This window comes from Diabrotica undecimpunctata, chromosome 7 (assembly GCF_040954645.1).
Source record: "Diabrotica undecimpunctata isolate CICGRU chromosome 7, icDiaUnde3, whole genome shotgun sequence".
Taxonomy (NCBI): domain Eukaryota; kingdom Metazoa; phylum Arthropoda; class Insecta; order Coleoptera; family Chrysomelidae; genus Diabrotica; species Diabrotica undecimpunctata.
Genome location: NC_092809.1, coordinates 112,561,022 through 113,050,285, shown reverse-complemented (window position 1 = coordinate 113,050,285; position 489,264 = coordinate 112,561,022). Strand labels below are relative to the sequence as shown.

General features: G+C 33.4%; 10 protein-coding genes across 19 annotated transcripts; 4 read left to right on the top strand and 6 right to left on the bottom strand.

The window, feature by feature from the left end:
• The first annotated feature begins 199,073 nt into the window (after positions 1-199,073).
• On the top strand, positions 199,074-199,911 carry LOC140446932 (nucleoside diphosphate kinase 6-like). Its single transcript, XM_072539527.1, has one exon. The coding sequence runs from the start codon at positions 199,144-199,146 to the stop codon at positions 199,672-199,674; it is 531 nt and encodes a 176-aa protein (XP_072395628.1). The 5' UTR covers positions 199,074-199,143; the 3' UTR covers positions 199,675-199,911.
• A 5,653-nt stretch (positions 199,912-205,564) lies between these two features.
• Positions 205,565-217,111, top strand: LOC140445725 (uncharacterized). The gene is made up of 2 exons (XM_072538008.1): positions 205,565-213,199; positions 213,270-217,111. Exons 1-2 carry the CDS (start codon positions 210,853-210,855, stop codon positions 213,539-213,541), a joined length of 2,619 nt encoding a protein of 872 aa, XP_072394109.1. The 5' UTR covers positions 205,565-210,852; the 3' UTR covers positions 213,542-217,111.
• Positions 217,112-217,266: 155 nt separating this feature from the next.
• REPTOR (repressed by TOR) lies at positions 217,267-290,011 on the bottom strand. 4 transcript variants are annotated; one of them, XM_072538011.1, is made up of 10 exons: positions 289,482-290,011; positions 277,988-278,402; positions 242,158-242,220; positions 242,047-242,094; positions 240,146-240,413; positions 234,246-234,466; positions 229,893-230,108; positions 222,550-222,783; positions 222,164-222,286; positions 217,267-220,803 (listed from the first exon to the last, which is right to left on the bottom strand). In XM_072538011.1, exons 2-10 carry the CDS (start codon positions 278,388-278,390, stop codon positions 220,706-220,708), a joined length of 1,674 nt encoding a protein of 557 aa, XP_072394112.1. In that variant the 5' UTR covers positions 278,391-278,402; positions 289,482-290,011; the 3' UTR covers positions 217,267-220,705. The 4 variants fall into 4 exon arrangements, with proteins under 4 accessions (XP_072394112.1, XP_072394113.1, XP_072394110.1 ...); XM_072538012.1 differs by having other exon boundaries at positions 277,997-278,402; XM_072538009.1 differs by having other exon boundaries at positions 242,047-242,220.
• A 1,905-nt stretch (positions 290,012-291,916) lies between these two features.
• Positions 291,917-292,862, top strand: LOC140446602 (KRAB-A domain-containing protein 2-like). The gene is made up of 2 exons (XM_072539173.1): positions 291,917-292,049; positions 292,501-292,862. Exons 1-2 carry the CDS (start codon positions 291,917-291,919, stop codon positions 292,860-292,862), a joined length of 495 nt encoding a protein of 164 aa, XP_072395274.1.
• A 3,412-nt stretch (positions 292,863-296,274) lies between these two features.
• Cp190 (centrosome-associated zinc finger protein CP190) lies at positions 296,275-341,483 on the top strand. 3 transcript variants are annotated; one of them, XM_072538007.1, is made up of 17 exons: positions 296,275-296,349; positions 296,576-296,877; positions 297,957-298,414; positions 299,839-299,986; positions 304,224-304,501; positions 304,563-304,896; positions 307,223-307,581; positions 310,789-311,086; positions 312,104-312,276; positions 312,694-312,827; positions 315,602-315,780; positions 315,948-316,159; positions 321,667-321,859; positions 326,567-326,758; positions 326,815-327,065; positions 327,415-327,549; positions 331,043-341,483. In XM_072538007.1, the coding sequence occupies exons 2-16, from the start codon at positions 296,598-296,600 to the stop codon at positions 327,514-327,516; spliced, it is 3,591 nt and encodes a 1,196-aa protein (XP_072394108.1). In that variant the 5' UTR covers positions 296,275-296,349; positions 296,576-296,597; the 3' UTR covers positions 327,517-327,549; positions 331,043-341,483. The 3 variants fall into 3 exon arrangements, with proteins under 3 accessions (XP_072394108.1, XP_072394105.1, XP_072394106.1); XM_072538004.1 differs by having other exon boundaries at positions 326,564-326,758; XM_072538005.1 differs by lacking the exon at positions 296,275-296,349 and adding an exon at positions 296,378-296,486 and having other exon boundaries at positions 326,564-326,758.
• A 5,650-nt stretch (positions 341,484-347,133) lies between these two features.
• Fnta (farnesyl transferase alpha) lies at positions 347,134-370,587 on the bottom strand. Its single transcript, XM_072538003.1, has 5 exons — positions 370,362-370,587; positions 370,183-370,306; positions 369,784-370,014; positions 368,779-368,979; positions 347,134-356,710 (listed from the first exon to the last, which is right to left on the bottom strand). The coding sequence occupies exons 1-5, from the start codon at positions 370,495-370,497 to the stop codon at positions 356,410-356,412; spliced, it is 993 nt and encodes a 330-aa protein (XP_072394104.1). The 5' UTR covers positions 370,498-370,587; the 3' UTR covers positions 347,134-356,409.
• A 2,202-nt stretch (positions 370,588-372,789) lies between these two features.
• On the bottom strand, positions 372,790-373,410 carry LOC140446601 (uncharacterized). Its single transcript, XM_072539172.1, has one exon. It carries the CDS (start codon positions 373,408-373,410, stop codon positions 372,790-372,792), a length of 621 nt encoding a protein of 206 aa, XP_072395273.1.
• Positions 373,411-383,757: 10,347 nt separating this feature from the next.
• LOC140446931 (uncharacterized) lies at positions 383,758-388,342 on the bottom strand. Of its 2 annotated transcripts, none has more exons than XM_072539525.1 (3): positions 387,947-388,342; positions 385,888-386,928; positions 383,758-384,065 (listed from the first exon to the last, which is right to left on the bottom strand). In XM_072539525.1, exons 1-3 carry the CDS (start codon positions 388,242-388,244, stop codon positions 383,968-383,970), a joined length of 1,437 nt encoding a protein of 478 aa, XP_072395626.1. In that variant the 5' UTR covers positions 388,245-388,342; the 3' UTR covers positions 383,758-383,967. The 2 variants fall into 2 exon arrangements, with proteins under 2 accessions (XP_072395626.1, XP_072395627.1); XM_072539526.1 differs by having other exon boundaries at positions 383,758-384,062.
• A 1,947-nt stretch (positions 388,343-390,289) lies between these two features.
• LOC140446930 (centromere protein X-like) lies at positions 390,290-391,759 on the bottom strand. Of its 2 annotated transcripts, none has more exons than XM_072539522.1 (3): positions 391,555-391,759; positions 391,305-391,503; positions 390,290-390,424 (listed from the first exon to the last, which is right to left on the bottom strand). In XM_072539522.1, the coding sequence occupies exons 1-3, from the start codon at positions 391,603-391,605 to the stop codon at positions 390,369-390,371; spliced, it is 306 nt and encodes a 101-aa protein (XP_072395623.1). In that variant the 5' UTR covers positions 391,606-391,759; the 3' UTR covers positions 390,290-390,368. The 2 variants fall into 2 exon arrangements, with proteins under 2 accessions (XP_072395623.1, XP_072395625.1); XM_072539524.1 differs by having other exon boundaries at positions 390,291-390,424; positions 391,309-391,503; positions 391,555-391,752.
• Positions 391,760-397,136: 5,377 nt separating this feature from the next.
• LOC140445721 (glutamyl aminopeptidase-like) lies at positions 397,137-477,997 on the bottom strand. Of its 3 annotated transcripts, XM_072538001.1 has the most exons (14): positions 477,981-477,997; positions 474,271-474,320; positions 473,221-473,910; positions 466,177-466,485; positions 454,491-454,662; positions 454,275-454,428; positions 438,602-438,683; positions 434,247-434,421; positions 424,987-425,173; positions 421,289-421,520; positions 406,433-406,633; positions 403,475-403,648; positions 400,546-400,612; positions 397,137-397,253 (listed from the first exon to the last, which is right to left on the bottom strand). In XM_072538001.1, exons 3-14 carry the CDS (start codon positions 473,901-473,903, stop codon positions 397,209-397,211), a joined length of 2,481 nt encoding a protein of 826 aa, XP_072394102.1. In that variant the 5' UTR covers positions 473,904-473,910; positions 474,271-474,320; positions 477,981-477,997; the 3' UTR covers positions 397,137-397,208. The 3 variants fall into 3 exon arrangements, with proteins under 3 accessions (XP_072394102.1, XP_072394103.1, XP_072394101.1); XM_072538002.1 differs by lacking the exon at positions 474,271-474,320 and having other exon boundaries at positions 477,981-477,991; XM_072538000.1 differs by lacking the exon at positions 474,271-474,320 and having other exon boundaries at positions 477,947-477,981.
• Positions 477,998-489,264: the final 11,267 nt, after the last annotated feature.

The following is a 489,264-nucleotide window of genomic DNA, read 5'->3' as shown; positions in this document are numbered from 1 at the left end:
TATCCAACTTTTTTACTGTCTTATCTTGTTGAATGAAGGAGGATGACAAGAAAAAGAAGATGACTAGACGCCACTTTAAAAACGATTTTAGCAAACACGAAATAACGGAAGACGTTACAGACGAAAAGAAGACGACTGGACAGTATAAGAAGTTACAGACGACATTTGACAGGTGGAGCCATTTTTAGTCCACGAAAAGTAGAATATTACGGGTGTCATCTTTAGTCTGCGAAAATACAGCCACTATTTTTAGTCCCTAAAAAAAGAATAATACAGTCGCCATTTTTAGTTACGTTACGCCATTTTATTACGTTGCTTCCATTTGTTCCTATTGCTGGCCTTTGTAAGTTGGTGGAGTTTTTTTTAAATATAAGTTTTTCACCTCATTTTTTGCTGTCTTTTTCATCTAGTTACTATGGTGTATGGTACTATTTGGCTAAGTTATTTGGTAACCTTTCATTTTACATTGTTTGTTAGTCAGATAATATCCCTTATATTAAAATCTCTTCAATTTTTGATATTATAAAAGTTTTCTAGGTCCTTATTTATCCTTTTCGCTCCATTCTGCATCTTATTCTAAAATGTCTTCATTTACTTGTCCATAGTTTAAGCGTATCTTGTTCTTCTTGTTTAAAATTCACGTTTATGTGTGTCGTTATTATTATCCATTCTTTTTCAAATTTGTCCAAATTCACTTTTTCAAAGTCCAAACTAATCTCACAGGTTCTGATGCCTGTTACCTTGACTCCGTTTGTCTTTTATTTTTCCCTGCAATTTATTTAGCATTAATTACTTAGGTCCTCTAATAACGTATCTAAAGTATTCTAACTTTCTTATTTTTGGGGTGCTGATTAGTTAACTGCTTGTTTTCATTCTCTGGGAAAATTCTACATACGATATTGTTATTCCATAATATTTTTACATGCAGCAGTAACACCACTTTTTAAAGGCCGCAAGCGTTTCCAGTTCAGTTTTCCTAAGTGATCCATACATGAGAGTTGAAAAAACGTAACATCTAAACATTTTTAGTGAGAGCCTCAGGTTAAAGCTGCTAAAAAGTATCCAAGCCTTCGATCTATACATGACAGTTGAAAAAACGTAACATCTGAACATTCTTACTCAAAGCCTCAGGTTAAGGCTGCAACAACAAAGAAATTGTTTGATTTTTATAAATGCTGCTCTTTCTTTTTCTGATTTTTATTGCTGTAAAAAGTCTAGCGTGTCGGTTAACCAGCTACTAAGCCACTACATCTTTTCACTCTCTATATATCTGTTCATTGCTTATGACCAGATTACCCACGGGTACAGTGGAGCAATGACAAGGCTGATCTCGTCGTACTTGAGCAACCGACGTTTCAGAGTCCGGATAGGACAAGTCTTATCCGAACTCGGAAACCCGGAGGCTGGAGTGCCACAGGGAGCGGTACTGTCACCCCTACTGTACTCAATATACACAGCAGACATACCTAGAACACCAGCTATACTACTAAGCCTCTATGCCGACGACACAGCGATTGCGGCCAAACACAGAAACATAGACATTGCGGTAAATAACCTCCAAACAGCACTAGACGACATAGAAGAATGGAGTGTAAAATGGAAAATAGCAATAAACTCCGATAAGACACAGGCTGTACTTTTCAAAAAGAGGCATCAGCAACCAGAAGAACAGGTAACTGTGTAAGATAATCCCATTGAGTGGAAAAGCGAAGCAAAATACCTCGGAGTAATTATGGATAAAGGATTAACATTCAACAAACACGTAGAAGCCACAGTACAAAAGGCAAACATGGCAAGAGCTTCTGTAAGAGGACTAACAGGGAGGAAAAGTAAACTCAGGATAAAAACAAAGATAAGACTAATAAATAGCATAATACTGCCCATACTGACATATGCATCCCTCGCCTGGGGACATGTATGCAATACATCAAAAAAGAAAATACAAGCGGCTCACAACAACAGCCTTAGAGAAGCAGTCAACGTACCAAGATACGTTGCAGAAAGATTCCTCTTCAGAGAATTGCAACAAATCAGAGTGACAGCCACGATGAAAGAAAAAGCCAGGACAAAGTTTGCAGATATAGAGAATCACCCCAATCACATACTAAGAGAGATGATGAGGTATGACGCTTTCCACAGATGGAAGCACAAAAGACCAAAACAACAAATAGTAGAATAAAATAAAAAGTACTAGAGAGAAAATAATACCAGAGAGAAAAAATAAAACACTAGAGAGAAAATAAAAAACACTAGAGAGAAAACACTTCAAAAATAACAACAACGCACACAGAAGACAGTTCGTAGCTCAAAACACCCAAAGACTATCGCAAAGCACAGAGTGGGCCCAGTTGCCTATAGACGATAAAGTCTATATTGTTATATATATATATATATATATATATATATATATATATATATATATATATATATATATATATTTTCAATGTTATAGTATGGACTTTACACTAATTCTGATTTTTTGTTTCAGGGCCACCTACAAAAAAAAATCATAAAAAACACCAAAAACCGGCTTCGGCCACCAAAAAAAATTAAAAAATACTAACAAAAACCGGCGCAAGCCACCAAAAAAATTAACAAAAACCCCAAAACCCGGGCACGTAGGGCCCAACCCCTTGAGCACCAAGTCGCCGAACTGAGCCTAGGCTCAGAGCGGAGACTTGAGGCCCAAGTAAGCAATTTTAGTTCGCGGATAAGCCACATCATGATAACAGGATCATAGCGACAATGCGCTGTCCTGAGTTTTGCAATCAGTTAGGAAACCATGTTGGGGTTCTTTTACCCAGGACCTCCACATGAAGAGCATTTGGCTGATAGTTGTGCCCCTATCGCGCATCAGAGTGCTATAGGGGGGAAAGGGATGGTCTAGAGCATTGGAGCGCGGTGGGGTGACTCCTGTATATACACGAGTTAACACACCTCGCTCCAATGAATTGTTACACCCGAACGTAATTTTCAGGGGTGAACATGTCTCATAGGCTGGGTTTAATCAAATTGCTTGCCTGCTTGCTACCAGATTACCCAGGACGTTATCTTTCTTTGTGATGATCGCTTTATATAAACTTTAAAAACAAACTATTTATCGACTAAGAATTCACTAATAAAGTAATAAGTAGACAGTTATAGTCATGCAAACAAGATATTGATAACATTTTACCAATCAAAACCAAAAAAAAATGTTTCGCTTAATACTGAAAGCATTCTGTAAAGATCAAATATGTCTTATATTTTCGTCATATTACTCCAATATTTAAAGAGATTACGGTAAAATTTTACCAAAATGATTGTAATTTGAGTAGTGAAAGAGTACGGAAATATGCAAGACATGTAGATCGTTTTAACTATTGTTTAAATAACTATTTAGACATAACTGTGCCTTCTTTTTAAATTGGCTGATAAAATATTTAAAACTAAAATTAACATTCATTTTATGACTTCTTGAGCGGTAAATGTAACTATAAAAAGTTAAACAAAATCGTAAAACATCTAATCACCAAGATTTTAGATAGCATAGGCAGTTTCTATTTACCATCTAATAACTCTCTTTTTATTTTTTATAGTAGTTGGGTATATTTGATTACAATCAATCGATCAACATAGAGAAGCCCAAAAAATCCTAAATCTAAGCTACCTACTACTCAAAAGGCTTCCGTTACAGAAGTCATTAAGTATCCCTAACAGAAAACATAAAATTCTTCTTTGGAAAAGGCAAAACGATTTATCGGCAGTGATGATGAGATAAGGCGTGAAACAGTGATTTTAACAACTTACCAGTGTCAAGGTATGGCGCCTTCCGAGGCGCTTATCGAGCATCGTAAAAAATAATTGAAATGAGAATTTTTTTCTTGGAAATCTATAACGATTTTTCAAATTTCGTTGAGCATGTAAGGTGTATGCATAACTGCGTTTTAAAGCATTCATCGGCAAATAAAACATTTTACTGTACGACAGGTACGTTTTTAGGGAATTTCTTATTCCTACAATAACATTAGAAACCCTACAGGTAATGAGCAATATGCAACTATATTATTATTATTTTGTTTTTAACTTAGTACCCAAAAAAGTTCACTGTATTCTTAATTTTTTAAGGTTATGCTTATCAAAGACTCGCCGCTTCTAAAAAAGTCTTTGTAATCAACCGTCATACATAAGCATAAGTGTATAAATCAAATGAATCGGTCATTTTAGAAACAGCATGAGCCAAAAATTATGGTTTTGAGTAAATCACAAAAAAATGTTTTAAAGCGCTGTAAGAAAAACTGCTTTAAAATTAATTGTTGAAATAATATTTCACTATCCTGTATATTATGCATTACATATTTTTTGTAAAAATTGTTTTTTCTTATGTCATATTATGGTTTTAAAAAAAGTGACTTATCTTGTTTCAGAACAAAAATAAAAAAATATATTCTTTTTCTTTGGAAATTTTATTGCCTGTCAAACAAAGTATAAGCATTAATCATTATTAATTGTATCAGTAGTAGGCCACTGCATAATCTCTTCAAAAAAAAACGGGTGTCGGTAGAAGTTATACTTCTATACACGCGTTCGTCTTTACAAATTTATATGGGAGTCAATCTGCAAATCATTACATATGTAATGCTATAGGTAAGAGAGAGCAGAAAGAAAAAAAGAATTAGGTATACAGGTATATGGTGCATCTTTTGCTGTATATAAACATTTGACCAGTAATGGGAGTATAGTAAGTAAATGAGGGATTGAATCAATATTTTAATGAAAATACATATTTTTATTTTCATATATGTATGAAAAATTTTTATACGCATACTCTGTAGTAAAATTCATTGTTAATTTTGTTATTAATATACAAATACAATACAATACACTGCCACATAATTCAATATTATAATACAATACAAATTAAAATGCAATATTCATAAGTATTTAAAAATGACAATATACATAAATGACGCATATGTTTAATTTACCATGATAACAATATTAATAAAAAAATAATAATATTAATAAATATTAAATATGTTTACAAAAGGAACATTTTTATTCTCGAGAGAGAAAGAGAGAGAAAATATATCTTCTGTCTCTCTCTTACCTATATCTTACATATGTAATTCATATGTAATTTGCCGATTCACTCAATATATACGAATACACACAAATTTCCAACGTCGAACGCGCGTATAGAAGTATAACTTCAAAAAACATTTGTGGAAGATAAAAATAAAAAACCAACAATTCGGATTGTTGTAAATTTTCATTTTATTTTAAAATTAAGCATTTTTGCGTATATTACATATATTTAATAGGACTAACGTGGGGTTTTTAAATATTTTAAAAATAAAAAAGGAAATTCATATTGGGATTCGAACTCACATGCACCAGCGTATGAACCAAACACGTAAAATATTCGCCAATTAGACATGACACAAACGTATTTCAAAATTGACAGTTCTCGGTCATACAGTGATTTATTGAGATTATTATTTTGAAATACATTAGACTAAAATAATTATGAACATTTAATAAATAATACAAAACATATCACATAAATAATAATATTAATAAATATTATATTATATATATATATATATATATATATATATGTACATATATATATATATATATATATATATATATATATATATATATATATATATATATATATATATATATATATATATGTTAATGTGATATTTAAAGTCTTGGTGCGCCAAGCAATAATTAGCTAATTAATTTTTTTGATTAATTAAAATTATTTAAATGATATGATTATTTCTCTATCACAATTTTAATTCTTTTATCTCAGGGTTAAATTCGTGCTTCAATATCTATGCTATTACATGTGAAAGGTAAGGTCCAGAGAATACCGGAATAATAAAAAACACATATGATCTAACACTATATATTGAAATAAAAATAATGAAATAATTCACACTCAAAAGTTTTCAATAAACAAATCTCATATAAGGATTCTCAAAATTTTGTTCTCCGTACGTGAACAATCAAAATTAATGGTACAAACAATATTAATTGAAATCTCAAAATCCCAAACTATTCTAACTCTCCTAATCAAAATATTTATATCCTTTCCAAATTACGTGTAAAAATTGTGTTATCAATAAAAGAAAAAAAAACTGCAGAAACAAAATATCTCTCTCTGATGATGAGTGGTCCAAATCCTTGTTCCTTGTAGACTATATTATCTCCTCTCAACCGCTCCCTATGTAATCAGCAATCGTACAACAGATTGTTGCAAGTATATCGTCCTTAATGATCTCCTTCAAAAGCACAAATCATTCAAATTATGATAGCCTTTCTCCTCTCGATAAACTGAATCTCTCGTTGGCCCGAGTGAAAAATGACTCTTGGAATATCTTCTCTTTACGATAAACTGAATCTCTCGTTGGCCTGAACAGTGACTCTTGGAATATAAGTAGGAAAATATGACTTACAATATTTTGCTGCTCCAGCTTCTGTCAGATACACTAACTCCACAAAAACTCACTAACATTCAACACTACTGCTTGCTACTTCTCAGGAACCGCCAGAGAACAATCCTTGTTCCTCTTACAGATTTGGAAAACCAACTGACTCTATCTTTTCTCTCTCCTCAATCTCGCTAAACTTTCTCCCACACACTTATCCCACCTTTTTCAATCTCCGCCAATCACAACTCGTCACAATTCCCCCATTTCTTCATTTCGATAACAAACAAATTTTTACCTATACTTATAAATTTCCTAAAACTTATTTACAAATAATATTTTTCTATAATTCTTAAAAACTAACAAAAACCACTTTCTATAATCCCTTCTATTGTCTTTAATCACTGCACTAATGTATTTTGAAAAACCCCGTTCAATTGTCTGTGGCTTTCACTTAAACTTATGCGGGTCACTCAAGTATAACAAAGAAATAAATGCAAAGCTTACACTTTGTTTAGTACAGGAAATCCAAGGATTTAATAACTTTCCTTCTCCGAAATGTTTGTTGGATATTATCCTACTTATCTGAATTATTTTAATGTTTTTGAACTTTGAAATATTTTTAAACAAACCAATATTTTTCTCGATTTTACATATCATAACAATATATATGTATATATATATATATATATATATATATATATATATATATATATATATATGTATATATATATGTATATATATATATATATATATATATGTAATATATATAATATTAAATATATATACAAAAGGAACATTTTTCGAGCGATTTCGAACCATTCTCGAGAGAGGAAGAGAGAGAAAATATATCTTATGTCTCTCTCTTACTCATTATCTTACATATGTAATGATTTCACCGATTTACTCCCGTACAAATTTCCAACGTGGAGCGCGCGTATAGAAGTATAACTTCAAAAATGATCTTTTTTCCTCTGGTATGTAGTCCACGAGCTTGCGCATATCTTAAATTTTTTTTATTAATTGGTACTTTACCATCCGGATAGGCCAGAACTGTTGGTAAAAATGGAATTCTGTCACTTGTTTTAAGTTTAAAAGTGTTAGTGATAAAACCATTAATATATTTCGATACTGTTACACTCCCTGTTTTTAAGAATAAAAAAAATGGTAGTAGTTTGAAATCTGGATATTGATTTTTTTATACTTTTTTTTTCTGTTTATTGAGTCGATAGAAAAACACGTTTTTTTGTAATGTTTTGGCCACCACTTTTAAAATTTACAAATATTCGATGTTTTCACCATTTTAACAAGTAACTTTTTGTGTCGTGTAGAACTTACTATCATTTCTGTATATTCTTTTGGATGGTGTAAACACGGTCAAAGTTTTTGTAAACACAGTCAAAAGATAGAAAAAAATGTTCCTGGAAAATCTTTAAATAAAATTTATACTTTACTGAATTATTATTATTATCAGGAAATTTGACACAAAATAGGTCATACACAGTTCGCACATTCAATTTTTTGTCTAAGTGATGCTTCTCTTTCCCTGTGTAATGTGAAATCTTAGTGGAAAATCTCACAATATGAGTCTTAAAATGTTCTAATAAATTTTCAGACTTAGCATTCCCTGAAATATTTTTTCCACGTTTATCTAGTGGTGCTTTTCCTTGTTCAAGAAGCTTAGAAATTCTTCGAATTCTTTCGTGACTCACAGTGTGAATTCCCATGAAAGCTTTTTTGCAAACAATAATTTTGCCACCCGAGCCTGTCACAAAGTAACTAATGTTATATCTTCTATTCTTTGTATTTTTATTTCGAGGTCGTCTCTTTTTTACTTCACACTTTCCCATAAGCCCTTGTAAGTATGAATCTTGTGCATTCTTGGTAAGCATGCTTCTGAATTTGGCAAGTATTTCAGTTGTTACATCTGCATTAATTTTTTCAAAGCACTTCAAGCGGCAACTAAAAAAAATATATAAGAACTTGTGACGGGTAGCTCTTTCGAGGCGACAGACTCAGTAAAACACAGGTTGAAATAAAAATAAATCTATTAATTTTAACGTATGTACAAAAATAAAAATTAAATATATTCTATATCCCCGCCTGGATCCCGCTAGAGTGAATTCCCCGGCGGATGTCTGTAAAAGAAAAATTATTATTAACAGAAAATGAAATACGCGAATTCGATCGCACGCAGACTTATACCCGCTTCCACCTCAGTCCAGCGGAAGCGCCAAACGATCTCGCAATCAAAATATTCGATTGTTTAGAAACACGTTATACTCTGAGTCAGAGTTGTCGGTAGCGTTCAATCCACTATACCCACGAGTTCTGCTTGATTAAGGACAGAGCATAATCCTCACTGCGGAAGTCTCTCTGTCCGCGTTGGCTCGCAGATTCAATGCACTACCGAGCCAGGGAGCCTAGAGCGTTAGCCACAAGACTAATTTAACTCCGCCAGCCGCTCGCTTTAAATAGCCGCTCCGGACCCCACCTCGTCGTCTTGTCGTGGAAATGGATGCGTGACTATCGACACTCCCACGGTTCGAACTGTTGAATGCTGTTACTGTAGGACGTTCAGCACATCGTTACAAACTTTACGTTTTAAAACTATCTTAACCTTAAAACTTACCGACACTCTCCTCCTGCTTTTCTTGTAGGTACAACATTACCTTTATAATTTTCATATTCTTCCCCACAAAGCCTCGATTCCTTAATAATATCTGACTTATAATTTTCTTTATTACCTCTTTTTTGACTTTTTTTTTTAAATTCAGATCATTATTCGTGCCATTTATTGAAGCCATCTTGATTATTTTGTTTATTTGGGTATTTATGTTAAGCTGTAGTTTTTTACAGCAAGTCGAGACTGCTGCTTAGCTGTCTCGATGCTTAGATATTTCTGCTTAGAATTGTTAGTTGACGTATAAAAAACGGATTTATGAAGAAATACCAATATTGCCAAAAATTGACTCATGTTTCTGAAAAGACCGATTCAAATACACTGTATTCATTAAAAATAATCCAATTTTAATATTTCATAAATACGACATATTAGAAAAATGACGAGCCAGGTCGTTTTTAAATTTGAATTTGATTTTATTTTGAATAGTAGCAACTTGATCATGTCACCATGACGTCCTAAACAATAGTTCATCAACAGTTAATCGGTCTCGATAAAAAGTTTATTAGAAATATGTGTTATTCTGGGCGTTCGCAACAAATTTTTGATGTTTATGGACTGGATCTACAGGTAAATTTAAGTTCATTATTTGAATCGATCCGACCTGCAAATCAATTACCATTATTTTTAAATTAAAAGCATGTGGTGTTCGTGTGTATCAAGGTATACCTGTGTATAGGTGTGTATAAGTAACCCTAGTTAACCCTCTAGGTTAACCCTAGACTTCAGCATGGATCAGAGGTAATGTAAGTCGACAAAATCTCACCAGCTCCGGGGGGTGATGTTAGATGCCCCCATTTTTAGTTTTTATTAATTACCGAAGTTAACGGTCTATTGCATTTACCTTTATAAATTCCATGAGGATTGTTTTTGTTACTGATGTCCTTCCAGTGTTTTTCTGTGGCCAAACAGTGTTTTTTAACAACTTTTTATTAAATTGATGATGGAATGATTCAATTTCGAAAAGATCTTCTTTAAAATAAAAGTTTTAAGCTTTTAATAAGCATTTTTTATACCTTGATACACACGAACACCACATGCTTTGTATTCAACAGGTATACTAGCCAATCCTGGATATCTCCACTTCATGGTTTTGTTCCAGTTTCACTTTTAATTTTATTTTTAAATACTCTAAGCACACCTCAACAAGCTTCTATGATCCAAATATTTCTTTCTTTCTTTCTCCCCTTCCTTATACCCTATCAGGGTGTCGGATTTGGGCTAGCTATTTTAATTTCCATTTACCCACCTCTTTCATTCTTTTCTGTTTCCTGCCATTATTTTCAATTCCTCGAGTGATTTTTGTTTAAGTTTTCCCGCCTCTACTACTTGCTGTATCCATTTTTTTCTTGGTCTGCCTCTTTTTCTTTTTCCGATGTTTTTTGCTTCATAAATTTTTCTTGTTATTATATTGGATTGCATCCTCATTAGATGCCCATACCAGTTCATTTGTATCTTTGCTATTTTGTTCATTATCGGTTCCTGGTTGGCCATTCTCCTAATAGTCTCGTTGCTTAATCTATCCCATTTTGTCTTTCCAACTATCCTTCTTAGATGTCTCATCTCCATTGCGTTTATCCTGCTCTTATGTTTTTCCAGAATTGTCCAGTTTTCACTTGCATAGAGCACAGTCGGTATCACTATTGTGTTATATATTTTTATTCTTGTTTCTCGTGCAAGTTCTCTTTTTCCCATTAATGGGGCTAACGCATAATATAACTTGTTTGATTTCTTTGCTCCATTTGTTATTTCCCAGTCTATTTTATGTCATCAGTTATTATACTTCCCAGGTATTCGTAAGTTGTTACTATTTCCAATTCTGAGTTTTTACATTTTATCTTTATTTGATTATCTTCCTTATCTCCTTTGTCGCTGATTATCATTATCTTATTTTTTTCCTCGTTTATCTCCATTTTAAATTCTTCTATTTGTTCTACCCATATATCCATTAATTTCTGCATTTCTGCATAGAATGAGGTATGGAACATTGCAAGATTCAAAAAACGAGTAAGAAGTCCTGAAGTAATTTAACCAAAGAAACAATCCAGACTTTCTAATTATAGGAAACGTCCATAAGATCCCTGTGGAGATGAATGAATATACTATATACAATTGGTCTTATGAACGTTTTATATGTATGCAAAAGAGTAACGTGACTAGTGTTTCCAAATTTACCACTTAATGCTGTTAGGAGTCTGGCTCTGTTTCTTACTCTGTTCCAATTGAGTCTCTATGAAAATTTGACACCCAAGTAGGACACTGACGGTCTGAAATCGAGTTTTTATCAGTTGAGCAGTATGTGGTTTTCCTGTTATAGCACTGGGCGAAAACATATGGGTTTTGTGAATAAAATAAGTTATGTTTTTGTTGGATTTAGAATTACTCTCCATTTGTTGCACCATTAAACTATTACGTCGAGTTGTGCTTGTACCATTCCTAATGCCAAGCATTTTCTACAGTTGGTCCTAGGTGGACCTGAGGCGAGCAAGGCTGTGTCATCAGCGTATAGCAAGATACGCTCAGATGAGTTATGTGGGAGGAATATCGCTGTTTTAGACGTTATAAAGAATTAACGCGATTATTGATTATTGAGATAAAACGAACAACCCCGAACATTAACGTCGCTCTAATATATTAAATATTAAATTCCGTTCATTGTTGCGCTTTGAGTGAAAAACAAGTGGTTATTTAACAATAAAACACTGATAACTTTGTTTTCAAACTTCCACAAAATTTAATTTAAATTCTTATCACTACAGCTGTTTCGGCTGATTGCCTTTCTCAAGTGTGCTCAGCCGAAACAGCTGTAGTGATGAGAATTTAAAATAAATTTTGTGGAAGTTTGAAAACAAAGTTTTCAGTGTTTTATTGTTACATAAAATGAATTTCCATCAAGTAACGGTCGAATCCATCAATTAAGTGGTTATTTGAGGTTATATCTTAAAAACTCTGAAAATTTGTGGTTATTGACAAGAATAGTTTTTATAATTTAGTAAATAGTTTTTATAATTTGTAAACATGAGCGGTCGAGGGCATCGTTTAGTATCTTTAGCGCTTGACTCCATAATGGAAGACAAGTAATTCGTTTACTAATATTATAGTTCTTAGGATAAAATAAGGAATTAAAAAAACATTTTCTTTATATAAGATTGATTTAGAAATTGGTTAATATATTTATTTTTTCAGATACGTCAAAAGAAATGACTTTTTGTTGAGCAACTCTGCTGATTCTATAGCAGATAAAGATTATAATCCTATTAATGATGTTAATTATGATTCAGAATATAACGTTGAATAACCAAACGTTCTCGCTGAAAATAAGCAAGTTTATAAAAGAAAGGTTTTCAGAAAATCTGTTATAAAACAAGTTGGAAAGAAACGTGTAAGGCATGTTTCCGAGTGGGTTGTAAATAAGCGAAAACGGGAGTATGCTGCAAGTAGATCCTATCTCAGTAAAAGCGGAAAAGAGATGCCGGAAGGAAAGAAAAAAGCGGCTTGTTCTTGTCATATGAAATGTTATTCCAAAATAACTTAAGAAAAGAGAGATGAGATTTTTAATTATTATTGTGATGACGAAAAAGATTATAATGTAAAAGGGCAGTTCATTTTATCCTATGTAGAAACAAAGCCTAAAGCTAGACTATACACCTAGTAATACAACTCAGCAGCATGTAATCGATTCCGTTGTATCACATATTTCCTCATTTTCTAAATATGAACGCCACTACAACCCAGAAAGGTCAAAGAAAACATATTTAGGTCCTCAATTGTTAGTGCAGCAAATGTTTATGCTCTATAAAGAGTTTTGCTTTGAACAACACGTTCCTTTAGACGATGTAGCAAAACTATGGTTGTATAGGGATATTTTTAATAAAAAATTTAATCTTACTTTTAAACCACCAGAAGTTGGCACATGTGATACATGTGATTTATTTTTAGCACAGTTAAAGACAGCAGTACACGACACTGATGGAGAACATATAAACAATGAAAGAAATTTACATCTGCAAGATGCAGAACGTAGGTACAATCTTAAATCGTCAGTCACAAATGAAACTAAAGAAAATTGCTAAGGTATTCACAGTAGATCTTCAAAAATGTTTACCTACATCGTTGTTTTTTTTTTAAGAAAGCTTTGGACTTTAAATTATACAATTTTTGATTCCTTAAATAATTCAGCCTGGTGTATGATGTGGGACGAATTAAAGGGCAAGAGAGGTGGCAATGAGTTAGCATCAGCTTTGGTTAAATGGGCAGTTCTAAACTTACTGGGATCTAATATAGAGCACATAACAGCAGCATTGTAATGGGCTTTTATTTCATTATAAATAAATATTAGGTTAAAACCATTGATCAAAAATTTCTTTTAAAGGACATAGTCACATGAAAGCTGACACCGTTCATGCACAAATAGAAAAACAGTGAAAAAAAAACCTACAATGACAATTGTAACTCGGTGGTATTGGCAGAAACTTATTCGTCACTGTTCCTTAAAATTTAAACTAATTAACTAGAATTGGCCGACTTTAAATCTTTTGATCCAATTTGATCCAAAATTATTCGTAATACAGCCGTTCCTATTGTCTAAAGTAGTTCACTTGCAGTATAGAAAAGACCAGTTAGGAATACTTTACTGCAAAACATCATTTCAAGCAACGAATTTCGATGAAGTAGATTTGAGAAGAAGCGCAAGAACCGAACTTACCTTACCGATGGATCTGGACCAAATAAATCAAAGGCTAGTGCCTATTTCAACAGCAAAATATAATGACCTCATGGATTTATTGCCTTTTGTATTATCGGAGATTCACGAATACTATCGAAGCTTACCACATGCTCTAAATCGGAACGATTATCCAGGAGATACTGATCCATAAAATTTATTTAGGCTAATACGTACTTTAAAAGTTTTTAGTTTATGTTTATTTTACTTGCTGTTTTAACTTTGCTTAATCTTAATAAATTGAAATTAGTATATCTATCTTCGTTTTACTTATTGTTAATAAGGACAGGTGATTTAAGATGAAAATATTTTCGGAAAAAAAATACAACTTAGAAGCATACTGTCCTAAGTCCTACCTGTACTATTAATTGCTTAGAAAAAACTGGTTATTTATTATTTATTTATATCTGTAATAATTCTTAATATTCGCCGAAAACCGTTAATTCGTTTTCCTGTTAAATCAATAAATTGGACTTCCGATCCAGACATGCTTCCGATATACAGATTTATTAATTCATTAAGAAGAAGAAGAATATTTTTTGAAGAATACTTTTAATATCTAAGATACCTATGTCAACTAGAGTTGTTGACGAGAGGTTACCTAACTCAGGGTGGTTATGACAAATGTAATCTGGGAATGGTTCCGAATCGGCCTTTCTCTAATCTCTTCTATAGATGAATGGTGTGATTTGTCTAGGGATCAGTAAGTCAGTTTTGGCTAAGAGTGGGAGATGATGTGATGTTATCATCAAATCTTTCCATTATATTTTCAGCATTCTGCTGTAACTTTTGGAGTTAGAAAATGGAGTAACTTTTATAGTTTCCAAGCAGGTTGAAAGTTGCATTAAATTAGTATGCTACATATCCAAAGGAGTTATCCTGATGCCAAGTTCAAAAAGTCCAAAACCTCTTATATAAATCTCGTTCAAGTGTATGCGCCACCAGGAGAAAGCAGTGGTCATGAATTAGAAAACTTTTACTCAGATATTCAAAATGTATGGGAGTTCGAACTGCTAAGATTCGTGAAAGGAAAAATGAAAATGTTGTAGGAGAGTTTGGTCTTTGGCAAAATGTCTGCCAGAACATCAATTTAAGTTATGACACAAACATGGAACGGTGAAAGAAGTAGACACACATAGACTTCGTACATATCCAGAAAAAAACTATCTAAAATCTGGACTTCGTTTCTCTTTAAGGAAAATGGACCGAATATCCTAACTAATGAGGATATCCATACGGACCCTTAATGCAATGGTTTCCCTTTGCCTTCTGTTGCCATTGAATTTGAACGCAGTTTCATCAGCCTTTAGGAAAGATTTCTTTTTTCAAGGACAAGAAGGTGCTCTTACTCGTATTGGTTTTTATTATTTTGGTAACACGATGTTTGAAAGGATTCATTGATGAAAAGTCGATAAACGACTATAAAATTTTAAAAATAAACTTCTGTTTATTTTGTTAATAAAATGCATATGAATATTTTTTTGTCCAAATATTGGCTATGAGCACGTATGTTTAGTTGTAAAGTAATTTAAAGTCACTGCCAGTCGATCAGAATTTTAGTAACGTTACAAAAAAATAATTACTAAATTTACTAAACAGTTGCCACTGGGATTAGCGAACCGAGTATAGTAAATATATCTTAGTAGTTTTAAAATTGAGCAAAGACACATTTTTAAATACCAATTTTCTAACCTTAAATGATGTCAATTGTCTTATTTTATAAAGGCCAACATTTTGGAAACTGTGCAATCGGAAATTCATCTATTCAAAGCCTATTACGAAGGAAAATGTAAAATACTAAATGAATTAATAAGAAATAATTTCATTGTATTAAAACATTTGACAAATATTATTGTTGAGTTAATGTTTTTTGTTTTATTATGAAATTCGATGAGGCCCTCGTATCTTTTAAAGAGCTGTAAAGGCGCCGGAACAAAGTCCGAAGTTAAGTGGCTATTAATTATGTTTAAAAGCCACCCTTCCCGACCCGAAGGCAGCAGCATGTAGGAGAAGAAGCAGAGAAGAAGCCAAATTATGCGGCGACACTACACAAAGGTAGATTTTGCCAGCTTGTTAACTAAATTGCTTTACTTTATTTTCAAGCTAGCTTTTGATGCTCCCACTGATAACATAAATTAATAGTAACAGAGGCATTTTAATGTTGCAAGGCAGTAGCGCAGATCAGGGAATATCCAGAGGTTCGTAAGAAGACGTTGCGCAATATACTTTAAAAAGGATGTCTGCCGTGGAAAAAACTGAATAACGTATAGCATGAGATCTCTCTTTTTAACGAGAGAATTAGACCATAGTACTCATATAATCGAGAATAAAATCATGGTATACTTTAAATGAACATGAACAAAAAAAGACATGCTTGGTAGTCTACAACCAGAGGTGGAACTTTGGACAGCATGTACAATGGAATACTCAAAAATTCGTAAAATAATAGAGAACAAAAGAGACAGAGCAACATTAGAGCAACAACGTTAAATCATTTTATAAGAACATAATGTGTGTCTATAAGTAGATATGAAAATCAGTGACTAAACAAATATAGCCAATGACAATACCACCCATGTAAAGCCTGAAAATATGATGATGGTATGAATTGAACATTGAAATCTCACTTAAGAAACTTCCAATGTCAGATAATTTTGATACAATGGTTAATAAAATCTTAAGAAATAAACCAAACAGCAAGTATCACATATCAGCAGCTTCTTCTTCTTCCTTCTTATAAGCAATTCTGCTAAGTCATTGGCAGATTAATACCTCTATTCTCTTTCTAATTATCTTTCTCTATTTTGTGTCCATTCATTTATACACTGTACGTTGCATTTTTTTCTAATATCTTCAGTTCTCTTTCGATCTCTTAGCTTATTTCCTGTAAGTTTTCCCACTACTCTTATCTCTGCCGTTCCCGGGTCTTGTTTTTGAGGAATAGGTCATTTTTGTCTTACACTGGCTTTAAAAATTCTTAATTTGTAACAAAGTATTTTTATTTCTTTGTTTCTCATTCTGTATTATCTTCCTTTGTTAACGCTTTTGATGATTTCATCCATGATCAAACTGAAGAGCATGGGGCTCAATGAGTCCTCTTGTCTAATTCCGTTACCTATTTCTATAGGTTCTGTAAGTTGTTCATCTATTCTGACTTCCATTTTGTTGTTTTGGTAGATGTTTTTGATAGTTTTTATAATATTTAGTGAAACTTCTCTATTACACAGCAGATAGATTACATCTTCGAGTCTTACTCTGTCAAACGCTTTCTTTAGGTCAATCAGACACAGAAATACTAGTCTATTATACTCTACTGATTTCTTAGTAATTTGCTTTATAAGGAATATTGCATCTGTACACGATCTTCCACTACGAAAACCCTGTTGTTCATCTGTTAAACTTATCCTCTCATTTATTAGTACTTGTAAAATTTCAGTTGTGAGTTTTAGGGTAGTATTTAATAAGTTTAATCCTCTGTAGTTTTCTGGCTATTTTTATCTCCTTTTTTGAATAGTAGAATTAGTTCGCTCGTTCTCCATTCTTCCGGTATGTTATTGTGTTTTATAATTTTATTAATTAATGTTTTTAATTGTTCTATCATTGCTGTTTTACAATATTTTTTTTTGTTTTCGTTGACATGTATTTCAGGTAACTGTTTTTCTTTTTTTTTACATTTTTCCTTCACTTCTGTACAAAACCATGGAGTTCTTCGCCTTGGGAACGATTTATTGTTATTTATATTTCTTTCACCAAGAACTTCCTTGGCGGAGGCTAAGATATTCGACTTAATTTTTACTCAGTTTTCTTCGACTCCATCACTTTCTGTGATATATGTGTTTCTGCTTTTTTCGGTTATTCTTTTTTAAAATAGGTATCTTGTGGAGTCATCCTGTGAGCTTTCGAGTTTTATCTTTGTGGTGTATTTGGTAACATCAGAGCTAATCTTGTAATAGACAATACAACGATTGAGCGTGTGTCCTGTTATAAATATCTAGGTGCTTGGATCACAGACGATACTGATCAAACAAAAGAGATTAGATGTAGAATAGAAATCGCTAGATCAGTCTTTAATAGAATGCGCAAACTCTTTTGCAATCGTGATATCAATATAAAGTTACGAATACGAATGCTGCGGTGTTATGTCTTTTCTACCCTGTTGTATGGGGTAGAGGCTTGGACACTAAAACAGTTGACCACAAAAAACATCGAAGCTTTCGAGATGTGGTGCTATAGGCGCATTCTCAGAATATCATGGATGGACCGCGTCACTAACACGCAAGTACTCCAAACTTTAGACAAAAGATGCGAAATTCTAAATGAGATAAAAACTAGAAAGATGGAATACTTGGGGCACATTGTGAGAGGTGAAAAGTACGAACTTTTAATGCAGGGCAAAATTAAGGGCAAAAGAAGTGTGGGAAGAAGAAAAATATCGTGGCTTCGTAATCTACGTGAATGGTTCGGGTGTAGTTCGATTGAACTTTTTAGGCGCGCTGCTAACAAAGTCGCAGTGGCCATGATGATTTCCAATCATCGCTAGGAGTGGCACGAGAAGGAGAAGAAGAGGTGTATTCTGGTGTTTTGTTATCACTTATATGTGTTTTCATTTGGATTTTATGCTTCCTATTTCTTCTGATGTTAGTGATCTTACATCCAAGATTTGGAAGGGGTGTAACTCTCTATTCGACAGAATATAGTTTATCATAGATCTTTGTCCTCTACTGTTTTTAAAAGTGTATTTGTATTGTTCTTGGTGAGGAAAAAATATATTATTATAAAGTATTTCGTTTATACTGCAGAGTTCTATCAGAAGGTCTCCGTTTTCATTTCTGATATTTTCATTATATCACGTGTTTATTCCTGGAACTATATAATTGCCAGCACGGACGTTAAAATTACCCATAATGATTATATATTTATCAGCAGATTATATATCAGCAACAAAAGGAATAAATGGAACCACAGAAATAAAAATACTACCTGAACAAGAGCTCAGCATATATGAGTGAAAGTGCGCAAATGATTTTTAAATTTTTAAAATTTTAAAAACATCGCTAGAATGTCATAATAGAGATGGATGACTAAAATGATCAGTATTGCTGATTACAAGAAGGCTAACATCTTCCTTTTCTTCCTTCTTTATTCTACGAAATCGCCTGCTTAATATTCATCCACCTGCATCAATATTTAGATTGCCGCTCCACCTTTTTCACCCTCGGTCTATTCTTATCCGTTCCGTCAGCGATTTATCGCAAGCGATTCTCACTGGTGGAACAAGAAATTAGGATGACAATGGCATGTAAGAAAGAAATTATTAAATATTTAATTTAATAGCTAACTTTTACTAACTTTAGCTAACTATTACTAAAATAAGGTCTGGTCAAAGCCGTTTCGAAAAGTTTTTATCTCACCTACTAAAAATCGTAGATTTCACTGTCCAATTCAATGTTGCTGCTGGACAACTGACTGGTCATCCATCCGCTAATGAATTTCGTAGTTAAGATGGTAAAATTTTTGCCATGTTTTTTCCACTCAACATGACAGCTATGATTCAACCAATGGATCAGAATGTCATCCATAATACAAATCTTCGCTATCGAGAAGCTTTACTCTAACACTCTTGCAAAGTGAAACGGATCTAGTAGCTTTGAAGAAAGTTAATCTCAAGGACGTTGTTTTCAATTTAGCAAATTTTTGATCATCTATTTTACAACGTTTGATTCAACTTTCTTGGAAAAACTTGAGCCCAGACTTAGTGTCTGTTGATGACTCTTCATCCAACATCATTGTAAGCCCCCTTGTCGCTCAGCTGGCTCAAGACAACACAACAATAATTACTGAATCTAAGGTTTGTTGCCGAGAGGGGGCATTTGGGCCTGTAGGACCCATCGCCGGCTCTGCGGACTTCTTCCTGTCCTCGGAATTAGACCGGGTGTTGACCATCTTTGCTTGTCACTGATAAAATGGTTTAATACTTCTACTGGTATAAAATAACGGTTACCGTGACAAGTATCTGTTATAGGTAACAGTTCCAAGGAGCAGTTACAAAATAACAGATCAAAAATAGAAAACAGAACAGGTAAAATAGTCTAAGTATTCCTTGACTTACGGAAGGAATAACTTAGTAAACAAGAAAAATAAAATGGTATAAAAGTACAATGCAAAGAAAATGTTTCTAAGTGTTTCTTGACTTACGGAAGAAACAACTTAGAATGAAATGTAAAATACACAAGATAAAAGAATAGAAAAGTGCAGAAATATTCCTAAGTGTTTCTTGTCTTACGGAAGAAACAACTTAGGACAGAAATACAGATAAATGAAATATGTAAATATGAAACAAGGTATGGAAATATTTCTAAGTGTTTCTTGACTTACGGAAGAAACAACTTAGAGTGAAAACAAACAAGAGAATCAAATATGGAAAAATAAGAATACAAATACTTATAAGTGTTTCTTGACTTACGGAAGAAACGACTTACAAATACGAAAAATCAAATACAGAAAAGATGTGGAAATATTGCTAAGTGTTTCTTGAGTTACGGAAGAAACAACTTAGCATAAAATAGAAAATGAAAGAGACAAATGTATTAAGTATTTTCTTAACTTAAGGAAGAAAATATCTTAGATAAAATATCGGAAATAATAATGCAACAATGATTATGAAAATATTTCTAAGTGTTCTTTTGACTTACCGGAAAAGAACGGCTTAAACGCACAATTAAAATAACAAGTCAAATATTCAGAGAAATATGTCTAAGAGTTCTTTGACTTACCGGAAATAACTACTTAGACAAAGTACAAATCAAAATATAAAATAGAAAAAGCAAGATAAATATTTCTAAGTGTTCTTAACTTACGGACGAACAACTTAGACACAAAATACAAGAAAAATAAACAATCAAAACAAATATAGATCAATATATTATTCTAACCTGAAAAGGTCTGAATATACAATAATGCTAAAATAAAATGGTATATAAAAAAATCAGAAATAAATCAATAACTTAGTAGGAACAATAATAGCACCGACTAGGTCTACAGTAGAAGAGGCAAGCTCGACTGACTGATGAGAGAAAATCTACCTGCTTTTATGTAAAACAAATTCTTTGTTTTACGTAGCGAAAGTGGAATTTCCCTGCATCGAATCAATTAGAAATTTGGATTTGGCCAACCTTGGAATTCCCAAGTATTTTGACCGATATCCAAATTCCTTGATGCCTCCGGCACGGCTGTCACGCCTCCGGAGGACAGGTTCGAGAATGGGCATAAGGTGGCTGTGACAAAGAAATTGACACCCAAGAAATGCTCACGGATGAAGAAATTGTAAGCGCCATTTAAAATGAAGAAAAGAAAGAGGAGGATGTCGATGATGAACCATCTGCTTCAAAAACTCCTGCTGCTGAATCTGTTAAAGCCCCGAATACGGCCATCAGTTGGGCAGAAGACAACCTCAACAGCACAGCCAGGAGATACTAAGACATATAAGAGACAGAGCGTTCACGTCAGATCAGCACGTCGATACTCTCGTCCAAAAAAAATTACAGTTTTTTTATTGCTCATATACCTAATAAATAAATAATATATTAAAAAACAAATCATATAAAATGAATTCTAACTACAATACAATAATTCACTCAATAATAATACACCTCTTGCACATCTTCACGTACATTTTATTTTGAAAAATTTAATTTTTTCATTTAATTTAAACACTAGCGTACCAACTATCGAGTTTTTTAAATGAAATTTTTATTTTGCGAGAAAAATATACAATATATACAATGACCGGAAGTAAAAATATGTTTATCAATAACTCAAAAACTATAAATGATAATTTCGTGAACTTACATTTTTGAACTCTACGTTGAATTCTCTATTGATTTGACTAATAAAGACTTGCTCTATCTTGACGTTTTATGCGCGTTTCGGGTCACTTCCGGTGACGGATCGCAACCGGAAGTACATATTTAGATTCGTCTCGACGAGACCTTTCGATCCATATATACATTGTGGGGTCTAAAACTTAAAGTAAATTTTAACTTCCGGTCATCTCAAAACCGGAAGTGAATTTTTGTACCAAAAGTATATCTTGACAATCTCATACGTAATACTAATAATATTTCAAAAAAATATTTTAATTATCTAATATGGTTTTTGATTAAAGTGGTGGACAAGAAAAGGGCTTAGCGTTTTAGTATATAAGATACTTTATGTTAGTGTTAAGGAGAATAGGCAGAGAGAGGGAAATGGAAAATACAATAAAAGAAAGGAAATTGCAATATCTCGGACATGTAATGAGAGGCGAAAGATACAACATCTTGAGACTCATAATTCAAGGAAAAGTAGAGGGTAGGAGAAGCGTAGGAAGAAGACGCGTTTGCTGGTTGAAGAACCTGAGAGAGTGGTTTGATTGTAGCTCAAGGTAATTGTTCAGAGCAGCTGCCTCGAAGGTCAGAATAGCCATGATGATTGCCAACCTTCGTCGCGGAGATAGCACTTAAAGAAGAAGAATACTTTATAGATATATTGTTAGTCCATATAATTATTCAATGTCTAAATTATTCAGTTGTATTATGGCCAATTCTGTTTGGAAATTTTTTAGCGCTAAGGAGAGAATAAGTACATATAATATCTAAAAACTTTTCAATACAAGCAGCGCTACCTCTCACTCTAACAAAAAAAATTCTACGTCACTGGAAGACTAAAAATGGTCATCACCATTTCTTTAAATTTAATGTCTACATTTTTGATATTCAACTATAGTGAAAATACAAAGATGGACTAATGTACAAATGTTTTGTAGATATACAATATATTTTACACTTATTTGGGAATTGGGAGAATTGGGAAAATTTTCCTAAAATTAGATAATTTCAGGCAAAATATGTAAATTTTACGGTAAAACAATTCAAAAATACATAATGCAGAATGAAAACCTAACGTAACCAATGTTTTTAGCTGTACTTCCACAATTCAGTGTATACAGTGTACTCATCAAGATCAGGTAACATGAAAGTTTCTTAATCACTCTCTTCACTTATTTTGCGTCATTTTGCGTTATGGATAAAAATGGAGTATAAATTCCAAGTATGTTTTAATGAGTATGAGCATAAAGTATAAGTTTATACTCGATTTCATATGAATAAAAATATTTTGATTTAATTAGTTTCTGCTCACAGTACATAAAAGTAGACACTCTCTATTTATTTTTGACACTTGTCAGAGCCTGTTTGATAGCGTTCGGTTTAATCTTGCGTTGCCTTTTATTTAAGGAATAAATCATCGTGTTGTTTTGTTATAATGAGTAAAAGCAGTGAAGACAAAAGGAATAAAGGTTGCGAATCCCAAATGGGATTATTTTGCATATGTTACATGATTTTCCTATACTTTTATCCAGGTCACAAACACCAGCTATCCAACTATCAAAATCAAAAGCACTTGAAGCCATGAAAAAATAATGGGAGCTTAATTTCAGTTTACAAATAATGACAAAGTCAAATCTACAAAAAAATTAACAACATGAAATCAAGACTCAAGAAAAAGACTGATATTAATAAAACTGGAAATAAGAAAATTGTTCTGAATGATTGGTAAAAGATTTTGTTGGAAATCATGGAAGGCGATACCAATCCAGTACTTACAAAGATACCTGGTAATGTAATATTTATAAAAAAAACTATCGTATGCTCATTATTCTTTCGTTACCTTTGAAATTTTGTCAGAAAAGGACAACACCAAAAAGGTATGTGTATTCTTACATTATACTAAAGTAACGTTTTGTTTATAATCAAAGAACAATTGTTTTTAAAGTAACTGGAGGTTTTTTTCTAATGAACACATGATATAAATAATTAATGATATAAATAAGGTAGCCAAACTATATTTAATCTACAAAGTTATTTAGAACCAAAAAATATATTTCTGTAAAGTCAAGGTTACTTGTTACATGTTACAATTTCATTTTAGGAGCATTGTCTGTCGGTATAGAACAAACAGACCCAAGACAAGACAATAATCATGAAACTAAAATCCGCAGCGCTTCTGTTTCTCCAACGTATTCCACAAATGATAATACGACTATTGAAGTATATCTACCTAAAACAAAGAAACCTATTAAAATTAGTCCTCTTGAAAAATACGAGACAAACGATAGCAAACGACTTTCAAATACCGAACTACAAAGACTAGTTTTGCTAAAACAACTGAGAGTTTTGGAAATGAAGGAGCAAATACTAAAGAGGGAGCTAAATCCTGATTTAAGTAAACAATCTACTTCAAATAATAATATTATTGGTGACAGTAAAAACGGAAAAACTTACGTTAATATGTAATATTTAAATATTTTTTTAACTGGTGCATAATAAAACATGTTAGTTGTAACAACGATAAAAATTATAAATGTTTTGTATTCATGCTAATTCAGATCTCCTTCGTTGCCCACTTTGTCTATTGTATCTTCATCTTCTACTGGACACGAATCCGGAATACCTTGTATTGGGGGCTCCATTGGATCGAGTTCATCATTTAAATATTTAGCTACGTTGTGTAACATAAAAGAACAAGTTTTAGAACATTGTCTATCGACACTCGAACTTTATATTGAAGCATCGGAAATCTTTGTTTTAGTTGTCTAAAACATCTTTCAATTATTACACGCTCCTTTGTAAATAATTTGTTATAAGCAAGCTCTGCAGGAGTATTTGGATTTCTAAAGGGCACCATTAACCACGGTGCTATGCCATAACTTTCATCTCCTAAAATGTTTCTTCTTCTAAACGCATTTTTAGCAATGTTACAAATTTGTGAGTTGCTCCGTATCCATGAATCATGGACAGATCCTGGCCATGATGCGTCTACGCTTGTAAACCACTCATCTGCATTGCAAGTGGCTTGAACGTTGATACTGTGTAATCCTCTGCGATTGATATATTCATCACCATGAAGAGGAGGTCTTTCTATTTTTATGTGGGTCCAATTGATCACACCCACGGCACACGGAAAAGTGTACTTTGTTTGCCATCTTTCTTTAGCTTCTATTATATCCGCCGGAGTGTGAGGAAATGTTATTCAACGTGCGCATTTTTCTGGTCAGCAACTTGCATCACAACCTTAGACACAGTAGTTTGATGAACACCAATATCTTCTCACACTCCTCTTTGAAACCTCGGATCACCTATATATCTTAAAAATATATTCATTTTATCGAAGTTACATATAGCCCCACCTCTTGTTTCTTCTGATTCTTTACTAAAAAAGTAATTTTTGAAAGCCACTTAACATTTTCTTTATTAAATCGATATAATACTTTAAAGTCACGATCACACGTACTTCTTTTTTGTTTATAATATTTTTTAATCACAAATTAAACATGAACTCAGCCATAGCTTTGCCGCGATGAAACTGAAGTCTGGTAACTAGTAGACTCGAAATTTATGGAGTAGGAGTAGATTCTCATCCTAAAGAGCATAGAGATATTTTTATTCATCATGAAAAAAAGAACATTCTCACAAAAAACTGTACATAAGAGTACCTACTCAAGCCGGGTATCTACTTCTGTTTTTTATTTATACCACGTTTAGAATTTACTACAAAATTTGGAGTATAAACTAAATTCGCATTTTTATTTATAATCCCCATTATTTACGAATATTATGTTTTGTCGCTTACCGCCTTCAATTATATCGTTGGTTATCTGTTTTGTTTTTTATGCTATACTGGCGTATTCATGACCGTACTTTAATTTCGTTCCTGTTTTTTAGTGTATATTTAAGGCAAAATTGTGCCTCCGTCTATGTCACAGACCTATAATATTACGAAGTATTGTTGTGTGTGAGATGAAGCAGTAATTTCATTAGGTCGACGGGGTTGCTTGAAAGAGAGATAAGAGCTTTGTTGCTTGCAAGAAATTGTTGTTGGGAGCTAATTTGCTTCTACTTCGGCTCCCAGTGGTTATATTATAGTGCACACATCGGCTCATAATGTTTATTGTTGAACTGACGTTATAGTTACAAATGTAGTTAAGTAATCATATTTTAATGACTAAATTGAATTGTGTAGTCATTTTCAGTTACATATTGTACACGAAGCAGATTGCTACAATGTATACATATGTATTTATTTGTATTACATGGCTTATTAAACCAAAGATATCTCTATAAACATTCCTTGTCTATTTTTGGATTTCTTCTCAATGGAGTTGGTTAGAACGATATATTACGAACCAAGAATCAAAAACTTCTATGTTATAATAAATTATAATAATGTGTGACATTGAAAATACAATCAGGTAAAACATAAGGAACTATACTGTGATATATTAGATTTAAATTATTTGTATTCCTTATGGTATTGTGCTTTCCAGCGACAATTTATTTCTAATGCCTTACTACTTATTTTATGTCGGAGAATAGTTCGCTAGTTATTTGCACTTTTGGTCTGTCAGACTCTACCCGACTATTCGAGTAACTTTTGTGAGTTCGACAAGTAAATTTATTTTCCTATTTTTTGTGAGGTATAACCTACACAGATTAAGTATTTTAATTCCTATGGTTATATATGAATATAATAATGTTCCAGCCCTTAATTTTTTCTCTTGTATTTCAGATTTCAGTGATGGATCCTTATCTGAAAGAAATTCAAAGATACAAGAGCTATTAGATAGTAATACAGGGATTCCTCAAGGTAGTGTATTAGGTCCCCTTTTATTTATTCTGTACATTAACGATACCGATATTTTTGTAATTTGTAAATTTATTAATCTTTTTGCCGATGATACTCTTATATGTTGTAGTGATGAAAATTTTAATGTAGCTATTCAAAAAATGAACAATATTTTAGATATGGTTAATAAATATTTAAAAATGAAATGAAATGAAATTTAATAAAATCATTAATTTAAATAGTAATAATGAAAAAATTGAAATTGTCACAACAGTTAAATATTTAGGATTTCAGCTTGATAATATTCTGAATTTTGAGAGTCACTTCGAGTATGTTCATAAAAAAATATCAAAAAAACTTTACTTTCTGAGTAGAATATCTCAAAATTTATCAATGGAGTCAAAAATAACAGTATATAACACAATTATTCAACCTCATTTTGACTATTGCTCATCAATCTTATATTTATTTAACCCTAACAAACTTAACATGCTACAAAAATTACAGAACCGTGGAATGAGAATAATTCTTAAAACAAATCGCCGTACCCCAATTGGGACGATGTTAAATACTCTAAATTGGTTCTCTGTTGAAAATAGACTGTTTTATTTCACCATGATTTTGGTCTTCAAAATAGTAAATGGCTTATCATTCAAAAACAAAAGTATTCATTCTTATAATACCCGAGGTTTAGATGACATATATGTACCTAGAACTATGTATAGAAGTACGATGAATTCGCTCTTTTTTAAAAGCTTCCTTAAATTTAATCAGTTACCAACATCTGAAAAAAAAATGTACTAGTCTTAATAATTTCAAAATGTTACTTAAAAAATATATCCAAAATTTATAGTGTACTTTCTTTATATTGTATGTATATTAGGTTTTTTCTATTTAAATAAAGGTCTATCTATCTATCTATCTAGCTCTATGATGAAGTAAAAGGAGAAAATATTGATTCGGAAAGCGAGCCAGAACCAGAGAGGTGTGAAGAAAGTGACCACAATACAGACACAGAAGAAGAATGGGAGGAAGAATTGGAAACAGAATTGGAGGAAGGATTGGAAGAGGAACCTGCAACTTCAAAATATTTTAAAACAAATACGGAAAACCGGCGACTCTTTTAATATGCAAAAGATGGGGTATCCTGGAGAAAACATGCCTCTTTAAAAAATTTGGACAAGAAGTTCTAATTTAATTTCATACTTACCAGGTTTAAAAGGAAATGCGTGTCAACCAGTTGATCCTTTAGAATATTGGAAATGTTTTATTGATGATAATATTCTCGAAACCATTGTACAGAACACAAACATATTTATTTTTAAACTAAGAAACAATTATGCAGATCCGAATGGAGCCAGACCTACAGATACTGTAGAAATAAAGGCATTAATTGGTCTGGCTGGAGTTTTTAAAGCAAGCCGCTAAAATTGCAAAGAATTTTGGGCTACTGATGGAACAGGCGAATAGGTGTTTCGAGCTACAATGGCTCATAGAAGATTTGTATTCTTGCGACGTTGCTTGCGTTTTGATGACTTAAATACTAGAGACGAAATAAAAACTATAGGCAAACTTGCAAAAATAGGAAACGTTTTTGACCAATTTAATCAAAAATGCAAACTTTCAATTACGTTCCTGGATCTTATTTAACATTAGACGAGATGCTTTTTGCATTCCGTGGACGTTGGGTATTCCGTATGTACATCCCGAATAAGCCAGACAAATATGGCATTAAAGTATTTTCCTTAGTGGACGCCAAATGTTTTTACACATTAAATATGGAAGTATACGTTAGAGCTCAGCTTCCAGGGCCATATCGCGTTAGTACTAAAATCACCGATTTAGTGAAAAGAATATGTGAGCCTGTGTTTGGATCGTCTAGAAATATAAGCATTGATAATTGGTTTATAAGTTACGAAATTGTAAAACGCATGCTGGAGCAGCACAAAATTACAATTGTTGGAACAATTCGAAAAAATAGAAGGAAGATTCCAAAGGAACTTCTTGATCCCAGCAGACCACAGTACTCGTCTATGTTTGCATTTTCCAAATCGATTACTTTGGTGTCGTATATCCCAAAGAAAAAAAAGTCATGACGCTGTTATCATCTTTTCACTATGATGACTCGATTGATAAAGATTCTGGAGATTACTGTAAGCCCAATATTATTACTTTTTATAACATAACAAAATCGGGCGTTGACTCATTCGATCAGAAATGTGCGGCTTATAACGTAGGCAAAAACACCCGAACTCTCACGTCATACATAAATGTAATGCAATACAATAAAAACGGCCTAATTTCGGAACGAAGATTGTTTCTGAAATCAATTGGCTTAGTCTTGACAAGAAAAAACATGATAACCAGAGCAAGAGACCCTTAGTTACAAAAGGATATCAGAAATAACGCCCAAAAATTAAGCGGAGTACATGCAAATCCAGCGCCTTCGCGTCCAAATACACGAAGTCGTTCTGCCTATTGTCCAAATCGTAAAACACGATATTTTTGTGTCTATCCTTAGAGCATGTTAAACCGATTTGCGAAGACTGCAATGAAAATTGAAATAAGGATTAGAATTTTGTTTATTAAATGTAAGGGAAGAACATTTTTGGTAACTTTTTTTGCATTTTCTTAAAGACGTTGTTAATTTTATCTATTTGGTTTAAAATAGTTAAGATGTATTAAAAATAAAATAAAAAAGATACAAATGTACATATCAAATAGTTTTATTTTAAACTTTTCTAACGTATTGCGTAAAATAAAAACTGGCCCTCACAGATTTGCATGTACCCGATTACTCAAGGGTTAAGGAAATTGGATCCTGTATTTCTCTCTTGTTTTTTACTTTAGTTTATACAATAAAATTTGTCTATTTAATATCCGGCTTTTATTTAAAGAAACAACGTCTAGAGCACATGTGTGTATTAGCAAAATAGTTCAGGTTAATACATTACATAATTGGCGACGAAGTAATGTAATTAGTCATCTCTGAGAGATTCATTTTATTTTTTGTCAAACGTATAAAAAATAGCGAAAAGAGTGTGAAAAATAGCGGAATCGGTATGTGGTTAGTTACGCGAATGCTGTTTGAGAAGATCAGACTGGTCTATTTTCAAAGTGCGGTTAGGAAACTATTTCGCAGCAAACGGTATCAAAGTAAAAGGGCGCAGTGAAGATGAGAGCTATTTTACTAAACGCTGTGGATGAGAAGCGATGAGAGCGCTGAAGGATGAGAAGTGGATAAGCATATCAGCTTATTTTCGATCTGGTAATCCCTGTCAAATCCGAAGAAAAAATGTACAATCAGCTTTTCGTCACATTGAACGGGTATTTCAAACCCCAGCAGAGTCTGCTTGCAGCGCGATTTAAATTTTACAATGCTCAGAAAGACGCGACAGAATCTGCAAGTGAGTGGACTGCACGCCTGAGACAGCAGTTTGTTGTGAGTTAGGCCGCGAGATAAAAGTATGCCTAAGAAAAAGATTTGTTTTTCGATTACGGCAAGGAACCTGTGTTGGACCGGCTTATGGAAGAAGATGTAACCGCCGATCTCAAAAAAATGGTCAGTTTAGCAGCCTTCAAGATGGCCACCAAAGAAATACACAACGTAATGGTGAAGGTAAAGACGGAACCTATTAATCACGTGAGGACGCAAAGGTACGAAAATTCGTCCACATCAAAGCAATGTTGACAAATGTTTCTTTCTCTCTCCAATGGCGCTAAATCTGACAATAAGTTGAACTTCTTGGATACGATTATCTCTCTCCAATGGCACTACAGCCCAAATCGGGTCTTAGCCTCCTCCAAACTATGCCTCCAACCTTGTCGGTCCCGCGCCGATCTTCTCCAGGTTCTCACGTCTAGCAAATTTTGCGCGTCCGCCGCCACTTCATCATCCCATCTTTTCCGTGGCCTTCCTTTTGGTCTTGCGCCCTGCATTTTACTATCTAGGGCTCTTTTCGGCTATCTTTATGTCTCCATTCTTACTACATGACCAGCCCAGCGAAGTCTCTGAAGTTTAATGAATTCTGAGATCGGTGTCCCTTTGAATAGTTGGTAGAGTTCATGGTTATACCTGGATCTCCATATTCCGTTTTCGTTAATAGGTCCAAATATCTTTCTTAAGACTTTTCTTTCGAAGACCTCCAGTTTTCTTTTTGTCTATTCTGTCATCAACCCATGTCTCGCATGCATAACATACTATTGGTCTGATAATACTTTTGTAGACCCTGATTTTCGATCTCCTGTGTGTGTTTTTGGAGCGAAACACATGATCGAGTGAAAAATAAGCTTTGCTTCCCTTTACTATTCTTCTTTGGATTTCTGGTTCTTCTGTTCCATCCGTGTTTAATGCAACTCCTAAATATGTGAAACTTTCTAATGTTTCAATATCGTCCTCTAATTTAACTGTGTGTCTGTTTCCCCTAGCTCTTGCCTGTGTTAACTTTTTTGTCTTTTGAATATTTATTTCTAGTCCGGTCTCTTTTGCTTTTGATTTTAATTGTGAATATATTTCTGCCGCCTCTTCTGTTCTGCGAGACATGATGCTGATATAACTTGCTCCTATTAATTGAGTCGTAGGCTTGTTTGAAATCTATGAATATGTTGTGGACGTCAATGTCGTATTCCCACGATTTGTTTAAAATGTGTTCCACTGTGAATAGTTGTTCAGTTGTAGATCTTCCTTGTCGGAAACCGGTTTGATATTCCCCGATATTTTCAGTTAGTTGTTGGAGTCGTTTGTTTAGTATGTAAGTAAAAATTTTGTACGCAGTGCACAAGAGGGTTATGCCGCGATAATTTTCGCATTTCAGTGTATCCCCTTTTTTATAGATTGGGCATATAATCCCGGTTTTCCAATCATTAGGGATCTTTTCATCATTCCAAATATGAACATGCATTTGTCCTACTAGGTGATCGCCACCTAATTTATATACCTAGCTCACGGGGGACGTTGTCAATACCTGGAGCCTTATTGTTCTTTTGTGCTCGTATTGCCTGTTTTACCTCTTCCATCGTTGGAGGTTCTATATTTTCGGTGTCTCCCTCATTGTGATGCATGTCCATATGCTCTTCATTTTCTTGTGTCTCTAAAAGAGTTTGGAAATAGGTTTTTCAGACTGATTTTATTTCTTTTGGATCACTGGTTATTTGCCCTTCTTGATTTCTGTATAGATTTTTTCGGGGTTTGTATCCTTCTCTTAAATTGCGTAGATATCTGTACGCCTGTCTTATATTGTTGCTTTGAAGATTTTCTTCCATTTTCTGTATATTGCAGTTTTTGTATTTTCTTTTCTCTGTTTGGCATATTTTATCGGCCCTCCGTCTTGCATCTTGGTAACTTGCCCTTCTTCCTCTGGTTCTTCTTTTCATATATTTTTGTGTTCTTTATTTCTTTTCTGTATGGCCTTATTACACTCGTCATTGAACCATTCCCTTTTTGTATTTTTCTTTTTCTTGCCTACAATTTTTCTTGCTGCGTCAATAACTTTTGTTTTGATTTCTTCCCAATGTTCTTCCGTGCCTAGACTGCCTGTGTCTGTCAGTGTTTGTGTTATTTCTCTTTCATAGTTCTGTTTGACATCTTGTTGTTTCAATTTTTGTATATCTAGCTGTTCTGTTCTTTGTTCCTGTCTTTCCCGCCTGTTTCTCTGAATTCTGCATCTGTATTTTATCTGTACTAGGAGATGGTCAGATCCGCAGCATGCTCCTCTTCGACTCTTCACATCTTGTATGCTTATTGCGGCCCGTTTGTCTATCAAGACATGATCAATTTGGTTAGCGGTTGTTCCTCCAGGCATAATCCATGTCGCTTTGTATATATCGGGGTGTGGGAAAAAGTCGAACTTATGATCATGGTTTTTCTACTGGCAAAGTTGATAAGTAATTCTCCATTTTCATTGGTATTTTGATGGAGTGAATATTTACCAATCGTTCCTAAGAAAAGTTCTTCTTTGCCTATTTGAGCATTCATATCTCCTAGTACGATCTTGATGTCGTTTCTTGGTGAGCTGTGATATGCTTCTTCTAGCAGTTCGTAGAAATATTCTTTTATTTCCATGCTATGTTCTTCTGTTGAGCAATGTATGTTAATGATTGAAAGATTAAAGAATTTTGTTTTTGTTCTTAGTTTACATATTCTCTCATTCACTGCTTTGAAATCTAATATGGCGTGTTTTATCTTATTGTCAACTATGAAAGCTACTCCGAACTCTTTCTTTCCGCTTTCTTTTCCGCTATACAGTATTGTATGCGTTTTTGTGTCTTTTATTCCGTGTCCTAGCCATTTAGTTTCTTGTATTGCCACTAGTTCTATTTTGTATTTTCTGAGCTCGTTAAGTAATGATGCTTGTACTCCTGGTTTATTCAATGTCAGGACATTCCAGGTACCGAGTGCGTAGTCAATATTTCTTTACTTAAGTCGTCGTCGATAAGACCGATCTATCCGATGGTTATTTAAAGGTTTCGTGGTGTTATACTTTTTACGGTAACGGGTTACCGGCCCATTGCCCAACCCCCAACCTGGAGGACCAGAATTTTCTGTCAGGGTTTATTCCCTTAGCCGATATGTTCCAATTTTTAGGTACCAGAAATTCGCCTTTCACCACCTCTTGTCTGCTACATAACGTACAACCACTGTACGCCATGCACCCAGTGGTTACGCGGCAAAAGCCTTCGGGGACGTGAGAGTAGGATTTGTTGGCAGAAGCTGAGTTCTATTTCTAGAACCCCCGGCTCTTTTGTCGAAAACAGTGGACATTACTCGCAGTTTTATTACAGTATGAGCATCGGCAACCCATACTGCCTCCAAGATACTTTACCAACCTTAAACCATCCGACAAATGTTTCACTTTGTTTAATATTATTCTTTGATCTTTCCTCTAAAAACAGATTCATGCAACATACTACAACTTGTGTTGAATCGCAACACCAACTTTATGCAACACAACACAACATATATAAACATTTTTTTTTTTTTTAAGGTTAAAAGATTTCCGAAGTGGAAATTGAAACGTCAATAAACGTATTTTAACCTTTAAAAAAAATATATAAACATATTCCAACAAATATAAACATTTTATATTGTAACAAGTTCTTTTTGTATTATGTTGGAAACTGTTGCTCCAGTGTGGACGCGCCTTAGGATGTGCTTAGGATATTCTATTCTCTATTTAAAATTAAAGGTTTTGGGTACTGGAAGAGAGGAGGTTAAAAAATGACAGATATTTATAATGTTAAAAGATGTCCTCTGGAATAAAAATCCACCTGTTTTAGCATTCTCACAAAATCCAAAAATGGCCAACCCTGTGTTAGCCGAGTAAAGCAATCGCATTTTTAGTTGTTCTATTTTTGTAGCGAAAGTTTTATTTAAATACCAAAGTTTGAAGAAAGTTACGAGTGGTGGGTTTTCGGCGGCACCCAATGCTTATTCTTCGATCGAAAGGATTTTTTATTGGGCTTCGGTTTCGACCCATATAAACGATATTTATGCCCAGGTATTTAAAAACTTTAGCTTCCCGTAGAGATATTGTGTCATAAATAAAGAGGAATTGCAAAATCATTATACAACCACTGGTTTCTTATTTTGGTTCTCGTGTTCTCACGCGTTTTACCACTGTCTGCACATTTGTCTTATCAATTTTTAAATTAATTTATTTTATGGTGGTTCTCGTATCTTTATTATCGTTTATAGTACAAGAAAATTGAGGTAAATAAGTGTGAGTACAAAAAAACTAGTAAACTAATTGAAGCGTTTATTTGAAAAACAACACATGTGCATTTTTTGCAAATTTGACTTTGTTCGCTTTGTTTGACATTTGATGTTGTTCGCATAGAATAGTAGTTTCTTTATCATTCTCACACATTCAGTTCTGTAAAAATCCCAGATGTCCGGAGTAAACTACCTAAAAAATTTGGATAGTTTTAGAAAACAACAGATATCCATGCGGTTTGTTGTAAAAACAACACTTGTCCCATTTTAGTCAACGGTCATCGCTAAGGGAAGAATCAGACTGCTCGACCAGACCGACCGTCCCCGATCGAGAAACAGTAGGAGTCTATGAAAATGTATGCGGAGAGTCAGACTGGTGGACCGTCCATCACTTACAACGACCGATCGCGATCGTCCAGTTTTGAAACTCGGACTTGTTGGAATTCTTGATCGTTTGGTCGATGAGTATGGAACATTTCACATGACATTGCCCATTGACATTTCAAAATTTGTAATTAACCTATAAAATTTGAGCTTGCTCATGCGATAATAATTTTGAAATTTAATAGAATCATTTAATAGAATGAGATAAAACACAAAGAATTCTCCTTGTTGGTGTCTTTACAATTTATCAGTAGAATTATCGCTGCTAATATTATCCATAATTCTATTTTCTACAAAAAGTCCGGTAAAATAATAATACAAAAATGTTGTTATGTTGCTACACTCTCCTGACGTTTTAACGGTCGGTCGATGGAACACGAACGAGTAATGTGAGTTTAAAAATAAAAATACAAAAGTTGGTTGTTCGCTGTCGGACGGTTGGTCGTGGTCGGTCGGGCAGTCTGATGCCTACCTAAGCTAAGCATGAATGATCTTGTCTATAAATTTATCAGTTGTGTGCGTTCTTTGTTAATAACAGGTGATGTTTGTTTGTTTTGTATTAAGAAAATAGTTCAGCATGGGGGAAACTGTTTAACACAATACCTTTAACAAAAAGAAAAATCAAACGATTTCTACCTAGCGAAACCGAATTCAAATTTTTACCACTGTGTTTCCTAAAACTTGCGAAACAAACAGCTGGATAAATTACTCGGCAAGAGAATCTAAAATTGCATTCCACATGCCGTTCATCCTGGTCAAAATTCGTAGTGAATTCAGTTTCTGGTACTCCAAACGAAGTAAGTAATAAAACATAATGACGGTATTAGATTTTTGTTTTGATACAGGGCAGCGACAACCGCTTATACGTATTTCGACCTCTTTAGGTCTCGTCAGAACAGTATAGCCACTGCTCTGAACCAAAACAAAAATCTCTCCCGTCCTAGACAATAGTTATCAAAATAACTATATACGGACGTAACTACGCCATCTAAAAACAAAAAGAGAAATCAAACGATTTTTACCTAGCGAAACCGAATTCAAATGTTTACCACTGTGTTTCCTAAAACTTGCGAAACAAACAGCTGGCTAAATTACTCGGCAAGGGAATCTAAAATTGCATTCCAGCTGTTTGTTTCGCAAGTTTTAGGAAACACAGTGGTAAAAATTTGAATTCGGTTTCGCTAGGTAGAAATCGTTTGATTTCTCTTTTTGTTTTTAGATGGCGTAGTTACGTCCATATATAGTTATTTTGATAACTATTGTCTAGGACGGGAGAGATTTTTGTTTTGGTTCAGAGCAGTGGCTATACCGTTCTGACGAGACCTAAAGAGGTCGAAATACGTATAAGCGGTTGTCACTGCCCTGTATCAAAACAAAAATCTAATACCGTCATTATGTTTTATTACTTACTTCATTTGGAGTACCAGAAACTGAATTCACTACGAATTTTGACCAGGATGAACGGCATGTGGAATGCAATTTTAGATTCCCTCGCCGAGTAATTTATCCAGCTGTTTGTTTCGCAAGTTTTAGGAAACACAGTGGTAAAAATTTGAAATCGGTTTTGCTAGGTAGAAATCGTTTGATTTCTCTTTTTGTTTTTAGATGGCGTAGTTACGTCCGTATATAGTTATTTTGATAACTATTGTCTAAGACGGGAGAAAAGAGAAAAGAGAAAACAATAGTAAACATCAAAGAAAATTTACAAAATATAGAGAAACTGAATAGAAATACTGATAACATAGACCAAAAATGGGAGAATATTAAACATGCCGTAATGCTGGCAGGGAGAGAAAATTTAACACCGAAAGAAAGGAAACATAAAGAATGGATGAATAAGGAAATACTACAGTTGATGTGTGAAAGAAGGGTACACAAAACAAATAATCCGATAAGATACAAAGAAACAGATAAACTGATAAAAAAGGAAATAAGAGAAGCTAGAGAAAGATGGCTAAGTGAGCAATGCCAGGAGTTGGAACAACTGGAGCGAAAATATGACTTTTTTAATGTACACAAAAAGATTAAAGAAATGACAGGAAGGAGAAGAACAACACAGACAGGACAGATCAAAGATACAGATGGTTTACTCATAACAGATTTACAACAAAAAATGAATCGATGGACAGAATACATATCACAACTTTTTGATGACAAAGATAGACAAGAAATCTCAAACGAATATACAGATGATACAGGGCCTGATATAATCAGAGAAGAAATAGATTATGCAATCAAACAAGCGAAAAGTGGTAAGCCCCCGGTCCTGATGAAATTCCCGTAGAACTGCTCAAACTTATGGATGATGAATCTATTAAAATACTCCTAGATCTATTTAACACAATATATAGAACTGGAATAATACCTAGGGAATGGCTCCGTTCGACCTTTATACTACTGCCAAAAAAGGCAAATACAAGGGAATGCAGCGAATATCGTACGATAGCTTTGATGAGTCATGTTCTAAAACTGTTCCTGAAAATAATCCATAATAGGATCTATAGGAAATTAGACGTAGACATCAGTAACACTCAGATGGGATTCAGAAAAGGGCTGGGTACAAGGGAGGCTCTGTTTGCAATGAACGTTCTCTCACAGAGATGCTTAGACATGAACCAAGAAATTTACACCTGCTTTATTGATTTCGAAAAGGCCTTTGACAAAGTACAACATGAACCACTAAGACAAATTCTAATAAAGAAAAATATAGACAGCCGAGATATTCGAATTATATGCAACATATATTGGAATCAAACAGCAAATGTGAAGGTTGAGGGTAGGCTAACAGAAGAAATTCAAATCCGTCGAGGAGTCCGGCAGGGATGCATCTTGTCGCCACTTTTATTTAATCTGTATAGTGAAGCTATTTGTGAACAAGCACTCGAGGAAGAAGATCTTGGTCTGATAATAAATGGTGAGACGATCAACAATATAAGGTATGCTGACGATACGGTTCTCCTAACGGGAACGCTAGTAGAACTACAACATCTCGTTCAAAGTCTCAATATATACTGTAACAGTTACGGCTTGAAAATTAATTTGAAAAAAACTAAATTTATGGTAATCACGAAATCAAAGAACATCAGAGCTAATCTTGTAATAGACAATACAACGATTGAGCGTGTGTCCTGTTATAAATATCTAGGTGCTTGGATCACAGACAATACTGATCAAACAAAAGAGATTAGATGTAGAATAGAAATCGCTAGATCAGTCTTTAATAGAATGCGCAAACTCTTTTGCAATCGTGATATCAATATAAAGTTACGAATACGAATGCTGCGGTGTTATGTCTTTTCTACCCTGTTGTATGGAGTAGAGGCTTGGACACTAAAACAGTTGACCACAAAAAACATCGAAGCTTTCGAGATGTGGTGCTATAGGCGCATTCTCAGAATATCATGGATGGACCGCGTCACTAACACGCAAGTACTCCAAACTTTAGACAAAAGATGCGAAATTCTAAATGAGATAAAAACTAGAAAGATGGAATACTTGGGGCACATTGTGAGAGGTGAAAAGTACGAACTTTTAAGAAATATCATGCAGGGCAAAATTAAGGGCAAGAGAAGTGTGGGAAGAAGAAAAATATCGTGGCTTCGTAATCTACGTGAATGGTTCGGGTGTAGTTCGATTGAACTTTTTAGGCGCGCTGCTAACACAGTCGCAGTGGCCATGATGATTTCCAATCTCCGCTAGGAGTGGCACGAGAAGAAGAAGAAGAAGACGGGAGAGATTTTTGTTTTAATTCAGAGCAGTGGCTATACCGTTCTGACGAGACCTAAAGAGGTCCAAATACGTATAAAAGGTTGTCGCTGCCCTGTATCAAAACAAAAATTTAATACCGTCATTATGTACAATACCTTTAATATTATAGATGATAGCATTTGTGAAATTCGAACTAAAGATCAACCACGAAAACGGAAAAGAAAAGTTTATCAAAGGGAAACTATAAACCAAACTAAAATACATGGAGTTGCTCACAAAACGCATAAAGGTGATGAGGATGTTTTATCTCAAACAACAGGAAATGACTGTAGGTAGGTTTTTCGATAATAAAAAGTTGTTTTCTCAATGCTTATGACTTTAATCTTGGTTGTACGTGTAAACGTCACCGATGCTTCTATGTAATAACACAAGAATAACGTTCTGACTTATTGAATATGTTTAAGAATATAAAGACCAAAGATGAGCATGATTCATATTTATCAAGCTTTATTACCGTTACTCCTGTCCAGAGATGTCGCAGTCGTATTCTACAAGCTGCTTTACCTAACAACTGATGTCCATATGTATACCATCACGAAGAAATGACTGAACGTGATCAGAATGAAGTAACTTCAATGATATTTTATTATCTAAAAGATCATATACTCGGTAAAATGGATGAAATATGGTTTTTCTCTGATGGTTGCCCGGGTCAGAACAAAAACTACATCTTTATCCGCTTTTCATATATCCTAGTCTAGTGCATGTACTGAAATTAGCATCAGAGATAACGCACGTATACCCAATACGAGGGCATTCATACCTACCTTGCGATAGTGACTTTAGTCTCCTTTCTCGTGCAAAAAAAGTAGTTGTTGATGTTTCAGAAGAATGGGATGATCTTATTGGGCATATAAGGTCTAAACCTTTTCCATCTAAAGTGGTTAATGCTGGGAAAGAAAGTGACTAGTTTCTTAGGGACGAAAGTTTTAAGGATTTATTTTTAGAGAATCAAAAACCGAAAATTTCAATGAAACCAGCAAGAGTGTACCGAATATCTAAGAAGTATCCTGGACAAGTTTTAATACGTCAAAGTTATTATGGCCCATGGACATTCCACACCATTATTGGAAAAAGAACACCAAAACTAATGCCAAATAAAGTAAAAAATTAGATAAGTCAACCAAAGTTTCGCGATCTAATGGAGTTAAGTTAATATCTCAAGAATCCTCTTAATAAAGAATTTTATCTTAATTTGGAACCAGAATCTGAGGAAACCATTGACCATAGTCCAGTCGTAGAATTATTTAACGATGATAATAGCAGTGGTGGCGAATAGACGTCATAGAATTTTTTGTATTTCTACGAGGATATTATATATGACCCGAATCGAACGCGGACCCGAATCCTGCGTTTAAGTTTATTATATAAGTGCTAAATGGTATTCATATCCGGACTCAATTGACGCCAGTCCATTGTTGTTATATTGGTGTTGGTCAGGTAATCTTTCGTAATCCGCGCTGTGTGGCATCGAACGTTATCATGCATTAGCATGAAGCTGTCGCTTATATAGCCGACGTAAGAAACAACATGGTCTTATGGAATATCCGTAATCTAACAATCCGCTGTCACACTCCCTCCGCGACCACCACTGGGCACAAATATTTAAGCTCTGTTTTTTCGATACTGCCGCAATGGGCAAATCATTCTCCGGGCCTCCGATAGACGCGTCGTCTTCATTGGTTAAGATCCCATTTGACGTGTTCTCGGGCAAAATAAAGTCTAGCTTGTTTCTGACGTGCGTTCAACTTGGGCCCTGTGTTAGCTCATCTGGTAGTCAAAGTGGCTGCCCTAAGTCTCCGTAAGATTCCGCAAGGTACTCAGGACAATAAATCGATCGTCACTCACTTTCATTACACGTCGCCGACCCGAAACTGGTCGCCTACTGTAGCTACCAGTCTCCTTGTATCGACGGTAAGCCCTTGAGACCACATACTGCGTCTTAAGTAGCCTTCTGACTATAGCCCTCTTACCTTACCTGAGCTACCTTCACGTAAACGTTTGCTGCATTCCCTGTGCCATACAGAAGTAGGCAAATTTTACAAAACGTTGACAATTTGCGTAAAACAACTATTTTTGGAAGCTCAATAATAAGCAATATTTTTGGCATTCGTTGTCTTAATTTAAGGTAACACAACATAAAATTACTAAGCATAAACCCAAATACAAAGGCATTCTTTATCCCTTCATCTTAAAGATCATTAGAATACAAACAGGAATATTCACACCTCCTGTACCTGTCAATATATTATGCGCATTTCGGTATTTTTAGCTCGTCAGATACAGCTTGTTGAATTTAGGCGAAATGATCAACATATCTATTCGTATATCGATAGTTAATGAAAAACGTTTCAGTCAGTCAAAGTCTAGGACACTCTGAATTGTATATTGTCCAATATACAATATATGTTATATATTGTCCAATGCCCCTCTTAAATGAGCCGCCTATGACTGCAATTAAAAAAACGTATCCACGCTAAACGATTGGGTACATTCTACTAAATAAATATACAGAATATTATTAATTAAGAAACAACCATTTGTCACAATCACTTAATATCTAGCTCCCTTAGGAAATCATTTTTCGTTAATGTGACCTACGCCAAATCGACCTAATATGAGCTCCAGGACTTATAGTTTTCTTTTCTGAAGAGCATTTGTGGACATCCTGTTTATATAAGTGATTAATTTTTTGTATTCTTAAGAATTTCTTATTTAATTATGTTTATCTTACAATTCATTTTTCCTGAGCATGGCGGACCTTGTAACCATAAAATATTTGTATAAATTTTGACTGAACTATATAAAAGAATGAAATTCATAGTTTTGATTTAAGAGTCTGACATTAATACCAAATTATATTACTAGTAAAAGCTAAAACGACATCTCAAATCACTAAATATAAAGCTTAGACGAGATATTTGAACATGTATATATCATAAAATAAATTACTAATCAGCTAATGACTTTAATAAATTAAATAAAACCGAAATAAAATCCTGAATAATATAAAGTCATAAATACAAAAACTGTCTAATTTAATAAATTAATAACACAAGAAAACTATTATCTTTATTCGGTTTATGGGAGTTGGGTGTTAAAAAGTGAGCATAATTTAGTGTTTTAAGCTTATTATATGTACCACACCAAGAGCAGAAGTTAATAAATTTGGGCTAATGTTATAGTATCACAATAATCCTTAATAAATACAACAGAAATTATTCATAAATTTGTCAGTACGTAAGATTACAAATTTTCTAATGAAGATGTATTACTGTATTATCTATCACATTTTAATGTAAATAGGAGATTTTATCATTAATGTTGGACAATAACTGTGTCACACTACTCAAATGGTATTACAAATTATATCAAATATATTTGCACTGTAATTGTTCTACTATAAATAAATGTTTTTATTGACTGTAGGGACTGAAATACAATTCTGGAATTAAAATGTGCGAACTCTATTGTTGAACGGACAAAATTTGTCTATTTAAAAGATTATTTCTCTCCTTATGGTTTAATGGAGAGAAGAAGAAAGGAAAACGAACATAGAACAACATAAAGAAGAAGAAGAATTGACCTATACAGGAGAGAAAGAGAAAATATGCAAACTTAAAAACGGGAAAATAGCGGGAGAAGACGGAATATGTGTAGAACTAATAAAACACGGTGGGGAGACACTAAACAGACAGATTTATAAACTAATACATAATATATGGAGCAAAAAAATAATGCTCGAAGAATCAAAGAAGGGAATTATAGTGACAATCCCAAAACAAGAAGACCATAGAATATGCAAAAACTATCGAGCAATTAATTTACTGAATGAAACATATAAAGTAATGACCGGTATAATTAGATACAGACTAACAATATATACAGAAGAAATCATATTGTAACAATTTTTTAATTAATATATTAAATTATTTTTAATTCCTTTTACCCATGTGGATGATACGCTGATGGTCGTGTTTACGATCAGAAATTTTTATTGGGAAACTATCTAAATATGACTGAAAAATCTACCTACGTATTTATTTAAAGAGGCCGGTTTGGCTAATCCTTAGTTAATCCTTTTCCGGGTTCTTTTTCATAAATTCGGTAATTGTCGTGGAACGCCCGTTGTAATGTTTTTCGGGAAAAACCTAATCTATTAGACTTGATATTTCGTCACGTTTGTAGGTAGAAGGATACCGTTATGTTCAATGTTAGTAAGAACTTTTTACCTTCTCAGAAATAGATACAGGCTGGCCTATCATTTTTGGGGAAGGGGGGGGGGAATACCCTCACCTTTTCTTTGATAGTTTGGTAAAATTTTAGAGGAACCAAGTTACTTACCGGTGGGCATTCGTCGAGTTAAGACGCTTAACTCACATTATCGTATCTGCTACCTTACCTTCTCTGTGCATTCCCTTTATAAGTGTGTATACACTTGTTTATTAGAGTTTTTTTTATCTTACACTATATTAGATTAAGTATAGTTGTAAAGCACCTTTAAGGGTAATTAAATTCAGTGTTTAATACCAGTATAGTATTAACTTCAGTGACTTAAAGCAGCAGTCGTCAGGAATTACCGTAAGTTACTATAATCTAAGTATCTCCTTTATCTTGGCGAGTAACATGGTATGGCATCATATCATCTTCCATTATCTGGACGTATCTAACGATCATACATGTCTTCAAATGTAGTTGAGAGTAACTACTGAATTTTGCATTAAATTTAAAGAACAGTCAGTATTTTGTTACGAATCAAATAATCGACTTAACCAAGTGCGGTTTGGTTAAATTTTTATGTTTTTACTTCAGTAACTTTTTTGTATTTTTGTAAATTTAGATTTTATTAATTTTTGTTATCTTTGGTGTTTGTTATAATTTTTTATTCAATTTTTTGCTGTAATATCTCGAGATACGCCAAAACTTTATTTGTGCATGATTGTATTATACTTATATATTTGTAAAGGTATTTTCTAATTATATTTCTGCTTATTTTTATATGTATACCTACCACCATTTCACACTTGTTTGAGTATTTTTATTACTTGTGTTGCATTCAGCAGCGTCATAATTTTGTTGTTGAATATATTGTTATTGTTTTATGTATGTATTTTATTTGTCGACTCCTAACAAAGTTCCCTGACATAACCATAACTCTGAATATTTGCTTTTTACCTTTAAATATAACTATACCTTTGACCAGTAGAAATATGACCAGGCTGATTAAGTTTCGTAGGTAAGTAAGTGTAATACCTTATATATTTATTTTTTGTTTATGTAGAGTGTTGACCAAATTTATTTAGTAATTAACTGTGATATCTTTTCTTGGGTTTGATCTCTGAACCTAAATATCTTTCCTTATCTCTTTTCTTTCCTAAGGTTGCTTAATTTTCTCCTTAAACCCCAAAAAATTAAGTGGCGCCCTGTTCCCTATCTTATCTTATCTTTGGTAATTTTACCCATCTATCTTTTTGTTTATTTCTGTATCTTTTTCTAATATCTCCTATCGTATCTTTACTTATTTCGTCCGTTGGACCCATTCTAGGTTCCAAAAGCTAGTTTCGAACCCACGAAAGCCACTCACTCTCCACCAACCATCTGGCTGCCGTCCGCAGTGTCTCCATTGGTGACCTTTCTAGCACCATCCAAAAAAGGTTTCCGAGGTTACAATATGAGATTACCAGTACGGTTTTAGAAAAGGAAGACCCATAATAAACGCTATACATACGCTAAAACAAGTGATAGGAAAATACTTTTCTTAGACTTTGATCAGGCGTTTGACAAACTAAACAGAAGAAAAATTATCCAAGACTTACAAGAGAGTAAGATACTAAATCAAATTATAAGAATGATAGAAATGGCAATGCGAGATTTCCAAGCAATAATAGACACCGGAAGAGAAAAATAATAAAAAAAAATGTAGTAAGACAAGGAGATGCGCTCTCAACGGTACTATTTATTCTTTCACTAGACAAGATAATAAAAAAGCTGTCAAACGCAGGATCTGTAAACAAGAATGCAGTACAAATAATAGGATATGTAGACGATATAACCATAGTAGCAATAGATAAAAAGGCATTAAAGAAAATCTTCCAAGAAATAGAAAACGAAGCCAAACTGAGAGGATGGGAAATTAATGAAAATAAAACAAAACAAATGAACATACGCAAGAAAAATAAGACACAAATGACAGAACTGACAATAGATGCACAACAATACCAACATAGCAATAACAGCAATAACAAACCATAGTAGCAATAGATAAAAAGGCATTAAAGAAAATCTTCCAAGAAATAGAAAACGAAGCCAAACAGAGAGGACGGGAAATAAATTAAAATAAAACAAAACACATGAATATACGCAAGAAAAAGAAGACACAAATGACAGAACTGACAATAGATGCACAGAGTTTCGTAGAGGTTGGAACATTCAAATATTTGGGAGTAATAGTCAACAGAAGAAATTAAAGTGTAGATATGAAAAGAAGACCTCAAGAGGGAGGTACAGTGTTTTATAGACATAAAAAAATATTTTGAGATAAGAAGATAAGGCACAACACAAAAATGGAAATCTACAAAGCGACCATAAGGCCAATATGCTGCAGAAACATTTACATTAACAGCAAGAGAAGAAGAGTAATTGACAGTTTTTAAGAGGAAGATTATCACAAAAATACTGGAACCAAATGAGGAAAACGAAAAGATTGCAAGACAATAGATGAATCACAAAATACAAGAATGGATGGGTCAAGAGAACATAGTTAGAGCAATAAAAACACAAAGAATTAGATGGTATGGACACATAATGAGAAGAGAGAAGAGCAATACGTTAAGAGTTATAACGGAATACATACCACCAGGTAAAAGAACCAGAGGCAGGTCTAAACTGAGATGGAGATAACAAGTGGAAGAAGACTTAAGGAGTTTAGAAATTAGAAATATAGAAAGGACAAACAAAGAGAGAGAAGAATGGAAAAAAGTAGTGTAAACAGGGAAGTCACACCAGAAACTGTAAAACCAAACCAAGAATGGGATATTCCCCCAAACAAAAAGGATCTTTAATTGAAAACAGCTTGTATATATATATATATATATATATATATATATATATATATATATATATATATATATATATATGGTATATTATATGGTTCAACCCGGGGTATACCTAGCCGCTAATTTCAGAAAAGTACATCGATCCTTTTATTGTGAATAGCTTAAACGGTATCGGAAACGATAGACGGATAAATCCAACATCATGAAGTCAGGCAGCAGCCCCCTTTTTCTTACCTCAAGTAACGTAAAAACACAACATCTAGAACACAGTCGAAAAATAATCGTCGTAGAAGATAAGTACTCTTACAGTCTTATCTCTCATAAAATACTTGAAAGACAGTCGATCATCATTACTTATTAATTGCACGTTTGAATTGTAAGTGGTTCCTCGCGAAATTAGTAGAAACTGTAAGGTTGAGTTGAAAAGTTGCGGCATATATCTAGGCAAGCGATACCCATGACCCAGCAGATACGCCGAGGTCCTATGTCCTATGAGCTTATATAATATTTTCGGTAAAGGTCTGAACATTACAGATACAATTAATTTCCGGAAATTTGCATTAGTTTTAGTATTAGTAGTATAGTAGAATAAATATGTTAATATCACTCCTCTCTTTTATATTTATTGGGTAAGATCCATTATCCGCTCGAGTAAGTGCGTCAACCAAATGTCCGAACCTGCAGTTCCTCTCGTACTGAGTAGGAACGTAGGAAGCAGGATTACTATGGCAACGACGAGTCATGAGTAGGGTAAAACTAACCTGTTTCGCGACGGTCTAAGCCCAGCTCACGTTCTATGGGTGAACTCGATATTACAAGCAATGGTTACATAAAGTGATTCGGTGATCTTACACTGGTTTCAAGAAGCAGCGGTACTTTACGTAGACAGCTAATCACCTTTTCAATTAACCAGCAACCTATAGAACTTGAGATTATTTAATAATTTTACCTACTTGGTGTTAGATTACAAATTCCCAGTAGATGGCGCAAGTAAAAGCATTTTATTCTGCGTTATTTCTGTAAAAGCGATTTAGATCTTACCCTTTCAGATCTCTACTTTGGAAATGTTATTAAAATGGCGAATGAACTGGGTATGATGAGACAAGAAGGTCACCAACCAATTTTTTTGTTAAAAGGGGTCCCCGATTTAAGAAAGTTTGGGAAACACTGGTCTATGACAAAAATGATTGTTTGTAAAAATTTCTGTAGATCCCTATTTTTTGTTTAGATACACGCAAAAAAAGAGCAAATTTATAAAAAAATGATTTATTTATAACTATTGCAAACCTTGTCATTAACATTTTGCTTAAAGTTGGGTATTGTAGTACTTAAGATGCGATAAAAATTTCAAGGCGATTCTTTGAATTGTTTAAATTGTATCCAATTTCTTTATCCCAAAAAGATGTTTTTTTGCAATAACATAAGTCAGAAAAAATCCAGTTGGAACAATTTTTCGATTACCAAATGAAAAAACTCTTCTTTAAAATCGGTAAAAAAAATTGAATAAAAAAATGTTTATTATTGACAAACAATTTTATAAAAATATGCTAATTTTTTACTTATAAATAAATAGAATAACTTTTTGTTGTTGTTTGTAAAAAATTGACTTTTACATATTCGGAATGCGTATTTTTTCACGAATACTTGAATAAAAAATTTTGAAATAGAATAATTAGGGAAAAAGTAAGTCAAACTTTTTTAAAACTTTACAGCTTATTTGTTTATATCAAATAAGTGGTGCAATTTGCTGAATATTAATTTTGAATATTCAAAATTTAAAATTTTTGTTTAATTTCAGGAGAGTCATCCGTAAAGCTTTAAAAATGAAGAATAAACGCTGACCTTTTGGAGGGGCAAATAGGGAAGTAATTGCAAAAATAATATTAAATTTTCAGTCGCTTATATCTCTGGGGCGGTTCAATGGATTTTAATGACAAGCGGCACATACCAGCAGCCTAAGCCCCCTTTCAGACGGGGATACTGTATCCGAGATACGCGTATCCGAGACGCAGATATTACATAGACTCAAATGGAGCTTTTCACACGAGACGCGCGAGAGATACAGTATGCGAGATACCGAATTCAGTATCTCGGACTTTCCTGTCGCCGACGACTGAATGCGTATCCCAGATACAGAAGAAACATTACGTTAAATGAACGCTTTCAGACACGAATACTTTTGCACCACATTCCATAGACGCGCGATTTTCTGTCGAATAATTGTGAATGAGCAACGAAAGAAAGACGGTGTTTTCTGAATATAGTTAAATAATGGAGCGTACTGTATTTGATAGTGACAAATTTATTTGTTTGGTACAATCAAATCCCTGTCTATGGGATACAGCATCGCCAGATTACTGCAATAGAAATAAAAAGCAGCAGTGCTGGGTCGAAAATTCTAAGCGACAATTTTGAGGCCATGACTGCAGTACAGCAAAATGAATATGGTAAGAAATAAACATGTTTTTATTATAAATACATAGTAGAATAGTTTAATATTTTGTTTCATACGTATAAAGTTTAGTTTTAAAAGTTTGCTAATTGGAATTTTGATTATTTAACGAATATCAAACTACATTATTGTGAAAGGAATACGGTCATTTTTTATTTAGGGCGAGGTAAACAATTTACAAATTGGAGATAAGTACACATATTTATTTTAAATTTAAGTCATAGACTTTAACTTTAAAAAGTCATAGAAAGCCGTTCTTTTGATGAAATAATTCTACGCATAGTTGTGTCTTTTTTACTCAATTGAATTTCCAAAATTTTGTGAAGTTCTTCAAACGACTTCACAGACATTCGAAAATAATTAAAAAACTTCGATGGATCTTGCAATAAATCTTGATACAGCGAACTATACGTTCCCTTGGTTTCTCTTAATTCTACAATAGGATGAACCCACAAATTACGTCGTCTTTTCAGTTTCTTTTTATTTAATATGTACCACAGCATAACACACTCTTCTACATCCATAATCCAAAAATATAACCGCACTGCACTGCTACTATTTTCATACTGACGAGCATGCCCGTGAATCCGATACAGCCGCCATCGAAAATTCTGTATCTCGCATACAGTATCTCGGATACAGTATCCTCGTCTGAAAGGGGGCTAAGAGAAGCAGTCAACGTACCGAGATACGTTGCAGAAAGATTCCTCTTCAGAGAATTACAATAAATTAAAGTGACTGATATAATGAAGGAAAAAGCAAGGCCAAAGTTTACGGAGATAGAGAACCATCCTAGTCACATATTGCGAGAGATCATAAGGTACGACGCTTTCCACAGATGGAAGAACAAGAGACCCAAACAACTAATAGTAGAATAAAACCAAACATACTAGAGAGAAAATGAGTAAATTCACCAGAGAGAAAACAAAACACCAGAGAGAAAACACTACAAAAAAACAACAAAAACAACGCACCAAGAAGATAGTTCGTAGCTCAAAAAACTTGTGGGCAATCGCAACGTACAGCGTTGACCCAGTTAATTTTAAGTAGATAATTATTATATGTACTAATATGCACTAATTCTGATTTTATGGCACCATATGGGGGAAAGGGATGATCTGGAGCATTGGAGCGCGGTGGAGTGACTCCTGTTTTAACTTAAGTTAATGCACCTCTTTCCAATGAATTGTTACACCCGAACGTAATTGTTAGGGGTGAATATGTCTCACAAGCTGGGTTTAATTAAATTGCTTGCTTGCTTGCTGGATTTTAATGTTTTTTCTTAATTATATTTACTTTACAAATATGCAATTTATTTATTACGAACTTATTTATTTAACTGTACAATTTGTTTAAAAAAGTTAAAAAAAATCGATTATTGTGTTATATTTTATCACGTTAGAATATGTTTGTATAAGTAGGTATTATACATCAAAGAACCTTTCAGTATCCTGGCTTTTTGAGTGTAACGACAAAAATCTTGGGCTATAAATTACTTGATATCTGAACCTTTTTTGATGTTGCTAAGTCTATTCAAACAAAATTTTTGTGGAATAATCCATGTGGATACCATCGCACTACGGACTTCGACAAGAATAATACTGTCATATGCTTACGTTCTTCTTCTTCTTCTTTTTTTCATGACATGACTCTGTCTATTTTTCAATGTGCCTCCAGTCAGTTATTGTTCAATCGTTTTTATAGTCTTTCTACTGATCGTCTTCCTATTGGGGAACCGTTTCTTGTCGTCTTTACCACTCTATCTGTTGTCATTCGGCTTATACGATCGTTCCATTCTACTCTTCTATTTCTTACCCAGTTCTTGATGTTCTGGACCTTGCATCTACGTCATATATCTGTATTTCTAGCTCTGTCCCATTGTCCCAAGTGTTTTCATCTTTGCTGTTTCTAACATATTTTTTGTCCTTTCTACGTCAGGTCGTGTTTCTGCCGCGTATGTCATTATTGGTCTGATGACTGTTTTGTAAATTCTGCCTTTCATTTCTTTTCCGATATTTTCATTTCTCCATATTGTTTCATTCAGGCAGTCTTCGGCACTGTTTGCTCTGTTCACTTGATCTTCCATTTCAGTTTCGATCTTTCCGTAGCTAGATAGCCTAGATATTTAAATTCCATCACTTGTTCTATTATCTGATCTTACAGCTTCAATTTACATCTTAGTAAATTTGCTATTGTAACCATGCATTTTGTATTATTTGTGGAAATTATCACGTTAAATTTTCTGGCGGTTATATTGGTGCAGCAGATGTAAATACATTGAGAAAGTAGTATTGCGTCGTCTGCATAACAGAATATTTTAAGTTGTTTTTCTCCTATTTGGTATCTTTTTTTAGTTCTTACTTTTTTTATTATTTCATCCATAATCAGGTTGAACAATAGAGGACTCAGGGAATCTCTTTGTCTTGTCCCATTGCCAGCTTCAGAAGGGTCGTTTAGTTCTTCTTCCACTTTTACTTTTATTGGGTTGTTTTGGTAGATATATTTGATCGTTATAATTATTCCTAGAGGTATCTCTCTTGCGTACAATAAGTGGATAACGTCATTTAATTTGACACTGTCAAATGCCTTCTTGAGGTTCACGAAACACAGATATGACTGTTTTTTTTGTATTTTAATGATTTCTCTTGCACTTGCCTCATGAATATAGCCTTGGTGCATGATCTTCCCGGCCTAAAACCTTGTTGTTCTTCTGCTAGTGTTATAATTTCATTCATTTTAATTGTTATCACTTTGGTTGTTAATTTTAATGTTGTGTTTAAAAAAAATTTCTCTGTAATTTTCCGGGTCCGATTTGTCTCTCTTTTTGAAAAGAGGTATAAGGATGCTTGATCTCCATTCTTGAGGAATTCTGTTTTGTTCTATTAGTTTTTGGATTAGTTTTAATAGAGGTTTGGTCAGATTTGGTCCTCCGTACTTTAGGAGTTCGTTCGGTATTCTGTCCTCTCCTGGTGATTTTCTATTTTTAAATTTCCTTAATGATTATTTTACCTCTTACTCCTTAATATTTATTTCATATGCTTACCTGAAATCGATAAATAGATTATGTGTCTGTTGATTAAACTCCCATGCTTTCTTCAAAATGTGTCGAATGGTGACTATCGTTGATCTGTTTCTTCTGAACACACGTATGTTGTGTTAAATAGCGATATTCCTCTGTAGTGGTAGCACATCAGTTTAGTTCCTTTTTGTGTATTGGAATTATGGCATACCTTCTATTTCTCCGACAATTGTTCTTCTTGCCATATCGGATCATGTTCCTCTATAATTTATCGGACTAGTTATAAAGTTGAAAAATTAAATAAAAAATTAGCAATAAAAGGTTTGTAAAATTTTATTATTTCAATAATTAAAGCTATAACTTTTTTTCAATGCAAGTCTCATATATTCAATACATCAAAACAATCACTACTAATATACCTATATATTTTTTATTAATTTTCTTTATAACTTTAAAAAAAACTCAGACATTTACATAAAACAAAATTAAAACAAAAAACCATTAAGTTAACCATGCGAATATTTAGGGGTGTTAAAATTTTATAGTCTGAACCGTTGGAATAGTCTAAGCAAAACAATAAAAATTATATAGTTTTAAATCAATAACCTGCAGTAGACGTGCTTAAAATAAACGGTTCATTGTGAGTTTTACAATGGAACATTAAACCAAATGTATTTAAAAACAGGCGAATACAGGTAATGTCGCTAGTAATAAATTATTACTCAAGTAGTTCACCAGGCTAAGAGAGCCAAACCTATAAGTGGACGTAAACAAAATTTTATTAGAGAAAATGTTTTTAAATACACCTTGTTTTTTCCTTCTAGTCGTACTGCAACCAATTCTCTTATTGTACATTGATACACATAGTTACTTAATAAACAAAAACTAGAAATAATCCAATATTTCATTAACACTAATAAATGTTTTACAATACAGAATAAATTGTGTGTAGGTGTGTGTGTGTGTGTGTGTGTGTGTGTGTGTGTGTGTGTGTGTGTGTGAGAGAGAGAGAGAGAGAGAGAGAGAGAGAGAGAGAGATGGCATTAGACAAAAAATCTTTTTGCCACAGAAAATTGTTATAAGGATGTTTAAATTTTAATTTTAGAATCGTTTATAAACTTGATTAGAATATTATATATATATAGATTTGTCAGAATAAGATAACAGATTGCTAATGTTAACTGGTAGGCTAATATTGAGATCAATTAAACCTAAATATAGGCTTCGAGTCTGTTCCCTATGATTAGGACAATCGAAAAATAAGTGGTTCAAATCTCCGACAGATATACCATCACAAGGACAGAAAGGAGTTTCATAAATTCCAATCCTATGCAGATGCTCTGGAAAGAGGCCATGGTTAAGTTTTAACCGGGTTATTAATGAAGAATGTACTTTATTATGGTTAAAATTAAAATGGGAAATATTTTTTGGTAAGCATGGATGAATAGAAAAGTAATGGTTTCTTGAAGTCTTCTGAACCTCTTTATATACTCTCCATCTTTCCCTGCCAATACTCCTGATAATAGAAAAAAGATCTTTAAAGTAGTAAAAATTTGTAATTTTGGATATCTCAGATGTATTTTTTGCCATACCATCCACTAATTCGTTTCCAATTACTCCATTGTGTCCTTTAACCCAGAGTAAAGTAACTGTTTTTTTTTGTGAATTTTAGATCCTGTAATAATTTTTTGATATCAAGTATAATGGAGTTTTGAAAACTATCCAATGGATGGCTACGAATAGCTTGTAATACTGCCTGAGAATCAGAAACATAATTGCTGTTTGAAACAAAAAAAGCGAAACCAGTACTTTCAACAGTTTTTGAACCATCTGTATAAATTATTGTTAAATCTTCCCCTAATTTGCTTAGTATGTATTTGAATATCGTATTAGTTAAAATTGGCAAGTTTGAATAAGAGGGCATTATAATGATTGGTTTGTCTATTAGAACTTCAAAGTCTTGTATGTAAAAAGGAAATTTTGGTAGCTGTAAAATATAAGATTGAAATGAATTGGTATCGATAAAAGATTCTGCAAGAGGAGGAGAATTTTTTATTCTTCAATACGAATTTGTTAAATTTTCTGTCAAAGTAAACCTATTTTGTGAACTATAGTTGTATTAAACGATCTGTATGTTATTAGACGTTTGTTGGCTAACATTTGCCTACGTATGTGTAAAGGTGGTTCCTGGGCTTCTGCTAGAACTGCTTGGTTTGGTGAAGACATCATAGTTCCTAGACAAATTTTTATTGATTTAAATTGTATTTTGTCAAGAGTTAATCGATTTGTTTTGCATGTTGAACCGTAAAGAATACAACCGTAATCCAGAATGGATCGTATGTAGGATCTATAAAACATTAGAGAGATATTTTGATCTGCACTACATCTTTTTTTAGAAACGAAACGCAGAAGGTTAATTCCCTGCTCGCACTTTTGTTTTACGTACTTTATATAGCTGGACCACCCACAAGAGTTTTTTACCTAGGATCATGCCTAGATACTTATACTCTTCTACTAAGGGGAAATTATAATCACCTATCTGGCATTTGCCTGTGACTTTTGTCTACGTCTAGTGAAACATACAATCGAAGATTTTTCTTGTGATATACCAAAACCCATTTGTTTTACCCACTTATTTATGTTACTAAAGCTAAGTTTTAGATTCAACATACAATCATCATATGATTTATGGCTGGTATATAAACATATATCGTCTGCATATTGAATTATTTTGCATTTTTCATCCATCAAACCATGCAGACCTGCAGTATAAACATTAAATAATAAAGGACTTAGAATTGAGCCTTGTGGGAGACCGTTATATAATATTCTTGGACCGTGTAATACATTTCTATGGTCCCGTAAGTATATTTTTCTATTCACATACACATTTATTATATTTACAGATAATCTTTTATCAATACCACACGCCACCATTTTTGAATATAATATATCCAAATCAACCACGTCATATGCACCCTTTAAATCTAGAAACAAACATAGCATAAATTCGTTTTTTGAGAAACAGAGTTGAATATCCGTAACTAAATGTATGAGAGCATCAATGGTACCTCGACCTCTACGAAATCCATACTGTGAGTAGGGAAAAACTGAACTACTTTCAATAAAATGTTCTAATCTAAATTTTATAAGCCTTTCAAAGGATTTTGTCATACATGATAATAAAAAAATGGGTCTATAAGATGATGGAAGTTCTGGGTTTAAGTTAAATTTGAGTAAAGGGCATATGATAATATTTTTTAAAGTATCGCAATATTCTTGTTTCAACCACCAACTATTAAAGATTTGTAAGAGAACATCTTTGGCATTTGACGGCAATTTGACCAATATCTTATAAGTAAAACCGTCTAAACCGGGGGCTGTATTTCTGCTTTTTTTTAGTGCGATATCAAGTTCTAAAGGAGTAAAAGGTTTTGACATGGAATCTATACTAGTATTAAAACAAAAAAATTCTTTAATCCTACCAACATTACCAGAGGCAGATGAAAGTGCAAGTTGGAAGAAGTTGCACAGAATAAATTATTCAAACCCGGAAGACGAATAAACTATAATTCGCTCCTATGTAATCAAAACCTAAATTTCGAAATACGCTACAGAATGGTCAAGTGTTACATATGGTCCATCTTGCTTTATGGCATGGAAACGTGGACTTTGAAAAAAACATCTATCAACAAACTTGAAGCATTTGAAATGTGGTCATTGAGAAGAATGATGCGCATACCTTGGGTGGATAGAGTTCGAAACGATGACGTCCTTAAGAGAGCCGGCGTGGAAAGAGAACTCTTTGAATTAATTAAAAAACGCAAGATTGGTTACCTTGGGCACATATTGAGAGGAGCAAAATATGAAATACCACAGTTAATCCTACAAGGGAAGATCGAAGATAGGAGAGGAGCCGGTCGCAAACAATTATCCTGGTTAAGGAATATTAAAGAATGGACAGGAATACACAATACAGGCGAGCTGTGTCACGCCGCCAAGAACAGAATTCTAGTATGGAGATAGTCGCCTACGCACTTTGGTGTATGGCATGTTAAGAAGAAGAAGCCGGAACAAATTGGAAGTATGTTGCTTAGGATAGAGATCGATGAAAGGAGTTGGGAGAGGCCTATATCCAAAAATGGATGACACAAGGCTAAAAAGAAGAAGATATTTTATATTCTTATTAGCAATATCTTTTCAAATAATTTATACATAATTGATCGCAACGATATTGGTCTGTACGAATTTACTTTATTTACTGGTTTCCCTGGTTTGGCAATCATGATTAGTTCAGATGTTTTCCACGTTTTTGGTACATATTGTAACTTGAAGACTGCATTTATAAGGTTTATGAGTTTTACGATAGCCGTACTAGGTAATTGTTGTAGTATTTTTCCTTTTAATAAGTTAAATCCCTGAGCCTTTTTGGGATTGAAATTGTTTTTTATTACTTTTGTTACTTTCAGCTGTGATTACTTTTATCCGGTTCATCTATTTATTCTGTTTGTACGTTTCCACAACGAGTAGTCAGTGGTCTGGTCATGTATCAGATCGTTTAAGTATTGGTTTATTAATTCATTTTTGATTATATCTCTTTTTCTCTCTGTTTAACTGTTGGGTGAAGTTGTTTATTACATTTTTATTTTTTGCAGTTCTGGTTTTCTGCCACGTTTTGCTGGCTTTTCTTTTTCTTTGCACAAGTTCTCGAATTTCTTTAGCATAATTTGAAGATTTGGTGGTTCTTATAATTTGTCTGCAATTGTTCCATGCTGCTTGTTGTATAGTTATCGTTAGTTTTCCTGCTGATTGATACATTTAAAGTAATTCTGTGACTTCTAAAGCTAGATCAATCCGTTCTGTTATTAATAAGGGTAGAGTTATTTTCTCTTAGTATAATATATTTAGAGATTTTTAATAGTATTAGAGAGTGATCAGCACTGCGATGTAGATTTAGTGAAGTAAGTTTCTACTTCTACTGCTTGAGCTAAATTATCTATCAATTTACTATAGTCATTCACGCCATTTATAAAAATTGGAGGGGGTTTTGAGATTGATGGATTTTTATTCGTATCATTTACGGAGTTTTCCTGTGGAAGTGGCTGAATCCTGTTTGAGAGTGTAATTGGAGCTTCTTCTTCTCTTGAATCTTGACGTTTAAGCCTTTTTCTTTTTAATCTTATTGTTTGCCATGGGTTTTTATTATTTTGAGAGTCTGCATGTTCTTCATGTGACATCGAATCATATTCTGTGTTTCTGGATTGTTTTTTTAAGTTTAAGTTAGCTTGAGAGTTTGATGTAGAATGAGAAAAGTTGGTTTGCTGGGCAACTACTGGCTGTGCCTGATATTGTTGTTGATAATTATCAAAAGGTATCATTTGGTTGATTGTTGGTTGATTTGAGCACAATGGTGGATCTTGAGTATTTATTTGACTTACTTGGTAATACGGATGTATTAGATTTGTAGGCTCGTTCTGCATTACAGTTGAAAACTTCACTGTAGGGTACTGAAAATCATTTGATCTTGGTCTGTTCCCTGTTGGAAGTATTTTCTCTTCACTTAGAGCTCACTTTTATTTCACATTGACTGGATAAATAAAAATTTATTTAAACAAAAAGAGAAATAAACGATTTCTATCTAGCGAAACCGAATTCAAATTTTTACCACTGTGTTTCCTAAAATTTGCGAAACAAACAGCTGGATAAATTATTCGGCAAGGGAATCTAAAATTGTATTCCACATGCCGTTCATCCTGGTCAAAATTCGTAGTGAATTCAGTTTCTGGTACTCCAAACGAAGTAAGTAATAAAACATAATGACGGTATTAGATTTTTGTTTTGATACAGGGCAGCGACAACCGCTTATACGTATTTCGACCTCTTTAGGGCTCGTCAGAACGGTATAGCCACTGCTCTGAACCAAAACAAAAATCTCTCCCGTCCTAGACAATAGTTATCAAAATAACTATATACGGACGTAACTACGCCATCTAAAAACAAAAAGAGAAATCAAACGATTTCTACCTAGCGAAACCGAATTCAAATTTTTTACCACTGTGTTTCCTAAAATTTGCAAAACAAACAGCTGGATAAATTACTCGGCAAGGTAGAAATCGTTTGATTTCTCTTTTTGTTTTTAGATGGCGTAGTTACGTCCGTATATAGTTATTTTGATAACTATGGTCTAGGACGGAAGAGATTTTTGTTTTGGTTCAGAGCAGTGGCTATACCGTTCTGACGAGACCTAAAGAGGTCGAAATACGTATAAGCGGTTGTCGTTGCCCTGTATCAAAACAAAAATCTAATACCGTCATTATGTAAAAATTTATTTATTTACCAATAATCAATTTAAATATACCAAATTTCAAGAAGATTAATAATGAGTTAGCACAATTATAATTATCTTCAGAAAATCGCCAAAAACTAATATTTTTCGGGAAGAATCCCAAAATTCACATTAAGTTTGACAGTTATTTTGACAATTTTTACTCGAGATATGTCTAACTGAGCCATTCTCACGTTTCTATCTAAACGATCTTTTTTATAGACTTTTTAATTTTAATTTTCAGTTTCTATAATAATATTGTTTTTTAGACAATGTGTTTTTTGCTGTTTTAACAAATTGCGACTATTACAAACAACAAGAAATAATGATTAGATATGATACGAAGAAATAAGATACCTATTCTGTTTTTATATTCCCAAGAATTTAATTTTAAGTGTATAAAGTTACAATAAAACAAAACATTGCGCATTAAAAGGTAATATAAAAATAATTCTATTATACTTGTCTTCATACTTTTATTACTCGTAACATCAATACTGCACCGTCTACCGTCTTCTTCTGCTAGTCGTTTCGAGTTGAAATCGCTTTGAAAGCATTTGCATTTTTTCTCGTTACTACATAAAATCAATTGTAGACTTAACAATGCGAATGTGTTTTTAATTTAAACGGTATTGTTCGTAGTCGTCGCTGTACGTGTCATTCGGAAAGCCACGGTGTTAACTTTCTTTGAAATCTCCGTATTGGCTCAAGATGGCTGACTTTGTTAGAAAATCGACTGAGTAATTAGGGTTTTATTTTACACCGTCCTCTTCTGTGTTTGAGTTGGAACGAAGACCAAGTATGTAAACGTTATGTAATAGCTGGGAGTTTGCTGTAGGTCAGTTAGGTTAAAGAATTTATTGGTTTTGTGTTTTGCTGTATATTTATCTTCAGTTTTATTAATCTTGGCAGTTTTAAAATATAGAAAATTAACAAATGGAGTAATAGAAGTTTGTCAAATTAGCCCAAACTGTAGACAAAAAAAAGTGCATTAATTAGTGATTTTTTTAAATAAGCACAGCGTTATGAAGGGCAAGTAACCTGGAGTAACCGCCAAGTGCGTGCAACTCCAAACTGGGGTTCTAATTTTTTACGGCACCTTTAAGGTGCAAAAAACGGTGTTTTTTATTATTTTTATTGTATTAGTCAACAATTTAGGAAAAAATAAGTACAATATTATAGGAGTACATAAAAACAGCTTTCATTTAAGCTATGCTAAGTAAAATTTGACCCAATAATTCATGCAAAATTACCGATTTAAGGTCCAAAAATGTAAATTTTTCGCCATTTTTAATTATTAAAATACCTGTTGTAAAATGCTTTTATACAAAAAGCACTATATTGTAGCTCTTTTAATTACAAATCGATTAAGACTTCGTAAGATTGTTTATAAATCTATAATATAAAAATGAATCGCAAAATGTGTTGGTAAGCGCATAACTCAACAACGCATGGAGCAATCTTAACAATTATTTTTTTAAAATGTTCCTTGAAGTCTAGGGATGGTTTTTACTGCAAGAAAAATTTGAATAATTTCCGGGAAAACCCTAAAACAGCCCTTTTCTTTTTCCCATGAAAATATTTTCTAACTAAATGTAGAGTCAATTTGAACTTTATTGCTATTCAATAAAGTTTATATTAAATTACAAGCACTCACTGTTGTCTAAACAATGTAGGTGTGTTCCTTTTAATAAATTCCAAAGGGGGTTGCAAAATAAGACGAAAAGACAACCTTTTTTTACACTCCGTATATGGGTAAAACATTGACATTTCCCAGAAAATATTAATACAGTTATTACTTAGAAATAGATCTGCAATGATCTTTTTTTTATAAATAAATAAAATCTTTTATAAATAAATAAATAAATAAAAATAAAATTTTTCCATAAATCTTTTTCCCATACAAATATTTTCTAACTAAATGTAGAGTCAATTTGAACTTTGTTGCTATTCAATAAAGTTTATATTAAATTAATAGCGGACCCGACAGACTTCGTTCTGTCAAATAGATTTGGAATGTGGCAGTTTATTTCTTTAATTCTCCTGAACAGAACCGTCACCATGATGATAGGGCGGTGTGTGAGGGACAGCTCGGGTGACCTAAGTATCTTCACTTTCACGAATTTTAGCCATCCTTTTGGACCCACCAAAAACCCCGACTAGGATGTTTGAACTAAGAGGGGAACTTAAGGTTCAAACCTGATTGAAAAAAAAAATCTAAAGGGATAGTGGTAACCCAAAGGTGACAAATATTTATAAAGTGAGTGCTTCAACGACAAAGCATAGAGATAATTAATTATTTATTATTTTTAGTATGATTAACATAGTGTTAATAACCGATGTAATAAAGAATAATGAAATAAAACGTATATAAGTATTTTCAGTAATCGCTTTATTGTAAATCAAGTGAATCATAATTATTAACAAAAATCTGTTTTATTTTTATTATAGTGCTTTATAATATACAATGTTTTTTGTTTGATTAACTGGTGAATATACAAACAAATCTGATGGTTTTCCAATACGGGAACAGGTAAGATCTACGGAGCAATCATAACCCATTTGGTGGTGCAATGATTTTATTAGCAGGAGATTATCGTCAAACATTGCCAGTGATTCCACGATCAACGCCAGCTGATGAACTCAATGCATGTTTAAAGTCCTCCAATTTGTGGAAACATGTCAAGGTATTACATTTAAGCAAGAATATGCGTGTCGAGTTGCAAAATGATCAATCTGGAGACATATTCTCTAAACAACTCATTGACATTGGTAGTGGAAAATTTCCTATAGACAACTTGACTGGTTGCATTAACTCCTTTTTTTTTCGTTAACTCAATCAAAAGATGAACTTATTCAAAAGGCGTTTTCAGATGTTGCTCAGAATTACAGAAACCATGATTGGTCGAGCGAACGGGCTATATTGTCTGCTAAAAACATAGATGTAAATGAATAAAATTTCAAAATTCAAGAACAAATTACAGGCGAATTGAAGATATATAAATCAGTTGATTCGGCTACTAACCAAGATGATGTCGTTAACTATCCGAATGAATTTTTAAACTCGCTGGATTTACCATAATTGCCACCTCACAATCTTCACTTAAAGGTTGGATTGGTAGTTTTAATGTTGAGAAATATACCAACCGCATCTTTGCAACGGCACACGATTAGCGACAAAAAATAATTGAACAACGTGATAGAAGCAACTATACTGAAAGGAAAGTATAAAGGAGAAGACGTTTTGATACCACGCATCCCAATGGTTCAGACTGATGTACCATTTGAATTTAAACGACTACAGTTTCCAGTGCGGCTTGCTTTTGTTATGACCATAAATAAGTCTCGGGCCAATCATTAGCAGTTTGTGGTGTTAATCTAGAAAACCCATGTTTCTCACATGGTCAATTGTATGTTGCCTGTTCCCGTGTTGGAAAACCATCAGATTTGTTTGTATATTCATCAGGTAATGAAACAAAAAACATTGTATATAATAAAGCACTACAATAAAAATAAAACAGATTTTTGTTAATAATTATGATTCACTTGATTTACAATAAAGCGATTACTGAAAATACTCATATACGTCTTATTTTATTATTCTTTATTACATCGGTTATTAACCCTATGTTAATAATAATAATAATAAATAATTAATTATCTGTATGTTTTGTCATTAAAGCACCCACTTTATAAATATTTGTCGCCTTTAGGTTCCCACTATCCCCTTAGATTATTTTTCAATCAGGTTTGAACCTCAAGTTCGCCTCTTAGTTTGAAGCCCTCTGGCAGATATCCCAGTCCGGGTTTTTAGTGGGTCCAAAAGGGTGGCCAAAGTTCTGGAAGCGAAGATACTTAGGTTACCCGAGCTGATCCTCACACACCTCCCTATCATCATGGTGACGGATCTGTTCAGGAGAATTAAAGAAATAAACTGCCATATTCCAAATCTATTTGACAGAACGAAGTCTGTCGGGTCCGCTAGTTGTTTACAAAAATTCTTAAATGATTATAAATTTTGCCGGGCCAGAACTTTTGTATTTTAAAAAGATCTAATTCTAAACGGATTCTCTTCTTGGTCGATTATATTTTTATGTAGGGATAAAAATATTTGCTCAAACATTTTTCAACCCCTTATTTATTTAGAAATTAATTAGGCTACAGTGCTCCCTATAGAGTACACACATGTTCACCTCATCTATTATTGTAGCTAAAGTAAAGACAAAGATTAAAAAAAAGTTTTCTACGACCAATAAAAGTGAAGTTAGCTCAATTTGTTTAAATTGTAGTAGAAGTTGAAGCGGTTGGGCTGCTCCCCTCCACTTCTACTCTGACGTCGCTCAGCTCGAGAAACGCTGGTTGGATCGTGTCGTGTGAGGGGTCGTTGAAAAGAGGATAGCTCAAGAACTAAATTATAAAGACTTGGAGTCAGAGGCTGAATTATCAAATAGGTCTTAAGCTTAAAGTGCATAAACAACGTAAAATTAGAAGATTTTTGTACTGTTATAAATTACACATAAAAATCAAATGAATTGAGCTCAAATCGAATAAATTCAAATTTAAACAGGAAGATGTATACTTAATTGGAGGATCGGAAGACGTTTAAAGGTTATATAAATTTTATATGTATACAAAAACAATAAGCAAAGAAAATAATGTAAATATTAATTTAAATTAATTATTTATAAACAACAGAGATTACTTTGCTCATTGAATCAAGAGTTATGGTTCAATAAATTTCACGAGCAATAAAGCTAATACTTATTTTTTAATGTTGCGCAAAAAAAAACAATAATATACTCGTTTTCATCGTTCTTGGCGTGTGCCTGAAATAAGCTACTACGGAATTTTTAATATTCGTCTCTCTCTGATACACAGATGCGTAATTCAATTGTGCGAGTCACGTTCGTCATGGTAAAAGGCGATGAGAAGGGAATGAAGAGACCACTCACGTCTCCCAGTATTGTAGCAATAACACCGATGCGTTTGGCCGATACGGTGTCGGTGATAAGTTCGGCCTCTTTACGAATACAGATAGCTGGCAGTGACGTTTTTTTTTAACATGTTACCCTGATCTGTGCAGGTTTGAAGTAGCTGATGTAATAGTTTTTATAAGTAAACAGTTTTTAATTAATTAATAGTTTGAGCTCTTACTGTGTGAAATTCCATTACATAAAATAATACTCTCGACATCTTAAAAATTCCAGTTTATTATAAATGAACTCTCTCTCTTCCGATAGCCATTGCAATAATGACTTGTGGCATTGTTCTTGAATGGGCTGGCTAATAGGTTTATAATTGTAGCAATTACCATTGATATTTTATGTTGTTTTAGTCGATTTTAGTCAGTCATTGTTGGAATTTGTTCCGAACAGTTTTACTTATTATTTTTTGTTGTGAATAACTAATTGTTCTATTTAATGAAAAAAATGCCGGGAAAAACGATAACAGGAGAAATGCGACAATGTGTAGTTCATTTATTGGAGTATTTTAAAAAAGAAAAAGAAAACAACGGACTTTTGCTTTCGTTATCATCGATACATGAACGAGTAGCGGACGCTTTGAAAATCAGTCTTCGCACAGTGACAAGAATAAAGAGTGAATACAAGACAGGGGCAGCTCTTACTACACCAGGAGAGTCACGTAATGTACAAAAAAAAGACTAATGATGTCAGCGATACTATAAAAAGAGAGATTAGAAATGTACTGTATGGCATGAAAGTAAAAGGAGAGCACGTTACAATTAAAGTTCTAAATACACAATTAAGAAACAAGCATCTCTATGACGGTTCTGATACAAGTGTGTGGCGTCTTATGAAAAATTGTGGGTTTTCATACAAACTAGAAAATAGTAGACGAGTGCTATGTAAGAAACCATGTATTGTCTCCAAACGACTGTATTTTTTGAGGCATTATATGAGAAATTTTCAAGTCCAAGCCCACTTCAGTTCGTTTTTTTAGATGAAACATGGATATTCCTAAAAGGGGCATATAAACGTACTTGGCAAGATGACTGTGTGAAAAGCATCAGAAAAAGACACGAAAATACAGGTAAACGCTTTGTTGTTTTACATGCCTGAAGTAGGCAAGGATTTGTTAAAGATGCTGGATTACTGTTTTCTACGAAATCGAAGAGTGCAGACTATCATGATTCTATGGATAAAGAGTCTTTTAAAAAGTGGGTCTCCGAAAAGCTGATACCAATGTTGGAGGAACCATCTCTAATCATTATGGATAATGCCTCATACCATAGCTCTTTAATAGAAAAATTACCGAATGCCAGTTGGAAAAAATCGGACTTACAAGAATGGTTACGAGCGAAAAAAATAATTTTTGACGACGATTCGGGCAAGACAGAGCTATTGAGTCTTTGTCGCCAGAATAAACCACAAAATACCAGGTACGTTATAGACGAGCTACTCCAAGAACATGGGCATCAGGTTTTGAGATTGCCTCCATATCACTGTCAATATAATCCGATTGAGTTGGTCTGCTGCATTTCTAAACAATACTATGATCGGCATATTGGAGAACATGGACGTGGAGATGAAACAGTGAAAAAAGTTTGGGGCGATGCATTAGCTGAGGCAACACCTGCAGTGTGGGCGAGTTGTGTTAACCATACTGAAAAATTAATTCAGGACGACTGGGCAAAAATGGTCACATATGATGAAAATGAAAGTACGATTATCATTGATTTGGCGGAAGATTCCAATGATGAAGACAGTTCCAGTGGAGACGCTGACTGATTAGTTAATTAATCAAGGTCAGTACGTTGTAACGGTTTAGAATTCGCTACAGTGCTTAAAACTTAAAAAATCTGTATCATTTTTTAATTAAAGTGGGTTAAATAATTAACACTTTTTTGGGTATATTTCAAAATCCTTTTAAAATGTACTTTTCGTTATATTCTGTCCTATTGTACTGCAAGCTAGAAAAATACTTCTTCGCAATTTATACGTATATTCCGTTATTAGAAATTAAATGAAAAATAATTTATAATTTTCTTATATAACTATTATTTCGTTTGACATGCTAAATTTTGCTCCGCCACTGGAGGAGGTAAACGAATCGAGCTTAGACAAGGAAAGACAGATGAAACAACTTATTGCAAGTGTTTTTACACGCACACGCCAAGAACGATGAAAACGATTATATCTAATTTTACTCTCATGATGAACGATGGATATTTTTGACTTTTAAAGAATGATTAATATATTGTTTAATTTAAACAATTAGCAATTCTGCACAATTTTATTATAACTCACAACTATTGGTAAATTAATAAGGTTTTGATTATAAAAAATAATATAAGTAGTTCTCAACTTTGAAGCTTCTTTTTTAATTTTGAACCGTTACTAATTCCTAATAGTAAAATGCTTATACACACAGAGAGCACGTTTGATATCGAATTGGGGTTATTCTCTATATTTTATCAGATCATGATCCCATTCTATGTGAATTTCCCTTTAAGAATCCACCTTATACAGCCAGATAGGATAGTATTTTCAGCAAAAGTAATTTTGACAGTTTTATCAAATTATGCAATCAGGAAGATTGGAATAATATTTTTTTCTCTCCTGATTTGCTTCATCAATTTCATCACACTCCTGAAGATTTTCGATTTAGCATTTTAAAAAAGAATTCTTAAATCGAAAAGTAAGAAAACTTGGGTTACCAAAGGAATTATAATTTCCTGCATAAACTTAAGATCGTTAAATTACATTAAAAAACATATAATATGCAATGATGAATTTTTGATATATTTCTATAAATATAGGTCCATATAATTATAGGAAGGTTACTAAATTAGCCAAATGTATATCTACTATGTATAAATATTAAAATTAAATGTATATCTTTTAAATCTAGAATGGAAAATGCCAATAATAAACAAAAAGAATCTTAGCGTATAGTTAATAATCTTAGGGCTAAAGTTCCTCAAACTGCTGATATAGTCTTAGACCCTAGTGAGCTGAATAAATATTACTGCTCGGTAGGTCCAGAACTCGCTGGAAAATATATTCTTCTTCTGATCCAATGCATTTTTTAAATTGAGTCAACATTACAAATTCCTGTTATTTTCTTTTCACTTACTGCTGAAATAAAAAATATTATACAAGGTATTAAATTCCTATGTCTGCAGGCTGGGATGATATCCCATCTAAAGTTTTATCCCTTGTTGATAATGTACTGAGAATTTTAGAGGAGGCAATTAACACATCTTTTTCAACGGATCACTTTAGCGATTGTTTTAAATGTGCTAAGGTTATTCCTCTGTATAAAGGGGGTGACCACGATTTACCTGCCAATTATCGTCCTATATTTTTGTTACCGTCGCTTTCAAAGGTTGCAGAAAAATTGGTAAATATCCGGATGATGAGTTTCTTACAAAAACACAATTTACTTTCTTAGTTCCAATTCGGTTTCCAGTCATTAAAAAGTACATATGATGCCATCTTCGAATTCATGGAAAAACTATACTTGGACTTAACTAATGATTATGTTGCTGCCGCAGTTTTCTGTGATCTATCTAAAGCCTTTGACTGTGTTAATCACAAAATACTTCTCAATAAACTGGAAAGATATGGTTTTAGAGGCACTACTCTAAAGTGGTTCAGTTCATACTTGAAAGACAGATGCCAGTCTGTATCAACCAATGAGTGCTACTCTAGTAATATCTTTATTAATTGTGGAGAACCTCAAGGCTCTGTCTTGGGTCCTATCTTTTTCTTGATATATTTTAACGACATAACTAATCTCGACATTAATGGCCGGTTTACTATATTTGCAGATGACACCACAATTTTATGGCAAAACAAGGACTTTAAGGTACTGAACAATATTATTAGTAGTGTTATGCTAAAAATCTTAGAGCGGTGCAAAGCTAATCATTTGACATTTAGTTTTTCAAAATTCAAATTAATTTCGCTTAAGAATGATCTAAACAACATTACTCTGGGCAATGACAGCATTTATTCTGACACCGTAAACAAATTTTTAGGTCTCTATATTGATAATAAATTTAAATTTGAGCAACACACTGTATGTTTAAGCAAAAAGATATCATCGGGTTGCTTTGCTGTCAAATCAGTTGCTCACCATTTAGATTTAAATTGCAAAAAGTGTTTATGTGGCCCTGATTGAATCTAATTTGGGATACGGTATTGCCTTTTGGGGTAACTGTTCTCCTCAGTAAAATCATCACTTCAGTAAAAATTTTATGCTACAAAAGAGCACTCGGATTTTTATGCAAGGTCAAGTTTGGTACATCATGCAGGTCTCTGTTCCGAAAACATAGTATCTTGACACTTCCTTGCATGTATATCCTTGAATTAGCCTGCTTAATTTTTAAAAAACATAAAGAGGATATTCAGACAGATTCCCCTTATTACACTCGTCTAAATTATGTTATTCCACTTCCAATTCCCTCTTCTACATTAATTAAAAAATCATTTATTTACACTGGTAAGTAATTGTTTAATCACCTACCATCCGATATTAGATCTTCTTCTTCTTGATGTGCCTATCCGTGACGAATGTTGCCGGTCATCATGGCAATCTTTATCTTATCTGCAGCAATGCGGAAAAACTGCACAGATGTTGTATTGAACCAGATTCTGAGTTTCTTTAACCAAAATGTTCTTCTTCTTGGACCTCGTTTTCCAAATATTTTTCCTTACAGGATGGCTTGAAGGAGAGCATATCTGGATTCATTTCGCATAATATGTCCGAAGAATTGTAACTTTCGAGATTTGATGGTGGTCAGTACCTCTCGGTTTTTATTCATTCTTCTGAGGACCTCCTCATTTGTGACTAGGTCAGTCCACGGGATCTTAAGTATTTTCCGATATAGCCACATCTTAAATGCTTCAAATTTTCTGCACATATCTTCTTTGAAGGTCCACAGTTCAACACTATAAAAAAGGATATAGAAGACGTAGCATCGCAGCATTCTTACTTTTGTATCAAGAGAGAGGTTATGACTCTTGAAGAAGGTCCCCATCCGATTAAAAGTGGATCTAGCTTTTCCTATGCGTGCTCTAATCTCCTGGTTGTTGATCAATTCTTCATTTATTATGGTGCCGAGGTAGTTGTATTGCGTCACTCTTTCTACAGGGGATTAGTTGACGTAGAGTTGACCTTCTGTTATAATTTTCTTGCTTATTATCATCAGTTTTGTCTTCTTAACGTTTATATTGAGTCCATATTATTGACTGTAATACGTGATTTTGTTCATAAGAACTTGTAGGTCTTCTAAGTTGTGCGCAAATACTATGGTGTCATCTGCATATCTGATGTTGTTTAGCCGGTAACCATTTAGTAGAATACCTTTTCCAGTTGCGTGCAAAGCTTCGATAAATATTCTTTCAGAGTACAGATTGAAGATTAGAGGAGACGAAATACAGCCTAACCTGACTCCACGCATGATTTTCACATAGTCAGTGTGTTCACCTTCAACTCTGAGATTTGCTGTCTGACTATAGTAAAGATTTCTAATTATTTTCAGATGTTGGTTGTTAATTCCTGCTTCTTTAAGTATTTGCATCATCTTGGCGTACTTCTCAAGTACGCCAAGATGATGTACTCGATCCCCAAGAAATATTTTTGTATTCCGAAGAGCAATTAAGAAGTTTTTAATATCTAAATGTTACTATAGTATAGAGGAATTTTTTGAGGACAGTTGCGCTATTTGATATTTTTTTTTAATTATGGAATTTTTATAATTAATATTTTAATTTAACTTGTGCCTTGTTTGTACTATACCATGTTGTGTTTTAAAAATGTAAATTCATTTTAAAAACAATAAATTTGTCTCGCTCGTTACATGTTATTTGGCCATGTGCTTGGATTTAGTTAACCTCTCTTGGTTGGTTTTGTATAGGATTTTCCAAGGCTTCTGCCTTGTTTTGTGGTGTGGTTGTGGGTTTCTGTTTGTTCCGTAAGTTTTGAGGAGTTAAAAGTGGTGCAACCTCTATAATTAGCTGGATGGGCACCACCACAGTGTACACATTTATTCTGTAGTTCTGTGTTCTTTATTTTGTAGCTTTTTAATAATAATTTGTTAAATGTTTTCCTATACATCTAGGTTATCTTCTACAATAATTTTGTGTATGTCCGTACTCTTGACATCGTTTGCATTGTGGAATCAATTTCGGTTTTGTGAAAGCTTCTATGGTCACTTTCATGTGTAAAATTTCGGTAATTTCATATGCTTTTTTGTATTTTCCTCTTTACTGAAAGTAAATGCAAAAAGTCGCAGTGGTGATTTGTTTATTCCTTTTAGTAATTGGGTTACGTAAGTAGTTTGCCCATGTTTCTATCTGAATGTGTTTTATTTTATGAGTTTGTTCGTCTGATCATTCTCCATCTTTTTAATTAAAAATGTCGTGTGTCATCTGTTTTGAGAAGCTCTGCCAGTGTTCCTTTTTCATTTGTCTAACTTAAGTATTCGTTTCGAAATAGGTAAAAAAGTAAATATAAGTAATAAGTAAAATTTAAGGAAATAAACACCTAGATTCTGTTTTCGAAGAAAGAAAAATTTGAAAGGCATTTAAAAAAAACTTATTTCTTTTTTCTCGGCTTATATCGTGTTAATATGGATACACCAAAACGTTAATAAACCATTCTCTAACTTGTTGATTAGCAATGATTTACGAAACGAAGGAACTGCATGTAATTATATATTTTTAAGAAGAAAAGCTTGTTGAGTGGTGTTAAATAAAATATGTCGTGTGGAACGATAACGTTACTTTAATAAATCTCATAAAATGCTAAAAGATTTAATTTATAAACATCGTGTATGCAAATTTACAGGCGTTTAGCGTATCAGATGAAGCATTTGCGTGAAAATTTATATGGTCTGAGGCGAAATGGTAATCGAACCCATTGCCTTTAAGACTTCAATACCCAGTCACACACATATCCATTTATTATACATCCAATTGAGCGTAAAAGCTTTCTGAAATTACAATAAAAAAGCAACAAATAAAATAAAAATAGAGCAATACACGACTAGAAGGTTGACACAATTGTTATAAATTATGTAGTATTTCTATATAAATTTAATCACAGAATAAACTTCGTTATTATTACCATTATAAAGGTATTTTCTGGTTTAAAAAATAATATAATCAAGTAACAGAATTACAGTAATATATACGTCATCATGCAATCTCTTCTGTCCACTGCTGGGCATAGGCCTCTCCCATTTTTCGCCACTATTCACGGTTCTGTGCTTCTTGTTGCCATTTCTTGGATATTCGTCTAATGTCGTCCATCCAGCGTGTTGGTGGTCGTTCTCTGCTGCGTTTGTCTTCTCGTGGACGCCAGTCAATTAGTTTTCTGGTCCATCTTGTGTCTTTCAGTCTCGCTATGTGACCTGCCCAATTCCATTTCAGCTTAGCTATACGTTCGACTACATCACTGATACCTGTTCTTTTCCTTAAGTCTTGATTCCTTATTTTGTCTTTTTTTGTCACGCCGAGAATATCTATTATGAAACACACATATATATCTAACATAACCAATGCAAAATTTAAAATAAACTATCTTTAAATTGAAATTCTTATGAAACTAATTAAATTATATAGACAATGTAAAATTTAAACAAACTATCTTTAAAATTGAAATAATTATGACACTAACTAAATTATATTAACAAAATTTGTACCTTTCTTTCACTGAATGCCTAAATGAAAATGTTCTCCAAAATAAAGATTTTAATCACCACTCAATGTCTTCGTTCTCAGCCTCGGTTATCCTTGTTTTTGTGAAATTACTTTTCCAATTATCAGCTTCTACCAATTTAAAATATATTTCTGCTTAACTGTATTTATATTTATTCTTCTTTTTAATACACCAATCTCCAATCACCAAATATTATATAATTTTAATTTTCAATTGATACTTTCTTCCATTATCCAATTACCATTTTTACATAACATAATTTTTAATCTTCAATAATATTATCTTTATACTGTTTATTAATCTTCATGAAACGTATTATATTGAACATCTGGACCTTCTGACTATCTTGAACTAACTGAACAATTGACTTCACTAACTAAATGTGTCTATCTTCTAACTAACTTTCTTACTAACTGACTGGCCATCTGACTGAACTGTAACTGAACTGTGAATCCAAATCACCGGGTATTTATATCTTTTTCCATGTTCCAGAATCATCTGGCAAGAAATCATGTTCGATTTGTTCTATCTCCTACATGTCTGAATTTTCTGAAACAATCCATTTCGCAAACAAGACCATCTTCGGTGATCTAGAGAATTCCTTACTTTTCTATCGAGAATATTTTATCGACATTTAGGCTTTTCAGATCAGAATATAAACTTAAATCATTAACTTAAACACTCCAATTTAATAAACTACACATTTTAAACTAACATATTATTATAACCCCACTTTATATTCCTAAATTCTTATTCAAATGTCATTTAAATGTATAGTTAGTTGTCTATGCACATGGCTCACTTAAATATATTTACAATATTATAATTATAAAAAAAATACTTTTTACACTTATTATATGCTAATTTCTTAACAATGCCCTCACATAAATAATTTTTATAAAATTCTCTAGTATATAACTTATTAAAATAACCAAATACAGTATATAACTTATAAATTAATTTTTTAAACACTATTTTTCCTCCTCCTACGTTCAATATCATTTCAATATATATATATATATATATATATATATATATATATATATATATAGACGTAATATACATGTAGACAGGAGCAAATATGGGAATAATGTTTCTAATTACATTTTACTACGTGTTGTGATTTTGGAAGGTACAAAATATATTAACCTTCTTCACAAATATCTGATTTAAATTTCTTGTAGGAGGTATTTCTTTCCTTTTCTGTACATCTGTCAAAAACTATACATTCGGCAGTCTTATATCGATCTTATCAAAAGTCTTATCTATAGTCTTATCAAAAGTCGAATAGAGAAAGCTAGAAGTGCGTTCAATCGCATATCTAGATAATTTCTTCAACCCTCTATTGCATGAATTTATTTTATTCTATTTTTTGACAAGATAAAATAAAATTACATTAAATTACTCTTAATAGATGTATGTAGAATTTACCGTTACACATTTTTTTTAATAATTGGGTTTTTGTGAAAAAAAAAATGTGTGCCCATTTGGGAACATTATGTATAAAAACTTTTATTACAACCAATTGTCATACAACTTAGATCGATGTATTGTCAGTATTAAACTATTCCAAACTATGAATCTTCTTAAAACCGTTACTACTTTTAGAATAAAAGCATAAATGCACCTTACATTTCTCGCACTGGACCCTTGGTTTTTCATACAGTTTATTATCTTACATCTTTCCCTGTTTACAGTCCAGTTTGGTCAGTGTGAAAACTGATCTGTTTGTACATATATGTTGGGACTAAGTTCAATGCATCTTCTTTTGGATGGTTGTTCGGGTGTGGAACTTCTAGCCGACCTATTTTTCTTTTGTGTATAACACCACTGTTAGTTAGTTGTTCAGCTAGAATTGTTTTAAAATTTAGCAGTGGTATAATCTCTTTAGTTTTTTCAATTTGTTTTTTGATTCGCCTGTCTAATAGCCAAGCATTGACTACTGCCACATCCAGCATATGATAGAAAATACGGTGGTACCATTTTTTGCTTTTGATTTTGATTGGATATAATTCCAATAAGGAATCTTGCAGATCCACACTGTCCATGTTCCTCTTATATTGCTGAACAATGTCTGGGAAATCAATTTCTTTAGTAGTTTTTTCGAAATAATCTTTCCACTTTGGCTGTTGGTTAAGTTCCATAATAATCTGACAGTAAAGACACAATTGTGTTGTCATACCACTGGATTGTATGTATTGCAGTATTCTCATAAGTACCAGAGTGTTCCTGGATGCTTACCCTTTGTAACTTTTTAATTTCTTTCTTTTGTACTGATTGTTGCGATAGAATGTATGCCTCGTTTTGACAAATATGACACCAGTGGCATATTTGAAAATTAATTATCGTAAAAGAGTTTGTGGTGTTTATTGGACGGTATTTCTCTGCTTAATCGAACTACAGCATTACTAGCAGATCCCGAATTTACTTCATTCGGTAATTCTGTGTAACCATCTTTTTTCAGCCAAAATTTCAAAATTATATGAAAATCCTGAGATTCCTGAGAGAACCCACATCTTCTGTCCTCATTTATGAGGCTTTTTGGGATTGTATGTCTTCATACTTGAAAGTCCTTTGAACGATATAACTTGTTAGTCACAAGATAAGTGTTCTAAAGGTATCTGCAAACACGATCTTTTTATTTGCTTAATTAGGAGCGAGATTTTATCAAGACTCCGTATATTTTCTAAATTATTACTAAAATGAAGAAACCTTTTGATTGTTTTAAAACGATTGATAGGCATTACGTCTGCAAGTTGTGAAATTCTTGTTGTCGTAGTTCAATAGCGTCTTTTATTAGGTTGTCTTATTAGAGACATCCAAAGCAATATCCCCATATAATTTTCAATTTCTACAGGACATCTGGTAATTGGCTTTTGTGGATTTGTTTGAGCGCTGTATATACAAGTTTGTCAAACTACCTTAATTATAAAATCTGGTGTCAGAAAAAAACTAAACGATTTGTAAGGTGAATTGAGCTGCAATATGTTGGTTGGAAGTAATTCACTATCTTAAAAATGCAGTTCATCTACATTTAGCACAGTTTTTGAAGGACGCCATGTCATATGACTTTTTTGATAGATTTTTAGTAGATAGATTTATTATCAGAATCTTCTTGACTGTCAATGATTACTCGAGCCTGGGTGGTTTGTGCAGCTAACGGCTCAACGTTATCTTCATCAGATAGTCCTGAATCTTCACTTTCAGAAGAGGCAACTTATAGGGCTGAATAGTTATTGCTTTATTGTTGTAAAACGATGTTGTTGGAATATTCTCAAATACAACCATTTTTTTTAAAGAAAGTTTATTTCAGGTTTATTCAAATTATTTTATTTCAACCAATAATGCATTAAAGAAGTCTACCAACTTGCAAAAAAAAAACTATAAAATATTTCCTTTTTTCAGTGTCAAAATTTACCTTTAGCGCACAATGTTCCTGTACGGGAACAGTAAGAATTTGGGTCAAATACTACCAACAACAAAGTAAATTTATTATTTCAATATATCAGTAGATCCTTACGACACTTATAAACGCATATATAATTTTTATTTCTCAAACTTACCTTATTTTTAGCTAATATTCGAAAATAAAATACACGTGCTACACTCACAACCTACTACAACCAAGGTTTTTTCAAACAAAACTACTATTCAAATAACCAATGGGTGTATCAGCAAGACACAATACACATCTACGAACGAATGTTCCCAAGAGGGAATAAGATGTGTACGCGTTTAAAATTGTCGATAGCAAATACTCATGGAAATTTTATATTTTGAGTTTCCTTTGGGTCCTTTATACAATAGAGGGTTAATATTGGACTTAATCTTGGAATCAAAGAGCGAGAATAAATTGGAAAAGAATTCACCTCAGTAAAATCTAACAAAGTAGCGTGTTTTGTACACGTGAAGCAAAATATATATATATATATATATATATATATATATATATATATATAAAGTAGTTAGGTATTATTGACTGACACGTTATGTAAAATAAAGTTTTATTTTGAGGTTGCAGTCATTAATAGGGCAGGAAAGTAAAACTCTTTGTTCTTTAATCAAGCTTTCGCAAAATTTATTTGCTTCTTCAGGATATGGTAAAATATGGTATCAGTAAATACAACGAAATTAGAACTAAATAGCATTGTATAAAACTAGTAAAGTTTTCAAATTTGCAAAACATTAAAACTTAACTTATTTTAAAAATTATACAGTTATGTAAGTACAATATTCCAATTTAATTTAATTTTGTAAAAATTCATTTTGACATAAATTTAGACATAAATCAAACAATCAATGTCAAAATGAATTTTTACAAAATTAAATTAAATTGGAATATTGTACTTACATAACTGTATAATTTTTAAAATAAGTTAAGTTTTAATGTTTTGCAAATTTGAAAATTTAATGGATTAACCTCATGTTGTAAGTTTTTTTCTTACTAGTTTTATACAATGCTATTTAGTTCTAATTTCGTTGTATTTATTGATACCATATTTTAGCATATCCTGAAGAAGCAAATAAATTTTGCGAAAGCTTGATTAAAGAACAAAGAGTTTTACTTTCCTGCCCTATTAATGACTGCAACCTCAAAATAAAACTTTATTATATATATATATATATATATATATATATATATATATATATATCGCTTTTCTACTTTTCCAGTTTTCCAGCTCCAATACAATGTATGGATGATATGAATGTAAAGAGGGTTACAATAAACTACATCAACACATCAAATGAAATAATAGGAGAATGGGAGAAATAATATTTATATTGAAGATATTCTAGAAGTTCTTTAACTAAAATTATTCCATGCAGGCACTCTAATCTTGCAGTGTAATTATCTCTAAAAAGAGGTGAGTATCTAAGTGGACTCTACAGATTAACTTTGAAGAGACAATGTCTTACAGTATCCCGATCTATATTTACTTGATGTTTCCGCTGTAAGTCGGTAACCAATTCGGATTATGTAATTGTAAATTGTTTCAAGCGGTTAACACTAAAAATCGACTTGAGCGGCAATTGTAGCAGGTTCTCATCCTGGATGTTGTTCAGCTGGACTCTCCCATCTCGAAAATGCCGCATTAATTTACTTATAACATTTTGGGAGACTCCCATATGTCAACTACGTCTTTTTCGCCATGCCAGTGTGAAGAAGGCTTACATCCACTTCTTTTAAAGATAAATGCTGTAGTTAAACATACTAATCAAGACTGTATAATAATGTGAATTAAATAAAAATTTGTATTTTCTCTCACCTGTGGAAAAATTGATAAAACTTTTGTGCTGCGTTTTTTGGTAACCTCAGCGTAAATATACAGAATAAGCGTTTTTGTACCAATAAAATATAATTTATATATCCGGCTAAATATATAATTATTAATTTTGATTTTATAAATATATATGTGTGTATCCACTTATGGTATGTAGCATGTAACACTCCTGATGAGGATTCGCACACACTTAATGTTGCATTCTGCTTAAGCGGGCAATGTAAATTAATTACCAGCAATTATAAATATCCAGTTAATTGCTATTCATACTTGTTTAACTATTAGTACAACATCTTTAAATGTTATCTCATCATTGAACAACTTTATCTTTTAAATCTTAAGTAATATCTTATTCATCAATGACATATATTACGTTAACAATAAAATTAATACTGATATGTACAATGGACATACGTATATACCATCTTTAAGGTTCTTTGATGGTATTGACTTAACCCGGCGTCACCCAGGTGAAAAATGTGTGTATATTAACCCAAGTGGGGTATTATTTACCCCATTTAAAATTGATTGGAAAAACTCAACAAACATTTCGAACACGAATTTATTATTTTTTTTTTAAATATCTTATTGGACTATCTAAGTTTTCATAAATAACAGCAGTTTCTACCACTGGATTAAATTTGACCGCGTATTAGGTAAAATTTACAAAATAATAAAATTCCTACAAACAAAAACACTAGATACATAAAAAATTCACAAACAAAAGATAATGATTCAAAATAAGAGATTTTTCAAAAAGTTTTTTCAAAAGGTTCGAATAAAAATATAAAAAAACAGGACATGTAGGTGATCTAAACAATAATAATTTTGGCAGTGATCGCACGTTTGTTTAGTTTTCCGGTCAGATTTTCTGGAACACTTTTGACACCGTCTACGTCCCGTACGTTACTTTTTCGGTGGAACTTGGTCACTTTCTCCCAAAACTTAAACTATTTTGGATCGTAAATGTTTTGTAAGTCGCGGATTACTTTTTCGTTCTTCTATAATTGGCGTAACTAATTCTAATCCCATATCTTCCAGGAATATACGACGTTTCTTTGAATAGTCACTAGTGATTGTTCTGTAAATTACCTGGCTGTTGATTCCAGCTGTGTCCATTAGTGAAAAAAATATTCTTAGTGGCCACCTTCTACAATTACGAGCTACACTGTGACTTCCTGTCATCGAGCAAAAAGACAAAAGAGGGAATGTAAAGGTAGTGGGGGCAAAAATATTGTTAGACAGGAAATGCCATCTTGAGAGGCCAAATTAAACAAGGAAAGAGAGTCTTTCCTTGTTTAAGAAATCAAATTTAGTTGGGTTATGTTATTATTTGTCCCAACTGTCACATGAAATCTTATTTATATTGAAGTTTTTTAACAATTGTTTCACATTTTAGACTGTTATCGTTAATATTTAATTAAAATTTTCTCGCCTAAGACACATTCTGAAAACTATTTTATAGCTACTGTTAATAAGTGTCGGAAAATTTAAATTTGGCGCATTCGCATTTCCGGATATCTCCGCCGTCAGAGGCCACTTTTTTGGTCGCCTTTTCATAACGATTAGATTCCCTCTTTTGTCTTTTTGCTCGATGCTTCCTGTCAACTCATCCACCGTATCATTTTCTCCTTTTTTAAGGGTATAGAAATTTATTATTTCTGGTAAAAGTTTCTCGCCGGTAGATTTATCTATTTCATCATCGTGATGATTCCACATCCGCAGAAGTAGAAATTAGGAGGGGAGTTAGACAAGGATGTGTTCTGTCGCCTCTGCTGTTTAATCTTTACTCCGAGTTTCTATTTAAAGAAGCATTGGAGGATTCCAAAGATGGAGTCAAGGTGAATGGCGTAAATATCAACAGTATCAGATACGCCGATGATACAGTGTTAATTGCGGATTCCGACGTAGGTCTACAACGACTCATCGACAAGACCAACTCGACCTGTGAGCAATTTGGTATGAAAATAAACATTAAAAAAACCAAAGTGATGTCAATCCGAAAAAACCAAAACGTACCTCAACCTTGCACAATAAATGGGCACATTTTAGAACAGGTCAATAGATTTAAGTACCTGGGATGTTGGATCGATAGCAGCCTAAATCCTGATCTAGAAATAAGATCGAAAATAGAACAGGCCAGAAAATCTTTCGAAAAAATAAAAAAACTGCTTTGTGATTCTCGAATAAAACTCGAAATTCGACTACGTTTATCAAAATGCTACGTTTGGTCGACTCTTCTATATGCAGTTGAAACGTGGACCCTAAAAACATCAACCGTAAATAAATTGGAGGCCTTTGAAATGTGGGTCTACCGGAGAATGCTCAAAATTTCATGGACATCGCATACCTCAAACGAAGAAGTGCTGCATAGAATAGGCAAGGAAAGAGAACTTTTTAACACAGTAAAAGTTAGAAAAACATCATACCTAGGCCACATACTGAGAAATAATAAGTACCAATATGCCCAACTTATAGTGAAAGGAAAAATCGAGGGAAAGAGAGGCCTAGGAAGGAAAAGACTATCGTGGCTCAGAAACATCCGGCAATGGACAGGGCTAAATTTTGAACAGCTAATAAGAACAGCTGAAGATAGAGAAGATTTTAAAATTGTAGTAGCCAACCTCCATTGAGGAGAGGGCACTTTAAGAAGAATAAGATGAAGTGATGATAATAAAATCACATTTTTCCCTTTTTTTTGGTACAAAGGATACCATAGTTACATGTTCCTAAAATCCAAATACCGAGGACTAGGAGAATCTCTCGCTTGTTTTTCCTCAGAGTTCCTACTGAAGTTAAACTTTGTCGTTCACGCAAAATTTTCACAAGTTACTTAAGAGGTATACCAATTATCGAAAGTGATATTTCGATTTTTACCAGAAATTGGTGCTATCAGTCTTTGGACAATATCAATAGATTTATTGCTTATTTGGTACGGCACAGTACCTGCATAAATTTCCATATTGAAAACATAAAAAGTACGGATGTCTACTAGGGCCTGAGTTTTTATTCCGTATTTCGCGGGCTTGTTCGGAATATATTGCCGGAATGAGCAACGCCCACGAAAAGACTCTAACTTCTCGTTAATAGTCAAGTACTGTCCTGGTGAGTAAGCTTGTTGACAATTTGCGACAAATTTTTCAAAAACTGCCCTAATAGGAGCCAACTTTGCTTTTGTTGCTTTGACTGTTGCCTTTCTTGTCGATTGTCTACATCATCGAAACGTAAGCACTGCAATAAAAATGTAAATCTATTGAGTGCCATCACTGAACGAAATATATCGATTCCTGTACCATTTGTTTGCCAAAGGTCTTTTAGATTACGATGACCATTTCTATATATACCCGCTAGGTACAGGAGACCAAATAATGCCTTTATTTCAACAATATTGATCCTGCTATAATATGCTTTGTCTTTGTAGGCTAACGCTTTTTTATCTATCAATACATCTATCGGTAAGTTGCTCTAATCTTCGATGCATATTCATCATATTTTTTAAACAATATTTGTTGTATATTGAGTTACTACATTGACTTGTTTGCATTTTCGTGAATAACTTTTTGAGGTTATGCACCGATATAAATATTTGCTTGAGCTTTGTGTGAAGAGTGTTTAAAGTTTAAAATATGAATAGAATTAAACGTATATTAGAAGTATCTAAGAAAATTAGTGAACAACCTTACCCTGGCAAGTATATATACAAAAGCAATAATATTATTACTTTGGTAACACTTCAAATTTCCTTTTTTTGTCATCATAAAAGCTATTAATACCTAGGAGGTATTGTCTATTATCTGAATTCTTATGACTATCAGAAATATCATAAAATATAGTTCAGGAGCCATATAGTGTTAATTCTTGTTTCTAATTGTTACAGAGCTGTCTTCACCAATACCCGTGAAACCAACAGGAAAGATAGAAAATGATTCTATCGTGATCACTGAGGTGTTGAATAAAATTATTAATTATGCAGAGAAGCAATGTCCTTTCAACTGTCATGATATCGAAAATTCTGACTGTTCTGATGAGGATCCACATTATGTTCCTACTGATGATAATGCTGAATCAGAAGGTGAAAAACAACATAGTAGTAATAAACCTAAACTAAAAAGAAAAATGGCAATGACAAACACGAAAGGAAGAAAGCGTGTAAGAAATCAACAGGAGTGGAAAGACAATAAGGCTAAAAAAGAAATTAATGTAGGAAATAATTGGGGACTAGCAGATTGTACCAGACAATGTGATTTCATCACAAAATGTGTTCATCAAAGAGAAAAGAAACAGGTAATAAAGAAAACTGAATCAAGGCGCAATTTTTCCCGAGAATATAATTTTCTGCTTGATAATAAAAGAATAAAAATTTGTAAAACGATGTTTTTAAACACGCTGGGTATATCGGAAACCTGGGTTACAACTGCCTTGAAAAAACTGCCCAGACAAAAATTGGAGAAGGTGGCACTTTAGAAAAGGATAAAGAATAAAATTGCAGAAGATATTAAGGAAAGTGTTAGAACTCATATTAAATTGTTTCCATTAGTTCCTTCCCATTATAATAAAAAAGTTTCAAAGAAAATGTATCTGGAATATGGTTTAAATATTAGTAAAATGTACAGAATATACAAAGAACATATTGGAACCAATTCAGTACAGATTACAAGTGAACGGTAATATCATGAAATTTTCAACTCAGAATTCAATATAGCATTCTTTAAAAAAAAGGATCAGTGTCAACTATGCACGGGTTATACAGATGCTGATAATGATCAACACTTAGCTAACAGAACGGACTTAGCTTAGTCCGAAAATTGAAAGATGTGGATAAAGAACTAGCTACTGAGGATAAAACTTTGTGTTGCGTGTTTTGACCTGCAAAAGGTATTAGTTACCCCTCAATCAGAAGTAAGTACATTTTATTACAAAAGTAAAATTGCAACCAATAATTTTACAGTCTACGACATAGGTAACAATAAAGTATTATCTTACGTTTGGTATGAAGAGCTACCGAAACGGGGACCAAATGAAATTAGTAGTTGCTTGTTAGACTTTCTGAGGACAAAAAAACTAAAGGGTTTGACTTATCTTATACTCCGACAATTGTGAAGGCAAAATAGAAACCGTTTTATTTTCTCCATGTTTGCATATGCTTCTAAAATTCTCAACATAAAGATAACACACAGGTTTTTGGAGAAGGGACATACTTAGAATGAAGGAGATAGTATGCATACTACATATATAGCTATAGTAACTGGCAACATATATAGAAAGTAACTGGCCAACCCAACACAATAAAAGAAATGTCCCAATGGACGAAACGTTTAATCCAGTTAAAATTAATAAAATGCGGAAATGGTCGTGGCTACCAGAAGAACCTAATACTTTTCAATTTAAATACGAGTTTGCAAGAACGCCAAGAATTCTATATCTAAAAAAAAGTAGGCGTAGTCAACTTCGAACTCATTCCACTGAGTTGCTGAAACTTTATACTTCTCCTCTACCTGTTGATAGTAAGAAATTGAAAGATTTATGAAAGCATTGCAGAGGTGATCCACCTTCAATACCGCGTTTGTACCATAACTTATCTTTTCTTTAAGGTCAAAGGAGGGAACACAGACGAAGAATGATATACATCAAGACTCTAAAAGTTCTAGTAGCAGCGAATCTGAAGAAGATGACTTTGAGTAAAAATAAATGTAACCTATTTTGTGAAATTTAACATAATAATATAATAATAAAGTTCGTATTAAATTGTTTCTTTCAAAATGATCGTATGTCATTTTTCCCTAAATTGTTTCGACGAAAAATGTAGTCTTCTTCTTCTTGATGTGCCTATCCGTTACGAATGTTGGCGATCATCATGGCAATCTTTATCTTATCTGCAGCAGCGCAGAAAAGCTGCACAGATGTTGTATTGAACCAGATTCTGAGGTTCTATAACCAAGATGTTCTTCTTCTTCCTGGACCTTGTTTCTAAATATTTTTCCTTGCAGGATGGCTTGAAGGAGAGCATATCTGGATTCATTTCGCATAATATGTCCGAAGAACTGCAACTTTCGAGATTTGATGGTGGTCAGTACCTCTCGGTTCTTATTCACTCTTCTGAGCACCTCCTCATTTGTAACTCGGTCAGTCCACGGGATCTTAAGAATTCTCCGGTATAGCCACATCTCAAATGCTTCCAGTTTTCTGCACATATCTTCGTTCAAGGTCCACGATTCAACACTATAAAAAAGGACAGAGAAGACGTAGCATCGTAGCGTCCTTACTTTTATATCAAGAGAGAGGTTGTGACTCTTGAAGAAGGCCCCCATCCTATTGATGGTGGATCTAGCTTTTCTGATGCTTGCTCTAATCTCCTGGTTGTTGGTATATTCTTCATTTATTATGGTGCCAAGGTAGTTGTAGTGCGTCACTCTTTCTACAGGGCTTCTCTTCTCTCGTCCATTAGTTTATGTCTTTAAGTGTTTATCCTTTACATTTTGCACTATTTCTGTAATAAGTTTGATCATTTGTTCTTTGTTCGATTCGTCTCTAATTGCAGTCACTTGCTCGTTTAACGTGGCTTGTACTCTCATCCTCGTATCAGGGTCTTTCAGCATACGTAGGTCGTATGATTGTGCTTTCCTTTTCTGCACTGTTTTAAGTTTTACTTGAAATACTCCCACCAGTGGCACGTGCTCTTTCTCTAAGTCTGCTTCAGGATAAGTCTTAACAGATGTAAAGCTGTTTCGGAGTCTTTTATTTACTAAAATGTAGTCTATTTGATTCCTAATAATTCTCCCGGGTCTATCTTGAGGGGATTTCCACGTGTACAGCTTGCGAGGTACTTGAAAAATGTAGTACTTACTTAATCAGTAGACCCATTTGTACCTTTCGGTGTTGGGCCGTTTAAAATACAATTCATTACATTACACTATTTGACAGTCTTCTGAGGTGTCCTAGCTCTTAACGAACTTTCTCCATTCCTTCCTATTGGATGCCATCTGTGTTGCTTCCTGCCAAGTCTTACCCTTACTCTGTAGTATCTGCGATATGTCACTGTTCCATTCTTTAATGGGCCTTCCTCTTCTGTTCTTCCCTATTGGTTTGGCGTCCCACACTCTTTTAACTTGTCTATTATTGTCCATCCGGGTTAGATGTCCGAACCATGCCAATTTTTTCTCTTTGATTGACTCGAGTATCGGTTTGATTTTGAGTCTTTCTCTTATTTCTTCATTTCTGATTCTATCAGTTCTTTTAACTCCTATCGTTCTTCTGAGGTATTTCATCTCTGCTGCCTGAATTCTGCTCTGATGTCTTTTGTTTAATATCCAATTTTCTGCTCCATATGTCACTGTAGGTCTATATATTGTTTTGTATATTGTCATCTTGGTCTTTGTTGATATTTCTTTGTTATTAAGGAATCCTCTATTTAGTGCTTGGAATAGTTTTCCTGTGTTTTCCATTCTGTTGTTAAGATCATCCTCGATGTCTCCTTTGTTGTTGATTACTGTTCCTAAGTATTTGTATGAATTTGTCTGTATTATTTTTTGTTGGTCTATCATTACTTCTCTTTGATCTTCCGTCCCTTGTTTCCTTGATATTTTCATTATTTGAGTCTTCTCTTTGTTTACGTTTAAGTTGTATTTGCTTGCTTCTACGTTCCATTTCTCTAAGTTGTATTTCAGTTTTTCTGCTGTTTCCGCAATTAATACTATGTCGTCTGCAAATATACACATCTCAGCATTTATCATTTGCATTCTGTTCCAACCGATGCAGTATTTCTTGAATGTTTTCTTACATTCTTTCACTATCTCATCTATTACATTTATGAATAGTACTGGGCTGAGACTTCCCCCTTGTCTAACTCCTTGGGTTGTTTCAAATGGTTCTGACTGTATATTTAACATTCTTACTGTATTTGTTGTTTTCGTGTATATACTCTTTGTTGCTTCTATCAGTTCTTCACTTACTTGTTTCTTCTTTAGGCTTTCCCATATATCTTTTCTTTTGACTGAGTCGAATGCTTTTTCCATATCTATAAAGCTCAGATGTATTTCTTTATTTTTCTTTAAGGCTTTTTCTATTACTTGTTGCATGGTGAATATATGGTCTTGTGTGTTGTGTCCTTTCCTGAATCCACTTTGTACATCCTCTAATTTATGTTCTATTTCTTTTCTAATTTTCCTTTCTATTATGGTTTCGTATACTTTTGCTGCTACACATAGTAGTGATATACCTCTATAGTTCCTACAGTCTCTTGTGTTTCCTTTCTTGTATATAGGTATAATTACTGCATTTGTCCATTCTCTGGGTATTACTTTTCTCTTCCATATTAGGTTATATATGTATAACAATTTTTCTTTTGCTTTTACTCCTATATATTTCATCATTTCTGGTGCTACTTCATCGCTTCCTGGTGCTTTTCCAATCTTTATCTTTCTTATTGCTTCTTCCAGTTCTTCTTTTTCTATAGTTTCTGTATTTTCCGTGTTTCTCATGGATACTCTCCTGTTGTGGCTTTCCTTCTCCATTGTATTCGCTTGATTTCCATTCAGTATCAGCTGAAAATGTTCCCTCCATCTTTCCATTATTGTCTTATCGTCGTTTATTATTGTTCCTTCCTTGTTCATTATTTGTTTCAGTTTCGTTTCTTTGTTGCTTCTTAGGTTTTTCAGTGTTCTGTAAAATAATTTTACGTTTTCTGTGCTGTTTTCTTCCATTTTTTCCCCGAATTTTTCCCAACTTTTCTTTTTCTCTTTCTTAACTATCTCTTTAACTTTTGTTCTTTGTCTCTTATAATTTTCATATTTTTGTTGTGTTTTGTCTTGGATGTATTCTTTCCATAATTTCTTCTTTTCTTTTATTTCTCTTTTCACTTCATCGTTCCACCAAGATGTTCGTTTTCCTCTGTTGTTATTTCTTGTGGTTCCACATATTGATTTAGCTGTTTTTATCATCGCATTTTTAAATTTTCCCCATTCTTCTTCTATTGTTTCTGTTATTTCATGTTCATTATCCATCTCTTTCTCTAGTCCTTCTGAGTATCTTATTCTCGTTGTTTCTTCCCTTAGTTTATAAATTTTTATTATTTCTTTGTGTTTTCTGTTTATGTTCTCATTTCTTTTTATTTCTTTTCTTTTGCTTTTGAATGTGGTTTCTAGTAGATAGTGGTCACTACCAATTTCATAACTTCTTTTTACCCTTACGTCTCTTATCCAGTTCTTCTCTGTTTTTTGCACTATAGTATAGTCTATATGTCTAAAAATGTAGTAACTTATATAAAAAACAGAATATATTAAGAAAAAATATAATTTTTTTGAGATAAATTTTGGGAACTGCATTTAGATAAACATACCTACAAAAGTTTTGTTTTTAACAGTTTATTTTAGAAACTGCTAACCAGTGTTTATACTTGTAAATTAATATTCTCAAAACTATCTAAAATGACTTACTACAGTCTTCGTTGCATGAGTCAATATGTTTTAAACAGTGCGTAAATAATATATCTAATAAAACCTGTATAACCCGCAGAGTTCATACTCATTTCGACCGTGGTGAAATAGTCCAGATCAATTACAGAAAATCAATTGATTCTCTGTGTGTAACTAGTTATAACGGTTAAGCTGTAATAAATGTGTTGCTTACTGACAAGTAACTTGGAACCCCGTAGTGATATCTACAATCAGGTTGAATATCAACGAGCTATCAAACGATCGATTGTCAACGAATCTTGGGAGGCCGCGACCGTGTCAACAATTGTTTGCCACCCACAAATGACTGACAGTTATAATGGACATCAAAAGTTTAATTGAAATATTATTGTTTATAGCGGAGTCGATTACGTTTATATATGAAAATATATTTGATATTTCAGTTCGAGGAATGTAACTGTCCCAAGTTTGGTATTATTTTCCTAACGGTACTTTGTTCTATCTAATTTAATTACTTACATTTTAAAAATGATTATATATTATATTTTATTAATTCGTTTGATTTCAGGATAAAAGTTATAAAAAACTAATCTTATTTTATTTATAAACTATTACATTTTTTTAGAAATTGAAGTTGCTAGAACTCGCAACAACTAATAAGCTAACAATATGGATTACTGCTTTATAAAATTTTTTTAAAATTATGTTTATTTACAATCTACATAATTACAGAGTATTAAGTAAATGTGTTACAGAGTTTGAGCGTGAAGCAGAGACATCCAATGATGTCTCACCTTCTTCTATTTTGGTTTAGTTTTGGAGTAGGTCTTGGAGCCAGGTTCTGTCTAGTCTTCTTGTAGCTGGACCATTGTTGAATAATTCCCTTACTAGCTCATGGTGAATGGTACGTTCATTTTGTGACTCCGTGGCTCGACGGATTTTTTCTCTGATGAAAGGAATCTTTAAGTCGAAGGGAAGTGTTTGATTACTTACGTACCATGGTGCAACTACTATCGATCTTAGCACTTTAGACTAGAATATTTGGATAATATTCAGCGACGTTGGCTTTGCACAGCCCCATACGTGTATTCCGTAGAACCAGATAGGTTTGAGTATAACTTTGTATAGAAGAATTTGGTTTTGGATGTTAAGTTTTGATTTACGTCCAAGAAGCCAATACAGTTGCCGGAATTTTAAGTCGAGCTGCCTTCTCTTGGTCTGGATATGTTTCTTCCAAGTGAGACGTTGGTCAAGATGGAGGCCAAGCTATCTAGCGTCTGTTACTGTTGGTATTCTTACATTTTCCATCCTTATAGGCGGGCATATGTTGTGACGGTTGGTAAATGTTATTTGAGTTGATTTTGTTTTATTTACTTTTGTTCTCCATTTCGTCCACCAATCACTGAGTATGTTCAGATGATGTTGCAGGTTTTGTGAGGCTTGTATGGGATCTTCATTTACAGCTTCGTCGTCAGCAAAGAAAGCGATTGTTGTATTATTAGTCTCTGGTATATCGGTTGTGTAAAGTGAGAAAAGCAGCGGCCCTAGAACACTACCCTGCGGGACTCCGGAGTTGATACGACAGAGGTTGGATTGTTGGTCTTTGAATTTTACAGAGAAATATCTATTTGATATGTAGGATTTAAGTAGGAGGAAATAGTTACTGGATAGTGCTATTTTTACTTTGTAAAGCAGACCTCTGTGCCAGACTTTGTCAAACGCTTGTGAGATGTCTAGAAATACAGCGTTGCAGTATTTATTTTCTTCAAGAGTTTTTGATATTTCATTTATGATTCGATGAAATTGTTGGGTAGTGGAGTGATTTTCCCGAAAACCAAACTGATGTTTTGGAAGTAATGTTGGGAATTCATGATCTGCGTATATCCTTTGTAGCAGCAATCTTTTAAAAACTTTGCTTACGGTTGTGAGTAGGCTAATGGGTCGATAAGATATTACTTCATTGGGCTCTTTTCCTGGCTTGAGGATCATAATGACTTTAGCATATTTACATATTTTTGGAAAGTATGATAAGCTTAGCATGCGGTTAAATATAACTGTTTAGCAAGGTGTTGCAGTTCTTCTAGTGTTCCAGCCAGAAGGACAGTGTCGTCAGCATATCTTATGATATTAAGTGGCTCACTATTTATTATAAGGCCCTCACTGACCTCGACAAGAGCTAATTCTGAGATGGCTTCACTGTATAAATTGAATAACAAGGGTGAACCCTTGGCGGACCTCACGGTGAATCTGGATATCCTCGGTCAGTTCATTTTTAACTTTCACTTTTGCTGTTTGGTTCCAATAGAGGTTACATATGATTCTAATGTCTCTACTTTCTATGTTTTTATTTAATAAAATTTTTTAAGCCGATTATGCTGCACTCTGTCAAATGCCTTCTCAAAATCAATGAAACAGGCATATACTTCCTGATTTATATCTAAGCATCTCTGCGAAAAAACACTTACTGTAAACAGTGCATCTCGTGTTCCCAGTCCTTTCCTAAATCCCATTTGTGTATTACTTATGCCTTCATCTAATTTCTTATGTATTCTATTGTAAATTACTTTTAAAAACAATTTCAACACATGACTCATTAAGGCTATGGTGCGATGTTCATTGCACTCCTTTGCATTGGCTTTTTTGGGTAGCAGTATGAATGTTGATTGGAGCCATTCTTTAGGTATTATACCTGTTCTATATATATATATATATATATATATATATATATATATATATATATATAGTATTGAATAGATCCAAAAGAAGATCAATAGATTCAGCATTCACAATTTTGAGTAATTCAATAGGAACTTCATCAGGCCCGGGAGATTTACCACATTTAGCTTGTTTCATTGCATATTTAAGTTCTTCTCGTATAATGTCAGGCCCAGTATCATCCTTAAATTCTTTTGGTGCTTCTGTTCATTCTACATTCTACAAACCAGTTATCCCAAATACCCAAACAAATTATGCGTCAGATATTAAAATATGACAAAATAGGAGAAGATCCAGGAAAACCTTTACCGAATTTAACTTGCGTTTAAATGCATTTAATTATTATGCACAATACACAATTTCCTAGTTTCAGTAACTACAAAATACAAATATTTATATTTTTATGAGGATTTGTAGAATATTATTTAATTTAAATGTACAAAATATTTTAATTTATTTTATTTAATTTTCAAATGATTTTTCAGAATATAGAAAATAGTTGTTTATAATACATGGAGCATTTTTTATTATATCGACATACATCGATCCAACTAAAGGTACAAACAACCTGTCCTATTTAAGCAGCCAGTACAGTGAACTTCTATAAGTGCATATGTAAACATTCGAAAAAAAGATGTTTGACTAAATAAATAGTGCACCGGGTACTTCGGTAAATACACATAAAGATCATTGAAACTTTCGTGTTTTTATCTTTTTTCTTAGGGGCAAGTGGCGTCAATAAAAAAATCTTGAAACTAATTTATCTAGGTATGTATATGATTAGGCTGGGAGATTTGACACATTTAATGAACTGAATGTAATACTAATACGAGTATCTATAATACTCATCAGGAGATATATGCTTAGAAGGACCTTACTAGGATACTAACCTTATTTTATTTATTTACAGTAACTATCGTTTTTTTACTACGCTGAGAAAAGTATTTTATTTATTTTAATTTTACAAATTATTTTGAACAAAGAGATGTTTCTAAAACCTAAAAATCACAAAAAAACATCATAAATTCTATATTTTAGAACTACACTGCTGACAACAAAGGATGTTCACCACAAAATGGACGTCGGCAGTGTTCGCAATGATGGGTTGTCATTCGACGTTTTTTAGACGGACAAAACTGACACTAGGCACGTTTTGACACAATAGGGTATATTTTCAATTCAAAATATTTTCAATAAGCAACTTTACCGACAGGTTCAATGTTGACCAATTTACACGTAGCCAAGGTTTCGTCAGTTGTTCAGACAAAATGACCATAATTTTTTTTTGGTGATGGTTTTTTTCTGCTGTCATTGTTGGTTATGATTATAAATTATCCAAGAGTATATACAAACTATATTTATCAGGCCATAGAATAGGCAAAGAGGCCATCTTCTTGTTTTTCTGGAGATGTTCATGTTTCCGCATATTTGGTCAAATGTTAAACAAAATGTACGAAATTACGTTTTGGAGTTTTAGTAGCGGTCTTTGGTTGAGAGGACCACCTGCGTCTATTTTTACCTTTTAGACTCGACGGCAACCGAGTTTTGCTCGATCTCTTTTGCTGCAATTTCTGGAGATTCTTCTTCGTTTGATGGAGTTCGCTGAGCAGGACATTTGTTTTTCTTGTCGATTTTAGAGTCATTACTTTCTTTTTTTGAAAACACTAAAGTAAACCTGTTTTTCCAACTCATTACTCTTTTTAGAACTTTTTTTTCTTTTCTTACTACTGGATGCCGTGGCTGATTTCAACTTGCGTGGAGGAGGGGCTTTGAATTGAGTAGGGGCCCTTCAGTACTTTGCGTAAGAAAGACTAGGCGGGGAAGTCCTCAACCCCGACACGGCGCGTCCCAATGGCTGATAGAGAAAATTCCTGCAGATATGCAGGACAGGTACGAATAAGGCATAGCGAAATAAGTACCTGCGGATCAGCTGAGGACATGGCATTAGGCAGCAGTAATGTCATTACTGGATTAAGGCTGTGGGAAAGTAAAAAAAAAACCTGTAGGCTTAATTTCACCGAGTGATTGCCGGTATAAGCAATCCCCCACTAACTGACCAATGGCTTCGGACGGATGAGTTAGTAAGTGGTAGGGTACTTTTTTGTCCTGGGGTTAAGAAACTGGCTCCAAAGGCGGATGAATCTATTAGTGGTCAACGACATAAGGATATAGAAGGCAACGGGAAACCACTTCATTAAAAATCGTCATAATTCCCTAGAACAATAACCATGCAAATTACGGTCAATGACATGGATCCTAGTCCGCGGCGGACCTCTAATGGTCGAGGGGTGCTAAGAATCTCCGCGAGGACGAGCCACCCGAGTGTGGCAACTAACTATATAGAGAACAAATCCTTTTTAAATTTCGACACATGGAATGTGAGGAGTTTGTTTGAACAAGGAAAGGCGCACAACACGATTCAGGAAATGAACAGACAGCACCTAGAAATATTAGGCATAAGCATCTCCAGGAGAATCCAAGCAGCCGTTGTAAATTTTGTTCCCTTTTCGGATAGAATGCTATTATTACAAATACAGGGTAAGCTAGTGAACATTAATGGTAGTACAAGTGTATGCTCCAACTGCAAATAAATCAGAAGCTGAAATAGAACATTTTTATGAACAACTCAAACAACTTCTACAATACACAAGAAAGGAAGAAATTACCATAATAATGGGTGATTTAAATGCAAAGATAGGAAAAGGCCGAGTCGACAATATAATAGGTGATTATGGTTTAGAAATAAGGAATGCTAGAGGCGACAGATTGGGTCAATTTTGTCAAGAAGAAAACCTGGCGATTATGAACACATGGTTTTGATTACCACCCCGTAGACTGTATACCTGGAGGTCACCACAGGATAATGAAGAAAATTGCATTAGAAATCAGATCGACTTTATTCTAACCAATCTAAGATTTAGAAATTCCATTGTAAGCGTTAAGACTTTTCCTGGAGCAGATGTCCCCTCAGACCATAACCTCCTTGTCTCACAAATGAAACTGAGGATAAAAAAGATAATAAAATCCAAAAGTTCTAAGGTGAATACTCAGTTACTCAAGATAAATGAAATCCGTGCTGAGGCTTCAACTCGTATCAATCAAGAAATGAAGAAATTAACATCAGAAACGAAGAACACTGAGAATGTGAACATTATGAAAGAATTATCTGGAAAATCACGACCAAATACACCTAACCGATTAATTGACAAAAACAATAAACCTATTAATAACCCAATTGAAATCGAACAAGTATGGACTAAATATATTGAAGATCTTTTCATGGCCACAAGAACGGAACCAACACAAATTGATAACGAGGAAGCTCCAATAATATTAAAATCTGAAGTCCAACATGCTATAAACAACTCAAAATCTGGCAGAGCCCCTGGGCCACATGAAGTTCATATCGAGCTGATTAAACTTATAGACGAAGACAATTTAAGTGCAATAACTATACTCTTTAACAACATATACAAATCTGGTGAGATACCTACAGAATGGCTGCTATCGGCCTTTGTTCTGCTACCAAAAACCAAGAACCCAAACACTGTAATGACTATAATCAGCTTAATGCCACACTTATTAAAAACATTTTTAAAAATTATACATGCAAGAATATTCAGAAAGTGCGAAGCGGATATGAGTAATAGACAGTTTGGCTTTCGTAACGGCTTCGGAACAGTGGTAAGCTCTGTATAGTTTCACAACTCTTGTCCAAAAATATCAAGACCAACAAAAAGATCTTTTCATTGCGTTTATAGACTATGAGAAAGCTTTCGACAAAGTTAAACATAACATTTTCATGGAATGTCTAAAGAGAAAAGGACTCGACAAAAATGAGATTAACATAGTGAGAAATCTCTATTGGAACCAACAGGCTGTGGTAACATTAGATGGAAATAGCACGGATGCGCAACAGATAAGTAGAGGAGTGAGACAGGGCTGTGTACTTTCACCATTACTATTTAATATATATTCCGAAGAGTTATTTACGCAAGCACTTGAAAACTGTACAGAAGTGATCAAGATAAATGGTGAAAATATTAATAACATCCGTTATGCTGACGATACAGTCATTATCGCTGAAAGCGAGACAGACCTGCAGACGTTACTAAACACAATTGTTGATACTGGGAAACAGTTTGGTTTAACAATTAACATAAAGAAAACAAAAACCATGGTTATCAGTAAGAGGGACAAAGTCATTACAAGGATCCAGATAAAAAATGAAGATATTGAGCAAGTGGACAAAATAAAATACTTAGGAGTCTGGATTACGGAAGATCTGAATCAGAAATCAGAAATTCGCTCAAGAATAGAGCAATTCGCTCAAGAAAGAATATATATATATATATATATATATATATATATATATATATATATATATATATATATATATATATATAGAGAGAGAGAGAGAGAGACAGAGAGAGATACTGGTGTACCCTTTCCACAATATCCTACAACAACGACATTGGCGTCGTAAAAATTACGATGGTTAGTATTCTAGAGTTAATAAAATGTTTTTTACTGATGTTTGTCTTCATGTGTTTTCTCTCTCTCTTCCAATTAATAACGTGTGTAGGTGCTTCAAATTGCTTCTTTTTTATTTATTTAGCGTATGAATTTTAACAGTGCGATAAATACACATATACAAATATTAAAATAAAATGAAACTAAATATTAATGTCTGATTTACACAGTCATTCAATTGCTTCTGGGGAACATTCCAAAAAGTCCAGGAGGTTTCCACGGTAGGCACAATTTGGGCAGTCTGAAACACAGTGGTTTATAGTCTGTTTAGATAACCGCACTATGAGCGATGAGGGTCTTCCACGCGCTACCTGGAACGAGGCAGGCAGCCTCCTTGCTGACAGTCTGTGGATGAATGAAGTTAGTGCTTCGGAAGTGATGCCGACTTTACAGCGGCCATTCCGCTTCCGGGTCGCTAGGTGACAGAGGAGGGTCTGGTTTAGCAGGTAGGCGTTCCTCGGTACTTGGTAGTAAGTACCTCGGGAACTATTGCCGGGAGTACGAAGAACGAATCCTGCACGAAGATCAGTCAGGCGTCTTCTGGACTAAGATGACTTTTGAAGATTCCAAACCCCCCTTTATACTCTATGAAGACGAAAAAAAAAGGTGATCTAGTGATTCTATTATTGGCATCCATCTTATTGACCGTTGCCAATGTATATCATAAGTATCATCAATTTTTCGGACAGTTCTGATTTTAGGATTTCTAGATCTCAGTCGCTGGTACTCTTTTGTGGTCTGAGGTATATCATGAAGGATTAATATTGCTCAAAATAGGGAACCATCTCACTGGGGTTGATGAAAAAGCTAAAGCTATCGCAGAGGTACAAAATGTATCTACTGTTTACCGGCTGCGTTTGTAAGATGACTTTTGAATGTTTAGATTAGATTAGATTAAGAAAGGTGGCCTTTCGGCCTATTCCACTACCACCTTTTCAGATCTATTGTGGTCCTCTAGTCCTAGATAACATTCTCTAGCCTGACCCTTTTTATAAAGTCTAGTAGCTTCGAGACTGTACCTTCCATGTAGCTATTTGCCAGTGGATTTTCTTCTCCTAATGCAAAGAACCGCACATTTGCCAGACTGTCACACTGGCAAAATGTGCTCTGATGTTTCTTCTTCAAGGTGACAGAATCTGCACATTCACACTGTGATGGAATTATCAGATCATCATCTGATAATTAAATCAGCTTCAAGTGCCTATTCAGCTTACAGTGCCCTGTTAGAAGACCTACTATGGCCTTGACTGTCCTGTCTTTGCTTGTTAGGTCTGCCGTAAATTTTGGGAAATGTTCTGTAATGAACTGTTTGGCCTGTCTTTGTCCTGGAGAATTGCTCCACCATTCCAGAGATTTGTGAGCTACCCACTTCCTTGTAGCCGTTCTTGTTACTGATTTTGCAACGCCGCAGAAGGGTTCCAGTCCAGTGAATGGCATTTCTAAGCCTTGTTTGGATATTTCATCTGCTTTTTCATTGCCCTTATGACTCTCGTGCCCCGGTACCCAGGCTACCGTAACCTTGCTACGGTCTCCTAGTTTATTTAGGGCACACACGCAATCCCATACTAGCTTAGAATTGACCTCTACAGAATTGAATGCCTTAAGAATGTTCTTTCCTGCCTTTATATTTCTTCCACGCAGTGATGGATTGCCGTTATTTCCGCCTGAAAAACTGTCACATCCTTAGATAGACTTACCGGCAAATGTATCCCTTGATTTGATCCTCCCACACCCTCCGATGTTTTTGAGCCATCCGTGTACCAGGTAGCAGCAGCTTGTATGGGTACACCTTTATTCCAGTCTTCCCTGCCTGGTATCTTAATTGTGAACTTATTGTTAAACAACTTAGCTGTTGTATTGATAGGTTTCCCCATGACAATATCGGATTTTAGCTCCTCGATTAGCTTTCTGTTGTCAGTACCATGCATCTGGCTTATATGTCGCTGACTATGGATTAATCTGTGCATCACTGATCTGGCTTCTCCCTGTATAAAGATATGAAGTGGTGGTAGATTCAACAGGACTTCCAAGATGCAGTAGGAGTTGTTTTTGAATTTTAGTGTTCTATTAAGTGTAACGCCTATATAATTGGGATTGTTGTTATGTTTGATAGATGTCTCATTTAGAGTTACATTGAGAGTATCTGCCGCAAGTATTAGTACGTAAGCTCTAGCTCTTAAAGTAGATACTTAGTGTAGTTAGATCTTCGTTTAGAGCTCGTTTTCCTGCTTCTTTACTTTTATCTTGGAAACCAATAGCCAGGTCGTTAGCATAAGCCAATTTTCTTGATTTTGTTTCAGGTATGTCTGCTGTGTAAAGGTTAAATGATAATGGAGCTAGCACTGAGCCTTGAGATAAGCCGGTGTTCAGTTTTCTAATGTTACTCCGTGCATCATTCATATAGACCTCAAACAGTCTGTTAGTAAATTGTTTCTTACCTGGTTTTAAGGCGGGGTATGATTTTCAAGTTATAAATAAGTGACAGACATTTTACATATGTCTATGGAATATACACGGGATATAAAATCGAAACAATGGTATGTCATATAAATTTATAATATAGGTGTATAATATAATTACAATCTCATATACAAGGTTTCCATAAACTCTCCTGATAAACGAAGACCGGAGATTCCTCAGATAATTTTAAGGCTATTTAATCTAATTCATCTAGTCCGAAAATGCTTTCTAAGAGAGCTAGAGCTCTTTTAAGACGACGACTTGTAATTAGTTTTTTTTAAACGCTTCTGTTTAGAAAAACGAAAACTGGTACGAGTATTTATTTTCCAGAGTTGAATCGACATCATCAATTGTGAAACAGTTATTTTAACGAATAACTATTTTGCATAATTTTTAAGGATTTGTGATACTAGATTATAAAATTTTTTGGTTATTCTAGTACTAAAAGGTACTCCTACTCTAAGTTGATAGGATACACCGTTTTCTATAAAAATCGATTTGAAAATTTTTTGTTTTTCCGACATGAAAGTTAAATTAACATTTTTTGCATTAGTTGGCCGTGGCCTGTCAACATAAGTATAACTTACGTTTTTCATTGTCAAATTGTGGTCAATTTGTGAAGTTTATCTTTAAGTTTTTACTTCTATGGCATTCAAATATAATAATTTCAATTCAACAAAAATGGTATTTACTAATGAGGAATACGCGAATGTGCTTCAGTTTATGGCGAAATGAGGTGTAACGCTCGAGCAGCACAACGAAATACCCTGAAAAATTTCCCAATCGTGATCCCACTTACTTAACATTGACAGCTGTTCATCAACGATTAAGAGAAATAGGTTCAATGGTCCCAAAAAATAATGAAAGAGGAGACATGATGATGTAACAGCAGCACATGAAGATATTATTTTAATGGAAATTCAGAAAAATCCAGAAATTAGCATTTACAGACTATCTGCCATGTATCCCATAATTTCGACATCTTCCGTAGGAAATATCTTACACAAGGAAAATTAACATTCTTTTCATTTTACAAAGGTACAAGCACTGCTACAAGGAGATTTTCCTGCTTGTGAAGAATTAGCTAGATAGTTACAAAATCAGAAAAATTAAAATGAAGATTTTTTCAGATACATTTTGTTTTTTGACAAAACTACATTCACAAAAAATGGAATTTTTAGTGTGCATAATGCACAATATTATTCGTATATTAGTGACAATCCCACGTTGTTCAAGAATTTAAGCATCAGCATAGGTTTAGCATAAACCTCTGGATAGGAGTAGTTAACGATTATCTACTTGGGCCTGTAGAATTACCTAGTCGTTTAACTGGTGCTGATTACTTACATTTCCTAAAAAATGTTTTACCTGATTCGTTAGATGATGTGTCTTCAAATATTCGCCAAACCTTATGGTTTTTACATGAAGGCTGTACGGCCTACTTTAACAGGAATATACGAGACTTTCTTGATAATAACTATGAAGTGTACTGGATTGGACGAGGCCGTCTAGTTTCTTGGCCAGCAAGGTCACCGGATTTGAATCCTTGCGATTATTGTGTTAGGAAATACATAAAACCATTTAATTGTTTATTCCATTTCGACACAAAATCGCGCACAACTTTAGTTAAGGATACAAGATGCTTACAACGAATTTAGAAATAATTTTAGAATTTTTGCAAGAATTCGGCGTTCTCTAAGCAAAAGGGCAAATTTATGCATAGAGACTAATGGTCATCAATATCGAGTATCTTTTATAACTACCTACTTTTGATACTTGTTTTTTTGTTAGGTTCGTTCCATCGTAATAAATAAAAATTTTATTTAAAACCCTTTAAATAAAATTTTGTTTCAATTTGATTTTTTGCTTCTTTTCTCAAACTTATTTTACGAATTGTATGCTGCATTCATTGAAACAAAAGATAATTTAAAAAATTAATTAAGGTACCTATTAATTTAACTTTCATGACGAAAAAAAGAAAATTTTTCAAATGGATTTTTCTAGAAAACCGTGTATTCTACCGACTTAAGGTACCTTTTAGTACTAAAATACCTGAAAATTTAATAATCTCTCTATGCGGTAAAATAACCGTTGACCTACCCAAAACGGATCCCTATGATTGGTACTAGAAATTTGCAATTAATGGAATCGATTCAGCTCTAGATGGTAAATCATAGTACTAATTTTCGTTTTTCTAACTCGAAGCGTTCTAGAGGTATTGAAAAAAACACTAATTACAAGGCGCCATCGTCAAAGAGCTCTAGCTCTTTTTGGAAGCATTTTGTGACTAGGTGAATAGGGTTAAATTGTCTTAAAATTATCTGAAGAATCTGTGTTTGTCAGGAGAATTTCTGGACACCCTGTATAATAATATTTATACACTAAATAAAACCAAAAAGGAGCCAATAACTTAATTTCATGTAAATTGTTTATTGCATTAGGTTGGTACTTAAATATGTACGTCCAGCCAGTAGACATATATTTTTTTATAAATGAAGGAAAAAACAAGTATCTTATCTTCTCTTTCCTTGTGTTCAATAAAAAAAGGAAAACTTGGAATCACATATATTCCATTATTGAATTTCTGTCTCTATTTACGTTTCAGCTGTTAAGAATTAATTATGGATTTTGATGTACTTGGAAGACCCCGAAGGCGCAGAGTGTATCTGATCGAGATTCAAATTGCTAGGGCAATAACTTTAATTCAAAAAGGTTGCTCAAGACGCTGTACAGCAGATAAGCTAAATTTTAGTCATGCTGCGATGAATAGAGCCTGGATCAAACATGAAATGTACGGAATTATTAGAAGACAACCTTACACGCATCGTGCAAGGAAAACTCCAGCTAGAGAGTATCTATCGACTTTTACAACTATGGTGTATCAGAGATCGTCGAAGTACTGCTCGAACGCTACAAAATGAGTTTGTAGAAGCTACGGATACAAGAATAAATACTCAAACTATACGTAATCGGCTTCACAACGATGGGTTAATGCAAAAAGGCCAGCCTAGAGTACCTCCTTTGGGCCTTGCACATCGTAGAGCCAGACGCTTGTTTGCAGCAGAACACATAACTTGGACCATGGCACAATGGAGTAACGTAATGTTTACTGACGGGTCCAGATTTCTTTTATATCATGTTGATGGATGTGTTGGAGTCTGGAGAAGACCAGGCGAATGTTTTTTGGATTCCACAATTCAAGAAACCCAGGGTTTTGGCGGTGGTTCAATTATAGTTTAGGAGGGATAACTTTAAAATTCAAAGTTTTTCTGCGATGACTACAAAGCGCTACATTAACTTACTTCTTGAACCACATGCTGAAAATATGAGTCCTGAATTTATCCTTCAGCTAGATAATACGAGACCGCACGTGGCCAGGATAGTGCAAAATTATTTGACTACAGACAATATTCAGGTTATGGAGTGGCCAGCGAGAAGTCCAGATTTAAATCCCATTGAACACATTTGGAATATACCCGAGAAGCGCTTGAAGGAACGTCAGTTACTAAGAAATCTGTAACATGTGCTTGAACTTCTCGTGGAAGAATGGGAACAACATCTAGATCAAAAAACTATTCAAAATATGATTGAAAGCATGTCTGGATATTGTGCAGAAGTTCGGCGAGTTAGAGGAGCCCATAAACGCTATTAGTTTTGTTTAAAAATAATTTTTAGCAACGCTGTTATTAAAATAATTCGAACTTGTTATATTTAACACTTTTTATTTTTGACGTGACAACGTCTTAAATTAGGTTGTGGCTCGGAGTCATTCATGAAAAAGTGTAACGCCCGCTCACGTCTGTTACAGTGAGTCACCGAACGAGATAGAGGCCCGCCGGACCGGCGAATGCCTTGCGTCTCTCTCCCACTCAAACATGATCGGTCCGCTGCGCGCAAAGCACTAGAGAATTAGGCGCGTTGAATCGGTGCGTGCGTCCGTGCATCATCGTCCTATCCTCAACAAAATCACTCAAATTAGTAATAGAAATTAGTTAAGTTTAAGTTTACATGTACAATGTTTTAGTAAACAAAATATATTTCTATAGTTAAAATTTGTGCAATTCTTATTTTCATTCAATTCCTTGTTCCTATTGTGCAATTTAATAATATTCATATCAATAAATATTCTACCGAGAAAAAGACGTTGTCACGTAAAATCTTCGCCCGTAAAACCGACTTTACAAGCAACCGAATTTTTTATTTTTCCTTTATAAATTTTTCTTATATTTAGGAAAATTTACAGTTCAGTAACAAAAACTTTGTTGTATTTGTAGGGAAAAGCTTTGAATGTAAGTGGCTTTTTGGTTTTGATCAGTGTATTATAAAGAATTTAACATAACATAACATATATATATATATATATATATATATATATATATATATATATATATATATATATATATATATATATTCAATCATCAGCACGATAGTTATCGGTTACCTAATTACCCCTAACTCCATATCACATTTTTATGATGTATGTACATTTTTTATTCAATGTACAATTTTTAAGATAATGTGGGAGTGTGAAAACGTCGAGAAACAAGTCAGGATTATCATATTTTATTACTTTATTATTCCTATTCAGAAAATATTGCTTTGTTTCCTACTCGTCACGATTAAAATAAAAAAATTAAACACTAATTGCCAGAATTATATGTTTATTCATTATAACATTATCTTAAGTTACTAGATTGTACAATATAATTTGCCATTGATTTATTACAATTTTTATTGTCAAATTTTAAACTGCAAATTTATTAAACAGAATATTTTTAAAACATAATATATTTTACTTAATAAAAAACGGATATTATTTCAATCAGGAGTCAAAATTTAACTTGATTTAGGTAATGTTCAGGTGATGAGCGTGAACCGAGCGTTCAACGCGTGCCTATTACAGTGTATATATGGCGTGTGCTCATCCAGCGAGCGTTGAACGCGCGTCGAAAGTTTTCCCAATTTGTTCGAAATCGGACGTAATTATACAACGGGTTATTAGGAATACGGTTTTTAAGGTAAACACAGCAAGTAATTATATTTAAAAACTCTTCCTAGTATGAAATATTAAAAAAAGTCTTGCGTTAAACTTTAAAAATAGAAAAATTTAAATTAAAGCAAAAAATTAAATGATGCATTGCCAACCAAAGACAAAAAACTATATAATTCAGTCGTCAGAGAGTTAACCCGTAAAAATCATACGAACAAGCTGAATTTTGTCGAGAATATTAATTTTGGGACCCCAAAAAAGTTTACCTTTTTTACTCCCGAGGGGCTTCCCCCTAAAACTTTTCAATAAAATTTTTATCAGCTCGACATCCAACATTAATGTCATACTTTGCCAACATTACCATATATTAATGGATTTTTGGAAGAAATGTCAAAAACATTTGCAAAGTATGGCATTAATGTTGGACATAAATCATGAACAACATCTGAAAAATATTTTTCAAAATTTAAACCCATTATTAATAAAGAGCATCAATCGAATGTTATTTATAAAATTAATTGTAAAGACTGTAATTCAACATATATTGGGCAAACACACCAATACCTACATAGAAGAATTGTTGCACACAAACATTCTCTAGAAAATAGCCATTCTTTTGATTTTGAAAATGTACAGATTTTGGGAAAGGAACAAAATTACAACAAAAGATGCATATTGGAGATGATTCATGTAAAAAAAGATCCAAATTCTATCAATAATTAGACTGACGTCAACGATATTTCCAATATGTATCATTATTTAGTAAATTAAGTTGTTTTCGCCAGACGCCAACATCATAAAAGAAATAAAGTCCAGAAGGCTCCAATAGGCAGGACACCTCAGAAGACATTCTGACGAACGAACAGTAAGACTGGTGTGGGAGAAAGTCCCAACTGGAAGGAGATGACGCGGACACCCTCGTCTCCGGTGCCGAGATAATATAGCAGGAGACCTAAGCACTATGGGCACCATGAGCGTGTAGAATGGATGGAGATTGTTCAAGACAAAAAACATCGGAGGCATGTTGTTGAGTCGGCTAAAACCTACGAAGGGTTGTAACGCCACGGAGTAAGGAAGTAAGTAAATTGTTTTTAAATGCATTATGGCAGATATTTAAGATACAACCCTGACCCACTCATATTTTAAGATATAGTTTATTTCACGAAAAATGGTTGAGTGCTTAATGATTGCAATAAAACCCGACCGCAAGTACCCCAGCTTAGTTAACATTAGTTGAGCAGGTAAGTATTTAGGTAAAATTGGAGCTACTGTAGAGTGTCGTTATCTTGTTTGTATAATAAATTCCTGGTAATATAAAAACGATTAAAAAATCGTATAAAATTATAAAAACGATTAGAATACATTTTATTTCATAAAGTTGTAAACATTTTAACAGTCAGTTTCACTATCAATTGTTGATCTTTTAATGACCACAATAAATTTGTTGATCGTTAAGTATTTCCTGGAATAATTATACAGGTTTCCTCTATTCTGTATAATTTGTAAAAGTATATAAAACCGATGAGAAATTTTTAAATATACATTTTGTTTCATTTAGTTGAAAGTGTTACAAGTATTACCAGTGTTATACCTATTTATACCTATAAAACAGCATTATGTGGCGTCCGTGGAAAAACATTGATGGTACTTCTTCCAGTGTTCCAGCAAAGAAAAAGCATTTATCTGCTGACGCTAGAGAAATCATAAAAACAATATATAGTTCTTTACTTACAAGAGGACTTACTGCTAATACAGCTGCCAGTGAAATATCTGATTTAACAAAAATACCTCTAACCACAGTGAAAAGAATTACATCAAATCCCATTAAGTCAAGAAGGAAGCCTAAGGATACCGGTTCTACCAAATGTATTGACGAAAGTGATAAGGACTTAATAAGACGAAAAATTTACACAATGTACGAAGAGCAACGGATACCTACATTAGATGCTTTAAAACAACGGCTTACTAATGATGATACACAAATAAACTGTAGCCGCATTACTCTTTGGAGGATTTTGTCTAAAATGGGCTTCAGATATCGTACAATTGACAAAAGGCAAGTGCTTATGGAGTCCCATCGTTTACAAAAGTGGCGTACTGAATATATAACTTCCATAAGAAAGTACCGTACAGAAGATCGACCAATAATTTATCTGGACGAGACATGGTTTGACACTCATGAAACACCATCCAAAGAATGGTCCGATTCTTCCAACAGGTGTCAAACAAAAGCTCCATCAAACAAAGGGAAAATAATAACAATGTTACATGCAGGATCAGAAAATGGTTGGGTCCCAAATGCCTTATGGCTTTCTGCAAAGAACATTAAAGACTGCTGCGTGGACTACCATAAGGATACAACGGCAGAGCTTTTTGAGCAATGGTTTAAGAATGGTCTTATACCTAACCTTCCTCAAAATAGTGTGATAGTAATGGACAATGCAAGTTCAGCAAGAGCAGCAACATCTAAGATCAGAATAGCCATGATGATTGCTAACCTCCGTCGCGGAGATGGCACGTGAAGAAGAAGAAGTTACCACAGTCGTCAATTACATAAGTCTCCAAGTGCAAAGACCACGAAAATTGAAATTCAAAACTACCTGTTAGAAAACGATATATATTTTGAAGAAAGTTATTTAAAAAATGAACTGTTAGAAGTGTTAAAATCATTTTCTATTAAAAAAGTATATGTTTGTGATGCACTGGTCGAGGACATGGGACATACAGTGTTACGGCTTCCGCCCTACTATTGTTTATTTAATCCCATAGAGCATATGTAGCACCAACTAAAGTCAAATGTTATTTCACAAAATGTTTCTCCGACTTTAAGTGGTAGGGTAGTCGAATTAATGAGGAAATGTGTTGATGATATCTCCCCAGAAAGTTGTAAAAATTCAGTACGCCATGTAATGAACGTAGAAAATTCATATGTTACTTTGAATCACATAATTAAACCAATTGTTATTAAACAGAATTAGGTATTTAGGAATTCATAAATATATTTTGGTTATTCGTTTGTATGTATATATTGTAAATAGAACTATTATTACTGTACATTTTTAACGATATCCCATTAGGAAGAGCAAAAACTTTTAAACACGCCAGTTTTTTGCTGACAGTCCTAAGCCTGTAAAAAGTGTGAAGGAAAGTACCTTTCTGAATTTAGATCCATATACTACAATTATTCACGTAGAACAAAAAAACTACTTTCTTCATGTTAAAAATTGTTCAATTATCAAGTATATTCACTTGAACAATCTGAAAATACCACATGAAATAATTTCATAAATTTTTATAAATTATATTCATAATTTCATATATTTTTATAATCGTGTATTACACAGCTACCAATGAAATATATTAAATAACAAACTTTCTGAAGTGCGACCCTGTGTACTTCGCTAGTTTATTGAGAGACTCTTGTATACACAATAGGATCAACTCAGGTAACCATTAAGCACTCAACCATTTTTCGTGAAACAAACTTTACCTGCCAGATATCATCTGTTTTAAAAAGTGTAAACATGAAATTTAGATATATAATGTAATGTTTATAAAATAAAATTAATAAAGTGCTTATTGAAAATGGCAAATTTGAAGAAACGTTTAAGCAATAATTAAATATTTTATTTACAATAGACCGACAAATAAAAAAGTTTCTATTTAAATATTCATGGTCAGGAAATAACAAACTATATATATATATATATATATATATATATATATATATATATATATATATATATATATATATATATATATGTGAGATCCATATATATATAAATATATATATATATATATATATATATATATATATATATATTACTCGTCGTCAAACGAATGTACAACTTTAAAAAATTTTAAACATACGTTACTGTAGGTCACAACATGTATCGAAACTGAAAGCCTCTTCTTCATTTTCTTCGGCGAGGCACGATTAAAAGATAAGATCAAACTTCAATATTTCATAAGATACTGACGTAATAATAAATAATCAGACGAATATGAGCTTTAAAGAATTTTAATTCGATGTCCCCAAGTTGTACGTTTAGATCAGTACGAAAGCAAAGCTTTCGTTTTTATTAAATATGATACTGTTTATTGTTATCAATTCATTAATCATCTTTGTTTTTTGCTTTATAAAAATTAAAAAGAAATTTGTAAATACAGCTTACTGTTTAAGAAAAAAAAATGTTAATTGCTTTTTTGTCTGGTTTTTATATTATCAGTCTTTATTTGACTTTTGTAAAAAGTATACAGTTTGCGTTTAATTTAAAATTCCGTATTAAATATTGAGTATGGAAGGTCGTGACAATATAAATTTAAATTTAACTAGAGATCAAGTGGTTAGAATAATTTCCCCCATTGAAGACGGAAGGAGTCAGAAATATGTGGCAAATTTAGTGGATGTAAATCAGTCGACAGTATCAAGAGTGGTAGTAAGGTACCGAGAGACTGGTCTTTATGAAAGACGAGATATAACAGGTCGGCCAAGAGCAACTACGCATATGGACAATAGATTTTTAGTCCTTCGGGCTTTGCGTCGAAGACATGTGACTGCAAGTCAACTTCAACATGACTTAAGGTCGCGGCATATTATCGTGCACGTATAGTTTCCGGCACGTAGGGTTTCCACTCCAGCAATTGGGCTGCGCGTTCACATTTTCATACATAGAACGTTTCAGTTTGGTTCGGTGAAGATATGATATCGCTTTTCTCGACAAAAATTATGTGCAATTGTTCTTCTACTTAACGATGAAGAATGAAAAACTGTGTTAAAAAGAAGGTTTGAAGTACATCCAATGCTAAGAGAAAGGAAGAAGGAATGTGAATACTGGACTTTATACAGAGAATTAATTGATGACGATGAAAAATATTATGGATATTTTAGAATGAATAGGATTAAGTTTAAATATGTTTTAAATTTTTTTGATTGGCAACACGGTAACCAAAACGTAAACAAATATTTTATTTGTCGTCTGCAATAAACTCAATTTCTAAGAGTTGTAACGGGAAATAAATTATTGAAAATATCCAGTGAACAATATAAGACATTAAGTGAAGGAGAGTGCTAAGAAAAAACTTTAAAATCGGTGAAATTACATCCGAAAACACCAAGGCCCTATAAAAAGTAAGATCGCTGTAATTGATAAGCCTAATTAACATCAAAGCATAGAAACGAAACTCTGACCTTTGAAATTGCGACGTTGCCGTTGTGAGTAGACTTTCGGGGTAGACACAGAAAAATAACAACGGTTAATAAACATAAAATAAATACGGTAAACGCTGTCTTCTCTGAACTGTTGAGGTGGAAGACAGTGTTTGGCGCCGGAAAATGGAAAAATATATGAAAAATTTAGACAGTGATGATACACTTTCAGAAGGAGGGGCAAAAAGGAAGGACAGATATAAAGACAGCGAGGAAGAAGATAACATTTTCAGAAAGAGCAAGAAGTTTTCGAGAACACCAACAAAAACTCCAGAGAAAAAAAATGAGGCAACAAAAATTGATCAATTACTAATAATGGTGAGCCACCTCACCGATGATATTAAGGAAATAAAAAGAAATCAACAAGAATGCAAGGAAACGATAGAAAAGCTCATAATGGAAAACAGAGAGCTGAGAAAAGAAAATTCAGAACTAAAACAAGAAAATATAGAGATCAAGGAGGAACTCAGAGAAATAACAAAAAACATGGAAGTTATGGAAAAACACCGACGAATAAATAACATAGTTATGTACGGCCTAAAGATAGACACATATGAGCAAGCAGGGTTAAAAGGAACAATCAATAATTTCATCAAACAACATATAGGAGTAGAGGTTCAAATAAGGAATGCTCACAAGTTAGGCGAAAAAACATGCCTAATTGAATTGGAAAACCAGGAAGAAAAAAGAAAAATAATGGAAAAAAAGCACAAGTTAAAAGAAATTAAAGAGTACAAAATATATATCAACGAAGATGCAACCACAAAAGAACGAGAAATACAGAAAACAATTAGAAACATTGCTCAAGAAGAAAGAAATAAAGGAAATGAAGTCAAGATTGGAGTAAAAAAAATATGGGTAAATAACAGCGAATGGAAGTGGAATGACAAAGAAGGCGCAATATGTAAAAAAACATCAAAAAACTAGCAACTAAATGTACTACTGGAATAAAGTTGACGAAACAAGCACAGAACAAGGTTAGCGATAATACGAAAAAAGGAAAAAAGAGGAAAAAAATGATAACGGGACCAAAACACAAGAAAACATTACGAAAAGAACACTTACTTTTGGGAACATGGAATGTAAGAGGCACATATGGAGAAGGCAAACTTAAACACTTAGCGAGAGAAATCGAAAAGTTCCATTTTGACATAGTAGCTTTACAGGAGACGAAACAACTGGGAAATGATATATTAGAAATAGAAGATACAATGTTTTTTAACAGCGGTGGAAAGAATCGAACGTTAGGCACAGGTTTTATGATAAGAAAAGAGCTAAAAGAAGCACTAGTAGAGTTTAAACCAGTATCAGACCGCATATGTAGTATCAGGTTCAAGGGAAAATACCAAAAAATCACCCTCATAAATATTCACGCGCCGTCAGAAGAAAAAGATAATGATGTCAAAGAATGTTTCTACAATGAATTAAACAGAACAATCGAAAATATACCCAGATATGATATGAAAATTATTCTAGGCGACGCAAATGCCAAAATAGGGAAGAAAGAAGTATTTAGACCGACAATAGGAAAATATAGTAAACACAATGAAACTAATGAGAACGGACAATTCCTGATAGATTTCGCAAGAGAAAAAAATATGATCATAATGAGCACATATTTCGAACGAAAAGAAATACACAAGGAAACTTGGATATCGCCAGATAGAAAGAATAAAAACCAAATAGACCACGTGCTCATCGAAAAAGAAGAACAGCAATGTATAAAGAAGATAAGAACATACAGAGGACCAGACGCCGACTCAGATCATTACATGGTGGGCATCAAAATTAAGCAACTGATACCAGAAAACAAAAACAAAATAAAAAAAAAGAAATGTATACATAACCCAATTCGATTAGCAACAAAGAAAGAGCAAGAAATATACGAGGAAACAATGGAAAGAGAACTAAAAAAGATACAAATAGAAGAGCAAACTGAGAACAAATGGGAAAACATAAAGCAAATAATGAACAAAGCAGCAAAAGAATGTAACAAACAAGAGAATAAAAAGAGGAAAGACTGGTTCGACATAGAGTGCCAAAAAGAAATAGAAATAAGAAAATCATTAAGGATTGAAATGATCACGAAAGAAACAACAGAGACAAAGAATAGATATAGGGAGCAAAGACAAAAAGTAAAGAGAGTGCTGAGAGAAAAGAAGAGAAAACACATAGAAAATAAGCTAAAAGAAATAGAAGAGAATTACAGAAATAAAAAAATAAAAAACCTATATCAAGGTGCTAGAAATGAAAAAAAAGGTTTCCAACAAAAACCCATATTCGTCAAAAACAAAGCAGGAGATAATATAAGCGGGGAAACAGAAATTGCCGAAAGATGGAAAGAGTATTTTGATGAATTACTAAATGGCAATAATAAGTCAAACCAAAGAGAATGCGTGGAAACAGAAGCAAGAACCGAACACTTAGAAGACATAGAAGATAATTCACCCAGCAAAGAACAAATCGAGGAAATCATAAAAAATCTGAAAAACAACAAATCCCCTGGAAGCGATAACATAACAGCAGAGATGATGAAATATGGTGGAAAACTGCTAAATAATTGGATATACAAGATCATAAAGGAGATATGGATAAAAGAACGAATACCCGAAGATTGGAAGGAAGCCATTATTTGCCCATTACACAAAAAAGGAGACAAAACAGAATGCAGTAATTACAGAGGAGTAGCGTTACTAAATACCGTATATAAAATCCTATCAAAATCCATAAAAGATAAGCTAGAAAAAGAAGTTGAAAATATAATAGGCGAATACCAGTGCGGATTTAGACGAGGGAGAAGCACAACGGACCAAGTATTCATAATCAGAGAATTACAAGCAGAAAGCTATGAACACAACTTACCAACGATAGCGCTATTCATCGACTTCCAGCAAGCATACGATAGAATAAAAAGGAAGGAATTAAAAGAGACCCTTGAGGAACTGGGAGTTAGCAGAAAGTTGCGTAACATGATACATCTTACTTTAGAGAATACAGAAAACAGAGTCAAAGTAAACAATCATGTATCGGACAAATTTATAGTAAACGAAGGATTAAGGCAGGGCGATCCTTTGTCATCATTACTCTTCAATTTATGCCTAGAAAAAATAATGCGAGAAGCGAAAATCAATAGAGAAGGACTCCTATATCATAAAAGACACCAAGTTTTGGCATTTGCGGATGATATAGTGTTGCTGGCAAGAGGAAAAAAAGAGCTACAGGAGATAGTACAGAGAATAGTAAAAGCAGCAAAGAAAATGGGACTTTACATAAATGAAACTAAAACAAAATGTATGCAGTGGACAGATGATCAGTTCAGGGATGGACAAAAGTTTAAAGTAGAAGTAGAAGAAAGATTATCATACGAATTCGAAATGGTAGAAAGATTTACATACCTAGGTACAATAATATCACGCAAACCTAACATTAAAGAAGAAATACAAGCTAGAATAATGGCAGGCAATAGAAGTGTACATGCTCTTAGTGGAATGTTGAAAAGCAAGTTTTTATCAAGAAAGGCAAAAATACAGTTATACAAAACAACTATACAACCAATAGTAACGTACTGCAGTGAGACATGGACAATGACAAAAAATGAACAAAATTTACTGGAGATATGGGAAAGGAAAATCCTGAGGAAGATATATGGAGGAATAATAAGGGACGGTTTAAGGATAAGAAGATCAAATGATGAGTTAAAGAAATTATATAATCAACCTAACATAATAGGAGTCATAAAGGCACAGAGACTAAGATGGCGAGGTCACCTAGAAAGGATGCCGAACACGAGGACTTCAAAAAGGGTAATGAACTACACTATAACTTTAAAAAAGAGAAAAGGAAGACCAAAAAATAGATGGAATCAGGAGGTAGAAAAAGATATGGAAGAAATTGGACTACGAGGCCAGAAAAGAAAGATGAATAACAAGAAGGAATGGAGAAAAATCACATATCGAGCCAGAGAAGATCTCAGTACATAAAGAAAAGCGAAAATGAAGAAAGAACAAACTTTTTAAGCCATGGGCCTCTAAGGCCTTTAGTGCTATTGTATATATATATGTTTTAAATTTAATTTCACCTTCAGTTAAAAAACAAAATAATACATTTAACGAAGCCATGCATATCAAACCAAAAGGTATTTTTAAAAAGAAGAGGTATCACTTCCGTACAAAAGTATTAATTGTTTAACACGTCCGTGATTAATTATCACAAAGCAATAAAAACACATGCATAAATGACAAAATAGCCTCAACGGGGCGTAACAAAGGACATCTAATTCACATTATCCTTACCAACCGGTTACGACTCGTTACATAGCCTTCAGCATCAGTAAAATATTGTTTTCAAATATACTGAACGAAAACGTTAAGTGTCTGAAACGCTATGTTCCGGACAGTGTGCGTTGTTCATATTTAAAACCATTTAAATTATATTTTTCGGAAACTAAACGCTATGTGCTGGAAACGCAACGTGAACTATTAGGCACATCTTAAGACAGTCTGGAATTAAGGCCAGAGTAGCTGCCACTGCCCTGAGACTTACAAGGGAACATCGTATAACACGTCTAACATTTGCAAGAGAGCACGTAAACTGGAATATCGACGAGTGGGGTAACATACTCTTTACGGATGAGTCAAGATTTTGTTTATACACTTCGGATCGAAGAATACCAGTTTATAGACGAGATAGCGAGCGGTATTTTCAATGCAACCTAAGACCAGCGACAAACTTTGGATTAAGATCTATTATGCTCTGGGGCGGAATATCTCTTAGGGGTCAAACCGAATTGGAAAAGCTAGATGGAGGATCCTTAACTGCTGATAGGTATATTAGAGAAATTTTGGAGATGTATGTTGTTCCTTACGCCCCATTTATTGGTAATGACTTTGTCTTATTGCATGACAATGCACGCCCACACGTCGCAAGAATCGTTACCGAGTACCTTCAAGAGGTAAATTTACAAGTTTTGAATTGGCCAGCGCACAGCCCAGACTTAAATCCAATAGAACATGTTTGGGACCATATTTACAGAAGGGTGAGATCTGGTAATGTGACGCCAGCTAATCTTCAGGACCTGCAACGGTTGTTAACCATAGAATGGGATAATATCGATCAAGATTATCTAAGAAGATTAATTGGAAGTATACCACAACGTTGTCTAGATGTTGTAAGAGCTATAGGATGCAATACGTCTTACTAAATTATCATTACTTTTGATTTTTATTTTTTTTTTATTTAATGCTGTTTGTGCGCTTACTTCTAATTTATGAAATAAATTAAATAAAGCCTTTGTTTTTCGTACATTCTGCATTTTTCTTTTAATACTTGTTACGTACTTAAAAAACAAAAAAAAACAACAGTAAAAAATCCATGTTTTAATAGTGCTAGTCAAAAGTCCGTTCACCCCCTCGTATCTTTTGAACAGTTATTGTTATAATAATGAAATTTGGAGTGTGGTAATAAACAGATTGGATATATTGGTGATATAAGTGAATGTTTGTGAGTTTTCTTGGAGTAAGTGTATCTGACGGAAGCTGATCCAGTAAAATATTGTAAGTTATATTTTTCTACTTATATTCCAAGAGTCACTGTTTAGGCCGGAACGAGAGATTCAGTTTATCGAAAGGAGAAGAGGCTAGCATCATTTGAACGATACGTGCATTTGAAGGAGATCATTAAAGACGAGAGGCTCGCAATAATTTGTTGTAAGATTGCTGATTACCTAGGGGACTGCTAATAATAAATAGTGTAGGCTACAAGGAACAAGGATTTGGACAACTCATCATCAGAGAGAGATAGTTTTACCATTCGTCAGTTTTTCTTTATTAACAACACATTTTTTAACAATTGCTTTAGAAAGGATAGGAATATTGTGATCAGGAGATTTAGAACAACAATTTGGATTTGAAAATTTAATTTATATTGTATATACCATTAATTTTTTAAGGTCATCATTATATGAGATATTGTTTATTGAAGATATTTGAGTGTGAATTTTATTTCAATATACATATAATGTTGTATCATATATTTTTTTATTATTCCGGTATTCTTTGGACCTTACCTATCATATATAAAGCATAGATATTGAAGCACGAGTATAACCCTGAGATAAGAAAATTAAATAGTGTGATAGAATCACAATTGCATCATTTAAATAAGTTTAATTAATTAATTAATTAGCTAATTAATTGCTTGGCGCACCTCAGACTTTTAATATCACATTAATATATATATATATATATATATATATATATATATATATATATATACACCATAATACAGCTGTATGCAAAACATGTTGCATACCATCAAGACAGGTTTAATATACTACTTCCATTAATAAAACATGAAGAACACCTAATTACATTTTAATCATACTATTTTTGTTTTTTCTTTCTGTTCTCTATGGATCAGTTAAAAAACACCATTAAAAGATGTCACAAACGAAGTTTTACTATCATTAACTAAATTTTAAAATGTATTTTGTTCATTATTTTATATGTTATATTTTATACGTGTGTTATTAATGTTGAGTGTCATAGCTTTATATAAATAATCTCAACGACTAGTAAGTTGCACTGACAATTTGTGATATATTATAAATATTTACACATTCTTCTAATTACAGTGTATTGAAGAAGGAATAAAACAATTCCGAAAGCTAGACCAAAAGTCAAAAGAGTATTTCTGTAACATCCCGGCCAAACTTTCTGACTGCAGCCCTAATAAACTGTGTTGTTTGTTTATATCTTCTTCTACTTCTTATTCCTACTTTATAAATAGGCAAAATGCCTGTTTTACTTCGGTTTTTAGCCTCAATTGACGTTGTCTGACCATCTTTTCCTCGGTCGTCCCAATGATCTTCTTCCATTTGGCGATTTGTTTGTTTATATCTAAAGTCAATAATATCCAGTATTTCTTATATATATATATATATATATATATATATATATATATATATATATATATATATATATATATATATATATATATATATATATATATATATTATATATATATATATATTTAAATACATAATGTGAGTGAGATTAAAATCTCACTGTAAATAAGAATATCGGCCAAGGAGAAAAAAAATTAAAAGACTATTTCAATCTTTTAATAGAAAACGTTTCATGCAGTATTTCTGCACTTCTTCAGTTCTAATGATTGTAAAGCATTATAAATATGTTAAACAATGTCAAATGCATAGGCTTAGGGGTTAGAAAATACATTTAATAACTACAATAAAATTACAGTAAAAAACAGATTCAAAGTTTTTTTAAATTTTATACAAACGCTAAGAAAGTCACAAAAATGTCATAGTATGTTAACAAGAAAACAATATAATAATATAATATAACACAATACTTCTATTATATCGCTGATGTACAATATATCGAAACATGAAGCCAGGAGAACAAGTAACTTGTTTTAATTAGAGCTTAGTAAACAATTTATAAAAAACTTTTTTATAAAAAAAGCATGGAAAATTAACTTTATTGTTGGAGACACCAAAGCAATTAAAAAAAACAACTATTTTTGACAGAAAGGGCTCAACTATTACGAAGAGAAAAACAAAATATAATGTGGCTTTCTATCTATGACTAGATAACAAAAATACTCATTTAAGCAGGACAGAATAGAAAAGTCAAATTTTTATATAACTCTGATTAAAAAGGAAGGTTGGAAATATAGGGGTATTGGAGTGACACAAATCCTCACGTCTTTCGTGAAACACATACTCAATTTCCAAAATAATAAATGTTTGGGCAGATATTTTGGGAAACCACATAGTTGGGCCTGTTTTTCTCAATACTACTTAACCGGTGAAGTGTATCTGGAGATGTTACAAAATGCAATTGAATTGTTAATACTTGAAATTCTGGAAGATAATCCAGATGAATTCGTCAACTTGGAAATAACGTTTCAACAAAATGGTGCCCCACACCATTATGGTGCAGTAAGACGTTACCTATATGAGGAATATCGTGGTAGATGGATTGGATGACGAGGTACGATAGAATTGCCAGCTCGGTCACCGGACCTCACACCATTAGATTTTTTTCTGTGGAGATACTTGAAATCTAAAGTTTATGCTATAGCACCCGACAATATTGACATTTTGAAACAATGAATTGTTGAAGAATGTAGGACAATTTCCTCCGACACATTTGAACGAGTACGGCAAGAGTTTAGAAATAGGATGCATTACTGTCACAAAGTAGATGGAGCACATTTTGAACACTTTTACACAGGTATCATTTACCATAAGGTCCTATTTAAAATGATCTGTCACAGTGGCGCTGTAATGTCATCTGTCACTATTAAGTTACCTATTATGACTAGTTGAGAAGCCTACGTCTGTTTATTACCTTCCTCCAAATGTCACTATTATAACAATAACCGTTTAAAAGATACGAGGTGAACGGACTTTTGACTATAATATAGCACTGCATATATATATATATATATATATATATATATATATATATATATATATACATATATATATATATATATATATATATATGTATATATATATACATATATATATACATATATATATATATATATATATATATATATATATATATATATATATATATATATGTATATATCGGTACTCTCAAAGGTATGAAAAGCTGTGTGACGTTATTTTTAATAATATAGAACTTTGGTATATAAAACTAACTGCTATTATTAAAATCAGCAATTTAAAAAATCAAAAGTCCAACGGCCATTCAAAATAATTTCCACTGATGACATGTGGAACAAGAAAGTGAAACGAGCGCATTGTTAAATGGATTTGATTTGCATGATATGTAATTAAGGCTAATTAATCGTGCCGAAATAATTGCAAACATACTATACGATTCAATTAATTAAAAAAAAAATCCCATTTAACCTCCCATCACACGTCCAAATGATTATAACATATTAGCAAGATTTTTTGCTGAAAGCTATTTAGGCCAGTATACTTTTTTGATCAAAATAAAGTGTTAAACGAATCCAATTTAAAAAGATTTTGATGTATTTTTGTTAGTAATATTGGTTAATAAACAAATTCTTAGAATTTATTGAATATCACCAAGTTTTTGATGTGCCTAAAATACTAAGAATAAAGTAGGAAAATTTGATAACATGTATTGAAAATCGTATTATTGGACCTTGGGCAATAAGAAGAAAACAAGAAGCAGGAAAGAATTGTAATGGAACCGGCAAGTGAAAAATGCCAAAGTGCCATTGGAAAGTAACAAAAAGATAGACATCAGCAATAATAAAAACATTTATTAGTCAAATTGAAAATTATGTACATGGAAGCGAAACCTTGCAAAAGAATTGAATATTTATCCTTGCGGTTAAATTTTGAAACAACTGCTCAAAACAGTTGACTGCACCCAATTTATTCCCTCAAATTTATTATCCAGGATGCGTCTTCTTCCTGCGATTATTGTGTCCGCTATTTTTCGCTAAATTGCATATATCTGCATATTTTTATAAAAAAAAATGTATATTGACAATATTTTTTTCTGGAAATTGTTCATGCAAATTCCCCTCCTATAAGTAGGGTAATAAAACCTCCGCTTCTTTGGATCATTTTAGGTTTACCTGCTATTGTAATCAACGGTTTTAGGTAAACTATTAAACAATTAACAACCCTAATATACAAACAAAATGAAACATACATAAACGCTTTTAGTGGGATGGGTTTTTCCGAAATCCAAAATGGGCGAAAGTGTGGGTGAAGCTTTGAGGAATAAGTTTCTGTATGTATCTCCGAAATTTACATTAGTTTCATTTATGGTTTATGTGCCAAGCAGTGCAAACATGTGTATTGAGGCAAATTTTCATTTGAATCACTTATTTGAGAAACACCATAAACTTTAAACTGTAAATACACTTTTTTGTCAAAAAAACGCCTTTAGTTAGTGCATTCGTAACCTATCTACAGCGATATGATTTGGCGATGTATTAGAGAAACACCATAAGTCCATGACTAAAGGCATTTCTCCTATACAGTGCGCATGTCGTTAGAATTTGGCACAATAATGCCAATAATATTCATTTAAGTTCAATCTTGTGTTGTGAATGCAAGTAGATAAATAAATGTGTAGTGAATACGATCCAAGGAAAAATTCAAGGACGCAGAAATCCAGGCCGTAGAAGAATGTCCTGGATGAGAAATTTAAGAGAGTGGTTTGGCTGTACCACTAACGAATTATTCAAAACAGCAGTAAATAAAATTAGAATCGCCCTAATGATATCCAATCTCCGATAGGAGAGGCACTCAAAGAAGAAGAAGAAGTGAATACGAATACAGTAGTTATAATATTGTTAATTACTTATTTGTATTATATCTTGACAAAAATATTTTAAAATGAGTGAAAGCGACAGTGGTCATAACGATATTAATTTATCTAATCAGAAAAAGAAAGGAATAAAAAAACCCTACAAATATAGAAATGAAATAAGAAAACGCGCTAGACTCAAAGGAAACGAATACATCGATTGGAAGGGGAAGAATGTTCCTGCAGTTGCTTCTTCATCCTCCAAAGATTGCAAGGAAGTTGATAATTTATTCTTTTCAAATAAAAAGTTTTCATTGAAAACAATTTTGTCGACTGATCATTCTAAATGTGTTAATATGTACTTAATTTTTTGGTGCAGGAAAGAGTGGTTTTCATTGATGAGTAGCGACGAAAAAATGCAGATTTTCAACGGTTTAGGGACCTGACTACAAAAAATGAGCAAGATTGTTACTTGCAAAGGCTAATTTCCGCAAATGAAGTTAAGCAATGACGTAGAAAAAAAGAACTTATTGTGTCTTTATAACCTAATGGAAGTAGTAGCTATGTATACTCCATATCAACCTCTAATAGAAAAATTACCGTTTGTAAATTAGCCTTCTGTTTTCTTCACGGAGTAGCAATTGACCGAGTGAAGCGGCTTGTACTTCTTTTCAGGAAATTCACCATTCGACAAACAGGTAAAAAGTACTTTTACAATTTCTGGTATTATTACTCTTATGTACAAAATTTTACAGAAAAATTTCCGGAATGTGCTACTGTTAATTATTCATACTACAGAAAAGTTTTTAAAGATGATTTTGAATTATCATTTGGAAGACCTCAGGTAGAAACATGTTGTGTGTATGAGGAGCTTGCAATGAAAATAAATAGTACGCATTTGAACGATAATGCAAAGAGAGTTGCAGGCGCAGAGAAAATGATTCATCTACGTCGAGCTAAGAAATTTTAACTCAAATGAGATTTGTTAAAGAAATGGCCGAGTCCAACGAGGAAATTGACACAAATGCACAAATTCTGCTGCAAGAGGTTTTCAATATTCGCCAGGTAATAGTAAACGTTTTTTGTATTAACAATCGTGAAACAGGAAAAGCAGCGTTTTCCTGTATAAGGTATTTTATAGAGAACATGCCGTTAGTGAAATCTTCACGTTTTCTCTGAGGGTTGTGAAGCGCAAAATAAAAAGCACACTGTGTTAACGTTTTTTTCCGCTTTGATTTCGCTCAAAAAATTTAAGATCATTGACCAATATTTTCCTATTGGGGGTCATTCTGTCCTACCGTGTGATAGAGATTTTGCGGTGATTAAAAGAAAAATTAGAAAAGTAGACCGTATATACACCATGGAAGAATATGGACAGCTGATAAAAACTTTATGTAAAAATCACCGCTTTAATGTGTAATTGGTCAATGCTGAAGACGTAATTGGTTACAAAAATTCGTGGCCTAGTACTACAAAAAAAGCATGTTACCGCGGAATCCAGTGGCAAAAACATTCCAGGGAATCAGAAAATTCAACTAAAAATAAGCCAATTCGTGCATTTTCACCACTCTTACAAGAATTCAAACTTGGTTGTAGTACACCCTTTTATTATTGGATTAGCCAATTACATCTTCAGACTTAATAATAAAAAAATACACTATTGCCTGAGGCATTGGCATAGCCCAGTGGAAAGATTCCGATTAATTATAAGAGGATTGTTGATATACAAAAACTACAAAGTTATATGTAGTATTTAGAAAATATCCAGGATTATTATAATGAATTGTTCAACTGGCCCACAAGGACCAATATACCTGAAGAAGATGAATGATTTTTTTTTGAGTTGTAACAATATTTTTTGTTCTGAATTAAATCTGAATGGAGGAATAGTATTTCTTCGAGCTTGCTCTAAAATTGTAAGTAATTATTTTCATTTTAAGATAAGTGCAAGCCATTGTTAACGCATGTTTCGGTAAAAAAAACGTGTGAATAAGCTTTGGCGTTTCAGATTTCTTCTGATAGAAAATTTTTAATCGATCAAAGATAATCACAGAGACCTTCTTTTCTTAAAAAGAACTCTTTAAGGGCTCAATTCAAAAGTACAATTCATATATTTTCTCTCAATGGTTAAAATTTCATTATTATCAATCTCTCTACTAATCCGTGTAAACTTTTTCTTTTTAATGTTAACGATATTCCATACTCATTAGTAGATTATAATATTTTGCTCATTAATCTCGACACATCTTTTAAATTGTCAGTCATTATTGGTGTATCGTCACTCCGAACTCCGTTCTACTCCGAAGTTCAAGATTAGTTAAGATTTTTGTTAAAAAGAGTGTATAACCGTCAAGTTGTTGTTGAGGTTATGTCTTCTCAAAAATCTAAAGTTGTCTTGGCCGCAGTCTCATAGGCAACTGATCTGCTTTGGCTGTAACGATGTGAGGGAGCATAAAACCAAGCATTAACCTTCCCAAATGTTTTTCGACATTCAGACATTGGATATCCATTAACAAACACTATTAAACACCATCCTTCCATTTAAATTTTAGCCTATCTCTTCATCTACTTCTCTGGGTTAATATATAAGAATTCATCTTGAAGTATATTCTTAAATCTTAAGCAACTAACCGTATTGATGCAAACTGTCATGAGACTGAATAGCTCATAAATGTAAAGTCCTGACAGGACTATGACATGGGACAGGCGGCACGAGGTCTCATGGCATAAATAGAGGTTAAGCACTTTAGATTAGGTTATGATGATACTGTATTACAAAAAGTAATAATAATAAATATGTATAACAGTCCATATTAAAGATTATTACATGGCGCAGTCAGTAGTATACATGTGTAGAGCGTATGAAATTTCAAAATTACAGTTTAAAGAAGTTCAGTCAAGTCAAACACTTAATATTAATTCTGTAAAAGGGGGAAATGGTAATCAAACAGCAAGGGGAAAAATTTCGAATAACAACTTTAATACTGGAAGAAGCAAAAGATAGGAAAAGGAGGAAAACTCAAGGAAAAATGGCCAGTGCAGAAAATGTGGTCGTACTCATGAGCTCCGAAGGTGTCCAGCATTTGGTAAAATGTGCAATAAGTGTTTGTATTACAACCATTTCGAGAAAATGTGTAACAACAGGATCGTAAAACAACTTCAGGAGATTCAAGAAGTACATATGGACAGTAAACAGGAAGAATTTATGGTAACATCAATTGGGGTAAGTGAAATAAAAGGAAATAAGGAATGGTCTGAAAGGTTAGTAATTAAGCAATATGGAATATACTTTAAAATAGATACAGGTTCACAGGTTAATATTATATTAGTCTACTTTTTGAATAAAATCAATAAAAATCATGAGATAAATCAGTGCAAAATAAGGTTAGAAGCTTATTGGAGATTTAAAATAAAACCTGTGGGTATTATTATACTAAAATTTTGATTTAAAGGGAATATATTTCAACTAGAATTTGTTATAGTTAAAGATAACCTCATGCCAATTTTAGGTTTAAAATCATGTTTAGATTTAGATTTGATACAAAGAGTAGATAACATAGATTTAAATATAACAAAAAATGACTTTATTAAACAAAATATTGCTGTATTCACTGGATTAGGTAAATGTACTCAAAAATGTTAACTAAAACTCGAAGAGAATTGTGTACCCGTGGCTAAGCCCCCATGAATGGTCCCTTTAGCCATTAAAGAGAGATTAAAAAATCAACTGTTAGATTTAGAAAAACGTGGCATTATATGGGTCCTACAGAGTGGTTGAGCAATTTGGTTATAGTTGAAAAACCTGATAAAAAATTAAGAATTTGATTGGATCCTAGAGATTTAAACCAAGCAAAAAGGAATATTGTTTAATACCTACTATTGAAGAAATATGCAGTAAGTTAAAAAACAAATGTTATTTTTCTGTTTTAGTCTTTAAAGAGGGATTCTATCAAGTTCCGCTTGATGAGAGGTCCAGTAGAGTTTGTGCATTTGGAACTCCTTTTGGAATGTGGAAATTTGATAGACTTCCATTCGGACTAAATATTGCTCCTGATTTTTTTCAAAGAATTAACTTAGAAAACATTGGTGATATTGATGGATGTCTTATGTATTTGATGATCGTTTAATATTTGCAGATGGTCTTAAAGAACATGATAGAATCCTTAATAAAGGATTAGAAAGTGCTAGAAATATTGGAGTAAAATTTAATCTTAATAACATACAGTGTAGAATGTCTGAAGTAAAATATTTGGGAAATAAATTTGATAAAGATGTTATGAGACCTGACTTGATGGTATGAGATAAAGTTAAAGCTATTATAAATTTGAAAGAATCCAATAATAAAAAAGAGTTGCAAAGAATACTGGGCATGATCAATTACCATCGCCATTTTATACCAAATTTATCGGATGTCTCAGCCCCATTAAGAGAATTGTTAAAAGAAAATACAGTTTAAATGTGGACTAGAAGTCACACGCACTCATTTAATTTAATAAAAAAGTTAATTTGCTAACTAACAGTTCTTGCAAATTTTGATGAAAATATTCCAATAATAACTCAAACAGGTTCAAGTCAAAATGGTGTTGGATGTGTATTATTACAAAATCTTAAACCTGTATCTTTTGCCTCTAGATCTTTAACCGATCGTGGAACCAAATTTAGCCAGATTGAAAAGGAACTAAATGCAATCCTCTTTTCTTGTACTAAATTTCATAATTATATTTATGGTAGAGAAGTTAAGGTTTTTACAGATCATAAGCCATTGATTTCGATAATGAAGGCATAGCAAAAGTAGATTCTCCTAGACTACAGCGTATGAAGGTGAAATTATTAAAATATGACTTAACTGTAGAATATAAGCCAGGCAAGAAAATGCTGATAGCTGATTTGTTGTCTCGAAATTTTTTGAAGGAAAAGGTAGAGGATGATACTTTTGTAACGGAAATAGTGCATACATTAAATATAACAGAAGAAAGGAGAGAGGAATTTATAGCTGAAACTAAACAGGATAAGAAACTTCAAATAATTAGAATGAAAAAGGGTGGCCGTCATGTGCATCGAAGGTACCTTACATATTAAAAAATTAATTAAACCCCCATCTAGATATAATGATTTCGAGATGTACTAGTTTTGCAATCAGTATTGTTATTAGTTTTTATTTTACAATGTTTTTATTCTTAGTTCATTGTTGTAAGTTCTATGTTTTATTAGAAGGAAAGATGTCATGAGAATGAATAGCTCATGAATGTAAAGTCCTGACAGGACTATGACATGGGACAGGCGGCACGAGGTCTCATGGCATAAATAGAGGTTAAGCACTTTAGATTAGGTTATGAATGGCCATAAAACGAAAGAAGAAGATGATACTGTATTACTGAAAGTAATAATAATAAAGATGTACAACAATCCGTATTAAACGTTATTACACAAACTATTTTTTTTCGTTCTATTGTGGAAACGTGTCATTGTAAACCAATCTACAATAAATATTTGCGTTTAAAATAATATAGCAGGAATGGAACATTGGCGCTTTTCAGAAAAATATAACTGCAGTACAAAAAAAATTATTTTGTCTTTGAGAAAATAAAATGACAGAATTCAGCCCTTTCTGTGATATTTACAACAGGTCTAAACAAAATATCCCGAATTAATACACAATATTAGCAGTCTCTTTTGACTGGGAGGCATCAGCGTGGGATGTCGAACGATCCAACATGTGCTCATCTTCGGCGCTGCACAGACTTGTCTTGCCAAATATGGCGTACTCGCTCAGCGCCAGGGATCTCCTATTGCAACAACATTAAATTATATTTATTACCTATGGGTAAAAATTCAGTGACAGATATGCAAAGTACCGCATGGACGATCGAAAAAATTCAGTAAATTGCACCGTAAATTTCTTAATGGGTTGGTGTAATAAAAAGGAGTACCGCAAGGAGGAATCTTCGAGGTTCCCTATCTTAAAATCACATTTTTAATTAGAGGAATGTAAAAAATCATTTGGTTGGTCTATTTTATAGTATTTAATATTACGGAGAAATGTTTCAGTAAATTAACTTTTTTTATTTTCATTTTCATCAGGTTGTGTTGTTTCATAACATATGCTTAGAGGAAAGTCGCCTAATATGGAGTATTTTTTTAAATACTATTAAAAAATAACGTCATTAATTTTAGGCACTATTTTTAAATTTTAAATTTTCTTGAACACTTTTTAAGCGTTTAGTCAAAAAGACACAGTTTAAAAAAAAAAATACGAAAGTAAATAGGCAGTATTTAAAAAAAGGTTTTCTACCCCATATTAGAAGCATAGGGTATCCTAATATGGTGTACCATTTACAATGTAAAATTTCAAAATAAATTTAATTATTTTCGGTTTTTTGTACATAACATAATACATCTAACAAAAAAGTATTTTTTCTTAAATAAATTAAAAATCTAGTTATTTAAAACTAACATACAATAAATCTATTTATCAGAGCAAAAGTCACAAATATACCGGTCTCTTTCACACCCAGACATTTAACGTTTCGCAAAAAATGCAAACGGCATCTTCAAAGTGTTCTACTAGGTCATCTACATCTGAATCTTGACACTCTATTTCAGGGGCTTAATCTTAAGATAAAGAATTGCTGGATCCCCTTTTACGTTTATTTCGGTTTTCTTTAGCCACTGACAATTTCTTTTTTTTTTTTTGTTGCAAGTTTAGTTTTTTTGTTTATTTGTTTTTGAATTATTTACCTTTTTTAACGCCAGAAGTTGAAGGTAATTTCACTGCTTTTTCATTAACTGTTTGTTCTTCTACTCTTGTTTCAACTGTTTCTTGCACAATCCTTGAATACGTTTCTGTTGGAGGGAAATATACCAGTTTTCTTAAGCCCATTATTTGCTTTATCCATGTTCGCTGCTTTTATATAAGCGTTTCTACAAAGTTGCCCTACTTGATAGCCTGTTACAAGTCCTGGATTAAACCTAAGCCAGCTTGTAATCTCCTGCGTGTTATAAGTTTAGAACGGTGACATAAATGCCACGTCTAATGGCTGAATTTTTTCTGTCAAATGTGGTGGGGGGCAAATAATGTGTACATATATGGTTTTCTCGCGCTACAGTTATTACTTCCAAATTTTTTGTAGTAATGACCATTAAACATTAACAAAACTGGATCATCAGCGCTAGGCTTTATATGTTAATAAAATGGCGGAACAAATCAACAAAAATTTTTTGTTACATGACACATAATTAGATCCAGGCGGAGTGCCATTCATTAGTTCCATTTTCATATTCGTCCCCAGAAAAATTAAAATGGAAGGTATAGATTGACCTGTTGCGCTAAAACACATAACTGTGATTCCGCGTTTGACTGAGGTGATTGCGTCAATTTGTTTTTTTTTTTTCTTTTTTCCCCACAATTCTCAGGTTTTCGTAGTGGAAGATCGTGTATAGATGCAATATTCGTTATAAAGCAAATTACTGAGAAATCACTAGAATATAATAGACCAGCATTTCTATGTCTGATTGACCTAAAGAAAGCGTTTGACAGAGTAAGACTCAAAGGTTTAATCCATCTTCTGTATAATAGAGAAGTTCCCCTAAATATTATAAAAAGTATCGAAAACATCTACCAAAACAACAAAATGGAAGTCAGAATAGATGGAAAACTTACAGAACCGAAAGCGTTTGACAGAGTAAGACTCAAAGATGTAGTCCATCTTCTATATAATAGAGAAGTTCTCCTAAATATTATAAACACTATCGAAAACATCTACCAAAGCAACAAAATAGAAGTCAGAATAGATGGCCAACTTACAAACCCTATAGAAATAGGTAGCGAAATAAGACAAGGGGATTCATTGAGCCCCATGCTCTTCAATTTAATCATGGATAAAACCATCAAAAGCGTTAACAAAGGAAGAGGATACAGAATGAAAAACAAAGAAATAAAAATACTTTGTTAGGCAGACAACGCAATATTGATAACTTAAGATGAAAATAGTCTGCAAAGACTGGTCCACAGATTTAATATAAGAGCAAAAGAATTTAATATGATAATCTTATCTCAGAAAACTAAAACAATAGTAGTCAGCAAAGAACCAACCAGATGTAAAATAGAAATTAATGCATTGAATAAGTAATGGAAATAAAATATCTGGGAATTACACTGTCCAGTTATGGAGACCTGGGCAAGAGATCAAGTACAAAAATCAAATGGTCTGGCAGGATGCCTTAATAACACTTTATGGCGAAACAGACACATTAACACTGAGATGAAGTCAAGAATTTATAAAGCCAGAGTAAAATTATTAATGAAATATGCCTCAAAAACTTAGGTTAGGTCTGTTGTACGCCATCAGTGTTGACGGTAAAAATTTTATTAAGTTATAACACACACACACACACACACACACACACACACACACACACACACACACACACACACACACACACACACACACACACACGCGCGCTGGCCATACGTCCTTATATTTTGTCTCTTTCTATTGGGTATTTTCTACTTCTCTTCGCCGATGAAAAATGCCACTCCACGTTCTGTGAGAACTCTACTTTAGGTTGTTTGAAGTATATTGTGGGTTCGCGCACTTTTCATGTAGTCCATTACTCCTTGCCGAACAGCTAAAATTGCGGAAATCAGTTGTTCCGTATTTCACGCTTTCCGTTTTTTAGGCATCTGAAAAAAAAAATATTTTTTTATTGCACAGAAAAATTAGACTTTCAATTAAATTAAACTTCTAGAATTTTTTTAAACCTAAACGTATGTGCTTTTATTATGATATGTACTTTTCGAGAAAACTGGAAAGACAAAAATGGCGTTGACATCTGTTAGACCATCCTCTTACTTATAAATGCAGCTAAAAAAATAATAATACTAGTGGTACCCCGCCTAATATGGGGTACCCAAAATGAGGAATTGCCAAGTACTCCATTTTACGAACACACTAGACTTTTATGATTTTATGAGGGGCGACTTTTTGCAAAAAATTAAAAAAACTAAGCAAACTATGCAAAATTTTATGTAGAATAATATTACAATACTTTAAAAACTCACCTTTAAGTCTCGTTAAACACCCAAAATGCAGCACGACCAAAAAACTTTCCTTACCAGACAAAATTCTAACCTCAAACGTCAAATAAGAGAACAAGTTAACGCAAAAAGAGAATGGCTACCTCTTGGCAAGGTGGTGGTTAGTAAACAATGCGTAAGATAGATGTCATAATCGGTACTTCCGCGAAAGCGACCTACTCCATATTAGACACTATCCACATCTTAGGCGACTTTCCTGTACCATTTTATCCATAACATAGTATATAATATAGATAAGGTTTATTCGCTCAACTCGGGCATATTTTGACAGATTCATAGCTGGAAACCTACAACACAAAAGTTTCTAGCTCACAGTATTAACAGCTTAAATAAACTTTTATTGCAGAAGGAAAGACAGTTAAGATTTGATTTCACGTATAGTGCGTCTGTATATCCGCTTATTCGTATTTCATCCTAAAAGGAACCTTCGGAGTGGCTATTTACAAACGCTCTGAACGTGAAAACAATATTATCTGTCGTAGTAGAAGCAACACTAAAATGGCTTCGATATAGACGCAATAGCGACATCTGATAATAAATCCGGAAATTTGGGTAGTATATATTTAAAAAATATATTTCAGTTGTTATAATTTAACATAACTATTTATTATATGGTGCAGATAAATAAATATTGATTGTCGGTAATTCGTAAAGTTCTATTTTATTTACTATTTAGTTTGTTTTCTATTAATATTGGCTATGAGTACGTGTGTTTGGTTGTATAGTAATTTGCAGCCACTTTTAGTCTCTCAGAAAGTAACTAACTTCGCAAAAAAATAATTACTAAATTCGCTAGACAGTTCGGACTGGGAGTAGCGAACCAACTATATTTACATGTTTCCAATAATGCTTCTGACGTTTAAATTCACTTGTTTACTGGCCCTTTTTATTTTTGTTCATTATTCATAATTTTCTTTATCAATATTGCGTATCTTATAAATTTTGTATAATACATTAAATTTAAAAAATTACACTTGTCACTTAAAATTAACACTTAAATGTTTATCGTAGTACCTAGAACCTTCTACAAAAGCTAAATATAAATGTTTGGACCCCCGCGGAGTTTAAAAGACCTAACAAATTTCGGCAGAATACCGATCGCGTTTTATCTCTCTACCGTATTGGAATGCGTGAAACACAGGTACAGTCACCTGCAAAATTGATTTCAATGTGTTTGTTTAACTTTTAATTAGAACAGACGACAAAAGGACGGATAGAATGTTACCTGGTCTGTTTGAGGAACAAATAAATATCTTTTTAATTTAGTCTGTCATATTAAGGATAGGTAGGTATAAAACAAATTATTTTACGATTTATGCCCTTTCTTAGGAAACTCATTTATTGTATTACAATTCACAACGGTGAATTATTGTATAAAATATCACTCACCAATATGGAAAACAATTATGGAAAAACATCATGTAATATAAACAACAACGATATTGAACAACATAATGAAATTTTTTCTTCTCTTCTCTTGCATAGTTTATATTAACATCAAACCGACAAACCGAGGAAATAAAAAAGCTTCTATTTTTATATATATGTTAGATCACTAATCACGGATTTAACTTTTTAAAAAAGAACTTTATTTGTTACAAATTAAATATTAAATAATAGTACAAAATTAAATTAATTTAAAATGACTACAATAACTGGACTGGTCGAAGTTGCAGCTAAGAGTGGTTTCGGCATCTGAAAATGGTAATTTATAGGTTTGGTATGAAATGCTGAATCGCTGTTCCCATGAATATTGGCCAACGGTTCGTACAAAGTTCTACTGCGTGCTCAGCGGTTTCTATGGGAATGGGATGATGAAATCTGAAGTCGGCGAACTTAAGCTAGTTCAAGGTTAATATTTTCTCATATAACAGCTCCCCTTATTAGTGAAAAGTCAATGCCATTGCTTTGACTTTTACAGAGTAATTGGTGTTTCTGCTTCGCTTTCTTATTGGACATTGGCTCTTCTTCTGAAGGAGGCTAAGCCCTGAAGTTTCTGTCTAATGGAATTTCTGCGTGGTAACGAAGTTGGAGGCTGATCCTGGGACAAGGAGATTGCAATTTTTGGGAATATTTTGGTTCGGTATTTGCAGAAAAGATATAAGATAACTAGGATAATAATCAGGGATAAGGTTGATATAGTGAATAAGGGTAGATGTTGCTAGATAGATGAATGTTGGTAGATCTTACTGAGTTTTAGAGGTTTCAATTTTGATAGGTGACTCTTTGTCTCAAAATGGTCACAGCATATGTAGGGTACGTTAACTGGGTGACTTCTGTACGTGATATTTGTATATTTTTCAATTTGGTCTCTAGCATGAATTCTGGTACTGCCGATGAATGCAATACATTCGGGAATTAATCTTAAGATTGAATTTGTTTTGATTATTTGTGTAGTGACGTCTTTTCTTGCACATTTGATTGTTATTGGTAATGGATCGGAAATGGTTAGTAACCATAAATTTCGGTCAATTTCTTGTACATTGTAACCTTGTGCCAAGAGCATGGACATCTGGCAAGTTTTTGGTAAGTTGCTGAGAGGTTTCAAAAGCTGGGCTTCACATATAGCATCTGTGTCTATGGGATACGGAAGAATGTCTGTACACATTCTTTGGTTTTGACTGATTTGTTTGCATTTTTCGGTGTCCATGGGTAAAACATATGAAATTGAATCATCATCTCGCGCTATATATTTATGAACAGTTGAAAGTAAATGATGAAAACCAGTTTGATTATCTAATATTGGTATTGAATATAATTGATACAAGGTGAATATTTCGGGATCAACTAACGGAATTTCGAGGACGAAAACAATTTTTGAATCAAGCTGATAAGCTTGCAGTTTTATTATGTCAATATACTGAGCTATATTTGACATATCAGTGGGTAGAGGCAATACGTTATTTTGTAATGACTGTGAGATTTCTTTTAATGCGTCCATTAAGTCTATGGGCGAAATAATAGAACTATGTAGAATTTGCAGGCGAGAGAATGTGATAGAATTTAGTATATCATTTAAATAATGTTCTAAAAATACGTAGCTTTCCATTAAGGACTCACATAAATCTAGTATTTGTAATTGTGCTTGGTAAAAGGAGATGTCATTATTAATGTCCAGAAGTGTAGTCTCGATAGTTTTTAAGTCTTTGTTAAAAGTTTCTTCGTCTATTTGCAATTTTTGAATTGTAGTGTTGAAAGTTCTTATAACTGAAGTGGTAACAGATATTTGATTTTTTAGGAGAGTTTCAATTTGAGTTTCATCGGAATTTATCTTATTTATACATTTATTAAAGTATTCGCCATCAGAGGCGTCTAAATTTCCAGTAATAGATTTCCAGATTGTTCCAATACCATTTACTAAACCGCGTTTTAGGCGTTTATTATAAGGTACTGTGTCAGAGGTTATTTCTTTATATTTTAAATTAACGGAGTTTGAGATTTGTTTTAGCAGACTAACATGTGTCTGTACTTCGGCTTGAAAGGCAAGTTTTCTCGGTGTATCCAGGTTAATACATTTTTCTAACAGGTTTTCCAAAATTCTGTCATTATTGGATATTGTAGTTTTGATAGGTAATAATTCTTTGTAAACAAGTAAAGTCCATTTGTCGTTCGATATTCGTATAGTTCCTTTTTCACGAAAAAATATTCCAATTGTGTTATTAATTGGAGTGAGGAGAATTTGGGATTGGACGATAGGAAGGAGTCCATAGAATCTGTAAAAAATTATTCAAAATAAGGTTTGAGTCTGTCAAAATTTACTTTAGAGGTTTGGTTAGTTTTGGGGTTAAGGATAATTGCGGAATTTGTAAAAACTTCTTGAATTTCGAAAGGCCCATTAAAAAGATTATCCGATTTTGATTTAATTTGGGATTCTTTTACGTAAACTTTGTCACCAATTTTAAAATCAGGTCTTCGTTCTGAAATATTCTCGTCAAATCTTACTTTCGCCTTTTCTTTCTGTCTTTCTGTTTTTGCTCTGGCTACTTTGTAAAAATATTCCATGCGATTATTCAGGTCTCGAATATATTTACTCATTATTGTTTTTGATTGTATAGAGTTTCTGGTGGTCGGCCTGCAGTGTGCCCAAATATAAGTTCATATGGTGTGAAACCATGGGTCTTATTATTTGTGTTGTTATAGCATATTATTGCATAAGGAAGTATAGTGAAGGGATGATCGTTTGGGTTCTCGGCTTAATTTGCTCTAATCATTTCTGAAAGTGTGGCATGAAACCTTTCTATAGATCCATTAGATTGTGGATGGTTAACGCTAGAAAATGTTAGTTTAATGTCGTATAATTCGCATAGATCTTTGATTATAGCATTCTCGAATTCTCGACCGCAGTCACAATGAATTCTTAGTGGTGTTCCATAGTGTTGAAAAAAGAGTAGGAGTGTCTTGACTACTGTTACTGCCTTTTTGTCTTCCAAAGGATAGGCTTGCGTGAATTTTGTCAATTCGTCACGAATAGTTAAAGCGTAGTTCCTAGTAGGGTATTCGAATATGTCCATATTTATTCTTTCGAATGGTGTTTTTGGAGTTTCTGTTATGACTAGTGGTCCACTTAAGTTTTTCCTGCAAATCTTAACTTTTTGGCAAATTTCACATGCTTTTACAAATTTCTCTACATCTTTTGTTAAATTCTTCCAATTGTATTTCTGCTTTATTCTTCTGACAGTTTCGTTTATTCCTCGATGTAAGTTGTTTTTACCGCAATGGTAATGATCTAAAATTTGAGGGATTTCGTCTTCGCTGGCTGTTTTAATTATATTTGGACAGATTCTTAATTTTAATTCTTTGTCAGCAAAAATATAAGAAAATATTTCTAGGATAGGTAGTTCGAGATTATTTTCGACACAATATATTTTTGTTTCATCGAATTGATCTTTATTTGCAAAAAGTACAAGAAACAAATGTGATATTACTCGTTCGGGATCAAACGGTAATGGTATAATAAAATATTTTCGATCTTTTACAGTTTTGCTGTGTACAATATTAATTCTTCGGTTGCTATATTCCATGTTTTCTTTGAATATGTCATTCATTATTTTCTCGTGGAGTTCTTCAAGTTTATTTTGCCAAAAAAATGTAACAATATTTTTGTTGGATTTGTCTAATAAGTTCGTATTCGATGTTTCAATTTTAGAATAATCGATTATTGACTTTGTTCTATACAGTTCGATAAACTTGTCAAGTTCTTCGGACATTTTTTCTATATTTTCTTCATCGTCGTCTTCATTTTCTTGAGTTTCCGTGTCATCTTCATTCGATGCATGTAATGAGATTTTTGATTGAAAGTTTGCACAATCCTTGAAATGGTTAATCTTTATCCTTGAGAGGGCATCTGCATTCCTGTTTATTTTTCCTGCGCGATGTTTTATTTTATAATTGTATTCTTCGAGTTTTAGGCGCCAACGCGCTAATCGGCTTCCGGGATCTTTTATCGAGAAAAGCCATGTAAGGGGTCGATGGTCGGTAATCAGGGTGAATTTTCGGCCAAAAAGATATGGTCTAAAATGTTTGACTGCCCATACGATAGCTAATAGTTCTCTTTCTATAGTCGAATATTTTGTTTCGGCACCGCATAATGTTCTGGAGGCATAAGCTATGGGTAAATCTTTTCCAATAGGGCCTTGCGATAGAACTGCTCCAATCGCGAATGCACTAGCGTCAGTTGTGAGTAAAAATGGTTCCTCAAAATTGGGATATATAAGTATTGGATCTGAAGTTAAAATATTTTTGAGTTCGTTAAAGGCTTCTTTGCAATCAGAATTAAAAATAAAAGGTACGTCTTTCTGAAGTAGTTTCGTAAGTGGTTTAGAAATTTTGGCAAAATTTGGAATAAATCTTCTATAGTAACCGGCTAAGCCTAAGAATGACTTTATTTCTTTGGTGTTCTTTGGTTCCGGGAAGTTTTTGATGCAAGATATTTTAGCTGGATTTGTTTTTACACCATTTTCTGTTACAAGGTGGCCCAAATATGCTACTTCTTTTCTTAAAAATTCGCACTTGTCTGGCTGTATTTTTAAATTTGCTTTTCGTAACCTTTTAAAAACTTCTGTTAGTCGTGACATGTGATCATGAATAGTGGGTGAGTAGATAATTATGTCATCCATATACACTAAGCATCTTTCGTTTTGTATTCCTAAGAGGATGTTGTCCATTACTCTTTGGAAAGTAGATGGAGCATTCATTAGTCCGAATGGCATGCGGACAAATTCGTAATGTCCAGTTTCGACGGAAAAGGCCGTTTTCTGGATGTCTTGTGGCTCGATTTCAATCTGGTGAAATCCAGACGCTAAATCTAGTGTTGTGAAGTATTGGCATCTTCCTAGTTGGTCCAATAGTTCTAATATTTGTGGTAGAGGATAACGGTCTTGTACTGTGAGTTCATTGAGTTTTCGATAATCAATAACAACTCGCCATTTTTGTTTTCCTGGTGCATCTAATTTCTTCGGTACGACCCAGACTGGACTCGACCAGGGCGAGACACTTTTCTGGATTATTCCTTCTTCTAACATTTTATTAATTTGCGTCTTTACCTCTTCCTTATGTATTTAAGGATATCTATAGGATTTAGTGAAGACAGGTTTAGCGTTGTTTGTTTCGATTTTGTGCTTGATTTCGTTTGTGAAGGTCAGTTTGTCGCCTTCGACATAAAATATATCTGTGTATTCAGTACATATATCTAGAATTAGTTCTTGTTCTTCGCAATTTAGATGATCAATTCTTAGTTGTTCTTTAATTATTCGTGTTCTATCTACTACGGGTTCTTCAAAATCATTTCCGTTGTAGGATAGGATTGTCTCCGAATTTTTGAAAGGTTCGATTGAAATGTCTGAAAATTCGATTGTCTTCAGCATAGCATTAGTATTTAGTACGGAAGTTAAGAATTCTCCATTTTCATCTACATGGACTAATGCATGAGATAATCTAACTTTTTCTATTTCTTGAGCTGATAATATGGCATTTGTATTTGATAAGTTGCATTTTAGTCTGCATATTTGTTCGGTCCGGCTGTCAATGGTAATTCTGTTTTTTCCTTTTATTCGTTTTCTCTTTGGTCTTTTAAGATTTTTGTCTTGATCTCGGTTTTTTACGATAGTATATTTTTAATATATAGGGTTTTGATATTTTAAATTTGATTCCTGTTTAGAATCTGATTTAATTTTTATTTTAGGTTCGTTTTGTCTTATTTCTGTGGGGTGTGTCGGTGTTTTGTCTTTAGGAGGTGTGTTTGTCTCGTGTCCTACTTTGTGAAGGGTGACAGTTTTAAAATTTGTATGCAACTGTCGGGATTTAAGATCTATTACGCATTCATAATGGTCTAGAAAGTCTAGGCCTAGTATGCCATCGAAATCAATGTCTAAATTGAAAATAAAGACTTAGTGAGGATTATCGGCAGTGAAGGAAATCAGGACAGATTCTGTTATTAACAATTTTTGATCGGTTATACCTTGAATAGTAACGTTTTCAGGAAATCTATTATGATAATTGCGTGGTGTGTTTTCTTTGAAAACAGTGATTCCAGCACCTGTGTCGATTAAAAGTTTAAAAGTGTTGGTAGCATCGTTAATGTAATATAAATTTTTGGAACTCATTGCATGAAATGGGGTTACATGAATGTCTGTTCGGGAAAATTGAGATCCGGATGAAAGTTGTCCAAGTTGAGTGCTTGGATTTGTTCTTGGATATTCGTTATATCCGTTGAGGGGTTCGTATGATTGGGAGGATGATTTTGATTCTGAAGTGAAAGAAAATCCTGATAGTTTTGTGTGTTATTGGTTTCGTTAATGTTATCAGTTTGTGGATTATTTTCTGTATAGTAATCTGTTTCATAGTTTTCATAATTATCGGTATTATAATAATTATCTGTATAGTATTCGTCTGTATAATAGTTAGTCGTCATTTCATCAGGGTATTCGTTTAAAACATGTGCTCTTTGGAAGTTTGGGTTTCCTTGAATAACAGATGGACGATTTTGATTTTGATTTTGAGATGAAAAGGAAGGTCTCTGTTGGTTGAAATTTGGATTGTTGGACGAATATTGATTCCTATTAGGGTTCTGATTGTTTTGATAGTTGTTAGGTCCATTATTATATTGGTTTTGGTAACCGTGTGGCCTAGAAAAAGTTTGGTTTGGCTGTACGAAACGTGAAGAGCGGCATTCACTATTTAGATGACCAATGCGGCCACAATTTGTACATTTTGTAAACTGAGATGAGGGTCTTCTCATTGATTGAGAGGGTTTAGGAATAGTTGATCTAGAATTAGATTTTTGTTCTTCAAAATATGACAATTGAAGTTCGCGTCTAATACGATTGCTTGCTTCAATGAGATCTTTTGGATTACTAGCCCTAATAATTTATCCTAGACGAGGTTCTAAACCGGTTAAAAGTGTGTTTAGGGCCATGGTATCGATTAAATCACATTGGGCAGTTTTTTGATCTGGGGATAAATTTGCTACTTGGATCGAGGCGTGCATTTTTGCATTCAGAACTTGTAAACGGTTAAAGAAAGTTAGAGGAGATTCGTTAGATAGTTGTCTTAGTCTTTGTAAGTCTTGTATTAAGGAGGTCAGGTCTCTACTGTCTCCGAAATGTAGATTTAGTAATTGTTTTATTTCTGTATAAGAAATTGGTTTTCTAGAATTAATAAGCTGTGCAGCTTTACCTTTGAGTTTATTTTTTACGTGAATCGTTAATAGAACGCGCTGATCGCCTGTGGCCATTTTAAAAGCACAGTCGCACGCATCTAAAAATGTAGAAAGAGAAATCGGATCGCCTTCAAATTCTGGGATAATAGAAAATATTTCCGAAAGCTTGTATGGTTCGATTTCTTGTTGAGTCTGGGAACGTGTCTTAGGCATTTTTCGAGATATTTTTAAACGAAAATGAAAAATAGAAGTATGGAGAAATATAAAATGTATCAGTATATAAGGAAGATAATATATAATAACGAAATAATAATAACGAAAATGAAAAATAGAAGTATGGAGAAATATAAAATGTATCAGTATATAAGGAAGAAAAAAAAATGTGGTGGTATATAAAGGGCAAAAATGTATCAATATAAAAATATCAAATAATATATCAATAAAAATGTATCAAATATACCAAATAAAAATATATCAAGAGAAAATATACCAAAAATATAGCAAGTAAAAAAATATGTCAATAAAATATCAGTATAAAATAGTATGAAAGAAATATGTCAATATCAATAATTTCAAATATTAGATAATCAACTTGTATTTTTTTATATATCTTGATTAATTGACTTGCAGTATAGTCAATTTCGTAAATTATTATAACAAATTATTAACGAGATGATTCAAAATCCACTTACATAAAGAAGAACATCGGGACGCCTTGTTCTCTCTGCTCAGCTACCAGGGGCTTCACTAGGTGTTCCTTCCGTAGATCACAGGAGTGAGGTTGTTCGGAGATGCTTTCTTCTTTACGGGTCGTCTTGTTCTCTCTGCTCGGCTATAAGGGGCTTCACTAGGTGTTCCTTCCGTAGGTCACAGGAGTGAGGACTTCCGTAGATTCTTTGTTCCGTTAAGGGATAAGAATCCGCCGCTGCCAGTGAGTATACACGTGTTCTAGCAACGTTAAACGGATCCTACTGACTTTGCGCCAATTGTTAGATCACTAATCACGGATTTAACTTTTTAAAAAAGAACTTTATTTGTTACAAATTAAATATTAAATAATAGTACAAAATTAAATTAATTTAAAATGACTACAATAACTGGACTGGTCGAAGTTGCAGCTAAGAGTGGTTTCGGCATCTGAAAATGGTAATTTATAGGTTTGGTATGAAATGCTGAATCGCTGTTCCCATGAATATTGGCCAACGGTTCGTACAAAGTTCTACTGCGTGCTCAGCGGTTTCTATGGGAATGGGATGATGAAATCTGAAGTCGGCGAACTTAAGCTAGTTCAAGGTTAATATTTTCTCATATAACATATATATATATATATATATATATATATATATATATATATATATATATATATATATATATATATATATATATATATATATATATATATATATGTATATATATATATATTTGTGTGCAAAAAAGCATTATGTTCGTTTATCAAATATGGATGAAAAAGTTAGATGTCATTAAAGGCAAGCTAGCCACTGGAGCATCAGCTCCATCTCTCAATAAACGTGGTTGACACTGTAATAGGCCAAACAATTTAAATAATCTTGTAAAACAGGAGATAATGAATTATATTTTATAATTACATGCAGAAGAATCCCATTACTCCCGTACCAGTAACCTTAACAAAAAATATCTGCCACCTAATCTTAATACGTCAATCTTGTATCCATTGTACATTGCTAAATGCAAGGAAAAACGAATACCCGAAATATATTTTATAAGAAAAACAGCATATATCAAAGTTTTTTCTACAGCATTTAATTTATTGTTTCGCCATCCAAAGAGCCATACATGCAGTATCTGTGATTCAGGGCAAGCCAGTGAAGAGCACCATGAGAATATTAAGACAGGATTCAACTTGATAAGTAATGACCGCACTAAAGCAAGAAAGGATAATAGTGTGTATTAAATTAAAATGGATTTGCAGCAAACTATGCCTTTGCCAAAAATAACAACATCCAGAGCTTTTTATTTGCGCCAAATATGATTGTATAACTTGAGTATTCATGTTGTGACAGTAAATGGACAAAGATCTATTTTTCAAGCATGGACAGTGGATGCAGAAGGTAGAGGTAGTTGTGAAATTGGAAGCTGCTTGTGATGATATTATATGTAAAAAACATTTAGTAACATGGTCGGACTCTTGCGGTGACCAAAATAAAAATTATTTGAATTAATTTGAATATTTTGTATCAGCTAATGATAGTTTGAGATTATTTTGACAAAATAGATCACAAATTTCCTAAAGTCGGCCACACGTATTTGGACTCTGAACGAGATTTTAGAAGAATTGAAAAAGTGCTTAAAAGATATGGAACTATAGTGACACCGCAACAGTACCAATTAAATCTGCTATCGGTAAGAATTGTATGGTTAATGATATGGAAACCTATTTTCGTAACCTTGATAAATTACGTACTGAGCTTGGCCAGGTTAACAGAAAAAAAATTACTTAATCAAAAGGTTCGCTGCAGAGATGGCATTAAATGGATTCGAATCGATGAATTTGGAAGCTACCTATACAAAGAGTCGTATGATGAATATACTTAATTTCAGAAGGTTTCAATATTTAGGATAAAACCAAAATCACATACGAAAAGTATCCATTTTTCTACAATTTTAGAGGAGACTGGAAATATATCAGACAAAAAATTGCTGATATTGTTACTCAGTTGCCATATATTTCAGAAGAACATCGTGGATATTACGAACGTGTCATTTGTGAAAATGAACAAAACAAAAGTGCTCCAATACTGCAAAAACGTCAATGAAAGTAGTAATATACATTCAAAACATTGTTTTTTATAATTTTGACAATAATCTCAATCTGTTACTGCTTTTGTGAATAAATAAATGATTTTTTGTAGTTAATTCTTTATTTCGGTAAATAATATATTCCTTTTGGTACTTGGTAATACTAGAAGAAGGTGTTATGTACATTATCTTAAAAAAAGAAAGCGAAACTGATAGTATTAAAGACTTAATATATTTTTATAAAATAAAAATTTATCAATTCGAATCTTTAATATTTTGTTAATAATTAGATCGAATTTCAATTCCTTAACTAACATTAAATGCCGAAAAATAAATCTTATAATTATTATTATTCTTTTTACTTCAAAATATCTCAGTTTGACATCGACCAGAAAAGCCAATTCTAAGATTTATTTATTTAAACAGGCTATATATTATGTTCTATTTACTCGACATTCATTATCTCTAAACGATATTGCAAAAAAAGCTCCGAGCGATGATTAATTTAAAATTCGCAAGAAACAATCTTAAATGGCTATAAATTAATTGGTATTTACTTAAAGCTTTACATACTGATATCGCTTAATAGCTTTTAATCAGTTTTAATCAAGTAACAAGTTATTAAATTACTATAAAATGGCAGTTGAGCTCTCGGGTATGAGATATAAAATGCTTGCCTTGGTGGGCTTCAGGAAATTTCTCACAAACTGCCGATTACCTTAGTTAAATATAGCAGTTGATATACATAATAAGACAATCTGAAATATGTTTAATTAGGCATTTTATTGAAATCAAAAGATTTTAATAAATTGTCGATGGTTGAACATTGCTTTTTGTCTTCTTCTTTTCTTCTTCACTAAAGAGATTAGGCTTTGCCTATTCCGTCTTCACAAGGTATTAGGTAAAACAATCTTTTTCGAGGTCTACCTTTATCTTTCTTGCCTTGTGGATTGTAATTGAGTATTTTTGGATAGTTTTTACTTTTTCATCCTGTGAATATATTGTCTCCATCTTTTGTAATTAAGTATTTTTTGATAGTTTTAACTTGGTAATCCCCTTGAATATGTTGTCTACATGTTTAAACGTGGACACTAAAGTAAGTCACTGAAAAGAAGATATCATCATTCTAGATTTGGAGATTAGTTATTTGGACTAACGTCGAAATCCAACAGCGCCTGAAAAAAGAAAAAGAACTACTTAATTGGTGAAACAATGTAAGCTCGAGGATAACGTCAACAACGTAAGCAAGGCAAGTTAAGCTCAGCCACGTAATACGCAACAAAGAAAGATATCAATTTCGTTAACTCGTCATGCAGAGCAAAGTATTTTATTATTATCCACACCATGGGTTCTATTTATTATGCAAATTGCTTGAAATTTATGTATTTTATTTATGTATCTTATCATATCGTAAGCAAGCAGTAATTCTGTTTTTTACACATTTTTACATGACCTTTATTACTCCACAAAAGACTCTGCTCCAAATAAGGTGAGTTGAAAATTGTCAAAACTCATATAAATTTAAAAAATATCACTTCTTAATAACCAAAAAGAAGGTACAGTTTTTTCTTCTAAATTAGCAATGTTACAAAAACTAAGAAATATAAAAAGTGGCAGGCCAAGATATGCCAAAAAAAATGAAGCTTGGGAAAGAATTTGCGGCAAAATCAATTCATGTCTTGGAGGTCGGAGAAAAAACAGAAAGCTGAAAACTGTTGTACTTGCTTTGTTAGATATATCTGATTGTGATTGGATAATATGAAAACAACATTATTGTCATTCCATTTGCAAACTACTATTTCACTTTCTCCTGCCGTACAGAAGTCAAACGAACCTCTTTCTTTTTTAGTGTGTCTAAACCCTCAATATTACAATCTTTACCTAGGCGATTTTCTCTTATTGTACCTTTTCCTTTACGTCTCATTAATGTAAGTTTTTCCAAAAGCAGCAGCGTGGTAAAATAGTTGTCAAAATATATATGATAGAGTAATTTGGAAGCTTTGTCTCTAGGGCATCAACAAATTGTAAGACAACACTAGGCCCCAATTCAAGAAGTTTATATTTATCTTGAACAGTGGTAGAAGATCCCTGATATGGATCCACATAACTCAGCCTAGTAGTCCCCATCCAAAACTTATACCCCCATCTAATACTTTTTCACGGATAAACTGCTTAGATCCATGTTTTCTATAATACGGAACCATTGACTCATCCAAGCACATTTTTTAGTGTGTCTGAACCCTCAATATTACAATCTTTACCTAGGCGATTTTCTCTTATTGTACCTGTTCCTTTACGTCTCATTAATGTAAGTTTTTCCAAAAGCAGCAGCGTGGTAAAATAGTTGTCAAAATATATATGATAGAGTAATTTGGAAGCTTTGTCTCTAGGGCATCAACAAATTGTAAGACAACACTAGGCCCCAATTCAAGAAGTTTATATTTATCTTGAACAGTGGTTGAAGATCCCTGATATGGATCCACATAACTCAGCCTAGTAGTCCCCATCCAAAACTTATACCCCCATCTAATACTTTTTCACGGATAAACTGCTTAGATCCATGTTTTCTATAATACGGAACCATTGACTCATCCAAGCTGTGATGTTCTTTTTGTGGTGCTAAATTGAGAAATTTTTGATTCATTACATCAATCAGAGGTCGAGCCTTTGAAAATTTGTCCTGTGTATCCAATTTTGTATTGTCACAGAAATGAATATTCTGTATGATAAATCTGAAACAGTTTCTAGACATTGCATTAGCTACAAGTTCGTGAGTAGAATCAGGGGATTTTTCCCAGTACATATGGAATATATCGTAAAGGAATAGTCATATATTCACTGTATAATAAAATTCCAACAAAACACTTAATTTAATTTGTTGTTATATCGCCTTCACGGTTATTGGCGTACATATTTGAAAATTCAACAAGCATCTGAATAACTGAATCATCAAAAAATAGAAAAAAGGTATCTACCGGGGAAATGATGTTTTTTGGACTTTCTATTAAACTCCAACTTGAAATCTTGCTGTGTATATCTCTCTTTGGTCCATTGATAGTTTTTACGGCGTTTGCTCTTCTGTTATTTCACATTTACTGTAGGAGCTACTTGCTTTTTAGAGTGTGGCAAAGGCATGTCGTCTTCATCTTCACTGATATCAAATTTGGTATGGGTTTTTGGATTATTTATGATTATCTCTGCCTCTACTCGTCGTTGATTTCCTGGCAAGTTACTTATTTGCACAGTCTCTTCATCACCGCTGTCCTCGACAATCTCTTTTTCATCTTTGGGTGAAAAAATAATTATGTCATCAGGAAGTTCATTATCATATCACCGTTCTTTATAAAGAACACCAAACTTTGATAACCAATATACAAAAATCTAAGACTAATTTTTTGGTTACTTTTTAGCCTTAATAGCAATACAAATAAATAAGTAAGTAAATAAGTAATATGCTTTATTGTCACTAAAAATTGTACAAATTTTATGGACAAAGCTTATAACAAGACAAGACAAGAAAGAAGAAAAAAAATCAGAATAAGAATCTTTTGTACTTTTAAATAAAAAAAAAAACAATAAAATTCTTCCAAACTTAAACATAAAAAATACTACCTACTTAAGAAACTACAAACTTCGTAAAATGTACCTAACAAAAAATAAAAATTAGGAAAGCAGATTAATGAATTAAGGGCTCAAATATTCCACCTCCTTGTGCTAGACAGTAACCAAATCTGTCATACAGATTTCTCCTCATATTTTGGAGTAGGGTTGGTGTAATGCTTGCAGAGAAATGAAGTACTTTTGCCCTTAATTCGACTATATTTATGGCCCTTTATACTGATGCCTATAAATGTTTTCTTTGAGAAAAAGAAATCGTTAGGCGCTAAGTCACAGGATCTAGCGGGCCATTTAATTGTACCACGTGTACCTATCAGTCGATCAGGAAACGTTTGATTGAGGAAGTCAATATTTGCTCTAGAGTTGTGAGCCGAACACTCATCCTGTTGGAAATAAACCTCCTGAAAATTAACGGGAACGTGTCGAACTGCCGGAATGATATCATTCTGTAAAAGTTGTAAATATTTGGACCCGTTTAGGTTTCCATCGATGAAAAATGAACCGACAATATGGTCGCCTCACATTCCAGTCCAAACATTTAACTTTTGCGGATGCTGCGTTCGCACTGCAACATTAAGGTGCTTATTTTTCCGAGAATAATACCTTGCAACGAATGGATTGTGTTTTTTATGTAATGAAAATGAAGATTCATCAGAAAATAAAATATTTTTAAAAAGTGTACATTTTCATTCTGTTTATCTAACATAAATTCACAAAATCCATCCGCCTAAAGTTATATTCCAGAAACAGGTCTTTTGAGAACTCGCTGGACAGTTCGAGCATTCTCGTTAACTTCTCTAGCAATTTGTATACCATTGCAGGGTTCACTAGCTTCCACAAAAGCACAAATATCAATATCCCTGTTTTGACGCTCCTCATCGACAGGTCTAACACGTGTAATTACTTTCATGGCACTTTTTACAACTGTTTACACATCCCGAAGTTTAAAAATGTTTAATGGTATTTTTAACTGTTGTAACACTTGGTGAGGGTGTATTTTCGAAGGCAACAATAAATAAATCAATTACTCCTCGTATCGAATGACCCTGAAAGTATCATGTTACAAGTTGCACTTTTTCTTGGACGGTATACAACGTAATGGGCATTTTATTAATTATTTGTTTATTCTTTTTACATATAATATTAAAAACATTTTAAATACATACATAAAATATCTTTGAAACTAAAGGATTTACTCACCTTTTATCGATCATATTTGGAAACTATAAACAGTCTTTCAGGTAACTTCAAAAATTCTGCCGAAAACACCAGATTTATACAACGATTGTTGTTTTTTTTTTAATAAAATGGCTTTTTGTTATACGAAACAGCACGTGCTTAAATTTTGACAATCGTTGTGAATCGAATCTTTTATTGACAGATATTTTTTTAATTTTTTAATCCTCATTTAATGTATGTATTTTGTTACTTAATTTTTATGCAGTTTTTAATTTAAACCTGCTTAGAATAAATGTATGATGCCTAGAAACGAATTGATCGAGAGGAGTGAATCGATGTGGAGAACCGATATTTTATGAATCTATCCGTGACGACGCCATCTTGTGGCGCTAGTTCCGTGACGGTCACCTGAGCATTTTACTGTAGAGAAAAAATAATACAACGCCAGTATAGAAACTTCGCTTCAAAAAGTAATAATACAAAGAAAGTAATATTACCAATATCAGAATAAAAGTGAAATAAGTACGTCAAGGAGCTGTATGTGGACTTCAAAAAGGCTTACGACAATGTTCTGCACTAAAATCTGTGGAAAACACTTAAAAAAACCAATATAAATATTGAGATAATTAAAGCAATTAAAAACCGATATCTCCATACTAAGGCTAGAATAGATTTTTATGTCAGTGTGACAGTCTGACAAATGTGCGGTTCTTTGCATTAGGAAAAGAAAATCCTTTGGCAAATAGTTACATGAAAGGTACAGTCTTGAAGCTACTAGACTTTATAAAAAGGGTCAGGCTAGAGAATGTTATCTAGGACTAGAGGACCACAATAGATCTGAACAGGTCGCAGTGGAATAGGCCGAAAGGCCACCTCTCTTAATCTAATCTAATCTAAGGCTAGAATACAAGTTAGCGATGGAATAATACAAGACTTCACAATTAGGAAAGAATTAGAGCAAGGATATTGCGTGTCCCCCACACTTTTCAAGATTACCTAGAGAGAGCCTTAAAACATGGAAGAGAAAATGCTACGGGAAAAAAATCTCCCTGGATTACATTAAACTTTACACTGTGTGTTACGCAAATGATTAGACAGTGTTGGCAAAAAAATGTAAGAATTTGGTCTATATTACACGAAAACTCAGACAAGACTATAAGAAATGGGATTTAAAAGTGAAGATGAAGAAAACTTAATAAAATTTTATTTAAAAACTTATTTATAAAAGGTATCATAATATAAAAGAACGCTTTCGGGCTACATCACAGGACGTTTTCGGAATGACTATTCCATCATAAGCGCTTTTACTAGATATACATGAGTAAAGTCATTAAATTTACCGGTAAAAACCATTTAAATGTAGTTAAATATTAATTGAAGTTACATTGTTGCTGATAACATTCTAGGATGTTTAAGTTTTAGACGGAATTTACTTAATGAAACGTAAGACTCCTAATCTGGGGTTGCTGTCCCTGAGCCGAAGTGTCTACGGGGACCTGTAGGTAGCAACAGTTGCTATTTTTATTTTTTATGATGTGGCAAATTATATACAACCCTTAATTTTCATCCTTCTATCACCAACCCCTATTTTTTAACAGCCATATTAGTAATTTATTCATTTTAACTCTGGTCAAAAACTAGCCCACTAGATAAGATATCCTCGCAAGGCGTCCGCCAGTGTCACTTCTCATCAAGTAAACAGCAGTAGGGATGAGAATAAAGTCTCCTGTCTCTCCTGTCTCTCACGCAATAATGTTTTTGTTCAAATCAGTTGACACAGCTATAAATCAGGATGACGTAATCAACTATCCTACAGAGTTTTTGAATTCACTGGAATTGCCTAGACTCCCACCACCTATACTAAAACAATTTTTAATTGAAGGTAATTACTTGGCAACATCGCACTTAACGAAGCTCTTAACGATAACTTTCCAAATAAATCATATTCCACTTATCAATTTTGCAGAGGCGTGCCAAAAAAAAATGTTAATTATTTATTTAAACTCATAAGTAATTACGTAAAAATTAAATCTAAGACCGATATAATTATTAAATTATCATGTGTCTTTTGACAGGTACCTTATAGTTGTCTAACAAATTAAATTTAAATTTTATTCTTATTAGAGAGTACCTAATACAGAACTTCAAAAAACAGAAAACTGGAAAATACTTATTTTTTCATTAGGCTAAACAATCTGAAATTTGAACATACGATCTCGTCATTACACATCATTCTCTATTTATAGAATTGCTGTGTACTGTAAACGTTATATTTGTTTTTTTTTTATTTTAACTTAATTTGAAAGTTTCCTTGTGTTTATTTGTTTATATAAATATAAAAATATATTATGAAGTTCATATAAATTAAAATGAAGTAAGCTAAACTATTATCATGTGAATGCGTGTATATAGTAGTACATTTGTTTATTTCAGTAAATTCTCGAAATATGAAATGAAGATGACACTAACTACTAAAGAGTTAATAGCTTTGTTAGAAGAAGACTCGGATTGTGAAAATACTGACTTACTTAATGTGGTTTATTTACCGCTGAGATTAGATTAGAAAGTTTCTGATGTAGAAGACATTGATGATAATATTATTTGTGAAGAATCAATAAAATCGGATATTGCAGGTACATATGAAATACAAGTGATTGGGAATTCTGACGATTCTGATTATGATATTCTTCTGAACCACAGATAAAACTTCCAAAGAAAAAACCAGGCAAAAATAGTAAATCCAAATTTATCTTAAGTTGTAACAACAGATACGCCTTCATGCTCAGTAGTAATTCAACATCAGTCTGATTGATATTTAGACAATATAAAAGCCAACCATGGAAGCAAGTCATATATTGAAGTTTTTTCACTCTTTTTTGATAAAAAAGTAATTGAAAGCATTCTATATTTTACAAATATTTATGCATCGCAGAATAACCGTCACGATTTTGAAATGAATAACATAGATTTAAAAAAATTATTAGCATATGTATATTATCTGGTTCACACTCTGCTTTAAGTTGATATGCATTGGCCAAAGGATGAGGATAAAGAAGTGCACATTATAAGTGAAAGCTTGAGCCGACATAGATTTATATTTATAATTTATAATAGTGAAGAAACCGCTACATCAGTGTCAGACTTAGTACATAGACGTCAATCTAAATTTGCTTTACCAGATGAAACCAGATTCGACAATATTGGTCACATTACAAAAAGAGACGATAGTGCAGGAATGTAGGATATGCAAAAGTAATACTATTTATTTATGTAAAAGGTGTAGAATGCATCACCCCGAATTTTTCGAAAATTTTTACCTTAAAATTTAATTTACATTTAAGATACAATTTGTTCCTTTATTAAAAATTGTACTTGAAAATGAGAAAAAAAAATCTTTTTGGTTGTAAATTAGTCTTAATTTATGTATTTTTAATCCAATCTAATAAATTATTTGTCAAATTTCTCTTTGTATATTGAGCGGCCGGTAATGGGTTAATATTATATAAAGAATAAACTTGCCTCAAATTTACTTTACTTACCTCAAAACTATTTTAAAGTTAATAATAAAGTCTATTTAATAAATATATTCCCAAGAAATAGAACACACTACGCCTATGCACATATAAAATGTGGAACGAATCAACTAAAATATCATATTTCCCTCATTCCCATTCTTTCTAAGAACGTAAATATATATAGACCAGCAAAATATTGATGTTTACCGATCTTTCAAACTATTCAATGAACTTGTCTCACTATACACTAGTGAATCGCACCAATTTATATTGTTACGGGGGCAAATTCGATGAGACTTATCTTACTTTTTCACTTATTTACATGGGCGAAGCATACACAATAAAAATGACCCCGGTAAGAATTTACCGAGTTGCCGCTACCGTTTAGTTAAATTTGTAGATTAGTCGCCTTTAATTGAAAATTGTCCGACTATAACAATTTACAATTAAAGTTAAAATTAGTTACGCTAACTAGTTATGTTAATATTAATCAATCTCTACTGTGACATGGAACGAGACTGATTGTGAAAACGCTAATGAATAATGTCATTGAGGCAACGATCATCAAGGGAAAATACAAAGGAGAGCATGTCTTGATCCCGCTTTAACCGGTGATTCTAACAAATGCGCCATTTGATTTTAAAAGTTTACAATTTCCCGCGCGTTTGGCTTTTGCAATGACAATAAACAAAACGCAAAGCCAATCACTTTAGAACCAACCGGTTTCTCGCATGGAACATTATTCACGTATAGGAAAACCGTCATCGTTGTATATTTATTAAACACAAAAAAATTAAAATAGTGTTTACAGGAAAGCATTAAATTGATTTAAATTTTTTCATACATAATGTTTTTTTAAAATAATATTCATTCCTTAAAAATCTCAAAAATATTAATGGTTGACTGCGCAAAATAGGATTATCGTCATAAATATTAATTAAATATTTTAGTTCCTTCATATTTGCCTCAATTTTAATTTAAATCCCTATGTATAAGCACATGTGACCTACTGGACCTAATTAAATCTCTAGCCACAATAAAATATATTCTGTAGCTTTTACCGTTCCGCTCCTAATATTTATAAACAGTTTTTATTACCGAAAAGATTTATATATTTTATAATGCGTAAGCTATTTTATAGCCAGATAATTAATCTTTTGGTCGCTATAAAAATAAAATATTAATACATCTATTTTTTAAGGACCTGCTGATCATTTTTGAAATACGAAACCTTTACGACAGTTACGGTATCAGAAACAGATGGTTATATTCGTAGATTAAAGCGGAAAATATGAATATGGTCTATGAGAGAAATAAATAATAATAACATTAACCGTGGGAAATAATCTCGTAGTTTTAGATAGGTAATAATAATTTTTAAATGCCCATTGTTTAAACACAATTCTTTATACGTACAGAAAGGCTAAAGAGACTTTGTATACCTGTTCAATCACAAATTAACCCCTTAATTTGTAATCTCACATTATTCTTAACTTCTTAATCTATTATAGTTTCACCGTATATAAGTGACATTGTGAAAATGATATCGAGTAATATTTTAATAATTAAAGTCCATTCACCTGTTAATGAATTGTCGAATATTCGAATTGTCGAATTTTTTCTAATTGAACTTCCTAAGTATTGCAATGATGGCCTAGATTAAATTGTAATGTAAGCTAATAGTGCAAAGTTGGTATGGTATGATAGGAAGCAGTAACCTCTGTGCTTAGGTATGAAATATTTGTGAGATTATAAATTGGGGATTTGAGCTCATGTGAGCGCAGTATACTACAGTCAATCATAAGTAGTTACCTAACGAACATCATATTGTGTAATTACCAGTAGCTGTCAATAAATCAACACTTTTACTCCACAACTTCAACCTTTTATTATACCTATCATCGTCGATCGACAAGAAGCGGACAAAGGGGCATTTACAAACCGATTCGAACCTCAAAACTACGTTCGAACCTTTCCATTGGTCCTTCGACACAACATCATCAAAAGGGCGTTAATTGGTTTGGAGCTTCAAAGGAGACGACCCTTAGCGATCTAAATAGCTGTTTCCCAGTTCCGTACAAGATCGACGATCGAATTGGAAGTGTGGAGAAAAGAAAAAAGAAATAAAAAGACCAGAAAGCACCGAAATTAGGGGTAGAAGCCTTACAAGAGCCTTTAATCACCAGAGAACCTGAATAGCAGTCCTTAAGTCTACTGTTCCAGCAGTTTGGAGATCCAGTTTCCAGCAGAAAAATCTAGTAGCATCCAGAGATCCAGCTCACCAGTTCCAGTTGCAGTTCTAAGAAGGAAGCAGGAACATACAAGTGAACGTCGGGATAAAACTGTAAGTTTTTGAATATTTTGAATATTATCTTTTAGAGCAGTGAATTTTTTTTTATAAATTAAAAAGATTATTAAAGAAACTTAAGATTCAAATTTAATAATACTTAATTGGAATATTTTTATTCTGCATACTTTTTTTACTTAAAAAAGTAATAGTTTGTCTGCAGCTAATTCAAATCTAATAGCTTAATTATTTTAATTTTAATTATACTAGATAATTTTGATTCTTACATTTAAAATTCTTAAAACATTTTATTTCCATAATATAGGGAAATATCGTGACAAATCGTTATTTTTATACACATTCAGAGTTCATTCATTCCAAATATATAGTATTCTGTAGTATTTGCATTTTTTATATAAAGAATTTTTTCTCTCTGGTTACAAGTGATAATATTACATTCTTTAATTTGTACAATAAGCCGTGTCAGCAAGGTTAGACAAGTTCATTCGTTATTGTCTAAGGTAATCTTGCTGAGACTTTAAAAGTTGAATTTAGGTCAAACTTATATACGTTTGAAATGGAACGATTATATGCATAGACAAGAAAAACTATGGCAAGAATTAATAAAGTTTTTAAATAATTTACGAAAATTAAGGAAAGGAAAAGCAATGGTGCGGTAGATGCCTACTACACAAAAGGGAAGTACCATGTTATTCCTCTTATAGATGTGCAAAATGTAGTGGACATCACCATTCATTACTACACATGTCAAAATAGACCAAATTCTAGTGGGTCAGGTCAGTATGATAACAGAAAGATTTCTGAAAACAGAAGGCCACAAAATAGAATAAATTTTAGTGGGTGCCAGTATGATAACAGAAGGATTTCTGAAAACAGAAGGCCACAAAATAGAATAAATTTTAGTGGGTGCCAGTATGATAACAGAAGGATTTCTGAAAACAGAAGGCCACAAAATAGACAAAATTCTAGTGGGTGCCAGTATGATAACAGAAGGATTTCTGAAAACAGAAGGCCACAAAATAGAATAAATTTTAGTGGGTGCCAATATGATAACAGAAGGATTTCTGAAAACAGAAGGCCACAAAATAGAATAAATTTTAGTGGGTGCCAGTATGATAACAGAAGGATTTCTGAAAACAGAAGGCCACAAAATAGACAAAATTCTAGTGGGTGCCAGTATGATAACAGAAGGATTTCTGAAAACAGAAGGCCACAAAATAGAATAAATTTTAGTGGGTGCCAGTATGATAACAGAAGGATTTCTGAAAACAGAAGGCCACAAAATAGAATAAATTTTAGTGGGTGCCAGTATGATAACAGAAGGAATTATGAAAACAGAAGGCCACAAAATAGAGTTAGAAGAAGTAGATCAAAGCAATACGCTTTCAGTAGAAGAAAAAGAGTGTGAAGGATATTATAAAAGAACTAAAAGAATAAAAATATTTTGTATGTTTTAAATATTTCTATTGGTCGTCTGTTTGTTTTTTATATAGTGGCCAATATGTTCAATCACAAATTAACCCCTTAATTTGTAATCTCACATTATTCTTAACTTCTTAATCTATTATAGTTTCACCGTGTATAAGTGACATTGTGAAAATGATATCGAGTAATATTTTAATAATTAAAGTCCATTCACATGTTCATGCATTGTCGAATAATATATTTTTTCTAATTGAACTTCCTAAGTATTGCAATGATGGCCTAGATTAAATTGTAATGTAAGCTAATAGTCCAAAGTTGGTATGGTATGATAGGAAGCAATAAACTCTGTGCTTAGTTTGTGAGATTTTAAATTAGGGATTTGAGCTCATGTGAGCGCAGTCTACTACAGTCAATCATAAGTAGTTACCTAACGAACATCATATTGTGTAACTACCAGTAGCTGTCAATAAATCAACATTTTTACTCCACAACTTCAACCTTTTATTATACCTATCATCGTCGATCGACAAGAAGCGGACAAAAGGGCATTTACAAACCGATTCGAACCTCAAATCCAAGTTCGAAACTTTCCAATACCTGAGTTTTGTTTAATGTTTGATTTCAACATAATTTTGGTCTCCAAAATAGTAAATGGCTTATCACCTAAATATTTTCAAGAATTGATTTCTTTCAACAAAAATATTCATTCTTATAATATCAGAGGATTACATGACATATATATGTTACAGTTAACGTCTGAAATCAGGTTAATCTCAATATTACCCAGTTAATATCGAGACTCACCAGTCTAGTTGGTTAATATCAGAAGATAAACGATCTTCAGCCTTCAATCGGACATTAACCGGCTAATCTCCACATTAACACAAGTGTCTTGTTAAAGTCCACATTGTTTTGATGCGTAATCAAATGGCATTCGTGCAAGAAGTATTGTTATTTGAAAGTAAAAATTTAAGTATTCAATATATCCAATGAATTTAAAGACCAATTTTGCGAGAATCTTGATAAAATTATTTCCACAAAGAGGGATGACAACAGTGCTTATTTATCTCGTGAAAAATATGATTTAATTTGTAAGCAAGTGAGAGAAGCAAAACGACAAGCTAAGAAAACAGCGTTGTCATATCGACGTTTGGCCAAATACGATGGGATGGATCTGAGAAATGATTTCAAACTTATTCTTCCTTTGCCAGAAGGTAAGGAGAAATTTTTATATTACGTAAAAAAAAGGGATTATTTGTAAGTAGGTATATTTAAAAAACTCTTAGAAGGGCTACATCAAAATAACAAACGTTTTCGGAATAATAATTCCATCATCAGGTTAAAAGCAGGTTAACATGCCTGAGCCACCAAAATATTAGGGTAAAACCCTTTACAGAAGTTAAAGTTGCCAAAAAATGTACATATTGTTGTTAAAAATGAAGGATATTTAAGATTTTATTAGATTTAACTTCAGGCAACATATAACCATGCCTCACGTGAGTACCAGCGTCCGGAGGGTAGACCTCTTCTGACAGCTGGCAACTGAAGTCCGTTTGAAGAGGTCTACACTTCGGACGCTGGTACTCACGTGAGGTATGGTTATACGTTGCCTGAAGTTAAATCTAATAAAATCTTAAACATCCTTCATTTTTAACAACAATATGTACATTTTTTGAAAATGTTAACTTCTGTAAAGGGTTTTATTCTAATATTTTGGTGGCTCAGGCATGTTAACTTGCTTTTAACCTGATGATGGAATTATTATTCCGAAAACGTTTGTTATTTTGATGTAGCCCTTCTAAGGGTTTTTTAAATATACCTACTTACAAAGAATTAAACCCCTTTTTTGTGATACATGGTATACAGCCAGCTGCAGGAATTTATTTTCCTTGTGGATTTTTTAGGAATTATTTGATATTCTGTATGAAGCACATTTAATTATTGGCCATGGAGGAAGAATAAGAATGTTAAATTTTTTAAATGATAATTACAAAAATATAACACAAGAAGTAGTAACCCTTTTTTAATTTTGCATACCCTCTCAGCAAAGAAAAGGCTTTGTTGTAAAACCTATGATATTTTCTGAAATGAATAGTCGGTGTCAAGTTGATTTGATCGACATGCAATCCGAAGCTGATGGACCATTTCGATTCATCTTCGTATATCAGGATCACCTTATAAAATTCGTACATTTAAGATCTTTAATGAAGTAGTTACACATTTGGTAGAAATTTTCTGCATTTTTGGAGCACCTTCAATACTCCAATCGGATAATGGCCGTGAGTTCGTTAACACAGTAATAAATAAACTGAAAAATATGTGGCCGGATTTAAAAATTGTTCATGGAAAGTCGCGGCATTGTCAGTTGCAAGAAAGCGTCGAAAGGTCGAAATAAAGGCCTTAAATTAATTAAATTAATGAAAAACAGGGCCTTTCATACAGGAATAAAACAGTCTCCCTACGAAGCAATGTTTTGGTCAAAAATAAAAGTTGGTCTATCGGATTCTATCTTTCCAAAGGACTGTATTAATGAAACAGATGTCCACTTCCAGACAGGAAGTTAACATGGAACTCACACTTAGATGGTAGAGCTAAAAGAGCATATATTGCCTATGAGCAATGTCGACGAACGGTCGGACATACCTGGGGCCTCACGCCCAGGGTGATCGCCTGGGTCTACACCGCTGTCATTAGGCCAATGCTAACTTACGGAGCTATTGCTTGGGTACCAAAAGTGCTACAGGCAACAGCGATTAACAAACTAAACCATATTCAGCGGATGGCTTGCATAAATATAACAGGTGCCATGAAAACAACACCAACTGCTGCAATGGAGTTGATCATTGGCATCACGCCTCTAGCTATATATGTCAAAGAGGTGGCGCTAGTAACAATGACGCGACTGCGCTCAGCTGGTGCAAACCTTGATGTAGGAATGGGACAATTGAGAACTCGTTTCTGGCGGGGAGAGCTGGATGCGTTACCACTGCTACAGGCAGGCTGCGACTCAATTGAACCAAAGTTTGTGTTTAACAAACCCTACAAAATTGAAACAAGACATTGTATGGAGACAAACGTGGCAAATGCCTATTGCATATACACCGATGGCTCCAAAATGAAAGAAGGCTCAGGATGCGGGATATACTCCAGATCACTGAACCTAAGAATAAAGTGGGGTATGGGCAAAAATGCCAGCGTAGTTCAGACAGAACTGACTGTGGTATCTCCATAGCCGCAAAAGAGATAACCCAAAAAGGTATAGCAGGGAAAACTATAATGATCTGCACAGATAGCAGACAAGCGCTACTAACCTTGAATAGACCACGTGTCTCATCAGGTTTAGTAATGGAGTGTCACGAGTCACTAACTCAAGCTTCGGACGGTAATACCATCATTCTGAGGTAGGTTAAAGGACACAATAGGAATAAAGGCAACCGCATTGCTGACCAATTATCTAGGAAGGCGGCAGGCCTAAGACTCTTAGGACCTGGTCAACTACAACAATCGCGGAAATTGTCAAATGTCACTCCCATACGCAAACCGTAAAAAGATGGGAAGAAGGGAAAGGATGTAAACTTGCCAGGGTAACACTAAGTAACCTTGAAGAGTCAACATCAAAGAAGTACTTGGGAATCACCAGGAAAAATCTACGTTTGGCAGTTGGTCATTGTCATTGTCAACTAAGCAAACACCTCCACACACTGGGGCTAGCAGACACACCTCTATGTAGGAAGTATGAACGAGAAGACGAAACTGTAGAGCATGTCCTATGTGAATGCCCAGAGTTATCGTTAATACGAGAGTACGCGTTCGGCGAGTCCTGGCCCACACCTGCCCACATAAGAGAGATGTCTCCTGGTGACTTGTCCACCTTCCTAGAAATAGCAGGATGGACAATGAGCTAAGGGTGACAGCTCCCTGGGAGGATGCACAATGGGTCAATTGTAGCCTAAGTGCTGTGACACTTAACTCGCCCTCCCTACTCTACAGATACAGATACAGACAATGAAACAGATACAGAAGAAGATCTTCAACATTTATTGAAAGAAGTAAATAGTGCAGAAGGTGGCAATAATAATAGCAAAGTTGCTGGAACAAATTCATCGGACTCTCATAACAAAGATAAGAGAAATACTATAGGTATATTGTAAAGCTATGGGTAGTAAATAATTATTGTTATTAATTATTCGTTTTTTCATTACTTACAGGTACAAATTTTATAACCAGTTCAAACATACCAAATGAAAATGACAAATTTAGCTCTTCTGTAAACATTATTTCTCCAGTTATCACAGAAGTCGCTGACAAATATGAAGTACCTAACGAAACCAACCATTCCAAAACATCTGTAAATATTATTCCCCCAGTTACGACAGAAATCGATGAAACAAACGAAGTACAAAACTAAAACAACAATTCCTGGTATTCTGTAAATCTTCTTCCTCCAGTTAACCCAGAAGGCGAAGAAATATTTGAAAATTTAAACGAATTTAACGAAAGGGTAAAAGAAAATCTTATACCAAATAACAGCCTAATTTTTTGTTCTGTTTGTGAGTTTAAATGCTCGAACGGTTGCGTATTTATCTCATGCAATATGTTGCAAAATGTCACGCAAAATGATTTAAGGTGCCTAATATGTTGCAGAGAGAAATCTATTATCGAAAATAGATTTCAAACAAAAGATGGTTTGCTTCAACAACAACAAAATGAAACTTAACTCCAATAAGTTATTACCGGCTGCAAAAATTGGTGATACTGTTAGATTACCTGTCCCCGACGTTGATAGAGGACGAGTTGATGCAAGAAGTATATTAGGCGTTGTTACGACAGTTGAAGATAACATGTATTATAAAATTAGGAAAGAAAAGGGCACATTACCACAGTTATTTACAAGAAATTAGTTCACTGTATGTTCGGCTCCCCTTATTGCTACCGAAATAGTTTCGGTTGTTGAAAAATCTCTTCGTGAGATTGCAGCGACTTCATCTCTATGTGGTCGTCAAGGATACAAAAGATGCTCGTGCAAAACCAAATGTGGTTCAAAAAAATGCTACCGTAAGGCAGCTAATATTTTATGCAACTCAAGTTTGTCATGTTTGAATAAATAGCAGGCATTTTTTATACAATTGACAACGTTGTATTATTTTCTAACACATTATTTAACATTAACCAAGGAGAGTAGTTAATCTCGACATTAACCTATTAATGTCAATATATCTGAATTTCGTACGACATTAACATTACATTTCGGGTAAAGTCAAGATTAACCGGTTAATGTCGAAGTTAACAATTTTCGAAGTTTAACCGTAACATGTGTGTGTGTGTGTGAGAGAGAGAGAGAGAGAGAGAGAGAGAGAGATGGCATTAGACAAAAAATCTTTTTGCCACACAAAATTGTTATAAGGATGTTTAAATTTTTATTTTAGAATCGTTTATATTTAAACTTGATTAGAATATTATATATAGATTTGTCAGAATAAGATAACAGATTGCTGATGTTAACTGGTAGGCTAATATTGAGATCAATTAAACCTAAATATAGGCTTCGAGTCTGTTCGCTATGATTAGGACAATCGAAAAATAAGTGGTTCAAATATCTGACAGATTTACCATCATAAGGACAGAAAGGGGTTTCATAGATTCCAATCCTATGTAGATGCTCTGGAAAGAGGCCATGGTTAAGTTTTAACCGGGTTATTAACGAAGAATGTACTTTATTTTAGTTAAAATTAAAATGGGGAATATTTTTTGGTAAGCATGGATGAATAGAAAAGTAATGGTTTCTTGAAGTCTTCTGAACCTCTTTATATTTTGACATCCATCTTTCCCTGCCAATACTCCTGATAATAGAAAAAAGATCTTTAAAGTAGTAAAAATTTGTAATTTCGGATATCTCAGATGTATTTTTTGCCATGCCGTCCACTAATTCGTTTCCAATTACTACATTATGTCCTTTAACCCAGAGTAAAGTAACTGTTTTTTTTTTGTGAATTTTAGATCCTACAATAATTTTTTGCTATCAAGTATAATGGAGTTTTGAAAACTATCCAATGGATGGCTACGAATAGCTTGTAATACTGCCTGAGAATCTGATACTATTACGATGTTCTCACAATAATTAGTGACACACCAAGTTAGTGCTTTCTGTATAGCAGCAGCCTCGGCTGTAAAAATAGAACAACATTCAGGAATTCGATATTTCTCAACATAATTGCTGTTTGAAACAAAAAAAAGCGAAACCAGTACTTTTAACAATTTTTGAACCATCTGTATAAATTATTGTTAAATCTTCCCCTAATTTGCTTTGTATGGATTTGAATATCATATTAGTTAAAATTGGCAAGTCTGAATAAGAGGGCATTATAATGGTTGGTTTGTCTATCAGAACTTCAAAGTCTTGTATGTAAAAAGGAAATTTTGGTAGCTGTAATATATAAGATTGAAATGAATTCGTATCGATAAAAGATTCTGCAAGAGGAGGAGAATTTTTTATTCTCCAATAAGAATTTGTTAAATTTTCTGTCAAAAGTAAACCTATTTTGTGAACCATAGTTGTATTAAACGATCTGTATGTTATTAGACGTTTGTTGGCTAACATTTGCCTACGTATGTGTAAAGGTGGTTCCTGGACTTCTGCTAGAACTGCTTGGTTTGGTGAAGACATCATAGCTCCTAGACAAATTTTTATTGATTTAAATTGTATTCTGTCAAGAGTTAATAGATTTGTTTTGCATGTAGAACCGTAAAGAATACAACCGTAATCCAGAATGGATCGTATGTAGGATCTATAAAACATTAAAGGGATATTTTGATCTGCACCCCATCTTTTTTTAGAAACGAAACGCAGAAGGTTAATTCCACGCTCGCACTTTTGTTTTACGTACTTTATATGGCTGGACCACAAGAGTTTTTTATCTAGGATCATGCCTAGATACTTATACTCTTCTGCTAAGGGGAAATTATAATCACCTATCTGGAATTTGCCTGTGACTTTTTGTCTACGTCTAGTGAAACATACAATCGAAGATTTTTCTTGTGATATACTAAAACCCATTTGTTTCACCCACTTATCTATGTTACTAAAGCTAAGTTTTAGATTCAACATACAATCTTCATAGGATTTATGGCTGGTATATAAACATATATCATCTGCATATTGAATTATTTTGCATTTTTCATCCATCAAACCATGCAGATCTGCAGTATAAACATTAAATAATAAAGGAAATGGAATTGAGCCTTGTGGGAGACCGTTATATAATATTCTTGGACCGTGTAATACATTTCTATGGTCCCGTAAGTATATTTTTCTATTCACATACAAATTTATTATATTTACAGATAATCTTTTATCAATACCACACCCCACCATTTTTGAATATAATATATCCAAATCAACCACGTCATATGCACCCTTTAAATCTAGAAACAAACATAGCATAAATTCGTTTTTTGAGAAACAGAGTTGAATATCCGTAACTCCGTAACTAAATGTATGAGAGCATCAATGGTACCTCGACCTCTACGAAATCCATACTGTGAGTAGGGAAAAACTGAACTACTTTCAATAAAATGTTCTAATCTTAATTTTATAAGCCTTTCAAAGGATTTTGAAATGGATTATTATCACACATGATAATAAAGAAATGGGTCTATAAGATGATGGAAGTTCTGGGTTTAAGTTAAATTTGAGTAAAGGGCATATGATAATATTTTTTAAAGTATCGCAATATTCTTGTTTCAACCACCAACTATTAAAGATTTGTAAGAGAACATCTTTGGCATTTGACGGCAATTTGTCCAATATCTTATAAGTAAAACCGTCTAAACCGGGGGAGTATTTCTGCTTTTTTTTAGTGCGAAATCAAGTTCTGAAGGAGTAAAAGGTTTTGACATGGAATCTATACTAGTATTAAAACGAAAAAATTCTTTAATCCTACCAACATTACCAGAGGCAGATGAAGGTGCAAGTTGGTCTAACATCTGTTTAATGAGATTTTCAGAAAGTTGAGGTTTTTTGTTGTACTGATAGTTATTGGAAATTGATCTGACGGTTGACCATATTTTTGAGAGAGGTGTGCTTTTGTTTAGACTATTTAAAAAATTTATCCAACTACTTTTTTCTTTGTTTTAAATAATCGTCTGGTTTGGGCTGCTATATTTTTATAGTTTATGTAATTATTATGGTTACTTTGGGTTCGATACGCTTTTAATGCTTTTGATCGTTTTTTTATTATGAATGTACATTCCTCATCCCACCAATAAGGCCTTGGAATTGAAGGAGTAAAAGGTTTTTTTATGGGCATAGATTTGGAAGCAGCTAGAGAGATAGTCTGAAAGAGTAGTGCTGTCTTCTCATCGTTAGAAAGATTATTAGATGATCAAAATGTGGATAATTGTTTTTCTAAATCTGTCTGAAATAGCTTCCAGTCAGCGCGGCAATCGTTCCATTTTGTTGATGGATTAATTAGGAATGAAGTAGGATTAATTTTAAGCTCTATTTTAATAGGAAAATGATCGGATCCCAATGTGTCGGGATATACTGACCAGTTTATACGATTTGTTAATGAGGCTGAGGTGATAGTCAAATCAACGGCAGAATGATTACCACTCGCGGCGATTCTAGTAGGTGTTCCGTCATTTAGAGAAACTAATTCGAAAAAATCCATGCTTTCGACTAATATTCTACCATTACGGTCATCCGGGATCGGACCCCACATGTAATGGTGGGCATTAAAATCACCACAAAAAACTGTTTTATTATAATCGAATTGTTCAAATAAATGTATCCAATCAGTCTTTTCTACTCTGATGTCAGATGGTTTATATATAGACACAAAAGATATATTAATTTTGTTAAGTAAGACTGCACACACTTCTATTCCGGTATTAAAATTATAGTTAATGTTATTTATTTGATAATCAATGCCCTTTAGTATGAAAATGCCTACACCGCCATAGCCACTTTCACGGCATTTTGAAACAAAAACCGTAACATATACACCTAGAACTATGTATAAAAGTACGATGAATTCGTTTTTTTTTAAAAGCTTCTCAAGTTTAATCTGTTACCTGCATCTATAAAAAATGTACTCAATTTAAAACGTTGCTCAAACAGCATATCAAAAATTTATAGTGTACTTTTATATTGTATGTAGATTAGGTTTCCTATTTAAATAGAGATCTATCTACATAATAACGTTGCAGATAAAAGCTTTCTGGGAAAAACGATTTCAATTTTGCAATAATTGTTAAGAAAAACTTCTTGAAATTTTTATAGCTGATATATGTGATAATATTGTCCCTATTATTACGCCAAATTAAAGTTTTTTGAGCATTTTTAGAAAAAATATTAATAATTTTCAAAAAATCGACTTTTAAATTTATTTTTGCAATAATTAAGCAAAATAACAAAACTAATTTTACAAGCTCTCATTTTAAAGGATCTTCTATGCATTTTTAGTCAATTTTTTTTTATTTATACAAATATACCCGCATCAACCACTAAGGGTTATTAGCGGGGGGACATACACAAACAGTAAGATACATATTGTTACATAAAAAAATATTTTTTACAATCTGGTATATAGTTTAGTCATTTTAAGATAACTTAATAAAGACTGTAAATTTGACGTTAGTATACTTTTTAAATTATCACTAAGGGCACACGCGATTTTTTCGTTCTGGTACACTGGATACTAAACAATTATATGTTTCACTGACAACTGAGTGTTGCACTTGGTACACATCGGAGCAGTCTCCTGGTTGAAGATATGCTTGTGTGTAAGGAAAGTATGTCCTATTCGCAGTCGGTTGATGATGACTTGGTCTTTTCTATTATTTGGTAAGATGAGTTTGGTTCCTACTTGACTTAGACATTCTTTGAGTTTGGTGCTTGAAATGGGTCTCTTCTAGGCATATGACTAAAGGAAGATATTCGTGTATAAGAAGCTTAATGGATTCTATATGTGTAAAATAACCGTTGGGGTTCCACTGTAATATGAATGTGCTGGAAATTAACTCTTTATGTGTTAACTATTTATTGTTGAGAACTTGATTCTTAGTCAGTTTCGTCAGTATAAGAAGGACTGTTGAGAAGCAGTTTCTTCTTCAATCTGGTGATATTGTTTTTTAAAGTTTTATTTTGCATTTGAGAATATATCAAGTTTAAAATTTCTTTTATTTCTTGGCTTTCATTTGAATAATTTTTAACAATGCGTTCAGGATGTTTGAGTGAAGGGAATTTTCCAGAAAATCACATATTTCATGAAAAGTAAGTGTAAAGGAAGGGTTTCTATTTTCAATTTTTTCTTTAATTTGATTTAGAATAATTGGAATATCTTCTTGGGTTTTAGGCTTTTTCTTAGATTTTTGAGTATCGGGAGGAGGTAGGTCTTTTTCAAAAATTTCAGGAGAGGATATTTGTCTTTTAGTTGCAGGAGTAATTTCAGTGGTTTTTCTATCGCTTTCAGTTACTAAGGAATTATCTTGGAATATTTTTGGTTGATTCAAGATTTGTAATTCATTGTTTGTTTGTGAGGAAGTGGTTTGGTCCTTTGTAGCTGATGCGTGATTTTGTATGGTATTGGGTTCTGGTTCCATTAATGTTTCGGTATCTTCTTGGTATTGGTTTCGTGGTTGATCTTGTAGCTGATTATATTTTTCATTGGTAGAGTTATGTATATTCACGTGGTGGTCAGTTTCCATTTGATTAATTGAGTTGCTTGATGATGATAAAGAAGGACAGTCAGAATAGTGATGTCCGACAATCTTGCATCTGGAGCAGTTTAAACCATTTATGGAAATGTATAGTCGATATGATGTATTGTCGAATGAGATTAGAAATGAGTCAGGAATTGATGCATTTTCTAAAGGACTTATGAACATTTGCCTCCTAAAGCTGAGTACGTGGCTGTATTCTGAGTTTTTCATGATTACTCGTAGAAACGTCATGTTGGAGGCGGATTTTATACCCATAGTTTTTAAGTGCTCTTCAATTATGCTATTAGGTATAGTAGGACATACATTAGATATGATGAGTCTCTGGGCAGGGGTTATAAGTCTTCTTACTTCAATCTGGTTACATCAATATTTATATATTTGTGGGAGCTAAGAAATTGATCAACTACATATTTAGAGGAGAGGTAGATGCAGATGCGGTTGTTTGCTATTTTGGATGCCCAAACAACATTTTTGGGCTGTACTATTGATCCAACAGCTTTTATATATTCGAAAACTTTTATTCCTTGTATGGTTGAAAGTATAATACCTTGGTCTTTTGAAGGATATTTGAAACTGTTTAATGCATTGGAGTAAGATATATGTGACGTAGTGGGTATATTTCGTGAGGTAGTAGCTGATTCCGGTTCATCCATCTTCCCGCTGAGAATTTACGTACATTGGCACAGATGATCTGAAGCCGGACCTGGCCACTTAATAAAATTGAACAGCAGCCTAGCCTAATTACTTGTTAGCAGCAAGAATCAGCAAAAAGTTGTTGTCGATAATCGATAAGTTGAATTGAAATCGATAAAATATTTTGCCTTTTAAACTTCTGATTTTAAGGTTATTAATAATGCAGTTTTGTACCCACAGAATTCTACGATTTTCAGTACACTGTCACATTTAACTTTAAGTTGCAAACAGTATAAAAATTAAATTATATTTTTAATTTTAACTACCAGTAATTAACAAATTTGTCAGCACCGATATAAAGCTGTATGTTCTGCTAGATACCGGGGCCGGACTCCTTTAGTAAAATTGTGTTACTTTTCCATACAACTTACCGGTTTTCATCTTTAGTAGGTATTTAAAATCAAATAGCGATCTTACATTGTTTATACATTTCTACGTTTTTACGTTTATACATCTCAGCATCCTTTCTAGTTCTAAAAATTAGTTCACCGTGTATACCTCTAATCTTCTATTTAATTAGTGAATATATCTAATTATACCACAATAAAACGTAATTTCCGAGAACATTTCTTAAACTGAAAAATATACACTTATCATTTCCTCTATTTTTAAAAATCTCCTTGGACAGCAGAACCTAACACAGACAACTTAAAATATAATTTTATTCCTCTTTTTAAAATAGTAAATATTTTTACAATGATTTTTCCTAAATCATATAAAGGTATTATTAGTAAATCATGCAGTGATACATGTTTTCTTCTATCTCTTGCTCCTCTAACATATCATGTTTCCACCCTTTTTGAGTAGCTGCACCCCTACAACCTAAAAACGTATTTTATGGTAAATTATGTAAATTTTGTTTTAAATATATGCATCTGATTAATAATTTACTCTTATTCGTATAGCTTATATATACATTTTGTAGGTTTATACAGGGTAAACATTCGTAATAACAAGTTTTTTAATAAAACCTCTGATATGTTGGTAAATATCATTTATTATTTACATTGAATTCATTTTTAGAATTATATATGATCGTATTCATCATCATAGATATTATCTTCATACATCTCCATCTTTTCTTAAGTACCTGAACATATTTATTTCGAAATAGTCTCTCAATTCTTCTTCTGCTCTGTAGAACAGAAGTTGGGCAACTGTGTTACCTTTTCTTGACCGTATTGATTTGATATGATTTATTTAATAATGATCCTTTGTCATTATTTGTACAGGGTTTAATGAAATAATATGCGTAGGAACAGATACATAAAAAAATTATGGAAAGAGTTTTTAAGATTCTATGCAAATAGTTTTTATCTCATCGTGATTGTTAAGTAAATATATTTATTAAAAATTCTTTAAAAACCAATTTTTGGAAAAAGATACATTTTTATCTGTTTATATTATTAATGATGGTTATTATGATGCGAGTATGAGAGATAGGAGCGTCTTATTGGCAATTAAATGCGAGTAGTATACATGATTTTCTTCTACGATCATTCACAACAACAAAAAATATATTTAAATTTACTTATTTTGTATCACAAATAAATTAAGTAGTTATATGATCAAATTAATTCTTTTGTTGATACATTTATATTTTGAATATTACAATTATTAAAATGATTTTTTTTTCTTACATGACGCATCAACCACGCGAGTTATTAGCGTATATGGATTGTGATACAGAGTTAAAACTTAACAATAGAAAATTAACCATAGCAGTATATAAATAGAAACAAACCTAAATCTAGGCAAAGTAAAATATTAGATTTTTGATAACAGCTTTCAGTCTTTGAGAAAGGCGAAAATATTTTTAGTATCACTGTCTTTTCCAAGAGCACTATTTAATGTTGATGGTATGTTATACATTTTGCGTTGCACATCGTACTTGGGGCACTGCAATAAACAATGTTTTACCGTTAAGACACTTTTACACATATCACACACAGGTTTATCAGCAAGTTTTAGTAGGTAGTCGTGTGTTAACCGAGTATGACCAATCCGGCGGCGAAAGAAGGTTACTTGTTCTCTTATATTTTTAAATTTTGGGAATTTTTGATGATTAATATCAACTTCGTACAGCTTGGTTGGGGAGTTCTTCCATGTATCATGTCATACTGAATTAATCTTTTCTTTAAAGAATGTTTTCAGGTCGGTGTGAAGAGATTTCGTATTCTCTTCTGCGTTTGGGTTAGTAGGTGCATTTTTTGCTATTTTGTCTACAACCTCGTTTCCTTCGATTCCAGTATGTGACGGTACCCATATAAAATTAACTTTAATGTTCATATTTTCTGCATGTTTTAGTTCCTTTTTAATGAGAAGGAGTAGTGGATGATTACAGTAGAGTTGGTTTAATGCTATTATTAAGCTAAGAGAATCTGTAACAATGATATTTCTTTGTTTATTTTTGTTAACTATCAGAACTAGTGCTTTTACGCTACCGTATTTGCTTAATATTTTAAGAAATTCTTGAATAATTTGACTTGCTGGCTTTTCTGATTTGTTTAGGTGCAATAAGCTGGTGTCAGTAGAGGGAAGTCGAATTGTCCAAGGAGGAGGGGTTTGAGTTAAGGAGATATTGTAAGTGTCTGGAAAATGGATACCTATTGTTAACAAGTAGGTATGTAGGCGGTAATAGAAAGGATGATCAGTTCTATTTGAAGTTTGGAAACAACTTTTAAAGCGTTCAGCGAATACGTTGTGTATAACTGGATTATCTTCATTAGACGATACTGCTGCGGCATAAGAAAGACTTATAAAATAAATAAGACTAAAATAATAAAGACTTAGATATTTCTTCTAAACGCGAGTGGAATCTCTCCAGTTTTCCAGTATAGGGTTTGTATTGGACTTGTGTGGTGTGCTCCTAAGGAAATTTGAAGACATGTATTTTGAATAACATCTATTGTTTTTAAGTGCGTTTTTTTTTTTTTGAGGAGTTGTAAACAATTGAACCGTAGTCCAGTTTGGAACGTACTAGGACCTTGTAGATATGTAGTAATGTTGAAAAGTCGGCGCCCCATATTTTGTTTGCGAGTGATCGTAACAAATTTATTCCAGGCTGACATGTCTTTTTTAAATATTCTTAATGTATCTTCCAAGTTAGTTTTTGATTTGAGCTGTCTTCCATTTAAATATAAGTTCTTCGGTTGTATTTGGTGACTTTTCGTAACTGAAACATACTGCTTTGGTTTTAAGGGTATTGAGCTGAAGACCACATGTGAATGACCATTCTTCAGTATGATTTATGGCTTTTTGGACATGGTTATGGATGATTGTTAGGTTTTTTCCTCTACAATAACTACTGATAATAGGATTCATAGCTACAAGAAACAGAGTAGTGTTAAGGTTCGAGCCCTGTGGTATACAATTTTCTTGATTTTTTGTTGAGGAATATGCGCCGTCTACTCTAACTTGAAATTGTCTATTTTTTAATAAGTTTGATATGAATTTAAGTAAATTACCTCTTATTTTCCATTCGCTGAGCGTTTTTAAAATTGAATATTTCCATACTGAATCGTAGGCTTTACTAATGTCGAAAAATATTCCAATACAGTGTTGTTTAATTGCGAAAGCCTCATGTATCTCCGATTCTACATCAATAAGGTTGTCTACAGTAGAATGACGTTTTCGGAAGCCATTTTGTTCTGGTACAATTAGTTTCTTTGATTCCAGATACTCTCTAGTATTTTGCCCATACTACAAGTAAGACATATTGGCCTATATGTTTCGGGATCTGATTTTGATTTACTTTGTTTAGGAATAGGAATTAATATTGAATTTCTCCAGGATTCTGGAAATACGTTTTTCGAGAAAATTAGGTTGTACATGCTGAGTAAGTATTCTTTAGATGGGTAGGTGAGGTTTTTTAGAAAAATAGTGGGTATTTTATCTGGCCGAGGACACGAGTTCTTACAGTTTTTCATTACCGTTTCTAATTCATTTATCGATATTGGAAAGTTTATTTCGCTGTTATTTTAATCTTCATAGTCTATGGTCTATTTTTCTTTGTTTCTTTTGTTCTTTATGAAATTTATTGAATAATTTTCATCGCTTGAGTTTTTTTCATAACCTAATGCCAGTATATCTGATATTTCCTTTTGAGATTTATATATTACAATATTTTGCTCTAACAGATTTATCGACTTGTGTGATTTTGTACCAGATATTCTTTTTACTTATTTCCATATAGTTGTTATTGGGGTAGAACTGTCAATTGTTGAAACGTATCATAACGTATGTTATCCAAGATTCGCGCTTTGCTTTTTTGATAGTAAATCTGGCTATAGCTCGTAATCGTTTGAATTTGAGTTTTGTTCATTTTTCTGTCATTTGAATTTATGAAACGCTTTTTTGGATTGTTGTATTGCTTGTTTGTATTCACGGTTTCACCAAGGAACTGGATGGAATTTACTGGCGAAGTTAATTTTTCCAATATTTTTATCTGCTGAATCTATTATCAGTTTTGTAATAAAATCTACTTCTTCATTCACATTACTGTTTTGATTTATGACATGCAAGTTATGTTGGATATGGTTTTGAAATTTCTTCCAATCCGCATTTTTTACGTTCCATTTTACTACTGGTATAGTAGATGATTATTCGTTATAAATTATAATAGGATAATGATCACTATCGTATGGCTCCAGTAATACATCCCATAAAAGCATATGCGTTATTGATGGTTCGCATATAGATAAGTCAATAGCAGAACCTTCACCCGTTCTTATGTCGAAACGGGTGTCTTGTCCATCATTAAGTAGATTTAGGTTGAATTTTTCCAGAAGGGATTCTATTTTTCTACCAAGACTTATTAATTTTTTTGAACCCCATAAAGGGTTATGTGCGTTGAAGTCTCCGACAATTAGTCGTGGAGTAGGTATTTGATCTAAGAGGTCCAATATTTCGTAATGGTCAAGTTCTTGGTTGGGGGGAATGTATATGTTGTATACGGAAAAGGTAGTTACGTCTTTGATTCTGACTGGAATTGCCTTAAGGTTTGTTTCTAATGGTATTTCTATACTATTAATGTTGTTCTTTATGTATATCGCTACTCCTCCGCTGGCTATTTTAGCATGTTGTCGATTTTTAAAAAACAATTAAAGTTTCTTAGTTTATGTACAGTGTTGCTTTTAAAATTAGTTTCTTGTAAACATAGAATCATTGGTCTGTATTTTGAGATTAGTATTTGTAAAATTTCTAAATGGGTGTAATACATTTAGATTCCATTGAATTAAACTGCTGAATGTTATTTTTATGTTAGTATGTGTCTATAGAGGTATCGCTGTCTGCCTTGATGTGGAAGTTTGGATCAATTTGTCGAAGAATTTTATTTCTTATTCGGGTGCATTTACTTTTAATTTTTCTGTCATTTATTTTAGAGTATATTTTTGTCAGTAGATATGTGACTTCAGAAATTTCATTGGTATATATTCTTGCAATACTTAGTGGGTTCGAAGATCCTGTGCAGTTTTCGAAAAAATTTATTAGTTGTTAATAGTTTATGGGATAATTGGAATTTTGGTCGCTAAATAATTCTTCTGTTGGTTTCAGCATTTCCTGTAGCGTCTTTTTTGGTTTCTTTTCTTGGTTTAATTTAGTCTTAATCTCTTTGTTTTTTGGTAATTCAAAGATGTGTTCTGATGAAGGAGTTGGGGAAGATGTAGAACGCTCAGAAACTGTGCGTTTTGTGGTACTGAATATGTTTCTACTTGATTAGTTAGGAGTTTTGTACTTGGTGTTTCATGTTGCACAGGTTGTTCGTTCAGTTGGGTTTGCTTTAGTTGGATGGCACTAGTTACTTCTTTAGTCACCTGATTGTTACTATTTTCAATAGGGTGCTCACCTGCTTCTATATTGTGAGGTGTAGAAGTTGTGTCGCCTGATACAGATACCTTTGCTGGACAGTCTTTTGCTAAGTGCTTGGTGTTTTTGTATATTTGGCAAGTCTGGTTATCTAAAGATAGTATATTCTATATGATGTCTCCTTATGACTAATAACAAAAGAATCGGGTAAGGTATGGTTGGTTAAAGGGGATATGTAGGTTTGCCGCCTGAAGCTTAATATATGCTGGAATTCAGGACTTGAAGTCCCTATCCGTAGAAACGATAGGGGTGACAAAAGTTTGACACCAAGTGCTTGCAGTTCAGATTCTAAGATTAAGTGTGGAATGGACGGACATACGTTAGAAAGTACTAGTCGTTGGCCGGGGGTGATTAGTCGACGTGCTTGTAAGAGTTGGTGATTAATGTTGATTTTTCCGTGGTTGGTAATAAAATCATCGACCAATTTTTTATTTGCCATGTAAATTCATATTCTGTTGTTGGATAGCCTTGAACAGAAAATAATATTGATTGGTCGAATTATTAGATTTAAACTGTGAAGGTAATCTTTAATTTTAGTGTTGTCTATTGCATCAAATACGATTGCTTGATTTCTTGACGGAAAATTACTAGTAGTTGGTTGTCTGGTTACGGAAGAGTAACTTTTAGGTTGTAGAGGTTGTTGGTCTGGTACAGAACTAGGTTGAGTTGACGTAGATGAGGATGCCATGATGTGGATATTAATATTTTGTATGCCAAAATATTAATTAATTGGGGCCAGAAAATACTGGCCTATTTATATAGTTGTCGATATTAGTTAAAATAAAGGTACCTTACCAATGTTTATCATTAAAATAAAACACATTCACAAAACGCGTTTTTAACCTTTAGAAAACCAGATAAACGAATAATTAGAATTTAATGTGCTTACTCGTTGGCTGTTCTGATAAGACTCTTAAATGAATTTGTGTTAAATTTTCAATATCCCTATCGTCTTCAGACATTTTCTTAACAAGATTTTATCTTGAAATTTGTCAATTTGTTTAAATATTGTGAACTGTCAAAGCGTATGGATTTGATGTGGCATTGCAGAACGTCATCCCGCGATTCTATTGGTCAATAATCTGTATGATAATGAAAATATGATATGATAATCATATTGAATCTTATATTGAATGGGCCAAGGCTCATTCAATGAAATAAAGCATTCCACAAGATAACATTGTAACCTTTTTTAACTCTATATAGTCGATCTCTAGAAAGGTTAACAAAAGTATCTAGAATCATAATTCAGAAAGAAATCAATGATTCATAAAATAATTAAATCCCTATTCCTTTCTTCTCCTTCTTTTTCTTCAGCTTTTTCCCATTATGAGTTTACCGTTTTTGTCCTCCATAGCATTCTATTCTCCCAGTCACCTTATCTAAGGTCTCTATCTATGATAGCATTTCCTATGTATATTTTCCATCTTATAGCAGGTCTTCCTCTTCGGCTTTTTTGCGGCGGGTGCCAGTATAATATTTTTTTCTGTCACCTGTGCTGTGGCATTTTTTGTACATGCACATACTAGTGAAGGGCTCTGTTTTTCAACTCTTTTGTCATTGAGCATTCTCTCTGTTCTTATTATATTCTTTTTGGTGATTTGCAGTCATCTTCCTATATATAAAGTCCATTTCAACTGCTCTTATTTTATTTCGCATTGTTGTTGTTATTGTCCATACTTTCGTTCCATATAGGGCAATGTTCAGCACTATGCTCTGAAAGATCCTTTTTTATTTTCTTTGTTTAGAGTTTTATTCCATATCACTCCATGGACTGTTTTCGTGGCTTGTTTTTTCCGTGCTATTTTCATTTCTATATCTTTCATATAATACCTATTCTAAAGACAAGTATTAAATGCTTCATCATACTCCATGCCATTCCGATATGAAGAACGACAATTTCGAATATGTTGGAAGCTATCTAGAACCTCAGCTACAGAATCGTCCATAGAGTTGGATCAGACTAGTGCTAACGGTACCAACGCAGAAAAACAGAGGACGTATAAACTAGTTTCTCCTTTAAGAAATATAAGAGAAGGACAGTCAAATTTTCATATTTTTCTTCTTCACTCCTTCTTTTGCGCGGTCGTCCGATACGTCTTCTGTCGATTGGTGACTCATCTCTTGCTATGTTGACGACACGGGTCTCCCCCATTCTGCTTATGTGGCTATTCCATTCTTTTTCTCTATTTTGTGTCCATTCATTTATACACTAACGTTACATTTTCTTCTAATGTTTTCACTTCCCTTTCGATTTTCCTGTAATTCTTCTCAGTACTCTTATCTCTGCCGTTTCCAGTAACCTTTGTATTGTGACTGTGTCGGGTCTTGTTTCTGAGGCATATGTCATTATAGGTCTCAAGCTGGCTTTATAAATTTTTGACTTCATCTCAGTGTTAATGTGTCTGTTTTGCTATATATTGTTATTAAGACATCCTGCCAGTCTATTTGTTTTTGTACTAGATCTCTCACTTCTTTGTCCAGGTCTACATAGCTGGACAGTGTAATTCCATGGTATTTTATTTCCATTATTTGTTCAATACTGATGCCATCAATTTCTATTTTACATCTGGTTTAATCTTTGCTGATTATTATTGTTTTAGTTGTCTGAGATGAGATTGTCATATTAAATTCTTTTGCTCTTGTGTTAAATCTGTGGACCAGTCTTTGCAGACTATCTTTATCTTGGGCTATTAATATTGCGTCGTCTGCATACCAGAGTATTTTTATTTAGTTGTTTCCCATTCTGTATCTTCTTCCTTTGTTAACGCTTTTGATGATTTCATCCATGATTAAATTGAAGAGCATGGGGCTCAATGATTCTTATTCCGCTGCCTATTTCTATAGGTTCTGTAAGTTATGTCTGTTAAAAAGAAGACGAACAACAAACCTTTTTTTATTTTATTTTCAAGATAAACCATTTTTCGAAAAAGGTTTTCGACATATCTTGTATGACGCTAATCAAAATTAAAATTTTTGATAATTGCAGGTTTAGTTAAGTATTTTAATTAAATGAATCCCTCAGGTTATGGAAAGTGCAATACCAGTTATTTTTATTAAGGTTATTCTAGTGTTTTGAGATCATTATGTACTTGGTACATATATTTTTTGTGGCGCTTTTTAGATCGCTTTCCTACCATGTTTTGTTGGGTTATGCTTTTTGTTGGTTCGGAGTATTTCAGATGCTAGACAGATCCCACCCATCTCAGTCTTCCAAGCTTAATTAGGTTTTACATAATCTTGGAAATTATAAATTATATCAGGATCTCGATATGCTATTTTCGTAGATGCCGCCATATATACGTCAGGGAATATTTCTTTTAAATTTTGAGCACATATGAGCACTATATTGATTAATGTCCTGTAAATTTGGAGACAAATTTAATAATTTTGGGAATTTTTGCCTATTATCAAAACTAACCTTTTGTTCCATCTTGGTGGCAGATCTTTTTATACAGGAAAATGAGTCCAGCACATGTGATTGTGTGCGACCTGTGATATTTAGATCATCTGCGTATGCCATGATTTGTACGCTATTGTTCACTATTTGGCCCTTTAGGTTTATGTTGTTATCGATGAGCAATTAAACCACCACCTAAGATTTCCAAAGATATCAGTGGTCTTTTGTTTTCGTTGAAATCCTCCTTTTATTATAACTTACAGAAGCAGGTTATTTTCTCGTAACATAGTCAAAGTTACACCTGTCAAACATACACCTGTATAGCGGAGTACCAAAGGAAGAAAGAGCTAAGAGAGGAGTATCCGTAATTATTAACAAAAAGTTTAAAAGGAAAATTACCAGCTGGACTGCAATAGATGAAAATATCCTGCAAGTAAATATGACCCTACACCATAAAAAAAACAACAATACTAGCAATCTATGCCCCCTCAGAGGGTGAGAATGCAACCACAAAAGACGAATTCTTTGCAAAATTAAACGAAGTTATTAATAGAGTTGGAAATAACCGAGAAATATTTTTATTAGGCGATTTTAATGGAAGAACAGGAAACAAGCGCCACAACAATGTAATTGGACCTTATGGAGAAGACGTCGTAAATGATAACGGAGAAAGACTTATCAATCTCTGTGAAAGTAATAGACTCAAAATAACTAACGGATATTACTGTCACAAAAACATACACAAATATACATGGTTTCAACCAACAAGGAATCTTAAGTCTATAATAGATTACGTGATAGTTAAACAAAATTCACAAATACTCATTAGAGATATTAGAGCTATGAGAGGAGCAGTATGCGGATCAGATCACCACATGGTCAGGGCAAAAATTGTTTTCCCATATAGATTAAAGGACAGTGTCTCATCAAGCCAAGACGAACAACTTTTAGAAAGAATTGATCTTCCTCAATACAATCTGTCCAGTTTAATTCATGAGAGCACCCGCACACTATATAAGACTCAAATGGACTCCAAACTTGACGAAACACTAACAAATACCAAATGCATATATGAGAACATAATATGAAGTATTCATCAAACAGCACAGGAGGTCTTAGGAATCAAACAAAATAAAATTAGTAACAAGCTTTGGTGGAAAAGATTATACCATAAGTGGTTGAATACAAAAGATGACGCAGACAAAGACCGATACAATGAAATGAAGAAGAAAACTAGAAAGATAATTATGACCTCCAAAAATGAGATATGGGATAGAAGGTGCAGAGAGATAGAATCTTATATTGGAGGACGACAATGCACTGAGGCGTGGAAGTTTATAAACTCTGTTAAGAAGCCGACTAACGAGAAAGTGATTCTAAATCCCATAAATCCCGAGGATTGGACACATTATTACAAACATCTATTAAATGAGAACAGAGACGAATTTAAAGAAGATATGAATTCATCAAGAATCGAAATTCTGGGAGAACATATTACCATAGATATCAACATAGTTCAAAAAGCTATAGCACAGCAGGGATGAAGAATGGAAAAGCAAGTGGACCAGAGGGAGTAACTACGGAATTAATAAAGAATGGCTCAGAGAAATTACACAGAATGATCACGGTGATATTTAACGAATATATTAATGGACATCCAACACCAGATGAATGGAAAACAGCATATATGACCCCAATATATAAAAAAGGTGACAGGAGAAATTGTAAAAACTATAGAGGGATATCGGTCACAAGCTCAATGAGTCGACTATACGGTCGAATACTACGGGACCTGATAGAGGAAGATTATCAATCGTCTGAAGACGAAGAACAAGGAGGATTTAGAGCAGGTCGTTCATGTACAAATAAGATCTTCTGTCTTAAACAAATTATAGAAAAGAAAATTGTGACAAATAGAGAGTTACATATTACTTTTGTAGATCTTGAGAAGGCATATGACACAGTCCCGCTAAATAAACTATGGGAAGTCCTGGGCACATCAAACATACATCAAACATTGGTTAGTGCTCTCAAAGATCTATATTATGGTTCAAACTCCCAAATGAAATTCGGAGACCTCTTAGCTGAAAAATTTGCAGTTATTAAGGGTCTCAGACAAGGATGTTGTATCTCTCCGACTCTATTTAAGATTTATATCTCTGCAGCTCTGAAACAATGGAAAAGGAAAGTCAAAGGAATGGGTATACAATTGAACGATCAGGATTACATATATACTTTACAGTTTGCAGATGATCAGGTGATAATCTCAAATGACAAAGATGACATGGAATACATGCTTAGAAAACTAATTGAAGAATACCAGAAATGGGGATTAAATATCAATTTAGAAAAGACAAAATACCTCTCAATTGGAGCATGCAACGAATATAAATACCTGGGCGTCATCTTCGACCGTAGTGGAAAAGACGAACGAGAAATAGAACATCGAATTGTACAAGCACGAAGAGCTATAGCATGTTTGAACGGAGTTCTATGGAGTAAAGAAATATCAAAGAAAAGAAAATGGAACATCTATGAGACAATGGTTAAAACTAGCCTACTTTATGGAGCTGAGACATGGAGAATAACCGAAAAATATAAGAAAAAGGTCGAAGCCACGGAAATGGATGCCATCAGAATATCGATGAGAATATCAAGAGCCGACAGAATACGAAATGAAGTGATAAAACAACAAATGGGTATAGAGGGCACTATAGTTGAGGATATTGAGAGAAAACAGCTCATATGGTATGGGCATGTGAGCCGAATGGGAGACGAAAGATTGCCTAAAAAAACGATGATGTGGCAACCCCCAGAGAAGAGGAAACGAGGAAGACCACCACAGAGCTGGAACCTGGGAGTTAGGAAAGCGATTAGCGCTCGAAATCTGGACGAAGACCTAACTCAAGACAGAATACAGTGGCGTTTGGGAGTCGGACAACGTCGTAAGACGTTATAAAAAACCGATATATATATATATATATATATATATATATATATATATATATATATATATATTCGGTATATATATATATATATATATATATATATATATATATATATATATATATATATATAGTCAAAGTAATGTAGTTTTTGTATCTTTATTTCATTGTTCATTTCTGTTTCTTTAGAAAGTTTTCGCATGGCTCCATCATTTAAAGTATATCCATGTAAGATATTACCATTCTTCGGTAAAGCCACATCTTGATAACTACTTTTTAATGATCGTTTTATTCAAAGTGTCAAGTTATATACTGTACGTATAACAAAATAGCAGATACATCATAGAACATCTTAGCATGCGCAATGTTTGGTCTGTAATTGAGATTATGTGGCAAAAGGATGGTTTTATTTACAAATATGATTTACATGCAATTTCCAGTCGTGTTCTTCGTTACGTTAGTAAGTTATTCTTCTCATTTATTAAAGACCCAATGCAGTCTTGTTTCTTTGGCAGAAAAATATTTTATAGGACATGAAGTGTAAGTCCCTCGTCTCAACACCGAAACACTATATAGATTTATTTGACTGTTATATTTATTATAACAGCATTATCATATATCAGCTTTTTTAAAAATTTCCGAGAAATAGTAAATTCATTTGGAAGCGCATTCAAATTTAAAAACCCTTTCCCTCAAATCTATGCATATGCCAATGGTCCAGAGTTTGAAAAAATAAAAAAACAAATAAGTGAATAGAGGCTCGCAAAGGTTGCGTTTTGAAGACGACCCGCGGTGCCGAAAATGTAAATCATGGGCATGGGTACCCCACGACTCGTTCGAATACCTTATGGATTTTATTATTTACCGGCGATTTTTGGCATAGCGGCGCCTTTGTGATAATGAACAACACTTATGAAAATACATTAATATTCAAGCCTCTAGAAACCATTATGGGTTTTGTCTACATTTATCATAATATGTATTTTAGAAGTTATTAATTATGGTGGGTCGGTGTGTCGACGTATTTATATTTTCATCATTTTGTGGGGATTTATGGACAATAATGATATCAAATATGATTCTGGAATTAGGTTTTATTGTCTGTTAATTGATTTCTGTTTCTTTGTTGCATTCTCCATGCTGGAGACACGGTCCACGGATCGAAAGCCCTGAATAAGTAAGTGGGTTACGAAGGGGTGCCACATTAATAAAAAAAATTGAAATCGATCCATAAAAGATTTTTTTAATGTACTTATACAGAGGATAAATATTGTTCTAATATTGTTTAATTTTTGGAATAAATAAATAAATTTTGAAAACGGCCTCCGATATAGAGAACACGATATCCTAGCTTTAACATTATACCAAGCGTAACCTTTTTTGGATGTTGCTAGAAAGGTCACCAATGGATAAACTGCGAACGGCAGCCAGATGGTTGGTGGAGAGCGAGTCGTGAGTTCAAACCTAGCTTTTGGAATCGGTAACATCGTCCAACAAGCACTCAGTAACAGCACTACAGTACAGAAGAGAAAGTAGAAATGCACACGGGAAGATTTAAGGATATACCGCAAGAAATAAAAGATTTGATAAGGGAAAAGAAGAGAGCAAAGCAGACAGCAAGAAGGACAAGGAAGCAGGCGGACAAAAATAGAGCAAATGGGTTAAACAGAGAGGTCAAAACAGCACTACAACAACACCGTAGTGAAAGCTGGGAAAACCACATAAGAGATATGGAGGAACAAGGACCAAATATGCAAAATATTTGGAGCCTTCAGAGAATACTGAGAAATGACAGAAAGTCAATCCCTCCATTACATGGAGAAAACGGAATAGTCTAAACTACAGTGGAAAAAGCAGAGGTAATGAGGAGTACTCTCACGAGAGAGTGTACATTAAATTACCACCCAGACGAGGACATCGACTTCATAGAAGAAGTCGAAAGACAAAGAGAAAGACCCGAAAATCCAAACGAAATCATCCCTCCTACATCACCGGAGGAGTTAAACGAGCTAATCAATAACAGCTTGCCAAAAAAGGCACCTGGTCTAGATCAAATAACGAACAGGGCTCTAAAATACTTACCATCGAGAGCCATAGTATATTTAACAAATATAATCGATGCGATGCTAAGATTCAAGAAATTCCTAAACAGATGGAAAGAGGCCCATGTCATAATGTTACCAAAGCCCGGAAAAAACAGCACATTCCCGCAAAACTACAAGCCAATAAGCTTGCTACCTGCAATCAGCAAAATTGTAGAGAGAGTAATACTCAGAAGACTTCAAGCTGAAAACGACAGACTATAGCAAGAGATAAGGGCTTGCGACTCGGTGATACTCCTCCATAGATCCCTACCGGAAGGGCGTGGCGCCTAAATACCGGTGTGTGTGTATATATATATATATATATATATATATATATATATATATATATATATATATATATATATGAAAATTACTTAGTTCTCGGGAAGAACCGCGTTGAGAATTTATTACTCGACGTTTCGGCACCCATTTTGGAGCCATTATCAAGAGTAATACGGTTCGGTTCGAGTTCGGGGTCTCAATCTGCCTACTCCCCTCACTCGAGACGTACCAGTATCGTCTTCTGTATTGCAAGAACTGTCTCTCGGCACTGAGGTTTCGATCTGCCTACTCCTCAGTGTCGAGTGATAACCGATCTTACCCTGTGTGGCTGCTTTTATACTCGCTGTATGCGCGGGAACGGTATGCGCTGACGTGGTCTGAACTGACGTGGCCTGAGCGTTGTGGGCGGGAGGTCGCTGAAGCAGGGGTCGCCATGTTGCCAGCAATCGTTTTGCGTCATCGCGCGTGTTCAAGCTGTTAGGCCGTTTTTCGATTTCGATAGCTTCACGAATGATTCTCGATTTTAAGAAGCGGATGGGTGCGATGGTTTTTGCTTTTTCGAAATCTATTTTGTGGCCTGTTTGAATATGATGTTGGGCTAGGGCTGAAGTAGTAACGGAATGTTTGACAGATATAGAATGTTCGTAAATACGGTTATGGATTCGTCGGTTTGTCTGTCCGATGTGTGTACGTGGGCAACTGGGACAGGGTATCTCGTAGACACCATGGTCTTCATTAGGGATTTGGTCTTTTACGGATCTGATGAGATTGGACAACTTGGAGTGAGTAGTGAAGATGGTTTTGATAGGAAAGAAGAGTTTTAGAGGAAAGAAGAGTTCTACTGATCTTGTCAGTGACACCTTTAATAAAAAGTAGAAAGATTTTGGGTTGATACGGCGGCAAGGTTTCTTTTTTGGATGGAATGGGGTTTAGATGTTTTTGAATGCTCTTATTGATTTGGGTTTTGTGGTATCCGTTTTGTAAGAGTGTTTGTCTTATTGGCAAATAAGGCAATATATATATATATATATATATATATATATATATATATATATATATATATATATATATTGAATTATAATACTTAGAAAAAGTACTCTAAAACTTTTATTAGGACCAACTCTATTGAAGATGTATGGCTTGACGAATCTTAACGGTTGATCGTGCAAAGGATTGAATTTTTCTATTCAAGCAGATAAATTTTAACTACAGTAATTTATTATGCGTTCAATAAGGAAATTCAATAGGGTACAAGACGCTATTGCCAAAACACAGATACGGCCAGTGGTGTGTCGGTTGTATGTCGAAGAAAAATACAACAACATTCATGTAACAGATTAGGTGCGGCCAATTTTTATCACAACTTTCGTTTTTTTTTTTTGTCGATATTTTCATATTGAAATTCTTACATACTAGCACACTAGATGTAGTTTGTAGTTTACTTTCAAAATTTTGGATTATCATTCATCATCTGCAAATATTATTGTTTTTAAACTAGATAGTAAAAATAAATGACAGACTTACTCACAATTTATTTATTTAGTAAGCGAGGACCAGTTTCGACCACTACAGTTTTCTGGGCATCCTCAGGTCACTCGTAAAGTACAATCTTCAGAATCCTGAAAGAATTACATTCTTTCTAACCATAATTTCTAACCGTAATTCTACCAATTTGAACAAACCTTACATCATGTATGGTACAAAAGGTGCGAACATTACTTATGTATTAGTTGAACAAAATTCCCCTCCCCACTTTTTTAACTAACAGAAGTAATATTGGCACCTTTTGTACCATACCTAATGTAAGATTTGTTCAAATTGGTAGAATCTGGTGATATACAATTAGAAAAGGAAATGGACAATGATCCGCTATTTTAAGAACCAGAATGTTCCTCAAAACACCATCAATTTTCACAGGCTGGATTTAATGATTTAAGAGAGAGCTTTTAAAATAGTTGTATCCAATTTTCTTAAGGCTGACAATTACAAAGATCTTGTAAGTGAATTACTTACTACCTACAGAGAAATAGGACGTAACATGTCCCTAAAAATTCACGTCCTGGATGTTCATCTGATTGTCTTTCCAGAAAATGTAGGTGCTTAAGTAATGAACATGGAGAACGGTTTCATCAAGACGTTGTAGACATGCAAAAGCGTTACCAAGGTAAATGAAGTCTTAATCTGTTAGCCGATTACTGCTGGACATTAATCTGTGATGCGCCAGCGAATAAGTATCGCCGTAAAACATCTGCCACAACATACTAAAATTGATATATTCCCCAACAGCGCGCAATTTTTCGAAACAAATAGAATGTGGGTGATAGAAAAAATTCAAGTTTATTTTCGGGTTTCTGATAATATTGAACATAATAAACACAATGTTCTATTCATGTCACAAAAAAAAGTTGCTTTTTGTTGGCCAATGTTATTTTTGAGGTGACTTTCTGGCGTGACATTTTTTTAAGGATGGTTTATTTAATTTGATGATATCAACTCAAACACAAGAATCTCGATCTGATAAATAATGACATGCGATTTGTTTGAATTAATATCAAACATATAAAAGCCACAGATAAACAACGTGTAAAGAAAACTTTTTATTAGTTTGTTATTGTAATTTTTAAACCTAATTTTTGTACAAATACTCTATCTATGTATATGATAAAAATAGTATCGCATAATATTTATAAAAATAATTTTGTGTGCCAACAATGTGATTTTTCAGGCGCCGGCCGGCAGACAATACAGTGTGGGTGAAAAAGACGGTAAGGAGAAATATACCGACGATGACAAGATTGAAAACGAAAATGTTGACGAGTATCAATTCTTCATCTACATAGGCGCAGTATTTGTTAACTAAATTTTAATCGAAAAGGATTTTTTGTTTGAATATTAAGATAATTCTTCTCTTTTGTTATTTTATTTAGATTTGAAAATTTTAATCATTAGCTGAACATATTTGATATAACAGACATTTACTAACATTCATTCCAGCATACATTCTTTTTCCTATGGTGCATATTGGTTACGGTTATTAGCAACCTCAATTCTTCCTTTATTTACTGCTGCATGGTCCAGTTCCATGGTTGTCTTTTTAAACTAAAATATTAGATTTTGAAGTCCGGAAATTCGTGTCAACAAGTACCGTATAAACCTAGTAAGGCAAATTAATATTAACAAAAAAAAAGAAGAATAGGAACAGACTGAGGTTTAATAAGAAAACAAATCTGATTCGTCATCAAGCAGGGAAATAGCTTTAGCCCATGCATTCAATGATTTTGTTTAAGGGTCTAGGGTTTTTTGCGTTATTAATAATAATCACACACACATAATATTGGCTAAAGAGAAAATCTAAATTAATAGTGTACAAGTCGATTATTCGCCCAATTATTACAAATGGCAATGAAGCATGGACTCTCAACCAGCGGGAAATCAATAAGCTTCTAGTATTTGGAAGAAAGGTTCTCAGAATAATATTTGGCCCTCAAAGAAATGAATTCACAGGGGATTGGAGAAGACGCCGCAATGCTGAATTGGTGACTCTGTATGGAACTGAAAACATAGTTAGACACATCAAGGCAAACCGAATAAGATGGGCAGGTCACGTGGTACGATCAGAGGATAACAGAGTGTTAAAGACAGTGTTTTTTGAAAGACCAGATGGTAGAAGATCAGTAGGCCGACCGAGAAAAAGATGGAAGGATGATGTTGAAGCCGATTTATCTAGAATTGGGGTACAACAATGGGAAATAGAAGCGCAAGATCGTAGAGGATGGAGGACGATAGTGGATGCGGCGAAGACTCATCCCGAGTTGTAAAACCAGTGACGAAGAAGATATAATATTGGCATAATTACTGTATATTCTGTACCAGACAGCACCCTAATACGGTTTATTATTTTTTCGGCATGTGTTTACCATGTACCGTTGACCTGAAGATGCATACCAAATTATAGTATGCGAAAACTTATTTCTTTTTGCCTATTTTAAATGGACTCACACAAGCAACATATTCAAGATTTGTTTCTTAAATCTTCAAGAGTAGAGATAAGGTCTTTGGTACATTTAATAGAACTAAGGAAATCGTTTGAGCAGCATATGGAATAACCGGACCAAGACCATTCTTGGGTGAGCAGCATATAGAAAACTGAGAGAAACTTTTAAAAGTGCCTGAAGGAAAAAGTATTTGGTCAATGCGTCCTCTCAGTGTTGACATACGTAGCAGAAATACTTACTTTAACAAAAGCCTCGGCTACCAAACTGAGAGTCACAAAAAGAAGAATGGAGCTATCCATGTTAGGAATAACTCTACGAGACAAAATAAAAAACGAAGAAATCAGGAGAAGAACCAAGGTGACTGAGGTCATCGAAAGGATAGCCAGACTAAAATAGAGATGGGCAGGACACATAGCCAGAATGACAGATGGACGATGGATAGAGGTTATTGAAATAGAGACCAAGGGAAGACAAGAGAAGCGTCACCGTCGGAAATATGAGGAAGAGGCCTATCTGAACTTTTGAGGCTAGATGATGATGAACTAAATCTTAAGAAACACTTTGAAAAGATATTGATAACGGAAGCGTAACATTTCCGATCTTTTTACAAACCAAGAGGGAAATTAGGAAACTGCTTTTTTCTATCGTTGAACATAACGCACTAGCTGTTTCCGAGATTTCGCGACCAGAGTTAGTTATAAGTGCTTAGTGCTCATACAAAATACAATCTGAAAATTTATCCATATACTGTCGAAAACCAGTATTTGGACACTATTTAAAAATGTTTTAGAGGCATTACTTCCTATTAAAAGCTTTTGTGAATAGATCTTCACAAAAATCATCACAAAAATCAAAATATTTATTAAATTTAAAATAAAATTGTCCAATTTAATATTTTTTACGTATTTATTGAATTTTAAAATCATAAATATTTGATAATATTTCGGGGGATGTCTGGACCCCCTGGACACGTTAAAAGTAGCGTCAGGAATTTGGAAGTAATTATTGTCATAAATTAGTTTCGTGAATCTCGCTTCTTGTTATATTCTAACCCCTTTCTTCTTTTAGATAAAAAAAAAGAATAGATAGACTAGACTAGCAAAAAACATCTAAGTGATGCGGAATTATTAAATACTGTTGATAATTTCTTATTTGAAGATGTACCGGATGATCTAAGTTTCCAAACTGATGAAGAATCTGATAATAATAATAATGAGCTGTCTTTACGATCGATATGGATACATTATGAAATTTGAAATTTACCAGGGAAAATATGGCAAAGTCGAACAAAAGTATTAAGACTTTTGACTAGGAGTTCGTGTAGTCCTATACCTTACCGAAAAAGAATGGGGAAAGCAAAGAATGATTTTCTTTAATATATATTTTACCTCCATATTCTTGTTAAAGAAAAGTTAAAAACTGAACAAACTCTAGCGTGTGGAACAATTAGACCTACATAAAAAGTTTTTTCCTAATAATTTGAGAACTGATAAATCCACGAAGCGCGGAGCTTTTAATTGTAGGATTTCGTCGATGGATATGGGAGTGTGGAAATGGAAGGACAATAAAGTTGTTTACTTTGTTAGTAGTTTTACCATGGTTTTGAGGAAAATAACTGCCCAAAAGGACTCAAAAAGATGGTTCGAAAGCCGATATTGTCGTTCCCATGATTGTAAAAGATTACAATAAACTCGTCGTTTTAGATCGTTTAGGAACAGTCTATAGACTAGACAGACGCTGTAGAAAATGGTGGCAGACTATTTTGGGGATTGATACACATATATCATTCGTTAATACTTATATAATATTCTGCGATATATGAGAGAGGCAATCTCTTTTAAATTTTCGAAGTGGAGTTGCTACTGGCCTGATAGCTCATAAACCATACTCCATCTAAACAAAGAAGGGAGAATGGTGATGTCTACCTCGAAAAATGAAGAAGAGGAACAAATTATTCAGTCCCATCCGATGCACGCTTTTCAAATAGAGGCTCCCACTGGGTAAAATATGGTGCCCAAAGAGGAAGATGTGATCACATCCTCATTCAACGTCTTTTTTTACAAATAAATCGATAAAAATCTCCATATTTTTCATTAGGTACGTAATAATTTACTACCTAGCTAAATTACTCTACACAGCCTGACGTTACTATAAAGTACCGCATCTATTTTTTGTTTTGTTTTTTTTTGAAGGTTTTGAAAAATTTAGAAAAAAATTATACTACTTTTTGAATGTACTTTTAAAGAGATTTGATAAAGAGGTAAAGAGATTGAAAATTAACCCTACTCCCCTCTTAAGAAAAAACAGAACCAAGTCAGTTTTGATAATAGTGGCAAAGAACAGAAGTAGATAAAAATTTATGTAAAATAACAGTATACTTTCTAGCATGGAGAACAAACAGGATCCCAAACACTGCTAGTGTGGTTTAATTAACTTTAATAAAAGGTTTATATTTAACTTAAGATATTTTATTATGGTCACAGTAATATGGAAATAATAGCATTTAGATATAGGGAACATAACATTAAAACATAATCAATATTTTCTTAAGGACTTCAAAAGGCAAAAAATATATAGGATGATCCATTTGAAATAAAAAAGTTCATTAGATTTCGAGAAAAACTGAAGATCTGACAACAATGTAAATATCAGCATAATATGGGCCACATCACAAGACTCTTACATACCAAAGTCTATAAAAATCGTACAAGCCATTTCCGAGATAATCGAGGCGTTCCATACTTAAATCTCACCCTGTAGATTGAGAATGAAGAGAAAAATAAAAGCATTACTTTAAAAGTATAAAAGAAAGCTTTTATTTTTGTTTTTTAAAAATATTTCCAATTTACTAGCTAATACGTTTGAACAAAATTCCAAAAGACAATACTCACCTAATATATCATCAGGCACATTAAATGGAAAGTTCTACTCAATAAAAACTGCACAAGAAATCGATCTTGTTAACACACCATTTACCTTAGAGGAACTATTGACGGCATTTGATTTGTGTAAAAACACAGCCTCTGGTCCAGATGACATTCCTGTCATATTCTTAAAGAAATTATCGACTCCTTGTATTATTATTTTATTAAAATTTTACAACGGTATTTGGAACAGTTATAATTTTCTTAAGCGGTGGTGAGAATCATATATTATACCAATTAGTTCATAACCAAACACAAAGTTTATCTAATTCATATAGGACAATATCGATGAGGTACACCACGTGCAAATTAATGGAGAAAATCGTAAATAAAAGAGTGGTCTGGTTTTTGGAAAAAATAGAATTATTTTAGCGGCACAATCAGGTTTTAGTCTCATCGTTCTACATCAGATAATTTGGTAATTTTACAGTCACATATTTTCGACTCTATGGCCTGTAAACAAGATTCATTAGCAGCCTTTTTTGATCTCGAAGGAGCCTTTGACACTGTTCAATAATCTGTATTACTCCAAAATCTTCAACAATGTGGACTTGGTGGAAACACATACTACTGTGCATAATTTTTTTAGATGATAGAACTTTAAAGTCATTTTAAACGGAAAGCTGTCATCTACTTGTATTCAACATAATGGAGTACTACAAGGTACTGTTATAAGCACAACTTTGTTTAGTTTGGCATTTAATGATGTAGGCAAAAGTATTTATCTCCCAGTTAAATACGCATTATATGCTGATGACCTTGTACTCTTTTGCAGAGGAAAGAATATCGAAACAACCAATCGACTAATGCAAACAGCCATTGATAATATAGAAAGGTGGTCGAGGCATATTGGGCTTTCCTTCTCTTCTCAAAAAACTAAAACCATGAAATTTAGCAGGAAACCGACAATAGATAATCCAACTTTGAAATACAACGGAGATGATCGATAACTAGATGTTATTGATCATCATAAAGTTTTAGGACTGACCTTCGACTCCAAACTTACTTGGAATGCGAAATTAAAGGCAACTGCTTAAAAAATATTAATACCCTAAAAAGTTTAGCACATTTCCAATGTGGAGCTGACGAAGAGGTATTACTTACAGTTTACAGATACATTATTCGCTCCAAAATAAACTATGTTTAGTTTAGTTTTGTCTATATGTCTGCCTCCAAGTCACATCTGAAAGCTCTTGACTCCGTACATAATACGGGTCTTAGGATCTGCTTAGGTGCCTTCAGATCTAGTTCAGCTCAAAGCATGTACTGTGAAGCTAACGAACCGCCACTCAGGTTAAGGAGACAACATCTTCTTTTGTCATATGCAGCTAGCTTATCAGCCAATCCACTAAATACAGTCTACCAACTACTTATTTAACCAAATACTCTCATTAATTATTTTCAGACCACTAGAACTGCCCAACCTCTCTCTTGTATACTAAATTCTCTTCTCGACGGTTTTGATCTTGCTGCAACTTCACCCTTTCATACCTCTACACATCCTCCGTGGCATAAGCAACTTTCAAATGTCAATACCTCTCTTTGCTTTTTCAATAAACATGAAACTCCTAAAGCTATACTTAAACAATCGTTCCTAGGCATACCTAATCGAAATCAGTTTTATAAAGTTCTTTATACAGATGCCTTTAAAAATGATGTAGGGGTGGGTAGTGCTGTTGTTTCCTCTTTCAACACTACAAAACTAATCAGACTTCCTGCAGTTGTTAGTGTATAGACTGGAGAACTATATGGTATCGTCGAGCCTTTCGTATGTTGGGACCAAGTATTGAAAAACATGTTCTCAGATCATTCTCTGGTAAATTTAATACATGACATCTATAATAAACTTACGGACCATGGGGCAATTGTCACTATTGTCTGGGTACCTTCACATGTATGACTTATAGGAAATGAGGCTGCAGATGTAGCCACAAAGGAAGCTTCTACTTTGGATATATCTAAATCAAATATCCAGCTACATAATCATATTTAAAAAATGTTCAACAAGCGTATATATGACAAATGGTAAGCTAATTGGAACTCCGAGTCATTTACACGATATACAACCAGTTATACCTTCCTTAGAGCTACCACCTATGCCCAGAAGACACAAGGTTGTTCTAAGAAGGTTAAGAATTGGACACACTCGGCTTACACACATGGCTTTCTCATGGCATCTACCGATCCACCTGCATGCGGCCATTGCAGCAGTCCCTTAACCGTCAAGCATTTCCATATCTTTCTACTAAAAGAAAACAACACCAGTTGGGAGATAATATACAAGAAATGTTGAATGACACTGAGAAATATGCAAGTCTGTTTAAATATTTAAGAGACATTCATGTGCTTTATAAACTCTGAATTGTAATTATGTATAACGGTTAAATTTGTAAAAAAAGAAGTATTGTGTATTATGTATTGTGTATTGTCAAATTTAACACTGTAGGTATTTGTAATACCCTTATATTGTATTACACTGTCATCATGTCAATGACCTCGTCGTGAAGACACGTTAATTCAATTAAAAAAAATATTTGTAGGTGCTTTTGGACATATTCTATAGTGATTTTAAGTCGCAACATTTTTACAGTCCAAAATTACTAGCATTTGGCTTATAGAATTTTTGAAATTTCGCAAAAAAGACATGATTACCCTCGTTCCCGGAGGCGACACTATTTTTTTCTTCAGTTTTAGGTATTAAAGGACTAAAAAATTGGTCCCAAGAGTGTGCTCTCAAATTTCAAAATCAATGTTTTTAGCATCAAAATGTTTTGTGGAATATTTTCTGTGGAATTCGACATATATTGTTTACCTACGCATTATCGAATGTTAACAATTTTAGTTTGAACAACCGTTATAAAATAACTTCATATAAACCTTTCCCATGCAAATAATTTCTCACTTAGATCAACTTTTTACGACACGACGCGACGTGTAAAACTTTTTTGTTTCAAAATTAACACCAATGACTATTAACACCATCCTTCTTCAGAAGCGTTTAGAGTTCGGTCGAAAACAATTATCGGCCCCACCGATTCCGAGAGAATATTATTATGACCCCAGGTAGGTATAACTCCGTTCTTTAATTTATTGTTTTTCATTTAATTCAAGGCCTTCTCATTTATTCAACAAATAAGAAAGTCATAAATTTCACAAAAATAAATGCTCTGCAGTCTGCATAAAAGACCTCTATTACTCTTGTTGCGCCTTTTATACAGGGCGGTTGGATTTTAGGGACGCATTCTAGAGTTGAATAGTAAATTAACTTTGATTTTTAACAACTTTGAGTATATTAAATATTATTTTCTATGGGATTAAACCATTGTCGTACATTGTACAAAATTGATTGTAATTAAAACTACATTTTATATTTGTTTTGACGTTTCGATTTCCAATCCGGAAATCGTTTTCGAAAAATTTAAATTACTAGTAGTTGTTAATGAGCTTAACCTATGTTTATTCGCTGTCTCAAGCGACCTGCTGAAAAAATGAACAACTAATAAAATAGGGATTAATGTAAAAAGTTTGAATAAATTAGAGTTTAAAATTGGTATAAATTTCATCAAATTAATAAAAAATGTATTAATAAAAAAGGTATTTGATCAGTGCGTCCTCCCAGTCTTGACGTACGGAGCAGAAACACTTACCTTAACAAAAGCAGCAGCTACCAAACTGAGAGTCACGCAGAGAAGAATGGAGCAGTCCATGTTAGGAATAACTCTGCGAGACAGAATAACCAACGAAGACATCAGGAGAAGAACCGGGGTGACTGACATCATCGAGAAGATAGCCAGACTAAAATGGAGATGGGCAGGACACATAGCCAGAATGACAGATGGGCGATGGACAAAGAGGTTATTGGAATGGAGGCCAACGGAAGACAAGAGAAGCGTCGATCGACCATCTACAAGATGGACTGACGATTTAAGAAGACTCAATAAAAACTGGATGAGAGCGGCGCAAGATAGACGGGGTTGGAAACATAAGGAAGAGGCCTATGTTCAGCAGCTGACTCTTGAGGCTGGATGATGATGATGATGATGAATAAAACATGAGCAATAAGAAGAAAGTAATAGATATTGTTCAGTGTCACAATGTTCTGCTCGATGTACGAAAGATATACATCTCCACTACTTTCCAAAGAAAGAAAGAAAGATCAAAACGAGCAAAACAAAGGCATCTATCTAGTGCAGTATCTATTTCAAAAGATGTAATGATTGACAGAGAGAGATTTAAATGCGTTCACTGGAATACCCAATCTAAATTTGCTGGAAAAAATTTGTGAAGCTGCTAGTGTTAGAAAACAAAAATTCAAAACCATTATTGCTTCAGCTAAAACACGTATTGTTCTAGGGTTTACTAAGTTTAAAACTCACCTCACTTTTCTTTGCCTTTCTGTTATATTTGGTGTCTTGGCAAACACATTATTTTCAGATAACGGTGGAAGTTCTTTTTGAAGTATTAAAACCTGCAATCCCCTGGCCAGGAAAAGAAGAGATTCAAAATAGGATACCTGTTACTTTTAAGAAATTTCCTAAAACAATAATTGTTTTGGACTGTACAGAATTACTTTTACAAAAAGGCAAGTGTCAAAAGTTATGATTGGAATAGCACCATCTGATTTAATTACATTTGTAAGTCCTGTTTATGGTGGCCGTATCTCAGACAAATTTTACTCAGTCAAGATTATTGGACAAATTGACACCAAATGAGGATGTGATAATGGTAGATAAGGGTTTTTTGATAGAAAATGAATGCATTGAAAAGAAAATCGAACTAATAAGACCGTCATTTTTGGGAAAAATAATACAATTATCAATACAAGATGCTCTTTGTACTGCTGAAATTGCTTCAGCAAGAGTAAACGTTGAAAGGAAAAGCCTAAAAATCTTTAAAATTCTTAAAGCAAGAGTTAATTTATTGCTAGTTCCTTAATGGACTCTGTTATAAATATTATTTTAGGTATTGTTAACCTTTCTGTTATAGGTACTTTTACTTGAAAAAAATATTTTAAATGTAAATATTTTTTTCAAGTAAAAGTACCTATAAATATAAGATATAAAACAATCTTTTTCTTTTTATTTAAATTAACATGTCTCAGCAACAAAGGCCATTGACACGGTTACAAAAGTAAGGATTACAGTATATTAAAATAAAATTACAATGTTAGCAAAATGTGAGTGAGATTAAAATCTCACTGTAAATGAGGATATCGGTCAAGGAGAAAAAAAAATTAAAAAACTATTTCAATCTTTTAATAGAAAACGTTTCGTGCAGTATTTCTGCACTTCTTCAGTTCTAATGATTGTGAAGTCATATAAAGATGGGAAACAATGTCAAATGCATAGGCTTAGGTGTTAGAAAATACATTTAATAACTACAATAAAATTACAGTAAAAAACACATTCAGAGTTTTTTTTAATTTTATACAAACTTTAAAAAGTCACAAAAATGTCACAGTATGTTAACAAGAAAACAATCTAATAATATAATATAATACAATACTTCTATTCTATCGCTGATGTACAATATGTCGAAACATGAAGCCAGGAGAAAAAGTAACTTGTTTTAATTAGAGCTTAGTAAACAATTTAAAAAAAAAATTATAAAAAAAGCATGGAAAGTTAACTTTATTGTTGGAGACACCAATGCAATTAAAAAAAGCAACTATTTTTGACAGAAAGGGCTCAACTATTACGAAGAGAAAAACAAAATATAATATGGTTTCTATCTATGAAAATCAGACTTTATACAAAATATCAACAAGATAACAAAAATACTCATTTAAGCAGGACAGAATAGAAAAGTCAAAAGTATATAATAATAACGGATTTATTACTGCTGTCGCCGCTTCTCCGCCCCCAATTTCCATCTTTTTCTGTCATATGCAGTTGCCTCTTCTAAGTCTCTTGCCGCCATTGCTTCATCAATATCGTTGCGCCAACTTCTGCGTGGTCGTCCTCTCTTTCTTCTTTTAGGAGGGACCCATTCCAGTACTCTTCTAGGCCATCTGTACTCTGGCATTCTTTTAACATGTCCGAACCAGATTAATTGTTTTCTTTCTGTCATCATTGATATTTCTCTCCATTTTCATTTCGTTCATATTTATTCGTTTCTAACTCTCTCCAGTTTCGATCTATTGCAGCTTCGTCTTATATAATCCATTTCTGTCGTCATAAGTTTGTTTCTATTAGCTTTGGTGACGTCCCATGCTTCCGAACCGTAAAGTGTAATACTTTGGACTATACTACCGTAAAAGTGTTTTTTGGTTTCTCGTCGAATTGTCTTTTGCCAGAGAAGAGAGTTTAAGGCACGGGTCGCTGCTCTGCTCTTGTTTATTCTTTCCCTGATTTCATCTGCGCTATTTCCCTTCTTGTTGAAAATGACCCCCAAATATTTGTAGGATTGCACGCCTTTGATTTTGTCGTCTTCCAAGACTAGGTCACATATTTCATCTGTTCCTGTTTGGATGTTTAGACCTGATGACCTCATATTCTTCTTGCAGTTTTCTTACCATATAGCTAAGATCGTAGCTGTCTTCGGCATATAACTCTGATTAAAAAGGAAGGTTGGAAATATAAGGTATTGATGACCATTGACCACGAAATTGTATTGAGGGTTCCTTTTGGAAAAGATTTTACATCGGATGCGATGTGTGAAAATTGCTGAAAAAATTTTTTTTCAACGAGAACTTCAGCAATTTTCACACATCGCATCCGATGTAAAATCTTTTCCAAAAGGAACCTCATGGTTCCCCAACACAATTTCGTGGTCAATGGTCATCAGTACCTTATATTTCCAACCTTGTGAAAATTGCTGAAAAAAATGTTTTTCAACGAGAACTTTGTGACTGTTAAATTTTGACAATCGTTGCGAATCAAATCTTTTATTGACAAATATTCTTTTCATTTTTTTACTTCTTGTTTAATGTCTTTATTTTGTTAGTAATTTTTCATGCAATTTTTAATTTTAACCTGCTTAGCTGATGACTAGAAACGAATTGATCTAGAGTAGTGAATCGATCTGAAGAAACGGTATTTTTTGACGCTCCCCGTGATGACGCCATTATGTGACGCTAGTTCTGTGACGATGTTATCTTGTTGCGCTAGTTCCGTGACGCTCGGCTTAGCATTTTACTATAGAGTAAAAAGAAATACAACGCCAGTAAAGAAGCTTTGCTTTAACACTTTGACTGCACATGGCTCTCATGTAAGCCGCATCGTTCCTTTATCAGATGCGCATGGCTCGCTCGTGAGCCATAAGCTCATTCAAAATAAACACGTTAGTATTTCAACAGCATTAGAGGTACGTGTTTATGAATATGTGAGGGTGTTGTTTAGAACATAACCTACCTAAAACTATTAGCCGTTTTAAGTTTTTCTTTTTTTTAAGTAAATATGGGTAATGATGTAGGGCCAGGCCCATCAAAACCAAAAAAACGTAAAATACCTTTAACGGAAGAACTTTTAAACGTATTGTGATGATGATAATTATTCATGTCTTGATATAAGTGGTCAGGACTGCGGTTGGGGTGAATCGAATTCGGAAGAGCATACAGATGATGAGAAATTTAATATAGGTTATTGATTTTTATGGTACTTTGTTACAAAAAAAATGTTATAGTTGCAATTGATGATATATCCAATTAAAAGTCGAAGGTTACAAATGATGGTACTGATGGTGTTTTGCAGTGGTCCGATATACCGGAGGAAATGAAAAAGTTCCAGTTGACTAAAAAAAGCAACTTCTACAAACAATTCTAGGAAAAAAGGAACCTATCGATTTTTTTAGATTTATTTTTGATGATGAACTAGTAAATTTATTTGTTGAGGAAAATGATGACTTTCTTCGCATCAGTGTTGCACACAGGAACAATAAGGTTAAATAAATTACAAAATTATTGGATAGGTCACTATCTGTTTAAATATAAAATGCTTCGCTGAGCACATGAGTCGTAACAGATTTCTATTAATCAAGAGATGTCTACATTTTACTTATAATGACCAACAAAATTCTACAGATCGTCTGATAAAAATTAAACCAATCATCAACTTTTTCACAGAAAGATGGGAGCCATTTATTATCCCGGAAAAATTTGTCTCTGGGTGAGTCAATGGTACTATGGCGTGGTCGTCTGATTTTTCGCCAGTACATCAAAAACAAACGCCATAAATACGGAATAAAGTTACACATGTTAACTGAACCAAACGGTGTAATTTTAAAAACTTTGGTGTATACTGGAGCAGCCGGCAATATGGGAGGGAAAGGTCATACAAGTAAAGTAGTTCAGTATCTATTGGAGGACTATCTAAATTCTGAACATAGTGTCTACATTGACAACTTTTATAATGCATATGAGTTAGCTCACTATTTAACTACACGAAGTACACATAGAACCGGCACCCTCAATGTCAAACGAAAAGAAAATCCTAGATGAGTAATAGCACAAAAATTAAAGAAAGGTGAAATAGTTGCGGCCTACTGTAATAACATATTTAGGAAAATGGAAAGACAAAAGGGAAGTTTTGTATATATCCAACGAATTTGGAAACATGATTGAAAATGTAGACAAAAGGCAATAAAAGAAGAGCAAACCTGCTTCTATATTTCATTACAATAAGCATATGGGAGGAGTTGACCGACAAGATCAATTGAGTTCCTACTACCCCTATGACAGAAATACGTTGAGGTGGTATAAAAAATTAGGAATATATTTCCTTCGTCTAATGCTATTAAATTCACATTTGTTATACAATAAGTATTCAGCTCATAAAATGTCACTCTATGATTTTCGATTATCGATTCTTACCTCGCTTTTACCAAATCAATAAAATAAAATTATTACAAACAAAGCACCACATATTATAACTAAAATTTCTGCAGTAAGTCATGCCGGCAAAACACAAAGAAACCGTTGTAGGCAATGTTCAAAAGATAACTTACGAAAACAAACAATATATGTATCATTGTGAAAACTGTCCGGAAAATCCTGGATTTTGTGTTGGCAAGTGCTTTACTGATTTTCATGTTTAGAGTCACGTTTTTTATTCTTTTGATATGCAATTGTTATAATTTAGTTGGTTTGACGTTATGAATTTTTAGTTTTTTGAATTATAAAAAATAGTTTTAAACTATTTTGACTGGAAAACTGTAATGTTTTTTGTGCAATATATAGATATCCTTATTTTAGTTAATTTTTATTTATTTGTTGACAAAAATAGAAACGAAATTAGTAAGACTCACATGAGCGCCAGTAAGGACATAGCAAGAAAATTTTACCAGGGTGCGCATGGCGCACATGTGAATCGCAAGTCAAACATTAGTTAACATCCTGTATATATCATTTTAAATATTAAGACTGTCCTCCTAACAACAATGTGGTTTTATTCTTTGGCCCAAATCTACGGAAGAAGATGTACGTCCGATGTGTCATTTCATCATTTTCCATGAAGTTTTAGTAAATGATGCTATGAAACCATAGAAAATGTTACAAACATTATTTTAAAGCTAAACATTCCGAGCTGTCGCTGGAAAATAAACCGCGTGCATATTTTGAGAGTAAAAAAACAACAATTAGGATTACAAACAAAAACATTTAAACAAAATTTTATTCAGAACAAGTCACTATTAAAATGCTCGTACCTAATTAGTCTTTGGATTGCTAAAACCAAAAAATCATTAAGAAAAAGAATTGCAAAATTATCAGAGAATGGGGAATACCAATTAATACTCGTACAAAAGATAAAGGAATCAACACTTTTTGGCAATACAAATCGACGAATTATGCAATATTTCTAAAACGGTCATATTAGTTTGTTAGATGTTAGATATATTGAATTTATGTTTGAAGAAATAAAAGAATTATTGAGTTTTATAGAATTGGTATCATATACAACAAGGTGAGATTTTTAAAGCACTTAATCTTTAGAATGAAAAAATTGCGTATATGTGTGTTCCGATGGAGCGGCTAGTATGGTTGGCAGACATTGTAGTGTTACTAAAAGCAAGCAGTTAATTCTGATTTATTAATTACCCACTGTATAATCCACAGACGACATTTAGCAGCGAAAAGTTTATCCACAGAAATATATAGGTTTTTAGCGAAATCTATAAAAATTATGAATTTTATCGTATATAATATCATAAGAGAAAAAATTTTGCCGGCAATATTTTCGACTGGTATGAAAGTTTGTTGCCTGGCGAATTAAATTTTGACAGTTAAATCACGAGACGTCAGTCGAGTGATTTTATCCAAATTTCATAAGCGAAAAATGCCAAAAGGCAACAAACTTGAATAAAACCAAAAGAAAATTTTGCCGGTAAATAATTTTCTCTCGAATGATATTCGACAAGACTATTTCACGAGACAATTAATGCACCATATTAACGAAACATAATCTTTATTTATTTGTTAATAATATTAAATGTACATTTATTATAAGCTATAGTAGTTTGCCCATTCTTTTCTACCAAAGCATGATTTTGTGTATTATTGACCTGTAGCATTTGGGAACTCAAACGTCCAGCTTCATTTGTTGTTCTGAGATTTTCGATCAACTTCTGGTGTTGACTGGAATCCAGCTGCACATATGGTTTTAGAGAGCATTTGAGTGACCCGTTAATTTAATTAACTCATGTTCAGGAACACCTTGCTTGAACGAGGCTGACATAGCTGAAGATCCATGAGAATGGTTTGTTATTTTATGTTTTTTTTTGTCTATTCCAATTTTTTCAACTGACATTGTTGTCCACTTAGATACGGTGTTGATTCCAAGTGGACAGTTTTCGAACCAAGATCCATCCTTCCAGTTAGGCTGAACGGTAAGAAAGAATCTGTCTGATAAAATCTTTGGTCCCCTTCTTTCCATTAATTTCAATGATAATCTAACTGGGCATAAATTTTCGTTTCATTAATTTCTTACCAGCCATTTGCTGCTTGCCAACTTTTCGAACCGCCTTGATTTGTCTTGGAAAAAATGCCGTTGTATTCAATTCGGCCCGTAAATTCTCCCATAACATCAAATTCCTTCTGGAAAAAGTGAATCTTGCAGTTTACGTCCTCATTGCCTCTACAAGCAAGTTCAAATGAGCAAAGGTGAAATAACTTTTTTTGTGCTCTATCGGGGGTTTCCTCGTCGTAGCTTTGGATGATTTTTAATAGTTTCTCAGTGGATAATGCTTTTGAACTTAGTTTTCTTTTTTCTTGAACACTTTAAAGCTGCCTCTGCTTGGTATCTCTAGTCAATCTTGCATATTTGAAAGAGATATATGTGAAAGGGTGAATTTTTATGCGGTATTTCGTAAAATATTTTTCTTCTACCATTTTTGCTGTAGTATTCCACATTGTCCCTACAGACGACTATAGTCTTCGGCATTGCATTTTTCATGTTAAAGGCAGAATCCTCGAGAATTTTTGCTAGTTCCGTTATGGTAGTACATCTTTTAAGCGTAAAATTTCTCACCAGTAGGAACTCCGAAAATTGGGTCCAAATAGAGCTTCTGGACCTCTGCGTGTTCAATAGGACATTTTACGAAACCAATTTTTTTATTTCTTTACCTAACTGGCATCCAAATCTTGATTTTTCGTCTGGATTCATTATATCTGTCCAAAATTGATTACGCCTCAATGACGTTTGTCAAACTGACAACAATAGAATTGCTAGACACCTTCGTGACGGATCTGTCATAATTTTGTCGCTGAGAAATCACCGGCAAGAAGGAGTTTTGCCAGTAGGAAACGTGGCATTCCTATGACGTTTTATCAGTTAAAAATAGTCTAGTGAAATAGTAAAAAAAAATCTAATTAAACAGTAGGTTATTCACAATATTTGTCAGGAGGTTGGTGCCAAACATGAGCAGTTTTTAGTTCTACAGAAGTTCGATGGCTCTCCAGTGGTAAGATTTCAACCAGGCTTTTTTAATTAAAGACTGAAGTAAAAATATTTTCAAGAGAAAAAAATAATCGTTTAGGTAAGCATTTGTCTGATGGAGAATGGCTTGCAAATATTTTTATACAGGGTGGTCCTTAAGTAATTATACAAAAAGAAACAGTAGATTCTACACTTTAAAATATTACGATTTAAGTCAAATTGCTTTAATAAAATGTTGATATTAAGAGAGATACAGGGTGTTAAAATGCAAATTTAAAATGTTATTTTTCGCTATAACTTTCTTGTTTGTAAACATTTATGTATAAAAATTTACAACTGGGTACTTTTAAATATGATAAATTATAATTTGATGCACACTTTGATGTAACTGATAGAGGGCGCCACATATGCCACATATGTGGTATACATTTGCACTTAACTTTTTTGCTCTTTAAGCTACCTGTATTTGGGATGAAAAATATTAAAGATACATTATTTTAACAACAAAAAGGTATACCTGTTAATAACTTCAAAACTCAGAAGTTTTCGAGATAATCGCATTTTACAAATCAGCTGCATAATTCTGATTTAAGGCAATTACTCCAAGGCAACGAAGAAAAAATAGACAAAAATATTAATACTTTTGAATTTTGGTATAAAATACCTTTATCTACAGTTAATAGTTAACGAAATATTAAATAAAATAAATATATCAGCAGCATGGTTAATAATATAATTTGACAAAATAAAAGAATAATAGGATTTTACATCAAACATTTTACGTTTTATGTTAAAGTCATAATCAAAACATTTTGTTTACAAACCAAATTAAGAAATAGTTAAACGAAATAACATAACTTTTCGTCAAAGTAAGTGTTCGATATGTCCACCATTTTCTTTAATTCATTTGTCAATATATTCCATAAAAGATCAATTACTATTTAAATGGGAATAAGCCACAATTAAAGGTTAAAATACGTTTATTGACGTTTCAATTTCCACTTCGGAAATCGTTCTCAAAATACTTAAAAAAAAAAAAGATCGTCTCATATTAAATAGCATCATTGGTTCTAAAGAAACTGCTGCAGTATTTATTTCTTCCCATAGCTGGTTACGAATTTTTATGGGATTCTTATAAACACGTTGTTTTAATGCGCCTCATATACCAAAATCAAGCGGATTAAATTCTGGGCTACGTGGTGGCTATAATGTAGAATGAATGAATATATTCTTTTGGATGCATATCCAAATCTTATGGTATATTATTGAACTACATCTTATTTGTCGCAGAGGTTAAATAATGTATTAAGCTGTGATGTATCTCGTTCATTGGTTACTTATATACACACGGAAAGACCTATCGATGACATTACTTATTTATATGATTATGTTACAGCACGAGTAACTATAATTACATCTCGAACAAATGGACTATTATGATTTACTAACGAACTAATATTATGCTGAACTAAATTGCCTAAGTGTTTACTATATTTATAACAATATCGGTTATTCGGCCAACGCTGATGATTTTGTAAAAATGCTGAGTCTTTAAGGTTAGATTTGTAGCAGATGTGTTATGAAACAAGGCACATATGTGTTATTCAATACCTGTGCTCTACTTTCTATTTGTCCTAATAAAAATGGGTAAACAATTTACATCATGAATAATAAGTATTCTTTTCGGATTTTTTATGAATTAAATAATTATATCAATATCTCACCACATTGCCAAGGAATATGACTACCACGACCAATCCAACGTTCAGAAAAGTTGTATTTAAGTATGTTCTAACTGCCTTCTCTCTAGAATGTGGTGGTGTACCATCTTACATAAACCACATATTTTGGGTTTAATAGAGAAAAATTAATACAACGCCATTATAAAAACTTCAGAAGTCCGTCTGAATACGGACACGGCACCTAAAGAAGAAGATGAAGAATCTTTTTTCCAATAAGTTATTTAGCACCCATAACAAAGCATCTGAGTTGTTTTAATAAGAATAAACTATGAATTATGCTTATCTACAGGTATTCAGTGCTTTACCGCACAAATATCAAACTAAGAATTATTATGCAGCTGACTTATAAAATGCGATTATCTCGAAACCGGTTAAATTTTCAGGTTACTAACAAGTATACTTTTTCTTTGTAAAAATAATTTATCTTTAATATTTTTTAACACAAATAGAGCTAACTTAAAAAGGAAAACAGTTAAGCGCAAATTTATGCCACACATGTGGCATATGTGGCGCCCTCTATTAGTTACATTAAAGTATGTATAAAATTATAATTTATCCTACTCAAAAGCATCCAACTGTAATTTTTTGTCTAAAAATATTTATAAACGTAAAAGTTATAGCGAAAAATAAAATTCTAAATTTCCACTTTAACGCCCTGTATCTTTCTTAATATCAACATTTTATTAAAGCAAGTTGGCTTAAATCGTAATATTTTAAAGTGCAGAATCTACGATTTCTGTTTGTACAATTACTTAATTACCACTCTGTATATCAACGATTTAAATTTGAGTGTACATAGAACTTCTATAAATGCGTTTCCTTTATTTAATAAAATAGATAGATTTAAGCAAACGATTAATTTTTGGGTGAAAGAAGTAAATAACAATAATATTGATGTATTTAATAATTATTTTGTTTTTGTATTTAAACTTATCAAAATTAAATATAATCATTGGATATCACTTACCTTCTTTAAAAAATAGTTTCGAAAATATTTCCCATCTAAAAAACCGCATATGAAAGAAATTTGTGACAGGGAATTTGAGTCCTTCCTTGAGATTAGAACCGATATTATGTTAAAAGCTAGTTTTCCAACAATGTCCATGGATCACTTTTGGTTTAAATTGAAAAATGAATATACCTATCCGAGAAAGCAATGAAAATGTTAATCCTAAAATGATTCTGATTTAATTTTTGTGTTGTATTCCTATGTCCATGAGTTTGTAATTTTTTTATAATTTTCTATAATTTTCGTTAAAGCTTTATATACTTAATGCTTGTTTAATTTCTTGTGATGTTAAATGCTCACCCGAGGTACGCAGCCGTTTGGAAATAATAAACGATTCTTTGTCAAGCCAATGAAGCCGACTTTACATAGTTAAAAGGCAATCACTTAACACACACACCGCAATATACAAAATTTAGAATAAACCAATTGGCGGAAGTACGACCAGTTTATCCAGGTATTACGTAAAAAAATCACTGGAAATTTTCCCTTTTGTGATTTTTTACTTTTTTATTTCTTCCAATGTGATGGTGGCTATTATATTTATCTCTGTTTAATCTACATCTAGTTGGGTGTCTCTACGTTGTACTTCCAATATTTTATTGTAATAGTCTTTTCGCGTTGAAAACGTATGCACTATATTGCTAATGTTACTACATTCCAAGAGATCATCTTGATTTGAAAATTCTGTTTTGGAAAAATTTTTGTTCTCGGTTGATTCTAAATTGTATTTAACCCTTTCAGTTCCACTTATATTAAAAAAAATGAACCCTCGTAGTATATTTGTCCCTCCAGAGGGACAACTTTTTCTATAATATTAATTAATGAACGGATTGTGTTTTGTGAACGCTGAAAACACATTGTACCTTGCAACCGACAACCTTTCTAAATCATTTAAAATACTGCGTACGCCTATGGGCGTGGTTCAAACGATTTCCGATTGACATAAGTCAGCCGTTTCAATTATATTTGCTGTGCTGTGAAACTTGTGCATAAATAAATACGTAAAAATCTGGTTTTTTGACAAATAACAACTGTAATACTGTCAAGTTGGTAAGTATAAGAGTTATTTTTGCTACACCTATCAACAGTTTTGCATTTAAAGATAGTGTGGTGTTTATAGAGGTGGTATTTTTGTTATGTCCCTGTGCAGGGACAAACTGACTTTATGGTTAAATAAATAATGCATCAGTGCTATTCTTTTTATGAAGTTTTTAAATCCTGTATGTAATTTTTATGATTTGGACCTTTTGACTTAGGTACTCGTTACTATACCTACTAAATTTACATTCAAGATGCAGTAGAAATAAACAAACCAAGACACGTTAAATGCTACTTGGAGCACTCCCAAATCATAATTTACAATGTATATACATTGTAAATCCCAAATCATGATTTCCAAAGTTTATACATTGTAAATTATGATTCGGGAGTGCTCCTAGTAGCATTTAATGTGTCTTGGTGTGTTTATTTCTACTGCATTTTGAATGCAAATTTAAACAGTTATGGTATCCTTTTTATTTTAGGAAATGTCGAAAAACAGAAAGCCCCTTACTGAACAGGAACTTTTGTACTATTTAGAAAATGATGACGACTCAGACATTCCGTTGTTGTCTGACGAGGAGTATGACAATGAAGAAGAAGACACAACTGTCAAAGATAACATGTTTTCAGTCCCGGTTGCAGATGATGTAGAAAATAGAGAAGTAAACAAAACGTGCTCAGAAGTACCAAATCAAAATGAAACGGAACTAGAAGAAAATGTTGATGATCTAAAACAAGAAATAGAAGACTTTCACAAAACATATGAACTCACTGAAAAATCTAAAATTAAATGGATGAATAATGTTACATATGAAACAAGACATGTTAAGTGGTATAAACCTATTCCAGACCCTGTTTATGAAATACCTCCTCCTATTGTTTTTTTCATGAGATATATTCCAGAAGAAATAATGCAGCAGATGGTGAATATGACTAATTTGTATATAACTCAAAAGAATATACCACGAATGTGTCCAACCACATTGGAAGAAATAAAAAAGTTTATTGGTGTCCATATCGCAATAGGCAATTTGCAGTTTCCGAGAGTTCGGACGTATTGGAGTCCCCTCTATGGAATTTCTCTAATAAAAGATTCCATTAGCCTACACCGGTTTTTCAAGCTGAGACAAGCATTACATTTAGTGGATATTTCTAGCCGTCCCGAAAATAACACAGATCGAATTTGGAAAGTCCGGGACCTATATGATTGTATTAGAAGAAGATGTCAGGAGCTTCCTCTAGAAACTAATCTCTGTGTTGACGAACAAAGAGTTCCATTTAAAGGCCAACTGAACATCAAACAGTACGTCAAAAATAAGCCGAAAAAGTGGGGAATTAAAATTTATGTTTTGGCAGGACAAAGTGGTATAATGTATGACTTTTTAATATATCAAGGTAGCACTACTGAAATAAAGCCGGTCTACAAACATTTTGGCTGTGCCGCTGGGGTTGTCATGCAATTAACAGAAAGAATAAGTGAAGAAAATCATGGTCTTTACTTCGACAATTATTTCGGAAATTACCATCTCTTCCAATTTTTGATATCAAAATCAATTTTTGCAGTGGGTACAATACGAGTAAACCGCTTTTTAAATCCCCAACTTCCCACTGATAAAGAATTAAAGAAAAAAGGACGTGGCTCTTCTTCTATTGCACTTAGTAAAGACGGAATTGTAATATCCAAATGGTACGATAACACATCGGTTATCACAGCGTCCAATTTCATTGGAATCGGAAAAGAGGACTATTGTACTAGATGGGACAAAAAAACAAGTAGTTACCTCCAAGTCCGAAGACCAGAAGCAATAAAAATATATAACGAAAATATGGGAGGGGTGGATAAGGTTGACTTTTTGTTGAGCATTTATAGGTCATTCGTCAGATCTAGAAAATGGACTATTAGAATGATATTTCATGCAATTGATCAGGCTTTAGTGAATTCATGGCTGGAATACAAACGTCAAGCTCTTGCTTTAGGAATCAACAAAAATAAGATAACTGATCTTCTGGCATTTCGCGAAAGTGTATCGGAGCATCTAATACTGTTTAAAAATCCTCCTAAGAGAGGAAGGCGAAGTGACACGGATTCGCCAGTTCAAGCGAAAAAAAAGTGTGAAGCAAGACCATTTGTAGAAATGAGATATGACGGCTACAATCATATGCCCAATGTAGACGAAAAAAAAAGATAATTCTAGATGCAAATTGGAGGGGTGCAAAAATAAGACTCACATATTTTGTTCCAAATGTGAAGTCCATCTGTGTCTGATGAAGGGAAGGAACTGTTTTTCAAAATTTCATTCAAAATAATGTTTGTTTTAATATTTTTATGTGAATAAATATTTCTAGCGTAAATAGAATTTTTTATTATTTTAATTCACCAAGACACAATGTCCCTTCAGAGGGACATTACAAAAAACCAATAAAAAGTGTAAAAATGGTACTTTTACGAATAACAACCTTAGAACTATGACAAATAAAGCAAGTAAAATAAATAATATAATTTTTTTCTCAAAAAATAACGGATGTATACTTCAAGGGTACTTATCATTATGTCCCTCTGGAGGGACAAATTCACTGAAAGGGTTAAGGTCATTAATAGGGCGATAACAGGATTGGATGAGATGAATATTATATACTCCTATAACATCCTATCAATGACCAGTAAACGAAATATCAAATGGCATCTCATACAAATTTAAAATATGGAAGATGACGAATAAGAGTTCTGAAGTACGTTACCAATTTTTTAAACGGGTATACTCTATAATGATTACTCTTCATTAGTTCAGTTATCATCTTTGTACATACTAACACTTGTAAAAAAATCGAGAATATGGTAGCAGTTTCAGGATGAAACGTATATCCCGATTATTATAATATACTGTAATACCATACCATATAGCTGAATCAAATTAGAACTCCAATTCTTGTCAAATCAAATTTTTTTCAAAAAATCTTCGTTAAAGTGGATAAATACGTATACGATTTTTGTGCGCGATGTTGTAACAATTGAGTTTTCCTCGATGAAATTTACCTATACAGTAGGCAACTCTTTAATCAATTACAAATTATATAGCTGGAGAACCAACATCTAATATGATATCATCGGTAATAAAAGAAGAGGTAGATAAAAATGTTGTATTCATTTGTATAGAGGTTATGTATACAAAATTTAAAAAGATAATTTCAACAAATCTATTTATTAAAATATGACTATAGCTTCTAAATTACAATTAACATTAGCCATAATTAAGCCACATATAGTAAAAAATCCTATATCATCACAAAAAATTAGAGAAATAATTATATCTAGCAATTTTAAAATTGTCAAATCCCAAAGAAAAACTATATCTTTGGAAGAAGCAAATATATTTTATGGTGAGCACAAGGAAAAATTCTTTTATAAGAGGTTAGTAACTTTTATGACTAGTGGACCTAGTGACATTATGATCCTAGCTAAAGAAAATGCAATAAAAGACTGGAGGCAACTAATGGGTCCAACGAAAGTGTTTAAAGCTCAATTTGAAGCTCCTGAAAGTATAAGAGGGCAGTTTGGTTTATCAGATACAAGAAATGCCAGCCATGGATCTGATTCTGAGGAATCTGCAAGGAGAGAAATTGGAATATTTTTTCCAAGATTTGATCTTGATAGATGGTATCAAGAAGATGAACCTCTATTTAGATCTAATAACGCTGATTTATGTTTAGAACAATTTTTACATGTGCCGGTTACACGATAGTAATTTGTATATTATGCTGTAATTAATGTTGAGTATACTGAAAATGTTAGTGTTAGAATTGTGATCTATAATACCAAAAATAGTTGCATTTAGGAAGATATTTATGTTTATATGTTGCTAGTCCTTCATTGTTTTATTTTTAGGCTAAAAACAGATGTTTTTGTTAACTTTTAAGAGCATAAACTTAATTATAAATACATTTTACAAAGTAGAACCAATGATCAGTTTTTACAGGTACATTCCTCGTTTTTCAGTTCAACTCATCTTATGAATTTATTGATAGCATGCATCAGAGTATAATATCTAAATATTTTTTCATCTCCATGGATGATTGGTTTGTCTCTCTCAATGTATTGTTTCCTTTTTATACTTTTAGATCTTTCTTATCGAGATATAGATGGGGTCATATTCTCTTTGGTTTTTAATTCTTACTATTTTTGCTGTGTAAATCACTTTGACCTTTCTGCTATTATCCACTCAACATATGTCTGTGAATAGGCTGTATTCTATACTCTTAGCCCTTAACTACAGAGATCTGCTATTTCTTACCAGCAGGCGGTCCCAAAAGGGGGATTTTGTGGTAACCCCATCACTTACAATTGATGACTGAACTGCCCGAGAGGTAATGACTCTTAGTACCTCTCGGGCAGTTTGTATAACAGTGCTAATTAAAGTGGTCGGCTTGTATTGTGAATATTTTCTTTCGTAGGGCACATCAAACATCTTAACCGTAAAATTTACTGGAGGTCTGTTTTTTAGTATTTTGTCTGTTTAAGTAAGTATTTTTAATTAGTCTTATATGGGTACTATAATATAAATACTATCGTAAAATGTGAACTGTTTATATTTTTTGTGTCTTTAGGAAAAGAGTAAAGAAATGGACTCTGGAAGCAAGTCATCCTGGACCTTCAAAGGGGGTTAAATTTGCCACTTAATTTTTTTGACAATTTTACCTCTTGCAGATTTTTTTTCAGGTATAGATTTTCGTAAATGCCATTTTATGTTTCTTTTATGATTCTATATTCGGTTTATTTGTTTAAAAAAATCTTAATTTTTGTTCATAGCATTTATGGCTGTTTGTTTCAATAGACCAAAAATTTTACCAAAATGATCGTTTAATACATTATTCTTTAAAAATCCTGTATTTTATTATTAAAATTACTCATTTTGCCAGTTCTCCCATATCTAGACTCTACAGAAAAATACATAATGCTTTTTTTTTATTAACTTTATTTGTTTTTATATTTGACTCCATTTTATAATGACCAGTAAAAAATACTGGAGCTCTGTTGTTACGTGGTAATAATGAAATGTCTGTAGTTAAGGGTTAAATACTATTTAATGCATCTCTTATTACACCATTTTTTAGTCACAACTATAAAAATATTTTTGATGTACTTTGTCTTGTGCCACACCCTCTTTGGGAAGCTTTGATGTTCACAAAAGATATATTTTTCTAAAGATGAAGTTTGCATATGCAAGTTTATTTCTAAATAAATAAGAAAATGCTTACAATTGATGTTATTGTACATTGGACAACCAGTTTCAGACTTTACAATTTCCGGCTCATCCTCAGGTATTCAATAAGGCTTACTTGTATTGATGGAAATTCAGCTTCAGCTAATATTTCAACATATTATAAAGTTGACCCAAGCTTTCCTTGTATATTATGGAAGTCCTGCGATTGTAACAGAATAGTTGTGTTATCTGCATTAATATAATGTCCTGCAAGACCAATGTTATGATGAAACATATATGTACACAACTGAAAAGACTGACTAAGAAGATTGAAGTTGAAATAAATGTACAAAATATAAGAATATGGGAAATAAAAATCAAATTAGTGTAAAGGATGATGATGAAGCAATAAAAATCTTTAGATATTTGGGAATTGAAGTAAATATAAAAGAAAAAGAAAGATCATATATATTCAAATCAATATAATGAGGGGTAACAAAACCTGTTTCTCACATATTTTATGCTAAAAAAATTGTAGACTGGAAATCAGCTGATCAATGAAAATTTGACATGGAGTTCCAGATACAACCATGAACTTTATCAACTATTTAAAGAAATAACTACCTTAGAATTTGTTAGGGCCCATAGGATTGATTCTATGGGTAGGTTATATAATGAGGATGTCAGAAAACAGATTGCCAAGATAAGCTATAGATAGTAAAATGCAGGATAGAAAATTAAAAGGGAACCCACAGAGAAAATAGGAAAATGTATTGCCAGTGGACACGCAAAATCTGATGTGCATCAGAACTTGCAAACGATACTAAGTCCTAATTAGGACTCTAGCGCACTTAAAAGTCTAAAATTTTAAAACATTCCAATGTTATTATGAATTTTTTTTATATCCTCTTCTTTCTTTCACACTTGGATTATCTAACTAATCCTTTTGACTCATGTCATCAGCTATTAAGAGTATACTTGTTCGAAAAATTGTAGAAAATGACAGTACAACAGTTAGATTTCTATTAGTAATACTACTACTGTTGTTTGCTCTACGCATCAAGACCTTGTTTTAAAATCTACACTTATTGCAAAATTTTGCTGTAGCTGCTTGGTTTTGCTAACACTTTATCACAGTCTACTATAGACAAATTCACGAGAGGATTTCATTACAGTGCTTATGAGAAGCGACGTTGCCGCTTAGGCCGCTAGGCACGTTCATAGTCTGCAGGTGTGATACAGGACCGCGTTGGCCCTCCTGTACGATAACATTAAATCATACCATCGTATTAGAAGTAAATGTAACATTATTTACAACTTCAAGATTTTGCAAATTACACAAAATTTAATAAAACTATTTTCTTTGAAATCTTTTTTACTAAATTATACAGGGTGTAACAACAGAACGGAGTCTACTAGGGAAACTGCTACAAAAAAAAATTCGTAGCTCCGTAGTGGTTACAAATTTAAATTGTTAATTTATATACCGACAGGATATATACCAACTTGGATCAATTATTACTATTAACAGTCTCAACAATTATTACAAAGAAAAGTGTGTATACACCAAAGAATTAAATTACGCTAATAAAAGAATAAAAATTTATGTAGCCTAAACGCTACCTAATGAATAAAGATAAGACTTACAATAACAGTGTCTGGTCTCTACTCCATTTCGGAAAAATCGTCCTCACTGGAACTGCCGGTGTTGGCTGTGATAATCACCGGTAGGATATCTTCTTGTAGGTTGTCAGCTATCCACATTTCTTTTTCAATTCTGATGACATGCTGTATATAATTTTGCCACTGTTCAGCAGAGACATTGGCAAACGCTTCATGGATGAGTTGTTGCACACGATCTTTTTTAAAGTCGGTGTTTCGGGCTGCAACGTAATGTTTAACTTGGCTCCAAACCATCTCTATTGGATTAAGCTCACAGTGATAGGGAGGCAATCGTAATACCTCTACGCCGTATTTCTCGACCAAAGTTTCGATGTTATACTTATATATCTGCATAACTGTTTGCTACATCCAATAGTTCTGACTTTAAATAATCTTCTTCATAAAATATATCCTCGTAACCATTCTTTAATTTGTTGTTTGTTCCAGGAGATTCTTGGGAAATTTTGTTTGCAAGAATGAAATGGAGCATTATCCATTACTACCACATTTTTTTCTCCTTTTGGGAGGTTTGCGATTAGTTTATTTTCAAACCAGTCTTCGAAAGACTCGCCGTTCATTTCGTCATGGTAGTCGCCTGATTATTTTTTTGCTAAAAATACACATTCTGAATTTGGTAGAAAATCTCTTATCAGATCCAACATGTAACAAGACAAATCTCGGACCTTTTTGTTTTGGATCATTTAGACCAGTAGTCAAGCCTTTTAAAAATGCATCATTATAAGTAATTATGGTTGAATCCATCCATACCTTATTTACTGTATGTCCGATATTTACCCAACTTTCATCCAAATAGAAAATATTGTATCCTTGATTTCGATAATTCTGTATTTTTCTAAGAAATTTATGCCTCCAATTTATTATGTCAGGACGTTCCATCATTACTGCTTTCTTTCCTCTTTTTTCATAAACAAACCCCATCTCTCGCAATAGTCGATATAGAGTACTTTTGGAAAATTTAGGCAAATGTTCGTGTAAATTAACGGCATCCAGGATAGGTTTGATTGTGAGAGGTATGTTCTTTAAGAAAAATTCCATGTGAACAAGTCTTCTCAATTGGCTCCTGATATTCTCATCGCAGGTAAACTCCCGATTGGTTTATTTCTTGGTCCGTTTACGTGGGTTTTTCAGAATTTTGGGTAAGTCTCCATTATGATCCAATCCTTCCTGACGAATTTTCCAGACTGTCCTATCGCTAACACCCAGCGCTGTACTTGTTGTAGAAACAATTTGTGTTGGAGTCAGATCGGAATTTGTTTTTGTTGTATATATCAACATATTCAAAATAATTTGTCGCGCATATAAATCTAAGATTTGTCCTTGTTTGAAACTTTTCACCTCTAAATGCTCTATGTTTTTGACACAGTACATAAAAAAAGTTAAAAAATAAATTTCACTTATTTTTTGACAAGTTAACGTACCTTCTCGAATGCATACACAAAACAGTTAAACCGTTTCTACAAACTGCAAAACTGCTATAGATATACGCACTCGTATAACAATTAGTGGATACTATTATCAGGAAAATTCTAAATGGGTATTTAATTACAATACCGAAATTTCTACACGGTTAAACCATTTCTACAAACGCCCATTAGTCAGTAAGCTATTTTACGAATTCTACGACTTTCACTTCGGAGGTATTATAATACAAAATATTAATCAATTACAAAAATTTTGTTGTTAGTAAAAAAATTCTTATAATAATTAAATTTAATCTGACTCATTCATATCGGCAAATCAGACATATTAAAAATTTTAAAGTAGAAGACATTAAAATGATATTGCCAATATTTATGAGTTGCAAGGATTTTATTGAAAGATAGTTCATTTAATTATATGAAATCAACTTTAACTTAAAAATATCAGTCACAAAAATCATAGCATGTGATTAGTGTTTTAGGTTAAATCTTATCTACTAATCGTGGCATTTTCTTTCTATTCATTTCAATTCTATTCAAAAGGTCTCCACACATCCATTTCCGTAAATATGACAACAAGAGATGTAAGAAATTTTCTATTCATCAAATACAACAGTGCTCAACAATTGATAAGGATCGAAGTAATATTTTACTCCAGAAATAGCCGAAGTTTGTAAAAATTTAATATAATTAAAGTAATATTAACACCCCGACTTTAAAACCAAGCTTTACCAGGATATTTAGAAGGGGAGACGTAGTTTAGAATTTGATAATTAATAATTGTACCAATATTTAATGTATTCCTTTATTGTGACCTACGCTGTCGAGACACGTAAAGCTAAATAAAAAAAATACCCAGACTTTATTATCAATTTTAAACGAAATAAAATAACTTTTGCCATTATGGTCATTTTTTACTAGGGTCAGCAAAAAGTTGAATATTAAAGTCGTCTATTTTCATTTATTCTATTCAAGTCATCATACTAGGGTTTCAACAAACTTTTAAAATATTTGAAATCATAATTATGATCCTTATCAATTGTTGAGCACTATATTACGAAGACGTCCGAATATTTTCTGGAACAGTCATTAGGGCAAATCAGTGAATGTTAGTGCAAAATTGCAAGTGCTCCGTGTGTAAGCGAGTGTTAAGTTCGAAGCCGGCTCTGCCACGTTGAGGCCGACGATGAACTAGCAACGCTGCAGCGTTTTCTTCCATTTGATTAACATTGTCCGTAAGAGCCAATGCTGAAATCTACTGGTGAATCCGAGTATAGGCTTGTGGAACTTGTGAATACACATTGGTCAAAATAAAACAAAAACATATCTCAGATCACTTTATTGAAATGGAAAAAATCCTGAATGAGCCTCATAAAAACAAATGAATTAAACATAACATAATATACAGTTTTTAAATTTACATATAAAAACAATTAAAGCTATCAATAAAAATATTAACCGTCAGTAAAAACGTATTTAGAAATATACATATTTATAAATTAACTCAGTAAAATATGTCGCATTTGACATCATGGACAAAACAAATCAAATACATAGTTAACAGGTTGCTTTATAGGTTAATTGTGTATACATATGTAATACATACATCGTGTTTAATTTATGAATTGTAGGTTATCATAAAATTACATTAAAGCTTAACCTAAGAAGCAGCCCTAAAGTAATTTTTTGTTTAGTTTTTATCCATGTGCAGAATAATATAAAACAACTTTTCTATTGCTAATACCAAAGGCGTTTACTAAGGCCAAATCTCCAGACAGTTAGCTGTTATAAAACGAAAATAAAATCCCATGGAGCTACTCTACCTAAAAAACATGTAATTAATGCAAAAAAACAAGGTGCGAATAATGCATGGATTCAACATAAATATGTTCATGGATATACAGGGACCTAATACATCATAAAGGCAGTAACTATTTTATAATAATTTGTCAAAATAATTCAAAATTGTAGTGCACAAACCAGAAAACATAGAAAAGGAACCGTTTATAGATCGAAATTAGATATTTCAAGTATGTCATACATAGATACAAAGCATCATGTATATTTCCCAGAAATATCGGATGAAATAAATAAATAAAGAGGGGTGTCATATGGTTGTATACCTCTACTCTTCAAGAAAAATTCAAGGAAGCCTTAATAAAAACAACCGAAGGTACTGTAGTGAATGGCATAACTGTGCACAACGTTAGATATACAGACGATACATTAGTACTTGCTAACTGCAGTGAGGACTTTCAAAATCTTATAAACAAAATAAAAGAAACCTGTAATCAGTATGGAATAAAACTCAATATTAAGAAAACTAAATATATGATAGTTGACAAACAAAATTACCTACAGGATGACGGTATTATGACTTGGAGATCAACAGAGTGGAAGTAATCGCAGTAGTATCAATTAATAGGCCAGGTAACTAACGATTCCCAATGGCACTCGTTGATACAGGTATCTAGCAACTGCTTTTGATAAATTTGGTGATAACAATATGTCATAAACAATGTAAGATCGCTGTTTGATTTTAAATACTAAAACGTAGACAAAAATATATATTATGAAAGAGCGTTGGGGGAAGTGGGAAAATATGAAAGCTATTTAACTTATGCATCCACTCTTAATAAAATTTCGATGCCGTCGATTTTCAGACTGTTTTTTTACAATTAAATCTTTATTTTTAATATAATAAATTGTTAAAGTTTTAATTTTAAAAATTAAAAAGATAAGAAAATTTCAGTATTAAAAGTATTTATTTTTTTATACATATAAAGAAAAATTTTTAACTTTGAATTAAAAATAGGTTTATTTCAACACAACGAAAAACCGCCACGTAACTTTGTATTATACTTTTTTCGTCCCAAAAAACAATGATCTACGAAACTTACTTTTCATTGATAATCTTTTAATAACAACTAAGAGCATTCCTGAATTATTTTTGAAATATTTAAACGTAACTTTTCATGAATACTCTGTGTGAAAGCTTTCACGCTGTATGGGTACTATTTAATCTTTTTTTTTTAAATAACAACTACTAGTAAAACATCATTTTCACAATGAATAAAAATGTTGGTGCAATTATTACAATATACTATTTAATTTAACTATACTTCATTGAATATAAACTGATGACATTAATTAAAATAAATTTATGACAATTACTAAAATATAATCTGATTTGAAAATGATATTCATCTTTAACATAGCTAAATTTCTGAAACAAAAATTAATCCACTCGAGTATTTTAAGATGTCAGTTAACTGTCAGTTTATTGTGCATGTCCTTAGGACTTTGGCAGATCGGCTTTGTATAAGCTCTCCGCCAATGCCTAATATACCTCTTATTTTGTCTTTTTAAACGCAGAGCTTTTGTATCAAGGCTACATTGAACCTTCTCATTGCAACTGGCTTACTATGCAGGAAATTCGCTTGTATGATTCTGATTGGAGCCATCGAGGCCTCCGATTGTTTTAAAGGATACCTTTACAAGTTTAGAATATGTCTTGAAATCAATGCTTTACACGAGATCTCGTTAATCGTCAAGACTAGGGTTTGCGCGTTCTCCCCGATCTTTAGATTTTTCAACAACCAGTCTTCTGTCTTAAGGTCTTGATTTTGCCTCTTTAGACGGGTCCTAATGGTTTCTTCATCAGCCTCTTTCTCAGGGACGCAGGTTTTCCTCTGACTTCTCTTCTTATCAACTTTAATATCATGTTGAACATCCACAGTTTTTCCCCTCTGCTCCTTTTGGTCTAAAATATTAGTTTAATATTTTTCTACAGACATCTTGTAGATTTTTATGTAAAGACTCTACGCTTTAGTTGTTTTTGTTCGAAGTATGTTTTTCAGGTTTGTGGATTCTCTTGAATTTAAGATGAGTATTCCTACGGGTTCGTTATAATCCGCCTTGATATGAGCGCCAGGATATATTTTTACCCACATTATCGAATTTATAAATCTTTTGTTGATTAAAATGTTGTTAATCTAATTTCTTACGACGCTCTCTCATACAAAAGTTCTAAAACTGTAAAATATTAAAAATTGGATAAAATTAATCCTCCTTAGGGATAATCTTTTGCTAAAATATAGAAAAACAAACTAAGAGTATCTGGAAATTCACCTTATTTTAATATATATATAACAAGAAATTATACTGAGTGTTCCTAACAAAGGCAACTCGATGATCCAGCATCTGAAATATTTATAATCTACTTGAACAATACATCATAAATATATTTGCTTACACTACGTATACATGCATATAAATATTGGTAAAAAATATTTCTCATTCGGTCTATCCAACTTTAAAAAAATATAATCTCTGCATTTCAAACAGTATATTTCAACAAGGTGAAGCAAAAACAGTCTTGAAGATATAACAAATAGGTTCAAGAAAGTAAATTTAAATTTTTGTGTAGTAAAGGAATTGAAAATTAAAAATAAAACTCTTTTCTGTCATTTCGGTCTATAAGACCGAGAACGTTCTCGATTGTAGCGCCATCTCAGTATATACGACTGTTATGTTGTAGGTTTAGAATCAAGTGGTATTCATGGCCTATACTTTCATCACTTAAGCTACAGCTAGAGGGAACAAGATATCTAGGACACAAAGGTTATTTGTATTTAACATCGACAAACGATCGGTTACTTGAGTTGGTTAGTTCAGGAAGTTGAAAAAATTACACAATAGTTATACGAAATTCATACTTCGCATCGCTTTTACTTAATATATACGAGCTACTTCCCATATCAGTTGGCCCAACGTTATATTGAAAAAAAATTAACTTTTAGATAACGAAACCAAAGTGCAGCATAAACTTTAAAAGTTTTTTAACAGAATAAGACAGAATTTTAAAAAACGCATAGAATATGTAATATTAACAAAGAAATATAAGAGTTTACCACTGAGTAACATCCTCTATATTTTTAATTACATCCAAAATTCTTCAAGGCATAGTTTTTACCAAGTTCTGACAAAATTCTAGTGTAAATGAATCCATATTTCTTGCAATTTTTCCTTCAATTCGTTGCCAACCTACTAGGATGTTTTTCAATGCTTTTTTCATTTCTCGTCACAAAGTTTCTATCGGAAACAAGTCGGGACTGTGAGAACTGTTATAACAGAACCTAACATATCAAAAATTATTTTAAATAACCTACGGTCAACAAGAAAACATTGTAATATATATATATATATATATATATATATATATATATATATATATATATATATATATATATATATATATATATCTAACAAAATGCCAAAAAGTATAAAGGATTTGTCTTTGAAAATAATTCCCAACCACCTAGTAGTCATTGAGTCTATCTAATGTTCCTCTAAATCTACGTTAATCTGTAGGTCCCGGATGTCTGTGTATCTTTCTGTGTGTAATGTTTTCGCTCCTTTCTCTACCAAGAAGCGTCTTTACAACTATTATACGAATTATCGTTCATTTTTGTTGCTTTCATCATTATAGTGCTTGATGTGTCTGGGTTTAGTGTATAGACTTTAAATTGCTGTCTCGTAAATTCTTCATTTTGTCTCAAACACATGTCTTCAAATGTTAGGCATAAAGTAACACTGATTTTTATACCATCACTAATGAGACGATTTAAATAATTAGTTTACAGAACTAATCTACTGTTCAAGTGTTTCCAATACCCAAATTCATCTTTGTCTAGTTAATATTAAATTATATTATTAAAATAACAATTATAAAGCCTGTTTCAGATTTTTTAGCAGTTCAGTTCCCATATTTTGCTACTACTACTGATCCATTAGCCGATCTCATTCACTAAGCGTATGCTAATTTTGGATTTTAAACGAATAAACTTAAAAGAGGCTACGAATCACGAAAAATACGTAATGTACTCAAACATAAAAATGTATATACGAGAATTAAGGTAAGTGACCCAAATTTAGACACTGTCCTAAATTCAGACATATTTCTGTTTATTCGGTTAAAATAAGAAATTTGGTATATCCAGATAAATATTAAGACATCTATTGGTTTAATTTAACATTGATTTTTTCATTTCAAAATTAGTTTCCTACCTTACCGACATTGTATCTGTCAATACATAAACTAAAAGTTAGACGGTTCTTGCAAATTGTGTGTTGTGTCCCTCGAGAAAGAATTTCTAATAAGGTAAGCAGATTTCAGCTATTATTATATTTACTATAAGATATTAATAGTTAAGAAAATTAGAATAAACTTTGTTGAAGTTGTATATAAGGGCGTTAAATTTTCATTTTAAGTTGGAATTCTATCAGTATAATTACAGCATCTAAAAATTTTAATGGTGTCGGAATAAGGTACAAGAAATTTCCTGTATTTCGTAAATCAGACACTGGGTGTCGGAATTGCGTACATAAGTTATAAAGTGAATATAGTTCTATTTCTTTCGTTTCTCTTATATTCACTTAAGTCTATACCACTTTAGTTAGTAGAACTATTTTTTACAGCTTGTATCCAAATTCCGACACAGGTGTCGGAGTTAGGGACTTTAAATGTCCAAATTATGTTTAATTTGTGTAAACGAATATTCTCTGTTATTTTAACATTTAGATATTATTTGTAATAGTTTTTTGCTTTATTTACAGAATGTCGACGAAAAAGAAGGCATATACCCAAGATGATGTGAGACGTGCTTTAGAGGCCATTAAAGGTGGAACACCTTGTTTAGCCGCAGCGAGGCTATATAACGTCCCGAGAACTACACTCATTGGGAAGATCCGGGGCATTTACCCAGAAGAATGTCGCAGCGGAGCACCTTCTGTACTATCCGTTCATGAAGAAAATCTATTGGTTCAATGGATAATTAATATGGGGCGAATGGGTTTTCCTGTCACCAAGGATCAATTGCTCGATAGTGTTCGCCTTCTGATAAAAAATTTAAAGCGCCCTAACAATTTTACAGACGGAAGACCAGGTCGTCACTGGTATGAATTATTTACCAAAAGGCATCCAGAAATTAGTGAACAAATAGCTCAAAACTTATGTACATCTCGAGCAGCCGTAACTGAAAACAAAATCAGAAACTGGCATAAGGAAATTGAAGAATACTTTATTTCATGTAATATTAATATAACTGATCCAAAAAGAATATACAACACGGATGAGTCTGCTTTTTTTCTCTCGCCAAAAGGTCGCAAAGTGCTTGCCAAGAAAGGAAGTAAGTCCCTGCACGATAGATCCGGTGATGACAAAGAATGCTTGACTGTTCTTGTTACGGCTAATGCTGCCGGTCAACTAGCTCCACCTATGGTAATGTACGCATATGAAAGAATACCCAAGCACATAGTATCGCAGGTGCCTAAAGGTTGGAGTATTGGTAAGTCAACCAGCGGATGGATGACTTCAGAATCTTTTTTCGAATATATAACAAACATTTTTTATCCATGGCTCTTATCTGAAAATATTCAGTTTCCAGTAATATTATACTTGGATGGACATAAGTCACACGTGACCTTACCTCTGACTGACTACTGTAGAGAAAAACAAATAATCCTGATAAGTTTGTTACCAAATTCCACACATATTCTACAACCTCTAGATGTGGGATTATTTAAATCTTTAAAAATGAAATGGAAAACTGAAGTACAAAATTTTAAAATCCAAAATAATTATAAACATTTAGGAAAAGACACCTTTGCCTCTGTCCTTCAAAATGCTTTAAGTTCAATAACAAATGTGGAAGATATTTTCAAAAAATCGTTTAAAGTATGTGGTCTTTGTCCATTTAATGCTGATAATATCGATTATCATAAACTTCTCGCTGGAGACAATGAGCTTAACACAAGTACAGCCGCACCGGATCCTGAAAGAGTGAGTCATTTGCAATATCTGGAATCGTTCATTCAGCCAGATTGTTTGACTAAATGTTACGGACTGATGGGTGCAGAGTGGACAGGTGAAATTAAAGATAAGAGTTTGTATGAAGTTTGGTACAAACTATATCAGAAATCTGGATTATCCCAAAATATTGAGAAAACCGCCAACATTATAATCGATATTCAAGAAGACCTAATTCTAGAAGATGGATGGGAAAATAAAGTGGAATTTGAAGCTGATGATACGTTACAAAGAGTTATTTTTGACATACAAGACATAGTTAAAGATACTGAAATCGAAGAAGAACTTCTTGGCCTTAGCGCATATGCTGAAAAAGAATTAACCATTATTGAAGAAATGAAAAGCATTGACAAAACAGGCACGAAAGAAATATTCGACGAAACAACAAAAACTAATGTTATAGGAAAGAAAATTAATGTATTAGAAATTAATTCATTGGCCCCAGAAAAACGAATTGATATCATTGAAAGCGAGCGAATACCAAAGGAATCAGTCAATAATAAAAATAATAGTAAAGAAATATTAGGGAACGTACAGTTGACTCCAGAAACACAAAATAATATCATTGAAGACGAGCAAGTAAAAGAGGAATCGGCCAAAGAAGAGAAAAATAATACTGAAAAAATATTAGTAACCTTACAACTGACACCAGGAAAATCAACTGTTATTGAAGAGAAGCAACTAAGAGAGGAATTAGTCAATAAAGATGAAGATATGAAGACTTGCAGAAGTAATAAACATTCTCGTGTTTTGCCAGGAGTGGTTATACCATCCCCGTTTAAAAACTCATTGTTCTGGCCTGAACCTACGAAAAAAATAACCTCAAGAAAGTGTCGAATTAAGGTTCCTTCGGTAGGCACCTCCGACGCTTGGAGACAATATTTTTTAAAAAAAGACGAAGACCAGAAAAACGCAATTAGAGAAAAAGAAGAGAGAAAGAGAAAAAGAGAAGAAAATAAAAAATTTCGCGAGGAAAATATAAAAAAACCTAGAAAAAAGATCATTAAAAATAAACAAAAAAGCACAGAAGAAGAAAAAGATGGATCAGTTAGTGACGAAGAGTCAACTAAAGATAACGATGACATTAAAAATTCAGGTAAGACACCATTTTATTTAAGTAACTAGGTTTTTTGCTTAATTTTACTCTACAATAATAATTATTTTAGATGAAGTTTTGATTGGAGAAATAAAAATAGGTGATTTTGTAATTGTCACCTATTTTGAAGAATATTATCCAGCACAAATTACAGATAAAAACAGTGAAAAGATGTTGGCTAATGCAATGGTTAAGGCTGGCGGTTGGTGGAAATGGCCAACTATAAAAGATGAAATTTGGTATGATAACCATGAAGTTGTTAAGAAGATCAAACCTCCCACAGAAATAAATAAAAGAGGATATTTTTCTATTAAAGAATTAAAAACGCATAATAATATATAATGTTATAAATAATCTGTCCTATTTTATATTAACTTTTCTTAAATTAGTGATTTTATTTATTGTCGGAAGAATGTTCCTCAAATGCCTGATTTAGGATCAGTGTCTGAATTAGGTTCACTGACATGTCTGATTTTGGAGCAAACTGCACTCTTGATGTCGGAATTAGGTGATTTTTGTATGGTTATAATAAATATAAAAATATAATTAACTTGTCGAAGTTTTATGATTAATAATTTGTCAGGTTCTCTTAGAAACAGTTATTAATTCGAGAAAATAAAAACTAATCAATGTTACTCAATAAGTATTAATTCCAATAAATAAAATGGAACGTGAAAGCCTAAACATGTCTGAATTTGGGCCACTGACCTTATGTGCTTTAGGACATTTTTGCTTCACCTGTTATTCAATAATCAACAAATTATTTGTATTATTATAAACAGAATTAAATTTTTGTCCCGATTATCCCTGACACCGAATAATTTTCTCTTAAGATAGTCAATAGTTAGGAAGGGTTTTGAATGTGTTTTAAATACACTATCATTCGTTGGTGTATTTCGCATCTTTGATTATTTATATTTTTATTAATAAAATTATTAAAGAAAAATACAATTAATGCGTTTCTCAAGCAATATTAGAGCCTGAAAAGAGGACGGATGGCTTTTTACTATTTTAATTGTTAGATAAAACTGTGGCAGAATCTTTTTGGTGGTTATGAAACGCACTTAGAATCAAAAATTAACTGCTAAAGCAAATGGGAAGGGAAAAAGGTAAGCGTGGACTCCAGTCTGATGACTCCGCTTTATCATACTGGTTGCGAGACGAGATTCAATGAAGTTGAGCGCAGTAATCTGACAGATCTGTTGCTGGCTTAAATCGAATGGCCTGCACGGTTATTAGACATAACAAATTAGTGGATTATTGCAGAATCTGTTTATTCTCTTAAAAATTGACAAAAACCTTCTTCTGGGTGTTCAAAGAATATACGTTCAGATACAAGAGATCTCATTTGATGTGAAAGATTTGGGTTCTAGGGAAAATGTAAAGTTGTCAGAGTGTATGATTCAACTTGAAGTTATCTGCAATGTTGTAGTTAATATCTTTCTCTAACGGTAGATAATGTCTGAGATCAACAATTTCGTCCCATATTAAGGCGATGTAACAGCCAACAACGCCATTGTTCGGATAGTTCTTTTATTGTATGCTATCTGTAAGTCAGTTTCATAAATCAGAGAACAGAATTGTTTGTAGTGTTATTAGTGGAGGGCGCTTTTACGTTTACTTTTTGTGAATTTTGGTTAATTTAGTTTAATTCAATTTGGTGACAAATAATAAATATGACTGACATTAGTAATAGTGAACCTTATATAAAAAAGAAACGTCACAATTTACCATGAGAAGAAAAAACTATGATCGGAAATGTTTTTGAATAACTTCGAGCCATATAACAAAATGTGAATGTAAGAGAAGTATTTTGACAAAATTTTCAGAAGCTAGTATGTACAGAGTAATTAAAACAGACGATGAAACAAACGATAATAATACTTTTGAAGGCTGAAACAAGAGGAAGGAAACAAATAAAATTGGATGATACAACCAAACAGGCCATTCGTCGTGCAGTACATGAATTTTATTTCAAAAAGGAATTACCAAAACTATAAAAAAAATGGCTTCTTCTCTTCAATCTAATGAAAAAGAAGAAACAATCATTTTATCTAAAACTAACTGAAAGTATCTGAAACAGCAGAATTTCGAAAAGATGAAAAAAATATATTATACAGATGAAACATGGTTAAATTAAGGACATACTGTGACAAAAATTTAACAGAAGCTTTCCTAGATGGTTTGTCGACAAGTTTAAAAGCGCCATCTGGAAAGGGAAAACGCCGTATTACTAGCCATATTGGTAGCGACACTGGATTTATTGAAGTAGGTTTAAATACATTTGTTTCTAAAAAGACTGGAGATTACCATGAGAAAATGAATGCAGATCATTATGAAAATAGTTTTCATATATTCTGTTAAAAATCGAGTCAGGATCTGTTATTGTTATGGATAACGCTTCATATCACTGCCGGCGTGTAGAACAGTTACCAATCACTAAATGGAGAAAAGCCGAAATTGCGGATTAGCTTACTAAAAAAATATTACATTCAATGAACCAATTTTGAAAATCGAGTTACTAAACTTAGCAATTAGGTATCATAAAGATAAATATATTAAATATGTAGTAGATGAAATAACGCGAGAACGAGACGTAATTGTAGTTCGATTGCCGCCATACCATTGTGAATTAAACCCGATAGTACTTATATGGGCTCAAATAAAAAATACAGTAGCAAAAACAATGTTACTTTTAAATTAAATGATGTAAAAAATCTGCTTAATAGTGTCGTTAGAAATGTGACCTCACAATCGTGGATAAAATATATCAAGTATGTAGTGAAATTAAAGCAGAATGTGTGAAACCTTGATAATGTCATTAAAATTACCATGGAACCAGTTGTTATGGATCTAGGCTAAGATATTACTGATACTACTAAAGGACATTATCTTATATAAGGAATACAAAAGTATTCAACACATCTACCTACTCATATATTACCCTTCCTTCGTATTACTATCGAAAGGACACCTACTAGATTTTAATTTATCAACTTTTTAGATCACAAAGTTTTTGTTTGTCGTATTTAACATTGTTAAACTTGCCAAAATTTACTTACTACATTCTTAGAATATTTCGTGCAATCATAATGTGTAATAGGTTACAAAAATATGTATGTATGTTTTATATAGAATTTGTCAGTTTTTCTAAGAAACTGTTGCCCTCAATACTTACAGTATCTTTATAGTGTTATAGGAAACATGTACGTTGAAGAACCGGTCTTTAACAATATTATGTATAAAAACCTAAACGTTTAATTAAATAGTTTATATAAATAACCTGACATTTTTAAATCAACAAAGAATCCACGAATAAAAAGCAGTCTTTGTAAAATTATTCAATTTTTATTGTCCAACAAAGGATGTATATCCATACATTGTTTTTCAAATTAGTAGGCCGTAGTCTAGAATCATTCAGTATTCATTAGAATACTGTAGACGCCACATAGGAAGATCCAACCTAGCGCATGTGGCGTGTGCCGACTGTATCCGAAGAAGTGGACAGTGGCGTGATTATGCTTTTTATATAATTAACGGCACCGAATAATTATCGCTGCGCTACTGACAGCGTCGATACATGTGTAAACAAGGCGAATCGGTACGAAAATAAGGATTTGCGCTGGATCTTCGTAACTGGCGCCTACTGCAAGACATTATCAAAGAAGACGGTAACATTGATAACGGTCGGAGTTGTCTACCCCAAACTGATCTCATAGTTTTAGGAAGATATAGTCGGTTCACTCAGTTTAGGAATACAGAAACGTATACATATAGAAAATAAATACAGAAGACTAAAATAAATTCAACTTCAAGCTACGGACAGAATAAACACAAGTCACCGCGTGATATTTGAGTCTGCACGTGACGAACACCTTCCTATTGGCCATAAATTATCGAACTATCTTAGTCATGTCTGTTGAGCTACCAGGCACGCACTTGGTTTCTCCGCTCCGTCGTCTGTCAAATGAAGAGTCACAGTAGTTATTGTGCAAAACTATTTTTTGGTTTGTTGATTTATTAATCGTTAGGTCGTGTGTTGATAGTGTAAAGCATTTTTTTAAGAACTTATTTATTGCCAATAAAAAAGTTTTCCCTACTTTAAAGTAATTTCTGTAAGTTTATTAAAGCATTATACTTTATTTTGTGGTTAATAGCGGTCGATCTTGTTAATCATTTTTATATTTAAAAAATTGGTGTACATCTGTCAAAGTTTGTCTGTTTTATATTGTATCTTTAATTTACTAGTCCGGCCCTGAACAAACGCGTGTTTTCTGCGTGCCTTTGTTTACATTGTCCGTAGTCATTGGATGGTGATGATGATGAGAACTAGTATGCAGAAGAAATATTTTAGGCAAGGTACGCTAATGTGGTGACTATTTCAGTTAAAACCATTCAGGTCTTCATCAACTTTTACTTAAAACAATATTATTTTCTTAAATTTAAAATACTTTTCCGCAATTTTATTTATATGACGTCATCGTTAAACGCTAATAGAAAATGCTGATGTATCACCTAGTATTTTTCCGACAAGGTGACATATTGATAACGTTTTGACATTTCAGTTTTAAACATTTAAATACCAAAGAAATATAACGTTTTGTTTTTTTCCAAAATCAGATTTCTCTGCTCTTTGGCTATAACATATTCTACCACAACTATACCACACCTTATTAATAGCTAATATAAACTGATTGTTGCAGAATTCTTTAATTGAAAAAAGAAGTAAAATCATGAATGGGGTCAATGGAGTATTGGCTATGAACACGTGTACTTGCTTGTATAGTATATGTACTCCCAGCCACTTAGAGTTGAAGTCAAAATGTCTCCACAGTAGTAAAATATTAATTACTACATTTACTGGACGCTTGGGATTGGAATGAGTGAACCGAGTATGGCAGAGATTCTTGAAATGTAAGTTTTGGATACAGGAATATCGAGAGAAAAGGAAGTAGGCCAAGGGAAAAATGGATAGATTAAATAAAATATATAGGAAAAGAAAAAAGAATAAAAAATTGCTGAAGTAAATGGAATTAATGATAAACGATGGAAAAACGTTTAAAGAAATTGGTAAAGAAAGGACCACCCAGCACCCCAATCTGACATCTGAAAAGAAGAATAGATTAGTCACCGATATACCATACAAACCGATATCGTAGCATTCTTTACCGCTCATAATAATTTTCTCATTTATCGCTTATAATTTTTTTAGACACTTGAGGATCATAGCGGAAGGTTCACTACTTGGATTGCATTTCCAAGAGTAATTATATTCCGTATCATCACGGGATCTTCTGACCTGGGAGCAGACCTGCAGAACGCTTCCCTTGTTGACTTAAAGCTCGCTCTTAATGCGCAGCAAGCGGGATTCAAAGTTCAGCAAAACCAAGAACTCACATAACGCTACATCCACTCAAGGACCGTGTAAACATGAATATATTGATAACGAAGAATGGATTTAAACTATCCTATTTTGGCAGTAAACGTAAGTAGGAATAAGGTGATGACAAGATACGTTTGACAGGTAACTGCAGAATAGCCTACTCCACTACCACTCATGTGCACAAGATGTTTATGCTTCCGGACTCCATCCAAAGGTTATATGTAATGAGAGCAGAGTGGTCCCACGTGACAGGACATATTATGGTCCCATCTCACTTCTAACAGTTCCCTGGCTAGTACCGATACTTACACGACGGACACAGTTCCTGTATCTACTTACACGACGTAATTGGCGTTTGTTGTATATAGCGAATGATCAAACTTAAAAATGAATTGCTTATATAAATCTTAACCTTCCCGCGAGAGCATAGAAAAGAAGAATTATTTATTTTTAGGTTATGTTACTTCTTGTCAAACCATAGACTGACCGCTGCAATCTAAACCCGTTCCCCTAGTGTGACAGAGAAAAAGATACGACCAGTCCTTGCTTCTCTTTCTAATGACCGGGGTTTATCGTCCACGTGACTTTTCCACTAGAGATTGTTTGGTAATGAGAAAGTTACGTGATTGATAAACCCCGGCCATTAGACAGAGATGCAGGTGAACAGCTTCAGATTGCAGAGCGCTTTCTAGGTGTTATATGTCTCTATATCAAACTATTTGAGGCAAATGTTGGTTAATATTCTCAAGCTTATTTTTGAATAAACTCGATACTAATCGACCGCCGCGTTGTTTTATTTACCACAAATCTAAACGATCTGTCCTGCGAATAAATCTTCACAAACATACGAAAAATGCTTTCAATCGCTTTAAAACTGCCATAAAACTCGCTTTCCATTTCAATAAAATAATATCATGATTTAAAAAAAATGTAACCGAAAACAAAATATCTCAACAATTGTGTTTGAAACAAAAATATTTCAAAAATATCGCATGTTCCTAATAAACACTTAAATAAACTATCAAATCTTACTCCATGTTGCAAATAATGAAAATATTCTTATGTTAAAAGTAAGATCGTTTACCTTCTCATAATATTAATCATGTTTATGGCACAAAACACATTTAATAAAAGAAATAACACCATGTAAGCTAATCTAAAAGTAAAATATATAATATACAAATTAATACAAAGTTCTACACAATATAAATACAGTATTCCGTATCTCCTACCAACTCCATTTCACAACATCAATGAAAAAACTATGTCGTCACAGAAGTACCAACTTGTCAAATACAGAAGTACAAATTTGTCTAAATCAATAATCAGAAAGATACGTGAATGTTCAAAATATACTATGATTAGATATTTATAATATTAAAATTATTGTTTATGTTGACTAATACAATAATTTTATCTAGTATGCATTAAAGTTAGGTGATTTTTACTTATTAGATAATAGTACGTCTGACATTAAGCTTTTTGTTTTCTATCGTGTACAAAATAACAAACTAATTAAATATTCTTTGTAAGGAGCTCTTAATAATAATATCTTAATTAAAAAACTATTCTAGCGAGTGTCTACTAATGGTATGCCTTATTAACTGCTATAAGAGCAGTAATACTTAATTATAGAGATGTCAAGAATCATTATTATGAACATTTAATAAAAAATTATCCAGTAACTTTTGATACTTCTTTTTGTTATTACCAACATTCTTTTCCAAATTAAAATGTACGTTAATCTTCTTTTCAAATCAATATTTTATCTTTAGTTTCCAACCTGCAGTCCTGACATAACCTTACTATTTCATAATTTTTAAATTTCTTTAAATCTGCTAACATTCGAAAAGTTAGGCAATGCTGGATACTTGTGAGACATAAAATTGCACTGATGGTAAATAACGTGCAATCAAATTGGTGGGAAAAATCGTTAAAATAGTTTTACGCAAAGGCAATACTGTAAGTATGGGCATGAAAAATAAACTATCAATATCACTAACATGCATTTTACAACTCTTATAATAGAAAACGTTTCCATTACATATTATACCACAAAGTAGTTACCACAGAAAATGCACAATGAGATTTGGTTAACAGGTTTTTATCTTATTTTAAGCCTATCAATCGTCTGAAACGTGAGTAGTAGTGTGTGCATTACTTTTGAATTTCTCCAAAACCTTGTTGACATAGTCCGTTGTATGACCAGCTATTTTTACCTCTGGAAATTACAAAAATGCAAAATATCAGTAAACGAGTGGCTTTTATTTTATAACATAACTGGTGATAAAAATGAGAAATATATATTTGTTTATGAAAAAAAATCAAATAAAAGCAATCACCTTGAGGCGCGGTTTTGCAACTGCTCAAAATTTAAGCAGTTGCTTAAAATTTATATATATATATATATATATATATATATATACATATATATATATATATATATATATATATATATATATACATATATATATATATATATATATATATATATATATATATATATATATATCGTTTTGTCAAAGGATTTGAAAACATCTCCAAGTATTAACAAAGTTGAATGAAGAAGGCAAAGAATATACATGGAGCGAAGAATGTCAAAAAACTTTCGAACAATTACAAATGGCTCAGTGTACCGATTTTAAGCTACCCTAGACCGGCAGGAAAATTTGTGTTAGACACCGATGTCAGCAATAGTGCAATAGGAGCAGTGCTCTCCCAAATCCAAGATGGGCATGAGAAAGTCATCGCTTACTTTAGCAAAGTCTTGTCGAAACCAGAAAGAAACTAATGCGTTACCAGGAGAGAATTAATTGCTAGGCGTAGTAAAGGCGTGCGAGCATTTCCACAAATACTTGTATGGCAGAAAGTTTCTTCTTCGTACGGATCACGCCGCTCTAAAATGGCTCCTACAATTCCGTAATCCAGAGGGCCAGATGGCAACATGGTTAGAACGATTACAAGAATATGATTGCGCGATCGAACACAGGACTGGAAGAGTTCATTTAAATGCTGATGCTCTTTCGAGACGGCCGTGCAGTGTAATCACTGTCTTAAATTAGAAGAACGAATTTGTCCTGTGAGAGTCAAAACACACCATTAAAAGATGTTACTAACAACATTTTAACTTTCCAACTAAATTTTAAAATGTATTTTGTCCATTATTTTACTTGTTATATTTTATGTATGTTTTTAATGTTGAGTGTCGTAGCTTTACACAAATAATCTCAACGACTATGTCTTGAAGAAGGAATAAAAGAATTCCGAAAGCTCGACCAAAAGTCAAAAGAGTGTTTCTATAACATCCCGGCCAAACCTACTGACTGCAGCCCTAATAAACTGTGTTGTTTGTATATATATATATATATATATATATATATATATATATATATATATATATATATATATATATATATTATATAAAGGCCATTATCTTCCTTTCCAAACGCAGATTCCACAATAAAGTTAAAAAACATTGACATAAGTCAACTAATTTTATGAACATTTAGACTACAGTAATGACATGTTTTATTTGCAAATATATTATCCCTGCCACTTTACTGCTTAAATTAAATACTTACTAGAGGAATTTCTGTACAGTCTTTCCATATTATTCGTGAACTCTTCTTGTCTTTCTGGAGTCGGTTCGGATAATTTTGCATTCAAGAGGAGTCTCGCGTGTCCAATACTGTTAAGGAGCTTTTCTACAATGATAAAACAGATATTTTAGGAAACAAACATATTGAATAGCCTTTAAATATTTATGTAGACGTCCTACGCTCTGTGATAGACGCGCGTGTATTGACTAAGGCATTATAGTGATGACTACAATCACAACAATAGCCTAATCGTTAATAGAAATTCGGCGGCGTTGTGAAAGTGAACATGCTGATGTTTGTATTTTTATATTATTATATAAGATATATGATTTTCAAAAATATTAATAACAAATTCAGACTGTACTCACTATGCTCATACTCCAAACCACTAAGCTTAATTTTGTTAGCTTCATGTTGTGCCTTCTTCTTCAGTCTGCAAGCTCTAGATGCGAGCTTATTCTTCTCCTTTCTCGACGTAGGTCGTACATTAAAAGGTAATTCGCTAACGGGGGTCATATCATTAATTATTCTGCCTAACTTGTCTAGCTCTCTGCCTATGACAAAAAGTTTTCGTGCGTTTGGCGTTAAATCATTTCCATCGCCTGAAACATATATTATCGTTATATTGATCGCATTGTTGCCAAGCATACATTGTTTACTTTTGACAGACCCGTCAAAGTCAGACTATATATTAAAGTAATAATAAAATATAAATAAATATTATTTATGGTAAATTTAATTATTATATAAACTAAACAAGATGTTTAAAAATAAAATTTGAGTATAGTTTGAAAAGAACTTATTAACAACTAACGTTAAAAAAATTATTAGAACGCCAGTATACATAGTAGTGACCTTTTCGTGTCATGGCGGATCGTCACGACACGAAATAGTTCGTGTCGTAACGGTCTGCTTTGCATTTTACTATAAAAAAAATTAATACAACGTCAGTACATAAAAGCTTCGCTTCAACAATACAGCAATTAGAACTTTTTAGTGAAAATTTACTAATATTCCTATATACACACTATTATTAGCTGTAGAATAATTAATTAATTAATTGAATTAATTTAATTATTATCTGTTTCCAGTGAATTGTCAGTAAATATGTATATATGTTTGTCAACCAAGATAAAAATGAATGAGAAAAAATATATTAACGACTAAGTGTTCAGTGAACCCTAAAATATCTCAATAGTTGTGCAAAGTAGTCTGAGAGAGTATATCTTCAAGAGGGAGTATATCTCCAGACAAGAATGTATCTAAAATCTTTAAATCTAAACCTCTTTACTAATCTAATCTTTAAAAAATGGTTTCTTTCTAAAATTGGAATCATTAACAAGCCAAAATGCATATTAATCGAATTATATATAAACAAATAATCACTACTTTGATTTTCAATGAATATATTTTAAGCGGACATAATAGTCTATGATCCCACTGCTGGATCACTACGTTCATGTTCATAGTTCATAATGTAGTTAATCAAACTGGCATTTCTACATACCTTTAAAATTAGCAGAGTATTTAATATAGCAGAGAATTTTTAATTCAATTAATTGTAATTAATTTTTGAACAAAAATTTTATTGTTCATTTATTTTTTTAAATAAAATACGCTGCTGACGTACATGTATGTTTTTTATATCAAATTATAGCTATTTTTTGTCTTAATATGATTCTATAAGGTTGTCTGAGAAAAAATGGTCGCAAATTAGGGTTGCCAACTGTTAAAAACGCGAGGTATCAAAGATAAAGTAAAATACAGCTAGCGCGCAACGCTACTGGTTTGAAGTGTCAGTTGTGAGAGTTTTTAAAGAATAATGCGTCGAATAATATGCGTCGTGAGATATATAATAATATACATTATTATCACTTGTACAGCAGCACTAAATAATGACACGCCACTAGCACCTATTTTGAACACAAGAACATACACAAGATAACCTGGAACTGTCCCGATGGAAGAACAACGAATTGATCAAATTGATCACATCTTAAAAGATTCAAGGCATGGAACAGACTTAATAAACTGCAGAAGTTATAGAGGCGTAAACATAGACTCAGATCATTGCCTAGTGATCTCAATATTGAGGGCTAGAATTTCAAACACCAGTAAAGAAAATAAAATGGATAAAAAAAAATCGAGTGTACAAAAGCTGAACGCAACAATTGCAGAACGATACTCGAAAAACATCACTAAGAGGCTAAGGAATCAAAATGTATGTGAAGAAGGCCAGACAGATATAGATCCCTACTGGACCAGAATAAAGAAAGACATTGAAGCTGCAGAGAAAGATGAAATGGGAACAGAGTTTTGTGCCTGTAGAAATCATTGGTTTGACGATGAATGCAAGAATGCAACAAAAGAAAAAAATTAAACCTACAGAAAGATGCTTACCCGACGAACTAGAGCAACTGTGGAGAATTACCAGAAGAAAAGAGGATATACAAAAGAAAAAAACGAAACCACTTAAATAAGGAACTTAAATATATAGAAAACCTTAACAGAGAGAAAGAATTCAGAGCATTCTTTAAGAAAGTTAACATCAACAGAAAATAATTCAAGGCAACCACAAAACAATACAGAAGTCAGAATGGCGACCTGTTAACAATAAGGAAAGATGTATTGAATAGATGGGTGGAATACTTTATAGTATGAGGCACTTAATATAGAGGAAGAAGAAGAAAACCTGGAAGACGGAAGAGATCAGTTGAGGGGAACAGAGTAGAGGGAAGAGGAACCACCAACAATTCTTGAAGGTAAAGATGCAGTTAAAAAATAGGCAGAAACAAATCACCCGGAATAGATAATCTCCCAGTTGAACTATATAACGAAGGTGGCCACAATACCAAAATTGTATTAGAGCAGCTTTTAAAAGAAATATGGACACAGAAATCCCTCCCCAATGATTGGAATATTGGAATATTGGAATATTTTGCACCATACACAAAAAAGGAGATATCTTTGAATGCTCTAACCACAGAGGAATTACGCTTCTAAATGCAGCGTATAAAATATTTTCCACGGTACTATGTAACCCTATGGCACCATATGCAGAACGTATACTAGGAAAATACCAGGCTGGCTTCAGAGTGGTAGGGGCCATGGGATGCGCTCTTCTTCTTCTAATCGGCGTAAAGCTGAGCGAGAAAAGAACAAATCTCAGGGGACAAGTTTTTGCACGGAGAGTCTTAGGACTTTGCACCTCCTTAAACTATCCCAAGACCGCTGGGTACCCCCAACAATGATTGGGGGTGTTTAATTAATCTTTGATTGCACCCTTCACGTGGCGGCACTGTTGAAACTAAACTCAGCGGATCTAGACTAGATAGTCAATAAACAATACCCACGCCAAGCCGTGAGACACCGTGGTGAAGGCTGTAAGGCACTGGGGCGACCGCGTCGCAAAAGGTTCCTTTGGGCAACAGGTCGCACCCCTTAGTATTTAGACCTTACCCCCGCAAGCGGGGCTCTGCGAGGGGTTGACTGTCTTTCCCTAGCTACTCGTGGGACCAATATGGAATCTAAAAAAACAGATATACTAAAAACTCAGGGCCAAAGGGATCCCGATGCCGAAGGGCCAGGGAACTCCAAAGCCAAAATCACAGTTTCTAAAGCCGAAGGGCAGGGAGCTTCTCGAGAAAATCCGAACGCCGAAAGGCTCGGAATTTCTAAAGAAATCTCCCAAGCTGATAGGCAAGGAAACAAAAAGGCTGTCAGAGTAACAGCGTTGGAAGACGTTGATCGCATAACAGACGAAGACATTAGGGCTGCAAAGCTACCTGGCGTTTCTAAAGCCAAAATCAGTAGACTGGTGAAACAAGGCCAAGATTACTTTCAAGCCAATGGGGGTTGAAATCGAGGCCAATTTCATCAAGGCGGCTGAAATGGCAAAAGAGATGCCGCCAAAGCCATTAGAGGCCATGACAAAAGTAATACAAGCCCAGAAGATCGAAGGCCCAAAAAGGCTAAGGTCAGATGAAAGCACACCACCCGAAAGCCAGCGCAAAGGGAAAAGGCCAAGAACCGAAGGTGTGACTTTCAGCGAAGCTGCCGCTTCTGTTAAGGTTGCAGTGGTACCAACAGGATTCCCGGAAGCCAAGATGGATGTAGACAAGCTTAAGGCAGTCGAAATAGCCATCTTAGGTACGTATGTCAAAATTCCGAAAGCAAGACCACAGGTTCTCTTCCTGAAGAGTACATACAGGCCTGGTTTCCTGGAATTTAACTGTGCGGATGACATAAGTGCGCGGTGGCTAAAGGAGGTGATTCCAACCCTGTGGCCTTGGGAGAGTGCATTTCTCAGGTCTGTGGAGTGGGAAGATATACCCAAGCCGCACTCATGCATTGTCTTCGTACAGAACGAACATGGGGAACGTCTCGAGTCCAAAAGGATCCTTAATAGATTAACGATAGGTAACCATGGGCTCAGGACACATCTATGGACAGTCTGAGGTAGTAAACCTTCAGACAAAGGGGTGTTATACACTTCGATGGATTCTGAATCTCGAGAAGAACTCCAGAAATTAAAAATGTCACCTTTTTTCGGAGTAGGACGGTTAACGCTCCGACCCAAAAAAGGGAAGACAAAACACACGGAATGAAAAGCAAGTAGTAACTGGTTCCAGTGAAACAGGGAAAACTTCCCTACATATGGAGGTTCGGGAAGAGGAACAACCTTCTTCGGGTGGAGCTGACACACTCATAAGGACTAATGTCCAACTGTGTGTCGGACCCACGGAAGAAGGAATGTCCACAGATCTAGAACCGGCCATCTCTTCACAATGAAGAGAGAAATAAGGCCTCTTCAGGCCAATCTTCAACATGCAAAAGCCGCATCGGCAACGCTAGTTAGAAGAGTGGAACAAGAAGGCATTGATGTGGCGATGTGGCAAAGGATGGTGCTACAACGAAAGAAGTAGGTTTCCTAAAGAAAGCTAATGCCAAATTTACGGACACCAAAGAGGAAAGTCCTAGAGAACTGATAAACACGCATTTTCTGAGCTCAACAATAGTTCTGGATGATGCAAATAGGCAAACCAACATAGACCAAAGGCTCACTAAGTCAAGGTCTACAGATTGGGAAATAGCCATAGCAATCACAAGAAAAAACAGAATAAGAAGGGCTATAAATAAGTTTCGGCCATATAAGTCTCCAGGGACAGATGGCATATATCCAATATTGCTGCATATGGGATTGGAAGTATTGATACCACACCTATGCAAGCTCCTCAAAGCCAGTTTAGTATGAAGGGTCGTATCGGAAATATGGCAAAAGGTTAAAGTCATATATTTGTCTAAGGTAGGTAAAGTATCAGACCTAACACCAAAGTCATATAGACCGACAAGCCTATCTTCTTTTCTATTAAAAACGCTGGAAAGGCTTCTTGATAGGTACACAGAGACGAAGTGCTAAAAGATAATCCTTTAAGCAATCGTCAATATGCATCACAACCTGGTAAATCTAGGGACTCTCCGTTGAATGATCTAAATAGGCTTGTCTCAAAGACAATAGAAGACAAAGAGATAGCAATGGCCGCTTTTTTAGATATAGAAGGGGCATTTAATAATGTTGGTAAAGCAACCATCAAAGCAAAGGTAGGTGGAGGCTGTTCACAAGGAGGAGTTCTGTCCTCTCTACTTTAGGCAACCTTGGTAGATGATCCCCTCAGAAATCTGTCCACAGAAGGCTTTTATTGTCTAGGATATGCTGACGATATAGCAATTCGTCAGGGGCAGGTTTGCTAAGGTGGTGTCTGAAAGAATGCAAGCAGCCCTAAATATAGTTGACGACGAGACAGCTACGAGACATAGCTTTAACAATAAGTTCACAATTAATATACCAGGCAGGGAAGACTAATAAAGGTGTACCCATACAAGCTGCTGCTACCTGTTACACGGATGGCTCAAAAACATAGGAGGGTGTGGGAGACTGCATACTAGGGACCAATCAAGGGATACATTTCCCGTTAAGTCTATCTAAGGATGCGACAGTTTTCCAGGAGGAAATAACGGCAATCCATCACTGCGTGGGAGAGATAGAAAGGCAGAAAAGAACGTTCTGTTCAGTTGCCATCTTCACATATAATCAGGCAGCGCTTAAGGCACTCAATTCTGTAGAGGTCAATTGTGAGCTAGTATGGGATTGTGTCTGTGCCCTAAATAAACTAGGAGACCGTAGCAAGGTTACGGTAGCCTGGGTACCGGGGCAAGAGGGTCATAAGGGTAATAAAAAAGCAGATGAAATGGCCAAACAAGGCTCATCAATGCCATTCATTGGACCAGAACCCTTCTGCGGCGATGCAGAGTCAGTAACAAGAACGGCTACAAGGAAGTGGGTAGCTCACAAATCTCTGTAATGGTGGAGTAATTCACCAGAACAAAGACAGGCGAAACAGTTTATTTCATAACATTCGTCAAAAACGGCAGACCTAATAAGCAAAGACAGGAAAACAGTCAAAGCCATAGTAGGTCTTCTAACAGGGCATTGTAAGCTGAATAGGCACTTGAAGCTGATAGAATTATCAGATGATGACCTGTGCAGATTCTGTCACCTCGAAGAAGAAACGGCTGAGCACACTTTATGTCAGTGTGACACTCCGGCAAATGTGCGGTTCTTTGCATTAGGAGGAGAAAATCCACCGGCAAATAGCTACATGGAAGATACAGTCTCGAAGCTATTAGTCTTTATAAAAAGGGTCAGGTTAGAGAATGTTATCTAGGACTAGAGAACCACAATAGATGTGAAAAGGCCGCAGTGGAATAGGCCAAAAGGCTACCTCTCTATATCTATCTATCTATTCCGAGTGGTAAATCGACAATTTATCAGATTGCCACCCTGAAATAAATTTTAGAAAAAACACTGGAATATAGCATTGGTACTCATCACATATTTATAGACTACAAAGCAGCCTACGACTCTGTGAATAGAAGAAAAATGTTCAAAGCAATGAAAGAGCTCGTAATACCAAATCAGTTGGTATATTTAATAAAACTAACTTTTGAAAAATTTTAATGTAGGATACAAATTCAAGGGGAACAAAGTTCCTTGATAACATCGATGAGGACATGAGAAATATGGGAATACGTGCTTGGCGGAGGAAGGCGATGGATAGGGACGACTGGAGAGAAATTCTTGAGGAGGCTAGAACCCACGAAGATTTGTAAAGCGAGAATGATGATGATGATCATAAAATAAAATCAATGTAGTTTAATATGTCCTAAATATTTCCCATGTCTATATTTAAATACTCTGTATAACACAAAACAACGTTGTATTCTTGTAACGAGGAAGTGAAGCGATTTTAAATTTAAAATAAAATACACGGTGTTTCGTTAAAAAAACCAACTTCGATAAATTACGGTGTTATGGAAGATCCTATATATTTGTAAATAATTTTAAAATGTGAATTTTATAAATAACTTTTTTTGGTATTTCCTATAATAACAGATTTATCCAAACAGATTTGAACTAATGTCCTCCACGTGAAATGCAAATTAAGCAGATTTCACAATACATTTAAGCGGTCCCGGGATTATAATCAATAATTAATATTGTTAAATTGATATAAATTATTAATAATAATTCAGGGATTGCTTGAATGCAATACAGCAAGTAATTTATTTTCGGTTATTCCTTGTATACAATGAATATAATATAAAGTCCTACATTCGTGATAGATCTAATATACATATTTAAACTACTAACCTTTTCTAGCCTTTCCGCTATGTTTGATGCCTCTTACCGAACAGTCAGGGCTAAAAACAGGATCTGTAATTTCATGTAGATGATGCGGATCCTCCATTTTGGTTTTCATTACTAATCGTTGCCCCTTGGGGCCTTTGGCTTGAACGTTGTACTGCCAGAAGAAGCGTTCCTTTCTATTCGAATGTTTGATTTGGCGATCTTCATCATCGTCAGAGTCTTAAATAATAAACAATTGGAACTATATTCTATTTGAAAAAAAATGTATATTTATATCATAATTGACATAATTATGTTTATACGCCTAGAAGCATAATTATGTTCAAAATTCATAATTAAAAATAATTTAATGTGCCAAATAAACACCAGAAACAAACATTATGAGGTAATCACACAGATTGAGTTTAAATAATTTTAATCTGATCAATTCTTTTACTCTTGTAATGCTACATCCACTGTGGACGTAGGCCACTCCTCTGCATGTAGCTGTGTTGTTTGTCATTAAGGGTCTATTTTTGAAGGGGCTCTAAAGGATATTGATGAAGGCATCTCAATAAATGGAGTCAAGCTCAATAACCTGCGGTATGCAGATGATACAATAGTGCAGGGTTTCCCAAACCTAGAATATGCTGGTATCTGATCGGCCTATGGTGGAGCAGTACGGCAAGAGATAAGGGCTTGCGGCTAGGTGATACTCCTCCATAGATCCCTACCGGAAGGGCGTGGAACGCCTAAATACCGGGTATATATATATATATATATATATATATATATATATATATATATATATATATATATATATATATATATATATATATTCCCAAACTGTGGGAAATGGGGACCGAGCACACCTCTTTAATTTATCATTAGTAGATGTGGGTCACTTGAAACCAGGGTCACTTGGCACCACTTGCGGTCGACGCGGGGGTCGTGTGACGGGCGCCGCAGGGTTGTCGGGGCGTGTGGTTGGCGCGAAACCGCAGGGTTGAGATAAGGTGTGGCGATTATTGGATAAACACATGCGTCTAATGGTAATAAAAGGGGCCGTGGTACGGCTTTAACACCAATATTAACAGTCTATTTTGTTCGTGTAGTGTGTTGAGATAAGGTGTGTGGATGGTGGAAATTAATGGATAGGCGTACCACATGTGTCTAATGGTAATAAATGGGGGTGTGGTACGGCTTTAACACCGGCCAATGTTCAATATTAACAGCTCTATTTATAGCCGCTGACTCGACGCTGACTTGACGCTGAGTCGACGCTGACATGACGCTGACTCAACTCTGACTCGACGCTGACATGCCGCTGACTCGACTCTGACTCGACGCCGAACGTGACATTTCACGTTCTGCATCGAATGTCTCGTCATTTTACGTGACATTTCACGTTCGGCGTCGACTCAGCGTCGAGTCAACGTCATATCATCGTCGAGTCAGAGTTGAGTCAGCGTCATGTCAGCGTCGACTCAGCGTCAAGTCAGCGTCGAGTCAGCGGCTATAAATAGAGCTGTTAATATTGAACATTGGCCGGTGTTAAAGCCGTACCACACCCCCATTTATTACCATTAGACACATGCGGTGCGCCTATCCATTAATTACCCCCATCCACACACCTTATCTCAACACACAACACGAACAAAATAGACTGTTAATATTGGTGTTAAAGCCGTACCACAACCCCTTTTATCACCATTAGACGCATGTGTTTATCCAATAATCGCCACACCTTATCTCAACCCTGCGGTTGCGCGCCAACCACACGCCCCGACAACCCTGCGGCGCCCGCCACACGACCCCCGCGCCGACCAAAAGTGGTGCCAAGTGACCCTGGTTTCAAGTGACCCACATCTACTATCATTACAATTCTCGTTGGCTGTCCAAAGGCAACGTACTCGCACGTGTATACGAATTAAGAAATGAATTTTACACGTATCTACATACAGAGTCACATGATGATGCACAAAACTTTATTAATTCAGAGTTTATAATAAAATTAGCATACCTCTGTAACATATTTAACAAATTAAATGATTTAAGTCTTTGCAGGGAAACAATACTCATATTCTACAATTCGCAGATAAAATTACTGAGTTTCAGAAGAAGTTGCTCTTATGGAAGAGAAAATTAGAAGATCAAGAAATTGCTGTTTCCCTGCTTTACAAGGTATTCTACAAGAAAAATCGATAGAAATCTTTGATCCCTCTTTAAAAAATATATTTACACAACACATGTTATCATTGAGCGAATACTTTGAGAAATATTTTCCCGAAGATGTGGAGCAATATGACTGGGCAGAAACCCTTTCCTGTCATCCACGCCATGGACACTTTCAACGGAGGAAGAAGAACAACTGACAGAATTGTCCTGTGATTCCAGTCTAAAGCTTCAATATGACAAGGACAAACTGTTTGAATTTTGGAGCTCACTTTATCATGAATATCATGTCATCAGCACTGCTGCATTAACGGTTTTATTGCCATTTGCGACTTTGTACTTGTGCGAATCGGGCTTTTCTGCAGTTGAAATAATTAAAAATAAGTATAGGCCAAACATAAACTTAGAAAAAGTAATGAGAGTGGCAATTTCCAAACTGGAGCACCGGTTTCATAAGCTGTGCTCAAAAAAACAAGCACATCTCTCACATTAACCAGCCAGTTACATAGATAAATATCTCTTTTCATTTTTGTGCCTATGTTTTGATTTCGTTCTTAATTTCTAATGAAAAATATAAATGTTCAAATAGTGCTTTTGTTATAACTATGACCTGTTACTAGGCTTTATTGGGGGTTGGGTTGAGGGGGCGTCGCAAAAAAATAGCAAAGTCCCAAGGGCGTCAGGGTACCAATAAGTTTGGGAAGCCCTGCAATAGTGTTTTCCAATATACAAGGGCTGCTTAATGAACAAAATAACGGTAACAAGTAGAACATATGGACTGGATATAAACACTAGCAAAACCAAGCTAATGATCATCAGCAAGGAAAACATAACTGGAGCAAATATGTATGTGAACCAAATGAGAATTGAACGTGTCTCACAGTACAACTACTTGGGAACTACAATCAATGAATCGTGGGACAATACGTAAGAGATTAAATGTCGCATCGGAAAGGCCAACAGTGCATTCTTGACTATGAGCTCTGTGTTCAAGAGCCATGACCTCACCTTAGAAACAAAAATAAGGCTCCTTAAATGTTACGTGTACTCAGTGCTTCTGTACGAAGTAGAAAGGTGGACATTAAAGACGGAAACTCTATCAAAACTTCAGGCTTTTGAGCTATGGTTATACAGAAGGGTCCTGAAGATACCATGGACAGACAAAGTTACCAATGAAGAAGTACTACGGAGGATGAACACAACCGCTGATTTGGTCAACATCGTGAAGGGTGGTAAGCTGCAGTACTTGGGACATATGATGAGAAATCAAGGCAGATATGAGCTACTCCAATGCATTGTGCAAGGTAAAATTGAAGGGAAAAGGACCCCAGGACGAAGAAAAATATCCTGGCTTGCTAACCTGAGAGCATAGTATAGAAGACCTCAACACAGCTATTCCGTATAGCAACCAACAAAGTCATCATAGCCAAAATGATCGCCAACGTTCGGAACGGACAAGAAGAAGAAGGGTCTAGTCATAATATAGCTCCGCTTTCGGTTCGTTATATATTAGTATACACATTGGTGTACTGGTATTGGTACAATATGTTCGGTTAATGATGGATTCGACCATTAATTGATGGAAGTTCATTTTATCTAACACTAAAACACGGAAAACTTTTGTTTTTAAAACTTCAACAAAATTTATTTAATTTTGTTATCACTACGAATATTTCGCCAGAGTGCCTTTTTTAAGTGATCTATTTTTGGTATGCGTTCACACTGTATAGTCTTTAAGTGAATAAGTTGAGGAGGGGAGAACTGTTTGTCTCAAGTTCGTGAAAACTCTTTTGTGTTCTGCTATACGTCTGTTAAAGGTTCTGCTAGTTTGGGCAGTCACCAAATGTAAGTTTGTACACACCACAGTGTAAGTACTTTTTATTTTAGCTCTTGTTGTTCTTAATATATTTGCTTAAGTTGTTGTTTGTTCTGAAAGCTGGTGATATTCTTTTTACCCAACAACTCCGGATTAATTTCATTTGACATAAAAAATGTTTTTCCTAGTATTCCTCCTACAGAAACTTCTACTTGTTAGAAAAAAAGATAATTTTCTAAAGCCTATGCGATTATATAGGAATCAAACTAAAGTAATTTATCTTAAGATTGCAAAATGATGTCCGATAATAGCTGTATGTCTCCGATGAAAAGTTATTTATATTTAAATATTACCCTTGTTTATTAATAAAATGTAACCTGTCTTACCATTATCAGAAGAAAAATCTTCATAATGTGCATCGCTGTCGTCGTCAGACTCTTCATCTTGGGATAAATCTGGTGGATCAGGACTTAGTAACCCTCCCGTCGATAAAGAAGAAGCAGATTCTGCTTCCACCAAGGAACTAGTTGATAACAAATGTTTACGGGGTTCTCGTCGCTGCCATATTTGTTCGAGTCCTAAATGGGTAGGTGCCGATGAAGATAATCTGCAAATGAAACGGTTGAAGATTTTTTTTAAATATCAGGATCAGGCAATGAAATATACTTTTAATAAAATGTCATAATCAGTCAATAATTGAATTTTTTGAATTGAATTGAATTATTGAGTGTTGGAAATATCAAATGGTTCGAAATTTGTGAGGGAAAATAAATAAAACTTCGAATTATTAAGTGTTGATTAATTATTATTTATTAACTGCTATTCTATAATGATAACAAAAGTTTAGAGGTACATTCATATACATACATGTATGTATTCATAATGTGAATTAATCAATCTTTCGAAAGAACTGTATTATACTGGTTTGCTTCTAAGCACATTGCTGCTGCTCAGACTGCTCAATATTTTTTTTAAGAAAAAAGTGATTGAAATGCTTTTTCATCATTTTAGTTTTGTAGACAGAAGGTTTGTAAGGTATCGAGTGAGGATCTTGCTTCCTTAACTGACACCTCTGCCAAAGGTTCTGATGTATCGTACTCATCTGTATCGTTACTTTTTTCATTCGTATCTGTCGCAGATAAAATTTCGCCATCGAACATCTTCATCCACTTGAACAAAGTCAGAAAAATTCACACTGCTGATGTCAACTAATGGTTGTATTGCTGGTTCTTCAACATCCAGAAGTATTGGAAGATTTTCCCGATCTTCTTTTTAGAAACCGGATTTTTTGAAGCAGTTGAGAATTGTTCGGGGTGTTACACCTCTCCATGCCTTGTCAATCAGTAAAATAGCTGTCAGAACCGTGATATTTGCAGTTAGCTGCTTGTCGAGAGATTCTAAAACGAGCTTAACAATTTCTTTGCGATAGAAAGTCTTAAAATTATGGATGATCCCTTGGTCCAATGGTTGCAATTTGGAAGTTGTATTTGGCGGAAAGAAGTAGAGTTCCACATTGGACAATGTAGGAGGACTGTTTTGTGGACAGTGCAATTGTCTAAAAATAGTAAAATTTTCCGCTTTTGCAGTTTCATGTCTTCATTAATTATTAAAAGCCAATTGTTAAAAAGTTCTGTCGTCATCCAAGATTTTTTGTTAGCACGATAATCCGTAGGAAACGATTTCGCACCATTGAATCATCTCGGTTTCATTGCTTTTCCTATTACTAAGGGTTTAAGTTTTTCCGATCCGTCCATATTTACTGCAAGTAAAACTATCAACCTCTCTTTACTCGTTCCCCCGTTACATTTTTCATCTTTAAATCTAAGCAAACTGCATCATCAACACTTCCACTTCTCTTTTTGAAATTTGTAAGCCATCCTACACTTTTACAGCCGCAAATTTTTTGATGCTTAGAGTAGACGCGAACTCTTTTGCTTTTTTCTTCAATATGTTTCCTCTAATAGACACTTTTTGTCCTCTACTCTGTCTTAGCAAACTGACCGGACTTTCTTCCAGACGAGGAAATTCACCTTTAGTCCGTACTCCAACAGTTTGAGCATAATTAATTTTCTCCTCTTGCTTTATTATGGTTGACAGAGTACTCAGAGGAATTTTAAATTCTTTTGCAACATCACTGTTCTTCTCACCTTCCTCTACTTTTTGGATTAACTTCTTTTCAGCAATCGTCAAACATTTATACTTTCTAAGGCTCATGTCGAACAAAATTTTAATCTATATACAAACGAAAGAGTAACAGTAACTAATAACTAAACAAACCAATTCGTGAGAACTGTGTGACAAATATGTAGTCAAATTAATCATAACAAAAACAAAGGCGCGTTGATACATACAATCTTTCGGCCTCTTTCTCTCTGCAACTTTGAATTGTCGATGAGTTCGAATTAATGCGTCGTTTTGTTATATAGCAATGATTTTTGTCGTTCGAATTGCCAAGTGCATAAAAATGTATTGATTTAGTTCGAAATATAAGGAGATTTTGTAGGGAATTCATGATAATTCTGAACTATAGAGAGGTTCGAATTATCGCAGGTTTGAATTAACGCGACTCGACTGTAATACACTCCGAACTATATCTAATAATATTTTCCGAACAGACCTAATGTGTCCAGCAAAAACATCATTCACGGATCTATAGTCCGCCTCACCTTGACTTTGCAGTATAGGCTCTATGGCCGACTTCGATGCCAAATTTTATCAGAAAACGGGTTACAGAAAATGTGCGTATTTGTAGTATAGTAAATATAGTAAATATTAAATAAATTTAATATTGAATAGGTTTATAGAATTATATTATCTACATTTTATCACTGCCAGAGGTTCGAAAACACATTATTTTCGAAAGATACTTGCAAGTGAATGAAATTAAAATAATTATGTATACACTTATATAATCTGTATAAATGTATTTAAGTACCTAAAAATTTTAAATCGTACTAAATAATTATACACGGATAATTATAATATTGTTATGTCACATAGCACAGGCCCTGATTGCGGCCCTGTACTTTGTGAAATCGAGAATTCCCTCATGGCTGACGGTAATATTTGATTATGAGCATTGGTGAATTGTTTTGTAAGCGATAAGCGATATCAATGCCAAGCAAGGTATAGTTCGAAGTTGATGTAATTTACAATTTGTCTTGAAAATAACTAAATTTAAATTACCACTTTGCTATGTCGAGTATGTACGACATAGCAAGCGCAAAAGAATATATGATTCTTCTAAAAGTGCAACATGGGGGAAAAGGGGTAGAATGTGAAAACATGGAGTTGCTTCCAGTTTACTCCACTTAGCCTCTTCTACTCAAATCCGACTCTCACCTTCACGCTGGTGCCACCTGTTAAACCGAGCAACCCAACTGGAGATCCGGTATCCAACCCGGGTGGAAAGTTGAGTCGGAAACTGACGAGAGCAGATGAACTGGTCCTCCAGGTTGGGGGTTGGGCGTAGGGTTAACACCCCGACACCGTAAAAAACAGCATGTTAAGAGAATTCAAGGTAAAGTTTCCGTACTGACAATGATTTAGGATTATTTTCGTGGAATATAAGATCTCTATACAGGCCAGGAGCCTTGCAGTCTCTCATTAACAGTGTAGAAGTATATACGAGCGATATAATTGCACTTCAGAAAATGAGATCGTTGGGAAATAAAATATTAGAAAAAAAGAATTATACAATATATTATAGCTGCCATCCAACGGAACACAAATTAGGAACGGGATTCATAGTCAATAAAAGAGTAAAGCCCCTTATAATAGTCTTCCAACCTCTCAACGAAAGATTATGCACACTAAGATTCAGAGGTAAATTCCTTAAGTATTCAATAATAAATGCCCATGCACCAACTGAAGAGAAGCCGGATGAAGAAAAAGAACAATTTTATGAACAACTGGAAAATATCATACAACATTGTCCTAGAAATGACGTAAAGGTCTTAATAGGAGATTTTAATGCAAAGATAGGTAAGGAGAGGGAATACATGCCAACCATTGGAATTCACAGTTTACATGAAGAGTCAAACAACAACGGAACTCGACTAATACACTTAGCCTCCTCAATGAACATGGTGATTGCCAGCACATTCTTTAGGCACAAAGATATACATAAGGGAACATGGAGAAGTCCAGATGGGAATACTGTAAACCAAATCGACCATGTGGTGGTTGACGCAAGACACTTCAGCGACGTGATAGACGTACGTGCAAGACGCGGGGCGAACATAGACACGCACCGTTACCTACTACAAGCTAAACTAAGAGCTAGAATCTCCAATGCAAAGAGAGAAAAAGGAGTTAAAGAGGAAAGGTTTAAAGTAGAAGCGTTGAAGAACCCTGAGATAGCTAAGAGGTTCGAGGAAAGTCTCGAAAGCAAGCTGCAAGGCTGCACGGATGTTATAATTGAAGATATTAACAACTATTGGAGGCAGTGTAGAGCCATATTGGAAGAAGTGGCAACTGAAGTTATCGGAAAGCAAAAACGTAAAAAATTAAGGTCAGACTGGTACGATGAGGAATGCGCACAAGCTACGCAAAGAAAAAATCAGGTATATAGAAGACTCCAAGGGCGAATAACAAGACGAACAGAGGAAGAGTATAGGGAAGTTCTGGAAAAAACATATTATGAGTATGGCATTGATACGCATCACCTGTTTGTTGATTTTAGATGTGCCTATGATAGTGTTAAAAGAAACGCACTGTACAAGGCCATGATAGAATTCAGCATACCAGCATACTTGGTAAAACTGGTGAAAGCGACCCTCTCAAGAGTCGAGTGTAAAGTTAGAGTGCAGAACGGAGTTTTCAGAAGGGTCCAGTCTCAGATAGGACTTAGGCAAGGAGACAGCCTATCGTGCCTTCTATTCATTATTGCACTAGAGAAAGCGATAAGAGAATCTGGAATATCAACCAGAGGAACTATTATTAATCGCAGCGTACAATTACTAGCGTACGCCGATGATATCGACATTATTGCAAGAAGAAAGGCGGACGTGGTAGAATCATTCAAGGCGCTTGAAGCAGCAACAAAAAGAATGGGACTAGAGGTTAACACTAGTAAGACGAAGTATATGAAAGTATCAAATTATATACAAGCAGCCCAAACCGAAGATCTAACGATCGGAACATATACTTTCGAAGGAGTAAGAGTTTATATACCTAGGCTCACAAATTAATCAGAATAATGCAGTAAGTGCAGAAATTAACAGACGGATATCTCTGGCAAATAGAGCCTATTATGGATTAAAAAAAATTTTAACAAGCCTAGTTACAAAAAGAACGAAACTAGTGATATACATAACTCTTATCAAGCCGTTTAAGATGCTTTGAACGTAAAATCCTCCGGCATATCTATGGAGGAGTACAGGAGGGCGGATTATGGCGTAGACGCTATAATTTCGAACTTTACCGCCTGTATGACAAATCTGATATTATAAGGTCCATCAAAATAAACCGGCTGCGGTGGTTAGGTCACATAGAGAGAATGAATGAGATGGAGACGCCAAAACATATTTATAACCAAAGAATAGATGGAGTGAGAAGGAGAGGCAGACCCAGAGTACGATTTAAGGATCAGGTGGAGGAAGATTTGAGAATGTTGGGAATACGAAACTGAAAAGCCAAGGCGAAGAATAGGAGAGAATGGAGACTTATCCTTGAGCAGGCCAAGACCCACCATGGGTTGTGGAGAAAAATGATGATGATGAAAAGTGCAAGAATTTAATTCATTAAGAAATAGAATAGAAAAGAAAAATATAATGTCAGTTAAACATAAATTGAAATTTATATTAAAAAAGAGAATAATTATACGAAAAAAGTTTATTTGATATACTGTAGTTATTATGCATATCAATCCTATAATTGCTGATTGTCTTTTTACAATGATTTTAATTTGATCTATCTAATGTTCGATTACAAATTCGTTTGGATAAAATTGGCATCGCTGTGGAAAAACTTTCATTAGAATTGCATTGCTCTATGTTCCGTGTACTGGAAAGTCAAGGTGACACTGACTATAGTCAACCTGGCAGCACTGATGTACCGATGAGCAATGGGATTTGTGAAATCTGATCAGAAATTTGATCGATATTAGGAGGAAAATTCCCTTTCTTATGTCTCTGAGACACAAGAAGGGAAGACAAAGAGCGTTAAAATGAAAATCAGTAGAGCAACTAACGATTTGACAAAAGCTAGTAAAAACCGTGGAATCAAAAGATGCATGCAACGAAGGTGGCTTTTATAATAAGAACACAAATAAAAAGAAGCTTACCTGGAACTCGGCGTCCTCGCCATTTTCATGCTCTGTCCAGGAACCATCGTGTGTCTTTCGGGAAAAGACTGGCCTAAAATAGACCTATCTGGTGAGCCATATGGATCTTTATTGACTAGGAGTTCTTGTAAAGTGCTGTGTTTTTTCGGAAAAGCTGACACATTCGATGGAGATGAGAGAGAGTGTACCAATGAGGAACTAGAACTGTTTTGGCTTTCCGGTGAAAAAGCCGAAACAGGAGTTTTGTATTTATAGTGGTCGAAGTTACCTAAAAAATATTTGAAACTTAAAAAGTTTATTACTCTTGAAAATTAATAGAAAGCTTGACGACAATGCGACTTATCACCTTAAATTCTTCAGCGGAGTAACAACGGCCCAAATTAAATTACCATCATTTGTATTATATTGTATGGTTTATAAACACTTCAATACTAGCGTAAAAAACAATTTATGGAGATGTAGATATTCTTATACCTGTTTCTTACAAACTAGATTTACATAAACATACCGCCCTTCCCTACGCTGTACATCATCATCACCCAGCCCTTTGAGTCCACTGCTGGACATAGGCCTCCCTCATTTTTGTCCATTGTGCTGTATCTTGAGCATTTTTCATCCAATTTCTTGACATTTTCTTGAGATCGTCAGTCCAACGAGTAGGGGTCTTCCTCTACTTCTTTTGTCTAACCTCGGCCTCCACTCAAGCAATCTCTTCGTACACCTCTCATCACTGATTCGGGGACATGTCCGGCACAGTTCCATTTCAGTGTGGCAATTCGGGAAAGTACATCGGTAACTCCTGTTCTTCGTCTTCTCTGAAATATTTGCAGCGTTTTAGAAGTTTTAGCTGTCAATGTCAAATTTTCGGTACCATGGGTCATCACAGGCAACACACATTGGTCAAATGTCTCACGTTTTAAAGAAATTCGCGTATATCGCTTTTAAAGATATCTTTAAGTTTTCCATAGGCTGCCCATGCAAACATTAGTGTTTGTATTTTGAGAAAGATTTCCGAAGTGGAAATTGAAACGTCAATAAACTTACTTTAACCTTTATCTGTGGCTTATTCCCATTTAAATAGTAATTATCTTACTGTTAATGTAAATGTTTCTGCAGCATATTGTACTATTGGTCTTATGGTCGTTTTGTAAATTTTCATTTTTGTGTTTCGACTTATCTTCTTATCTGTAAACATTTTATTTCTATAAAACGCTGTATTTCCGTTTGAATTCTTCTTCTTGTTCTCTGTCCGGCTCGCGGAAACAAGAATACAGCCGAGGCAAGTATCCCTGCCTGTCGTAGAAGGCGACTAATGAGAAGGAATGAAGAGGTGAAGAGGCGTTCGAGGTGTCGGGTTTGTAGAAATATACGCAGGGCATTTCGGCGTTACGGTCACCGGTCTACACTCCTAGTCCTAATCGAGCCTCTCGTGGGACCACTCTACTCTCATTCCACAGAACCAAGGTGAGGTTGAACGTGCTGCATCCCTGATACACCCTTTCCCCATTAAGGGCGTGGGGTTACGGCACGTAGCCACCTTGGGAGACTTAAGAGTGGTAGAGCTCCTCGGCGGCTACCTGTCAAGCATGCGAGGTCGAGCCTCGACCTGCGTTCATCTTTCCGCCCCGGGAGGGATAACGGAAGGGTGTGCATACCGCAACACAGATACTACGGGGAGGGTTGAGCCCCGCGATGCTTCGTGCAACGCGCCACCCTCAAATGGTGTCGGACTCTAGGGGTACATATGTCCCCAACTATCGACCTCGTCAAATCTAATTCATCAGCAATTTCACTTTTTTTTTGCCCGGGCAATATTTTTTGATTACCAATTCTCAAGTGTTTACGTTAACATTAATTTTAATTAAGCAACTGTCAATTATAAAAACACTTTTCTTACTTACCTGTCGGCACACTTGAGGGTAACTCCAGATCCCTGTGGTATAGTAGACCTTGGGGAAGGCAAGACGATAGAGGATTATTATTAAGATGGTGAGACATATTCTGAGAATTACCTTTTTCCAGAATGATATATGTATTTTCTTCGGGCAGCAGCAAATCGTCGAAATTTAGATCACCTGAAAATTGTACCTCATTATATGCATATCCTAATGTTATTAAAATTAAAACAATTACACAATTAGTTGCATTCTTAAAATTGTAAGATGATAAGTCATTATTTATTATTCATAATGGTAATTATCAAGATTGTATCAATAGTAAAATTGAAAAACTTTGTTTGTAGATTGTTTATTTAGTCTTATCAAATTGAGGTACTTATGTTCATTTAAAATTCAATGAAAATATTTTTCTCAAAAATTTAAAAAGATAACCAAAAACATGGAGTGATCATTATTTACGATACAGATATTCAAGCAAAACGATTAGTGAACGTACCAATCCATCATATGCCACATCTATAAAATGCCACATTTTTTGAGGCAAAAACAAACAAACGTAACAATAAAAGACAAGAACAGAAACGAAAACCTACGACATCTATCCAAAGTTACAGATGTGGAGAGAGAGATTGCAGATTGAAATGAAGATAGACTAACCACGTGGCAAGGATGAATGATGGAAGGTGGACATGTAAGTTAATCGAATGGAGACCAAAAACAGATACACGAAACAAAGGAAGACCATCTATATTATGGCAAGATGATCTGCAAAAGATGACGAAAAAATTAAATCAATACTGCACAAGACTGTGCAGTCCGGATACAAACAGGGAATGCCAATCTCCTGCAGTAGACTTAAAATGAGCTGATGATGAAGATAATTAAAATGCCACAAGAAAATAGGTTTAGAACAATATCAAGTGCGAATAAGATTTAACAAATAAGCATCCAAGGATCAATTGAGGGCATGGTAACGTGCAGCAGCTATGTCATTGCTGGGTCAAGATTGCAAGAAAATATAAACTATCGCACGCTTGATACAGAAAATGAAAAGCGAATATCAAATCCTATTATAATTAAACATTATTATCTTAAGAATCATCCTGGATGAAACAGCTCGTGGAAAACCTTTAATTCTTATGGGTGACTTTAATGCACGAATCCGAAATGAAATAGTTCCAGGAGTAAAACAAAGATTTAATGAAAACCATGTCAACGCAAATGGAGAACTCATGGCTAATATCTGTGCTTTCAACGAACTGAGAATCAATAATACATTTGTCGACCATAAGCTCCAGTATAAATCATTAGAAAACTCCAGGGGGCACAAATCTATGATTGATTTTATAGTCACTAATAGAAAAATCCACCCAAAGCAAATTCTAGATATCCGAACTTTAAAGTCAGCAAACGAGGAAATCACCGAGGAAAAATTCAATGTAGAATCACTGTGAAACGACTCTACAAGAGAAATGTACCAAAGGAGGCTAGCACAGAAGATTCAGCTGAAACAAATAGACAACATCGAAGATATAAACGCGAGCTGGGAGAAAATTAAAAACAACATTGAAGAAGCAGCAACAGAAACTCTAGGAAAACGCAAAGTCATACTGAACAAAAGAAACAACAATACACCATGGTTCAGAAAAGAAATAAAAGAGAAACGTTACCAAAAAATCTGCTAAAAAATTAGAAACAACGCAAAGAGCAATGGAACGAATCATGCTTGGAATATCACTAAGAGACAAGATTAGAAACACCAAGATAAGACGTAGAACGAAGATTAGGGATATTATGGAAGAAATTACAAAAATGAAATGGCGCTGGGCAGGTCACGTAGCCCGATATAATGACAACAGGTGGACACGGAGAATTCTAGAATGGAGACTAAGGACGACAACAAGAAGCATGGGAAGACCTCAAAAAAGATGGGTAGATGACATAAGAACAGTGGCAGGCAAACAGTGGATTAGATTGGCGCAAGATAGAGAAAGATGGAAGCAATTGGGAGAGACCTACATTCAGGAGTGGATGGAAAATGGTTGACAAAGAAGAAAGAGAAACGAGAGGCCTACACGAAGTACAAAACATCAAATACTCCAGAATCCCGAGACACCTATAGAAGAATACGAAATGAAACAAAACAGTTGGTAAAAAGAACAAAAAATGAACAATGGGAACAGTTTACAAAAAGGATGGAAAGCGACTTCTACGGTACACAAAAATAAATATGGATATTCATAAGAAACCAACGGAAAGATATCGCCGAATTGAAGGAATACAATAACATACCAGCAAACGAATGGGAAAGATAGCTGACGGAACTGTTTAAAGGAAAGGAAAATAATAATCAACACAATAACGTACTTGAAATAGAAATCAGTTTTCAGGAAGTAGAGATAGCCAAAAATTCACTCAAAAATAGAAAGTCACCAGGACCAGACGGAATAACCAACGAGCTTCTAAAACACGGAGGAGAAAGTATAACCCTAGAGATGACAAAACTTATACAAAAACTAATATTACACTGTAAGATACCAGACGCATGGAGAAACAGCATAATGATACCAATGTTCAAGAAAGGAAATAAAGAAGACCCCAACAATTATAGAGGTATAAATCTACTAAAACACCGCACTTAAGCTTACCACAAAAGTCCTAACCAACAAAATCAATAAACTAAAAATTTTATCAGATGAACAATAAGGATTCAGATCCGGAAGATCCTGCGTAGATGTACTAAGACAAATCACAAAAAAAGCCATTGAGTACAATAAACCAGCATATCTATGTTTTATAGACCTGACATAGACTTTCGATCGCATCCAAGTCGAAGACGTCTTACACCTACTGTATAAAAGAAACATAACAATCAATAGTATACAAACCATCGAAAATATCTAGTTTCATAATCGAATGCAGGCAAAGATAAATAGAAAACTAGCACAGTGTATACCAGTACAAAGCGGAGTCAGACAGAGTGACTCGTTAAGTCCACTTCTCTTTAATATAATAATGGACGAAATAATACAAGCAGTACGTAAAGGTCATGGTTACAGAATGGGGAACAAAGAAATCCAAATATTATGTTATGTAGACGACGCCGCATTAATCGCCGAGACAGAAGACGAGCTTCAAAAATTAACAGACATCTTCAATACAACAGCCAAGAAATACAATATAATATCAGCAGAAAAAACCAAATGTGTGACAACATCTAAATACCCACTACGATGTAAAATCGAAATTGATGGGAACATAATAAAGCAGGAAGCAAGGTTTAGATATCTGGGAATAGATATAAGTAGTTACGGAGATGTTGAAGAAGAAGTACGACAACAAAGCTTAAAAGCAAGTAAAGCGGCGGGATCTCTTAATGACACAATCTGGAAGAACGAACACCTAAGACAAGACATAAAAACAAGAATCTATAAAGCAGTAATTAGACCTATATTAACATACACGGCGGAGTGTCGGAGATACTCCGACGAATATCAGGGAAAAATCTGTTGGATAGGGAGAGAAGCGAAAACATAAGAAGAGCATGCGAATAGCACGAGATAAGTAACCAAATGGACGAAGAAGTATTGGCAGACCAAGAAAAAGATGGTGCGATAATTTAAACAATTTAGATCTTAAGAACATAGCCACTTAACATGTCAGAAGCTTATTTAACGCTGAAAAGCTCGCAAAAGACAGTCGCGAAATAAACAGAACGTTCCAGTACATATGAAAATAGACAAAATACACAAACTGGAACATGTTTATGAATATAAGTACCCAGTATGGCTGATTAATTGTCAATTTGATTCGGAAAAGGGAACCAGAATGGCCCAGTCCAGGAAAAACTTGTTAAAGCTAAAGAAAAATTACTTTTTCAATAATATTTTTAAAGATATTTCGATTATATATTATATTGTTTTTTAGTACATTTTTTTTAAGAACTTGTGTTATAAAACTGGTTAATAAACGTTCTATCTATATTCCCGTATTAGAAAAATCATGTCATGTGAGAACAGTTCAATAGAGGAATCATTAAATTTTTTTTAATACAAGTATTTAAAATAAGCACTAGGAAACTATGAAAAATTATTTTCCTGGTTACGCTACTGATTAAAAGGCGCCTCCTAGTTTAAATAAGTCCAATTACAACAATTATAGTGTAAATAATCAAATTTGCCGATCACATTTACACCAGCAAATAAACATAAATCTCTAAATCTAACACGAAGGTCAGATAATGATTTTTGGCGTGTGTATTGATTAGTTTTTTACTTTATCTTTGGATGTGTATTAAGATAAAATTTTTATAGATGTTTGTATATATTTTGCATTATAATGTTAGATCAACATTATAATGTATCGATTTATAATCGATTCGCACGAATTTCTGTTGTAAGTCGTAAACTTTTTATCCCACCGGAATAGGAAGGGTAGGTACAACAGAAGAAAAAGGCAGGCAGGCAGGCAACCATAAATGCGGCAATAAGACTTTGAAGACGGTAGAATATACTATACATAGGCGAGCAGTTTATCCTCAAAACCGAATACACAGACTATTTTTTTGCATTTCTAATGCACCAAACTTTTTTTACTCGATTCCATATATTTTTGTAAGTTCAAAATTTTTTTTTATTTTTCCAAGTGTCTAAGTTTTAAACATATATAAACATTTTTTCTCTTTAACTATTTTGCTAAAAATGCTTCCTTTTTGAGTTATTTGCAATTTTTGTTGAAAAAATGCTTTAACTAGGGATATTTGGGATTTGTTTTCCAAAAAACTACTAAATCAATTGTAATTCTACAAAAAGCTTTATAATCTTTCAACCTGATAAGAATATGTTGGCAAGGATAAATTGACCCACATATTTCGAATATGCCTTTCGAGTAGTCTACCGCTAAGTGTGTACAGGGTGTCCCAAATTGGTATGTTTTACAGGGCATACCAAAAACTAGAGGAGATAGAAAAAAGTAGTAATATCATGACTTCTTTTTTCGTTACCTAAAGTAAAGATTACCTAATCAAATCATCAATAGCTAATTGATATGACATATTATATATCTATTTACCGTAGTTAAAGCTACTCTGCAAATAAATTCTTTGTTTGACATCACGTTATAGACACTTAGAAACAAAACACTCAGTAAGACATTCTAACATTTTATTATAGGGATATTAATCCTTCACAGTTTAATTAACCGGAAATAAGATCAATTAACTTAAAAAATGGAAATAACACATCTACCAGCACCAAAAAACTACTATTATAATAAACATAAGAACAACAATAATACACAAAGGGACAACTAGAATTTATTTTACAAAAATTTAAAAATTATAATAAATATTCAAAATGCCCCCGTTTTGTGATAATAATAATTGACACCATTTTCTTACAGATCTTAATCAATTGAGTATATGCATTGGCTTTATTTTTCTAAATGCATGATGAATGCTTTGCAATTATTCTTCCTTAATATTAAAGCCAATTTTATAAATACTGTTTTTTTTAAATCACCAAATAAAAAAATTAGGAGGATTTAGTTCTGGTGAACAAGAACCATAAGTTCCAATCCACCGATTATGAATATTTTCATTTAAATAATTTCCAACGAATTCGGCATTATGTGCAGGTACCCCATCGTGTTAAAACAAAAATGTATTTCCCTCGGCCAAATATGTATTTCTCATTAAAAATGTTATTTAAATTCATTTTTAAGATACCTATATATCCGGCAGCAGTTAGTTTATCATCAAATACAAGATAAACTAATTTATTATGCTTAACAAAACACCAACGTTAAAACCGAATCTCTCTTACCTCCTGATCCTCTGAACTAAGTGAGGATTCGAGTCATTCCAATATAGTTCATTGTGTTAGTTAAATATTCCTGCACTGGATATGCGAGCTTCATCGCTAAATATTACCTTCACTATTACCTATTACCTTTTAATATAACCTACTCTACGAAATGAATATTTTTATAAGGTGTAACAATATGTAAAAAAATTTTATTTCAAAATTTTTAGTAAAAGGTATAAATAAAATACCCAAACGGGCTATATCACAAATACAGAACGTTTTCGGAATGTAAATTCCATCATCAGTGTAACCTGAAAGTAATTAACCACTTTAAAAAGAACGTAAGATTTAAAATGTTGACTAAGGTTATGCAAAATGTGGTTAATACTTACAAAGTGCACATGCTATGAGCCACTAAAATATATGAGTGAAAACCCTTTAAATGATATAAATTTACAAATATGTTACATTATATACTATTAAAAATTAAGATGTCTAAGTTACCGTTGCAATTGGTAACATGGCTTGGATGTAGAGCCATACGTTGCCATAGTCAATTTTGAAATACGTTTGTGTCATGTCTAATTGGCAAATGTTTTACGTGTTTGGTTCATACGCTGGTGTATGTGAGTTCGAATCCCAATATGAATTTACTTTTTTTATTTTTGAAATATTTAAAAACTTCACGTTCATTTTATTAAATATATGTAATATACGCAAAAATGCTAAATTTTAAAATAAAATGAAAATTTACAACATAATCCGAGTTGTTGGTTTTTGAAGTTATACTTTTATACGCGCGTTCGACTTTGGAAATTTGCACGGGAGTGAATCGGAAATTTGCACGGGAGTAACAAGCCTCGTTAGGCATGTTAAATTATAAATTAAAATAAAAACTTAAATATCTCAAGAAAATTCAAATGTGTACTTATATACACAACAAACAACAATTAAATATTGTATTTGTCAATGTCAGATAAATTGACAGTTGTATCACCAAAAAATATTTTTTTTTATTAATATTGTTATCATGGTAAATTAAACATATGCGTAAGTAAGTTATATATATTGTCATCTTTAAATACTTATGAATATTGCATTTTAATTTGTAATGTATTATTATATTGAATTATGTTGCAGTGTATTGTACTGTATTTTTATATTAATGACAAAATTAACAATGAATTTGACTGCAGAGTACGTGTAAAAAAATTTTTTAAATTCAATTCCTTTTATACATATATGAAAATAAAAATATATATTTTCATCAAAATATTGATTCAATCCTTTATTTACTTACTATACTCCTATTACAGGTCAAATGTTTATATACAGCAAACGATGTACCATATACCTGTATACCTAATTCTTTTTATCTTTCTGCTCACTCTTACCTATAGCATTACATATGTAATGATTGTGCAGATTGACTCCCATATAAATTTGTAACGACGAACGCGTGTATAGAAGTATAACTTCTACCGGCAGTCCCACTGGACTGCCACACCCATTTTTTATTATCAATAAGACTATTTTTTGGTTTTATCTTTTGAAAGATATACGCGTTTATTTTTAATTCAATCACAACAAATTGTTCACATTATTAAAAACCGATACAAATGCACCGCTTTATAAAAGTCAGTGTATTTTTATCGAGTTTATGAACTCTAAGAAAGAACCAGGCATACGTAATGAAAATAAACATCGAATTCGAATGACGGAGATGTAAATCCCATCCGTTGTTATGTGTTACGAAATGATTTTCTGTAGTGGTGTCGGAGGAGATCGGGAATTACAATTACCTCGTACGAGGCAATGTTATGCTTTTTATACGATTTTAGCGCTTTATGTAGGATGCAATATCTAATCCAAAACTTAACGTACTGTATATATTGCATTATTGAAAAAGTCGAATACATTCAAGCGCCCGTAGCGCCGCAACCGCTGTAGACGCTTAGCGGTAGACTGCTCGAAAGGCATATTCGAAATATTTGGGTCCATATTTTCAGCAAGGTAGAAACCATTAATCTTTGTCAAAATATTCTTACTTGTACTTGAAGGTTTAAAGATTATAAAGATTTTTATAGAATTGCAATTCATTTAGTAGTTTTTTAGGGAAAAAAATCCAAAAAATCACTAATTAAGACATTATTTTTCAACAAAAAAGTGTAAATAACTCCAAAAGGAAGCATTTTTCGAAAAATTACCTACAGAGAACAACTTATTTTGATGACATACCTCTACAAAATTGATTCCGAGGCGATTACGAATAAAAAAAGTTTGGTGTCGCAAAACAAATGACTCGGTTTATGCTCTGGTAAACCGCTCGCCTATTACATTGTAAGACTGGTTTTAATATAAACTAGAAATAGAACTCGGTGAACCCTTTCTAGAGCCGTGAGACCTTGTAATGGAGAGGCTTTTCATGCTCTATAATTATGTGAAGTGAGCGCCTCAAATAAGAAAATTCAAAAATACCTGCTTAAATTTAATCATAAAGAGGAGTCTGCATAGAACATTTATATACCGATTCGGTCCAACCTACAGATTCCGAGAGGTACACAATGCGACGGCCACATATACACTAGTGGCGTGGCCAAAATTCTGGAAACTTTACAAAAAGGTTTTCCATCAACACTCGTCTCATGATCGTGATTTATATAGTTTATTACATTTTTATTTTATTGCTTTTTGCTATTTCTGAATGTCAACATTAGCAATACTGTATATTGAGTCAGGGTTTTGCTAGTCAGTCAACGACCCAATTGGAGAAGAGTATAGTTTCCTGCGACTTCCAGTGTTTATTAGTGACTTCAGGTAGTTGTAAGTAAGGTGATATTGTTTAATTGTCGGAAAGGAATACATCAATGTCGATTCAACGAAAATGCCACCAAGAAACCCAAAACGTGTTGACTGGTCGCCAGAGCAATTATCCTTCTTGTATGGGCTTGTATAACCACTAAAGGGATTGGACGTTTAGCAGTAATAGAGGGCAATATTATGCAAAAAAATATCAGGAAGAGATACTGCAAGCCAAATTGCTGCCGACTATTCAAAGAGATTTGTTTGAAGGGGATGCCCAACAATGCTTCTTCCAGCAGGATAGAGCGCCTTGTCATACGGCTAAGACTTCCGTGAAATGGTTGAGAAACCATGACGTTACTATCCTGTCTTGGCCTGGAAATAGTCCCGATCTAAATCCAATAGAAAAGTTATGGTCAAGGCTGAAAGGGTTTGTATCACGCCGAAACCAAAGTAACAAGAGAGAACTGATAGAAGCCATTATTCAAAAACTGGTTTAGAGTTATTACACCAGAAGATTTGGCTCGTCTCGTGAACTCCATACCTCGCAGAATCGAGTCTGTTCTAAAAAACAAAGGTTATCCCAATTTTCTTGATAATAACCATTGTACCATTTTTTTTTAAATATATACTACTAGCTAACGGCTGTTGCTTTATTTATTTTTAAATTTTTAGAAGGTTTTTCTCTTAAAATAGATGTTAAATATTAAGTAAAAGCATAAAACGATGCAATAAAATTACAGATAAACTTATAAATAACATAAGTCTTGTGAAAAAGAGGAATGCTGATAACAAAACTAAAATTTTTGTAAAGTTTCCAGAATTTTGACCACTAGTGTAGCCCTGATCTTCTAGGAAGTAGATAAATAGTTGCGGGGACTTTAATAATGTCTGCCGCAGTAGGAAATTAACGTCAGGAACAAACAATTCCACAGCCTAGAATCACCACAGCCTACAACCCTAACCCCATGGACTACAGTTTTATATAATATACTAATATACTATATATATATATATATATATATATATATATATATATATATATACTCTCATAAAATACGAAAAATTGACATATGAGACTTTCGAATCATTTATACTAACTGGTAGATTTTGATTTTTTTATTTACGAAAAAGGTTAAATAAAAAAATTGTGTTCCCAATTTTATATTTTTTGTCCAAAAATATATTTGTAGAATAAATTGAAATTCCACAAAAGAAATATTCAGAAAATGATTATTCGTTAACTTAGAGTGAACTTGAAAAATTCGTTCATTAATTCTAGTCAAAACAAATAGAAAAGCGGTGGTAAATCATGATAAAAAGAAATTTTTTCGTTGACCTCCAGATGAACCACGAGAATTTAGCTAGATCACAACGTCGCGTAATTGATAATAGTGAATTTGATTATAGTAATTATTGAATTACACTACATTTTTGAGTGTTCATTTCTAAATTGTTATTAAATATTTTATAAAACAGTAAACATATACACAATATTATTGTCAGTGAAATGTTTCAAATTTACGCAAATGAAATCCGATGAGTGTACATATTTTTCTTATTGACTAAAAACAGTATTTGATGTATAAATAGTTGACATGATTACATAAAATTAAGCGAGCTCAAATTCTCTAATATAAATATAATATATCTAATATATATATATATATATATATATATATATATATATATTCTTCTTCTTAAAGTGCCGTGCATTTCTGCGTAGGCGTCCAGGATGGATTCCTGTCCATTGTCGAATATTGCGCAGCCATGACATTTTTTTACGTCCCAGACCTCTCCTACCCTCTATCTTCCCTTCGAGTATCAGTTGCTGAAAAGTATATCTTTCTCCTCCTAATATGTGTACCAAATATGAAGTTTTCTTACTTTTTACATAACTAAAAAGTTCCCTATCCTGTAAGCGCGCTCTTCTGAGTACTTCCTCATTTCTGACCCTGTCCATCCATGATATTCTAAGCATTCGACGCAGGCACCACATTTCAAACACTTCATGTTTGTTAATGGAACTGGCCTTTAACGTCCATGCTTCCATTCCGTACAAGAGAACAGGCCACACGTAACACCTTGCACCTAAGCATCTTGTATCGGAGGTTGAAGTCCAATTTGCGATCAATCAAAAACTTACGAAGCCTCAAAAAAGCATTTCTGGCTTGTTCAACTCTGCTCTTTATTTCATTCTCGGGGTCCCAACCCTCGTTCAGCAAACAACCCAAGGATTTAAATTGTCTGACCTGTTCGATTTCTTCTCCAGAGACATATATCTTTGCGTTGGGCTAATCATTTCTACTTATAATCATTGTTTTATATATATATATATATATATATATATATATATATATATATATATATATATATATATATATATATATAATACACTCATGGACAAAAATATCGAATATTTTGGAATTTTCAAATTTTTGTTTTTTTAAAATAAATTCTGGTCAAGCAAGTCGTTTATTGTAAAATAGAGTTTATTTTAACAATGTATAATGAACAATTTTAAGTTTTTATGCGGAAAAAATTGTGAAGAAAATAAATGTTTAATATTAGGTAAATAACGTTATTTTACTCTAAACTTACATGATAATTTAAATTGCTTAAACAACTGGTTTAAACTGAAATAAGTGTATGATCAGTAACGAATATTCCCCCCCTCTAGCTCTTATTACTGCTTGCATCTTTCTCAGCATGCTTGCAAGTAAATTTTGGACATATCTTTGGGAAATTGCATTCCATTCATCCTGTGCAGCAAGCCGAAGCTGCTCTATCGTATTTGGAACGGGATTTCTTTGTCGTATGCTGCGTTTTAGGTGATCCCACATGTGCTCTATTGGATTTAAATCCGGGCTAGACGGTGGCCAATCCAATCTTCGAATTTAGACCTCATCGAGATAATTACTCACTATGGCAGCGGCATGTGGTCGAGCATTATCGTGCATTAACGTGAATCTTTCATATCCAATGTAACCAACATATGACAAAACATGATCTTGCAGGATGTTTTAAACGTAAGAATCACCAGTCATCCGTCCAATCACTTCCACAAGTGCGGTACGTACCTCCCAACTAATACCTTCCCAAAGAATTATGCCATCAACTCCAAAACTAACGGTCTGGGCCAGACTGCAGCTGGCGAATCGTTCTCCAACTCTTCTGTAGACTTAGTTTTGACCATCTGGCTTCCATAATAGGATTCTGGTCTCATCAGTGAAAAGAACGTTTTTCCAGTTGTCGATATTCCACTAAATATGTGTTCCTGCAAATTCCAAACGACGACCTTTATGATTTTGAAGAAGACGTGGAACTTTGGCGGGGCGTCTGGGCTTTAAGTTTGCTTCATTTTATCTTCGTCTAACTGTTTGTGAACTTACATTAACTTGTCTAACATTTAATAGCACATTTCTGAGGTGCATCGATGTCAATGAACGATTTCGTGTAGAATTAAGAACCAAAAAACCGTCATCAATTGCGGTTGTGCACCTTGGGCGTCCTTGACCAGGCCTTCGTACAAAATTTCCTGTTTCGCGGTACCTTTTTCTTCTTCCTATGCCGTCCCCATTAACGGAGGTTGACGACCACATTTTTAAAAGCTTCTCTGTCTTTTGCAACGTGGAATAATTCGTCTACAGTCATGTTTGTCCAGTCTCGAATATTTCGCAGCCATGACTTCCTCTTTCTACCTATTCCCTTTTTGCCATCGACTCTACCCTGCATGATGACCTGCAGAAGACTATATTTATCATTCCTCAGTATGTGTCCAAGGTATGCAGTCTTGCGTACTTTTATTGTTCTCAACAATTTTTTGTCTCGACCCATCCTTCTCAGCACTTCCTCATTGGTGACCCTGTCAGTCCATGGGATTCTCAACATTCTCCGGTATATCCAAAGTTCAAAGGCTTCAATTTTTTTAACTATTTGCGCTTTTAGTGTCCATGTTTCTACCCCGTACAATAGTTGCGACCAGACGTAACATTCAACAAACCTCAGTCTCAGCGCAGTATTCAGATTTTTGTCACAGGTATGTGGTACCTTTTTAGAGTATTTGAAACTATAGATTCAGTTCTGCTGAGACGTTGTGCGATACCTTTTTGTACATATCCTTCCTCGTACAAAATTACAATATGTTCTACTTGGACTTCATCGCAGTGTCGAATTGGTGGGATACTTGTTTTTATTATATATGAATTATAGTATATGAATTTAAACTTAGTTAAATCAAAACAATATTTAATTAAACTTAATAAATTAAACTAAAAATAACCGAATTAGTATGATTTTTCCTTTACGTGAAGAAGGTTTTTTATGATAAAATGTACGTATGACACTAACCACTGAATAAACGTCAAAATAAACATCAAAAAATTTCAAACCAGTTGAGTACATCTGCCTACTTTATGAGTATTATCAGTAATCTAAAATTATTTTGAAATAATAGTGACTACAAAAAAAAAATTGGAAAATTCCAAAATATTCGATATTTTTGTCCATGAGTGTATATTAATTTAATTTTTTAAGAAACTTACAACTTCAAGCGGGTATACCTTTAATACAAATAAAGACAGAGTAATTTATCAAATTTTGTTTGAAAGACTACAAATTAAGCTTTAAAACGAGGCTTTATAAAGCTCATTTGCAAGCGTAGAGTTACGATCGAAAAAGCTTCGAAAAACACTTATTTTGCAACCATTTTGCACTAATTTTATAATATCTCGAGTTATAATTATTGAATTAGTTTAGTAAACGCCATTTTCTTTGTTTTTTTTTTTTTTTTCAAGGAACAAATTTTACTTTTACAACAATTAATTGTTTATAACAACTGTTTGACCAATCGGATCAAAATCCACCCTCTAAATTTGTAATCAACAGCCAAAATACATAAAAAAACTTGGGTGGACCCATCAGAATTGAAAAGGACATGGTAACCTAGCTGGCGACTAACTAAATCGACAAGAAGCAGTTTTAAACGTTTTTTTGGCATAGGCATTATTTGCCATTCAGCCAGTCACAACTTTTTTAAGTTCTTCCCAAAGGAAAGAAAAGAAAATAATTATCACAATATATTTATTATTGGTTATTTGGTTATCCATGGTACAAACATGGTTACTCGCTTCTCGTCTAGGGACCCATCAAGACATTAAATTAAAACACAAACTAGACAGGGTCACGGATAGTAGGTTTAAAACAAATGGGATAAAACAAAGGTTACTATTTTTTTGACTGAACTTACGAATTGAGGTTACTTTTCGAAATAAATTCTCTTAAGTAGTTATATACATTTTTGTTATTTAATGACAAAAGGTAACAAATGTTATAGGGTGGAAGGATTTTATGTTTGATTACATTTTTTATTAAGTCGTCAGTTTGTTGTATATATTTTGTACATTCAAAGAAAATGTGGTTTAAATCTGCTTCTTTTTGACAAACTTCGCATAAATTGGAATTTACAATTTTAAGTTTTGCCAGATGAGCCGGATAACATGCGTGTCCTGATTTCATTCTGATAATAGATGTAATGTATCTACGTGGAACAGAGTAATTTTTAAACCAAAATTCACTCGGGATTGAGGGTTGTATGAGTGCATATTGTGATTTAGAGTGTTGACTGTATTCATGATATTCTTGTTTCCACTGATTGTTTACAATATTCTTGATTGTTACAAATAAATCTGGGATGCAGAGCTTATAATCTGTTTTCGCACCAGAATCAATGGCTTTCTTAGCTAATATATCTACATACTCATTATGCTCAAGCCCTATGTGAGCTTTAATCCACAAAAATCTAACTGTTCTTTGTTCCTGATGTAATTCAAAAATAATTTTTTTGATTAGAAGTATGTAAATATTTGTGCTTTTGTTAGGAAAAGATATAGTAATATATAGTCTCAATGGCTATAAGAACCGACAAAGAATCAGATGAAATTATTGCGGAGTTGTCATTGGAATTCTTAAAATACTTTAATGCTTCATAAATTGCTATAGCTTCAGCAGTAAAAATTGAAAAATTATGATCCAGAGTAAACATGTTTTCTATACTTTTTGAAGGAATATAAAAAGCGCATCCAGTGCCAAGAGAAGACTTTGATGCGTCTGTATAAATAACTGTTGATTCTGGCCAGTTTTCTAATAAATTCCTTAAAATATTGTAGCTGATTGCAGTATTTACATGATACCTTGGTTTAATTACCGTAATAGTTTGCAAAAAAGCATAAAATTCTTCAAAGTTTGAATTATCATATTTGTATGAGTTGGTGTTATTGCAATTTGAGAGATTTCTAAAAGCGTCGCAAAGTGGAGGAGGTTTTAGATCGTTTGTAATGAGAAAGTTTAAATTCAGCGTGTTTTAGGCATATTTTAAATGCCTCATATTTGTTACCGAAACTCAAAACCGAAATTTCATATTTTTCATGTAGGTCTTGAAGATTAGGCTCTAAAAATGGAAATTCCATAGTGACCGGTCAATGGAAGCGACACATTTTATTGACGATGACAATCGTAAAAAATGGCAAAAATCGCGCAACGTTTATTTATTAACTGATTTATAGAAACTGACTTCATTTGCGGCTAAATGCAAAAATTGCATATTCTGCACTCTTTACCTTTAAAAGGCATTTTGATTTTTGTCGATAGAACACTCTGCAATTTACTAGAAGTAGGATAGGAAGATATCGAATGTTTACCGTCGAGTTTATACAGATTTTATTTAAAAAATTTATTTTGCGCGCACTTTTCGACAAAAAATTTTTTGAAATAATATTCTTATTGAAAATAAATTAAAATTGAACATAAAAATATTAGATGTTTTTTGTAATATCAGTCATAACTTAAATACGTGGTGACATAAAAACTGCCCACTAGTGTTTTTGTCATAAATAAATAGTTGTTTATAATAATTTCAAGATACTGCAACCTTAAAGTGAATAATGGTAGTACCTAATTAATTTATAATACCGAAAATTTCAAACTTTTGTCGCTGAAAATAATATCTTCTTTTTTTTTTCTTCTTCACTTTGTAAGTAAGTTTGCTTGTTCATTTGTGGATTGATAGCTATATGGAAGGTTATCACTCCATCTTTTGCGCGGTCGTTCAATACTTCTTATACCGATCTCTTACTATTTTGACAACACGAGTCTCCCCCATTCTGCTTATGTGGTTATTAAATTATTTTTTTCTGTTTACATTTTCTTCTAATGTCTTCACTCCTCTTTTGATCTCTCAGCTTATTTCCTGTAATTCTCAGTACTCTCATCTCTACAGTTTCCAGTAACCTTTGCGTTATGGCTGTGTCTGGTCTTGTTTCTGATGTACATGTCATTATTGGTCTTAAACTGGCTTTATAAATTCTTGACTTCATTTCAGTGTTAATATGTCCGTTTCGCCATATAGTGTTATTAAGGCATCCAGCCAGTCTATTTGCTTTTTGTACTTGATCTCTCACTTCTTTGTCAAGGTCTCCGTAGCTGGACAGTGTAATTTCAGGGTATTTTATTTCCATTACTTGTTCAATACTGATGTCATCGATTTCTATTTTACTGATTTTATCTGATTGGTTTTTTGCTGATTACTATTGTTTTAGTTTTCTGAGATCAGATTGGCATATTAAATTCTTTTGCTCTTATGTTAAATGTGTGGACTAGTCTTTGCAGACTATCTTCATCATACAGAAATGCTACACTATTATAATCTAGTGATTTCTCAGTAATTTGCTTTATGACGAATAACTTACTCTCTGATAATATATCAGTTCTTGTAAAATTGTAGTTGTAAGTTTTAGCGTAGTATTAACAAGTTTATACCACAGTAGTTTTCTGGCTGTTTTTTTTACTCCTTTTTTGACTAGTAGAATTATTTCGCTAGTTCTCCATTCTTCCGGTATTTTATTGTGTTTTATAATTTGATAATTAATGTTGTTAATTGTTCTGTCATTGCTGCTCCACAATGCTTCACTCTACAGCTTTTCTGTTTTTCAGCTCTTCAAGCGTTTATCGAACTTCCTGTGTATTTATATTAACTTCATTTGTGGTAATTCCTGGTGTTTCCGGTTCTAGTATCATTTGTTTTTCCTCTTAGATTAGAGCTTTTTTAGATAACTATTATATGTATCATTTTCTATGTGTTTTGGGTCTATTAGTTCCTTTCTGCCTTCTTTCTAAGTGCCCCTGTTACGTTGTACGCACAGGTCGTATCGTTCTTACGCTTTTATGTCCATATTCAATGGAAGGTAACAGTTATTAAAAGAAAGAAATGAAAATCGATTGGCTATACATTAAGGATGATCAGGAACATAGCCAGGCAGATACTTGAGTACCGACGTGACGGAAAAATCACAAGAGAATATAATACATAATAATTGGATTGATTTGAAGGGAAGTCAAACAAAGAGCGAGAAAAAGGGAAGATTGGAGTTATGGAGGAAATTTCAATGAAATAAAATGACAGAGAGAGAGTGAGAGAGAGTGAGAAAGAGACAGGAGAGAATTTAATTGAAATTTTAATCTGCGACGAAACAAATACGTTCTTTTCGACTTTATAAAAGGGGGTCTGGAATCTTCAAATGACATCCCAGTCCAGGACGCCGCCTGACTGACCTTAGTGCAGGATTCGTTCTTCTACAGTGGTACCTCGACATACGAGTGTAATTCGTTCGTATTAATTCGTAAAAACATAAGAAAAAGTGAAGTGCTTACTGAAGCGCTTAATTTTCGACAGTGGTCTTCTCTTTTTTCGTCACACTTTGCTCATTTTCATTTGCTCGTTTAAAAAGATCGTTTAAAAAAACTGTCCAAGGAGGTTTGTTTCTTCCTCCCTTTCAGAATATTGCGCAAATGTGTTGGGCAAATTTCGTTGAACAATACCGATGCACGACCAGTTGTAACTTTTTCGGGTTGATTTTTATCGACGAACTCTGCAACTTTCTCTCACATTCCCAGGATCTTCTTTATATCTCTTGTAGAGACAACGTCTTCCAATTCTGGCTCCTCTGCAAAATTAATTTTTCATTGAACCACCGTATGCTGCTGCGAATGTAGTTCGTCTAACTCCTCGGTTGTCAGCTCCTGAGACTGTTACTCGACAAGTTCGTTAACATCTCTTTCATCCACCTCCAGACCCATGGATTTTTCAAGAGAAACAATCTCATCTACCACTGACACTTTGGGTTCCAGTAATTCGCAGGCCCTTTCATCTACAACCTCAGGCCATAGCTTCTTCCATGCAGAGGTTAAGGTCCTTATTGTAACACCTAGCCGGGCCTGCTCAATAATTCTTAGGCATATTACTATGTTAAAGTGGTCCTTCCAAAAGTCTCGAAGGGTAAGGTTTGTGTTCTCCGTCACATCAAAGCAGCGCCGAAAAAGGTGCTTGGTATACAACTTCTTAAAATTAGAAATCACTTGCTGATCCATGGGTTACAAGATAGGAGTGGTGTTGGCTGGTAGGTATAGAATCCTTATAAACTTGAACTCTTGGAGTAAATCATCTTCGAGATTTGATGGGTGAGAAGGGGCATTGTCGAGGACAAAAAGGATTTGCATGGGTAGGTTGTTTTGCTGTAGATATTTTTTACAGAAGGGGCAGACACCAGGTTTATCCACTCCATAAAGAATTTCCTGGTGGCAAACGCCTTTGGATTTGCTCTCCACATAACTGGCATCTTTTTCCAGAAAATACCTGTCTCGTCACAGTTGAAGACTTGCTGGGGAATGTATCCTTTGACTTCTATCAGCTCGGAAAACGTTTTGATGTAAACCTCAGCTGCTTTCACATCCGAACGCTGCCTCGCCATGCCTGACGATGGAGTAAATGCCGGTACTTTTTCTAAAGTAGTCAAACCGACTGGCTTTAAACGAGTCTTCCGATTCATCATTTGAGAAAGTGTGTGGGATCTGCTTCAGCAAATCTTCGTAAATCGCTCGTGCCTTCTCACATATGATGCTTTGTGTTAAGGTTCCTCCTTGAAGCTGCTTCTTTGTCATCCACACCATTAGTAGTTTCTCCATCTTTTCATGGAGAGAAGTCCGGAGCTTAGAAATTATTGTAACGCCCTTAGCTGGCATTACCTCCTTCCGTTTAAGTACAGTACATATCATTAATGTGGTACGCCCGTACATCCTCGCCAAGTCAGTTACTCTTACACCTTACTCATGTTTTTCAATGATTTCACGTTTTAGTTCAATAGACATCATCTTCTTCTTCGAACCCATGGTTGTAAAAATAAATGTAATATTGTAATGTACAAAAAGCACAAAACGCGAACCCAACTTATCAACAATACTTCGAAAACGAGGGAAACAAGCAAAGCAGACAGACTAAGGTCTATAGTAAAAATTTACACATTGTAAATTACACCGACATCGAGAGTGCAATATGTTTAGTATTCTAATCCGAATTTTTATCGGATTTAACTTCCAATGACCATTTAATTTGTCGGTCCAAGTAATAGTCATGTAGAGACCCGTAAAATGATTTTTATGGCGAGGCCGTAAAGATCTATTACCAGTAAAACTACCTTTTATTTACAAAGTAAATTAGAAATAGTCAAATAAGAGGTATGAATTTGAATAAAAACCGATTCCTCATATCATGCTCTCATCTAAAAGCAAAATATCGCTCGCTCCGCGGCTCGTACAGCTTGTCAAATTTAAGGTGATACTTGACAAATTTGTCCACTTGCGTAGAAAATTAAGTGAGAACGCATTCGGAGGAAAAGAGATACATAATGCGCTCGGTCTCTTCGCCTCGTTGGTACACTCCGTACTACAAGTTTACAGAGAGTGACCTTATTTATTAATGGAACTTCTATGATATATCTATATTGTATGTTATTTTGACTTTTCAATTTTTCCTTCGGAAATTTTTCTCAAAATACAAAATATTTTGTTTTTGTTGCTTGGTAAAAAAATTCTTCTAATAATTATATTTTATTTGACTCATTAATATTGACCATTCAGTCATGTTGAAGCGGAAGTTTTTTCGAAAACTTCTATAAATGTCTCGTTCTGTAATTTTATAAGAGGAATATTGGCAGAGATGAAAGCTTTACATTTGCGTTACAGTAAACTGTATAAGAATAAAAGAACAGTAGTTCTAAATTTTAGTAAGTCATAAATATTTTAATCTGTTGTTTATTTCTTTACAATAGAATAATACCAGCCCCGTTGGGATGGCTGTCAACATCCGGTATTTAGGTACTAAACTGTATAACTTTATTAACTTAATTATTAACTAAGGAGATTTTGTAGAAATATATCGTATAAAATATATCTCAAATAGTGAGTGAGTTGCCAATATGAATAAGTCAGATAAAATAAAATTATTAGAAGAATTTTTTTACCAAGTAACAAAAACAAAATTTGTTTAATTTATTGGTATTTCGTATTTTGAGTTAACGATTTCCAAAGTGGAACTCGAAACTTCAAAATAAACTTATTTTAAACTAAAATTGTGGCTTATTCCCAATAAAAATAGTAAATTACATTATTATGCCACAAGAAAATAGCCTAAGAATAATTTTTATTTTAAATAAAAACACACACACACACACACACACACACACACACACACACACACACACACACACACACACACACACACACACACACACACACACACACACACACACACACACACAAGCGTACAACCCAGCTCCTACAGAGATATGTGTGTTAACCATTCCTTCATTTCGTCTTTTCTACACCCCATAGTGGGACATTTTTGCACTTGGACATTCTGGTATGATGCATTGTCTATAACCAATACACTACGGGCTGGTATATTAGGAATAAGTTTTTCATGAATCCATTTTTTATAATTATTATAGTTCATTTCGCTATGATAATCTCCAGACTTCGTACCAAATTTAAATGTCAAACATGCGTTTTTTATGAACCTTATTTTGCCGCCGGCGTGAACAATAATTAGCCTTTGCCCTTTGGACACTGGCTTGTGCAAACCTTCGGTGGTATTGTCTCCCCAGTATCTGTCATGGGTATGACAGGAATGAATATAAGTTTCATCCATGTAAATTATGGGCCGATTTTCTTCCCTATATTGTTTAATGTTTCTGAGAAACTTCCTCCGGGGCACCTGTGTATCGGGTTTTTCCATTAGGATTTTCCTGTTATTCTACGCTTTCTTTCATCGAAATCCAATATCTCTCATCACTTTTCTCAAAGTTTCATGCAACCCTGTATAAATATTGTCTTCATTAATTTTTTTTGTTATATGTCGCAATGTAGGAACTCGTTTTTCCGTGACATAATAATTTATTATTATACGCCGAAGTAAACCTTTGTCAAAATCGCCCAAGTTGGATTTTGGAGCAGATCTCATTCTTTTGTTGGGCATCGAAAATGATGTAGAAGCACCTTCTTCTGTATTTTTCATTTCACGAGAGATTCGTTTTATAGTGGCTATACTTACTCCCGTTGCTAAGGAAGCACGCACTTGATCTTTTTTAAAATCTTTTAACATGCGGATTTTGCATCGCTTCTCTCTGCATAAAAATAATTACATTTGCTATTACCTCCCTCGTTTGTCCAGACAAGACTGCCTTCTAATTTTGAATGAAAATTCATGTTTATAATTTAAAATACTTAACAATAATTATTTAAAAAGTCAAATCTATTGTAATACGATATTTCTTCAACACACAGTAACTTTAAACATAAGTAAAATAAAAAAAACTTTGTCGCAGACTATACAAGTACCTTGCACTTTGAAGGGCCAAGAAATAATAAGGAAAAAGTGTGTTGTGGTCGAATGCGCATCGTGGGTGGAGCCTAATTTCAAAATCGGCCAAGTATCACGTTAAATTTGACAAGCAATATCTCAAAACACTCGTATATTAGAGCGCTCGTATATCGAGGCACAGTATATTGCTTAAAAAGAATCTTTTTAAGCATTCTTTTTAAGCAGTAAGAATTCTTTTTAAGCAATATACTGTGAGGTACCAATGTACTTTAAAATGCCCTCTCGTCGTCGAGTCTACGCCGAACGCCTACCTGCTAAACCAGACTCACCTCTGTCATCCAGCGATCCGGACCGGAAGTGGAATGGCCGCTGTAAGGCCGGCCAAATATTATTTACATGTCAGATACAGGAAAGCTCTATAAACTAAGGTACTTCTGATAATCACCTTCCCCGTTAAGGAATACAGTCACTCGCACTTCTGAATTTCAAGATAATCTTCAAACCAAACTGAATATCAAGATGTTATTATTATTTTTTATCTATATGTATTATATATTTTGTCTCCAGCTGTTGTGTCAAGATATATAAGTTGTATAAATTAATTTAATTAAATAAAAAAATTTTGGACGGCAGAATCATTAAAACACAATATATTAAAATTGTAACAGCCTTTATAGGGTCCTATTAGAGAGAGTGTGTCGTACTTTATAGTGACTCGCATTGGCAACCTTTTCATCATTTAAAAATTTTAAACTTTTAAGTGTCTTAGAATCCAAATTTTGCTATTTAAAATCAGTCCTGTTGATAAAAACAAAATGCAATAGTTTTTTTTAATATTCCAAAAGTTTCGATATAATGACAAAAGTAATTTCAAAACGTAATTCAAATAAGAAAAATAAAACTTTGACTGTTATATTAAAGTTTAACAACGCCGAATATTTAATATTATTTAACGTTATTTCCACAAGTTATCAAACAATTTAGGAAAACACATAATTTTTAAATAAACACATTTTTCGTCAAAAACGATATTGATTTAAACTACATACAAGTATATTTTTTAACAGTTTAAAATTCTGAGACACGTTGTTGACCTTACAACAGGAACAATAGTTATGTGTTTGCCAAGGCTGCAAATTAGCTATTTTAAATCTGATGTTTCCCGACAAGGTTAGACCATGGCAGTAAACTTCAAAATGAGATAGTAGAATTTTGTGCGTGTAGAGAGTATAGATTTTTTCATATAACATGGAAAAAACATGTTACGAGTAAAACAAACGAGAAGTAAAGAAAAAATGCATAATAAAAGCAGTAATGGCCAAAAGTAAACTCTAAATGAAGAATTATTATGTTTAACAATAAAATGAATAAAACATTATCAACTAATAGCGAGTATTTAATATAAATAGAAGACTTTTATTTTTTAGTTTAGGTAAGTTAGTAAGTTTAGGTATCTACGATCGGTTTTACAACACAACGAGGAAATACATGGACGGATGGAATGATGTACGGCACTGAAAGTTGGAATTAAGTATAGGCGTGGCTACAGCGGGTTCCGCGGGTGCCACGGCACCCACACTATCTTTCGAGGGGTGCAAAAATTGGGATCGTTCATTGCCAAAAACAAATAATCTGTAAACATTTTGAGTAATATTAAATAAACGAGATATGTAATACGGGCTTTTACAGTTTCGCAACGATATATAAACATTTGGTATGTCCGCTAGGACATACCATAAGACAGAAAGACGACAGATGGAATATGATGATTATATACTGGACAGATGATTATATACTGGAGACCATATAGTTACAAACGAAAAAGAGGAAGGCCACAAATGCGATGGTCAGATGACTTAAAGAAACACGCAGGCCCGAAGTGGATACGAACTGCCTACAATAGAGACGTGGAAGAAGGAAGAGGAGGCCTATGTCCAAAATTGGACAGCAAGGGCTGTATAGATAGATAGATAGATATAAACATTTATATATAATATTAACAGACTTTGTGGTAGTTTTGATTCTCCCCGTATTTCAAGATTCCATGTACAAGAGTGCCGCTGTGTTAAAGGCTAATTTACAAGACGAGCCATCTGCGAAATAACACCAGACGTGTGTGTGAGATAAGGGACGAATTCCATCTACAAAGTCATAGTCGAGTTTTATCTCTGAAACCACACAGATGTGTATGTGTGTGGATTAAGTGTACCAGACACTTCGTTTCGGTCTTGTGACCAAGACAGTCGTTAAAATGCAGTTGGGGTACTTAAACTTTTTGTGGTTCCTATACGTCGGTGAAGACGTCTTTTTGGATAAAGTACAAGTATAAAGTCTTTGGGTAAAGTACAATACACTATTTATCTTGTTGCTGCATATATCAAGTACGTTTACTTGGTATATAGATTTCATATTTGTATAGAACTTTATCTGAGTTGTGCCGCGATGGCGATTAAACGATGGTAATTGAACATTTTGCATTTGTTTTGTTTTATTTACTGTATTCTATATTTGTATTTTGTTAACACCGATTATATTTCATGTGTGTTTTGTATTAATAATTGTATTAATGATTGTATGCACCTCATTATTAATTTGTTTTTTACAACGTTGACATATGTATCCGTAATTAGGTTGTTTTTTTGTAATATTATTAATTTGTCTTTTATCTTTTTATGTATAGTATGTTTGCTGCTATGGTAGGTTTGTCTTTTAGTTGTTAAATACGTCGTAGTTGTCGCTTTGTTTGATCCATTAGTGTTGTATCCCTTAAATGATTATCTTTTTGGTGTCGTTTCATATTAACTAATATTTAAGTTTGTATAAACTCTTGTTTAGTTATAATTGTATGTTTGCTTATGTATATTTATGTTTGATTTCACTTCTTTTTAAAATAGACTTTTATATAGTCCTCTGGCTTTCATTTTTTTATTTTAATCTACATACCCAATGCGGAGGGAAGAAACCAGCGAGTTCTAGATTGAACATAATATCTTCTCTTCACTTTGTGATGACCCCAATTGTTATATTGAGGTCATCGTATGTGCAGAACGCAACACGGGCTACCGTTGGTATTTTAAAATTGAAAGCGGGCATACAAAATTTTGCTTGAAGAAAATATTGAGGACCATAGATTAATTAGTTTTGATAAACGCCTAACAGTTAAAAGAGCTCTATGCATTTATCGGAGGACTTTTAATATTTTTTTTTGTTTAAGGTGAATATTATTTACTTACATTAAAAACAAACTAATCAATAGTAATTATACTATAGATAGGGTTCTATTCGTTTTTGTTTCAGCTTTTTAACACTCTCGCTGCGCATGACTCCGATCGGAGTCAAAGTGGTCCTTTGCTAGGTGCGCACGACTCCGATCGGGGACAGTAACCCCTTGATTTTTACGGTATATTTTACTTAGCACGACGCTGATGTTAGTTAATGTTTGTCAGGGTGTGAGTGAGGACTTAAAGTGTTAAAAATGTTTACCAGTTCTTTGCTGTGGTAGTTTCGTGATTCAAAATGGCGGAAAGTATGACGGGCCCTTGAAAGTGTGAAAAACAAGAAATATTCCTACCTCCAGACATAGTATTTCAAAAATTCCTATGGTTAAAAAGGGACGAACAAAGATAATGCGTTGCAAAATATACTTCGAAAACAAAATTAGAACGCAGACAACATAATCACTGCGAAAAATGTCCTGATCAACCCGGATTTTGTGTGGAAAGTTTTAAAATTGCTCATATGTGAATCGAAATCAAATTATTATGTGAATCTTTATGTATTTTATAGAATAAATAAACTAAACCGTTATATAATTATTTTTCTAGAAAAATGTTCAATTTGCCTTGTGCCGATCGGAGCCAGTCAGCGATACACTAGAAATTCTTAGCCGGGTGCACATAACTCAAAAATTTAAATCACATTTTATAAATAAATATATACTTTTAATACTATTATGTATTTTAATATCAATTACAATATTTTAGAAAAAAGTTATTTCCTGTCGCTCCTGGGTAATACCTCTCGAAAAAAGTCAGCAGCGAATGTGTTAATCGTTTCTTTTTTTTTTTTTTTTCATTAATTTTTTAATAGATTTTATTCTTTGATTACTTAAATTAACTTACTATACGGGCCATCTCAAATATTTATAATTTTAAATGTTTTTAGTGTGGATTTATTTAAGATTTAGTGTTTTATAATCAGATATCTCTATTAGATAGACATATATAAGTTAAAAAAAGGATAGGGAACATCCTTCAAACATGATAGGAAACCATAATACTGTGCCCGATGACCCTTGCTTAGAATAACTAAAAGAAAGATTAGAAAGATCTTCTATAAAAACAAACGTAACTTGTTTCAAAAATTTACTCTTCTAACAAATATATTTTGAATTTAAAAAACTATTTCAAAAAATTGTAAAATGTTTTTCATATACGAAAATATCATTGTTGGAAATTTAAAAAATATATATGGGAGGGGGGCGCGATTTTCAGCATTGGAACCCACACTAAAAGAACCTGGCTACGCCTATGGAATTAAGTAATGAAATAAAGTAACGAATTTATATTAAGGAAATGGGAATGGGAATAATAAGATAAATAACGAGAATAAAACAAAAAAGTTAATTTGTAAAATTTGAAGAAAAACTAAAAATATCTCGGAAAGTAATGAGTTTAGAGTAAAGAGTATCATAAATAATATTTTGAAAAAATAAAATATAGAGTTGTATATTTAAAAAATATGAGAAAATCATAATTTTCTTTTGTAATTCACCCTGTATACGAATATTTGTCGAAAATTACAACATATATGTAGTTTACCTTATTGTGTAAAATGAATACTTATTTACTCCCTCTTTATTTGTTTATTTCATAGCGATGTCGAAATAAAAATGGTCATAACTCGTTAAATACCCTGTATAGTACCTAGTGTCAAACCCCATATTGTAAGAACGGCGATTATGAGAGGAATTAAATATGAGAAAATACGCAGGGTTCCTCAGAAATGAAAGTCCTTGATGACAGTAGTAGTTAACGCAGATGAGACAATGTGCCTCACATTTAAAGAAGAAGAAAAATTAAAAATATTTGAAAGAAAAATCTCCAGAAGAATTATGGTCCCGATAAGAATGGAAAACAGAGAAATGAGAAGAAGAATGAACCATGAAATAGGAGACATGAGATCTATTACAATTGTATCTTTTTATTTTCTTATAGGTACTCCAGTAGTCAGAGACGAAAATGTCACTTAACTTCTAAAAATCATACGAACAACCTAAATTTTGCTGAGAATGTCAATTTTGGGATCCCAAAAAATTTGCATAAAAGTTGACCACTCCTACCCCCGGGCTTCCCCCTAAAACCACCCCTCGTAGGGGAAAAAACAGAAAAATCGATTTACCAAGAATCTGTTGCGTATAAAAAAATGTTTCAAATAAAAAATGTAATAATAAAGAAGGAAACTTTATATCTGAATCATTTCCAATAACAAAGGGACTTAAACAAGGATGTTGTCTATCTCCGACCTTATTTAAAATATATATTCAATCATCGCTAGAGCAGTGGAGGAAACAAGTATCCGGAATGGGAATAGACATAGGCGATGGTAAATGTCTAAGAACTTTATTTTTCGCAGATGATCAGGTAGTCGTAGCGAATGATGAGGAAGACATGGACTACATGTTTAGAAAACTAAAGAAAGAATATGAAAAATAGGGGCCTCAATATGAATGTGTCAAAGACAGAGTATCTTAATATAGGAGATGATGAAGAAGATCCAGAGTTAGAAATTAGAAGAAAAAGAATAGAAGTAGTAGAAATGGATTTTCTAAGGAGAGCGTGTGGTGTATCCAAAAAAGAATATATCAGGAATGAAGATATTAGAAGGACAAATACTGTATATTCCAGTGTAGACAGAATTGAAACGAGACAACTAGTGTGGTATGGTCACGTGAAGCGAATGAATGAAGATATATGGCCAAAGAAAGCTTTAAATTACATACCACAACAAAGACGAAGAAGGGGAAGGCCTTCAGTTGCCTGGGAAGAAAATGTACGGTACATAATGAGATATATAGCCATCAAAGAAGACGAATGGATGGACAGAAAACGATGGCGGTCGAAATGCGAGAAGCGGCAGAGGCTGTAGGAACCTCGCTTATACAGATTGAACGAATTTAAAACGGAACATACGAAATCAATGTATTTCGGCTCAACTCCGCTCTAGGTGGTTGGCCAACAAAAGGTTGTCAAAAAATTATATTATAAAAATCCAATACTTCAGCGGGCTGCTGGATTCTGAATTCATTCAAGAACAAGTCAAAACTCCACCCAAATAGGTTGCCTAGAATCACTGTGAAAACTAGACTACACAAGCAGTTATTATGCTGTCAAACCACTTATCGCTTCCTTATAGTCCAAGAGATAGAGCCGAAATTTTGAACTGATCAGTAATATGACATTTCTCTATTGAAATATATTCATTGTAACTGGGTTAAGACTTTGCCTTACAGGCGGACGCCCCTCGTGGTACAGGGGGTGGCTATACAGGGATGAAGTTGTAATTTTTTTCAGAAAAATTAACGATCGATAATATGGCTGAAAATTTGCCCAGAGTAAGATCTTGGTATAACCAGACGAAATCCCAAAGGGCGGACGCGAGAGTGGATACATAAGGGGTGGCGGACAGGGGTGAAATTGCAATTTTTTGGGGAAAAATTAACGATAAGTAATATGTCCGCCATTTTCATGGCTCATTATTTAGCCCCTAAAATTTCTAAATCCAAAAGGGCGGACAGCTGGGTTGGTACAGAGAGCCATAAAACGGGAGCCATAAAACGGGGTCAAATGTACCACTTGCCTGCGCATTTTAGGTCTCGGTAACAATTTTCAAACTGATTTTATTATGATATTTTTATACCGATTGATTTGAAAATTTGTATGCTCACTTCTGTTACTATTCTGAGAAGCATTAAGTAGAGTTTTCCTCAAAATTTTCCAAAAAAATTTCCGTAAATGAAAATTTTCGTAATTTTTTGAGGTAAAATCTAATTTATAGAATCCTTTCGATTTTCTGTAAGTTATACCATGATTTTTTTCCAAAAATTTTCAAACGATTTTTCCGATAAGAAAAAAAAATTAGAAAAACTTTTCTAATAAAACATTTGATAAAACTCTACGTCATCGTCTGAATCTTTTATAGAATATTTTGTAGTTTTAAAATGATATTATGATAATGTTTTTTTTTTTCAAACTATTTATTTAGATTTACTTTACAAATCACATTTTTTTCTTAAATATAAATATTTTACGAATTAATTTTTAATTGAATAAATGTTTGATATTTGATATTTTATTAAATTAAAGTAATTTTATAATGTTAACTATTAAATATTGTTGGTATAACAAATAGTAATTTTACTTATTTTTTATTACAATAAAAAGGTTTTTAAATTTATATTGCATAAATAATGGTTGTTCAGATATAAGAAAAATTTTATTTATTATTACATTAATAATCAAATACAAAATATATTATTTCTATTTATCAATAGGTAAAATTCAATTTGTAGAATTCCTTTAACATTTTACAAATAATTATTAATAAAAATCAATTTAATAGTGGAATTATCAATTTTTTAAGTTGTGAAATTTACTTTGTACTTAGATATTTTCAATATTTTTTTTAACTGTCAAATTGATTGAATTTTTTTTTTCATTAGTTAATTATAATTTTACAAATTCTGTTTGGACATTAATTTTGCATGATTATTATTTTAAAATATTAAAATAATAATGATGCGCGTTCCATTAGATCAGTAATTCTAGACGCATGCGCTAAATGTAATAAGTATCAAGATGCTTTTATCCAACTTGGTGAAACTGACTTCGATTGTAATGAAGTTTTTGAAACCTTAGAAACTTTCATATGTCACTTATATGGAACAGGACTGACGAGAACAATTCCAAAAAGAAAAGTAAACGATGTCAGATTTTCACTATTTAACCGGCAGTATAAGTTGCATGATATGAACAAGCCTTTAAAAAAAAAACTAAAAAATTTCGATGCTTCAAGCTTACCACCATGTCAAGATGAATTACACCAACATCTACTGCGAGCCCATTATATTTCAAATATTTGGACAAATGCTCATAAAAAAGTACCAACAGAATTGATTGTTGAAGAACATGGTTGGGAGTTTGAAGATGAAACATATAAATTCAAATGGTTTAGTGGACCTCAGATGCCAGAATCAATTCGAGAAGTAGTGATTGAAAATGAAGCAGATAATGAATGTGATATTATTGAAAGTGAAAGTGACGAAGATGATGAATGTGATGACATCAGTGAGAGTGAGAAAAATGACGAAATTTTTAAAGTTTTTCTAAATTTTTTTTTCTTATCGGAAAAATCGTTTGAAAATTTTTGGAAAAATTCATGGTATAACTGACAGAAAATCGAAAGGATTCTACAAATTAGATTTTACCTCAAAAAATTTCGAAAATTTTCATTTACGGAAATTTTTTTGGAAAATTTTGAGGAAAACTCTACTTGACGCTTTTCAGAATAGTAACAGAAGTGAGCATACAAATTTTCAAATCAATCGGTATAAAAATATCATAATAAAATCAGTTTGAAAATTGTTACCGAGACCTAAAATGCGCAGGCAAGTGGTACATTTGACCCCGTTTTATGGCTCTCTGTACCAACCCAGCTGTCCGCTCTTTTGGATTTAGAGTTTTTAGGGGCTAAATAATGAGCCATGAAAATGGCGGACATATTACTTATCGTTAATTTTTCCCCAAAAAATTGCAATTTCATCCCTGTCCGCCACCCCTTATGTATCCACTCTCGCGTCCGCCCTTTGGGATTTCGTCTAGTTATACCAAGATCTTACTCTGGGCAAATTTTCAGCCATATTATCGATCGTTAATTTTTCCGAAAAAATTACAACTTCATCCCTGTATAGCCACCCCCTGTACCACGAGGGGCGTCCGCCTGTAAGGCGAAGTCTTAACCCAGTTACAATGAATATATTCCAATAGAGAAATGTCATATTACTGATCAGTTCAAAATTTCGGCTCTATCTCTCCGACTATTAAGCAAGCTCCTCTTTCCTTTAAAGGAGACAGATAGTTGAACGATATTTTATACAATGTCTATCACCGGGTATGGATTTATTTTTGTCCAAGTTTTATATTGGTCCACTATTTCAAATGCAGTTCAAACAGACATATATTAAATTGTATGTTCCGTTTTAAATTCGTTCAATTTGTATATATAAAAAATGTCCTCCTCCTCCTCTATCCTTTATCCTTCGTAAGGATGTGATGACGTTATGGTATTTGACGAATGTTTGCTATCCATTCTTCTCTCTCCTGGGCGCGGTGTGCTGCCTCTCAGACAGAGAGTAACCGGTAGCGCACTTTCCTCCTTGCCATCCGTCGAATACAATGCACATGATGTGTTCGCTGTATATATTGAATAACGTGGGAGAGATAATACATCCTTGACGAACACCTGCTTTTAGTTTAAAATTATCGGAGTATATGTTGTTGACTCTTACGTTTGCTGTGTTGATGATATACAGTTGTTTCAGTAGGTATATTAGATGTTCGGGGGTACCCATTTCTCTCAGTATTCCCCACATTTTATGCCATTTTACATTATCGAACGCTTTCGAGTAGTCGACGAAGCACAAATATGTTTCTAGATTAAATTATAATAAAAAATTTAGCTGAGATAATTTTGAAAAGTATTTATTTGCACTTTTTGTGTAAATTGAACCGTTCTCTCAGAAACAACTCTTGAAGCGACCGGCGACTGTGAATGTCATACGTGCTCGAAATCAATTTTAAATAAAATTTGTATCCACTCGACGGTAAAAATTTCATATCTTTTATTCAGAGTGTCCTATCGACAAAAATCATAATGCGTTTTAAAGGTGAAGAGTACTGCTTTCATATGCAATTTTTGCATTTGAAGTCCCAAATGAAGTCAGTTATTATAGAGGTAGTAAATAAATAACCGTTGCGCATGGAGTTTCTATTGAAAAAGTTTAATCTTCAAAACCTATAGCATGAAATTTCAGTTTTGAGTTTTGGCAACAAATCTGAGGCATTTGAGATAAGCCTAAAAAGCTGAATTTAGCTTTCACAATACAAACGATCAAAAACATTTAAAACTGCTTCTTTTCGATTACACAAGTACGTTTTTTAAAATTACACAATTTCAGCTACAAATTTCACCCAATTTCGTCTTTGTGGAAGCATTTCCCGTGGCGTGCGCTCGGTTGTAATGTGAACGTTTAAATTCAGCGTTTTTTATGCAGATGTATTTCAAATGCCTCATAATTGCTCTCAAAACTCAAAATCATGTTATACGTTTTGAAAATTAGGCTCTAACAATGGAAATTTTACAGCGAACGGTTACAGGAAGTGATAAATTTTTTTGTACCCGTGAAAATCGTAAAAAATGGCAAAAATCGCGCAACGTTTATTTATTTAACAGATTTGTAGAAACTGACTTATTTGCGCCAAAATACAAAAATTGCATACGAAAACTGCACTCTTCCTATTTAAAACGCATTATTGTTTTGGTAGACAGGACGCCCTGACCTGACCCTGAGAATTTTTATAGTCGAGTTGATAAAATTTTATTTAAAATTGATTTTGTGCGCGTAACTGACATTGAAAACCGCCGGTCGCTTCAAGCGTTGTTTACGAGAGAAGGTTCATTCTACACAAGAAGTACTAATAAACATTTTTGTTCAAACTTGTCTGAGCTACATTTTTTATTTAAAACATTTTTTTCTGCGGAGTACAGATTCTTGGTAAATCGATGCCCCCCCTACGAGGCGGCGGTTTTAGGGGGAAGCCAGAGGTAGGATTGGTAAAAATTTTTTCATCTTATTTGGTGTCCCAAAATAGACATTTTCAGCAAAATTCAGCTTGTTCGTCTCGTTTTTAGAGATCAAATCTCTCACGACTGGACCAGTGGCGTAACTACAATTCAGGAAGCCTGGGCTGAAGTAACCGAAGATAGTAACCTCTCCCCAATATAAGAAAAAGCTAAAATTTACCTCTATCTAAGAACTACCTAAAGATAACATGTTTGAAATTTAAAGATAAAATATAATAAAATTTATACCTATGCTATGCTAAAAATTACTTTTAATTAAATTAATCTTTCATTATCCAAACATTAAAGCAAGGGTTAACATTGATAACACAAGATTATTTTGTTAATATTGATACTTTAATTTATTTCTGAGTTTTTACTTACAAACATTTTTTTTTATTTTTATTTCTGAAAATTGTTTGATCACGTTGTCGAAGTTGATGTTGTTTGCTACTTCACGTTAAATCGAGAGCATTGCCAAACCATTTAGCCGGTTCTGGTCCATCGTAGACCGTAAATAGCTTTTTATAAGTTTCAATTTTGAAAAACTTCTTTCATTAGAAGCAATAGAGACACATACTGTTCCAAAGACATTTGGAACAGATTTCATCAGGTCCATATCAAGAATAAAGTGTACCACCTGCATTGTAGTCCAATTTCTGGCGTCTTCATTTATTCTTGCAGCTTTATATGGTGGCTAAGTCTTGTGAGTTCGTTAACAATTTCTTGTTTATCGAATTCTGTGTCACAATTATTGAGTAAATACTCGAGCTGAACGATTTTGAATTTTTCGAATACAGTCTCCATTCGTTACATTCTAGTTTGAAGCTCTTGGTGTAGCTTATTTAAACATTCAAGCATACATATTTTAGCTTCATCTTCGAGACAGTCCGGCATCTTCGGTTGTTTCTCCAGGCATTATCTTTTTTAAACGTCTCCTACGTTTTTTTTTTCTAGGGAGAGATTTCTCCGAAGCAAACTGGAGAGATTTCGTGACCAACTCATATCGACTGTCTTCCAAAAGATTTTCAAACTTCGGAGTTTTAATACGACGTTTTTAAGGCTTAAACACTCCGTCTGTAAATACCTCTCTTGACTGTTTATTTCTTGCAAAATGTACCCTCATAAATGAAGGAATCCAAGAAATTTGAAATCACAAATAGTCGAGAGTAAAATTTCAGCAGAGCCCCGTGTTTTCCTTAATAATATTTTTCTTGGCGCCACACAATTATTCTGTAACTTGAACTAATTTATCAAAATGTTTCAAAATAGGTTTCACAGCTTCGTGATTGGCACTCCATCTAGTGTCAGATAGCTGTTTTACAGATACACCTGATATATAACTACAATTAAACTACCATTAAAATCTCCCATCTATGTGGAGAGGACGAGAAGAAATTATATACACTTTCGAAAGTTGCAAAAAAACGTTACACAGCTAGGGTCGATTGCAAATGCATGAACTCCACACAAATTAAGATAATGGTTTGCACAAGGCTTGATTTTGCTATTTTTTCCTTGGTCCTTGCTTGGTCACCCATATGGATGCCTGACATAGTGAATTTCATTATCATAGCCTTGACTCCTACACAATTGTAGATGCAAGCCATCATTTTCAAGTGGATCTATCATATCATTGCTTATTCAATATTTGAATAAGCTTTTTATGTGACTGCAACGTGTAATACACTGCTCACAATTGTTTTTTATAAAAGAAAACATAAAGTAAACGATAAAACTATTTTATGTTATGTACCAGAGTGTAGTTTTATATGTTTAAATTTTTTTTTTCGTAATTTCTTAATTTTTATGCCAATTTGCAGGCTCCACATATCAGAGGATTAGTTATTTTTTAAACTTTTTATAATAAAGTATTTCAGTAGTCAAAGAAAGATCCACCTTTAAATTTTCACCATTATTTTAATTTCAAGTTCGTCGGTTCTTCAGATTCCCAAAAAGTTGCTTAGATGATCGAATAGGCGTTTCAAAAAACCAGTAGCGCAATACAGGAACCTTTCGAGAATAATGCGGAAAGTTTATGTTCAAGGTTTTTAGTATTTTAGTACATATTTCCCTAGTTATTATAATAACAATAAAACAATATTATCAATGTTTTGGCGATTGTGATTATTTACATATTCAGTAAATTTAAATAAATAAATTATGTTCACTTGAAAAAACACAACCGTTCATACGTTAGATATACAGAAAAATGATAAAAATGCTAATTTTTTAATTAACCCATATTTTTAAATTTAGAATGTTTTTATTTAAAAAAGAGAAAAAGATTAAAAACAGTTTTAATTTGTAATTTACAAACATATCTGATGTAATAACTAACCAAGTAATGTCAGCAATAACACTCTGAAAGGAATATCAATATCCATATTTATAAAAAAATAAAATCAATATTGTGTGAGGATAAAAAGAGAAAATAATTACTGATAATGTAAAGGGGAACGTTTTTATAAAATATTTGCTTTTATTTGCTACTTATATTAGAGAGATCCAGGCATCCACGAATTTCTAAATTGTTGCTTGATTTTTATTCATTACCATACATACTATTCAATGGGTAAACGTTTACTTATCATCATTATCTTGTTTGAAACTACTTCATTAATGATTTAGCACTGATATCCCTTTCAACCACCAATTTCTGGAAGCTGTTTTCCGAATACGTTTTAGAAACAAACACAAGCCCACTCCTCGACCCTCCATGTTAACTAAGAGGGACCTATACTACATTCAACACCAACATAAGCTCGAAGTCACAGTTTCAAACACGTGATCGGTGGGTGTGTCGTGTCGTCAAAACTTGTTATTGGTTTATTAATTTCTAACCAATGGCAAAATGCGACAACACGACACACACTCCAATCACGTGTCTGAAACTCTGCCCTCGAGCTTATCTTACGATTGAACAAACTATAGTAACTTTCAAAGAGAGAATAAACCCAGTGTTAAGTGCTCCCAACGATGTTCTGAATTTCTGGAGGGACTTTAGACGAGGTTTATTACATACAGCTAATCAATGTCGTCAATCCGTAAGAAGTAGTACTCGTCAACCATGGATCGGTAAATAAACATGGGAAATTATAGAAAAAAGAAGGCAAATTAATAAATGAATGGAAAAGAAAAGTATTTTTGAAGTGTGAAAGCCATCCTCACAGCTATGGTCAAATTTATAAAGTACCACTACTAAAGAGGGATCTCATTGGTAAAAAATATATGTTTTCTTTAAAAGTTAAAAAAACTTTCTTTGTAAGAAGTTAGTAAGCGCTACCATAACGGAACGAATCGAAAAATAAAATACACGAAGAAAAATTAATAATACGGATCACGTCTGGCGGAATAGAGTTTCTAAATGTTGTATTCTGTTATGTGAGATCAGTTCTCACAGTAGATAAGTGTTCTTGATATTTTTCGTAACTCATTGTGAAGTATTGATAAAATTTGTTTCGATGATCGATTAAATCAGGAAATAAAGTAGCAAATTCAGTTTCCGTGTTTAACTTTTTACAAATTCCTTGAATTTATTTATTATTGGCTATATAGGCGTATCCAATTCCTTGGACTGCAAAAGTCTAAACCAAGAAGACGTGTTAAGACTAGTTAAGAGTAAGAAAAAGAAATATTGCTAAATTAAAGTCAAAATTAAAATATTAAGTGTTAAGTGCATTTACATAAGTTAGTCTAGTATTAAGAATAATAAATAAAAATAATTTACCATTTTTACCTAATAAGTTTTCATCATTAGCATTTAACTCAGCTAGAGTGGGTCCTTGTATCAGATCAGCTTTATCAACTTGAAAAATATCATCCTCATCCATGTGTATGAAGGCTTCAGACTTGAGCATTTCGTCACTGTTGATTAATCTGTTAAATGACCATGAACCTCCATCAAACATACTGTTAGGGGCTTGCATCTGAGCGTTTAAACCTACATCGGAGTATAATGGACTCTGCGAATTCTCAAAATCCAAGCCGAAATCTCGATAGTCCCCAGCATCTCTCCTTGAAGGGATGGGAACACTAGCTGACATGTTCATGGTCGTGTTATCATTATAGAGAGGTTCTTCTTTAATCGTAATTCCAGGATCCAAAAAGAAATCCTTGCCAAAATCACTCATTGTGGAAGAGCTCTGAAATAATTAAATATCTCTATAAAATATAAATATTTATATTGACACGTTATAATAAATATACCGGATTATAAAGTTTTTATAAGATATTTACTTCTCCTTTACTACTAAAATCTTATTTCATATCGATATATCTTTACGTAAAGAAAACTTTTTTTTACTCATTGAGAGTGTAAGAGTTACTCACGAATTATTAATTTGGACTGTTAGAGTGTTGGACTTATTCCTAAAATTAACCAACCATACTTAAAATGCCCTTTCTGTTTCATATATTATACAGTGTGACTACTATTTATAATAGGTTTGTTCCAACACGCCACTTTTGTACGGTTTTAAAACGGTCACGAAACTGTTTGTCATAGATTTTATACGCATGCTTCGACTTTGCACAGTTCGCTTACAATGCGAATAAGAAACGTGTTGGAACGGATTTTGACACTGACTTAAGGTCTGGTTATTTGTTTAAATTCTGACCATTTGTTGAATATGATTATTATGAAATTTTACATGTTTATTCGGTATGTCTGAAAATAGGTTATTATCTATTTTTTATACCCCTAAGGGGCAAGGGTGGTTCACCCCAAAGATGTTTTTATTATTTTTTAAACAATTTCTTTTATTTTTATGTTTTTATGATGTGCCATTAAAAATACATACAGCCCTTAATTTTCACCTCTCTATTACTAAACCTTTTTTAATAGCCATATTAGTGTCACAGAGTTAGTTTACTCCTCCGAAATGGTTGGACAGATTTTAATGAAATTTTACATATATATTCGGTAGGTTTTAGAATAGGTCGTAACATATTTTTCGTATCCATAAGGGGTAAGGATAGTTCACCTTAAACATTTTTTTTTTTTAATTTTTTGGGCAAATTTTTTTATGATGTGACTAGTATCACAGAGTTAGTTGTCATACTCCTCCAAAACGGCGTGACTGATTTTTATGAAATTTTCCATGTATTAGGTAGGTCTTATAATTGAATCGAATTGAATTCCAAGCGTGACGAATCATGCTTGGAATAACACTGAGAGACAAGATTAGAAACACCGAGATAAGACGTAGAACGAAGATTAGGGATATTGTGGAAGAAGTTACAAAAATGAAATGGCACTGGGCAGGTAACGTAGCCCGATATAATGACAACAGGTGGACACGGAGAATTCTAGAGTGGAGACCAAGGACGACAACAAGAAGCATGGTAAGACCTCAAAAATGATGGGTAGATGACACAAGAGCAGTGGCAGGCAAACTGTGGATTAGATTGGCGCAAGATAGAGAAAGATGGAAGCAATTGGGAGAGACCTACATTCAGGAGTGGATGGAAAATGGTTGACAAAGAGAGAGAGAGAGAGAGAGTAATTGATCGTAATATATTTTTCATTTCCCTAAGTGAGAAGGGTGGTCCGCCCCAAACATGTTTTTTTTATTTTTTGAGCAACATTTTTAATTTTTATTTTTCTATGATATGGCATTAAAAAACATACATCCCTTAACTTTCACCCTAATAGTACTAACCCCTATTTTTAATTGCCATATTAGTGTCAAAGAGTTAGTTCAGTACGTTCTTGATAAAACAAATACATATAACAATATAATTAAGTTATGCTTAAAGCCATAACATGGTTGAGCATAATGAATATATATATATTTAGGGATTCTACAGTATTCACTGCCTTCCCTCGCTCAACCGTTTCCATCTCTCTCTGTTGTTCTATTCTCCATCGTTTAGTCCTCTCTTACTCATGGCGTCGTCTACTTCGTTCCTCCAGGATTTTCGGGGTCGTTCTCTTTTCCTCCTTCCTATGGGGCTCCATTCGGTTATTCTCTTTATCCATCTGCTGTCGCTAGTTCTTCTTACATGTCCATACCACTTTAGTCTTTTTTGTTCTATATATGTTAGTATGTCTGTTTCTATTGATGTTCTTTGCTTTAATTCGTCATTACTTCTCCTATCCATTCTTGTTACTCTGCAGCATCTTCGCAGGCATTCCATCTCTGTTGCTACTATCTTACTGCTGTTTTTCTTGTTTATGATCCAATTTTCAGCCCCATATGTCATAATACTTCGCACTAATGTTTTATAAATCTGCGTTTTTGTCTTCATATTTAGGTGTCTATCCCACCATACTGAGTTAAGTTGTCGGATTGCTGTTCTTGTTTGTCCTAATCTTTGTGTAATTTCTTCCTCTGTTGTTGCCTTTTTCGTGATTATAAACCCCAGGTATTTGAATTTATCCTTTCCTTTGATTGTTACGTTGTCATCAATCTGTAGATCTTCTATGTCTTCTTCACTTGTAGATAGGTACTCTGTTTTCACGAGGTTAATATCTAGGCCAGCCTTGGTATATTCTTCTTGTAGTTTCTTCATCATGTAGCTGAGGTCGTCTTGGTCTTGTGCAATCACTACTTGATCGTCTGCAAAACTTAATGTATATAGGTATTCGTTCCGTACCGGTACTCCCATGCCTTCGCATTTTCTTTTCCATGTAGTCAAGGCTTTCTCTAAGTATATTTTGAATAGGGGTGGAGATGTGGAACAACCCTGCAGGAGCCCTTTTGTTGTGGTGAAGTCTCCTATGATTCTTGTTCCCATTTTAATGGACACTTTACACACACACACATAATGAAAAAATGAAAAAAAAAAATTCATATTTTGAAACAAATTATACGCTGTGTTAAACTCAGCAATGCTTGTAATCCTGCCTTTGTGCATTTTGCCACTGCAGGATCTTTAAATCGAAAAATGTCAAGACAAATAGGTAATTTTACCGCCGAGTTAGATAAGAATCTTAAAAATCATTTACAAAACGTCACAGTGTTCAAGAGTACTTCCAACACTATTGAAAATGATATTGCTATAAATTCAAATTCAGCCATTGCTGGTACCAAGCCCGGATGAGAAAGGACAAAAGTTAGTGGATGGGTCTTGTTAGCAGGAGCCACGAAAACTGCATAAAATTGCTTATTTTTGGCATTAAACCTGTCATTTACGTTTTGACGTGACAACGTCTTAAATTAGGTTGTGGCTCGGAGTCACTCATGGAAAAGTGTAACGCCCGCTCACGTCTGTTACGATGAGTCACCGAACGAGAGAGAGGCCCGCCGGACCGGCGAATGCCTTGCGTCTCTCTCCCACTCAAACATGATCGGTCCGCTGGTGCGATGCTATTTCTCCTATCATCGTCCTATCCTCAACAAAATCACTCAAATAGAAATTAGTTAAGTTTAAGTTTACATGTACAATGTTTTAGTAAACAAAATATACTTCTATAGTTAAAATTTGTGCAATTCTTATTTTCATTCAATTCCTTGTTCCTATTGTACAATTTAATAATATTCATATCAATAAATATTCTACCGAGAAAAAGACGTTGTCACGTAAAATCTTCGCCCGTAAAACCGACTTTACAGGCAACCGATTTTTTTAAATTTTTGCTGTTATAGCCGACATCGTCCCATTACTTGTGTCTGAGGTCGCCATACCGAGTGCCATGACGGTTATAGCCTCAACCTAATTAAAGGTGCTGAATTTTCTGTATGTGAGTTAACTCCCAGAGCACTTAAGCCACAATTAGGCAATTGTGCATTGGCTTACACCACCATTGTGCATCCTCCCAGAGAGCTGTCGTTCTTAGCTAATTGTCCACCCTGCCATTTTTAGTAAGGTGGGCAAGTCACCAAGGGACATCTTCTTTATGTGGGCAGGTGTGGTCCAGGGCTCGCCGAACGCATACTCTCGTATTAACGATAACTTTACATACGACATGCTCCACAGTTTCGTCTTCTCGTTCACACTTCCTGTATAGAGATGTGTCTACTAGTCCCTGTGTGTGGAGGTGTTTGCTTAGTTGACGATGACCAACTGTCAAGCTTAGGATTTTCCTGGCCATTCCCAAGTACTTCTTTGATGCTGACTTTTCAAGGTTCAAAGTTCAAGCTTAGTGTTACCCTGGCAAATCTACATATTTGCCCTTCTTCCCATATTTTCACGGTTTGCGTGTGGGAGTGAAATTTGACAATTTCCGAGATTTTATAGTTTACCAACTAAAAATATCCCCAGGTCCTAAGAGTCTTAGGACTGCCGCCTTCCTAGCTAATTGGTCAGCAATGCGGTTGCCTTTTTTCCTATTGTGTCCTTTAAACCACCTCATGATGATGTTATTACCAACCGAAGCTTGACTCGTGACACTCCATTACTAACCCTGATGTGACATGTGGTCTATTTAAGGTTAGTAGCGCTTGTTTGCTCTCTCTGCAGATTATTAAAGTTTTCACAGCTATACCTTTTTATGTAATCTCTTTTGCGGCTATAGAGATACCAGCCAGTTCTATCTCAACTACGCTGGCATTTTTGCACATACCTAAGTTTATTCTTAGTTTCAGTGATCTGGAGTATATTCCTCATCCTGAGCCTTCTTCCATTTTGGAGCCATTGGTATATATGCAATACTCGTTTGCCACGTTTGACTCCCTATACTGTCTTGATTCGATTTTGTAGGGTTTGTCAAAGACAAACTTTGGTTTAATTGAGTCGCAGTCTGTCCGTGATTTTTCTTTTTCTGGTGAATGGGACCATCTCTGTCAACCTCATGACGAGTGGTTTATGAAACACTCCCTCAATATCTATAAATATACCTAGGGTGGATTCTTTATTATCCAGCGATCTTTCAATTCTTCCAACTACTTGACGCAGTGCAGAATAGGTAGATCTTCCCGAATTATATGCATGCTGATTTGGGTGAAGTGGGTTATGAACCAGAACTTCGTCCCTTATGTACCTCTTTCATAGCCTTTCCATCGTTTTGATGAGAAACGATGTTAGGCTAATTGGTCAGAAAATCTTTGGTAGGGTGTAGTCCATCCTACCTGGTTTTGGTATGAAGACCACACATAACTCTCTCCATGTCATAGGAATGTATCTAAGAGCCAAGGAGGTTCTGAATATTCCCACAAGGTACGGCAGAAGGATATCCAGTCCCCACCGTAGTAGGGCTGGATATATGCCGTCAAGTCCTGGTGACTTAAAAGAGGTGAAGCATGAGATGGCCCATCTTACCTTTTCCTCACTAATCATTGTTCTGGCGAGATGCCAGTCGTTCAGTGAGGGTATTATTGTTTCTTGCCTCCAGTTTGGTGCTGTTGAGGCACCAGAAATTAGGAAGTGTGTTTTCATCAGGATCTCGGCACTTTCGCAAAGGTTGGAAGTTGTGCTACCATATTCCTTCATTAATATGCCGATATGCCGATGTGGGTACTTTAAGAGCGTTTTGTAGCCGGAAACTTGTGAGAAATCTTCGATTTCCTCACAGTAGGCTCTCCAAGCAGCTCTTTGTTTTTGTCTGCAGACTTTCTTAAACAATCTCGAGGTTTGATTGATAAGAATCCCAATCCTCTTTCAGTTTGGTACAGTTTGCTCTATTAAAAGTTGTTCCTGCTGTCTTCCTAAGGTTCCAGTTCAGTGCACCATCAAGAGTTGGTTTTGCGACTTTCCTGGAACATTCTTATCAGACAATTTTTATTCCATTCATTCACACACACATACTTGTTCCACTTCCTATGCCCTATCTGAACAGTCTGCTTAAGTCCCCGTCCTACGTCAAGGTCGTGCATCACCTATCGGGGTGCAGTATTATTCAAAATTAAGTTTATTTACGCAGAAAGAGTAAAAATATAATTGTAGTATTCTAAAAATTACAAAAACATCTAAGTTGTGTTAATTTTCGAACTTCACTTGTTTCCACTGTCTGTCAATGTCTTAAAAAATCCTTAAGCTACTAAAAGAAGTCATACTGTTTGTCTATCTCTCTCAGGTGTAACCAACACATTCTTACTGGATTGACTTGAAGTCCACTACAGCCTTTTATTTCTTCATTTATCACATTTTAATGTGATGAGTGCTTTTTAATTCAGTCTCTTCAAGCGCCAGAAGCGGCAACCTGTATCTTTTTATTATACCTATTAGAGTTTTAGTCCCCACCACCACTTTCAACCCGTTTTGTTTGGGTTTTCCGGTATACAACCTCTGCATCAATTATATTTCCTTCTACTAACTCTTCCTCTATATATCCTCGATTTCCTTACACTTTTTCATATTCATTTCATTTTGGTTTTGCTGTTTTCCAATTTATTGTTTTCCTTTGTTGTCTACAAGGTTTTTTGTTTATGATGAGTACTTGTAAGTGTCCCGTTTAATTGAAATAATCAATTGAAAAAATATAAATCAAAGAAAAACATACATTGATCAATTTATAATTAACTCAACAATAGTTTATCATTTGCAAACTTCTTCAATATTTAACTTTTATCTATTTAAAATAATGAAGCATGTCGATTTTTCCGGATTTTCACGATCTTCCATAAAGATAAGGATTGACATTTATAGTGCGCTTCACTTTGATGTTGCGATATTAGAATAGTCGGCGCGTGTAAACGAACCTCGAGATATTATTCACACAACCTCTACATGCAAAGTACCTTGACTTTACAGAGTTATTACTTTCTGCACTTTGCATGATTTGTATATTTATCAATGAAACAAAATTTAATCTTTAACCCCTTAATGCACGTTTTTTGTTATTGTTGAAAATATTATGTGTGATAATTGATATCGCAAAAGTAACTACAAAAATATTAAAAAAAAAATTGTCGCCGCCTTTTTTTGAAAAACTTACATTTTTGGCATACTTTGGCTAGATTTGGTACAAATTGTAATAATGGAAAGAAAACGAAATGATTAACTGAAACGTATTTCCAAAAATCAAGGTAATTTCTGTTTAGAGGGTGACCCTCAGGTACTTTCTAACGCAATAAATCAATTTATGGCAAATACAGCCCCAGAAGCTGCAAAGAAAATAAAGCATGTAAAAAATTTTCAAATTAATATCAAACAAAATAATTATTGCATTTTTCTAACTCCCGTTTCAGACAAAGAAATAAGCCGCATAATAAATAACTTTAAAAAATGGTTATGATGAAATATCAACCAACTTAATTAAATATGCCTCATCAGAGATTTCTCTTTCTCTTTCTTTTATAGTTAATGTTTTTTTCAGGCAACGTAAATTTCCTCAAAGTTTGGCAATTGTCAAGCCACTACATAAAAAAAGGTGATGTACTAAGATGGAAAACTGTAGACCAATAAGTTTTCTTCCATCATTTTCAAAAATATTCGAAAAAGCGATATATTCCAAACTACAAAACTTTTTACTACAAACAACTTATTTAGTTCTCTTATTACAAAAATTACATCATTATGAAATACAGGGACTGGGATTAAAATGGATAAAATCATTTCTCACAGATAGGTCACAAAAAGTATACTTGGAGAAAAAGGGATGTACTCATCCCTTTCATCCCATCAACTCAGGTTTACTCTGAACCAATCAATTTAAAATTAGGCATACCACAGGGGAGCGTTTTGGGGCCTTTTCTCTTTTTGGTCTACATAAACGACCTTCCAAATGCGATGGTTAGTAGTTCCTCAAACCTTGTAAATTTCGTTGATGACTTAAATGTGTTTTTCTGGAAAAAAAAACATTAGAAACACTTCTCACAATAGCAGAGCAAACTCTAAGCAAGGCTGAACAGTGGTTCAGTGGAAATCGGTTGTTGCTTAATACTGATAAGACAGTTTTTGTCTACTTTAGAACCAGCCAGTCAAGAGAAGAGTTCCCAGATACAATCAATTCTCTATCACAAAATATGGAACCTGCTAGATCAGTTAAATGTCTTGGTCTTCATATTGACCAGAACTTGAATTGGGGGAACAAATACAAAATACAACAAAAAAACTGAATAGAGCCTGCTGCTCATTAAGAGCTATCTAGACCAGGGGATTTTACTATTAGTATATTATGCAAGTTTTAATTCTGTTATGCGATAGGGAGTAATCTTCTGGGGTGCTGCAGTAGATAGCTCAACTGTGTTTATAGTCTAAAAAAGGCAGTCCGGGTGATCTTAGGACTAAAGGCGGGAGAATCCTGTAGAGGCTGATTCAATAATTCAATATGCTCACTTTCTTAGCTATATATTTGAATGTATTAGGTTCTTTTTTAAAAATTTTACTTTGTTGTATCACCTGCTTTTTAATCATAAATATAATACAAGAAGCATTAATTTGAAATTCCCAATTCACAGATTGTCTATAACAGAGAGAAGTCCTTTGTATGCTTGTGTTAAATTTTACAATAGTCTACCATCTGACATTCAACAGGAAACACACTCTGGAGATTTTAAAGGAAGGGTTTTTTTAACACCTAACATTGAAAAACTCGAAAATACCATCCAAATTCAAAATATCGTTTCATAAGGACTGATTCCCCTTGAGTAATAAATATATATTCGTCACATATCCAAATATTTATCTTGCCAATCAAAACAAACCTTGTTTTTTCTTTTTCTAGTTTACTGCAGATCAGATTGGAAGGAGTTCATCTCTTCACTATCTTCTGCCTGAACTTGAAAGTTGTTCTTTTTCAGTAATATTCACCATCTGACAAATTTTTATATTCACTGCCACTAAAATGCAGAATCTCAATAGTTTTGATACATACATACATACATACATACACACATACATAGTCTCATCTTCGATATGGTCTTCCTTTTTGGGGTTCTAGTACAGCTACCCAATCTGATGTTATTTTTAACTTACAAAAAAGAGCAATACAGTATCTTTTTGGCCTTAGTAGAATATTACATTGAAGAAGCTACTTCAAAAATCACAGGATTGTAACTTTTCCTTCTTTATATATTTTAAAAACTTTAGAATCTGTTTGCTTAATTTGTAAACACCTAAATGTTTTTCCAGCAAGACCTAATCATGACTACTCCACCAGAAATTCAACCTTTGATGTGTATTTACTGATCCCATCCACAGAGTTAGTAAAGAAACCTATATTATGCTCAGCAATATAATTATACAACCATATCCCTTTGAAACTCAAATCTACAACTTCTTTCCTTAAGTTCCATAAAATGACAAAAGCCTATCTATTTAAAGTGTAAGTAAGTGATTAATGTTTATAACCACAATAAATGTGATTTTTAAATTGCGAAAAACAAAAAAGTTATTCTAATTGTTTATTTCCAAAAAAAACACCCCTCTCTGATTAACCAACTTCTTAACAACAATTTTTAAATAGATTATTTAATTTGTTAAACTCACTATTAAGACACTCTTACAGGGCATAAGGAATGCAAGAATGAGAAACTCACCATAAAATACAAAGATTCAAGGATGAATTCCAGTTCATCTAGAAGTAAAAAAGCAAACATTTTTCTATGTATTTAATTTATCCGAATTGACAGTAGAAATATGGAAATAGTTTAAATTATCAGATTAATAGAATATTGAACTAATATGTCCCATCTGCAAAAAACAGCAAATTGTTTTAATGCCCCAACTACAAAGAAATCACCCTGCCAAATGGACCTTATGAAATAAACTATAAAATTTATGTTCTCTAAAGTTAGATTTTCTGTGATCTTTAATATTCACTTATGGTGGTTCCTCAGGAAAGTACATGAAAAATTCTAGGACAGAAAATAGTAATTTTTGGACTTTGGCGAATATTTATTAAAAAATAATAGCGATTGAACCATATAGGATTACATATATACCATTCGCTACTACATTACCATATTTGTTAAGTGGTCAGTATCTATAAAAACCTTTTTGATAATTATGACATTATAAGTTGCAGATAATATGTTGTTATTTTCCTAACATCTGTATGTTTTTTGTTAATTTTGGAGATGATAAATGAGAGAAGTGTCCTGTGAGAAGATCTATAATTACTCTGAATGCAGTTTTCTGAAGCTCCAATAGTAGTTTTGCATATTGAGCTGAGGATTGTATAATCTTTTTGCATGCCTTTTCTCTAGACTATTTAAACAGAAGATTGCATTAAGCTTTTTCCTATTTTCGAACACATTCTACTATGTGGCTTTTGAAATACTATATAAACACTATACTAAATAGCAATAAATTCGTAACACTTCCTCCCCTTATATCTTCTTAATTGTTCTGATTAAATTTTTTCCTTATCCAGTCGTATCCAGTAGCTGTTTAAGCTTTTTTTAATACCTACATCAAGTACAAATATGTTACAATGTATTTCAGAATGCTCTTTCTCAAATAACCATTCTACAATCATTTACTTATAGGTATATAATTTAGTTACCAGTAGTGACTAGTAAATACATGTAATTACAGCTCTTTGGTTCTTTTTCACCTATATTGATATACCTATTCTATAAATACTTACATATATTTCTGATTTACTTTTTTTAGGAATTTGTAAACAATAATTAGTCCTGCATATGTGATATTTGATACCTAATGTAGAAACAAATAAAAATATATACATTTAAGGTAAGGTTATACAATTTGTAAGTCAGATAGCCTAATGTTAGATAGAATTATTCCAATGATGTAATATACCATATATAATACATTACATCTATGAATGATCCTAATTATTAGATTCTGAATTTGAACCCCCTTTAAAAAACCCCCATATAAATTTGTTATTAAACTAATTAGACAATAAAGCAAATCTGCAAATCATTTCAGGGTCATTAGCATAAGCAGAGAAAGTATTTTTGATATTTTAGATGTATTGTTTGATAACAATACCAAAATTATTTGATATATTGTTAGATCGTATGAAAATTCCGTATATATTATGAATCATTTGTTTTATTGTTTTTAATCACAACATGAATAATTAATTTGGAGGTTACTAATAAAATAATAATATTTTTTATTAATCTGTACAACTGTACGCCACTGACAAACAACATTCCATTCAATTGGCATTTCATTGTTTGTGTATTTTGTTTACTCGCTAATATTTTTGGCGAGGTTTATAATATTGCTCAATACAATGAAATTACTAGGAAAGGAGAAGTAAACATAAATATGTAACATGTATGGTGAAAAATCAATATATCCTGCTCAATCATCTTCCATCTCTCTTTGCGGACATTTTGAGTACAGAATGTAAACAAAAACATCTCCACGCGTTGATGTGATATACAACCTTCGATTTTTGCAAATACAAAATGACTTACCTTTTTAATTTGACAATAATCTAGTTTACATAAAAATTGATTATATAAATGTTCACAACACTGGGTGTCCTACAGTTATTCAATTTTAGTCTACCATGCTGTGCTGGTTTATCATGACTTGACAATATCCAATATTTTTGTTTTTCTATTACTGTTCACTAATTAGAAATCCAGTTATTTTGATTGTTATTTTCGAATCACTTCAACTGTCTTGCCCTGACGTAACAATAAACAATATTGCAAAACGTGTTATAAAGAATCACTATATTTAGTTCACTACCACTCTTAACCATAAAAATTCTGATAATTCACAATTTCACCTCGATGCTGTGATAGTTAATTCGCGAATAATAAAAATTGTGGAGGCTCGTGGACTGACGTAGATACAACGTCAGATTATAAATGTCCTTCAATTTGCACAAACACTGGCACGTGACAATAACAACTCGTTCAGTAAGTGAGGGACAAAAGTTATTCAATCAACTTCTTAGTAGGAACTGGAAATTCTGTGGTGATGTATAATAAATGATAAACACTTGATAAAAACAGAAAAAATTTTGACCTACAATGCTGCCATCTCCTGTTTATTATTTACTTTTCATTTCAAGGTAAAATTAGTCATTGGCGTAGACATTGAGTGGAAAATTTTACAAAAACAATGTGTTTAAAACATCGAGTATGGTTTAAAAAGATTATTATAACAATTGCAGTGTTAAATCTGTTTTAAAATATTAAGTAGTATGGCATTCTATAAAGCAATAATATCGTTATCTTAATATTATTAATAATGCTTAGAAACTTAAGTTGATCATTTATAAATATATCCACAATATCTCAAGCTGCTATAAAGGGTCCCTTTATATTTCACAGTATCGAAAATTTTTAGTATGAAAATTTGTTAGAAATTAAAAACTATGTTTGACTATGCAATTACATCCTTCTAATTCAAAAATATAATTTTTTCTCAAATTACAGATACCCAACATCATTTTATTTTTTACAAATATGATAGCTCTTGGGTTCCGATAAACAATGATAAGCAGATTTTCACAAAACAAAATATATTAAAAATCTAATGAACATTGAAGAGGTAGTAACCTTTTTTCTATCGGTACCGAAGAGTTATCATATTTTTGTAATAAATAAAATTTATGAGAATTAGATTAGATAAAATTAAAATATAAAAAAAATTTTTCAATTAAAAGGATGTAATTGTATATTCAAACATAGTTTTTAATTACAAACAACTTTTTATAATAACAATTTTCGATATTGTGAAATATAAAGGTATTTACTTTACTCCTGAGCGAAATTCATATTTTTTGACATATCTCGTATAAGATTAATAAAATTTGATATCTGATGGTTGCACTTTAGATTTTAGACCATGCACAGCTTTTTATGAAGAATAACTTTTTTTTCGTAAAATTAATAATAAAAAAGTTTCCCATATGGTTCCAAGTGATTACATAGACACATTGTATATTATGTTGTACTCAATATCCGAATTTGGCCATTGACCGAAATTTATACCCATAACGCGTTGTGAATTTCGTTTATTTCTCACATCGCGTTTCGGGCATTTTTGACATGCACAGAACGCGTTGTGGATAAATTACAATGACCCACAATGCGAAACTACGAAGGCCGTCGGACACGACGAATTTTGCTTTATGGCCAATATAAATACCCACAAAGGGAAATACAGAAATCGCATATCGAATCTTACCGGTAACACGAGTTTTATTCAGTGTAGTTTCTGATAATTTCTAAGACAATGGGTGAATCAATCGAAAACCTGAAAAAGGAATTCGAGGATGGTTTGAATAAACCTTACGTGAAGTCAAGTATTAGGTCTACGCTACGTTTAGAAAGCGACTATAAAAACTATTTTATGAGGTTAAAGAAGCACAAGAATTGCGAAGATTCGGCAAAGGACTATTATCTGAAGATTATCGAAGACTTAATCGATATGAATTATTAAACATTGGAGAAAATGAACATCTGATAGTCAAAAGACACACTAACGAAGAGGAAATCAAATTTTTTGTTCATAGTGAGCAATTATTTGATATTGTCCATACTGTCATCGAATACCATAGTCTGTGGACTAGTACGCATTTCGATGCGCATCGCCCCGCCTCGAATTTTCCCATTGGCCCTTGACCTGGAAATCCCTATTTATCGCTCGAACAGCGCATATAAATATTGGCGATTTTCAGGTCAGCCAGGTCAGTCCCATACGGGCTCTCCGAGTGCTTAGTGCTCTTGGGGCGCTGCTTCCTGCTGTTCCAATTATACTCTGTGGCTGAGATATTATTCCACTACAATCTGATGTTTTATTTCGACCTATATTTTCGTCATGTAAGAAATATCTTGTCTTTTTCAAGACAAGCCATCAGAAGATAAATATTTTCTAAGTCCATAACCCGAAAATGGACTTAAGTAGAGGAGCTCTTGACTGTATCTTCGAAGCCCTCTACAGAGCACCCGGAGACAACAGAAGGTGTATAGGCCCTTGTTTGTTCCCCCGAGGTGACATAAATATAGGACATAAAAGAAAAAAAGGTAGGTACATATTTCCGTTTTTTTAACTAGGCGCAAAAAAGTCTTTAAAACATTTTTTTATTATTTATAAGAATGGAGCATGAGTTAAAGAAAAAATACGCAAATACATATAACCTGAGAAATTATAAACTTGTACCTTAGTAAATGCAAGTTGTGCCAGTTGAAGAAAAAAAAATCCAAACACAGGCTTGGTTGTCAAGCCTATAATTTCTAAATATATGAACTGTAGATTTCAGGTAACTATAAAGAGCTAATCATTTTTAGATATGAAAAAATAATATTAATCATATTCTAGGTTGACCTGATAGATATGCAAACAGAGCCCGACGGTCCATATAACTTTATTTTAAACTACCTGGATCATTTGACAACATTTTTGTTTTTGAGACCATTGAAAACCAAAACAGCACTTATATGACTGATCACTTGGTTGATATTTTTTGTATAGTAGGTGCTCCATATATCTTGCAAGGTGATAACGGCCTTGAGTTTGCCAACTCGGTTATTGTAGAACTAACTACTATGTGGCTTGGTCTGAAAAGGGCTAATCAAGACGTGCGGGATATGTTGATTATCTGGGTAAACGATAATAATAATACAAAATGGTCCGAAAGGTTGAGATTTATACAGTCCGAGAAAAACAGATCTTTTCATAGAGGAATTGGTAGTAGCCCTTATTTTGCCATGTTTGGCAGTAGACAAACAAATAGTTTAGAACATGTACGCCTTCCGAAAGATGTCCTTGATAAACTACAAAATGAAGAAGACTTGGAAAAATTAATAAATAGCATGGAAAAGAAAGCAACAGTGTAGAACCCTGCCAAGAGAATTTAGTCAATCAAGACAAATATATGAATGAATCTTTAAAAATCATGGACAATAATAACCTGATTAAAAATAATGAAGATGCACCCAATATACAAGAAGGTAAAGTTGACAGCAATTTCAATGATCAGTTAACCCAAAGAAGTAAGAGAATATTAAATGAGAGAGAAGAATCACATAAAATGATGAGAGTTTAGGTATCAAAGATGATATGTGAGTCAAATAAAAGATTTGCTCCTTAAAAAAAAGACTAATGTTTTGATTCGAGTGCCGGATGTTGATAGAGGTCGATTAACTTCAAGAAATATATTAGCCATTGTTTCTGAAATTCATAATGATGGCTTGTACAAACTCAGTACTGAGAATGGACCACTGGATAGATTATTTTTAAGAAATGAACTCCTTCAAACTGATTCGAAATTAATGTTTGAATCAAATGATATTAGTAGTAAGAAAATATCCTTGCGAACTGCAGCAAATATGTCATCCAAAGGTTCTGGTCAAGGTTTTCTCAGATGCAACTGTAAAAGATTTTTTGGCGACAATAAATGTTCCTTTAAAAAAGGAACAAACAATGAAATCAAAGTGTTATGGATCGCTGACATGCAAAAATAAGTGAAGAAATTTGGTTCTAAAAATGTTTGTGTTTAAAACTTATTTTTATCTGCATTTTTTAAATAAGATTAGAAGTTTCGTTATGTGGGTATTTGTATTTTTATTTGCATCATTTAGCATCATTTACTACTTTTATAGCCATCATTTTTACTAACGTATTTTTATTTATATTTTTTAAATAAAATTAGAAGTTTCGCTTTGTGGGTATTTTTATTGCCCATAACGCGAAAAATCGTCGTCTGTGTCCGACCGACGGTCTTCGTAGTTTCGCATTTTGGGTCTTCGCATTATATCCACAACGCGTTCTGTGCACGTCAAAAATACCCGAAACGCGATGTGAGAAATAAACGAAATTCACAACGCGTTATGGGTATAAATTTCGGTCAATGGCCGAATTCGGTTATTGAGTACAACATATACACATACATAATATATCCTAGGTATATTTTAAGATTTTAAAAGTACTATAAATTATCTAATCAAGACTTTTATCGATAATTGGAAGACTCACAAGTTAAGTACACCATTTTTCAAAGTAAAATACTTGCACGTCACGATTTATACAAAGTGACGTCACTTGTATTTAAAATTTCCAGAACGTCAACCTTAGAGTTCAAATGTTTCTAACACAGCTAATAATACGAAACCCATACGGAACTGCTCGATCTTTCATAGTCGTCAACATGATGTAATAATTAGAAAAATGTAATCATCATTATATTGAAAATATACAGAAAAAGAAACATTTGTTATTATTAATAATATAAATTTTATGAAATAACTCTTCAAGTCTAATATTGCACAAAATAATAATTGTACCGAATTTACCTGATACCGGAATACTTCAAATTTTATTGACAGTTCAGCGTGTGGCAAAAGTGTATAAAATGTTGCCGCTTTTTTAGAGTAAGAATTTTGTTTATATTTTGATTTCTTACACAATTTGGTCATAATATAATATATATTAATAAATTATATTTATAAATACATATTAAATTTAGACTAATAGCTTTAAAAACTAATTATTGTTGTGTATTGTAATTGTGCTATGTCAAAACAAATAAATAGTCTGTAGAAAGCTGATAAGCTTTCATATAAGATAGATAATTTTGAACAAGAAATACTGGCGGGACGTCTTTACTATTACAGCCCTAAAAGAGGCAAGTTTAAAATTTAGAATATATAATTTTGTACTAAAATGTTTTCTTATGTATTTTAGTGTGTTGCAGTAGTCTTAAAACTAAGTGTATTTACTGTTAATATAATAGCTTGACAAAGAGTTGACATTTTAAAAATTCCTCACTTACTAACTATTCTGATGTTTTAGCAACGCTGTGGGGTTCTGACGTCGTAAATCTTGAATGACGTGCAAGCATTTTTATGTGAAAAATGCTATATATACTTTTAATAAAGATCCGATAAAGGTATATTCCAAGAATAAACTTTTACGAATGTTCCGAGATTACTTGGTACACGAATATGCTCAGTATATTCGATCCGAGGATATTCTTTGAAGTATATGCAAAGAATAATATGTTTTTTATGGTAAAAGCTATGCGTGTGTTGCACATAGACTAAAAATTATACTTCCACGATTATTGGTAGTATATGCTTCGAACAGAGGGTTCGAAAATGATGGGTTATGTGGATTAAATGTGCGGCGTACTACATATTGGCATATCCTATGTTGTTCCAGTACCATATTCTGAGTGGAAATTGGTAATAATTCCGACCCACTTAAGTTTGTCTACAGCGGTTCTGAATAGTTATAATATTTTATCAGTCCACTGTCTCAGACAGCGTCTATATTCGTTGAAAATACTATGCCAGAATTTTACATTTCACCATGCAGATCAGTTTGTAGTCTTGATCTTCATTTTGCAAACGATTTTTTGTACGGCGTACAGATATTTGATTAATAAATTTTTCCGTTTTTTTCCACTACAAGGGGGCGTTTTAGAGGGAAGCAGGGGGTAAAAGTGGTAAACATTTTTGCATCTTGTTTGCGGTCCCAAAATTGACATTCTCAGCAAAATTCAGCTTGTTCCTATGATTTTTAGAGGTTCAATGGTATATTTTCGTGTCTGACGACCGGAGTAAACTGTCATTCATAAAATCCTCGTTGATGTCTGTATAATTTTTTTAAGTGTATTTCGAATGTTTGCTCTCCTCCAGAGTACAAAATTTGTTTATGTATGGCAATATTGGTATGTCATAAAGGATCTATGCTCTATGATTAAGATTCCCTTGGTATCTCTTGTTGCAAGGTACCTAGGTATATTGGAAAATTATTTAGCAAATAATGTATTATTTTTATTAACAATCTCAAAAATAGAGTCAATAGAAGTCAAATTATCGATTTTGATTCCTTCCTAGAAGAAAAAAAGTAACTTCATAATAAAAATATGATTATATTGTCAAAAAACAATTAAATTTTTATAAAAATAAATTAAGCGCCATCTCTGGGATCTGAACTCTACCATACATTGATTGTGCTAAAACTTAGGAGGGGTGCTTCTACATCGTCCAACTTCGGTTATCACTATGGCTGACTCGGATTTAGAAAGAATTTAATGGCCGCCGACATTGATTTTTTTACCTAATAATTCCATTTTGCAAAAAATGTTACAAAAATTGATCAGAGATAGAAAGACTGTGTGTTATTGTTACGATATCTATATATTTATAGCAAATGTCTTAAAAAAAAGTACAAACATATTAAAAATTGAATTTGGCGGGTTTTAAAGCGCCACCTGGACACGGCCATCAACAATAGTTTCTTTGGATTATCTTAACATGGAAGTTGTAATGTTTGGAAGCTTGTGATAAGATGGAGCTAATATTTTCATAATAGAAAAAGGTCAGTTATTTTGAAACCTCAAATTGTTAATAAGTTGGTTGTTTTTCAATATTTCCCTAAACAATTGTTTAACCACATAAACAGTGAACTACAATTGTTTTCATCTTGATCATCTATAGCTAGGGACGCCGCAAATCGTATGGCATTTTTAACAAGTTCACATATTTTGAATATAAAATGTTGTTATTCACATAACTTGAACCTTTACTGAATGAGATGATTTTAGGTAAAGCTGGAACTTAGTAAACATGGTTGAACAAGGAAATAAACAAGTAAGGGTGGACAATTGGGGAACTTTTTTCCTCCAGCGTCTTCAAGTGTTTTTTGCTAAAACAGATTATTGTGATTTAACCCTACAATTTGATGGCAATGTCCAATTAAAAGTACATAGACTGGTTATGAATGCTTGTACCGAATATTTTCAATACTTGGAAGAAACATGCCCTGCAACAGAGGAAAATACTATTATGATGCCATCAGGTCTTCAGTCAGATGTTATAGTTCCAATAGTTAATTTTTTATACACAGGTAAATATCTCAAAACATATGTGAGATTTGTAAATATACAGGAACATTGTATAGAATAAAAGTACTTGAATATGAAGTATCATAAATAATTGGTACAAATTAACTTAAATTCATTATTTGGCAATATGTTTTTAACACTTTTCAGGCTTTATTAGAAGAGCAATGTCTTTCGTTGTTTTATAATTATTTTTTTGTTCTCAAGAAATTTATCTTTTTACCTTACTGACGTGTTTAAAATATCATTTTTCTATTAAGATCTTTTCATGAGTTTTAGTAATTTCTGGACCTAATCTATCATTTATTATATATACAAAAAAAAATTGTTGGAGCTTATTCATTTCCATCTCTAAATTTTATCAATATATAAGGTGATATGCCCCCTTTACCTGTCTTGTAGTATATAATTGTAATTTTTATTTTTTTGATGATATATCCTAAACAGTTCATTTACCAATTGTAGGTAAATTTAACGAAATTCCTAATATTCGATAATTACACCTCAGAGATACCCAATAGGATGTTTTAGATTGTAAAATAAATAATGTCCTACTCCATATTTACTAATATTGGGAGAGACCAATTACAAATATTTTACCACTTTAAATGTGCATCACCCTGAAATTCATTTGGGCGAATGGATATCCTAATCACCTTAAACATGATTTTCCTTAGAGATCACCGGTATGTCACAAAGCTCTCACATGACAAATTGAAATGCTGCTTCTGCTATCAATTGTGATTACTCATTCGCGTTCCCAAAAAAACTGAAGTGTACCCAAGTTTCATCTATGGCAATAATACAGCTAAAGAAGACATATTTTTTAAGTTTCTTGTGCAACTCTGGTTTGAGTTCATATATTTATCCCTTGTTTTATATGACTTACTACTAGGGATATTGTTCATTTTGTTAGTCTAGTATAAATTAATGTTGGTTGAAAGAGCACATCTCCAGTACTACATCTGTATTTTGAACAACTTTAACGATGTTTTTATAATGCCTTATAATAATGAAAAGATAACATATGCCATTGGGAAACTTTTCAAAGATTAGATAATAACAAAAGAAACTCAATTTATAGGCATGCTGGAATTCCATGTATCCCTTTATGAACGACTCTTCAAGGCAGCTGAGATGATGAATATCACCATTTTAACAAAGCTTTTGGCTGCTCAAAGATCAGAAAAAGCTCTGAAGCCCAAACATGATCCTGTCCAACCAAAAAGGCAGCCTGCAGTACCACCTGTAAAACAAGAGCTTCCTAATCCTTTGCCTGGTAGGAAAGTTCCTGTATGGAAAAGAAAAACTGCACCAGCAGCAACAGCAGCTGCTGCATCTCCAATTGGTTCTTCACAGTCTACTTCGCATATGTTTGAACAGAAATGGTGCAAAGTTTCAGATACATTTGACAATACACCCAAACCTACACGATTTGAATGGCCTGAAGATGATCTTCCCCCTATAAATTTTTTGGATACTAGTTTTGAAGATATATCATACACTAGTAAACCTTTGCTTACCAAGGAGGATGAAGATAAAGTAAGTAACTAATCATTTATTTGCTATGATTGTAACTTTTGATATAAATTACCTTTGTACTCTTTTACTTTGTGTCTCGCCATATATTGCCCAGTAATTTTGTCTTCCAATAACACTACAGCTCAATTTGAGCCTTGGTCTAATGTCGTTTCTGTCTCCAATGTAAACGTCAATTTTGAAGCAATGAACAGTCCAGTTCTGAAGTCTATCTGATGTCATTTGTGCACCTTACAAATCTCTGTTTACAGGGACAAACAGTTTTTTTTACAACACACTTTAAATCATATATTATTAGAATCAAATTTAATAATTTTTTGTAAACTGCATGGACAGATTTGTGGTAGATAATAAATCACTGAGTAAAAGAATACATCTAGGTCAGGCAATATTTTATATGAAATTTTGATCATTATTGACTTACTCAAACATTTAGATCGGAAAGATCTTGTTGCTGGTTATAAGCTGGATATGATATAGCTGAATGGTTGATGACAAAAAGGGCCTGTTCTCTTCAGAATGAAATATTTAAACATTTGAACTTCCAAGAAGTAGGGATATTGATAAAAAAATTACATGATGTATGAATATTGAAATTTTGAGATACCCGGGGTATCGAAAAGTTAGTAGACAAGACAGAAATTGACAAGTAGAATTTAAGCGCCAATTATTTTGGTTTTTAGGATAAAAAAAACAATAAACAAAAATAAAGGATCGTTATATTAATATAAATTATTAAAAACGGTAAGAGGAAATAATGGATACAAAAGTATAGAAATATAAAATAAAGAAGCGGTTACATTATATAGAATGTAACACTGTTTTGTTCCTTTCTCAGGAGTATAATATGTGAATCGAGTTCTGTCCATTCACAGATGTTTTCATCCTACCGCCTTTAGGAACACTGCCTAGGGCCAAGAACCTTTGCGGATCTCCGTTTTTTATTTCCCCCAACACCTCTTTATTTGTCACGGGATAGACAAGGAGTCAAATTCAGTAAAAATGTATCTTTATCTGTAAAGCAACAACTACAATTTTGCTCAGATACTTTAGTTATCGTTTTGTCAATGCCATTATTACCTAATTATGATTAATGTGTCATACAATATGTTTTGTTGACTCACATGCAAGTTGATTTTCAACTTGCATGTGAGACTCTTTAAGTCTGACTAGGAGGAACAATGCTTATTTACTATCACAACACTTCCAAACTTTGTATTTGATACATGGAATATGTGTGGCAGTGGCAAAAAGTATAATCTGGAGGATGATTATAAACAAGTTCATGGCGATTTTACCAACAATTATATTGTCAGATCACGCATATGATCCAAATTCATCGCCTAAATTCCACTTTTTAAATACTTAAAGTCCTTTCTACATCCTTAATGTTATAAATAATTAAATAAAATAGCATACATTTGCAGATCAAACCCACCTTTGATGATCTTAGAAACAATGTTGAATTACCAAAGAAAACTTCTTTAAAAAGTACTACAAATGAAGATGTCAACTTTAAAGACATTGAGGAGTTTGCTAAGGAGCAAAAAATTAGGAGTGCCATGTTTGAAGATCGTAAGTATTTTATTATTTTTTAATTATGTAACATTTAGAGGATACAATTATGTATTTCCTATATAACGGGTTTTGTTTTGTAAATGTTTCTGAGATATGTCTATGAAAACAACTTGTTCAATATGATCCAGCAACAGTTTAATCTGTTTGTAATGTCTTTATGTTTTGTTTATTTTTTTTATCAAGATATCTCGAGAACTTAAATCGAAGTATTCCAATACTAGCTGACGAAGCGGTCGCTATTTTATTATGGTACTAGGTACTCGGTTGTCAGCTATTTTTCAAAGTGAATACCATTTGTAACGATAAACAGCTCAAGGTGGTCAAAGATAAGATCAAGTGGTTATAAGCCGATCATACGCAGGAGCATTACGAAGGTCTCGTTGCTCAGAATCGTTGCAATAAATCTTAACCCGATATTTATAATGGACTCAAAATCGTCATAAAACAATAAAATAATTTCCATAGGCAAAACTACTAAGATTGACATAGTTACCTATATAATGCAAAAAAGTTATGGTCAATGAAATAAAATTATCAAACAAATAGTAAACTTGTATTTTATATTCAATATATTTTATACTCAAAAAAATAAAAAAAAAAAGTTACACATCAATAATCTAATCAATAATTATTAAAAGAATAAATTAATTACGACTTAAAACGTTAAAATTACAGGCTAAGGAATACAATCTTTCAAATCGGAAAAAGCTTTTTGGTTCTTATATCATATTACTCATTACAAATGACACTTAATTTATCCTTCCTAATAATTGAAATAACAATGGAATTTAATCATTTATATCTTAATATTCTCAAAAAAATTCGTGACTTCCTAATAATTGAACTAACAACAGAATTTAATCATATATACTCTTAATAGTACGAGATCTCACTGCAAGATCACCACTTTCATAACGTAGTTAATCAAACTCACATTTTTACATACATTTAAAGAATGGGAGAATACATTGATAATATGTAGGTTGCCACTCAAAAAGTGGTCGCAAATAGTTTTAGTAAAATTATTGGTAATTAATTTTTGAACTAAAATTTTATTTCGTTCATTTATTTTTTAAATAAATTACGCTGCTCATGACGTATATGCATATTTTTTATATCAAATTGAAGCTAATTTTCTATTACCGTCTAACATGCTAAAAAATGGCACATATGGAGTCGTATGTTGCCATGTTCCATCTAATCCACTGGTAACTTTGACATCCTAATATATAAGACTAAATAATGTAAACTAAATTGTAACCTATAACTTTTAACGGGTTTTTGTTATTATAGTGGCTCATGTATGTATATATATATATATATATATATATATATATATATATATATATATATATATATATATATATATATTAGTGGCTCAAAACATGTACACCTAGACACTGATGATGGAACATGGTTTCCAAAAACGTTTTGTCTTCATGACATAGCCCGATTGGGTTTTTTAATTTATATACCTTTTATAAAGGATTTTAACAAATTTTTTGGATGTTGGAGACTGAAACACCAAAACATATAATGAGGCAAACACTAGTAGGGAGAAGGTCAAAGGGAAGACCCAAACTTAGATACATGGAACAAGTGGAACAAGATCTGAAAACACTTAAGATTACCAACTGGAAAAACAAAGCAAGGAACAGAACAGAATGGCGGAAAATCCTAGAACAAGCCAGGACCCAGAAAGGGTTGTCGAGCTACTGATGATGATGATTGTTCCTTGCTACTTCATTATTATTTGAGCCCACATATGTTCTATCGGGTTTTACTCACAATGGTATGGCTGCAATCGAACTACAATTATGCCTCTCTCTCGGGCTATTTCATATACTACATATTTAATATATTTATCTTTATGACACTGTGCCAAGTTTAGTAACTCGATTTTCAAAATTGGTTCATCGAATTTAATATGTTTTTTAGTAAGCCAATACGCAATCTCGGCTTTTTTCCATTTAGTGGTTGATAACTGTTTTACATGCCGGCAGTAATATGGAGCGTTATCCATAACAATAAAACAGATCCTGGTTCGATTTTTAACAGAATATCCGAAAACCATTTTTCATAATGATCTGCATCCATTTCTTCATGGTAATCTCCAGTCCTTTTAGAAACAAATGCATTTAAAACTCCTACAAAAAAATATTAAGTCGCTAACAATATGACTAATAATAAGACGTTTTCCCTTTCCAGATAAGGGCTTTTAAACCTGTTGACAAACCAGTTAGGAAAGCTTGTTGTTTGTTTTTCACATTTAAATCCTGCCAAATTTTTGTCACAGTATGTCCTTTATTTAACCATATTTCATCTGTATATGTTTTTTTTTCCATCTGTTATTAATTTGTTTGGGATACTTTCTGCGCCATAAAATAATTTCTTATTTTCTAATAGGGCTACTCTCTTCCTCTTTCTCTTTAAATACCTTTAAAGTTCATTTCACGTAGAGTACGTAACAAAACATGTCTTGATATTTTTGGAATATTTTCATTAGATTGAAAAAAGGAAGAAATTTTTTTTTATAGTTGGTAATTCCTTCTTGAAATAAAATTCATGTACTGCACGACGAATGGCCTGTTTGGTTGTATTATCCAATTTTATTTGTTTCCTTCCTCTTGTGTCAACTTTCAAAGTATTATTATCGTTTGTTTCATCGTCTGTTTCATTACTCTGTACACACTAGCTTCGGAAACTTTTGTCAAAATACTACATAATGTAACTACATCGCTTACATTCATATTTTGTTCTCTGGCTCCAAGTCCTTCAAATATATTTCCGATCATAGTTTTTTCACCGGGTGTTAAATGGTGACGTTTCTTTTTGATATACGGTTCACTATACTATCGTCAGTCATATTTATTATTTTTCACCAAATTGAATTAAACTAAATTACTCACAATTCACAAAAAGTAAACGTAAGATCTCCTTCAATAATAATAATACTACCAATAATTCTGTTCTCTTATAAACCCGACGTACAGATAATAGACAATAAAATCGCTACCCGAACAATGGCATTGTTGTCAGTTACATCGCCGTAATTTGAGACGACGTTGTTGATCGCAAACATCTTTAGAGAAATATATAAACTACAACATTGCAGATAACTTCAAGTTAAATCTATAATAGATCTCTTTTATTTCAACGCATATTCTTTGAACATCCAGAAGAAGAAGGTTTTTGTCAATGTTTAAGAGATTAAACCGATTCTTCAATAATCCTCTAATTTGTTTATTAAACAATATTTAAATTTTCTCCTTTTGTCAGAACAATATTTTTTCTATAGGCTAAACATCCAATTTTACTGACCTACAAAAAAGTCATTAAACATGAGTCACTTGCTACAATTGTGATATTTGATGTCTTTTAATAAACCTTGATGCAGTTTGTTTGTATTGGTTTTCTCTATGATGGTTTACCACAATTTGAACATAAAAAAAATAATGAAATTTTTGTAATTGAAAAAAGTCGAAAAAACAGTCAACTGTTTTTATATTACCTATTTGTTTAATATTTTGTTTTTTATAGACCAAAAGAGAAGTTTCAGTAAACAGTTACCAAACAGAGTAAATAGCTACTATTTAAATGAGAATAAGCCACAATTTTTGAGAACGATTTCCGAAGTGGAAATTGAAACGTCAATAAACGTACTTTACCTTTAATTGTGGCTTATTCCCATTTAAATACTAATTCCTTTAACATGCCACAAGAAAATAGCTTCAGAACAAGAGTAAATAGCAAAGAAAAAATCTAAAATAATAAAAAAAATTAGCACAATCCGTTCACGAGTAAATCGACTATCAAACTGAGCATAATTTTTGGTGGTGCAAAAGTTTTGCGGTTAAGTTTATTAAAGAGAGTGACTCACTCTTAAAAACGAAATCTGACACCGTGAACTGTTGGAGAAAGAAACAATTCCAGCGACGTCGTTAGTTCATTTTTTTAGGATTGAATTATTTTATTAGAAATCAATACCATCCTGATGTCACTGTGTTTATCTTTGTCATTCCGTGAATTTCTTGTTTACTCAGTTTTAAATATTATATTTACTTGGGATTAAACCACAATTGACTATTACATTCTTGTTTTGACATTTTGATTTACAAAGAGGAAATCGTTTTTAAAAAAAAATTATTAGTTAAGAAAAAATGTTAAAATGTAAATTTTTATCAATTTGACCTAATTGGTTGCCACAAAGGTTAATACCAAATTGAATTTTCAGCTGATGATATGAACAACGATAGTGGTTTGAAAAGAAAAATTGAACAGGTTTCTCCTCCAACAAAAAAGATTAAATTCAACAACAAAATATCGGTAGAAACGGCGACATCCAGCGATATAGATCATACTAAAATAGTTGCAGAGATTTTAAAAAAATATCCAGATCTGGTAAAGAAAAATAAGAACATCAAATTGAAAATCATGCCAGGAAATAAGGAAACAGGCGATAAGAAGATTGTAAATGCTGTTATAGAACCAATTAAGCAGTCTCCACCTCAGGTTAGTTCATTTTCAATTCGAAACTTCTTGGTAGTTACTTTTTATACTGTACATTTTTTAGCTTGAACAAGTAGCCAAGCCGGCTAAACCACTTCCCAGTAAACCTATAATAAAAAAGAAATCTAAAGTAATACCTGACGACGAGGATGATGGACCATGGGTATGTGTTAAATGTGTTTCTGAACACGGTGAAGTTCCAGAGTTTGTATTGTACTACCTTTATCGTAAACACATGACTGATGTACACGATGAAGTTTTCGACTCACGCTTGTGTAAATATTGTGGACGACAATGTAATAACCATACCTTGATGTTGTACCATTTGTATACGAAGCATGCTCTAAGGCCACCAGCTACATATAATTTCCCTAAATGCAATAAGTGTCCATATATAGGTAAATTTTATTATTTTCAAATAGTTTTTTTTATTATAGACAATAGCGAGTAAAAGGTATATTTATACGTGGTGATTCTTTTTTGAGTTCCAATTACACGTTTTAGAGAAACGACATAATTAATATCTGAAAATTCAGGATGAGGAGTTAACTGTTAGGTATCGAGGGTGGTGCGTCTAGCTTTTGATGACATTTTTGCATTCTTTTTTGTTCTGCGCCATTTGTGTTGCTTTTCGTTAAGATTTGCCCTTATTTTGTAATATCTCTGCAATTTCGCTGTTCCACTCTTTTATAGTTTATAGTTTTTATAGGTCTATATATCGTTTCGTATATTGTCATCTTCGTTTTTATTATTCTTAGATATGACATCTGTACGTTAACCCGCTTAAGCTCCGTAGATCTAATGCCCCTTTGACACAAAGACAAATCTTCTTTTTCTCTGTCATTGTATTCTATTATCTAAATCCTATTACAAGAGACCTCGCATATCACCATCCCATTAATAGGAGCTAAGATACATCTATGTGCTCTTTATGCTAAAAGCTATCACGACACCTCGCACGTCGCGATCGGATCGATATTAACGGGGATACACGAATACACATCCGAAAAAAGAAGAAGAACCATCCTGTGGCGTAATAGCGACTGTGACGTCATAGGTTTTGATCATTCGTCATCTGATCCAATAGATTCACAATTGCTTCTGAATAATTAAATAATGCTACAGGTAAACTATATATTCGGACTTTGGCCTTTGTTTATAAAAAAATAGGGCCGATCCTACAGTAACTCGATACATATTTTTCATTAACTATTCCAAAACTATCAGATATCTGTAATAAATTTTCCCGTGAAACAGAACATTTTCTATTTCGGGGTTAACAGTGGAGTGTATTATTATATTTCAGCCCCGAGCACTCGTCAATTTCTTAGGTGCACACAAATACCCGATCCTCCCCTAAGGTTAAAAATAATTACCCTTAGGGGAGGGTCGGGTATTTGAGCGCACCTAAGGCTTATTCAGGATATTTCAAAAACTCAACACATTTCAGTTTCCAACTTTCTGGAAGATACACTTCAAGGGTCTAGGTAGGGACCGCATTCAATGAATGGTTAAACAGTAGAATAGTGAGGGGCGAAATTTCCAATTAGTGTAACGCGTACAATTACATAAATATTAAAGGTACAAACAAATATACGGCAAAAAGGTTAAAGATATATTCAAAAAAATCTAAGCATCGCAGAAGTCACAAATATATCCTTCCGGACTATCCTCTCCTGTACACATGGCATGAGCCCATTGGCAACATATCGAACACGTGTACCATACCTCGTCTTTTTTGCTACCATCACCACATAATACACAGAAGTCATTTTCATCTGACACAAGAGCGTCCAACACATCATCATCACACAGTTCACTTTCTGAAACATCTTCGGAGCTGATGTCTTCAAAAGTCTTTCTTTTTGTACCTTTTTTAATTTCGTGGTTTTCTCTATGTTCATTTTGACGCTTGTTTAAACAAAATTTTCAATTTCCATCTTAAGTTTTGTTGTGTTATGCGTTTCTGTTAATATCTGAGATTTTTGTTTTTTTCTGGTAAGTCATTTTTGTTTGGGATAGTTTCTGAAGCGGACTTAGATTTTCCAAAATGCTGCTGCTGGATGTAATTGGAACTGAAGCATCATTATTATTTGTATTAGAGACAACTATTCTGTTGCAGAATATGAATAAGGACTGCTTGATTGAAAAATCTGTATTCCATTTCATTGACAGAATTTATGGCAGTTACAATACGTAACAGAATGCCTTTATATACTTTGCCGGCTAATTGTGCGCAATGTGCACCCTTTAAACGTCATTCCACTAGAATTCAATATAACAAAATTGGATAAAAATAAAAAAGAATCGGGCAAAACTTAATGGTAAATAAATAACGTGTATATATACTTTTTAAACTATATTTCTATCAACAAAAAATCTTACCACTTATTTTCTTAGACACACAAAAGATTAATATACCACGCGAAAACATTTAAACGATAAATGCCAACCGGTAAATTATCTCCCGACGTTCGATTGTGTGCGATAGATCTGGCAGTTGCTAATAGATCGCGCGACAATATAGTTTTTGTCATTTTATTCAATAGGAGATTAGAAGCATTGATGCGCACAATTATCCGATGCACTATTAGTCGACTCTCCCCTATTAACTTTGTGATTTAGAAATGTGTGTGAAATAATCACAGTATATGGTTTTTATTATATTTAGAAAACACCAAAAATATTCGAACTATTAATACTGTAATATTTTTTCCCTTTTAGCTATATCTGCTGGAAAATTAACTAAACATAAAGAATCGCATGGCCCCAACGAAACCCAATGTCAAGGTTGTCACTTAGCTTTTTTGAATCACCAATTTCTAACTGCTCATGTTAGAATAACGGGTCATTACGGCAAACCGGGAAGAGTTACTTTCGATTGCCACTTTTGTATGAAAAAACTTCAATCTGGCATGACCCTTCTGAGTCATATTAAAAAGTCACACGGTACCGAAGCTGTGCGTGATGGCATTGTATGTTTTGAAGATATTGATAATTTAGAAGATCTTGAAGGTGATGAAGAATCTGTAGGGTATATTTCATCCGAAGTAATAGACTCAAATGCCATACAAAAGGAGAAGGTTTGTATTTATGTTTATACTTTTATTTTCTACATACTCTACTGGTTTCTCCATAATTTACTAAATGGAGGGATTAATTCTTTTAGTACTACTTAATGTATTCGGTTTACGATGCCGTGTAACAAAATATGTCCCACGTTGGGGCCAATGTAACAAATTTTAGGAAAGTTATAAAAAGACTACAACTAGGTGATAAATAAAAATATGGCTAAATACAAGAACAAAATATCGGCCCATTTGCATGCCTGTAAAAGACAGTATAATATTGAACAAGACAACAACTTAAGAAAATAAAAATAACACACAAGATGTGAAGAATCCTTGCTGAAAATAAAGATTTGGGCGCCGGGGATGTATATAGAATAGACTTCGCTAAGTTGTGATCTATATTAAGGAGAAGAGATACTTAGTATTAATGTAAAAGAATAAAGAGGGTACTAAAATATATAATTATTATTACCTGCGGTTCAGATCCGACTCGAAGGACCATTTGTTTTTGCTTCAATAGAGTGGACTGTATGAAGCTGGTTGATTTATTGATATATAATCACAAAATTAAAGTAAACACATAAAATAAATGTTTGTTTACATTGGCAATATCGCTTCTCCTTCGTCACGTTCATTACATGTGCGCCCTCTAGGAACCTTGTGAATTCGAAGTTGCCGTACTGCCTTAATTTCTTAAGATCTTGACAACCTGTGTACCCCATTTAATAATAATATGAATAATAAAAACCCTAAATAAAACCCTATTTACAATAATAAAAATAAATGAAACTTCTTTATTTAAAAATCCCTCCACTTAAAATTGGTTGACAATTCTCGTCCAGTAGTAGTTCCGAAAACGCAACAGCTTAAAAATAACAGATGATTAAGGCAATCTTGCCATAAACAAAGATGATAAACAGAAAGTATGGGAAGAATACTTGGAGAAACTTTTCCATGGCCTTAGAACAATACAAGAACCAACCATTGAAGAAAATCCAGGTCCCAAAATCCTACCAGAAGAAATACGGCAGCCGCCAGACAGATGAAGGATGAAAAGGCACCGGAACTTGATGAAATTCCTGCAGAACTGCTGAAGCTATTATATGCAGAACAAATAAAAATAACTGAAATATTTAATGAAATATACAAGGCAGTAGAGTGGCTCAAATCGGAGTTCGTACCATTGCCCAAAAAACCCGGAGCAAAAGTTTGTGAAGACTATGGGACCATAAGTCTAATAAGCCATCTGCTGAAGCTGTTTTTAAAAGTCATTCTTAAAAGAATTTACCGGAAGTGCGAGGAACAAATTGCGCCCAATCAGTTTTTATTTGTGAACGCCGTTGGTATGAGGGAAGCTTTATTTAGCGTGCAGGTATTGTTCATACCTAACTACATGTTCATCACATATAGGAAAAGGGCCCAGGACGAAGAAGAATATCCTGAGAGATGAGAGCATGGTATACTCAACACAGCTATTCCGTATAGCAACCAACAAAGTCATCATAGCCAGAATGATCGCCAACGTTCGGAACGGACAGGCACCCTAAGAAGAAGAAGTTGTGATAAACTTAATACAAATGAAAATAGGAAAGTATCTTGAAGAAATACTCCTTAAGGTGATTTATTTATAAATCTGCAATTGAAATAGCGACGTATCTTGAGGAGGTACTCCATAGGATACTTATTCAATAATAAATAAATAAAATGTAAATTACAAAGTAAAGACAAAGACTTTAAAAGGTTTTAAAATCTTACGTGCAGTTGAAGTATATAAGCTAATGAAAAAATTGTAATAATTGAATTCTGGAAACCGATTAATGTGCACATAACCGTTTACCGTCCCGGACCAATATATCCTGTAACAATAGTACTAATGTACTAGGCTATGTCTTTCTGGAAGATTCCTGATTCCGGGGTGGAATAGTGAGAAACTCAGAACTTTTCCAATCCAATCTCCTTTATCACGGGGTGATCATGTAAGGAGACATGCTCATCTGATCTGAAGGTCGGATTGAATTCTGACGGGAGAAACCCCCAAACGAAAATTACAACCAAAAACAAAATAAAATTCATCCTCAAATTGTCATTCCAGTACCTGCGTTCGTCGGCTAAAACACAAACCTCTTATTTACTCTATTGTTCTTTTCTCACTTGAAAAAGGTTTTTATAGGGTATTAAAAAAAGGTATGGACAAAAATAGAAAGTCTTAAAAAAACTGGTAGAGGTAATGAATTTTCTAAAAAGCTTTGAGTCATATCGACGCAGAACACAAATTTACGTCTGAAATAAGTTGTACGTTCCTTTTTAAATTACCTTTCTTTTCTACTATGTCCTTTTTATTATTAAGCTGTTCTCTAATGCGAATCCTATCAAGCTTTGCCCATTTCCATTAGTTTCTTCATGCATACTGTTTGTTCCTGCAATTCATTTTACATAGGTTTTTTACAATTCCCCACAACTATCTTTGTCATGTTTTGGTATTTTACTAAACTCTTCTGCAAATAAATTGAAGAATATGGCTTTGTCCTCATCATTCTACCCTTCGGCTGGAGCATGTATATTTAGAATGCTTTTGTTTCGCTTTCTTCCTTAAAAGGCGCATTCGGTTATTTATAGGCTTAAAATTTATAAACCTCTTGAGCTGCTTTACTACTAAGAAACCGGTTCCAAATTTTCCAAATAGAAAAGGAACCGAAAGAAAACAGCTTAAATAACCGAAAAGAGTGGAAAAATCTGGAAAACAAAGTTGAACAAGGCTCGACAAATAGTGCGCGAGATCAGTCCTTGGTGTCAATTCGTTTTAAAATTGACTCCATTATAAGCTGTGAAATATACAGTGTATTCAATCATTATTATGTAAAAATCGTCGATTATGTCATCACGTCCAGGTGGATAACATTAGTATGATACATATGTCAAAATATCATAATTTATAAATAAAAATCGACCTTTTTCGGAATTTTTCTACTAAGTCACATATTCTTGAAAAAATGAATTTATTCCATAATGTTGCTCCTCACTGTATATTTTATATACAGTAAAAGCCACAAGATCAATGTAATTTGTATCTACTTTAGGGGAATTCGCGTTAGGATTAAAAACTGAATTGGGTGTTAACTTGCAATAAAGTTAAATTTGCTACTCAGTAGTAATTTTTTTACCTTGTTGGAGTGTAACGTTGTATGTCATTAGTCATTTAAAACCATTGTTTTTTTTTAGGTTAACATAATATCTAATGTAAAAGTTTCCCCCACTCATTCAATTCAAGAGAACAGGCAAGGTACACAACTAATACCGCTAGAAGCCAGTTCGGAAGCCGAAGCATTAAATAATGTGGCATCGGGCATTGCCACAAGTTTAGGTTTAGTTGACATAGTTGTTTTAGATGAAAATGAGCAATATATTTTGCAAGATGGACAGAGTGAGCAAACTGAGTTTCTTATTCCTAACTTAGCACACGAGCAGTCGTTCTCAGGACAAGTTATTACAACCCAGAATAGTTCTGTAATACAACAAGGTAAGTCTTTATGTTGATAAAAAGTAAATTCCAGCTAAGAATAATTAGTTGATTTTATATTTAAACACGGTTATAATATTTTTGAATATTGTAAGTACAATACTTTGGTATTGTTTACAATATCACCATCAAACTTTTCTTTGATTCTTTGATTATCACATACATTAAGTGATATGAGTTTTGCTAAAAATGGTTACTTCAAATTTCGTGCGCCACATGCATTCGATTTTTTTTTTGTTATGTTGGTGCATATGTTGACATCAGCCACTTTGTATTTTTAGTTTGTTTATTGATATATATATATATATATATATATATATATATATATATATATATATATATATATATATATATAATATAAGTTAGAATTTTAGGAAGTGTTTTAGCATGCTAGGCGAATGTGTACTAGAGAAAAGTGATATAACGCTAATGGCGAATCGTAGATTTCACTAATTGAGTCACTTGTTGAAGATGTTGGCTCATATAAATATTGGTTGGCTCATGCCATGATATTTTGTGGAACAAGACATGGACATTGCACCACAATAATCAGTCTTGGGGACCTGTGCGACTTTCCTGTTCCCAAAACGAACCAAAAACCGCATAAGTAGTAAAAGTCTAAGTAAATTTTTGTTGGTTCTGAGGATTTTTCACCATCTGATCTGTCATTTGACTTCTTCATACATTCTTCTAGAGTACCAGTCAGTTCATACCATAATTTTTGTTCCTCATACATTGAACATTGAATTCACATTGATCCTATGAATATAAGTTTAACCTCTGGTCATATTATGAAGAATAAACAGTATCAGTATACTTTTTGGGAAACACAATTATTTGACTTATACTGTTACTACTTATCACCTTAGATATTATATCGGGGAATTACTTTGTAGGGCAAATATATATTGGCGAAATAGTATTTTAGATGTTTTTGATATTAAACTTACTGTTGCCCAAGACAATAAAACATACAAGCTTTCTTTGTGGATGGTAATCACTACTTTAACCTTTTAGGTATGATTCAGAGCAGTACAGGACAAATCTCGTCAACCGATGAGCTGGTTATGGTGTTGGCTGACCATGATTATCCCGATGGACATGAAGGAGAAAGTTCTGAAAATTCGAATATAGTAGTCTTGTACAGTCATCCAGTAGAAGGCCAAGAAGGACAATATATTACGTCTCAGGTATGTTGCAAAGATGTATCTAATAACAAATGTATAACTATCATTAATATTATTAGAGAACAACTACAATTACTTCGTTTCCGGGATGGACCGCGTCGAATTTTGCTACGCCGAGCTTTCGACTACATTTCTGTAGTCTTCATCAGGATTTCCCTGGCCTGTTTTCTGCTTCCCCAGGTCATTTCACTATTAGGCAGTTCACTATTCACTGCACTACTGCTATTATTAGGTTAAGTTGCTACTTTTATGCTGCCGATAGTAACGTGGTATTTAGATTTGGATTGATTAGACTACGATTGATTATTAACGGCGATAAGTGGATTGTTAGATGAAACGGTTAGTGATATATGCTGCTTGAGAAGGGGTTTTCATGTTGAAAATCAGTTTGTTAATATATTTATGTTTTGTACATTGCAGGGAAATTTGATGGTGAATTCTCAAACTGGTATGTTGGAGTTAAGAAATAGTTCTATTGCTACTACGACGGCTAGTCAGATGATTGTAACCAATTCAGTGGAAACACCTATTGAATCTATCGAATTGATACAAAGGTAAATACTTTTTAATGTACACACAAAAAATATCACTGATATTCTACACTTGGTTATTTTAAATTCCTAGAGTTCTATAGGAAAGCGAGGTTGCCAAATAAAAAATATTTATAATATGTACTTATCAAAACAATAATTATGAGGCCACGTTGTTTGTGTCCGGCTCTCTGAGCATGTGATAAAGATAACTGTGGATGTTAAAAATCTATCAGAATATAGAGCTTGAAGTTAACTTCATCATCAGCGAGAAGCGCTACTACCTGACTTGACAATGGCAAGTGCAACCTTGCCGAAACGTCGTCAAAATAATGGTTTTTATCAAAAACAAAATTATTCAACGCGGAGTCAAACCCGGAAAACTACAGAAAGCATATATATATATATATATATATATATATATATATATATATATATATATATATATATATATTATGTTCCCAAAGGTTTCTGCGGTTAGTACAATTAAACCTAGGGCTAAGATTGATACTATTACAGGAATTAAACTCAAGCGTCTCCCAGATTGAACCGCGTCGGTTATCATTGCACCGAGCTTTCGACATCCTCTTCGATGTCTTCTGTTGGGCTTCCGAGGTCTCAGTCTCCCGAGCCCTCAGACACTACTACACTGATCACTAATCAATGCTTTACTGTAACGAAAATGTAATTTTCATTACAATCAACTGTGCTTTAATTCCATATATATATATATATATATATATATATATATATATATATATATATATATATATATATATATATACAATATTTTTAATCTACACATTAATATTAATGGAAATTAAAAAAATAAATATGACAAATAAATGCTAATCTTGATATTATTTATCTATGTGGATTTTAAATCATTTACATTTTGAGTAGATAATCCACATTATCAGGATATTATTCTCTTTGTTTCATTTTCAATTTTAAAAGTCAAACTAAATTTAGTGTAAATAGCGTGTGGTAAGTGTGAACTTTTTACTCTTTTCTGTTTTATTGTCTTACTTTTGATTTTCTGTGTACTTTTGTATTCATAGAGGCAATTGCGTTTTCAAATTATCCAAAAATTCAAAATCCGTCATTATTGTCTGAAAAATTTAATTGATTTAATTTCATTGGTAAAACGGACAATTTGGTCAAATAATTTTTTTTAACCTAAAAAGGGAAAATCCGCAACTATTGGCTGTATACCATAGTTTAAAAACAACTTTAATGAAGTAAACAACTTCTAAAAAAGAGAATCTCCTATTAAGTAAAGAATGTATTTACAGATCCGACATTCCACAACAAATTCCAAGTTTGATTATAATCAGTTAATCTTCAAATAATAAGCCCTATTTCATGATATTCATGATATACTCTTATCCTTTATTTTATTATATTCAAACTTATTAATTTTATATATATATATATATATATATATATATATATATATATATATATATATATTATTATTATTATTATTATTATTATTAATTCCTACACTTTATGGGTAGAAGGGAATATCCAAATCCTTTTTTAACAATTAGAACTACAGTACTAGATCTAGGCAACCTCCCTTACAAATCCCAGTTCCAACAACTTCATAACTCTTTACAGAACCTGTTCTTATAAATCTAACAAATGTAGATATCTGTATGTCTTGCTACTATTCGTAGATAAATTCAATTAATTTAAATGTCATGACGCCATCATCTCCCCACGCATGTCTATCTTAAAATTACATATCTACATCACCTATCGTCCCGTTAATACTTATAACTTTACACAAATCTTTCAAATTCACATTTAATGTAAATAAATTATCACAATATTAACTTAAATGCTATAGCAGGATAAGATGGTAAAATCTACACTCGGTTTAATTTTTATTTGGGATTGGGTACTTGAAAGTACTTAGAACCCCCTTTAGCCAAATATTTCAAAAAAATTATAGGTTATGTAGGTAATTTTTACCGAACTTCTAAATCATTACTTTTCATATGTTATTTTTCCGGTTTTTTAAATGGCAAGGTTAAATTATTCACTTTCGCTCCAGAAAATCCTGAATATTCGAAAAAACCTATTTTTTGATATTTTTTCCCATTTTTCCCCTTATTCGAGTGGTGATTATCAGAAAAATCTAACCCTGCCATTCAAAAGACTGGAAAAACACATGAAAAATACTGATTTAGAAGTTTGCCAAATAATACCTGCATAACCTAATTTTTTTTTGAAAAATTCAAATATTTTTCCTGTGTTATTATTATTATCCCTAATTATTGTTCGTTTATTTTTTTTTAATAATTCAATGTTTTTCCTGAGCTAAATTTTGATTCAAAAATCTGAAAAAAAGGAAATCCTTTTATGAAAAGTTGGACCACAAATGGGTGTTGAATTTTCGATTAATGTCTAAAAATAAACTATCAATCATGTCTTGACTACCTTATCATTTTCACAGTTAATATGACGTCCTGGCTCACCAACTCAGTTGGCTGGTAACTTTTGCTAGACCCAGATCTGTTCGACTGTTCGAGTAAGGGGTCAATCTGTTCCATTTTCTGTTAAATCGTTTTTATCGACATTATATCATTTTTCACATATTCGATTCAGTATATGTGCATTGTAATGTATGACCTATTCGAACTAGTGGACCAGTATGCCTCAAATCCGCTCAGACAGTTAAATCTCCTTTACACACAGGGGATATTTCAGTGGTGACAGTGCTAAGCCTCCCTTAGCCTCAACCCTCCTTTATTACAGCATCAGTACATTGATTTTTTTTTATTTTTAAGGGAGATTGAGAATCACGAAGGACTCAAACAGGAGCCATATTTTGAGGAAGATAGAAAACCTGAAATACACCAAGTTACTGAGACAGTAGTTACCAAGCTACAAAATATGCCTGACATTCAAGCCGAATCCGAGGAATCTCAAATAGAAGTACACCAAACGGAAGAGTCACTTAACACAAGTGAGTTATTATAGATATATTCTCTTTAAATGTTCTACTTTCAATGAAATAGGAATAGAAGAAAAGGATAGTTTTAATTGACATATTATCCCTTTGACTGTGATCGCCCTTGGCGGGAAAGATATCACATTCGTTTGGATGATTTATTAGAATTATTTTTGTTCTAGTACAACCTGAGGAACAACACGTAGAACAATCGGTTGAAGATCTTCCAAATAACCAAACAGAGGAAGTTCCAAATGATTTTCATGAAGAGAAAGACAATAGCGAAGATAACGTCGATAGTACTATGAATGTTAGAACTGAAGAACCAATGGATATTGATGATATTGAAAATAAAACTACTGAAGGAGAAGTGCAAGACGAAAGTTTTGTTCAGGTTAGTTAAGTTAATGTTTTATTTATTGAAAGTAACTTAAATTCCTTTTTGCAATTATTTATTCTGATTATATTGTTATCCGATCACTATCGCTGTGGCGTTGCCGCTAGAAAATAATAAGTTTTGACTATGTTGGTTGAAGGTAATTGAACACATAGTTGCCACATTCTACATTATGTAGTTGTATTTAATCCAGAAGGCAGCAACAGAAGCCATTGGGTACCAAATCCAGAATCAAAGAAAACTTCCATATTGGTTTGACGAAGAAATATAACAAGAAATAAAGAAGAAAAGAGACCAATATCAAAAATTCTTAAATACAAAGAATATAACGGATACAATAATCTACAAGGAGTCTCAAACTAAAGTACGAAAAATGATATGTCGGAAGAAAAATGAAGCATGGCTACAAAAGTGAAACATGATAAATTCACATCTAGGAGGTCGAAAAAGCACAGAAAGTTGGAGAGTCTTAAAATCTTCACGACAAGATAAGAAGAGAGACATAGTGTCAACAATAACAATGGATGACTAGGACCAATATTTTGAGAAACTCCTAAGGGAAGATAGACCACAATTTAAAGACAGCAACGAAACACAAAATATAAATGTTTTAACTTCGCCCATACGAATAACAACGAAATAAGTGAAAGATGTATGTAGACCTCTAAAAAATAACAAAGCACCGGGTCCAGGTAACATCCCTGCAGAGTTAATTAAACACGGTCCAACCAAACTATACACAAGTTTAGCCAAACTGTTCCAAAACTGCATTAATGGAATGACAACTCCAGAGGTGTGGAAGACATCATTCATATCCACTATACACAAAAAAGGCAGAAGGGATATATGTGACAATTACAGAGGCATTGCCGTGACAAACTCGGTCAGTAGAATATAAGGAAAAGTAATTAAAAACAGAATAGAAAGCGAATATAAAGACTTAGAGACTGAGAAACAGGCAAGATTTAGGGCAGGTAGATCTACTGTTGACCAGTTGTTTTGCATTACACAGATTATTGAAAAGAAATTAGCTGCTAATCAAGAAGTACATTTATTGTTTGTAGACCTACGAAATGCTTATGATAGCGTACCACATTATAAATTATGGGAAGCGTTAGAGAAAACAAACATAAGCATGAATTTAATAAATGCGACGAAGAAACTGTACGATAATGCTAACTCAAAGGTAAAGGTTGGAAATAATCTGTCAAGTGGATTCCAAATAAATAAAGGCCTTAAGCAGGGCTGCTGTCTCTACCCGACATTATTTAAAATTTATCTAGAACAAGCTCTAAAACTGGAAGCGCAAATGTAGAAATATGGGAATGTCGATTAACAACAATAGCATATACACTTTGTCATTTGATCAACTAGTGATAGCACAAGATTATGAAGATACTGGGGGGAGATATTATAAAAAATGGGAACTTGAAATCAATATCCAAAAAACCGAGTATATGTGTATCGACGGGAAGCAACAGGACCTCATATTGGAAGATGGAGAAGTTATCAAACATTGCAATACATATAAATATTTAGGTATGATCATCACAAAAGAAGGCAACGTAGACGACACATTTGATAAAGGAAAGATACAAGAGAAAACTTGAGGTAACGGAAATGGATTTCTGGAGACGTTCAGCTGGGAAGTCTAGACTAGAAAGAGTAACAAACAACAGAATAAGAGAAATTCTATCTATCTATCTATACAGCCCTTGCTGTCCAATTTTGGACATAGGCCTCCTCTTCCTTCTTCCACGTCTCTCTATTGTAGGCAGTTTGTATCCACTTCCAGTTTGTAGGAATTCCTCTTTTTCGTTTGTAACTATATGGTCTCCAGTGTACAATCATCTTATTCCATCTGTCGTCTTTCTGTCTTACGGTATGTCCAGCGAACTTCCACTTAAGTTTTGCTATCTGCGTTAATACATCGGTCACTTTTTTATTGCGGAACCAGTATTTCTTTTCTTGTCTGATAGCCTGATGTTCAGCATTTGCCTTTCCATGGCTCTTTGGGTCTTTGCTATTTTTTCCATGTTTTCCTTTGTACACGTCCAAGTTTGAGAACCGTAGGTAAGAACAGGAAGTATACATTGGTTGAAGACTCTTGTTTTTAAATATTGGGGGTATTTTCTATTTTTTAGTATATAGGAAACTTTTCCGAAGGATACCCAAGCCAACCGTATCCTTCTCTTTATTTCTCCGGTCTGATTTTCTTTATTTAATTTAATTAGTTGTCCCAAATATACATATTCTTTTACTTGTTCTATAGTTGTTTATGCAATTGTAATTATTAATTCTTCTGGTTGGTTGGTCATAATTTTCGTTTTATTATAATTCATTTGTAGACCTATTTTTGTTGATGCGCTATTTAATTCATCCATCATATTTTGCAATTCTTCCCTTTTATCTGTTATTAATACAATGTCGTCTGCATATCTCAAGTGATTCAAGTATTGGCCATTTTTGTTAATACTCCGTTTTTCCCATTGTAATTTCCTCATAACGTCTTCCAAAGCTTGATTGAATAGCTTGGGTGATATAGTGTACACTATATCACTATTCGGATCAAAAGTCCGAATAGCTATGATGATTGCCGACCTCCGCCGCGGAGATGGCACATGAAGAAGAAGATATCACTATAATAAGAGAAATTATGAAAGTAAAACATACAATAGTAGACGATACTGGTACCCAACAACTCAGATGGTACGGTCATGTACAGAGAATGTCTGAAGAACGTCTCCCAAAACAAGTCTTAATGTGGACCCCTCATGGTAGAAAAAAAAGGGGAAGACCCCGCCTTAGTTGGAGAGAAGGCATCAAATAGAGAAATGAAAGACAGAGACATAGAAGAAGACTTATGGATGAATCGAGAGGAGTGGCAACTGGGTATCGGAAGACGTAGGAGAACGTTTTAAACCGATCTATATATATATATATATATATATATATATATATATATATATATATATATATATATATATATATATATATAAAAGACGCCAGTGATCTGGTGTATATTCCGATACACCCATTTTGTCTAACAGTCTTTTAATATTATTACAAAAAACCATATCATTTTGCTGAGAAAAAAAAGGCAAAAGATCTTTTTCTCTATTACGGTAGTATGTAATTTTGGTATCTGGGCGAAGAAGATTCCTTTGGAAGCTTCAAATCTTTGATAAGATCACTTAGCTCTTCCTGAGTAAAGAGTTAAGTGCGTGTTGACTAATCTTCAAAATCACTGTCGTCTTCCTCAAATCTATTAGTCTGTAGTTCGTCAGATAACGTTTCGACATTATCCTCTGGTAACGTAGGTAGACAGCTAAATATTGGAATGGGTATATGTTCAAGCTGATGTGGAATTGGTCTTATTGCTGAATCCAGGTTAGGATATGTCCAAGTATGTCGATTGTTACGATTAATGCCCTTTATATTCACAAGACAGAAATAGCAATCGTCAAAATGATTTTTTGGTTCCCTCCATACCATTGGCACAACAAACTTTAAACATTTTCGTTGTCCTTTCGTCAACTGTCACAAGTTTTCCAGATAAGTTTTGCACACTACATGCGAAGCCCAGGATTTATCTTGATCTCCTAAATGAACACCAAAATAGGCTTGATATGACCTTTTATATAATCACAAACTGATTTTCTACTTTCCTTTACATTGTACTCGCCACATATGTAGCAAACAATGTCCAGGTTATTCACACAACAACGCCTGCTTGTAGAAGCCATGGTTTTCAGTTGTCAAAAACAAACTCTTGCAACGAAACTCAAGTTCAAACTAAATTTTACAATAGAACGCAGTTGACTTTATAGAAATTTATTAAGGTCGTTTCAGAGAAAATACTATTTACTTATCGGACAATAGTTAAAAAGCAATTAGCGCTAATTTTAAGTTATGGGCATTTAAAAAAAGTACACTTTAATTAGAAGTCATTAGTATGTATTTTTATTAGAATTTGTTAAGTTGGTTTATTTATAAACCAATATGCAATATGTTTATAATCATATTGCAGTTATAGTGGTGGAATATACAGAAATTAAGAATATTTAAGTATTTGAGTATGATGAGTAGGTTGTATCTCGAAAACTAGAGCTGATACAAAGAAAAGGTTTGTATTTTTGGAATCAGCACAGATAAATTAACCAAAATCAGTTGGTTTTTTTTCGGCAAGACAAAAATTTTTTTTGAACTTTGATCAAATAAAAGGCATATATCGAGCACAGTTTAATTTAATCTTGCCCAAGTACTTTCGATCCCTAGATCATCTTCAGGGGCATTTCGTCAATTGCGGCCTATCCGACAAGAACAAAATGTCATAAAAATTGTACATCACACTACACTACAAAAGGACAAACAAACACTTTAAAATTATTGAAGAAAAGCTACATTGCGTGCAGAAGCCGGAGACAGAATTCTGTCTCCGGCTTCTGCACGCAATGTAGCTTTTCTTGACAAGAACAAAATGTCATAAACATATAATTGTACATCACACTACACTACAAAAGGACAAGCAAACACTTTAAAATTATTGAAGAAAAGCTACATTGCGTGCAGAAGCCGGAGACAGAATTCTGTCTTTTCTTCAATAATTTTAAAGTGTTTGTCCTTTTGTTGTGTAGTGTGATGTACAATTATATGTTTATCACATTTTGTTCTTGTCGGATAGGCCGCAATTGACGAAATGCCCCTGAAGATGATCTAGGGATCGAAAGTACTTGGGCAAGATTAAATTAAACTGTGCTCGATATATGCCTTTTATTTGATCAAAGTTCATTTATTCGAGCATTCAACCTTATATTTAAAATTTTTTTTTGTTGGGCTGTGTATCGATTTCTTTGAATTTTGTATTTATTGTTTTGCTGACTATTTCTTTTACTTCACTACATTTCAGTTTTCTCATGTCATGTTCTTTACAGTTATTCCGCCTCTTTTCTTTAACTTGGTTCTATACACGCCCACTAAAGGATTGTGGTCAAATTGAATATCAACGCCTGGGTTGGTTCTCCGTTGTCTCTAGGTGATTTCCACATATACAGGCGTCTAGGTGGCAGTTTGTAAATTGTGTTTAGCACGATTAAGTCATGTTTAGCTGCAAAGATACTTATTGACTTAAGTGGTTGGTTCAGTAATACTGGAGGTGAACAAAGATTTGTTACAGCCCTTTTTTATGTTCCTTTGACGGAAATAACTCGAATTTCATTGTGTTTAACAGAATGAACTTCAGTTGTGGTATGTAGGATCTATTTGTAAGGAATATATTTTCCTTTTATATAAATCCTCCATATAAATTTTGGAAATATTTTTATTATATATAAAAATATATTTTGAATATATTTTCTTCTACATAAATTTTGGAAAATTATTGCAAATAAAATGAAAGTATTGTCGTGCTACAGAGTGTATAGGTAGTTACATAATAGAAACACATATGGTACTTTGATGTCGTTGTAGGCATTAATATAACCAATACGTATTTTATTTTTTAGGAACACTCTGAAGAGCCGACATCTCAGGTAAAGTCTGATATTCAACTTTCAGCCGACTACAATGCGGGACTTGAAAATCAAACAGTTGAAAATACTACAGAACTCACACTTCAAACTGAAGAAGGCATTGATATTCCGCCAGAAAAGGTTCCGCCCGAATTAGAAACTGAAATCAACAGTAGTATACAGACAGGTATAACACGACGTGTTTATTTTATAAGTAAAATATATAAAAATATTTCTTTGGAAAAGATTTGATGATTTCAAATAAGTTTTTGTCAAGAACAATTGGACCACTTATTTGAGAAACATTGTAAGTCACAAAACTAAAACTTTCGGAAAACAAAAAAAACTGTGTGAGGAAAACACGAAGATTTCTACATGTTAAAACTGACCTAATTCCATTTAGACACTGTGTCTTGACTTATTCACTCCAATATTAAAAAAAATTGAGAATAACCTCTATATAAGCTCAAACTTGATTGACTTATGGGGTTTCTCAAATAAATTGTTCAGCGTCACCTGAAACTAAACTTTATAAGGAATTAAAGTAAAAAAAAACACATACTACTGTCATTTATATTAAAAAGTACACAAAATATTACAACTCAAAAAATAAACGAAAATTGTGATCATTCATCTTCTTCAGATATATAATTGGTCGTTGTGGGCCAGTTGAACAATTCATTATAATAATCCTGAATATTTTCTACATCCGGTATATAACTTTGTAGTTTTTGTATATCAACAATCTTCTTATGATCAATCGAAATCTTTCCACTGGGAGATGCCAATGCTTCAGGCAATATTAGTGTCTTTTTTATTATTTTTGAGCCTGAAGGTGTGATTGGTTAATCCATTAATAAAAGGGAGTGCTACAACTAAGTTTGAGCTCTCGTAGGAATGGTAAACATGCATGAATTGGCTTATTTTTAGTTGAACCTTCTTAGTCATTGGAATATTTTTGCCACTGGATTCCGCGGATAACATGATTTTTTTTGTAGTACTCTGGCCACCAACGTTTGTAATCAATTAAGTCTTTAGCATTGACCACTACCACATTAAAGTGGTTATGAAGTTTTTATCAGTTGTCCATATTCTTCCATGGTGTTGTAGCGGTTATATTGCCTACCACATAGGGTATTACTTATAGGGGGTTGAAAACTGGGGACAGAAATTGCTGGGCTGGGGATAGGGTAAGCAAAACAAACCGGAACGTTTGCGAACGACTACTCTTGGTTTGATTGGGGAGCTAGGTCGTTAATAAGTGAATAAAAAAGGGAGTGGAAAGGGGTAACTACAAAGGAAGAAAATAAAAAAAGTACCTACATGGATTTCCTGGACAACACAACACAAGAAGGTTCCTAAACTATTTAAGAATATTCCTGCTGGATTGAAAGAAGAAAGGCCTTTCTTTCCTAAAAAATACATCAAAAGGGTTTGAATCTTTTTAAAAGAAATAATACTCTTTGTTTAGGGAGAAACATTACATACTTATTATTATTTCACCATAAACAGTTACAAATATATAATAGTCTCCCGTTTTATACCGCTGTCGCGGCTTTGGGAGTATAGCAGGGTAGTCTGCTATATCTAGGGCCTACGGTATACAAGGAAGGTAACATGGCCAGTGCTACGCTTCAACCGTCTATTATTACCCCTGGTTTTACCCAAGGTACTCATTTTTATTCAGGCTGAGTCGACCTGGGGCCTATAGACATTTTTAAAATGTCTAGATGTTCTTGTCGGCGGTGGGATTCGAACCCCGGACCACCGGCTTGCGAGTCAAGCATCCTACCGCTTGCGCTACGCAGGCCCTACAGTTACAAATACAAGTAATAATCTTTTTGAAAATTACACACCCGTGCACTTTATCCGTCAAAGGTTCAAATCCAACTTAAATTTGACCTTCTTTCACGCTCTGTACCGGCTTCCTCTGGCCCTCTTTAACCCCTCTACCATTACAAGGGACTAGCCAATCGGAATTCTTTTCAACGGCGCTCTTCGGGGTATTCGACCTTGATTATTGCTTGGGTTTAAAAATCGCAGAATTAAAACGTAAAATATGAATTATTTTACTACGCGGTGAAATTTCTTTCTCTTCAATGATCGAATATAAACAAAAACTCAAGGAATTTATACATAACAACCAGGGGCGTAGCAAATAAATTTTATACATTGAATATTCGATGGTTATAAGGAATTTATACATGCTGCAGTGTATATACGGTCTACTTTTTTTAATTTTTCGGCATGTTCTCTATAAAATACCTCATTACAAATGAGCAAACTTCATTCGGCTCCTTCGTACGGTTACCCTCATGATACAGGAAAAAGTTGCTTTTCCTGTTTTATTATTGTTAATACAAAAAACGTTCCTGGCGAAGATAAAAAACCTATTGCACCGAAATTTGTGGCAGTTGAAGGTTCTGCATAAAATATATAGAAATAACTAATTCAAATATATATAGATAATTCAAAATCTTTAAAAACTTTTCTGTAGTATGAATACTTAACAGTGGCATATTCCGGAATGTTTTCTGTAAACATTTTGTACATAAGAGTGATATATAGTTTCTCGTTTCGAATAATACTTTTCCTTGCTAGTATAGTGAGCTAACTTTGTGGGATATGATTTTAATATGTTCACGAATAGCATCTGTAATAATACCAGAAATTGCATTGCCTGGGGTACTTTCCCCGTTTGTCGAATGGTGATTTTCCTGCACATAGAAGAAGTACAAGCCGCCTCACTCGGCCAATTGTTACTCTGTGAAGAAAACAGAAGGCTAATTTCGAACGGTAATTTTTCTATTAGGGGTTGATATGGAGTATACATAGCTACTACTTCTATTAGGTTTTGAAGACTAACCAAGTTCTTTTCTTCTACGTCGTTGCTTAAATTCAGTTGCGGAAATTAGGCTTTATAAGTAACAATTTTGCCCATTTTTTGTAGTCAGGCCCCTAAATCGTCGGAAAATCTGCACTTTTTCATCACTACTCGTCAATGAAAAGCATTTTTTCCTGCACCTAAAAATTAAGTACATATTAACAAATTTAGATTGATCAGTTAACAAAAAATTGTTTTCTATGAAAACTTTTTATTAGAAAAGAATAAATTATCAACTTAATTTGCAATATTTGGAGGATGGAGAAGGAACTGAAGGAACATTCTTCCCCTTCCAATTGATGTATTCGTTTCCTTTGACTCTAGCTAGTTTTATTATTTCATTTCTATATTCGCAGGGTTTTTTATTCCTTTCTTTTGCCCATTAGGTAAATTAATATCGTTATAATCACTGTCGCTTTCACTCATTTTAAAATATTTTTGTTAAGATATAATACAAATAAGTTATTGACAATGTTATTACTGTCTTCGTATTCACTATACATATTTATTTATCTACGTGCATTCACAACACAAGATTGAACTTGGCTGACAATTATTGGCAGTATTGCGCCAAATTATAACGAAATGCGCGCTGCATAGGAAAAACGCCTTTAGTCATGGACATGCCGGTGTAGATAGGTTACGAATGCAATGACTCAAGGCGTTTCTTTACAAAAATGTGTATTTACAGTTTAAAAATCCATTTTAGTGAAAAAACGATTTTGGTAAAATTATGACTTACAGGGTTTCTCGAATAAGTGATTCAATTTTACTTTGGCTGTACAGATGTATTACAGGATTTGTAGTAGTGGTTTTGCTTGCGTTTTAGTTTTTATTAAAATATACGAAATTTTTAGCTAATATAAAGTATTTTGTTGAAATATAATCGGATGCATAACTATGTCTTGAAATATCTTAGATACTTGGTAATTTAGCAGTTTGTTTATATGTAGTTTGAGATGAAATTCCGGTAAAACAGTACAGGCAAGTTGTACACTTTCTGTGTGAACTCTTTAATGAAATCAATGGATTTTTATCACGGCCCTAGTGTATTTTAATTTTTAATTTTCCCATTTTTTCTTTTATGCTTTTTTAACTTATCAAGGTTATCTGTTGATATATTTAGAACTGATCTCAGCCTTTGTAGGTAATCCCAAATATTTTCATTAAGGACTGTTATATTTTTTCTGGAACAAAAGTCATGTGAAACATGAACTTAAATGTTTTTTAAATGTTCCAAATTCTCTAAACTCAAAAATTCAATGTACTATGGATAAAACCAACAGACAGATTGCATGGTTAGATATTTTAGCTGAGAGGAAATCCAACGGAAAACTTTTGGTCAGAGTATACCAAAAACTGGAATCATCACCGTAGACAAAGAACAGAATCGTGCTACTCAACGATATGAACCTGAAAATTTGGGACAAGAATTAATATGTCTAAAAAACATTGTGCTCGAAAAGCTACTGAAAAAGATCTTCTGTGACATACAGAAATGTAAAAAGTTCGATCAACTTTAATCTAAAGGATGTGGATCAAAACGCTATGAAATACGAAACGCTTCCCCAGACGTACCGAAAATTTCAATACTGATTCAGACCTACCGACAGCCCAGAGAGCTTACCAAGACTATAAATATTATACATGTTCGAGACACCTTCAGTTAGCTAAAGACAATCAAGTCTGTTAATGTATCGCTTTGATAATGCCTGCCACAGTAGCAGACTAACTTTGACAATAATACATTTGTTATTTTGTTTATGTTCCATAGCCATAATAGATAAAATAATCTTATTTTTAAAACTCGTACACTCATTAAAACTTACACTTTCTCTGCTATTGCTTTAGTAAATTTTCAAGACTCTACTTCGTACATTAAAATAGTGACATCACAAAGATCTGATTTCCGGTAAAAATAAAGCACGTTTTAATTTAATTTTAATATTTTTTTCATTGACCGATCTATCCGACAAAATGTGTATATTGATTAATACAATTAATTTTAAGAACCATTCGAATTACAATTATCACCTAAGCAAACTACAGATGAGCAGCAACCACCAGATGAAACGGAAAAAATTGATGAACCGATGGAAGTTGATGGACCTGTTAAAGAAGTTGTATGTGAGGAACCAGTGGTGGAGCAACAAGCTGAGGCTAGTATAGAAGAACCATCTCAACCTGTTGTTAATGAACCAGGTAACTATCTGCTTGAATATTTGTAAAAGTAGGTATATAAATTGTTAATATTGTAGAAAATCAAAATTCGCCAGAAGAATGCCAAGAAAAAGATCGAGAGGAATGTGAAGATCGAGAAGAATGTGAAACTGTTGAAAATTTAAACGATAAAATAATTACACCTGCTGTAGAAGAACCTGTTGACAAAGTTGTACAAAGTAAAAGTGTACCACAATTAGACAAAAGTATTTTGGATGATTGGGAAGATGACACTGATTCCCAACAGAGTGAAAAAAATGTTACTGAATCTGAATCCCAGGACTCACAGGTAAATTTTTTATAATTATTTAAAGTTATTATATTGCTTTGTAAAGTAAACATGCAAGGTAGGTGTCATACATACTCAGTCAGAGAGACGTGGGTTCTTGTAGATATCTGCTGTTTTTAACAGACAACTTTATCTTTTTAATAAGGTGGTGTGAAAATCTTCCAAAAGACACATACACAAGATCTCAAATAATCGTATAAATATACTTAACCGTAATGTAAACTGTTATTAATGTTGTCCTGGAGGTTATTGTTCTTCATCTACTCGTATATTTGGTTAGAACGTGTCGATTCTATATCTTACGTTGCATAAAAGATTAATAACTAAACAATATTAACCTTATTTATAGATGTCCAATGAGAAAGATAATCCAGCTCCTTCTGCTGTAGAAAAAGTTAACAAATTAATGGATGATTGGGACGATGATGAAGAAGAAGAGAAAAAAGAATAATGTTCAGTGAAACAGCTCGTGATACATCTAAAGGTAATGATTACGATTAATATTTGTTATATTAAGATTTGTTAGTAAAAAACATACATCAACCTGTTTAAGTATAAGCAAAAATAATATAGTTATGGTATACGCAATAGAGTATAAGAAAGGTTCTTACTTTAAATAATATGAACTATAATCATTATCTGACATTTCGTATCTAAATTTATTAACAGTAACACGTAAAATGATTCTTTTAGGGCTCTCAGCAGAAAAACATGTTGCTACCAGTTCAGCGTATTCTCTTCCATTATTATTACCTCCCATTGTTAAGTGTAATGACAAATATATGCCTCTTCTGAATGTTTGCTTTTTACACTGAGTCTAAACGTCTTATGCCAAGTATAGCCAGTAAAGAATGTGCCAGTTTCGTTACCTGCAAATATCAGTCATTTTGTCATTAGAAGATGGTTTTAAAAGTAAATGTGAATCAGCTATGTATTTCTTGAATCAAAAGCAACCAACATTCTTGAATATTATATGGTAATCCTCAAAAATGCCCAATTTTTTGTGGACTAGTCCGAAGAAGTGAAAAAACCTCAAATTTTAATGTTTTCTTTGTTGGAAACTAGTAAAAGTGCCCAAAAAATAAAAAAATACAGAAAAAATGAAAAAAAAAGTATTATTAAAAAAAATTTACATAAAAAGCAAAGTATATAATGTGTTAAAAATTGTAACTAAAACTTCACTGATTTTTACAATTAAATTATGAAAAAATACAGAATATTGCTTAAAATAATCAAGATTTTTAATATTTCAAAACAATATGGCGGACATGCGCAAGTTCAATTTTATGTACATTCGACATTGTTGCCACTTTTAACCTTTCTTCTTCTTTGGGTGCCTGTCCGTTCCGAACGTTGGCCATAATTCTGGCTATCATGACTTTGTTAGTTGCTATACGGAATAGCCGTGTTGAGGTCTTTCTATACCATGCTCTCAGTTAGCAAGCCAGGATATTCTTCTTCGTCCTGGGGCCCTTTTTCCTTAACTTTTACCTTGCAAAATGCATTGGAGTAGCTCATATCTGCCTTGATTTCTCATTATATGTCCCAAGTACTGCAGCTTACGGCCCTTCATGATGTTGACCAAATCCGCGGTTATGTTCATCCTCCGTAATACTTCTTCATTTGTGACTTTGTCCATGGTATCTTCACTATCCTTCTGTATAACGATAGCTCAAAAGCCTGAAGTTTTGATAGAGTTTCCGCCTTCAATGTCAACCTTTCTACTCCGTACAGAAGCACTGAGTACACGTAACATTTAAGGAGCCTGTTTTTTGTTTCTATGGTGAGGTCATGGTTCTTGAACACAGAGCTCATAATCAAGAATGCACTTTTTGCCTTTCCGATGCTACATTTAATCTCTTGGCTATTGTCCCACGACTCATTGCTTATAGTTCCCAAATAGTTGTACTCTGAGACACGTTCAATTCACATTTGGTTCACATACAGATTTGCTCCGGTTATGTTTTCCTTGCTAATGATTTTGCTGGTGTTTATATCCAGTCCATATTTCTACTTGTTTCTGTTATTTTGTTCATTAAGTTTTGCAGCCCTTCTATGGTATTGGAAAACACTATTGTATCATCTGCATACCGCAGGTTATTGAGATTGATTCTATTTATTCCAATATCTTTTAGAGCCTCTTCAAAAATGTGCTCCGAGTACAGATTGAATATTAGTGGTGAAATTATGCACTCCCGTCCCACTCCCCCTAAGATTTTGACCTGATCTGTATATTCTCCATCTATTGGGAGCACCGTTGAATGATTCCAATACAGGTCTCTTCCGTCAATCCCTGTCCTCTTCCGCACTTCCATAATTTGTTCATGCCTGACTCTATCGAAAGCCTTCTTGTAGTCAATCAGGCATGCAAAAACATCACAGCTGACATCTCTACATTTCTTAAACAATACCTACACGCTAAATAAAGCTTCTTTCGTACCAACGGCGTTCACAAATCTAAACTGATTGGGCACAATTTGTTGCTTGCATTTCCGGTAAATTCTTTTGTGGATGACTTTTAAAAACAGCTTCAGCAGATGGCTCATTAGGCTTATGATCCTATAGTCTTCACAAACTTTTGCTCCTGGTTTTTTGGGCAATGGTATGAACTCCGATTTGAGCCACTCTACTGGCATTTTTCCTGCCTTGTATATTTCAGTAAATAATTTCATTAATCTCTAACGAGATCTAAAAATTTAATGAAAATTACTTACCTTCATGTGTTTCATCATGTAATCCTGAAAAACTTCTCTGCAAAACCAGTACCAGTCAACCATCTCTTAGAAGAAATTCCGAACTCATATTTTATGAATTCTTGCCTGGGTGGCTTTAAATGTAATAAAGTTGCCACCAAAATAAATATTTTTCTACCGGCAGTTTACTCGCTTCCAAAAAGGTCCCTTTCTTTGTCGATAGAGTAAATCCCCATCTCTTGGGTGTATTTTTGTGTCTTGGGACAAGTTTATTACTTTTAAACTTACTTTCAGTTTTAATTCGCAACTCGTTGCCGCATCGACAATATTTTGTCTTTTATTACACCATGTTTAATCATAAATTCTTGGGCACTATCATTGATTGATTGATATCAAATTCTGTCATTGTTAGTGATGTCTTTTGCTATTGTTAATGATGTGTCCTTGACATGATGTTACTTCGTTAGTGTTAATATATTATTGATAACTGTTGCGTTCTGCACATACGATGACCTTTATATAACCTATAAAGCCATCAGAAAGGGAGGAGAATGTCTATGTACAATATAGAACTCGCTTGTTTTCTCCCTTTCGCCTTGGATATGTAATAAAAATAAATAAGCAATAAGTGTTTTCTTGGACTACCGCAACCACAAAAGTATTGATGATGTCGGAGCAGCCTCCACTCCTACTAGATGGCACGACTGCCTTGTTTGGCCGATGGTTAATTGTCTCTGTTGACTGAGCAGCCTCCAACCCTACTGGATGGAACAACTGTCTGTAACTGACTGGCGGAGCAGCTTCCACCCCTCACTAAGACACAACTATCTTATTTGGCCGATGATGGTTACTCAATGATAAACTGCGGTTAGTTCAAGAGTAATATTTCCCAATTTAACGCTACGTGTGGGCGATAATTACCAAGCGATCGGCAATTTTAACGAAACACAAGTCATTTTTTATGGCTCTTTGTTAAGATACAATGTATGAATGACAGGCCCAATTCATTGTAAAATCGTATAAAAACCGTTTATTGTTTGATAGCGTCTGTGTTTTTGTACCCGGAATCTTGGCTAAATATACGGGAAGAATCAAAACTAACAAAAAGTCTCTTAATATTTTACCAATGTTGCGAAATACCTGTTACCATTATATACAGTTGCGAAACTTCGTTCGGTATCGGTAACCAGAGCAAACTTTCTCAAAATATTCCTTATGCATCATATAAATAAAATAATTCTGATACATTTCTAATCTATTATATTTCACTCTAATTTGTTGCAGGTTCAGTAATAAACCATTTAAGTGGATTTCAGTTGATGTTGGTTCGTTAATAAGAAGGAAGAAAGCGTTTAGAAAGATGCTGTTTAATGAAGAGTAATGTTAATGAATACTCTATATTTCTATTGTGTATCTCCACCTTTATTAATTACAATGTACAATAGGCAAGAAAAATAACTGTTGACGGTAGAGACACACATTAAGAATACTGTTTTAAAATGCTTGTACATACAACTAACGACATTAAGAAAAAATCAAAAAATTATCGATATATACAAGTGAAGTGATACAGGGTTGTCCTTAAGTAATTGTACAAAAAGAAGCAGTAGATTCTACAGTTTAAAATATTACGATTTAAGCCAAATTGCTTTAAGAAAATGTTGATATTAAGAAAGATAGAGGGTGTTAAAGTGCAAATTTAAAATTTTATTTTTCGCTATAACTTTCATGTTTGTAAATATTTATGTATAAAAATTTACAACTGGGTTCTTTTAAATATGAGAAATTATAATTTGATGCACACTTTGATATAACTGATAAAGGCCGCCACATTGGCACATATGTGGTATAAATTTCCACTTAACTTTTTTGCTCTTTAAGATACCTGTATTTGGGATAAAAAATATTAAAGATACATTATTTTAACAAAAAAAAGGTAAACTTGTTAATAACCACAAAACTCAACAGTTTTCGAGATAATCACATTTTACAAATCAGCTGCATAATTCTGAATCTAAAGCAATTACTCCAGGCAACGAAGGAAAAATAGACAAAAACATTAATACTTCTGAATTTTGGTATAAAATACCTTTAACTAAAGTTAATAGTTAACGAAATATTAAATAAAATAAATATATCAACAGGATAATTAATAATAGGATTTGACAAAATAACAGAATAATAGGATTTTACATCAACCATTTTACGTTTTATAAAATTTTTTATAAAAAATCCTTTATAAAAGGTATATAATTAAAAAACCCAATCGGGTTATATTACAAAACGTTTTCGGAATCCATATTCCATCATCAGTGCACCTAAAAAGTATATAACCACTTAATTAAAAAGAACGTGAAATTTAAATTTTGACCAAGAGCCACTAAATATGTGGGTAAAAACCCGTTAAAAATTGTTTGTTTAAATTTAGTTTACATTATATGGTATTTCTCGACTCTGCTTTATGGGATAGAAGCATGGACACTTAACGCGTCGACTGCTAAAAAGTTGGAAGCATTTGAAATGTGGGTGTATAGAAGAATTCTGAAGATATCATGGACCGAGCATGTAACAAACAACGAAGTCATGAGAAGAATCAACAAAAGAATGGAAGTATTGGAAACCATCAAGACACGAAAGCTGCAATACCTGGGGCATATTATGCGTAATGAGAGATACAACCTACTTCAATTGATTATACAAGGGAAAATCCAGGGCAAAAGAAGTGTAGGAAGAAGAATCTCATGGTTGCGTAACTTGAGGGAATAGTACGGATGCACATCAATTGAACTATTCAGAGCAGCAGCATCTAAGATCAGAATAGCCATGATGATTGCCAACCTCCGTCGCGGAGATGGCACGTGAAGAAGAAGATATGGTATTAAATATTATGATGTTAAAGTTACCAGTGGATTTGGTAACATGGCGACGTATGACTCCACGTGAAGTTGCTGGTCCTGAGACAATGTGTACGAGGACTTGATGAAAGCAACTGATTGAAATGACAATCTTGACAAGTTAGGACGGAAGTCCGAACAAAGCAGTCAGTGTAACTTTATGTGTTAGTCTAATTAAGACAGAAGCCAACGCTATTTATAAATTGAAAAAGTTAAAATTAAAATAATATAACAGTAGCAACCATCAATGTTGTTGTTTAAATTGTTAATTTGTCCTGAATTTATTTTTAAGAACATGGTGAAAATTGTTTTAATAATTAATGTATGTGGTGAGAAAATTATGTGGGTATTGTTAGGCAACCAACTATATATATGTCTAAACGTGGTGTAAATTAGAGATTCTAATATAAGGCCCCTTATGTTTTTTCAACATTTGGTACCTGGAAAATGGAAACTAGACATATGTGGGAAGTTGGATTCTTGAAAATTTATTGTTGATGGGTGAAATAGGAATTAATATATTTTAAATTTGAAGGTGGTGTTGAGTGAATAAAATAAAAGCTTTTGTAATATAATATATATAATAACGGGGCTTAGAAGGCCCTGTATGTTAAAAAACAACATTTGGTACCTGGTAAATGTAAAACTGTTTAAGTTACAAGTTCATGAACATAAATAACTGATTAGGTGTTAAAGGAAGAAGTTGGTTAGTTGTTTTGTGTGTGTTGACAATTATATAAGATGAACAAAAATTGATGGTTGGGACGTGGTTTTGTAATATGATGATCATACAGTACTCAACTTATAACTTAAGAAGAAAAGGCCCTATCTGTTATAAAGCAACACTAGGTACATGAGAAATATAAAAGGATAAGTTATAAGTTCATGAGCTTAATAGACTATTGGTATATCTTGCCAAGAACTGTAAAAATGAAATGGTTGTGGGTGGCTCTGTTAAATTTAAGTAAAAAAGAGAAAATTGTGATGTTTTTAAAAATTGTGAGAAGAGGAATTTAGTGGTTCAATACATGTATACCTAGTAAGTATTAACCACATTTTGTATTAACCTTGGTCAAATTTTAAATTTCATGTTCTTTTTAAGTAAGTGGTTATATACTTTTTAGGTGCACGGATGATGGAATATGGATTCCGAAAACGTTTTGTGATATAGCCCGATTGGGTTTTTAAATTATATACCTTTTATAAAGGATTTTTAATAAAATTTTTTGTGATATATGGTATACAGCCAACTACAGTAACTTAGATTCCTTGTGGATTTTACGTTTTATGTTAAAGTTATAATCAAAACATTTTGTTTACAATGGCGAATATTTATGGAATTCTTATAGACACGTTGTTTTAATGCGCCCCATACACCAAAAAACAAGCGGATTAAATTCTGGGCTACTTGATGGCTATAATGTATAATGGATGAATATATTCTTTTGGATACATGTCCAAATCTTATGGTATATTATGTAACTACATCTTATTTGTCGCATAGGTTAAATAATGTATTAAACTGTGATGTATCTCGTTCATTGGTTACTTATATACACACGGAATAACCTATCGATGACATTACTTATTTATATGATTACGTTACAGCTTACGAGTAATTATAATTAAATCTTGAACAAATGGACTATTATGATTAACTAACGAACTAATATTATGCTGAACTAAATTGCCTGTGTGTTTACTATATTTATAACAATATCGGTTATTAGGCCAACGATGATGTTTTTGTAAAAATGCTGAGTCTTTAAGGTTAAATTTGTAGCAAAAGTATTATAAAACAAAACATATATGTGTTATTTAATTACCTGTGCTCTAGTTTCTATTTGTCCTAATAAAAATGGGTAAACAATTTATGTAATGAATAATAAGTATTCTTTTCGGGTTTTTTATGAATTAAATAATTATATCAATATCTCACCACATTGCCAAGGAATATGACTACTACGACCAATCCAACGTTCAGAAAAGTTGTATTTAAGTATGTTCTAACTGCCTTCTCTCTAAAATGTGGTGGTGTAGCATTTTGCATAAACCACATATTTTGGGTTTTCAGCATTTTACAATAGAGAAAAAGTAATACAACGCCAGTATAGAAACTTAAGGAGTGATAGAAATGTGAAATTGCAAACATGGTGACGGCCAACGTCTGAATACGGACACGCCACCTAAAGAAGAAGATATATAACGAAACATTTTGTGATGTTACATTATCATCTTTGAGTTGTTTTAATAAGAATAAGCTATGAATTATGCTTATCTATAGAGCGTTTCACGTTAAGAAAATAACATTGCGGAGATAGGGCTATGTATTTCTTATGGACGATAGAAGCGCAGCGATGCCACGATGAACACAAGCACGATTCAGGGTTTTGTAATTTGTATTTTCGTTTTCACAGACATGAATTAAATTAATGTTTTTTAACGTAATTGACCAAAAGTGCCCATTCGAAACAAGAGATGAAAAGTAGGGAAAATGATTTTAATTAAATAAATAGTATTTACAAAAGATAATTTTATTTTATCTTATTTTAATTATAGTAACGACAGTTTATTTGTTTTTCGGTAAGAATATCATATACCATGAATCATAGAAATCAGTAGAAAATATTGCTTAGTTAAATCATGCATTTTGCTGGCTATTAAAGATTTAAAAGTAAATAAACGGACCGCTTGGAATGCATATATCTAATTACTAATTGCAACTTAAAATAATACGGTGTGCGTATGTCAGCGATTTTATGTCGTTCTCTGAGACTACATAATGATAATAAGGCTTTGTGGTTCTTCAGTTGTTATTCTGACTTTACAGTTAAATATTAATTGAAAATGAAAATTCGAAAAATATATCGACAATCTAGTAAACCGCATTCCTGAGAGTTTTGGCGATACTGATCTCCATAAGCCTAATGTTATTTTCTTAACGTGGAACGCTGTATAGAGGTATTCAGTGCTTTACCGCACAAATATCAAACTAAGAATTATTATGCAACTGACTTATTAAAATGCGATTATCTCGAAAACGATTGTATTTTGTATGTATGTATTTTGAGGTTACTATCAAGTATACATTTTCTTTGTAAAAATAATGTATATTTAATATTTTTTAACACAAATAGAGCTAACTTAAAGAGCAAAAAAGTTAAGCTCAAATTTATGCCACACATGTGGCATATGTGGCGCCCTCTATCAGCTACATTAAAGTGTGCATCAAATTATAATTTCTCATATTTGAAAGTACCCAGTTGTCAATTTTTATACATAAATGTTTACAAACATAAAAGTTATAGCGAAAAATAAAATTTTAAATTTCCACTTTAACACCCTGTATCTTTCTTAATATCAACATTTTATTAAAGCAAGTTGGCTTAAATCGTAATATTTTAAAGTGCAGAATCTACGGTTTCTGTCTGTACAATTACTTAAGGACCACCCTGTATATTGCATTTTTGTTAAATTCTAATATCAAGGTTACTTTACAGTTTTATTCATATTTGAAACTGACAAAAGAAAATACTAAAACAGTCCTATTAGTCTTCTGTAACTGAGATTTTAGACTATGTTATCACGTATTAATATTTTATTTAATCCCAATTATTTCACGAGGTTCATAGCCAGTCATATTAGATAAAGTGCTCGTCGGCCAAAAATTTTATCATATTTGCTCTCTCCAAACTTTTAGTATCACTTCATTAGGCCGAGTCTGACATGGTTTCCCTCTCTCCGACTTTTTTTAGTTCTGGGACGTTTTTCCTTTCATTTAAACGATTTTACATTATCTTTAAAAACCATGACAGATACATAGTATAAATCTGAAAAGACAATCACAGAATATCTGAAATATAAGCAATATTAAAACAAACTAACAACTACTTTTACCTCATGAGATTTATCCACTATCTCTCTAAAATTTTAGAAGGGAATACAAAAAACTTGGATGTTTTTTGTTCACTGTAATGTTTACAGCTTGGAGCAAAGCACATAACCATTTTATTAATTAGATGTGTGTAATAATAAAATAACAGCCCTTATTCACCTCTTAAACTACAGTCCTTATTAGCTACAAAACGAATATCTTTAGTCTTTTTATGGGATAAAATTACTGGCACCCAAAAAAGAATAAAACATTAATTTACATATTTTTTAACTGCGTAAATAAATTCAATGATGTATTGATTAATTTTGAAATAACTCATAAAATATATTATATATCTCATAAATACCTGATAAAAACAATAACAAAATGCGTTGAAATAAAGAAAAAACAATTAAAGTGTTAAACAAAACACAACATAACCTTAAACTATGAACTTGTAAATACTTTTATATTCTTACCTCACAAATTCTCTAACAACAAATAATACCAATCGCACATAATGAATGTTCATAACAAGTCCTTATTTATTCTTTAAACGATTTAAAAAATCAGTATTTCCAACTTCTTATGGGAAAAATATACGTAAAACAGATTTGTTTGGAAAGGTTTTTAAAACCCCCACCTATTATGGCGTCAGAGCTTATGTAGTCCATTTTTAGTCATTTTTGCAAAACTTCCTGTCATAACTTTTTAACCGGAAATGATATCAAAATGGGATCTAAATATTCGAGCTCCACTTTTCAATACACGTCGATTGATGTATCACATGTACTATTTCGGTGACATTAAAACTATGATCCTGTTGCAAATCTGGAACCGAAAGTCCAAGGTCAAATGTATCACCTTTAATACGATCTCTGGGTTATATGTTCTCATTCGACACCTCATGTGTCATTCTATCTAATTTAATAACGGAGTTGTGTTAACGGACATACACATGGATAATTCAAAGTTTTCATCATTTTTTTAAATGTTGTAAAAATGGGTGAAAACAATTCTTCTGAACGCAAGGTTCCATTTGTAATGTTTTATAGAAACAACTATTCTTAGTTTAATATGTATTATTTTGTACTTCTACATGACTTCAAGCATTCTTTCATGCTCAAATGTACCTGTTCAAGTGACAAGTGACAGACGTAACCTCACAGGTGAACCAACTCATGTTAAGGTTGGTTCACACTAAGCTGTAAACCAACTGAAAACACTAACCTAAAAAAATACAATAATTAAAATATGATTAATCTCTCTATCTAGCTGGTTATATAATACAACGAGCAGAGCGGGTTTTGTTAGGCCCTGTTACTGGTATAATTGTTTTACTTTGAGTTTTATCTGATTTTTGATCACTAATAGATGTTTCTGTTTGATCGTCACATTTTGATTTAGAGGCACCAGTTTTGTACATAGGTAATAAAACCTCATTATTCAATTCGATACACAGAATTTGGATTTGGTCTCAAGAACGATGAATTAGAACCTTATCCCAATCCTCCCTCACCAAATATGATCTAGGAGTACTATGCTCTTGACTTCTTTTCCAAATAGTTTGACTTTCTCTCATGCCTTTTATTTTTTTGTTTACAACTGGAAGAAAAATGATTTGGTTTTCTGCAATTGTTACAGTGTTTGAACTATCTTTACAAACAGCTTCTGCAGGTCATTCTAGAGTTATGCTCCTGGAGGCCCTATTATATCTAATTTCATCAACTTGGCTTGGAAGGTACTCACTTTGCTATTCTGCATTGATTTTCGGTTTCTGCGGCAGTTAGGTTTGGAATTCTTTTTTGCAATGATTGGTCTCGAATCCCACTAACTAGTCTATCTCGTATTAGGGAGTTTTCAAGAGAATCAAAATTGCAATTTTGATTCAGCAATTTTACATCCTTCGTAAAGTTATCAAACATCATCATCATCATCATTGGTGCTACAGCCCTATAAAAGAGCCTCGACCTTCCCAAGTCTATTACGCCAGTCAGTTCTATCCATTGCCAACTGTTGCCAGTTTGCTGCGCCTATTTGTCTACCATCCTCATCTACACCATCCCTACATCTGAGTTTTGGTCTACCCCTACTTCTACTTCCCACAGGTTGTGACATAAGGATTCTTCTAGGAGGGTTGTTCTGCTGTGATCTTGCCAGATGTCATGCCCATCTTAGTCTTCCTATTTTTATAAAGGATACTACGTCTTTACCACCAAATATATGTTTATATCTGTGATATATCTCGTAGTTGTACCTCCTTCTCCAAACACCATTTTCACAGATGCCACCAAATATTCTTCTCAGGATCCTTCGTTCAAATATAAGCAGGAGATTTTCATCTGCCTTGGAAATGGTCCATGTCTTCGACCCATATGTCAACACTGGTTGTATAAGGGTTTTGTATATGGTTATTTTTGTTTTTTGGCTTAAGTTTCTGCTTCTCATATGTCTACTCAGTCCAAAATAGCATTTGTTTGCTAGGATTATCTTCGCTTGATTTCTTCCGTCATGACGTTCTCCTTGGTGATCAGGGAGCCTAAGTATGTGAATTTGTCCACCACTTCAAAGGTAGAATTATCAACCGTGAATTGGTGGCCGATGTTTCTGGCTCTATTATTGGGTGTTGATGCCATTATCTTAGTTTTATTTTCATTTACTTGCAGGCCCATATTTTTTGAGGCGTTTGACAAGGTGGTATACATTTATTCTAGCTTGCGTGTTGTGCGGGCAACTAGATCAACATCATCTGCATATGCCAAAATTTGGGATGATTTATTAAAAATGTTTCCTCTGCTGTCTATTTGGGCATCCCTGACCGCCTTTTCAACATGCGTTTCAAATGCCTGTGATTGTTCGCCCTGTATTTCGACTTTGCAAACAACTTTACGCATTGTAGCCTTAACCAATCTTATCAGTTTATCGAGGATGTGGAATTCATCCATGGCTTCATACAATTTATTTCTTAGGACACTATCATAGGCCACTAGCAAAGTTATCAAACTCTTTGTTTTTTTCCTGTACCCTAGTAAAGAAAAGGTACCTATCGTAAGTTTCATTTTTTAATGGTGAGCAGTATGTTTTAAACGCATTTATTACAACATTATACTGTTTCCTCTCCTCATCAATGAGCTTAAATGTTTTAAATATATCTTGGGCTTCTTCCTCTGCTAGATTTAAAAATATCGCAATCTTTCTGCTCTCTTGTTTGCTGGCCAAATCTGCTGCGTCCATCTATATATTAAATCTATCTAGAAACTTCTCCAAGTTTTGACTTGCATTTTGATCAAAACGGATCCCACTACGCGGTTTTACATTATAATCCATTGTATTTAAATACGGGTTTCAGACTCCTGACACCATGTAATGTTTTATAGAAACAACTATTCTTAGTTTCATATTTATTATTTTGGTTGCTTTGGAAAGTTGGTTCACACTAAGCCGTTTATGTTACACCATTTTCGATAGACAAATCAATGTAATTTATTTTAATTATTATTTTATTTTCGAGTTTTTCTTATAATTTTTAAGTTATTTAATTAAAAAGAATAGTATGTATCTATAAACTGTCGGTATGTCATAAAATCGACATGTTTCGGAAAAATTATAGGGAAAATGCCCCAGTACCAAAAAAAAAAGAGGGCAACAGTATTCCCCAAAAAAATATCTAATTTGAGTAAATCCCAAATTTTGGAGTGAGTATCTATCATAAACTTTTTTACCGATGGGCATTATAACTATGCAGTATAAATTTTGTTATTTTGGTATTCATACATCAATTATTGCCTGGTTTTTAATGGATTGCTAGACATTGATTTTGGTTTGTTTTCATTTCACAAAATGGTTCCGGGCGTAGGATGTGTGAGTTTGCTTCTAGCATCCCCATTTCCCTGATTCTTTTATGTAGCTCCCACATTAAAAAACTCCCAAGCTTTTTTTCTAGCTTCGACATTAAGATTACCATGTGCCCCAATGTAGCTTACCCTAATAGGTAAGATCCTTTAAAGCCGTGGGCCGTCTGAAAAATATAAAAATTTACCCTACGGATATATCTGCTCTCGCACTGATGCTTATGACGTGAATTTCGGTCTGGAAAATAGTCTAAAAATTTCTAGATAGAGTATTAAACAAATTCCCTGTAATCATTTGCCGATTGTCAATAAGAACTTTACATTCTGTACTTGCTTTTTCCGAGCTTTTCTCTTGCCGCTGCAATTTAAATCTACTCCTAAATTACTGTTCAACCATTTATGGTATTTACTACTAATTGGAGGAAAAGGACAGTTAAGATTTGATTTCACGTACAGTGCGTCTGTGCATCCGCCTTATACGTATTTTGCCCTAATAGGGTTCATCAGAGACGGATATTCACAGTCGCTCTGAACGTGAAAATAAATCTTTTCTGTCTTAGGAAGCAACTCTAACACGGCTTCGTATAGACGCAAATAGCGAAATCTGATATTAAAATCCGTAAAGTAATTTTCGAAACCAAATTCAGATTTTTGCTTTAATCTGTGCCTTCTAAGAATTGCAAGGCAAAACAGACGTTGATAAAGATGTTATTAGAGACATGGGGAAATTTCGAAAATTAGTTTACGGATTACTACTAATTGTTTTATATAAGAAAACTCCCCTTAAAGTCAGCTATAAAATATTTGCTCTTCATGCAAAACTGTACTTTTTATAAAATTTATTAACATCTTTTTTTTATACATCGGGAGGAAACACTTTATTTTTCTCTGTACACTGTTAAAGAATTTTATGTTTTAATTTATTTGAATTAATATGATAAACTTTTGTTTGTATACATGTTTTGAATTTGTACATAGATATTGCCAACCTTAAAACTTTGTACATATAAATTTACTTTAATATTAGGTACATATACTTATTAAAGGAAAAGATGCCGTTTTTGGCTTTTTTGTAGCATATTGCAAAATAAAGGTCTACGTAACTGTGTTTGTTTTTTTTTGTATTTTCAAAATTTTAGTCTCATCCCTTTCAAAGAAGGTATCCCATAATCTCAAAATCTGTATTGCTTGTCAACTGTAGGAACGACTTTCGAAATCTTGGCCGACGCAGAGAAAGAAAGTATATGGAGAAACAGAGTGGAAAAACGCAGATGCTCGACTTCTTAGTAACAGTACATTCTTTCTCAAAAATTTAATTTGTTTTAATTTATTATAACATCTCAATTCGGTATCATTAGTATGGACTCATCAGTTTAATGGGTTTATACAAAGCTAAGAAAAAATTTAGCCTGTTTTGCCATTTAAATGTAGTTTACAAATAGTATTGAGCCATTCTTCTTAAGGTGCCTTCTCCATTACTGAAGGTTGGCTATAACTACAGCAAATACATCAAATGAACTTTTCAGAGCAGCCGTCTCAAAAGTCCGAATAGCTATGATGATTGCCGACCTCCGCCGCGGAAATGGCACTTGAAGAAGAAGAAGACAGCAAATTGCTCTCTATCTTGAGCTGTTCTTAGTATCGAATGTGTGTTCATGCCTGTCCAGTCTCTTACATTCTTCAACCAGGAGCATTTTCTTATTTCTGGTCCACTTCTTCCTTCCACTTTCCCTTCCATTATAAGTCGTAGGAAGTTGTATTTTTCTCCTCTGTAAATATGTCCTAGATAACTCGTGTTTCTGTTTTTTACAATATTTAGGAGTTCTCTCTCTCAGTACCCATTCTTCTTAGCACCTCGTTGGTCACGTGCTCTGTCCAAGAGATCTTCAGCATCCTTCGAAAAACCCACATCTCGAAGGCTTCTATACGCTTCATACTTGTAAATTGAGCCATTAGCAGGAAATATTTTGATGAATTTGACATAATCCATTAATGTCTTTTTAATCCTAAGTGATACAGGAAAGTGGATTCAGAAAGTAATCTAACCAATAAATTTTGAATAAGTTTAATAAACAAAAATATGGCTACTGTTATTATGGTCGTAATAATGGATTTCAAAGCCAAAATATAAAAAAAGCATATGGAGCCAATGGAATGGACAGCAAAGAAAATACGAAAACTTAGAGAAGCAATAAGAAATAATAATTAATAAGAGTAAAATGTTTACATAGGCTCAACTCTTAAAAAATCACTATCAGACTCAGAATTATCATCAGTGAAATCACTACTACTATCTTCTTCTTTTTAGAGTGCCAGTCCGTTCCGAACGTTTTTCGATCATTCTGGCTATGATGACTTTGTTCGTTGCTATACGGAATAGCTGTGTTGAGGTCTTTCTATACCATGCTCTCAGGTTAGCAAGCCAGGATATTCTTCTTCGTCCTTCCTTCAATTTTACCTTACAAAATGCATTACAGTAGCTCATATATCTGCCTTGATTTCTCATTATATGTCCCAAGTACTGCAGCTTACGGCCCTTCACGATGTTGATCAAATCCGCGGTTGTGTTCATCCTCCATAGTACTTCTTCATTGGTGACTTTGTCTGTCCATGGTATTTTCAGGATCCTTCTGTATAACCATAGCCCAAAAGCCTGAAGTTTTGATAGAGTTTCCGCCTTCAATGTCCACGTTTCTACTCCGTACAGAAGCACCGAGTACACGTAGCATTTAAGGAGCCTTCCATTTGTGTCTAGGGTGAGGTCATGGCTCTTGAACACAGAGATCATAGTCAACAATGCACTTTTTGTCTTTCCAATGCCACATTTAATCTTTTTTGTATTGTCCCACGACTCATTGATTATTTTTTAAGTAGTTGTACTGTGAGACACGTTCAATTCTCATTTGGTTCACATACAGATTTTTGCTGGTGTTTATATCCAGTCCATATGTTCTGCTTGTTTCCGTTATTTTGTTCATTAAGTTTTGCAGCCCTTCTATGGTATTGGAAAACACTATTGTATCATCTGCATACCGCAAGTTATTGAGCTTGACTCCATTTATTGAGATGCCTTCATCAATATCTAGAGCCTCTCCAAAAATGTGCTACGAGTACATATAGAATATCACTGGTGATATTATGCACCCCTGTCTCGCTCCCCTTAAGATTTTGACCTGGTCTGTATATTCTCCATCTATTCGGAGCACACCTGATTGATTCCAATACAGGTTAGCTATTATTTTTAGGTCTCTTTCGTCCATCCCTGTCCTCTTCAGCACTTTCATCATTTGTTTATGCCTGACTCTATCGAAAGCCTTGTTGTAGTCAATCAGGCATGCAAAAACATTACAGATGACATCTCTACATTTCTGAAACAATACCTGCACGCTAAATAAAGCTTCCCTCGTACCAACGGCGTTCACAAATCCAAACTGATTGGGCTCAATTTGTTCCTCGTATTTCCGGTAAATTCTTTTGTGGATGACTTTTAAAAACAGCTTCAGCAGATGGCTCATTACTAACTTCCTGAAGATTAATTATTATTTGATGAAAAACTAAATCTAAAACGAGTTCCTTTTCCATAAAAAACTGTTCGGAACGTTTAGCGTGTTCACATTGTTTTTCCCTTCCTCATTTGAAAATGTTTAAAAAAAATCATCGCAAAACGATCCGCAGAACTAAACTTAACGAGATACCCCCACACTAATTCTACAGGATAGAGATCTGGATGATAAGGAGGCAGCCTTAACAGCGAATGAGCATTAGAGTATGTTTCAACTGTAGTGGCGGAAAATTTCTAGGAACAGTAAAGCCTCAACAAACAAAGCAGTGGCATTCCAAAAAATACTTATGATTCAAATCAAAGTGTTAAAGATAGGTACACACAATTTATTAAACTTATTATATTAAATATATTAATTATATTTTTGACAATATTGTACTACATTTTAATACATATTATTATAATATGTATATCACATACAATATTGTCTGTATCTGAAAGTATAGATACGTATTACAGATTACAGTATTAATAAATATTAATTACAAAGATTATTTTAACTTTAAAATCTTTATTATTTATATTACTACTCACTTAAACGTCACAAAGTTAAATAGAAGAATATACGAAATGATTGTAGTAAAGTAAAAAAATAATACATACATACAGGACAGTTTGGAAAACTTATATTCATATAGGTTACATAGGTACATCGTAATGTTAAATTATATTATTCACTTTCATAATCAGATGCACTGTCGTCGTCATTAGAATCATTTAAATCAATCCTTAATTCTTCAGTAATTACATCTACGCGACGTTCACTTTCCAAATACTTATCTTCAACCGTGACAACATGTTCACACACTTTCTTTCAGTTATCTACAGTTACTCCAGCAAATTCCTGTTTCACCAACACTTTTACGTCTTCTAACTTAAAATATACGTTTTGTTTTGCAACTTCATTTTTTATTTGCGCCCAAACCATTTCTATAGGGTTCAAGTCTGGATGATACAGCGGAAGTTTTAAACATGTCCACATTCTTGCAGCACTTTGTCAAATTTATATTGAATATGATCTTGTTCGTGTCGTTTGATGATTTCATACAATTGCGGTTTTAACATTGACGTTACAAATGGTAAATTTTTTTCTGCCAACCAAGATATCATATCCATTTTTTCAGAATTACTGGTGGGTGCTTTATTAATTTGTACATTATGATATGACGCATTATCAGTAACAACAACAGATCCAACAGGCAAATTGGGGATTAACTGTTCTGTCATCCATTTTTCATAATTTTCTCAATTCATATCATCATGATAATCTCCTGTCTTAAAAATCAAAAGGGCATTCTGTATGAAACCCATCTCCCCACCACCATTTACGATAACCAACCTACTTCGTTTTGAAATGTTTTTGAACAATCCTTTGCCACTGTCCTCTGTCCAGCTATCTGGCGTATTGTGTCCTACATGTACATAGGTTTCATCAACATATACAATTGACTTACCTTCGCTGCTGTAATATTTAATTTTGTCCAAATATTTAATGCGTAGAGTACGAATATCTTTCCGTTCAATTAATAAACGTCGATTATCTTTCGTTTTCTTTCACTTAAATCCCAAATATTGTACAATTCTGTAGAGAGAACTCACACTGATGCAATGATGCACGACAACGTTCAGTCTAATGAAAACGATGAATGGTATTTCTAATGAAGTGTTTGTCATACTCCCTCAAGTCTGTCACGGTTGCTTTCCTTTTAGCAAGTGTTGTAGCTGGAAATTTTAGCGTATTATTTGACTCTGCATTTGTTAACATACTCGCTTGTTGAATGATCCTTTCTACTGTACGTAAAGATACTCCAGTAGCTTTACTCACACGATGTTTAATACTGGTTAGATTATCTGCAGGAAATAGTATTTGCATAAATATATTTAAATACATTGTAAACTATTCCTTTGGATTCTGGTCAATCTGATCTGTTTACTCGTACTACCTTAACCATTTCCATTCTAGAAAATGGTTCAAATACGCCTGGTAGCACCCTTCTTGTTAAGACTCGACAACATAATGAGACTAAATTACGAACTCGTTTCAAATCCAGTGACTAGAAATTCTCGCAAATAATTATTATCAGTTCTTTGTATGTCCTTAACGAGTCGTTAAGGAGTCATTAATAATGACTTTATAATTACAGTTTTAAGGCTACTGACACTAAATTAGAAATTAACTTTTACCAAACTTTATAGAGAATCAATTATTAAAGATGGTATTATAATAAACAAAAAGTTTGGTATCTATAAAACAATCTGTGTAAAATCAAACTCCATTTATTATTTAAGTGAGTAATAATTTTGTAACTAGTGCGATTTCAAATAATTTAATATTGCAACGCCACTGCGTGGGTCTGATCATAGACATTCTATTGTTTGCGCGATTAACTATTTCGTGGAAGGGCTCGCCACTCGATTTGAAATAAGCTGTATTACCCAGTATTTTGTCAATTTCATTCACCTTAAACGTGGGTTTATGGCTTTGTACCATAATATTCTTCTGAAGCTATTGTGGCATCTTAAAGCAATTACTATTTTAATTGGGAATAAGCCACAATGTATGTTTAAACTAAGTTTCAAAGTACTAATAAATGAAATAAACTTAAATAAAAAAAATTAAAACGTCAATAAACTTATTTTAAACTTAAAGTGTGGCTTATTCCCAATTAAAATAGTAATGGCTTTGTACAATAATACTCATAAATTTTCGAAAACGGATGTATTTCTAGGCTAGTTCGTTCACCTTTTGTAAAGCAATCTGGGTTATGATTAAGTACTGTTTTTTTTGTATCTTTATCACGCATATTTTAATTTGTAAATATTAGGGATTTATATAATCTTCTGTATGTATATACAATTGGTTTATTGATTTTACCCTTTAAATAGTTTCATATAGTCCTCTTGCTTTTATTTTCTATGGTAATATACTTACCAAATACGAAAGGGAGAAAACCAGCGAGTTCTAGATTCAACACAGACATTCTCCTCACTATTTGAGGGTCTCAGTTGTTATATAGAGGTCATCGTATTTGCAGAAATCAACATCTACTGAACGAAGAGTCTAACAGTGGTATATTTATATCGACCGAATGTACATCTGGGAGCCGAAACATCAAATAAAGTATTTGTTTTACAATTCTGATTTATATCTCAAGGTTATAATTTAAAAACAAAAAAAAAATTAAAAAACATGGTTAAAACTGAAAAATTTATTTTTACATTAAGGTCTTTTAAAATTTAATTTACAATAGTGAAATTATACTATCATATTTACGTTATTGAGATTACAAAAACCATGTATATTATTCCATTCTATAATCTTTATACATACTCATACTTTCTGGCATTCTTGGGACTCAATTTTATGCGATGTAGAATTTGTTTCTAGTTCTCTTCTACCTTATTTCTTATACATTATATATATATATATATATATATATATATATATATATATATATATATATATATATATATATATATATATATATATAATCTTCCGTTTCAGACAATTCGAGTGAAATTACTCTTTTAGGCTTGTGTAATACGCAATAACGTAAATAAGAAGATACGATAATAAGCTTAATTCCATGGCTTTAATGTATTGAAGGAATAAGTAATGTAAAAAAGATATAAATGTGTTATAAGTTCAATACACTGGAATGTGCATCTGAAAATATAAAAAATGTTACAATTGTACGCTTCGAAATTCAATTATATAATACATTTCCACAGAATATCCCTTAAATTTAAATCCGTTATATATGTGTCAATGTAGAGAAATGAAAATACATCTCGAGTGAAAGTATCATTCTTTAATAGATAGCTATTCCAAAAAGAGTTAAATAATACTGTTGATTTAACATGATACCGTCTCAAATAAACCTCAAAATTAACTGCTAAAGCTGCTAAGAGTATACAATTCGAAAAACAGGAAACCAACCACCTGTTAGTGTTTTTGCATCAGAAATGGATGCTTTAGAAAAATTTTGTATTTACACTGGGGTGCAAAATTAACCGGACACTCAGATTTTTTTGTTTTTTGTTGGTGTTTAGATCAAAACTTGTTTAATTTATTTGAATTGTATTTTATGCCTTATTAGCGATAACGTTTTTTTCTTGTTTGAACTTGTTTAGATGTTTTGTGCGAACAATAAAACTTTTACACATACGTTTTGTTATTAATGTAAAATAGTGGCTTAGTATTAATTTAAGTTTATTGTGGTACTGTACCTGATTATAAGTTCGGCTGTAGGTTTTTGTATTGCCTCCTGTTTAAAACTTACATTAAAAAAATTATGACAGAAGAAGTAGCACAAGCTGTTGCTTTACAGGATGATGGGCGGAGCATTCGTTACATCGCATATGCTTTAGGAATTTCTCGAAGTACAGTGTTGGATGCAATACAAAGATTTCGGGAAACAGGACAATACACCAGGAGCCCAGGTCAAGGTAGACGAAGAACCACAGTCAAGTTGAAGATCGCTTTCTTAGGTTACAAGCGTTACACGATCGTACACAATCGGCACCAGTACTTGTTTAACGATTAAATGATGTCCACAGAAACACAGTTTTCGTTTATAGTGATAAACTATATGATATAGATATAGAGTGTCCGGTTAATTTTGCACCCCTATGTATATGGGATTAAATCACAACTGATTATAATGATAATTGCATTTCTTTTGACGTGTCGAATTTTAAATTCGGAAATCCTTTTCAAAAATATTTAGGTTAAAAAATTATTATGTTAACCTGTATATGTTTATCCCTTTCCTTCATATATATGAATATTCCTTTCATTCATATTTTCTGTCAGTGTCACATTTTTATACATGTTTATAACGGATTGATAACCCGGGCGTAATTTTTTTTATCAACCAATAATCGGAATAATTGTAACACGTGTTGTATCGCAATAGGAGTTTCAGAACGATTGATAACCTTTCTAAAATGATTTCCAGAACTCAAACGAGATCCCGATGGCCGTACGCAGTTTTGTGACACCAAACAAAATGTTTTCCTGGGAGGTGGAGTGGTAGACGAGGACCAACAGAGTAGCCCTTAAAATCTCCAGATCTTACACCTCTAGATTTTTTTCTCTGGGGTTACTTAAAATCGAAGATTTATTTAGATAAACCGCAAAATCTACAATAGTTGCAAGACCGAATTAGAGACGGCGTTATTCGTAATAATTAATTTAATATTGCAGTTCGTTTATTGTAAAATTATTCTTTGATTAATTAAAAGACCCTTTTTATTATTATTTCATTATTAAAAGACCTTTTTAAATGGGGTACTACGAGACCCATATTTATTAAAAAAAAGTACGGTAACGTCAGCTGTCAAAACTGGTGAAGTCATCATTGTCGCACATTAATAAAAAAACCGACGTTTTAAATTAAAAATCGACCTATTTCACAATTTTGACCTAAAATAAATTGTTTGCAAAATAATGAATTTGTTCCATAGTTTAGCCGCTCTCTGTATAAGTATTTATTTATTTATTCGGTAACAGAATTACTATCTGTTCTCTTTGGATCTTATGACTTTTAACAAGAGCACCGCTTGTTTAAATACATCTTATTTTGAATATGACAATTTATAACGTAGGACTAATATATAATCCTTTATTCTCACTTGCACTATGCACCTAATTTTGAAATAGCAATGTTATTCCAATAACAAATATTTTATTGATTCTAGTGTTGAGAAAATGTCACATTACATAGTTCGTCGTATGGAATGTAGAGTAATAGGGATATTCTGTATATCTAAGTACATAAACTTTCATGTAAATATTACAAGACGATCACTTTCTACTAACAGAAATAGTAAAACAGAATATAACAATAAAAAATACTTTCACTTTTCTAAACTTTTTTTACTAATCTCACCGAGGTACATCGGTGAGGCTTTAATGATTGAGTTTGGCGATTTCATTTTCGGAAGCCATTCGTATAACCTTCCGACTCAGATTTATAGCTACTGACCTATAGCTTTTTATATTAGCTAGACACTTTCACGATTCCACTCCTTATAGAACAGAAAAGACCTCGTGTCAACTGCATGTTGTGACCTTTTTTAGTAGATTTTTCCGATTTTTGATTCAAGTAAATAGATACCTAACGTGAGATACTTTAACAAAGAGTTTCTGGAGATTCAAAGACTCATCTTCCAATGCTTCACGGAAAATATGTTCAGATTATAAAGTGGATAGCATTGGCGAGCGAATACATCTATGTCGTACAGCGTTTTGACTACTTATTTAATTTCATCTGACAGTGAGCCTCAGAGTTTTATTCTTACCGTTTGACCCCAGTATAATCTTGATATTATTTGAACATCTTGACAGTCAGTGTTTAGTTCTATATTATCAATGTTTAACAACTTAGTATAGTCTATGTATAGTATACCTCATCAAACTCTACATCATGAAATTAATAAGTCTATATATTGTTTTAAATGAACGTATTTTTTATTGCTGCATTTGATTAGCATTTGATTTCATGCAGAAAAAATAGGAACAAGAAGCTGTAAATATTCCGCAAATTACAAATCATTTACATATAAATATCAAATCAATTGACTAACGGAAAATTACATCAGTACAAAAAGAATATTTATTATACGGAGATATTGTATAAATTACAAAAACTTTAAAATTTTTATTAGATAACTGTTAAAAAATTTGATTGAATCAATATAAACATAATCTATTCTTTCTACAATTTCCGTTGCATTTTATCATTGACACAACTAGTCCTCATAAAATTAACGACTTTATAATTTCACTACATTATGTAGTATTTCAAATATTAATATTGGTAAAAACACAACTCAATAATTAGTTCAGTTTCATTAAGGAGGAAAAGTGATTCTTACCACATTGCGCTTTTAAGAAAAGTAATTGCGGCATTAGAGCTCAGTAAATCCCACAATATGAGGATGATCCAAAAGCTCTACTTGAATCAAAAGGCAGAATTAAGGATTACCGACGATTTATTTACAGAACAAGAGATCCGTAAGGGCGTGAGACATGATTGCATCCCCTCCCGTCTGCTGTTTAACATTTATGTAGAAAAGATTTGTTAACTTGCACGGCAGAATGAAAAAGGTATCAAAATATGTATGCTGATGATACAGCTATCATAGTAGACAACATAGAAAAATTATAAGAGGTAGTAAATCATATTAATATAGTGGTAGGTCTCAACATTAACATCACAAAAACGAAATTAATGATATTCAGCACACAATGTCATATTTTTTTTTGTTACACTCTTTAGCAATAAAAACACAAATAATGTTCTATAAGCTAATTTGCTGGCTTCAGAGCAAAGGGCACCTACGAGTATTAGCTTGGTGAGGTCTTCTCCAGTGACAATACCACTTAAACCGTTTCTCAGGTCAGGTCATTATGTTCTATTAGAGGTTAAAGTAAGGGGTTACTGTGCGATTCCAGTCCTTCATGGTGCTTCGTGCTATATTTAGTGATCACATCCTGTATGAACGGGATTCTTAGGTCTTCATGAAGCGTTAGGTTTGACACATACCAGGATGCATCAGTTCACAGTATTTTCGATTGGCTTCTTTGAATTATGGTATTTTGACCTGCTCGCACATCCCCAGAGTTGGATTCCATACATCCAGATAGGTTTTATGATAGCTTTATAGACAAGGATTTTATTTTCTAGGGCCAGTTTCGATTTCCTACCAACTAGCCAGTTTAGATCTTTCATTCTTAGGTCAATTTGTTTCCGCTTCTAAGAATAGGTTCCTTCCAATTGAGTTTTGAGTCAAGATGTATTCCTAGGTAATTGGTGCTAGAGGATTGAAGAAGTTGGATATTGTTAAGTGAAACTGGGGGGTCTCTTCTCAAGGAAAAAGCCACTTGGACTGATTTTGATTCATTCATTTTAATTCTCCACTTGTTTCCACGTCTCATTTCATTCAAACTAATTACTATTCAACTTATTTTATTTAATTACTTCAGAACAATATCATTTCATTCAGTTGTACCTATAGTACCTATATATATTAGAAGCTATAGTTGGATTTTCGTCGACTACAAGGATGACAGTACCATCTGCAAATGTACCAGTGATGGTTTCATTATTGGGGGGTAGATCTGCTGTGTATAGCACATATAATATTGGTCCAAGAACGCTGCCCTGTGGGACACCAGATTTTATAGGAAAATTATTGGAATTTATTTCATTCACTCTTGTTCGGAATTCTCTCCCACTTGACTAACGTCTAGAAAGGCAGCTTTGCAGTACTGTTTGCTTTCCATTGCAGAATTTATGGAGTGTATTATTCTGTGAACCTGCTGTACCGTTGAGTGTTCTTTTCGAAAACCAAATTGGTGGTTGGGTATCAATTCCTCCATATTGGGGTCTGAATTAATTTTTTGTAACAATAACTTTTCAAGTTTCAAGTAAACAAGCTTTTGATAGTGTGAAAAGAGACAAAATGCTGGAAGACCTCCGAAATTTAGGTATACCAAAAAAATATGTTAGAGTAGATGGAGAACTGTCTCCCCTGTTTGACATCAACATGGGGGTGAGACGGAGACGCACTTTCAACCATGCTCTTCAACCTAGTTCTTGAAGCAGTCATCAGAAAAGCCAATGTAGCCGGGCATATAAACGCCAAAACAGTACAAATTACTGCATATGCAGACGATGTCGCCATTATTAGTAGAAGCAAGACACGAGTAATAGGAAGTGAAGAGGCGAGTATTTATTGCAAATAAATGTTACCATGGCTTAATTAGTCAACTAAGATCAGATAACGTCGCAAGAAAACCAAAATACCAAATATACAAAACCCTAATAAGACCGGTACTCACATATGGCTCAGAAACCTGGACACTCACTAAAAGAGAGGAAACGTTGTTAGCCACCTTCGAAAGAAAAATCTTGCGACACATATATAAGGGCACAAAAGAAAACGGAATATGGCGAAGAAGATACAACTCTGAACTATACAAAATATACCAGGATCCGGATATTATAACATTCGTTAAAATACGTCCGCTCCGTTGGATAGGACATATAGAAAGAATGGAAGAAGGCGAAATACCAAACAAAATATTCAAACAGATGCCAGTAGGAAAAAGAACAAGAGGAAGACCGAAGCTGAGATACTTAGAACAAATAGAAAATGATATAACAACCTTAAAAATAAAAAACTTGAGAAAAAAAGCACGAAACAGATCAGAATGGAAAAGAAACCTGGAACAGGCCAAGACCCAAAAAGGGTTGTCGAGCCAGTGATGATGATGAAGACACGACTAATGGAAACGTTCAATGAAATTGATCCTGAAGCACAAAAATTAAAATAAACGAAACAAAAACTAAGTACATGATCATCAAAAGAACACCTGAGAATGAAAATAATATAGCAATAGACAACTATACTATTGAACGTGTGGATGCCTTCACATATCTGGGCACAGAAATCAATCAGAAGAATTTCGTAAGTAACGAAATTAATGCACGTATTTCCAGTGTAAATCGTACATACTATGCTAATAAAAGATTGATGACAAAAAACCAAAATGACTATCTACAGAACTTTGATTAGACCCGTAGTGAGCTATGGTTGTGAAACCTGGGTAATGACGAAAAAAGAGGAAGCCCAGCTCAGGACATTCGAGAGAAAGATACTGAGAAAAGTATAAGGCCCGGTGCAAGAGGAAGACGGCACATGGAGAATCAGGAGAAACTACGAGGTTAATGAACTGAATGAAGGGTATGACATTGTAAAATTTGTGAAAAGTCAAAGACTGTTATGGCTGGGACATGTTCAGCGACAAGAAGACACGAAAACGACAAAGAAGATGTTACAGTGGAAGCCGGTAGGAAGGCGGAAAAAAGGAAGGCCCAGGATGAGATGATTGGATGACGTGGAAGACGACCTGAAAAACATGAATATAAGACAATTGAGGAGAAGGGTCGAAGAGAGATCTGAATGGAAGGACATAGCCAGGCAAAGACCCATCCAGGGTTGTGATGCTAGAAGAAGAACTTTTCAAGTATTTTGGATGCAATTGGTAGACTTATTGGTCTGTGATGAAATCTCATTCGGATTTTTTCCTGCTTTTGGAATTAGTATTTTATTTCAGCGGTCTTAAAGAGCTTTGGCCAATAATTTGACTGAATGGCATTGAATATGAGAGTAAACAGTATGATTCCTTTATCTGGTAGTTCCTTTTCATCTTGGGTGATATTTTGTCCAGCCCAGGAGATTTTCTAATGTTTAAATATTGAATTTCTTTTTTGGTTAAAGGTTTCATTACTGGTATGTTCGCTGGAATGTTATTTATGTCTCTTTCTAGATGTTTGGCAAATAGCATTGTTTTTCCTCATCACTTCTGGCTCACTGTAGTGTTGGTACCTGTTGGGTTCTAATTGGAGGTACCGGACTTTTATGTTTTTTTGGAGTTTTGATCGGTTTCCATATTGAGTAGTCGGGAAAATGTCATATGAAATCTCAGTTGAAAATAAATGACAAACCTATAGCCAGAGTTGAAAAATTTAAATATCTTGGACCTGCCTTAAACAGTAAGTTGGATTTCTACAAATAAGTGAAGATACGAGTAGCAATAGCTAGAAGTACTTTTATTAGATTCAGTAACTACTGCGAATCGCCGTGAAACTCATTGGCGTAACCATACAGTACATAATGTACGGTAGCGAGACCTGGTTACTTACCTCATTACCTGGCCATATACCTCAACATACTCTACGAAGAGAAGAGGCCTTGTTGTCTGTGTAAAAATGAAATACTACTTAGAAATAATAACATACAACTCCTAATCCATGATGACGTCCCCAATTTAGCAGCAATGCGACTTAAATCCAGAAAACCACCAATAGTACCGAATTAACAGCTTTGCAACTGATAAGTTAAATGTCACCAGCAGTTAGCCCACATTGTAGACTGAAACAGCTTCACACGAAGTATGTAATTTTATTAAAGCAGTCCAAAAGCCAGATGGCTTTGACCAGCCAGGAAACATATTGAAGAGTTGATAAAGGTTTACATTAGCAAGAATCATTGGATTAGTCTTAAGTTTGAACAGTGATTTCTAGTTTACTTACTATTTACTTTATAATACATATTTCTCCACAGACAGAACTAGTTTTTCTATATTTTTCATTCAAAAACCTGATGTTTTGACACCAATTTTAAACAATATCCTAAATGGTAGCTGCTATCAATGACATGCATATGCGTACTGCATAGTTTTTTTAACCAATGTTGCAAGTTTTAAAAATTATTGTTTACTTATTACAACTAAAATAACACTTTATTTGGAAGAATTTAAATAGCTGATCAATGATATGCAAGGGAAGTTCCAGTAGGAAAATTCCAAAAAATTAATATTCACGATAAATACTCGTTAACCCTTTATTGCATCATATGCTGAAAGGGATTTACCCCAAAAGAATATACTTGAAATAACTTCACATTAAAATTAAACAGATATAAGGCAAAATTTTTGGTTGTTATTTATTTATTTTACGAATTAATTCATGAAATAGAACTGGTTCTATCTGCTAGTTTATTCTGATGTGCATTTAATAGTGCTGCCAACCTACCAACTAGGCAAACTCTAGGATCAATGTATATTGCTTTAGTTGCATTGAATGTTCTCTATCACAATGACCACAAAACGCTAAAAAATGACATGTAAGAAGATAATTATTGACGCCACTAATGGTACGCGCAGGTATAGCACCACCAAGCTCAGAAGATGTATGATACAGGAGGGAAAGATCTACTTAAGTGATACCCAAGACAGTTGGCGAAATTGCAGTCATTATAGGCACATTTCAATACCTCATAGCATTTTGTCCCAACTCTTCTTCTTATTTGATAGCCAATATGCTTGTTCATTGACGAATTGGTACCTCTAAGGAAGGTTGTCATTGTATCTTTTGCGGGGTCGTCTGATACTTCTACAGATTGGTGATTTATCTCTTGCTATTTTGACCACAAGGGTCTCACACATTCTGCTTGTGTAGTTATTCCATTCTTTTTCTTTTTATTGCCAATTTGACTGTACGTTACATTTTCTTCTAATGTCTTCACTTTCCTTTCGATCTCAGCATATTTCCTGTAACTTTTCTCAGTACTCTGATCGTCCTAGCCGTTTCCAGTAACCTTTGTGTTGTGGCTGTATCAGGTCTTAGTTCTGATGCATATGTCATTATTGGTCCTACTCTCAGAGTATTTAAATTTTTTTTAAAAGAACTTATAACATGCAATAAAGGATTAATATATAATACATTTAAATAAAATAGTATAAACATCAATTTTTTGGTAAATTAATAAAATCACATTCCCATTTTCTATATAAACATATATCCTGTATATTTATATATCACAACCCCGAAATAAATATACCTCCGTTGCCAAAAACTCAATCGCCCAAACGAAAATAATAAAATTTTCAGTGCTTAATTGCTGGTAGTACCCGAAGCCTCGTCAGATTTACTAGAATTTTGAAGCGTGTCCAGCATATGTTGCCAATAGTTTGCTCTTATTTTATCATACTTGTTGATTAGGTCTTCACAAAGTTGTTTTGCTCTTTCTAACGTGTACTCGGAATCTCCAGAACCTTCAGTGATTTGTTCATAACACATGTCTACAATTATAGCTAGCAAAAAGGGTGATCTATTGCCGGATTCATATAGACTGTTACAAAATTCGGTGACTTTCTTGTTGTTGCTTAATCCAGCTTTGTCGTGAAGTAACAACCTAAAAATATATGGAAATATTAATTGTAATTATAGTTCTCAATTTATTTTTGAAGAAAATTACCAAACCAAAACATTTCCTTTAGAAGATCAATGTTGTTCTAATATTTCACGAGAAACTTTCTACTAAAAATATATTGAACAGAAAATTGATGTGTTTGTCAGTGTTGAATCACTGTTGCCAATGGAAAAACAGAAAAGGTGATACCTCAGTTTATATGTTAAATTAAAAACGGATTATAAAAATATTTTTAACACACAATAAACTGCTAAATCTAGGATATAGTTCGAGCATCATCTCTTTTACAGCTCTGATCTTATACCCAATGATTTATTTTTTTTTCTCTCCAATATTATATTATAGTCCAGTCTTCAGAGATTGGACCCCAAAAAATCATACGAACAAGCTGAACTTTGCCGAGAATATCAATTTTGGGACCCCAAAAAAGATGAAAAAAAGTTTACCACTTTAACCCGGTGGATGACGGATGAAATACTAAATTTGATGAACAAAGATGAAGAGTATATAAGGACAAAAATAAATTATTGTACCAGCAAACACAAAACGAAATACGGCGACAAATTCGAATAGCAAAAGAAAATTGGTTAAAAGAAAAATGTGATGAAATAGAAATGCTACAAAATAAACATGACAGCTTTAATTTACACAGGAAAATAAAAGAATTAACTAGAAGATCAGAATACAAACCAAATATACTAGTTGATGAAAAGGGAGACACAGTAATGGATACAGAAAACAAATTGATGGTATGGGCAAACTATATAGAACAGCTGTTTAATGACAAACGAGACAAAATAGATAACGAATATTTCGTTGAAGAGACTGGACCAGAAATAACAGAAGTGAAGTAAAACACAAAATTAAAGAAATGAAAACTGGGAAAGCAGTAGGACCAGACGAAATACCGACAGAAATATTGCAACTTATCGCCGACTGCAATATACGTATTATTTTCGAATTATTTATTAATTATAATGATACAGATGAGAAGAAATATAGTCTCACAAAACATTATACATGAAAATGACATTGAAACGGTTGAAATACCTGGGAGTAGAAATATATGCCGACAAATAAGAAGATGGAGAAATACAGAAGAGAATAACGCAGGTAAACAGAGCTTATTTTGCCCTCACCCATATATTTCGGTCTAAAAATGTCCACCGAAATACAAAGATGAGAATCTATAAAATCTTAATTCGACCAATAGCATGCTATAGCAGTGACGCATGGGTCCTGAAAGAAACATCTAAAAGCAAACTCGACACATTCGAAAGGAAAGTACTGAGGAAAATACTAGGACCTGTGAGGGAAAACGAAATCTGCAGAAGTCGATACAACAACGAGCTTTATCAACTTTATAAGGAAGCACCACTGTCAGACTTCATTAGAATACAAAGATTGCAATGGGCCACATGTGATAAGAATGGGAGAAGATAGGCTACCAAAAAGAGCACTGAATGCTAGAATGCAGGGAAAGAGACTGGTTGGATAGCCAAGAAAGCGCTGGGAAGACACAGTAAAGAGCGACGCACAAGCCCTTTTAGGAGTCCGTGTATGGACAAGATCAACCGCAGACAAGCAAGGGTAGAGGCAAAAAATAAAGGAGGCCAAGGCACAATTTGGGCTGTAGTGCCGTAGAAGAAGAATTGTCGAATTATTTAATATCAGATACAGAACAGGTATATTAGTTAAAGAATATCTTCTATCAACATTCGTGACTATACCGAAAAAGAAAAACGCCAGACAATGTTGCGATCACCGTACCATCAGTATCAGTCTAATGTGCCACATACTCAAAGTATTCCTAAAGATTATTCATCGTAGAATATATAAAGAGTTAGAACAAGACATTGGACAAACTCAGTTCGGATTTAGAAATGCTCAAGGAATCAGAGAAGTATTATATGCAGTAAATATGCTAATACAGAGATGTTTAGAAGTAAACCAGGACATCTATGCCTGCTTCCTAGATTATAACAAGGCATTCGATACAGTGAAACATAATCCGTTAATAAAACTACTGAGAACAAAACATCGACACACGGGATATAAGCATAATAAATAATCTGTATTATTAACAAGAAGCTGTCATAAGAATAAATACTTTAAAAACTAATAAAATAAAAATCAAAAAAGGTGTTAGACAGGAAATATTCAAAAAAGCATTAGAAGATGAAGTAGCAGGCATAAAAATAAATGGCCTACCCATACGTGAAATTAGATATGCTGATGATACAATACTAATAACAGAAAATATTACAAATCTACAAAGAATTTTAGATAAGGTTGTTGCAGCGAGTGAAGAATTTGGTCTGTCACTAAACATAAAGCAAACAAAATTCATGGTTATATCAAAGAAAAATATTAGATACATCAATCTACACGTAAATAATAAGACGATAGAACGAGTTCAGAATTATAACTATTTAGGGACAAACGTTAATGAAACAAACGATTATACCAAAGAAATTAGAGTTAGAATAGAAAAGGCTAGAAGTGCATTCAATAATATGAAACAAATATTATGTTGTAGAGACCTCAGCCTAAATCTTAGAAAACGAGTACTAAAGTGTTATGTATTTTCTGTTCTTTTGTATGGTGTAGAGAAATGGACTTTAAATATACAATGTCTCAATAAATTGGAAGCATATAAAATGTGAACATATCGAAGAATGCTGAGAATCTCCTGGACAGACAGAATAACCAATGAAGAAGTACTAAGAAGAATAGAGAACAGCAGGGAGATACTGGATTCCATCAAAATAAAAAAAACTACAATATCTGGGTCATATAACACGTGATGACAGATATGAATTCCTAAAACTAATAATGCAGGGAAAGATTCAAGAAAAGCACAGCTTTCCTTGAATCTTTCCCTGCACACAGAAGAAGAATGTCCTGGCTGAGAAACCTCAGAGAATGGTTTGGATGCAGTTCAACTGAACTCTTTCTGGCTGTAGTGTCAAACGTTAGAATAGCAGTGATGATTGCCAACCTTCGTCGCGGAGATGGCACGTAAGAAGACGACTTTAATCCCCAGTCTTCCCACAAAACTCCCCTCATAGGGGAGTAAAAACGAAAAAAAAAAAATTGATTTAGCAATAATCTGTACGCCTTTAAGAAAAAAATGTTTCAAATAAAATATGTAGCTAAGGTAATTTTGAACAAAAATGGCTATTAGCACTTTTTGCGTATAATGAACTGTTCGGCTTGAAGCGACCGGCGCTTTTGAATGTCAGATCCTCGTACGAAATTAATGTTATTATAATAATAAAATTAATTATAATAATAAAATGTGTATCAACTCGACGGTAAAAAATCGATATGTTTTGTTCAGAGTGTCCTATCGACAAAAATCAAAATACGTTTTAAAGGTGAAGAGTGCAGCTTTCGTATGCAATTTTTGTATTTTGCCGCAAATCAAGTCAGTTTCTATAGAGCTGTTCAATAAATAAACTTCGCGATTTTTGCCATTTTTTACGATTCTCGTGAGATCAATAAAATGTATTACTTTCGTTGACCTATCGTAACGAAATTTCCATTGTTGGAGAACAGTCTTCAAAACCTATAACTTAATTGTAGATTTCTACATGATGGCTCTGTAATATTTTCAAACTTTAACATAAATTACAGTTTTCTATCATTATATCCATAGGCTGAGTTGCCAAGTTGTGTAGACAGTAATTTTATCAAATACACTATAACTTTAGTACATTACTAGTAGACCAAGTAAGCAAAGATATCTTTAACAACATCTTTATATATAATAGTATAATATTTTACTGCTCTGCTGTGTCAATCGGAATATAATATATCAAATAAACAAAGTTAATGATAATTCATAATTTAGTGGACCTGACGTAATCATGTAGTGACGTCGATCTACGAACAAAACAATGAAATCAGGCATTGCTAAAAACATGCAGTTCTCTTCAGTGCGTTATCGTAGCGAGACAGAGACAAACTAGTTTTTGCGTTAGTGAAATAGCTTTAATATTTTACTTTTTTTTTTGTGAGCAATCGTTCACAATTCAATTAATTGATAACTTTGTATCTAAATTATTTCGTCTTAAAACATAATACCAGCAGAAGTGGTTTTAATTTATTTAAACAATAATTGTTTTTAAACAAATTGTATAAATCAATTTCATCTGCTTGAACAATTTTTTTTTCGGTTTTACGGATAATTCTGAATAAAAAAGGTTTATTGTAATTTTTCTCTAAAGTTGATCGTTTTCAACTTATAAACAATTTAAAAATTAAAAAAAAAACGAAAAATGATGATTTTTAAGGCTCAAAAACACAATTATTTTGAATTCGCCAAACCTTGTTATATCAGTTTCTGATACTTTAGTTTGGGCTTATTTGATTTTAAAACATAGTTTTTAGTTGTTTGAGGTCCTTATCACAACCTAAAAATGGATTTATACAAAACTGTTTAATAAATTAGGACCACTTTTTTTATGGGCGACCTCTTGAATATTATTCTGCTGTATTTTATGAGAGTGATTACGTATGCAAAAAATCTCGTGGGAATATTTTTCCCAAGGAATTCAAGGTTTTCGTCTCGTATAAACATATTTTGCTATATTTAAAACCAAAATCCTATTATTATTCTATCATACATTGATTTGTTATTTATTTATTTGTCCTGTAGATTTCTTCAGTTCTTAAAAGTTTTATTTATAAGCCAAACTATAATAGTGCAATGTAAATATTTTACATTTTTACACAGCAATTTTTATCGGCAGTGAAGACGGGAAGTCGTAAATTTTTATTACATCTTTCAATGTGAGATAAACTAAAAATGCGATGACTAACTGGAATGTTTATGATTAGAGAAACATAACAGGTCATGTTTATTGGAAATACTCGATATTATTAGCACGTGCAAATCCTACCCTGTCGCCTAATTTCCTATGAAATTAAAATGGTGAATGTTTTTAGGGTCCATTTATTTTTTCGGGCATGCATATTTACGAGGTTCACGAGGTTCTGAAACATTTCTACGCATTTGCAGGAATATTTATTAGAAAAATAAGGCTCCATCCACACATATCATTGAAAAATGATTCATATTATCTTAACATTCTTATCGACAAAGAAATTATGTAGATAATTACGCGGCGATATCTGTGAATATCGTATTACCATTAAATTTATACGTGTCATCATAATTATATTAAATTTTTGTTGATAGTTAAAAATTAATGATCTGGTATTATTTAATATTTTAGTGGGAATTATATTATGAAAGGTCAATCGCCAAAAAGTTTACTAAAATATGCGAACATGTCTTCCTTTTGGTCTGTTTATTACTAGTTTCAGGTTTGTTATCTTCCTAATTAGTGCGTCTTCTTCTCTTCTTTGTATGTGTCCAAACGATCTCAGTCTTTGTGGATTAATAAATTTTACTATGTCTTCGCCTTCGGTTATATTTCTATTTCTTATTTCATGCTTCATTAGTCTTCTATATTCTCCTTGTTCTGGCTTTATTGGGCTGTGTATTCTTATAATTTTTCTTTCAATAATTCTTATTTTTTCTTCATCTTTTTCGTAACACATATTACTTCCGCTCCGTATGCTATCACCGGTCTAATTGCTGTTGTATATTTTTGTCTTTCTTTTTTTTTTTTTGCTGTTTTTTTATCTTTAAGTAGTGGGTGATATTTCCAAAACACCCCGTTTTTCCCCCGCCTTGTGTGCGTGGTAGAGTCATACGTTGGATGTATGATTTGGGGTGGTTGATGCGTATTTAGTTATCACGGTTCTATTTGGTCTATTTAGTTAGTCTGTTTCCGTATTCGACCACTTTATAACGCCAAATGAGTATGTGGAAAGTGGTATTGCGTATGTGTTTATTACTTTACTACATACTTGGAATTAAGTTTGCTTTTGAGTATTATTATCCAGATTTAGCCATACAGCTCACACTCCCTCTAAGGAGAAAATTCACTCATCCCTTATACCTATGGTACTAAAACGATTGAATTCTGGTGGGACTCTTTCCGTGTTATCGAGCCCTAGATGACTTGGTATGTTAAAGTATATCCCAAAAATTTTCGTACACATCTGGACGTCGCGAGGAGTACAGCTTTCTGCTTGGCCTTATAGAGATGTACATTGACATCATGAATATTATTATTATTATCCAAATTTAGCCATACGGCTCACACTCCCTCTAAGGGAAAAATTCACTCATCCCAGATACCTACTCTTTCCATGTTATCGAGTCCTAGGTGACTCGAATTATGAACAAAATTAAAGGAAGAGCCAGAGAAATTATTTCTGTATACGGCTGTAAATACTGGCCGTCAATAAAATCAATTTTTGTCTAAAATTTGCTATAAAAATAGGCCAAATCAAATGCCTTTGCAACAGCAGCCATTCAACAATAGTCCAAGAGGGACATTTCAACCCCCTAAATTCCAACAAAATCAACAAATCACTCAATATGCACAAAATTCTACAACTAACCAACCTAATTTTCATAAACCAGATCCATCTCAATCATATAAGCCAACACCGATAAGCGTATCCACACGCCAAATCCGCAATAGACCCCAATCTCAAAGAAACATCCGCTTTCAACAAACAGCCACCCCCTGATTCACCGTAGAAGAGCTCTTTAATATCGAACAACAAGAGCAATTATGATGAAGGTATAGAGACACATACCCAGATTACTCTTACTATGAACAAAAAATCCAAAAATATGAGGACGGAGATGTAAAAGATTTTAAAAAGAAAAAGAAGAAACGTAGTAGAATTGCATTCCTATGCTAACAAAAGAGAGCTTCCTTACATTAAAATTCAAAATCCTCCTCTTAAACTTCTTATTGATACGGGAGCCACTAAATCTTTCCTTAATCCTGATATAGCCATAAATTCTACAAAAATAATATTAAATATGAACCACTTATAGTTACATCAATTTTTCAGAATCACTCAGAAGATTATTGTATAGAAATTCCAATTGTTCTCGGATTTAACAAGTATATTAACTTAAAATTTTATCTTTTCAAATTTCACAACATTTGATGGTCTTACTCTTAAAATAAGGTTAATAAAGCCCAATTTTATACAGTCCACCAAGAGCCCTAAACAATTACACAAGTCAAATTGCAAGTAAAAGAAACATCAGGTAAAATCGTCATCCCAAGACAAGAAGTCGAAGGTGCCATCCTAAGAGAAACTCTCACTGTCGCATATAATCAACTTGCCTGGACCGAGCTAGTCAATAACACGAGTATATCCAAGTAGCACTAACTGATCATATCAAAAGTCAACCAATAAATCTAAGAATGTCGATCCTCTCCTAAGTTCATCATCCAGACAGCCCATTAACATTTACTAACCAAATAAAATACCATATACAAACCAGGGATGAAGTTCCAGTTTATACCAAGTCAAATCGGTATCCACACATCCATTAGGATGCTCGATCAAGGAATCATCAGACCGAGTCAATCGCCCTCGTCATCCCCAATGTGGGTCATTCCAAAGAAACCAGATGAACCAGGAAAAATTAAATGGCGAATAGTTGTAGACTACAGGAAGGTGAACGAGAACACCATTGATGACTGATATTAATTCCAAATGTAACAGACATTCTGGACAAACTAGGACACTGCCAATACTTTTCCACCCTAGATATAGCCAGCAGATTCCATCAAATTGAAATGGAAGAAGATATCTAGAAGACTGCATTTAACGTTGAAAATGGCCACTATGAATACCTGAGAGTGCCATTCAGACTCAAAAAAGAACTGTCAACATTCCAGAGAGTAATGGAGAACATACTAAAAGGACATATATGAGAAATATGTCTAGTCTACATGGACGACATTACTGTATTTTCAACCTCTCTGCAAGACACATAGTAAGTCTTAAGAAGATTTTTGAGAAATTAAGAGAAACAAGATTTAAAATACAAGTTGACTAGTGTTGCCCAAATGCAAAAACAAGACGAGACTTAGACAGTCTTGGTCTTGCGCCAATATACCTGGTCTTGGTCTTGGTATTGCACTCCCGGTCTTGGTCTTGCAGCCTGAGTCTTGCAGTTACCCATTAGCCTATTGCTATTTATTAAACGTTACTAGGGGAGTTTGAAGCCACGATCTAAGCGATCCGTGCCTATGCTCTAACTAACCCAGCTATCTACCATGCCCCACGAAAGTCAATCAAACATGGTTAAAACACAAAAAAACAAATTAATGACATAAACTTGACTGTATTTTAAAGAACATTTTCTGTCTAGAAAGGTATTGATGGACCTCCACCATATATGAAATGGAAATCTTAAAAAAGATTGGTACGTGGCAAAAATCCACATACAGGTATCAAGGGCACATAGGTGATAAGATAACAAACTATAATCCACTTAAAGCAACATAAATGTTATTAACAATCTTAGCTCTACTTTTATATAAAAAACTAACTCGAAAAAATAAAGAATAGGTAAGAAGCAACAGAAGTTATTTTAAATTAAGGAGATATCTACTTAATAAATACATTAATTTACCAAAATAAAGTAGTAGGAACATTTTTTTAGGAACCAGAATTTTGGTTTTTCAGGAAGAAATATTTGTAATTCTTTTTTGTGAAAAGATATTAGATGCTTCCTTAAACCTGAAGTGTTTCTGTTTTTCATTTTTATTTTAACCTTTCTATGTAGGCACAATTTAAACAAAACAATTTGGGATGCATGAATTTCGAAAAACTCATCAAATTTGCTTTTAGGTCTTTTAGATTTATAATTCCAACGCTTACTACTCCGACTAAAACTATTTGAATCTTTGTCCCCCATGTCAAACTGTAAACTTTTTAAATGAAGTTTAGTGATGTCGAAAAAGTAACTACTACTATAAATGTCCCTTACTATTCAATACCCTAAGTATAAAAAAAAAATAATAACAAACCGAGAATTATATATCGTTACTTCATTATTTGTTTACACGGTAAGCGACATTCTCTGTTATTAATAAACTTTTAGTAGCGCATTCAGCAAATTTGGTTTAACCGAATGATCTCATCGCACACTCAGCAGAAACAATGTTTAGTCTTAGGCCCATAAGATTTGTTTATTTAGATTCCTCCTAACTAAATTATAATGGGAAAAAAATTGAATTATGTTACATATTTTTTGCGTCTCATAAAGTCTCTAAGCATATACCCGAACTACAATACTCGCTAAAGCGACACTCCGTCCTAACTGCAAGACGCAAGAGTCTCGCAGGCTTAGTCTTGTTCTTGCGTAAATCTTGCACGGTCAGTCTTGGTCTTGATTAAATTAGGCGGTCTTGGTCTTGCGAAAACGCAAGAACAAGACCAAGACTGCAAGACCAAGACCCATTTTGGGCAACACTAAAGTTGACAAATGTGAATTCCTTAAGAAAAACTAATACTAATACTGGAGAATTTGCCGGCGTTTGAGATGGAATTATGTGTGATTCCACGTGCTTTTAATCTTCTACTAACTTATCCCGCCGTTATTCCCTGAGGTTTTTTTTTTGAGTGGACTGTATTATCTTGATTGTCTATGTTACATAAAGAATACGAGTAACTTGCAACTAACTTTTATTTCTTTACATACTATAGGTAACAGAAGCAGGTAGGTACAAAATGTGATACTATACGTTGTTACACAAAGTTGTTAATTTCGCAATTGCAGAGACAAATTTTCTTATTAAAAGAGACAAATTTTCTTATTAAAAAACCATACTTCTTCCGCGAGAGTTTCTAACTGACAATCGTGTCAACTTGACAGTGACAGTCAAGCGAATTTTAATAATGAACAAAGGAAATATTATATTTAAAAAATTACAGGGTTGTAAACAAAATCAGTTTACAACCAAATACTAATATAAAAATTACCACTAATATGTTGTGCAAGAAATACTATTGTTTATAAATACTAAAATAATTACCTAAAAACGCCTAAATAGGTGTTTAAAAACTAAATACGTTTTTTATAGATATATTACTTGTAGATGGAATAGTACAGTATCTACTATTCTAAGTTTCAGCATGCCAGTTAAAATTCATTCAAACCGATAACATTCTTATTAAATCTTGTTGTAATCTGCTGAAGTATTGTACAAAGTAATTGATGTGGCAACCCTGTTAGTATGAGATTCATTTGAAGCGTTTCGAGGCCGAAAGTAATGCTATCTATCGATGATAAATATTACCCATGTTTCAGATGGATCCATCTCTCTATGATACAATTTGATGGCGACAGTTCAAGATAATTCTTGTTTAACGAGATTTTTCATATGTTTAGGAAAAATTATTTAATGCTTTATTGCAAATATTTTCCACTTTTACAGTTTTATATATGTCGTTATTAAAATTTGTTTCAGTTTCTTACCGGTAGCTTTATTATAAACCGGAACATATTATTTTTCCTATTGTGACAAAACTTTAAATTCAAAAATTTTCAAAAAATTCATAAGTATTTCTTAGGGTTATATCTTTACGCTGTAAGAAAATTAACAAAATTGTATGTCTGTATTGTCAAAATTTGTCAAAATACTTCTAGTTGTCACATATACTTTCTTAAATTTTTCCAAATTTTTTGAATGTGCAGTTTGTCTTTTGGGGGTGCAGATAAACCTTAAACTTTTGGCTTATATGAGGTGTTCCAGATGTTAATAGATAGAAAAATGAACAACTTTAGTACAGGGTACGTTGGAAAGCAAATTATCTTGTTTTGTAAATTATTTCAAGCTAAAAATGCTAAAAATTTATTAATAACTTTTTCCATTTATTTATTATTTCATTGAGTTCAAACATCATAAAGAAAAGAATCTTTTGTTCTAGGACTACCCATCCAGAACTTTCAAATGAAATTATTAAACTGGAATGTTAGGCCATACAACTCATCTTTGAAATGGTGTGTTATTATTAGAAATGCATCTACCTTTATTGATAACTGATTACAAATCTACACATTCCTTATTAACAGTAAAACTACTGATATACAATTTTTTAAAACTGGTGATAGATATATTAAAAGGGACTCACATGGAGTGCAGATGAAAAATTGTAACTGTTGAAGAAAATATCAAAAAGACCTTATATAAAAGATCTACATAATAAATTATTAAATGTATAGCATATATGTAGCTAAGGCTGTAGGTATTTAAGAAGAAAAAGTGCACAAAGAAGTCAGTACTACAAGTTTTGTACAAGATATGTGGCACTTTGTTTAAAGACTAATCACAATCAAAACATATAGTACTGTTTCAACAATGTTTGTGTTTATTTAAGATAAGTCCAACTTATCTTCTATGTCAATTCTCTTTAAAAAACAAGACACAAGTTTCAGCTATGTTACAAACTTTATGAGAAAAGGCTCAGTTTACAAAAAACCTTCTTTTATGAGGACAATGGACCTGGTCACACAGATATTTTCAAAATGCAAAAATTAATTTATTTAAAGTATAAATTGTTAGAGAATCCTCTCTATTTAATAGATTTAGGCTAGAATGAGATGGAAACACATTTATGGAGACATGTGCCAACCCCCCAAACTTCTAGAGAGCCCCTCGCATACTAATATGATCCAAAATCAGATCCAAAGCATGCCTCGGTTTGCTATCACTACACAGAGAGAGAATACTCACTAAAGGAACTCTTAAATTTTGTTTTGTTTTAACGAAATGCATATCAAAGTAAAATTGATCATTTTCATCTTTGGATCACATCAGATAAGAACCTACAGAACAAAACAATGCTTTTTTCTGATAAATAGCTTTGATAAATAATGTCACCTTCATTAAATATTAAAATATTTACCATATGGTGCCAAAATTTTATTAATGGTTTGCTTTTATAACAGAATTTAGCAGAGTTACTGTAGGTTTCTAAGTCAAATGATTGCAGTAGACATATTTAAATGTTGCTTTTTAAAAAGAATACTGTAAATCTCTTTTGTATCAATTATTCTGTATACTTTGTAAGATACAATAAACTTTTATGGTTACCTAATGTCCAGGATCATTTTTTTATTTATGTTAGTTACCAATATGTTTACTTACCCTCTTAAATAATTCCATGCACTTTCATTTTCAGTAACAAGTCTTATGTTCTGCAATGTGTATTCAATTTCTCTCTCAAGAACCTCTTCTGTGAATCCTGTAGTATTATTAATAACAAAATATCTTTGGTTCCAGGCAGAATTATTCCTAATATCATCATTTATTAAATCATCAACATAATTTAGTTCCCCATCAAAAAGCCTAAAATGATTTGATAGAATAAGTTAATTTAAAAAACAAGTACAGTGAATAAATTGTATTTAACAATATACAGCTATTGAAAAAAAAACATAATAAATTTACAGATAAATAGACAAGTTCTATGCAGTTTTTCAGAGATCCTGACAGGGCCACAACTTCTGTAGTTTTTAAGAGATATGGACAGAATTGGTTAAAAAACTTCAATTGAGCAGTGGTCTAAATGTATAGCTGATAATAGTCAATATCAAAGAGATTCTTCAGTATCATTTTTAACTATACACTTAATGATGCACAGTTTCATAGTTAGCTTGTTCATAAATCAACTCAATGATGACAAATTACAACGGATAGCACCTAGAGCATCACACACCTAGACAAATATCCTAACGTCCCATCTCTACCTTCGTCACAAGATTTAAACATATGTAACATTTTTGGATGGTCATATATAAAAAGTTAAATTTATTGAACATGAATTTACAATCTGGAGAACTAAGAAATCACATAACAAAATGTGTGAAGATGGCATCAACAGCAACATACTTGAAATTTTGTACAAAATTTTGTTTTTTTTTGTTGCAGCTAAAATGTAGTGTGATAATAAATTTAAAACTTGAGCTGCTTAAAACACAGCAAAAATGGTAAAAGGAAATATAAGCAGGACAAATGAGGTTTAAATTTGTTCCTTCCTGTGTAAATGTGAAAGGAAATAAAAGCTCAAAATCACAATTATTTATTTTCTTTTTGTATCTTGTAGAAATTGCAAAAATCCATTTCGTCTTACTAATAGTAGATTTAACTTACTTGAATGTCTTAATAACCCACTGCCTGTGCTGCCAAGCATGATAATTTTTAGCATCCTTAACGAGAACAGCCTCTGTAAATTGTTTTTCTTTTGCAGGATCCTGCAGCCATTCCACAAGAATTTTCCTATGGTGCCAAACTTGATAATTTTTAGATTGTCTAAAAATTACTTTTTCAATACGATCTAATTCCTCATGAAGATCTTTATTTAATCCTTTGAGAAGATCACGCCTAAAAATAATATATTTAAAAATTATTAAACAGAATCAGAGAAACTATTAAGAACAAGTACAAACGCTGAACAACACATTACTTTGACACAAAACCAAAATATATAGAATGAATATAATTGCATTACAACAAAGATGAATAAAAACATTTAATATACTCTTGTGTTACCTGTATTGCCATACAGTATAATTAGCCGGATTTAAACTTGCAGCGGTTGTAGTTAAATCAAATGCTCTCTGGGATATTTCTTTGTTTTGTACAATTGCGCGAAAATAGTCGTAACAATCCACAACTAAAAAATTGCAAAGATTAAATATTTGTTTAAAATGTTTTATAGGTTATCTCACAAGCCTCAGTATAATCAATGGCTACAACTGGTTCATGAGCATCATCTTGTTTTACAGGTGTTACATCTTTCCAATCTGGTCTATCTCTATATAAAACGTGAGTTGGTTCATTTTCATCACTGCTTAAATCACTCATTTTTAATAAAATGGTAAAATTTGACTAGAATGTATATTAACAATAACTGGCAGCAGTGTGACCATATATTTTTTAGAGAATCTACCAACAATCAGGTTGAAAATCTACTAAAAACTACCAAATGATACTACGCATGCGCCATTGCACAAAAATGGTTTATGCTTTAAATATGTGACGTGACGTGAGAACCAATAGTATCGCCTTCTATTACAAAATATGCGGTTTAAATGTTAAATTGGTATTATAAATCATAGATGTCGTGAATGTGTAGTACTTATTTTCCATTTTATTTTTTCATACTTTTTTTACTAATAAAATAGGAATGTTAATAATTTCCTTTTGGAATCTTTTTCAAAATAAAAAAGGATTCATTCTGTCCTGTACAATTGTTCATATTTTCTTTTCATTTTAAATACTTTTCATAGATTATATTTAAAAATTTTGAAAAACAAACACCTCTTATGCTTATTGCCTTCTAACGAATAATGTTTACAGTTTACTAACAAAATAATGTTTACAGTTTACTAACGAAAGAATGAAACTGTTTAGAGTGATGAGTGATTATTGGTATGGCAATCGCTGAATCGCTGTTTAAAAGTTAAAGACTTTAAATAATTAGGTGGTATTATTCCAAACATCCATAATTCAAATTTTATGGGACTTATTCATATTTACATAAAATTTTAAGAGTGGTGAATAATTTATGGTTACCAATACGTGCCGATACTATTAAAAATTCTATCAAATTTTTTCTGATAACAAATTTAAACAGTAGATTTCCGAATAGAAACAGAAGTAGACATTATAGTAAAAACTACTAGAATATACCAAAGATTTCTTCCCTACTAAAAATTGTAAATTTACTTCAAAAATCTACCAAAAAAGTAGTTTTCTACTAAATATGGTCACACTGACTGGCAGTGACACTAGTGACAGTGACATATACCAGAGAACAACCGAACACAGAGAAGCGACAGTCCTTTGAAGTTACGTGGCCAAGCCGCCAATGACAGCTAACAACCAGAAAATTAATAGTCAGTGGGCATATCACACAATATAAATTCTTAAGAGCGTAGGCGCAAAATTTCGGGCCAATGTTTTTTAAATGCATTCATTTTTTTCGAATCCTGAAAAAACTAATAAGTATTTTTGAAAAATTTAAACGCAGAATGAAAGACTACATTATTACTGAGGGCCGAAAGTCCCTGAAAACACCTATAATGTTTATTTTAATAAGTTACAGGGGTAAAAAAAAGAGAAAATTTAGTGTAATTTTTAATTTCAAATATCTCATTCAAAAAAACTTTTTGTTTATTCTAAGGGACTTTCGGCCCTCGGTAATAATGTAATCTTTCATTCTGTGTTTAAATTTTTCAAAAATATTTGTTAGTTTTCTCAGGATTCCAAAACAATGTTAAAAAGCATTGGCCCGAAATTTTGCGCCTACGCTCTTAAACGAAACAAAGACATTACTAAAATGCTCAAACTAAAAATTGTTGGAAACAAAATTAGACCGATAATTGGGAAATCTTAAAATTACAATAGAACAAGACTTCAAATTTTTTTAAAAAAGTTTATTTTTTATAGCTCGGACAGACACGTCGGCGTCGGCTTACTGTTCGAAAGTCAAACCAATACTATTGTGGGGTATTAACAAACAAATGTACTATTACAAATTAATAGTACTTAATTAACAGAACTATTCCTTCGGTAACTCTGGCGAGATATAATGGACTTTTCCTCATTGGTGCAAATAATTATTAAAATTTAAATGGTTGCAATAAACAATCAAAGACAATTTATAGGTTTAGGTAAAACTAGGTAAAAACTTACCGCTGGGTCTAATTACCAGGGTTTGCACTACAAAACAACGAACGAAATCAATTCAATATGCGTGCATGGGTTCCCGTGCCGGGTTGCGTCTTTTCTTTTCAACGACTCGTGCTCTTCTCTCTCAAAGGGACGCATTCCACGAGCCCGATGGCGGTACTTATAGGGATCGTAGGAATACAGGGAGGACAAATGTATTGATTAATTTATACAACCATATCTAAATTTAAACATTCTCCCCCCTTTAAAGGCCATAAGGTCTTTAAAAAACAAAACGAATTCCAAATACTATAATTACTTAAACAACTAAAACGATAATTAATACAAACAATTCCTATACAAATCTTACACAAATATTCAAAACTTAAACTACAAGAAAAAAATTAAAATTAAAATGGTGGTTTCGTCGCGGTTATATTGACAAAAGTCGAACAAAACAAAATCAGTAAAAAGGCTGACCAACTAATCTTCATCTATCGGCAAGGGACAGATTCGAACAAGAGGCCGTTTTAAGGTTCCGGTGATCGTACGCACGGTAGCCACTCGAGCTACACCGTCTTTACCCTCATGCAATTCAACAAGACGCGCGAGAGGCCATTTACACGGAGCCAAATTATCCTCCTTTAAAACAACTAAGGCACCGATTTTAGGTACAAAGCCAGAATCTAACCATTTGGACTTTTGTTGCAAGGTGTGCAAATATTCCTTTCGCCATCGAGCCCAAAAATCTCTATGGATGCGTTGTAACAACTGCCATCTGGACAAACGATTGAAGGATACTTCCGAAAAATCAGGCACAGACAAAGAGGTCAAGGGTTCAAGAGTCAGGAAATGTCCTGGGGTCAACGCATTGAGATCTTCAACATCGTTAGTTAATGGGGTAAGAGGGCGTGAGTTTAAGACCGATTCAATTAAAGTTAAAACGGTATAAAATTCTTCGTAGGTCAAAATTTGAGCCCCGACTATACGAACAATATGTTCCTTTACAGAACGAATTCCCCGTTCATAAATACCACCAAAATGTGGAGCAGCAGGAGGAGCAAATGAAAACTTAATATTTTCTTTATCGAGAGCGCTCTCCATGAAGCTACTAAGCTGTCGATAAGCACTATGAAAATTAGTGCCATTATCACAAAACACTTGCGATACTCGACCTCTCCGAGCGATAAAACGTTGTAAAGCGGCCAAAAAGGCTTCCGCGGTCAAATCACTAGCTAATTCAAGATGTAAAGCCTTTGTAGCACAACATACAAATAGACACAAATAGGCCTTTTGAGTTCTAACTCCCCTGTAACGAGACATGGTTATCGAAAACGGTCCACCATAATCTAACCCACAAATCGAAAAGGGTTTAATGGCACCGAGACGAAATTTAGGCAAATTACCCATAGGGGGTTGTAAGTTTTTAGGAGATTGTTTCCAACATCTAATACATTTGGACAATACCGAATTAACGGCTTGTTTAGAAGACATTATCCAAAACCTTTGACTAACCAAAAACTGAGTACTCTTAAATCCAGCATGTAAATACTTCTCATGATAATGACGAACTAGAAGAGTAGTAAGGCGAGATTTTTTTGGTAACAAAAACGGGTGTTTTGCTTCATACGATAACGAAGACTGAGATAGACGACCACCTACTCTTAAACACTGAGTACTATCATCTAAAAATACTCCCAACTTACGAAATGGTTTTGGAAAAGAATTTGATTGAAGATGTTCTTCAAAATACCTTTCTTGTGTAAATCTGACAAGAATAATCAACGAGTCTTCTAATTCTACGAAAGTCAAGGGTCCTGACCGTTTCGACCTTTTATAACGAGAGTTGTGCGCGAATCGCAACATAAAAGCCAAAATTCTTTGTATCGGCTGCATTATTTCGAGATTCGATATAATGCCAAGAATAATTTTGACTATGGGACTGGATATACGAAATGCGATTTGCGACGAAAGTTTTGAATCTCGAGTGGGAGCTTTTAATCCAGTGCAATACGATTTGAGAATCTAACCAAGCATACACATTTTGAAATATTATATGCTTCCACGACTCTAACACAAACGACATAAGTTTTACCAAATGAACAGCAGCTAACAATTCTAATCGAGGTATAGTAATCTGTTTTATAGGAGCTACTTTCGATTTGGCACACAGTAAATTAACTTGAACTAGGTTACGAGTATCAATACTACGAATATAAACGACACAAGCATATCCCTTTTCACTAGCATCGGCAAATCCATGAAGCTCTAAGATCGGACATGAGGAAATATTCAAAAAACGAGGAATTTTGAACTGTGAAATAAGAGATAGTTCGCTCTTATATTGCTCCCATACACGAATTATTTCCGAAGGAGGACGATCATCCCATTTAAGACCGGTTGCCCAAAGTTGTTGGATTAAATGTTTAATGAAAAAGGTAATAGGTGTTAAGTAACCACAAGGATCATAAATTCGAGCTAATTCGGACAAAAACGATCTTTTGGTACAAGGGACGTCTTGCAATTTGACTGAAAATTGAAAGACGTCGGACTGTGCAATCCACTTCAAACCAAGGATTTTTAATGAAGGACCATTTGCTTCTGGATCAAAATTAATGGAGTGAGGATTAATATGGGATTCAGGAAATTGCGACAACAATTTGGGTTCATTCGAACACCATTTCCGTAACTCAAAGCCTCCTAACTTTAACAAAGCGACTAATTCGTCAACTAAAGTTTGTGCTTCTTCGAGAGTCGAAGCACCAAAAACAAAATCATCAATATACGAAGCATGACGAATAAGCGAGACGGCTTTAGGAAAACGAGAGCCTTCGTCTAATGCTAATTGTTGGAGAGTTCTTAAAGCGAGATACGGCGAAGATACTATTCCAAAAGTAACAGTTAATAAACGATATTCCTGAATTTCCTCAGCGCTAGAAAATCTCCATAACACGCGTTGATAATCCGTGTGTTCAGGAGCGACTAAAATATTACGATACATCTGACGAATGTCTGCACACAGCGCAAAACGATTAAGTCTAAAATTCAACAACAGCGAGACTATGTTCTGTTGCAGCTTAGGACCGACCAGTAAATAGTCGTTCAAAGATTTACCGCGACTGGGACTTTTCTGAGACGCATTATATACAACTCGAATTTTACTTGAAACACTATCTGGTTTCACAACGCAATGATGTGGAATATAATACTTTCCCCTTTTCTTTTCGGCATTAGAGACTAACTGCATATGACCTAAATCAAGATACTCCTGCATATGAAAAGAATATTCTTTTTTCAAACTTGGTTGACGAGATAAGCGTCGTTCTAATGATAGCAATCTATTTAAAGCAATATCATAGCTATCTTGCAAACAAGGCGGCGATTCACGAAAAGGCAAAGATACAACATATTTACCCGAGACGTCCCGATTATGCGTTTCCAGATAAATGTTCTCACACAGAACGTCTTCTGGTTCTGAAACTGGCTTTTCCGGTACGTTTTCCAGTTCCCAAAATTTCGTTAACGAAGAATTTAGTGGGTCTTCAATATTTGAAAGACAAACAAGCGAAGTCGACGAAAGGTTAGGTGTGCTAGTAGGTCCTAACAAAATATAACCAAAAACGGTATTTAGGGCATCTGGTTGTCCCGCTTTACCTTCAATTTTACCTTCTAACAACACCTTCGAAAATATGCTACAACCAATTAACAAATCTATAGATTGACTACAGTTAAATTCGGGATCGGCTAACTTCAAATTTTTAATATAATTCCACGTCGATATGTCAATTTTGGTGCTCGGCAAATCCGAGCAAACCCGATCTGTAATAATAGCCTCCAAGTGAAGTACCGGTGACTCCTGATGACGAGGTTGGATAGAAAAACTTATTTGACCTTGATTCAGTTTCGTTTGCATCGAATTGAGTCCGTTAACTTCAAATGAACAAGGAGTTTTAGGCCAACCTAATCTACTGGCAGCTTTACGACTAATGAACGAACTCATTGAACCTGAATCTAGAAGACATCTCAAGGGCTGTTTACACCCCTTACTATCAATCGCGTGAACTAAAACAGTACCGAGCAAGATTTCCTTTTTTGTCTCGTTTTTCTTCCCTACAAAACTAGCAGCACAATGTGATATTTCAGGCGAATTTTGTTCGACTCCCGATGCCCCTGGATTATTAGTATTTTCTATGGACGACTGACTATTGGAACGATTTCTATCAAAGTGCAACAAACTATTATGAAGCTGACTATTACATTTACTACATTTAAAGGCCTTTGGACACGACTTGACAGAATGATTAGCCTGATTAAGACACCTAAAGCACGAGGAAGATTCTTTACAAAATTGGTATCTTTCTTTTGGAGATTTTTTCAAAAACAACGAGCAATGGTTAAGAAAATGACTTTGTTTACATAAAGCACAACATATTGACGACGAATTTGTAACAAAGGATGAACTACTATTATGCCTTGACTCATTGGAATGTTTATAATTACACTTTGGCTCTGTATAAGTTGGAGCCCTCGACGATTTCTTAGATTCACTTAAGCTACTATTCAAATTATCGTAAGCAATGTACTGAGTTTCAATAAACTCTACCAATTTTTGAAATGACGGGATTTTATTCGATTTATTCTCTAACTCAAATAACTTTACTGAATCCGCGTCCAATTTCGACAAAAGTAAATTAAACATAATAAAATCCCAATGTTCTGTCGGAAGACCTAATGTTTTCAATGCGGCTAAATTTTCTAAAAACGTATCTACTAATTTAGCCAGATTTTTCGAATTAACTACCGATATTTTCTGTACGCCCAAGATCGCATCCCAATGCGCGGTCGCACAACGACGAACATTTGTGTAGCGTTTAACAATTAGATCGTAAGCAATTTGATAATTATCGCTATTTATTGACAAATTACGAATCAAACTAAGTGGAGTCCCTTCTAAACATCCTTTCAAATACTTAAACTTTTCTACGTCTGCTAGGCCTGCGTTATTATGTACAACCGAATTATATAAGTCTAAAAACGAACTAAACTCCTTAAAATCACCCTTAAATTTAGGCAGCTCTATTTTAGGCAAGCGAATATTAGATTGTGGAACTACTACTGATCTAAACGGTTCTGGAGTTTCAAATTGTGGCTCAGATAATTCCGCACTAAATAGTTTTATTTTATAAAATTGTTCCAAAAATAATTCCCGAACATTTTCTTCAACCCTCGTATCCGCGTCTGGTACAGAAAGAATATTACTAATAATATTAGTGTGATGTTTTAAGAACTCTTCGCGAATCGAATCTAAATCCTCTAGTCTAATTTTAAATAAAGGGCGAATAGAAACGTCTGAAAGGGCCTTAAAACCTAAATCGAAAATTAACTGAATATCATTTAAAGCAGTTTTTCTTAAAAATTTGAGCTTCCTATTCTTTTCTTCAAGTTTTTCCATTTTAAATTTTTAACAAGTTCCAATAATATTACACAAACGAAAGTGTACAAAAATGTGGTCTAAAACCCCGAAATTACCGATTTGTAATTCGATACTTTATTAAAACGACGATAATTCCCTTCTAAAAGGTCCCATATGGTCGACTTTACAAAAAGGTCATAAATTATTCTCGAGCCACGACAAGAGACGCAAACTTAAGATAAGAACCCTCAAAACGATAAAAAATACGACATTCGACGAAACCAACCATTAAAATTTAAATAAAACAAAATATTTTTTCAACAAATGAGTTCAAATCCGGCTAGATAGGCCAATGTGGGGTATTAACAAACAAATGTACTATTACAAATTAATAGTACTTAATTAACAGAACTATTCCTTCGGTAACTCTGGCGAGATATAATGGACTTTTCCTCATTGGTGCAAATAATTATTAAAATTTAAATGGTTGCAATAAACAATCAAAGACAATTTATAGGTTTAGGTAAAACTAGGTAAAAACTTACCGCTGGGTCTAATTACCAGGGTTTGCACTACAAAACAACGAACGAAATCAATTCAATATGCGTGCATGGGTTCCCGTGCCGGGTTGCGTCTTTTCTTTTCAACGACTCGTGCTCTTCTCTCTCAAAGGGACGCATTCCACGAGCCCGATGGCGGTACTTATAGGGATCGTAGGAATACAGGGAGGACAAATGTATTGATTAATTTATACAACCATATCTAAATTTAAACAACTATTATGTAATAACTAATAATAATTACAAAGCAATAGTAATTACCTGTTATTATTCTTAGGAAATCTAAATAAACTTATTCCTTTTCCTGTCACAGATGAACATCCGCGAATCGCACAAATATATCCAGGCATTTTAAATATAAATTAAACTTTTAACTATAAACTTACATATTTAACTATAACTATAAACTATAACTATAACCTTTTAACTATAAATAAATTATATAAATGGTCAAATGCACTTGTTGTGTCGAGTATTTACCATAGACGCCTACGGACTATCGAAAACAACCAGAATTAAAGAATAAGCACGTGTTTTTGACAGTTACACAACCAGAATCGGGCATGCGTATACAAAAATTGTACACGCTTTTGGACCGTTGTGTCGCTTCTATGTGTTCGGTTTTTCTATGCATATACCTCAAATGAGTCAGATCCTTCATCTAATTTACTTACCGTTGCACGTCATCCGCGTCATATCCCGTGTGGTACATGATACCAACACGAAATATTTAGGCGGTAGGTGTGTTCTTTTTTAGAATCACTTTGCGAGTACACTAGCATTACAGACACTAGACATATTTTATTATATACGCGTAGAAATAATATTTAAAGATTTCTATTAATGTTAACTTAAAGAAATACACAATAATATGTTTCATTTAATTTGTGTAAATGCATTATAAAGCGTTTTTATGAAGAACATTTGTTCAGGACACACTGTAACTGTAATCGAACGAAGATGATATTTTGGCATGCATTGGTAACACTTATTTGACAGTTGCGGTGTTGATTAATGTTAATAAATAATGAAAAAAGTGTTGTTTTTGTTTAGTATTCCATTTTATATCTTTATACGACGCATACAAGCAGCTCAAATTGTTTTTAATAAGATTATTTTTTAACCCTTGTTTTGTTTCTATTTATTTACATTAAATATTAATTGGTTTGTTGTATAATCCACTTTTGCAATAATTATGAGACCTATTTGATTTAAAATGGATTCAGGATTTTGTTATACTTTGGCAACTATGTCAACTTCGATCTCTGTCAATGATTTGTATATAGTATTTTTCATATAAAAATGCGTGCACGTCATATAAGATTTACGACGTCAGAACTCCACAGCGTTGCCAAAACATCAGAATAGTAAGTTAGTGATAGTCGGACAGATTTCAATTAAAGGTGACTCATTTACAAATTTAACTGAGAGCTAACGGCAACAATTCTAAAGATCAGGAGTAAAATCTTACCGGGGTCGTTTTTATTGTGTATGCTTCGACAATGTAAATAAGTAAAATATACGAAATAATTTCATAACATTTGCCCACGTAACAATATAAATTGTGCATATCGGTTCGTTTTTCGAGCGTATAGTTGGACCAGTTCAGTTAAATATTTTAAAACATCGGTAAACTTATCAACATTTCGCTTGGCTATATATTTACGTCCTTGGAAAAAATAGTAATGAGATGACATATTTGATTCGTTTCACATTCTTATATGTCCATAGGCGTGTGTTCTGTTTCTTGTGCATGTGACTTTCTTTTATATATTTTTTAAATAGACTTTATTATTTATTAATTTTAAAATAGTTTTTGTGGTAAGTAAACAACAAATACATAGCAGAATATTATGATTGATGTTTATTCTTTTTAGAGCATTAAGATGGATGACGTAGCCGGTCCAAGCAATGTACAAAGAAAACGGAAGTTTATGTCGGTAGAAGAAAAGCAGATTGTCTGTAGAGTGTATGAAAATTTAAAAAATACACTTCATACAGTAGAAGCTGTAGCTCAGTGTTCATTTTTAACGGGAGTATCAGTGTCGACAATAGAACGCATTGTACGTGAAAAAAGGTGACTGGGATTGTGCAAGCTCCAAAAGTATATTGTCGTGTTAGAAAAAAAAAAAAAAATTAAATTGGATGAGTACCAGAAAAATTTTGTACGTTCTACTATTCATTCTTTCTTTTTTGAGAATAAAGCGCCAACACTCGAATCCATTAGGACAAAGGTAATGGAGAATGGTCTGATTCCAAAAATGGGTAAAGAGACGTTAAGGATAATAATAAAAGAAGATTTAAAATTTATATATGCCAAAAGATCCCGTAAATCTGTCTTAATAGAAAGAGAAGATATAGTCTCATGGCGACGAAGATATCTTCGCTCTATTAGAGAGGTTTGTTCTGCCCACAAAAAGATTTATTATCTGGACGAAACGTGGGGAAATGCTGGTCACACAGTATCTAAGATCTGACAAGATACTACTATAACGAGTTATCGTCAAGCATTTGTGGATGGTTTATCAACAGGGTTACGAGGACCAATGGGTAAAGGGCAACGACTGATTGTCGCCCATATAGGTAGTGAGAGTGAATTTTTAGAAGATGGTGCACTAATTTTTTTATATAAGAAAACGGGGGATTACCATGAAGACATGGACGCCCAACGTTTTGAAAAATGGTTTCAATCCCTTCTTTCACGAGTCGAGCCTAATTCGATAATAGTGATGGATAACGCTTCTTATCATAGCCGATTAGTAGAACATTTGCCAAGTATGGCCACCAGAAAAGCAAATATGCAGAGTTGGTAAGACAAAAAGGAATTCCATTTTCCGAGGACATGGTTAAGGCTGAGCTTATAAATGTAAGTAATTATACAGCATCGTGACAGATATCGTCAGCATGTTGTAGATACAATGGCTCGTACTAAAGGTATCACTATTTTGAGACTTCCCCTTACCATTGCGAGTTGAACCCGATAGAATTAATCTGGGCTCAAATAAAGGGTTACATAGCTCGTGAAAACGTGACATATAAAATTTCTGATGTCCAATCTTTCTTGGTAACGTCGTTCAGCAAACGGTAATCCACACAGAACCTCTTCGTTCCATCTTTCTTCTTAACCAGGACCACCAGAGAGACCCATGGGCTCGTAGAAGGTTCTATCACCCCGTCTTTCTTCATTTCCTGAACAATTGTTTCAGCTTCCTCTCTTTTCGCCTGTGGTAATCGTCGAGCTGTTTGACGAATTGGCTTAGCATTACCAGTATCAATTTTATGCTTTACAACGGTAGTTCTTCCCGTCTTTCCTCATTTCGGTACGAAAATATCACGATACTGCCGAAGAAATTCCCTTAAGTTCCTTTTCTCCATCTGATTTAGAGACTGTCCAGCAACTGCAACCCTTTGGTCGAATTTGTCGTTGGAATTATCAGATGTTGTCGCCTGACGGATTATGGATGTCACAGGTACACAAGTTCCTACTTTTGTCTCTTTCTTGATGGTCACTGGGTAGTCATTGACGTTGATAAGTCTCACAGGAATTTCTTTAGCCGAAGTCACCAATTCCTTTCTAATTATGATTCCACGGCCAACCTCGTCGTCATGGTTCCAAGGCTCCATCATAACAGGTGTTCCTTCCTCCACAATTCCCTGTAGCCGCGATACTATGATCGTTTCGCTTCTCGCAGGCACGACTGTATCTTCTTTAATGGCTGCTGGCACAGTGTTGTCATCATGTGGATGAAGAAATACCTCTTCGTTGCCAATTTTGATTACCTTATTCTTAAAATCCAATTGGAATCCATGCATATTCATTACGTCCATTCCTAATGTAACATCCTCTTCGATGTCAGCAACTATAACAGTATGGACGAACTTGTCTGCTCCAATTCCCAATTGTACCTGGATTTCTCCATGAATGTTGGCACTTTCACCTGTAGCGGTCCGAAGTCGCAACCTCGTTGGTAACAGTTTCTTATGGCTGTTTATAACTGTCGGGCGTATAACGGTCCTGGTCGCTCCGGTAACCACCAACAACGTATGCCTTTTACCATTTATTTCTCCATCTACATATACACTATCTTCACGACATTTTAAAGAAGCTATTAGTATGAGAGGGTCTTTGGAAAAGTTCCGGGTCGAAGCTGCCCACCTAAGGCCGACCCGTTCTAGTTTTCCTGATGGTGAGTTTCTTGATTTGCGTCGTACCTAGGGTGCTTACATGAACTTGGTACGTGTCCTATTTCGCCACAATTCCAGCATCTTATGGTCTTCGTTTTATTGTATGTCATATTCTTAATCATATTAACGAGCTGGTAACGAACGGCCAATTTTTCCATCATGTCTTCGGGAGCTGTTGGATAAGCATATCGTACTAATCTCACAATATCTGCCTCATATTCTTGAAGAGCCTCATCTTTCTTCTGTCTTCTATTTTTAAGCTGCGACTGATATACATGCTCCAAATCTTCGTAGCCATATCGCATATTTAACATCTTCTTCAGTTGTTCGAAATCATCCGTCTCCTTTACGGCTATGGTCTGAAGCACATCTAAGGCATCTCCTTGAAGAGCGATAATCAGGTTTACAGCCTTTTCTTTTTCAGACCATCCATTCGCTCTTGCAGCTGATTCGAACTGTTTCATGTAGTTGTTCAATGACGATTTTTCGTCGAAAGTTGGGACTTTCACATGAACAGAACCTCCACTTCCTTCAAATTTCGGCCGTATTTTCAACTTACATTTCGTCTCGTCTTCTTTTGTCTCTACTGTAATTGGATTGTTTCCTCTCTCTGCTGTCCCTGTTTCCTCCATCTTCCTTTCCATCTCTTTCCATATCTTTTCTTCGAAGGCCAACATATCGGTAGCAACTTGGTCTTTTAACGAAGACATTCTATCGTCGAGGGCAGACATCTCAGAAGTGACTTTAGAGGTTTCCGAAGAGATGCTAGCAGCAATTTTGCTTTCTAGAGAAGAAATCTCGTTAGAAACTTTGTCTTCTAAAGAAGCGATGTCGCCGGAGACTTTGTTTTCTAATGATGCGATGTCACCAGAAACTTTGGCCACATCAGAAGAAACGTTCGAAATATCGCCAGAAACTTTGTTCTCTAATGATGCGATGTCACCAGAAACTTTGGACACATCAGAAGAAACTTTCGAAATATCGTCAGAAACTTTGTTCTCTAATTTCGAAATCGACGAGATGACAGCATCTTCAAATATATAAGTTTCCGGGTCAAAACCCTCTTCCTCCAAAGCGTTCTTTAGTCGTTGGACTAACTCAGCCTTTTTTTTCCGGTAGAAGCTAATTCTCTATCCTCGAGGTGTCTTCTTAAATTCTTAACTGTGAGCTCATAAATCGTAGTCATTTTCACAATTTATTTTATATATTCCACTTTTCTGATACCACTGTTATATTTTTATTAATCTAATTTATTGTCTTTATTTATTATCAGAAGTTCTACATTTATAACACTTACAAGTTTAAGTCTTTATTTGTACAATATAACTAATTTATTTCAAACTAATAATTATATAATTTATTTACATTTAATACGCGCGTTACATTTTAAAAACTCGACGCGATGTTATTTTCAGACTAACTGTTCTCAACAAAATTCCCTCTTTAAATATAAAATGCCGTTAATCGAGAATTCCGGCGATTCCCTTCGAATAGGCGAGAAGGTCACTCGGACTGGTCTTTCAGCTGAGCGGCAAACTTACTAGCATTCGGTCGACGACTAGAATTCGGTTTTAGCGTAGGGGTCCCTTGGATATTGCCTACTAGAAAAATACTTATTAGAAAAACATGTTTACAGTTTTGAGTCATATTATTCGTCATTATTTATCGTAACAATATTCTTCTTATGTCCATTTTGTTTTTATAAAGATAAGTGTTTACAACTGTGAATGTTTTACTTCAAATTTTAGGTCAAAATTTAGAATTTTTATTAATTTTTTTAGAAATTTCATTTATCCATAAAAACGTCTTATCATCATAAATCGGGTGCTCTAAAACAAAAGATACGGGAAGAAAAGTGCAGCCTTTGATACACAAACTTTAGAAAATATGGGATTTGTAACTTCATCTTCTTCTTAAAATGAAGAAAAAATTGAACCTGAGCCCGATACACAAACTGAAATAAAAACACAAGATGACTTAGCGCCACTTCAAGTAAAAGGTAGAATCGTATGTAAATGTTGAATCATTTTTACCAAGAGATATAGGATCTTTACCTATCGATATAACTGACCATCAAATAAAAATATAGTTGAACAGGGACATGAAAATAATCCCAGTGTATTCTCAAAAAATGATATGTATGGAAATTATTTCCAACATATGTTTTGAGATGTAAAATAGTGTATAGTGAGTATGTAGATCGTGACTGGCTAGTATGAAGTCATAGCAAAAAATCTCTTATTTGTTTTCCATGTCGACAATCGCCCCTTCACAAAGATCTGCATTATGTGCCACTTTTGGTTGGAGAGAAAAAATTGGTTATAGAAACGAAATTTAAACCTGGCGGGAATTGTTAACAGTTTACCTTGACGTCATACTATTGAAATGACGATAACGAAAATATTAAGAAAAAAAATTGATATATTGCGCGAGTGTTATCATTATTTCCTAACGTCGTTATTGCGTTAAGAATATTTTGCACATTACCGGTGAGAGTCGCAGAAGCGAAAGATCTTTAGTTGGCTTTCTCGCATAAAAAATGCTTTGAGATCTACAATGAAGAAGAATCGGTTAACTGATCTAGCAACTTTGCGCATTGAGCATTAGTTAAATGATGCGATTTTTCGAAAATTATAGTCTTTGCCAATCATAAATCTCGAAAAGCACCTCTATTAGAGATATAGAAGAAATACAATCAAAATTTAATAAATTTTATGTTTGAAATGTTATTTATTATTGATAATTTTATTTTTTTAAAAATTAAACAAATTTTTTGTGCTCTTCACTTTTTGCCGGGGGGGCCCGCTCTTCACTTCTTACCGGGGCCTGCTCATCCCTCTCGGCGGCCATGGCTCTACCACAACTTTGTAAATAATTTACATTTCTTTCTCGAGGACACTCTTCTTATAATTTTTTTTATGACCTTTTATTATAATTCATTTCTGAGAGCCTTTCTTAGTTGGAGATGTAAAAGAGATAAAAATAACAAGATATATTGATCTTACGAAGGAAGTGGCTGCCTTACTCTGTCTTTTATGACTCATATAAGATTGCTTGTCTTTTTCGTTGGACACGTTCATATTTATAAGTCATAAAAGGTCGACTATGACTGCCACTTCCGTCGCATCACGTATTTGACACTCTTCTATGGTTTTTATTCTAAGGGTCAATTATTTGTCTAACGTTATCCATTAAAAATAGATATATAATATCTTAAGTTTATTTATTTCAATAATATCACAATTCTATTATTTTAATAACTACTGTTATCTTAAAGAACTTTTACATGACGAATATACAAATACATAAATTAATATATAGGTATATTTACATCTTACATTGCATGACTATTCATATGACGATTTAACTTTGATTGGTGCACAAATTCTTTCAAACAAATTTCACATTGTAAGAATTGCTTACCTTCGTGCTTATACTTGTGAACAAGAAGATCATATTTTTGTGTAACATACTCAAAACAGATTTTGCATTGTAGAGGATTTTGTTCCGTATGTTCAGACATATGTTTATTAAGGCTATACTTTCGTGTAAACTGTTTAAAACAAACATCACATTGGAATCGTTTTTCTCCAGTGTGTGTAAATGCGTGGTTGGTTAAGCTATCTTTTCTAGTAAATTCTTGATCACAGATATCACATTTAAAAGGTTTTTCTGCACTATGACATATTACATGACGATTTAACTTACTAATATGTTTGAATTGTTTTTTACAAACCTCACATTCAAATAAGTTTCTCTGGGTATGTTTGAGCATATGGTTAGTCAGATCACGTTTTTGTACAAACTGCTGAAAACAAATTGTACATTCATAATGTGCAATGTGTTCAGACTCGTGACGAATCAGGTTATGCTTTTGAGTAAATTGTTTAGGACACATTCCACATTTAAATCGTTTTTCTCCAGTATGCTTGATCATGTGTGTATTTAAATTATCTTTACGTGAAAACATTTGACTACAGACTGTACACTGAAAAAGCTTTTCATTCTTATGAATAAGTATATGGCGATTTAACTTTGATTTGTCTCCGTACTGTTTCATACAAATTTCACACTTATATCGTTTTTCTCCAGTATGCTTTATTAAGTGATTGTTTAAGTTATCTTTTCTTGTAAACTCCTGCATACAGATTCCACACTGAAAAGGTTTCTTCGCATTATGGCAAACTATGTGACGGTTTAATTTAGATCTATTTGCATATTCTTTCAAACAAATCTCACATCTAAGAGGTTTGCCACACAATTGTTTTTCTTTAATTTCATTTTTAACCAGCTTTTGATTTATTTTGGTTTTAATGGAGGTGGGAAGGTTATGCTTTGAAGACAAAAGAGTCTTTTGAATTTTATTTCTCCGGTTTGATATATTGTGATTTACTCTATGACAGCAATATTCATATATTGTAGAATTAAATTTACCACATATGTAGCAGTTAATAAGTTGCTTTCCTAAAAAAAGTTAGACTGTTATGCCATTAGATTTAAAAAAATAACAATTTAAATACTAAAGTAAATAACTATTGAAATGTAAAAAAATTGATATTTTGTTCATTGACAAGAGCAACAGATTTTAACATAACAATTTCAACTCAGAAACTAGAACAATAGTAATTAGTAAATATCCAAAAAAAAAGTAAACTGGAAGTTGATGGAGTTAGCATTAAAAAAGTGATGGAAATAAAGCACCTAGGGATTACACTGTTTAGCTATGGAGATGTTGAAAAAGATGATAAAAAACTGATGGAATAAGGCACCTATTTATAGGGATTACACTGTTTATCTATGGAGATGTTGAAAAAGAAGTACAAGAGCAAATAGATTAGCAGAAATATGAAATATGACAGGGAATATTTAATAGTAAAACACATGAGCAGAAATATTCAAAAATCAGATTAAATTTATGTAAAACAGATGAACAGTAGAAGTGATAATTTTGTTATAAAGCACTAGTTACTGGGAAACACTTAGTACTTATAGGTATACTGTTCCTGTAAAACTCCTAACTAGGATCTGAAAGGAAGAAGTAGTGTCAGCTGTGTGAGCAAAACCACTGTTGTGCCATACACATAAACATAAAAGTAAAATATGAAATATACCTACATGAGTCTTTCCACAGGGTATAAAAGAAAAAATTTAGAGAAAACAGATACCATATGTCATGATTATCAGATATATCATGGTTAAATTTATGAAAACATATCCTGGGGCTGATGATGGTTTAGATCATAATCCTGTACTCTCTGTTATCAAAGTCCTATGTTAAAATTTTGGATGTTCAATAAACTGACAAATAAGAACATCAGGAAAGATATAGAAAAACCAATGAAGGAATATGCTAAAATGGTTTGCTAAAAGCAAGTAAACCTAATAAAATCCCTATAAATCAGAACTTATAAAAGACAGTTTCAAAACTATAATATTACACCCATTTAATACTCTATACAATACTGGTATTATAGATAATTACCTAAAGGGTTCTTAATACTTTTTCTGATCAGGCTTTTTTCAAAGTTTCTTAAATTCTTGTATTTATATTTCCGATTTCCATTATATTGGAAAGGTTCACGTTTTGTATCTTCCATACATACTTCATGTTTTATATTATTTAGACAAAAGGGACTTACATCTTGTAAATTATCTGGCCAATCATTATATTCAGATACCTCTTGTTTAATTTCAACTTTTACGAAATCTAAAGGCTTGATTTCATTTTCCGAAATTGTTTCTTTGCAAAATGTATTGTTGGAATCTCCGTTGATCTCCATTGTTGTGATTTTTAATGTAAACAAAAATATATTAATTTACTCTGATATAAATAAATAATATAGGTTAGGTAAACAAAACTATGTATTTTACTACGCATGTTCACATCCACGGCCCTTTGGACGTTCTTTCTTCTTCTTTCCTCTGTTTTTAACTTATCATGCAGGGGCGGCTTAGGGCTTAGTAACAGTTGATCGCCTAATTCATACTTATTGAAAATTGTGCATATTTTATAATATGGAATGTTACATGGAACTACTACAATAGATAGGGATAAAAAAACGTCTGGAAAACGAGATTTTCCCACAAAATGTAGTAGTTAATACAAAAATCAAACAAAAAATAGATTCAGCACTAGGTAGGTACTTATGTATATCTGTATAGTTCTTTTATTTAATAATTTTTTGAATAATACCTAGATAGAAATATAATTATTATTTTTAATTATAACAAAAAATATCATGGAATTCCTTCGAGACACTGCCGAAACCCCCCATTCTTCTTCAGAAGCTATGTACATACAGAGTGGCCGGACGAAAACGAAATAGATGCATTATCAGGAACTATAAGATTTTTGAAAAACCAAGTGACACGTCAATTTTTGATTAACGGGGACACATTTTTCCGGTATTTTCGATCAGTTTACTTTAATACCTAAGCCAGGCAAGGAATCATCCCAACATTTTTTTAATGGTAATGGGGTTCAAATAAAATATCGTTTGAAAGCCCCTGCAATTACCTATACATTAGTCTCTAAATTCGGTTCAATATTTAATTTGATTTATTAAAAAAATACATTTGCAAATAAATATTTTTAGCTGGTTGCTTATTTCTTATTTGAACAAATAGTAAAACTGGTGACCTCCGGCGCCCATACAATGATAAATGTTTGTTCGTACGTTCTGCACACTCCGATGCAGAGTGATTCCAAGGCATTTGTTGACGTAGATGTCTTCAAAAGATACTGGTGGTGTTCTATAGATTTTGCTTTTTAGGTGTCCTCACAAAAGAATCCAGGGGAGGCAAATCTGGTAACCAAGGAGGCCATTCGATGGTTCCTCTAACTTCTTTCTTCAAAAATGTCCATCTCTTTTGCCTAACAATTCTGTATTCAAGTGGAATATTTTTATACTCCTTGGGTCAGTGTAACCTTTTTATACCAAGTTCTTGTTCAGTGGAGAAGATGTAACAATACTCTTTAGCATATTTTTCTGGCTAGGTAGCTCTTCAGTCATAATATAATCCTCAGCTATGCCCCACTCGTCTCATAAAAATTTACGAATATCCTGTGTAGATGTTTGCCTTTATACTGTATAAAAGAAAACTTATTCTACTTTCCTGTAAAACCATGATCACTATCATTATGAACTAGTTTTCTATTTTCTACAATTCTATCACTATCTCAGTGTAACTGTAATCCAATGAGACATTATCAACATTATTCTCAAAGCCTGTTTCACTAAGTATTATGATTGTTTATTTTTAATATTTTCTCCATTGTCATCTGTCAAAGAAGTAGACAACGATTTTGATTTGAATGATCTACTATCAGTTCCAATTCCATCTAATACAATCTAACCTTTAGTTGTGTTCTGTGATATAGGCAAATAATTTGGCTCACTTTCACTATTGGAATGACCTTAATAACATTTGTTTATTAATTTTTCAGGCCTTTTTGTTTCTAAAAACTTGGTAATAATAAACCATTATTTTCTTTCAAAATGCAATTCTTGTCCTCCATTTCCTTGATAAGTCTTTTTAGCAATTTGTTTTTTAACTTAGTATTTCTGTATCAGTGGTTGATTGTACTGTTTTCAGAATATCTTCTTTTTTCTTACCGAACTTTATTTAACTCTTCTCTCAAATTTCAAACCCAGCCCTTTTCGCACAGCTGGGATGAAACAGATTATAACACTATTTATATATCTCAATTTTGCAATATTTTTTTTACATTTGAAATTACTTAGTAAATTATTGTCACCATTGACTGACTTCTCCATCTTCGTAGCCAGCCACCTTAATAAATAAATAAAACAAACTATCGAATTTTTCTACCATATATTAAACAAAAACTGGAAAAATTTAAATATTACAATATATTTTATTTACACTTTTACTATGAATGTTTAAAGATCAAGAGAGCTGAAAAAAAGGTTTACACTTCTTAAGGGAAATCCAACATCTGAAAAAAGTTAATAGTGTTTATGTTAAAACTTTCTTCAAATCACGTAAAATAGTATTCAAAAATAAACTTAGATTAATAAAAACTTTATTATTAATATACCTATCAGAATGTTCGTATTTCACTTGAATATATTTAATTTGCCTCTATATTAAAATAAATCAAATATATCAAAGGCAGATTTTTATTATCTAAAACAATATAGACTCTATACAAGATAAGGTTTCAAAAACATTTTTTTGTGGCATGTAGGTACCTAATAAATAAAATCAGTAATGATTAGTAGGTATTATAAGGAATTTTACACCACAATATCAACATTGTAAAATACTGATAAAATTTGGTTTCATTATGCAAAAGTTTTAAATGCTGACATATATTCCTCTTTTTATTTATCAACAAGTACATAATGTGAATCTTATCCTGGTCTTGCCATTGCTGTTTCAGATAATATAAAATAAATAGTCCCACCAGCACAGCAGTATGGTATGGGGTGGTGGTAGTGAAGTATGAGGAGAGTATTGGTGCAAGGACATATTAAAAAGAAAGATCAATGAAGACTGGAGGAAGAAAGTTGTACATGACATGTAACCCAGCACATTTACCACAATGTTTTTTATCCATGTTATCTCCCAAAAATTTTCTTATGCATATAGAGCAGTATCTCTTTTCCTGATCTTGGGCAGATTTTCACCAACCTAGCTGTTGGATATTCTCTAAGAGTTACACCAGTTTAATTTTATAACAATTACTAATTTTTTCTGCTACTTGGCTGTGCAAGAAATGTAGTATTCAAAGAAATATTTTTTGGAAAAGAGCTTTTATAATTTGTCATGTTACATTCTTGTTACAATTTTATAATTTAAATAGATCTACTCACTTACCAACTGTGGTAAAATTGCTTCAACATGCTCCAAGGTAACCTTAGTCCTGTATTCTAATTTAGCCTGTTTAACTGCTCTTACGGTTGCTTCTATAGTTAAAACTTTCGCAATTTCCGATATTAATTCAATTGCATCATCTGTTATTTTGTTTTTCGGATTTTGAAATTTTGTTTTCAAAGCTTCCTTAATAATATCCTATGAAAATATAAATAAGTACTGTGTTAATTTCAATAATTCATAACTTACATGCCTAAATGATAGGTCTAAATCTTCTAAGGGAGAATTTTGTTCAGCCATGTATATATTCTAGAGTATTGTTCAACAACGGTTTAAGTGTTTTATTTTCTATTAAATTTTTTTAAGTGAATTATTTGAATTTGTTTTGATTTCTATGTGTCATGTATAACGATTGGTGTGAAGTTGCAACATTTCTGAAGTAGAAGAAATTTCCAACATTGCATTAAAACAGCACCGTCCGATTCTTCGGTCCGACTGAGTTTGTGTTTGTAGGTAGGTAGAAGAAGGTAGCCTGAAGAAGTCCAGGATGCCGAGAGGTCAAATAATCAAGAAGCTGGCGGTGCAAGAGCGGGACGCCGAAGAAAGAAGGCAATAATGAATGAGATACTTAATGACATGTCAAATTTTTATTAGGCAATAAACGTTTTTATTTTTATTTTTATTTTATTTATTTGTAGGTAGGTTTGTAGAACCATAGATAAAGAATATATATTATTGAAGTATATACTACTGTGTAGAAACATCTTTTGTATCGTCGGCCATTAGTGCAAAAAATGAAGACTGTTTTATTTCACTTAAAGTTTGCGTTTAGTGTACTGAACTAGTTCTAAAAACACACCCTTATTAACCTTTAACTACACGCGCTGGCGTATTTTGTACGCCAAATTTAATAATTGTACTACAAATATATTTAAAAATTTAAAGACCGACCCTGTTTATGTATCTAACCTATCACTGGAACGTGCTTTACAACTGGTTTTAGTTTCAGTAAAATCGGCGTTCTGAGAAGGTCGTAATTAGCCGTTTATTATTTGTTGTTCCCGGTGGTGTACAAAATACGCCACGCGTGCAGTAATGTAAGTATAATCGTTCAATTGTTTTTTAATAAATATGGCACAAAATTAATTTTTCTTTATAAAGAATGCTATTTCTCATGTAGATAAAAAAATTTATTAGTAATTTTATTTTTCCAGGGATCAGATTCCAGTTAGAAATCCCAATCGACTTACTGATACTGAACTCCAAGCATTTGCTGATGCATTATTTCGAGAAGAAGATGAAGAAGTAATTGGGGGAGATCCTGATACTTCGGACGAAGAAGTTATTTTTAACGAAGAACCTAGTTCTGATTCGAATGGAGAATCGAGTGAAACTTCTAGCGAAAATGAAGATGAATTAAGTTTAGAAGACTTCTATGAAGGCAAGGATGGAATAAAATGGTATAAGTCTTCTTTGAAAAGTAAGTTTAGTAAAACTAGCAAAATGAACATTGTAAAAGTACTTCCTGGATCCAAAGCGTACGCTAAAGATATTACAAATGAGGCAAGTGCTTTCACTAAACTATTTACTGATGACATTATTGAAAATATTGTTGTTTGTACCAATATGCAAATAGAAAAGATGCGTCCGAATTACAATCGCGAAAGAGACGCCAGAAATACAACCAAATCTGAAATTATGGCATTGATAGGACTTTTGTTTCTAACAGGGCTTAAAAAACAAGGTCATACACATTTTTTGGAATTGTGGACAACTGAAATTTTCAGAGCTTGCATGAGCTGCAACCGATTTTTATTTCTGTTATGTGCTCTTAGATTCGACAATAAAGAAACAAGACCTCAAAGAAAAGCTACTGACAAACTTGCCCCTGTACGATTTATGATTGACCGCTTTTCCGACAATTGTTATAATAGCTATACATTAGGTGAACATTTGACAATTGACGAAATGCTTATTCCTTTTCGAGGGAGATGCAGCTTTTTACAGTATATCCCAAATAAGCCAGCGAAATATGGGATAAAAGCGTTTGTATTGTGTGACTCACAAACATTTTATGTGAGCGGTATCGAGTTATACTGTGGGCAACAACCAGATGGGCCTTACAAAAAATCCAATAAGCCAGAGGATATTACCCAACGATTGGTTGAACAATGGAACGGAAAATACCGCAATCTAAGTTGTGATAACTGGTACACCAGTTACAGGTTAGCAACAGATCTGTTAAAAAAAAAGACTACAATAGTTGGAACATTAAAAAAAAATAAGAGAGAGATCCCAAAAAATTTTTTACCCAACAAAAGTCGAATAGAAGGTTCATCCCTTTTTGGATTTCAACAGGAAGCTACACTTGTGTCATTTGTACCCAAAAAGAACAGAGGGGTCATTTTACTTTCCACAATGCATTATGATTCTTCTATAGATCAGGTCACTAATAAGCCTAGTATTATTATGGACTATAACTCTCACAAAGGTGGCGTTGACACCGTAGATAAAATGTGCTCTACGTATTCTGTAGCAAGACGTACCCGTAGGTGGCCTTTAGTTATATTTTTTCAGATGTTGAATGTGGCAGGAATAAATAGTCAAATATTGTATAATTTTGCTCACTCCAACAGTCCAACTAAGTTAAGAAGAAATTTTTTAAAATCTTTATCGATATCATTGATGAAACCACATCTTTCAGAACGAGCTGAAATAAATACTTTGCCATCCAACATAAGGCTTTTTCTAAATACATATAAGCAGCCTCAAATCGATCAACCGAATGACGAACCACCAGCCAAAGTACGAGGAAGGTGTTTTTCTTGTGGTAGACAGAAAAACAGGACTACAACGATAACCTGCAGCATTTGTCTTAGATCAGTCTGCAAGGATCATTCTGTTGCTGTTGTCACTTGTACACAATGTCAAAATAAAGATGACAGTTTAGATAACGTGTGATAAATATTTATCATTTTGACTGTTATTTTTTATAGTAGTATTGTGTATATTTAGTTTCAAAAAATTTGTTGATAACAATTTCTTTCTATATGACTTACTCAAAATGTTTAATATTATTAATATGTTAATAAATAAAGTTTATAACAGAAAACTAATTGTATTTTTTCAAAAAAAAAAACAAAACCGCTGTTTTTAAGTGTATTCTCTAGTGGTGTATAAAGTACGCCACGCGTGTACTTATGTTATAACTTGATGCGCGAGTAGTTAAAGGTTAATCTTCAGACTCATTCGGATCACTTATATAGCATAGTACAAAACTGCATTTGCCGCACAACTTCAAAATATCGAATTTTTCGTAGGATGTAATGGTTTTTTTATACCATTTCGTTGTGCATACGAATGTTTTGGCATATGCACTACTTAAATCAGAAGCGATATTAGTTGTGTTAATAGCTGAAAGCTTATAATATTATTTATATGTTTGGCCGACTTTTCGTGTTTTTGCCTTTTCGCCCAGATGTTTCAAATCAAGTACACATTCTTTGCTGTAGTTATGTCTCCGCCAAATAACAAACAAACAACACAAAACAAGTCATTTTTTCTTCACATCCGCACAACCATAACGTCTTGTAGACACTTTAATCAACGTTCCGCATAAACTCCTTTCGCTTTTTATAAGCAGGATGCACTTGTCTTAAGTTCAACAACATGTCGATCTTGTCCGCTAAACTCAAAACTAAAGTTTAGTTTCATTAATTCACACACCCTTATTGTCATTTTTTAAGACTTCAACTTAACTTTATCATCACAAAACAATGTAGTAGGTAGGTAAGTATCTACGCGCAATATTTAGGTATCCAATTAAATGGTAAGTTTTGCCTCGGGACTGCTTTTTGAATGCCCATATCATCATCTTAGTCTTCGTGTCTCACATGCCTCCGTGTACTGCATGCCTTTATCGGGCGGTATGAAATCCCAGAATATAGTGTGGAAGCTTAAAATAAATGAAATTATTATAAAATTTAGTTCGGTTAGGTAAATATATTTTAATAAACTAAAGTTTCAAAAGGAAAGTGTGAATATGAAATACGAAATACAATTTATTGTTTGTACAATATTTTCCTAGGGAGGACGGCGCCCGGTAATCCTCTCTCCTCTCACCAATCGCCACTGAAAGCCATATACAAATAAGAGTGTTATAAGGTATTTTAAATTTTACGAAAAATTGGCCTTTTAACTGAATACTCCTTTAAATTATTTTTACACTAAAATAAAAAGTATTTTTTACAATAAACTATAAAATTTTACCAACTATTCTCTGGATTGCTTATTTTTTGTTTAAAAATATCTGTACGATAAATTATTAGTAATTTGGGATTTCCACAGTCAACTTTACAGATGTTTAAGACCAATACGAAAAGTAAGGAGAACATTTTTAATAAAGTTATTAAAAAATATATTTGAAAAACTTCTTAACAGAGACACATAATTTATGTAGAACGCAGAACTACGCTAATGTTTTAAGTACTTACTTTACTTTACTTAATCGGTAGACCCATTTGTACCTTTCGGTGTTGGGCCGTTTATAATACAATTCATTAAATTACAATATTTGACAGTCTTCTGAGGTGTCCTAGCTCTTAACGAACTTTCTCCATTCCTTCCTATTTGATGCCATCTGTGTTGCTTCCTGCCAAGTCTTACTCTTACTCTGCAGTATCTGCGAGATGTCACTGTTCCATTCTTTAATGGGTCTTCCTCTTCTGTTTTTCCCTATTGGTTTGGCGTCCCTTCTTCTTCTTCTCTCTCTCTCCACTCTTTTTACTTGTCTATTATTGTCCATCCGGGTTAGATGTCCGAACCATGCCAATTTTTTCTCCTTAATTGTGTCGAGTATCGGTTTGATTTTGAGTCTTTCTTTTATTTCTTTATTTCTGATTCTATCAGTTCTTTTTACTCCGATCGTTCTTCTGAGGTATTTGATCTCTGCTGCATGAATTCTGCTCTGATCTCTTTTGTTTAATATCCAATTTTCTGCTCTATATGTCACTGTAGGTCTATATATTGTTTTGTATATTGTCATCTTGGTTTTTGTTGATATTTCTTTGTTATTAAGGAATCCTCTATTTAGTGCTTGGAATAGTTTTCCTGTGTTTTCCATTCTGTTGTTAAGATCGTCCTCGATGTCTCCTTTGTTGTTGATTACTGTTCCTAAGTATTTGTATGAATTTGTCTGTATTATTTTTTGTTGGTCTATCATTACTTCTATTTGATCTTCCGTCCCTTGTTTCCTTGATATTTTCATTCTCTTTGTTTACGTTTAAGTTGTATTTGCTTGCTTCTAGGTTCCATTTCTCTAAGGTGTATTTCAGTTTTTCTGCAGTTTCCGCAATTAATACTATGTCGTCTGCAAATATACATATCTCAGCATTTATCATTTGCATTCTGTTCCAACCGACGCAGTATTTCTTGAATGTTTTCTTACATTCTTTTACTATCTCATCTATTACATTTATCAATAGCACTGGGCTGAGACTTCCCCCTTATCTAACTCCTTAAGTTGTTTCAAATGATTCTGACTGTATATTTAACATTCTTACTGTATTTGTTGTTTGCATGTATATACTCTTTGTTGCTTCTATCAGTTCTTCACTTACTTGTTTCTTCTTTAGGCTTTCCCATATATTTTTTCTTTTGACTGAGTCGAATGCTTTTTCCATATGTTTTAAGTAAATTGATAAAATTGAACTGTAATGATCTATAAATCTATAAACTTTGCACAACAATTATATTAAAGACCATTCAAAATAATAGAACACTCATTTTCTTCATCATTTTTATATTTTTTTAAAACAAAATTTTGTAACAAAGTGATTTCCTTTATGAAACAGAAAAAATATTGTTGCGTTAATTTTTTCCAGTGATAGATAAGGCTTCTGCTACTAATTCAACATCAAATTGTTCCATTCGCCTCCAAATTTCTGAAACTAGAAATAAATTGAATTGAGATAAAAATCAAACATACAATGAATATAGTTTGATGTTTTTCAAACGGGTCTTAAAAACCGGTAATTATTTAAAATAAATTTGTCAAATTTGAAAGCCGGTTTTTAAATAAAGAAAACCGGTTCTATTGTAACAAATTTTTTAATTAATTCTTTTAATTCAAATTATTATTTAAAAATTAATTTTTAACTGATTTGATTTGCTATTATTCATTCTGTACAACTGACAGCACACACATTTTAAAACGTTGCGTGGTAAATGGTTGTTAAGTCATGTTAAGGGCGCTTGCGCCACCTGAAAACCATAAAAAAAAAACACTAGACCTAAGCCAGACGGTTACACAAACGAACGTGTTTTGTAGTGCTTTTGTATTTGCGAGTTGGTGCACTGCGCACGTGAAAAAGATCTGCCTAACCCAGATGTTCCTAAACTTATAGGTACCTAGACAGACACTGTAGCAAGAAAAAAACTTTTATTAGGAATATATTAAAATTTAAACACTTTATTTTGAACTTTCCCTTTTAATGTAAAGAATGAAATTGTTTCACTGTTTTATCAATAATTACTTTATAGTTCAGTATTAGCTTCGATTGTTGTATGCACATATCTCGGGTCTGTCGCCTGAGCGGCCAATCAGAGCGAAGATTGTCACTCTGGCCGGCCAATAACAAACGGTTTTATTAACTACGTTGTTATTGATCTTCTGACGGAAGATCGCTGCGGAGTTGCAAACAATAAATGCATAAAAAGGCAGCGCATCTTCCGATCGGAATCAAATCGGTCTACATCTTGACCCTAGCTAGACCTTGTTGGTCGAGTGCATTTTTAAATATTTCTGCGTTTATTATTACCTGAGTGAACCATTCCTTCGAGTTCGGAAGACTTCGCTTCGAAGGCGATTCCAAAAGCTCTTTAGTGTGTGAATAAACACGAAGCCTTGTTAGCTACGATATTATTCAAACCAACAAGAGGTATAGAAACCGGTGTTGTTGACTCTTGGTCTATCTTTTGTCGAGGTAAAGAACAGAGCCTCCGGTGAGCTTCTCGCCGAGTGGAAGGTCAAATACATATAAACTCCTCGAGTAAAAGGATGGAGGCGAAAAACCTTCACTCCTCCTCCAGTGCGGCGGTCGGAACTCATCCAGAATCTTTGAATACCTCTGAGGATGGTTCGACCGTAAAGGCGCGTTTTCACGGGTCGATCTGGATTGAACGATTTAGGTCGATTATGAAATCGAAAGCAAATTGAATATGTAAACCATAAATCGACTTGGCCGTTCGGCGGAGTGAGTCGATTCGACGGAAGTAGAAAGACTGTCTACTTTTGACGGGCGATTGTCGCCGAATCGATGTCGAACGACTAGAATCGAATGTGTAAACACCTGGTCGAACGGAAACACAACGTACCGAAAGCCGAGTAAAGTACTTCTAGCGTGTATAAAGTTGTTGTTTTTAGTACAACAAGCTGTAATTTTGGGAAAAAATGACTGAAAAATGGTCAGATGTAGACATGGCAAGATTTTTGGATGCTTATCAAAACTATAATGTAGTATGGAATAAACGAACCGAGCTTTATCGCAATCTACAAGCGAGGCGAGAGGCATTGCAAGCAATTCTACAACATATGAATAAACCCAATATATTAGAACAACATACAATCGTGAACTGAGCAAAGTATTGAAATCACTAAAGAGTGGCTCTGGACCTGACGACTTATATGTACCGGTTCTAATTTGGCTTAAACATGCTGATAGTTTTCTGGGAACAGTAACGATGGCAGGCATAAAAAGCCAATTAAACATGGTAGGTAGATAATATTTTTTTTTTATTTTTAAAAACATTCATTTTGTTGTACTAGTCCTTAATAAATCATTTTCACATAGCTGTCTCCAGTGACTAGAAATCGAAGAGCTATTTGCAATTTCAGCCTTGCTGGTAATGCTTCACGCATATTTGTATCGTTTTTTTGAATTGTCTCAGCAGTTTTTTCTAAAATTTCTCTAAAATGAGCATTATCCATTCTTAGGTGATTTCTATAAGCCTCTGGATCTTCCACAACCATTTCTTGGAGCAGGATTTGTGATGCACCATGGGTATTTCATCTCACAATCCACGGTCGGGTCCACCACGTTCGTTTTTTTTTTTTCTTTGATTTAGCGATTTCTACCCAAATTGCACAACAAATTAATTGCACACCTACATTTATCATTTCACGTGACGCCATTTTGTACCACAATTAATTCAACATTCATATCCTGTCGTGTAAACCTTTTTGCTTTCAACACAGATCGAATTATGCTCGAACGATCCAAATCGTTCAACCTAGATCGACCCGTGAAAATGCGCCTTAAGACAGGTCTCATCTAAACTCGACCTGAAATTGTTTTTGTAGCTGAAGTATAAGCTGAAAAACCTGTTTCATAACGTTGTGTTCCTCTTCTTTATTTCCTCTCAGTTATTTGGGTCATTTTTTCTGGGTTTATTCTTGCTTGGACCATTTTTTCATTATTTAAGTTCACTTTCACTATTTTTTATCTATCTTCATCTTCATATATAATATCTTCGTACTGTTCTATACTACTTTTCTGATCTCTGTAATTTTTCTGATCTTGGCCTGTATTTCGCCTTTTTTTTGTTAAATATTAATTTCTCTGTTAATCTAAAAAATTTAATCACTCAAATAAGTTTAAAATTATTACATATATGGCGTAGAAAAATGAATTTAAGAAAGAGCACAGATAGAACTAGCAACTGCTTTGCTGTATTTGCAAAATCCACAAAACATTTCAAGTTCAGCTAAGAAAAGTAGTAACCTTTCTTGAGTTTTAAAAACTGAGATTAATATGTTATCGGAAAAGATATTATCTAGACTATTTCCAATTTTTTGTGTGGAAACCCATTCTGATGAAGAGCTAATCGAAGAAACTACTTATCTGATTATTGCTTTTTTAAAAGAAATCATGGAAAAATCAATTCCAAGTTTTTAAAAGACAACAAAAAATTATAATTCCAAACATACTAGAAGCCTAATTTTCATTATTTGAGGCAACGAATAAAAGAAGCAAAACTTAGATTTGTTATTTTTTGCTCAAAAAAATACAAATCTCAGTAGCGAATAATTAGTAGGTAATATTATGTCCAAAATAAGGGTAAGACTTAGCCACCGATCAGTGGATATTTTATGTTTTTTAAATTTCAAAGACATTTTAAAACTACTTAGTTGGATCTTACCAGTTCAATATTTTACTCCCCATTCTCAGATTTTATACTCACGTTAGAAAAATTTGGGTATTTAGTAAATTTGGAAGTCATAGTTTTTAGGATTTCTGCATTCGGAACACTAAAAATAATTAAAAATATAAATTACAATTTTTTAAATGTATAATTTTTGATTTGAAAGTTATATCATAAAACGAATGTCTTAATCATTATTATTTGGTTAGGCGGGATGGGGTAATGGTAAGTCACTTAAGGAAACTCCACATGGAAATTGAAATTCCTGTAGTTGGCTGTATACCACTAATAGCACTAATCATAAAAACATATATTTAAAAGATCCTTTGGAAAAGGTATATAATATATTATTATATACCTTTTATAATGGATTTTAGAAATAAAAGTTTTTTTTACTTAAGGAAACCTTATTATCTTTTTCAAGTACCGCCTTCGTTCCGAAGGTTAGCGATCATCAACACTACGCGAATTCTCGAGACTCTATAGTTATAAACATGGCTATTTGTGGCCTCAAAAAAGGTTCCAGAACAGACTTAATGAGTTAGTTACGTCAGGCATAGAAATGAGAACTATGTAGGATGTAGGATATAGCTGTTAGAAGTTTAGGCAACGAGAGGTAGAGGAAAACTAAAAAGAAGCTACTAATGCTGTTAAAACTGTCATTTTAATTAGTTGCCATCTAGAACCCATTCAGACCTGAGAGTCAGCAGCAACCCCTAACGAGACGCTTACGTTGCCATGTAGGTTATCTAAGAAATATTCAAACATCACAACATAATTTTAAATAGAATGTAAGATATATTACATTTCGTATAATCTAAAGGGTTTTTACCCACGTATTTGGTGGCTTAACACATGTGAACCGAATAAGTATTTACCCACATTGCTTTTTCAACCTTGTCAAATTTTACCTTTACGTTTGCTTTAAATTAAGTGGAAATACTTATTCCAGTAAACAAAACAGATGATGAGCTTTTTAGTTCGAAAACGTTCTGTGATGTAACCCGAAAGAGATTTTAAATGATATATACCATATATAAATATACCTTTTGCAAAGCATTTTAAATAGACTTCTTAAATTATTTTTCTAACTTTTACGCAAGGCAAATAGTTGTGATTATGTTCAACGATAACTTAAAGTATATGATGAATTGTGGTTGGATAATTGACTACATTACTGCCACTTTGCTGGATTTTGTTCTGTTGTGTTTATTTTGGGTACAGTTCATTTACAAACACCGAGTTTACACTTCGGTAAATTTTCGTGTCAATTACCAGCTCATAAGTATTATTAAGTACATTGGTCGAAATATCGACCACATACATATAAAGAGTTTTAAATAGATTCAATTTTAAACGGTTGATTTTTACCAATTGACATGAAATTGACTTTATTCGAAAGATAATCTTTTGGCATTATAATTTAAATATGATTTCTGGTATATGACCGTTATGACTGGCTCTGACGTAGTCTAAGTTGGAGGTCCAATTTTCGATCACTTTTTCCAATGTTTGTCGCCGTAGATCGGTAATAACACGGCGAATGTTGTCCTCCAAGTGCTCAATCGTTTATAGCACCTTTATATATGCCCACATACAATAGTCTAGCAGTGTTAAATCGCACGATCTTGGAGGCCAATTCACGGTCCGAAAAGTGAAACTATGCGGTTATCAAACGTTTTCTACAACAAATCAAATGTGGCGTAAGCTGTGTGACATGTTGCGACGTCTTATTGAAACGACAGCTCCTGCACATCATGGTTGTTTAATTGGGGAATGAAAAAGGCAGTAATCATGGCTCTATAGCAGTGACCATACATTGTAACGTTCTGGCTGGCATCGTTTTTAAAGAAATACTATCCAATGGTTCCATGAGACTATAAAGCACACCAAACAGTCAGTTTTTCTGGATGTAATGGTTACCCAACATCCATTTGAGGATTATTTTAACTCCAGATAGGGCAGTTTTGTTTGTTGACACCAAAAGTGAGCTTCATCGCTAAACAAAATTCGCTTATGAAAATCGGAATCAACGGCAATCTCGTTTTGGACCCAGTCACCAAATCTACGAATATACGTCTTGCTAGGTGATGATGTACCTTCAATTCTTGCATGAGCTGGAATTTGTAAGCACGCAAAGCAAGATCTTTCCTCAAAATCTTCCATAAAGTGGATGAACACGTATCCAACTGCTGTACACGATGGCAGATTGACTGATTCGCGTCTTCCTGTATTGTACGCTCTACAGCAGCACCATGTTCTTCTGTACGCACTGTACGACGTAGAGTAAAGGTGGTGCAAAAACGTTCTATGGTGAATCGAATTACTTGCTGTAATTGACTATTATGTTGATCATAAAATGGACGTAGTGTGCGATACGTATTTCGAACACAAACAAAATTTTCAAAAATAAATTTGTACAATTTGTAAGCGTTCTTTAGGCGTCTATTTATGCTGAAATACCAAACCCAACTTTACATAAATCACTTGACAGCTGTCAAAATGACCGACAGTTAAAAAAGTGTTACCAACTTACATTTGTATCCCTCTAAAAAAACACCTTCTGCAATGGGGATTCGCTATTCTGCAGGTGCCACTACAGATCTTAAACACTAATTAGCAACTCGTAGATAGATTTTTCGTACATCTACTCTGTGCAAAGGTTTATATGGAATTGATAAATATTTATTAACAATATTGGTCTAACCAAACTTTACATTGACAATGTCAAATTATATATAGGTGTACATTTCCGTAATTCTATGAGCATCTCAATTACAGTTTTCTAATGCTCTATATTAATCTCTATATAATATCGTGAATGTCTGTACTATGGGACCAACAAAAATAAGTAAAAATTTAATAATATTTAAATAATTTATAAATAATTCTAAAAATTAATAAAACTTGTCAATAAGTAATTTAAAAATAATGAACATATTTACATCAAAATTAAAATAGGAATTACCTGCTTAAGTCGTTTGAACATTGTCCACAAGTAAGGGCCATGGTAATAAACACTTGTTCATGAAGTTGGTTTGTATTTTTTAACCTGTTGTTAAGAAAATCGCAATCCCTTTGGATGTTGTCACTATTCTTTAATCCGTAACAGTAGGTGGTTTTTTGAATATTCGAATTGATGCTAAAAAACATATAGACAGTATTAGCCCAGTTATACTCTGTAATTGCCGAGGTACCCTGACAGTTGTTGATAAGATGGAGGTGGAAATTTAATAGAAATACACACACACACATACACACACACATACAGACACACACACACACACACACACACACAAACACTGCACGGATAAATTACAAAGAAAATTTCATCACAATATTTATCAACATTTACAGTTAAAGTCCACATTTTCATCCTCCACATATCGTTTTAGAGCAGTTCTCTCTAATTCCATTGAATTAGTCAAGGTGGTAGGGTAGTAGTAAGACAGAGTGACCTGCAGCATTCATAATCTGGTTTACCCCATACGTTTTATATCTAAATTTATGAATTTATATCATGCTATGAAATATTGCCTGTATCATATATTCTGAAAATGAAATGTTTCGCTTTCTTAACCAATCCTTTTTGATATCTATAGTGGCTATCTCCGATTTAGTACAAGATTTAAATTTTAAGCATACTTTTGATTATGAAACTTATTTCGCCGCCTGAGTGAACAATAATCAGCCTCTGCGCTTTGGACACTGGCTTGTGCAAACTTTCGACGGTATTGTTGTCCCAGTTTTTGACATTAGTTGAGAGGAATGGATATAAGTTTCATTCATATAATTTATGAACTGCTTTTCTCTTTTATCATCATCATCATCATCATCATCATCATCATCATCATCATCATCATCATCATCATCATCATCATCATCATCATCATCATCATCATCATCCAGCTTTTATTTATCACATCCACTCGACGACATATGCCTCCCTTAAACTACTCCATTCTTTGCGGTTATTCTTTTCTATAATGTTAAATATTCCTACGAAAATTTCTTCAAAGCACTTACATATCAGGTTTTACCAAATTGGAATATCCATTAGAATTTTCCTGTTATTCTTCGCTTTCCTGCATCGAAATCCCATGTCCCTCACCACTTTTCCCAAAGTTTAATGTGACCATGTATAAACAAACTCGTTTTTCTGTAATATGAAAATTTATTATTATGCGATGATGTAAATCTCTGTAAAAATGTCTAAGTTGCATTTTGAAGCAGATTTTATTTTTTTGTTATTAGGCGTCGACAATGATGTAAAAGCAGCTTTTTCTTTTTTCCTTTTACGAAAAATCTGTTTTATAGTACTTAAACTTACTCTGGTTCCTAAGGCAGCACGTTACTATATTTTATTAAAATACTTTAACAGGCTAATTTTGTACCTCTTCTTGTTGCATAAAAATAATTACATTTACTATTAAATCACCTATTTTTCACACTAGACTTTGTCTTCTAGCTATTTGACGAGTAGTAAGTACATCAGGTACAGAGTAGTTTACTGGATTACATCTAGGTTTCTATGAAGATCTCTGTTGTGACAGTGCCAAGGTAGATTGATGATGTTTCTTAATACTTTGTCATAAAATCATTGAATAATTTAAATGTTTCTTTTGCTACCACAGCCCCAAAGCTGTCTACCTATATGTTTCAATATCTGGTTATAGAGAAGCGGTTTGTTATACGTCGGCAACTTACGAGTGTCTTCCTAGCAGCTAGTACATTGTTTTATATTATATACTAAGCAATTCACAACTCTTTTTGATATCGTCTTTTCAAGGAAGCGTAAGATTGAATCTTCTTCTTTAGGTCTCATCTTTAAGGGACGTTAGCGATAAATTCTGCAAATTTATCTCTATTTTGGATTTTTTTTTATTAAGATCTAAAAGTTTAGTCGAAAAAGACCCTGTATATTATACAAATATGTATTATTTAAATGGATCAAAAACAGACACTTTAAACCTCTATAAAGCTTGAGGCAATGAAAACTTTTGATTAGAAGTGAAACCACTTTTACATAAGAAAAGTGTCGGAGTCCAATTTCTTTTGAAAAAGTACATCTAGTGACTGAATCTTTCTGTTCTGCGATAGTTCAGTCCTGGATTTCCTCCCCATCGTTGACATGAAAGAAATCGTGTTTTATTTTTTGTTTATTACCTCTAGCCATCTTTTATCTGCTTTTTGTTATATTTATTAGGATTTTTAAATCTTTAATTGCTTTCTAAAGTAAATAATTTACATTCAAAGTCTACTGTTGTCATCAGCTAATTCGATTAACTATGTATTCACTCATCGATTTACTTTGGATACACTGAATTTAATGTTTTATGTGGTATATTAAATTATTGAATGCTACTTTAAAATTTTTTGTCTAATTTGTTCTTATTTTCCTTCTTTCGTATTAGATCTCGACTTACTTTTAAGTCAGTACTAATGTTGCTTTCTGTTTAATCTTAGGGATGATTTTCTTACCTGCTTGTTCAATATTTTTTACAAATCGTTTCATTTCCTAAATTAATTTTTCCTCCGTTTTTACCGAATTTTCAATATCCGTTCAAGGCCAATTAGCAATGCACAGCTGCATAAAATTACAGTATTAACGCAAACTGACAAATTCTATAAAACTCTTGTAGTATGTAAAAGTACTTTAGCAGAGTATGGGGGACCTGGGCCAGACAGACCAGTGACGTTACAGGCGCCAGTGACGACAAGATGACGGCTGACAGCTGTCAACTGCCAATTATTCTTCTTTTTTTTTACTTTCACCAGTCTGAACTTGGCGCTCTTCTTCTTCTTTTTCGTCTGCCAACACGAAGATACTCGACAAAACCCGTTTCTGATGCCAGAACGAACCTTACTCATCTACTTACTTTATGAAAAAAAAAAAAAAAATAGCTACTATACTATGGAATATTACCTGATATTATTATTTCTAAATTCTTCGAACAATCTTTTACTTTCTTCAGCACATCTTTTATACCCATTGGAACAAGCAAATGTCCAAATCATAGATAGTTTCATGGATGTTACATGATCAATCTCATTCCAATTTGTACTGGGAACACGGTCAGCTAAATGTTCGACGAGTTTTAATAATTCTGTTTGATCTGGTTGCGATCTAAAAATGAATCACGTATTGGCAATATTATACGCAATGAGCTAGTTTAGAAAATTTATAAGATTCAAATAAAGTATTCATGAGGTTTAATGAGGGATTTTTGAATTTGTGAAGTCAGAGAAACACCGAATCTTAAAATGATTATTATTGATGATATAAGGATGAAAAGCTAAATTTTGTTGTTTTTTAATGTTCGTTTGTATTAATATCGTAACAGTTTTACTATCAATAGAGGTTTGAGAGAAGAAGATCCGTTGTCCTCAATAGTCTATAAACTCATGTGGATAGGATATTGGCCAGCCTTTTAGAATAAATACCCAAGTAAATGAGTATAGAATTTAATCATATTGAACATTTTTACTAACTTTTTAAAAAGAAAGAGTGACGTTAAAAAGATAACAAAGATGATGTTAAAGGTAGAAAAAGCTCAGGAAGTCTAGCCAGGTTATTAAAGTAAAAAAAATATCGAGATACCACAGTAATTCGATCGACCATTCTCGATGCAAAAACACAGCCAGAAAACTACAGAGGTATAAACTTGTTAAATACTACCCTAAAACGTATACTTTTTCCAATGTCAATTTGCCAAGCGTCGGCTTTTAAGATTCTTTGATGTCAATGCCGACCATTGGCGTGGAAATTAAGAAAAGGGATCAGTTCATCAAACGCATATTTCAAGAAAAATTATATAATTTTTATTAATTTTTACATAATTATATTCAGGAAAATTTCTCAATTTTTGGGCAGAAATTGTTTAAACAATTTTTTAAAATTCAAAATATCACCTTTTGTGCTCCAAGAAATATTTTTTAGGTTTTTGGGTGACTCTAAATAAGATCTATGTCATTTTTCTCAAAAGTTAATAGTTTTGGAGATATAGGCGATTTAAAATCCGAAAAATACGATACCTAATATGCATTTTCGAGGCTTGAAAAATATGTAAATGAGTATTTTTGAGATTCAAGAGTATCTAAACTAAAGTCTCAACATTGATTTTGGTGAGAAATCGGGGCAATATGTTCCGTAGCAGAAAAAGGTGATCTTTTGAATTTGAATTGTTTCCGGCATAAATGTCCGGCACCCTTCAACCTTCGATTTGTTTAAACGGGGCATTTTTGAATAGGACTCTTCAAAGGTCTATTTATAATGTTATAAATAGACACATATAACTATCAAATAATTAATACAACACATAATGTAATTTCAAAAATTTTTTCAACTATAACACACCTTACAGTAAATATTAATCAAATAAACAACTACTACGTCAACACCATGGAACTAATCATCTTCACAAAAGTCAATTAATAACATTCGATATTTGATAGTTCTAGTACTTAACCTTAATGACATTTACCGAACTAAACGTTGTGTCTGTTTTATTTTTAATTTGAATTGTATTTGTTTCCTATATTTTAATTTGTAATCAACATCAACTACATTCAACATTATTCCAACAAAAAAATTTTTACTTGATGGTATTAAAATAAATCGCACTGCCATTAACCTCAATTAAGTAAGTATATAAACAACAAACTATTATTAAATTATATTTTACCATGTTTTAAATAATTGTAGCTCTCATCTGATGATGCCAATGAAAATTGGCGAAATATAATGAATTGTTAAACAGAGTACACTTGGCTTTTAATCAGCTGTATACCCAATTAACCTCAACCCCTTTTATATATATATATATATATATATATATATATATATATATATATATATATATATATATATATATATATATATATATATATATATATATATATATATATATATATATATATATATATATATTTAGATAAGATTTAATTTTCTTTTTTTAAACTTTATAGATTTCTTCTTAGAGTCTAAAGTCTAGAATAAAGTTATATGTACCAAAACAACTTCTTATTTATTTAAAAGTGCATATGAAAATTGTATAATTTGTATGTTAAATTTGTATGAAAATCTGTAATTTCATGGATTTCATTATATGGATTTAAGACACTTTGGAAATAAGATCTTCAATTGTAGTCAGGATTCTAAAACGGACAGTTGGCTGTCCCGAGATGCATCAATTGTAGATTTATGATCGAGATTACAAATAATACTGAAAAACTAAAATTGCGAATTTTGTCATGAAATTTGGTATGTGCGGTTACAATAAGTGGAACAACTTTTCCAAATAAGTTTTTCCGATTTCTCTAACGCGAAGCAAAATATCGAAAATTTACCCTGTTTGTGGATTCGCAGTAAGCCGCGTTTAAAATTAAAATTTCAGATCACTATCTTAAAAAAATGTGCACTATCAACATGTATGACTGTGCAAAATTTTAAATCTGTATGTATTTTGATAGCTGATATATAGAGGTGTTTTCATCTTAAATGTGACACACTGTATAATAATGAATACTAGTGTTCAAGATGCATCGCGATAGCTGTAAAGAAATTAATTAGAAGGACTAAAAAGGATCGTCAGAGTCTTCTGAAGTCGAATCGTTCCCAGGTTGGATAACTATTGGTGCTATTGCCGGTAAAACAGGATATTCGTTTTCTATTTTTAAAACATGAGCTTCGCAATTTTTCCACACATCGCTATTAATGCCACTAATTAGGGGAAAGGCACCAAATTTGAGACACTTTTTTTGAAAAACAAATATAATACAGAATATTCAAAAGTTTTTAAAACATTTATTTCAAAAACTTAAATTTAATGTTTCTAGAACACAACAAAAAAAAATTAAGCGAATAAAACATATATTTTTGCAAAAAAAAATACATTTAATTTTTTTGCGACATTTAACATTAAAAATAAAAGGTGCCCTAATTTGGGATAGCCAGGTATCTAAACTTGAGACAGGTACCTTAATTTGAGATACTATTCAAAAAAGCCCTTTCCTTCGCAGAAAAGGCAAATAAATGTGCTGGACTTTATTTCTCCACAGTCTTCATGTGCCCACCTGCCACATTGGTAACACTTTGCCCATCGTTCGCCATATCTATCGTCGGAAAATTTGCCGGTGCAAAATAAACATTCCGCGTCGTCTTCTCCACTTTCGTTGGACGATGAATCAGCTAATGGAAAGTCTTCACTGCTATCTGAGCTTGAACTCGAAGAAACTTTCCGCTTCCTTCTTGATGTTTTGCCTTTTGATGTAGAAGGTTGACCTACGTCTTCATCTGCTCTTTCTTCTTCGGGCGTTGCTGTTTTTTTTTGATAAAACACCTTTTGTTGAAATGTTTTTTTCTGGAGCAAATACACAATCCAAGTTTAGCTGAGGTACTAGTTTTTTTCTTTTGCAAACTTTGCTCTAATTCTTCTTTGTAGGGTGTTAGAGTTATTACTGAAGCCTTTCCTGATCTGGCATGTGGTTTTTTAGTGGTATCTCTCTTATATGTAGGGAATGGACAGATGTCTTTCGGAGAAACAAGTTGTTGATGAGGTAGTGGTGGACTAGGAGTTCTATGTTCTCGCATTGGATGATTTGGTTGTTCATGGTTTGGTTCTATTATTTGTTCGTCCCTTTCGTTTTGTGTTTCTAAGTGCTCTTGAATTCCAAATTAAAGTCCCTAAAAATATGGCGACAAATAGGGACCAGTCCAGTTTTTCGGAAACCATTGCAAGATATTTCCATCGTCGCAGCTTTGTTATACGCTCTACAAAAAATACTGGCAACGGCATAAGACGACACAACACTTAACTGATTTTCTCTAAGCCAGTTTTCTATTTCTTGTGCGTAGTAAGTTTTCAACGGTGCCATGAAAGCAACATCCAACGGTTGCATTTTATGTGTAGAATGTGGTGGGAGGCAAATAATCGTCACATGATTTTGTTTGGCCAAATCTATTAGAGCAACGTTCCTCGTATGAGAATAGTGACCATCAAGGACGAGAAGAACAGGGTCTGCAGCTGAAGGTTTAGTGAATTTTATGAAGTGTTGAAGCCATCTAGTGAAAATATCAGCCTGTACCCAACCTGACACATGGCATTCTGCGACTGCTCCCGTGGGAGCTCCTAGCATCAACTCTGTTTTCATATTTTTTCTAGGGAAGATTAATAATGGTGGTACGAAAACTCCTGCAGCATTCATACATGTAATAGCAGTAATCAGCTTGCCCCTTTCTGCTGAAGTAAGGGACGAAACCTGCTTCTTCCCTTTCATGGAAATTACTTTGCTATGTTTATGTTGAACAATTGTAAGGCCCGTTTCGTCTACATTGAATATACGTTGTGCAGGGTTAGTAAGCTTAAGATATTCTGGTTCATACAGGTTAAAGAACTTGGATACATTTTCAGGAGTAAAAGATTTTACTCGAGCACATGACATTCCCTGAGGAGTACGCATTGAAAGCGTAGGATGCCTTTTCAGAAAGAGCCTCAACCATTTCTTTCCGGCTGATTTTTTGATCCGCTAAATGGATGTGGTATTGAGTTTCGTATTGCAAGTTGAAATCCCAGTCGTTTTATATCACGCGCTCTTAGCCCGAAATGACGTTGCTCCATAGTTAGGGCATACTCAACCAACTCATTTTCTAATTCCAAAGGAAGAATAGGTCGGCGGCCAATTGATATCCCGACGAGTTCTTCTGGAGTCTTGTCTGATTTTACATATCGTTCTAAGGTACCTTTTGGTACTCCAAAAACTTTTGAGGCCTTCAAATAGCCCATCTCTCTATTTCTTACTGTATTTACAGCCCGTATCATATCATTTGCGTTCCATTTTTTATTTTTTGGCGGCATCTACAAACAAAAAAACACATAAAAATAAAAATTTTACACGGGGTCCTAATTTGAGACACTCTCAAATTTGGAACCTACAGGTATCTCAAATTAGGATTTTTCCGTTAAAAATAAAACGCATTTTTGTTGGTTATGTATGCCACACAATTACCGTTTAATTTGCATAAAATGTATTAACGAATATTAAACTAACAAAAAAAAATAATTTGAGTAAATCTAATCATCTTACCTTGATGTATTGTAAGTTTTTATAAATTCCGAAAAAAATTTGTGTAATGTGTAAATCAAATTAACGTCGACAAAACAACAAAGGTCACTTCTAAGCGTCAACTAACAGCAGATCTACCACTACTGCACATAATGATCAGTTTTCAATATTTTCACTAGATGTCACCCTATCGTACACAAATATACGACGGTGTCTCAAATTAGGCGCCTGTCTCGAATTCGGTGCCTTTCCTCTACTTCTCGAATATTCTCAATGGCCACTGCGCTTAATGTTAGTGACTGATTATATGTTCGCAATCGTTTTTTTACGGTACATCAAACCATTCCAATTGGATTAAAAATGCAATAGTATGGGGGTAATCGCAAAAGAGTATGGCCGTGCCTGCTGCAAATGGTGTCAATAACGTATTCGTTTTTAAAATTCCGACTTTTGATCATTCTAATTAATTCTTTCTTTACTGGAATCTTTTTAGGAACAGTGATGTTTTTAAGTTGCATAAATTTTAAAATTTCGTCCTTTTTCGTGTTATTATTAGGTATTTTATTTAATATGCGGGAATGATACGACGCATTATCCATAACAATCACTGAATTCGGCGGAATATTGGGCAAGAGTTGTTCAACAAACCACTTTTCAAATAAATCGGCTGTCATATCTTCGTGATAATCGGCAGAAGACTTTGTTATATTTTTGGCCGACAATAGCAATGCATTAAATACAAAACCATCTTTGCTTCCGGCATGAAGAATAATAACACGTTTTCCTCGTGAACACGGTGTATTTAACGCACACTTGTTTGTGTTGTCAACCCAGCCGTACTTGACATCATGCGTATCGAACCAGGTTTCGTCTAAATAGATTATGTTTCTGTTTGAATTACGATACTTTACGATAATTTCTGTTTGATACGATCACAACTTATCAAAATCTCGCGCAGTGTTTCCAAAGATGTATAATTATATTCAGGGAAATCTCTCAATTTTTCACGAATCAGTTCTAAAGTAGGCACTCTATTTTCTTTGTAAAAATTGTAAACTGTTCGTTGAATAACGTCTTTTGCAGCAGTGTCAATCCTACCCAATTTTTTATTTGGTCGCTTTCGTTTTAAGGAATGATCTGTAACAGTGCCTAATTTAATAATTGTATATATCGTCTTATACCCGATTTTTGTTAATATATGAATTCTCGAAACAATTGCATTATCAGCCATCCCAATATTTTCTTTTTTCAAACACTCATACATATTTAAAATTATTCTTTGGGATTGTACGTGCAAATCTTTATTTTTTAATTCCGGGCTGTCATTAAAATAATTGTCATTATTTATTGATAACACAGAAGTTGATGCATCTTGATCATTCGTTTTAAACGGTCTCCAAAATGCCATTCTAGAAAAATATAATATTACTTATAATTATATCTTATACCTTATAAACCTCCGCCTGTGTTATCTGTTTGCAAAAAGGAATATTTTAGAGTGTCACATATCCAGACACACAGGTGTTAATTACGATTTATCGCTTTGCGCTGCGCTGTTGTCATAATGCATGAGTTTAAAATTACTGAATGTAACTTTAATATAACATATTAATATATCTGCAATTTTTCATGTTTCCAGGTAAGGTATAAAATCAATGAAATTTGGAAAAAAATAATACAATTCTTGTAACCGTTTTTGAGAACTTGGATTCTTAAAAGATGTCTGATTTCTTAAAAGTCGATCATTATGTCTATAAGAGTATTACCGCTAAATTCACCAACATGGCAACGTCAAGATATATCGAAGGTCCAAATTCTCTCCAGACTACAATGTTGCCGATATTCGAAAATTACTTAGAGCATAAGTAATATATAAACGTTCACGGTTGCTTTAATTCATTAGTGAAGAGTCCATGGAAATATTAGTACCTAGTTAATTAATTTATAGATATATTTTTTGGGAATATGTTCATATCATTTTTTAAGAGTGTCGTTCGTTGACTAGCAATTAAATAATAACGAATAGAGAATAGAGAATATTTTTTAAATATAACCTTAGGAATTTTAGGAAATATGTCTGACAACCTTGATTTGAAAGGCGGTCTCTTTAATACCAGAATGTGACATGTTTATGTTGGAAAATTATTAGTGGATGTACTATACAACTAAAATTTTATAAGAACTAATGAATCAGAGAATAAGTTTAGCAGATGAACCACAGGGTTTTCGTTGTAGAAGATCGTGTACACATGCAATATTCGTTATAAGGAAAATAACTGAGAAGTCACTAGAGTATAATAGACCAGCATTTCTGTGTGTAATTGATCTAAATAAAACGTTTGACACAGTAAGACAGAGTAAGTAAAGATGTAACCCATCTTCTGTATAATAGGGAAGTTCCCCTAAATATTATAAAAACTATCGAAAACATCTACCAAAACAATAAGATGGCAGTCAGAATAGATAAGGGCGGAATAAGACAAGGGGATTCATTGAGCCCCATGCTCTTCATTTTGATCAAGATGCAATCTTCAAAAGTGTTAACAAAGGAAGAGGATACAGAATGGGAAACAAAGAAATAAAAATAGAGTCTGCGTCTGTTACGCAGACGACGCAATCTTGATAGCCCAAGGTGAATATATTGTTACGATAATTATCCTGGCCTAAAATAACCGTAAATATTATGACTAATGTGTTCTGTTTTTAGATTTTACGAGAGTATTCTATTAGCCGGCAGAAATTTACCTGAATGGACCTTCCAGAAACGGTCGAGCCGATGTAAAAATACCCGTTTGCCTTACCGTTATAATTTCGCCGCTAATCGAGAAGGCTGTTCGATGATTCTAGCGTAAAGGCAATGGCATATATAAAGGACATTTTATTTGGAAGGAACAGTTAATTCTGAACCCGCGCTCGCGAATTTGTTACGTACGGATATAATATATAAATTATTGTCAGATAAGTTAATATAAATAAAGAAATAAATTAAATCCGTAAGTGTTATAAATATTGAACCTTTTAATAAATTCACAACAAATGGTGTCAGAGTGAGATCGAACATAAATTAGACTTATAATAATAATACAAGTGAATACGTAAAATAAATTGTGAAAATGGCTACGATTTATGAGCTCACAGTGACGAATTTAAGAAGACATCTCGAAGACAGAGAATTAGCTTCTACCGGAAAAAAGGCTGAGTTAGTCCAACGACTAAAGAACGCTTTGCTAGAAGAAGGACTAGATCCAGAAACTTATATATTTGAAGACAAGCATGATGCTGTCCTCTCGTCGATTTCGAAAGTTTCTTCTGATGTAGCCAAAGTTTCTGGTGATGTAGCCAAAGTTTCCGGCGACATCGCATCATTGGAGAACAAAGTATCCGGCGACATCGCTTCTTTAGAAAGCAAAGTTTCTAACGAGATTTCTTCTCTGGAAAGCAAAGTTTCTGCTAACATCTCTAAAGTCACTTCAGAGATATCTGCTCTTGACGATAGAGTGTCTTCGTTAAAAAACCAAGTTGCTGCCGATATGTTGGCCTTCGAAGAAAAGATATGGAAAGAGATGGAAAGGAAGATGGAGAAAACAGGGACAGCAGAGAGAGGTAACAATCCGATTACAGTGGAGATAAAAGAAGACGAGACGAAATTTAAGTTGGAGACACGGCCGAAATTTGAAGGAAGTGGAGGTTCTATTCATGTTAAAGTCCCAACTTTCGACGGAAAATCATCATGGAACAACTACATGAAACAGTTCGAATCAGCCGCAAGAGCAAATGGATGGTCTGAAAAAGAAAAGGCTGTAAACCTGACTATCGCCCTTCGAGGAGATGCCTTAGATGTGCTTCAGACCATAGCCGTAGAGGAGACCGATGATTTCGAACAACTGAAGAAGAGGTTAAATATGCGATATGGCCACGAACATTTGGAGCATGTATATCAGTCACAGCTTAAAAATCGTAGACAGAAGAAAGATGAGGCTCTTCAAGAATATGAGGTAGATATTGCCAGATTAGTACGATATGCTTATCCAACAGCTCCCGAAGACATGATGGAAAAATTGGCCGTTCAAACGTTTATTGATGGTCTTCGTGATCATGAAATGCAGAGAACACTGCGATTAGCTCGTCACAAGACGCTGGTTGATGTCCTATCCGCCGCCCTCGAATACGAGTCAGCTACGCAGGCCTCTGGCGGGTACAGTAAAGTTAGGACTGTAAAAGAGGAAGGAGATGAAGATAAACTTGACCAGCTCGTTAATATGATGAAAAGCATGACATACAAGAAAACGAAGACCATCAGATACTGGAATTGTGGCGAAATAGGACTCGTTCGAAGCTCCTGTAAGCACCCTAGGTACGACGCAAATCAAGAAACTCACCATCAGGAAAACTAGAACGGGTCAGCCTTAGGGGGGCAGCTTCGACCCAGAACTTTTCCAAAGACCCTCTTATACTAATAGCTTCTTTGAAATGTCGTGAAGATAGTGTATATGTAGATGGAGACATAAATGGTAAAAAGCATACGTTGTTGGTGGATACCGGAGCGACCAGAACCATTATACGCCCGACAGTTATAAACAGCCGAAAGAAACTGTTACCAACGAGGTTACGACTTCGGACCGCTACAGGCGAAAATGCCAACATTCATGGAGAAATCCAGGTACAATTGGGAATTGGGGCAGAAAAGTTTGTCCATACTGTTATAGTTGCTGACATCGAAGAGGATGTTATATTAGGAATGGACGTAATGAATATGCATGGATTCCAATTGGATTTTAAGAATAAGGTAATCAAAGTTGGCAACGAGGAGGTATTTCTCCATCCACATAATGACAACACTGTGCAAGCAGCCATTACAGAAGATACAGTCGTGCCTGCGAGAAGCGAAACGATCATAGTAGCGCGACTATAGGGAATTGTAGACGAAGGGAGACCTGTTATGATGGAGCCTTGGAACCACGACGATGAGGTTGGCCGTGGAATCATAATTGGAAAGGAATTGGTGACTTCGGCTAAAGAAATTCCTGTGAGAATTATCAATGTCAACGACTACCCAGTGACCATAAAGAAAGAGACAAAAGTAGGAACTTGTGTACCTGTGACATCCATAATTCGTCAGGCGACAACATCTGATAATTCCAACGACAAATTCGACCAAATGGTTGCAGTTGCAGGACAGTCTCTAAATCAGATGGAGAAAAGGAAATTAAGGGAATTTCTTCGGCAGTATCGTGATATTTTCGTACCGAAAGGAGGAAAGACGGGAAGAACTACCGTTGTTAAGCATAAAATTGATACTGGTAATGCTAAGCCAATTCGTCAAACAGCTCGACGATTACCACAGGCGAAGAGAGAGGAAGCTGAAACGATTGTTCAGGAACTGAAGAAAGACGGGGTGATAGAACCTTCTACGAGTCCATGGGTCTCTCCGGTGGTCCTGGTTAAGAAGAAAGACGGAACGACGAGGTTCTGTGTGGATTACCGTTTGCTGAACAACGTTACCAAGAAAGATAGTTATCCTCTGCCTCGGATCGATGACACATTGGACACATTGGCTGGAAGTAAATTGTTTTCTACTTTAGATTTGAAGTCTGGATACTGGCAGGTAGAAATGGACCCAGTCGATAAAGAAAAGACAGCCTTCACCACAGGATCTGGATTGTGGCAATTCAACGTTATGCCATTTGGACTTTGTAATGCTCCTGCGACATTTGAGAGGCTTATGGAAAATGTGTTGAGAGGGTTATCTTGGAAAACATGCCTGGTTTATTTAGATGACATAATCGTCTTGGGGGAGACATTCGAAGATCATTTGAGGAATTTAGAAAACGTTTTTAATCGACTTAAAGCTGCCCAATTGATGCTAAACCCCAAGAAGTGCCAGCTATTTCAAGGTAAAGTCAATTATCTGGGTCATATAGTCAGTAAAGAAGGAGTGGCCGTGGATAAGGGAAAAATCGATTCCATTAAGGAATGGCCAAAACCAACTGACAAACATCAAGTGAGAAGTTTTCTTGGACTATGTACTTACTACCGGAGGTTTATTAAGAAGTTTGCAGATATCGCTAAGCCATTAACGCGACTTACAGAGGAAGCAAGAGAATACCGCTGGGATATAGACTGCCAAAATGCCTTTGAAACGTTGAAAAAGCATTTAATAACAGCACCAATTTTGGGGTATCCACTGCCAGAAGGAGAGTTCATCTTAGATACGGATGCAAGTAATGTGGGAATTGGAGGAGTGCTGTCTCAGATTCAAGGAGGACAGGAACGAGTCCTCGGATATTTTAGTAAAGTTCTTTCAAAACCTGAGCGGAATTATTGCGTCACGAGAAGAGAACTTCTAGCAGTAGTTAAATCAGTAGAGCACTTCTATCAATACCTCTATGGAAGGAAGTTTTTAATCCGAACCGACCATGCCGCCCTTAAGTGGTTGATGCAGTTTAAGAATCCAGAGGGTCAGATAGCCAGGTGGATCGAACGACTCCAAGAATACGATTTTAAGATTGAGCACCGAGCCGGAGTTAGCCACAGAAATGCTGATTCTCTTTCCAGAAGGCCATGCCCCGCAGAGTGTTCCCACTGCAACAAAACGGAATCCAAGGAAGCAGCAGTGCTAAGAACGACGATTGTCAACGACGACTGGACGCCTACTTAGATAAGGGAAGAACAAGAGAGAGATCCAGTTATACAGAAAATCCGAAAATGGAAAGAGGAAAACCGTCGACCACCTTGGCAGGAAATATCAAACCTATGCTCAGTAGTTAAGACGTATTGGGCCCAGTGGGACTCATTTATCATCGAAGATGGCTTGCACAAACGAGTCCTGGAAAATGATGACGGTTCAGAGAAAAGAAGACAGTTGGTGATCCCAAAGAGCAGAATAGCCGAAGTACTTCGTCAGTTACACGACAGTCCATCGGGAGGGCATTTTGGTGTAAGGAAAACCCTTCAGCGAATTCGGGAACGGTTTTATTGGATGAACAGTTCCGACGACGTAAAAGACTGGTGTAAGAAATGTACTATTTGTGCTACGAGTAACGGGCCTCACCGGAAAAGGAGAGCTCCTATGAGACAATATAATGTTGGAAGCCCGTTTGAAAGAATAGCTTTGGACATTGCAGGGCCATTTCCAGAAAGTGAAAATGGGGGCAAGTACATGTTGGTAGTAATGGATTACTTCACTAAGTGGGTCGAGATTTATGCACTTCCAGACCAGAAGGCCGCCACCGTTGCAGATAAGTTGATCCAAGAATATATCAGCCGATTTGGAGTGCCTTTGGAGATCCATAGTGACCAAGGCAGGAACTTTGAAAGTGATCTATTCCAAGGAATATGTGATAGACTAGGCATGAAGAAAACAAGAACTACCGCGTATCATCCGCAATCGGATGGTATGGTAGAACGAATGAATAGGACAGTTGGCAAGTATTTGACAAAGATGGTGTCCGATCATCAGCGAGACTGGGACCAATACCTTCCGTTCTTCACAATGGCCTACAGATCTGCTGTTAACGAATCAACGGGCCAGACACCAGCCAGAGTCCTATTCGGACGCGAAATGCGACTACCTTGTGATCTAGAATTTGGGTGTCGACCTGGAGAAGATGTAGCAGGTGAAGATTATGTGATCGAATTACGAAGAAGAATGGACGATGTACATGAGTTGGTCCGTTCCCACCTTCAGATCGCTAGCGACCGAATGAAGAAACGGTACGATACACAAGCCGAAAAGGGTTGCTTTAAGAAGAACGACAAAGTATGGCTGTATAATCCCAAGAAGCGAAAAGGTTGTTCTCCCAAATTGCAGCAGTTTTGGGAAGGTCCATACGTCATCATGGAGAAGATCAACGATGTCATCTACCGAATAAGCAAGATTCCGAGGGGAAAGCCGATGATAGTACACCATAACCGGCTGGCGTCTTTCGAAGGTGACCACGACGTAGATGAAGAAGTGGAAGTAAACCAAGTCCAAGACGTGTCTGACCTCACGTTTGAGGAATTCATGGGTGCCTATGGAGGTACCGGTAAAGCAAGACATGGTGTTACCACTGAAGAAAAGCAAGATCTACTCGCGCTCCCCGATGACTACTCGCTGGCCCTTACCATCCCGGCCAGTATCAAAGACGCACCAGGGTTGGCATCCGTCTTTCGAAGGAAGTTTGGTCGAGTTGCAGAACTTCAATGCCAGGTGCCAGCTCCCGGTAAAACCTTGAAACTCCAAGATGCATCACGTTACCTTTTCTACCTGGTAACAAAAGACACTGCCCGTGACCAACCTACCTACCGAGATGTGTGGGAAGCCTTACTTCAATTGAGAGAGCACGTACTAGAGTCCGACGTGTAAAAGTTAGCCATGCCAAAGTTGGAGTGCCGTCAATTAGATTGGAGGGTTATCCGAAATATGGTGGAGGAGATCTTTAAAGACACCGAAGTCCAGGTGTTAGTCTGTTGCAATCCGCATAGTTACTGGTGCGGAGAGAAAACCGTCCCTTGTCATTTTTATACAACTGGAAGTTGTAAAAGAGGGTCCAGTTGCCGATACCAGCATACAGTTCCGGTTTCAGTCCCGACAAGGTTCCAGGAGGAACCATCTTTTAAGAGGGGGGCAATGTTACGATAATTATCCTGGCCTAAAATAACCGTAAATATTATGACTAATGTGTTCTGTTTTTAGATTTTACGAGAGTATTCTATTAGCCGGCAGAAATTTACCTGAATGGACCTTCCAGAAACGGTCGAGCCGATGTAAAAATACCCGTTTGCCTTACCGTTATAATTTCGCCGCTAATCGAGAAGGCTGTTCGATGATTCTAGCGTAAAGGCAATGGCATATATAAAGGACATTTTATTTGGAAGGAACAGTTAATTCTGAACCCGCGCTCGCGAATTTGTTACGTACGGATATAATATATAAATTATTGTCAGATAAGTTAATATAAATAAAGAAATAAATTAAATCCGTAAGTGTTATAAATATTGAACCTTTTAATAAATTCACAACAATATTCTGCAATATAAGTATAAAAAGCAAATAGACTGACAGGATGCCTTAATAACTCTATATGGCGAAACAGACACAATAACACTGGGATGAAGTCAAGAATTTATAAAGCCAAAGTAAGACCAATAACTACATATGCCTCAGAAACAAGACCCGACACAGCCACAAAGCAAAGGCTACTGGAAACGGCAGAGATGAGAGTACTGAGAAGAATTAGAGAAGAACAGGAAACACGAGAAGTGAAGACATTAGAAAAAATGTAACGTACAATATATAAATGAATGGACACAAAATAGAGAAAAAATAATGGAATAACCACACAAGCAGAATGGAGAAGACCCGTGTCGTCAAAATAGAAAGATGTCACCAATCGGCAGAAGAAGTATCGGAAGACTACGTAACAGATGGAGCGACAACCAAATAATATGGTTATGTACATTTATGGTCAACTTGTCATAACATTAATCGCTAAAAGATAGAGAATATGATGGCTTGACAGAGATTATGTGGTTAAAATGAAACTAATAGAATCCCAAAACTATTGATCACTACAGTATCAGGCAATAAGAGAAAGAGGAAAACTTGAAATAGATGGCTGTGGCTGGAGTCGGCAAAGGAAGACCTCTACAAGTGTAAGAGTGTAAAACGGTTGCCTGAAATAAATTATAAAATGGAATTGTTATAATTGATTTTACATTTTTTGGAATACCTTACCTGAAGTATGGCTCATTCAAAACTGTGTACCAAGGGTAAAATGAATCTTCATTATTCAAATACTTCGAAAAATTCAATGCATCCGAAGTGTCAATAAAGCCAGCTTTAGCTAAAGCAAAAGCGTCGTTTATTAATTTAGCTCTAGTAAGACTAGATATTTTTGTGTGGTCCTTTTGAAGTTGTTCTATTATTTTGTCGCGTAGAACTTTTTCGTAGTTGACTCTGTAGTAACCTAAAATATATTATTAGAAAAAATAGAGCAAAAATAGTAGCAGTAATTTCTCTCTCTCTCTCTCTCTCTATATATATATATATATATATATATGTATATATACATATATATATATATATATATATATATATATATATATATATTTTTTTTTTTTTGCTGATATATTTAGTATACTAATTTTTTGATGTTTCTTTGCAATAATAACATTTTAATGCTACAGATCTTTTAAAGGTAAGATCATTTACTTAATTGTTTTTTCATATTAGATGTATCGCTAATAACATTCTTTTAGATGAACTGATGATGCTTATTAAACAATAGGCGAAACGTCTTCAATAAATAGATAAAGTAGCACAACTCTTTTTTATTTTTATCTTGTCTTGTCTTTTTTATCTCCAAATTGACCGAAAACATCCCATTCACTTACGAGTGCACATTTTTATATATATATATATATATATATATATATATATATATATATATATATATATATATATATATATATATATATATATATATATATATATATATGAAGTAACAAGAAGTCCAGAGACCTCTCTGATAGTAAATTAGGTGAACCGCAAATTCAAAGCCTCTTACTAGAGACTTTTAACGACGCTAGAAGTATCTTTTTACTTCAACATGCATCTATGATTCACCTTTGAAAATTACTATCTTTTTCGCTCTTTACGTAGAGAAAGACGTTTAAATGAAAGTAAAAGATTGCATTTCATTTCAATCGGAACTCCACCATTGCTCTACATGTGTTTCGAGTTATTCAACTCATCATCAGGAGCACTTGTGGAAGTTCAACTGAAATGAAATGCAGTCTAGTATTTGGTTATTATAACCAAAATAACAGCCAGGTACGCTAGCAGCGACATCTATACGAAGTAACAAGAAGTCCAGAGACCTCTCTGATAGTAAATTAGGTGAACCGCAAATTCAAAGCCTCTTACTAGAGACTTTTAACGACGCTAGAAGTATCTTTTTACTTCAACATGCATCTACGATTCACCTTTGAAAATTACTATGTTTTTCGCTCTTTACGTAGAGAAAGACGTTTAAATGAAAGTAAAAGATGACGAGAATGAACTTGAACTTCCACAAGTGCTCCTGATGATGAGTTGAATAACTCGAAACACGTGTAAAGCAATGGTGGAGTTCCGATTGAAATGAAATGCAATCTTTTACTTTCATATATATATATATATATATATATATATATATATATATATATATGTATATATACATATATATATATACACATATATATATATATATATATATATATATATATATATATATATATGTATATATATATATATATATATATATATATATATATATATATATATATATATGTATATATAAGATTTAACTGTCAAATTAGCTCCAAATGATTTTTTGTATGAAGATATATCAATAACAAAGTTTTTGGCCATGTTCATAAAAGAGATTAAAAGGAGGCCAGCACAGAAAAAACAGCTAAAACAAATAGACGACATCGAAGATATAAACGCAAGCTGGGAGAAAATTAAAAACAACACTGAAGAAGTAGTAACAGAAGCTCTAGAAAAACCCAAACTCATACTGAACAAAAGAAACAAAAACAGTACATTATGGTTCAGAAAAGAAATAACAGAGAAATGTAAAAAAACGAGAGGCCTACACGACATCAAATACTCCAGAATCCCGAGACACCTATAGAAGAATATGAAATGAAACAAAGTAGTTAGTTGGTAAGAAGAACAAGAAATAAACACTGGGAACAGTTTACAAAAAGGATGGAAAGCGACTTATGCAGTACACAAAAACAAGTATGAAGATTCATAAGAAATGGCAGAATTGAAGAAATACAATAACATACCAGCAAACGAATGGGAAACATACCCGATGGAACTGTTTAAAGGAAAGGAAAAGAATAATCAACACAATAACGTACCTGAATTAAGACACGAAATAGAAATCAGTTTTCAGGAAGTAGAGATAACCATAAATTCACTCAAAAATAAAAAGTCACCAGGCCCAGACGGAATAACCAATGACTTTCTAAAACACGAAGGAGAAAGTATAACCCTAGAGATGAAAAAACTTATACAAAAACTAATATTATACTGCAAGATACCAGACTCATGGAGAAACAGCATAATGATACCAATATTCAAGAAAGGAGATAAATAAGACCCCAACAATTATAGAGGTATTAATATACTGAACACCGCACTTAAGCTTACCACAAAATTTATAACCAACAAAATCAATAAACTAACAACTTTATCAAATGAACAACAAGGATTCAGGTCCTAAAGATCCTGCGTAGACGCCGTATTTGTACTAAGACAAATTACAGAAAAGGCCATCGAGTACAATAAACCAGCATATCTATGTTTTATAGACCTGACAAAGGCTTTCGATCGCAACCAAGTCGAAGACGTCTTACAACAACTAAAAAAGGAACATACCAATCAATATTATACAAATCATCGAAAATATCTACTTTCATAATCAAATACACGCAAAGATTAGTGGAAAACTGACACAGTGTATACCAGTACAAAGCGGAGTCAGACAGGGTGACTCATTAAGCCCACTTTTCTTTAATCTAATAATGGACGAAATAATACAAGCAGTACGTAAAGGTCATGGTTACGAAATGAGGAACAAAGAAATCCAAATATTATGTTATGCAGACGACGCCCGTATTAATCACCGAGACATAAGACGAGCTCCAAAGATTAACACACATCTTTTATGATAATATCAGCAGAAAAAAACCAAATGTATGACAACAACCAAATACCCACTATGATGTAAAATCGAAATTGATGGGAAAATAATAAAGCAGGAAGCAAGGTTTAGATATCTGGGAATAGATATAACTAGTTAAGGAAATGTTGAAGAAGAAGTACGGCAACAAAGTATAAAATAAAGTAAAGCGGCGGAAACTCTTATTGACACAATCTGGAAGAAAAAACATCTAAGACAAGACATACAAACAAGAACCTATAAAGCAGCAATTAGACCTATATTAACATACACGACGGAGACAACCTGACACATCTAAAACGAGACGACTACTAGAAACAACAGAAATGAAAATATTTATCAGGGAAAAGTCTGTTACATGGGGCGAGAAGCGAAATCATAAGAAGAGCATCCAATATAGAAGACATAAATGGATGGGTGACAAAACGGAAACATGAGTGGAACGAACACATTAGTAGAATTGCAGAGGATAGGATGGTATGAATAGCACAAGATAAGTCACCAAATGATCGAAGAAGTAAATAAAAGTTAAAAGAAAAAATAGGCTTTAAAGCCTACATACAAGAAAGGGGAAGATGTTTATCAAATTAAATTAATTTTTGTTTTGAATATTAGATTAAAATTTTAATACACTGAATAATTTAGTTAGCAAGAAAAATAAGGTAAATCAATATTAATTAATTACTTAGTTACTTACCCAACGAATCTGGATTTATGATAACCAATGTATTGTCATTCATTACATTATTTATAGTGACACCTTCACTGTCAGGTGTTAACCAAATTGTATAGGTGTGTTGATCCGACTGATTAAATATAGTATAAACAACAGGGACATACCATTTAGTGTTATTATTGTCTTCTCCTTTGTACAAAAATCTTTGCTACAATAAATTAGTCGTCTTATTTTTAAATAATATATATTTATATATAGTGTATCCAACCAAGAGAGTCCACTCTGATATTTGGTAATATTCATTAGATTTGTAAAAATGCTAAGACAGCATTTTGTTAACCCTTATCTTCCAGTACCCCAAACCCTTAATTTTAAATAATGATTAGACCATAATTATGTGGCACAACATTAAGCAGGGATTCCACGGAACGTGGAGCGACGCTCTTCATCAGTTCACTTCGGCGAAAATAAATAGAAAATAGACAATAGTGAAAAGAAAAAAGAGCACGGCTGGCCCGCCACGTTACTCTGAAATTAATAAATGCTTACTTTTCGATAAATCTCTCGATCTACCCCAAAATGTGGCCTTACCACTCCGATGGAGCGCGTCCCCTTGAGTATCGAGAGTTTTGTTTAGTTTAGTTTGTTGTAGGCTACCAATGTTAAAGGTAAAAATTTTAGTTAGTTACTACAATGATAAAAAATCCAACACAACTTCGTTAGACCACTTCGCCCCAGCTGCTTAAGAAGGGTTCGATAGTAAGTACCTGCTGTGCAATGTGCATCAGCTTCCGACCTTCCTTTGAATCATGTTGATGTACCGAAGCTACTTTTCTGCAAAGATTCATCCAATTTAACTGAAACTACTTTTACATAAGAAAAGTGCCGGGTTTTTTAAGACTTAAAATTGGCAGAATGGCGACCTATTAACAACAAGGAAAGATGTATTGAATAGATGGGTGGAATACTATAACATTTTTTTTATAGTTAATATATTAAATTATTTCTAATCCCTTTACCTCCGTTGCTGATACGCCCATGGTCGTATTCGCAAATAGGTTGTTAAATTTTATTGGAAACTACCGAAATATTACGAAAGAATCTACCTACTTTTTTAAAGACGCCGGTTTGGTTAATCCTTAGTTAATATCTTTCTGGTTTCGCGTGTGTTCCTTTTGATAGATTTGTTAAATATCGTTGAAAGCACGTCTATAGCAATTTTTCTGTAAAAACCTAATTCCGAAGATTTTATTTTCGTCACGTTCCAAGTTACTAGTACCGTATTTACCTCGAACTTTCCGATAGTCGTTAGAACTTTACCTTCTTAGAAATGGATACTGTCCCATCGTTTTTGAGTGGGAGATATCCCACCTTTCTTGGGTAGTTTCGTAAATTTTTAGAGAAGGAAGGGCACTTCAAGGTGGGCGATCTTAGAGGAAAGACGCTCGTTACCTTACCGTCTCTGTGAATTTTCTTTCTAAGTGTGTATACACTTCTATATTTGAGTTCTTTTAATCTAATATCATATTAGATTAAATATTGGTATAAAGCAGCTTTTAATTTAAATAACTTCAGTGCTTGATACAAGTATAGTATATAGCTTCAGTGCAGTGTAGCAGTCGTCGAGAATTACTGTAAGTTATCATAATCATAGTATCTTCAATTATCTGAGCGAATAATATGGTATGGTTATGGTATCATATTATCTTCAATTATCTGGGCGAATCTACGTTCATCCATGTCTTCACCTGTAGTTAAGAGTAACTACTGATTTTTTTATTCAATTTAAAGAACATTCAATATTTTCTTACGAACTTTCCATCAGATACTAAGAAATTCTAACAAATAATAATTACGAACATTTAGTTCTCCGTTAATCAATAAACAACAGTGCGAACAGATAATTAACTTGGCCAGTGCGGGTTAGTTAGATTTTTATATCTGTAATCTTGTCGTATTCTTTGAATTTAACTTTGTGTTATTTGTTATTCATTTTTTTATTTACTATACCCAGTATCTCGAGATATGCCAATTAAACAGCAAAGAGAGACTTTCTTTAATCAACTTTAGTTGAATATTTTTATATAACATTAGACTCTCTTCGCTGATAATTTAATCTGTGTATGATTTCATTATATTGTATTTGTAAAGGTATTTATCAATCATAATACTGTTTATTTTTTATATGTATACCACCATTTAATAATTGATGGTGTATTTTTATTACTTGAGTGTACATTCAGCCGCCTATATCATTGTGTTGTTGAATATATTGTTTTTGGTTTATGTTTGAATTTTATTTGTCACGTCCTAAAAAGTTTCCTGATATAACAATAATTCTGAATATTTGTTTATTATATTAAATTATTATTATACCTTCGACCAGAAGAAAGATCAGGCTGATTAAGTTTCGTAGGTAAGTGGGTGGATGGAGTCCACCTAATATATTTATTATTTGTTTATATAGTGTGTTGACCAAATTTATTTAATAATTAACTGTTGGTATCTTTCCTTGGATTTGGTCTCAGAACCAAAATATTTTTCCTTATCTTTTTTCCTTTCTAAGTTTTCTTAATTTTCTCCTTAAACCCCAAAAAATTAAGTGGCGCCCTGTTCCTATCTTATCTTATCTTTGGTAATTTTACCCATCTATCTTTTTGTTTATTTCGGTATCTTTTCTAATACGTCTTATCCTGTCATATTTTTACTTATTTCGTCCGTTGGACCTATTCCCGGTTCCAAAAGCTAGTTTCGAACCCACGACTCGCTCTCCACCAACCATCTGGCTGCCGTCCGCAGTGTCTCCATTGGCGATCTTTCTAGCACCACCCAAAAACGGTTTCCGAGGTTAAAAAACTTTAACCACGAACTTAATATAGAGGAAGAAGAGGAAAACCTGGAAGATATAAGGTGAGGGGAACAGACGAGAAGGAAGAGGAAGCAACAACGATTCTTGAAGTTAAAAATGCAGTAAAAAACTAGCCAGAAACAAATCACCTGGAATACATAATCTCACAGCTGAACTATATAAATAAGGTAACCACGATACTATAATGGCATTACAGCAGCTTATAAAGTAAATATGGACACAGAAACCCCTCCCCAATGATTAGAATATTGAAATACTTTGCATCATACACAAAGAAGGAGATATCTTTAAATGCTCTATCCTCAGAGGAATTACACTTCTAAATGCAGCATATAAAATATTTTCCTCAGTACTTGTAACATAATAATTTCCTTTAAAATGCAAGTATAAAAATGTTGTAGTACACTCCTGGACTATATATAAATTTTGGTGTCTTTGTTTACATTCCAATCCCCCAAAGAAAGAATCGGGTTACGAAGTTAAAATATAATATAATACGTGTTTATTTTTACGATTTTAAAAGCTGACGTTGATTCAAGGTCATTTTTCGAGATAGTTTCTGGAAGCGGTCTAGCAACAATTTAACTTGGTTCCGTGGTGTGAACGGGTGTTAGAGGGAAAAAGTGTGGCATAGATGCCGGGTGCAATACAGATCGATGAAAGGTCGAATTTCAGGTTGAAAGGGGGAATCAAAGTGAACGGTCATCGTTATGTAGTGACTAGAAGCCGGCATAATTTGTTGAAAATAGTTTATTTTTCGAAATATCTGAGATATTTGTGTCGAATACAACAAATTTGAAAAGCAAATAAGATGGTTACAGTTTTTTAAGAAGCCGTTCCCAAGGGTGTGTTCAACGTGCCGCTAATTTCACTTCTTTGTGTTTATGTAATTATTGAGCATTATATTTCAACCTCACGTTAGTTTGTGGTCGTCATTCCAGATCATTGATGCAGTCCAGTTGACCCAGAAATTCAAAAGTCCAGTTTACAAACAAAAGTGCATTTTAGTGAAATCAGGTAACTTTTTTGTGATTAAATCTTAAATTAAAGATAGACATTTTTTTCTAATAATAATAATTGCTTTCATACAATTTAAAAATGTAATAATTAATATTGTAAATCTTAGGGTGTGGCCATTGTTGTCATTTTATTTGTTTTAGTTTTAAAATTCAATGTTGACATATGACAGCTAGTAACTAGCTTTACTATTTTTTTGACATTAGTTTGTTTTGGTTTTTTAAAGAAGGTTAACCTCTATACATAGTTTCATCCAGTGGCGGCTGGTGACTCAAAAATTTGGTAGTTCTGCAGTATTTTTTGGTTTTTTTTTTAATTCAATATCTTTTAATCGTTGTATTTTACAACGAGGCTTTTAGTTTGATATTTTACACCATATATTTATTCATTATATATCTATTAAAAAATAATAAAGAACTTACCGATTTTCTTCTTTTCAAATTGAAGATAAATCCAATTATATCAAAAATAGTAATGGTACATTATGGCACACTAGTAATTGTTTTATAGTTTATGTTTTTAGTAGAATTTTATCGATAAATACGTGAAACTAAGGAATGCAAACGAAAAAACACTACAAACAAAATCGCCACAACAATAATTGCATTATAGGGTCTTACGAAGTAACTACACACAGAGCCAAATATATTATTTTTTTTATAAATAAGCTCGATTCGTCGATTTTTTTTTAAAGCAAACTTGTCTATAACTTTTTCATTAAAGTTTGGTATTTCTTTTATAAGTGTTTTTTCTACTGACAACATGGTTAATGCTACAAGTCGGTCTTCAGTCATGGAATTTCTCAAGAATGTTTTAATCCGTTTTAAACTCGAAAAACACCTTTCAGCTTCTGCCGTACTCATGGGCACTGTAATTAGAATTTGAAGCAGTTTTACAGTTTCTTGAAAAGGTGTTGCAGTTTCGCAACGATATATAAACATTTATATAACATTAACAGACTTTGTGGTAGTTTTGATTCTCCCCGTATATCAAGATTTCGTGTACAAGGGTGCATCTGTGTTAAAAACTACATATTACGAGACGGGCCATCTGCAAAATAACACACATTTGAGATAAGAATAGGAAGAGTCGAGTTTTATCTCTCAAACCACACACATGTGTATGGGCGTTTGGGTAAAAGGTACCTAAGACACTTGACATCGGTCCTTTGACCGAGGAAGTCGGTTTATGCAGAAAAGTTGCAATATGAATTTTGTGGTTCCTGGTGTACGTCAATGAAGACGTCGTTGGTAATAGCGGTTGGTGCTATGATTTATGGGGTAAGCTACAATACACCATAATTTTGTTGCTGCATATATCAAGTACGTTTACTTGGTATATAGATGTCATATTTGCTTCGAACTTTTTATCAGTTGTGCCGCGATCACGATTGAACTTTATTGAGAACATTTCATTACCTTTATGTAGATTTGTATATTTTTCATATTGTAATAATTTCATTCTTTTGTTTTGTATGTATATCAGAGCTTTTACGTGATGAGTTTATTAATTGCATTTTAATTTTATTATTAATTTAACGTGTATTTTGTTACCGAGTATAATTTTGAATTACCAATTATATATTTGAGTTTATTGTATTAATATTTGTATTACGTTATTATATATTTCATTGAATTGTTTTGGATTGCATTTTGTGTGTCTTTATTAACAAGGCTGATTGATTTTACCACCGATTATTTATATGTATCGATGTTTTTATTTTACCAGTTCTGAGATTTTAGTCTTTTGAGTGATTGTCGCCTGTACACTTTTCTTATGTAAATTTATTCTTGGCTACAAATAAATATTCATTTTAACATATTTGTCACGTCGCAATTAATTTGTAGCTCGTTATAGTTTTATTATATTTTAACGTATGTATATTTGTCTTTGGCTTTTATTTAATTGCAAATAGAGTTTTATTCAGTCCACTGGCTTTCATTTCTTTTCTTTATTTGAATATACATACCCAATCCGAAAGGGGGAAACCAGCGAGTTCTGGATTGAACAGAATATCTTCTCTCTCTTTCTGATGGCCCAATTGTTATATTGAGGTTATCGTATGTGCAGAAGGCTCTGTTAAATTATTTTCAATTAAAAATTTTAAAAAAGGTATTGCCCCATTAATGTCTCTACAGTCTCTTCTAAAATAAATAACAGATAATTCAGTCTTCAAGCGCTCCCTATCTAAATTTGGATATGACGCGCAAGTCAGGCTTAAATTATCATCTGGGAAATTATCACAATAATTATCAAATTGCTCAGGATAAAGCAATGAAGTTGCAAGTAGGTGATTTTTAAAAGCAAATCTATCATTTGCACAATTTATGATTATATCACAAACTTCGATAGATTCTCTCCGATGACCTACTGGACTGTTACCCTTCCATAACCTTTTAGTTGGTAATGATTCAACGCATAAACTAGAACCTTGGTCAATGGTATCATATCATCTATTGAATTTCTAACTAAATTCATGTATCTTTCGAAATCTGTCACCTTTTTATTGATTTCCAAAGGATCCGTTTTAGTCTTTTGAAGGGCATTATACAAAACGTCTACGTGTGGCATTATGCGATGGAAAAATGTTAACCAAAAAACAAAATTTTGATCCACTAGTATTCTTCGAATGGAAGACGCTGAACTACAGACAGCTGCCTTATCAAACGATTCTTCTATTTCTTCCATACATTCGATAAAAGAAGATCGATGTTCAAACACAACATTAACAGTTCGAATATTGAAGTTCCAGCGAGTTGGAGCGCCATGAGGAATTTTCTTTTGGACGATTTTATCTAAAACTGCCACTCGTTGTGGCGAATTTTTAAAAAAGGTAGGGATTTCATTTAAATTTCCAAAAAAAGTCTAACTTGAGAGTTTTCGGAACAAGCCTTAGACATTATTAAATTTAATTGATGCGCGTAACAGTGTAGAAAATGAGCAAATGGATATTTTTCTTTGATTCTGGCTTGAACTCCTGCGTGCTGTCCACACATGACCGCTGCCCCATCATAACTCTGAGCAATTAGTTTATTATTTGAGTTTTCCAGGATACTATCCAAAACACTGAAAATGTTTTTGCTTAAAGTATCTGCATTTAATTTTGAAGGTACCAAATATGTCCAAAATCGTTCTACCGGTGCTCCATTTCGACAATATCTAAGTACTACAACCATTTGTGATTTTGCTGAAATGTCTGTAGTCTCGTCGGCCATGACAGCTAGATATGGAGATTCCCGAATTTCCTCCAAAATTTTATCCTGGCATAATTCCAACATGCAGGCCAAAATATCATTTTGAATTTCTTTAGAAATGCCCTTAAAAACCGTCGATTCTTCCAAGTGTTGTGCTAAAGTTTTATCCAATTCAGTAGTAAAATTTATGAGGCCGTGAAAAATTCCAGGATTGTCGGATGTTTGTGTCTCGTCGTGTCCCCGAAGCGCCAATTCGAAAACACTACAAAATTTTATGCAGTCTATAATTTTTGAGAGAACATACCTATTTTTTGTTACAGCTTCATTGAATTTTTGAATATTTATCCAGTATGCAGAATCTAACTGTTCTTTAATATTCACGGAGCCTAATAAAGCATATTCCATTTGATTGTGCAAATGATGCTTAGAAGTTTCGTGCTTTTTTATTTTATCACTTAAATGTACTAAGTCTGTTACACCAACTTGCGTCCATGACTTATCACCTCCAAAGAGTACACAAGGAAAACAGAAAAGAGCGTTTATTCTGTTGCAGCCACATATCCAACTATTTCTCGTATAAATATCGCAATTAAATTGTCGTTTGCAGGCTCAAATATTGCAGCTCAAATATTGCTTTCAGTCGTCGCCTGAAAAGTGTTGGCGAGGGGTTGAGCGGGTGTTATCGGGGATATCTTTAACAGTTCACAGCTCGGAGTAGCACCGGTCCGGTCAAATAAGTGGGACTTGCTGTCGCCATGAGATGCGACGGACGACAGATTAAAATAAAGGCGGCCATGCACGAAAACCATCTAAATGAATTTAAATTTTATAAGTAGTGATATTTTTTATTTAATTTTCAAAGTAATTTTGTTTGGATTATTTTAGTGGTTCTGCAGCTCCGCAGCACTTATATACCAACCGCCACTGGTTTCATCTAAAAAGATGTCTCACTTGTAAACAGAGTTTGTAAACGAATAGGACATATGTAAGTTTTTATTCTTTAATATTTTGATATAAATCTTTGTAACTATTATTATCGTAAGTGTTTATGTATTGTCTGATTTTATAACTGTTTGTGTTAAGACAACAATAAATGTTTAATTTATTTCCCTAAATTATTTTTGTTTACCTATTTTAGAAAAGTCTCCTAACCCCTTTTGTGTTTCTTTTTTAGTAAGGAAGAGCATTTTTCCTTCATCCAGCAAGACTAGGATCCTTCTAAGCGGCATCCTTATTTTAAATAGCTAGAGGCCTTTCTTGTTGTTTTTATTTGCCCATTTATCCAGGAGATTCATGTAAGTACCCTCTTTTTCTTTCATTTTTGTAGTTGCCCCAATCCGACCCCTTGCCATTTAACTTATCCACGGCCCCAGCTCACCAAATAAACTCTAAGTGCCGTTCGCATAAGTATAATTTATTTTGCTTGCACTATATCTAGCCCAATAGTTTCTGTCCTAATTTTCAACCCCCATAATAATACCCTATGTGGTAGGCAAAATATTTCATTACATACTATATCACCGTATGACACCATATGCACAACGGATAGTAGGAAAATACCAGCCACAACAATCTAACTATCTAGTAAGTTAAATTTATTTTCTATCTAAATAATGATTCTACCTATCTCTTCATAGAGTTTATTATAGCATAACATCTTTCTGGCTGACTTAGAATTCCCCGTATCTAAGAACTTCGACAATAACCTCCGATGCCACCGTAGATGCTTTGATGTCAAACAGCTCGGTGATAGTCATGGTATACTATTAATATAAATTTTGCAGTCAAGAAATTCGCCTTCTTCCTATTTCTCTTTTGTCATTTACCTTCCCTTAAAAAATCAATTGGAAAAAGTCGTAACTTTTTTGATTTCTCAGTATGCGTCCCAGATATTCTAACTTTTGAGTTTTGATTTTTATAAAAATTTAATATTCCTTCCCCATTTATTCATTCTCCATATTTCAAAGCCTCAAGTAGATTTATAATTATTGCCATAGTTAATGGCAACTGTGTCCGTCTTCCACATTTAATACTGACTTTAGTTATGCCATTTATGCTATTCATTAATATTTTTAAATCGTTCAGAATAAACTTATGGTATCATCTGAGTTCGTAGGGTGTTCAAAGTGAGTTTTCCGTAAAGTACAATTTGGTGTAGACACTCTTTAATAAAAATTAAATTAACTAAAAAATTATTTTACCTGCGTTAATAAAATGTTACTACCAACAACTGTTGCGTTTACAACAGGATATCCAGGTCGGTTAGTCCAGTTGTCAACAAAATCCAAAAATTTTATCTCAGGTGTTAATTGTCCATCAGCAAATTCATTGCTAAATACTGACCAAAGTATTTCAGGGGTTGACCAATTGAGAGCCCTAATAACAGTAATAATAATAAGCCCAATTAGTATAATAAAATGAAATTATCAATTAAATTTTTTTATCATTTTTGTTGTAATTTTCGCAGCACCTTAATATAGTGGACTGTATAAAATTAATAAATTTCTAAATGCCGTATTAATGCGGTGCTAAGAATGTTAACTTACTGAGTGAACAACTTTGGGATTAAAATTTTTATTAAAAAGGTCACTTCTTTGTCGGATCAGCGATCATCTGTATCGACGCAAGATATTTTTACAGAGAGTGCACAATACTAGAAGCAACGAAAACCAAGGACTGTATTAAGCAAATCTTACACTTAAGTACCAAAGATTCTTCTTGCCAATACATCACTGTCCAAACTCGGGATATCATTATCCAAAAATTACCAGAAACCAATTCTATACAAAAATTCCCTAAATCAACCAAAATTACAACTCGATGTTCTACAAAAGAAATTTTTGACCCAAAAGGAACTTATCTCATCAATCTCCTGCCAATCTGTGCAATCAAAACTACAACTCAAAGTTATATAAATTCAAGAACATCCATCCCAGGAAACCACTAATGCTTCTTAAAATTAGGACCATAGATATTCAAGAAACGAGAAATTCAACCCATTGAGGATAGATTACAAGAAAGTCACTTTTTTCCATCAATAATCACTCTAGCTACCGTAGTAGTTGCTACTGCGGTATGAAAGAATCTGACTTAAGTTTGTAACAAAAAAATTACTTAGGTACACACTACCACATAAATAATTAATATGAAGCCAATTGGTTGCAATGTGGCCTATATCAGTAATGCGAAAAAATGTGATATCTATAAAAACTTTCAGCATTTACGCCCCAATTTTTAATATTCATTTTCATCGCAGTAGTGTGTATTAGTATGTGCAAAATCAGGAGGAGGCCAATGAACCGAGGCCGGTCTAGACAACATTTAGTAATAGGGTAATCTAAAAATAGGTTGGGGGAATATATGATATTACTGTTTTAACGATTATTTTGCCTACCACATTGGGATCATTATAGGTGGCTGAAAATTTGGGACAGAAATTATTGGGGTGGAGATAGGGCAAGGAAAATAAAACAAAACTGTTGCGAACGTCTACTCAGAGGTTATTTGGAGAACTGGGTCGTGGATAAGTGAATGACAAGGGAACTGGAATGGGGTAACTATAGAAAAATTAAACAAAGGGGTACTTGCATGAGTCCCCTGGATAAACAAAACACAAAAAGGTTCTCAAGCTATTTAAAATAGGAACGTCGCTTTGAAAAATCTTCCCGCTGAAAAAAAGAAAAGAAACTTTTTTTTAAAGGAAATAAACAAAATGTTTTAGGAAAAAAATTTAATATTTATTGATGTCTCACCACAAACAGTTACAACTGTAAGTAATAACAATATAATACAAAATATCAAAAACAAACTTACTATGTTCTATCCGTTTACAAACTCTAGAAGTTGGAGATACTACAAAACTTACAATTATTAATGGGCGACAATTTGTAACGGAAAAAATTAGAAATGAAAAATAGATTTTTAAATGAAACTATGGATAGTGGTTAACCTTAAAAAAAACAAAAAAAAACTACTGACAAAAAATAAAACTAGCTGTAAGATGTCAATATTGAATTTTAAAACTGAGAACAATTAATATGACAGCTAAGCCACAACCTAACATCTACAATTTTAATTATTACAATTTCTTAAACTGTTATGAAAGCAATTAATTACTACTAGAAAATGTTTATTTTTCCTTTAAAAGTTCACCAAAAGAATTTACCTGGATTTCACTAAAATTTCTTTAAAATTTCTGGGGCTAGGAACTGGACTTCACTGGAGATTTACTGTCAAGCAAAACAATGCATCTCACACAGCAAATTAGCCTAGAATTATTTTAAACAGACAACATGAGGCTGAAAGCTGTTCACTGGGATGCAAATTTTAGACTCGGCTTCTTAAAAAAACTGGAACAGTGGTGGTTATCCTTAAAAGTTGTTGTAAACGCCGTTTTACAAATATCTCAGATGAGAGACGGCATAGAAATAAAAACAGTGATTACACTTTCAGAACTGACACATTACATTGAGTATTAATCATTTTTTTTTAACAAATTTGCCGGTTCACTCAAATTACACACACTACCGTCTGCTCTTCATGACCTCTCTTCCAAACCTCAATAACTGCACTTGCTCAACAAACTACATATTTTCCAAAACATAAGACGAAAAACGAAAAAACATGATAAATTTGACGACAAATTTGGACTAACCTAAAACCAACTGCCTTTGACAGTTGCTCCAGCGAGAGTGATGTAATAATCTTTAAAATTCATTCGCCCAACTCGGTATAAACAAAACATATACGGTTAATTTCCTATTTATTTGACACACAAAAATCCCAAAGCGGCTTCGATCAAAAGAATACTGAGGAAATACACATCTGTGATATATAAGCAAACTTTAAAATATGTTTATTATCAACTTAGCGACGCAAAAACGATTGAAATACTATTTAGGTATATACTCAAATTTGATCATTGAGTAGCTCTGGAAACCTCTGAATTAACTCCAATGCCGTAAGTTGTTGTGTTTATATTCTTTATTGGCTCTATTATTTCTAGCCCGGTTTTAATAGGATTATTTGAATCAACCCCCCCCCCCCCAACCTTAGTATTTTTAGGAAACTGGTAAAATGTCCTCTTTCAAATTTTCCAAATGGTTGTTAACTATTGGAAGTAATATCCATAGGGACGCAATGGAATTGGCACCCAAGTTTATCTGTGACTCACCATTGGTAACTTTTACAACTGACATGTGCGGTAGTTGCACATCATTAATCGATTGTTGAGGATTTGCTGCCATGAAATTGTCAATTACAGTTTTATATGGTAAAAAGCTCAGCCACTCAGTTTCACTAAATAAAACACGATCTTTTTTATTATTGCTGATGAAAACTACCGGTTCAAAATTCCATTCATGTGCTAGCCAAACAGAAACAAATTTTGAGTTCGATGGATTCAGGTAAAACCGGCGTTCACCCAAGAATACCTTTCGAAATATAGCACTCATTTTGGAATTCTGATCGATGTCTGTAAGTCTCGGCTTCTTATACACATTTTTCCTACCCCACTCCATCTACTATTACGAGACTGCTACATATTCCTCCTCATTTTCCACTAATACAATATATATCAGACCGGATACTGTTTAGACTGGTGGATGTGCCCCTCATTTACACCTAGTAATATCATACATTCCCCTACCCTATTTTTAGATTACCCTATTACTAAATGTTGTGTAGACCGGACCCGGTTCATTGGACTTCTCCTCATTTTGCACATACTAGTACACACTACTCATTCCATCCCGTATTTAATAAAATGTGTACAACAATAATATATTTTGAGTTTTTCGGCTCTTAATCTAAACTTCGACCTTAATTTTAAACTTTACAAATTTTCAAAAATGCGGAAAATTATTGACATTTGGCAATTTCGATCCTCAGCATCGATTAAACAAGAATACGGTGCCTGTTATAACATTATAAACGTCACGGGTTTGTTATTTGTCTTCTATTAATTATCTTATTCTAATTTGATTTTATTTCCTATCTACTTTTGATACTTGTTTTTTTTTTGTGTTAGTTTCGCTTAGGTACCTATTAATTTAACTTTAATGACGAAAAAACGAAACATTTTTAAATCGATTTTTCTAGAGAACAGTGTATCCTATCGACTTAGAGTAGGAGTATCTTTTAGTACTAAAATACCTGAAAATTTAATAATCTAGTATCACGAATGCTTAAAAGATAAAGACAAAAAAGTTATGCGTTAAAATAACCGTTGACCTACCTAAAACGGACGCCTATGATCGGTACTAGAAATTTGCAATTGATGAAATCGATTCAACTCTGGAGGATAAATAATCGTACCAGTTTTTGTTTTTCTAAATAGAAGCGTTCTGGAGGTATTTAACGAAAACTAATTACAAGGCGCCACCTTCAAAGAGCGCTAGCTCCCTTGTATGTATGTATATAACTAAATAAATACCAGAACACAAAGATACACAGAACCACAAAGATAAAAGTCGAAAGATTACAGGATCACTCCACATATTCCAAAAAAAAAAAAGAACGAAGCAGAAATATATTATGTATGACAGTAAGTACTTACCTTTGCACCAAATACTTCTGTAAAGCGCGTTTGAAAATTTCGGTTCCTATCGTGTTTTCGACCATTCTTATAATACAAGCGCCTACAATAAATTTAATATTATTATTGATGAAGTATGAAAAATGATTTCACGTTAATTTACTATAATTATCTATTTGCCTTATTATCTTTCGAAAAACTTTTTCCTAAAATCTATAAAGAATATCTAATTCGCAGCGCAATTTCTAACTATTTATAATGTTTCCAACGGGGAATGGACCAGGATTCGACAACTACATAGTTAGCCAACAAATGCAAAATGTAAACAGCCAGCCATTACCAATCCAGTATCCATCAAACCAAATGAATTGTTACCCACAAATGCAGATTCCAAACAACACACAGGGTCAATCACAAATCAACAATGTACAGGGTTATCCACAAATCTCAGCACAAATACCAGGTATGTACAATACGCAAATAAATCCACCAACCACCAATTCTTCGACGAATATGATATTTCCGCCCAATCAAGAACAATATATAAATCAGCAAAACGCGCCACACAATAGCAATATATATATATATATATATATATATATATATATATATATATATATATATATATATATAACAGAAATAGCCAGCAATACTACAGAATGTCATCAACAAGCGATGACGAACCAGAAAGTGCAAATGTGTCAACAAAAAACTCATGGCAAGTAGTTAAAACTACAAAACGCAGAAAAATCAGATCAAATGTAGAAACAAACAAAGAAGATGATACCATTACACTATCGAACAAAAATAATACCCTAACGGATACCCAAGAAAATGAAACCAATCAAAATGAAATAGCCCCAAAAAAACCTAAACCACCACCAATATTTGTTAACGGTGTAAGCGACTTCCCAGAAATGAGGAAAAAATTTACAGAAATAGCTGAAGCTGAACAATACGAAACCAGGACTATGACAAATAATACAGTCAAAATAATTTGTAGGGATCCAGAAATATACAGAAAATTATCAAGATATATGAGAGAGAACATTATTCATCACACATATCAACCAAAGGAAGAAAGGGCCTATAGAGTCGTAATTAAATGCCTTCACTATTTACATGCAACAGAAGATATCAAAGAAGAACTGACAAAACTGGGTCACAAGGTAAGAAACATCATTAATGCTAAACATATTATTACAAAAGAGCCGGTAAATATGTTCTTTGTTGACCTTGAACCATCAGACAATAACCAAGATATTTATAAAATTCAGAAATTACAACACTGCAATATACAAATTGAACCACCCATAAAAAACAAAAATATCATCCAATGTATGAGATGTCAATTATATGGCCATTCAAAAACATATTGCAATATACCATATGTCTGTGTGAAATGTGGAGGGCAGCACAGTACAAACAGCTGTAAAAAGAACAAGAACACACCAGCTACATGTGCTTTATGTGGAGAAGATCACCCAACTAACTATAAAGGATGCGAATATTATTGTAATTTAAATAGAAATAAAAATATAGCACAAACTACATATAATCATCACCAAAATATGTCGCAAGCACGTAACAGAAACTTTATACCCAATACAGTAAGACCAAATGTAATCTATGCTAATGCAGCGAGTAATAGACAACCTCCTGCTGCTCCTTCAGATAACCAAGATTCAAACACTATCCTTATGAAGTTTTTAGAAGAATTCAAAGCCATGTTTAATCAAATTTTGCAACAAAACAGCATGGTAATAAACATGCTAAGTAAACTCATATGCAAATAAAATTCTTTCTACGAATAGCTGAATGGAACGCCAATGGCCCGCTGAATTATAAGGACGAGGTGATAATATTTCTACAACAAAATTTTATAGATATATTATTAATAAGTGAGACACATTTTACAGACAAATCGTATTTTAAAATACATCATTATCTAACGTACCATACTAACCACCCGACAAGACTGCCCATGGAGGTACAGCAATCTTGGTCAAACAATCAATTAAACATTTCATGATGGAAAGTTATATAACAGACTGTATCCAAGCTACAGTAATTAAAGTGTGCTCATTACCTTACGAAATAACAATAGCAGCAGTATATTGCCCTCCAAAGCACAATATTGAAAAAACCGATTTCGGATCCTTCTTTAATACTCTAGGTCCAAAATTTATTGCAGCTGGTGACTTTAATAGTAAACACACTTACTGGGGATCAAGATTAATAACAACAAAGGGGAGAGAGCTCTATAGCTTAATGCAAGAAAATAAATACTCATATTTATCAACAGGAACACCAACGTACTGGCCAACGAACCCCAAAAAACCAGACCTCTTAGATTTTTGCATGATAAAAGGAATATCTAACACCTTTATGGACATAGTTCCAAGTTATGATCTATCTTCAGATCATTCACCAATCATTCAACAAACAACCTACTCCAAAACTGCATGGACCTAGAACAGATTGGAACCTTTACAGAAAAGTACTGGATGAGAACATTAAACTAAATGTAAGACTAAGAAGCCCTTCAGAAATAGAAGCAGCTACAAACACCCTTATGACATTATTGCAAAACGCTGCAAAAATAGCGACACCGAACGATGCAGATAAAAGTAAAATCGCGAATAGAATAAATATTCCACTAGAAATTAAAAGGCTCATTGCTGAAGAGAGAAAAGCAAGAGCCAAATGGCAACATAGTCGTAACCCAGTGGATAAAACGATTTACAATCGCTTAACCAAAAAATTAACAACACAACTAAAAATTGCAAGAGAAGAGTCAGTTAAAAAATATGTAACACAACTTAATAGATACGACCATTCAATATGGAAACCAATCAAATCAGCCTTAAAACCTCAAACAATATCGTCACCAATAAGAAAAACCACAGACACACAGAACCAATGGGCAAGAAGCGATAAAGAAAAATCAGAATTATTTGCTGAATATTTAGTAACAGTATTCCAACCTCACAACAATGAAGAAGATCAAGAAATTATTAATTATTTAAACTCAGAACAACAGTCAGTAAATCCAATAAAATTAATAACACCCCAGTAATGTCACCGAATAACCCATAAAATCAATTGCGCATTAGAAGAAAAGGAATATTGCCCAATGGTATCACTAGATGTACGTCAAGCTTTTAATAAGGTTTGACATAAAGGACTTCTTTACAAAATTAAACAAATATTACCACTATTCTTTCGAATACTTACATCATACTTGGAAAACCGACAGTTTAGAATAAAATTAAATGGAGAAATATCCAAAATGCATCCCATTCAGGCGGGAATTCCACAGAGCAGCGTCCTGGGACCTTTATTATATATATTATATACGTCTGATCTACCAACTTCACATAACGTAACAATTGGCACATTTTCAGATGACACAGTAGCACTTACAAGTCACAAACACATTAACATAGCGACACAACAACTCCAACACTATTTGTATGAGCTTGAAAACTGGCTAAAACAATGGAAAATAAAAATAAATGAAAACAAGTCAACCCACGTAACTTTCACTTTACGACGAGAAACACCACCACCAATATATATTAACAATGAGGAAATACCCAGAACTAAAACAACCAAATACCTAGGGCTACACCTGGACCAAACCCTGTGTTGGAAAGAACCCATCACCAAAAAAAGAAAACAAATACAACTAAGACAAAAAGAAATCAATTGGTTAATTGGAAAAAACTCCAAGCTGTCAATAAATAATAAAATTTTAATTTATAAAACAGTTATCAAACCAATATGGACATAGAGCCGTGGGGTTGTAGTAGTAAATCTAATATTGCTATTATGGAAAGATGCCAATCAAAAATCTTAAGAGCAATTATTGATGCACCCTGGTACGTAACCAACCAAAGAATCTATGAGGATCTCAATATCTCAACAGTGAAAGGAGTATACCAGCAAAAGAAATTACAATACATTCAAAAAGTGAACACACACTCCAATCCAATAATTTCCGCAATACCTCAACATCTAGTTATCAGAAGACTAAAGCGACGTTGGTCAACAGACCAGTAACATGGACCCGTGATTCTCTCACTGGAGGGGACCACGTCACGCCAGAACCAAGGGATAGGACCTAAACTCATCACATTAACTTATAGAATACATTGTTTTATTCTGATTGTTAATTTATTAGTTATAATAAAAAAAATTTCTAACTACAAAATACGCAATATTTTCAACCTAGGTCGAAAATATGTATTATAGATGGGTGACTTTTGAAGAGAAAGGTCGATTTTATACCCACAAGGAAACTTGTTTTAATTGATGGAATATGATGCCAATATACTATGTTTAAAAGTTTACTGAAACTTTTCCATGGCAATTGACTTGCCGTACGTCAAATCTATATATCCCGAAACGCAACGCTATCTAAATTTGTTTATGGATATTTTAAACTAACTTTTACAAGACAAAAGGAAAATTAAATTGTGCATTTTGAAACTACTTGACTTCATCTCATATTTTTTGTTTTATTTTACAGTCCAATTAGAAGACTTCCTCTCTGAATAAACTTTTTTGGTCAAAGTGAACAATTACTGCAGCGTTTTACGTGCAGTAGCCAGTAGTTCCTCAGGGATCAATATTAGGGCCTATTCTGCTTTTACTATACGTATCTGATTTAACGTGTGAATGACAGTCAAAATCGGTTTCATATGCCAACGATTTAAAGTTATATTACTGTCCAGATATCGTTAATACTTTTCAGGGTGACCTTAACCATCTCTTAGAATGGAGCATGAAATGGACTATTCCAATAAATACACGTAAGTGTTGTGTCGTTCAATGTGGATATAATAATCCATATAGAGTTCCTCTGAAATCGGTACAGGAAGTTAATGATCTTGATGTTACGGTCAACCAAACATTAAGTTGATCTACTAATCTACTCAAACAGCAAATATAGTTAGTAAAGCGAACTCTGCTTAATACTTTATATCAAAAGCTTTTCATAGAATGTCTCCAGACTTGTTTTTGAAACTCTACAAAAGTTATGTCAGACCTCACCTTGAATTTGCAGTGCCAGTTTGCAAAGGGACATTAATTTATTAGAAGGAGTAAAACAAAGAGTTACTAACCTACCTTTTAATTATGATTAAATTATGAAACCCAATTAAGAAAGCTCAAGCTATTCTCATTAACCCATAGACGAGAAAGTGGCGATTTATATCTACTTATAGAATTCTTAAGGCGGATTTTTGGGATACATCAAAGTTTTTTAATATCAACGAATATGCTAGATTAAGAGGTTATAACTATATATTAAAAAAGGGGTCTTTTAAAACTACTGCAAGACAACTATAACATCTACCTTGTGTCATTATAATTTTACAATTTACTATGATTGTTATAGTCCAGTCGTCAGAGAGTTCATCCCTAAAAATCATACGAACAAGCTAAATTTTGCAGAGAATATTAATTTTGGAACCCCAAAAAAAGATGCAAAAAAGTTTAACCACTTTTACCCCCGGGCTTCCCCCTTAAAAAACCCCTCGCAGGGGGGGTAAAAACATGAAAAAATTGTTTTACCAAGAATCTGTACACCGTAGAAAAAAATGTTTCAAATAAAAAATGTAGCTGAGATAATTTTAAATGGACGTAGTTATGCAGAAAGCTACCAACCCCCAAAAGTAGAGTTTTGAGTAAATCGATATTATTCGTTTTTTTAACAGTAAATTAATAGTATATATTACATCTTAATTAAAAAATTTAATTTTTTATTTTCATCTGGCAAAATATCTCATTTTTAACAAAGTGAAAGTAAAAGAAAAGTATTTTCTTCAATATTTTGAAAAATACAGCAATTTTTTTTTTGGGGGTTGGTTGCTTTATGCATTATTATGTATTATTAAGAAAAAATACAATTCGGAAGATCTATACAAAAGAAAAATCATTTATTGAAAAAAAAAATCTATTAAACATCTTCAAGTTCAAAATCAAGACTAGCTATGTTATACCCATCGATATATTCCTCAATGTTGTCATTTCCTTGTATTTTTTTGTAGAAATCTTGGCAGTCTGATGGGATAAGGTGCATCATCTCGTTCAGATTTGTAAGTTTTTTTGCAGCAATCATCTTACCATTGTGTGCTGAATAGTCAGCAAGAATGGTTCATCTTTTTTTAACATAATCGATCTTATTTTTAGCCAGTTTATTTTTTGTCCGTCGATGCTTGTTTTTCTGTTGACGATTTTTTTTTTCAATCATATTGACACTGAAAAAATCACAGTAGTTCATTTCCGTTACCACAAAAGGTTTTTTTTTCGGAATTGTTTCATTACCTTTACATATTCGGAGGGCAAATACAATCTTTGCTGGTTTTTTAATGCCGACTCAATTTGAGCAAAATCTGAGTCATTGGGTAAAAAACTGTGGCCTGAACATAAAAATTTTAAAGTAATATCAGTCAAAGTAGATGATTCATGTAAGATAGCTTTTAACATAAGAGTTAACTTAATATTCCGGTTTTGACTGCGGCATGAATCACTCCAGAGAATTAGATGTTGAACGCTCAAGAGGTAGAAACACCTACCTCTTGAGCCCCTCTTCAAGAGGTAGAAATACCTACCTCTTGAGCCCCTCTTCATGCAACGCCTTCAGCCCAAACGTAACAGAATCCCTGATCTTGCTTTCCGTTATGAATACCACAGTTGTATAGCCAGAGCTGCCTTTTATAAAATACAATGGTTGTCGGTATGCTTGGTAAAGGTAATGTTTTCTCTAAATCGAATGTAAAGCATTCGTATTTTTCATTTTCCTTAGCCAACTGAAAGTCATGTCTTCTTAAATATTGAGCATTTTCTGCGTCTTTCAGGTGATTGGTATAATTGTTTTGGAAGATTTCTTTTTTTTTCCGGGTCTATTTCATTATCAATTTGTATCTTCAACTTATCACACGTATTACAGGTATCTTTTTTGAGTGTCTTGAATTTCAAATTAAATCGTTGGTAAAATATTTTTTATAGGATGGCATGCTTACAGGTTTTTCGGTTTCTTGGCTATACAGCTCATACATTTTCTGTAATTTCATTTCCGCGGGCAAAAATTCAGCGCTTGTTTGTTCTCTACGATAGTGAGATTTATATTTTGGAATTTTCTAAATTTGTTCAATTACCTCCTGAATTTTGGCTTCTGGAAGTTTATTTTGCCCTTCTTGTTTAATACCTATTTGGTCAGTTAAAAAAATTTCACCTTTAAATTTCTTTAGGGCGGTATTAACTGTAAATGTTGTGATGTTAAACGTTTTAATATACATTTTACAGTATACCACTTTGTCTTGTATTTTATAGATCCTTGAAAATTTTCTTTTTTCTGGATTTCTACCATAAAGTCGTTTTTTCTGAAGCTGCTGTACTCCCGCTACGATAAAATTCACCTGGCAACCATATGAGCCCAATGACCAAAATCTTTCAAACTCTAACTTTAGTATCTCGACAGGTACATGTTCGGCACATTTTAAAGTGCAATTACAATCGTAATTTAAAAATTTTTTTGGTTTAATTTTTCTTACTTTATGGTTGTAATATTGTTCATTGCTATTCCTGTTCTTTTTCACTTCTGCCTGTTTTGATTGTCGAATTTCCGTTTTCTTCCTTTTTTTGGCCTTTCCTCGAAAACTTTATTTTCTAAGGTGGTTTCTGTTAAATCGCTATCAGCAACGACATGATCGTGTTATGAAAATGTTGGTTCATAATCTGAACTAGAAGAATAATCACTTAAAGCTTCGTAATTGGGGCCGCGAATAGAGTCATCATCATCCTCCGAACCACCTGGATGGTTTATTTCCAATCAACAATTTCAAATTTTTATTTACGAAGAAGGCAACCACCCCACTTGGTCGCATTATATCACGATTGATACCAGCCAAGTGGATTGGTATTTTTCTGCAAAAACCAAAATCTTACAAGGTTAAGAAAATGGGTTCGTTAATTCAATGACAGTTAATAATTTTAATTGGTAGGTTTCTGCAGTTTAAAATATTTGACATATAGATACATTTTATGTGCTTAGTACGAATTTAAGCCTACTGTGGGTTGGTAGTTTTCTGCATAACTACGTCCAAATGATAATGTTTAATAGATTTTTTGTGTAGAATAAACCGTTCTCTTAGAAACAACGTTTGAAGCGACGGTCGATTTTGCATGTCAGTTACCCGCGTGAAATCAATGTTCAGTAAAATTTGTATCGGCTGGACGGTAAAAATTCGATATCATTTGATCCAAATGTCCTATCCACAAAAATCAAGATGCATTTTAAAGGCAAAGAGTGCAGCTTTCGTATACGAAAAGTAAACTTTACTTTAAGTTTTACTTTTCCGAAAGTCAACTCAGTTTTTATATATGTGTTAAATAAATTAACGAGGTGCGATTTTCGCCATTTTTTTACGATTCTCGTGAGATCAATAAAATTAATCACTTTCATTGACCAGCTGTAGTAAACTTTTCATTTTTAGAGATCAATCTTTAAAATCCATGACATGAAATTTTAATTTTAAGTTGTGGTAACAAATATGAGGCATTTGAAATATGAATAAAAAACGTAGAATTTAATGATTTACATTACAAACGATCACACGTCACTGAAAATGCATTTAGGAAGACTGTTTTTATGGTAGATTATTGCAGTAGTTTTGTTCTTTTGAAAAACGTACTAGTGTAATTGAAAAAAAAAAGTTTTAAATGTGTTAGATCGTTTGTGGTGTGAAAGTTTAACTCCAACGTTTTTTAAGCATATTTCAAATGCCTCACATTTCATGCTATAGCTTTTAAAGGTTAGGGTCATAAAAAATGGCAAAAATCGCGCCACCTTTATTTATTTAACATCTGTATAAAATCTGAGTTTGTTTGCGGCAAAATACAAAAACTGCATACAAAAGCTAAATAACTTACCTTTAAAACAAATCTTGATTTTTGTCGATAGGACATTTGGATAAAAAAATATCGAATTTTACTATAGAGCTTATACAAATTTTATTGAACTTTTATTTCGCGCGCATAACTGACATACAAAATCGACGGTCGCTTCAAGCATTGTTTCCAAAAGAATGGTTCATTCTACACAAAAAATGCTTATAAACATTTTTGTTTAATATTATCTCAACTATATTTTTTAATTGAAACATTTTTTTCTACGCAGATTTTGTGTCTAAGAGTCTTTTGCGTTTTTACCCCTTCTGAGACGGGGGTTTTAGGGGGAAGCCCGGAGGTTAAAGTGGTAAACTTTTTTGGAGTCCCAAAATTAATATTCTTAGCAAAATTCAGATTGTTCGTATGATTTATAGAGATAAGTGGCATTTTCGTCCCTGACGACTGGAGTATTACGTAATTCAAAAGATTTTAAATCTATTTTGGTAGCTAGTTTCAACTACTTTAAAATGTTTTACTAATAATTTTCCAGTCGGACCATCATTAGTGAAATCTTCAATGTTTTAAAGATTTGTACTCATTTTGACTCCTGACAGAAAAGAATTTAGATAAACGAGACATCCGACTAATAGCAAATATGTACTACAATCAGAAAGCAGTAGTGAGAGTAGAGAATAATACCACTGAAGAAATCGAAATAAAGCGAGGTGTGAGACAAGGGTGTATACTGTCACCAACCCTGTTTAATCTCTATTCCGAAGACGTAATGAATAGAACACTCTCTGAGCAATCCGTAGGTATTAAAATAAATGGTGTTAGATTAAACAATCTGAGATTTGCCGACGACACCGTTCTGATCGCAGAAACACTTGAAGAGCTACAGACATTGGTGAATAAGATAGCAGACTACAGCGAAGAATATGGACTATCTTTGAACATAAGGAAAACTAAATTTATGGTAATATCGAAATCAACACAAAATGTCCAAAATTTATATTTACACAATGAAATTATCGACCGAGTTAGCAAATACAAATATTTAGGCACTTTTATAAATGAAGACAACGATAGCTCAGCAGAAATCAAAATAAGAATAGAAAAAGCCAGATCCATATTCACTAAAATGAAGAGAGTGTTCTGCGGAAGAGATTTGAGCCTTGAAATGAAACTTCGCCTGATGAGATGTTACGTACTTTCTGTGCTGTTCTACGGAATGGAGTCATGGACGTTGAAAAAGATTGATACCAAAAAATTAGAGGCATTTGAACTGTGGATGTATCGCAGAATCCTGAGAATATCATGGACCGAGAGAGTCACAAATGTCGAGGTCTTGAGAAGAATGAATAAAGAAAAGATAGTCATATTTACGATCAAAAAACGAAAACTGCAATACTTGGGACACATTACAAGAGGCGAAAGATATGAACTGCTTCGAATAATTATGCAAGGGAAAATAGCAGGAAAAAGGTCCATAGGAAGAAGACGAAACTCCTGGCTAAAGAATCTACGGGAATGGTATAGCTGTAGCAGCAACGAATTGTTTCGGTCAGCAGTTTCGAAAATACGTATAGCCCTGATGATCGCCAACCTTCGGAACGAAGATGGCACTTGAAGAAGAAGAAGACTCATTTTAACTAAAATATATAAGAAACTTTTTATAGGCAAAAGACTTTTTCACTTTTTATAATTATTAAAAAAATTTAAAGCAAAATCAACTGTATGTCTTCAATTAATTGTCATCAGTTATCACTCACATATCTTTTAGAATCTTCAAAAACCTGTAAATATAAGATTTTTTTAGCTATTTTTTTTTACAGGCCTATAATAGGGTGGATCGTGTACTTGCGGCTTACAAATAAATTATTATTAAACCAGTAGGTACTTGTTTCTTTAAGGTATGTAAAGGGGTAGTGAAGCGCAATACATGATGCCGTATCCTGGAGATGCCCACTCTGGAGATTGTGTAACCAACCCCAGTGGAAGGTGGGGTCAGGGGTGACGAAGAAGGGAGCCTTGGTCCTCCGCTAAATATTGGGTTGAGCGAAGGGCTAAAAGCCCTTCTCTGTAAAACTCAATTGTTGCGAATACAATGGCTAATGAAACAAATGGACGGATCTCACAACGACGAACTCAGCAAAGAAAAATGGACATGATTATGGATTTAAAATTTGGAACCTGGAATGTGCGAACCCTCTTAAAGGCAGGAGCTATGATAAGTATGGCAAAAGAAATTGAAAAATACGGGGTTGAAATATTGGCACTGCAAGAAATTAGATACAAGAGCCAGGGAGGAATTTGTAAAAATAAGCTCTCACTATACTACTTCGGAAATGAAATAAGCCAAGGCGAAAGAGGAGTAGGGTTTATAGTAACCAAAAGACTGCGAAAAGCCATTATCGCAGTTACTCCAATATCATATATAATTTGCACCATGAGACTCAAAGGTAAACTGCATAACGTGACAATGGTTAATGTATATGCACCGACGGACGATACTGATGAGGACGAGGTTGAAAGATTCTATGGGGAACTTCAGGAAGTATGTGATAAAATCCAAAGACACGATGCTGTTATAACATTAGGCAACTTTAATGCTAAGCTAAAGAAAGAAGAAACTTTCGTAAACATATTTTGGGAAACATAGTTTGCATAATGAAATCAGTCAAAATGAGCTTAGGGTTACACAATTTGAAACAGCAAATAATTATGTAGTTGTCAGCACTAACTTCCAGAGAAAAGATATCCATAAAGGAACATGGAAAATACCAGGAACCAATGAAGCCAATGAAATTGACCACATTCTTATCTCCAAAGATGAGCAACAGACATAACTAATGTCAGAACGTATCGGGGAACGAACTCTGACTCAGATCACTATCTTGTGGGGGAAAAATTGCGGTAGAAAATCGTGACATTGGTAAAAGGTAAAAATAGCCAAATTAAAAAATGGAATATTGAAGGGTTCAAAAGTCCAACAAAGACACAAGAATATCAAAATACTCCCCTAGTAAAACTTAACGAAATCAGAGAGGAAGATACTGCGGAGGAAGAATGGAGACAATTACAAACAATAATAACGGAATCTGTAGAGAAAACTGTCGGAAAAGCCAAAAGGCAAAGAAATGCGGAATGGTATGATGATGAATACAGAACTGCAGTAGAGTAAAAAAGGCAAGCTAGGCTTAACCAACTTTACAAAAACACAAGAAATAGCAGAGAAATTTATAACGAGAAGAGAATACAAGCGACTGGAATATGCAGAAGAAAAAAAAGAGAGGCTTTGAAAAATCAAGTACAAGAAACTTTAGAACATAAGAACAGACACGAGAGCAAAAAATTCTATAAAACAATAAAAGAAAGCACACAGTCATTTAGACCAAAATTGACAATATGCAAAGACAAGGACGGAGACCTAACAGAGAAACGAAAAATTATAATGAGATGGAAAGAATACTTTGAGAAAAACCTAAATGCAGACAATGGAAATAATCAAAATGAGACAATATATTTTACAGCGAAGCAGCACATTTAGAATACAAGTTATAAAGAAGCAATTCAAATAACGAAGAAACTAAAAAACAGTAAAGCGCCAGGAACGGACGGGGTTTTGACAGAATTGTTGAAATATGGAGGACCCAAACTCTGGAGAAGAATCCATTACCTGACAAAGTTGGTATGGACCAAGGAGCAAATGCCGGAAGAATGGACAGTAGATATTATACAACCAATATATAAAAAAAGGAGATAAGAGGGAATTCCAGAATTACAGACCAATTACATTGATAAGTGTAATATAGAAAATCCTTTCTGGCATTATCTACACTAGATTATCAGAATACTCCGAAAATATAATTGTTGATTATCAAAATGGATTCAGACCAAATAAAGCCACTACAGACAACATATGCATACTTAGAACAATACAACAGAAAGTTTATGAATACGAAATAGAACTATATAATATGTAAAGACTAAAGTGGTATAGACATGTAGCAAGAACTAGCGACAGCTGATGGATAAAGAGAATAACCGAATGGAGCCTCATAGGAAGGAAGAAAAGAGGACGACCCCGAAGATCCTGGAGGAACGAATTAGACGACGCCATGAGTAAGAGAGGCCTAAACGATGGAGAATGGGACAACAGAGAGAGATGGAAACGGTTGAGCGAGGGAAGGCAGTGAATACTGTAGAATCCCTGAATATATATATATAACTATATAATATGTATATAGACTTTAAACAAGCTTTTGATAGTGTAAAAAGAGACAAAATGCTGGAAGATCTCCGAAATCTAGGTATACCAAAAAAATATATCAGCCTCATAAAAATGACGTTGCAGGGTACAAAAGCCACAGTTAGAGTAGATGGAAAACCGTTTTCCCTGTTTGACATTAACATGCTGTTCAACCTAGTTCTTGAAGCCGTCATCAGAAAAACCAATGTAACCGGCTATATAAACACCAAAACAGTACAAATTACTACATATTGTTCTGAAGCTATTTTCTTGTGGCATTTTAAATTAATTACTATTTAAATGGAAATAAGCCACAATTAAAAGTTAAAATACGTTTATTGACGTTTCAATTTCCACTTCGGAAATCGTTCTCAAAATACAAACATTAGTAAATTAAACAATTTTTTTTTTGTTACTTAGTGAACAATTCTTCTAATAATTTAATTTTATCTTACTCATCTATATTGACAATTCAGACATACATTATTGCCATACAATATATTGCCAATATTGTTGAGTTGCGTTCCTGGGACGACTTTACTTATAAGATAGTTCATTCGATTACATGAAATCAACTTTAACTTGAGAATATCCATCAGAAAAGATCATAACATGTAATTCGTCTTTAAAAAGACAAATACATGCCATGATGACCGTAAAATTCTCCTGTTAGTGATTCCATCGTAAATTATGAGGGAAAAACCAGAAAAAAACCTCATAATACTATCCCGACATGGTAAGTATTTGATCGTGCATTTAGTTTACCTTCAATAAACACCAAATTCCAATTTTATATGTTTGTTATTTAAAAAACATAAATGATGTATTCTCTATATGTTACTGACTTACCAATACTGGTATTTTCCTTTTAATAACTTCCTCTTTTAATATGGGTAACCAGATCCTACTACATTATGCCAAGGAATTCGCGACACAATTGGTCTCATTTAGCATAATTAGAGCCGCTTCTTTGATTTTTCTCTTTTTACCATCCGTTTCTTTTAGGACTATATTTGAATTATTCCATTGAACCCTATGTTCATTATCCCATGCGTGTTTACATATTTGAGATCTATCAAATTCTCTTATTTAATATAGGATTGATGTTCACTTATTCTAACATTTAATGGCCTTGATGTTTCACCTAAATAAAACTGATCGCATTGTGTTTGTTGTTTTGAATGTTGTTGAAATGTTGAATTTATTTCCTATCCTTTTAAGCTTTTCCGATAATCCTTTTATGTATGATATTGTTATTTTCCTCGTATTATTCCTTGTATATGCTGTAGGATCTCGTTCTAAGTTGTTTTGTTCTATTCGATCGATTGTTGAAAATTCCTTATTTATAAACGATAAAGGATAATCATTTTTTAATAAAACAGATGTTTAACAAATGTTTTTCCTCCAAGAACGAATTTTCGTTAGTAATTTTGGCTCTATCTTATAAGGATTTAATGATTCCCTTTTTAATATTAATATTGTGACTTGATTATATATATTAATAAAATTACTACATATACAGACGATGTCGTCATTATTAGTAGAAGCAATACACGACTAATGGAAACGTTGAAGGAAATTGATCTTAAAGCAAAAAAAAAGAGGATTTAAAATAAACGAAACAAAAACTAAGTACATGACCATCAAAAGAACACCTGAGAATGAAAATAATATAGCAATAGACAACTATACTATTAAACATGTGGATGCCTTCACATATCTGGGCACAGAAATCAATCCGAAGAATTCCATAAGTAGCGAAATTAATGCACTTATTTCCAGTGGAAATTGTACATACTAGGCTAATAAAAGGTTGATGATATCGAAATTATTAGACAAAAGAACCAAAATGACTATCTACAGAACTTTGATTAGACCCGTAGTAACCTATGGTTGTGAAACCTGGGTAATAACGAAAAAAGAGGAAGCCCAACTCAGGACATTCGAGAGAAAGATACTGAGAAAAGTATATGGCCCGATGCAAGAGGAAGACGGAACATGGAGAATCAGGAAAAACGACGAAGTTAATGTACTGAATGAAGTGTATGACATTGTGAGATTTGTGAAAAGTCAAAGACTGTCATGGCTGGGACATGTTCAGCGATATGAAAACGACAAAGATGTTACAGAGGAAGGCGGAAAAAAGGAAGGCCTAGGACGAGACGGTTGGATGACGTGAAAGCAACCTGAAAACCATAAATATATGACAATGGAGAAGAAGGGCCCAAGAGAGATCTGAATGGAAGGACATAGCCAGACAGGCAAAGACTCATCCAGGGTTATGATGCCAAAAGAAGAAGAAAAAGACTTGTTTCTTTAAATGTTTTCATTAAATGAGATCTTGTTAAAAGTTTTTTTTTAAATAATATATTTTTAAAATAACTCCGTGCTAAACATAAATACGTCGAAATAATATCTTTCACCTGGTAATTATTTAAATTTTTTCTCGAATTATATTTCTCTCTAATTGACACAGTCTAAGCCATTAAAGAAAACTATATTCCTAAGTATATTTTTTTTTGTTAAAAATCAAGTTTACATTACCTTTACCATAGGATATATCATCAAATTTCTTAGAAGGGGGCCACAGATTAGAGGTTAAAGAGTGAGAATATGGATATCCATCTATGCTCAATATTAAAAATTGTTTTTCAACGATGAACTGCTTGTCCATTTCCAATTCTAAAAGTTCTGGAATCTAAAAGAAAAATACCAAATTACACTAATTTCACATCTAATCCTGGCTTAAATATACCGTACCTCATTTAAAATAAAATATTGAAAATAGGTGGCGAAACCTTCATTTAAGAAAGTAGTATCCCACCATTTTGTTGTTACGTAATTTCCAAACCACATATGAGATAATTCATGAGCTATTGTACCGAGAATTGTCTGTTTGTATAAGCTGTATGGGTATAGAAGGAACGGTTCACTGTAAACATAAAACAAGCCTTTAAAAGTGATACATTTATTTGAATAAATACTATTGTTAAGTTTCTGGTAAAAAAAGCATTCTTAAAATTAAATATGGTTTGTTTTTGTGTGGAATTTTTAAATTTTACATACTATTAAAACGTTTCATTATTTGTGCTCTGAATGAAATTAAATGCAGATTGAGAATCTGATGTATAGTCCATTGAAAATTACATTAAGATTGTTTTTTGAGAGGAAGCAATTTCATTTTTTTCATGTGTGATGTGGTTAGTATAAGCTAAAGTTCAAGTTTGTGGGGCCGCCTCCTTTGTTCCCCGGCCGCCATCCTGGAAAAGGGGGCAAAGTGTTTTCGAGCTGTATCTCGTAAATTAGCAACCCTGCAAACAATTTTATCAAACATTATTTGTAGCAAATTAAGTTGTCTACAACTTTATTTTATTACTTTTATTCATAAAATAAAAAATATAAGTTTTAAACAAAAATAAATTTTACATCAAAGTAATATTATACAGTGTTTTTCAAAGATTAACTTTCACTGCAAACTTGTTCAAGTTTATTAATTTCTTTGGAATTTACAGCGCTCAGAAGTTGACCAGGTGCTTGAATACTCGCCATCTGCCAATAGTTTTCCCACTGTATCTGGTTAACTGACAACCCTAGAGAAAATTTTATCTGACATTATATGTAAAAAATAAATTGTCTTTAACTTTTTTTTTTAATAAATTTTATCGTAAAATAAAAAATAAAAATTAATAACAAAAGTAACTAAAGATTTTTGAATTTTTTTTTCTGGTCATGTAACAATAAAAAGACATCAGAGCAATATTATAGAGTTTTTTAATGAATAATTTTCCCTTCAAATTTGTTTAATTGCATTAATTTCTCTTGGTTTTATAGCACTCTGAAGTTGAATGGGTTCTTGAATACTCTTGTAGCATTTTTATTATCTTTCATATGTACTTATTAAAATCACCTTGTATGTATTAAAACACCGAAGAATAGTTTCCATGTATTTATGTTGGAGCTATTGGCCATCCTGTTTTTCTTCTTGTCGTGTTAGTTCGATTTTCAACAAGTAGTTGAAAAGTCATTGTTGACTGTTATAGTCAACTTTGTTATTGTTTGATGCTATTTTGGTTATCTACCTTGTGGATAACCATAGCGAAGCTTTAAAGCTGGTTTTGTTGACCATCCGCCTTTGTCGAGCTGGAAACACCACTTTTTTCGCTCCCAGAAACTTCAACACTGGTCTGTTCCACGTTTTTGGTTAGGCTAGAGCCATTTTCATAGAAATCTGCCATTGGCCGTTGTTCTTAAGAGCCAACGAACTGTACCTGGTGCTGATTCATCAAGTCGAGTATCCAGTTTTATTTTTAATGTAATTATGCTGGTACCATAAGCAGTTATGACAAATAGTTTTTGGTTATGATTTTTATTTTTGTTTCATTCACTGAAGTCATGATGCACTGTTGCAATAACTAGAAAATGCTACTGTTGTTCCAACCTGAATTTTGTTTGCCCTGTTCCTGTTTGTCCAGTTTTCGCTCTTACGTGGGGGTATTGTAGCATTATCTTTCATATATACTTATTTAAATCACCTTGTACGTTTTAAAACATCGAAGAATATTTTCCATGTATTTCTATTTCCTATCGTACCAGTTAAAACACCGAAATATTATTTCATTCTTTTTGCGTTGCCGAGTTGACAATAAAAACATTTGAAATTTTGTTTATATATCACAGCTGCGTGTTTCCTTGGTATTTTCTTTGATCGTTAAGCCGCTTAATATTGCGCGTTAAATAAATATACCTGTTTATTCGTTTTGTTTATATGGAGTTGGGTGAATGATTATTAAAAATAATTACATCACTCTCGCTGGAGCCACTGTCAAAGGCAGTTGGTTTCAGGTTACTCCAAATTTTTTGTCAAATCTGTAATGGATTTTCGTTTTTCGTCTTTTATTATGTGAAAATGTGTATTATAGAAGCAGTGTGAAGTAGTTTTGTGCAGTTATAGAGTTTTGGAGGAGAGGTCATGGAGAGCAGACGACAGCGTGTGTAGTTTGACTGAATCGGCGAATTAGTAAAAAAAAGTAATTTTTGCGTCCCAGTGAACAGTTTCCATCCTCATTTTGTCTGTCCAAACACTCTAAAGTCATTCTAGGCTAATTCGCAGTGTGAGATGCAGTTTTTTCGTAGCAGTAAATCTCCAGTGAAGTCCAGTTCCAAACTCAGAAATTTAAAGTAAAAGTAACAGTTAGTGAAACCCAGGTAACTTTTTTTGTTTGAACTTTTAAAGTAAAAATAGACAGTTTTTCATTAATACTTGCTTTCATACAGGTTAAGAAATTGTAATAATTAAAATTGTAAATGATAGGGTGTGGCTAAGCTGTGATATTAATTATTCTCAGTTTTAAAATTTAGTTTTATTTTTTTTGACATTTGGTAAATACCTAATTATAATAGAGATTTTGTTTTTGTTTTTTTTAAGAAGGTTAACCCCTATGCATAGTTTCATTTAAAAAGCTATTTTTCATTTCTAATTTTTTCCGTTACAAATTGTCGCCTACAACTTACAATTAACAATTGTAAGTTTTGTAGTATCTTCAACTTCTATTTAGAGTTTGTAAACCGATAGAACATACTAAGTGTTTTTCTTTGTTATTTTGTATTTGTTTTTGTAACTATTCATATAGTATTTTTGTACTACTCACTTTTGTAACTATTTGTGGTGAGACAGCAATAAATATTTAATTTTTCCTAAACCAATTTGTTTATTCCTTAAAAAAAAAGTTTCTAACCCCTTTTTTATATTTTTTAGGATGGAAGAGCCTTTTCTATCATCCAGCAGGAAGATTCCTCAAATCGGCGTCCTTATTTTAAATAGCTTGAGAACCTTCTTGTGTTTCGTTTGTCTAGGATACTCATGTAGTTAACCTTTTTGTTTCATTTTTGGTAGATTCTCGTTCCAACCTTTGCTGGAGACGGTCGCATAAATTTGTTTTTCTAGTACAAAAATATCTATTATTATAGTAACCAGTTCTTATTGGAAACTATATCGTTAATTACTAATATTAATTATCAATGTTCTAAAAACGCAAACAAAATAAAACAAGTGCTATTTCCAAACGCCAAATACCGGCAAATAAAAGTCATAGGCGTATCATAAATAATTGATCGTGATGTATAAAATATTTAATCGTGATACAGGATGGACATAGACAATCCGTTCTTAAATTCAAACAAAGTGAGCAGATCTCCGCCGAGAAGTTCAACTTCAGAAAAACACATTGCTAATCTGCAAATAACTACCATGCAACAACCATCGAGCAACAGAACCTTGTCTAGCGAACAACAAAGGAATGAAAATTGCTCAACCAATATAGTACTCCAAGAGACAGAGTCAACTGAGAATCAACATGAACAACCAGGTAACTCTTTTCTTTCTAATCATGCTTCTTCTTCTTCTTATCTACCGTCACAAATATACATCGCTAATCCACAAGATAGCCAAGAAAACCAAGATCAAGAATGGAAAACTGTTCAAGCCCACAAACGAGCAAGAAATGACAGCCCTGGAGGTAATAAACAACTAAAACAAACAATAATGAGCGATTACTGGCTCAAAGCACCCACACCAACGTCTAATAGATTTGCTAGCTTAGATGAAGTACCTGATGAGACCAACCAAACCAGAACTGATGCAGTTAAAGAAAGTATTCAACCCCCACCCATATTTGTTTCAGATGTAGGTGATATACAACCTCTTCGACAATTGTTAGAAACAATATCCCCTCTGGGATATTCCATCAAATGTCTCTATAACAACCAAGTAAAGATCCAGCCCTCAACTTCTGAATATTACCGAAACATAACCAAAGCACTCAATGAGAAAAATACACATTATTACACCTACCAAACAAAGGAAGAAAGCACATTCCGAGTTGTGCTTCGTAATATGCATCAGACAGCAGATAAAGACGCTTTAGTACATGAGCTAGGATTAATGGGACACGAAGTAACCAACATAGCTAATATATATAAGAATGGATCCAAAATAGCGCTTCCGCTCTTTTATATAGAATTAAAAACTAAGCCAAATAATAAAGACATATATGATGTGAGAGCACTCCAGAACATGATTGTGTCCTTCGAACCACCATATCCCAAACGTCAGGTTCCCCAATGTACCAAATGTCAACGCTACGGTCACACACAAAAATTCTGCCATATGCCTCCAAGATGCGTAAAGTGTGCAAGTAATCATCTTACTTTACACTGTCCACGAAAAGAACGCAGCAATAACGTAAAATGTGTACTTTGTATGGGAAACCATCCGGCCAACTATAAGGGCTGCAGCGTATACAAACAAATACAAAAAGAAAAATTCCCCCAACTCAGAAAGAATCAAGAGACCCACAGAACAGACACCCATGAAACTAATAGTCAAAGAGTAACCCCTGGTGTTTCTTACGCTCAAAAAACTTCAGGAAATAGTCAAGCGGATGAAATCACCAATCAACAAACTAATGTCGGCTCAAACCATTCAACGAAAATTGCCAACCTTGAAAACCTGATGACAAAACTAGTAGAGAGAATGGACACTATGCTTAATCTTCTTATGACTATGATTTCCAAAATGCACTAATGCAACACAGACTTAAAATAGCCGTCTAGAACTCAAATGGCCTAACGAACCACATCCAAGAAATAAAAATTTTCCTCAACGAGAAGAAAATTGATGTTATGCTTGTATCAGAAGCTCATCTAACAGACAAAAACTATATCAAAATTCCAAAATACATTGTCCACTACACAAAACATCCAAATGACAAGGCACACGGTGGCACAGCTATTATTATCAAATCTAATATAAAACACCATGTGTTAAATAAGCTCAGTGAAAAGTACCTGCAATCAACTAGCATTGTCATCGAAGACTGGCTAGGCAACCTTACCTTATCTGCGGTCTACTGTCCTCCTGGTCAACCAATCAACGAAAACAACTTTAGCACCTATTTCAGTTCTCTTGGACACAAATTCATAGCGGGAGGAGACTTTAACTGTAAACATCATCACTGGGGCTCTAGGGTAATTACAACAAGGGGTAGACAACTGCTGAAGTCAATAACAGAAAACAACCTACAACACATATCTACAGGAGAACCAACTTATTGGCCTACAGATCCAAATAAAACACCAGATCTCTTAGACTTCTGTGTGATTAAAGGTATCTCTCCTAACTATTTAGCAATAGAATCATGCTGGGACCTCTCTTCAGATCATTCTCCCATTCTAATTGACCTGGACTCCAAAATCATACTCAGAAATAAGCCTCCAGTCCTAAATAATAATCAAACAAATTGGAAAATATTCCGAAGCGCACTAGCAGAACAAATACCAACGAACTTGCCACTTAAAACAGAATTACAAATTGAAAATGCGGTACAACAACTTACTACCTCCATACAAAAGGCAGGTTGGATTTCTACTCCCGAACAAACAACATGGAAGGAAAGCATAAACTGTTCGCAAAGTGCAAAAAACCTAATCGATGAGAAAAGAAAACTTAGGAAAAAGTGGCAAAACACACACGCTCCTATTGACAAACAAAATTTAAACAGAATTACCAGAAGACTTAAAAATCTATTAAAAGAAGAGAAAAACAGGGGGATCCAAACTTACTTAGAAAATTTGACTCCGTCCAAAGACACCAATTATTCTCTATGGAAGGCGACGAGAAAGGTAAAAGGTCCACAAGACGCCATACCTCCTCTAAAAAATGTCAAAGGTAAATGGGCAAGAACAGACACAGAAAAATCTGAGACATTCGCTGAACATCTTTCTACAGTATTTAGTCCATTTAACAGAGTAGTGCCATTAGAACAAGAAGAACCATTTAATTCTTTTCTTGAGGCTCCATATCAAATGGATCTACCAATCACCAAGTTTAATATTAAAGAAGTAAAACAGATAATAAAGAATGAGATACAACCCAATAAGGCTCGGGATTCGACCTCATAACGGGTAAGATCCTCCAGGAACTAACCAATGACTGTTACAGAATAATCACTATGATCTTCAATGCTATGCTTAGTCTGCATTACTTCCCTCTGCAATGGAAAGTGGCACAGATTATACTCATTCAAAAACCGTAAAGATCCAAAAGATGTCAACTCATACCGACCGATTAGTCTACTCCCAGTCATCTCTAAGGTCTTCGAAAAACTTCTACTACGAAAAATCAAACCAATATTGGACGAAAAGTGTCTCATACCTGACCATCAATTCGGTTTTCGTAACCAACATGGTACAATAGAACAAGTTCACAGACTATACACAACAATAAGAAGTAGTCTCGAGAACAAGCAATATTGTACTGCAGCCTTTTTAGACGCCTCTCAAGCTTTTCACAAGGTGTGGCATACAGGACTTCTGTACAAATTAAAGAAAAATTTACCTTACCCTTACTTTAAACTGCTTCAAACATACCTTACAGAAAGGAGATATCTGGTAAAATATAGTGAAGCCTATACAAAACTCTACCCCATCCTATCTGGTGTACCTCAGGGTAGTGTGCTCGGACCGATTCTGTACCTGATATATACGGCTGACTTGCCAATAAGCAATAACCTAACGCTTGCAACATTCGCAGATGATACTGCTTTCTTGGCCTCTCATAGCAACCCAATAATAGCATCAGAGAGACTGCAACTACATCTGAACAAAACAAATGAATGGCTTAAACTCTGGAGAATTAGAGTAAACCCCTCAAAATCTACACAAATTACATTCACTCTAAGAAGAGGTACATGTCCACAAGTTAACCTCAATGGACATCCTTTGCCCCAAAAGCATGACGTAAAATACTTAGGTATTCACCTTGACAAACGTCTAACTTGGACCAAACATATATGGACGAAAAGGCTTCAATTGGGAATTTTATACAGAAAACTTTACTGGATGTTGGGAAAAAACTCTCACCTATCGATTGACAACAAGCTGCTGATATACAATACAATAATAAAACCCATTTGGACATATGGCTCACAGCTCTGGGGTTCAGCTAGCAAATCTAATATTATGATAATACAAAGATTCCAATCCAAAACTCTGAGAACAATCGCTAATGCACCTTGGTATATCCAGAATGATGCAATACATAGAGATCTTCAGGTACTAACAGTCTCTGAAGAGTGCAAAAAAACTTCTGAACAATATCAAAACAGGTTGCGGGTGCATCCTAATACCCTGGCACACAATCTTCTTAACAACCAACAAGCGAAGAGATTGAAGCGACATGACCCCTTGGACCTACCTCACCTATCCTGACAGAGCCTACAGCAGTGGGAGTTACGCCTTCAACAGCACCCAGCCATTGTGATCAGTGCCGCTTTTAGTGCTCGCGTATCAGTGTATGTGCGCATCCTACCGGTAAAAAGCCAATTTGTGTCGTGATGATTTGGTCACTGGACCTTACATCTCTCTGTCATGTAAAGACAAAAAATTTTACTTATTGTTTTCACTGTAAAACAGATTGTAAAAATCTTAAATGTTAATAAAAAAAAAAAAAAAAAATTTTTGGTAGTTACCCCATTCCAGCCCCTTTGCCATTCACTTATCGACGACCCAGTTCTCCTAATTAACCCTGAATAGCCGTTCGCAACGTTTCGATTTGTTTTGCTTGCCCTATCTCCATTCCAATAATTTCTGTCCCTGTTTTTCACCCTCTTATAGTAATACCCTATGTGGTAGGCAAAATATTAGTTTCCTATCATATATTTTTTTATTTATATAATTTATCATTTTTTTAATCAACATCATCAACCTGTATGCGTTTACTGCTGGACATCGGTCTCCCTCAACTCTTCCATCTGTTTCTGTCTTGTGCGACTTGCATCCAGTTCTTGCTAACACACTTCAGGTTATCAGTCCATATAGTTGGTGGGCGTCCTCTGCTCCGTATTGCTTCTTGCTTTGGTTTCCTCTATAAAAATACGTTTTGTCCATCGGTTGTCTGATAATCTGGCGATGTGTCCTGCCCAATTCCATTTTAACGACGCGATTTTTATGATGTCGTCTGTTGTTTTTGTTCTACAACGCATTTCTTCGTTTGGGATTCGGTCTCTCAGAGACACACCTGACATCTGGTGTTCCATCCATCTAAGTTACGCGAATCTTATAAACTACCTTTTTTGTGAGTGTTAATGTTTCTGCTCCATAAGTAAGAAGTAACACACATTGGTCAAAGATATTGCTTTTGAGGCATATGAGTAGATCCGATTTAAATACATAGTTTAATTTACCAAACGCTGCCCAAACAAATTTCATTTCCCAGGTAGTTATACGATATAGTCTGCACAATATCCCTCTCATTAACAGTAGTATTTAGATTTAGCAACAGATTAGTCATTATTTGCGTCTTGTTCATATTAATCTTTAGACCAACCTCCAAGGAAGCGTGATACAATTTTTCAAACATTATTATTGCATCATCCATACGATCAGCTATAAGGACGATGTCATCTGCAAATCTCAAATGACTAAGCTTCTCTCCATTTATGTTGATATCATGCTCGGTCGGATATGCCTTCTTACAAGTTTATTCCAAAAGCGTCGTGAAAAGCTTTGGAAAGACGATGTCTCCTTGCCATACTTCTCGCTGTATACAGAATTTACTTGTTTCTTATTCAGATAGTCTTACGCTAGCTATGGCATTTTGGTAGATATATTTGATTATGTTAGTGAAGCGATAGTCTATTTGGCATTCTGCCAATGCTTTTAACATTTTCTGATGGCTTATGGTATTGAATGCTTTGTCGTAGTCGGCAAATATCAGTGCTAATGGTTTGTTGTATTCAGCAGACTTCTCTATCAGGTTCTTCATCACTAGTAAGTGCTGTATCCCGATCTAAATCCAGTTTGTTCTTTAGGCTGATAGAAGTCTAATTTAGCGTCCAATATTTTTTTGATAAAATTTTGATAATTTTTAATTTTTTTTAATATTATTATTTTATTATTAATTTATTATCACCCTGTTTCTCGACCACCTCCAAAAACGCTTACCTGAAATACATATCAATCAAAACACAAGAGGCATGCTTTAATTACAAGACAATAAAAAACGAAAGGCATACACTTGTAACAAAAATGATCACTGAGAACGCTTTTCCAAATGTTACGATAGATATTGACGCATCATATGACTCAAAACTGTAAATATATTATTACTAATTCTTTTCTAATCTAGTAATTATGGCGCTCAGTTGAAAGACCTGTTTGCCAACCTGAATTCTAATGAGTCACCCACGATTCGAAATTTCCAGAAGCAGGCCGAATAAAACCAGTATGAGTGACCTCCTCGGCTCTTCGAAGGGGAATCGCCGCAATTCTCGAATAACGGCATTTTATATTTAACGAGGAATTTTGTTGTAAACAGTTAGTTAGTTTTTAAATATCGAGTTAGTTTGAGTCCGAAAATATAATTGTACGCGGAAATAAATATAAATAAATATTCTGAAATAAATTAGTAATACAGACTTTAATAAATTTGTAAGTGTTATAAATAGAACCTTTGATAATAAATAAAGACAATAAATTAGATTAATAATAAAACTATAACACAAAGAAAACACATAGAAAAAGATACATGGATTGACTACCTAAAAAAGCTCTATGCAAAAAAAGAACAAACGACGCTAGAACCGGAAACAACAGAAATTACCACAAATGTTAAAATAGTTACGCTAGTCATACCTAACTAGTCATACCCTGTTAAATAGTATTGCTAAGATTTTTGAAAGTATTCTTTATGATATATATGAGCATGTTAAGAGTAAAATCAGCAAATTCCATGGTTTTATAAGAGACAAATCAAAAGTTACTAATCTCTGTGTTCTCTCTGAACAAATTGCTAAGGCTATTGAGGCAGGGGAACAGTTGGACGTTCTGTATACTGATTGCGAAAAAGCATTTGATAAGGTAAATCACTGTATTCTTTTAAATAAACTGGTACAGTTTGGTTTCTCAAGAAAAGCTTTTAATTTATTAAAATTCTATTTATCAGATAGAAAGATTACAGTAAAAGTAGGTAACTGCTTTTCTCACCAATATGGAGCAGCTGGAACAGCTTAATGTATGCTGATGATTTTAAACTTTTTAAAACAATCTCTAATAAGAAAGATGCAGTCAAATTGCAAAATGATCTAAGATCAGCTATTTAATGGTTTAACGATTCAAAAATGACTCTTAATGTTAAAAAGTGTGCAGTTGTTTCATATACGCGAAAACTCAATAGTGTTATTGAAAATTATTATATTAATGATGATCGAGTTGAGAGAGTGAGTGTTATGAAGGATCTTGGGGTTAAATTCCAAATCAACATGAAGTTCAATATACACTTTTATGAAATAACTAACACAGCTTATCGTGCTTTGGGTTTTGTCATTAGAAATAGCAAAAATTTTAGAATAAGCACAATTATAAAACTCTATAATGCCCTTGTAAGACCACATATGGAATATGCTTCAATTATCTGGTCTCATACTACATTTTCAAACTCAGAAATGATTGAAAAAGTGCAAAAATGATTTTTAAGATTTCTATACGTAAGGAAAAACAAGAAATTTCCATATGTGGTCTCATACAGGGTAATGTTAGACTCATTTCAGTAGCAGTTACTTACTACTAGAAGAAAAAATCAGGCCATTATGTTCATATACTTGATTGTTAACAGTATTAAGTACACAAACTGTGGTTTATTTAAGTTTATTTACTTTAGAGTACCCAAGAGTAGGTTAAGGATAACTAACCTAGATCTATTCTTTACAAATTACTATAGAAACATATCACCAATAAACAATATGTTAAAAATTTGTAATAAAGTATTTAATAGACTGACTCAAGTGGATATATTTAGCTGTAAAAGCTGTATTTAGGATGTAAAAAGCTGTGAACTTAAGACATTGCTTGCTCATCAACACTAGGTTTAAGGAATTTATTGTATTTTTTTCTTATTGTATTATTAATGTTCGTTTTTTTCATTCATTTATTGTATTTTTTTTTATCTTAAATACTTTACATGTAATTACTATTAGTCTATAGTGTTTGTAAGATGTCCAAATAAATAAATAGATATAATTATAAATGAGTAGTACGATAAGCGATGGAGGTTTGGGGAAAGAACTATTGGGTACTTAGTTGTTTTACTAAAGACGAATCAAAGGAGAAAATATATGTCAAGGGAGAACTGGGAAACAGCTAACATTTATCGTTAAAAAAAAAATAAGAGTTTTGACTGAACTACACTAAAATTCATTTTTTCAAACCAAACAAGGTAGACATTAGTTCATTGAAATATTATTGGAAATCGTTAATAAGGATGTCATCATAAAAAGAGGAAGGAGTAAACCAGATTGTCCTCTACCAAAACTGTATTTCAATATATACATATGTAATTTACTTATCCATTGACTATAATTTTTTATTAATTTATTATAAGATTAATACTTACCCGTAGCTTACTATTCCCCAATTTTCCATTGCTCCAGGAAAAGATACCTGAGCATATTGGTCAATTTTTTTAATACCTAATGTATCATACGAAAGTTGTGTCCATTTACCTAAAGCATTTAGGATCTTAACTCCATATTCTAAAGCTAAGCCTCTTTTAGAAGCAAGATCTCTTCTTGAACAAACTCCATAACTAATGCCATTGCTCGTGGTATTGGAACAGGTAAATTTTGATATTGTAAATGCCAGTAAATAAGAGGACATTAGAGGTGTGTCTTCAAAAACAGTTGTTATGGTATTAGTTTCATTACTAAAAATATATATACATATTTTATCAAGACTTATGTTGTATTAAATTAGTAAGTTATTATTATAGTAATTACTATTTAAATGGGAATAAGCCACAATTAAAGTTAAAGTAGTTTATTGACGTTTCAATTTCCACTTCGAAAATCGTTCTCAAAATACAAACATTGTTGGTATCACACAATCCTTTAGTGGGCGTGTATAGAACCAAGTTAAAGAAAACACGCGAAAAAACTGTAAAAAAGAACATGACATGAGAAAACTGAAATGTAGTGAAGTAAAAGAAATAGACAGCAAAACAATAAATATAAAATTCAAAGAAATCAATAATAGAACGGAAAACACAGAAGAGAAGATAGAATCCTTTAATAAAACATAAAATGACATTAAAGACAATTTTATGAAGAACGAAAAAGGTAAGAATAAGACATGGATGACGACAGAGATTCTGCAGCTGTTGGAAGAAAGAAGGAAAAACAAGAAAAATAACTCTACGTATAAAACATTACCACGAGATATACAGAGAAAGATCAGAGAAGCCAAACAGAAAGAACTGGAGAAAAAATGCCAAGAAACCAACTTCTACAAAGTAAATACCACGACTTCAACGTGCATAAAAATGTAAGAGAAATTACAGCCAAATGTAAAAATAGAAGATTAAGTAAACTTATTAATGACAATGAAGAGATAATCGTGGAAAAAGAGAGTTTTGATAATACCTGGAAAAATAACATACGAAATTTATTTTTTTTGTGAGAGGGATAACCGAAACAGGACCACCTATAATAATGGCAGAAATAAGAGCAGCCATAATATTACTAAAAAACGGATAGATCCAGGACCAGACGGAGTACCGTCTGAATTTCTTAAACTTCTTGATGATGAATCTTTAAGAATACTATGTAAAATCTTCAATAATATCTATGACACAGGCAATATTCCAAAAGATTGGCTAGTTTCAGAATTTATTACGTTACCAAAGAAACAGGGAGCGAAAAAGTGCGGAGAATATAGGCTACTGAGTCATACACTTAAACGTTTTCTTAAAATTATACATCGCAGAATGTACAAGCTATGCGAAGAGAGAATACAAGACACAGAGTTTGGATTCATGAAAGGTTTAGGTACGAGAGATGCACTGTTTAGTCTACAGGTATTATTCCAAAGATGCAGAGATATAACATGCGATATCTACACCTGCTTTGTGGACTACCAAAAAGCATTTGACACAGTACAACGCCGAAAAATAGATGATACAGACCGACGTATAATACAAAATTTATACTGGAACCAATCAGCCACAATAAGAACAAATCTTGGAGATGAACCGACGGAAGCGATCCAGATTCTGCGAGGTGTTAGACAAAGATGTATACTTTCACCTATATTATTCAACCTTTATTCACAAAAAATCTTTAGTGAAGTCTTGGAAAATAGCGAACATGGAATCCTTTTAAATGGAGAACGCCTAAACAACATCCGCTATTTAGATGACGCCTTTATTTTTGCAGACAGTTTAAACAGTTTACACCAACTAATAAACAAAGCAAGGGTTTTTTCTAGGGTGAGGTCATGAGGTCAGTACCTTGTTTCTAGGGTGAGGTCGTGGCTCTTGAACACAGAGCTCATAGTCATGAATGCATTTTTTAACTTTCCGATGCGACATTTAATCTCTTGTGTATTGTCCCACGACTCATTGAATATAGTTCCCAAGTAGTTGTACTGTAAGACACGTACAATTCTCATTTGGTTCACCTACAGATTTGCTTCAATTATGTTTTCCTTGCTGATGATCGCAGTTCATATGTTCTACTTGTTTCCTTTATTTTGTTCATTAAGTTTTGCAGCCCTTTTATGGTATTAAAAAACACTATTGTATCATCTGCTTACCGCAGGTTATTGAACTTTACTTCATTTATTGAGATGCTTTCATCAATATCTTTTAGAGCCTCTTCAAAAATATGCTCCCAGTGCAGATTGAACATCAGTGGTGAAATTATGCACCCCTGTCTCACTTACCTTAAGATTTTGACCTGACTCTTCTATCAATCCCTGTCGTTTTTAGCACTTGCATTAGTTGTTCATGCCTGACTCTATCAAAAGTCTTCTTGTAATCAATCAGATATGCAAAAACATCACAGCTGACATCCTTACATTTCTGAAATAATACCTGCACGCTAAAGAAAGCTTCCCTCGTACCAACGGCGTTTACAAATCCAAACTGATTGGGCGCAGTTTGTTCCTCGCATTTCCGGTAAATTGTTTTGTGGATGACTATAAAAAACAGCTTCAGTAGATGGCTCATTAGGCTTGTGGTCCTGTAGTCTTCATAAACCTTTACTCCTGGTTTTTTGGGCAATAGTACGACAATTTGAGCCATTCTACTGGTATTTTTCCTGCCTTATATATTTCATTAAATATTTCAGTTATTATTTTTATTAGTTCTGCATCTAATAGTTTCAGTAGTTCTGCAGGAATTTCATCAAGTCCCGGTGCCTATCCATCCTTCATTTGTCTGACGGCTGATGCATTTCTTCTGGTAGGACCTGAATTTTCTTCAATGGTGGGTTCTTGTATTGTTTTAAGGTTGTGGAAAAGTTTCTCCAAGTATTCTTCCCATACTCTTTTTTATCTTCTTTGGTTATGGCAAGATTGCCTTCATCATCTGTTATTTTTCCGCTGTTGCGTTTTCGGAACCTTCCAGCTATTTTCTTTACCCTTCGATGGACATTGAAGTTATCATATCGACTCTGATACTCCCCTATTGCTTGATATTGTTCTGTTTTTTGTTTCTCTTTGGCTTCTCTTATCTTTCTTTTGACGATGGTATGTATTCTCTTATATTCTTCGAGATTTTCTTTGTTTTTTTGTCTGATCCATAAGTTCAAGAATTTCATCGGTCATCCACGATTTTCGTTTCTCTGTATCTTTTTTTAGGTGTTGTTCTTTTTTTCTCTCGCTGTTTCTTGTATAATGGTCAGACTTTCACCTTCAGTCAAACATTGGGGTCTTTTAGTTTTCATTATACTTCTTCATAGACTTACTTGTAACCTTCTTCATTCTGACTTTCTCAGAAAAATTACCTACAACTGGTACATGATCAGAATTTATGCCTGCCCCCGGGTATGTTTTGAGAGATGTACAGCTGTTCCTATATCAGTTATTTACTAGCATGTAATCAATACCATTTCTTACAATCCTTCCCACAGAATCCCGTGGAGATTTCCAGGTGTACTCTTTGGGTGTAGCTTAAACCAGATGTTCATTATTACTAATTATTTTGCTTCCGCAAAATCTCCAATGTATCTCTCCGATCGCTTCGCTTTCCTAGTCTAGTTAGTCCAACTGCAAATGATGTTTTGCTGGCCCCAACTTTGGTGTTGAAGTCACCCATGACAATTGTTAGGTATTGCTTTTTCAACCTTTTCACGACTTGATCAATGCTATGATATAGTTCTTCTACCTCTTCTTCTGTTACTGTATAAGAGAGAAATAAGATCTAGGACACAAATTTTGGCTGGTTTAAATTCTCATTGTACAAATGAGCGCCCGACCAGCCATACGCGCTTCATTATCAATTAAAAAACAATAGTTTAGTAGATATTTATGCACCAAGGGTGTTATTGGGATAATTACGCTCAAAGAGCAACATAATAAAGCAAGAGGGTCTCTAGCTCGAGGGATAGATGTTGCTCGATGGGCGTAATCATCCGGTAACACCAGTGTAGATGCAGTAAAATAAAAAGTAAAAACGTCTTAATTGTAGTTTTTATATTATGTGAAATGAAAACTAAAATCTTGTATGTACCACTGGTGTTACCAGATGATTAAATAACTATTAAACCATTGTTTTTTAATTGATAATAAAGCGTATATGGCAGGACAAGCGCTCATCTGTACAATGAAACTTTAAACCAGCAAAAAATGTGTGCCTTATATCTAGTTTCTCTCTCTTATACACGCCGCAGTTTGAGTGCCCGTCCTGCCATAAGAGCTTCCTTAACGATTAAAAAACAATATTTTTAAATTAAATAAACCCAAAATACTTACCGGGAAATTATAGAACAAGGTTTAAACTTGAATTTAGGTCTTTTGTATATTCACAAATAATGTTTTTTACTTATGTTTTGTGGCCTAAAAAAAGTTTACAAAAAAACTACAAGAGACTTATTTTGTTCAGAATGATGCAATAAAGTTCAAAAAAATTGTTTGGCCGAAATAATTGATTGTTACAATTTGTTAGAAAAAATTGTTTAAAAAAATTTGAACATCTTTTAGCCTGGACGACCTCTTGAACCTTATTTTCTCGTATCTCGTCAAAAGTGATTATGCAAAAAAAATGTCATGGGAGTATATTTCTGAACGAACCCAAGCTTTTCGCCTTGTCTATTAATAGCCCAGTCTGGTTATGAATAAATCATCGATTTAACGGCAAAATTATTCGCAGATATTTGAAACTGTTACGACATAGGTGGGGGTTACTAGATGACGAATAGATGAAAAAGTACTCGTAATTTTACCTTGCGTTTTTGTTAAACAATAATTTATGGTCACAATTTGATTTTTTGTCTATAAGTTTTTTCCCTTATATTTTACATAAACAATATTTATACCATTTTTTTATATAATGAATATCTTTATTTTCCCGTTTTTTCAATTAAAATTAATAAATACTTTACGGAGATATTTACAAAAAAGCAGTTTTTTGCACTAGTTTATAAATTTTATTAATTTTTTTATTAACAAAATAAAATGTTATTAATATATTTGAACATCGAGGAATTACCGTCTTTTAAAATTGTTCGAAATTTGCCCCCCGATCGGTGAAAAAGTTTAAAGGTTATTTAATTTATTTATCCCTGAGGCTAAATATTTAAACTATTAAACTTGCTCTATTAATGATGCTAGACACATTTAACAAATTTCATAGGATTCTTTAAGACTTAAACTATCTCAGAAGTTAAATGCATATTGCGTTTTTATCGAAATTATTTACAAAATAAACGTTTGAAAAAGGGGTATGTTTTTTACTTATAAACAATTGTAATAACTTTATATTTTTCAAGCTACAGACTTGTACGTACAACCGTTGGATAGCTGGTAAAAAAACTCACATTAAAAAAAACCTTCTATAACCAATAGGAACGAAGTTAGGGACTATTTTTAAATCATATCTCCATTCTTTATAAACAATAAGAAGAAAAATTTGCACAAATTTTGAATAGAAATCTAAACTTTAGATTGAAACTTATAGCTACGAAATTCATCCAATTCTTCGAAACTTACAGACCTTCGAAACGAAGGTATTTTCGAAAGATCGACATAGGAAAGTGGCGGGGATAACTGTTTTAGCTCCGTTTTTTTTTTCGAGATCGGAACAAAATTCAAAAACGTTTTTTGAATGAATTGAAACTCTTTTTTTTTTTAAATCTGGGGTAGCTCGTGGAAATATGAATAGGTAACTACATAGTTTTCACTGGCCGGTAAATATGGAAAACCTCGGAAAAATTGAGTCCATTTGAAATTTACCGTAAAAATTTACTTTTTTTTTTTTTAAATTGGCTGGAATAGTCTGTCGCAATATTAATATTGATTATTTTTTTTTTCATTTTGTATCAATGATGTAACAATACTTATATATTTTATCATCATCATCATCCAGCCTCAAGAGTCCACTGCTGAACATAGGCCTCTTCCTCATGTTTCCAACCCCGCCTATCTTACGCCGCTCTCTTCTTCTTCTTCAGTGCCTTATCCGGTCCGGGTGTTAACGATCATCAAGGCTATCATGGTTTTGTTGACTGCTCTGCGAAACAGCTCCGCTGAGGTCATCCCAAACCATTGTCGGAGATTTTTCAACCATCGCCGAGAGCGCCGCTCTCATCCAGTTTTTATTGAGTCTTCTTAAATCGTCAGTCCATCTTGTAGGTGGTCGACCGACGCTTCTCTTGTCTTCCCTTGGCCTCCATTCCAATAACCTCTTTGTCCATCGCCCATCTGTCATTCTGGCTATGTGTTCTGTCCATCTCCATTTTAGTCTGGCTATCTTCTCGATGATGTCAGTCACTCCGGTTCTTCTCCTGATGTCTTCGTTGGTTATTCTGTCTCGCAGAGTTATTCCTAACATAGACCGCTATATTCTTCTCTGCGTGACTCTCAGTTTGGTAGCTGCTGCTTTTGTTAAGGTAAGTAAAGGTTAAAGATGGTAATTCCTCGATGTTCATATGTATTAATAACATTTTATTTTGTTAATAAAAAAATAATAAAATTTATAAATTAGTGCAAAAAACTGCTTTTTTGCAAACATTTCCGTAAATTACTTATCAATTTTAATTTAAAAAACCGGCAAATACAGATATTCTTGATATAAAAAATGATATAAATATTGTTTATTTAAAATATAAGGAAAAAAACTTTTAGACAAAAAAAAATGTGACCATAAATTGTTAAAAAAAAGCAAGGTAAAAATACGAGTACTTTTTCATCTATTCGTCATCTAGTAACCTCCACCTATGACTTAAAAGCTTCAGATATTTGCGAAAAATTTTTCTACCTTTTTTTTTTAACCAGACTGTTTTTCTATATTAATAATGTGAAATTAAAAACTTTCAACGCTAAGAAAATGAGTATTTGCGCTTTACTAAAAAGATTATATTTTTTTAATTCTCTTTATCATACTTTATTTTGATTCATTACTTTTTTGGTTTATGTTTTATATAATTAATAAAAAAATACCTACTTATATTGTGAATCCACAATGGGAGTGTTAGAAGTAGCAAGGAAATCAGATGGGTAGATAAGAGTTAATCTAAAAATTGCCTTATACTGGGGTTCATCAAAACAAGGGAAAGCTCTTTGAGCATGGTTTGGTTCAAAGTTTGTTGTAACAACATATTCAGTAGCTCCGTTAGTTAAATATTGTTGTCTAAGTAAACCTTCAAAATCATAATCATTTAATTGACCTCTAAAATATATTTGTAATTTGTAGACAGTACCGACAATGAGCGTATTGGCAAAATGAATTTCCAGTTTTTTTGTATCGAATTTTGAATTATATCCTACAACTTCTACGCTTTGGGTATCTTCATATGCAGTTGCCGTAATGTTCAAAATTTTGAGTGCAGAATGTAACACAATATTCTTTTTTGGTTCAGAAACTGAAAATACTATTTTAACTAAACCTTCGAAAGTTTCACTTTTTCCTTCTAGACATTCCCTGTGTACATTGAAAACTAGATCATACTTGGACGGCACTGTTGTTGTAGACAAACGATAGTCATTCTCAGATATCCCACTTTCATCTTCCAAAATATTTTTGGACAAAAAATTCCGTTTTGGCTCCAAAAATGGATCAGCATCCAGAAGCAGGTCAGGAATAGCCCATGTTAAACTAACTAACGAAAGTAAGATAATTGGTACCATGCCGAATCTAAAATACAGTAATTCATATAACAAAAGTTTAATTAGACACTTTCGTATAGCTACTAAACTCTATATTATACAGTGGGGAGATAAAGTCTTACCTCCTTGACAACACGTTTATTTTAAACATAAAACAAAATCGCTTGGACACCTAGATTTTTAAACTTGTTTTAATATCTAATGTTAATAATGAAATTGAAATTAAAATGAAATGTTATGTATGACTTAAATGCTAATATTGGCAAAGAGAAAAGAGGTGAATTTATTAGTGATTTTGGTCTAGGAAAAAGAAATGAAAGAGGAGAAAGATTCAAACTGTTTGTAGAGGAAGAAGGATTTTCAATACTAAATAAATTCTTCAAATTACCATCAAAACGTTTGTATACCTGGGTCTCTCCGCAAGATCAACCAGAAACCCTAAAACGGAATCGAATTTATTACATAATGGTGAACATGAGATTCTGTAATGGATGCCTATCAGTAAAAAGTTACTCCCGTGTTGACATATCGTCAGATCATGTTTCTGTTGGTAACTGTTGAGATTTAAGAATGTTACAAAAAATAATAGTAACAAAAAATAAAAAGAAAGAAAGGAACAGGAAGGCGAAGAATTTCCCGGTTGAAAAATCTATGTATGTGGTCCAACACAAGAACCACAAGTATTTTGAGCAGCAGTATGCATTATTGCCACAAATTGGTCGCATTGTTCCTGAAGTGACCCTTTCCACGTTAACATCCTCCTATTCTAGCTTGGCTGCACCGTACTGATGACGACCAAATAGTCAGAAATACTTATTTACGGTTGCCTTCCATCTTATACACGTAGTTTTTTCCCTCATTGCCATATATATATCCCAAGACGTGTCAAGAGACCACGAAGACGTCCAAATTTAAGATGGGACTATGACATAAGGAAACAAGCCAGTACGAAATGACACAGAAAAGCGAATATTAGACAATTGTGGTCAGAACTGAAGAACGAATATGTAAGGGAGACTGCACCCTAAACGGTAGTAAGAACTAAAAATGGAATCCCCAATGAGAGAACAATAACTTAAATAATCTGCTATGCAGACAACGCAAGACTACTCTCTCAAAGTGAAGATAATTTACAACGTATGCTGCACCAATTTAATACAACCACCAGAAAATTTAACATGTTAATTTCCCCTAAAAAGACAAAATGCATGATTATAACAGAAAATTTACTGAGATGTAAATTGGAGCTGGAAGGTCAGATAATAGAACAAGTAATGGAGTTTAAATATCTAGGCATCACATTATTTACCTACGGAAAGCTAGAAACTGAAGTGAAAGATCAAATAAATAGAACAACCAAAGCCACAAGTTGCCTGAATGAAACAATATAGAGAAATAAAAATATCAGGAAAGAAATGAAAGGCAGAATTTTCAAAACAGTCATCGGGCACATAACGACATACGCGGCAGAAACACAACTTGACACACACAGGACAAAAAGGATGTTAGAAACAGCAGATATGAAAACACTTAGAAAAATTAATGGTAAAACACTATGGAACAGAGCTAGAAGTACAGATATACGACGTATATGCAAGGTGGAGAGCATCTGGGACTAGATAAGAAATAGAATGGAACGATCATATAAGCCAAATGACAATAAATAGAGTAGTGAAGACAGCAAGAGACAGTTCCTTAATAGAAAGACGATCGGTAGAAAAACCACGCAAACGATGGAATGATAACTCACTGAAGGCACATTGAAGCACAGACATAGTCATGTTTACATAAACAGAAGAAGAAAAAAAAAAAAAAAGAAAAAGAACAAGAAGAAGAAAAAAAGGAAAGAGCAATGTTAGGTATACGACTGTTAGATAAAAAGAGGAACGACTGACTAAGATCAAAGACAAGGATCAAGGATATCACAACAAAAATTGCCAAACTCAAATGGAGCTTCGCAGGCCACACTGTTAGACCAAAAGACCAACGTTGAAAAGCCACAATAAAATATTGGGGACGACCAAGGGAAAGACAACAAATAAGATGGGTTCTTCTTCTTGATGTGCCTATCCGTTACGAATGTTGGCGATTATCATGGCAATCTTTATCTTATCTGCAGCAGTGCGGAAAAACTGCACAGATGTTGTATTGAACCAGATTCTGAGGTTCTTTAACCAAGATGTTGTTGTTTTTCCTGGACCTCGTTTTCCAAATATTTTTCCTTGAAGGATGGCTTGAAGATGGGTAGGTGACATAAAAAAGAGTAGCCAGAACAAATTGAAAGTATGTTGTTGATACTCTCACGATAGAGATCGATGGAAGGAGTTGGGAGAAGTCTATGTCCAAAAATGAACGCCAGAATACTAAAAAGATTCAAATATGAAGTTCTATTAAAACATGGAGGAGAAATAGTTACACAAAAATATTTAACTTGATAAAAGCATTCAAATGCAAGAAAAAATGACAAAATAATGGATATAGGCAGCAGTATGCTGAATATTTCAAATACAGCTCACTAAATACCGTCACTTACGTTAATAATGGGCTAAAAAAGAAATCAATGAGATAGAACGACGGTATTAAAGTGACTATATAAAATAGACGGATAACGGATCAAATATTTAGGTTAAAAGGGAAGCACATATTGGGAATAAAATCTCCTGCATAATTTCTGCTATGTATCGCAAAAATCATTAAGAATATCACAAAAACGTACAAATAAAATAAATAAGTGGGGCCCAAATAAGCAATCGCGGAAGATGTTGAACAATAATTAAAATAATATGGACATGTACTCCAAATGAATAAGTCGCGACTTCCAAAAGCACCATTGAAAAAAAACAAAAAAACCATCTTGAGAAAGAATTTCAAGAAAAAAAACATCAAGAAGGCAACAAGCTCGAGAAACTTGGACGAGAAGATAGGGTTAGAACAAGATTGGGGATAAGTCTAAAAAAAGAACAGCGACGACATAATATTATTAGTGGGATATTTGTTGTTTTTTTCTCCATAATCAAGTCCTTTTTTTGTTGAACTAAATTGCAATAACTCTTTATATACATTCACACATAACTTCCCTTGAAGTTATTATAAAACTCTTCGGTTAAACAGTTTTTATTAAAACGAGTGGATTTAAATTCATTTAAGCATTGATCACACTTTTGTTGTTTAAATAAAATGGGTCAACAAAACTTGAGTTTTATAACTTCTCTTTAAAGAGAAAGGTAAAAGTTTAAAAAAATATTATGTTTATTGACGTTTCAATTTCCACTTCGGAAATCGTTCTCAAAATACAAACATTAGTAAATTAAACAAATTTTGTTTTTTTATTAAAAAAAAAAACAAAATTTGTTTAACTTACTAAAATATTATGTTTTACCATTAAAATTTTATTTACATAAGTACTATTAATATTTATCTAACAAATAATACGAAATTGTTCAGGTTTTTTAGTGTAGCAATTTTTGATCAAGCAGCAAGAATAACCACTTACCAAGGGATAACTAGCATATTAGCATAGACAAGAAAGTGTATCAATCAAATGAATGGGATACTATGGGATGTACAGATTACCAGAAATAAAAACAAGATAATACACCTTGGTACGCAGTGTAATGAATTACGGAGCAGATAATTGGGTAATAAATAAACGAAACACTCCCTAAATTACAGCAACCGAAATGGAGTAAAAGAGAAGAAGCTGTAGAGTAATAAGACGGGTTCGTAGTAGAATAGAAATAAAGAAATAAAAAGAAGTATGGCAGTGGAACAAGACATACTAAACTGTATTGAAGAATCACGTTAAATTTGGTATGTGTTATGGACACGTAAGAAGAGCAGATCGTACAAGGTGGATATCAAAGATTTTGGATTGGAGCCTAATAGGAAACACAAAAAAAGCAGACTTCGATGAACATGGAGAGACGAGTGAACGTAGAGATGGAGAATGGTAGGATAGAATGGACTGGAGAAGTTAGTCGTACGTCTGCGAAAGTCGTAGAAATCTTTGCATACAGAATATATATAATTATATATTATATTCTATATTCTTAATATTATTTTACCTTCTATTGTTAGTGTTGGTATTAAAAAACTTACTTGTGACACAAACCTTCTCGACTACTTTTGTCGGAATTGTTAAGGCCTTTATATTAAAATCATTACATTATAAATATTCATAGATAAAGTTTACAACTTGATTGCGTCACGATCAGAGACTCATATTTCTGATCGTGGTTAGTTTTTATTGTTAAAACTTTTGCAATAAAACGCATTTATCGTCTTAACTTAAATATTCAAAGATAATATTAACTACTACCTTAGAATTGCACAATAAAATTAGGTTTAATTGTTTTAATGTTTTTGTTTACGAGCGAACATTTCTGACTTCAGGAGTCATCAAGCTCTTCGATTTTTTCAAATATGTTCAATATCAATTTTGGAGGCATCATTGGATTGCCGATATCTTGATTGCAATAAAGCTTTGAGAAATCCCCACTGCGATCTACTTATCCTTGTAGGTACAGTCTCTACAATAGATAAGAGTTTTCAGCTCCCTGAAGAGAAAATTGAACAAATTAGCTAAGGGGACAACCCAAGTAGAAAAACTAGGTAAGATGGTCATCCTGTCCAACAGAAATGGGCTAAAAAAGATGAGCTATCACTTCCGTTGTAAGGGTTATCGGAAAACGAAAAAAAAGTCATACATAGTGCTGTGTAAAATGATAAAGGATGCTTATAGAAACGGAACACGTATAAAAAAGGGACACAGAAAGCAGATAGAAACCCTACTCATGGAATGAGAAAATAGATAATCAGTGAAAAATCTGTAATGATCTACGCAGAAGAGTCATTCGATCGCAAAGATATGATAATTCGGCAACAAAGATAGAGAAGAAGATCAAAGAGGCAAGAAGAGTACTAAGAAATATGATTCGTAAATCAAAATGCAGTTAATTAATCAGCCAAAAGGAGAAAAAGTTTGAAATATTTTTTTACATTGTGGGCAATGGCAGATGACAACGGCATTATGGACAAAGCAGGTCCCATGCTTGCCCATATTGTAGCATCCTAAATAATTATATTAAACTGTCTTTTTGTCTAGTGCTCGATTTTGTTTCAGTGTATTTAAAAGTTTAAAAGTTAAAAAATATGCTGGATAGCCAATTTTTTGACAAAATGCTCCTGATCAAGCTCTCAGAACGAAAGTAATTGGACAAGATTTATGAAAAGAACTAGACATTTGTATATATATATATATATATATATATATATATATATATATATATATCTCGTTTTTTGGACATAGGCCTCTCCCAACTCCTTCCATCAATCTATATCCTGAGCAACATAGTTCCAATCTAATTTATTCCGGCCATTCTTTTAATGTTGTCCACCCATCTCATCTGTCGTCTTCCTCTGGGTCGTTTACCTTTGTAAGGTCTCCAATGTTGTATTGTGGCGTTCCAACGTTGGTCTTTTATTCTAGCAGTGTGGCCTGCGAAGATTCATTTGAGTTTGGCAATTTTTGTTGTTATATTCTATATACTAAACCTTTGTTTTTGATCTTACCCAGTCATTGATCTTTTTATCTGACAGTCACATACCTAATATTGCTTTTTCCATAGTTTATTCATATTTGTCTTGGTTAGGGTCAGGATTTGACATCCATATGTAATAATAGAAAGGATGCATTGGTTAAACACTATTCTCCTCAAGTATCAAGGTATTTTGCGGTTTTTCAGTCTCCAACTGAATTTTCCAAATCCTGCCCATGCCAGTATTGCTCTTCTAGTGATTTCCGCACTTTGGTTTTCTTTGTCAAGTTTCAGAATTTGGCTTAGGTGGATATATTCCTGGACTTGTTCTATTTCACTGCTATTTATAGTTATTCGTCTGGGATTGTCTTCGTTGGTTATTGTTTTTGTTTTTGTCATATTCATTTTCAGATATTTTCAGGAATCTGAGGTGGTTTAACTTGTTACCATTAACGTTGATGCCATATGTTGACCAATTTGTAAACTTCGTCTAGGGCTAGATTAAAAAGCTTTGAAAATATTAGGTTGTACTATCTTTGTAATTTTATATTTGTCATTCTCCTCCATATTATTGGTGGCTTTAATTTTAATGATTTTTGGACACTTAGTGTTGGTCTTAGACATTATATATATATATATATATATATATATATATATATATATATATATGTATACATAATATATATTTTACAATTAACTTTCCGCGGGTGCTGGTCTCCCTGTTCATGCATGTTTCTTTAGATGCATAATTAGATATTATAATCAAAAAGTATCCAATATCCTAGGATATTCCAAATCTAACAAAACACTACTTAACTTACATATTTCATCTATAAAAACATAAATATAAACAAGTTGAAGCAGCACCGATGGGTTCACCACTGTCACTGATAACAGCAAACCTGTTTATGCAAGAAATAGAATATTGTGAAAAACTGTGTTGAAGAAGAATAAAAATAAATCAAGCAACAAGGCTGATGAGTAGAGCTCAACCTACCTATAAACATACAGAGCCAATTAAAAGAATCGCGGCCAGATATCAGCGGAGGGAAGGACACCAAATTTGACTATTTAAGTAACCACCTCAAGCATTATAGCCAGTTTAGTTCAAGCACCAGCAGGAAGCGTTACTAGCTGACTTGACAAAGAGGATAACAGAAATAAAGCGCTTAACGCTGGCTTAAATTTAAATTGGTTATGGAATCATGTTGGAGTTATGACCCAGGATCCCACATGAAGAGCGTTTAACTGATAGTTATGCTCTTATCGCACAGCAGAGACCAATAGGGGTGAAAGGGATAGTTTGGAGCATTAGAGAGCGTTGGAGTGATTTCTGTTTACACTCGAATTACATAATACAAAATACATCAAAGAGTTCTTACAATAGACACAAGTAAGCTTAAAGAACCCAAAGTAAAAAAAAGCCTTTAACATGAACTACATATGAACTGTAGCAAACTGAACATAGGCACCAATGATATTGACGAGTACTGGGATCGACTAAAACATGGTATACTGGAACCGTGTAAATAAATACTAAAGGCTTCCGCAAGGAAAAAGGGGGAATTGATTTTTGACAAATATAGTGGAACAATGGATGCAATATAAAATTAAAAATAAAAATAACAATAAATACAGGGCATTAACCATGAGATCAGAAAAAAGATAAAGTGTGCAAAAGAAAAATACTTTAAAGAGAAATGCAACGAGATCGCGGACTTTAATAAATCTATTTAATCTACACAAGAAAGTTAAAGAAATGACAGGACTCAGAAAACAAACAAAATTTCACTGGTGCACGTCTGGATAGACACGGACTTACTGTAACACAGAAGGATAAGAAAATACAAAGCTGGGCAAGACAAACGCAAGAGAATGCGGCGATTAGCTTAATGTCTCATGTGTTCAAGTTACTACTTAAACTCATCCAAAATCGAATATATCATAAACTGGACATAGATATTAATGTTACACAATTTGGGTTTCGCAAGAGCCCAGGAATGCACGAAGCTCGTTTTTACCTTAATATACTGATATAAAGGTGACTGGACGTCAATCAAGATATATATGCGTGTTTATTGACTGGAATCAAGCATTCGATAAAATACGATAAATAATTAATGAATGTCCGGAAACAGACTGCAACGAGGGTTTTTCAAAAGGTTGATCTGACAATTCATCTACAGTTTGATGTCTTAACGGTGGAACATTTTATAAAAAGCAGTGGAAGATATTCTATTGGGGAAATGCAAGGCGATACAATAGTTATTAGTTATTCTTACGTTTACTACTAAAAGTTTCGTTTATATTTTTAAGTTATTTTCTTTCTTGTTTGTTATGAATTTAAGATATTTATAAATGATAGGTTTTGTTTTTTACCAATTATTACGAACCAGAAGTATATTCGTGACATTTCATTATTATAAGGGAGAACGTTTTGGATTTAAAATATAATATAATTTAGCACCTCGACACCGTGAGGTACAAAAGGACGGCTTAAGTAAGTAAGTATAATTTAGCATTTGAGATGTTGTAAAATAAACATGTACATATTTGTTAAACCAAAAATAATATAAATGAATGAAAATATTGTGTGTACATCTGGATTACACAATTAATTGTTAAGACGTAATATTTTGAATATAACATTTTAACAAAATATATTTAACATATAAATTAACAATTTTACCGTTGACGCAAAAATATTTTTATGTGTAAGTTTCCTATTATTTTCCTTATTTTAAAAATATACACGCCACCATTGAACTACACGCGTCTCTCATCTCGGACCCCTCGAGGATCTATCATTTCTAAGCGATAACCTGACAATCCTATGGAATTTATAGTATAAGGATGGAACCTATGAATAAATATTTGCTTCCAAAGAAGCTGATGACAATGGCCGACTCTTGTTTACGGACTGTCAGTGGTGTACGAAAAAAATCTTTTGCTGCAATATAAGCACAATAATTATTTAATTTCTTTGTTGTTTACATTTGAATAAAATATATAATGATGTGTAACATTGTAAAATTAAATAAAAACATATAATATATATATATATATATATATTATATATATATAGATATATATATATATATATATATATATATATATATATATATATATATATATATATATTGTTATGATTGTTTATTTTGACTTTAATCTTAGTTTATTGAGCCAAAAAAAAAAGAATTATAACTTATTTGTTATCAAAAGTAAAATAATCCTTATATTACCTGTGTTCGATGGATTCAAAAGATTTTCTAGTTGTCTTTTATCGGGAAGAGAAGAAAGGATAAGAATACAAATATATTATATTACAAAGATTTACGTTTCTTTATTTTATATGAACGAATAAAACAATTATTAAATTCTGTCGTTATCTTATCAATCAGCATACAAGAAAATAAATCAAATTTTTATAATAATAAGATTATAAAGCTACATACATTTATATTACGTGAAAACCAATTTTACTTAAAATTTTCTTTACTTGAAAAAAGAAACAACAAAACTTTAAACTTTTGATTAGCCTAACAAAACCTCAGTTCTTAAATTTGAATGCTAATGATCATGATGTCGAAACGATCCTTCACAGATATAAAATTCAATTGTACAAACACTTACAGCTTATTTTCTTCTTGAGTTGTATGTTAAAAAATATCCAGAAAAGTCCATTCTCCTCAACGATGTGATCTCTCCTTTTTGGCACCTCGGCTCTTTCTTAACGTCTCTGCAAACCTCCTGCAGACTACACAAAAAACACCTGATTCACTTCTCCAAACTCAGCTACTTATTTATGACACCAGGACCTCCTTTTGTCAACTTGATGCCATAAGAATACTTTCACATATACTTCATAAAATGCCCACGGTAGATACAAGGACCTCTTTTAATCTACTTGTTATCTCCTTCTTCAAACTATTCACTTCTTTTCGTTACGCCGGTATCCAAACTCACGAACCACACCCTATCTTGAGACAAAACGACTGTTTCCTTTCGATTACCAAAATATGACTAACTTCTCCTGTCTCATGATCGACTCACAAATTCCCATTTAAAGACGACCGTCCAATCAAAAGCTCAAATTGTGTTTACCATGATTTTGGAAAAGCCTAATTTCGGTTTCAGAGAAAAACTAAATAGCTTACTTTAAAATTGGTTTTTTCAATACATCATTTATACATATTTCAAAAGATTAGAATATGGTCATTTAATACTCGACTATACAAACAATAAAAAGATTAACTTACAGGTAAAATGTCTTCTAATTCTAAACAAAGGATTTTTGATAATTTTGTTTGAAACGGAAAAAAAAGGCCAAACAAATTTCTATTCTTATCTACACTAAATCTTATCTTAAATTACTATATACAATTTGTTTATATTGATATCTTAAAATTTTATTCCGATGGATATTTTTATTTATTTTTCTTTGGTTGGGACAGAAAAAGTATGACAATATATATATATATATATATATATATATATATATATATATATATATATATATATATATATATATATATATATATATATATATATATATATACGCCACTGATGTGACTGGATGCAAAATACTAAAAATTTAACGGATTTATTGATTTACGGTTAGTTTAAAATATTTTTCAGTACAGCTGTTAAGAATCAACATTAAATAGGCTACCTTTGAAAAAGTGTATATTCTGCCATTTTTTAAATACACATCTTAATGATAAATATATATCTTTTATTCATTAAACAAAAAAAAAACACTGAAAACTTTGTTTTCAAAACGTCCACAACATTTATTATAAAATCTTAATACTACAGCTGTTTCGACTGATTGCCTTTCTCAAGTGATCTATTTTTGGCATGCGTTGCAGCATTTGAGAAAGGCAATCAACCGAAACAGCTGTAGTTTTAAGATTTTATAATAAATGTTGTGGAAATTTTGAAAACAAAGTTTTCAGTGTTTTATTGTTACATAAAATGAATTTCCATCAAGTAACGGTCGAATCCATCAATTAAAAAAAACCTTCGCAAAAGTCAAATACTTACTTATTGCTGTTTTTTTTAGTTTGTTCTATACTGGCGTTGCATGACTTTTTTCTCTATAGTAAAATGCACAGGCGAGCGTCACCTAACTAGTGCTACGAGAAGGCGTCACGGGTACGGTCATGAAATAGCGGTTGTTCACATCGATTCACTTGTTCTTCTTCTTTAGTCTTAAGTAATCCAACTTTGTACATAGACCTCCCCTAAATTAGTCCAGTGTTTTCTATTTTGCGCCACTTGCTTTCAGTTGTGTCTTCCGATCTTCTTAATGTCCTCAGCGTATCTTATTTGTCGTCTTCCTCTGCTTCTCTTTCCTAACCATGGTCTCCATTGTTATATTTCGTGGTTTCATCTTTTATCCTTCAGTCGGGCATTGTGTCCTGCGAAGCTCCATTTTAATTTGGCAGCATGTTCTCCTGCGTCTCTTACTGGTTTTGCTTCTAATCCATTTGTTTGTTTTTTGTCTATAAGTCTCACCTCGAGCATTGGTCTTTCCATCGCTCTTTGTGCCTTTACTATTTTATCCATATTAGACTTGGTGAGTCTCCACGCCTGTGGACCATACGTGAGTATAGGGAGAATACACTGATCGTAAATTCTGGTTTTTAAATATTGTTCTATTTTAGTGCTTTTTAAGATCCAACTCAGTTTTCAAAATCCTGCCACGCTAATCTTATTCTTCTGGTAATTTCGACAGTTTGATTTTCTTTGTTAACTTTTATTATCTGTCCCATGTAGATGTATTCTCTAACTGTTTCTAAATTTATGTCGTTCAACGTTATTTCTCTCATGTTCGGTGTATTTGTCATTATTTTTTTTCTAAGTTCATTTTAAGACCTACTTTTTTCCGAAACTTGAAATAGTTTCGTCATCATGGTCTGTAGTTCTTCGAAACTTGTAGCGAATATTACAATGTCATCAGCGTCTCTCTAATGACTCAGTTTTCTTCCATTAACATTTATTCCTTTATCTGCCTAGTTAATGTCTTTGAACACGTCTTCCAGTCCAAGTCTGAATAGCCTTGGTGAGATAACATCTCCCTGGCGAACTCCTCTGTTGATTGGTATAGCTTTGATTTTCGCATCTATTGCAATCAATGTATAAGTTCACGTGATATTCACCGGTTTTCTCCATTTTCTTTCGATTCACCGAGGACACATTTACTTTAGAACACCGGGACAATTAATATTTAACTAAAAACATATACCATCACCAACTTTTGCTACTTTTTTGGGTGTAAATTTAAACGAACAGTGGGAACACTCGACTAAAAATCAAGCTTTCAAAATCAAATCAAAAGCGTCAAATTGAAAAAAGAAAAATTAACAGTAACGATATGAAATTGAAAATAAAAGTTTTTTAACTAATGTTATAACATATCATATATATGTAACATATCATAATCCGCCTCTATCACACACCGGCTCTGTAGCATATTTATTTTATAACAAAAAAAGAGTTTTGTTAAATGTCTTTTTAAGTTTCTATTACCTCATAAATCAGACCCTTTTATATATATTCTAAGAAGTATTATTTACATAATATCTGAGGTGCTACTAAATCTAGGTCAGAGCTTCTTTTAGGGTTCCAAAAGACAAGCAAACAACGATTTCAACCAAACCTTTCTACACACCTTAATTTTTTATTATTATTTTTTACGACTTCTCACTAAAAGGGATTTTCATCAATCGGTCGTAAAACACTTTATTGCTTTTCGAATTTACAAAACTAGAAATCCATTAAAAGACCGTAAAATCTCCCTTCGCTTGGAATTCACTATAATAGCTACCGCTTCGTCCGTAATATGATAGGATTATACCGCACTCCTTAGTTAATATCTAATCATATCGGTCTACTTAGTTATTGCATATAATATATATATATATATATATATATATATATATATATATATATATATATATATATATATATATATATATATATATATATATATATATATATTTCTCACCAGTTAGCGCAACTCGCTCTTTCTACGTATTAAATGTACGTAGTCACGTAGATATAGCAAAGTAGTTTTTAAACTCAGTTATATAAGACAAATTGTTATAATTAAAGTGTTTGTAAAATCAACAGTGCACAAATATTATATAATTCTTAACTCGAAGTCTACAATATTTCTTCAACATCGAACTATACGTTAATCGGCGTCTTTTATAATTAACCAATATAAAAGTTTTGGTTCTCTGCTTTTGTTGGAGGAAAATAACTATTCCACAACAACTAAAATGACGTGAATTTGAAATGTTGTGTTATAAACTCGTGTTGGGGATTTCGTAGATAGACAAAGTTACCGATGAAGCTCTGCACAGAATGGGTAAAGAGCGCTAACTAGTCATAACCATAAAACTCGTAAACTGGAATACCTGATACCACCTGAACGATACGACCTACTTTGGACCATACTTGAAGGTAAGGTGCATGGAAAATGAGGTCCAACGGTGTGCTAACCTACGAAAATGGTTTAACTTGATCACTACCGGACTTTTTAGAGCAGAAGTCACCAAAGTAAAATAGCCACGTAGTGTTCAACATCCGTAACTGATAGGCAAGATTTCTAGGGCTTGGGTATTGGCCATACTTTATTATGTATAGTGCGGATTTAAATTCCTCTATTAATAGATGGTTATAATGTTTTTTTTTAATTCTCATAATGTTTTGCATGCTAAGAGAAGGTCCAACATTAAAAACCTGTACCATAAAAACACTACTGCATCTTAATATTTTATTTAGTATCGTAAAAATTCTTTCTAGAGTTATTCGATTATTATTGATAGCTTTAATTACTCGTTTATTATTTAATATTGTCATAAACCGAAACCTCAACTTGCAGACAAACATAAATAATATCTACGATGAGCCAATAGAACAAGTGACAAAATATAAATACTTGGCTGCTAGATAAAAGATAACCTAGATCCAGACCTGGAAATAGGAACAAAGATTGAAATGACAACGGCAACTTTTTTAAAGATGAATACCTTGTTGAGCGACCACAGCCTCATTATAATCACCAGGCTCAGATTTGTCAAACACTATGTATATTCTGTCATGTTGTATGGAGTAGAGGTTTTAGTTTGGATAATGAAAGACCTTGAGGCCTTCGAAATGTAGATATAACGACGTATGCTTAGAATATTTTGGGTTCATCAGATGAAGTTTAAAGAAGAATGGGAAAAACAGAACAGTTAACAATAAGCACGATGAAAATGCCCGATGTTTAATAGCTTGAAACATTATCTAGCTAGATATTCGAGATATGTGCTCCCAAAACAAATCACAGAAAAAATAGAAGGCTGACAGAAAACTGCACACAGTTCGCCCAAATTATTACTGACCTCCACTGATGGAGACCACAATTGAAGGGGAAGTAGATTTTTGATTTTTATTCTTCGTATTAAATAAATATCCTTTGATTTAGTAATCTCTTGTTCTATGTCTCCGCTTAGAACGTTTGTAAGGAAATTTCCTTGTCTCTGGACTGATCTTCTAAGTTATCATCTATTGATTTAGATGTACTTTAAGCGCTTTCTAAATTGTCAATAATGAATTGTTTACGTTCTCTTATTTTAGTGCCCTGTCAGATTATCGAACGTTTGCGATCATATTGGTAATAAGAACTTTGTTTACTCGAAGCAGATTAGCGGATGTCTCTTGATACCACTCTCGGAAAATTTGGATCCAGGATGTTCTTCTTCCGGCGATCTTGCCCTGTGTTATGAGGTGTAGAAGGTTATACCTATGTAGAAATATTTTAACTTTGGAATTTTCATTGTTTTTGTTATTTCTGTGCCATTTCTCATTCGGTGTAAAACTATTTCATTTGTTATTCGATCAACCCAACTTATTCGCAATATTCGTCAGTAAATTCTCATCTCAAAGGCCTTAAGTTTTTTCATTAGTGTTACTGTAAGCATCCAGCTCTTCTTGCCATACAGCAATGCGAAGAATATGTAGCAGCGTATTAATTTGATTTTAAGATTTGATGTAATATCCCTATTAATAAGAATCTTTAATTTATAGAAGGAGGCTCTGGATTTTTAATGTGTATTCTTATTTCTTTGATTATATCCCAGTTATCGTTAACATTGGCCCCCAAATAGGTGATATTGTGGATTCTTTCTAACTCTTTTCCATACGCTCTGATGTTTACGTTGACCTGCTTTTTCTTCCGTCTTTCTTGTTCTAAGTAATGTCTATCTTATACAGTTTGAAAAAGTAAAAAATCTGATTCTAATCAAGTCTACCTTATATTTTTCAACTACAAATATTTGTGCCTTCTCATTCTTCTCTTTGCATCCCGTTTTCCATTCGATAATTAACGTCTAAAGCTTTGATTTAATGGTTCTTATAACATGTCCAAGTTTAGTATGAAATGCGGTATAGATCCGCATTTTAAAAGCTTCTGAGCATCTCAAAGTATTTACTTTGAGTGTCCAGGATTTACAGTCATATAATAGAACTGAGTAAGTGCATGAAATCTAAGCGAGACAGGTCTCCAGACGTCACAATCACCTCCTCGATACTGCACGTAGCATTCTCTCATACCACTTTCCGATACAAGGAAGAAGGCAAATAGGACGATATTTTCCTGCCTTGAATTTAGGTAGAAGCACTAGCCTCGAGATTTTCCAGGGATCCGGAAACGACGGCGCGGCAAGAAGAACATTCATGTGCTCCAGTAGCCACGTGTTCTCCAAACGGCACAGACGTACAACCGCCTTAGGCGAGACACCATCTAGACCGAGAGCCCTGCCAGACTTAAGGGCACTCACTGAGTATGA

What these genes read in the sequence shown, in the direction of transcription:
- LOC140446931 (XM_072539525.1), bottom strand. Translation starts at nt 388,244, where the DNA reads ATGGAGATCAACGGAGATTCCAACAATACATTTTGCAAAGAAACAATT. An exon ending in AAGTATTAAGAACCCTTTAG is followed by an intron (nt 386,929 to 387,946) that starts GTAATTATCTAT and finishes AACTTTTTTTAG; the next exon opens with GAAAGCAACTTATTAACTGC. An exon ending in TCACAAGTATAAGCACGAAG is followed by an intron (nt 384,066 to 385,887) that starts GTAAGCAATTCT and finishes GTATTTTTCTAG; the next exon opens with TAGGCAATATCCAAGGGACC.
- LOC140446601 (XM_072539172.1), bottom strand. Translation starts at nt 373,410, where the DNA reads ATGGAGAGCGCTCTCGATAAAGAAAATATTAAGTTTTCATTTGCTCCT.
- Fnta (XM_072538003.1), bottom strand. Translation starts at nt 370,497, where the DNA reads ATGAGTGATTTAAGCAGTGATGAAAATGAACCAACTCACGTTTTATAT. An exon ending in TGGGTTATTAAGACATTCAA is followed by an intron (nt 368,980 to 369,783) that starts GTAAGTTAAATC and finishes AAATCATTTTAG; the next exon opens with GCTTTTTGATGGGGAACTAA. An exon ending in GCATGGAATTATTTAAGAGG is followed by an intron (nt 356,711 to 368,778) that starts GTAAGTAAACAT and finishes ATATATTTTTAG; the next exon opens with GTTGTTACTTCACGACAAAG.
- LOC140446930 (XM_072539522.1), bottom strand. Translation starts at nt 391,605, where the DNA reads ATGGCTGAACAAAATTCTCCCTTAGAAGATTTAGACCTATCATTTAGG. An exon ending in TAGACCTATCATTTAGGCAT is followed by an intron (nt 391,504 to 391,554) that starts GTAAGTTATGAA and finishes ATATTTTCATAG; the next exon opens with GATATTATTAAGGAAGCTTT. An exon ending in AATTTTACCACAGTTGGTAA is followed by an intron (nt 390,425 to 391,304) that starts GTGAGTAGATCT and finishes AACTTTTTTCAG; the next exon opens with ATGTTGGATTTCCCTTAAGA.
- LOC140445725 (XM_072538008.1), top strand. Translation starts at nt 210,853, where the DNA reads ATGTCGACGAAAAAGAAGGCATATACCCAAGATGATGTGAGACGTGCT. An exon ending in CGATGACATTAAAAATTCAG is followed by an intron (nt 213,200 to 213,269) that starts GTAAGACACCAT and finishes TAATTATTTTAG; the next exon opens with ATGAAGTTTTGATTGGAGAA.
- LOC140446932 (XM_072539527.1), top strand. Translation starts at nt 199,144, where the DNA reads ATGACTATAGCTTCTAAATTACAATTAACATTAGCCATAATTAAGCCA.
- REPTOR (XM_072538009.1), bottom strand. Translation starts at nt 278,390, where the DNA reads ATGAGTGATTTTGGCAAGGATTTCTTTTTGGATCCTGGAATTACGATT. An exon ending in ACCCTCAAGTGTGCCGACAG is followed by an intron (nt 240,414 to 242,046) that starts GTAAGTAAGAAA and finishes AATATTTTTTAG; the next exon opens with GTAACTTCGACCACTATAAA. An exon ending in GCGAGGACGCCGAGTTCCAG is followed by an intron (nt 234,467 to 240,145) that starts GTAAGCTTCTTT and finishes TTTCATTTGCAG; the next exon opens with ATTATCTTCATCGGCACCTA.
- Cp190 (XM_072538004.1), top strand. Translation starts at nt 296,598, where the DNA reads ATGGTTGAACAAGGAAATAAACAAGTAAGGGTGGACAATTGGGGAACT. An exon ending in TAGTTCTGTAATACAACAAG is followed by an intron (nt 311,087 to 312,103) that starts GTAAGTCTTTAT and finishes TTAACCTTTTAG; the next exon opens with GTATGATTCAGAGCAGTACA. An exon ending in CTGAATCCCAGGACTCACAG is followed by an intron (nt 327,066 to 327,414) that starts GTAAATTTTTTA and finishes CCTTATTTATAG; the next exon opens with ATGTCCAATGAGAAAGATAA.
- LOC140446602 (XM_072539173.1), top strand. Translation starts at nt 291,917, where the DNA reads ATGGACTTAAGTAGAGGAGCTCTTGACTGTATCTTCGAAGCCCTCTAC. An exon ending in AGGACATAAAAGAAAAAAAG is followed by an intron (nt 292,050 to 292,500) that starts GTAGGTACATAT and finishes TTTGTATAGTAG; the next exon opens with GTGCTCCATATATCTTGCAA.
- LOC140445721 (XM_072538001.1), bottom strand. Translation starts at nt 473,903, where the DNA reads ATGGTACCAATTATCTTACTTTCGTTAGTTAGTTTAACATGGGCTATT. An exon ending in TGATATATCCTATGGTAAAG is followed by an intron (nt 438,684 to 454,274) that starts GTAATGTAAACT and finishes AATTTATTGTAG; the next exon opens with GCGCTTGTATTATAAGAATG. An exon ending in CATAAATCCAGATTCGTTGG is followed by an intron (nt 421,521 to 424,986) that starts GTAAGTAACTAA and finishes AATATATTTTAG; the next exon opens with GTTACTACAGAGTCAACTAC.